General features: G+C 41.3%; 1 protein-coding gene across 4 annotated transcripts; it reads right to left on the bottom strand.

The window, feature by feature from the left end:
- Nucleotides 1-156,256: 156,256 nt before the first annotated feature.
- EML4 (EMAP like 4) lies at nucleotides 156,257-411,082 on the bottom strand. 4 transcript variants are annotated; one of them, XM_077813843.1, is made up of 24 exons: nucleotides 410,795-411,082; nucleotides 272,802-272,984; nucleotides 257,880-258,009; nucleotides 251,397-251,567; nucleotides 249,223-249,351; nucleotides 244,631-244,656; nucleotides 244,140-244,172; nucleotides 222,841-222,964; nucleotides 217,768-217,917; nucleotides 216,291-216,360; nucleotides 214,762-214,872; nucleotides 209,588-209,683; nucleotides 204,883-205,017; nucleotides 204,530-204,665; nucleotides 199,543-199,694; nucleotides 193,564-193,689; nucleotides 193,274-193,405; nucleotides 192,719-192,786; nucleotides 181,315-181,403; nucleotides 179,824-179,921; nucleotides 166,828-166,915; nucleotides 165,375-165,473; nucleotides 159,630-159,760; nucleotides 156,257-159,023 (listed from the first exon to the last, which is right to left on the bottom strand). In XM_077813843.1, exons 1-24 carry the CDS (start codon nucleotides 410,817-410,819, stop codon nucleotides 158,559-158,561), a joined length of 2,967 nt encoding a protein of 988 aa, XP_077669969.1. In that variant the 5' UTR covers nucleotides 410,820-411,082; the 3' UTR covers nucleotides 156,257-158,558. The 4 variants fall into 4 exon arrangements, with proteins under 4 accessions (XP_077669969.1, XP_077669967.1, XP_077669970.1 ...); XM_077813841.1 differs by lacking the exon at nucleotides 410,795-411,082 and adding an exon at nucleotides 305,375-305,485; XM_077813844.1 differs by lacking the exon at nucleotides 410,795-411,082 and adding an exon at nucleotides 257,142-257,232 and having other exon boundaries at nucleotides 272,802-272,932.
- Between the last annotated feature and the right edge of the window lie 165,634 nt (nucleotides 411,083-576,716).

Raw genomic sequence — 576,716 nt, 5'->3', positions numbered from 1 at the left:
TCTCCTCCCACCCCTAGGCTTTGTTCTTGAACATGGTGAAATGATGCTTTGTTATTGTTCTTCTCTGTATGTATATTCAACACACCCTAAAGTATGTGTGGCAGTCAGACTGGGGAAATCACCTCCCCCCAGTTTAATCTTCCCTGAAGCTTTGCTCACTTGTGACATCAAGGAGGATGCCACTCACTGCAGATTGTGCAGACTGTCATAAATGATTGCCCCTCTTCTTTCTTGCCTGTTTTGATGAGCAGTGAAAGAGTTAACACATCTGACACTTAAATTACCATCACTAGGCTTCAGAGTCAACGTTACATTGAGATAAACTGAGGCAATGTACATCTCTCTGAGCTATTGTTTCATGCTACCTACAGACTCTGGCAGGCATCACTTACATCCAGTTCACATTTGTAAGGTTTTCTTTGTAAACCTTTGTAAGGGCTGGAGACTTATTTTTATTAAATAAAAAGTTTAGATTCTGAAATACCAGATGCAGCAACCAGGGAAAAATGCTGCTTGAATCAGCTGCTGCAAGTTGATCCAACCAGACCACAGTCCAAGTGTAAATAAAACATCAATTTGCCTCACATTAGAGCTAAAAACATTTGTTTGAACTAATTCTCTATAAGAGTTTAAGGCTGTCTAGAGTCAGGTACTTGGCCATTAGGTTTCTTAGAAATCCAGTGTCCTTTAATACCTGGCACTTAGAAATGATGAATAGTGTGACGAGAACAACAAAGTGCTCAGATGCCACAGCGACCAGCTTTATATAAATGCCTGGAGAGAGAGAGATGAACCTGCTGTCTTCAATGGGAACTTAGCCCAATTAAGGACTTCACGGCTTAGCCAATAGTCAACATCAATAATAAAGTACAGCAGCAGTTTTCCAATCTCCAGCCCACTCTCAAAGCCTTTGAGAACAAAAGTGTCTTATCTGAGCCAAGGAGTTTCACCTTGGGCAAGAAGGGAAGTGAATCTGCTGGCCCCTGCTTGGATTTAATTTACGTTACTATAAAAAAGAGATTTTGTTCTGGTGCTGATTTTTTAAAAAACATTCTGTGATTTAACTGAGTGCTTGTGAAAGCCAGAGACTAATAGCACTGGACGAGGCCTGGCATTGTACAGGCAAGAGCTAGGCAGGCTTTGCCATCTAATTCTCCACCAACATACATTAGTCTTTGTGGTGCAGAACAGTTGTATTCCAAGACAGCAATTTAATCATTGCCATGAAGAAGGCTATGCCTGACCAAACACTCCCATCTTGTGGTAGCACACTTCCCACCAAAACACAGATAAGCACATCAACATATTCACTTGATGAAGGGCAAATAACACTGCACAATGCTGCTCTGATAATAAATTCCGTCTGCCAAAGACTGGTCTTGTGAATAGTTCATACTGTCACCTGTAAAATATTTAAAACAAAATAACTAATATTAAGAGTAACTAGAACCAGTGAGCAACCCCATGCCTCTTGGGAACACATTTAATGATCTGAGATTTGCAAAATATTTCATCATGTTATCTCATTTTATGAGGCCATGAATCCCAGTAAACAAAGTGACACTTGAGTGATACATAGTGAATTTTAGCTGTCTAAAAGCCTCAGCGAGCAGCAGTAATCTTTTCTCTCCTCCAGAGATAAAGATATTTCATTGTGTATCTTTGCACAAAACAGGATAAAGCCCCAAGTGTTTTTCCACAGGATGCAGGCCCCTTTTATCTCATTCTTATCTCCTCCGGGATATGTCCTGTTTGATAAGAAGAAGAGTGGAGTCTGAGATGTCTGCGTTCTATAATAGGTATTGTGTAAGTATGTATTTGCCCATCAAAGCTGTTATCTTGAAGAAGGATGATGGACAGGCTTTCTAAATCTCTGGTGTATGTGTCATGGTGGGTTATGCTACAGGATGTGTCTTAACCCTTAGAAAACCTGGCATAATACAGTCTTCACAATATTCTGTATTACAAACATAAAACCAAATTTATATCTCTTGTTAAAGATGTACAGTAAATCTTATTCACCTACCATGGAAGCAGTTTCTAACAGCCCTGGGATCTTTGATCTTTAATCTATAATTTGGGGTATACACATCAGTTTTATTGTTGATTTTACCCCTTGAATCAGTCAGATTTTTAAAATAATATAATAAAGGAAACTGTCAAACTACTATCTTGTGAGAGAATAATCCCACCCTCTGACATTCTACAGCTCTGGATCAGGCTCATGAATTCTGTGGTGCAGCTGTAGTTTCTTAACAGAACTGTTGACTTCTTGGGTGGGTCCTCAGCTGATGTCAATCAGTGTAGCTCCACTGAAGTCAAGAAAGCTACATTGATTTGCACTAGCTAAGGATCTGGTTCCTTTTACCTTGGAATGTTCCTTGGTAAAGAACTCCCACTTTTCGCCCCAATGATTATGAGAACACAGGACACACACTACATTCCTGTAAAACTCTGGTCCTTAAGTTTTGGGGCAAGACCCTCAGATGGTGTAAATCATCAGAGCTCTACTGAAGTTGATAGAACTATGTTGACTTATACCTGCTGAAGATCTGGCTCATTGTTTGCTAGGCAGAATCTGAGCTGAAAACAGGCATCAAAGTAGGAGCCATGGAGTTATTGGCTGTACAGCCTCTGAACCAGATCTACGGTCTATGTTTTTTTGTGGCAAATACCAGTTTATGAGATAATTTTGCTCTACTACAGTAACTTGTTTGTGCTGCTTCTGGTCTAAATGAGAGTTGCCGTTCTCTCACCTTTCACCAGCACAGTGAAATTTCTATGATAGAATCTGTGTATCTGAAATAAGAAAAATTGCCTTAGGAAAAAAAAGCCATTTGCGTGGAAATGGACCATTTTGGAAAATATGCAGCATTGGCCAATGCCTTTCTGAGATCAAAATTAGGACCTACACTTGGGTGCTAAACATGCATTATAAAGCTGTTGTGGAAAAAAATTATGGTGCATGCAGAGTACCTGATTGTATCTTGGCAGTTTCTTTTATTTGTTTGTTCAAAATAGGAGAAGCTGCACAGACTAATTCCTTGCCAGGTCTCAGTTTTACAGTGAAGTCCCTTTTAAATTGTTCAAGTTAATAAAAGCATCATTACAGCTTCAGCTCGGACTCGCTCTCACTGACCCTGGATCACAAAACTATCTGCCAGGCCAGGCAGAACTTCAGGCAAATATTGAGTCATAGAGTTCAAGGCCAGAAGGGACCACCAGATCATCCAGACCAAAGTATTACAGCCTAAGGGAGACTAGACTATTATGTGCCACATGCAGAGAATAGGAGGGACCGAGGTGCACCAGCACCCATGGCTCCCACAGTGGCAAGGAAATGATTATGTGAGATATACTCAGGTGATCCTGGCAAGTGACCCACACCCACACACTGCAGAAGAAGGCGAGACCCTCCCACAGGTCACTGCCACGCTGACCTGGGGAAAGTCTTTTCCAACCCCACACATGACGATCAGTTAGACCCTGACCACATGAGCAAGAACCAGCCAACCAACCATCTGAGAGAGAGACTGCTCAGTGCCACCTCAGAGCCCTGGCCCACCCTGCCCCATGTCCCATCTCCAGCCATGGCCATCTCTGATGCTTCAGAAGATGGAGAGGAAAAAAAAAAAAAAGCACCCCCAGAATACACTGGCTGGGGGAAAATCACTTCCTGACCCTTGCAGATGGCTGAAATCCTGAAGCATGAGCTTTTAGAACATAAGACCTAAACTGGAAGTAAGCCTGGAGTCTCTTGAGTCCTGTTCCCCACCATCACAAGCAACCCCATTATACAATCACACTCATAAATTTGTCCAAATTTCTCTTAAGACTAATGTCACTTTAGCACCCTTGTGACCAAGATGGAGTCTGCTCTGCAGGCAGCTCTGGCCAAGAGAAGGTGCGCGCAAGAAAGCAGGAAAAATCCCTTTGACCCCCGGGGCACCTGTTCCAAACCCCCCTGAGTGAACACACACCCTCACAGGAAAAGTACAATGGATATAACAAAGGGAGATATTTATTTACAGAGGGATGAGAGGAGAAAAACATCAAGGGGAAGTATAGGGGGAGCAGTAGAACAGGGCTGCATCCAAACCAAGGCCCCACAGGCCCAGTGGTAGCACAGTCTGAAAGGGCAGATACCGAGCAATGCGTCTGCACACAGAGTTCAGGAGTCCTGAGCAAAGTTCCAGTCCAGTGGTGAGTCTTGGGTGCTCCTGGTCGCCTTCAGCGCCAGTGAACTTTCCCCAACAAGCCCTCTTCTGCCGCTCTCTGTAAAGCCACACAGAGCGACCACTTCTCCACTCAACTAGCTAGCAGACTCCCTCTTTATTCCCAGTGCAGAGTCACAAGCCCCAGTACTCACAGCCCCATGCAGCTCTGGGCAGCCGTGATACTGGGTCCAGCTCCGGCCTGTCCTTCTCGGGCAATTCCTCCCTCCTGGCACAGTGCTCCTCCTGGCTTGTGTCCTCTATCAGCAGCCCTGTCCTTCTCAGGCAGGTTCTCTGCTGCTTCACTTTGTTGGGGCCTGCGGGCTGCCACCCTCCTCTCCCCCGGAGCTCCAGCTCCACACTCCCAAGTTTCCCTCCTTTCTCCCACTGCTCCCCCTCCCCCTTAGGTAAAAGATTTAAAGGGGCCATGCTCTCTAAACCCCAAAGGGGTTACACTAATTAAACTATTGGGAGGCTGTTCTAGAATCTCACCCCTCTCCTGCATTGCCATCAGATCGGGGGAAGTGATTATGCCCCTCTATTCAGCATGGTGAGGCCACATCTGGAGTATTGTGTCCAGTTTGGGGCCCCTATTACAGAAAGGATGTGGATAAATTGGCGAGAGTCCAGCGGAGGGCAATGAAAATTATTAGGGGGCTGGGGCACATGACTTACGAGGAGAGACTGAGGGAAATGGGCTTATTTAGTCTGCAGAAGAGAAGAGTGAGGGGGGATTTGACAGCAGTCTTCAACTACCTGAAGGGGGGTTCCAAAGAGGATGGAGCTAGGCTGTTCTCAGTGGTGGCGGATGACAGAACAAGGAGCAGTAGTCTCAAGTTGCAGTGAGGGAGGTCTAGGTTGGATATTAGGAAAAACTATTTCACTAGCAGGGTGGTGAAGCACTGGAATGGGTTACCTAAGGAGGTGATGGAATCTCCATCCTTAGAGGTTTTTAAGGTCAGGCTTGACAAAGCCCTGGGTGGGATGATTTAGTTAGGGTTGGTCCTGCTTTGAGCAGGGGGTTGGACTAGATGATGTCCTGAGGTCTCCTCCAACCCTAATCTTCTATGAGTCTATGATTCTATGATGGTTAGAAACCTATCTAATTTCCAGTTGGAATTTGTTCATAGGGAATTTGTTCATAGAGCATGGCTATAGGGCCACACAGCTGTTGCTATTCTGGGTATAAGGCACAGAAAGGATTTTCTTAAAAACACATTTTAATCTCTATTTTTAATCTCAGAATTTCACAGTGGTGGAACATATTGTTTAGACAGAGATGAGCTGTACCTTGTCAAATCTCAATGGTAAAATCCCTTTGGCCTACAAACATCTCTCAAATATGGCAGAAACACAATTCATGATAGTGCATAACTTTACTGACACTCATTGGAGACATCTCGCATAACCCAGTTACCCCTTTGCTACCTGTGAGTAATCTCACTGTTCTAATGCACCACATACCAACATGAGTTTGCAAAATTGTCATGAAGTCCAGACACACAATCCACTCACCCACCAAATGGCATTTTACTTGCCCATTATAAAACCCATGACTTGTTTCCAGGGAAGTAAAACATTGCAAGGCTGATAGATCAATGACACCACTGAAAAGCATACGCATCAAAGAGGCCTGGGATATTCCCAGCCTCAAAGAACTCCAAGTAAGATTTTGTTTCATTCCTGTTTGATTTGAGAGAAGTCTGGGGAAAAGGCACATGGTTCGTCCTAACACTGTCACCTATCCCCTGTGTTCTCCAACTGCTTTCCTTCTGGCCCTCAAACTCTCTGTCCTTCCATCTTTCATATTTTCTTTCTTCTCATCTGCTTTCCATACTCTTTTCATTCTCCCCCAGAGCTTATCTATTTCCAGTTGCTCTGTTTTCCCTCTCCTCATATTTTCTCTCTTGCCTTCCCTCGACTAACCCATAAATCTTATTTTTTAATTTCCTTTCCTGCTCAAGCCACAGGCCTAGCCAATAAAAAATAAAATGGAGATTTTTTCCTAAAGGCTAATTGGATGGATTCCTGGGAGCTCTGGGATTCATCAGAGCTATCAGCCCTCTGCTTGGGCTACCCCATTCCTTTTCTCTTGCAGTTTCTGTCTTCTTTTCTCTCCCTTCTTCCACACTTCCTCTTCTCAATGTCTCCCCCTTGGGCCATGACTTGTCCCACTGGGGACAAGATTCTTTTGGGGCTTGGGAACCGAGCTACTGATTCTGTGCTGCTCTGGTCTCTCTGAGGAACGCAGAGCTGAGAGCCAGGTGGAGAGAACTACTGCAGCCTGTTTCCACAGGGGATGCTATCGTGCACAGCACCGCAACACTCTAAAGGAGGCAGGCTGCTGACAGCAGCGCCATGAGGGAGCTGTAGATGGGCAGACAGTCTGTGGGGGAGCAGCCAGAGGGCTTTTAAAGTGTTGGCCGACCAAGACTAGAATTTTTGATGCCACCTGCAGTGAAGAACCCTAGCAGATACCTTGGGAAATACTTTGGAAAAGCCCAGTCTCTGGAAATTCTCCTTGCCCAATTGTCCCTGTTTGACTAACCAGCCAATACTTTATTGAAAAATCACTGTAGTGTAAAGGGAGCTGGTTTCAAGCTCATATCCCACCCCTTCTTTCCCCCTCTCTCTCTTTGGTGCAGTCACCAGTCAGGTTTGGGGTTAATCTTACACACATATAGTCACATAGCCACTCACCCTTCAAATGATGCAGTGATCTCATTCTGTGGGTTACCCTTCTGTCTCAGCAGCTCAGTGGAGATATTCACTTGGGTTCCAGCCCCACCCCACCCCAAAAGGCTGGGAAAATAAAACAAAGCCTGCAATCACATTCTGGACATGGAAGTTCTCAGCAGCTGCACAATAACATCTGTTGCAGATCTAGGGAGACAACAATAATGCAAATGGGAAGAATAATGTTCTTTCTTGGGAGATGTTTAAATTAAAATGAATTATTAAGAGATGGCTCTATCTTGCAATTTTATCTTTATCAGCAAGAATCTCATTGTGAACTTCTCTCTTCCCATCCAGCAGTAAGTCCGTCAGCACCAACTGAATAGCTTTCCAGTCTTGTTTCTATTAAAAGGCAATTTTCAAAGACATCCATAATAGATAATGGCCATGCAGTCCTTTTGAGGCCACAAATTTCCCTGAGATTTTTTTCCTGCCTCCTCAGACCCTCTTTGTACTCAGCTGACTGAATATTATAATACCTTTCTGGGGAATTGCCAGGAGAGGGAACAGAATCTTTCCATAGAGAGGCCATGTGAAAAGCGCCTTGATTTCAATGATCCAGACAATGGAATCTTTTCCTTGGATTCTGGCATTGAAATGTTGGATTCAGAACTCATTTCTAATTAATATCAGGAGGGAATGGGTTAAAAACTGTTTGCTGTATGTAAAATGCAACAGATGCTGTCATTTAAAGAAGAGGAACCCCCAATTAGAAAAGAGGCTAGAAATTATGCACCCTCCACCCTATATGAAACAAACAAGGGAGCCAAAGTTATTCAGACAAACCCCACAAATCCTTACCCACTAAGCATGCTGTGTGACCCTTTAATCAAACAGACTCTGTACCTAATGACAAACTCCAGTGAGTTCTGTATGGAAACTGCATCCATTCACCATCAGTGCATGGGGAATTCAAGTAAGGGACATCTACTGCCATCTAAGATTAGTTTTTTATTTGTTGTTTTGAATGAGTGGCTTCTGTGACTCTAATATCTGTAAAACATAGGTTTAAAGTCCCAGGTGACTAACCACTGCTTGCCGCTGAATTCGAAGACGTTGCACTGAACACGTTTCACAGGAAGGTATTTCCTTTGTTATTTCACAGTATGAAAGATAAATTGCTCCCATGGCTTAGTGCTTTAATTTTTACTATGCTTGGAGGACCTTGTTCAATTTATACCTGTCAAACATAGCCAGCATAATGTTTTATTAAAAAGTGCTGAAATACAGCAGAGAAAGTTTACAGAAGACTAAGAAGGAGGATGATCCTAATGTCTCTGTGTCTAGAAAAGCCTGTTCTCAAAGGCATATGTTGCAGTTCAGTGCAGCACATACCTTTAAAGCAGTGTGTGGTCTCCTTAGCATTTTTCCTTTCCGTTCATTTAAGAAAGTGGCAAATTATGCCAGGTTCAAGAATAAAATTCTTTGACTATTTTACAAAATGGCCTCTATCCAACTTTAGTATTAAGTGTGGGGATCATGCCTGCTGGCGACTGAGATGTATTAAAACTGTAAGAATGTACTTTTCACTATTTGTGCTGGGTTGTTATTGTTTTTTGGTTTTGTTTTTATGCCGGGGGGCGGGGGGGAGGTTCTTGCACTTTATTCAGTTTAGACGATAAAAATAGACCTAATAGTTTCACTTTTCTTTCTTGTCACCCTCATATGAAAGTGCTATACAATAGAATAGAAAATTATAATCCCTCTACAGGTTATCTTTAGAAGAGAAGGTTACTCACCCTGTGCAGTAACTGAGGTTCTTCAAAATGTGTGTCCCTATGGTGCTCTGCTTATCACTCGAAGAAGAACTGCCCCATAGATTTTAATAGAGAATTATATCCTTGCTATAGACTTTATGGGATGGCTAGAAAAAGTAACCTAAAGAAAAAATCTCTCTCTCTCTTACCTGCTGGAGGAATGAGACAGTTTCACTCCAAGGTTTTTGATTAGAGCTGTGTAAAATTATCTTGATGCTTCACCTGGGTAGGCAGTCCATCCGCTTTTCATTAGTTTTGGTGTCCGTCTCCTGAGTCTTTCTGGAACCAGAAACTGATATTTATGGTCAGTTCCCACCCTACATGTTATCTACGGAGCTGCAATGTAGCCAGGGCTGGTAAAAACCTGGAATTCCACAGGAAAGTTTGACATTTTTAATAAAAATCGTTCTGCGCTGAAATTTCCAAATTTCCTGTGAAACGGAAATTCCAAAATTTTGTTTTGAATTTTTGAAACAAAATTGATGAGGCTCCCCGAGTTGTCTGGAGACCTGGCAACCTTGAGAGCTCCCGCTCCGTGGCAGGGAGCCTAGCAGCCTGCCAGTAAGCTACTGGGCAAGCTGTCAGGAAACTCATCCAGTTTCCCTAGGAAACCCTGCCTGCTTCCATCAGAAGATTTGACAAAACCAACACATTCCCACAGAACATTTCAGATTCGTTAAATTGGCATTTTCTGACAGAAAAACGTTCCATTCAGAAATTTCCAACCAGCTCTAAATGTACCTAACCAATCATTTGTGACAATCCTTCATAGGAACACAGGCACTGCCATAACAGATCAGACCAGTGGTCCATCTACTTCAGTGTCTTGGCTTTGACAGGCACCAGCATCAGAGGCTTCAGAGAAAGGTCGAAGAAAACCTAAGGAGGAGAATTATGAAATCAGCTTTTTCTTACGTTTTTCTTAACTCCAGGCATTTAGAGGCTGGCTTATGTCCTGCAGCAGGTGTATCTATTTCCCTCATACTATTTTTGTATCCTACCTGATATTATATTTATTCATATACATGTCTAGGCCCAGGTCCTCATGACGGTCAGAGCTTCCACTCAGTGTACTTAAGGGAGAAATGGGTCAGAAATCAGCTTTAATAGGACAGCTGGGGATTCCCTGGGTGTAGGGATTCCTTCAGGACTATGTTTTAGCCTGGTATATTGCTTACAGAGTATTATATAACTAATAATCCTATATTTCCATGCATGTCAGCAATACAAAATATCTAACATAAAATACAACCTATTTATGGTTCTGTAATTATAGAAATTTGAGACGCTTGCTGTCTGCTCTCATTTGGACAAAGGTTTGTTAGAAACAGTATGAAGCTTTGCACTGGAAACAGCCATGTATCCTGCCGTCAGACCCAGATTAGAATTCACATGCACAAAGAGAGGTATCTTTTAATCCAGGTGACTTTTATTTTAGAGTTAGGAAAACCATACACAAAGAAAGAACAAATATATGGCCAGATGCCTGGGTGAGGCTGAGCCATGGTTGGCACAGGACCTGAAGGTGGAGAGGGAAAAAGATGGCTCTGAGCCATCTTTCTGCTCCAACGCTTCTAGGATTGACTGGCAGGGGGGGTGGAGGTGGGGGTTGGGGTGGGGAGGGGGTTGTTTGGTGCCCTATGTAAATTACGAAAACTTCCCTCTTACTCCCAGACTGCCTTCCACACCAGGGGGGACAGCACCAAGTGGAGCAGAGCTTTACCCCACCTGACATTTCTCCTCGTTGGGGACAATCTTCCATTACGCCTTTGTGGCTGCATTCTGGCCCCTTTGCCCCTTTTGATTAGCACAAAACAGGCAGATGGATGGTGAAGGATCTGGCCCATGAAACCCTCATAGCAGATAAAAGCTGGAAAACATGACCAGAGTGAACCCTTGAATGCTCAGAAGGCAAAGGAAAAGAACCCAGATGTATTATGAATTCGCATCATTTTTAAGTCAATTTCATGAAACTCGGCGAGGTTGATTTATGCTTTTTGAAGATTTGGGATTGGCAATACTGGGACCACTATACAGGGGTCATACCCAGCAAGCACGTTCTCTGAGCAAAAGTTACTGGAGTGATTAAAGAATTCCTATCAGATGTAATACATGGTATCGAACCTGAAGTTCCAGGATTTAGTATGAAGACATTCATATTTTTCTCTGCCTCTTTAAGAAGCAGGAATATACCTGCTGGTAGGAACTCAGTAATGTTGGTTTGGGTAGCTATAAAGAAAACCGTATGAGAGTTTGAATCTGAGATCCCTTCATGGCTTCACTGTAATTAGGGATGTTTGAACTGGTTCAGAAAAAGGAAGAGACATCCCAGACATCAGAGTCCCAACAATGAACTGAGCTCTGCAATGACCAGAGCCTCCCCTTGTTAAGGATAAATACCAGACGACTTGCCTGATTGACCCCCCCAGCAGCTACTTCTCCTTGAACCCAGTCCTCAACAGATGCACAAACACACACACCTCTGGTGCTATATCTGTACATCTATCACCAGGCTTCAGCAGATCCAGCAGGCTCTGCTCAGCCAACAGCAGCTGCCTGTAATTGTCACATGCTCGAAAGCGTGCCTTCTCCCTTCACCAGACTCCTGTCACTCCCCGCAACCTCAGCACTCATCTCCCTCCTGCTTCTGCCCCAAAGCCAGCGATCTTCCACTTGCTCCCTCCTACTGTCTGGTTCCCTTTCTACCTTGGTTTCAGATTCCCCCTCTCCATCTGCACCAATTCACCATCACATCCATAGAATCCCTCCAGCCATGGCTCCTTTCCTTTGCTCAGTTCCCCCCTCCACTCCCCCCCAACCACACGCTTTCTCCTGCTTCTCCTTCCCCCACAGTGGCTCTCAGTATTTAGAATCAGGAATTACTGGGAGCCACTGCCTGTTACCTAGCTAATTGAAAAACACCGCATTCATCACATCCCCTCCTTTAAATTGACCATTAAGGAGCCAACTTAGTTGGTTCGAATTGGACTGTCAGCCTGAGCCAAACACTGAGAGCTGCTGAGCCCCTGCCAAGCAGCTGTAAGTCTCATGGAAGTCAGTTTTTGAGCATTCCTTCATCCTTGGGAAGGGCAACTGCTTCACAGGAACTGAGCACATCCCCGGACTTAGCCTGGTGCAAACTGCCCTCTGTACACACTATTCCATGCAGTACTATAGGTGCATGGTGTATCCTTTTGCTTCTTATTAACACTGTGGGCTATTGGTAGGGAATTCTCCGTGCTTTACTGAGATGTTGAATCAAAAATTTAACTCCCACATATAATTTAATTGTAAAATAAGCACTTTCTGCTACAGAAAAAAAAAGGTTTCCAGGGAAACTACGCAGGGTGCTCTGTTGCAAAATGAAGTTTTTTATTAATGGATTCTGCTCCATTTTTGGAATTTAAAAAATGTTCCTAGTTCACAGTGCTGAAGCCTCACTGTAAACACCATTTATTATTTGTCACCAAGAAATAAATTCAGAGCATGAGACACATGACAGGCTAGAGCACTGCAGCATTGCCATACAGACTGGGCCAGATTCTCGGCTCTGGCCGAGGAGCACAGAGAACAGGTTGCGAAGAGTGGTTCAAGCAGGGAGTGTGGATGTGGCATTATCGTCACCCTGTAACACTGAATAGCTGAAAGGCGCACCATCGCAGGGCGAGGCATCCCAGTGTTTTCAGAAGATCTGTGGAGACATCATCTACCAGATCTGGTGTAAGTACAGTAGGCACCCTCCGAGGACCCACTCACTGGCCCCCACAGGTAATGTAAGTCTGGAGAAAATGTCTCCCTGTGTACTCGGTACCATCACCATGGGGGGAAAAGCCCTCACTGGGAAAGGAGAGGGGGGATCCCAAAAAAAACCACTCCAACCAAAATTGGGTACGATCAGCTCCCCCTTCCCTTCATGTCTTATTAGTGGGGAAGGGGAGGCATCTTCTTGGGGTTGTAGTATGTCTGCTCTGCTAATGCCCACATGTGTTCTGAGTCACTCAGAATGTCTCCCAGGTCCTATTTGTCAGATCATGTCTACACTGTTTCACACGGTGCTACAGAATCAGTAAGGTGCTGTTGTTAATTGGTAGGACATGGCTCTTCTCTCATGTTCACTGGTTTTAACTAGTGTAACTCCATTGACTTCAGTGGAATTCCTGCTTTCCACCAGTGTGAGTGAGAGGATGATAGGCTTTGTGCAGTGTGGTCTACAGAACAGAAAGAGTCTGTAGACTTGCCTTGAGCCTTCTGTCTCAGGTTATCATGTGTGGCTGAGGAACGGTCAGAGCAGTTGGAAGGAGCAGCCCAGACACACAGACTTGCACTGTCAGATATGGATTATGTGGTGGTCACAGGCCATAGCCCCTTACTTGGCACTGTCAGCGTGAGCTGTCTTGCAAAATGACATTCCAGCACTTCAGATGAAACCCCACCCTCTGGCATACAGATAACAATGTACAATGCACAGAGCGAATGCTCTCTGAGAACACATGCCAGTCAAGGCAACAGCCGCTGGGACAGACTGCAGCGCAGGGAATTCCTCTCATAGTTGTTGGCCCGCTCTCGAGAAGCAGGACAGGGGGCTGAACTACCACATCTAGCATGAACTGACTAGTCTCATAGCCTGTGTGTACATACAGCTTGGGGAGCTAGCTTGAATCCAGCCAGCCCAGGTAACAACAGCAGTGAACACAACACAGTGCAGGCTTCAGAGTGGACTCGCCAGCCAGGTACATACGAGGGTCCCTGCCAGGCTTGTTCTGCCTGCAGTGAAGCTCATGATATGCTGTCTTCAGTGCCATGGTTACCCACGCCTGCTGGATTCAAGATAGCTCAGGTAGGCAGCCCATGCACAGCCTCTGCTGTGTAGACATGCCCATAGACAGAGGGAGGGCTGTTTGATGAGGGACATCCCTGTTCTCCTCTGCTCGTGTGCCTGTCTTGGGGGAGAGCAGGTAGAAACTGTGCTCCAGCTGCGCTTAGGTGGCTTCGGTCCCTTCGGAGCATTGCCAGTTGGCACGGGCTATAGCAGCATTCAGGCTATTCTAACAACTGACAGGGCTGGGCCAAGAATCAGACAGCCATAACCAGAGCCCATCCCCAGCTCTGCTTTGCCAACCAGAACTTGGTGAAGCAGAAAATCTGGCCTGTAACTTGGAAAAGACTAAGGAGACCCCTCCCACCTAGTAATACGGGAAGGGCAGGATGGTTATGACCCTCTGACACCCATTTGTGACCTTCCTGTGGATAGTGACCCCAAGTTGAGAGCTTCTGCCTCAGAGCGATTGATTCAGGCTGTCTGCAGATTCAGGCAGGCATCACTACCTCTGTTTACACTCAGTTCATGTTTTTGAGGTTATCTCCGTAACAAGGACTAGAAAGAAACATTTTCTGAACAAAAGTATAAGAAAGGGAAGGAGAGGATGGATGGTCACGATCCCCTGGAGCCTCTTCCTAACCCCTAAGTTGAGACCCCTGGAACTAAGATAACTGTTATAACATAAATTGCTTTGTGAAGACAATTTCATGTCTAAGGGCTGGTCTTCACTACGGGGAGATCGTGGGGTCGATTTAGCAGGTCTAGTGAAGACCCACTAAATCAACGGCAGAGAGCTTGCCAATCAACCCGGTACTCCAGCTCTCCAAGAAGAGTAAGGGAAGTTGACTGAAGAGTGTTTCCTATCAACTCAGCACAGTGAAGACATGGGCGTAAGTCGACCTAAGCTATGTTGACTCCAGCTATGCATAATTAGGTTGACTTACCCCAGTAGTGAAGACAAGTCCTAAGTGAGAAACACCAAGGCATTGTCTAGTAGCTAAGATGATGGTGTAGTGTGGGGCAGGAATTCTGAGTTGCCTGTCTGGCAACATCAGAAAGACCAGAAGGAAGGAAAAATCTCTCCACTAGTACACAATAGCAGACAACCCGAAAGAGAAGAACCATACTGCCAGGGGAAGTGGTTCTTAGCAGTTACGAAAACTCACTTTAAAGAGAGAAGAGACTGACATGATACAGTTGTAGAAAAGGGAGCCCAGTTTGATAAACATAGCCACAATTTGAGCTTTACAGAAGCAATAATGGGCAAACAACCCAGAAAAGGATCTCAGTAAGAAAGAAGAGAAAGCTGACTGCTGATAAAACAGGCTGCTGTCTCAGACAATCCCAGCACTAGCTGAAAAGGGTTCTGAAGAGACCACTCAATAGGACAGCAGGGACCTTACAGATACAGAAGCTATACAAGGACACCACATTTTTAGAACACATTGGCAATAGTCAGGAGGATAGCCACATCAGAAGATAAAAGTACAAGAAGCAAGATGATATTCTATTATTACACACTAAGGATATGGTAGAGAAGTTTGCAATAGGCGGTGTCAATCTTTATCTGCCTTTTTATATTTTTGTTCTGGAATTCATGCTCTTGATAGGACCTGGCAACCCTGGAGTGGGTGGGGCTTCTTTAAAACAGGAGAAAATATGAAAGACATTTTCTGGGATTATGCATTACAAACGCCCAGGGGCAGATTTTCTAAAGTGCTTAGCACCCAGCAGCTCCAATTGCTCAATGTGGAAAAGATCTGTGTTGGTTTCACTGAATGCAGATGAATTCTATAAAAAAGCATTTCTCCTCATCTTCAGATAGAAGTTTATGTACAGTGGGAAGGTAATTAATGTTGAAATCTTTTGTGAAAATGACATTAGCGGATCAAAAGCCTAATTGCAAGGAGTCTAGAATCTGAGTGCACGTTTCTTTGTTACTGTTTTGCACCTTGTGTAATCATTTATAGCTATCCCAAACTAGAGTGATTGTAAAATGCTACCAATTTTTGCAAAGCTAAATAACTATTCAAGGTGCAGAGAAGTGGAAAATCAGGCTTTATACATTTGCTGTGAATAGAGTTGATATGTATAGTGGCCAGCATTGTCAAATTTGGGTGCTTAAAGTGAGCAGAAGTCAGTGGAAGCTGCAAATACTCAGCACAGACGAAAATCAGGCCTCTATTAATGACTTGACTAAATATGGATTTAGGTAGAGATTTTCAAAGGAAGCAAGGTGCCTAACCCTCTTAGGATCCTTTGAAAATCCCAGCCTGGGCTGTGTAACTGTGTAACTGACTCTGGTCAGTGTGTTTACTTGAATATTATCTTCCCAACTTTTCTAATTCTGCTTGCAGGAACATAACTATAAGTGGCTGGGCTCTTTCATCAACCTGGGAAAGGAAGCAAACACCCCACACAACTTATAAAGGCTTTGCCTTAGGGCACAGTTTTTTGTTTGAACTCAAAACACAAAATAAAGCAACTCAATTGACCAGCACTGGCTACAGTCCCTAAGAGTCTTTTCCCTTGCCAACCAAGGGAAAGGAGAATATAAGCTTCTCATTGCTGCTTGGGCCAAGCTTCCTCTTACTTATATATCCCACCCAGCCATGTGAAACACCTGGATCCCTTAACCTTTTTCAGGCGGATACTTCATCTTGTCACAGTAACACACATTTGTTTTACAGTCATGCTGTGACAGTCTACACTACTATGGTCACCACTTTTACAAAGCTACGATAAATCTTGTGCAAAGCATGCCTTGTGAGGTATCACTGGAAAAGTCATAATCTGTTGATCATTACTGTCTTGAAATGTATGTATCATCATTGTATATGAAGGTATGAGTTTTTCCTATATATTTGTTACTGAAGCATGTTATGAGTCTGGAAAACTCCCACAGACTAGCTCTTCAGTGTCAACAAAGGGGTGACTAACACCCAGCCAGGTGTTAAGTGATCATCACCAGCCATTCACCAGCAGGGGAGTTGTAAACAAGAGATTTACAATTCACATGAAAGACAGTTGCTCCAGCACATACACCTTGGGGCTGCCTAACACCCATGACACAGCAAGGATCATTCCAGCACCTGGAGGAGAGAATAAATAAGAGAAAATGACATCACCATTCCTCCCCTACCTACACTGAAGGCACAAGAGAAAGCTGTTTGGAAGAGAGAAAAAACATTTGGAAGAAAAAGAAACATTTGAACTGGGGGGAGTGGTCCTAACTGGAACAGCTTTCTAGTTAGCACAGACAACTGTAGGTTTTTGGGTAAGAGAAACCTTATTGCTTCAAATTTCACTTAGCCCGATAAAGTTTAGGAAATAGCTTGTGGTTTTTAATCTTTTATTTCCTTTTGTAACCAATTCTGAATGTCTATGATTATACCACTTAAAATCACTTAAAATCTGTCTTTCTTTAGTTAATAAACTTCTAAAGTTTTATCTAAGCCAGTGAGTTTTTGATTGAAGTTTGGGGAATCTACTCAGGTTACAAGGGCTGTGGCTATTCATACCCTTTATGGTGGTCTGATGAACTAATTCATGAGCTTACTCAGATCAAGGTGTTACACCACAATGGTCCCTCCCTCAGGGGGTCTCCTGGGGAGGCAGCTCAGCATTGTATGTTGCTAATGCTGTTGCAGGCATTGCAAGGCATTTTGGGAAGGGTTAAAAGTGTGAGTGTGGAGTGGAAGATTCCTTTGCAGCTTGCAAGAGGCCGAAGGGGGAGGAAGGGAGAAAGGTACAGGTTAACTTGACACTCCAGCTAGGTCCGAAGATAAGACGCTAACTCCAGCCCAAGGCCACAGCACACATCCGACTCTCGGCTGCCTGCCAAGAAAGACGGGGGCCTGAATTCCACCCCGACCAGCCGTGAGAAAGGAGGATTCAGCTAAACAGGACTGCAAAAACTAGTAAGATGGCAAAGGCCAGTGAGGGAGAAAACAAAGTCTCGCGTCCCTAAAGCTGGTGTGTTTTGAGAAAGCTGTGGAAGCCACAGAAGGCCGGTTTGAACTGGTACAAAGAGCACGGGGAACAGAGGTCCATTAACAAAATGCCCCCAAAAGAACCCAGGACTTAAAACCCTCCTAAGAGCTGAAGCAAGTTGGAGATCAACTTGAAATTAGATGAAGGTTTCTAACCATCAGAGGAATGAAGTTTTGGAATAGCCTTCCAAGGGAAGCAGTGGGGGCAAAAGACCTATCTGGCTTTAAGATTAGACTCGATAAGTTTATGGAGGAGGTGGTATGATGGGATAACATGATTTTGGCAATTAATTGATCTTTAAATTTTCATGGTAGATAGGCCCAATGGCCTGTGATGGGATGTTAGATGGGGTGGGATCTGAGTTACTACAGAGAATTCTTTCCTGGGTATCTGGCTGGTGAATCTTGCCTATATGCTCAGGGTTTAGCTGATCACCATATTTGGGGTCAGGAAGGAATTTTCCTCCAGGGCAGATTGGAAGAGGTCCTGGGGTTTTTCGCCTTCCTCTGTAGCATGGGCCATGGGTCACTTGCTGGAGGATTCTCTGCACCTTGAAGTCTTTAAACCATGATTTGAGGACTTCAGTAGCTCAGACATAGGTGAGAGGTTTTTCGCAGGAGTGGGTGGGTGGGATTCTGTGGCCTGCGTTGTGCAGGAGGTCGCGGACTAGATGATCATAATGGTCCCTTCTGACCTTAATATCTCTGAATCAACACTGGGCCCTGGACGGCTTGTGCACAAGACAGAACTCTCGTCCACCCTTCCCCACCCCCTCTTTTTTTGATGTTACACCTGGGCGTGGCCAGCCTCGGGTTATGCGTGTGTGGGTTAGAGCTGGAGCACTAGCGCTTTCTTTCTTTCTCTGAGTGACATGGGGGTGTTCCCGGCACTCACCACTGTTATTTTATTATTTTATTAATAAAGCTTTAAAACTTAGACCCTTGGTGTACTCCTTCATCTCCTCCCCTAACAAACCTGTGGCCTCAACCTGATCACATGATGCCTCAGGCAGATTGGTAACAGAAATCTGTCACAAAGCGAGTCTTGAGCAGTGTAAGACAGATATTTCTGGGGTGCAAGGCTGGGGCTGGGGGAATTTGCTCGTGTCTTTCTGTATACAGTTCATGAGTGGCTGTGAGAGCCTTCAGGTAACATAGGGTGTGCCTTCATGTGCTAATGGCTGTGTGAGAGCAAAGCCTGAAGGGGCTGCTTGTCATAGCAGAGCAGTGTGAGAAGTACCTTGTAGAGAGTTAAGAGTTAAGTAGAGAGTTAAGGGGGCACAGCAATTCCACGGTTCAGGTTGTACCACGGGGCATGTCACACCTGGACACTGTAAAGCAATTCTATAGGCTTAAGCTAGTCTAGTGCCCACAATCAAATCTGTGCCCTCCATTGTACATGACTTGCTATGTCAAAAATCTAAAGAACTGTTTGAAAAAAGTTGTATGATAATGTGCTCATCCGTCTCTTTTTGTGCTTGTCCAACTCTTACTTTTAATGTTTCTATCTTGTCCAAGTTATGGAAGGAATTGGAAGGAGAACATGGTAAAGGTGAAATAAAGTATCTGTCAGCGTGGCCAGCTGTTAACCAAAATCTACATTTCATTCAAAGATAGAAAGAAAATTACACACCACACAATGTGAAATCTAAGGGGCTGCAGTGCAGTTCTTGAGGGAAAAAACCCCCAATCTTTAAAGATTCTTTAGTGCAATCAGAAGTATTCCTTTAAAATGTATTATATGCTGCTCACATCTGGGTATTAAATAAATTTAGCTGATGATTTGTTACTGTGAAGTGCTTTTGTGCTTGTATCTCTTGATTGGTGTGTGTGTGTGTGGGGGGAATCCTATAAAATGTGCAATGGGGATTTAAAGCGGGAATCTGAGGAAAGCCTGCTGGTTAGCATTGAGAAATCTGAGTGCATTGCTCTGGAGAGGTGCCGAAGGTAAATCCCAGCTATCTGCTGTGACAGAAAGGGGTCAGCGGTGATGGAAAACTATTGTAGATGGTGCTGGAATGGTAAAGTAGAGTAGCTCTGAGATTTATCTGACCAACACAGTTGTTACCAGCTACTGTCTGCTCTCTGCTCTGTCTCCACAATTGGGAAACTCAGCAGGAATTCATTAATTTAGTGAACAGGACCTTTGATGTGGTTGGATGTCACCACCACTACTCCTGGACAGGATTGTAATACTCCAGGGAGCAGAGATAGGGCAGACATAATTTCACCAGAGATGTACGGCATCCCTAAGAAGAACTAAAAAGATACATGTATACTGAAAGGGGTGGGGCAGGATTCACTCCCCTGGGGTAACGATGGCTTCTGCTGCCGTAACTCAGAGCAGTGGGCGGGGAGGGGGGCACAGGGGCAGAGCAAGGAGTATAGCAGTGCAAGGAGCCTACAATGCTTGCTCTGCAAGGGCAACCGCAGCTAATGAGCAGTCTCCTGAAGCAGGCACTGCAGGCTGGGACAGGGCTGTAGCCCAGTACACCCAGGGGATGCATTGATTCCACCAGCAGGTCTCCTAAGGTGCCCTGACCACATATCATGGCTGCCTTTTTCCAGTAGGACCCCCAGGGAAGTTATTGATGCAAACACTGCTTGAATCCAAGGCTGCACCCACTGCAACAAAGGAGGAAAAGTCAAACTCATAGAATCTATACACTAATAAAACACTTTAAATCCTTTTCATTCTCCCTCCAAGGCAGATTCCCAGATCCTGTGAGAACTTGCAAGGATGATCATGCATGTCCATTAAAATGTTTCTTGCAGCTGCTATCTTGGATTCAGTCCCTTGAAGATTTAGTCTTTTACAACCACTTTTGGAGCTTTGGAAGCTTCAGCCATGACAGTACAAGTTGGTAGTTCCTCAAGCCTTAGCTCCCAAATACAATGGACTGACAGAGTTCTTGAGCACGTACCACAGAAGGATGCTCCAGCGGGTTTCAAATCACAGATTGAAAAGAAAAGGAGCTCTTTGTAAACACTGATCTCACATCTTCTGTGTGTGTTTATGTATTTATTTTGCTGTCTAAAATTGTGTCCATCCAGAGCTCTGGGAGCATATATTATGCACGTGTGGCTGCTCTCAGGGATGTTTATTTAGGCTAGCCAGACAGGTTGCTCTCTTTAGGAAAAATCTGGTAAAAGAGAAAAAAGCTCTACATCTGTATCACTTTTACTTTTTTTTTCTTTTTTTTTTTTCAGATCTTAGGCACAAGCTCACAGAAACAAGTGACTTTTCAGCCAGAAGTCCCTCCTTGTACATTGGCCAAACAGGACAGCCTCTACGCAAGAGAATAAATGGACACAAATCTGACATCAGGAATTATAACATTCAAAAACCAGTAGGAGAACACTTCAACCTCCCTGGTCACCCAATAATAGACTTAAAAGTGGCCACTCTTCAACAAAAAAACTTCAAAAACAGACTTCAGTGTGAAACTGCAGAACTGGAATTAATTTGCAAATTGGACACCATCAAATTAGGCCTGAATAAAGACTGGGAGTGGATTGGTCATTACAAAACCTAATTTAACCATACTAATTTCCCCCTACTGTTACTCACACTTTCTTGTGAACTGTTTGAAATGGGCCACCCTCATTACCACTACAAAAGTGATTTTTCCTCCTTTGGTATTCTACTGTTAATTGAATTGTCTCATTAGACTGACCCCCCACCTGGTAAGGCAACTCCCATCTTTTCAAGTACTATGTATAAACATACCTGCTACTGTATTTTCCACTCCATGCATCTGATGAAGTGGGTTCTAGCCCATGAAAGCTTATGCCCAAATAAATTTGTTAGTTTCTAAGGTGCCACAAGGACTCCTTGTTGTTTTTCCTGTTAACTATGGCATTGAACTAAGACTTAGGAGATCTGGATTAAATTAACTTTTATTACACACACTTCCCAGGTGTCTTTGAGAAAGTAACAATCTCTCTGTGCCTCAGTTCCCCTTCTGTAAAATGGGGATAATACTTCCTTACCTTACCTAAAAGACAGCTACTTAACCAGAAAGTATATATGGAATTGTAGCCTAAACATATGTTATTCTTGACTTACTTTCCTACTATTCATTGCAAAGCAAGCAATGTTCTTCATCCTCTTCTGAGTTTCACTACCTTCTTAGCAAGCTTATTGATAGGAAAGGAAGGGATATTAAAAGGAGTCAACAACAGGCAAATATGTGATAATAACAGAAGATGCCATAGCTGTTATTAAAGAAATCCCACAACAACTTAGCTAATTAAATCCAGATTTTTTCTCATTTTTTGCTTCTGCTCTGGTATAATTGCTTTCTGCAGGACCCAGGAGGTGCTGTGGGGATGGTGGCAGTACATCACATAAGCACAGTCTCGATCTTTGGAGCTGCTGTTGGGCACAAGGTATAAGTTAGGGCAGCTTCTGCCAGCTGGTAACAACTTCCAAGGGGCCATTATGCTTAATGGGGATCAGGGGAGCAAAGCAGCATGCTGGCAAGGCTCTGACATACCCCTCCCCAGGCAGTTGGTGAGGAATGGGGAGATGTTTGCTTAGCTCCTTATGTCTGATCTATACCAGCCAAGGAATCCTGTCGTATGAAGGAACCCAGAGCCGCCCAGTTAGGACAGCGGTCTGCCTGCTATGCACTAGCTGAGCAGCACATAGGGGATTGAATATTTGAGGTAACACCTAACTCAGGAAATATCTCTCTGAATAACTGAATCCTATGGGTTGAACAAGGACATCATTATTTTTGTTCTCACCTACATGGGGGTTGCCGTCCTGTTTTTCAGTGTCATCCCTGTCGGATTCACCTATGGAAGGTGACACTAAAGTGAAATGGCACTGCAGATCCCATTGGGTTCTTGCACCATTTGGGGATTTGCCACTCCTCAGCATCCACACTCCCTGGTCTGTACAATAAGTTATTGCTTGAATGCTGGGAAGGCTTGACAAGTAGCAGTACCGAATTTTAGGAAGTAATCTCTTGTGTTTTCATTTTATGGAGCGGTTTCTTCACCTCACACTGCTGATTGGGACTGAGGATAGTTAGCACCACTATGGCAATATTAAGGCACTTCAACAACACACATGCTAGATGAAGAGTTAAAATACGTTTCCTGTGGTCTCCTGAATTTTACAGTTTTCAAGCCTGGAAAAAAAAATATTCTGCAAAAGCTATTTCTGTAACGCTGTTCAAGAAAGGCAAGAGATGGGGAGAGACTGGATTTATATCCCAGAAAACAATGGTGCTTAAATGAATTCCCCTTCTGCTGATGTGAGGAAGTCACCACCACAATGATAAAACTGAAGCTTTACTCCTGCCCATAATATAGCTCCTCTCCTAGCAGGACATGAACTAACAACTCATCTTTCACAATTCTCAGATAGTTACACCCACTTGTTAAGTCCAGAGTTTTGGTTATTCAAGCTTGTCTACACTAGGATTTCCCTCCTAACATTATTACCAACTCATTGGTAGTAGCAAAAATCAGATCACTAACGTAGACGAGCTACTGGCATTTTAATTATTGTTTCCTCTAGATGTGCTTGGGCAACTGACCTTCCAAGTATGGAACAGATGTGATTCTTGTTCTGTAATGATATACACTGACAGCAAAAAACAGCATTGTCTGTCGGTCCTGGGACATAATAATCAGTGCTGGATTTAGGAGTTTTCAGACTTCCTGGTAGATTAATCTAGAAGGGTCCTCTAGGCTTCCACCCACCTGATCCGTGCTTTCATGTCTTGCAGTTGTTGAGGGAGGATGACAGAGCCCACATAAGAAACAGAATTATTTCTGAGTCAGTAAACACTGTCTTCAGTCCGTACGCTTCCTAAGCTAGATCCAAAGGATAAACTCGGCTTCCATCAGTTTAGTCCCGTAGTTAAAGGGGGGAGGGCACAAGGAGGTACTCTGCCCCTTCCTCCCAAAAATTTCTTTGCCCCCCCTCCCATAGAAATAAAATGTGCTCCAGTTTTTTTCTCTCAGTTTCTTAGCTGTGGTCCCTCAGATGAATGATTGTAGGCCTAAGGCCACAGAGCAGAAGTCACAATTCCGGTAGCCAGCAAGAGCTGAACAGCTTATTATTGGCCATGTTTCAGCTAAGTGAAGTGTGGTGACATTACATTGCTGCTATAATAAAAGATGTGAAATCCTGGTAAGAAAACTGCTGCAGGGAGGCTTACAAAATACACAAACTAGCACAGTGGAGACACAGGGTTCTGTGCTGGAGTTTCTGTGACCAGACGCTGCTTACCTGTCTGGAGAGAAAAGAAGAGAGCTCCTTTTGAACTGAGAGAGAGAGCAGATAGCTACTTTTGGAGCATGCGAGGGAGCATGGATGGGCTGACTAGCACTGAAATGCTCCTCTAGAGCCCAGAAGAAACCTTAGATGGAGTGTCCAGGCTCCAGAGAGTACGACATTATGGCAGAGTCAAGGAGAACTCCTAGACTGACATGTAATAGGGTTGTGAGCAGCATTTCTGTTAAAGCTGATGAGGCCTTTTGTTTTCCATGTCAGATGTATGCGCACCCTGACTATGCTGGTGAAAGGGGAGCTGATATGGTTGTTTATCAAATCTTGATTTTGCCATTGGAAAAATGCACTCTCTCAAGGCAAAGGTTTAATCAAACATGAAAATTGCTTAGTCCGCTTGAACACGGTGGCTGATTGGACTGCAGCAAGGAAAGAGAAGCTACAAGTAATTTTTTGCTATTTTTACATTTCTGTGATAATCAGGTACTGTAACCCCCTATTCCTCATTTTCATATAATCGTGATCTTACATATAAAGCATGCCTTGTAAGGTATCAGGGGAAAGGCTATGATCTGCTGAAAGTCATTTCTCTATCCATATATGTGGATCATTAATGCATATGAAGTTATGAGAACTGTGTTGTATGGTGGTCACTAAAACCTGCTGTGTGTTGGGGAATCAACGAGATATTAGCTCCTCAGAGACAACAGCAAGGAAAGTAACCAACGCCTGGGTAGGGTGTCAAACAACCCATCAACAGCCATTGTCCAGCAAGTGAGCTACAATGCAATGACTCACCTGCATGAGGCCTCACCAGGGGAATTGCTCAACTTTGCTTGGAGAGACTCAGCAATTCCCCCAGACATGCCTGGACCTGTGCTCCCCAAGCACATGGACTGAGGGTATAAAACAGGCAGAGTGGACACATACTGGGCCCTTCTCCTGCCCCCACCTTCACTGCAAGAAACTAAGACCCTGAGAAGACGACAAGACTCCAACAGAGGAGATTGGCCCAGGTTTAAGGAACAAACCTGTATATTAAGGACTACAATATCCAGTGGGGTGAGAAAAACTGCTTAATCTAGGTGTTGCCCAGCCTAAGAGGGTTGAGAGTTTAGACTGCGTGGTTATGTTTTATTTTATTTTGGTAACCACTCTGACTTTTTGCCTATCACTTAATATCACTTAAAATATCACTTTATAGTCAATTAATTTGTTTAATTGTTTATCTTTACCAGTGAGTTTGTTTGAAGTGTGGGACAAATCTGCTCAGGTTTGCAAAGGCTGGTGTATGGCCACCTTCCGTTGACGAAGTGGTGAACCAATTAATAAATTTGAACTGCCCATCTTGAGCAGTGCAAGATGATATATTCCTGGGGTACAGTGCTGGGAACTGGAGAGATTTAGCTCTGGTACCTTCCTCTGTGTGATTCATGAGTGGCTCTGGGAGCATTCATGAAATCTAGCTGGGTGTGGGGCTCCACATGCTGTTGTGCAGAGTGATCACAGCTCCTGGAGGGGTTGCTGCTGGTCACTAGCAAGGCATTGTGAGAAACAGCTCAGGCTGGGGAGAGTTCAGGGGGCATAGTCCCAGGCTGCATCCTGGTCCCAGGCTGCACCCCAAGGGAATCCCGTCACAATGGTTGTTTATCAAATCTTGATTTTGCCATTGGCAAAATGCACTTTCTCAAGGCAAAGATTTAATCAAACAAGAAAACTGCTTAGTCCACTTGAACACAATGACTGCAGCAAGGAAAAGAGAAGCTACAGGTAATTTTTTGCTATTTTTACATTTTTGTGATAATCAGGGTCTATATATCAGAGGGAGAACAGGGAGCCCAAAAGAATATGCAAACAAAGCAACTAGCTGTATACCGTATTATTATGTATAAATATATATCAAGTAATGACTCTTTTCAAAGCTTGTAATGTTCTAAGCCTGGTGGTTATTATGAGATATATATATACAAACTGTGGTTATAAATTTATGTGTTTGTGTATTGTGACAAGGTCAGGCCAGATGGCTACAAGAGGGTGGTCGAAGGTAGATACATTAGTTCCAGGTTAAGCAGGTCCCTTTCCCCTGGGTAAGATAACAGGGACTATTCCAGAACACTCAGGAACTTTCTAGAACTAATTAAGGCAGACAGGCTAATTAGGACACCTGCAGCCAATTGGGAAGCTGCTAGAATTAATTAAGGCTAATCAGGACACCTGGTTTAAAAAGGCTGTCACTCCAGTTAGTGAGGTGTGCGCGTAAGGAGCTGGGAGTGAGAGGACATGCTGCTGGAGGACTGAGGAGTACAAGCGTTAACAGACATCAGGAGGAAGGTCCTGTGGTGAGGACAAAGAAGGTGTTGGGAGGAGGCCATGGGGAAGTAGCCCAGGGAGTTGTAGCTGTCGCACAGCTATTCCAGAAGGCACTTTAGACAGCTGCAGTCCACAAGGCCCTGGGCTGGAAACCGGGGTAGAGGGCGGGGTAGAGGACCCACCAAGGTAGAGGAGGAGCTTTGTCACAGTATATAAAACTGTGCTCATAATTTGTGCTGCAACATTCAGCTCCACTTCACTACAGGGAGGTGAAGTAATTGGACAGGGAGGGCCACCTACCCAACTAGATGAGACTAGCTCCAAGTACCTTAAATTGTATAACCCTGGAAAAGACAAGAGTTGATCATTAAAGTTTATGTGAAAACAAACAATCTGAAACTGAAAAGAAAACCCTAGTCTTGGAAAACTAAACAAGGAGGACATTTTCTCCACCCTGAATAACCATCACACCATCAGAAAAAAACCCCAAACCTTTAAAAGCAGGCTCTTCAACTTTCAATCCCTTATCTTGAGGAAAGCTCCAAAACGTGGTAGATGCAGCATATAAAAAATGAACTAATTTTATTATTTCAGTTTATTCATTTGCTCAATAACATTAATGAATTATTAATTTGATTATTATATTTATTTCATAATAACTTCTTTTTTCAGATGTCACAATTGTTGCCTTGGTGTCATCCTCACAAATTAAAAGAAACAGGTACTATTTAAACAAACTGGATAATTTTTGCCTAATTTTTATGATAAATGAGTTGCCTCTGAGAGGACATCAAGATATCATAAACTTCAAGGACTTAGATCTTACTCTGAATTAACAATTAAACTCATAGACTCATAGATATTAAGGTCAGAAGGGACCATTATGATCTTCTAGTCTGACCTCCTGCACAATGCAGGCCACAGAATCCCACCCACCCACTCCTGCAATAAAACTCTGACCTATGTCTGAGCTACTGAAGTCCTCAAATCATGGTTTAAAGTCTTCAAGGTGCAGAGAATCCTCCAGCAAGTGACCCATGCCCCATGCTACAGAGGAAGGTGAAAAACCCCAGGACCTCTTCCAATCTGCCCTGGAGGAAAATTCCTTCCCGACCCCAAATATGGCAGTCAGCTGAACCCTGAGCATGTGGGCAAGATTCACCAGCCAGATACCCAGGAAAGAATTCTCTGTAGTAACTCAGATCCCACCCCATCTAACATCCCATCACAGGCCATTGGGCCTATTTACCATGAAAATTTAAAGATCAATTAATTGCCAAAATCATGTTATCCCATCATACCATCTCCTCCATAAACTTACCGAGTTTAATCTTGAAGCCAGATGGGCCTTTTGCCCCCACTGCTTCCCTTGGAAGGCTATTCCAGAACTTCACTCCTCTGATGGTTAGAAACCTTCATCTAATTTCAAGTCTAAACGTCCCAATGGCCAGTTTATATCCATTTGTTCCTGTGTCCCCATTGGTACTGAGCTTAAATAATTCCTCTCCCTCTACGGTATTTATCCCTCTGATATATTTATCGGAATTTCCATCAACCTACTTAAGTTTACTGCAGGACAAGATCCTGAATTCAAGGATGCTCTGAAAACCATTCTGAAAAATGCAAAGTACATTTCTGCTGAAATTCAGAATGAAACAATTGATATTATGATGCAGATGCTTTTTGAAAGATATTGTTGAAGATATTCAGAAAAATTGTGATGTTAAGTTCTTCTGCCTGAAATGTGACACTACCAGGGATGCTGTTAATATAGAAACTTTGTCCACCATTTTATGTTACTCTGCTGATGGCAATGCCAAGGACAGACTTACTGGAGTAGCCCAATTGCATGGCCTCACTGCTGAAGACATTACATCACAAATTTTGAAAGACTTCCGCACACTGGGTCTCTTTACCCTCAAAATACTTTATATTCTTCCTTTGGTTGCACCAAAATTATGTTAGGGTGTAAAGAAGGTGCACAAATTCTTTTCCAATGGCAATGAAACAAGCAAATACCTTACCCCCACTGCTTGAACTGCCCGTTACATCTGGTGGTTACTCATGTATGTGAAAAGAACTCAGCAGTGGCAGATATTTATAAATGGAGAACATCTCTATACACATTTTTTTTGCAGGCATGAAGTGAGTGTGCTGTAAAAAGGCCAGCACCTGCAAAGACTCAGAGAAACAAGGTGGACTGGTCACTGAAAACCTTGGAAATAATCCTTAATAATTTGGAAGCGAGTCAGCGTATCCTGTCAAATTTTGTGAATGGATATGATGATCTGTTCATTGAAGCAAGAGGACTGCTAGAAGTAACAGGATTATCCAAATTGTTGCTCTTAGCTGAGGTTATGAGAATGATTTTTGAACATTTTTGCTCCTGTGAACAATTACCTTCAAAAAGTAGTAATACACTTTGCTAAAGGAGTTGCACTGATTCTGTTGCCTCTGAAGAACTTCAACAAAAGAGAGAGATGTTTGAAGATTTTTTCTCAGAGATTTCATCCAAGCACCTTGTTCTGAAAGATGCATGTGAGGAAGCATCAGCATTAAGATGTGCCACCAAAAGAGCCAAGGTATTGCCTCAAAAATTTCAAGATTCAATAGTCACACAGCACTTACAGGATTCCAAAGTGTAAATGAGCATCAGTGATCCCAGATTTATCATGAATTGATTGATGAAACCAGTAGTGAACTGCAAAGCAGATTTTAGGAGAAGAACTCCAAGTTATACAAAAGTTTGTCAGCAATCTATTCCATCATCTCTCCAGACTTCTTGAAACTGGAATCACTGCAGGCTTTGATTCACTTGCTTGAATTAGATATTGACAAGGTGAAGGTTGAAATGGCTGTGTTTAAACCAGTGAGAGATAAGAGAAATTGCAAAGAATTTGAAGATGTTCTAGGTGCTGTCGAAGAATTAAAGGAGGCTTTTCCATGAATTTTTGACAAATCTATAGTGGAGGATCAGCTGCAGCATGGGAGAATTCCTTTTCTTGTTTGAAAATAATTTTATCGTGCCAAAGGGTAACCATGAGCCATGAAAGAAAGAGAAACCAAATTCTCCTGTTATATGAAAGTGATTTGACTTCAGAACTGAACCTGGATGTCTTTGAGGAAGAATTCAGATGCCACTATTCAACAAAACTTCAACTTTAGTTTCATGAACAGTCTTTAGGTACACAGCACTTTCATGTTAAGAGCTATACTTTTATATTTCTGAATCTTCGATATTTTTGAATGCGCAAATATTTGAAATACTGAACAGTGACATAAATGTGTATCTTATTTTTTCTTATTTCATAAAAAAGTTTTTTAAAAAAGGCTTCTGACTGAGACTGCATTTTTCACTAGGTACATGAACTTCTGAAGGCAAGCACAACTGCCCCTCTTGTTATGCAGTCTTGTGTTGATGTCCTAGCTACAAGAGTCCGGATTTTCTTAGTCTCTCCAATGAATGGTTGTTTCATCCAGCATCCTCCTGCCCCTTTCATTCACTGTCTTTCTGCCACCAGTCTCACTCCCTCTGCCCTCCAGTATTATTCTCCGACCTCCCCTCACTCCTTCCATATACTGTTTCTTTAAAACTGTATAAGAAAGCCAGGTGAGATGGGGGGCTGGGGAAGGCCTCGTGAGGGAACGGGCTACTGGTACAACATCATGCAGTTCAGTGCAGGAAAGACAATAGAAGGGGAATAAATGAAGATGTACTACTTAGGCAAAGATAAATTTATACCATTTATGATAGAAGTGATTAATTGTATTTTACAGACTGGGACGAAGACTGAAAGAATAAAAATTATAACAAAAGCAGCACAAAACTATTTGCATAACGGCAATCTCTCAATAGACTGCATTCATGCATTTTTAAATGAAGTAATGTAGTTTAACAACATGGTTCTAACAATTTTTTGATGGAACACATAGTTTAATAACACATGGTCAGGAATTAAATAAATAGTTTTTGAAATGGAAAACAAACTTGATGTGATATGTGTACAAGAAACATGGTTAGAGAGAAAACTTATGTTTAGACTTCCTGGATATGATGTAATTGGACATTACGGAGAAATAACAAGAGGAGGAGGGGTCTATATATTTGTAAAGGAAGGTTTTAGTTATGTTGACATAGATGTACAGAACTTAAAGTTTTGAGTACAATACTGTTGAAATTCCTCTTCAGAATGATAGCATCTCTATATGACTCCAATGAATGTTTTCAACCCAAGTAAAAAACTAGACAATCTAGAATTGGAAGAGTTAGTCAAGGGTGTCAAAGGCCTGTATACGTTTTGTGGAGACCTTAATAGCTCTAATGAATTATGGGGAAGCAAGAAAACTGATTTTAATGGCAAATGCCTGGAACCGTTCACTGACAAGCACGACCTGGTATTGCTCAATACTGGAGCACCTACTAGGTTTAATTTGACGGATGGAACCTTTTTTTGTTTAAATCTGGCATTTGCAATACAGCAAGAAAGTGCAGCTGGGAAATCTATAAAGATGGAATGGAAAGTGATCACTTCCCTATGCTAATTACATATTGAGGCCAAGGTAATGATGAACACACTGAAGGAATTTCTACCTGGACCCTTAGAAAAGCAAATTGGGGACTCTTTAAGAGTAAGTGTGCTGAGTATCTAAGTACCAGTTATATAAGTGATAATCTAGAGGAATTTCATGAGAATATAATAAAGGGAGTTATAGCAGCAGCCAACCTAGCTGTATGTAAGAATTTAATTGCCACAAATTCAAAAATCCAGTTCCCTGGTGAAATGAAGATTATCAAGCAGCAATTAAAGGAAGAAATAAGGCATATAAACAAAAATAAGGCATATAAAAAAGCAAAAAAACAATGAATAGCAAGATGTAATGAAGTATAAAAGATGTAAAGCAGTGGCATAAAGAGTTATTAAAAAGGGGGAAAAAAAAGATGGAGAAAGTATTGTGGGAAAATGAACAAAGATTCCAAGGGTTCAGAGATGCATGAACAAGTTAAAAGAATGAATGGGATGCAGATAAGAACACATTGTTAATGCTGTACAGACCAATTATAGATTACGGATGCCAAGCCTTTAATTCAGTTTCTAAATAAACACTAAAAAAAATTAGAGTTGATCCAAGTCCAAGCTCTGAGAATTATATGTGGTGGGAATATTAGGACTCCGTTTTATGTGTTGCATGTAGCAACTGGAGAAATGCCTATAAATTTAAGGATGAAATTGTTAAATTTAACCTTTTGAGCTAAGGTTAATGGAAATAGTGAAGATAAGAGTACTAAATGCATATCCGAGGACTACCCATAGACAAGAAGTAACTGAATTCCACAAATTCCCACATGGTAACAAGGTCAAAAGGTGGGTAAAATATGTGAATGAAAAGGAAGGTCTGGAAGAAATTACAATATTTATTTATGGGAAATCAAACTATAGCTGGACAGTTGTCTCTTTAGTTGTGGATTTTAAATTATATGGATAAAACCAAAGGAAGACCAGGACCATCAAATATGACTACAGTTTATGAGTTTATACCTGGCTAATGAGGTCAGCATTGCTAGATCAATACTGATGGTTCTAGAGATGAAAACACAGATAAAGAGGGAATGGCCTATTGTATTCCTGAATTTGGAATTAAGAGATCTATAAGACTATCCAATTTTGTGGCCGTTATGATGACACTGTATACTGTTGGCACTGACTTGATAAGGGATGTACAGCCAATTATAACTGCTTTTCCTATCTGACACTTTAGTGGTTACACTGGCGATTAGAAAGGGAGCCTCAGGAAGAAGGAATGACTGTGTCAATTAAATAATGTCCTTAACTACCGAGATAGTAAAATTAGGTATACATATAGTAATGGTATGACTTATGGTGCATGTTGGGATATAGGGCAAGGAAATGGCAGAAAAAGCCATCTTAAAAATTAGAATGATATAAAGATCCTTCTGAATAAACGGGACTTCAAAAGTTTGGTTAAGAGAGAATTTAAAAAGTATTGGCAAGAACTATGGACCAAAGACAAAAAAAGAGACAAAGGTTCTATGAAATACTGTATGTGCTAAATTTGAGGATACTGTATTTTAATAGCTATGCTAGAAGAAGTAAAGTCACTGTATTTAGAGTGCTAACACATCACTGTGATCTGAATGGTCATTTATAGTTAATAAACAAACACAACCTGTTGTTGTCACATGAAGAGTCCAAAAACCAGCTGAGTATCTGCTGTGGCAATGCAGGGAGAATTTCACAAGAAAGAAAGATTCTTTATGAAGAACTAAGCTGCCTCACGGTGAAAGAATATAGTCTGCAAGGATTGGTGAGAGTACTGGGAAAGTGGGATGGCATTAAAAAAAGTATGACTTGGCTTTTTTTTCTTTTTAAGGATGCAAGACTGGGTGAGAGGGTATAGATATTTGCTTATGTGAAAACTGTGGTAGGTGGCAGTCATACCCTCACATGCTAAAGCTGCTGTGCCATAAAAGGACAGGAAAAGAAAAAATAAAAAGAAAGGAGCTGCAGCGTGGAAGCCAGCAATCACTCTCTGGTCTTAGAGAGGGAAAAGGAGAATATCCGGGGAGAGGGAGAAGCCCTGGAATCCTGGTCATGAGGGAAGGGTTTACATGGAAGGGTGGAGGAGAGAGCCTGTGGGAGATGGAGTAGGAAGCTCAAGAAAAGAGCAACAAGGCCAGAAGAGAGAGAATATGTAGCCCTTGGCTGCTAACTATAGGTTGCTTGGGCTGGAACTCGGAGTAGTGGGTGGGCCCGGGTTTCCCTACCAGCCACTGAGAAGTGGCACAGGATTGTGAGAGATGCCGACTGGACTGCTGGTCCAGAGGGACTTTGATACCCTGGAAGGGGGTGACAATATAGTGATCTAACCAGAGAAAACACTGAGTTGCAGAGAGAGAGAGAGAGAGAGAGAGGCCGTAAGATGAGTGAATGATGAAAGGAGGTGCCAGATCGAATGAGAAATGAGTCCCCAGTTGCAGCCACAAGGAGGTGCCCCAGGGGTGAGTGAACCCCCTTACACTGGCCCATAGACCCTTCTCCTAGAATTACAATTTAGCTCTCTTTAAAAAAGAGGAAGATGGCACAGTGTTAAAACATTTAAAAGCCCTTTTATTTAAAGCCTCCTTACTACAAAGAAGATATATAAGACAGCCTAATAAAGTAGCTACCCTTTTTGTTAAATGCAAGGATGTTGTGTCCCCGCACTGATGGAAACAGCTACCTTCCCAGAGTTGAGTCAATTTATGTCTTCATAAACTGCAAATGATGAGGAGCTAGTGCTTATAAATTCCATTTCTGATATTTTATTGATCAATGTGGGTATCTGAGTGGTGATTCCCCCTTGCTGGCTTCATGGAGTAATAACCTGAGAGAGCTTTAAATATTAAATACAGTCTGAAGATTTATTTTCCGTATGTAGGGAAATCCCATTGTTTTAGCCCTTGCAAAGATCTCTCTTTATGAATAACTGAAGAAGCTGAACTGAATGGTGAAAACTCCAAATGACTCTCCCACAGATCTGTAAAGAGCTGGCTAAAAAAGAACTGAAAATGATCCCAAATTTGGCTGTGCCTGTTTCATTAACATTTTAAATTAATATCACCCACATAGGTAAACTATAGTTTGTAACAAACAAATTGTGAAGGATTATTTGGAAAGATTGCACAGAATTATATCAGCAAGATACTATGATTAATTTTCTTGGCACAGTTCCTGGGGACAGAACCCATATGTCTAGTTATATGCTGCCTAGAATGTAGATGCATGTGGATCCATGAAGCATGCATACGCATTGCAAGAATATAAAAACATCTTAAAAGAAATCTTATCTTCTAAAGTCACTAATGAAAACAACGCAAGTGAGAATAAATAAATTTTGCAACCATTCCCTTAATTAACTGCTGCTAGAGAAGTGCTGTCTTCCTAAGGTTCTGGATTACGTGTCCGTGCTTAAAATTGTTCCACTGTAACTAGGGATGTTGCTAGAATGTACTTAAAAGAAATGCATCACACGTGTGTCATAAGATTGTTATTCAGTCTTTAGGGTCAGGTTTGCAAAAGGCATTTTCTTAATTCATGGGGCTTGTTAATCCACTATTGGATATTTGTTTGGAGAAAAACATAAATTAAGTGATCCTCCTTATTGTGCCTGAATTTAAAGTGGCTAGAAAGTAGAGCTGGAGTACAATGGGAGGTGGTTTAAGTTTTAGCCCACCTCTAAAAGAGAATAATTTTATCTACTAAGGGGACAGCTGGTAAGGAATTTAAAAAGACACTTGCTTCCCCTACTGTTACTTATGCAATCTTGCTTTTGGAAGAAGCTACAGAGTTTCAATTCAGACCCATATTGCAGTAGTTCAATCCTTTCTTGGCTATGCATTTGAAGTGGTTTTATTAGCAAAAATGCAGAATTCGCTTAATTACTACCACTCTCACCTACTGCTGGTAGTTAAACTGCTGACTCTCCCTTTTAGTTACTTCGAATATCTGACGAGTCCTGGTCTCTCCTATCTCTTGGGGCCTTCAAAGAGCCTAGTGAAAGGTTTTGCTATGAAGATTAGGCTACCTGGCTGAGGTCACTCATTAAAAAAAATCTGCATCTCTCCACCTATATTCTCGACTGTTAAATCGTTTTGTTTAAACAAATCTTATTATTATAAGAACATGTTTGTCATGTCTTTCAGGCTGAAGAATTCCCAGTGTGACTCAGAAGTGTCTTAATTGGATGATATTAAAAGGGTCTTTTCACCTCTGACTAAAAGACAACCACCACTAGGGAGCAGGTGCTTAGTAGTAGTGCACAGCAAAACTATACAGGAAGCAGAATAGGGTATCATATGCAAGTGAAACTCCAAACAGAAATTTACATTGGCAGAAGGTAACCATCCAAGTGGCATGTGACCAGAAGTGGTCCAAGAGCACCAGTGTTAACACTCCTGCTGCTTCCCTACTACAAAGGACAAAGGATGATGTTCTGTGTTAGCTCCATTCCCCATCTGTGGCAGGAGCAATGGCTGGGCTGGCAACCCCCAGCTGTCCTCTGTGGTTTTGTGGAAAATTCTTAGATCATGCAATTTGGGATAGAATTTTCTCAAGCAGCATTAACTTTCCACAGCTTCTCCTATTTGAGGAGGGAGGGAACCACCTAGTGCAGCTCTTCCCCACTACCTCTAGCCCTAGCCATTTTCTTTTGCAGTCCAAAAGTGTGTAGATATTTTGCAGCAGGGGAAAGGTGGCCATCCAGAGGGACGTAACATCCTCTGTAACCATTTCCCCATAAGCCCAGTCCCACTGTAACTATTTCCATGGATTTCCTTCTCCCTACACAATAGATAGGGGAGAAGCAAATGGAACACATTTATATAGCACCTTGAATCTGGATGGATCCCAGAACACTTTGATTTGGTTCAAGAGGCAGATGATCATAGCCTCTGAGCCAGAACAGAAGTGACCACCATTGAATGATTCATGTGATTCTATCTATTTCAGTCAATACACTCAGCTAATACAAATAATTTGCAGGAATGCTTGTGGAGGGAGAGGGGCACTAGGTCAGGGAACAATGCTTCTCTTTGCCTAAGTAAATAAGTCTTCTTTTCATCTTGCTGCTTGGGACACTTCATGAACTGCATGCAAACTAAGCCAGTATGGTTGATACCATGCCATTATGTTAACCCTTTGCATTCGGTGTTTCAAGAGTTAGTGGATTTGTTGTTTTATTCATTTGTATGAACTGGTTTCCACAGAACAGCTGTTGGATACCAAGATTAACTGCTGGATTTTTTTTCTTCTTCTTCACAGCTTCAAAGATATTAATTTAACCTTGAGGAGTCTTTTACAGTTAATCTCAGCAAGGAGAGAGTAACACGCTAAAAGATTATGAGGAATTCAATTTTCTCAGACTTCCCAGGAGGTGTTATCAGACTGTATATTTGAAGCTACTATATCAAAAGTCTGTGTTTGTTTTCCCAAAGTTATAGCCTTTGTTTACTTCCTCCTATTGACAGAGCTGATTAACTTGTTTGTGTCCAGAGGTGATCTGCCTAAAAGAGATATCTGTTAAAGTGTGGATACACGAACTGATTTAGTGTATGCATACACTGCCCAAATACTGAATTTATTGTTAGGTGTTTGGCCAGCGAATCAGCTTTCATTTCTTGCTACATCCTTCTCCTGATGTTGGTATTGGTGATGTACCCTCTTTATAAAGGGCCAGATCCTGAGCGGCCATGCACAGGTGTGTAAGGCTGCAAACACATCATAAATGCTGCTTTTCTGCTCTAGCAGAAGCCTAGCGCAGGGGTCTCCAACATTCCACATGGTCAGTGGCACTCCCAGCTAGCTCCTGAACTGGGACGCAGAGATAGAAGTTGCAATGGGACATGCCTGATGGAACAGTGCATCCCACGTGAAGCAGTAGGTCACATGCACTACACTCTCCTAAAGGAGGGTCCGTGGCTTGCCTTGGTTTCCCCAAGTGTTTCTTCTAGACCTCCTTAATTATCAGTCCTTCCTTAGGTAGTCCTTAACATGTTAACTACTCTTGAGTTTGTACTGGGGCTCATTGCCATTGCAAACTGCTTTCTTGCCCCTGAACCCAGTCCATCTCAGGAATATTCCATGCTTCAGCTCTTCATTTCAAACTAGACTTTTAATTAGTTTTTAACAATACAGACTCTCACAAAATTCAAACCACAGCAAAAATGGGACATGGGTATAGTTCTAAAAGCTGAATGAACTATCAGGAAATAAAATCTCTAGGGTATAATTAATGTAAATCTCTAGCCAGCAAAGATGTCTGGAGAAGTACCACACTCTGTTGGAGTTTGCACCTATTGGTTTGACTTGGTTCAAGTGGCCCAGGAAACAAAGAACTGGGATCTGTGTAATGTGGGCAGCCTGATAAAGAGGAGGGATCGCTCTCACCCAATCCAAGAATGAAATGTTCTTGTGACCAAGAGGCCTTGCTGAAAGGTCTCAAGGGCTTTGCAACCTACCAAGGTCTCCATGTATAAGATGGACAGCACCTGGTAAGACATGCAGGCCTATAAGCTCCTTATTGTTTTCAAGATAGGTTTTCTTTGGAATGCTTTTGTTCTAACTAAATACTTTGCTTTATGAAAGCTGGCTGGCCACTGGTTATCCCTGTCATTGGCCCTGGGAGAGAACAGGACAGCAGGTCCTGAGCTAAACTCAGACTTGCTGAGGTGAGCACAGTGAATTGCAGGAGGAACTGCCACCCAAATCTGGAGGGAGAGGAACATAGGTTCCCTAGAGGCCTGAGAACTGTTTGGGGTGCCCTCAAGGAGCCCACAAAGATGTCAGAGGTGCAGTTACTGTGACAGGGGCATATTTCATAATGAAATAACACTTGAGATTTATATTGCACCTAAAAATTCCAAATGCTTCATAAAGGTGGGTAAGTACCATTTTACAGATGGGGAAACTGAGGCACAGAGAGAGCTTAAGTGACTTGACAAGGTCATCCAGCAAGTCAGAGACAGAGACACGACTAAAATCTGAATTGCTTGAGACCAAGTTTCATGCTCTAGCCTCCAGGCCATGGAATTCTATTTCTGTGCTGTGCATAAGCAGATAGGAAACTTTGGATTCTATTTCATTTGAAAATAGTCTTGTATTTCTGGGGTTTGTCTGTGAATGAGAATTAGCATCTGTGCTTCCGTGTCTGTAAATTACCTGCAAATCAGGTAGGCATGCGCACAAATGAACAAACAGGACCATGCACAAATTAGAGGCAGGCTGCCAAAATAGACTTCTATTACACATGCATCCCTAGTGCTGAAAGAATTTGCCTAAATGATAAAGGAAATCCTGCTCATCAGTACAGTCATAAAAGAAACATGCAAATTAGTTTTAAATTGGAAAATTCAGGCAATTACAATTTAAAACCAGTGAAGTAGGCAGAACAGATCTGGAAGCCACCTGGGAATGCCATCCTAGAGAAATAGCAGGAGAGGTGGTTAGATGATTATGGGAGCAAGAAAATATTGAAAGACACATTTTCAAAGGGGCCTTACTCCAGCTTGCATATGTGCACATCTAAAATGGAATGCAGAATCTCTGATATGGGCAAAAAAACCTCAGGAACTGAAAAATAAGTGCAGAAAAGTGAGGCTGCACTGTTTTTTATGTGCAAACTTGGAGGCTGTTTCTGAAAATGTGGAACTCATCATGGAGGCCTAAAATAATCTAAATAACAATAATTAGTAGCAATAAGCCACAATAGTTTTGTCAAGCAGTTCTGCCCATGGAAACAGCTTTTTTCATTTCAGGTGAAGCTCTTAAAAGTTTGCACCAGGATTTAACCTTCTCTGTAAAACCAGCAATGCAAAACTTCTTACATAGATCAATTACGTTCCCATAATACATTTTTAAAAAACAAGCATAAAACTTTCAATGTTTTTATTAGAAACAGTTAACAGGAACAGAAAACAAGTCTCAGAGCAGAATCTGATGGGGTATGAAGTAATTCTTATACTATATCTCAGTAAACTTAGAAGTTAATTTATTTTATAGCCGGTGGAGTAAAAATTTAAGATAATAAAAGAGAACTGAATATCAAGAAGCTGTCAGCACAACCTTGAGGGCTTTTCAAAATCCTAGTATAAAGATGCTGTCAGCAGTTATCTGAAAGAAGTGAAGGAACAAGAAATAACTTCCAAATAATAATAATAAAGGGAGAGATTAATCCATAGTCTTGAGTTTATTTACTGATCTGACAATGCACTTGGCATCTTCTTAGCTACTATTCATAAAGTAATTATATTTGAAAAGTGGAAATAGATTTTTTTCCTGGCTGATTTGATTTAGAGGTAGAGGTTAGATGTTATTCTTTATGTACAGTAGATTAGCTAAAGTTTGGGATTCTTATAGTTAGTTCAATTAATAGTTACTCCAATTATTCACACTTAGTTGAATTAATGCCCATTAGCTTCTGTTCACGTCATCAACCAGCTGAACAGATAAACAGGACACAATATGTCAAATTTAGAGGTCAGTCTAAGAAAGTCTAAACTGGTATAATTTAGGCCTTGCCTACAAACAGAAGTTGCACTGGTTTAATGCAAATCAATTAAAAACCTGATTTAGTTAAACAGGTGCAAATGCCACCATGGAGACGCTTATCTGTTTAAAACTGGTTATATCACTTTAGCATGTACCTGTAAATTTACCAATGCAAACCAAATTGCTATAAACCAGGTTTAAACTGATGTGTGTGTCCCCACAGAGGGGTTTGCATAGGTTTCACAAATTCAGTTTGAAGTCACAACTTTAGTAAAGTTGTTGCAAGTGACGTGGAGACCTGACTTCAAACCATTTTCTAGCCCCCTCAGTATTACACCATTTGGTTCCCTTTAGATTACCTTAGACCAGTGTTTCACTCCAACCCACCAGTAGGTCACGGGAAGGTTCTAGATCAGTTGCCACCTCCAGGGCTGGATTAATTTATCACTGGGCTCCTGGCCGAGGCAAACACACACTTCTCCCAACCCAGTACAGAGGGGAAACCCTGGGTGGGGAGTTTTGGAGAGCAAGCCCACTCTCCACTTACCCACAGCAGCAGCTTCTGAGCCATCGGGCTGGGCCCAGTTCCCTATTACAGGTATTGCAACCACGACCAAGGAGCAGCCAGGCCAAACCTGAGTGGCACTGTGACCCTGTGCTCCAGGTCGCGATGCCCAGAGCTGGGAACTAGGCCCAGCCACCAGGGCAGGAGCCACTGTTGTGGGGTGGGCTCACTCCACAAACATACATCCTCCTGCCCCTAGGGCCTCCCCTCTGCACGAGGCTAGGATTAGGGTAGCGGTGCTGGGGTAGAAGGTGCAGGTATGTAGTGTTGGGTTGCAAGAAAAAGATAAAATGCAGTAGGAGAGTTGTCTCAGTAAAAAGTTTGGGAACCAGTGCCTTAGACTTTTAACTCACACTACCCATTATACATGGCTCTGGATTTGGCCCATAGAGCATGTCAGGGAGTCTAGACAAGTCTCAACTAATGTAATCTAAAACAGAAACCAATAAGTTAAAGGAGGCCACCACTTTGTTTTAGGTATCTTTCACTCCAGTTTCTCGGTGCATAAATTACACCAGATTAGAGTCCCTTCTGCTCACCTGCAATATGAAAACAGATAACAAAAGCCAGCTGATCAAACTCTTCACTTTTGCCAGAAACAGTGAGTGATGTAGCACTCCATATTCAATCCAGGATGAAATTAACAGCAGCACTGAGGCCTTGAAAAAGGCTGTGCACACAATTTAAGCACATCTAATTCTGTGATCTATAACTCTTGCACAGGCCATCTGTACAGGGTGAATTCCATTAACTGAGAGCAAGGCTGATGAGAAACATTTTGAGCCTTATTCTCCACTCTATTACATCTATTTTATGCCCACGCAACTCCATTATGGTGAATAACGAATAGCGAACAAACAGAACTGTTTGCAAACAGCACACTGCTAAAAAATTATTAGTTCAAGCTATTCAGCAAATGCTGCCCTTACTTATAACACACACATTCAAAGAAAACCAGGTTTGGTTCATAAACAATTTAAAATAACATGGGATCTATCCCCATCCTTGGAGATTAAGAACGGATTAAACCAACACCTGTCAGGGATGCTCTAGATGTACTCGGTCCTTCCTCAGCACAGGGTGGGAATTTTTGTCTAGGCAAGGCTGAGCTGGCCCAGTGTTCGTGTTAGGGGATGGACTAGACTCTTGAGGTCTCTTTCAGCCCCACATTTCCTATGATTCGGAATTATTTTTATTTATTATTTGTTTTACAGTAGCGCCTAGAGGTCCAATGTGCTAGGTACTGTACATACACATAGGAGTCAGATCTTACAATCTAAATAGACAGGACAGACAAAGGGTGGGAGGGGAAAACAAAGGCCCAGAGAAGTGAAGTGACTTGCCTGAAGTAACACAGGGCCAAGAACAAACGGACGTCTCCGGCCTCCCCATGCAGGGTAGTGTTCCCTGCCTTGCCAATGAATAGATTATACCCAGGGACTAGATGTGTACAGAGACTGGAGAACTAACGGCCCACCAGGTAGTCCCACCAGGGAAGAATTGAGGTGCATTGGAGACATAATGTAGGAAAGCATGAACTGATACTTCCTGTGCTCTAGAATAGAGCCATGGTTCTCAAAGGTAGCCGTGGTATCGGGAGACAGCGCGGGCCGCGGGATGTGCTCGCCGCCCTTCCTGCAGCCCCCATTGGCCTGGAGTGGCAAACCGCAGCCAGTGGGAGCCGCGATCGGCCAAACCTGCGGCAGCGGCAGGTAGACAAACCAGCCCGGCCCGGCAGGGACTTTCCCTGAACAAGCGGCGGCCCTAGTTTGAGAACCACTGCACTAGAGGGTACTAATTAGAAATGCACTGACCCTGGTCTCTGGCACCTTTGATGAACACTAAATTCAATTTAAGAAAATGTGCCAATGAAGAACATCTAGATGGCTTAGCTTAGTTTAGCTGGAGCTTTTGTGCCCAAATTTTATAGTACTGACACTGTCATTAGTTGGATAATGCAAAAGAATCATTTGATAAAAGAAGTGGAAAGTGAAATATTACAACAGATAAAAATGAATCGGTCTTCTAAATGGAAATGCTAGAGTCTATTGAACATAACTGTTTGGGGGGTGATGGTGTGTTTATTGTTTTTTTGCTTTTTGTAAAGAGTCATTGGTTATCTCCAGGCAGAAAACATGGAGCGACATTTAAATTGATTTCATTTCAGAAGCAGTAGCCTTCACAGAAGGAGAATGAAATTTGAAAATGTAATCAAGTATTTCAGATAGCTCTCACAAAGGCTATAGATAATAAGCACTTAAAATATTTGTCTTCCTCAAACAGATATTAATTTTAATTTTTGCAAGTAATGTGACAATCAGGGTCCAGACACCTGAAAGGGAGAACAGGGGTTCTGAACCCCAAAGGATAAGCAACTGAATCAACTGATTACATACAATGTTACTGTGTATAAATATATGTCAAATAAGGTCATTTATGAAAGCTTGTAATTGTCCTGTACTTGATGGTCGTTAGGAGATCTGTATACAGGTTATGGTTAGGAATGTATGCATGTGTATATGTGCAGAATATTGTAATTGTGACTCGGGTGTAACTAAAGCATCACCTCACAATAGGAGGTGATGTAATCAGGCAGGGAAGGGTAGTTGTTTATTCAAAACCAACATCCCTTGTCCAGCCAGGAAGACACAATGGTGGCCCATTAAAGTTAATTGAAAGACATTGAAACCAAAAAGAAAACCAAAGTCTTGGAAAACTAAGGAAGGAGGAAGTTTCTCCCCACTGTATGTAACCGTGAATTACCACAGTCTGAGGCTGTGTCTACGCTATGGACCTCACAGCTGCACCACTGTAAGGTCTCCTGTACAGCCGCTCTCCCACTGGCATAATTAAACCACCCACAACGAGCGGCGGTAGCTATGTCAGCGGGAGAGCGTCTCCCAGCGCCATAGCGCTGTCCACGCTGGTGCTTTTGTCGGTGAAACTTATGTCACTCGGTGGGGGGTTCAAACCCCTGACCGACAAGTTTTGCCAACAAAAGTGCTAGTGTAACAAAGCTTGAGAGAAAGGAAAAACAAGAAAAGGAAGAGGGTTTGAAATGAAGGCAGTCCAGAAACAAAGGGCCAGGAGGCTAAGCAGGATGCTGTCTGTGAAACACTGGATCCCCTCTAGGACAGAGGACACACTGGGAAACTGGTCAGAGGCAATAGGTAACCTGTATTAGAAAGGGGAATTGAGCTAATACTGAAGCATAAAGCCCGAGGTTGCATCTTTATGTTTATTTTCTGCGTAACTTATGTGTTTGCTTTTCTTTACTATTTCATCTTTGAACCTATGATTTTTCTATTCAAGAAACTCTGTGTTCATGTTTACCCCTAGCAGGTCTCTGTGGTGCAAACTGTGTGGAGTGTGTGGACCAAAGGGAGCTGGTAACAGCGGGTTTCACTCTTTGTGACCTGCCGAATCAGAGAGGAAGAGTCCGCAAGTCTGGTAGTTAAGAACTCAGGGAGACAGATTTGGCGGAACTCGGAAGGGGGTTGTTGAAGTCATCCTGTCAGGAGTAAGCCAGGATTGAGACTTTCATGCTAGTAGGCTGGCTACTACTGTCAGAGCTCTGTGCCATAACAGCACAGCATTAAGGCACCCAAAGCTACAAGGCAGGCAGTGACAGAACCCCTCTGGGTCTGGGTAATCCCCAAAATGTCACATTAATTATTTGACAGCAACAAAAACAGCTGCATGGAGTAGCAGTTAGGAAAGGATCCATAATACAATTCCCTTGTTCATATAAACGGGTAAGGATTCCAAAATGGAATGGAAAGAAAATTCAAAGCCACAATGGCATCTATCCTAGGGCTTTTGGCAAAACCATTGTACCATTGCTAACACTGGGCCAGCTCAGCCTTTCCTAGACAAAAATTTCCACCGTTGCTATCTCTAGTGGAACCAGACAGGTGTTAGCAACAGTGGGAAATTTTTGCCAAGAAGATTTAGGGCCAGATCTCATCCTTGGCTCCTTATAAAAAAGGGATGGACAGCAACCCTAATGCCAGGGATTCTCCTGACACAGGGGAAATCCTTTAGTGAGTTAAAGCTGCTGCAGAGGACATGTTATGGCAGGGAGAACCAGAGAGGAGGCATAAAGGTGATGTTAGGAGACAGTGGCAGAGTGACTCCTCAGGCAGTTGGTTCCCAACTTTTTACTAAGGTGACCCAACTGCACTGTCTTTTCTTTTTTTCCGATCCACCATTACATACATGCATTCTCTGTCCCGGCACCATCACCCTAATGCCGGCCCAGTGCAGCTGGAGAGCAAGCCTGCCCCACACTCACCCTGAAAGGATGGCTCCTGTCCCACAGAACTGAGCCCAGCTCCCTCCTCTGGCTGTTTTCACTAAGGAATTAGCGGGTGTCACCACAACATGATTTCCCATAAAAAACACTAACTGATTCATGTGCACTGGCTCTTGCAGAGAGGCATTGGAGCTGGATCATTCTGTCAGGACATCTTTTAAATTAAAGTTTATTGATTAGTATTTCACACTGATCTTTTTCAGTTATCACTCACCATTTAAAAACCTACCTTTTGGTCCTCAGGCTTTGAGCACATTAGCCCAGATTTTCCGACGGCAGCCTCCATTTTTTGCTGGCACAGTTTGCGCTTGCAGAAAATGCATCCACAAGTGTTGTCATGTAAGGGCCTGATCCAAAGTCCAGTGAAGTCAGGGAAGAGACCTAAATGGGCTTTGGACAGGCCCTAAATGGTACACACTGAATGTGAATGCTGGACTTGACTCTGCAAGGAGCTGAGCAATTTTGCCCTGATACAAGCAAGTGCTTAACTCTTAGGGCAGGTCTACATGACAGCCAGGATCGACGCTCTGAGATCAATCCACAGGAGGTCGATTTAGCAGGTCTAGTAAAGACCCACCAAATTGACTGCAGATCGCTCTCCAGTCAACCTCTGTACTCTACGCTTGACAAGAAGAGTTAGGTAAGTCGACGGGAGATTTTCTCCCATTGACCCCCCGCAGTGTAGACCCCACAGTAACTCAACCTAAGGTACGTCGACTCTAGCTACTTTATTCACGTAGCTGGAGTTGCATAGCGTAGGTCGACTTACCGGGGTAGTGTAGACATAGCCTACGCATGAGATCACTCCTAATTTAGTCCCTGCTGTAGGGATTCCATTCCATTCCATTCCATTCAATTCAATCAATGAGAGTTAAATGCCTAAATACCTTTGTGAATCCCACCTCATATGCTTAAGTGTTTTAATGCCTGGGGGCAGCATGATCAGCACCTTTCAGGATCAAGCCCATCCCAAACAGTTTAAATGTTAAGACTTGCACCTGCAATTAATTGTGGGCATACAAAAAATGCAAGTGCAAGTATTATGAGCGCAAAGTGCATCTGTGAACTAAAGAAGGCTGGGAAGAAACACCTTTTAAAAATGAGTCTCAGCATATCATATACTTAAAGACATAATGCTTTTTGTCCCAAAGGGATACGCCATTACTGGGAATTAATTTAGCAGATCCCACATAAGATATAACACCATTTGTTTAAATCTTAAATGAAATCTTACTGTGCTACATTTGGAGAACTAGTATTCAGACACCGAGTGACAGGCATCTAAGACAGACCATCAGAATTATACAAATATATTCTGTATGTAAAATATATAACTGAAGCAACATGTTTTAGACAGTGTGATACGCATTCTCTATAATAGACCTAGAAAAAAATTAGACTGATTGATAGACTCATCTATGCAGATTGGCCTGGAAGAGTTAGTATATACTGAATTGCCTTCTCTTTCCAGTTTGACTGAAAATGTAATAACGTTGTTTTACATAGGGGCAGAAGATCTCTTGACCTTGTACCAGATCTGAGCGAATTAATTTGATTAAGCGATTTTTGTCAACTGGATATCACTCTAGAAGACTAATTCATGGCAATTGCCCTTTGTACTGTGTGCATTGTTCTATGCCTGTCCATCAAAAACACTTATGCTATATTAAAACTGTGAAACCAACTATAATCAGTTTATCGGCACCTTATTTCCAATACAGCATATCCGCTAAAGATAAAGAAAAATGAAATAGGTGTCTTTATCAATTGCTCTCTATTGAGTCTCATATGTCAAAACAGTTCCTGTTTTAACATTCAAGACTAGCAGAAGTGGAGAAAATATTGGACTTAGGGAAAAGAAGTAATGAAGAAAGATATTTTCTCTTAATTTATAAAAAAAAGGTATGGTTTTTCCAGTCACAAACTTTACTACTCTTTTTAGCCACACTTTCTTAAAGATCAGGTGCATGGAAGCATCTTGCCTACAGATGCCTAAAGTTTGTACTGTATTCTGAAAATTAGTTTACTAACGCTATAGTTTTCATAACCCTAAAATGATATTCAAGGCTGTCCTGAGGACTGCTGAGCTAATCAATTACTGCATGTGTCTGTCTCTCAGAAACAGCTACACAGATAGATTGAGCTGTACAGATAACAAGTGTTGGGATTTTAGGTCGCTGATAGCTCTAATCATTTTAGCACATACACTTTTAGTATCACCTTTTCAAATAACTTTCTCCTCAACCAGCTTTATTAACAGTAATTTCAGCCACTCCTTAGGCTAACAACCTACACATTTTAAACATCTTATCTATGGAGTCAAGATTTAATACCAACAAATCTCTCTCCAAATCAATTATTTTATCCTGAAACTAGAGCAATTCTTTGTATAAAAAGTCACCAACTGCAAGATACAATGAAATCTTATACGGAATTCTTATTTGCCTTAAAAAAGTGTGCTGTATTAAGAAAAGTACTGATGTTCTATGAATTTGTATCTCTAAGATACAAAAACTCATGGCAGATGCATGCTGAGTGGCCCTACACATGCATTCTTTTAACTTACACTATAGACTACTTATATCATATGTCTTTTGAGCAAAATGAAAATGATCTTTTGAGATTTCTAATCCGAAGGTAAAATGGAAGGTTTTATGTTAAGCAAACTATCTATTAAAGTAACTTCCACAGTCAAGTGGTTATTGATCATAACTGTGAAAAACACTGGACTAAAAGGGAAACTTCAGGAAACTACTTTGGGCCTGATTATGCCACCCTTCCTCTCAGTGAGTTGTACCTCATTTCAAAAGTAATCCCATTCATTTCAGTGGGACTGCTCATGCAGGAAGATGCTACTCAATGTGAGTCAGTGTATCAGAAGCTACCTATATATACCATGTTGAGCATAGATGTTTATTCTGTTTTCTAGAGTAAACGAACACTTAGTGACATGTATAAACTATACAGGATAGCATACCTAAGAATCTGAAGCTAATAATTGTCACTTACAGCAAGAACACAGTGCATCTTAAAAGTGACCAGTAAACATCAAGGGCCTGATTATCCTGCAACTTGTCTAGTTACTGTCACTCCTGCACAACCGGTGTGAAATCAGAACGGGAACATTCCACTTTGCACTGCTGCAAACATCTAAGCAAGGTGAAGGGCCACAGAGAATCAGGCCCTAGCTAATCAATCCTCAGAATGAGGGTGTCATGAACATAGTTAAGTGGAGTCTGAGTGTTTGTAAAACTTTCCCTTTATGCCCCTGAGCTTCTAATACCACCATGAGCACCACCATGCTTAAAGAGCAGGTGTTTAAAGTCTGTTGCTGGACTGAGGGTCTGAAACACCATCCTTAAATTCAAGAGGCTACAGATCTGTTAATTATGTTCCATTGAACTAAATGGAATATAATTGATGGGGACTATTTTAGGCATGATATACAAAGACTTGCACTCTGTTTACATTTGCTTGTACTTTACATAACCCTAAAGTGTACAATGCCCTTTCTCGGAGTAAATTACTCTGTATTTATCAAATTAGCCCACAAAGCCCACCAACAGCCGGGACTCAACTGGGGTGAAATCCTGGCCCAACCAAAACGAATGGCAAATTGAATGAGAATGAACAAAAATCAGTACGTCACTTTATCATGAAGTTTCTTCCCTTCACATCACGGGAACTTTCTTACTCCAATACTAAATTTTCCCAAGAGAGTTGTAAAATGTCCATCTGTAATGAAGACAAAAAGAAAAGAGCTCTGTCCCTTATTTCATTCCACAGTAGGGGACAGGTGGATAAAAGACAACAAGGGAAGAATGAGAGAAGGTTTGGGAGATGCCCACACTGAACCAAGAGCTGGAAGCAAGTGCAGCACAAGAAGCACGCGCCTGGGAAAGCCAGGAACCCTTGCAAACATGGGTTGATCATGATTTATTTATGTTACATTTTGAGTTGTATATTCATCCTCCCCGTTCCAGACAGTGCTTTAGAAATGACAATAATCCCTAGACATACATTTTTCCTAGTGACATACAGATCTGAATGGACTTCTCTTTACCAGTATTCCCAGGAAAGATGACTCCATTTACTTAGACTGCTCCCAAGAATAAATGACTGGCCATGCTTTTGTTTTGCGGTTAGTATAACGCTATTATTATTATTATTTCTGCATCTCCCTAAGTATAGTTATTTCTGTTTGACAACTAAGGGTAGATCTACACTGCAGCTGGGAGCATGCATGCTAAGAATAGCAGGGTGGATGTTGCAGCAGAGGTGGTGACACAGACGAGCTACCCTAGTATTTACCAGCGGTTGGGCAGGCTTGTACTCCGACAGCTAGTCCATGCTGCCACCCATGCCATGACATCCACCCTGCTATTTTTAGTGCTCTAGCTCAACCAGAGTTAGCATTTGTCCCTCTACCTGGGCTTCAAAGCCACACTCCCAGCTGCAGTGCAGACATACCCTTGGTGACTTGCCCAAGGTCACTCAAGAAGTCTGTGGAGGTGGGACTGGAACTTGGAACCTTTGACACCACGGTGTGTCTTGCTCATAAGACCATGGTTACTCCTCCAGATCTCTTGGCTTCGTAGGAGGGGTTGGGAAGAGTAAGTCCCTTGTGCTGATTAATGGATTTTGTGGATTTTTAGAGAGAAATAATACATATTTCACAGCACTGTACCCATCTTGTAACTGAGTTTGAGCGAGGTCTAAATATTCTGAACACATCTTAAATTCTCCCTCGTGTATTGTTATGGGTTCAGGGTAACTGCTGCCCTTCATTTAAGATAGCTGTCAGAAACAACTAAGCTCGTTTATGGAACCAGACAGCTGAAATAGCAGCCTCCACCCCAATTATAGGCACGTCACTGCCCCCCAAAAAGGCACATGAGGCAAAGTGGTTTCACTGGCTATTGTTTTGGGAAAGTTTGTGTGTCAAAGAGAGGCAAAAAAGGTCCAGAGAAGCTGTAAGAGCAGGTCAGAAGGGAGCACCAAACATCCTTAACAAGCACTGGGAGCATGGCCCTGGGAAAACCCAGAGAGCGCGAGCTTCTGGGGCTGAGTGCTGGCAGCCAGGGGCTTGGAGCTATGAGCAAGGAAACAATCACCTGTCGTTTGATTCCTGCTGTGTTCAGGGAAACAGGACTTTGTACATTCTTTGTAAATAAACAGGATTGTATCAAAGAATCACCTGACTCCGTCAGCAATTCTTAACAGAAACAATCTGAAACGCCCCAAATTTGACTAACTGCTCAGGTCAAAATGGGGCAACCATACGAACTAACGCAAAGAAATAACAAGAGGGTATTGCAGGTTTATGTTGACTGTTGCTGACACAACCTACACTTTAATTTCCAGGGCTGAACAGCATGTTCTATGTCCAGTTTGTTCCCATATCACTGTTTTTTGGGGAAAAAAAATTCTTGTTTGATTTGGCAGCTGTCTCTCTAGATCAACTTTTTAACGTGCACTGTTCTTCGTAGTGTAACTTTGGATAAAATGACAAAATGAAGGAAAATCAGAACATACTGTTTTTTCTCAGAGGAGGGCACCAGCCACTATATAATTTCTTTATGCTGATCTGGTCTTTAGTAAAAGGCAGAAAATCTTTTTCAAATACTTGGTGTAACTGGATCTATGTGCATTGGGATTACTCAGTATTGTCTATCCTCTACTGCACAGCTGGGAGTGTTGATTTTAACTTGAAAATAATAAAGCAAAAAACCCTGCAGTTCCTAATCATAAAATCCATTCTAAGATGATTAGTTCTTTTCTCTTATAAATCACACAGCTCTCTCCTTTGGTCACTTTTTCTTCCTCCCTTTTCTGTCTGTTTCAGGCCAAGCCCTATACAATTCTGAGCAGAGTGATACGATCCTATTACTGTATTCTATGGGCCCAGGCCTGAATTTCAAGACCTCTTAAAGAGCAAAATGCCTGAATGGCGAATTTGCGAACAGATTGTCAGCTGCTATAAATTGCCATAGCTCCATTGAAGTGGAACTGGTGCAACTCAGTATATTTGCATTGAAGTCAATAGAGCTATGCTATTTTATACCAGATGAGAATTTCGTCCTCAGTGTCCATGTGGAAGATGGATACATAGAGATTTTCAAAGTGTACCCAAGAGTGTATACAAAAGAGAAATTAAAACATGTTTTTTCATTTGAAATTTTCCAGGAATTTTTTCTGGTTTTTCAATGACAACATTCATTTTGTTTTTTTGCTTTTTTAGGGGGAGAGGGGCAATGAGGGGATGACACATTTCTCTCTCTCTCTCTCTCATTGTATCCTTTTTCAGTGGAAAAAGAAGTAAAAATATGAGGGAAAGAGTGTTTTCCCCACATCAAACTGAAACTCAATTTTTGAAAATGTTTGGAACTTTTCAATTTGAAAGTATTCATTGATTTTTTTTCACACACACACAAAAAAAAAAAACTCCCCATTTTGATGGGAAAGGCATTTTTGCCAGAAAAAAGTTTCAGCAAAAATTTTTTTGATCCACTCTAAAATTTGCCACTGATTATTTATCAGTCTAAAAAATTATTTTCATTGATTTCATTCATTCATTACATTTGTGCAAGACTCTTCAGACATTAAAACATAAATATAAAAGGCAGACGTGCATATATTGAAATGCAAGCGTAAGCAGGGTCTGAATGAGCTCTCCCATGACATCTAGTGATGCACTGGGGACAAAAGAATTCAGGAGCAGACCGTGTTTGCATACATATGCCTACTCTGTCTCGGTGCACAGCATGATGGAGCTGCTTTGCCAAAATGATCAATTCTGGCTGGCTTGGGTTATGAATCACTCTGGTATTCAAATGCAGGGGTAATGAAATGTTGTTATCCTTAGTGTACGAGTAAGGGCAGCAGAACTGTGCTTAGGCTGCACATTGGAAATAGGCCCCACAGTTGTAGAGCACCCCCGTCCCCACCATCCAACTTCCTCCTCCTCCTCCTGGTATGGTGGGTGGCCACCTTGGCCAGCACCAGGAGGAGGCTGAAGAGCAGGTTTTGCAAATTTGTGGACCATGGACAGGGTGTGCGTAGCTCAAGAGGTGCGGAGAAAAGTGCAGCCAGAACATTTTGGAGGAGCCAGAAGAGGGGCTGCAAACAGTCTGGTACACCCTCTATAAATGTGTGTGTGTGTGTGGTGGGGGGGGGGGGGAATAGCTCAGTGGTTTGAGCCTTGGCCTGCTAAACCCAGGGTTGTGAGTTCAATCCTTGAGGGGGCCATTTAGGGATTGGGGCAAAAATTTGGGGATTGGTCCTGCTTTGAGCAGGGGGTTGGACTAGATGACCTCCTGAGGTCCCTTCCAACCCTGATAGTCTATGATTCTAAGATTCTAAACGTGTTCCAGGGTCTCCCCGTTGCCGCAGAAAGGGCAGGTGTTGGGGAAGCCAGGTGGAGAGGCAGTAGCAGAGGCATTGCTTGATTCCTCCCAACACCATCCCAATGGTGGGAGGTGAACTCCATGAATGCACTTCTGGGTCTTCACTAACTGAGGATTGCCAACTGTGAGCAGGGTGCAGCGGAGGGAGAGAGGAGTGATGTGTTAAAGAGACATTCACACCACAAAGTGTGAACCTGAGGCAAAGGACACTGCCCAACGTACTACACTGTAGGGTCAGATTTGGTCACATGCTGTAGCTCATGAAAGCTTATGCTCAAATAAATTGGTTAGTCTCTAAGGTGCCACAAGTCCTCCTTTTCTTTTTGCGAATACAGACGAACACGGTTGCTACTCTGAAACCATGCTTTTGAATGTTTTCCCAAGTTAATGCTTGGTTCCCTTTCCCATTTAATAAAAGTTCTCTTTTGTTATACACCAATTCAGTGCTTGCATGTGTGGCAGTGTTGCCTATTAGCAGAAGTGGATTAAGATTTATTGGGCCCCTGGGCACAAAGAACATTTGCCCTTCCCCACATAAAAAGGGGGAAGGCAAGGGTTTTAAACATGGGCATAGTTTGGGGGGCTTGGGGCCATGTTGTTCCCCCAAATTGCACACCTCGGGCAGGCACGGAGCGGTGCCGGCAGGGGTCGCACTATAGGCACCAAGTTTAATATCACCCCCCTCCAGCTCTGCTCCAGGCCCCGTCCCACTCCACCCCTTCCTCCAAGATCCTACCCCCACCCTACCTCTTCCCCCCATTCTGCCCCCTCCCCCGAGCGCACCTGGCCCTCAACTCCTCCCTCCTCCCCCCCAGTGCCTCCTGCATGCTGCAGAAGAGCTGAGTGTGGCAGGCAGGAGGTGCTGGGGGGAGGGGGAGGCGCTGATTGGGGGGGCTGCACCATTTTTTTCTGTGGGTGCTCCAACCAAGGAGCACCCATGGAGTCAGTACCTATGGGTTGTGCTTCATGTCAGGGGAGCTGATAAGATGATTATCTCCCCTGCTGTGAAGCATATGCCCTGCCAGCGGCACCAGCCTCTTCCCGACAGAGGGGCTGAGGGGAACCTTAGCCCCCTCCTCACCATAAGCCCCGGTCTCTCTCAGTAGCACTGCCCCCTGCTCCTCCTCTTCCCCCTGAGGCCCTGCCCCCTGACCAGGCTGGAAGCTGGATCCAGGCAGTGGTAAGAGCCAGCCAGGGAGCCCAGGCCACTGTGGGGAGCCCTGGACCCTCCTTCTGTCCTGGGCAGCATGCCCCAGGGGGAGGGGACATAGGCCGGGGGACGCTCTTGGTCTTTCTCTTAAGCAAACATGAACTGAAATCATAGTATGGAACAGATGACCCAGAGAAAAGCTCATTCAAAATCCAAATAAAATTAAGAGTCAGAGGTGAATTTTGATAATATACTCATCTTCTCAAGAAACTGCAGCTAGGAAAGCTCAGATCTTAAATCATTTGATGACCCAGTGTTTCCTGACATCAACAAGATTTCCCTGCAAACTGTGCAAGGAGCTGAGTTGTGAGCTGGACTATTTCCTATGTAGCACAACATACCTAAATACATGTTGGTAGAATCACGAGAGAAAAGATTTACAGGGAGAAGGACAAAACCATAGTTCCAACATCTACCAAGCTTCTTGAGTCAAAGACATGAACCTTGAAGAAGCTGCAAAAGAGCTATATTCCAGGAAACTAGAGTAGCAGAAATAATACAAGAATGTTCATCAGTTACTACCATTGCAAGTGGAAGAATACATTAGATTTCAAACAGAAAATGACTGGGTGGCCTACCAAAACAGCATCACAGGGTCCCAGAGCTTGGGCTACAGCCCAAGACTGAATGTGTACACAACAATTGTTTAGCCTTGGAGCCCAAGCCCGACAAGCCCAAGTCATCTGACCCAGGCCAGCCAGGGGCTTTTGATGTGGACATACCCATTGTGATTAGAAAATTAGTGAGGTTTACAAGGTAGTTATTATCAAATGTCCACTACTCTGATCTCCATCCTAGATATTTCTATGTGTGCTTCACTCATTGGCTAGATTAATTTGGGGTTATTATTTTCAGCTGATATCGCATTTTATTTGCATCTGATCTGTATTTAACAAGATTCAGTGGAGAAGGGTTTAATTACCTGTCACACTCATTTATGTCATGTAGCTAGAAATTACTATCATTCCTGTGTGACATACTTTTATTACAGAGGGCAGATATCAGCTAGCTTCCCTGACCATCAGATGATCCTTTCAGTGAATTGGGTGGAACATGTAGCAGGGATGAAATCCTGGCCTCATTTAAATAAATGGCAAATCTCCCATTGACTTTAGTAAGGCCAAGAATTCGTCCCGGGGCTAGATCTATAGGCACAGAACAATATCTGAACCAGGGGACCTCATTACTGAGCAGGGATTCATCTGAAGAGGGAGAGATTGCTGAACAACAGAATTATATTAAAAATAAACTGAACTTGATGTCCAGAAAACAATGACGAGAAGGGTGATTTTGAATAGGATTAGCTGTAGACCAGAACAAAAATAATGGTGATGAAAATAACCACCTGTCTATACTTCACTTTCTCAATACCAGGACTTTACTGTCCTCCCCATTTAACAGTCATCCAGGATATATAAACCATTAAGATTAACAGGAAGGGTTTTAAAAGAAACAACCTATTTATGTTCCTGTGTTTCAGATCCCACGGCACTAAAGGGCTAATCCTGCCTTCTGCTTCTTGGGGATAGATGGCCCCACATGCATAGAAATGCTGCAGTTCTGGCTGCATGGAAGGAGTAGGTTTGGGGGAATCCAGATAGAGAACATGAGAGCCTTGTGCTCCAGAGATCTCTAGGGGCTCCTTATCCATTGCTGAGCTTTGCGGTTTGGGAGTGGGGTAGTGATAGACTGAGGGAGGAGCAGATTCAATTGTACACAGATCCTCTGACCATAGCTCCACCGGATCAGAACACCAGAGCAGCAGTGCATCCCACATGTGTAGGATTCAGACAATTCCTTCCTTCCCCAGCTCCTGACACGGCCCCTTGGGTCAGGCCTGGAATGAGGGTATATGCATTGGTGTAGAGAAGAGGCCTCACAGAATCTATGTGTAAATTGAAAGTTGATGCATGTATTTTAAAACCAATAAATTCCATTTTCTTCTCCCTTTCTCCAGTCAGCACTAAGTTAGATGGGGAAGCCACCCAAAGTTGGAGAGCAGGAAGTGGGGACAGGGGATGGTGCTGTTAATGCAACTTTGTTTGATTTCATTCATTTTCTGGAATATCATTTCAGTTCCACATATGTTTACAAATACAGTACTACAAAAGCTTTTTCTAGTCTGTCTCTAATTTTTTTTTTTTTTTTTTTTAACAGTAGGGCACCTTTAAGGTTTAGATTGTGACTGATTGTCTTTTAAAATCTGCAGCCTCATTGAGCATGTTCAGCTTAGTGAAACTGGAGCCAAAACATTTATAAAATTCACAACGTGCCCTGCAATCAACCCAGCTTCAGTGCCCAATTATATTGCACCTGCACAGAATAGCCATACTTCGCACATGCTTTATATTTAATAGCTATATATTTAGTAATAGTTTACCTAACAGTAATACTGGCCCTAGTATGTGATCCAGCTTCAGTGTTACGATGGAGAAGTTTCCAAAATCATGCTGAAAGGATTTTTCCTAAGTACATTTTACACTTACATCATGATTCTCTTGTTTGGCATATTTGAGTATGTAATTCTGTCAAACAGGCTAACCAAAATGCTTCTGCTGCATTAATGTAGAGCATATATTGCCTGCCTCCTGATGACAGTAGGGCTATATTGTGAAATGATTTTGTTAATGGTTATAGCACATTATGGTGACCAGGTTTTCTGTTTTGACATGTAAATATGTAGACAAGGGTATAATGTGTACTATGATTTTTTTCTCAGAACATGTTCAAATGCCCATGCTTATTACCAGAATGTTGAAGAAATCTTCCAAGATAGTAGAGAATATTCTTAGGAACCTGCATGTTTTACATTTCAGGACTGAGGACTTAGACTAAAAAAATTATTAATAATAATAAAAAGTCACAATTCCTGCTATTGCTACAGTTATACACATTTCGAAAATTCTTCATATATTTTATTCAAATTGACTAACGCTTGTGCTTCATTTAAACTGATGGGGTCTGAAGTTTGCCAATGGCTTAGAATCTGAGAGTAGCTGCTACTCTGACTGTTGAAGTCAAGGCAAAAACTTTAGCAACCTGCCACAACTTTGTGGACTTTCCTTCCTTGTGCAGATGGCATCTCCTAGCAAGCTCAACTTTAGAACAACTCTGACGCGTTTATTTATTTATGGTTATATTTTGTTCACAGATTATTTCCTGCATTCATCTGTTCTGTGGTGACATCAGCCAGCAATAAAACCAATGAGAGAGAGAAGAGCAACTTTACCTCCATCTCTCCTTTCTCCATTTCCAGGGGCTAAATATTCACTCAATAATAAGATCAATGGGCATGTCTCTTATATAGGGCTGTCAATTAATTGCAGTTAACTCAATTAATTTTTTTAATCGCAATTAATTTGAGTTAATCGCAATTAATCACGCTGTTAAACAACAGAATACCAATTGAAATTAAATATTTTAGATGTTTTTCTACTTTTCAAATATACTGATTTCGATTACAACACAGCATACAAAGTGTACAGTGCTCACTTTATTATAAATATTTGCACTGTAAAAGAGAAAAGAAATAGTATTTTTCAATTCACCTCATACAAGTACTGTAGTGCAATCTCTCTGTCATGAAAGTGCAAATTACAAATGTAGATTTTTTTTGTTAAATAACTGCTCTCAAAACAATATAAAACTTTAGAGACTACAAGTCCACTCAGTCCTACTTCTTGTTTAGCCAGTCTCTAAAACAAACAAGTGTGTTTACATTTACAGGAGATGCTGCTGCCTACTACCTTATTTTCAATGTCACCTGAAACCGAGAACAGATGTTCACATGGCACTTTTGTAGGTGGCGTTGCAAAGTATTTATGTGCCAGATATGCTAAACATTTGTATGCCCCTTTATGCTTCAGCCACCATTCCAGAGGACATGCTTCCATGCTGATGATGCTCGTTTAAAAAAAATGCATTAATTAAATTTGTGACCGTACTCCTTGGGGGGAGAACTGTATGTCTTTGGCTCTGTTTTACCCACATTCTTCCATAAATGTCATGTTATAGCAGTCTCAGATGATGACCCAGCATGTTTATTTTAAGAACACTTTCACAGAATATTTGACAAAACGCAAAGAAGGTACCAATGTGAGATTTCTAAAAATAGGTACAGCATTCAAACCAAGGTGTAAGAATCAGAAGTGCCTTCCAAAATCTGAGAGGGACGAGGTGTGGCACATGCTTTCAGAAGTCTTAAGAGAGCAACACTCAGATGCGGAAACTACAGAACCCGAATCACCAAAAAAGAAAACCAACCTTCTGCTGGTGGCATCTGACTCAGATAATGAAAATGAACATGCATTGGATCATTATCGAGCAGAACCCATCATCAGCATGGAGGCATGTCCTATGGAATGGTCGTTAAAGATGAAGGAACATATGAATCTTTAGCGCATCTGGCACATAAATATCTTGTGACGCCGGCTACAACAGTGCCATGTGAATGGATGTTCTCACTTTCAGGTGACATTGTAAACAACAAGTGGACACCATTATCTCCTCCAAATTATAACCAAGTTTGTTTGTCTGAGCGATTGAATAAAATAGGACTGAGTGGACTTGTAGGCTGTAAAGTTTTACATTGTTTTATTTTTGAATGCAGTTATTTTTTGTACATAATTCTACATTTGTAAGTTCAACTTTCATTATAGAGATTTCACCTAATACAAGTACTGTAGTGCATTGAAAAATACTATTTGGTTTTTTACAGTGCAAATATTTGTAATAAAAATATAAAGTGAGCACTATACACTTTGTATTCTGTTGTAATTGAAATCAATATATTTGAAAATGTAGAAAATATCCACAAATATTTAAATAAATTGTATTCCATTATTAACACCACAATTAATCATGCAATTAATCGAGATTAATCTTTTTAATTGCTTGACAGCCCTATTCTTAGATATTTATGAATCCTGCCAATATCCCATTTGATTACTAATGAAATCTCACCTCCTTCGCACTTGACTCTGAAGGCTTTATGATACACTTATATAATTAGACCCTTTTGATTTGGTAGCATATGGCTGTTGGCATTTCTGAATGAGGAGAGGACCACAGCATCTGGAGGGTTTTGATTAAAAAAAATCCGTGATATACATATTGATTGTAAAATATCCAAAATAGTTCCCTTAAAAAAAATCCTCATTTAGCCTAAACACTGTTACGGAAAAAGAGATTAATGGGCAAAGCTTAGAAGTTCAGATGCTGTTTTTAGTTCAAACAATATAGTTCAAACTTTTGAGATCTTTCCTCTACCTTCCATCCAGTAGCCTTTTAACTCAGCCAGATCCTTCTCCTTTTATTCTGTAGCCACCTATATGGAACTTGGAGGGAGAGAACTTGGGTTGCAGAAGGGAAAAGTGTGAAAGAGAACTAGAAAATATTCAGAAAATCTGCTTGTTGGGGCTCTTGTAACCGTGCAGTGTAACACAGGTATTTGTTACTGTGATATGACTGATTCAATGAAATGGAAATACCTTGTTTCCTAGTATTTATTAAGGAGCATTTACACATTTTGTATAACTTACTTTGTAGAAACCAGATTCCTGGTAGCTCCTCCATTTCTTTTCTATTGTCAATCCTTCATTTCAGCAATAGGCTAACACTGAAAATAATAAGATGGGTGAACTAGAGTGCCTCGTGTTAAAGGAGGATATTGATATAATAGGCATCACAGAAACCTGGTGGAGTGAGGACAATCAATCAATGGGACACAATCAGTCCAGGGTACAAAATATAACAGAAGGACAGAACAGGTCATGCGGACAGGGGTGGGGGTGGCACTACATGTGAAAGAAAATGTAGAATCAAATGAAATAAAAATCTTAAATGAATCCACATGTTCCATAGAATCTCTATGGATAGTAATTCCATGCTCTAATAAGAATATAACAGTAATGATCTATTATCGACCACTTGACCAGGACAGGGATAGTGACAATGAAATGCTAACGGAGATTAGAGAGGCTATCAAAATAAAGAACAATAATAGTGGGGGATTTCAATTATCGCCATATTGACTGGGTACATGTCACCTCAGGACGAAATGCAGAGATAAAATTTTTTGATACTTTAAATGACTGCTTCTCGGAGCAGCTGGTGCAGGAACCCACAAGGGGAAAGGCAACTCTCGATTTAGTCCTGAGTGGCGCGCAGGATCGGGTCCAAGAGGAAACTATAACAAGACCGCTTGGAAATAGTGACCATAATATAACAACATTTAACATTCCTGTGGTGGGAAGAACACCTCAGCAGCCCAACACTGTGGCATTTAATTTCAGAAAGGGGAACTATGCAAAAAAATGAGGAGGTTAGTTAAACAGAAATTAAAAAGGTACAGTGACTAGAGTGAAATCCCTGCAAGCTGCATGGACACTTTTCAAAGACACCATAATAGAGGCCCAACTTAAATGTATACCCCAAATTAAAAAACACAGTAAAAGAACTAAAAAAGAGCCACTGTGGCTTAACAACCATGTAAAAGAAGCAGTAAGAAATAAAAAGGCATCTTTTAAAAAGTAGAAGTAAAATCCTAGTGAGGTCAATAGAAAGGAGCATAAACACTGCCAAATTAAATGCAAAAATGTAAAGAAAAGCCCAAAAGGAGTTTGAAGAACAGCTAAACAAAAACTCAGAAGGTAATAACAAAATGTTTTTAAAGTACATCAGAAGCAGGAAGCCTGCTAAACAACCAATGGGGCCCCTGGATGATCAAGATACAAAAGGAGCACTTAAAGATGATAAAGTCATTAAAGAGAAACTAAATGAATTCTTTGCTTCAGTCTTCACGGCTGAGGATGTTAGGGAGATTCCCAAACCTCAGCTGTCTTTTGTAGGTGACAAATCTGAGGAATTGTCACAGATTGAAGTGTCACTAGAGGAGGTTTTGGAATTAATTGAGAAACTTAACAGTGACAAGTCACCGGGACCAGATGGCATTCACCCAAGAGTTCTGAAAGAACTCAAATGTGAAATTGTGGAACTAACTATGGTTTGTAACCTGTCCTTTAAATCAGCTTCTGTACCTAATGACTGGAAGATAGCTAATGTAACACCAATATTTAAGAAGGGCTCTAGAGGTGACCCTGGCAATTACAGACCAGTAAGTCTAACGTCAGTACTGGGCAAATTAGTTGAAACAATCGTAAAGAATAAAATTGTCAGACACACAGAAGAACATAATTGTTGGACAAAAGTCAAGATGGTTTCTGTAAAGGGAAATCATGTCTTACTAATCTATTAGAGTTCTTTGAAGGGGTCAAACGAACATGTAGACAAGGAGGATCCAGTAGACATAGTGTACTTAGATTTCCAGAAAGCCTTTGACAAGGTCCCTCACCAAAGGCTCTTGCGTAAATTAAGTTGTCATGGGATAAAAGGGAAGATCCTTTCATGGATTGAGAACTGGTTAAAAAAGACGGGGAACAAAGGGTGGGAATAAATGATAAATTTTCAGAATGGAGAGGGATAACTAGCGGTGTTCCCAAGGGTCAGTCCTAGGACCAATCCTGTTCAACTTATTCATAAATGATCTGGAGAAAGGGGTAAATAGTGAGGTGGCAAAGTTTGCAGATGATATGAAACTGCTCAAGATAGTTAAGGCCAAAGCAGACTGTGAAGAACTTCAAAAAGATCTCACAAAACTAAGTGATTGGGCAACAAAATAGCAAATGAAATTTAATGTGGATAAATGTAAAGTAAAGTAATGCACATTGGAAAAAATAACCCCAACTATACATACAATATGATGGGGGCTAATTTAGCTGCAACTAATCAGGAGAAAGATCTTGGAGTCATCGTGGATAGTTCTCTGAAGACGTCCACGCAGAGTGCAGCAGCAGTCAAAAAAAGCAAAAGGGATGTTAGGAATAATTAAAAAAGGGATAGAGAACAAGACGGAGAATGTCTTATTGCCCTTATATAGATCCATGGTATGCCCACATCTTGAATACTGTGTACAGATGTGGTTCCCTCATCTCAAAAAAAGATACACTGGCATTAGCAAAGGTTCAGAAAAGGGCAAGTCAAATGATTAGGGGTTTGGAACGGGTCCCATATGAGGAGAGATTAAAGAGGCTAGGACTTTTCAGCTTGGAAAAGAAGAGACTAAGGGGGGATATGATAGAGGTATATAGAATCATGAGTGGTGTGGAGAAAGTGAATAAGGAATATTTACTTGTTCTGATAATATAAGAACTAGGGGCCACCAAATGAAATTAATGGGCAGCAGGTTTAAAACAAATAGAAGGAAGTTCTTCTTCACTCTGCGCACAGTCAACCTGTGGAACTCCTTGCCTGAGGAGGTTGTGAAGGCTAGGACTATAACAGAGTTTAAAAGGGTCTATAACATGGATAAATTCATGGAGGCTAAGTCCATTAATGGCTGTTAGCCAGGATGGGTAAGTAAAGGTGTCCCTAGCTTCTGTTTGTCAGAGGATGGAGACAGATGGCAGGAGAGAGATCACTTGATCATTAACTGTTCTGTTCATTTTCTCTGGGGCATCTGGCATTGGCCACTGTCGGTAGACAGGATACTGGGCTGGATGGATCTTTGGTCTGACCCAGTATGGCCATTCTTATGTTTTTATGTAAAAGCAGAGAACATACCCATTGTTTAACCATATAATGTGGAGATAGGGAAGGGAAAGTATTGCATTTACTGTTTTGATTGGATAAATAGGATTTCCTCCATTATAACTGCATTGGTTTTCATAGAAAACATATGGATGAGGTTAGGAACATGATGGATTAGCCATACCTGTTGGGCTTTAAATTTTCCTTTTTCCAATTCAGACTTTTCTCGAAACTTGACTTATTACTATAAACAAGGTGTTTTAAGTTTGTTCTATCCATTTGGATTGTAGCTTGTGCTTCCTTCCTCTGCCCACTCCCTCTCTCTTAACAGCTGTTTTTTTATTCCTGACCTGTCCAAGTAATACCCTTTTCTTCTTATACTGTAAGTGCTTGGCTTTGCAAGGTTCTGAGCGTTCTGAACTCTTACAGGTTTTAGTTAGAGCTGAACATTCCCAGCACCTGCAAGGATTGGAACTTTAGGTCTTTTGGGGGTGCTCTTAACTCCCAGAAATATTCTTTAATTTCATCCCTTTTATCCTTCTTCCTTGTAACCTCAGCTTCCATTAAAGGTCTGTTTTATATCCATGAAATGGGCTGTCGGATCACTGGCCATATCACTGATCTAGGACTCAATCCTGCAAGATGCTGAGGATCTTGTGTCAAGGCTGAGGACGCTCAGTGGGAGTTGAGGATACTCAGTACCACTGAGGAAGTGGACAGTACCTCACAGGATTGGTCCTCTAATAGAAACACTGACCCCAGCAACAAGTGGAAAAATAAAGCAGTACATACTCAGTCTTAAGACATTTCCAGAGCCATCTACATATGAAGTTGTTTGAACCCTTATTCGACAATGACAGTATACATGGAGATAGGGAGACACAGAGGAGACCTTCAGAGACACAGAGATGAAGTGGCCTCCAATTACAAAGTAGGGACAAAGAATTCCCTCCACTGCAGGAATCACCAAGTGAAATTTTATGGCCTGTGTTGTACAAGAGAGCAGGCTAGATGATCAGAATGGACCCTTAAAAAATCTATCACTATCATTATGACAATGCAGAACACAAATAAAAATGAGAAAAATTATTTCCTTGGCTATTGTTTAAGACAATTAACATAGATGAAACCAAATAACTTATGATGGAGAATGTATAGGATTGTAAATCATAGTTTTCATAGAAAAAAAAGTGTTTAAATGCAGAAATTATAAACAGATTTCTCCAGTGACACAGAAAACCATGCATATGGCAAATCAACATCTTTGTCTGCAGATGCACAAGCAACAACAAGGTAGTTTCAATAGCTTTAATTGAATTTCACCCACAAGAGCCTGTCCTCCTGATACATGGCTTATAATGGTCACGTTCAGACAAAACTACTTTTGAAAGGCATCAACACCCTGGTACAAGCCTATCAAATTGATAGCTTTAACTGCACTAGAGTTCAAAATATAGACTTTAGTGCTGACACAGTGTGTTTCCAGTAAGCAATGTAAATACTGAAAAATCTTCGGAACAATGTATTGTCTCTTAGTATTTGTGGGAAGCAAATGATTATTTTGGGCAAGACTGATGCACATTGTTGAAAATCCCTAAGCAGAGATTTGTAACTTGGCTTTTTCAGAGGCTTTTGCCATTATGATATTGACTTTTCATAAACATTTAAGGAGATTTATTTGGTTTTCATCTGTTCAATTTCAGATCAGCTCTCACAGGTTTGTTTTCAAAGAGTTACTCATCTTTGGCAAGGGTCTATCTGAAAGAATGCAGTTAAAGTGGCTTTTCTAATCCTAATTTGCAAGAGTTTACATGAACAACTCTGGTAGGATTAATAGAAGTTCCATGCATTATAACCAGAACATACCTTCCCAAAATCATAGCTATCTACATTTGCCAGCTAATATTTTATATGCTAACACATTTCTCCTTGTATAGATTATCAAAAGCTTCAGGATATTAAGAATATTTGATCTCATATTAGTATGTTGCACATTTGTATCATTTCCCTTACCATCAGTTACCTCATGGGAAATATACCCCCTTTTCTCTTGTAGTACACCTGTTGCCATAATTTTTGCATGAGTAATTAATTTCCTAACCCAGAACAAGCCAAGTTTCAAAAGGGTTTGTTTTTTTCCCCAGTGTGGCTGATGGATGCTTCATGATTCTGAGCAGTCTTTTTTCATGACTGGCTACCTTCTGGACATTTCCTCCCTTTTACTGATGGGGAGCAAAGATGGTTAAGCATTTTTAAAACAATGAAGTCCAGCACAATACCAGCCATGGAAGCCTGTGTTGGTATTTGTCAATATGCCAGCACATGCATAACCTTGTCTGTATTAACCTAAATTCATGCATCTTCAAATGACTATGAAAGCAGATGCAGTAAAAACAACAACAACAACCTCTGGTTAAAATCAGAGGTATTAATTTTTACTGAAACAAGGGATTTGTCAGATTTTATCTTTCCATTGTGGAAAAACCTTTTCATTCCTTTGATATATGAATTCCTAATCTGAGTTTTATAGAGATCACTTAATTGTTCCTCAATTATCTCAACCTCCTGTCTTGTGCGGCTGATTTCAGTGTGTCCACTTTCAGGGGACATGAGACTAATGGTTATAACAGGAGCTTCTTGGGGGACCATCATGTCTCCAATTCATCTGTCAATTTCAAGAAAGAGTTCAGTACATCGTAGGCAATTTTAAACCCAGGATGAAATACTACCCTGAGAAAAATAAATACAAGTTGCGCTCCATTTTATTGATGCTCATTTTTGCTACAGGGAATGCTGATCAACTTTCCTACAGAGGAAAGTCTTAACAAACAAATGTATATCATGTCAGATCTTGCCAAAGATCAATATAACATACATATGAGAATACGACATGAGTCTCGTAGGTATTTTTCAGAGTATTTAAATTCCTTAAATACTTTTTAAATAATAGTCTATAAAATCTTATAGGTAATCTTTTACCTCAATAATTTCTGTAATAGCATATGGGACTGGGCAGATGGTGGATATTCTGAATCCTTCTGTCCTAGGTTTCTGTTTGCTTGTTTTTACTTCAAGTCTTAGCCCTGGTTCAGGAAAGCATCATGCATATGCCTAAATTCATCCCGATTCAGGACATCATTTAAGTGTATGCTTAACTTCAAGCAGATAATTAAATAAAGGTTTGAGAACTGATAGGTAAGGGCAGGAAATCCAAAGAGAAATAATCTACTAATAGACCCATTTTAAACAATTTAAAAACTAAGCATTAGCGCTGACTTTCTAGTGAGATGGTGATGCTGGGTAATAATTTCAAAGGATCCTGAGGGAGTTGGGTGCACAGTTCACCTTGGAATTCCGTGGGAGTTGGGCACCTGACCCTTTAAAAAAACCCACCACCTCTACAAATAATGTCAATGCCTGGCCACTCATTTAAACATCACCCAGCTCTCAGCAGAAATCCTGATCAGTATGGATACAGGTTCCACTACATTCAGTTTATGAATATAACTGCAGGTAAACAAATTTCATATCACATCATCTAGATTAGAAACAAACAAACAAAGCAAACTCTTGGAGACTGATTACAGACCTAACTGCCTTCAGCATTGTAAGGTACTACAATAAGTAATAGTGCTTCCCGTGACATTCCCCAGGGTAGAATCTGGACTGTTGAACAGCTATGTCCCCTCAATTCTCCAGCCTGTGGTGTCTTTTACATTGCTCTGCTGCAAGAACAATCACTCCTGGTCTGTCCACACACAGCCTCCAGCATGTAAATTACTCCCAGCTGTACTGTGTGAGTGCTATAGCTAGCCAGCCATAAATTACACTACAGGGTAACACCAACAAACTCCAAGTCCCAGATTTTCCTCTAGAAATGTATCTTGTATTGCCCAGCCCCTCCTGAACAATACAAGCTCATATAAAGTCTATCATTTTATTAATAGAAAATTATATACACAAATCTTGTTATCGCAAATGGAGTTTCCCAAACACTTCAGTCCAAAAGCACTGATTTAAACAAAACAAGTTTATTAACAACAGAAAGATGTAATCACTTAAAATCTAAGTAATGAGGCATAAACATCATAACTGGTTACAAGTAAATAAGTGGTAAAAGGCATCTAATACCTAACTTAATAAGCTAAGTGAATTCAAAGCAGAGTCTCTCTCACCACATGCTTGTACCAGTCTTACTGGCTGAACTCCTTTCAGACAGGATCTCTCCCCACTCTGATGCTCTCTTAGTTCTTCAAGTGTTGTTGATGCTGTAAGTAAAGATGAAGGCAGAGATGTCTTGGGGTGTCTGTTCCCCATTTTTATATCTTTTCCTCCTCTTTGAGAATCGTCTCTAGCTGAGGTTTAGGAGACAGAAAGTCTATAGGCTGGAAACCTCCAGCTATTTCTTTGCCAAGATGTAAAATTCTTGTTCACACCTTTTTTCTTGCCAAAGAATGGCTGCTTAACCAGGTGATAGTCAGTTTTATTTTGTTGACACCTGGCTGAGGCATCCGTTTGCCTTTTGTCTCTGAGGAACTGGTTTGTGCCTGCTTTTACAAACTTGGAGCATGTCTCACTACTGTCATACTGTACAATCTTATAATTTTACATTCAATGTTGCCACACATTTTACCAGGACAATAATGATATGCAAATTATGAGTTTTCAAATGATACCTCACAAGGCGTACTTTGTACAAAATCAATTATGATTTTGTAAAAAGGGTGAACATAATATTACAGACTGTCACGCTCCCCCCCTTTCTATAGATACAACAAGTTATAGGATTTTCTTGTGTTCCTAAAAGTGTGTGTGTGGCCCACTGCCGCCCATTCCCCTGAGGCCCTGCCTGGCCCCTTCCTCAAAGTCCCCCCCTCCCACAGTCTCTTCCCCTGAGGTCCTGTCCTAAGCTGCCTCTCCCCCCCGCCAAGACCCTGCCTCCCGCTTGCTCCTCTCCTCCCCCACCCCCATCGCTCACCCTTACGGCCACTTTTAAAAGTGATGGGGCCATGGCCCCCCGGCCCCTGCTGTTCTGCCCCCCTGCTTCTTGACCCTTCCCCAGAAGCACCTAATGCTGGCCGTGGCTAGAGGCAGGATAGTGGACTAGATGGAACGCGCGTCTGATCCACTCAGGCCATTTCTATGTTCCTAATGCAGCTTTTCCCCAAGGAAAACTAAAGATGCCACAGAAAGCAAGGGCAAAAAATATTATAGAACCTTCCCTCATCTAAGTAGGCAAGGGAAGACAGGAGTTAGAGGAGAAGCTTAAAAAAAATATTCTAGCAACATTCCAGAAGAGAAGGGCAAAATCAAATCCACTTCTTGGACTTTTTCCTAATTTAATTAGGATTTTTGGAGATGCTCAGGTACTGCAGTGATGGGTGTCAGATAAGACCCTACGCAAACAAATAGCTCTAATTTTTAGGATAGTGAACTCATTGGGTTTGTATTTTATATTTGTGTGGCCAGAAAGAGAGACATTTTTGGCACCTGGTTCTTCCCATGTCACATATGTATGTCTGGAATTGTTTCACTGTACAGTAGGGACTCATTAAGCTTTAAGGACTGTGGAATCCAGTGGTTGCAGACAGCTTCTTCCTTGAGAAGAGTCACACTCTGAGAGCAGAAAAATGCTATTGTCTGGCTTCAACTCCATTCGTTCAGCTCCTGCACATATCCCAGCTGTCTTAATAATTATCGGTTGTGTGACTGCAAAGTCTACAACCGAGAAGGAAGAACAGATCTGTTTTTCCTTTCTGTTAAAGGCTGAAACACTGAAAATGCTTCAGTCAACAGCCACATTGTCTCAAAACACAAGAAACACATCTACAATGCAGTAATTGGACAAGGTGACTCTGGGCTTAAAGAGGCTCAGAATTGATTCTTCGGCCACAATGTTTGAATATCGTCAAATCTATCTAAAAACAACAGGTTTTTTGGCCCTGTGGCAATTTAAGTCCACATTTAAAAACCAAACAGGTTTCTAGTTGCTAGCAGAAATAAGTAGCAAACACTTAATCAAACGTACACCCATGGGTGTCCCCCCTCCAGTCCTACCTATATTCTATATCCATTTGATCATATACCCGAAGTTTTTTTTTTAAAGCAATCATATTTACTTCCTTCAATCTATGTAAAAAGAAAGAACGTGTCCATTTCCTACTTGAACCAATATCTGTTTATTTAAACCTATAATACATAGGAATATTCTTGGACTAAATTTTCTGTTCTTAATAATTTGCTTTGATGTTGAGTATGATTAATTCAGTTCTCCCTAGTTTATTAACTTCTCCAAATACATCAACCAACCTTTCACTAACAGAAAGTGTACTCAGGAGATTTTTCAGGAAAAAGGTCAGCTAGACCAGAACTGTAATTATGTTTATTAAGAAACACTTTGGTTCAACAAAATATTTGGCTAGTTTAATCAAAATGCAAATCATACCTCTGCTGAGAAGGAGAGCACTTATCCTTTAGCTAAATGCTACTGAACTACACAGACGTTGCAGCTTGCAGTTCATCTTGGAGGGTCACATTTTTAAAGTTCAGTCTAATAAATAATGGATTACTTTGTTATCCATAGTTACAAGAACATGTCATATTAGGGAAACATTACCTTCAACTCAAAGCCTATTATACTGCATATTTCATCCCACTCATTTTTCTAAACCAATACTTTCGAAGTGAGAAGCTATTTTTATAGGATAAACTCACCCTGCAAGATCTACTGGTATCTCTGCTCTTCCTGCCCACTGTTGAAGGAGTTTCCGTGTAGCTCTTGCATAAATTGGTTCAGGCCTTGTGCAACTGGTCATCAGAGCTGATGGGATTAAACAGGATCACAGCTGTGTAGAGTGGCTGATGCACTGACAGGAGTGATGCCACCTGCTGCTCCTGGTGGGGCTGGGACTGTTCCAGCCCCTACCATGCAGCACACCGGGCATGGAACCAGGGGACATCTGGCCCTGCAGCACTTAGCACCACAAGCAGCAGAGGGAGGGGCACATAGCAGGGAATACAGGCTTTGGTATGGCTAGTCCCACAAAGGCAGATATAGAGTTGTCTGCACATGCTCCGGAGCCTTGCAGCACATGGACTGCAGGCAGCAGAGGGAAGGCATCGAGCTGGGGACACAGGCTTCTCTGAGCCATTTCAGATCACATGCTCGCATTCTCTTCAGCTTTTGCTCTTGCTTCTCCAGACCCAGCAACAAGCGGAGGAAGAACGGGGGCTTCTCCAAGAGGTGATGGGTAACAGGGGGAACAGTTTTGAGCCTGGGGCTTGGCTTTCTGAGGTTGGAGATTCTGTGAGGGAGAGAGTTCAGAGCTGAGGGGCTGGTTCTGAGCTCTGGAGAGGTTAAGTAGAAGAGCACTCTAGGCTAAGGAAAGCGTGTGTGTGTTGGGGGTGGGTAAAGTCAGAGGAAGATGAGAGGGAGAGGCCGGGGCTAGGAGGGAACCGTAAAGAGTTTACAGAGGGATAATTATTGTTTTCTCCCACACTGCCCTTTTCTATAAAGTGTCCCAGTCTTTTACTTTGAAAATAGAATTAATCTGCAAGGTTGGGAGGAGAGGACTTTGTCTGCAATCCCACCTCTTATTTTAGGCACTAGCTGCCTGGGAAGCAGACAGTGGGCTAAGGTAGCGTACATGGGTTCTGTTATTATGCAGATCCAGTGACCCTTACAGTCTGTTTACTTAACCCAGATTGGTTGTGACAACTATTCTAACTCATTTGCAGGGGGTGCTGCTGTGCTACATCCCCACAATGTGACCTTGGAAGAGGCATCGATTTTACTTTACTAGCGACTTCCCAGATCTTTTTAACTAGTGGGAGTCCGTTCTTCCCTATTGTTATCTTGATAGCACACATAGAACATTCCTTTTGCACATCCAGTTCATGATACTTGATCTCAGAAGCCCGCATCATAATGAGAAGAGCGTGTGATAGTTACAAGTGCATTAAAAGAGTATCAGATTACGCAGATGGACACAGGCACATCAGAAACAAAAAGATTTGAGGTGGTTGTAACAGGGTCCTCTGCCCACCCCTCTTCCTGGGGCCTGCTGACTGCCCCAATAAAGCTCAGAGAGGCTTCCTGTTACGCAGTGGCTTTATTTACACACACAGTTCTCCCACCATCAGTGTTGAGCTATTTACAAGGCTTGCAGGGTTAGTTTCCTCTTTGACTAGCAGTCAGCCCACTGCCAGGAGACTGCCCGTTCTCCTGGTAGACCCCCTTCATGCTGGCTCCCAGCCCTTATAACTGCTGGCTTGTCAGGCCCACAGGTGGAGCCAATCTCCTGGCCAGGCACCATGCCTGTTACAGCAGCCCCAATCTATTTCTCTTGATTGGAGCTGGCTGAGAAGGGGCTAATTAGGTGCTTTTGCAGCAGCACCCTGCTGCAGTGTTGATTAGCAGTGGGGAAGGGAGGAATGAGGGGATGTCAAAGGGAAGTAAGGACCACAACCCCAAACCCACTACAATAAAGGCTTGATCACCTGTCTACGAACTGTAATGGAACTCTGAAAATGCAGCTATTGTCAGAGTGCAAACCAAATGCTTTTACCTCAGTCTCACTGCTAAGGAACAACGGTTAAAAGATTGACCAGTGAATTTATGGCTTTATTCTGAACTGATGGTGAATGGCTGGACTAATGGTGTGTTCTGGTAGGGGCTGATGTAAAAAGGTAACAGCCTGTCTTGAAAATGGTGAAAGCAAGCTAAAGAAAAAGCAACAAGAAAAGCCGATATACTTCCTTGTTACTAGAGTGCATCTATTTTTTTCCCCCTGCCTTCTCCTCTCACCACCACTTTGGATTAAACACGGACATCAAAATGTAGCATTTTCCATGGGAATCTCTTCTTTTCCTTTATCCCCTCCTTTCCATTTCATATTATTTCAGGGTGATACAGTAAGAATGCTGTTCTGGAGTCAGGCAAAGAGATTGAAAATGAGAGGTGTGAACAGAATGTAGTAGCCTTTCTTCTTGATTGTTAAATGTCCAGTCGTCATGAAAGTGGAATAATCACGCCCAGCCTTTCTGTAAAAACAGTTTTGGATGAATGGGCATCAGTCTGCAATCTTTAATGAAGGCAAAAACTCCCCTTAGGAAATTTCCATGCATGGGGATTTACAACTTCAGAATGAAGCCCAGTGTAGAAATTCAGAAAACTGGAACTTTCAGGAGAATTAGTTCAAAGCAAAGTGGGGAGGCTAAGCCTCCCCTAAGCCAAGCACTGTCCCCGCCAAATCAGCAGGAGCTCAGCTCCGGCCAGAGGTCAGCAGGCAGCTGGTGACAGTGGGCAGCCCGACCCTGGGGCCAGTGCTGGGGGTGGAGGATGGCCCAGCATTGGGGATGGCGCTGAGGCTGGCGTGCGGCGACCTGGCGCTGGGGCCGGCGGGCGACCTGGCTTGGGGCTCTGGGGAACAGGGGAGGGGGTCGGTCAGGGCAGGGCCTTGGGCAGAAGGGGCACCGCCCATGGTTCAAAGATACCTAGATTAATCAGTAAATTGACTTATGTAGGGAAGGTTATCCCCACTACACGTTTAAGAGAGAGAATCTTACAACTTGAGTTCTACAGAAAACAGTTTAAATTCCAGGGTGACTCTGAAACCACATTCTCAGATGATTGTCCACTGGGCCTAGGAGTCACTTGCAAGATGGACATGAAATTTATTTATCCCACGCATGTACAATTAGAACCATACATTAGTGTAACTGCTGCTGGGGATGGCATTAGCCCATGCAAGTCCTTTGAACACTCAAACAAGTAGATTGCTCATAGAAAAACATTTTCTACCAATTCACGAGTCTGGCTTATTATATGAGCAAACTACTACACTGGATAAATCTGGAATTTGTTCGTGTCACAGAATGTGATTCACCGTGTTCTGCTTTGCTCAATTAGACTCAGGCTGGTAGGATCTCAGGATCTTTATCTTGCTACAGAATATGTTTCTGTCTTTGCACTTCATTGGAAGAGGCCTTCATTTTGTTTTTCACATGTCCCAGAAAGTGTTCGGTGCTTTGTCATGCACATAAAGACTAATTGACTAGTATCCTGGCAGAGATGGAAATCTTTACATGCCACAAAATGTGTGTCATGATTTGTCATTCAAATGTTATTTGGTCAGTAGAGCACAATGGCAGGGGGTGGAGTTTGTTTTTTTGAGGCACCATAGTATGTTCCATGATTTATCATGCAGAAGATCTTTCCAAAATTGTTATTTTTTTAAATTTTTCTCCTTTTTCCATACACTTCTTACACACAAAAAAAAATTCAGATAGGAAAGAAATACAGTATCTTCCTTCAAGGTACATACCATTCTTGATTCCATCTGGCTTTAAAGAGCTTGAGAGGCGAGAATACATGAGCCACAGCATAGCAGCTAAGCTGTGTCTCTGTGAGCTCCTGGCTGAATCATTTTGAGATCTAATTTTTGGCTATACAGAATCTTTCCAGAGCACTCTGAATGACAACCCTGGTCACCTTCATTGATATTGTAACTCTCAGCTTCTTGGTACAGCTAGTCCTGGAACCCACAAGGGGAGAAGGAATTTCTGATTTAGTCCTAAGGATAGGATCAGATACAAAAAGTGAATACAGCTGACCTGCTCAGTAATAGTGACCATAAAGTAATTAAATGTAACACGCTTTAAGCGGGGGTAGGAGGGAAAACAACAAAGAAACCCACCACAGCAGCATTTAAGTTCAAAAAAGAAAAACTACATAAAAATGAGGATGCTAGTTAAATGGAAATTAGATGGAACAGTCACAGACATGAAATACCTGCAAACTGCATGGTAGCTATTTTTAAAAAAAACATAAGAGGCACAAAATAAATGTATACCCCTATTAAAAAAGCAACAGTAAGAGGACCAAAAAATGCCACCATGCCTAAATAATAGAGTAAAAGAGGCAGTTAGAGGCAAAAAGACATCCTTTAAAAATTGGAAGTCATCCTTTTGAGGAAAATAGAAAGGAGCATAAACTCTAGCAAGTCAAGTGTGAAAGTATAATTAGGCAGGCAAAAAAAGAATTTGAAGAGCAAGTAGCAAAAGAAACAAAAACCAACAGCAAAAATTTTTTGTAAGTACATCAGTAGGGCCACTGGACAACTGAGATGATAAAGCAGCATTCAAGGAAGACAAGTCCGTTGCGGAGAATTTAAATGAATTCTTTGCATCAGTCTTCACTGTAGAAAATGTGAGGGAGATTCCCACACCAGAGCCATTATTTTTAGGTGACAAATCTAAGGAAGTTTCCCAGGTTGAGGGGTCAATAGCAGTGGTTTTGGAACAAACAGAAAAATTAAACAGTAATAAGTCACCAGTAACAGATGGTATTCTCCCAAGAGTTCTGAAGGAATTCAAATATGAAATTGCACAACTACTAACTGGTATGTAACCTCTCACTTAAATCAGCCTCTGTACCAGATGACTGAAGGACAGATAACATGATGCCAATTTTTCTAAGAGGCGATCGTGGCTGGTAAGCCTAACTTCAGTACCAGGCTCATTGGTGAGGCATGATTTCCCTTTACAAATCCATGCTGATATTTCTCCAAAATATTCTATTTATCTGTGTGTCTGATAGTTTCAACCAAACTATTAGAATTCTTTGAGGGTGTCAACAAACATACAGACAATGGTGATCAAGTTGATATAGTGTACTTGGACTTTTAGAAGCCTTTGACAAGATCCCACATCAAAGGCTCTTAAGAAGAATAAGCAGTAATGGGATAAGAGGGAAGATTCTCTCATGGATCAATAACTGGTTAAAAGATAGGAAACAAAGGGTCTGGATAATCAGTTTTCACAGTGGAGAGGTAAATAGCAGGGTCCCCTAGGGATCTCTACTGGAATGAGTGCTGGTCAATATATTCATCAATGAAATGGAAAAAGGGGTAAACAGTGAGGTGGCAAAGTTTGTAGATGTTACACAATTACTCAAGATAGTTAAGTCCAAAGCTGACTGTTCAGTGTGCAGTGGCAGTCAAAAAAACAAACAAACAAACAAACCTAACAATGTTGGGAACTATTAGGAAAGGGATAGATAATAAGACAGCAAATATCATAATTGCATCATATAAATCCATGGTACCCATGCTGTTCCGTAGTACCCATCTCAAAATTATATATGTCATTCAGAGTGCTCTGGGAAAGATTCTGTAGAGCCATTATATATATATATATATAATGGCTCTACAGAATCTTTCCCAGAGCACTCTGAATGACAACCCTGGTCACCTTCATTGATATTGTAACTCTCAGCTTCTTGGTACAGCTAGTCCTGGAACCCACAAGGGGAGAAGGAATTTCTGATTTAGTCTTAAGGATAGGATCAGATACAAAAAGTGATAAAGGGCCACAAAAATGGTGAGGGTTATGAAACAGCTTCCATATGAGGATTAAATATGATTAAAAAGACTGGGACTGTTCAGTTAGAAAAGAGATGACTGGGGGGGCAGGGCAGTATGAAAGAGGTCTATAAAATAATGACTGGTATGAAGAAAGTGGATATGGGGGTATTATTTACCACTTTACGTAACACAAGAACCAGGGGTCATCCAATGAAATTAATAGGTAGCAGGTTTAAAACAAACATAAGGAAGTACTTCTTCACACAACACACAGTCAACCTGTGGAACTCGTTGCCAGGGGATGTTGTGAAGGACAAAAGTAATAATGGGTTCACAAAAGAATTATAGAAGTTCATAAAGGATGGGTCTATCAGTGGCTATTAGCCAAGACGGTCAGGGACACCCCATGGTCTGGGTGTCCCTAAACCTCTGAAATTGCCCTGTTCTGTTCATTCCCTCTGAAGCATCTGGTACTGGCTGCTGTTGGATGACAGGATACTGGGCTAGATGGACCATTGGTCTGACCTAGTATGGCCATTTTTATGTTCTTATGCTTAACCCCCATTGATTTTAATGTGAGCTTGATGCATAAATACCTGTGAGAGGTGGGTCTGCATGCCTTGTTCCCACGACCTACCTCTTGCTTCTTGCTATAATTCCTAGATTGTGAGATCTTTGATACAGGAACAATAAGCTTTACATCATCTGTACAGTACTGATCACACTGAAGCTCTGATCCCTAATTGGTGTTTATAAGTGCTACTGCAGAATGAGAGAGATCCTAATTAATAATAAAAATTGGCCCTGTTTATTTAAGGAGAGCAATTTGGATAAAATCAGCAGCAGCAAAGGTTAAAATATTAAGTTGCAAATTCTGCAATTTGTAACTCAGCAAAACCCCCACTGATGTCAAAGAATGACTTTTTGAAGCTGGCAAACTTCAGCTGAATTCTGAGTGAAATGGAGATTGATGTATGGGTTTACTTAGTGGGAGTTTTGCTCATTTAAAGACTGCAAAATGTTACCCTGACTCCAAACCTTACAGCACCATTGGTTTAATTATTATTATTATTATTAATCACGTTTATTACAGCAGTGCCTAGGGTCACCCAAGGCCAAGGCCCTGTTGTGCCAGGCACTGTACAAACATAGGATAGTAGATAGAATATTACCTACAGGGTAGGGACTAAGTAATTAAAATTGAAACTGCTATGAGTTTCAGATTGCCTAGGTAATAGCGTCTCTGTTCTTGCAAGATTATACGTGGCAAAGATGAATAAAAAAAAATTTAAAAAAAAAAAAGTTGAACTGGATGCTCCATCACCTATTTGGTACAGTTATAAGACACAGATTAATGATTTAAATTGGGCTTCTTTATTTTATCCCAGTAGACACTGCAAGGATCTACAGTTCCTCATCTGGAATAGAATGTAAATGCTGCCGTCACACTTCGCGTTCCACCTCATTGACACAGCAGGTATCAGCCTGTTTAACACTGATCAGAACAAGGTATCGATTCTGAAAGAATTGATACAAGCTTGTTCCACGCATGTCTCTGAATTAAGGGGATATTTCTTATCTTTCATGTTTTCCTGTATTTTCACAGGGCAATAGAAAGTCTTTATTTCTTTGATCTCACTAAAATATTTGATAGGAAGGATTAATTTACACAAAATCTAACAAGCAGTGTTATCCCCTTGACATTTGGTTTATTGAAGAAAGAGTTCACAATGGATTGATATCAGCTCTTCAATTTTTCAAAAAAAAAAAAAATCTTAAATAATGCAACATCTAGTACATCATTTAATTGATTTGATCATGTGGGCCCCGGTCTCTTTCCAGTTTCCTTTTTGTTGAATACTTGTTATAAACTGACTAATTTAGATTATAGCTAAAGCAGTATAAAGTCTCTACAAAGGAGACAGATGATTCAATGAAAGAAAGAGATTTGTTTGTGATTGCCAGGTAAGTGGGGAAAAGGAAATTCTTCTAATCAATTTTCAATCAGTTCCTGTGGATATCTAGCTTGCTATCTAGATATATATTCATAACATCTAGGGCAGCTCCTTTACTAGGGTGAAATTCATGGTAGATGCAGAGGGCTCACCCAAAGCCTCGAAGAGGGACTGCCTGGAGAAAACTGCAAGCAGAGTAGTCACATGGTGGGAATTCTGCACCTGGTGCACTCCAGAGGGGCGTCTACATGGGATCAGCGAAGACACTAGTGTGAAGGACGGTGTTGAGAGAGGGCCCTGAGGGGGCCACAGGATCTGTGGTTGCTACTTTTACTCAGAGGGAAGGACTTCACTGCTGAACGCAACACACTTTGCAGCTACCCAGGCTCTATCAAGTCAAAATGAATATCAGTGGCAAGTTAAAACACACTGGAAAGGTCTTAGAGAGCTTGGGTATAACATAGCACCGGCCTTGCCTATTAATCATAATTTCTGCATTTCCAGGACAAAGACCCATCTTTGCATTCAATGTAGAATGGATTCTTCTGTTGACTGCACCTGTTTTCCTGATATGCTCCTTTACTGCGCTTGAATAGGGTACGACACTATCTCAGTCACCACTTACAGCAGTGTAACTTCTGAAAGTTAGCCTCTTTTAGGATTATCTTATTACTTAATTGTGGGTTTATTGAACTGATCCATGCAGACAACTGTGGCATTTCAGAAATGCTGAGCACCTAGAACTCCAGCTGTAGTCAATGGAAGCTGAAAATCAGGTCCTAAATAGCGAGAGATAGACTAGGATTATAAATGATGCTGGCTGCACCGGAGACTAAAAGGGACATTGGCATAAGCAAGGTATATGCTAAGACTGCCCAATGAAATGTCAGTCTGGCAAAGGAGTATTTGAGAAGTTTATAGTATTGCTGAAGCTCCCATGAGCAACATAAATTCATTCAACTATAGCAACTTCATTAAGGGTACCAAGTTTGTTACACTCAGTTATGGGTTGCTTTGTTTTTTTATGCTCTGAATTTATTTTATTCTGCCACAAAACACTTTATTTCGGTAAATTAACAAACAGAGGGTTTTGCATTAGGTTTGTGTATTTTTGATGGGTGAGAGATTTCTCATACTGAGAGCTTTGTTTTTATGTGACTCTAACAACACTATTCCTACACCATTTCATAATTTTGGCACAATACAAAGCAGATTTTTTTAAAAAATGGTACTGATGGATTATAAGGATCTAAAAATGGTTTCTGTCTGCTGTAAAAGAACAACATCTTATATTTGCCCCTTTTCCTTTTGTGGTTGGTCTGGGACAGATTTATATTCACCCAGTTATCTGAAAACAAACTTTTTTAAAAACAATTATTCTTGAGCTGTTACATCTGCTTCTCATCTTAACTGCTCATCTCTTCTTACTGATCTAGGAGGGGAACAGGCAGGAACCATAAATAGTGAGAGCAAAAGGGTTGGATTTCAATTCCTGCCCCTCATTGATTTCAAGGGGGGGGGCAGTTATTCACCCAAAACGTTTTGTTAGGCTCTCCCAGTGCTACAGATGGACCCAATTCTTAAAATTCAGAGAGGCAATGAAAAGCAACCTTCAAAAAGCATCGTTTCTTAGATTTAAGAGTCATAGGCCCTGATTCTGCTTGCATTTACAGCAGTATAAAAATCAGATGCAACTCCATTACAGGACTTGTATCAATGTAAAACCACTTAGACTGGAAGCTCCCTGGTGCAGGTACCATCTATTTGCACAGCCCCTAGCACAATGGGGTCCTGGTCTATGACTGGTAATCATAGGTGCTACGGTAATACCAATAATTAATAGTTATAACAGTATGGGTGGAGACTCAGGCCCACAAAAGTAATAGTTTGGTCTTCTGGAGGCGAGCAGTGGGTGACTAGTAAGAAAAAAGTCCTGCATGAATTCTCACCCTGAACACAAGCAGTCCAGATCTTCTCTTGCATCACTTATACCTCAGAGCAAGTCCACTGTCTTCAAAGTAGTTACTCCTGATTTATAGCTGTGTAAGTAGAAGGAGAATCAGATCCAGAATCTGGACATTTAGAAGCACTGAAAGTTGCTAATGCTGTATATGTTATGCATTGTTGATAAATGAAACCCAGGATGAAACTCCAAGGACCCAGGTAAGGGGATTGTGTGAGGCAAAGTGTCATTTGTCTGGGTAGTCAAACCTGCTCTGAGGGTCCTTTGTATTGCAAAGCAGCTGCATACAAGGAGGATTGATGCTGAGGCTCATTTTTAAGCAGCTTTAGCTCGGGCTTTTCCCAGGTAAATAGCTCCAGGGTGGTGGTAAGAGTGTGTCTAAACTGTGAGATGCCAGGTATGAGAGAAGACCATTGGTGAAAGACCAGTGTTAACTGACATTTCTGCAAGACGAAGTTGACTGGTGTTTGTACGGCACCCCGCACAATGAGGCCATGGTCTGTGATTGGGGCTCCTGGGTGCTACAGCAATACAAATAACAACACAACAAAAATTGTAGCATGAGAAGAGACTCAGTTTGTGATCACCACTGTTAGAAGAAATGGGACTTGTGTCACCATTATTTTGTAAATAAACAAATGGTACTAGATGATGTCTTTACTCCATGTCACTGGTTTCTCCTCCAACAGGAAACTGACCTACAAGGTCCTGAAATCTGCTATAGCATAATTACATACAGTACCAGTTAGTACTAGTGTTTGTTTAGTCTCCTCCTGTCCCACATATAATTAACTTGATTGTGTGAAGTGCTGAGAGCCTTGGGAGTTCCAGCTTTCAGCACATCTCCAAGGCACTCAGCATGGGGCACATAAGAAGACTGGTACTTGTACCCTCCAACTCCAGGTACCCATGCAATGGCCACACACAATCAAACTTTTAACAAGTATACTAGAAAAGTTGTTCCTACCATTTCAAACTTTTGATGGCTAACAGACTGAGTATCCAAGTCTTCCCTGCTCCCCTGTAAGAAGGCAAAAGACATGTGTGGTGTGTAAGTGGTACCACTCACCATCTGCCCTGTCATTGGAGCATGGCATTGCAGGGGCCTTTCTCTCCAGTGCTCCCTGTTGACCACTTTTTTAGTCCTGTAATGGATTGCTTCTATATCTTCATTGGCCTAAGCATCTAGACCTTTTAAATTCAGACTCCTTCCAGGGTAACAAAATCCAACTGAAATCTGAAACATACAGATAAATGATTCTTCTGCCCCCTTGGGCTGTGCTGAATTTTCCTGCTTTTCATCTCTTCTCCTGGGCCCTGGTATGCTTCTGAAGAAGAGTAATGCTTCCCAGGGCTTTTCCCCTGGAGCTCTTCCTTGCCAGCAGGGTTCCTGACTGGGGACATCTTCCCCCAGAGATCTCTCTACTTCTTACAAACCCTACTTCCATACCTACCACAGGAGGCTAACCTGCCCCCTGTAGTCCCTCTTCAACCTGTTCTGAGAGAGCGCTTCCTCCCTACCAGTCTCCTCCTCTCTTCTAGGTCTCCTTCCTCACTGAGTTCTCTTCCCTCTCTATGTAGTCCTGCCTGATCCTTTCACAACTGAGGTCACTAATGGTAATTAAATCACCAGATCAGCTGGGGGATAGCTACTATGTCACAGGCAAGCTGAGCACAGCTTCCTTTGATATGTCTACACAGCAGCTGGGAGCAAGCACGCTAAAAATAGCAGTGTGGATGTTGTAGCTTTGGCGGCAACTCGGGCTCTCAAGCCTTCCTGACTCCCTGGTCTGTGCATGGGTGGCCAGCCCAAGTCTCCACCAGAGCTCCTATTTTTAGCATTTTAGCTCAAGCCCCATTAGTGCAAGTCTGTCTACCAGGGCTGGAGTGTCACTCCCAGCTGCAGTGTTGACATACCCTAACAGGACGAATCAGCCAGCCTATGAAATGCTACTAAAGAGTTAATTTAGAGAGGAATTTTTAGAGAGAGACACTTTTCCAATTTCCTTTACAATCCCAGTAACAGATGAGGTGCTGTTACATCTCAAAATTAAGAACACAAATAAAACTGCTGGCATGAAACAGCTAGAAGCCCAGCTTTGAAAACTTGTGAGTAATATTACTGATTCCTCTTTGTTTTCGTGTCTCATGAAGGGTGGGGCTATTTTCTGTTTTAAATCAACACTGCTACGTAAAACATTAATAATCCAAAATTTTCCCTTTATTCTGTTTACAAATAGTTTGTGAACAGACTTTGATTTGTACAAATCTATTCACTTTATATAACTATTTGGCAAACATTATTTCAAGCCAGGGGTTGCTTATGAACTGCTTATTTTGATAGGGTATCAGACTGATAACCTTAAGTCACATGATACAATTTCTGCTTCTTGTTTTAAAAAGGAGAATAGCAAATAATGAAAATGAATGCAGTATTGCCAAACCCAAATGTTAAAACATCATGAGTGAGACCCAAAACAACTCAAGAGATGTAAAATGATATATTTTGGGTAGAGCTAGTCAGAAAATGGTTTGGTTTTGTTTCCTCCATGGAAAAAATTGACCTGGGGAGGGGAATCAATAACCCAAGTCTTCTGGCCCTAAAACAGAAAATTTTCATTCAGAAATGCCAACACAGTGCCTCACAGGAGTGATAGTTCAGGTGTGTTATACCCCTTATTTTCTGTAGGCCGGGCTTCCTGGCTGGACTACATGTCCTACAATGCACCATTGTCTCCCTCTCAATGAACCATTACAGTGTATTTTGGGAGTTCCAAGGCCATGATACAGTATGGCAGATGTAATCTGGCTGGAGAACCAAAACTTTTCAGGGTTTTTTAAAAAGTGAAAATTGTAAATTATCCATGGAAAGAAGGCACTTTTCATTTTTAAAGGTGTTTAGTCGAAAACCCAGTTTTGGGTTCTCTTTGTTTGCCTTCTGGTTTCTGACTTTTTAGGGTACACTCACGGTTCACATATTCAGCTTTTCTCCACAACCCTGAGAGCTAGGCCACCCCTACACTATGAAAGCTTTGCTCCTTATACTGGCAAAACTGTGCTTTTGCTGGTACAGTTCATTCTAAACACCCCTGCCCTCCTGCAAGTAAAGTAAGCTATCCCTCCTGCTCATTTACAAATATCCTTGTTTACAAAAGGGCATTCATATGAAGGACAATTATTGTTGTATGAAAATGAATGTACTTAAAATAATGACCAAGGAGCACAATAATGGCTGAATAGAGCAGCATTCAAGCAAATGTTCCCAAGCAATATTTTTCAGTATTTGACCAGTTATAGCCATAGCTTTATTGCCCTTTATTGAAGTCTTGGCAGAATAATTTTTTTTAAACAATCATGAGTCTAAATGCAGATGTAGCAAAGGTAGATGAATGAAGATCAGTATCTCCAAAACTGGAAGTACCATGCAGGTACAACAGATGTATTGCAGCCTGCCTACTGGAGTGTACCTATGATTTTCCCAGAATGCAGTTCTTTCAGGAATGTTACCACAAATATAGTAGATAATGGGCTAGTTTCTTAAAAGTGTCCTGCAAAGAAGGAGAAAGTGGGCTTTAGCCCTTTGTTGGTTTCTTTGTTTATGATACAATGATACATAAGGAAGGGAAGAAAGGGGTTTTTTTCCTGCTTGTTTTTTACATTAGAAATTCAGGTCTACCCTGGAAACCACTGACAAGTGAATCAGAAATGATAACATCACAAGAGATGTGACAATGAAAACAGAGCCACTAAAAGGGGAAGGGATTTTTAGTCCGGCTCCTAAAACTCTTTATTTTTTGTTTACCCTTGTTTAATTCCAGGGCCCAATGAATATTTAGAATAAATTATGTATGACCCATAAAAGCCCCAATAAATTCTCCATCAGAAATCCTTTACGGGTCATCTTGTGAAAGCTCCCCTAGAAATATCCAACAGATGGACCCATAGTAAAAAAAAAAATCAATTCCGTCAATATTTCAAATTTTAAAAAATGAAGCAAAAACTTGAATATGGTGCTGCTGCTGCCTCCATGCAGCATCTTCGCTATCCAGTCATTGGATGTGATGTGAGCACTGGGGCTTTAGGGTAGCAACAGCTTAGCTGTCTAGACACAAAGCTGAACTCTGAGATCAGATTTTCATTCCCAGCTTACTCAGCCTGCCTTCTGGTGATATTTACATGTTCTAAGAGAGAATCCCCTTGATATTTTCCATTTTAAAAATGTAAATTAGGAGAAAAACAGATCACCCCTAATCTAACGCAGAAAAGAATAAGCCTTCGCTAATACCGTTATCACTGAGCAACCTGCTGAGGGTACAAATGAGAATACTGGAGTCTAAAGATATGGGTGGTGATGTTAACGTTTGGAAAGCTGTTGCTTCTTGCAGGTGGTTTCCTTTCACTGCACTGATCATAGGTGCCAATTCCGTGGGTGCTTCAAGGCTCAAGCACCCACGGAAAAAAAATAGGGGATGCTCAGCACCCACCAGCCACAGTGGTTCCACATGGGGCTGTCCCCCAGCCAGCTGTTCCATGGGGCCCAGGGGCTGGCCCCCAACAAGCTGTTCAGCAGGCAGGAGGTGCTCAGGAAATGGGGAGTGGAGAGGAGGGAGTGGCGGCTGGAAGGGGGCCTCAGTCGATGTGGCGTAGCAGGGGCTGGGCCTCTGGTGAGGAGGTGGAGCAGGGGTGGAGCACCTCTGGGGAAAAATACAAGTCAAAGCCAGTGGCACTGATAGCCAGTTCTGAATGCTTGTCATGCCTGTCCCTTAGCCAATCCTGTAAACATTGCTCTCTTACTTGCTGTCTCATTAGAAGGACAAAACAAAACTGAGGTCTGTGGATTTTCAAGGTAAAGGTCTGAATAGCCACAAATATGAATGCATTAAAGGTCCCATTCACGATACCACTGGTAACATTCAGCTGCAGTTTCCATATAGCTTCTTTGGTCTGGAATTTTTTAATTTAGGACAAAATTCTGTTGCAAAGAGGAAAGCCTATCTAAATCAGTTTTGCTCCAGGTGAAAACATTGTGGAGCCGAGAAACAGTATCTCCATCCTAAGCTGTTCAGGTCGTTCAACCAGACTACACCTACTGCTCCAGGGATTAGGAAAGAGTAGCAGCATTGCCCCAAATGTTGTGAGGTCTGAGGCCAGATGGATTTGTGCAATGCATGAATGTACTGGCCACCTCCTGTGCTAATTCACAATCCTTCTGAGAGCAATAATGGAGTACTGTTCTGTGATGCACAGGTTGGATGCAAAATCCCTCCAGAACAAGATATCTGCAATCTGTCCAAACACATGCACAAAGGAACTCTAGCCTTTCCACTACATTTAGATCCTCACGTTACATGGTTGGGGACTTAGGGAGATACTAGGGCTTGTGTCTCGTTGTAATTCATTCTGGGCTGAAAATTACATGGAAGTTCTCAGACTGGGGATTTATTTTCCAATATTGCATTAAATTAGCAATTTGCAGAGTGTGAAATTTCAATTTCTTTTAAAAAATAATTTCAGAAGTTTATTTCTTACTAATCTCTCATTCCATAAAGAACTGCAACTGAAAAAAAAATGCAAACGGAAAACAGCTATTCCCCAAACCTTTGTGTGAATAAAATCTATTTGCAACGAATGTCTGCAAATAATGGAAGTGGGCAATGACTCTTTAGTGTTAAATTCAAACCACCTTTAGAATAACAGATTCATTTGCAGATTGTATGTTGAACATCACAGTGGCCGATAGCCATAACTTTTTCCATATCTATTAGTAATGTCAGAAAGAAATTACAAAACAAATAAAGACTTGTCTACATTGAACCAGCCCCACAGATCATAATACAACCAAATGAAACTGTTGCATGCACTTCCCGAAAAAGGAAAAACCAGAAAGCTATAGTATATCTCCATATTTTCCCCCTGACTTCTTACATTAGGAATTTTCTCAAAACCACACTGCTATGGTTGTTATTACCCTTGTTTTTTTCTTCCCCTTTCCCTTCATTTCTGGCAGGTGTTATGGGTCTTTGCCAAGTAGCTGATGTATAATTGACTTCCAGGGCTGGTACTACATCAGAGTTGTAACTGGTTTAATTTGTTCTCTGGAGATTTTGCTCTGTGTTCTAAGCCAAACCACAACCCATCAAAATCTGACATAAATAAGGGTGGGGAGGGAGGGAGAGAGCTTCTCCAGTGCCTGTCTAAGGCTGCCTAGCCAAACAACACAATATGAGATAGACAAAATAGGATTATGGTCAACATACTTAATAGAATCTTCATAAACCACAGAACAGAGGGTCAAATTCTACTCTCAGTTACACTGATGCAAATTGGTAGTAACTTCATCGGTTTCAACAGATTTACTATAGGTTTACACCCTTGTAACTGCACACAAATGTGGCCAGTGGTATTTGACCCTACTCGAGCTTAATCCAGCTGTCAGTTGCATATTAATGTCAATGAGAGTTGCACATGTGCAAGAGACATAACAGCGGGGGCCCTGTTTTAGTAATAATAATTCTCAGTACTTGAAAAGTTTGGTTAAAAATAAGCATCTGTTATTGTAACTTTATATTGATCCTGAAACATTTTCTTAGCCATATGGATGGTGGCAAAACTATATACCAGCATTTAATGGGCGGAACCAACATTTGCCTTTTTGTAAACCTTGCTGTATTATTCTACCTGCAACTTACAGATCATACCTGGAGAGGACAAAAGAGTAACTGCATCCTAGATAAAACCAGTTTCTTCCATCCTCTCTGCAGGAGGTAGAGATTTGAAGAGTGGAAAAACCCCAAAGAGGAGAACAAAGATCAGGTGTTAGCTCTGGGTCATAAAAAAATCACAGTGCCTGAAAGCCTCAGGGGAGAAAGTAAGTGGAACTCACAAAGGAAGCTTGGGCAGGAGAGAGGAACAGAGGGGGTATTTTTTTGTAGCTCAGGGATCCTGTCTAGCTAAGGGACCAGGCAAGAAAAAAGGAAACTGGTTGCAGAGGAAAAACAGAGACAGACTCACTACATGATTTGGAGGAGAATCCACGTGCACGAAGGGGGATTCCTGTGGTCCTTAGAGGACTCCACCCTAAGCCCAAAAATCACTAATATGGGGAGGAAACTGAGGCAGGGAAATGCATACAGGTATCTCATTGTTTTCTCTAGATCTGTATATTTCTTATGCTAGCCAAAGAAAAGAGTGGTTGGTTTTTGAAACGCTATGCAAAACCTGTGTGTCTGTTTGTTTTTTATGTGCCCCTAAAGAGGTGAACTAAAAACTAGAGTCCTCACAAGGTTAGAAGTCAGGGAAAGGGTGTGTTTGAGTTATCTGGGAGTCGAGATGGGTCAGCACTGGTCCTGGGGGCCTAGGGCAGCTGGGCTGTGAGGCCCCATTTCCACGAACAGTTAACAGATAGGGAGCCTGGGCCCAGGAAATGTGCCAGAGAAGCCACAGAAAGAGAGAGTATTGCAGTCTACTCAGACAAAGGAAACTTAAGAGCAAAGGGGGCCCAGTATTGTGGGACCCAAACACCGCAACCTGGTGAGTGCCCATGTGTGTGCCCATGAAACTCCTCCAACTTACATAACTAAAGGTGACAAGACTGGGCTCAGTACTCTGAAACGGCTGACACCAGATTGTTTTCATCTACACAATGCTCTCTAACTTCTTTAACATTTCACCAAATAAGGCTAGATTGTGGTTGGCTCTTTGAGTGTGGGGGCCCATTCAAGGGTCATGCACTCAAGGAGCACAGAGAATCACTCCCATGTGTCCCCAGAGGTGCAAACCACCTCTACAGGAGCAGAGAGGGTGGAAACAGGGTGTGAGTGTGGCGCTGCTCTCCAATCACTGCTGGCCAGGTGCTGAACTTTTCAAGGGCCAGTGAGTGGATGGGATGCACTGCAATGCAGAGCTGCATATAAATCATAAACTGGCCCTTAAACAGAGCAATGGTGCCACTGAAAGTGTTGTTTTCTACAGAAATGTGCTTCAGATGAGACATCCTATTCCCAGTGACGTGCTAGATTACATTTATACCGAATGCTTCAGATAAAAGAGGGTAGTTTTGTATCTATAATCTCAGAAACCATATAAAATTCCATAGCCATTATATCCATTATATGTTGGTAAAATATACACCTGGTAGATAAATGGTTCAGAACATCTTAAACGTAATGATAACTGTCTGAACTATTTGAAGTCCTGATGTTGCAATGAGAGTGCCACAATTATTGGGCAGAATGCATCTTTGGCCATTCCTGGCTTCTCCAAACTCACCCTTCTACGTCTGAGGTGTCTAGCCATTACTTGTCTCGTGGGGTGAAATCATGCAGTGCTCCCACTGTCAGACCAGGCTCTGGGCTGCAGTCCCATGTTTATCAACCGTGATTGCCTCACCATGCCTGGCTTAGGTTCAGACCCTGCAGTTCTGTTCCCTTTGGTGCAATGGGAGAGGTAAATCAGTGACCAATCAGTTTCCTTAAAGCAGATATTTAGCACAAAAGCATTTCAGTGAAAATATATACAACAAAATTGTAGGCACATCTAGTTTTTCCCTAAGGCTTACCTTTCCCTGTGTCAGCTTCTCCCTGTCAGAAATTGAACTACCTTGACATTCTGGACAGGCGCTGGTGACTAAGCCCCCGCTTTGGAGGAATCATGACACTTTTAAACTGTTTGTTGCCCTTTGATCTGGTGACTCCCAGCTATGGCAAAACAAGATTTACAGTTTGTTGGAGTCAGGATACAGGATTTTCTTAAGCCAACTGTTTGTCTCACTGTCTTTCAAGTGTCTACCTAGATGTGCTTGTCTAGGGAAACCATTATATTGCTTCCCTGTTCTTCTCGCAGCCCTTTCTTGCTAGATGGATGTATTGACCCAGGAAAGTCGTATACACCCAATATACAACAATTTACCCTAACTGCCCAGGTTACATCCTGGTATTCAGAACATTATTACATAGTGGCTCCATTTTTATCACAGAGAGGACTTGGGAAACCCTCCCTGCTGTACATTGTCAACAAGGGAATTTTTTAATTAGCCTCTTTTTTTAAATCCATCTCTGCTTTGTTCAAAAAATGAAACAAGGCCTCATTCAGGGTACAAAGTGCTTTGGTTTTTTGCCCGCATCACTGCGTGTGCAAACAATTGTGGATACAGTGGTCTGGGTTGCTAATGTTAGCAGGCATGTTTTTTATAAGCTGTCTTGTGCCTGCAGATGTGATACCTGGACAACCATTGGTAAGGGCAGAAAATTACACCTACATATATTTGCACCCATAATTATTTACATGTGCAAAAGTGAAATGAAGTACTGAAGACCATATTGAACCCCCTTTAAAAATCAAGGCTTAGTTTCTCTCATGCTGGAAAAAACATTCAAACCTGGACTGACATCTCCACTTCCCACCCCCTGGTTTCCTATCCATGAAGCTCAAGGAATTCAAATTTATGCTGAGAACTCTGCAGGCATTGCGGATGGAGGATAGATTTCATCCTAGCCCATTGACAGGGCTCAAGGCAGCAGCACAGCCCTGTGAAACCAGTATCCCACCCCTTCAGCTGGAATATTGACTGGTGCCCGTCCAACCCCCAAAATGGAGCTTCTTATTCAATGGGATCCATATAAGCCTGGTTGAAAAGACACCCTGAATAGCTACTCTGCCCAAGAGCCTTTCCACCCACAGCACTACTACGGGTCTCAAGAGGCATTGTCTGGACCCTGCACAGGGAAAAACTTCTGTCTGACAGTAATCACTGTTGTATGTTGGCCTCAGAGTTCACCACACAGTTCAGTCCCAAAGGTCTAATTCTTGGGTTTTTCGTGTTCTCCAATACTCAATTCTCCACACAGCACTCACTGTCAGGAAGCAGAGAACCAAAAATTGTCATATTCACACATCTTCTGAATGTTACTGTATAACGTCAGTACTTCCCTGTGTGCATATATCTTGAGCAGTTGGAAATTTGCTGGCCTTCTAACTGGACAATTTTCAACTCACTCAATCTATCATAATCTTAGCAGACAGATGTTAGTGAGTTCATTGCCATAATCTTTCAGAGTCTTATCTATCCATGTAACTGGAAAACAGCTAGCCTATGTTTTAACTGTAAGCACCTCAGTGTAACTAAGCAGGCTTTTGGGCATGTTTGTCTTTGTCTCTATCATCGCAGTGAAAAATATTGTGTTGCTTGTAATGAGCAATGCGGTACAGTGAAAAGGGATCTTTTTCTATTTGAATAAACAACACAGTATCCTGATGTTTATCTGAATATTTTAGTCATTAAAAAAGCCATCCAACTAGATGCTTTTTCATAAGAATCCCGGTGTACCCTGCTTCTAGTCAAAGTGAAAATCCCAGGAAAAAAACTTTTCTTTAAGTGTTTTACCACATTCTGGTCCTCGCCAGAATCAATAACTGCAGCCAGTGATGGGAAGTAATTAAAAATAATGTTCAGTACACAAGTTACATGAACATTTGGAACCTCAAACAATGCTTCTATCTGATGGAAAATGAATATTCACTTCCGTGTAATATTACAGTGATGGATGCACTAGACATTGATAGATTAGACAATCATATTTAGACAATAGTTCTTGCCCTATTTTTCTTTTAAAAAGTGTACACCAATTGAAGGATCTCATTATAGCCAAAATATAATTTTGTAGTCAGAAAGTAGGAGGCACTAACTCCAATCAACAATTTGTTTGTGACAGCCAGAGAACAGTGTTGGGTAATGAATTATTCCATGGGAATTATCAGACTAAGATTGCTCTGTCTAATTAACTATAAGGCATGTGTGGCTAATTAACACCCCTCACCTGTGACAATCACAGCCTGGAGATCAGCGTTCCCAAAACTCATTTGCAGAATCCTCTCCTACTTCACTCAGAAACAAGCATTAAGCACACATTAGTCCTTTCTCTGTGGCATTCAGTCTTTCCTTCCTCCCCATGGTCCATATCGCATCAATTTTTAAACAGAGCTCCCCACTGAATTCTATGGCGAGTTATGAATAAAACAGGGCTACATTGCCTTTATTCTGTGAGGAACTGCTTCTCCAGTCACACGCTGATAGTAAAAGTGCGCTGGGGAAGGAAAAGGAGCAGAATGGGCCAAAGGAGTGATGACGTCTTCCAATTTGTAAAATACAAATACATATAGTACACACACAGTATGTTTTATCTGCATAATAAGATTCCAGGAATGTCACTCTGTCAGTGTGTCACTCTGAAGCCTAGAATGGCTGTTGAGTCAGCATGAAGAAAGGGAAACAGCTACAAGCACGGTTGAGAGCTCTTTTTATTTAGAAAATCACCCAAGTTTAATTACCTCTGGGATCCGCAGTCTGTTATTGTCCAATTTTTAAGTTCTCAGCCAATTTATACTTTACAAATTAACCAATTCTACAGTATGGGCTTTCATCTATATATATATGCACATGTATATTAATATTTACACATCTCTGTAAAGCACTTTAAGATCCTATAATGAAGGGAATTGCTGCTAAGTATTATCACCCTCCTTTTACAAAAATGTAGCTATTACTATTAAATTCAATAAAGAGTTGTCTGTAATCAGTCTGTGATTATCAGATCCATCCATAAGAGGTGATAAAAAGTGACACCTCAGCATCACTTGTGTATGTCTCCATCTTCTATCTGGCTTCCACCACTCTAGTACCTGAGCATGTCACAGTCATTAATAGATTTTATCCTCTCAGCATGCCCCAGTTTCCACTTAGGCAACTGAGGCACAGGGTAGATTAGGTGACTTGCCACAGAAAATCTGAGCCTGAGTCAAGAACTGAATTGAATTGAACTGAATCCCAGTCCAGCTCCCTATCCACTAGTACTTCTTACTCAAGTCCTTTTTACTCATATTGTGTAATTACTATATACTCAGGCCCACGTACATCCCTAGTGTAGTTCCAGTCACATCAATAGGATTACACCAAGAATGAATTTGGCCCAGCACATGTAATACCAGTCTTCAGGTCTGAGGATTTTTTTCTGAAAGATGAACAATGCCCATTTGACTTGACATATCAAATTATCTCTATTAAGCCAATACCGGTAACATTATAAATAGCTTAGGGCTCAAGAGTGTTGCAAAGAACTCTCCTAATTCCTATTCCTTGTTCACATCAGATATATATATTATATTGATTTTCTTCCACTCAGAGCATCATTACCCTTTGACACTGAGTCTATGAAAAACAGGCTTAGCGCCAGAATCTTTACCCCACACGATAAAAGTCCAAGTATTTCCATGAGGGCTGCCTTGCTTGCTTGATAGCTATTATCACTGCATTATAAAATTTTAAAATAAGGTACTTAAAATGTTCCACTATGCAGCAAGCTATTACTGTCTCTCCTGGAAGGGTTATTTACTATGAGTGTCCTGGTTCCTTTCATGTTCTTCCAATTACATAATGTAGCTAGTAGCAGCTAGTCTTCCTGTACACTTTAAAAATATTATTTTTTGTGTGTGTTTGGAACTAGCAGCTGAGAATTACTGTAGAGACACCGCCAAATTGGGAGGTGCCTCTCTGTCTCGTTTTTTCTCTCTCCTGTTCCATTGCTTTTCTAAGGGTATTGAATGCACCTGAAAGGTGTTGTGTCAAAGTGTGTTTCTGCTCTCAGAGTTTCTCTGACAATGCCATGGAAGGCGGGGGGGGAGGGCTTCAAGATACATCATGTCTCATTTATTTCCATATCAAATTTGCTCAGGTTGAAAGTAAAAATGGGGAGGGGCAGTTCTTACAGCCCCAGAAACTTACCCTTGGCTCTGACACTCAAGTTGGGTTCTGTTGTGACAACTTGGCCTACAAATTTACCTGACTTGTAAGTTCAACTGCAAAAAGTATGTGTCAAGGTTCCTCCCCCACTCTGAACTCTAGGGTACAGATGTGGGGACCTGCATGAAAAACCTCCTAAGCTTATCTTTACCAGCTTAGGTCAAAACTTCCCCAAGGTACAAAATATTCCACCTTTGTCCTTGGATTGGCCGCTATCACCACCAAACTAATACTGGTTACTGGGGAAGAGCTGTTTGGACACATCTTTCCCCCCAAACTACTTCCCAAAACCTTGCACCCCACTTTCTGGACAAGGTTTGGTAAAAAGCCTCACCAATTTGCCTAGGTGACTACAGACCCAGACCCTTGGATCTTAAGAACAATGAACAATCCTCCCAACACTTGCACCCCCCCCTTTCCTGGGAAATGTTGGATAAAAAGCCTCACCAATTTGCATAGGTGACCACAGACCCAAACCCTTGGATCTGAGAACAATGAAAAGGCATTCAGTTTTCTTACAAGAAGACTTCTAATAAAAATAGAAGTAAATAGAAATAAAGAAATCCCCCCTGTAAAATCAGGATGGTAGATACCTTACAGGGTAATTAGATTCAAAAACATAGAGAACCCCTCTAGGCAAAACCTTAAGTTACAAAAAAGATACACAGACAGAAATAGTTATTCTATTCAGCACAGTTCTTTTCTCAGCCATTTAAAGAAATCATAATCTAACACGTACCTAGCTAGATTACTTACTAAAAGTTCTAAGACTCCATTCCTGGTCTGTCCCCGGCAAAGACAGAATATAGACAGACACACAGACCCTTTGTTTCTCTCCCTCCTCCCAGCTTTTGAAAGTATCTTGTCTCCTCATTGGTCATTTTGGTCAGGTGCCAGCGAGGTTACCTTTAGCTTCTTAACCCTTTACAGGTGAGAGGAGCTTTCCCCTAGCCAGGAGGGATTTCAAAGGGGTTTACCCTTCCCTTTATATTTATGACAGTATGTAATAGTTGATAAGATGTTACAGTAGCCTGGAATAACAAATATTGATGGGAAAAGGTACAAAAGGGAGACAGAATTAGTATAAACAAAAAGGCCAAGTTGATTCAAAGACTATGTTGAAATTATGCATGTTAAAAACAGGAGATGTGGAGCCAAAATTGGTATGTAGGATATTAAGCCTGATTGGTAGAGAAAATAATGAGGGGATGGCTTATTCCACACATCACTCCCCTTTTGGGTCCTTAAAAGAGAGAGATTCTGTGGGAAAAGGATGAAAGAACAAAAAGAGATACAGGCAGGAAGAACAAACAGAGGTTACTGAAGCAAGCTTCACCATCATGTGGCTGCCATGCCAACCATTCCTGGAACCCCAGGCCTTCATCATCCTGATCTGGAGAGGCGTCTGAACTGGAACGGGCCAGAGAGAGGGGGACCAGATGATATCACCACTTCTACCGGCTCTAGCTGAATCCCAAACACCACTTACGATGACAGGTATTATCATCTTTAATACCACCCAAGAAACTTTCAAACAAGGGGACTTTTCCTTCTAAAATTGGATGCCAACAACATCAGCAGCAACATCTCCAGCCCACCTTAACTAATTTCTCTTTTCCCAAAAGGATAGTTATTGCCATCTTAGATACCATCTAAGAGCTTGTCAAATAAGAGTGGGGTTTTTGCTTCTAAAAACTGTCTACAGCTAAAAGGAAAGGGAATAAGGGATTTTGTTGTAATGAAAACCTTTTTTTAATACTTTATATTTCAAATTCTTTAACTGTTTTTCCTTCTTTTCTGTATCTTAAATAAAAGGTTGAAAGGATTTTTAATGGTGTGTTTGCCATGTTGCTAAGCAGGCTGGGGTCTCTGTATACCAAACCCTAAACCTTGTTTAACACCGTTTAATGTTGGACAGTAACTGGGTTGTGTTAACACCTTTAGCCAACTTATTCCGTGAAAATTAATACAACAGTTTTCTCTGCCTCATGCAACATCCCTACAATTGAGGTGCTACAGGGCCTCAGCTACACATGTGCAACCTTGTTGTTCTTCATTATATCCTCAGTGACACCCAGATAACCCTACTGGTCAAAATCTATGGTTTCTGGAAATAGCCAAACAGAGATAGATAATAGAGGCTTGATTTTACTCTTTCTAGAAACTCAAAGCAATACACACATCTATGGCATATCAAACAGGTATTTCAAATAGAAACCATCTTAATTTGTAAAATATGAGTTCTATTTCTGACTTGGCCACTGTCTTACTGTTCTTAGGCTAGTCACTTAAGTGCTTTGTGCCTCATGTTACCATTTGTAAAATGCATAGAATATAACAACATTTACCTATGATACCAGCCAGGAGTGTTGGGAGGCTTCGTAACAGTTTGTAAAGGTGTTTGAGATTTTTAGCTTGTAAACTCACTATCCCAGCTCCGGTGCTAATAGGTCAGGGCATAGCTAACCAGGCTTATCTATGTTTTAGTCTGTCTAGTCTTATAGTTTTCCTAGCTTTGTGTGTGATTTTTCTCTATTTTCACTACCATGCCAAATTAACTGTGCAACAAATCATGGCTGCACAGACAGACATCGCAGTCATCAGCAGAGTTTCAGTCTCAGATCTTTCACACCAAGTGAAAGAAGAAATTCTTCAGAGCAGAGATAATATCTGGAATATTATCTGGGACTGATCACTAAAGGAAGACATGCTGACGAATAGTAGGCCAGCATATTGCATACTCCTCCACTCTCATTAGAAAACCTTGTCCCAAGCATCTGACATCAACTGAGGTTCAAGTTCCACTGATGACACAATTATTAGTGGAGACCCAACCTTGGACCTTCAGCACCAATAACACAGTCCTCTCTGGTGTTTGGAGGGCTGTGCTGGAATTGTAAGCTATCTCTTTAAGGGGAGAGGAGGTCTCTCTGGTCTCACTTGCAGGCTAGGAGACTCAGTAGCAAAGTGTTTGAGCAGGGTCAGTTTGCAGGCACCCAGTGTAAAGCAAAGTGGCTGAACTGTGCCTCTCTGTTTTAGGGAGCAGCCTGTTTTTTCTCTGTGTGTTTTTGGGCTCTTGTGTGTTATCGTTCTGAATTGTCAGAAATAAAATAGTGTTGCATTGCAACCTTCCAGCAAGATAATTTACATTTTTTCTACTTCTTTGTTTGTGTGCTGTAAATAAGGCTACGATTTAGTCACAGGTATTTTTAGTAAAAGTCACGGACAGGTCACAGGCTAAAATATCCAAAAAGTCATGGCCAGTAACCTGTCCATGACTTTTACTAAAAATACCCCTAACTAAATCTTACCTGCTGGGGGGAGTGGGGTGCTCCAGCAGATGCTGCTGCTCCTGGGGGTGGGGAGCAGCCTGGGACCCTGCCGCCGCCGCTGCTGCTCCGGGTGGGAGGCAGCCCGTGGGCCACCAGTCTGGGCTGGGGGTGGCCTGGGGCCCCACCATCACTGCTGCTTCTCCTCCGGAGGAGTGACCCGGGGCCCCACGGCCGCTGCTGCTCCTCCAGGTGGAGGTGGTCCGTGGAGCCGCTGCTGCTCCAGGACCGCTGCTCCAGGGCAGAGCCTGGGACCAGTTGCCTGGGGCCGCCGGAGCAGCAGCCGGTGTGGCTGGCCCCAGGGTCGCCTGAGCTGCTCAGGCGGGCAGCCCTGGGGTCAGCCGCACCACCCACTTCAGCTGCAGAAGTCACGGAGGTCCTGGAAAGTCATGGAATCTGTGACTTCCATGACCTCTGTGAAAGATTCGCAACTTTAGCTGTGAAACATAACAGAGAAAAACAGCCTCTATGCAAGAGAGAATGCCTTTCACTGTGATACTATAACACGCTAGGACCTGTTACCAGAGGAAGTTATGCTTCTGTGCACAAGCCAGTGCATTAGTTAAAGATATCTGAAATTGGCAGTACGGACTGTTTGATGATAAGTATTGTTGAATACTCCTGGAGGAAAACATCTGATCTATGAAGACACAGAAAGCCAAGTGAGTTACTTGCTTAGCTCCTCAATTAAAGCAGAGGGAATTCTAGAACCCTTTCCTAAGGAATCATAGAATCTCAGGGTTGGAAGGGACCTCAGGAGGTCATCTAGTCCAACCCCCTGCTCAAAGCAGGACCAATCCCCAATTTTTGCCCCAGATCCCTAAATGGCCCCCTCAAGGATGGAACTCACATGAAACTCAAAAGTTTCTTGAGTTTAGCAGGCCAATGCTCAAACCACTGAGCTATCCCTGCCCCCAGGAAGGAAGCAGGAAGCTGCAAGGAAGCTGATATAGGCTATTGTGGGCACGGAAGAGCCATAGGATGGTAGGCATGGTTTTGTCTTCCTTACATGGATATGGAGGGAGGGGTTTTGTGGGTTCTTGTTACTTAGCCTGCTGTAGACAAATGCTACACAGAAGTGCATCAGCACATTAATACTATGTGAACCAAGCTGGCTAAGGCATGTTAAGATGCCATGGCTGATATCTTGGAAAGATTTTGTATTCCGTATTAAGATGCAGCAATACAGATAAAACTACCTCCTCACATTATTAGGATCACTTCTTCGTTCCAATTCTCAGTTCCTGGCAAGCATCACTGCTGGCCTGGTACTTTGACATCTTTCAAATAGCACATTGTTAATGCAGATTTTCCCCATGATAGTAAATGTAAGCTTAGTGGGGAATGATTTGATTATTATATAGGAAACATCAGTTGTATTATCTACAGATGTAGCTATTGCTGTGCTCATAATGGCTTTATAAAATAGGTATTGAAGAAGTGTACAGTATTAAAAAAATCTTTGTTTTTCTAAAATAAATGATAGATTTTATTCATTTTTCCCATATTAGCTTTTCAGCCAACCTAGGTAGCTACATTTCTACCAGATGATATTTTCTGCTTCCTTTACTTACATGGAAGTGAACAAGAGAAGCAGATCGAGCCAGGCAGAAGATATGCAAGCGGAAAACGGACAAGCAGAAGGTATGCACACTTCCACAGGCAGCTCGGCCAGTACATCTCAACCCTAACCCGTAGAGAATGAGGCCACCTGAAAGTGGAAAGGTAAATCAGACCATGAGTTACTATTTTGTCTTGGCCAGGTCCTTTTGCTTCTGTGGCTTTCCACCTTGCTTCACTCTGAAAAAAAAAATCACTGAAGAACACAGCAGGCACTTCTTACTTTGCGAGCTCAGAAGCAACTTCCTCCAACTGTGGTCTGTAAAGCCCCCACAGTTTCAGCCTTGACCTCTGGTTGAATCTTTTCATCATTACATACCTCAGACAGAGGTCCCTTGACTCTTGGCTTCACAGTGTGCATGCCCCACGATGTCATTCCACGTATTCGGTTCAGCCTGATCAAGAATGATCTTCCTTTGTGAGAAACAATGAATATATACGTTGCCAGAAACGTGCTTGACAAAACATTCATCAATAAACAATGTCACTTGCTACAAGAGAAAAGCAGTGAATGTATTCCATCTTGCACATTTATTTACAATAGCAGATTATAAAAGCAAATGATCTGTTAGGAGTTGCCTTCAGAAATGAATAGAATTATCTGCATACGTTTAAAAATGTTGCCAGCTCTAAGGCATCTGGGAGTTTGTTAGTCAGAATAGCAAAAAATGAAAGCAAAACTGCATCAGGGGAAATGTCTTTCTGAAGAAAGTATATTGGCTGAGACATAGTTGTTCGGGCTTTCCCTCGCCCCTTCTCTTGTTTCTTGTCATGCAGACAGAAAGCAGAAGACCAGAGTCTGAAACACAGGCAGTGCGATGTTTATTGGGGTTAATCAAGCAAGCATATCCACAGCTCTGCACACCGGTAGAACTTTTCCCTTTCCCCCTTTTTCCCCACCTCCTCCTTCTTAGCCGGCTTAATTATACCTGTAGTGCACACCCCTGGTCCCACACCTTACAATTTATGGTCATATTCCGTTTTGGATGGTTGTGAGTCTGGGGCCTTTGGTACCATCTCTTTTGTACCCCACGAGAGGGGTAAGGAGTGAGGTTATGTACCAGTTAAGGTCACCTTTTCTCTGACTTCTTCGTGTTTCTTATGCCTCCCCCCATTTCCCTTACCCCTCCTGACTGGTTGCTTGACCTTGCCTTGAGATAGGAGTCGAGGCAGTTGTCAAGTGTACGCTCATATATTAAACTCCCACCATACCCAGCAACACTTTAACTCTTCCTTGTCTCCTCTCATTGTGCTAAAAAGCCCATCCGGTTAGGCAGAAGCAACACAGTGTCTTTGTTCACACATATTAGTAAGGATATAAAAGTATAAAAAAATCAAACCCAAAATTCAGAGTAACAGCCGTGTTAGTCTATATTCGCAAAAAGAAAAGGAGTACTTGTGGCACCTTAGAGACTAACCAATTTATTTGAGTATAAGCTTTCGTGAGCTACAGCTCACTTCATCGGATGAATCCGATGCATCCGATGAAGTGAGCTGTAGCTCACGAAAGCTTATGCTCAAATAAATTGGTTAGTCTCTAAGGTGCCACAAGTACTCCTTTTCTTTAAACCCAAAATTTTATCTCAGACTAACAAACAGCCCTATATACTAACTATAGTTATGTAGAGAGACAAGGTGGGTGAGGTAAAATCTTTTATGGGACCAATTCTGTTGGTGAGAGAGACAAGCTTTCGAGCTAGTCAGAGCTCTTCTTCAGGTCCCAGGACCAGCACGGCTACAACTACACTGTCCTATTCATTTAGGTTATTCTGTGTTCATCTGACACTCTGCCCTGTAATGCCACAGAACTCAAAACCTTTGAGAGGTGCTCAGCTAGGCACTGTGCTGGAGGAAGATCTAGGACAGTGTGCAAGTAGGCCCATCTTCCCACAAAGGAAAGGTTAATAAGTATCCTCGACAGGGAGGCACAATTCCTTCATGGAAATAAACAAAAGTGTAAGCCTGAGGTGTATTGTTTTGGATTTTTTGGGGTGTGGTGGGGCTTACCATAGAAACCAATAATAGGTTACTACTTAGCCACATCCCATAACTCTGTAGAACTACTTATTTGCTGATAATATGTATAAGTAGCCAAAGATTATAGATTGGTAAACAATAATTAAATCCAGCCTACACTGTTCAGATCATTCTCATCTTTAGTATTCCTGAAATATAACTGTTCTATAGACCAGACATGTTTGGTGTTTGCCTAGCTGATTTGCTGTAGTGGTGTGCCTTTTGTTTGGTTTCTGTGAATTTGCTAATTTCTTTCTCTTTCTGCATTTTAAATTTATTTCCAAATCAAATTTCCAGACATTGTCTCATAACCTTAATTATGCAGTAACCCTGCAATTAAGTTTATCTCTGACTTTCCTGCTTGTGACAGACACAAACTGTGCAGAGCCCACACTTCCCAGAATTCAACCTCCAATGCATAACTCCCTTGCCAGGCCCACATGTGATGTGATGAAATAGGATCTGTTCCAATCTATCAAACTAAGATCATGAATGAACTGCACTGTACAAGATGTAATATACTGTGGAAATGTTTATGTTTTAAAGGTATAGAAAGATACAAGGCCCAATTCTGACCTCACCCACACTGGTAACTCCACTGGCTTCTCCTGTTTTACTCCAGTGTACCTGTCTGTAGTGTTCATATTTGTTAAAAGTGACCAGAGGAAGACTTTAACCCCTCAGAAGTGATGATATGCCCAACTTTTCCTGAACTCCCCACTTTTCCTTTTTTTTTTCCAACTGCGAGAGCAAGGTGGGTATAACATAACTCCTTGCACTGCGTTCTGTCAGTTTAAGCACTGACAGAATGCAGACACTCGCAGTGTGTTTTGATAGAGTAAGAGAAAACCATGAGTTAAAAGACAAAATATAATTCTGTTAACAATCCAATTAAAGCCATTAAAAGCAAGATAGTTTAGACTTCCAAATCCACTCACTGTCCTTGAATCAGCCCCCCTGTTCCTTGTTATTTCTACATATTTCAGATCTAGAAAATAATTTAAAACAGAAAAAGAAAACTATTCTAGCTTTTATGGTTTAGGCTGAATGCTGTTTGAACACAGTATTTTACATTTAATTATCAGTATCTCTGCATTTATTCTTCCTTTGCATTTAACTCATCATCATCTGCTTAGCTCTTTTACATGAAGTTGCAAAATTTCCCAGCCCTACGAGATAATACAAAAATGAAATAGCCTACGTAACTCAGTACCCATCAGCAACTCTGGATAAAGAAAGGAACAAGCCATCCAATTTTGAGTAATACATAGACATGCTTAAACAAAAAAGAAACACTGTTAATTGAGATTCTCTGGAGTATTCACCATCATTTTTCATCTCTACTTCTTCTAACATGGAAAACACTTAACGCCAGTAAGTTCATGGAACTTCACAAAAATGATTAATATTATTATACCTCCAGTTTGTTGGCTCTTCAACCAAAACACCTAAGAATGGAAGGGGGAAGAAGAAAAAGTGATGTTAGCACAAACACGCCAGTCCCACACTTCTCCTGACTCACTTGATCTCCTTTCACGACACCCATGACAGCTGGTCAGAAGTTGTTCATTGGAATGGTTTCCTGAGGAAAGATGCCCTTTACGCAAAAATCAAAATTTTCTGCTGGAAAATATTAGTTTTACTGAAAATTTTTGATTTTCCATTGGGAAGAGGGAAATGGTGGCTCCTAGTTGCCCACTTGGAAGGCTGGAGCTAAGGCCCTGAAGCCTAGGGAAAGAGGTGAGTTTCAGGGCCTGAGCTCAAGATGCAATTCAAAAGCACTGGCTACACAGTTATTTTTAGTGCACTAGGGCGAGCCCAAGTCTGTTGACCCTAGCTTGGAGGCTCGCTGCTGTGGGATGGCTGTGTAGCGGTACCCCGGGAAGGCTGAACACCCTGTCTCTCTGTCTTTCAGCCTCCCGCACAAGCTCAGAGAGGTAGAGAGCTGGGTCAGTAAGCCTTCCCCTGACAACTCCAGGCCTAGAGCAGATCAGCACTTTGGCTCTCTGCCTGTGTGGCTCTCAGAGTTTTTGGGGAGACTGACAGACTGAGAGCAGTGATGCCCAGCTTTGGTAGCCTTCCTGGAAAGCTTTTGGCAATTTCACTTTTTGCAAAGGAGAGCCTTCCAAGCAGGCAGCAGGAAGCTGAAAAATTCCATGTTGGTTCTCCCCCAAAATTCCATTTTTGATGTTTTGTCCTGGTTTGGGATGAATTTTTTTCAAAATCATGAATTTTTTTGAAGGAAGAGATTTCCATTTTCCATCCCACTCTAATATCCACATTCTTTGACAGGATAACAAATCTTGTGGATGGGGGGAAGTGGTAGATGTGGTATATCTTGACTTTAGTGAGGCTTTTGATACTGTTTTGCATGACCTTCTCATAAACAAACTAGGAAAAACAACTTAGATTGAGCTATTATAAGGTGGGTGCAAAACTGGTTTAAAAACAGAGAGTAGTTCTCAGTGGTTCACAGTCAAGCTGGAAGGACATATTGAGTGGGGTCCCACAGGGATCAGTTCTGGGTCCAGGTTCTGTTCAATATCTTCATCAATCATTTAGATAATGGCCTAGAGAGTATACTTATAAAGGTTCCAGATGATCCTAAACTCAGAGGAGTTGCAAGTGCTTTGGAGGATAGGATTACAATTCAAAATGATCTGGACAAACTGGAGAAATGGTCTGAAATAAATAGGAGGAAATTCAATAAGGACAAATGCAAAGTACTCCACTTAGGAAGGAACAGTCAGTTACACACATACAAAATGGGAAACGAATGCCTAGGGAGGAGTATGTCAGAAAGGGATCTGGGGGTCATAGTGGATCACAAGCTAAATATGAGTCAAACATAAGCAAACATCATTCTGGGATGTATTAGCAGGAGTGCTGAAAGCAAGACACAAGAAGTAATTTTTCCACTCTACTCCACACTAGGCCTCAGCTGGAATATTGTGTCCTGTTCTGGGTGCCACATTTCAGGAAAGATGTGAACAAATTGGAGAAAGTCCAGAGAAGAACAACCAAACCGATTAAAGGTCTAGAAAACATGACCTATGAGAGAAGATTGAAAAAATTGGGTTTGTTTAGTCTGGAAAAGAGAAGACTTAGAGGGGACATGATAACAGTTTTCAAGTACATAAAAGTTTGTTAGAAGTAAGAGGGAGAAAAATTGTTTTCCTTAACCTCTGAGGATAGGAGAAGAAGCAATGGGCTTTAAATTGCAGCAAGGGCAGTTTAGGTTGTACATTAGGAAAAACTTTGTAACAGTCAGGGAAGTGAAGCACTGGAATAAATTGCCTAGGGAGGTTGTGGAGTCTCCATCATTGGAGATTTTTAAGAGCAGGTTAGACAAACACCTGTCAGGGATGGTCTAGGTAGTACTTAGTTCTGTCATGAGTGGCAGGGACTGGATTAGATGACCTCTCGAGGTCCCTTCCAGTCCTATGATTCCAAGTCCACTGTTTATATACAGTATTTTTGTGTTCCAAAGTATCCTGAGAAGGGCCTATAGGCTGCTGGTACTATGGACAATTGTTCCTGTATCCTAGGTGTTCCATCTTATTTAGTAAGTTGTCCATGGCTTATATCCTACTACTGAGTCCAAAATAGTTACTAATCAAATTGTTTAAGAAAAAATAAAACATCCAGGACTTTTGCCAGTAGCATGTATGCCACAATTCTCATGCCAGTTAATTGGGGGTTCATTTATTCCTATGGTACAATAGCTGTTTAAATATTCCCTGTAGCCACAAATCCACATTATCAGCAGACTCCTATTTCATGGTCAGATTCAAAGGTAAATCATTTTTCAGAAGCTGGAAAACTACTTAGTATATTATGTATATTTTTGTGATGTTTTCTTTCCCACTGGCATAGGCTAGATAAAACTATTTTCAGAAATGGTTTAGACTTATGTGATTCAGACTTGCTGAAGGTTAGTCTTCCTGAAACTGTTTTGGTAACGATTTAGCACTTATGCTGTTTTTGAAACTGGTGCAGCTGTGCCCGATACTGAAATCCTGTACAAAACATTCAAGTATAGACCAGGTGTAGATGAGGGAGGAAAAATTATGAAGTAAAAGATTTATAGTAACCATTGTCTGTGATGAGGAAGGAACCTCATGAAGATGCATATGCTGAATATGCTGGAAATAGCTCATCAGGCTAACTTAGTTTGGTAGGAACATAAGATGTGTTTGTTAAGAAGGGCAAGAATCAGTTGTATTTACAAGGTGAAAGTTTCTCTGAATTTTTTCAATGGCACAGTATGATGACAGCTACCTGCATCTGCGTTACTGTGAATAGTGTATGTGCAGGAATATCAGGTTGCAAACCAGAGTAAATTTAAACTCATCCAAACTCCTCCAGTTGAAGGGGCCAATATTCTTGCCACCAATTCTCCCAGGTGGTTCCTCCAACCCAGCAGCATTAACTCAGCCTTGTCTGGAATGAGTGGTGGCCAGCTTGCCCTCATTCAGGTCCTGAGCTTGTTCAGGAATTGGGTGCACTTGTCAGCCACATTGGTAGAGTCTGATGAAAAGTACGTAGAGTTGGCTGCCAACTGTGTATTGGAGACCCTGCAAACCAGATCACCTTACTTTTTCCTCCAGCATCTTTACATAGACATTGAATAAGAAGAGCAACATCCTGGCACAGATGAAGAGTCACGCATGTCCTCTCAGCAAAAAGAAATTCATGTCTATGATTTTTGTTTTAGATTGTACTGAACGTCTTATGAGTGAAGACATACACAGAACAGATGTGCCATAGCAAATAATCACATCACATCCTTCGGCTTAAATAGCAGAATTGTTCAGAGTAACCCCCTTTCTTAGAAGATCAGACAGATGGTAGTTTCAGGGTAACATAATACAACTAAATTATTGTTTCTTGAAGGAACTTCAGTATACTGTTAAATAAAATTAAGGATAAATAGAGACAAGAGCAGAGGAGAAATCAATCAGATACACATATACAATATGGTCTCTGTTCTGTTCAGTTGGATCACAGCCCCAAACCTTTTAACTTACAAAAGAGTTTGGGGGTACAAAGCATAATCAATCCATATTAACACCAAATTTTATGACATTAAACTTGGATTGGCTAGACCAATGTCAGCCAGATGAGAGTCCCTACAACACATCTTCCCACCACCGATGATCTCAGTCTCCAGCTGCCTGCCATCTGCACAGCAGAGCTGTGTGAAAATAACATGTGTACTGCTGACTGTGTTCTTCTGGTATTTGTATCCTGATAGGAAGTACTGGAAATGCCTGTTCTCATGAGATTTCCAGCCAAATTTTGCAGAATCAAGAGACTCAATTTGTTCAGTTAAGTATCAGAACTGCTGGGCACTTATCTGATTAAGAACCTTTAAAGTTCTCCCGTTGCTATTTGTTGAAATCTTTATGTTGTTCTAGTGTCTCATGGCCTTTCAAAATGGTGCAATTCTTCATTGGAAGAGAGATAGAATGAGACTAGAGCTGAATTTCTATGCAGCAGGAAAGTCCAAAATTAAATAATTAAATAAATAAAACAAAAACATGATATTTCCAAACTTCCCATGGAACAAAAATTCCAAAATTATTTTATTTGGATTTATCAAAAAGTTTTGTTTTGGTCATGTTGACTCGTGATGTTTACACTTTTTTATTCAAGTCATATTATATAGGGTTGTCAAGCAATTAAAAAAAAGTGAATCACAATTAAAAAAGTTAACCTTCTGAAAGCATGCTCCACACCTCATCCCTCTCAGATTTTGGAAGGCACTTCAGATTCTTAAATCTTGGGTCGAGTGGTGTAGCTATCTTTAGAAATTTCACATTTGCATTTTGTCAAATTTGCAGTGAAAGTGATTGTAAAATGAACATATGCTGGGTCATCATCAGAGACTGCTATAACATGAAATATATGACTGTATGTCTCCGTCTCTGTTTTATCTGCATTCTATTTCCCCCCAAGGATAGGGTGACCAGATGTCCTGTTTTTAAAGGGACAGTCCCATATTTAAGCCCTCCTGCAGGTGACATGACTTTTTCTTTAAAATGGGCAAATTGTTCCATATTTTCTGTCTCCCCCCCCTTCAGTAATGGTGGGACTTGCTGCTGGCCAAATCCCTGCTCACCACCTGTCCACCCACTAGCGGTGAGTGGAGGGGGGGGTTCCAGTGGCCAACGATGGGGGTGGGTGTGCAAAGCTGGTGGCAGGGCAAAGCTGCAGTGCGTGGGGCCAGCCTCTCCTCCTGCTGGTCCACCAGCACAGCCCCTGCTGTGCGTCGGCTCTTGGCCAGCAGGGCCCTGCCTTCTGAACCATTTCCTACTAGCGTAGTGGCACGAACTGCAACCAGCACATATTCTAACCAGTAGCAGTTACCGCCACATTAGAATGCCCTTCTTTGCTTACCCAGCAGAATTTGCTACTCTTTGCTACCCTGAAATTCTGCCAGGGAGCTGGCTGCACGCTGTGGTGGCTGGTGAGTGTGGGCAGGCACCAGGCGGTGGCTGGTTACATGTCACCTCTGCTGCTCACCCATCAGCCCTTTATGTGCTCCCCATCTTGCTGTCCTCACCCAGCTTTGCCCCTTCATCCCCGCCCAGCCCCGCTGCTCCTCCATACCCCCCACTCCCCTGGTGGGGCGTGTCCCACTGCCAGCACTGTGAGGAGAACCAGCCCCTGGTTGGAGTGCTCAGGTCACCAGCAGTCTGGCCGCCAGGGTCCTTCCTTCCTGCCCCCACTGCCTCTAGCTGGGCTGGGAAAGCCCACAACCAGGAAAGTCCACAACCCTCCAGCCCAGGCCACTGGCCAGGAGGAGCTGAGCCCTGCATTTGCCAAAGCCCCACACACTGCTGGCACAGGCTTAGCACCCTCTTCACCTGCTCCCCCGCCACCCTGGGTCCTGCCACCAGGGAGCACAGGGCTGCTCTGTCCCCTAGGCACCCTCCCCTACTGAGCCACCTCTCTTTCACTGAAGCCCCTGCAGCCAGGTTCTCTGGGCCCTGGTAAACAATACATCCTTAGGGCTTAACCCCTTCCTGTCCATGCTGTAACCAGGGAACAGGAGGAAGGTGGGTTATGTTGGTGGCCAGCAGTAGCCTGGAGGTGTTAGCTGCCTTTCAGCAGTGTGTGGGAGGAAGGGACAAGCTGCTTCCAGCCACAGGGGAGCAGGAGTGGGGAGGGGAAGAGATGAGCTCTGCAAAGACACAGGCCAGGTCATCCTTCCCCCCGACTCCTCACCTGTGGCTGGAAGCAGCTTCCGTCCCTTCCCTTCTGCACAGTGCCAAAAGGCTGCTGGTGGTCAGAGTCTGGTGTGAACCCTGGCAGAAATATGGGGGGGTGGCATGTGACCCTGTGGCCCCCTCCACATGTTGCCTCAGGAAGACATGGAACCAGGTACAGGAGAGGCGGGTTCGTCCCAGGGACCCAGCCAGGCACGGAGGGCAGCGAGCGCCGGGCAGGGAGGGGCAGGTCAATCGGTCACTCCTCCCCGCCATGTGAGAGAGGTGTATGGGAGTGTGTGTGAGTGTCACCTCTCTCCTGGTGTGTGTAGGTGTAGGGGGGTAGGGATGTGTGTGTCACCTCTCCCCATATGAACCATAAAACCTTAAAGATAAGATGATAAATAAAAAGAATCCAACTATGCAATATTTCTTTTTAACAGGGGCTCAGTCAACTTGAAGTTAATTTGAACATTTGTACTGCGTAGTTCTGTTTGATTGCTGTTGAACTTGCTTGAATACGAGTAATTTTACCAGGTGTCCCATATTCAGCATAGGGAATTATGGTCACCCTACCCAAGGAGTTCAGTCGCAAATTTAATTAACACATTTTTTTAATGAGCATCATCAGCATGGACACATGTCCTCTGGAATGATGGCTGAAGCATAAAGAGGCATATGAGTCTTTAGCGCTTCTGGCACGTAAATATCTTGCAACACCAGCTACACAGTGACATGCAAATGCCTGTTTTCACTTTCAGATGAGATTGTAATTAAGAAGCGGGCAGCATTATCTCCTGTAACTTTAAACAAACTTGTTTCTCTTAGCAATTGGCTGAACAAGAAGTAGGACTGAGTGGATTTGTAGACTCTAAAGTTTTACATTGTTTTGTTTTTGAGTGCAGTTATGTAACAAAAAACCCTACATCTGTAAGTTGCACTTTCATGATAAAGAGATTGCATTATGGTACTTGTATGAGGTGAATTTAAAAATACTATTTCTTTTGTTTATCATTTTTACTGTGAAAATATTTGTAATAAAAAATAATATAAAGTGAGCACTGTACACTTTGTATTCTGTGTTTTAATTAAAATCGATATATTTGAAAATGTAGAAAAACATCCAGAATATTTAATAAATCTCAGTTGGTATTTTATTGTGTAACACTGCGATTAATCGTGATTAATTTTTTGAGTTAAATGTGTGAGTTAACTGCAATTAATCGACAGCCCTAATAGTATATATTGATATTAAAATTAATAGTTAAAATAGTAGACAAGTCTAAATGAACTGAAATGGAATGAGAAAGTGGAAACAAAAATTTTTACTGTATCATCAAAATGAAACAAGAAAAGTCAAAACCAAAACATTTTGACTCCCCTGCTCCACCCCCATCAGAAATGTCATCAAAATCAGCACTTCGCTGAAAAATGTTTTGATTTCAGGGAAAATGCATTTTTCAACAGAAAACTGTTCTGACCAGCTCTAGTTGAGACAGAGCCACCATATGCTTTCCTAGTGTTGTAGTCATCTGCAGTTACATTCCCAAACATAGACTTTGTAGCAAACGCAATAAAAATGCTTAAAATTCACATGCACAGTTTCACTATTAGAACTCCAGCTAACACGGTTCTGGATTCAAATTCCATATAAAAGACTGTCTCTTCTCTGCTCCCAAGACATGTGGGAGCATGTGATTCTGATGTCACTCACACGGATGACGTTCCCTGTGTTAATGGGGAACAAATTCAAAGTGAAGGCTGGGGGACCAGACCCTCAGCTGGTATGAACTGGTGTAGCTCTCTTGACATCAATGATACTACATCCATTTAGAACAGCTGAGGATCTGGCTCTGGACAACGAAGCCAGTGTACCCAGTTCTTGTATATGTGAGCTCAGTCATTGTTCTTACCTACTTGCTGCTTAAGTTTTGGTGAGCTCTGAGCTATTAACCATTCAGACACTCCACTCTGGCCACACTCAGCCCTTCTGTGGATAGTTTAACCACAGGCTCTTATTTAATTAACATTATTGTTTTCACCTCTGTCACTTTTGTTATAATAATTATTGTCCAAGTTACCTGCCAATTGCCAAGGAATGGTTGCATTTGTCTGCTTTCCTCAGATGCTCTAATGAAGGCAAAAGGTTATGGGAAAATGAGTGTTGACTTATTTTGACATTTCAGTGGATTTATTTAAAAAACTTTGTCTGTGTTGTAGAAGTTTTTTTCTTTAATTTTTGGTGCCCCTTGCTGGGCTCCCCCGAGACCTCTTCCACTCGGTTCCCCCAAGAACTTAGTGTGACTCCAGTCTCGTCACTCAGGTTCTATTACTGACGCACAATCAAACTACACTCGAGTTGATCAGGCTCAAGTGTGGGGGGTGGGGTACAGGGCAACCACACCTCCAAAGTAAAACAGCAGAACTCTTCCTTTATATACAGTTACACATTACATTGCATTTACTATACTTTGCACTAATGTTTTGGGATTGACTTAGTTACCTTGTAGGAACCAGTCCCTGTACGGCATGCTCCGTCCCTGCACAATTTATTCTTTATGTTCCCGACATATTTTATCCATCGTTATCTTGACCATTTTAAATGGTTCCCTGGCTGTTTCCCCTTTTTCTAGCCAGTGTAGACACTCTGTTTCCAGCCTGCTGATCCACTTATCCCCCTAATCCTGTCTCATGAGAAATGAGGCCACACCCATGTCCAATTCTTCATGTTAAGCCAGGCCTATATTCCCAAATAAAGATATTGTCCTAATTAAGTTAACATAAGCAAAAATATATGGTGTTGGGATAAGGAGCTTCACAATCAAACTACTAGTCATTCCATCACATCACTCAACCCTCTGTACTTGCACATCTTTAATTTATCTGTCAACCACAAAATGCTTCATTAAAATAGACAAAAGGTGGGTGTATGGCATAAATTGCACTTAAAATGGAAGGTTTTTTAGGGGGAGAAAAAGTAGAGCCCTTGTGATTAACTGCAGTACTTTCTTCTTATTTGACGTGCTGTACATAATAATGACTGCTTTTAACACACTCCTATTGCTGCCTCCTGTATTTATCCGTCCACAAAGGCATCAGTATTATTAAGCAACTGCCATGAATGGGGTTTTGAGAAACATGAACAGAAACAAGAGGAGCGGGACAATTACAACTGATTTCTCCAAGTGCCACATTTTGGCTCTTGTAGTCCAGTAAAGACAACATAACCAATTGCAGTGTATCATCGTTTAATTATTCTACACTGTCATTTCACTGATACTGGCACAAAAGGCCCACTCCTCAGACAGTGGGAGTTTAAATTACTGGGGGTTTCAATTGGTACTTTACATGAAAATCTTTGAGCAAGCTTTTAGCTTCATCATCCTACACTTCTTTGCGTGTATTGACACTTTCAGCAATCTGCTTGTCTGAAATGATGCACAGTATGAAATACCAGGGATAGGAATAGTGATTCTGTCATTAAAAACAAATTAAACGTCAAAAGACTCATACTTGAACTTTGTTTTTCTTATAATAAATACTATTTAAACTTCCATCTCCGGAATACCAAGACAGTGATGGAACTGACTTATAACATGTACACGCAATAGAACTACATTTAAATCATGTCACTTCTCAGGGAGACTGTGATGTCGTTCTTAGTAGGGGCAGGAATATTAGGAAAAAAAAAAGGGAACTTGTGCCCATAGAAATAATTGTATAATGCTCTCTAGACCAGTGGTCCCCAAACTGTAGGGCATGCTCCCCGGGGGGGGGGGGGTCTGGAGGAATGTTTGGGGGGGGGTGCGGGAGGCCTGGGCCAACCCCAACAGTAGGCAGGGAGTGAGTGCCACCCAGCCCCATTTTTCCTCCAGCTCTGCCCCAGCCCCAGCCCCAGCCTTGGCCACCAGCTCCTGCCCCCAGCTTCGGCCCTGACCATGGATCTGTTCCCGGCCATGGCCCCCGGCTCCTGGCTCAAACTGTGGCCCTGTGCCCAGCCGTAGCCCCAGCTGCAGCCCCGGCCCTGACTGTGGCTCCGCTCCTGGCTGCAGCCCCCAGCTCCCACTCTCAAGGTGGGGGGGGGGGTGGACCAGGTAAGGGGGGATCATGACCAAAAAAGTTTGGAGACCACTGCTCTAGACAACCTGGCACATATTCAGCTCTGGGATTTGGGGATACCTGACAAAACCATTTTCCTAGGGCAATGCATCACTTGGCACAATGGACTAGGCACAGAAGTAGTACAGGGTGTAATAAAAGGTGCTGTATGCTGGCAAAGATTTTGGTGAAGATGGTTGTCTTCTCATTCCCATCTGACAAAACCTACCTTATTGTCTTTTTGTGAGCAGACTTGGACAGGGAAATTTCACAGAAGCCCCCCCCCCCCCCCCCCCCCCCCCCCCACCCAAGCGTTCTCCATGCAGTGGCAGATTGATTACATCCCACTGATCTGAGTGCTATCTGGCAGGAGGGCCAGGACCCAACAAAACTTAGATGCATATTCCCCAATAAGTCAGGGTGGGATGGGGAGCAAAGCTGAAGAGGCATGAGGGTGGCCACAACTCTACATTTCCTGACTTTTCCATATTTATTCTTTTTCAGAGTACAACATGCTAATGAGGTTCTTATTGTTAATAGCACATTGCGTATACAAGCATAGCTCTTTCTTAACAAAGCCCTCCCGAGTATTGCACTAGCTACAGTACGTTTGTGCAATACACATGTACATAGTCAGACGAACTGCGGTGTATGTACTACCCTTGCACTGGATGGAATCGCACTTCAAGCTGCGTGTGTGTTATAAGCACTATACTGCCAAACAGAGGCAATGGTGTGGCTGTACTGCAGCGTATAGTACCACTGCAGCCACCAGGGGACTTCACACTGAGCTTGAGTTTCTCCATCTCCGGGAGGCTCCTGTGACTACACCGCTACACCAGAAAACAGTGGGAGACATGTGATGGGGCTGCAGCAGTTCCAGCCCCACCAACCTGCAGGACATGGGCTGCAAGCAGCAAACCTAGCAGGTGCAAAGAAGGGATTTCAGGCCTGTGAGGGGCTAATTCAGATTAGCTTCAGAGAGGCAGAGTATGGGAATCCATGCTTATTCTCCCTCCAGTTTCTCCAGGCCCAGCAACAGGAAGCAGGATTTCTCCACTGGGGAGGTTCTAGGTGGGATGGGACGAGTTGGGACTTAGGAGCCTAGATGGAATCAGAAGGGGTACTGAGCCAGGAGTGGAGCCATCTTAAAGCCAGGCGAGGCAAGGTTCTGAGCTGTGGGAAAGTTGGGTAGAAAGGGAAGGGGAAAAGGTTTCCCACCTGGGCGGGTGAGGAGGTGTCTCAGCCGGGAGTGGGGGAGTGGGTGGAGTTTTCAACCTAGGTGGTCAAATGGGAAGGGGTTTCTCAGTGGGCTCAGGGAACTAAGGAAAACTTCGTGGCTGTTCTCAGGCAGGAGGGAATGGGTTGTGTTGACAGAGTTGAGTGTGTATAATCAAAGGTAACAGGAGCGTTAGTGAGCATGTATTGAAGAGTAGGAAACAGAATGAATCAATGAATAGGTTGATGTATGTGAATGGGGATGTAGGGAAGAGAACAGGGGAGATAAAGGTAAGATCTAGATTGGATGGGGAGAAAGAGAAAAGAGGCCATGATGAGGAGAGAACAGCAGAGAGGTCACAGTGAGGTAAATAATGCTTTCTCCCACCCCCCATTTATAGTAAAATATCCTAATCCTTCATTGTGAGCATGGGAAGGGCAGTGAGAAAGGTGCAATCTCACTCATTTCCCACCAAAGTCCTTCCAGTTTTGCCTGAATGTGTCAATTTCCTTTTAAGATCTGGTAAACCTGCAATAAAGAGCAATATCTCTCACTCTGATATGGTTTGTGTAATGTACAGAAAGAGGAGTTGCTTTTTCACCTCATCCTTTTATGGTTTCTGTTCTGTAGGCAGTGTACTTGAACTTCATCTCATATGGGCATGACAATCTATACAAGTGTTGCCAAAAACTGCTGTCTGTGGCTGCCCCCATTATATGTTCCTCTTAACATGCATCCGCCACTCAACAAAACACATGCTCTTTGAAAATTGATATTTAGAAATTCCATTAGGGAGTTGCAGCAAAAGGATTTTTGTCCATACTTTTTACATAAATAGAAAGGTTTAAGCCGAAATCAACCACTTCATGATCAGCATTTCTCTTCTTGTTCATTGATTTTTTTCCCCAGTGTCAGAAATAAATGTTCCATCTCTCAGCCCACAAGAAAACTGCCCAAACAGCACGCACCAATACAGTCCCCAGCTGCTGTGACCTACATGTAGCAATCATTTTGCTAAATTCACCTTTTGCCAGCAATTTAAGTCATAATCATCAGTTGATTACTGGATCATTCCAAGAATCATCATGGGCTGAAAATTAAGCTTGGGGGAGCAGAAAAAGTGACAGAGACTTGAAACACTATCAAGTCTTAATCTTATTCCCTCCCTGTCTGAGTCTTCCTTCCTTTAGTTCCAGTGGTTTCCTTATCAGTTCCCTTAGGGCACCTCAGAGTAATCACTTATCTTTTTAACCACAAATGTCATATTGCTTAAAGAATGAGCTTAAATGTGTTACAATTATACTTAATTGGTTACGCACACAAACTGCTGCGAATTATACCTGACAGGTCACGCACACAAACTGCTACGAATTATACCTGACAGGTCACGCACAGTTCGAGTCTAGGCTGAGGCACACGAACAAAGTCCACAACTGCAGAGTTCCCAAAGTTTATTATGCTCTTAGCCAATAGACAAACCCTTCCCTTATCTACCACCTATCCCTGTTAGGTACATTCCCCGTGCTAGACCATTACTTCAACTACACAACATGGTCCTAAAGCAATGCACCAGTAGCCTTTCGTATCAGGATGGGAGGCTCACATCAAGGCCAGGAGCCAGGGAGTTAGGAACAGACAAAGAACAGAAACCGGCAGTCGAGACAGGCTGGAAACAAGGGGGGGGGAGGTTCACAGGAATGCACTATCTAAGGAACACTCCTCCTGGTGCATGATGTGTTTGCTTTTAGACAATGGTGGGCCCCAAACCAAAATGGAATCACATATGCACATATGCTAACTTTTCCTTAACAATGACAACACAAATTAATGCATTTCCCCACACCTTTTTTATCAGCCTACAGTACCAATTGGACCCACTGATAGTCATTAAAATAATCAAGTGCCAAACACTCTTAATAAATACAAGATGTTTTCGGTATTTTTGTCATTTAAATGTAATAAATATCTTCTGTTAAACATGGTGTATATGCCTGGTTAAATCAAGATGCCCTATTAGCTTTTCTTCTTTTATTGTGTACATGGCACATTACAGACAATTATGAGGACAAATTCTCATACTTGTGCTCATGCTCAGTAGTATCTCATTCCATGAGTAGTCTATGAAGTCAGCGGGACTGTCAGTGGAACAAGATGCTGTTCACTGTTAGTGAAGAGGATCAGAGTCTGGCTTGACACTGACATGTTAGTCCCTTAGTTTACAATCTAAAACAGGGATCTCAAACTCAAATCACCACGAGAGCTACATGAGGACTTGTACATTGGCCCGAGGGTCGCATCACTGACACCTTTTCATGCAAAGATACAAAACCCTCCCCATGCCCCTGGCCCCACCCCCACTCCACCCCTTCCATGAGGCCCTGCCCCATCTCTTACTACCCCTTCCCCGCCCCCATTCCAACCCCTTCCCGAAAGTCCCCGCCCCAACTCCGCCCCCTCCCTGCCCCTATTCCAACCCCTTCCCCAAATCCTGGCCCCGACCCCTCCTCTTCTCTGCCTCCTCTCCTATTTGGCGGCAGGAAGCGCTGGGAGCTAGGCGGAGGAGCGTGGACGCGGCACACTTGGGGGGGCGGAGGTGGGGGGACGCGGGGTGAGGGGAGCTTGGCTGCCGGTGGAGTCGGCGCCTATGGCGGGCTGCAGGTAACAACTCTGCGGGCCACATGCAGACCGCGGGCCACATGTTTGAAACCCCTGGTCTAAAGGCATGATCCTGGAAACACTATTGGGAGTAGAGCTTTCCACCATGAGTTGTCCTTCTGACTTCAGTTTGCAGGCTTAAGCCCTTAGGTTGTAATCAACAAAGGACTGAAAGGTAAATTGTTGGCAAAGGTGGAGATTGAGCACAGTAACTTCAAAGGGATAGCTCAGAGCTGTAAGCACACTATGACCAGTGCCAATAATGCAGCAGGGGAGGACCGCTGGCAAAGTGTATGGAAAAGGGTACACAAGCCCAAGAGTTAAACACTAAAAGACCATGGGACGTGCTTATTATGATATAGTCATTTCTGTTGCTTTTTTAAGAGGTTAATTTATTAACAGTTGGAGGCAATGCCCAGCATGAAGGTTAATGTGAGCAGCAATGAGGGAGGCTTGTTCGCAAGAATGGGGTTTGACTCTTGAGGAGGGATTGGAAAGAGGAGGCAGAGAAGGAGACTGGGTGGTGCACAGGAGGAGACATGAGAAAAGATAAAGTCAATTGTGGGAAAAGTACAAAGAATGCATCAAGGTGAGCTGGGCTGGCATTGCTTAGGGCATTTGGAAAGAGGTAGGGACCAGCCTCAGGATGGGGATTTAGGTGAGGTTGAACATGGTTCAAGAGGAGACAAAGCCAATGCAAAGACTCCAAGAAGGAGGTGACAAGGTCAGAGCAGCAGGTGAGTGAAATGATTTTTAACAGCAGAAGACTAGGTAGATTTGAGCATTGCACTGTGAGAGGGGAAAGCTGATCAAGATGTAGGACAAGGTTCTATCAGTAGGGATAGAGAGCGGGGGCAGAGCTTGAGAATATAGAGGAATAACCGCAAGATTTAGCAATGCCCTGCACATGAAGGGTGGGGAGTAAAGAGGCCCCAGAGATGAATGGAATACCAAGATGATGCACATGAGCATCTGGAGGGTTGGTGAAGTTTTTGAAAACTGAAAGAGAAGGGAGAGAAGAACATTACCTACAACCAGATTAAAAATAATTCTAATAACCTGCAGTGAAATGTAATTTTAAAAATAAAGATTTCTCGTTTCTGGTTGTCCCTCCGGATTCTCTCTCTATAACTGGAAGAGAGAAAAGCAATGTGGTTTCCACTCAGCCCACTTTATTTGCCTCAAGCAAAAATTCACTAGAGAACAACAGCACAATGACTTTTTAAAAACAAACAAATTACAACAAGTTGGCTTTACTTCTTAGCCTAAAATACATGGTGCACTTTCTGATTTAAAGGGGAGATTTTCAAAGGCACAAAGGGGAGTTAGTCACCCAACTCCCACATTCAGTGGAAATTGTGCTTCTAACTCCCACTGGTGTCTCTAAAAATCTCCAATTAAGTGAGTAATACAGTATAACCAAACGAAACAAGAATAGAGCATTTTCTGCTGCATTTTAAACTATGCTCAGCAAGCACTGAATCCTACCAACAAAGCACATTAAAACAAATTAACAAACAAAAAGGTACTGGTTCTAGCCAAGTTTCCTTCTTTATGTATCACAAAACATCTGTTGGCCAACAGTTATTTGAAGATAGTTATCCTGCAGTTGACACCAGTTAGATTTTTACCTGTCCCACTTGCAAATCCCAAGAAAATCTGGTGTGTCCAATTGAAGTGTTTTGACTCCACTCCTACTGCAAGACATTGTAAAGTAGCTGATCCCATCAGAATCAACTGTTTCTGGCCATGATTTATCAGGTGTTCGCAGAGCCCCTGTAAAAATAATTACAATCTTATAATAAACCTTTGGAATGAGAGATCAGGTGTAGTGCTCCCTTGTTTCAAGCAGTTGATTTCTTGTGCTGGTGCCTCCATCTTAATAAAATTACCTGAAAACATGGAAACATAGAGCTAACTATTGCTGAGAAAATAAATTTTTTTTTGTTCAGTGGCTGAACCAAAAAAAAAAAAAATCTGAAAACATTTTATTTGGATAGACCCAAAATGGATTTTTTTTGTTTGTTTTTCTTGCAAAAAAAAATAGTTTTGAGTTGACCAATATAGTTTGAACTGAAAAGAATTAGATTGTTTTGTTTTGGGGATTTTTTTTATCCTTTTTATGTTTTTTTAAAATAAATCTAGCTACATATGAAAATGAAATATCATTTTGAAACAAAAAGTGAAAATGTTTCACTTTGAAAATGTCGAAATGAAACGTTCTGGCTTTTTCAGAATTTTTTTTCTCTCTTTTCTCGCCAGAACTATTAACCAAATTCAGCCCAAATTGGCAAATGGTTTTGGTCAGCCTGAAACTGCATTTTTATTGGTGAATAAACTGTGCATCCAAAAAAAACTTCACCCAACTCTAGCCCTAATATATTTATTTCCAGAACAATAAAAGCATGTGTGAAGAGAGGGTGTTTGGTGAGAACAACAGGATTATGATGAATGCTAGGATTGTGAACGCTTCAGGTCAAGGGCTGTATCTTTTCAGAGTTTGCACAGCACCCAACACAGTGGGTCACAATCCTCATGGGGCTTTTGGGTGCTACCAGAATAAAAGTATTTACTACTACCACCAAGTGTAGAGGAACAGTTGAGTGTCTGCACACTCATAATAAAGGGGAAAAAGAAATATCCAGCCTGAAGTCAGTTATTCACCTTATACTTCAAGTGATTTAATTTTCAACCAATTTTTGAAGAGTAATTTTACATAGGATTTATCAGAACAAACAAATGCTCCATCACACCCAGTATCTAACACCAGCAAGGGCCTAGTGCTTCAGAAGAAGGTGAAAGAATTCCCCTATAGGGTCACTTGGGGAATAAGCTGCCTGTTACCATGCTAGTTCTAAATACAGACAAAGGTACATGGGATAGGACTGTTGTAAAGATGAAGACCTTAAAAGCCTTGAGAGCTTCTGCCCCCTACTGCACTGTAGGAAGATTTCTGCTGGCATATAGAGGCTGTAAAGAGCCATCAAGAGATCAGGGAAGAGATGCCCCAGCACAGGTACAACACAGGGCTATTATAGGAGACATCTGCACTGTAGCTGGAGGTGTAATTTATTGGCAAATAAACTGTTCATCCAAAAAATGTCACCCAGCTCTAGCTGGGTGTAATTTCCAGCTCGGGTAGATATACATGTGCTAGCTTTAATCAAACTAACACGCTAAAAATAGTAACATGGCCGCTGCCACAGGGCAGCAGCTTGGATTACCTGCCCGAGTACTTTTCTAGGGTCTTGGATGGGATTGTTCTCCGGTGGCTAGCACATGTCGACACTGCCCGCCTAGCTGAAGCTACCCTGCTATTTTTAGCGCAGTAGCTCCGTCAAAACTAGCGCATACAGGAGATTACTCCTCCAGTTCCAGTGTAGATATACCCATGGATGGCCCTACAGTGGTCACCTCACAGTCAATAGTCAAGGGAACGTATCAGGACAACTCTCTAACGCCCACCACTCCCGCAATTCTGGTTTTCATTGCAGGCCACAGCCACATTAGAGCAGCCACCTGGACTGCCTCAGTTATGCTGTGGATTGTTCCAACTCCTTGAGTAGCCCTGAATCAGAACAACATAAACATTGCTTAAAATCACCTTCTCTAGGACTATGTTTTCTCCTTGCTTTGCCTCCTTTAGATGCAGCATAGAATCTGATCCTTTGATTTGATCTCCAAATGCACCTTTATACATTTCCCTGAACGTTACCAGTCACTTTCTATAACTCTTCTACTAATGCCCCCAAATACCTTCTTATCCCAAATAGCTTGTCTGCCAGTTTGTATTAAAGATAACTTTATCCCTGCTGTTAGTAACCCTGGAAAGTAAGAATGCATTTTTGTATGTATGTGTGTCCTGTTCCACACACTAAATTAGGCAATTTCAACCGGTATAACAAAAAAAATCTCTGAAGAATTGCCATTTTATTTAGCATCTAATGACCATTCTTTGAACAAACTATTAAATGATACACTTCTACCTCTTCATATATTTGTGGAAATAGAGTTCTAATAAATTCTGAGCCTCTTGGTCTACATTATTTCATAACACAAAGAGCATTTTTGTAGAATCCGTTTTTAAAAACATATATCTTCAAATTTGTAAATGAATGGCATAATGTTTCTAATTTTATTAGAAGTCTTCAATAGACTATAGACCGGGGCTGTAATTTATCAATAAGGTACAGTGAGTCTGCTATATCTGTAATTCCCATCTCCAACTTTAAAGATACAAGATATAAGCTGAAGTAAACTGCTCCTGCAACTTCAGTGTAATCAAGAAATGCTTGTATGTCACTTTAAAAAGCAATGTGGGCATACAAGTGAACCTGATTGGCTCTTTGAATGGATCAGGATCTTGATTAACTGGTAATGGATCCTCAAACCTTAAGTATGCAAACTGGGGAAAGATGCTTAAGTTTTAACTATTTTTAAAATAAATTACACAGATTGTCAATACTATCCAAATATACAGTATATTCCAATTAAACAATTTACCTCACATTGCCTTGGCTGATCTCTGACTGTATTTTCAGTAAAAAAAAAAAAAATTCAGATTTGTTATGCACTGGAAAGAAAATTCAGATGAAATTACAAGCTCCTGTTTCTTCTGTTTAGTTGAGTCTTCCTAATCCTTTTTTATATAATATTGCTTTCAATCTGAGATAGGACAGGAGAGAGCAGCTGGATATTACTGACCCATGAGTCTTGGCTGAGATGAGAGTTTCAACCCCAACTTATCCTAAAAACATGCTTACCTCTTCACCTAAAATAAAGAAAATACTAACCCCATTACACAGACAGCAGAAGTCTTTGGATTGTAGCGGGGGTCATTATAGAGGAGGCCCTCTTTTAGGCCCCAATCCCGCCCAAATGCATGTGCTGAACCTTATAGTCTGTCTGTCTGTTCTGTGCATATGGTCACTGAGTGGTGAGCGTGCTCTGAAGCATGGGCTCATTTGGAACAGAATTAAACCCTTTACTACTTGTCAGCAGGAGTTTGAATCCCTTCTGTGAAAATAGATGCAGATCAACTGAAAGGATTTTAGCAAACCATAGGAGTTACTGTACTGCAGAGACAGGCAACTGTAAGGTATTAGAGGGCCACAAAATCCACTAACATTATTTGGTGGAGGGACGTACTTGGGGAGGGTGAGTGAGCCCACCCCGCGCTCACCTGGCAGCAGTGGCTCCTGTCCTATGGTGCTGGTCCCGGCTCCTGCTCCAGCCTGTGGGCTGTCACCATCCTAACATCACGCACATGTCTGCACGCAGGCAGGGCCCTCCCCCCGGGACGCAACACCCTGCCATCTCCCTGGCCCTGGCACTGCTGGGCCACCTGCCCAAAGCTGGGCAGTGGACGGTGAGAGAATACCATCTGGTTGGATGCAGCCCATACCTGCCATACAGGATCACCCCTCAGTCCATGGATCCAGTATCCTCTCTCTGATACTGAAGAAAGCTCACTCTCCACTAGTACTGCTGTCAGAGTGGCTACTGCTTGCTCTTTAGCATTGTTTCCTTGTGCTGTCTTGTCTGTCAGTCTGAGCCACCTGCTGTCTCTTGTCTTACAGATTGTAAGCTCTACTGTGCATTTGAAAATCTCTTCCTAAATTCTCCCAGCGGCCCTGTGAGCTAGGGAAGTACATATTATTATCCCCATTTTGCAGATGGGAAAACTAAGAGACAGAACATGTTTTTCCGGGAGTTGCATCCTGAATACTTTGCATTCAGGGGTGGACCATGTCCTGTTCAAATTCACGTGGATCACTGGAACTGAGATCAGGGGACCAACCCTAGTGAGAGAATTTAGTGCTCAAGAAAGGTATAGGTTTAAGAAGCCCTAGACAGTGAAATCACCTGTCCACAGAATACGTATCTACCAGAAGTAAAAGCTTCCTTATGCTGCCTTTCCAAAGTCCCTCCACCCTGACCTGGAAGGAGAATCTCTGGAGAGAATGATATTCATTCCCCAGGCCCATTCAGTTAGCCTCTGTTGATAAGGTTACTAAAGAATGCCAAATGTGGTGGTAGCTTCTGTGATGTGGACAACTGTCTATCTAAATGAGACAAGGGTGGGACAGGCACACTCATTCTATGTAACAAAAGGCCTAACAGCTACCGTGGTGGTAACAAATTTGAGTCATTACTGACCTGGGCTGAATGCAAACCAGTGACATTGAGCTATAATCAGCCCTTGGTACACAGGTGCAATAGACTTGCACCCACTTATTCCAGTGATAAATTGGTTCCCTAGAGATGGAAGATTTTCTTTCCCTTTTATTAGTGCCACTGTTGGAAAAATTAACCGAGTTCTGTAAAACTTTTCCTTCACTTTCTGCACAATTTTTGTGAAAACTTGCCAGGTGTTTTAAAGCAAATTCACTCAGAACACATATGAAAATGTGAATACATTGAATACATAAGTTTAAATCATATGCATTTTTAAATGAAAATTAATCTTTAGTTCACCAATTCCTGTCTTTTTATAAGAGTGAGATGGGGCAAGGTGTTTCTTGAAATAACATCTTGAATCCTGCAAAAAATATTGTAAATACCTAAACTCTATGGAGACAAAGTTCTTTCCAATCTGCCTTCCCCGCATCTTCATATTGAAGCCTCAGGCTATGCTCCAGATGAACACATCAGTTTGTAATTTCTTCGGATGGTAAAAGTGTTCTTCTGATGCTCAATCACCACTGTAGAAATTCTAAGAAATAATTCATACATTATTATGATTATATGAAGACATCTCTTTACACTAATAAATGCTGAGTTTCTTTGGTCCTTACAAAGTTTTGGAAAAATGAACCATTTCTAAACACACTGATGAAGATCTGATTTTACCTCACAATTAACATAGTCACTGCCACTGGGCAGCGCTTAATAGATTATATGGTGATTTGGAGCAAAATTCACTCTCCTTAAGCCTTAAAAAGAGTGATACATAAACTTTGTGCTGGTTCTCTGCCTGTGGGTTAATTTTGCCTTTTATGACTGGAAAAATTTGAGAAATCTCTCTCCTTGAGTCTTCCTAAAAGCCCACAAAGAGAACAATGGTGGAGGATATCTAAACCAGCAGATTTTCAGGATCTGGTCTTCCACTTGTGCAACAGAAAATTGACAGCAAAAGTAAATGCAGGTGTCAAGGTTCCTTCCCTACTCTGAACTCTAGGGTACAGATGTGGGGACCTACATGAAAGATCCCCTAAGTTTATTCTTACCAGCTTAGGTTAAAAACTTCCTCAAGGTACAAACTTTGCCTTGTCCTTGAACCCTATGCTGCCACCACCAAGCATGTTAAACAAAGAACAGGGAAAGAGCCCACTTGGAGACATTTTCCCCCCAAAATATCCCCCCAAGCCCTACACCCCCTTTCCTGGGGAAGACTTGATAAAAATCCTCACCAATTTGTACAGGTGAACACAGACCCAAGCCCTTGGATCTTAAGAGCAATGAAAAAGCAATCAGGTTCCTAAAAGAAGACCTTTAATTAAAGAAAAAATAAAAGAATCACCTCTGTAAAAATCAGGATGGTAAATACCTTACAGGGTAATCAGATTCAAAACATAGAGAATCCTCTAGGCAAAACCTTAAGCTACAAAAAGACACAAAAACAGGAATATACATTCCATTCAGCACAGCTATTTTACCAGCCATTAAACAAAAGAAATCTAACACATTTCTAGCTAGATTACTTACTAACTTTTTACAGGAGTTCTGAGCTGCATTCCTGATCTGTTGCCAGCAAAAGCATCACACAGACAGACAGACCCTTTGTTCCCCCTCCCCTCCAGCTTTGAAAGTATCTTGTCTCCTCATTGGTCATTTTGGTCAGGTGCCAGTGAGGTTATCTTAACCCTTTACAGGTGAAAGGGTTTTGCCTCTGGTCAGGAGGGATTTTATAGCACTGAGGACAGAAAGGTAATTACCCTTCCCTTCATATTTATGATAGCAGGTGTAATTGAGATCACTTTGATACCTAAAGTACCAAATTGTATACTGGCTTTTCCCCAATAGCTGTAGATATATGTGTACCATACTGAACAATGTTTTTCATTCTTTTATACTTCTACTACTTTCATTATCATAATGTTGCATTGTATATTTATTGACTGAGGCCCAAATCTTTCAAGGCATTTAGGCTTCGTTGCACTCATCATTGCAATGCCTAACTGATTTAAGAGCCTGTGTCCAATTTTCAAAAGGGATTTTTGCACTTAGAAGTCTAAATCCCATTGATAGTTGATGGAATTTAGACTCCTAAGTGCCTAAATGCCTTTTGAAAATGAGACTTAGACTTAAGTTCTGTTTGCTCTGAGATATGGTGATCATGAATGAACAGAGCTGTGCAGGAAATGGGTGTCCTGTCCCATGACAATTTTTGAGATAAAAAAAACTTCCTGTCCCAAATCAGGAAGAAAGTTGAAATCTTGAAAGTGTTTGTGAATCACAAATCTGAAAAGAAATATTAGCTTGGTTCATTCATTTTGATCATTTCAAAATATGAGATTTTTATTTTGACCGTTTAAAATATAACTGCAATTAGTTTAAATTTCAAGCAGAAAGTCATTTCAAACTGAGAAAATGAAACTTTTTGTTTAGAGAATACTGAAATGAAATGTTCTGACAATTTTGAAAAAAAAATTCCAAAAAATAGTCAAGTCGAAATCCTGACTCTATTCAAATTCAACAAACCGGCATTTTCTGACAAAAAACTGCTTCATTGCAAAATTCCTGACCAGGTCTACTTAGAATGAGTCAGAGTTGCAGAATCAGGCACTTAGTTGAAAACTGTGTTTCAAAGTATGTTTCTTTTCAGTCAGCCAACCTTCCTTAAGCTTAGTAAGCCGAAAACTTAGGTGGCTATAAATGCCACTTCTACTATTGTTCTTTGCTGCTGCTCCTAATTCACAGTATGTTGTACAAGTACTAGTTACTGTTTTCATTCCTAAAAATGACTTTCATGAACTCTCTTTGATATACACAAGGTAGTACGGAGGCATGCTACACACATAGATCTAAATTGGCAGAAGAGTTGCATAATACCACGTTGTTTGGTTTGACAAATGGTACGTTTTCATGTCGATGTTTTGTAGCTCATAAGGACAAGATGTCAGAGTTAAGGGTGCAACTTTAGGTTTGGCAATTCCTGACCTTTGAGTGCTTAACATTCACTCTGGAACTATTTGACTAAAAATGCACATTAGGATCCCTCTTATGGAACTCTTGACAGGGCTGGGGAATGTTCCACTTGCTGCATAGCTGCTAATGTTCATCAGAGTGAGGGTCCATGCTGTGCACTTTATAAACGGAACGCCTTTACATTTCAAAAAGTGTTGAGGCAAAGGGTTCCTGTGGCCCTTCACTTCATATTTCATGATGCAGCTAGTTATCCACACAAGAATGAACAATGAATCCATCCATATGAGTTTGGCAGAAAAACATGCTCATTTGGTCATACTCATTTTATTATTTTCAAAGGCCCAGAACATGGTCAAATCAAACCCAGTTTCTACTGGAATGCTCAAAAGTACCTCCCAAGGAGAGAGATAGCCAGGCCATATTTTAACTTTCAACTTCCAGCCATTTTATCTGGAAAGCTGTTCAAAAATGAATACAAAGATGTTTTTTGTAATTGGAAAAGTATATGTTTTTAAATTTCCTCATACTCACAAATGACTGAACTGTTTTTGCTCAAAATTTCCAGAAAAGGTCACTGTCAGCTAGAGACCATATATGTAGAATTTGAACCTGAATAGTGAAAGTTTCAGAAAGTGCTGAATGAAAACTGGAAGTTAAAATGGCAACCATTATACAGCCCTGGCAGTTTTTGTCATTCCCAGTCTCACAAACCTGGCAATTATTAGAGTGATCTTGATGAAGCTGATAATGTAAATCTTGTTTCTTTACCATGATAAAAACTATTCCAAATTGCCAAAACACACCTTGATCTCAAGAGCACTTTCCATTCACCATCACGTTGTCACAGCTTATCAACTGGCAAATTCCTTTGCTAGCGAAAAATCCTAGCAGCAGCTAGGGAAACTGACATCACTGTAGGTCTATTTCCTCCCCACCCGCACTCCCTGGCTCACTGGGGTCTGTTACATTTTAGCAACATCCTGCCAAAGCAGATCAAGGCTTTGGCACCAAAAAATAATTCTGGGAAGTATGTGGATCAACAAGCCCATCATGAGTCATGTTGATTTATATTCACTATGTGTTTGTTTTTGCTAGCTAGTAGGTTAGAAAGAATGCTGACAGGCTGCAGTACATCTATCAATGTATTAAACTACCACAACGATAAACCCAGGACCCTCAATATAATTCAGCATTTCAGCTGGGATATTGACAAAATCTTTATTAAGTCACCAAAATCTGTCTTTTATTGTATCATTTAACTAAAAAGTATATATTTGCTGTTTGGGATCGGGTGTTAATTCCAACAAGGCATACATTCCAAGTTGCCATATTAAAACAGAGGCTTCAGAGAAATAACAAATTACAAGTGGCTCAAGTCTATCTAATAAATCTTTTTGAGTATTTCAAAGCTAATTTTCATTAATGTTCCAGTATTATTCAAGCTTTCACATACTGGCTGAAAGATTTCATATCATTAGCATGTGGGATGAACTAGATTAACAGCTGATCTTCTGAGGAAGAAAATAGAAAATGATCACAACTTCATTTTGTTCCTTTATTTCAAATGAATGTTATTAGTTACAATTTTCATGGATTTCATTAAAGCGGGTGATGACAAGGAAGCTTCCATCTGCAGTACTTGAGACACAATGGATGTATTGGAACTTTTATTATGTGCCACAGAGTTATTGTTGTGTTTAATGACTGCATTAACACTGGCAAGCCATATTTATTTCATTCTTCAATAATCAGCTACTGTACAATAATCAAGTCACGTACAGCTTATGTACAATGACTCATAAGATAGTCTCTCATACTTAGGGTGGCGCATATGCTGACTAAGTCAGAGATTCTATCCTGTATAGGTTCCTATACCATGCTTATCACCATAATATCGGAGTACCTATGAGTAGTGCATTAAGTGATGTGATTAATATTTGTCACGTTTATTCTCTCCCCGGGGGAGAGGTATGTGCCATGGAGTATCGTGCTTTGGGAGGGTGGTTTTTCATTGCTTTGGTGGTTGGGGAGGAGGATTGTTTGTTTAGGGGTTTTTTGGGGGTGGGGGGTGTTATACATGTTGCTATGTATTTATGTCAGAGGAGGCAGGTCAAAGAAATTTGCCTTGCATTTGAAGCAGAAGGTGGTGAGGTTTTTGATGGTCCTTAGCTCCTGAGAGAGTTCATACTACTGTCTCTGGTTGGGCCCTAAGGAATTTCCATCTCCTCACAGTCTCGTCCATTGTGAGCCTCGATGATTAGACCCGAGGTCATCAACTTGATTCAATATTCTTTGGAAAGCCAAGATAGAGAACAGAGGACTTGTCTGATGTGTTTGCAGTAGCCAGTGTTGCCAAGGAGCAACACTGTAGCATTCTCTACTAGCTGGCATTTTCCACATGCTAAAATGCTTCATGCCCTGCTATATGGTATTGATATAGTTGAACCAAGAAATGAGAAAGGTATGAATAACTGAAGCCAGGTCATTGTCCACCAGGTTGGGATGGAGTCTCCTAACCAACAAGAGATAATAGAAAATGTTACTCATGGATGCTATGTGACAGGTTAGCGTCGGTGAGAAACCAAGAGTACACCTAAACTGCAGACCAAATTGGCCAAGCATAGGCATGTACCTTGACCCAAAGGAGACTTCATCATGGCTATAGACTCATCAGAATGTTTTCCTCTTCCCCCCAGCATCAACCTGTCTTGTTTAGGTTCAGCTTCATCCAGCTGTGCTTCATCCTTGAGCTGATCTTGTCAAGGCACTGGGCCATCTTGGTGGTACTAGTATACTTGTTTGTGGGAGGGATAGGTAGAGCTGTGTGTCATTTGTACGTTGCTTGTACCCTTTGCAAAGCAGTTGGCACCAATAAATGCTTGATGTTGTTGTCTCAGATTTGTATAAAAGTGTGTATCATCACACCATTATTACTGCTTATTTCCCACAATGCTAGGCACCTTATGGAAGATGGACATAATTTATGTGCAACAAAAAAACACCTACAGTAACAGGTGGGGGAAACAGGAGGTTGGGCAAGTGCAGGTTACTAAATTAAAAATCACACACACTATTATTATATTACATGTCTCCCCTTCATTTACCCACCTCCTCCCTTCCTTCACTCGCCAATGCATTATTCTCATTCCACTTGGCAACCCCAGACAGGTCACATCCTGTGAGCACTGCACTCCTACTTTGGCCAGTCATCCCCTCCTCTCAGCCCCCAGCCCTCCACAACACATGCTTTCACTGGCCTAGAAAGGCCCATAGAATTGGAGTTGCTAAGCTAATGTTTGCTATAAAACTGTGAGCTAGTCTTTGTGGTGAGTACATTATAGCAGGGTTGCAAATCCCAGTCAAATCCAGTCAGATTGCACTTGTCCTCTATCACATTATCAAAGTCAAAATAGGTCTGCCATCCCTCACCACCTCCACTTCAGCTGTTCTCTTTTGCTACCATTTTGCTGGGCAGTCTGAAATTCACTTTTGTTGGTTTCAAATACTGAGTACCCTGTGAAGGGAAAACACCTAAAATGAAAGAACTTTTCCACTGCTTGGTTAAGCCTCCTATAAAGCCCGGTGCCACATCAATATTAATTTTGGCTACTGCAGAGAGCATATAAATAAAACTAAAAACAATTTAATGGTAATTTATTTAAATTAATTGGATAGACATGCATATTAATGTTTTCATTTTCCTTTCAGATATTTTTGGTAGATGGCAAAAAGCAAACAGGAAAACATCTGTTCCAGGTGAAGGATACACACAAAACCTAGATACAGGGCTATTGAATAAATGCTGACGGATGCTCTAACATTCATTTACAAGCAATGGTTATGCATCTTAATAGTGTAAATATAAAAGGGCCTTTGTTACTGAGTAGTTACGCTGATCAAAATTAAATGTAATTTAATACAAAAGAGACTCTGGGAGGACCAGATTGTGTTCTCAGTAATGCTGGTGTAAATCTATTGGTTTCAGTGGAGTTAGTCCAGATCACTGCTACCAAAATCAGAATTTGGTTTTAAAGGGGACACTGATCTAAGTTCTGCATTAAGAACTAAGTGCCATGCAAGTAAAGGTAGAGAAATCCATACGCTACAAATTATCCATTATTTTTACAAACTCTAGGTGACTTTCCATAGTCACGTTTCCAGAACTATGAATGAAAACTTTGCCCAGAACTTGGTATTAATTTCTGGAGGATCAGATATTAAGGGAAGGTTTGTGGGAAGATTTGCCAATCACATGTTTGCAAATCAAATGAACACAGGAGTGTGTACAGTATTTCAGAAGTAGCCTTTAGTCTACATCTGAAAAATGTGCCACAAATGTGACAATGTTTCAACCAATTCTTCTTAAATAATGCATTTTTTCTTGTTAATAAATTATATTCTAACTACTCCAGTTGACTGATTATCTGTGTTTGCTAACATGCTTTTGCAAATGAATAATGCCCTAATCCTTTCTTTTAGAGCTTTTAATCATCTTGTATGTCACAGATGAGAGTGATCTATTACAAGGCTGCTTTCCATGGACAGCACTTTCTCAGCTGTATAATATTGTTACAATGAGAGACTATTTCCATAAACATCTAAGGAATTTATCAGCAAACAAAACACTTTCATTTGACAGACACTCCTTCATTTCCATCTGAATTTCCCCATAAAGCTCCATCTTTTTTCCTATTTCCACTGCTGCTGCTAACTAATGCAGTGAAAGCTATTATTCTTATGTGAGTTTACTAGTGTTAGGAATACATGTGTAAGATATTACATGCATAAGATATTAATGGCAACTGGAGATTAACCAAGTAGATACACAGCTTTGAGTACTGACAATGAACAATTTACTTACCTTCTGGGAAGGGAGTCAGACAAATAATTTTTAATGGGATTCCTAGCTTCAAGAATGTGTGGAGATGAAAGAGTAGAATCTCGTGCAGGATTAAAAACTTACATTGGACAGGGAACTTCAGCCAACGGGAGAAGTAAACTTTGAGACTAATTAATGCAGGGATCATCAAAGTATCTAGTAGCAACATAAACCCATAGACACTCACTTCCTTTTTGATATACAAAGCTTGCCCTCTTGAGTTCCTAGCCCCCACGGCTGTTGTGGTAAAATGTAGAAACATCTCACAGCTAGCATCTGAGCTACCTCTCTCTCTCGAGTTCTCTGACTTTGAGAGAAACTCCCATGTAGAAAAATATTGAAAACTTGACAGAATTGGTCAGGTTGCATCTTTTTGCTCCCCTCTTGCATGGATACTAGCTTTTTAAAACGTGGTGTCAAGATCATATAATCATGCCTGGATTCCCATTCTTATCTACCCCATTCCATTGAAAATAACATTCTGTTAAAGAACCAAATTATTCTGAAAATCTCTCTGAAATTGATTGCTCAGCTGATTTTTTCCAAAAGCATCGGTGGAACAGATTGGTAGACAATCCCCCCCAACCCCCCGGTGCTTTTAAGATTCTTATGTTACAAGCACAAAACTTGATTCTCCTCTCACATATAGCAGCATTATTCCATTGACATCAATGGAATTTATACTGGCATTAGTAAAGAGCGAATCAGGCCCACGTATTTTGGGGAAAAAAAAAATAGTCCTCCCAAAAGTGATAGGATGAACGCTCTCAAGTATGTCTCTGTAACTTTAAAGTTTGGCCTTTGTATTTATTGTAGTTTAAAAAAAATCTAAAAAGGAATAAAATGGGAGCTGAAAAGCCTGGATTATTGTTATAGATTTCTGCTCCTTATCAGGTTTTATTTTGTTTGTGCTCATGGCTTTACTCTCTCTCTCTCTCTCTGCAATGCTTTTCTACCCAAGAGGTCTTTCCTGCAAATAAAATGAATTATTACTGTAGATCTCAGCAAGGGAATATTAAACCCATATTAATGATACCATCCAAGGCAGTGACTGACTGACAAATTCCGTACCTGGCCTTTTAAATATGGAAGCAGATCAAAAAGAATATCATTTTTGATATCCAGCAATTCGCTGCTACCAGACTGCATTGTAAGAATCAATATCATTAGAAGATTATTTCTCAGACTGGTGAACAGTAATTGACAAAACCCACATTTCAAGCAGGAGACTCCCATAAAGCTCTTTTCTTCTACGGTCCAGACTGGGTATAGTTTAAATACATGAGAAAATGGTTTATATATCAATTTCTCCCACTCCCTTCTTGTCTTTGGGCATCCCCATAGCCATCCACACTCTAGTTCACCTGTGTAACAGGGCGTAGCAGGGCCCCCTTTGATCCTGCCTCTGCTCCAAACACCGTTTAGTGTCTGTCTACACTTGGAGAGTTACAGCACCGCTCAGAGAGCGCAGAAGGGAAACCGCTGTTGTGTGTTCACACTGTCAGCTGCCTGCACAATAGCGTGTTCACACTTGTGGCACTTGCAGTGGTATTCGGAGTGGTGCACTCTGGGCAGCTATCCCACAGAGCATCTCTTCCTCTTCTGCCACTAAGGGCTCTGGGAAGGCGGAGAGGGTCATGGGGCATCCTGGGTCCTGTCCCAATGCCCCGGGATGCATTGCTTCACATCCCAGCAATCCCTGTGCTTCCGTCCACATTTGGCGCCATCTTTCAATGGTTTGTGTACTGCGCACTCTGCTCTGCCTCTTCGGTCCGCAGGAACGGATCCCGCACTGTTGACCAATATGCTGCTTGCTCTCACAAACACATCATGAGTAGCAGTGGAGTTATTCCTTAAACTATAAAGGCAAGAGGAGCGTGACATTGATCTTGCCACGCATAGTAGCTACGACACGAGATTGCTTGTGGCATTCACAGAGATGCTAACCACAGTGGAACGCTACTTGTGGGCTTGGGAAACAAGCACTGAGTGGTGGGATCACATCATCATGCAGGTCTATGATGACAAGCAGTGGATGCAGAACTTTCAGATGAGGAAAGCCACATTCACGGGACAGTGTGATGAGCTCGCCCCAGCCCTGCGGCGCAAGGACATGAGAATGAGAGCTGCCCCACCGTTGGAGAAGCGTGTGGCAATTGCACTGTGGAAGCTGGCTACTCCAGACTGCTACCGATCAGTAACTAACCAGTTCAGAGTGGGAAAGTCGACAGTTGGACTCGTGTTGATGGAAGTGTGCAGGGCCATTTATTATATCCTACTCTGAAAGACCGTGACTCTGGGCAACATGCATGACATTGTAGATGGCTTTGCACAAATGGGCTTCCCTAACTGCAGAGGGGCAATAGATGGCACGCATATTCCAATTGTGGCACCGGACCACCTAGTCACCAAGTACATTAATCATAAGAGATATTTCTTAATGGTTCTCCAGGCGCTTGTGGATCACCGTGAACGTTTCACAGACATTAACGCAGGCTGGTCTGGAAAGGTGCATGACGCATCTTTCGGCACACTGGCCTGTCCAGGAAGCGGCAAGCAGGGACTTTCTTCCCAGACTAGATCACCACTGTAGAGGAAGTCAAAATACCCATTGTGATCCTGGGAGACCCCGCCTACCCCTTAATGCCGTGGCTTATGAAGCCATACACGGGGCATCTTGACAGCAGCAAGGAGTGGTTCAACAACAGGCTGAGCAAGTGTAGAATGACTATTGAGTGTACTTTTGGCCATTTAAAGGCCTGCTGACACTGCCTATATGGAAAGCTGGACCTTATTGATGACAATATTCCTATGCTTAAAGCTGCGTGCTGTACGCTCCATAATATTTGAGAAGGCAAGGCTGAAAGCTTCACTCAGGGCTGGACCGCTGAGGCTCAGCGCCTGGAGGCTGAATTGGAACAGCCAGAGACCAGGGCTATTAGAGGAGCGCAGCACAGGGCCATAAGGATCCGGGATACCTTGAGGCCGCAATTTGAAGCTGAAAGCCACTAATATTTGTTGCTATGCTTGGGAATGCAGTGCTTGTAATGCCAGGAGATTATTGTGATTGGTGCAGATGATGCAATATGAACGTTTAAAATAATTGTCTGTTGCTTTGCAGGGCTCTGTTGGCTTTCAATTAATAGGATAAAGATTGCTTTCCAATCAACACAATTCTTGTATTAAAAAAAAACAACTGGAGGAGAGAGTCAACCAAAAAACCACATAAGCACTGAGGGGGATGGGGGAAGGGAAGGTCCCAGGAGAAGGCGGGGGTCTCAGGACGGTTAAAGATCTGTGTATGTCCAGGGATCATATCCAACCTTCTCCTCTGCAGTACAATGCAGCAGGTACTGTACTTCAGCACAGCCAAACTGCAGAGGGATGGGTGTTGAGTGCAGTGGGTACAGGAAGTCTGCAGTGCTGGACTGTGATGGGGGTGGAGTGGAATGCTGCGGGTACAGACTGGAGCCAGGAGGTTGACAAGAGTGCGTTGGCGGTGTCTGGGGGGAGAATGGGAAAGAGTTTTGTGACGGGGCTGTGGGGAAGGGCAGGCGTGGAGCTGCTCAGTTTGCAGAGCTAGTATTGCCTGGAGCATGTCCGCTTGGCACTCCATAACATTTAAGAGCCTCTCCATGGCTTCATTCTGGTGTGCCGCGTTCTCCTTACGGTCCCTCTTCTCGCTGTCCCGCCACTCCTTCAATTCCTGTTTTTCGGCCGCGGAGTGCATCATGACATCACGCAGAAAGTCCTCTTTAGTTCTTCGTGGCCGCTTTCTAATTCTGCACAGCCGCTCAGCCAGCGATAACAAAGAGGGAGGCTGGGCTCCCAAGGTCATTTCTGTGAAGCCAAAACGCAACAGTTTACAGAAGCAGTATTGTTTGCAACACAGTGATTTAAAACACAGCTGCTATTCCCATACCTGTCACTAACTGGCTGACCCCAGGCAAGGACACATGAGCCACAAGACCTCCAAAATGGTGAGTAGCCGCAGGGACAGGGTAAATCAGTGTTCCCAGACCCTACTGTACACCGGGCACGTGGCTCTTGGGGAGAGCCAGCACTGTAAAGGGGGCCTGATAATCATTCCTGTCCCCACATTTTCCACAAGCTGTGTTCATTATGGAAGATATCTCACTGCTAAGGGTGAACAGGGAATCAAGGGAGGGTGTTCTCCAAGACTGCAGCGTCTGCCCTGGCCCTTATGCGGCTTGCCTTTGTACCGCAATGGTTCTCTCCCCCAGCACCCCACCCCACCTCATGACAGCAGACTGGCGTGGGAAAGTTACCGTTAATGGGGCAAGAAACAAAGCCGCTCTGCCAAAGAACCCGTGGCAGCGGATTGCCCAGTATCCCCATGAGAGTTTCCTGGAGATCTCTGAGGCAGATTCCCATCAACAGCCTGGTCCGCCACTCAGACTAGGCATGTGTTGATACATGCATCACACAGACACAAGCCTGCTTTCTGCGACCCTCCTGCCCCCAACAACTCAGCGATTCCCCAAATCAAATCCACTTACCAGGGGCCTGCTCTCCTGTTTGCGCTTCACCAAGATCCAACAGCTGTGACTGGCTAGCCTCCTCCGGGGTAGAAAAGAGCTGCTGGCTGCATGCATCTCTAACCTCCAAGTCATCCTCTGCCTCTGGGTCCCCCTCCCCCTCCACATCCTGGTCCAAGATTTCCTCCTCCTGGCTCAGTCCACTCTCGACTGGCATGCAAGCCACCAAAGTATCCACAGTGGCCTTCTCAGTGGAGGTGGAGTCGTTATGGAGTATCGTGTCCAGCTCTTTGTAGAACTGGCAGCCCCCCTGACTTCCTTTCTCTGAGGCTTTTATGCAACCCCAGGCTAACCAAGCTGGCGGCTGTTTCCCCTTTGCCAATCAGGCGCAGGTTTCTCTAGGCCGCTCCAATTGACCATCCTTAATGAGAGCTGGCCTGACAGAGGGCTGGCTCAGCAGTTTGTGTCCCGCACCCTGTCACAAGCTGGCATGAGGAAATTGACTCATTGCTGACAACCATTATCAGCCACATATCATTTTGTCCTCCTTACTTTTTATACTAAAATACAAATTTTGGTAAATTTCCGTGGGCCAAATCCTGAAATTCTTTACCCAGTTTTTACTCAGCCCTCATTTAGGCAAAACTTCCAGTTTTCCAGTCAGTCAGGAACCAAACTGCCCTAGATCTCTGAGGAGTATTCAGATATTGAGCCTTGGTGTGGTTCATTATATTTATAGACATAAAGATTAGATTAAGTTCTTGTGCCACTTCTCCCCTGGTGAAAGTGCTTGGTTCAGACCCATTTCCAGTTCATAACTGCCAGCAATTTCCTTAACAACAAATTCAACACAAACAAACAAACAAACAAGATATCAGATTAAATAATTCTACATACCAATAAAGTTGGGAGATTATATTGTATCACAAAACCTTATTTTTTCAATTTTCCTTTTTAAAAATAAATGAAATACTTAAAACATAGAGCCAAATCCCCACACAGTCCTTTATTCAGGCAAAACTTTCCAGCTGTTGATTGGACCGCTACAACCTTCAGTGACTTTGTTATTTTATTTGAGTCGTCTCATTGGCTACCAACTAGGAGATATTCCAGTGTTAAAGCCAGGAACTGGCCATTAGAACTTGTGGGTTCTATTACTGTGTATACACTGAATTGCTGTGTGACCATGGTCCATTCTTTTACCTCTTTGTGCCTTAATTTGACCATCTAAACCAAATACTCTAACATCTAGCTCACAAAAAAATATTGGAAGTCTCATATTTGTAAAGGAATTTGTGATCCTTGTAAGAAAGATGCAACTATTTAAATGTGACATATCATAGGCATTAGATGTAATGAAAAGGTGTAATACATTATCCAATCCATTCATCCGTTGTGCAGGATTATTACTCATTGGCTAAAGTCTCCATTAATTTTAAATTTTATTTTATTATATTTTACAATTTGGATGCTGGATTTGGGATCGATGCCGAGCATTGTTACTCTTCTATTATATTTTTTCCATTCACTGATTATTGCTAAACAGAACCTCATTCATGGTCTCAATGATGCTGCTTCCCTTTACTTCCTCTGACCCCTCAGCATCTATTTACAAGAGACCAAACCATGTTTTTATTTCAGTGTTGCCAACATTTGCAATTTTATCACAAGTCTTGTGGTATTTGGCGCTTTTCCTAAAGCCCCAGATGCTGCTATCATTAATTTGTAAGAGAATTTCATCTTTTCTCTCTCTCTCTTTTTCTTTATTAAAGTAAGTACCTAACGCTCATGCTTGCAGAGAAAAGCTTTAAAATATGACATGAGGTACACCCGAATTATTTGCTTTCTGGTTCATGCCCTGTTATACTATTTTGTTTTCGGTTGTTATTTTGTTTGTTTTTTGCTGTGCTTGCTCAAAGTCTCTGAAATGATGCAAGAGCTAACCTATAATTAAATCTTTCCATCACATTATATTGACATTGTCTAGTTTTGGGTGAAAATAAGAGATCAGCATTTGTTGCAATTCTGCTGACACTCACACAGAAATGCCCACAAGTCTTGAGAGAATACGATAGCTGACCTAAACTATTTCTACACACTAGGTCATTCAAACAGATTTCAAGGTATTTCTGACTATCATGTGACAGTCCTAAGTTAGCTTGATCTCTGGCTACACTTCTCGAGAAATGCCTTTCGTTTTACTGAGAATTTGCAGGGAACCTAGAGTATTTGCATATGCTGAATGCTTGTCCAGAGAGGTCTAGGGTCTTTTCCAGCAGAAATGTACTTTGGAAGGGAGATTGCTTCAGCATATTTTACCACCACTGCACCATATATGGACTGATTTGAACCAATACAACCAACTCAAATCACTATGCTGGTTTGTTCTCATGGTGAGCATTGCCTAGAGGTCAGGGGTTCAGGGCCTTCACACTGCAGAGGTGGGTTTTGGTAGGGGAACCTGGGCCCTCCCACTCCATCAGGCTCCAGCCCAGGGCCCTGTGTGGGTGATACAAGGATCTGACACCCAGGAGCATCTTAAGGCTGCGCTCCCTGGGGCACTTCTTGTCACTCAATTATTGTACAAAGATTGCAGTCTGTGGCAAGGAGGTGTGAAGGGGGTCAGCTCACTGCTGGGTGCCTCCTCATGGCCGTGCTTGGCATAGCAGCTCTCTCTTTCTCTCTCAGGGCAGCAGCTGCCTTCTCCTCCTGTGATTTAGTCCTCCAGCCAGGTCAGTTCCAAGTCTCTTTTCTGTTGGGGTAGTCCATAAACAACACAAAGGGAATTAACACAAACAAATTGAGTTCATATGGGAGACAGCAGGAAATACCTCCCTCTCAGAGTATATCTGAAGTAGGTCCTCCCTTCCCTCAGTGAGGGACCTTCAGACAGTTGTTGCTGGGAGAGATCCTGCCTTCCCTCAGCCCTTTCCTCAGGAGCTGAGCGTTGCAGTGCTGCTCTCTTCCCTGGTCTGCCACCAAACTGAGCTGTTCTGCTCCCATTGAACTCCCCCTCCAGTCTGTGTCTCTCGCAGGTCTGGCAAGGAGGTGCTGGCAGAGCAGCTCCTTAAGCCTTTCGTGCCCCAATGCCAAACAGAGAGGTAAAATAACCTCTCTGCTCCTACTTCAGATTTCATTGTTTATGCTTCCAAGGATCCCAGTAGCCCTTTTGGCCACAGCATCGCATTAGGAAGTCATGTTCGGCTGATTATCCACCATGCCCCCCCAAAATCTTTGTTAGAGTCACAGCTTCCAAGGATACAGCCCTTCACCCTGTAAGCATGGCCTACAATTTTTTATTCCTAGATGTATACGTTTATATCATAAGCCCTTTGAGGCAGGATTCACAGCTTTATTTGCTATATAAAGCCCCATGCATATCTACAGCGCTTTAAACATAATGAATAATAGTGATGGTCAGATGAATAAAGCCCATTGCTTTTTCAGCAGAGCACTCGTTACTATTACGGACCTAATGGAATCAATGGATTTCATACCCTTCCTGTGCTCTTGTCCAGTGGAAATAGGAATAGCTGTCATAGTATTGTGACGTAGCTAGTGTCACCATTTTATTAGTTAAGGACACAATGATATACGTTGGGTATTCTGATAAAGAGTCTTACCTTCTTTTTCCCCTTGCTAACCTGTTTGTAAACTTCAGCCCTAGCATGAACTAATTTAGATTATAGCAGAGCACCACCTAGTGCTGAGCTAGATTTGAAACAGAAAGGCGTTCTCTTATCCCCAAAAGGTTCTTGCACAAATATTCACTCTCTGATTTGGATCTGGCAGACGATAACACACCCTCACTCTCTGAGAGGAATAATGGAATGTGTATAAAACAACAGGGAATAAGATTGTAAAACAGCCAGAATGAGAGTTATTTTCACTGTCCTGTAAGTATGCTCAGGCTTTGCAGTTAAACATGGTATGTTCTAGGGCTCCTTTTAAATTAAGTGTATTGATATTGTCTCTATCACGTACACATGCCATATTTCAGTGCATAACCTTATGCAAAGTGCTATAGTAAAATACAATAATTACATTTACATAATGTAAGAGCACAATGATCATTAAGGAAAGGGATGAGGGGGAAGAAAAAGGGGTTTATTTTAACGGAGTTTAACAGGAAAAAAAATTGAAAAAGAAAAAAAAAACACAAGAGGAGGTGCTCAGAGCACAGAACCCCACCCAACCAATGGATTTCACTGGGTATTGGATCAGGTCTTAGGTGTCCTCAGAAGACACTTTGGAGCCAGTCACACTCTGCCTATGTGCTCTAAAGAATGCCTTAATGGACTGAAAGAGACCCAAATCAAAGGCCTGAAAAGCTTCTGCTCCCTAGACATATAAATGTCCAGTTTCACTGATGGGGGAGGAGGCTCTTGAGGGGCTGGGATCTTCTTATTAAAATTATATCAAATTAAAGATGAAATTTGTGGGTATTTCCCTGTCTGGGAAGGTGTGCCCCCCCCTCACAGAAATCACCACTGAGATGCCTTAACCCTGGGACTCATGGTGAGTGGGGGTGATCTTCTGGAGAGCCAACTTTTTGCCTTTGCAATGGAGCTGATTGCGCCCAATGACAGGTATTTTTAAAACAATTATTTCCCACAGAAGGACCCTGAGTGCTACAAGAACTTCACCCCTTCCCCTTCAAATAATCAGAAGTAAAACTGTGCTCTGTGCCTTGTACACCAGGATATTTTGCAGGGACAGAATGTAAATTAAAATATTCCCAGCAAAATTCAGCTTGAGCTAAGTTTGTTGGCTGCGTGATGCTGCCTCCTTCCTTGAAAATGGTTATGAGAAAGGTGAGAGGATGAATTGCCAGTCTTCATGAACTACGTGGCTTATCTGTTTGGTTACTGCAATAGGGTAGAGTAAATCAGGAAATAATTCAATGAACAATCGCAGGCTCCGTTGTGTTGCCCCATACTCCTTACTATCCTAGGTCTGAAGCAGAACTGTGAAAAACTACTTTTGCTCTTCACATGTGAAGCTGTAGGGTGAGGGTGGCTACAATTTGCAAATGTGAACAAGACACAAATATTGCCAACTCTGCCACTTCTTACAAATACGCACATGCACGTTTTCATCATGGTTTGGTGAATTTTCTGGATTTGCCCAGGACTTATTCCCCTACTTTTGGCAGTGGAAGAGATTGGCTTTGGTTTAGTTTTTGTTTGATCTTTATTGCTTGTGAAAGATGCTGGACAGAAAATCCTTGTGATTAAGATCCTCTGTCTACTGTGCAGTTACTGCATGGGCAGGGGAAGCCTAAACTTCCCGCACATAGCCCCATTGATGGGCACCAGCTATGACCTAAGTAAGGGAACCCCCTCAAGTGGAGACAGAGAAGGCAGGTATCTATGCAGTCCTTAATCACTCTGCTGAGACGAATGGTAAAGATGACACTTCAGTGCCACTTTACATCACAATCACCATCATGAAAACACCTGTCCATTGGCTGCTTGACCATAACCACAACCAGCAACTCATTGCACGGAGCCAACTGAGTAGCGATCCCATGGTAGCTTTTAGTAACTCTGCTCCTGAGCTGCCCTGGGACTAGTGGCCTGATGAAGAACAGCTCAAATTCTCATTAGCACCAGCCCACCCCCACCTCCCTTCCCGCTCCCCAGCTGTATGTGGCAATGCAGGCAAGGATTTCACATCATTTGGCAGGATTTAAGCACATTAGCTGTGTGCTTTAGGGCACATGCAAATGAAAGTGTTACAGGGCCAAAAAACAACCGGGCTTCCTTCCCTCAGACAAAATCCAAGCTCATGGTATAAAGCGAAGACTTTCTGAGCCAAGGCAAAAGCAAAGCGCCTCGCACGCAGCTCCACCTTCCAAGGGATCTTTCATCTTTCAACTCTCATCTCCCCACATTAGACCTCTTCTATAGTTTACTTGGAGAAATTAATTAGTTGTCCACAGCTTGCCCAGCTCTGCTACTCAGGGCAGACAATTTGTGGCAGAGAGAGAGAGGGTTAACTCCTTCATTGCTGTGCTCTGGATAACACAGTAGGGTTTCACTTGTGGACATTTCTGTTTTTTTGGTGAAACAAAAGAGTGGTGAGGGGGAAGCTCCCCAAACCTTTCACATTTTACCCAGCTATTGAGAATTTTTCTTACACTACATTAAATAGCACTGAACGAATGTACTATCATCCTGAGTGCAATGAAAGGAACCTGATCAATGCAGCATTATATCATGTAATGTACCCTACGGTGCATCTGGCTCCTTCTAAGCAGATCCCTGCACCTGCATGAATAATAATAAATAAATAATATTAAAAATAGCAGCAGCTACCTCTTCTATAGAGCTTTTTCATCAGTCGATCTCAAAGTGCTTTATAAAGAAGGTTAGTTTCATTCACCCCATTTTACAGATGAGGAAACTGAGTCACAGAAAGGAGAAGTGATTTGGTCAAGGTCACCCAGCAGGACAGCAGGGACTAAAACCCCTATCTCAAGTCCCAGTACAGTGATATAACCAATAGGCCACACTATCTCCCATCAGCTTCTCTGGGGGTCCATCCATTCGAAATCAGTTGCCTATTTAGGACATCATCCTGCAAGAGAATATTCTGGTAAGGAAACTATGGTACAGCCACAGATCTTTAAAAAACCTAATAAGTTAAATCAAAAGTTGCTGAGAGAAACAAAAGAGGCTGATTTTGAATGATACTCACCATGCTATAACATAAACTTCTCTTTTGGTTATTGCACTTGAAATATTTAGAGACTTAAAGGCAACGCTCAGCTGCAAAATATTTTCTTTTTGGCAGCTCACAATCTTGTTCCAAAGACACATGTGAAATACATTCCTGGGTAATCTTTGAGTGAAGTGGGCCAGATGGTAGCAGTCAGATGTGACCCAATTCTTTGTTAAGCTCTCAAATTTTAAAAGATACAGGCTGGACAGTCTTGTGCTTTACTCACACACCACAAACACACACACACTTTAGATGCTGCTGAGTTGCTGTTTTTGAGGTAGCTGCTGACATAAACAGGGCACTCACCTTTGAGATCTTAATGTATGGCATAAAAGAGCTGTGTGTGCAAACAGACATGTTATCCCATATCCGTTTTCATTCTACTTCCTGAAGGGAAATGGATCAAGGGGATACCCATCAGCCTTCTGGTTTAAGGAGGGAGGGGGAAAGGAAATACTTCTTATGAATGTATTGAAAGAAACAGATAAAACAGGCGCTATGATGGCAAGTGGCTTTAGCTATTATATGTGAGCAAGAAAAGAATTCTCAAAATGGGTTGCGAATACTCTAGTTTAGGAGCTTTTTTATTCCTGCTCCACAAAAATGCCTGGCTTGTGTTCACTAAACATGTAAGGAGGCCCTATTTCTGGAGAGCTTACATTCCGCTCCCATTTCAATTTCATGTATTTGGCAGAGACGACTGAGTAATATCCTTCATCTGTAAAGGTTACAAAAGGTATTTCAATATCACAGAGATCAGAATGAGCCCATGTGTTGCCATGTCCAGGGAACACTACAAACCTCAGCTGAACAGGGAAGACTTCCCCAGAAAGAGGGGAATGAAAGCCCAGCAGCACCAACTAGCAAACAAAGGTTAGAGCCAAGGAAGGGAGTGGGGAGAGGATTGGTCTTGATCCTGCTTCGAAGAGAACTCACTGCTATTCTTAATCTCTTACAGCACTCAGATGCTCTGGGAAGAGGTGCTTAGCAGTGAGTAAGAGACAGCCTCCACATCAGTATTCAGGGAATACTGTTCTCACACCTGGCATCTTTGCATTCCCTTTCCACAATGTTTTAGTTAAAGACCTGCTGTCCTCTGATCTAGACTCCTTGTACTGCATAATCAGCTTCTCTTTAAAAGACACGAAAAATCACTCACTTTTATGTTTTTCCACTTACAAAGAGCAGATACACACCTTCCAGGAAGAATGGTTTTTTTTTCTATTAAGAGCTTATCAAAACACAGCAGCAGATCATAAGAAAAAAGTCTCCATGAGAGAGCACAGAGTGTGTCTCTCCTCCAAGAGTCTGTACTGAGTGATTACAACAAAAATGGTTGTTAAACTGTACATAGAAGGAAAGGAGTAAGAAATTTTAGGGGGAAAAAAGTCAGTTCCATAGCTACATACATAATACATAGCTACATACATAACACTGTGTTTGGAAACCACCTGCCTGGACTGCAGATTTCCCAGGAACAGCTTTGCTGATAAATGGAGTTAGGGGAGGTACCATGGGCGATGGGTGAACCACAGGCTCAGGGAGGCTAGCCACCTGAGGCCCCTCCCCTCCCACCCATCTTCCCCTGTGGAAGCCCAGAGTGCCCTCTCCTCTGCCCCCGCAGCCGCCAGGCCCCCCAGGCCTGGGCTGCGCAAGCGCCTCCAGCCCCAGAGAGCTTAGTGGGTGACGCACGGCTCCCCCTCCCCAAATCCGGAGCTCTGGGCGGGTGGTGCATGGCCCCCGCAGTCCTGGAGTGCTGGGTGGCACAGCCCTAGCACTGGGCAGCCCCAGCCACCCCAAGTCCCAGCCACCCTAGCCCCAGCAGGCTTCCCAGAAGAGGAGCAGCCTGCCTGGGCTGGGGCCAACTAGCGGCAAGCAGGAGGGGACCTCGGCGCAGAGTGTGGGCAGGGCCACATGGGGCTGCTTGGGGAGGCACAGCCTTCCCCTGCCTATGCTACCCACCGCCCATGGGAGGCATGTGCATTCTTTTGCTTCTACCGTGCAACAGTCTATTAGCATGATGCTCCTGGTTTTGGCTGCCTTGCTCAAAAAGGAATCTTACAGTGTTCCTGCCAAAGGCAGCACCCAGTGCACCCTTGAAGCAGTATTCTTGTGTGATACCAGATTGTTCCTGACCGCTGCACTCTGTGGGAGACTTTGGGGCAGCTGCTGTAGATTGATATAGCTCCATTGAAGCCAACGGACTTTACACCAGTTGAGGATTTGCCTCTTTATTTACACTGACAAGCTTGAGTGAAGTATGCTTCTAACACAGAAGTTAATGTTCAAGGAAGATTTAAAACTGGTTCAGACATCTGGTTCTTGGCCTTGGATTATTGGGTCCAGCAGTGGCAGAATCTTTAGTTATGTGTCAAGCTGGGCAGGAAATGGTTTTCCTGTCTCCAAACACTTCAAGATTTCGAAAAAACAATTCAAAGTCAAAATTGCAAATTTTTGTGAACCAAAAAAAAAAAAAAAAAGGGGTGGGGGTGGGGGTGGGGGAGGGAAGACATGGTCAAGATGTTTTGTTCCAGTTTCAATCTTTTACTCTTTTAAAAACTGTAAATTAACAAATTGAAAAAATTGTTTCAAACCCAAACCAGAATTTTTCATTTAACACATGTTGCCATTTTGACAATTTCAAAAAACTTTCGAAACAATTCATGCTCAGCAAGACTAGCTATGGGGGCTGGTTGATTTATTGTTCCATGAGTCTGCAGGTTTTCTGGTGCCAGCAGTGGTGGTTGTTTGCAGTACCCAGGTACACTGCTGGATGAGGACTATAGGGGGGAGATTGAAGTTCATGGGGACGGAAAAGGTCTATGGGACCTCACAATTTTCTTATTTCAATCTGACTAGCAATGACAAAGAAAACTATAGCTGAGCCAATTTTAAAAAAAGCACAGGGTCTCCATTAAGATTGGCCCACACTTTTCAGATGAGAACTCCTCGCGGCGATCCACATTTGTCACTTCCAGATTGGAGTGTTGTAACTCACTCTGCTTGGGGTTGGATGCAGCCACTGTATAATACTAGTACAGCACACAGCAGTGTCCCTCATTAACAACAAAGGCTGATGTGAACACCTCATACTTGTACTTCATTGAATGCCACTGGTCCCCCATTGGCTTCAGAGCAGGGTTCGCGGATTGGGACCTGGCTACCTCAGAGAGTGATTTATCGTCTCTGATTTGCCAAGGCAAGTATGTTCTACATGGATGATGCAGCTGGGTAGACACAGCCTATTGAGCAACCTGATAACAGAGCCTTTTCCTTGCCAGGACATGAGCTGTGGAGCTACTGGCCAGAAAAAAATCATCTTAAACCAAAGCCTGACAGTGCTTACCTCCTGGCATAAAATATAACTTTTCATTAAAGCTTTCTCCCACAAATGTGCTTCAGAAACAAAATCCAACTCCTACAAAGCCACAGTACCCTTCTCTGGAGGAACAAATTCCTTTTTGCTTTTATGCACCTAATTTTGAGCAGACTTCAGTACCAGGGTGATAAATGCCACACACTGCATACCCAAGATGTCATAGGCAGTGGCTACATACTTTCCACTTAAAGAGAAAAAGCAGATGCTGTGCAAACAAATGGTGACGTCCTCAGTGCGTGAGAACAATGGCTCGATTGCATTATACCCTCTAGATTACGTGGATGGGCCTCCATAGAGCTAGGAACTCTATCACTCTAGGTGTGAATCCAGGAAAATTTCCAGGAGGAAAGCTATTCACAAGTTACTGCTGGTCAGGCTAGCAGTAACTCCCTGCTAGCCAGCTATAATTTACACTATGGTGGGAAGAGGGGCAGGGTGGGGAGCTTGTAGTACAATTGCATGTGAAGGGGTAGGAGCATGCTGTGAACTTGTGGGTCCTAGGCTTCCACACAGATGTGCCTATGTGGATCTCAAAACTTTTTTGAGTTTAGAGTGGCCAAACCTCTTGATTTGTCCATGGGGAGTGGCAACATGGTAAACACCATACCACAGATGGACGAGTTGGGAGGATAGCCTGTGGGTAGAAATGTGGAGTTCCCAAGACTGTGTATGTGACAGGTTCGAGCATTTACTTTCAGTATCCAGCTTGTGATGATCAGATCAACTTCTGGATATTAAAATTTCTAGAGGAAAGGCTGCTAGCACAGAGCCAAAATACACCAGGGTGAGGGGACACTTTGAATCTGCTAGGATGAAAATCCAGTATAATAAAATCCACATCCATAAGAGGCTCAGTCCATGGTGAGGGTCCCCTCTTGTGAAGAACACAGGACTAGTCTCAACCCTTCCACTGGTCCAGCTGGTTTTCTGAAACGTCACCTGAGTATCATGAAGAGATATTGGGAAACAAACAATGTTTGGAGCTATAATAGCAAGCACCAGCAATTGTTTGCATTTAAGTTTAGTAGCATGAGACAAGGGAGACTTGAAAGGATTTAAACAGTTACTGGGAAAATGCTTCATGAAACAGTCTGTGTTGTGATGAGTTTAGACAAAGCATTGTGTAATATCATGCTGACTGCCTTTTTTCCTGCTTGGATACCAAACTCCACATCAGAAGCCAAGTTGTTGCAGTTTAAAGAATGAGACTCACAAAATCAGCATCTGTGATGCACAGTGAAAGCTCTCGTTTTAGACACATACGCATAGTGCACCCCTTTGCAAAGATAAGCCAGGCCAAATCATTTCTTTATTACTTTAAACTTCTCTTCAGTTTGCAAGTAGTCCAAGAAATAGATCACCATTTCTGAGAATATTTTTATTATTGAAACTTATTCAGCTATTCATTTTTTGTCTGGAGATCATTTGGGAATAGTTTGTTGCGAATATTAAGAATTTAATAAAGAAATGGTTTGCTTTGATTAGAGATATAGATCACATTGTAGTCTGTTTCCTGCATGGATAATCAGATAACAAATGCTTATAGTCAGTTTGCTATTTTAACACTTCAATTTGTGTGTTGAAATGGGCTTGCCATGTTTGCTTAAACTTTGCTGTGCACGTGAACATACCTGCCAGAAATCAAATTTGTTAGGAGTAGATTATTCCGAGAAAGTGAATGCAAAATGGATGTAATCACAGCATTTGTATTCCAGGTGCATATTCATTAAACATTTTTCACATATTCCCTCAATCCTATTGCCAACCATCAAAAGAAAAATTTGTCTTTGGAGTTGGGATTGCAACTGGAGACCCAGGAAAGTCTAGCAGTTTTAGGTAACTCAGAGCAGCCGTGGGTTACTCAAAGCAAACATGTACGCACAGCATCTACATGATAAAGCAGGGGACGTGATTTGTGGGAGGAACCACTGTAGGATGGATGGCAACAAACAAGCACAGCTGGATGAACATCAGTACAAGCCAGAAGGTAACAAGTAGTTAGCTGTTGCACTTGTACAGTGCCTGAGAGTTAAGTATAAGCAAATGTGTACTTTGTTCAGCCAAAGTTGCTAAAAGTGAATGAATTTAATTTAAATTTAATTACATCTTGAACACACCCTTACTAAAAAAGAACTCTTGCTGCCCTTACAGTATTTTTCCTTGGTCCATAACTATTAATTTGGGAGTTGGCTTTTATTTCGCTAATAAATCTACATCAGCGGTTCTCAAACTGGGCTCGGGACCCCAAAGTGGGTTGCAACCCTGTTTTAATGGGATCGCCAAGGCAGGCATTAGACTTGTTGGGGCCCGGGTCTGAAGCCAAAGTCAGAGCCGCACCGCTCAGGGCTGAAGCCGAAACCCGAAGGCTTCAGCCCTGGGTGGCACGGCTCAAGCCCTCAAGCTTAGACTTCGCACTCTTCCCCCATCCTCCCACTGCCCCGGGTGGCAGGGCTTGGTCTTTGGGTTTGGCTTCCCTGGCAGCAGGGCTGAGGCTTTGGTCCACTGCCCAGGGTCTTACAGTAATTTTTGTTGTCAGAAGGGGGTCATGATGCAAGGGATTTTGAGAAATCCTGATCTACATCCTTCATAGTCTCTTTTTGCATGTTTTTGGATACATCAAGGGGTGATTTGCTGAATGGGGCCACAAGAACCATGGTGCATTTTGTTGCTTTTGTCTATAAATCTATATACTAAAGGTTAGTTTTCCACACACTCTAGTTCAATTTTAGGAGTAAATGGAATTTAAAGGCCTGTGGAAGCTGGAGGCACAAGAACAAATCAAACCAAATTTACAGAAACTGAGTTCTGGGCCAATCGAAAACCTGCTTAATTCCACCACACATCTGATTTTCATTCCCTCAATTGTACATTGTAAAATATGTATTTAAGGAAAAGGCAGGACATGAAAGATTTGTAGTTAAAACATGTGCATAAAACATGAACAGTAAAATTAGACCAAGTTTACAGCCTTCTGCAGGGAGGTACTGTCTAAAACACAGGATCCAGCTTTTAAAAGAGGTTCCCATGATTTTTGATGGGACATGAGGCACTCGGGGGAGGGAAGGGATCATACGAGGGCCCCTTGCAGAATATGCGTGGGGAATTTAAACATTTGTTGGCACTGAATTTTATAATAGTTTTTGATACAGCAGAAAGCAGGGAGCACAAACCATTTATTATAGACGTGGTCATAAAGGGACAGGGAAAACGCTTTCCTCTGTACAGTTACAGAATCATTCTTTTTAATATGTATAGGCGGTTCCCACAATTGTAAGTAATGCTTTTGGCTATAAATCAGGGGCAGAAATGGAATACACCCCATTATTTCATTATCCATTTCCTTGTAGCTAAGATGAAATGGAATTTCTTTCCTATTATCCGTTATAGTCTTATTGTACCTTAAATGGACACTTGACTCAGCCCACTACAAAACATAGGAACACAGACATTTCAATTTCAGATCAAATCTATGGTATATCTTGTGGCAAGGAGTTTCGCGGGCAACCTATGTGTTCCGCAAAATAAGTATCTCCTTTTATCAGTTTTAAATTTATTGCTCTTCCTGGAATATCCCCCTGTTCTTGTATTATTGGCCAAGAATTTAAAAACTGACTCATTGTCAGAAAGCGTTGAGGATGAGCATTCATGCTACAAAAATAAGTTCCCTTTAAGATCTTTCAAGCTGGATATCCAAACTCACTAGTCTCCTTTACAAATTTTAGCCATAATTCTTTAATTCATGGGAGAATTGAAAGAATTCAAGTTGTAAATAAATTTCTGAATAAAAAAAACTTTCCCCCTCTTCCAACCAACTATGGAAATCCATGTAAAATAATATTCTATGTTGCAGCTGAACTGGAAACACATGTACTCAGGGAGAAAGCCTGGGTAATTCAAGTAATTGAATCTGTTCTAAGGCTATCGCCAATGTTGATAATAATGACACATTACAGTTTGGAGTTGATAAGAGAGAGAAGGCTACTAACAGATTTCTCTGATCAGGTAGAATGGAAAACATTTCATTGTCTTTTACTGTCAGCAAGATTTTTCTCTTTTTTAATAAACCCAATTTGGTCTTTATTTACAACTTCCGGCAGAAGATTCTCGAGCCTGGAGGCTGAAACCTTTGCCAAGATTTTGATATGATTAGTTTAAAGGGGGTAGAAGGCTTATATGAGCTACAATAGTCTCCCTTTTTTGAGAGATAGCAGACGACATCATTATTGACAAATAATCTAGACTCAGGAATGCTATTAAAAAAGACATTTTACTAGAGAAGAAAGTTCTGAAATTGTGTGTAGATAGCTAATGAAAACCATCAGAGGAGAGGGCTTTATTGGGGGAAAACATTTTGTTGCCTCCAATGTTCCTTCTTGAGTAAAAGCCCTGCCTAGAAACGTTTATATTTAGATACAGAGAAGGCCTTTGATTAGATAGAATGGAGTGTTTCCCCTTGAAAAATATTGATCTGGTACAAAATAATTATGAATTGATCTTAAAAACATATATATGTACACGCCATATTTTTAAATGCACATACACGCAGTCCACACTGGGGTTGCCAGCATCGCTGCCAGCAATTCAGATGGATACTGCCGTGGATGTCTCACACCCCTTGTGTGCTAGAGGGGGGAGGAGAAGATGAGTTTTGTGCAGAGCATCTCCTCCATGCAGAACATAGGGCAATGAACTAGCCCTCAGTTTAGGGGTTGAAGTGAGGAGGAATGTCAGTGGTGGGACAGTACAGCTTTTCTCTTCCTCTGCTAAAACAGAGGGACAGCTCCTTCTGTTCTCCTAGATTTAGGAGAGAGCCCCTTGGCCCCCTCCTGCACAAGTGTGGTGAGAATTTCCCCTCCTGTTTCAAGCTATTTTAACCACGGCACTGGTCACCAAGTGATTTATTAAATCCTGGGATCTACTGTCTATGGAAAAACTCACTACATACTGAGGACACTTATGCCCCATGTCTTGAAACATAATATTTCTTTATTAATATTATGAAAATTACTAGGATTTATTCCATTAGTATGCTGGCTTGCTTTTGGATCTCTAGTCCCATTGTAGCAAGGAAGTGTACTGAAATGTCTTTCCTTCTTCGCCATGTGCCTGTACCAGCTTCCAGGAAAAGAATGAAATGAGAGAAAGATGCACAATGAGGAGCTGTTGAAATGTGAGCCAAAGCAGGAATGGACTGATCTCTTTTTTGGTAAGAGACTGCTGTGACGGATGTACAAAAATAGAAAGCCAGCACAGATGATAAGATGACAAAACAAGATTTCTATTAAAGGAAACTTGAAAAATTCAGAAACAACAATCATAGGTAAATATCATTACTTTCTTGTGGACGGGAAGGGTAGTGGTGTGCTCACTGACTGCTTTTGCAAACCGGACTAAATGACAAGGAGATGATTCTGAGCACAGTCAGTTTGCTAATTAAGGGTGCACAGCAAAATCATCAGAAATTGTGGAAAGGTCCCACAGTAGGGGAGATAATATCTTTGAAGACAGCAGTCTCAGACGGCTTATCTGTGAACAATGGTGTATCTGGAGTGCCGGGGGGTATCGGGTTGTGGGTGAATTAGAGTAGAATTTAGGCAGCCCAAGTGGCCCAATCTCCCTAGCTGCCACCACAGCTCAAGTTCCCAGGGCAGTGCGGCTCCAGGGTCAGAGTCAACAGGACTACCCTTCACTGCAGGGCCGTGTGGCCTAGTGGCCAGAGTCAATAGGATCACCCTGTGCTGCAGGGCAGTGTGGCCTAGTGGCCAGAGGGGCAGCAGCCAACGTAGGGAGCCTCACCCTGCCTGCTCCACTGGGTCCCAGCCCAGGGCCCTGTCTGCAGCAGGGGTATCCACCACCAACTCAGTGGGGACCAATTCCAAAACACGATGAATCAAACCCCAGTTCCACAACCAGATCAGTGTGTAGTTCCCCATGGCTACTTCTTACCCATCCTGGTCAGCTGGTAGTCTCTGGGTTTCTGCCATCTCTCCTCCCTCAGTGATGCCAGGAGTCAGCTAGGGGTGGGCTGGACCCTTAGCCCAACTGGCTTCTGTGTCCTGGAGCTCTGGCAGTCCCTTCGCAGGAGCCTGCAACACATGTCTGCTCCCTTTGGCAGCCAGCCCAGACTGAACTGAGCAGCTCCTTTTATATCCTGCCCAGCATGCCCAGCAGGGATGAGGGGGTGTGGTCTCTCAGCCCACAGAGTGTGATTAATCCCTGCTGAACCAGTGAGCACCCCCCCGCACTCCTAGTTTCAGCACTTATGCTAGCGTCTTGCTGTAAGTGGCTGCCCCACGTGTCGGGGTGGGTTGGGGACAGGCAGCCCAGATGTGCCTACATTTAAGATGCAATATAGGGACAGTACAGTATTCACTTTTTTTTTTGGTCTCTGCTGCTGTCTGATTGGTTACTTCCAGTTTCACATGGTGTCCAGTTGAGCAGTCAGGCTGTAACTCTGGTGTTCATATCTTTGAGTTTCTACTGTAACATGAACGTGAGTGTGAAAAGGTAGAGAAAATTTAGGTGATTTTTGCACAGATTTGGTTAATTTTTAAGAGTTTCCTCAGAGCAGAAGGCTGCAGAAAACATGTTCTAGGGTTTTAAGAGACTATTGTCCACTCGTTTGAACTCAATAAATATCTCTGTACATTTTAAAAACATTGCTCATTCCGCGTGCCCAGTAGGTGGAAGGCCTTCAGGTGGATGTCGTAGGCTATACAGAAGTCCCACAGCCTGAGGGCTTCGCGGCAGAGGATCGGGCCCCACCTTGCCTGTTGATATAGAACATTGAAGCCACGTTGTCCGTGAAGACCCTGACTACCTGGCCCTCCAGGTGTGAGCAGAAGGCCATACACGCCAGCCGCACCGCCCTGAGCTCCTTGGCATTTATATGTAGGGTCAGGTCTTGAGCTGACCGCAGGCCTTGGGTCTGAAAGTTCCTCACATGGGGCCCCCAACCCAGGTCCGATACATCGGACACCAGCTCCAACAACGGGGCCCTGTCCCTGAACGGGACCCCTTGGAGCATGTTGTTTGGGGCAGACCACCACCGAAGGGAGGTGATCACAGAGTCCAGCACGGTGAGGACCTTGTCCATCCTGTCTGTGGCTCGGGAGAACTTTGAGGCCAACCAGAGCTGGAGGGGCCTTATCCTGAGTCTGGGGTTACAAACAACATACGTGCACACCAACATGTGACCCAAGAGCTGCAGGCAAACCCTGGCTGTTGTCACCGGGAACCTTGTGACTGAATTGATGAGACCTTTCAGGGTCTCAAATTTGTCTGGCGGGAGAGAGGCCCTGGTTGACGCTGCATCCAGGAGTGCCCTGATAGTCCCAGTCCAATGCACAGAGTTTAACATGGACTTGGTGTTGTTTACCAACAGGCTCAAGGTGGTGCATGTGGACAGGAGGAGCTCCACGTGATCCCTCACCTGCGACCGGGAGGTGCTCTTGACAAGCCAATCATCCAGATAGGGAAATATCTGGACACCCCGCCATCTGAGTTAGGCTGCTACCACTGACATGCATTTTGTACCCACCCTGGGGGCAGTGGACAGACCAAACGGGAAGACCGTGAATTGTTAGTGATTCTGTCCCACCATCAAATGGAGGAAGTGCCTGTGCCCCTCGAATATGTGGATATGGAAATACACGTCCTGTAGATCGAGGGCAGCGTACCAGTCCCCGGGATCCAGGGAGTGGATGATAGAGGCCAGGGAAACCATGCGGAACTTGAGTTTCACCATGTACTGGTTCAGACCTCGCAGGTCCAGGATGGGCCTGAGCCCCCCTTTGGCCTTCAGGATAAGGAAATAACGGGAGTAATACCCATTGCCCAGGAACTCCTCAGGCACTGACACTATCGCTCCTAGTCCTAGGAGCCGTCCCACCTCCTGCTCGAGCAGAGCTTCGTGCGATGGGTCCCCCAAGAGGGACGGGGGTGGGGGGTGATTGGGCGGGGAGGCAGGAAACTGGAGGCTGTAACCCCGGGAGATGGTGTTGAGGACCCATCGGTCCGAGGTTAGCTGCAATCATTCTGGGAGGAAAGCACACAACCGGTTGGAGAAGGTGAGCTTTATTGGGAGTGGATCCCTGATGAGGACTGGTGGGGTGCCCCCAAGCATCCCATCAAAAGCACCTGTTCCCCTCCTGCTTACCCTTGGAGGATGCAGGCTGGGGGGCAGGCCATCTCTTATGGTCCCACTGCTTCTTATGGGTGGCCTCATACTTTGGGAGGGTCGCCCAGGAGGGAGTCTGCTGCGGCTTGAACTTAGGTTTTGCCAGAGCCGGGACATAGAGGCCTAGAGTCTGGAGGGTCATGCGGGAGTCTTTCATGCTATGCAGCCTTGTATCTGTTTCCGCCACAAACAGAGCTTTTCCGTCAAATGGGAGATCCTGCATGGAAAACTGTGCCTCGCTGGACAGCCCAGAGAGCAGGAGCCATGACGCCCGTCTCATGGACACCGTGGAGACCATGGATCATGCAGCCGTGTCTGCAGCATCCAAGGCTGCCTGCAGGGACGCCCTAGCGGCCGCTGCCCCTTCCTCCACTAGTGCCTTGAACTCCTTCCTATCGCGCTCCTGGAGGGAATCCTCAAACTTGGGCAGGGAGCCCCACAGATTGAATTCGTACCGGCCCAGGAGAGCCTGATGGTTTGCCACTCGTAACTGGAAGCTTGAAGATGGAAAAACCTTCTTTCTGAAAGAGTCCAGTCTCCGAGAGTCTTTGTTCTTTGGGGTCGGGGCTGGCTGACCCTGCCGTTCCCTGTGGTTGACCGACTTGACCACCAGAGAGTTGGGCGCCGGGTGGGTAAACAAGTACTCATGCCCCTTAGTGGGTACAAAGTACTTGCGTTCTGCCTTCTTAGAGATAGGGGCCAATGAGGCCGGTGTTTGCATTATGGAATTGAAACAATGGGAGCTCTGTTTACATACAAATCAGCAGAGGGGATGGGAAGTCAACCAGAAGGGAAGAACAGCAGGAAGCCCTCCTGCCTCTTGTAACAGGGTCAATGAACTTTGAGAATTCAGCATGGCACCTGCACCCCAGCAAGAGAGAGAAGCTTTGTATGGGCTGTAGGGTTCTCTCCCCACTCTGAACTCTAGGGTACAGATGTGGGGACTCGCATGAAAGACCCCCTAAGCTTATTTCTACCAGCTTAGGTTAAAACTTCCCCAAGGCACAAATTCTTTGCCCTTGGAGGGTATGCTCCCACCACCAAGTGATTTAACAAAGAATCAGGGAAAGGACCACTTGGAGTTCCTATTCCCCCAAAATATCCCCCCAAGTCCTTATACCCCCTTTCCTGGGGAGGCTTGAGAATAATATCCTAACCAGTTGGTTACAAAGTGATCACAGACCCAAGCCGCTGGGTCTTAGGACAATAGAGAAATCAGTCAGGTTTTTAAAAGAAGGACTTTAATTTAAAAAAAAGGTAAAAATCACCACTGTAAAATCAGGATAGAAAATAACTTTACAGGGTAACAAAAGATTCAAAAACACAGCAGAACTTCCTCTACGCTTAGTTTCAAAGTTACAAAAAACAGGAATAAACCTCCCTCCAACAAAGGAAAAATTCACAAGCAGAACAAAAGATAATCTAACACGCCTTGCCTAGCTTTTACTTCCAATTTTTGTAATATGAGAGACTTTTAGGATGGAGAGGGAGTTTTCTGACCTGATGCTTCTCTGCTTCCCAAGACAACACATAAAACAAAGCCTTCCCCCCGCTCCCAAGATCTGAAAGTATCTTCTTTCCCCATTGGTCCTTTAGGTCAGGTGCCAACCAGGTTATTTGAGCTTCTTAATCCCTTACAGGTAAGCAGGAATTCTAAGCTACCCTTAGCTGTATGGTTATGACACACCCCCTCCAAATCACAGACAGTGCTGGACAGCCCGTACCACACTGGCTGTGATTTCTTCCTGAAGCTCTTGGAGAAAACAGAGTTAATAAAACACATGCACCTCTAGATATACTACTGATTATATAAAAACTAACAATATTTTCCATATTTCAAGGATGATTTTAACCAGTTGATTCTGGGAAACTTTCATGGGAGAGTACATCAGTCACTTTGTTAGAAGCTCCTGAAATTTGTTTTATTTCAAAATCAAAATCTTGGAGAGCTAAACTCCACCAAAGACGTTTTTTTGTTATTGTCCTTGATGGTATGAAGCCACTTCATCGCAGCATGGTCTGTTTGCAGGAGGAAACGCCGTCCCCAAACGTATAGGCGTAGTTTTTCCAGAGCCTAGACAATGGCGGAACATTCCTTTTCGCTGATTGACCAGTGACTTTCCCTGTCAGACAGTTTCTTGCTGAGAAACACGACAGGATGGAATTCTTGATCTGGTCCTTCCTGCATTAAAATTGGTCTCACATCACGCTCGGATGCATCTGTGGTCACTAGGAACGGTTATCAAAGTCTGTGGCTCTTAGCACAGGGTCAGACAGGAGTGTTGCTTTAAGATGGTTAAAGGCCTTCTGACACTCTTCAGTCCACTGAACTGCATTTGGCTGTTTTTTTTTTTTGGTTAGGTGTGTCAGTGGGGTGGCGATTTGGCTGTATTGCGGTACAAATCGCCTGTAATATCCGGCCAAGCCTAAGACAGATTGGACCTGTTTCTTTGACTTTGGGACAGTCCACTTTTGGATAGCATTCAATTTGACCTGTAGGGGGTTGATAGTTCCTTGACCCATCTGGTGTACAAGATAAGTCACTCTGTTTAGGCCTATTTGACACTTAGCCTTAACAGTTAGCCCTCCCTCCCTTATGCGCTCGAAGTCTTTTTGCAGATGCTCCAGGTGTTCTGCCCATGAATCAGAAAAGATGGCCACATCATCAGGGTAGGCAACTGCAGATTCTCCCAATCCTACTAGGAGACTATCTACAAGTTTTTGGAAAGTGGCGGGTGCATTTCGCAACGCGAAAGGGAGCACATTAAGTTCATCCAGCCCTACATGGGTGATGAAGGCTGACCTTTCCTTGGTGGATTCATCCAGCGGTACTTGCCAGTACCCCTTGGTTAAGTCCAAGTTAGAGATGAACTGGGCACATCCCAGTTTCTCCAATAGCTCATCTGTGTGTGGCATTGGATAGATGTCTGGGCGAGTTACAGCATTTAGCTTACGGTAGTCCATGCAAAAGCATATTTCCCCATCTGGTTTGGGAACTAGAACCACTGGAGATGCCCATGCACTGTTAGAGGGGCAGCTTACACCCATTTGTAGCATGTCCTGGATCTCCCATTCTATAGCAGTTTTGGCTTGAGGAGACACCCGGTACGGTTGGACTTTAATTGGGTGAGCATTACCTGTGTCAATGGAGTGGTATGCCCATTCAGTTCATCCTGGGATGGCTGAGAACATCGGCGCAAAGCTAGTGCACAGCTCCTTGATCTGCTGGTGCTGCATACGTCCGAGGGTCATTGAGAGGTTCACCTCTTCCACGCCACTGTCACTTTTTCCTTTGTAGTAGACACCTTCAGGCCACTCAGCGTCATCTCCTCCCTGGGCTGCAAACTGACAAACCTTTAATTCTCTGGAATAAAATGGCTTTTGAGAATTAATATGGTACACCTTAGGGTTGGGGATGCTAGGAGATAGTTAACAGCTCCCAGGCACTCCTGGACCGAAAACGGCCCTTCCCATGACACTTCCATTTTATGGGCCTGGAGCGCCTTCAAGACCATGACCTGGTCCCCTACTTTAAAGGAATGTTCTCTGGCATGTTTATCATACTAGGCCTTTTGCTATTCCTGAGCATCTTTCAGGTTTTCTCTAGCAAGGGCCAAAGAGGTTTGGAGGGTGTTTTGTAGGTTGTTTACAAAGTCCAGAATGTTAGTTCCTGGAGAAGGCGTAAACCCCTCCCATTGCTGCTTCACCAATTGTAATGGCCCCTTAACTTTGTGGCCATACACAAGTTCAAATGGTGAAAACCCTAAACTGGAATGTGGGACAGCTCTGTAGGCAAAGAGCAACTGCTGCAACACGAGGTCCCAATCGTTGGAGTACTCATTTATGAATTTACGTATCATGGCCCCCAAAGTTCCATTAAAATTCTCCACCAGGCCATTTGTTGATGGTGGTTAGGGGTGGCAACCAAGTGGTTCACCCCATGAGCTTCCCACAGGCTTTTCATGGTCCCTGCCAGGAAATTAGTTCCCGAATCCGTAAGGATGTCGGAGGGCCAAGGTACCCTGGCAAAAATGATTGTTAATGCCTGGCACACACTTTTAGCCCAGCTGTTACTTAGAGCTACTGCTTCCGGCCATCGGGTGGCAAAATCCATGAAAGTCAGTATGTACTGCTTTCCTCTGAGTGTCTTTTTCAGGAAAGAACCCAGAATATCCACAGCTACTCGCTGAAATGGAACCTCAATTATGGGGAGTGGCTGGAGAGGGGCTTTGACTTGGTCTTGGGGTTTTCTCACTCTTTGGCACACCTCACAAGACCAGACATAGGTAGAAACATCCTTGCCCATTCCCTCCCTGAGGAAGGACCTCCCCAAATGGTCTTTGGTCCTGTTCACCCCAGCATGGCCACTAGGATGATCATGGGCTAAGCTCAAGAGCTTTACCCGGTACTTAGTTGGAACTACAACTTAGCTACAAACAAGCTGCCTAAGTTTCCAGTATTAAGACACATACTTGCATTATTCAGAAAGTTTACCAAAAAACATCCATAGACCATAGGTAATTATTACACAGGTAAAATACACACAAATAGTAACTTCCATGTGTAGACCCCAATGTTAATTCAGCCCTGTAATAGTTACATAAAGATCTCTTCATGAACCACTGGGGTGAAGTGTGTCAACGACGTACAGCAACTTTGAATAGCAGTTTAGGAGAGTCAGTGAAGATGACTGAAGTCAATGGCAAGACACTGAGTGACTTCCAGAGAGACAGGACTTCACCTACTCTATTTACTTGCAAATTTTGGTAGGCAGATTGTAATAACCCTGTGTGACCTACGCAAGTTACTGTACTTAGTCTCTCCACGTTGTTTCCCATCTCTCAAATGAGGAGGACCGTATTTTCCTATCTCATAGAGGTGTTGTGAGGATAAAAACATGAGAGTTTTTGAGCTGCTCAGATATGATGGTAATGGGGACCCTCTCCCCACACACACGACAGAGTTATATATATCTAGTTGGAATTTAGTCAGGACACCAGGATTGGCAACTCAATTATTCTGAGAGGTGTCATTGGATATTTTATGATGTGCAGAGCCCAAGCCTTATATCTCGGGTTGGAAGACACTCTCCAGCACAAGAGATTCCCTCAGCACGATGGCCATTGGTTCAGTATTAACTTGAAGAAGAGTGCCACCTATTGAATCACCAAAGCTGCTTACATTGTAACGCTTACTACTTTAAGTTTCTTCACAAAAAATATGTATTTGGAAATGGAAGGGAAACTTTCTAACCTCGTGTGACAGTAGCCATCTTGGCAGACACGAGGGATTGAACTGGGGATGTCCAGAACTGAAAGCATGGCAGACATTGGCTGACAGAGGTAACACATTCACATCCTCCATGGCTTGGGCACAAGGGAGACAGGTAGCACACACTGACCAGTGAGTTACATACTTCCCCTGAGGAAGCTCATACCAAGCATTTGAGTCCCACAGCAGTTCAAATTCCAGACTAACCTTCACTTATGACACCACCATCTTGGCTGACACTTGAACCAGGGATCTCCAACAGTTAAAAACTCTTTAGCTGCGGATTGGGCACAGAGCAAGACACAAAATACAGTGAATAGTGGGTTACATCAGCCTAACATGAAGATTGAATTTTTCCCTAATTTTGTAAATTGAGACTAGAATGTGTGCATTATATTGTGGGAACCAGTGAAAATACAATGCTGGATCTTAATATATATTATATACAAAGACTGTTAGAATAACATTATTTAGGTTGTAAAGTCAAGTACTCAAAAGTTAAGAAATGTCAGTACCACCTTAATTTGCTTCCCTTCTGTGTCTATCCTGAGCACTGAATAAGGCAAGGGTTCTGTGATCACCTATTTAAAAGATATACCATAATATATAAGAACAAAGGGGCCAAATTAAGGTTGCACAGGCATCCATAAACATGGCATCTCCTAACTTTCAAGGACTTGACCCTAAAAAATGTTTTTAATGTAGCTTTTAAAAATACAGTTCCCTACATTACAAAAAAAATTAAGTGCAACTAATCCTCCGTGCCCCTCCATTGTGAACCATCAGCAGAGTGTGAACCATGAGCCTTCAGCCCCAGAACAGACATCTAACACTTGAGCTACAGGACTAAGCACGTTAGCTGGCATTATCACAAAGCTGCTATCCCGAATGGGCAGCTGGCGCCAAGTGGTGTGTCTGCAGTGAGGGTGGTTGGAGGGAGATTGGCCTGCAGTTGATATCTCAGTCAAACTTGAATGGAATTTCATGGGACAAAGGCCCTTCTCTTCCCTCTCCTGAATTTCAAACGCCTGCAGCAAGCAATGAAGATGTTACAGATTCTTTAACAACAACAACAAAAAAATCACAAGAATCTTTAATGGCAGCAAGTGTTAAGGCAACCTAAATATATAGGGGTCCCATATTGACCCAAGATGATGACATTAGCAAAGTGAAAGCATGATTGCATACTTACTACATTATATCCAAAATACAACTGTAACCTTCATGTATCTTTCAGTAGGACAGATTCTAAATTTCCTGAGAGGGACTCAATAAAAAATATCAGGGCATAAAGTCTGTATAGAGTCCAGTAAAGCACAACAATATTCTACCCAGTATTGTGATCTCCTTAATCAACAGATATATTGTGGTCTTGCCAACCTATTAGTCCATCAATGGAATGGAGACACTGTATGTGTCTAAACCCCAACCACTGAGGGGTACATTTCCAAAGCAATGAGCAGACATGTAAGTCCACTCACATGAATGTAATTTTGAGTAGTAGGAGTATTTCCTGAGTCTCCTGGTGAATAGGTATCCTTTATTAGCCAGGAAGAGGTTTACCAGTAAAAGCATTAGTCAGAGACAAGAAGATATTAAAGAAAGAAAGAAAAAAATAATCTGATAAACACATTACGAGGGATCTGATGAAAACTGGCATTTAATATATATATATATATATATATATATATATATATATAAAAAGGAATCAGCACTTATATTGAAAGACATAAAGGCAACGTATTATTTTGATGATTTTATTGTTTTTTTAATCTTCAAAATTTTCTGCCATGAGACAGGAATGCATGATAGATAGAAATGGCTCAAACATCTTCACATGAAACACTCTGAATCATATTTCATTCACAATTATTTGTCTAAAACATCTACAGTGACATAATCCCACCCATTTCCATCCATTATCACAGATTTAATTATCGGTTAAACAGTAGTTGCCAGCAATTGAAAGCTGTAAGGCTTTTTGCATATTAGTAGAGTCTTTTGAACTACAACACAAGAATATCACAACTATAACTCTCACTTTACATGGCAACCCCTAAGCGATAGATGTTTCCAAATGACATGTGTTGCTTATGTGGAGTTCATAAAAATGATAGAGAGAGCTCTGTGCCTCACTGGCTTTGATAAACCCTTTTTTCTTTATTAGAATTATTTTCTCACCTTACAGCATATTCCTCATTTGAAACCATATAATTTGATGAGCTGATCTTTATCTTCAGTCACTATTATTGGGCAAAACTGTAAGTCAGACACACTAGAGCTCTCCAATAAAATACTATGTACAGAGCACAGTTTAAGCAGTTGGGTTGCTTGGAATCCACATCTCCCTTCATTTGAAGAGAATTATTTTGAGGTTTTCTGGAACTGTTGTAAACAAGAGGATATTTTATATATTCATATATATTCATATATATATATATATATATATATATATAAAAATATATATATTTTTATAAATATCCTTTGGGAGTCCATTTGAGTTTTTTGATCTTACCAAATGATGACTAAATACCTGATCTGTAGCATTACTCCTGAGAAGATACTAGAAAGGGAATGACAGTTTTGATGCACTTTGGAATGGCACAATCACGTAAACGCTCGCACACTTAAGACTTATGAACTCATCCAAAGTTTCTAAACAAGACTTTCTAACTAAAACCTAAAATATCAGCACAATGCAGCAAGTTAAAAAAATTCTATGTAATCAAAATATAAACAAGTACATAGGAAATGCATACTTGTCAGTAAATCTATTTTTTCTTTTTAATGTAGGAAACTTATGTACTTAAGAAACAAATGTAGCTGTCTGACAAGTTTTGTAAAAAAAAAAATTTACTTTCCAAATGCATAACAAATGCCATGATATCCTGTAACTGGCCAGGTATAGCCACATAAGAGCTGCATGGCTTACAGCAACTCGGCGAAAGAAAAATCACCAAAGAGGAAATCTCAAAATACGCAACATTATCTAAATTATTGTGATATTATCATGACTGCTAAAGGAGCCAGTAAAAAAACATTTGCAGTTTATTGATTCTTAAAGTCACCACATAACAGGAAAAAAAAGTAACATCTTACTATACTAATCCCAAGCACCAATTTAACTATATTTATATTTCTCCTAGACATAAGGGAACGATTTCTGCTTGAAGCCTACGTTTAACCCTAGAACCATTAGACTTTTGTTTTCTTGTCATGCATTCTCTTCTGTTCACATCAAGGTCAATATAAAGATTCTTAAGTTTCAAAATATCAAGGCGAGCAATTCTTTGAAAACACAATTGCCTCTTACATTGTAATCAACTTTTAGGTCATCAATAATTCATGAACAAACAGATGTTTTGTTAAGTTCTATGATTAAATAGGTCTATACACAAGGATCAATAAAAACTGTTCCTTGATATGATTTGCATTAGAACGAGCAGCACCTAGGGCAGACAGACTGCAAACATGTCCACACTCCATTAGGAATTAGTAGTGTTAGAAAATTGCATATGTGTTATATCAAGAAGGCAGTTTCACGAACATGGCATTATTCTTGTTTTTCCTTTTTTCATTAAAAAAAGAAAGAACAGCTCCACAAAATTAATTTTTCAGATTTTTTTTATGCACCTGGAAAAACAGCACAGTATTATTCAGCTGGTATTTATTCAGTGCTTCTGTTTGGTGTTAGTACTTCCAGAAAACACTTTCACAAGATTAAGGTGGTTTATTTCAGCTTTTCCTTACAACTAACCTTTTTTCCAGTATTTACATCATGCCACTTCCTGACAGCAATTTCAGAATTAAAAATGAACCTATGGTTTTGTTCCACTACTAACATTGACCAGTTCTTGACAAACTGTCAAGCTGGGCCCTTGGGATAGTTCACATATTGAAACAAAGTCAGACTAAAAAACTCACTGAAACCCAACAGCTGGAGTGGGCATGAATCTCAGCTATTTACCCTCCCCTATTTAAACCCTCTCCCCTTTATGAAAGCACACACACCAACGGAAAATAAAGACCATCTGAGTTTGAAGTGTTAAGACACCGGTGAATTATCTTGCTGGTCTTCAGTAACAGTGGATTCACTTTGCTCCTCACTTGTTTCATTGGATGGTTCTTCGTAGCTTGGCTCACCTGGATCCAGACTGCTCCCTTCACTTTGCTCCTCACTTTGCTCTTCATTGGCCTCCACAGTCTGCTCCAAATTGCTCTCCACACATGTGAGAGAGCTGCCGGTTACGCTTTCATTTTGTGCCATTTCATCAAATGATTGTGAAAGAGGTGCAGGGGACTCTACCACACTTTCACTTGCAGGGATGGGTGTTTTGGTTGTACCAATTTCTACTACAATGTCATTTTGTGGCAAAGTTATCTTCTCCACAAGTCTCCATTGAATAATACTCATGTCTTTCCCTCCAGTTGAAATCAAGTGACCATCGTTATGCGTAAAGCTGACATTTGTCACATGACTGCTGTGAGCACTGTATTTGTGACTGGGGGCCTATTGAAACAAATGGGGGGGGAGAGAGGAATTAACTGTCACAATCTTTTCCTGTTATTTGTTAATATCAAAACACTACAGAAATATCTGCTAGAGTATTCCAAAGAATAATTTATATACACCTACACAAATCTATATTAAATTTCCCGCCCCCCCCCAAGATATACTTTTCTCTTGAGTATTATTACTGAACTGTATAAATTCCAAATTGTAGGAGACTTTTCCACGTTTGGGCTGGCTGTATGTCCTTATGAAATCTGTATCTGGAAAGGGCCAGATAAAAATAGATAACTTTAAAACACCCCGCAACAAATTTAGTTTGCCACCAAGTGGCAAACAAAATTATTTTATAAATAAGTTACTCTCTTCCTACATACTATTATTTTGACAGGGTCCCTGTCTCATTCAGGGCACAGGATGGGCCTGCTATGGGAACCCATCTTACAAATAGCTGAACCATCTGGCATGGAAAATTTCACCCCAAATGATTAAAGTTTGCCAAAGTTGCAAATGAAAACAGGGTCTTATAAGGGGAAGTGTCAGGCACCCGTAACCTTTTCTACCAGCCTTGTCTATAATACACCCCACAGAGTAGTCTAAACTTACCTTTGGCTTAGAGCAGGGATACTGAAAGAGATGGACCTTACAGAAATCATCAGCAACTGCTATCACCTTTCGATTATGGGATCTGACAAGAGCATTTATATCCGTCCCATCTGATCCTTCAGGCCATACTCCTAGGATACAGACACACAGATATATTTAATAACAGTAATTTAAAAACAAAATTTTAAAAAAATCCTGAAACAAAAATATAATCCATGAAACCTAAAATAAGGTTAAAAATAATGCCAAACAATGCATTTATCAAATTAAATTAGGAAACTGAATAGGATATTGAACTCAAGTTTATATTTTGTCATGCCAAGAAAATTTATCTCACTTGCTAAATTGCTATTCAAGACCCCAATCCTGCAAATATGGATGCGCAAGTGCTTAACTTAAAATTCAACTTGTTGCCAAAACAGATAATTCTTAAATGAACACTGTTTGGTACATGTATTCATGTTCTAAAAGTGATGTGAGTTTCTGAAGTATGTAGCAAACTTAAATGCAGCACACTATATTAATTGAAATGTTTGTTTATAAACCATTTTTTGGAGCAAAATAATTATTGTGTAGTGGAACCCTCTTTCTAATGGCAGTATGATTTGAAACAGACCACTGATCAGCATAGTTTGCAGAGAAACTCAGCCTGGACATGTGCCGTATATGAAAACAGTGCTTAAATAAAACAAATACATAGTGAATTGCACGTAAGTGCAAAGCATAGAACTGGTCTGTCTAGACAGAAGAAAAGTAGCATCGTGTTAAGGAACAAAAAAGGAGTACGGAATTAAGAAAAAACAAAAACATGCTCTTGAGCTTCAACATGCAGCAAAAATGGGCTTGCATATCTAAGAGCAAAGCTGGAAAAAGGGTAAACTAAGAATTAAAATATGATACTTTTCTCCATGGTGCCAACTTTTACAACTCGGCCACCACCTGCTGGGTGACTAGGAGTTGTATAAATACGAAGAGCCTTTTTTGTTTTGTTGCATTTTTTAGGCACTGTGATTGCAAAGGATATCAATTATCAAAATAGCCAGGGAAGGCATATCTTCCCACAGCTACAAGCATTGGTTTAGGCCAGTGGTCACCAACTGGTTGATCGCAATCGACTGGTTGATCCTAGATCCTCTGACAGTCAATTGCGATCTCCGGCTGCTAAAAGTCCGGTGGCACAACAGGGCGAAGGCAGGCTCCCTGCCTGCCTTGGCTCCACACTGCTTGCGGAAGCGGCCAGCACATCCCTGTGGCCCTGGGGGAGAAAGGGTGGGCAGGGGTCTCTGCACGCTGCTCCTGCCTGCAAGTTCCACCCCTGCAGCTTCCATTGGCCAGGAACGGGGAACTGCAGCCAATGAGAGCCGTGGGGGCAGTGCTTGCAGGCAGGAACAGTGCGCAGAGTCACAGCATGCTGGCCACTTCTGGGAGCGGCATGGGGCCGGGGCAGGCAGGGAGCTTGCCTTAGCCCCACTGCGCCACTGACCGGGAGCTGCCCGAGGTAAGTGCCGCCTGGGGGCAGCCCGCACCCCTCCTGCACCCCAACCCCCAGCCCTGAAGCCCCCCTCCCAGATACATCACCCCATACCCCTTCCTGCACCCCAACCCCCCTTCCTGGATCCTGAAACCCTGCCCCGAGCTCCCTCCTGGAGCTAGCACCGCTTACCCCCTCCTGCACCCCAACACTCTGCCCCAGCTGGAGTCCCCTCCTGTACCAAAACTCCCTCCCAGAGCTTGCACCCCTCACCCTCTCCTTCACCCCAACCCCCTGCCTCAGGCTCAGCCCGGAGCCTGATCCCATACTCCGAACCCCTGAGCCCCAGCCCAGAGCCCGCCCAAACCCCAACTCCCTGCCCCAGCCCGGGGAAAGTGAGAGAGGGTGGAGGAGAGCCAGTGACGGAGGGAGGGGGGGATGGAGTGAGTGGGGTGGGGCCTCAAGGAAGGGGAGGGGTCGATTCTGGGTTGCACTTAAATTCAAGAAGTGATCTTGTGCGTAAAAAGGTTGGAGACCACTGATTTAGGCATTAAAAATACTTCCACGATTTCTTTGTATCACCAAGACAGAAACATCAGGGAACTCCAAGTAAACTGTAGGTTGAATGCCAGCCTGAAAGTTGTACAGCATTATATTTTCAACACTGCAAATTTTCTCAAAGTAAACAACTTGTTCACATCTGAAATTGTTATAAAAAACAACACCTCTTTCACTAGTTTATATGAAGGTTGTTTGTGACACTTTTCACTGGGTCAGGAAATTTTATCTAGAAGATTAGAAGCCATGGGACAACTAAAGGTATGCCTAATTCTTCACTCTTTAAGGAAAGAGGAGGGAGCCTGGCCAGTATTGGAGGATCTTTGATGCAAGCAAACGTTACTGTGGATAAATTACCAAAATGAACAACATGAATTGCTAAGGAAATTTGTTAGGCAATATTTTGAATGTCTCAACAGTAATGATGATGTCTGTCTCATAAATAAATATCTCAAGAATCTTCAAGCAGCTAGAACTAAATTGATTGATCTTAAAATACCTTTTTAATCTATTAATATAGTATAACCAGCAGGTGGGGCTAATAAATTAACTTTAGAGTACACTCAAAACTCTGCTGCAGACATTTCTTTGAAGTTTATATTTAGGAGCCTAAATAAAGAATTTTCTTAAGCAACAACTCTACAATGTTATCTGCTTCCTGAAATTACAGATGCGATTCTAGACAGATGTTGACCAGAGAGCTATACTATGTTCCCCTTCTTAATTTATAATGAGAGTGAGGGCTCTATTGTATACACCAGTTTGATATTAGCAGTCTTAAACAAAAAGATAATCTGTTTTAACAAACTGGTAGGATTTTTCCTTTCAAGGTTTCAGGGAAGTATGATGAGAGTAACCCATCAACGTGGCTGACAGGGTAAAAAATAAAAGGAAGTATCAAATGTTTAAAAACTTTTAAGAATAGCGATGTTTATATTATTACTATTATTTTGTATTGACAGAATAAGTAGTCCCTATAAGATATTGTCCTTTTGTGCTGTCACTGTAACAGACACGAGACAGTCCATGGCTAAAAAAAGCTTACAATCTGAACAGAGAAAAGTCAAAGGAAGGTACGGGAAACATGCCCTGAGAGGTGAAGTGACTTGCTCAGCATCACAGCAGCTCAGTGGCTGAACGAGGAATAGAACTCATGTCTCATGCTAGGTGATGATGCTTTAATTTGAGACTAAGCCATTGGTCCTGGATGTTTTTAAGGGCCAGGAATGCCCAACAGTAGAAAATTAAAACATGATGGGCCTGGAACTTTTAAGTTTGCAATTACACCTTGAAGATGACAAATGATTTTTGGCAGAATAACTGATGTCACGCTATTTGCTGTGCTCACTTTATTTTTAAACACACAAGTGAGTCACTGGTGGATATTTCATTCAGAAGTATCACTCAGATTTCACTTTCCATTGTGAACCCAAGACCCCTTAGAACTCCGAAGAATCTGAGAGCTGTTAAGTTTAATAAAAAACTTTAGTACATAATAGTAAAAGTGCATAATAATCTGGATGGAATGGAGATAAAACCAGAAACTCTGACCAGAATTACCAGCAACTGAAATGAAGTTTAAAATACACAAGAGAAAGAAAGGGCCTGGATGGCATAGGGTACTGGTAATGAGATACAGAGCTGTTCATCTGCATGTCATCTCAACTGAATTTGCCCAGGTCATCACTCGCTCCTATCTGATGGCTGCTAAGTAGAATGAGCTGGTGGTCTAAATCCAAACCAGAGTGAATAGGTGTTCAAATCATACAGATACTGGTACAACCACAACTGACTTTCTTGCACGCAATGTTACCAGTATAGCGAATGACTGATTGAGCATGGAAACAGAATTCCTCTTGCATCTCCAGACATTGTCCCTTTATATCCAGAAGAAGGGCACCTCTGAGAAAGAGCAGGGAATTGGATACAGCTGCTGCCCATATTGTATCTGCTATGCTGCTAAATGTAGTGCTGCTGTAGGTTTAGGGCTTGCAAGATGGCATCTTTCATTAACTCAAAATATAAAGTAGAAAAAATGTCAAAGGAGTGCCTCAGATCCAATCATAACATCACAGGGGGTAAAGGCCTGATTCAGTCCGTCTTCCTCCTTTAAAGTATTTCATTGCTCACTGACCAGGACATTATGCTCTTGTGAAAATGCTGAAAGCTTGGTTCCTTGCACTTCCTCATTGCTACCTGATGAATCTCCTGTGAGCCACTAACAATACCCATTCCTTCATGGTACAGTTTCCACTCTTTCAGTATTTGCTCCATAACAGCAAAGAAAGTTAGGAAATCAAAGTTGCAGACAAATATCGTTAACCAATCCAGTCTTACACACTCAGAGCTTCAGGAGAAAGCAGCCATCTGCTCTGAATGCCATCAACAGAGATTGGATAAACATGTGCGTGTATAACATTACATTAGCCTGAAAAATTAACAGGAGCCAGAATCCTGATCAAAATACCAAGAAGCAGCAGTGTAGGTATCTGTTCACCTACACCAGAGGGATGTTCCAGCATATCTCAACTGTCCACCTCTAAAGAGAAAGGACTGTAGGTCTTCAATTATAAAGACCAAACTGTCAGGTGCCTGGCTTATTTGACGTACAAGGGCATCACTGTAGCCACCAACTTAAATGTAGCTCTTCTAGAGCACTTGCGTATTAAGGAGATCCTCTCAGAGGGGGTATGTGGTCACCATCAAAGGCTACATGAAGAGTAAGCATTCAGAAAAAAACATTTCTCTATTTTCTTCCTTCCAGCAAATAAATTGGCATTGAAAACTGAACTCCCACTAGCCAAGAAGAAAAGCTTTGCACGCTCTTTTCTCTCATTCCCAAGAATTTACTGACTTGCTTCTACCTACTTTTTATGTTTCATATAAGTGTGAACACCAGAGGCAGATCTTTTGTGCTAGTGGTGAATGTGAAACATTTAGCACCCTGCTAACATGATTTGGTTCACAACACTGGCAGGTTGAACAATATCTCTCAACACTTCTCAGAAGGGCTCTCACTTAGGACTGACAGAATGCCATTTTGCAGAAAATAACTTGAACTATTCAGCCACAGCCCTGAGTTTTGGCATAAAAATCACACATAACACTGTCCGTTCTTTACATTTTTGTAGATTTGTTTTAAAAAATCTGTTTCATTTTTTAAAGCACTCCTCTTTTGCAGACATAGGGCACATTTCTTTTCTTTGATTGTAGTCCTCAAATGGTGTAGCCACCCTTCTGAGTCATGGACGACACAGTACAGAGTATACACCTCAGATCTTCACTGTACTGTCTCTCCTCCCCATTCCCATCCCCAGTACCATCTCTCAAAACACAAAAGTTCATGGCTCAAGGCCCAAACTCCGGAGTCTACAATGAGTAGAACAAAAAAATCCCAAACCTTTAATATTAAATGGAAGATGAATATGTATTATCTATGGAGAATATCTACCTTCAAAGAGCTACATCCTGCTTAAGATTGATCACAAGACCAGTACTGCGGTCAGTCTCCTGGGATGGTGTATCAGACATAAGGGAATTGTTGGGGGTATCTGATAATAATACTACCAGGAGGTAACTGAAGCAATTCTGTACTGACATTCCAATTACTGTCCATGATCATTAATCAAGTATTTCCAATTATAAAATCTAGCATAATAGAGGTTAAACAAAATGAAGGATAAAAGCAAGTTAAAAGCAAGTTAAATGGTACTTACCAAACACTTGAAACCCTAGCACACAAGTGTACGTCGTCCAATCTATGTCCTTACAATCTGAACGATTCCTGATAAGTTTACAGCCACTTGGAATGTCCCCTTTAAAAGAAGTGAATTAACAGTAATGGCATATGAATTAGATCCACCTATTTTGTTCCTTGAAGACACTAAGAATGTTGGAGAAACTAATTAATTGCAATTTTTTAAACCATTTTTGAATCATTCTGGAAAGCCAATGACAAGGCGAGCACTAGATTCCTCCATTGTGGGAGAGATCCTTCACCAAATTCCAAGTACTTCTGAGCTTTATTTTGGACCCAAGAGCCTGACTCTTCTCTCATTTACACTGGTTTTACACTTGTGTATCTCCAACAACTTCAATTTCACCTTCCATTACTTCTAATTTACAATGGCCTAAGATCAGAATTGGGACCTAACTCCCACCCCTTATTCCTTTGCTCCCTCATTAAGTGCTTTATAAAATGTTTCAACATCTCAGACCTCATGCTGCCAGACCCCATACTTGCTAGAATTAGCAGTCAGTCACTCACTCAAGAAGTTTACTTTAAAAATCATGATTCTGGGTAGTGAGGAACCATTTGTCATGGGAGTCTCAATCCCCTTTCACCTTGTAACCAGAAAGGGAATGATTCTGTCTTTCAGTTCAGCAGTTTGGCATTGATGGATTGTAGCCCTTCACCTCATTGCACAGATAATTACAGTCACAGAAACTTTGGGCAGATTCAGATACAGAACTCTCAGCTCACAGCTGAGTTGTAATCGGTGGAATAGACCTGTGAAGGTGCAGACATTTTTCATATCTGAGGGGTGGTTCTTCATGCTTGTAAAGAAAGAGGAGCCACAACCCATCAATTCCAGACTGATGACTTCCTTCAAATAGAATAGGTGGGAAAATCTATTTTTTAAAATAGATTAAAACGTCTGTGCTCTGACCAGCTCACCTTGCTTTAGGTGTGATACTGCATAGTTGTTAGATACATCTACTAGGTAAATAAATACATACATTTAGAAAATCAGAAGGTATGCCAACGCTATTACTATACAGCTAAATAAATCCTGTTATTGGTTCAAGCTTTTCTCTTTCAAATCTTACACACTTCAATAGATCACACTGTTGATACAAAATAGACAACGTATACATACTATTTTCGAAGTGCAAAACCTTTTGGAGCAACATCACAACCTAGTGCCACTTGTTCTGTAAATTCTAAGTTGTTATCCTGATTTATGACCTTGTAGAGAAGTAAACTATATTTGGAAGTGCCATTAGGTAATACTCAGCTCTGAATAATATCAGGTTACAAAAGTTCAAATTAGTTCCTTTGTCAGAAAGCATTTTGCACAGACAGCCCTGACCACATACATTCTTCCATGTATTATGATTGCTAAGGCAAATTTCTGTCCAGTACATATAATTTAATTTCATACTTACAGTATAGTATTTCATAGTCTCCTGAGTTTGACATTATATACTTGTTGTCCGGGGACCAGTCAAGGTGTGTAATATAGCTGGAATGTCCCTAAAGAATAACACAATAATGCCAACATGAAACTTTTAATTTAAAACATAAACTTGTCCAGTGATGGCTTAAAAATTAACAAGGCATAGGATAATTAAAATCAGAAGTAGTAATGAGTTGTTCTTTTTCCAGGATCTGTTGCAAACATTTGCATTCCTGTAAAGATTCTCATTACACAGAGAAACATTTGCCAATGACTAAACAAACATGAATCTGGCAAAGTGCCTTTCCTGTAACCTATTAGAGTTTCAGAGTAAAGTGGATTTTTCCTTGGTAATAATATTGTCCCTTCATGGTACAAATTAATCCAAGCAGACAAGTTGTTCAAGTGTGGATGAGTTCATGAAACGACAGAGCAGAGCTCTACTTACAACCAGTCAATTAGGAAAAACAAATCATGTTGAATTGTCTTTTGATAGGGCAATGAGACTAAATGCATGAATTTGCATTACTAAAGGTAGAGGAAAATGGCAGATTTTCAGAAGTTCTCAGCACTCTCAGTTGCAACTGGGTTTTTAGACAAGCCTAGCTCCTGTTTAGGCACTTGAGTAAGTAGCTGGATTTTCAGAAATGTACAGCTGCCAGGAGCTGAGCTCTTGTGAAAATTCAGCCTAGTGGGAGCTACTGGTGCTGGGCTCTCTTGGAAATGTGGCCCACAAACCTTAGCAATACAGAACACTGATTCTCTGATGAACAAAGAATTCCAATAGCTGCCTCCTACTTTTCTCTTTTAAGGAAGATGAAATGATTACAAATAAATGAGCTCGAAGTCTTATAAACATTGCTTTTATAAATCAGGCAGATTCAACACCACAAAGAAGCCAGCATAGACTCACGGGAAGCTCACTTATTTTTACACTGTCCATGCTGCAGCAAGTTGAACTTTTCATACAATTTTGCCAATAATCTTGCATTCTGCTACCAGTTCTTATTTTTATGGAACAGCACTGTAAACTACTCAAAAGGGCTCAAAATTCCCCTTTATATTCCTTTAATAAGCTCATTCTAGGCAGCCCCAGGCTAGCACAAAGGGAAGGAAAAGGAATACTACATTTGTTCAGGTGGTAGAAAATCAATCCAGAAGTTGCAATAAAAAAAAAAGAAGCTTTTTATTTGGAAATGGTTCACAACTCTGAACAGTCTCTGGGTAAGTTATAAATCCACACTGAAACTCAGAAACATGACAGATATGTAATACAGACCAATTCTTAAATGACTGCAGAAAAAAACAAGGTGGGTGAGGTAATATCTTGAAAGGCTGCAGATTACAGAGCTCAGGATTTGTATGCTCTGTGTTTATTAAGAAAGCTGCACCTGACCCCTGCTTTATGTTTTGATCTAGCCTCGTCAATTAACACCTTTATAAAAAGCACACCTGCACAGTTGTAATTTCAGATTACTGCACTGCAGATTTTAAATCCCTCCAGATCATCTATATTATTACACTGATCAAGTTATAATAAGAAATCCAACTGCAGAATGAAATCATAACTTTATAACTGATTTCTGAAAAACAAGGTTTTTCTTGTGCATGGCTACATTACACTGAAACCTCCACTTAAATACAACCTTTAACATGCAATTCTGTTTCTAAAGGGACCAATTTAAAGTCCCTTTAAAGTCAAGGATTCAAGTACACTTCTGTTTGACCTTTAGTAAACGTCTACTTCTGCTAGGCCACTGACATTGCTGGTTTCTTGGACTGCCAGCTAACGCTGGTTTTGCTGTATTTAGTTTTGAACAAGTATGATTTTTATTAGATTGTAAATCTACAGCAAGTTGATATGGAAAACTACAGAAAGATAAATATATACTATAGCCTTAAGAAAACACTTTGAACTAGCAAATATAATTTAACCAAGAGTTTTCGATTTGAGCAAAACTCTTGCAGGAAAAATTCAAGTTACAATATACACAGGGATATGAGCTATCAGATTAATTTGCTGTGAATATTGTTCTTTTTCTAATAACGATTGCTCTTGTCACCAGTCAGCTACAAATACACTGCACAAGAGGGCCTAATCCTACAATGCTTAATCACACAAATAACCCCGCCTCCCATTGACTCTAATGAGACTATTTGCACAAATAAAGATTACTCACTTGAGGAAAGGTTGTGGAATCAGGCCACAGCACTATTTAAACAATGGCTGTATGGCTAATTTTAAGGTTTTAACCACGCCAATGGGCACAGTCCTGGGAAGCTGCATCACTCCATGATGAGTTCTGGGACCACATTTGCGGCTACACCCTAACAGTGTCTGCACCATATTCCCCTAGTTTGACTGTCCACTGGCAGGGGTGGGGGTGGAGGGCATTGCCCCACCTTTTTCTCCACATTGTTGTGGCAATATGCACCCCTGGCAGAATTATGAAGGGGACAGCTCCTGCAATCCCCTGAACACAAGAACTGTGAGTGTGATGTGATGGGTAATGGGGTAGGAGCCTCCTTGTGTGCTTCCCCTTCCTATTCATCTCTGTGTTCGAGCCAAACACAATCTGGCCCTGGAAATCTGCATCTACATAGTATAGCGGCAAAATTAATTAACCAAGTTAATATCAAAGTATTCATTAGAATTAGTTAACAAGATTAGTCAAACCAGATTACAACTGAAATCTTGTATTCAAATGAGCCTTTCTTTACATAGCATTAAAACGAAGTAACTCTAGCCAAATTATATGCTCTAGCCAAATCTTGTGTAAAACATGAATTGTAACATCAGTCAGCATTGCTGAGTGTGCTTTGTAATGGAGCACTTTGTTTCAGTCTTCTGACAAAATCCAAAACTACTATCTTACTTTTTCAGATGTTAAAGTTGATTTAAATCATGTATGTGTCAGCATTTAGTTTACAGCCCTCGACTTTCCTAAGTATTTAGAATACTTTGGCAAACATCCACAATGCAAGGTTGATGGATCAATAGCTAGCATTATGAGCATAACCTTATATATCCGTCACTAATCCCCGCTATTTGCCCTACAGCATGTGCATATTCAACTAGTGCCAAAACACAAAGTCACTCTTCCCTGTGTACACAAGGTCATCAGTGTAACTGATAAACCCACACTCATGGTAACCTTTATGTTAAAGACCCTTAGGCCTGATCCTGTTCTTATTTAAGTTAATGTCAAAATTCACTGGAGCAGGTTCTCGATATTCATGAATGAACCTTACACTTGTGGAGAGAGAATGTGGTGATGGCTTTATTAATTTCATATATATTTCCATCTGTAAATGTATCTCTAGGGGGTATATCTACTTAACATTTCTGAAAAAATCCAAAAGATATCCAGGCCTTAGTCCATATAATGGAGTCTGTAATTTTGTGAACGGGTTCCTAACACCTTGACAGGTAAGGACAAAGTTAAATTATCCTTACAGACCAAAGAAGAGTAAAACTTGGTTCCTGTTTCCCTCCCCTACTGCATAGTCTTCCACCTCTTCTTCCCTCTCCTTTCCTTAATGAACCTCCCCCATATCCACCAGAAGATGGCCTCCCCACCTCCATTCATCCTCTAGTCTAGTGCATGGCATTGAGGACAGTCTCTCTGCCCCATCTCCCTCTGCAGATATGTGTTCCTATGACTCAGGACCTGGCACATGGTCCCTCCCAGTGAGCCCTCTTCTTAGCAGCCACACAATGTATCCTTTGAAGTTCCTACATAAATATCAGTGATGGCTGCTGAGTTTCTTGCAAAATTATACAGCACGTATATAAAGATATATTTATCATTCTGCTCTCCGACCTGCCACAGCATCCCCTACAGCACTTGCTACATTTAGGAAAATGACTAGTCCTGATGATATTATGTACTTTAGGATTAGTCATGGCCTTTGAGGTTATTAATTTATTGTTGATTGACAGATCTATACTGTAGTTGAGAAAAGGCTGCATTGTACTTTATGAGAACTACAATACACTGAAAAAAATTAAACACAAAATGAGACAGGGTTTTTTCCTCTCTTTTTTCAAAACCTTAAAAGTTGCAAACTAACTCCAACATGGAAAAAAAAATTGGACAGCCATTTACTAAATCCTGCCAGACCTTTGGCAGCTGTTAAAATTCCTTGGGGTGGTGGGAGGGTGAACAAAGCTATTGGCAAGGGGACTCTGTGCTGGAAAATCCCTTGAAGCAAGCAACCGTGACAGGATGAATCTAAACATAAAACGCTGTCATAATATTTTAAACAGCACAATTTTATATTCCAATAAAAATCTTCCTTCAACAGCTACCACAGAGAGGCACACTTCCTTTCACACACTGTGCACTTATAACTGGCTATTGAAAATATCTGGCTGGACAGAAGCCTCCCCTTTCACTGCTAATGTTTATCTGCCTCAATGGACACAGGTGGTAAATTCATAATCCACGGATCACAATGTCCACGGCTCAGACTGCAAGTTACCCTACTTTGAAGCAACAGTAAAAATCAAGATGTTTGTGGCCCTGAATGAATAGGTGACAGATAATGATGAATAATAATTAAATCATGCTATAGCATACCCTGAGCACACTTAAAAAGTTCCTTCCAGCTCTGGAGATATTCCCCATTTTAAGTATAGGGAATATCATGAAAACCTTTTCTATATTTCTAGATGTGTAAAGAACATTTTAAGTACACCTCATTTTATTTGGAAATCTACTTGATCTAGACATCTAAGATTAATGATAACCATTCACATTATTATTGCAAACTGTTATGAGTTGCCCATCTCCATAATATTTAGGTGCTCTTCACACGGCTTAAGACTGGGTAAAATGAGACTTCTCAGAAATAAGGAGTGTATAATCCAGCCCCATGATTTGCTGCAGCAATTAACTAGCCAGTTTTAATGGACAGAGATCCGAATTATATTAGCTGCAATGTATAGCTGGGATAGAAATATTGCTTAATTAGGATGCTGTCAGGTGATTCAGAGATGATTTGGTTCTACATAGGACGGAAAGGGACCTCGACAGGTCATTTACTCCAGTCCCCTGCACTCACGGCAGGACTAAATATTATCTAGACCACCCCTGACAGGTGTTTGTTTAACCTGTTCTTAAAAAATTCCAACGATGGAGATTCCACAACCTCCCTAGGCAATTTATTCAGTGCTTAACCACCCTGACTGTTAGGATGTTTTTCCTAATGTACAACCTAAACTGTCCTTGCTTTAATTTAAGCCCCAGAACAATTTTCCCCCCCTTTTCCCTCTAACAAACTTTTATGTACTTTAAAACTGTTATGTCCCCTCTCAGTCTTCTCTTCTCCAAATTAAACAAACATAATTTTTTCAATGTTTTCTAGACCTTTAATCATTTTGGTTGCTGTTCTCTGGAATTTCTCTAATTTGTCCATATCTTTCTTGAAATGTGGCACCCAGAACTGGACACAATACTCCAGTTGAGACCTAATCAGTGCAGAGTAGAGCGGAAGAATTACTTCTTGTGTCTTGCTTACAACACTCCTGCTAATACATCCCAGAATGATGTTTGCTTTTTTTGCAACAGTTTTCAGAGTAACAGCCGTGTTAGTCTGTATTCGCAAAAAGAAAAGGAGTACTTGTGGCACCTTAGAGACTAACCAATTTATTTGAGCATAAGCTTCGTGAGCTACAGCTCAGCATCCGATGAAGTGAAAGCTTATGCTCAAATAAATTGGTTAGTCTCTAAGGTGCCACAAGTACTCCTTTTCTTTTTGCAACAGTGTTCTACTGTTGACTCATATTTAGCTTGTGATCCACTATGACCCCTAGATCCCTTTCTGCTGTACTCATTCCTAGGCAGTCATTTCCCATTTTGTATGTGTGCAACTGATTGGTCCTTCCTAAGTGGAGTTCTTTGCATTTGTCCTTTTTGAATTTCATCCTATTTACTTCAGACCATTTCTCCAGCTTGTCCAGATCACTTTGAATTTTTATCCTATCCTCCAAAGCACTTGCAACCCCTCCCAGCTTGGTATCCTCCGCAAACTATAAGTGTACTCTCTATGCCATTATCTAAATCATTGATGAAGCTATTGAACAAAATTGGACCCAGAACCCTACATTCAAAAATAAAACAATGTAAAACTTTAGAGCAGGGGTGGCCAACTTGTGGCTCTGGAGCCACATGCGGCTCTTCAGAAATTAATATGCATCTCCTTCTATAGGCACCAACTCTGGGGCTGGAGCTATAGGCGCCAACTTTCCAATGTGCTGGGGGGGGTGCTCACTGCTCAGCCCCTGGCTCTGCCACAGGCCCTGCCCCCACTCCACCCCTTCCTGCCCCGTCTCCTGAGCCTACAGTGCTCCCCCTCCTTCACTCCTCCCCCTCCCTCCCAGGCCTCCTGCACGCCATGAAACAGCTGATCGGGAGGTATAGGGAGGGAGCATGAGGCGCTGATCGGTGGGGCTGTTGGTGGGTGGGAGGCGCTGGGAGCAGGGTGGGGGAGCTGCTGATGTATTACAATTTGGCAATGTACACTGGTAAATTCTGGCTCCTTCTCAGGCTCAGGTTGGCCACTCCTGCTTTAGAGCCTACAAGTCCACTCCGTCCTAATTCTTGGTCAGGCAATCACTCAGACAAACAAGGTTGGTTACAATTTGCAGGAGTTAATGCTGACTGCTTCTTGTTTACAATGTCACCTGAAAGTGAGAACAGACGTTCGCATAGCACTGTTGTAGCTGGCGTTGCAAGATATTTATGTGCCAGATGCGCTAAAGATTCATATGTCCCTTCATGCTTCAACCACCATTCCAAAGGACATGCTTCCATCCTGATGACGGGGTCTGCTTGATAACGATCCAAAGCAGTACTGACTGACACATGTTCATTTTCATCATCTAAGCCAGATGTCACCAACAGAAGGTTGATTTTCTTTTTTGGTGGTTTGGGTTCTGTAGTTTCCGCATCAGAGTGTTGCTCTTTTAAGACTTCAGAAAACATGCTCCACCCCTCGTCCCTCTCAGATTTTGGACAGCACTTCAGATTCTTAAACCTAGGGTCAAGTGCTGTAGCTATTTTTAGAACTCTCGCATCGGTACCTTTGCGTTTTGTCAAATCTGCTGTGACAGTGTTCTTAAAACGAACAAGTGCTGGGTCATCATCCGAGACTGCTATAACATGAAATATATGGCAGAATGCGGGTAAAACAGAGCAGGGGACATACAATTCTCCCCCAAGGAGTTCGGTCTCAAATTTAATTGACGCATTATTTTTTTAACGAGAACCATGGAGCATGGAAGCATGTCCTATGGAATAGTGGCCAAAGCATGAAGGGGCATAAAATGTTTAGCATATCTGGCATGTAAATACCTTGCAACGCTGGCTACAAAAGTGCCATGTGAACACCTGTTCTCACTTTCAGGTGATACTGTAAATAAGAAGCAGGCAGCAGTATCTCCTGTCTTTGTAAACAAACTTATTTGTCTTAGTGATTGGCAGAATAAGAAGTAGGACTGAGTGGACCTGTAGGCTATAAAGTTTTACACTGTTTCGTTTTTGAGTGCAGTTATGTAACCAAAAAAAATCTGCATTTCTAAGTTACACTTTCATGAAAAAGAGTTTGCTCTTCAGTACTTGTATGAGGTGAATTCAAAAATACTATTTCTTTTATCATTTTTACAGTGAATATATTTGTAATCACAAATAATAATATAAAGTGAGCACTGTGCACTTTGTATTCTGGGCGTTGTAATTGAAATCAATATTGAAAATGGAGAAAAAAAATCCAAAAATATTAAAAAAACTTCAATTCTTGTTTTATTGTTAGAAGTGCGATTAATTGCGATTACTTTTTTTGAGTTAATGGCGTAAGTTAACTGCGATTAATTGACAGCCCTAGTTCAAATATAAAAACACTTCTGGATGGATTTAAACAATGCTTACCAGCTAGAAGAAATGAATGGTGGCTGATTGTCAGAAGGAATTACTTATATAACCTGGGGATCACCTGCCAGGCTGTGGTATGAAACGCCCCCCCACACCCTTCTGCCAAAAAAACCAAAAAACAAACAAACAAACAAAAAAAACACGTTGGTGCCAGAGGACATATACTAGCCAGGAAGGTGTTCAAAGCCTTGAACATAACCAGATCCCTCCCTGTTAAATACCAGCTTAATATATATCCACCCCTTTGCTGGCAGCCAGCGGAGAGGAATACAGGATGCATGTAATATGATCATAGGATGGTTGCTCAGTCCAGTAAGCCAATGTGCTGCTGCATTCTGCACAAGCCGAAAGAGGCATAGAAGCCCTGCTAAGAGGGAACTGAGCTTTGTAATTACAAGATCATGTGCTGCTGTTGAAAAATGACTGTGGAATAAATAAGGGTGCAGGCTGCAGAAGTTGTGCAGCTGAAACACTGTCAAATAACAGCAAAACACGACTTTCCATGCAAATAGCATAGCAGAAAGAAATCTGAGGTTCTTAACGTGGAAAACTACAAGGGACATGAAAAGGGAGAGAGCAGCAACTATCTAGTAGCAAGACTTCTCCCTTCCCCAAGCAGACCTGAATATCTAGTAGGCAATATTATCCGGTCATTTATCCATGTCAAAAGGTGAACTAGAAAAGATTTTGTTAAGAGATCTTCTCTCTCTCTGTACATGTACGTGTACACACCCACACTCACACATGCCCTTGGGCAATCTGAAAGATAACACAGAGCCATAATGGATGCTGAACTGTAAATACAACAGTGACCATACATCAACATCATTGACTGACTTCTGTTTTCCCCAACAAAGGATTAAGCTTTGTGTGTTCTTGTACTTATTCAAAAGAAAGTGAAACCAAATGAGATTATAACATTAAAGAATCTCAGTCTTTTTTCAAAGAAAAATATATTAATAGCAGACAAACTCTCTCCCTTCCCCCTAATTTAAAATTTCTTCAGAAGGGGCCAACATATACTGTATATACATTTGCTTCAACAGCTGAAACTTGTGGCGAATAGAGTGCTGTCTGCTGATTAGAGCAGAGAACTGGGAGGACATCAATGTTCCCTCTAATTTTTGACAGTCCGTGTGCGCCAAAAATTTCTTCTGTGCAAATTGTGCTTCTGTGCAAGTTTTTGTGCGCGCGGTGTTTCACCGTGTGCGTGGGGTTTAGGATCTGTGTACGCACGCACACAACTTAGAGGGAACAGTGGAGGACATACTTTTATAGTTTGGGACATACCACTCACTGACTGTGTAACAGGACCCTATACTTCTTGTGCTGCCTATAATCCAGATGGTTAGAAATACATATCCTATCTCAGCTGAACATCCCTTGTTAATAACAACACATCTCAGGAAAGACGCAGTGTATATTACTGCAGGGCATGCTAATACCCATTAAGATTTGCTCAGTTTTTCCACTACAAATATAATATTTCAATAAAAAACCCTACCTGGCACATTAATTTTGGGCATGAGTCAGGCATATAGTCTTATCCCAGGGATAATTTTTTCCCATCCCCCAAATTTGAAACAAATATTTCAAATTGATGTAGCAGTTTGAGCAGCTTTCTTACACTTGTAAAACAAAATACACAACTTATTAAAATCCATAAAATGTTGCAAATATGTCTAAAATATGGACTGTATCCTTGTTATTTTAACTTTAAATATTTAAAAAGGTTTTATTTATTATTTTAGTTGTGGTGTCACCTAGAAGCCCCAATCAAGTCCCTATTACTGTATTACACATACACACGCACACAGAAAAGACAGCATTCTATTACCATGGCCTTAAATTCAGACTTGAGTAAAATAAACCTATGCTATGTTTTGAAATTGCTGCTTCCCATCAAGAGCAGTTTCAGTCTCAGCCATGTTAAAGGGTCTGCAAAACTCAGAAAAAAACCTCTGTGACCCATCTGTAACTGTTCTTTTGATGTGATGCAGATGCGTATTCTACTTACAGTTACTACTTAGGTGTGTGCACGCCCAGTACACCAGAGCTGGAACTTTGCCTAGCCGTACCCGTAGTGGTGATGCTCACATCCTGCCGCCCTAACCCCTCCCCTGTCCATATAAGGGCAGCATCACCCTGACCCCCTCCTTTCCTTTGCATCAAAAGTCAGAAGTACAGACTCCAAAGCAGAGGGGACGGTGGGTGGGTCGTGGAATCTGCATCACATCTCAAAGGACAACAGTTACAGGCAGGTAACCACTTTCGTTTATTTATTTATTTTAAGTAGATGCAATTGTGTGTTCTACTTAGGTGACTCACAAGCAGTATTCACAGGAGGTGGGGCTTGGAGTTTATTTGTAAGGACTGTAGGATTGCCTTCCCAACGTTTCCGTCTGATCGGGATGCAGCAGGAGTGGCATAGTGGTTTACAAAAGTATGCACAGAGGACCATCTGGCAGCCCTCAAATGTCTAATATAGAAATGCCACCTAGGAAGGCCATCAGCGTTGCCCGGACTCTTTTGGGATGAGCTCACACCCTTTGAGGGGGCACAGCCTGGGCTAATTCATATGCTGCCATGATACAGGAAGTTATCCACCTGGACATAGACTCTGAAGAGACTGCTTGATCCTTCATTCAGCCCGCATATGAGACAAGCAAATGAGATGAGTAATGGAATGACTTGGTCCTAGCTAGATAAAAAGCTAAACGTCACCTGACGTCCAGTGTGTGCAGATGTTGATCTCTGGCGTTGAATGCTGCTTAGGGAAGAACACTAGTAAATACACAGCTTGGTTTGGGTGTTACTGGGAAACCACTTAAGATAAAAACTTGTGGTGTGGCCACAGGGGTATTTTGTCTTTAGCAAATTGTGTGTACTGGGGCTCCACCATAAAAGCTGCAACCCCCTCACTCTCCTTGCAGATGTTATTGCCGCAAGACAGAAAGTTGTTGCTAAGACAGTATTAAGGTCCCACAAAGGCTCTTTTACCTTTGGTGAAAACAAGTGACTCCTGTCAAGAACCTTAATGCCACCAACTTCCCATAGATGAGCAGATAAAATGCCAAAATCGCCATCAGGTGGACTCTCAGTGAACTAAGAACAAGACCAGGAAACTGAAGGTGTAACAAGTACTCCAGGACGTCCTGGAAACAAGCCAGCTTTGGATGAAGTCTCCAGGCTAACACCCATACTAAGAAGCCCGGTAGCTCTGTCACATGGCCAGAAGGTACCAAAGGTACAACGGAGGATGAGGTGGTAGAAGCCATGGCAGCAGCAAACTCTTGAACCAGTGGAGAGTCCGGGTCTGAGAAGCAAAATAGGTCTGATGCTGCCTGGTATGCCACTTGTGCGAAGACAGTCGGCACTAGTGCCGATGTCAGTCCTGGACTCAATGGACACCCCATTGCTGGAACTGGAGCCGACTGTATGGGCTCTGGCTGATCTCGGAGTGGTATCGGGGAGCGGTAGGAAGGACCTGCTCCAGCCCGCATGCTAGAGGGAGTACAGTGCCAGGCAGCACTCCTCTTAGGAGACGAGGATAAGTCTCCCCAAGTCCTAGAATGGTTCTGTTTCTTTGTGTGGGACCTTTTCCCAGGGAAGGGGGAAATGACACCTCTTCCTCTTGAGGGAAATGGCAGAGCCTGAGCATGGAGTGGCATCATTTGCCAGAGCTGAAGGCAACTGCTGATGCGACAAGGGCCTTGGGGCTGAAGTGGGCCTCATGGCCTGCTCCACTAGGCGCTGCTTCAGCCGCCAGTCTCTTGCCGCCTGACTCCTCTTAGCGAATAACCTGCAGATGGAACACTGCTCTTTAGTATGACCCTCACCGAGGCAAAACAAGCACCTCATGTGGGGATCACTGTCGGGATGGCCTCTCCACACATGACAGACAATGCTTGAACCCTGGTGAGGGCATCACACAGGGCAGCCAACTACTCTAAACTTAACCTAAGGTATTACTAACTACTATATACAAGACAATTCTCTCAGGAACTGAGGCTCAAAGCATGAGGTGAGAAACACCACACAGATCATCTATTCTAGCCACGGGAGGTGAGAAGGAACTGAGGAAATTGGGGTGGCACCACCCTTATAAGGCCAGGGGAGGGTCTAGGGCCACAGGGCACGAGTGCTGCCTTAGTAGGTACTGTTAGGCAAAGTACTCTGTTTCCGGTGCACTAGGTGTGCACACGCCTAAGCGGGAAGGAAGAAGAATATATGGCTGCATCTACTCGAAGAAGAACAAGGATATACCAAATTTAAGGATCAGTTTTTACTCACAATATTTTGCTTTTGTACAGCAATGTAATGTTGGGTGGCTATTCAGCACTGAAGGACAAATTCAGACTAGGTTTTGGGAGATACAATGCCAGGAAGTTCACTGGAATTGCACTTGTTTACACCAGGGTAGAATTTCATCCCTAGATCGTAACAGTTCCCTGTTTTAAAATGTTATAATAGTAATAATAGTTAGAGATCTCCAAATTGATTCTCCTGATCCTAGACAGATACTGTTTTATGTACAGTTATATATTATCAGTCCACTGTTATTGTATGCATGAAAGCTGGTCTTTATCATCAGACTGATAGCATTTTTATGAAATAATGCAACTCATTAACTACATTATCTAATAATGTTGCTCAAAGACATGCCAAGGAGATTTATAAAAGGGCAGGGATACTATATCAGTAGAAAAGAAACAAATGCTGAACTTCCAACACCTCCAAGAAGGACATTCTTTGTATAAACACAAGATAGCTTTTGCATCAGATGGATAGCTTCTGAGTTGAAAGAAAAAATAATGAGGCATGTCTAAAAAGCAATACTATAGGCAATAGGCTTCACCTCATTTTGCTAATAATTTCTTGCTACAAATCATATTTACATTTAAAACCAGTGAAATATATTGATTGCCAAAAATAAAAAGGATATTGTCACTATTGTTAATCTATAGAGATGGATCCAACACTAAAAAAAAGTTAAACATTGTTACCAAAAGGTATAGCCTATCATTAATCACAGCTGGATAAGAACTTACAGTGCACTTTCCATATCTGCTATACTTCCTTCCATTTTCTGTCACTATGTAGAGGTAAATAAAGTTGTCATGGGATCCTACTGCAAGTAAGGTGCCATCTACAACAGAAGTTTAAAAAATAGTGTAATAATGTTAACATACTGTTTTTTGAACTGGAATGATTTCATATTTAATACCAATGCATTATTATCAATCATACAATTCTGAATGAGCTAGTACCCAAGAGCATGGAACTAACTATACTGCTTTCCAACTGGTCTCCTATTTTTCCCCTATTTTCATGGTGATTGTGATTACGGGGTAAGTGAGTTTGCTTCCCACTATGTCTTGGATAAACAGGGTTATCATTGGACAGGGAACTAGGCTAGCTAATGAATCCTCAGCTTGCACTGGACTTCTGATAACGGCTGACAACATGCAGTCCTAAAGTTCTCAGTTTTGAGATTCACTGGAGATTATCTCCAAAGAACAGTTTATTTTTTTTTAAATGTAAAGTTATTACACATGAACCAATGCTAATCAAAGGCTAACTTCACAACATCTTCAACAAAGTCACCGTAGCACAGTATTTAAACATTACAAGCTGTTTTCTAATAACAATAAAGGTCCATGGTACTATTAACCATTTCACTGCCTAGGAACATGATCAAACTCCTCTGTAGCACCAATGAATGTGAGTGCTCTGAAATGAAATGCTGTTGTTGGTATATAGGGCAGCAGTAGAGATAAGTTTTGCCCAATTTACCTGACATGTTATGCAACAGCAAACATGAAACAGGCTTGCCACATTTCTCTTCCATCCAGTCAGAAGAGAGGATTCAACTACTGCCCGTTTGTCAGACTCTCATAAGATGACCTTGGGTTTTATTCAGTAAGAGGATACCTTTCCACATAATCTCTACACAAATAATTAATAGCAAATGGCCTTTAGTTTGAGAGAGAGAGACACCTGAATTTAACTGTATTGTTTTTGTACTAATACATTTTAAAACTTAAGTGAATAATAAATACAATAAAAGCTGTTTAAGATCTTAAAACATTCAAAGAATGTTTGGGCACACTTAAAAAGTTACAAATACGTCTTAAAATCAAGCTTTCATTGCTTCATTTACCTTACCTTTACATTCAGTTTAGAGTTACTGAATTCCCCTGAAAGAAATGACGACATCACATCACAACCACCTTATACAATGGGGTGCTGTGTTAGGCAACAGTGATGTTTGCAGAGATAGAACAGTAAATATAAAACTGAATTCCAGTGCAGGCAAAATGCAAATGAAGCTGTAATTGTTAATTTACACATGTATTTTGTTTATGATCTTAAGCAATTTTTTAAAAGCTCTGCAGTTCCCTATTATTGGAGGGTAATTTGATGTGTAACACATTAATAGCTTAACAATTCCAGAGAAGTGCAGGAAAAACACCTATTTTATTGGAATGAAAACATGCAATTACAGTGAAGTGCCCAGAATACACAGGAAGTTTGCCTACCTACTGAGTAGCGCATCACTGAAAGCTGTTCATTACCATCAGTGTGTATTGAAACCAGGTCTCTTGTTTCTGCATCCAAAACAAACCACCTGTTAAGGAAAGAGTTCTAGTGAGTGTTACTTCTACTTAAACAAAACCAAAAAAAGTAAAAGCGCTGCATTCTATCTCACTGCTTATTAGCATGATATCCTTTCAATGTACCGTATTAACTTGTTTTAATTAAACATTTTCTTTTCGGTTTCTAGGTTTACAAAATGATGTATATTCCAGTGACAGATACACAAGCATACCAAAATACCACTGCATATATTTATTCTTGAATACAGAATAGTTATTCGTATATCATGTAATGTAGATGATACACATGCTGGTGAAACTATGATTTGACTACAGCAGGTCTCTGTTAGAGCTCACTATATTTTAGCTTCAATTATCTCACATTTTCACATACTTTCCGAAAAATTCACATTTGGGCCTGAAATTTTCCATCCTTGGTGTCTACCTGCAAATGAATTCTTCTGGAAAGTCTGAACAAAATCTCTGCAGTCATTTTTGAGTCCAAACTTCTTCCTCCCTCCCCCTCCAAAAGAAAAAAGTAAATAAAGCTACAGCTGAAGTTTGAAACTAGTCCTTTTTGCTTATTTAGAAAAAGTGGCTTTGATTTAAAAACTTGAATTGAAACTTGCATGCAGAGTGGAGATGAGTAAGGGGGGGGGCGGAGGAGCATCTGCAGCTACCCATTTGAGGTAGAAAGTGAATTCTGATTTGATATTTTCTGCAATCCTTCATCTTTACTTTCTGTGAATATTTACATTATACATTCAAATAGAAAAATTCACAATTTACCCCATGTAGGTTAACTGTATAAGTTACCTGGCATTCCTTCTGTTCCCAGAAGAGGTGACCTATGTAACTAATTAAATTCAGCACAAATTGAATTTTACTAACATGATTGAATATACACTTCAAAATCCATGACATGTTTGTTAGTTCTGTAAATAGCATAAGTTACAGTGTGATGCGCAAACAGTATCTTCTTTTGTGATATTGCATGTTAAATATTTGAATAATCTGTAGACCAAGATTATTCAGTGGGGCAGTTTAGAAAGAATTATGAGTAATGAATGAATTTGAGACTATTTACTGTAGATAATCTGGTCATCTCCAGTACTGAGCATGCATAGTAGAAAAATGTCATTAAATCTACAGCGCCACACTTAAACACATACACACTGTATGCCAGTGTGAAGCTAGGTAGGTGGTTCAAGGAACTTAGAAGTTTTACTTCAAGATGAACAGGTCTACAGTAAGGAACTTAAATGGCCTGTTAACCAAGGGCTGTCTGTGACTGTAGGCACAGCTCTAAGCAAGGAGGTGGTGCATAAACTGCACTACTCTAGTTGTCTCAGGAGGCTTTGTGATTGAGAGAGGTACCTCTGAATCACAATTCCTCCCTTACTATTTCTTTGTACTGCAAGCAGCAGCCATGACTTCCACACACAGCACAAGTGGCAGAGTCGGCTCTAAAGGCTGAAGATGGAAACCGCAGGCAGCTTAGGCAATATTCTTGTCATATATATATATATATTCTTGTCTATACCATCCAAGTTTCTGATAATATAATTCGAATTAGCAAAACTGCATCCTTTGTTATTAATGTATAGCATAAAACTTCTCCTCGGGCCGCCACTTGGACGTGGTGGAGAAGCTTGTGTATACTTAAAACCCTAGAGAGCGATGCATCTGGAGTCCTGTACTCCTGGTACTGTACTCCTGTACTCCTCACCCATGGCGGTGAGGTCGAAGGCGAGGTACCAAAGTGCAGCCCAGCACAACACAACCCAGTATAAGACCTCAACGGCAGAACAGGTGGATGAAGCAGGCTGTGAGGGCAGATGAAGGCTGCAATGGAGGAGACCTCCCCAGTTGTCTTGGACCTCCTTGACACCGGACACAGGAGCCTATTCCGCCAAGATTTGTGTGGCTGCTGGTGCGCATCAGCTCCCCCACATTAAACTACTCAAACACAGGCTTCTTTCACAGGAAGAACTTTTTCCCTCCCCCTCCCCATAAAAATCCTGAGGCGATGGGCAAATGGCGATGGGGATAGGTGAAGGTCACCAGCAGTCTCTAGTCACAGACCCACATGCAGGCAGTGACCGCAAGATGTTTGTCATGTGCCTCTGGACTGGGTTAGGGGGCATTTTCAGCAGCAGTGGTCATGACTGAGCAGGCCATTTTAGGAACCACTCCGCTCACCCCATGTGGAGAAGGGGCTAGAAAGGTGTCCCAAACACAGGCTATCCCACCATACCTGATTGGATACCTGCGTCCAGAGGGATCACTCCCAATGCAGTGGAAAAGCAAAAATGTTTCTTGTCGCTTGGAATGTTCATACCCTACTAGACGAATCAAAAAGCGAAAGACGCAAACACAGAACAGCAATTGTTGCCCGAGAACTCTTGAGGTACAACACCAACATCGCTGCTCCGTACGAAACAAGACGTACAGATGAAGGCCACTTGAGGGAAGAGGGCAGCGGTTACACTTTCTTCTGGAAAGGAAAACCAGCAAGCGACAGGCGAATACCCGGCGTTGGCTTTGCGATCAAGAGCCTTCTAGTCAACCGCTTGACTGATCTCCCCGTCGACATCAATGAGCACCTTATGACCCTCCGCATCCAATTGGTCAATAAGTCATTTGCCACTATTATCAGTGCGTATGCACCAATACTTGACGCTGAAGAAGAACAGAAAGAATCCTTCTACACTGACCTGGATAAAATTTTTTCATCCATTCCAAAAACAGATAAAATAATCCTCTTAGGGGACTTTAACACAAGAGTTGGCTGAGATTCTAACGTATGGAATAGCACCATTGGGAAGGAAGGAGTGGGTAAGACCAATTCCAATGGCATCTTTCTGCCAATGTGCAGAGCACAACCTTGTGATCACAAATACAATCTTCAGACAAAGCAACAAGTACAAAACAACTTGGCAACACTCCCACGCAAAACAGTGGCACCTTCTAGACCATGTCATTGTAAGAACACAGGATCTAAGATGTCCAAATCACTCATATCATGAGAGAAGACGACAATTGATGGACTGACCACTGCCTGGTGAGGTAAGTCATGTCCATCAGGATTGCACGGAAACATAGAAATCAATCCAAATCATACAGATGGCAATACAACATCCAAAGACTTCAATCCTTAGTGCACCAAGAGAACTTCCAAACACTCCTCAGTGGAAAACTGGCCATATGCACACCTGGAAATGACAACACACGTGTCAAAGAAGACTGGGAAGCCCTAAAACAGACCCTTCATGAGGTTTGTGAGAAATGCATTGGCCTTGCTACCTGCCGCCATCAGGACTGGTTTGACAATAACAACACTGAGATTACAGCCATTTCAAACCAGAAGAGAAAAGCTTTCTGTGACTGGCAAAACCAACCACTATACAGTCAGAAGTACAGCTCTTTCCATCAGCTCAAAGCTGAACTTCAAAGGAGGATCCAAGAAATCAAAAACAAATGGTGGGAGGACAAAGCAAAAGAAATCCAAACATTCGCTGACAGACATGATATGCGGAGCTTTTTTTGTGAGACAAAGACCCTGTACGGACTAAGCTCATGTGGTCTCACACTTCTGAGATCCGAAGATGGTAGTCCCCTTCTTAAAGGTAACGAATCCATCAAAGAGTGCTGGAAGGAAAACTAACAAAAGCTTCTAAATCAAGAATCAACTGTTACTGACGACACCATCGACTCCATCCCTCAAAACCCAATCTGGGAAACTCTTGCCAACCCACCAACACCTGAGGAAGTCTGCAAAGCAATTAAATAAATGAAGAACAATAAAGCACCAGGTCTTGATGGCATACCAGCTGTGGTACTGAGAGTAGGGGGAGAAACAGTAACTAACAAGCTTCACTTGCTGCTCCTCCAAATCTGGTGCACTGAAGAAACCCCTGCTGAGTTACGTAATGCTAACATCGTCACCATTTTCAAAAAGGGAGACAGGGCCGACTGTGGCAACTATCAAGGCATTGCTCTCCTCTCCATCGCTGGGAAGATTCTTGCTATAATCTTACTGAATCGCCTGCTCCCTCTTGCAGAGGAAGTACTTCCAGAGTCCCAGTGTGGCTTCAGACCATCACAAGGCACAAGTGACCTGATTTTCGCAGCCAGGCAGATGCAGGAAGACTGTCAAGAACAACACCAGGAGCTGTATATGGCCTTTATCGATCTGACCAAAGCCTTCAGCTCTATCAACCGTGAGGCTCTGTGGAAAATCATGTCAAAGTTTGGCTGTCCAAGAAAATTTATCACCATTGCAAGACTCCTCCATGACCAGACTGACTGCCTCCATCCTGTGCAGTGGTTCTACCTCTGAGCGCTTTGTCATCCAAACTGGCCTGTGTCCTGCCACCCATCCCTTTCTCCATTTTCTAAGCAGCTATGAAAACATTAACCCAAGACCGTCTACCACAGGGCATTGGAATCCAATATCGGACTGATGGCAACCTCTTCAACCTTTCTCGTCTCCATGCCAGAACTAAAGTAATATCGGCAACAATAAACAAAGTCCAGTACACAGATGATTGTGCTGTAGTTGCACACTCAAAGGAGGATTTACAAACAGCCCTTAATTGCTTCGCGAAAGCTTACAAAAGCCTAGGGCTAATTCTGAACATCAGCAAAACAAAAGTTCTCCACCAGCCAGTCCCTGGTCAATCATCAGACCCAGCAAGGAGGATCTACATCGACAAAGAAGAACTGGACAATGTAGAACACTTTGCCTATCTTGGCAGCCATTTCTCACAGAGGGCAGAATAGATGACGAGATTCAGCACAGAATTCGCTGTGCCAGCCTTGCCTTTGGCAGGCTGTCTCGCCGGGTGTTCAACAATCACAACGTCAGAACGCATACTAGACTTTTAGTTTATAAAGCAGTTGTAATCCCAACTCTCCTCCATGGCTGTGAAACTTGGCTGACCTACAGAAAACACCTGAAAAACCTGGAATACCAGCACCAGCACTTTCTTTGGAAGATCCTCATCATAAAGTGGAGGATCATCACACTAATGTCAGTGTCCTCACAGAGGCCATCTTCAGTGTTGAGGCCCTGATTATCCAGCACCAGCTGAGGTGGAGCAGGCACTGTGTGCACGTGTCTGATATACGCTTACCAAAACAACTGCTGTCCGCCCAACTCACCAAAGGAGGAAGGAAACGGGGAGGCCAAAAGAAACGCTTTAAAGACTCCCTCAAGATAAACATCAAGAGATGTGGCATCGACACCACACACTGGGAGACAGCAGCCCAGGATAGGGATAACTGGTGAAGGCTTGTCAGAGAGGGAACGTCCACTTTTGAAGAAAATTGCCTTGGCCTGGTTGCAGAAAAATGTCAGAAAAGAAAGGAAAGATAACTGTCACGCAGCAATCGTGGCCCTACCCTGTCTTCCAACACCACCTGCAATGTCTGCCAATGAGCCTGTGACTCAAGAATTGGACTCCTCAGTCACCAAAGGACCCATGAAAAATAAAACCTGTGAAAGAGACCATCCTCGACCTCGAGGGATCACTGACAATAGCATAAAAATATAAGATGAGTCATCTTGTTAAGTTAATTTTGAGATAACTTTGACTTCAAATGTCAGAAAATTACAGAAGTGAATCTCACAACTATAACATTGCACTAAAGGTATTTTTTTCATTTAACATAATATACAGTTACATAGACATTACATACTGTATAAATGGGACAAATTCATTCAGAGACATATCTACTCCAACATTTTCATATTGTATATTGTAAAAATTAATACAGGGCATTCCAAAAGAAACTTAAAAGAACTTAAAATAAATTCCAGGATCAACAGTATACACAATTAAATTTGACAGAAGAAGCACCAATTCTATTTTATTAATCCAGAGTCTGAAACCCAGGTATCTCAAAAATGGCTTAGTCCAAATAGCTTAAAATCTATTTGTGATTAGGGGACCACCTGAAAATAACAAAACAGCTCAATATGCCACAGCCTGCTGAATGCTCTGTATATAAGATGGGTGGAACTGGTGGAAAAATGGCTAAAAATGTTTTCATTAGACAGCAATAGAAACCACCCTCAATAATATCACTCTAATATAATGCAAAAAGCCAACTCTGCTTACTTATGAGCTGTACACAGATTTTTCAAGGTAACTGGGTGAATCAGATATTTCAGATTGCTGCTCTGGTACTGAATTTCATTCCCACCCCCTTGCCTGCTCCTGCCACAAGATTAACTCAAAATGCTACTTTCCTACACTTCTGTGACAGCTGAGGTAGGGAAAGGGAAATTTGTTAACGGGGAGGGAGAAAACCGTGCCCTTATCTCCAATGGGAGAGAAATAGCGACTCCTTATAGTAACTCTGCTATATGATACACGCTGATGGAAGGCCACAGGAACATGAGATATACAACTGCAGTCTTCAGTGGGTTGACAATTATCATATTTTCCATGATAAATAAATACATTAGTCTGAAACACTTTGCACTAGATTCCTTGGGGCTGATTCAACATCACATTACTCCAGTTTTTGCTGGTGTTACTCTACCAAAACCAATTGTGAATCAGGCCCCTTCTTTGTTTCAGTCCAGATGGCTGCTACACCTCTTCCTGTGTGAGCAATAAAATGGAAGAGAAAGGCCTCACTTTACACGTGTCTCTCCTACAGGACACTCCTAGCATGTGCACTGCAATGAGAAACCTAATCTAATTGTCTGACACAGAAAGAGAAGATGAGTTCATTTCCTTTTTTAATAAAAAGGAGGCAGGATGCTGAATCATAGGGCAAGAACTGAGTTACAAGAATGAGTCACGGCAAACCTACTTCTTTACTAAGCCAGGCAGGCAGGCAACCTCCTTACTAAACTCTCCCAAGTCCTGAGGGACATGCACCAGATTGCTGGCTCTGAATGCTGGTGAATGGTCTTATTGGGTTATATTAGGGGACAGATGGGTGGTAGTGCTTAGGGAGGTGGCTGCTAGATTCAGGTGGGCAGTGGTGCTGGGATTTGGGAATTAAAAAGTCTTTCTAAACAATGGCCCAGGACCAGTTCTTAGTAAAGCTGATTGATCCTGAAAGCATCTGTATTAGTCCCATCAAAATGTTTTACTACCCTGCCATATCCAAAAACATCAAACCTTGAGGCCTGAGTGCCACCTAGTTAATGTCAATTACTTAAAACTTTAAATACCGTAAAAGCCTCATGGCTTTTCTAGACAAACATCTCGTGTGCGCCGCAAGCTGAGGTATAAATTACTTTGTACGAGACTGCAGTAAACTAAATGTCCACATGGTCCTGCTGCCACACACCATAAGTTCTCTAGTGCACTTTGATTTACTCCTATTTCAAAGTGGGTTATGTCAAATTGCACCACTAGCAACACACATCTACAAAAGTGGTGCACAAAATGTAATTTACTGAAAGCGTAGAGAAAGGAGGCTGCAATGCACATCTTGTGTACCTTTAATACATTCAACTTTATCTGGCACCAGATATACGGTTATGTAACATGCTGCCTAATTCTCTGGAATCTTTTTCTTCTTCAGAGTGAGGTACAATCATGAGGTAAACAGCAGACTAGATTATTAGCACCAAACTGTAATACTAGTCAGTGCAGTATGACAAACTATGAATTTAGGAGGAAAGTGCTGGTCAGACCTAATTTAGTTAGTTCATTGTACTTCCACAAGCTTTAGTCATAGACACACTACCTTAGTTCTCCCAGTCTAGCAGTGAATGTACAGTAATTGCCAGTGAGAGAGTCAGTCTCCATGAAATGTGTTTCCAGTCTACCAAATACAGCTGGGTTCTACTTTAGGACTACAAGTTCTCGGGGGGGGGGGAGGGCGCTCATTTCCAAATGAATGTACGCAGCAAGCAGATGGTAACCAGCCCTGTAAAGTTCTACTGGGCTGTGAAATGCAAGGACTGTCTGCTAAGTGAACTCTTAGACTTCTGATCTGTAGACCAGATTAAAACAGACAAATATTCCTGAGCCATAGACAAAATCGTAGGTCTTTGGCCTTTGCTGATTTTCACCGAGGATTTCTCCCACTTGTTACTGCAGATATCATGCCTAACTTGTTTATGAACTGATTGAAGCACCTTGCACATACTGTGGCATTTTTAATCTCTAGGTCTTGCCCCCAAACACTTGAAAAGAATTTCCTTTCTCCAGATACAAGTTTTTTTCTATGTTGGAAAAGAAAACAAAACAAAATACCGCTCTTGGGAAAAGAAGATGGTGAACAGCTCCACAGCTACAGAATTAAAACTAATTCCACCAGGCGGGGCACCCATGGCACAGTACATGATTGCTGGCAATTTACCTCTGTAGACTCACAGGATTACTGGCGAAATCATGAGTCAACAGAAATAAAGTAAGATACAGAGAATGGGTAGCATTCAAGAATGGACATTATCTTTTGCCATAATGTTTGCATATTTCCATAAAACTATCTGGTTGATGCTGATCTAGTTGATGCAAGATATGCCAATGAATGTCTAGTAATGGGCTATAAAAACTTACTAGTTTTGTCAAGGAACTAGCAAAGAGATAAAGCTTCCTGTAGCTAAACACAGCGGCCAGATCCTCAGCTGGTGCAAATCAATGTAGCTTTGTTGACTTCAGTGAAGCTACACTTATGTACTTCAGCTGAGGATCTGGATCAGTAGGTCTTCTCTGCCTTTTAGTTTTCTCATGAGGTCATTGGTAGCTTTCAAAGATGTCTGGATCATCTAAAGAAAGCTCGATCTGTTTTTTCAGCAGCGCTTTTGAATGGTTAGATCAATAGTGCTCAAAGTGACATGAATAGCAACTTGGCGCTTTATTTCCCCTTGAATAATAATTTTGCCAGCCCTTGAGAAACTATGGAATGGTAGTCTGTACATTACTTAACAATATATTTTTCAGCAGGATTTCCTATCACCAGGATCTGTACTTTTTCAGCTCTGCAGTTGCAGAAAACTGAGGTACCAATGAAAAAATCAATTTTCTACAATCTGATGGACAGAATTATGATTGGACATGAAGAGAGTATTTAAAGTAGCAGGTAACAACACATGCAGCAGGCTACATAGAGACAGCCTGAATGGAGAAAAGATACTGAAATACTGACTGATGGGAAATGAGAAGGGGAAAACCCACCCCAGAAGTCTGACAATATACCATGGTTGATAACAATGCACCATCTCTGACTGAGGAAGGCAAAAGGAGGAGAGGAAGAAAGTTCATATTGTTCTTCAGATATTAGGATGCTAACACCAAGAGGACCAAGTAATGTTATAATGGAAGTGATTTTCTGGAAGACCAGCTCCAGGGAAGGCTACTTTAAAAAAAAAAAAAAATCAGTGAACACCAAACTACACAGCTTGACCATCCACTCTGACTCTTGTTCAAAGTTTAAGGTGGACCTCAAGAATGTCTAAGAGTTGCAATGGCGCTCTCTCTCTCTTTCACAAATATTACTAGTACAGGAGGTTTGCTCTGGCTCGTTCTTTTAACTCAGTTCTTGCCCTGTGATCCGGCCCTTCTGCTCTATTAAATAAACTAAGGAAGAAGTACTGAGTCAATTTAAAGCCATATCAAGAAAGTGATGGTAAAGGTAAGAACACATGGAAGAAGTGGAAACCAAGCAAACTGGAGACGAACTATATCTTTGTCCGGAAATTACAAGAGGTTTCTTTCCTGATTAATGGCCTGATGGAGCTCCCACTGCATTCAGTAAGGATTGGATCAGGATCTTAGAGGGGGTTTCGGAAAGGTATTGAGTGCCCACAGTTCTCAATGAAGTCAATAGGAGTTGTAAATGCTCAGTTCCTCTCAGGACCAAGCCCTAAATACTTAAAATTTTGCTGACGTGACAGCAATCAAGTGAACTACGGCCTGGTCTACACCTAAAACTTAAGTTGACCTAGCTACATTGCTCAGACCTGTGAAAAATGTCATGCCCTGTGCAATGTAGTTAGGTTGACCTAACCCTCACTGTCGATGCAGCTAGGTTAACAGAAGAATTCTTCTGTCAGCTAGCTACTGTTTTTTGAGAGGGTGGATTTTCTACAGCGATGGAAAAACACTTTGTGGCGCTATTGTAACTGTCTACCCGAGAGCTGCCCCACTGTAGCAACTGTACTATAGACATACACTAAATAAAAAAACAGGTCATGTTATTTTACCAGTACGTTGTCTAATCCTGCTCAGACCTGGTCTAAATGACACAGTGGTAAAAACACTGTTGGATGCAAGAGTGTTTTCTCTGAGCTCAAAAATTCCTAGAGAAGACAAGGCCTTTTGGTCTTTTACAGAGGTTGCCTTGAGCCAGAGAGAGTTTGGATTTGCATCTAGAGCCAAATTTCTCCAAAGCTGAGAAATGTCTGAATCCAGAGTTTTGATCAGGACCTCTCTAGCCTTTAGTGATGCAAGGATATTATGATGAAGCTGAACTGAGACACAGGGCTGGACTACCTCACTGTGCTAACTCTCTGTACTGTTACAATAATGTGCAATGCAGCACTCTTTTCTTTGGATAGGTTCAATGCACTAAGCCTCCCTCCTTTCCTAGGGATAGAGGCCTCTGCAGGTCAATATGAAGGGAGTGTATGTGGCTGGGAGGAGGAGAAGGTACTATAATTCACCTGTCTTATGAATTAGTTTAAGGTGATCTGCAAAGGGTAGGAGTGAAAGGAAAAAGGTCTTTGCCCTCTTTTGCTTCTTTAGGATATATAAAGAAGTTTTGAAAGGGTACCTCCCCCCCCCCACTCCAAAAAAAAGAGAGGGTGGATGATTCTGCCTTTTAATTTTTTTAATTTAATTAAAAAAAAAAACTTAGAAATTCAAGTCTTGACTCCTTGGAAGATTCTATGACTACTGGAGAATGAATAAAATTAGGACATCTCAAGAGAGTGAAAGATGAGCAAATGCGGAAGGAAGAGATTTTTTAGGCGGGTTGTTTAATATTTTTTCTTTAGTGACCAATTCATTCCCATGTCTAATTGAAATTAGGGGAAAAGGATGTCTTAGTTTCAACATTTCACCTTTTCAAATAAGGTATGGCAGCTCACAACACCCATCTTCCATGCCTCCCAAAAACTGCTTCTCAATGCTAGGAAATATCAGGCTTGACAATCCAAATATTTCAAAAGTAATTAAAAAAATTGAAAAACCTTTAACCTCTCCCCCACCCTAACCACCACCTTTCAAGATGGCCAGGTTCACACATAAGAAGGAAAGAAAAAAGGGCCTAAAACACAATATTTAAAATTCCTTTACAGGTCACTTTTACACTTCAGGAACATCATCCCCCCTTCCTTTCCCTCATCATAACAAAACCAAAATATATTTACCTTCCCGAGTGTGTTCCTATTGCTACCACTGTTCCACTTGGATGGAAATCAGCACAGTGCCCTGGTTCCTGCAAGAGACAGGTGTAGATATATGACTTAATATCAAATGTATTAATATTCACAACCTCCCTTATATTTAAGCAATGTTAAAAGACAGGACAAGAAAAGTCTCAGTTAAACACATCATTCACAGCTTTGATCATTCAAGTATTATATAAACTCCCACCTTCCCAGTTTCTGTAAGTGTGTACGCTTTGGGGGGAGATGTTTCCACACACACGTCCCCAAGTTAAATTTTCACAGCACTTGACAGTTCACTATTAAAATTAGCCAAGGTGCTAGGTACTACTGAGCTACTTGAACCAATATTTATATTTTGCAGAGGCAGGACACCTTCCAGCTAACCAATTTAATGCTACAGTTTCCCACATTTTGCCGGTTTGTGCAGGACAAGCTACATATGGTTAATTTCAAATGCTTCTGAAAGACATTTTAAGTACTTTCCCTCTGACTGTTATTTTTAAACTCAATGCCATTAGAAGAAAGCTCACGTACATCTAGCAGCCTGGTCCATTCTAGTGTGTGATCCACAGAGTTCCACATACAAACTTGCCTATCTTGAGCACATGTTAACAACAAATCTTTGAAGGGATGTGTTGCCAGACCCCAGAGCTCATCTGTGTGACCCTGAAAAGGAAACACATTATTTGCTTACTATAGTTCCAAGACATAAACCAGTAAACCCCCCACCCCCTGCAAAAAAAGTCTCTTGATTTAGGTCCTGAGAGAAAATACATACCAGAGGAGAAGTTTGAATTTGCAGTAAAAAAAAATATTGTGCTCACCTGTACCTCTACTTGGAAACCATCATTGAACGTTCCCCGCAAAATAAAGTTTCGTGAAGTGCCAACTAAAAACTGATCTGCTTTTCCTTCTGCTACTGCTCTGATTGTCCCGTACTGATCAGGAACCTAGGGAAACAAATTTCTGTAAAGGCAAATCTTAACACGTACCAATTTTCATCTTTGAAGGACACAATTACTATAGTGTATCATGAAACAATAATCAACAGGAGATGCAGTTTCTAATTAAAAAGGAATAATCCAACCTATCTGACATCAGGATATTGACCACATTCAGCAGCTGAGTTCACACAGTCTAATCAGATCACTCCCAAACTTAACTGCAGTTCCACTTCATACACTTATGCATTTTCTCACTAGAAATAATGAAAAGGATCTGCCAGCACACAAGTTTGGGAACACAGAGACCACAACATTTAATGAAACTATTAATGTCTGCTTTAAGGAACAGCACCAAAGAAGCCAGAAAGAGGAGGTGGTTCACTCCACCCTTTCAAAACCTGGAAGTGTGGGAATGTTAGTGGAAGGGACATTAGAGAGATGAGGTGGGTGAGGTAATATCTTTTATTGGACCAACTTCTCTTTGGTGAGAGAGACAAGCTTTCGAGCCACACAGAGCTCTTCATCTGATCTGGGAAATGTACTCAGAGCTCACAGCAAAATACAAGGTGGAATAGATTGTTTAGCACAACACATATTTCAAGTTTCAGAGTAACAGCCGTGTTAGTCTGTATCCGCAAAAAGAAAAGGAGTACTTGTGGTACCTTAGAGACTAACCAATTTATTTGAGCATAAGCTTTCGTGAGCTACAGCTCACTTCATCGGATGCATTCAGTGGAAAATACAGTGGGGAGATTTATATACAAAGAGAACATGAAACAATGGGTGTTACCATACTGTTCCTCAGACGTTCTTGTCAACTGCTGGAAATGGCCTACCTTGATTATCACTACAAAAGGCTTTTTTCCCCCTTGCTCTCCTGCTGGTAATAGCTCACCTTAAGTGATCACTCTCTTGCTACAGTGTGTATGGTAACACCCATTGTTTCATGTTCTCTATGTATATACATCTCCCCACTGTATTTTCCACTGAATGCATCCGATGAAGTGAGCTGTAGCTCATGAAAGCTTATGTTGAAATAAATTGGTTAGTCTCTAAGGTGCCACAAGTACTCCTTTTCTTTTTACATATTTCAAGGGTGCATTCAAGGTCAAGTGGCCATTAACATCTCTCCAATCTGGGGGGAAAAAAGACAAAAAAAGTTGGAGGGGGAGAGGGTTTAAGTTGGTTATAGATTGGTGTAACAAGCCATAGTTCCAGTATCTCTATTTAGTCCATGATTTTTAGTTTCTGGCAATATTATGAATTTAAGGTCCCAGGGTCATCTTTTGAAAGTGCTGTGCAGGTTTTCTTTGAGGATGAGGACCGAGAGGTCAGATATAGAGTGATCACCCACAGGTGATGTGGTGCTTTTGTCTTCCATCATTTTTCTGTGTGAATTCATTCAAGGGAGCATAGCGATTGTCTGATTTCACCCATATAGTTGCTACTGGGGCAATCAGTGCACTGGATGAGGTATACCGCACATGAGAGATATGTGTAGACCATAGATCTTGAAACTTGTGTCATGGGAGGAGGTGTTTGATCATGATAACAGTGGAGATAATGTCTACGGGTTTTGCATCTATTGTTCAGACAGTGTCAGATGCTGCTTTGACTTGGTGTGTGGGGAGCTTACTTCTGACGATGTGCGGAGAGAGGCGGGGGTGGGGGGGTGTTTGAAGGCCAGAAAGGGTTCAGGAAAGATTTTTCAGGATGTGGTCCCCATTGAATATGGATTGTAATTGATTGATGATACCCCGTATGAGGGTCCAGCAGTCACACCTAATGGTATATTTATACAGTATGTGAGAGGTGTAATTCCCAGCTCAGGTAGACATACATGAGCTAGCTCTGCTCAAACAAATGCCTACAAATAGCAGTTTGGCTGAGCTACCCAGGTACATACCAAGGGGGTCAGGCAGGTTTGTACTCAGGCAGCTAGCCCAAACTGCTGCCCGTGCTGCTGCGGCCACACTGCTATTTTTAGGCAGTTTGAGCAGACCTAGTACGTGTACCTTTACCCACATTGGGTATAACACCTGCCAGCTGCTGCGTAGACATAACCTGCGTCTTCACTTGCTGATGGAGCACTGTAAGACAATTGTCTTCCACCAGCTTTCGAAAAGACATATGTCTCAACTGGTGCTCACTACCTGTATGTACTCTACTTAATCTGAAATTTACCCATGAGGCTGCTGTAGGAGCTGTATTTTGCTGGAAGAGACGATATCCCCCTTTCCTCCTGCCTTCCACATCCACCCTGACTGATGTCAAGAATCACTCTAAACCCAGTCTATTTATTCACTCAGGTCAGGCACATGCACAAGGACTTGACCCCAAATAAACGATATATACGTCATTCTGTAAAGATGAGTTTCCCCACTTTCTCACCCAAGAATATATATATACAATCCCCGAAAACACGTAGGTGGGTGCTTAACTTTATGCATGTCGATAGTCCCATTGATCTCACTGTTGTGTGTACAATTAAGTAAAGTTCAGTAACAGTTTGCAGGATCAGTGCCATAATGTGCATTTTGCTTTGATAAATAAAGGCAGTTAACTCAACATGTGGAAAAAGTTAAATGTGAACTGGTACAGCTCAGTAATTTATGCTTTTCATAGAATCATAGAATATCAGGGTTGGAAGGGACCCCTGAAGGTCATCTAGTCCAACCCCCTGCTCGAAGCAGGACCAATTCCCAGTTAAATCATCCCAGCCAGGGCTTTGTCAAGCCTGACCTTAAAAACTTCCAAGGAAGGAGATTCCACCACCTCCCTAGGCAACGCATTCCAGTGTTTCACCACCCTCTTAGTGAAAAAGTTTTTCCTAATATCCAATCTAAACCTCCCCCACTGCAACTTGAGACCATTACTCCTCGTTCTGTCATCTGCTACCATTGAGAACAGTCTAGAGCCATCCTCTTTGGAACCCCCTTTCAGGTAGTTGAAAGCAGTTATCAAATCCCCCCTCAATCTTCTCTTCTGCAGGCTAAACAATCCCAGCTCCCTCAGCCTCTCCTCATAAGTCATGTGTTCTAGACCCCTAATCATTTTTGTTGCCCTTCGCTGGACTCTCTCCAATTTATCCACATCCTTCTTGTAGTGTGGGGCCCAAAACTGGACACAGTACTCCAGATGAGGCCTCACCAATGTCGAATAGAGGGGGACGATCACGTCCCTCGATCTGCTCGCTATGCCCCTACTTATACATCCCAAAATGCCATTGGCCTTCTTGGCAACAAGGGCACACTGCTGACACATATCCAGCTTCTCGTCCACTGTCACCCCAATGTCCTTTTCCGCAGAACTGCTGCCTAGCCATTCGGTCCCTAGTCTGTAGCGGTGCATTGGATTCTTCCGTCCTAAGTGCAGGACCCTGCACTTATCCTTATTGAACCTCATCAGATTTCTTTTGGCCCAATCCTCCAATTTGTCTAGGTCCTTCTGTATCCTATCCCTCCCCTCCAGCGTATCTACCACTCCTCCCAGTTTAGTATCGTCCGCAAATTTGCTGAGAGTGCAATCCACACCATCCTCCAGATCATTTATGAAGATATTGAACAAAACCGGCCCCAGGACCGACCCCTGGGGCACTCCACTTGACACCGGCTGCCAACTAGACATGGAGCCATTGATCACTACCCGATTTTTGCAAATCTTCTCAGCAAATAGGTCTTTATAGTTTAGTTCAGCCCTGACACAGACATGTAAGGCTGATTAATTCTTATTTCACACTTTTTAAATTATTGTGTGCCTATCTATTCATGTACACACATCCCTCTTTAAAAAAAGGTCATCCTTTGGACATTTGTAATACATCTGGCACCTTATGGTCAGATACAGAGACACACAATGCCCACATATACCCAAGAAAGTCAATGGGAGTTGAGAGTGCTCAGCATCTTTGAAAAAAATCAGGGTATTAGTATATAAGTGTCATAACGTTATAAATAAGTTAGGGTTTAATTTAAAAAAAATAACTGTTAGTGTTAAGATCCATTAGAATCTAGCATACTCAAACAAGCTATTTCCAGGAGAGGGAGAAAACATATATTCATTTATTTGTCTAAAAATACATGGTGATAAGAAAGAGGAGTGGTAAAATTTTCAAAACGGCTTTAATGACTTAGGAGCCAGTGACTTAGGAGCCAATGACTTAGGCTCGTAGGTGACGTAGATGCTTTAGAAAATGTTACTGTAGCTCCTGAAGACTTCATGTAGGTAGAGATTATACCAGTGGTGGGCAACCTGAGGCCCGCATGTCCCTGTGGCCGCTTTGCCTGTAGGCGCCACTCTCCACAGCTCCCATTGGCCGGGAACAGAGAATTGCAGCCACTGGGAACTCAGGGGGTGGGGGTGGGGGTGGACGGTAGTGCCTGCGGACGGTCAATGTCAGCAAAATGTCTCGCGGCCTGCAATCAGATTACCCTGATGGGATGCATTTGGCCAGAGGGCCGCAGGTAGCCCACCACTGGATTATACACACAGAATATGATGTTTACATTTTTAAACACTACACACTGAAAATCTGAAAGAAAAATTGTGTCGTTTCTACCAAATGCATCCTTATTTTATTAACTTTTCATGGATGTTCATGAACTCTCAGCAACTACTTTGGCCTATAATAATTTTTATTTACTGTATGTTTAAACTGTATTACACAATGTTGTTCTGTTTTACGATACGTTGTCCTATTCTGAGTGCTCCTTTTCTGTTTAATTATTAATCTGAACAACAGCCATAAAAGTAACATTACTATCACTATGAAAGTTATTTATTCAGGGTACTGGCAAGATTTTTCATCCCAAAATAATTACTATGTATAGCGTATATGGCACATTAGAAAAGGGAATGTGGAGATGATCATCAATATTGCTCAAATTACTGTTTACCAAGTGTAACAGAAATTTCTCTCTCAGTTGGTGTTTACTTATTACACTTATTAATTAGCTTCAAATTAGCTTTTTTCTTTAAAAAAAGATTGTGGGGATTCATTTGCTTAACTGCTACATTTAGTTTCCCAAAATGCTGTGAATTCATCATTGTGATAAGTTGATACTGGTTAAATAGAAAACACAATTCAAAGTATCATTATAAAGAATATGTAAAAGGGATAAACTATTCCTTGTACCTTTGTCACTATAGCGTACCAGTGACAGGCTGTTACAGCTGCTCTAAAATACTACAAAGTGCCATTTTTATTTGAGAGAAGTAATCACAATTTGCTTGGATTTGCTATGTACCAAAATTGTGTACAGATACCATACTTTGAAATGGTAGTAAATAATTTTGATCAAGCAGATCAAGCAGTAACTATGATGTTAAAACAACCTCCTCACACCAATCATTATTTCTTAGGTACAGAATATTCTTGTGTATTCTGTAAGCAATCTATCAAATGTAAAGGGCGTTCGCTATCTGACAGCGTACAGGAAAATGTGATGAGATTACATCTTGGTTACTTTGCTCTTGACCAGAACCATATTTTTCTCTCCAAAGAGGTAATTTTGTTGTGGGGATACTGGAAGATGGGTGGTGCTAAATAACATTTTTGTTGTTAAAGGGATGAGTAAAATCTAGCCAAGAAGGGCTCACAGAAGAAGAAAGTGGAAATTTCTCATCATCCTTTCCTGATTAGTATCTGAACCTCATTTATAGGTAATACAAAGCTACATTGAGGCTTAATAATTTTTTATTTATACAATTTTCTTTAAATGAACTACTGGATTTGTAAATGGAAAACAGCAAAAAATAATGCAAAAAGGTTATGAAATACTGATTTTTTCCTTATGTACAGTATCTTCACTTAAGTATGGGGGAGTGAGGATGGGTGAGGGGATGTGCTTCCTCTCTTACCTCTATTTCCCTTTCAGGGTTCAGATCATGATCCCACAGAATGATTTTTCTGTCTTTCCCACCTCCAGTTAGCAGCATTCCATTCCTCATTTGACACAGTGTGAACACGCTGCCATCGTGAGCTTTGATTTGTCTACTTATTTGATATACACCTACAATCACGAAAAAATATAATGAATGCCACTCATTTTTTTTATCAGTTTGGATTTCACAAAACTTTGCATTTTGGAACAAGAACTACTGTACAATAAGAAATTGTATTGGATGTTTGAGGCTGTTCCAATGAGTATTATAAACAAAAGGTGGTAGTATTTTCTTACAGAAAACTAGAAGATAAAACAAAGATCTGCTCACCTGTATGATTATTTTGTGAGATTGCTACTAAAATTTCTTTGAATTCGCTGCTATCTGAGGGAAAGCATTTCTCAAAAGGGGCAAGAGAAACTTCTAACAATTACTTTTGTGAACTAGGGAGGGAAAGCATTTATCGTGTTATCAGCTGATGTAAAGAATTAAGTTCTTTTGGCAAATGTGACCCTTCAAGAATCCTTGTCTGTAGTCTTATGAGGACCAAAATAAGTGAATCAATTATGGTAAAGTCTCTGGAGCACGACACTCCCACTGGCTCACCTAAAACTCTCTATGTATCAATTATGATCTATTTTGAAATTAAATCAATAGGTGCTCCAAGCGAAGGATCTACCTCCTAAGATCCTGGTGAATGCAGGATGAATAGGACTGGATAGGTAAAAAGGCACAGTGAAAGCAGAAAAGAGGAGAATTCTCAATTTCCAACTGTGTCTGCATTGCCTTCTTCAAACAGAAGAGACTAAGAATTCACCAAAAAATAGTAGTATGATTATTTTATACATTAACTTTAGCAGCTATAGTTCATAACTTTTGAATGTGCAATGTTGTCTAATTTACTAAATTAGGGAGACAACAGTAATACGTAATAATAATAATGGTTAAAATGTTCAGAATTGGGGCTGAGATTTTCAAAAAAGGGCTGCTTAAAGTAAGGCTTCAAAGTCCACATTTAGGCCCCAGTTCAGTAAGTTATTGAAGCATGTGCCTAACTTTAATACATGAGTAGTTCCACTTAAAGTTAGGAACCTGCATAACCAAATAATGAAACATGCATAAGCCTACCAATGACCATTGAGCTAGCCAACGTGGCCACGGTTGACGGTGCTACACTAGACACTGTGTAGCGAAGTTCACAGGCCAGGCTCAATCCTATGAATCCACAAATCTCTGGAGCAGCACTGTGGCTGGTGCCAGGTAGGGTCAGGGCATGCACCCCTTTGTACACTGATATAGAGTTTGAGAACCCAGTGTGGTGGGGTGTTTTTGTCCGACATGGCCAAAGAGCATGCAATGCCACTTTCAAATATAACGAGTGACTGAAAGAAGGCCAAACCACTGAGATTATGACATTTCGCATAGTCATACCACTTTATGCACAGGATTTGGTGCTGACAGTGCACATTAAATGTCTCTGCGGCTCCAAGTCTGCCTGTAAGAGGGTCCAGGTTTCTGACCCATATGGCAATACAGGTAGCACACAGGTTTGATAGATCCCAAACTCTGTCTCACCGCAAAGATGGTTTTGCATCCATAAGTGAGGCATGGACTTCATGCAGGAGGTGGCGAGACTTATTCTTGAAGAACATCTGGTTTGCTGCATCTGTTTGAATTCTGCTTGATGCCTAAGTAAATGAACTCATCAATGCTCTCCACAGTATTTGATCCCACTTGCACTGTGGGTTCTGGTGGCCCAGCTCCAAGGTTCTGGATCTTGGTCTTCTGCCACAAGACATTCAATCTTGTAGTGTGTGTGTGGCCTCTTAGTGGGTGGAGCTGAAATTTTCTGACTTCTCCAAAAGCAGGGCAGCATCATCAGTATAGTTTGGGTTGGTGAACACTTCTTGACTAACCTTGTTTCTGACATGTTGAACAGCAAATCCAAATATCCAATTGACACCTCAACAGAACAGAACTGGGGAAAGAATGCATTCCTGCTGCACAACTGAGGTTGTGCAGAAACATGGCAAAAGCTGTGGACCTATGTACACTTTTACTGGTACTGGTATGAAGATTGTGCACCAGATTCAGCAGAATATCTGGAACACCAAATCCTTTCTGTGCGAACCAAAGTGCTGACCTAAAGACCGAATCAAGAGCCACTCTGATGTTGATATATGCCATGTGAAGTGGGCATAAGTACCCTGCTAAAGCTGGGACTGATTTTCAAAGGTATTGAGCACGCACGGGATTTATTGGCGCTTGGCATCTTGGAAAATTAGGCCATTGCTATTTATGTGTCTAAATATATAGATTAGGAGCAACATCAAGCACCTAAGTTTGGAAACTTTGGCCAACGTTTAGTAGCATTCCATAATGCTTATATATACAGTGGGAGGTAAGGAATTACTTTGCAAAAGGGGGAAAATGAGGCACAAAGGTTAACATTTTCAAACTTTGATTCTAAAATCAAACAGCTAAATGAAGTTGAACTGATTTTCAGAAATGCTGGTCACCCACAGTTCCCACTTTATTTAGACCACTTCTTAAAAATATTCCTGGATATAGTTTTAACTTTAGGCACACAAGTTTGAAAATGTTGACCTGAGTGACTTAAGGTCACTCAGCAGTACAGCTAGGATAAGACCCAGAACTCCCAATCTCTAGTCCCATCCTCTAATCACTAGATGCTAACCTCCAGAAGACTGTTATTCACTTCTGAAGAATTAGGTTTCTCTTAAATGCCTGTTGTTAGAGGATGTTGCCTTATGCACAGATGTATAAGATACTCTTACGTGAGCACTTCTTAAAATAAACCCTTAGCCTGAAGGATAGGCAAGGCACATGAGCCACAAAGGGCATATCTGCCAATTTCGAATTGTGCCATAGGGTCAGTGCAAAATGGGTACGTTTTCTAGATGTCTACCAGAGGGGACTGTGTCAGATATATATTAGTATTTGAAACTTTGTAGACCCAGTTGATGTTTCCTGATTAATTTGATCCTATGATGCAGTCGAAAATACTATGAGTCCTTTCAATTACCGATGTGAACACTTTTCTCACAAAAATGTTTTCAAAACACAAAAAAACAAGAAAAAATGGTCTTGGATATAGTTGGCAGTTATTGTGCTATTATATTTACTCAAAGACTATATTTTGAGCACATATGCTCAAATAAATGGGAATTGCCACCTGCGATATGAAGCAATATAAAAAGGCTAGTTTCTAGAGCTTCAAATATTTTCTTAAAAATTAAGAAAAGCAGAGGATATCACTTTACTTAACTGTCTGTAGGGCACAATTTACCAGGTTTTTAAAATCTACCAAAAAAAAAAAAAAAAAAAGGTGGTCTAGGTAAAAGCTCATCACCAATCCAACATGGTAAACTAACTAAAAAAAAAGCAATTAAGCACATGTATGAAATACTCCAGCCATCATGGGCAAAAACTTTTTAAGATGATCATGGCAAAAGCTATTTGCCCAGATGTTATAAAATTAACTAACCATTTAATATTTTCTTAATTATTTTTCCATTTCAATTAATGGTTTCAAAAAACAAAAAAACAAACAAACAGATTTTCCTATAAAAATAGATTTGCACTTAAAGATTTGCTTCTTACATGACTATTTTCCTGGCATACCAGTTTAAGTCAGAGTGTTTGAAATAGCTGCCAAGTAAAATAATTATCCTTGAATTTAAAAGCTACCTGAGGGCTCAACAGTGCCAGTTCTCCATATGTCTAGTAGCAATTCATTTTTCTTCTTTAATTTTAATTGAACGAAAAGCTCACCCTAAAAAACAAGTTCAATCCAAATGCCAAATCAAATGGTATTTAAAGTATATTTTTGTGTCAGGATTTGAGCACCTGCTTAGTTAGAAACTATTATTATTTGGGTAAATCCTACAGTTCTGTATTACACTTTTTTCTTTACATACAGGTCCTCTTAATATAAGCTTTCTGTATGACGGATATTCATTTGAGTCTTTAAAGGTTTCACAAAGCATGCCTCAAGAGCCAAATGTAGTCCACGGAGCCTCCCTGAAACTATAGGGTGAGGAGGAGTCTGATTAACTACACTATTTTTATTGCTGGGAAATTCAAACAAAATAATTTCTATTCATTTTGGACCCAGTCCTGCAAGGTGCTGAACAGCTCCAGCAAGGTGTAAAGTCAATGGGCATGTTCATGGGAGTTGTGGAAGCTCAGCACGGTCTAAGATTGGGCTTCTATCAAGGAAGATACAAACACAAGCAAATGGTGTGGTCATACATGGATACTTTTAATACAAATCATTATGCAAATTTATAAGGCAACTTACAAGCACCTCTTGGGGTCCTGGCATGTAGCCCATTTAGCCATTTGGGTCAAAAAGGCTGGGCACCCTTGCAGACTGGAGCATTTATATCACTGAATTTCTTTGTCCAGTTCCACTTGGTGCAATGTTATGACAATCATTCTTATCACTTGCTAAGGGTTCAACCCTCTGGTCAAGTGATCACCTCCCCCTCTTTAGCTCTGTCACTCTAGTGAGGGTTATAGACATTTCTATGGCTGCAATCCCAGATAAAACAGAATGCTTCTCCCTGCCTTTAACAAATGATTCTAGCAGCAGCTGGGAGTGAAAAGGCATTGTCATATGCATACTGACACAAAAGAGAAACCAATTAACACGTTTTCACATGGTTTGTTTTTGCAATATGATTTTATAAAAAAGAAATCAGATTAATCGACCAAAAGGGACCGTTATGATCCTTCTAGTCTGACCTCCTGCATACCACAGGGCATGGAATTTAAACATCAAGCCCAACCATGATAATGACAGTCGCAAAACTCAAGAGAAAGCACTGTACATAATATGGACGGGTTTATTTTGATATTTGTCATCCTAACACAATCTTTTGTATGTATGACTTCTGCAGACCATCATGCTGTAAAATTAACTGTGAGTGTACTGTACCTTTAGGCCCTTTTCCTGGCGTGGATTCTACAGTAGTTTTGCTCCATATAAGCATTATCCCTCCTGAGTCTCCAGTGAGCACATCTCCATTCCCCAAAAATGCCAAACACTGCACAAATTTGGGTTTTTCATATTTCTGAAATGGAACAGCAAGAGAAATTAGAGTGTAATTGTGCAGCCACATGCACACCCACATGTGTAAAAAACAGTTTCTAGTTTTCATAATTTATTTCTTCATCCAACACGTATAATAAGGACGGTGGTCCAATTTCATACCTGGCATAAGCGGCTAACTCCACTGACTCCAATTATATTCATTTATGAATCTGGCCTAGCGCAAAAATATTTCTTACCCCAAAAATCCCTTGCTTTCTTGCTAGTGAATTGCCACTCCAGGTCCAAAAAAATATGTGAGATTTGCCACAAGTTATGATTGTGTTTGCGTCAGTTGGATGGAATTCTACAGCAAGCACAACTTCATTTGTAGTCTATAGAAACAATGAAGAAACCATGAGCTTAATGTAATATTTATTCAGATGGATATTAATTTTCTATTTTACACACACACACACACACACACACACAGAGTTTTACACAGATAAAAAAGAGTATATAGGGTATTGTGAGTATAAATGTATATATACAAAAACATACACACAGATCTGTGTGGATAAGAATATATATTAGTTTGCTGTTGACTTTTACATTTCTGAAAGATTTCATAAGATTTTTAGCCAGAAAGAGAGGTTTTATTAATCTGAAATGATCTTTTGGCATAGCATTCTTTCCCCCGCTAAGCATGCCTTTTGCAAAAGAAAACAAGAAAAAACACAAGAGATGTTTTTTGGATGAAATAAACAAAAACTTGCTGCTGTCTGATTTCAAGACACATATGAGCGTCTCATTGTTTTGGATAATGGATTTATGATAGAGGTAACTCAGCCAATCATAATACACTTGGCTTAAGTTCACTCATTTTCTGAAATCCTATAAAAGTTCTCTTTGGTTCTTCCCCCCTGCTCTGAAAAAGCTACATAACTCACAGATAATAAATATAGCCCCCTATAGTCTCTTACTATAAATAGATTGGGACTTTTTACAAGTTGGATGTACCTTTACTGAATAGTAATAGCTAAGCAAATTTTATTATTTTATTAATTTTAAAATAATCTTTCATTTTACCAATAAGATATTTTACAACAGATTCCTTTTTTTTACAATTTTTTCAGATAAGACTCGTTTGCTATCCAGTAATTAATACAAGTTAAGTGAAACCTGTACAAGACAATACCTTTAGAAGGCAATCTCCGGTGCAGATTCAACAAAGCACTTAATCAAATCTTTGCGTGCCTTAAAGTATGTGCATTTAAGCATTGGCTTCAATGGGACTTAAGCATATGCTTAAATACTTCGCTGAATAAGGACCCATGAGAGTATCCCAACTATCCCCATATGTATTTAATAAATTCTTATTCAAGGTCATTAGAAGACCATAGTGATTTTTGTTGGACACCTGTGGTAACTTAAATGATATTTCACTGTATATGTGAAACCACACACGTATATACATAATCATGTATACACATGCACACACAAACTTTAAACCCTATAACTATTAGATTTTAGGGCCCAACCCTGAAAGGTGCAGAGCACCTCCTGAGTGATGCAGAACACCTTTAACTCCCATTAAAGCCAATGGCTGTTGAACGTGGTTCAGCAACTTGCAGGATCAGACCCCAAGTTGAAACTCTGGGGCACAACTTGCCTGCATTCCAAGAAATAATTATGACCATCCAAGAAAAAAAAACAAAAAAACCCCCCACCTCAAGATACCAGATTTCAGGACTGAAGTACTACAGAATTTAGAAACCAAAAGCATTTATAAAATATAAAGAGGTCTTTTTAAATTAACACTTGAAACTGCTGATGTTAATTTTTAATAAATCTTAATACCAGGAAAATTCCAGACGACAGGAAGGCTACTAATGTTGTGTCAATATTCAAAAAGGGTGAGAAGAATGACCTAGGAAACTACAGGCCACTTTGTCTAACATCAATCCTGACAAAATAATGTTTAGCCTAAATATGATTAAAAGTTAGCACCAAACAATATCAATAAAGCATATGTTTAATGGATTCAGAACTGGCTAATTGATATATCTGAAAATAATAGCTGTCAGTGGGAAACCATCTTTGAACGGGGGTGTTTCTAACGGTATTCTGCAAAGATCGGGAGTAGGCCTGACACTATTCAACATTTTCATCAATGGTCTGGAAGTAAATATAAAATCACTGTGATAAAATTTGCAGATGACACAAAGGACTGGGCTGTGAAAGAGTTCTGAGAGCTAACAGATGTGACAACACTCTCGTCACTTACACACTAATTAGCTGCCCCCCAGAGAAGACTTGACTAAGGAATGGAGTAAACGTAATCAGACTGTGGACTGAGGGTGTTAAGGACTATCCCTAGCATTAGCTGGGAGGGTAGTTAAAAAGCACAGGAGGGAAATGCAAAAGGAAAGAGAGAGAGAGGGCTAGCAGAGAGCAGGGGAAACAAATTCTCCAGCTGGCAAAATTGTTTCCTCTTCCTTTCCCTGGAGAAAGGGCTGAGGAGCGAAGGACAGGGTAGGTAGAAATGCTGCACGGGGGTTGTGATGGTGTCTTGGCAGAGTTAACAAATAACTCACAGACATCTAGAGAATGTTGGTGAGGGAAGGAGAGGAGCTTGCCCTGTTACAAGGGCAGTCATACATAGTCATCTGGAACACTTGGTAAGCTAGGCCCAATCAAACAAAATGTGTTTTAATACAGCCAAATGTAAAGCTATAGATCTAGGAACAAGGAATGGAGGTCAGACCTCCAGTTCTGGTGCCCACATTTTAAAAGGATGTGGGAAAAACTGAAGAGGGTGCAGAAAAACAGCTACAAAAATTATTCGAAGGGTGGAAAAAATGCCATACAGTGACAGCCTTTAAGAGCTCGATCTGTTTAGTTTATCAAAAAGAAAACAGTGTATAAGTACTTTCATGGGGAGAACATACTGGGCAGAATGGCTGGAAGTTGAAATCAGACATATCCAAATAGGAACTAAGGCACTTTAAAAAAAAACAAAAACAAAAAAAACCAAACAGTGAGGATGATGAATCATTGGAGAAAACTAACTAGAGCAGTGGTTTACAAACTTTTTTTTCTGGTGATCCAGTTGAAGAAAATTGTTGATGCCCGTGACTCAACGGAGCTGGGAATGAGGGGTTTAGGGTGTGGGAGGGGCTCAGGGCTGGGGCAGAGGGTTGGGGTGCAGGAGGGAGTCAGGGGTCTGGGCTGGGGGATGAGGGATTTGGGGTGCAGGAAGTGGCTCCGGGTTTGAGATGGGGGCTCAGGGCTGGGGCAGGAGGTTGGTGTGTGGGATGGGGGCAGGGCTCTGGGGGCAGGCTGAGGATGAGGGGTTTGGGGTGGAGGAAGGGGCTCTGGGTTTGGAAGGGAGACTCAGAGCTGGGGTAGGGGATTGGGGCACGGGATTCAGGCACGGGCTTACCTCCGGCAGCTCCCAGTCAGCTGTACAGCGGGGGTGCAGAGACAGGTTTCCTGCCTGTCCTGACACCACAGACTGCGCTGTACCCCGGAAGTGGCCAGCAGCAGGTCTGGCTCCTAGGCAGAGGCATGCAAGCAGCTCAGCGCAGCTGTCACCGACAGGCACTGCCCCCCCAAGTTCCCATTGGCCGCGGAGCTGGTGCTCGGGGCCGGGGGCAGCGCGTGGAGCCCAGTGGCCCCCCCACCCACCTAGGAGCTGGACCTGCTGCTGGCTGCTTCCGGAAGCAGCGCGGTGTCAGAACAGGCAGGGACTAGCCTGCCTTAGCTGAACAGCACCGCCGACGGGACTTTTAATGGCCCAGTTGGCGGTGCTGACCAGAGCCGCCACGACCCAGTGTCTTACATTCCGACCCACAGTTTGAAAACCACAGAAGTGATGGGTTCTTCATCTGCTGATGTTTTCATATCAAGACTGGATGTCTTTCCAGAAGATATGCTACAGCCAAACACAAGTTATGGTCCAGTACAGGGTAAAAGGGCGAAATTTTATGACCTGTGATGTAAAGGAGGTCAGACTAGAAGATTTAATGATGTATTCTGACCTTAAGCTCTATAAATAGCTGAATATTGTACATCTCATCAGGAAGCCAGCAACTTCCATCTAGAGATTATCTTTTCATTCACATTTCAGAATGGGATAAGGGTCAGAAAAGAGAAAAATACTGTAGTACCATATGGTAAACATTTTAAAACTTAAGGGCTGATTCTGGTATAAAACAGAAGAAATTCCACTGAGGTCAGTGGAGGTAGTAGAGCAGTGTAAAACAAAGGTGAAACCAGAATCAGGACAGTAATATTTTCAAACATAACTGTATTTTGATGACGCAACATTAGTTTCCATGAAAACAAATGGCAAATCAAAATATCGGAGAACTGGAAGCCAGAAAATCCCTCTCAGTAGTCAGTTCTGGCTGTCATAGAGTCAGCTCTAAAATACTTATCCTTACCTTATGTTCATGTTTTTGACCCTTGCTTCCAAACAAAGAGGATGGAAAAGCTGCTGACAGAGAGCAGGCAGCTGACAGTGTAAGAGTAAGAACTCCCACTTGTAGATTTTGGCTACACCCAGATGTGCCAGTTTCAAAAAGCAGTAGCAAATTTTATTTATCCTTTGGCCCCTTAAACTCCCCAGGACTTCAAAGAGAAAAAGCATTAATGAAAAAAGTTTTTCTCCCCCTAAGGAGTCACTTTGCTTTTAATGGTCTTTATACTTGAAACCCTTTAAACTTTTATTTTAAAAAAAATGTTGAAATATTCATATCCCCATATATAAAATCAAGAACAAATAGTGTGTGGTGGAGTTATACTATGCACTGGGGCTTCTTGGATGATAGAAGATTGCCTTTGGATTTGTGCCTCTCAGTGCACCAGATGCATACATAGATAGCCACATGAGAATAAACTGCACATGTGCTGTATAAATTATATCTCAGAATATTTGCTTAAGCAAAGTGTCCTATTTACCTTTATCTCTGCTACCTTTGATTTCCGCTGCCAGTCCCATACAGTCAACATGTGCTCGTTAGAGTCATCAATCACACACAAATGAGAACCTGAATCCTTTAAAAAGAAAGCCATAGACAGTGTTGTCATATCACATTTTAAAATAGGATAAGGTATGATTTAAAACCAAACACAGCAGTAGTATATCACTAGAATGCACAAATAAATATTGTGTCTATGTGAATAAGCAAAAGTTTAATATATTTGGATATTTTCCTTTATACTTGGAACTGTGAAATCTAAATTCAGCTTATCATCATTTCCCAATAAACAAATGAACCACACTTTAGATGGTATTCTGGTAGACTTTGAAAGCAGGCATTGTCAAGTCCCCCTCACCACCACCTTTTAATACCTTTTTAACCCTATTGTTTGCATAAAATACAAAATGTTTTGTCATCTACCACACTTGTCCCTTCCCATTTGGAAAATATTTTCCTTGTCTGTTTCATTTGGGACATGTAACTTTCTTGGTTCATTTCTTTAATTGTGACAATAATATTAACACTTAGCATATATATCATGTTTTATATTTTCAAAGCTATGTATACATAGCCAATTTAGACCTCACAGCAATAACTGTTAGAAGCTCCATTTTGCAGATAGGAAAACTGAAGCACAGAATACATTATTAAAGTAAGAGCATGTCTAGGTATCAAATTTAAATGTCTGTTCTCCCTCTGCAATAGGCGGCAGCTTAGCATTTAAGTTTTACATACTGTAAACAGTTTAAATGTTTTACAACAAGAAGTTACTGAATAAAAAGAATCAATGATAACATAGTTAGGGACAAATTTTTAAAAGTGTTTAAAAGACAGGCCCAGGATCCTTGGGGCAAAAATATGCAGTATTTACAAATGAACATGGGGGGCCGGGGGGTATTACTGTAGTACCATATAAAAAGCAGGCATTTAAGTACCCATTGGTGAACAGATTTGGGACCTTCTTTTTCTTTTAAATGTGGTTCCTAGAGTCCTACCTACATTCACTAACAGATTATGACAATTTTCAGGTGGCTGAAATTTTAACCTTAAATGACAGTACAATTTCCCTTTAAAAGTGAATTTGAAACAGAATGCTAAGTGTACAAAACTAAACTAAGAGGCCTTATTCTTGCTTTGGTTACATGAGCTGCTCTTATTGGGATTAGTGGGATCTGTAGAAAACTATGGCCCTAGGGTATTTCCTGCTTATTGTCCCTATAAGGCACCATATGACAGCTATGTTTGGGATGTAAAATGCTTGTTTTTAAATTATGTGTTGTTAGATTATTATGGCTAACCTGAAAATGTAGCCCTAATTGGTCTAAGCTGTAGCTGCAAAATGGCACTAACAAAAATGGATGCTGGCCCTTACTGTTCTTCTAAGATTTTTTTGATGGCATTTTCTCTACTTCTTAGAAAATAAGACTGAAAACTTTTAGAGGTATAAGAGAGGCCTTTTAGAGGCGATGAATGTATGACATTGAAATTGCATTTATACAGCTCTGTGGGCTATAATTGTGTGCTCTAACGAGCTGGAGGAAATAATGGTGTTACCTTAAACTGTACTATTTTGTTTCTATAATATGCTGGGGAAGGTGAACATTTATTCTTTTTAACAGCAAAGTTTTTTTTGTCACTTCTTGAGGGCACAGCTCAAACATAATTAACAATAATAATTTTAGCAGCATAACTAAGCACCAATTTAATCTTGTTTTATTTATTTAATTTCTTAATTGTGGGAGATTTTTTCTTTTAATTGGGGATAAAGGGAGATGGCATCTTTACTGCCCTACATATGGCTTTGGCACCCTACCAGGAGGTCCTTATTCATACACACTTATGGCAGGTGTGCTCATTTAAAAACCACATTATGATGGATGATCTAACTGGATGATAATATGAAAGGCCTGAAGGGAAGAAGTAATTTGGAGCCCTAGGTCCCTCGATTGCCGTAATGATGGACAATGGTAGATATGAAAGAATAAACCACTGAGGACTAGACTAGGTGTCTGGAATTGGATATCAGCCCCTGGTTTCAAATGGGGAATAATCTCAGAATGCAGAGCACTGGTTGGCAGGGACCTTCCACAACAGCTTCTGCAGTTTAATGACAAGGAATGAATGACATCCTAACTTTGCATATATTACTGAAAACTTGCTGTGATACTGAAGAATTAGCCCAGATATCGCCTAAGAGATACTAAATTCAATCTGAGGCACAGGCTGGCTGGGGTGGTGGAGTGGCTGTGCTTACTGCTTGTAATCTTAAACGCAGATCATCTCCTCAAAATTGGGTATGTTTCAACATGGTCAACTAGTGTAAGTGTCATAGAACAAGATAAACATGGGACTAAGTAGTTGTTTACAGCCCACCCTCTGTATCTAGGATTTCCTGGCTGAGTTCCCAAATTTGACCATGGAATCAACTTAGTCTTAGAGTCACTGAGGCTAATGATCCTGGATGAATTATGTCCACGAAAACAATGACTCTTCTTGGTTGACTCAAGATGTCCTGGCCTCTGACAACCACAGAAAAGTCACAGGTGGTTCACAGATTTACACAAAGCTGGTTGCACTCTGGATTTTATTTTAGATATAGTACTGGTGACTTGAGGCTGGAGGAGTGCAGATTATACTTGGCTAGAGTAAGAGCATGAACTTCATTTACTTTGAGGTTAAGCACCACCTTCCGGGTAGGGAATCTTTTTTATTGTGCCACCCTGAGATTAATGGACCCAATCAGGTTTCTGAAATCTCTGGAGGAGAATATTATGCAACAGATGGGCAACTGTTAATAGCATGTCATGATTTTCTGATTATGTTTTATCATCATCTACTCCTGCGGTGTTTCACACACACACCTTCCCTCCTAATCTTCTGAGCAGCTCACTTAGGTATTCAGATGATCTGCAACAGATTAAACATGCTGGGAGAGGTACAATGCAGATGACAAAAACGACATTTTGGGATTTTATCAATCATGACAAAGAATTTTGAAGTCTTATGCCATGGCCATGATGGAAGCAAAGAACACTCTTCTCCAGCATATCATCATCTAGGAAGTCCCGATCAAAAGCATCATTCTGGTTAGTAGGCCATCTGATTAATTTGATCCACCCCTACATACACCCACATGAGTGCTTCTCACTGTGAGGAATGTTCTATCCACTTTATAGATCAGATTGTGTTTGTCTCACCCTGATATAGAATTGTTTCTTATGAAGTAAACAAAGTCGTCTCTGATTAGCTTCTTTGATTCAGCCAGACTCACTCCGTAAGGTTCTGCTGAGCTATTGGGAAGCTTTGGGCTGCAATTTGAGAAATACATTCCTAATGGTGGGACATCGACTCTACTCTTGATAGACACAATCAATACCTTCCTAAGCAAGGCCAAAGTGCTAACATCTCTCAAGCAATCAATTGTTATTTCTTCTATTCAAGAAACTGCCTCATAATATTGATAATCTGGCAAATTATTGCTATGTCCTCTTTGAGGAAGATTATGACAAGGAAATTCTTCCATTTTCTGGATTTCCGATTACTAGAAACCCTTTCAAACTTTGTTTAGATCTGGCTACAGCTGAGAAACCACCCTGACACAGGACTTTAGAAGTCACTTTCCTCACTGATCTGGCAAGGTACACCAAAAGGTCTATATTTTTGCACAGGCCTTTGCCTGAAGAAGAGGTATGGCATGAGAGAATGAAAGGTTACTTGGAACAGGGAGTTGTTGATTCTTTTAGTTCAGTATTTATCAGAGTTTTCCCAGCTAAGATACAAAACCTAGGCATGGCTTCTTGCCATGAATTATCCACATTCCACAGTCTTTTACAGTCACAAAGAATTGTGCAATTGCAAAGAAACCACAGCTGATTTCAATTGCTGAGGATGGGGAAAACCTGATGGAAACAAATGGGGCACTGGGTCAGAAGCCTGGTGGAGAGGAGGTAGAGCAGGGCAGGGACTGCTGATGGGTGGGGACTGGTTGCCATGAGCTGCTTGCAGCACTATGAGGCCTGATGCGGGTGCTGGGTGATCAATGGGCTGCAGTGTGAGAAAGGAGGAGCTGCTATTGGATAGCACTTCTCCCTTCTCCTCCCAACCCAACTGTACTCTATCCTCAGGTGATGGTAGCTGGCTTCCTCTTCCATGAATAGAGATGGTGTTGAAGTGGGAAGGGATGGGGAGAGGGGATACCAGATTGAGCAGGACAGCAACATCTTCTATTCCCCTTCATTTCCCCATCTACAGGGCACAGAATTATACTGTATTTGATTCTCAACCAGTGGGGTCAATATCCATGTGAGAATCACTGCTTTGGACAAATTTTTCAGGGTGGGTGTACTTAAAGGAAACTAACGATTAATGTATGCATATCTGGCAAATCTTATGGGAAGCAAAATTATGATTTTGAAATGAAACATATTCCAGAGTTTAATATTTTCTCCATATTCAGCAGATTTGATAAGACTTTTTCCATTAAAAAATGCAGGGCAGGCTGGACAAATGATTTTAGCAAAATCTATATTTGTTTTATATAATAGTCAAAATTAACAAAATGAAACAGCTTGATAAAGTTACTAACAATTTTTCTGGTCACAAGCTTTTGATGGCCTAGATAACAAGATTGCTCGTATTTGGTCTAAATTTTTAAAACCTTTATGCTTGCCATTAAGAGGAGCTGATAAGACATTATTTCTTAAGCAGACGGAAGTGCAAGCAAGGGGTTTGTTGTTTCCTGTCCTAGGATGAAACTCTAGTACGACGCAGAGAGAAAATAAATACTTTGCATCAGAACTTGCCAAGATTCATCTTCATGAACTTCCTAACAGAAACAAATCTTTCAACATGTGTTGAAACAGAAATGCAGTACAGCCTTCTCAATTTCTATTCTACGTATTTCTCGTAAACTGTTTATTGGTTGTACTATTCTGCTGCCACTATTTTACATGTGTAACTTTCTGGGGGTTTTCCTAGAACTATTTTCATTGCCCTAAGTTGTTTTAATGCAATGTATTTAACTTTCCAAACATGCTTCAGTCCCAAGATAGTTCAGCTAGAAAACCACAGTACATATAACACCTACAGGTGTTTCTGTCTGACTTACATACAGTATGGTAAATTATTAAAAAAATGCAATTTTTTTCTTACTGCTTTTGAAAAATCCAGACACCCCACTCCACGCTCGAAAGTGCCGAGGCCAATAACCTGCAGTGTCATCAGGCTCACTGAGTCCCATACTCTAACATGGGGCTGCAAAGGCTAAGTAAAAGCAATTTGATAAAAACTGTTACTGAAGGCTAAAATGTCACATGCAGATTTAATCTTACATTAAGCAGATACTGACTTCTGTTGATGTCAACACCACGAATTATTGACCTGTAAAGTAAATATTGACTAAAGTGAAGATAAATAATTATACATTAACACCTTACATTTATATAGCACCTTTAATCTCAAAGGATTCTAGGCAAGATTTACAGACTTCTGTATAGCGACTGCTTTACCTATCACCTCTGGGATGGAAACAGAGCAGCGTTGTCCAATTTAAAATGCAGGGCAAAATGTAAAATACCTAAGCTGAAATTTGGCCAATATCCTGATCTCACACACACACACGACCTGGGTTTTATCTCATACCAAAAATGGCACATGCAGTGCCATGCAGTGCATCCTAGCATCGAATCAGGTTAATGCTTCAGAATTGACTCAGGTTAGACAGGACTGAATCACCTACACCCCGCTTCCTGCTGCAGCTTTTTCCATGGTGATGTTCCATCCAAGTGATATCCAGGCCCAAACCTGCTTGATTTCACATATTTGACAAGGCCACAGCCCACGATGGCTTAGTATAGCTTAAGAATAAAGTCAGTATTCACCACAAAAAGATAATAAATCATGATGTTGACAGAAAACAATTCTAAAAGGATTACTTCAACAGCCGTGCAATGGAAATCTTAACTGTAAACAATACCAACAATAAAATCACAATTATTCTTTGCAGCAAAATGGGATGAATTGCAAAGTCTAAGTATTGGTCTTATTTACAGTGCATCTACTACTTGGACCACGTTCATTATAAAATTCTACTGTATGTCATACTAGCTATATTAACTCAGTAAAGATGAACTGATCATTTAAATTCCAACAGACCAGTTTAACAGCCATACGCAGGACTGGTTATGGGTACTCTCACTCAGCTGGGTGAACTTACTGTGCAGCTTGCCAAACCCTCAAGGCTTGCATAGCTCATGAAGTCAGGTTTCCTTTTCCTTGAGGCCATAAGAGTACATGGGGGCCTCTAGTTTGAGTCAGAATCTCTTTCCCTTGGGGAGAAGACTGACTAGAATAAGTGTGGAAATCCTATGGCCCTCTTGCACGGATTGCAAATTCCACATTTGTGTGGGAAAGAGAAGCAGAAATATGTGATGCATACCACACGAAAAAAGGCTTTATAAACTTCTGCTCTTTATAATGTGCAGTTGTGTACTTGATTTGTATTCATTTTCTTATGCTAGAGGAATTCACAATCACCTTAAAAAACAGGAAAAATAAATATTTATCTAAATGTAACACACACAAATCATAAATAGAGGATCGAGGGATGAAAAGAATGAAGTATGTATGTTTTATCCTGATTTTCAAACAAGATACTATTCCTCAGCAGCTCTATTACTCACCCTTCCATCTTTATCCACTCCAGCTAGCTGTCCTGTGGCAATCCTAATTTTGTCTGGATGAACTGCAAGGCTAAGAAATAATGTCAACATGGAAGATATTTGTTAGGGATATTCCACATTCTAATGCCCTGCTTTTGCCATTACAGCTCTTCAAAGTGAGATGCAATTTTGTAGTCCTTTTATCTGTGTGAACAGACGTTTCACACAAAATATGCACACAGGAGCAAAGAAAAGATTTTGGGTAAAATTTTCTAAAATGCTTAAGTAACTTAGGAGCCTACGTTTTATTTTCAAAAATGACTTAACTTAGGATCATAAGTCCCACAGACTTTCAATGAGACAGTCTTGACAATTTTTGAGTCATACTACTTCAGGTATGTGTTATCTAAAGATAGCCTCACTGGTGAAAATCCTTAGTGTAGAAGGATAAATTGGTATAAGCCATTGTTTGTTCATGTGCATGTTATATTGCTTTCTAGCAGGTGTAAAACACCCCAGATACTGTAATTTGAAAGCATACTGCCTGAATCTGAGGCCAATAATCTGGGTGTCATCTTTGACTTAGTTCTCATCCACTTTCTCTGTAACATCTGTAAGATGAGAGAGCCAGTGGAGGAAGGCAAACTGAGGGTTGATGTGGTCAGAATGATGGATCAGGAAAATCAGTCCAGCACAACATCGTGACTGAATGTAAAGGGGGCAAGATTGGAGGCATCAAGGCCATAGGAAGTGATTACAGTAAATAAGTCACAAAACAATAAGGGTCTAGACAACATATTTTGTTGTCTGTACAGACAGAAAGACCACTTCACCAACACATCGAACATCCTTCTCACCTTTATGGCCTTCCACCAGATAAACCTACATTACTTCTCCAATAGAACATCTAATTAAAGTCAACCATTGCCTTTCTTCTGCTAAGGATACTGGCCTTGACTGCCTGCTTTCCACATGAGCATCTTTGTGCTGACTCCCAGGCTATCCATTAATCCTTAGGAATAACCCCCTTTCAAAGTTTGCAAAGCCACTACCCAACTTCATACTTTTGTAAATCCTCCTTAAAACCTACCTTTGCCATAATGTCTGCAAATCACTCCCACCTGGCTTTGGCTGGGCTGATGACAACTCTGACCAGTATTCTGACTAGTTTATGCTGCTATTCCTGCCTCTAGTACACTGCTCCCCCACATCTGTGTATTCCCATCACTTTCTGTTTAAATCCAAGACTAAACTCTCTGAGGCAGGGACTGTCTTGTTGTCATGTGTTTGTACAGTGCTTAATACAGTGGAGCTCTAATCAGGGCCTCCAAGCACTGCTGTGATGGAAAATAATAAAAATGACAAAGATGACAAAATAATAATAAAGCAACAAATGCCCCTTCAGTTGGAGGATATTAAATGAATATGAAGTTGTATCACAATAAATTATGGTATAGTCACACAAGCAGGCATTTATAACCAGTTGTTATATACCAACCATTTAACACAGTCTGTATGACCCAAGTAGTGTCGCTGAGTTCTCTCTTCATAGTTAAATAATACCACTATTGATGCTATGAAATATACTATTTCCCCGGTAGGAAGGAGATATACGTTGGCTCGACAATCTCTTCCACGATACCCATATCTTTTTTAAAAAGTCAAGGTTTTAAATAAAATAGCGTATGAGGATCAGTTTAGAAAGGCTTCCCTGTGGAGTTCTCAAATGTTAATACCTTTTCCTTTTTAATTTCCCTTGTGAACCTCTGAACCAGACATTATCCTCATCAAGGAGCATTACATTTGCACCAATATGTAGCTTTAACAAAAAATATTGCACATGCAGAAGAGTTCAGGAAACCAATATGCTGTCAGTTGTTCCCATTAACAGAAAAAGAAAGCATACATAAAAATATGCAGAAGTATGAAGCATGAAACAGTGTCAGTTTATAAAGTGTAAATGTGAAATTTCATTAGGTAATAAGAGCACTCACTGTACCGCCTTAACGTGTTTCACAGCAACAGAATTGCGTCAGACAGCAGACTTTGTACTTTTGCATTCCAGAGTACAAGTGTATCAGTTCCACTGGGCCTCTTAAAACAAGTGTGTGAAAATTCCAAATGCTCCTCAGAAAAAGGCAAGATACAGCAAAGCAGCTCCACCATTTGGGAAATGGAAATTTAAATATAAAAAGGTCGTTAAAAAATAAGACCAAAGAACAAGATAGGACTAGATAGGTACATTTACCCAATCCATATTAAGTTGAGGGGTGTGGGAGATATGGTGGAGGGGGGAGGGACCCGTGCTGATCAGTGGATACAGAGCCTTTACCGATTTCAAATCCAACCTAGTTCAGTAGTGCTTAAACCTAGTTACCATATAGCTGCTTGGTGTCCTGTGTAAGGACGTTATGTTTATTTAATGTACCTATCTGCTCCTGTTTCAATCAAGGCTCATTACATACAATTACAAACACTAACTTTACCAGAATATAAAATAACATCTATAAAACCTTAAAAACAGATTTACTAAAATACCTTCCCCACTATCACCCTGCTGTCAATGACAACTTCCCACCTCAGCACTTGGTATCCCACAGGAAAGTATGGAGAATACACTGCAATAAAAGACCCATGGCACAGCCATAGCTAGCCCAGGTGAGCTGACTTGGGCTGTCAGGGCTTGGACTGTCAGGCTAAAAATCGCAGTGTAGATGTTCAGGCTTGGGAAACCCAGAGGTGAGTCTCAGGCTACATCTCCACTACCATGGTAGGTCTACCTATGCTACACAACTCCAGCTACATGAGTAACGCTGCTGGAATCAACTTACCTTAGGTTGAGTTACCATGGGGTCTACGCTGCAAGGGGTCAACGGCAGAAACTCTCCTGTCTACTTACCTTATCTTCTCGTCGGGGGTAGAGTACAGGGGTCGACTAGGGAGCGATCTGCTGTCGATTTGGTGGGTCTTCACTAGACCTGCTAAATCGACCACTGGTGGATCGATCTCAGAGCGTTGATCCCGGCTGTAGTGTAGATGTAGCCTCAGAGACTGGGCTCCAGCCTGAGCCTGTATATCTACACTGCAATTTTTAGCCCCACAGCCAAAGCCACTTGCGCCTGAGTGAATTGACTCGGTCTCTGAAACTTGGTACTGCTATTTTTTTTATTGCAGTCATAGGCGCCAACTTTCCCTGGCGCCGGTGGGTGTTCACACCCCCCCTGCCCTGGCCCTGCCCCGACTCCACCCCTTCCCCGCCCGTTCCCTGCCCCTATTCCAACCCCTTCCCCAAAGTCCCCGCCCCAACTTTGCTCCCTCCCGGCCCCATCGGACCCCTCCCCAAATCTCCATGCCAGACCCGCCTATTCCCTGAGCACACTGCGTTCCCCCTTCCCCCCAGCGCTTGCCACGTGAAACAGCTGTTTCGTGGCGGCAAGCACTGGGAGGGAGGGGCGAGAAGCGGGACGCAGTGCACTCAGGAGAGGAGGCGGAGGTGAGCTGGGGGGCAGGGCGGGGAGCTGCTGGTGGGTGCAGAACACCCCCATGGGTGCTCCAGCCCTGGAGCATCCACGAAATCGGCGCCTATAACTGCAGTGTAGATGTACCTTAAGAAACTCTTCCAGTGTTGCCCTGAAAGCCTCCAAAAATGGGCTCTGCTCAACTAAGCAGGCAGGAAGTGAAATTCATAGTCAAAGATCCTGCACAGAGAATGCCCTACCACCAGCCCTTCCTTAAAAAAATAAAACCAGAGGGCTGCTAGGCTGGATAACAACTGTGGCTGTACCTTAGGAGGAGAGAGGTGATGTCTTCAACTGGCAGCCTGAGCTCTCTTCCTAGTGGACAGGCATACTGTTTACATACTGTTTAGATGAGGTTGCTAAATTATGAAAACTAAAAGACAAATGTCTTTACCCATTAAATTTACTTTGCCACAGTATATCAAACATTCCCAGCAATAGTATTTTGTCCAACCAGACAGCTAGAGATGGGGAAAGGAAATTAACAGATAAGGGAAATTTTGTCTGTTGATGGCATTAGTGAAAATCCTAACAATAGGGAAGTGACTAGCAGCGAACTTCCAGAATTGATGGTGACAGACCAATCATAACATTATCTCTTTACTACAGTATGAAGAGTTGTGTTCTAAATGCAGTTTCTTGGGGAAGAGTAGATCTTTGTTGTCAAGTGTAGTAAAGGAGCATAATGATAAAGGTTTATTTGGATTGACACCTTTGAATGTTCAACCTAGACCAGTGGTTCCCAAACTGGGGTTCGTGAGTCCCTGGGGATTCGCAAAATGTTACAGGGGGTTCTTGGGAAAAAATTCCCTAATGGCGGACAGAGCTCTCCCTTGGGACTTCCAAGCAGATCAAAGCAAGCATATCTATCACAGTGAGGAGATTTAAACATCAAGACTCCTTATAAGAAATAGAAAGGGAGGTGGATATTTTTTGCTGTTTTTAAAATTAAATAGGCAGCTAGTATTGGTTTTAAAATTATTATGAAGAACAAGTTTAAGCTTTGTTGTAACCTGCGTTGTTTGCCTGGACTGCTCAAGACCTGAACGTTTGTGTAGGAGGAACTCTGAGTTGGCTTCTTAAATACCTTCATGCTGTTTTACATCTGATACTCCTTGATGAAACATAGAATCCTTGTCTTATAACAGGATTATTCAAAGTGATACAAGCTACGAAAGTGAGATCTTGGAAGAGTGTTGCTGTTTTCATAATGTAATAAAATACTGTAATGATAAATAATAAATAGTGTGTAATAAGTATGCCATAAAAACAAATTTTATATTTCCAAGATCACTGCTTTTATAATTTATACTCAGGTAAAGGAGAAAATCCCTGGAAATATTCATTTTTAGGAGGGGGTTCACGAGGCTTGACATTTTAGTGAAAGGGGTTCATAGGTTGTTAAAGTTTGGGAATCACTGACCGAGAACAACGTTAGGGACTTAGCAGATCGGGCACTGAACCCTGATGGTGTAAACAGGTGTTTTACAGCAGAAGCTATCAGTGGAAAGCTACAAATTTTGGCAGATAAAACAGTGGAGGGAAAGGGGAGTGGTGGGTTAAAGAGATATTTGTCCACTGGACTTTCTCTCAGCAAGATTGGAAACTGATGCAAAGAACACTGCCCCCAAATACTGTGTGTGTGTGTGGGTTTACTTATTGTTTGCATACTTTTGAATCATTGTTGCTGTGTTTTCCCAACATTAATGCTGTTCTCTCCCCCCTTGCTAACGGTTTTCTTTTTTGTTATACACAGAATTGGTGGTTGCAAGTGGGGAAGCTTTGCCTCTTAGAGGCACTGGTACAAATTTCTCTACTCATCCGCTGGGGGGTGCCTCTTTGTGGTTCATCTGGGGATTAGCTCTCAACCAGTCTGGTGCCCCTTCCTTCGGTTGCTTGCCCTATGGTGTCTTTCTCTCTGGACTTGATTGCTCCCTCTTTATAACCTCACAGCTACAGTGGATGTAGGTTCCACAGCTTCTCCTTTCCGAAGCACTGATATTCTCAGCCTTTACACTATCTATTACTCAGCAGGACAAAAGGAAAGAATGAGTAGTTTCAATTTACTTTGCTAAGATAACACATCTAATGACAGAATGTCTATAGACAGTAGTACTAGGACACAGGGTCCTTTCATCTTGATCCCTAGCAGACAACCTGACCGTCGCTCACATCATCAATGCCACTAGCATGATTGGTAGTTTGGGCATTGTCAGCAGAGCAACCAATTATTGGACTGAAGTATGCCCTAGAAGTTTGTCTGCTCAATGTAAATACAATGGAGAAGAATCAAATCAGCTTACACAATGCTGACCACAACTTTTACGGGTGAGTCAGTGCAGATCAGGACAAATCACGTTCAGCATCATTTCCCACAACAGACTAACCCCATGATGCTGCAAATAAACTGTCCTAGTTTACACTGATGTAAAATTGTGATCAGCATCATGTCACCTAACTTCATTCCTCACAATCAAATACAAACACAATACCATTTCATAATGCAGACCAGCCCCTAGAGACAAGTCCCTTCATTTGCGAGTTCAAGTGCATTGGTGGTGCAAATATGGGGAAATTTTCACTCTGTGGCTCGTTCTCTACCTGCTTTGTGGATAAATAGCAGAAGATTTAGGTGTTTTATTCAGCACCTTTCACCTCATCAAAACCTCCTAAAAACCAAGAGAAAAAGTCTCACAATGGTCCATTACAAAGAGTGTACGTGAATGTGTCTGAAATCAAAATCTTGCTTTTTGGAAATAATATTCTAATGAAACAATTTTGAGAAGTTTTCCTTTTTTTCCTAGTTAAAATAAAGATGTAATTAGTTCCAATAGAAAAATAAATACAGGAGTATATGGTGTGACTGCTCAGTGCATGGAAATTTATGAAGTCTATCTTTATGGCTCTTTAGTGCCAGTAAACTTAAAAAAACGGTTTTGTCAAGGAAAATTAATTTTTCTGATTTAAGCAAATTCCATAATTATAAGAAAAAACACGAGATTAGATTTTTAAAGAAAAATCACAAAAGAGGAAAAGCAAATATTTAAGGATACATCCACTCCAGTTTTAACTTCTCAGGAGGCAGTTCTGTCCTAATGTCATCATAATTTTCTACATCAGAAGGAATGAACATTGTGATTGGTCGACCCCGCATGAACATCTTAATATACTCTCCCTCTGTTGAAACAAAAAAATATTAATTGCAATGATTTTACTTTCTGTGTTCAATTTTAATGAATTCCTCAATACTAAGCTAAGAGAGACTCAAAGAATATATTTACAGTATTATGATTATTATCTTACAAAATGTGGGTTTGATAAAGGACAAGATCTGTAAAATTTGTGTATTGAAAAATTATACTTACACAATATGCATGTACAGTTACTGCTACCATAAATGCCTTTGTGGTAACTCTTTGGATAAACTATGCATGTAACATTTTATACATACAAATACCTCATGATACCAAATTTCAAAGTTATCACAAAATCTAAAGTTGAATTATCACAAACAATATTTACCAAACGTCACTATCTTAAAATGGATTTTTTTAAAAAAAGTGTGTCAAGTGGACATCATTAAAATCACTCAAATAATTTGAACATTCAGTAGAAACGAATAGAAAACTGTTCCTAACAGTACTATTACTATATTGAAAATATCTCAGCGACAAATAATGTGCACTTCCATAGCATGTATTCATGAACGGATCTCAGAATGCTTTTACCACACAATGAATTAAGCCTCACAGCTCCTCTTTGAGGACCATTTTTCATATGTAGGAACTGATGTACAGAGACGCTAAATGGTTTGCCCAAGATGGCACAGCGAGTCAGTAACAGACAGTAATCCTGCTTCAAGGTTCCCTTGCTGTGACCACTAGGTAAAGCCATGGTCCCAGTGGAGTCCTTTCCACACAATGTGCCAATTACAATTTCTGATGAAGTTTAAAATATATCAAGGACCTGATTCTGAGTTACACTATGAAGCACTGTACACCACTCTGGCTGTGTTAAGAGCAGTGTCAGGGGCCCTAGTGTAATTGAGAAACAGGCCCTAACCTAAATGATTTATTTATTATGGTTCAATTTACGGCCTATTTTCTGTATCTTTCCCCTTTAACAGTAATTAATGTCAATGGTGAATATCACGATCATAAACTAAAAAATGTAGTGTAATATTTCAGTCTTAAATATACAAATTTGATTAGATATAAACAAAAAACCCACCCACCGCCACAGAGTTTAACTTCCACCAACAGCAGAACTCCCAGATGTTTCTGAGTATGATATTTGAAAATCCTAATAGTTAATATGATAACTCAGAGATTGCAGCAGTCAGTTGAACCAGCTTGCTGACAAATAGGGGAAGAGTGGAAGCACAGCTATTCAGTGTTGATGGATTAGCACTATGGCACTGAGAAGTGGCATAATGACATCTGAATTGATTAATATTGCCAATTCGAAATTAATATATTTGATTAATTTTTAAAAATCTCTTGGTAAGAAATAAAAGGCTTGTCTTGAGTTTCTAAGTGACCAAGCAATGTTTATAAATCATTCTTAAAGATGAGAGGCAAGGACACTGCCTCTCAGATTGCAATGTAGAATATTCTTGTAGAGATGTTTGTAGAAGATTATAATTTAGAGATGCTCGCTCTTAAGGGACAGTATTATGAACAGAGGAATTTGGAGATGTACCTTGAAGGTTGGGGTTGGGAACACCACATGGCTGTGTCTAGCAGCTCACTTCAGAAGCTGTCCAGTTTGTTTTATTAAAGTTTTATTCCTTTCTCATCCACTGGTTTGCTATTTAATTAACCCCAGGATCATTACAAGGTGTCAGAAGTAATGAGAAGGACACTGCAGTGATTGTGAAGTTAACGCCTGTGTTTTCAACTGAAAGCAGAGACAAAGGGAGGCACCAGAGAAACAAGTGAAGCATCAGGCACAGAAGCGTTTGCATGTACTTTATTTCGTGAGCACAATAGTAGCTTGACTAGTTTAAGAAGGGGGTTGGTGGAAGCCAAAAAATGGATGTGTTGCAACCTCCTTCCCGTCTGCAATTGTCAGGCAATGTTGTAGAGAACTGGAAAATAATTCAGACAGGGATTTCAATTGTATTTAACAGCCATAGCGGCAGAGGAGAAAAATGATAAAGGGAAATCATCTATCTTTTTGCATGTTTTTGGTAGGAAGCACTGGATATTTATAACTAAGTTTAAAGAAGGTGAAAGCATGAAGTTAAATTTCTTCTGTATTTATATTTTTACTGACTAAATTTGAGAAGCACTGCATGCCAAAAAAGAATGAAACATTTGAGAGAGACAATTTTTTCACATGCGTGCAAAAAACTGATGACACCATAGAGCAATGTGTCTTAGAATTAAGGAAATTCAGTAAAATCTGTGACCATAGGCAGTGGGCGAACCGTTGGTTGGGGGAGGCTAGCCCCCAGCCGGTCCTGCCCATGCTTGTGACTTTGCTGAGTGGCCAGAGTCTCTGGTCAGAGACAGAATCATTTGTGGCATTAAAGACAATGTGTTAAGAGAGAGATTGCTCGTTAAAGGGGATTTAATTTTAGAAAAGGCTCCCCAAGTATGCAGGGCAGTAGAAGCACAAGCCAAAGAGCTGAATTCATCGAGAAGGGGTTATCCATGTACTAAGTACTAAAGAATATAGCCAGAATAGGTCAAATCAAAGAGTGAAACCACTTGCTATGAAAACCACTGCTAGGGAGAAGACGGGGTACAGATGGTTATGTGGAAGATGTGGATCACAACATGGTCCCATACAATGTGTTGCCTTTGGGAAATTCTGTCATAAATGTGGGAAGAATAATCATTTTGCAAAATGCTGTAGATCCCAAATGCAGAAAAGTCAAGTATATTCATTAAAGACAATCTTGAGGAGTTTTTCATAGATGTACTCGGATCTATAAGGCCTGATGAGAGAGATCGGATACTGCCTATGACAGAGAATGTAACAATTATTCCACTGAAACTGGACACAGGAGCTCAGGTTAATATTCTGTCTGAACAAGATTATCAGAGGCTCAACAGAAAATCAAGACTGGAACCAACAAAAATACAAGTAACTGGTTATTCTGGAACAAATATACGGGTGAAAGAGAGGTACATTGCTAGCATCAACCATAAAAACAATGTACAGGTTCCCTTTCATTGTAGTGCCAAAGGAAGTGACACCAATTTTAGGCCTGGCTGCATGTGAGAAACTCAGTCTGGTAAAAGGGGTGCCCTTACTACAAGATCATACTGAACCTGGCTATGAGGCACTCTTTTGGGAATATCATGACCTGTTTCAATGGTTGGGTTTGCTTGCAGGGTGAACATATAATCCGGATAAACAAGCAGGTCCCTCCAGTTATCTATCCATGTAGAAAGGTGCCATTTGCATTCTGTGATAAACTCAAGGCTGAGCTTGCAAGGATGGAAGCAACGCAAGTAATACAAAAAATTGAGGAGCCAACAGAATGGGTGAGCTCCCTTGTCATCATAGAGAAACGTGATGGCCAGCTACGCATATGCTTAGATCCTAGAGACCTCAACAAGGCTATAAAAAGAGAACATTTAAAAACTACCAAGCAGAAAAGAGATTATGGTTCAATTTGCAAATACTTGATATTTCAGTAAAACAAATGCATCCTCGGGGTTTTGACAGCTAAAATCAACCGAAGAAAGTTCAAAGCTATGCACATTTAACCCCATTTGGAAGATAGATTCTTATGGTTACCCTTCAGCATAGCTTCAGCACCAGAAGTGTACCACAAAACCATACATATGATCTAAAAACATATGAATGACGTTGACACCTCAATGAATGACGTTGACACCTCAATGAATGACATCGTCATCTGTGACTCAACAAAAGAGGAGCATGATAGTAGACTTTGGGAAGTCCTGGGTGCAACTAGAGATGCAAACCTCAAACTAAATAGAGAGAAATGTGCTTTAGGGGTTACAGAACTGACTTTTGTTGGGGACATTATTTCCAACCAAGGTGTAAAACCTGATACAAAGAAGATTTCCGCCATTGAAATGATGCCATGTCCCCAGTCAAAGAAAGATGTCCAGTGGTTCCTGGGAATGGTTAACTATCGATCTACCAAAGCAACAACTCTGAGAAAACTCCTAGAGAATAAAAATGAATGGAATTGGGATGCAGAACAGGAGGAATCATGGGAAGGTTTAAAACAACAACTGATACAAGAACCACTATTGAAGCTCTATGTACCAGAAAGGCCTATTAAAATCTCAGCACATGCTTCACAGTGTGGGTTAGGTGCCGTGATTTTACAGAAGCATAAGGATTGCTGGCAACCAGTGGCATATGCAGCCAAATCACTGACTTGAGGCAGAAACCAGATATGCACAGATTGAAAAGGAACTTTTAGGAATTTTGTTTGCCTGTGAGAGATTCAATAAGTATATTTATGGACAGACTGTGGACATTGAAACAGACCACAAGCGCCTGATAGCATTATTTAGAAAACCGCTAAATGACTATACTGTAAGGATTCAAAGAATGATGATAAAGCTGCAAAACTATGATTTGGTTGTGACTTACGCGCATGGTAAATTCATGTTCACTGAAGATGCATTTTTCAGAGCAGTGGCTCCCACGAAACCAGAGAAGACTTTATAGACAGAGATGCAAGCCTATGTAGATCTGATTGTAAAGTCAATTCCCATAGCTAACAGGAAACTGCAACAAATAAGAGAGGAAATGGAGAAAGAGGAATCGTTGGGAATCCTTAAAGAAGTGATAATTAAAGAATTAATAATAAAAGAAATAAGTAGTTGCTGTCCAAGTATAAGAGACTATTGGAACTGCAGACATGAAATTACCGTGATAGATGCAGTGATTTCCAAGGGCAGTAAGGTTGTAATTCCAATGAGCCTCCAAAAAGAAATGCTATGGAAGATCCATGAGGGTCATTTGGGAATTAAGAAGTGCAAAGAACAAGCACAAGATGTGTTGTATTGGCTGCGGATCAATCACATCACTACTAATGTGGTAGGAAACTGCTTTTCTACTTGAAATACAAGCATGACAACAAGCAGACACTGAAACCTCATCCATTTACACAAAGGCCTCATGAGTAGGTTGGCATTGATTTATTTAACTGGCAATCAAAGGATTATTTAGTAGTCACAAATTATTATTCTTGGTCTCCAGACATTTGCACACTGCACAGTACTAGTAGTAAGTCAGTGAGAGCATGAAGGGAATCTTCTCTAGACATAGAATTCCACATGAAGTCCTTAGATATAATGGACTGGAAAAAGGCTAATGTAGTGCCAATCTTTAAAAAAGGGAAGGAGGAGGATCCTGGGAACTACAGGCCAGTCAGCCTCACCTCAGTCCCTGGAAAAATCATGGAGCAGGTCCTCAAAGAATCAATCCTGAAGCACTTGCATGAGAGGAAAGTGATCAGGAACAGCCAGCATGGATTCACCAAGGGAAGGTCATGCCTGACTAATCTAATCGCCTTTTATGATGAGATTACTGGTTCTGTGGATGAAGGGAAAGCAGTGGATGTATTGTTTCTTGACTTTAGCAAAGCTTTTGACACGGTCTCCCACAGTATTCTTGTCAGCAAGTTAAGGAAGTATGGGCTGGATGAATGCACTATAAGGTGGGTAGAAAGCTGGCTAGATTGTCGGGCTCAACGGGCAGTGATCAATGGCTCCATGTCTAGTTGGCAGCCGGTGTCAAGTGGAGTGCCCCAGGGGTCGGTCCTGGGGCCGGTTTTGTTCAATATCTTCATAAATGATCTGGAGGATGGTGTAGATTGCACTCTCAGCAAATTTGCGGATGATACTAAACTGGGAGGAGTGGTAGATACGCTGGAGGGGAGGGATAGGATACAGAAGGACCTAGACAAATTGGAGGATTGGGCCAAAAGAAATCTGATGAGGTTCAATAGGGTCCTGCACTTGGGACGGAAGAATCCAATGCACCACTACAGACTAGGGGCCGAATGGCTAGGCAGCAGTTCTGCGGAAAAGGACCTAAGGGTGACAGTGGATGAGAAGCTGGATATGAGTCAGCAGTGTGCCCTTGTTGCCAAGAAGGCCAATGGCATTTTGGGATGTATAAGTAGGGGCATAGCGAGCAGATCGAGGGATGTGATCATTCCCCTCTATTTGACATTGGTGAGGCCTCATCTGGAGTATTGTGTCTAGTTTTGGGCCCCACACTACAAGAAGGATGTGGATAAATTGGAGAGAGTCCAGCGAAGGGCAACAAAAATGATTAGGGGTCTGGAACACATGACTTATGAGGAGAGGCTGAGGGAGCTGGGATTGTTTAGTCTGCAGAAGAGAAGAATGAGGGGGGATTTGATAGCTGCTTTCAACTACCTGAAAGGGGGTTCCAAAGAGGATGGCTCTAGACTGTTTTCAATGGTAGCAGATGACAGAACGAGGAGTAATGGTCTCAAGTTGCAGTGGGGGACGTTTAGATTGGATATTAGGAAAAACTTTTTCACTATGAGGGTGGTGAAACACTGGAATGCGTTACCTAGGGAGGTGGTAGAATCTCCTTCCTTAGAGGTTTTTAAGGTCAGGCTTGACAAAGCCCTGGCTGGGATGATTTAACTGGGAATTAGTCCTGCTTCGAGCAGGGGGTTGGACTAGATGACCTTCTGGGGTCCCTTCCAACCCTGATATTCTATGATTCTATGACTGCAATTTTCCAGTTCAGATTGTAGGCAATTTGCCATAGATTGCGATTTTCAATCACAAAACATCAAGTCTAAAATACCCCCAATCAAATGGACTTGTGAAAAGGTCTATACAGACAGCAAAGAACCTTATGAAAAGACTTTTGACAGTGGGGGTGATTTGTATGCAGCATTACTAGTTTACCAAAGTACACCTCTGGAGAATGGCTTTTCTCCAGCTCAGCTGTTAGCAGGAAGAAGGATTAGATCTAAATTACCAATTACTGATAACCTGCTGAAATCTCATAACAATGAAACCATAGGGAAGATGAAAGAAAACCAGAAGTGGAAGCAGAAATATTTTGACAAAAGGGCCCATATGGGATCTCCCATTTCTTAACCCAGGTGAGAGAGTGTGCCTGAGGAATCACACCTCTAATACTTGGGGCCAAAAGGTTATCATCAAAGAACAGCTGCATCCAAGGTTTTATGTAGTTGACAGACAGACCAATGGGACACATTTTGACGTTATTGAAGGGATTTACGAAAGTTCCAACACACTGACAGTAGATATGGACTCTGGTATTTCCCATCTGACTGATCCTTTATCATCAACGCACAACGGAGAAACTGTCAAGAAACAGGAGAACAACTCAGACTCTAATGAAAAGTTGATATTGAGAAAATCAGAGTGGGAGATTTAACACCCTGAAAGACACAGAGACTTGTTAACCTGCCCGGAGAAGGAGTATTTGACTAAACTGAGTGGTAAAGACTCACTCGAGAATGATGTGCTGGTAACCTCTCCTTTCTAGGTAACTGACACATTGGGTTTATGGAAATGTACTACGTGGGTTGAGAAAGTAATGCATGTATTATTAGATAGCTGTTAATATAGAAGAGTTAATTTGTTTTTCTTTAAGAGAAAAGATGTAGAGATATGTTTGTAGAAGATTATAATTTAGAGACGCTCCCTCACAAGGGACAGTATTATGAACACAGGAATTTGGAAATGTGCCTTGAAGGAGGGGGTTGGGAGCACCACATGGCTGTGTAAAGCAGCTCACTGCAGAAGCTGTCCAATTTATTTTATTAAAATTTTATTCCTTTCTCATTCACTGGTTTATTTAATGATCCCCAGGATTGTCAAGTAAAAAATAACAGAATTGTGACAAACTTAAATAGTACAACTATGGGTACTAACAGTGGACCCAGATCTGCTCTTATTGAAGTCAATGACAGGTTGTCCATTCACTTCAAATTGAAAGAAACTCTTTTCTTGGAGAACAAGAAAGGTAGGAGAGAGCAGATAATTTCATAGTAGCAACAGCAGTAGATTTCAGTATTCTACATACATACATACATACATTACATACATACATAGATAGATAGGAGGGATAGCTCAGTGGTTTGAGCATTGGCCTGCTAAACCCAGGGTTGTGAGTTCAATCCTTGAAGGGGCCATTTAGGGATCTGGGGCAAAAATTGGGGATTGGCCCTGCTTTGAGCAGGGGGCTGGACTAGATGACCTCCCGAGGTCTCTTCCAATCCTGATATTCTATGATTAATACAAAAGCATTTTAGAAGATGCACAAGACCTAGAAATGTGCAATCAAGGACGAGAGCCAAAAGCGTAATTTAAATAGTAAACTCTGAGGACAGGGTCCAGATCTTTCTCAGGGTTTCAACTACATAGGTGTACACAAAAAATAAATAATAAAACTACAGTCAGAGAACAAAGATTGGAAACAACAAAAAGTCTATTTCCAGTTATGAAAAAGACAGAATGAGCATGGATAATGTTAGAAATAAAGTGTAGTTAGTCAAGGTTTCCTCCCAGAACCAAACAACTAAGTCTGAGAACTGGCAACTCACCTATCTAGTGAATACAGACCTGAGGAAGCTCCTACTGAATTCAAAGGATTCTTAGGATTGATTGAAATTCTGTGGAATAAAACTGGGGCCCTGAAAACACCAGTAATTACAAGACCTGGAGATATTGTGACAAGCCTAACTAGACTTGAAGGAAGACCAACTCAGTTACTGAGACAAAAGAAAAATTATGATCTTAACAACCAAGATGAACCACTATGCTAGCTTCTGTGGCATCATGACCTCTAACAAATCACAGAGCAATGAAATCTTAAAACATACTAAATAACTGCATTAATTTAGCTTGCAAACTCACTACCGAAAGATCTTGTCATTGTATTTGTCTGTAAAGCACCACACATACTTATGATACTATATAAATAATACCATAGTACCGTAACAGAAATTATAACACTTTCAGGCTGACAAAATTTACATTTACCATAATTTAATACAGTAAAAGCTTTGTTATCCGACATGTCGGGAAAATGGAGTGTGCCAATAAGTAAAACATTCCTCTTAATTAACTGGGAGGGAGTTTGGGTGTGGGAGGGGGTGTAAGGCTCTCCTTTCTGGCTCTCTTAAGTGGATGAACAGCCATGAGGGGTTCAGAGTGAGGGAGGAGGTGCGGGGCGTGGGCTTTGGAAGGGAGTTCGGGGTAGGGGGTTGGGGTGCAGGGTGCCAGAGCCGGGCAGCGCTCACCTTGGGCGGATCCCTGCAAGTGGCGACATGTCCCTGCTGCTCCTAGTTGGAGGCACGGCTACGCAGCTCTGTGCTCTGCCCCTGCCCCAACCTGAGCGCTGGCTCGGCAGTTCCCATTGGCTGGGGCAGCACCCGCAGGGAAATATCATCACTTGTGGGGAGCCGCCTGAGGTGACCACCACCCGGATACGGCATCCCACACCTCCCTTTGTGCCCCAACCCCATGTCCCGAGCCCCCTTCCACACCCAAACACCCTTCCAGAGTCCGCGCCCCGCACCTCCTCCCTCACGCCGAACCCCTCATGGCTGTTCCTCCACCTAAGAGAGCAGGGACATGTCACCGTTTCTGGGAAGCCATCCGGAGCCAGGTAGGGAGACTGCCGTCCACGCACCAACCGGACTATAAACTGGATTTTCAATGAAGATCAAAAATGGCAGTTTATAGAGCTTTCCAGTTGGCAAAGTGCCGGATAATACAGCTTTTACTGTATTTGCATTTACCAGTGTACAAAGAAATCTAATAACCAGCTAAGGAACGCAAACAGATCATTCAAACGGAGTGACTATACCTCAAGATGCTACTCTATGTAAATGACAAAAAGATCATAATACTAACAAATTTGACACACCTGTTTTATGAGGTGATTGTTCAGTCATTTGATGAGGTGAATACTTGAATTTAAGTATTCTATTCATTCTAAACCAAAATCCTTTGACTAATCTGACAGATGAATCAGTGTACATGAATATCTGAATCACGAGCTAGTTACACTTGAGTTGTTAAAGCTGCTGTTCTACTGCTTGTGTGACATATTTAATTTAAGGCAGTTAACTTTATTAATCAGAAACAACTTTTATTGTTGATTTATAGTACTTTGTTTTCTTGTTGTCTAACTAGCAGTCAAAGTAGATTCCAGTAAACCAAATTTATTAAGTCCTCTGACTTCAAAGAACATGATTTCATGATGCATTTGCCACTTTTAACGTACTCCAGTCAGCTGTCTGAAACATCAAGAATTCATTTAACTTGAATTTCAAGCAGCCTTTAGTCCCCAAAGTAGAACTTCCCAACACTGGAATCAAGTGAAGCAAGATTTTCATAATATTCTGAACACAACTGAAAGATAGCATAAAAGTGACCAAAGGGCATAGGTCACTGAAAATGATAATTTTGCAGTATTGCACCAATTATTCCTATAAGTAATGAGTAGTAGTTACTGGGTCCAAAGGAAATTAACCCATGCATACAAGTTTTGCCTTCTCAAGAATACAAAGTGACTCAACTTAGTTTCATTGTAATAAAGCAAGTATCAAAACTACAATGCCAAAATGAATATAAAAATAGTGGTCCAAATTCTCTGCTTGTGTAAATGGATGCAGCTCCACTTACCTCACTGGAATTTTGCCCATTTACACCAGTAGAGAATTTGGCTTAAACTTGTCAAAAGCATGGACCATCAATGAGAATTATTTCCAAGTAGCCAGACTAGAACTGCACTTATTTTACCAGAGATATGTATTAATTATATTTTTGTGTTGACACAGGCTGCAACTGGTCTGACAAACTGTTTAGATAATTATTCCAAACAAGTCATATGTTTAATTGATTTTTTTCAATATACTTGTTATCATGTACACTTTACAAAGACAAAACCATACTGGCTATCCACAGATGTTAAGGTAATAAAAATGAACCTTTTATGAAAATCTTGTGTTCATGCTTCCATAATTTAACATACAAATACAGTATTGTCTCCAGGCATTTACAAACAAACACTCACAGTGAGAACTTAAATTCCTGTTTAAAGACTGAATTTTCTTCGTGCTTATGGGTTGGCTAGCTAGTCCTGAAAGTACAAAATGACTCCAGGCACCTCTCACTCCCCTATTGCAAAGCAGGCGCTAGCTGCATGTTCAGTCCCTGGGGAAGAGAGTACCTTGCATTGTTTGCGACTGAAGCAAGAAAGGAGGAGTGCAATAATGTGGAGCTTTGGGGAAGGGAGGTTGTCTACAGCATCCTCAGATACAGAGTAACTCTCTTCATTTCCCATATGAAAGACACTGCATTTTTGGCCTTTGCTGGTATTTTGTGCATATTCCAGATTATTCTATGGATTCACTTTTAAATGTATTTAATCAAGATGTATTAATCAAATATTACTTGACCAAGCCTCTCCTTGAAAAAAAGATACCAAAGCATTTTCTTTGCTTCCCCCCTTCTGTCAGACCATAACATTTCATTAGGTATAACCCTGAGGGCAATGAGAGAATTAATGCAAAATATTTTCAAACAGTACAGATGATGGCAGCATATCAACAAAAACATTTTCAAAAAGAAAATATTTGCCCAGGGCCATATTCCTGTAAATACAAGCTAGAAAAACCAGAAGTTTAACTCCCTTTTAATTTATATGGCTTAACTGGCATGGTGAAGAACAAACTGAAATTTATTGGTTTCCTCCTAAAGTTTTAACAATTTTTGGGGTACAAAGAGATATTTCAGATTTATCTCAAACATTTCTTCTCTTTCCATACCACCTCTTCCAATAGTCTCTAGGAAGAGCTAGCTATTTCCTAGAGTAGTGCAAAGCAGAAAAGTAGGTGATCAGGAAGAGACAAGAGGAGAAACTTTAAAGAACTTTGAATAGAAAAACAATTTCGCTATCACCCATAAAGGCAATAGATACAGAACTGACAATTCTGTATTTCAACCTAGTCAAGGGATGTTCTGACTCACGGTTCTATGCAGAAACACACTTTTTAAAGTGGCAGAGACTTATCTTGACAACTCCTATTGACTTTACTAAATCCTTGTGCAGAACTTTGAAAATGTGTTCACCTGTACAAATTTGGTGAGGATTGTTATCAAGCCTTCCCCAGGAAAGGGGGTGTAGGACTTGAGGGGGATATTTTGGGGGAAGACATCTCCAAGTGGGCTCTTTCCCTGTTCTTTGTTTAACACGCTTTGCGGTGGCAGCATAGGGTTCAAGGACAAGGCAAAGTTTGTACCTTGGGGAAGTTTTTAACTTAAGCTGGTAAGAATAAGCTTAGGGGGTCTTTCATGCAAGTCCCCACATCTGTACCCTAGAGTTCAGAGTGGGGAAGGAACTTTGACATACATCCAGTGAAGTGAGCTGTAGCTCACGAAAGCTTATGCTCAAATAAATTTGTTAGTCTCTAAGGTGCCACAAGTACTCCTGTTCTTTTTACTTTGAAAATGCCGCCCCGAATATAGAAAAAAAAGGAAAAGAAAAACAACAATGGTATGATCAGGGACCAGAGAAGTCAAAAAGAAAAAAAAATATACATACACTGGAATTAAGGCATACATTTTCAGCTGTACACACAGTAATTCAGTTGCAGATGCAGTTCCTACATAGTAGGTTATTATGCTATTATTTGCATCATTGTTATTATTGCTAAAAGGAGTTACCTGGTCAACCCTATTGTACATAGCATTAAAAATGAGAACGCTGGAAATGAGTTAAAGTAGGAAAGACAAGCTGTTCCACAAGCATCAGTACTTTACAACTTAATACAACACTCTGATGAGACGGATTAATTAGAACAGGTGTGACAAAATGGCCGATGTTGGTATGCTGGGTGCCATGCTTTTCCTGGCGGGGGGGGTGGAGGGGGCTAGGATGCCACCCCTTGCCCCTGCTCTTGGGGTGGCAAGGGCGCCGCTAGTGGCCCGGGAAGGTGGTACAGAGAGAAGTGGGGAAGGGGTCTGGGTTTGCTCCTCATTCTGTCATCTCACTGCTGTATATGGTCTACTAAGTAAACTGTAAAATGTTAAGACATCAAAAGACATAGGGCACATGGCTCAACCCCCACTTGTTTACATCATATATACTGTACTTTGACTTGTTTTTAAGCTAATCCTGACATTTACAAACTAAAAGAACAATTGTAAAATTAAAAACAGCTCAGCTATGTACTACAGAAATCTATAGTTAATTTGATTCAGCAACCTATTACTTTGTCCTCATATGGAGTTGTCTATGACCACCTCCCGGTAGGGGTTTTGGCCAGGGGGAAGAGAGATTCCAGCATTTTCATTCCATGAAATGATTCTTTCCTTAATGCTAGCCTCTTTCCCAACAGCTTTCCCTCCCTTCAGCCTTACATCCAAGAGTGGAATACACACACTATGCTGGGGAGCAAAGAGCTTGAAACTAGTTTCCAGTCAGATATACTTCCTGCATCACAGCACAACCTGCCATCAGCCAAACCACTACGGTCATTAGACCATAACATTTTTATATTACAAAACAAAAAACAAAGAAACAAAAAGCTAAAATGTGGAGGCAGTTTTTCCACTGTGGAAGAATTTGACAGTAAAAGTGTAATTTTATTATTTTAAAACATTGTCAAAGTGCCACCCAGGCAGTCCAAATCTGCCTTAAAACAAATAAATTGATGTGTAATGACTTCATTCTATAAAGAGCACATACGGGATGTTTAAAGGTTAATAGTTTTACTGTAATGTAAATGTAATAATATTAAATGTAAGTATAAAACTTTGTTTCTTCACACAAGAATCAGCTGGCAGAGGGAGCTACTGATAGACAAGTAACAATTCCATTACATACCGCTGTGAAATAGCAGAAAGCAATCAGCAGTTGCTCTGGAATAAATTCTGTTTTATAGCTAAAATCAAGGGCCAGAGGAATGAATGTTGAATGTATATATTTCACAAGCTCAGTACATCTAGTGCTAGCTACCTGCTTAACAAATGAAATTCTGGCTCCACTGGAGCCAATGGCAAAACTCATTGATTCCCTTAGTATCTGTGCGTGCGGGTGACATTTAAGAGAACAGAAAGGTAGCAAAAAATAAAACATACAAAGAAACAGAAAGGGTCCAACTGCACCCTCAGATACACAAGTGACTTCAACATTGAATCTACCTGATAAAGGACCTAGTGAGGGCTTTAAACTCACCAACCTAGTGAGGAGGGCTTTCAACTAGACTTTATAGCTATGTCTACATTGCAATTAGACAACCATTGCTGGCCTATGCTAGCTGACTCGGGAGCAGGACTTGGCTTATGGACTGCTTAATTGCGGTGTGGACATTTGGGCTCAGGCTGCACCCTGAGCTCTGGGACCCTCCCACCTTGCAGGGTCCTAGAACCAGGGCTCCAGTCCCAGCCCAAATGTCTACATTGCAATTAAACAGCACCTTAGCCTGAGCCTGCCGGTACAGGCCAACTACGGGTTTTTAATTGAAGTGTAGACATAACCTAAGGGGGCAGGTGAGAAAATCCCACAAGCAAGTATAAAAAAAGATGATTTTGACAAAGGGCTGGAAGTTGGAAAGGCGGTCAGGATGGAAAATTATAATAGGGTATAAAACTAACAAGAGGGAATACAATCTGCTCAGCAGCTTAGATGTCTACATACAAATGCAAGGCATATCAGGAATGAACAGGAAAAACTGGAAGTCTTAGTACACAAACAAATTATGACTTAACTGGCACCACAAAGACTTACTGGGTGAGATCAATCTCATGAACGGAATATCTGTAGAGAGAGGGATAACCTGTTCAGGAAGAACAGGCAGGGAGGAGGTGTTGCATTATATGTTAAGAATGTATACACTTGTTCTGAGGTCCAGAAGGGGGTGAAAGCATACCCGTTGAAAGGCTCTGGCTGAAGATAAAAGGGGGAAAACTGGGGCAACATTATGGTAGGTGTCTACTACAGACCACCAAACCAGGGAGAGGAGGTGAACGAAGCATTTCTAAAACAAATAACCGTAATATCCAAAACACAAGACCTGGTAGTAGTGGGGGGACTAACTACCCAGATATCTGCTGGAAAAGTAAAATGGCAAAACACAGAATGTCCAGCATGTTCTTGGAATGTGTTGGGGACAGCCTGTTATTTCAGAAGATGGAGGAAAAACCACGGCAGCAGTTATTTTAGACTTGATTCTGATTAATAGAGAGAAATTAGTTGCAAATCTGAAGAAGGAAGGCAACTTAGGTAAAAAAGTGATAATGAAATAACAGACTTCAAGTTTCTACAGAAAATGAGAGAGAGAGCAGCAAAATAAGGACAATGGACTTCAAAAAACCACAAAGCAAACTTTAAGAAACTGAGGGAACTGACAGGTAAGGTCCCATGGGAAAAAAAATAAAGGGATAAAGGAGTTCAGGAGAGGTGGCAGCTTCTCAAAGAGAATATTTAAGGTACAACAGCAAATTATCCCAAGGAAAGATAAGAGGAATAGTAAGTGGCCAATACGACTGCAACAACCTTTAAATGACCTGAAAATCAAAAAGAAATCCTACCAAAAATAAAGTGGAAACACAGACAAATTGTTAAGGATGAGTACAAAAGAACAGCACAAACATGCGCAGGGACAAAATCAGATAATCAGCCCTACAATTCTATGATTCTACGTATCTGATGGTGAAATGGTGAATTGGGCCTGGAGACTCCCTTAGGCATGAGTCACACTAACATCGAGTTTTGTCTGTATGAGCTCCAAGACTGAGTCCACAATCTGCACGAAGGTAAAACGATTATAAAGACAAACAGGAAAGAAAAGTATTAGGAATTAATGAAGCACTGAAGATTACTAAAAATAACAAAATTAGGAATGTACTGTGTGTTTTTCATTAATTCTTTCACATATGGTATTTAATTTATTGCCATCCAAAAATGTCTTTAGGGATTGTACTTTTTATAAAGTGAATAAAGTGAGTCATGCACAGAGCTGCTATCACTTTAGACTTTATAGTCTAAAAAAGAACCCTGGCATCCCAATGAAAAAAAGTTAGTTTTATCTTCTTTAAGATAAACAGCGCCTTTGGCACCATGCTCCATCCTTCTGGGTGTATAAATATGAATACTTTATGGTTAATACTTAAAATCACATCTCTGCTGAATAAGAAAATGCAGGTTTTTGCTAGATGATTATAAACACCTGCTGGTAAAGAACTTAATAGAACAACTTTAGCTAAGGGCCTGTGGTAAGCACCTGCATAATTCACACATGCTTTTGTTGGATTTCACAGGCCACATGCCTTCCACCACTGGAATTTGTTCTATGAACTTGGTTTACAAGGATTAATGAAGCAAAAGGAGAAAAAAATTCTTGGAGCAGGCAAAAAATAATATTTAAGCGTCTAATATTAATTAAATGCTATCATCATTGCTGAATCATTCTTGTCTTTATCATGTCTGTCCCAGCTCGGGTCTAGGAAAGCTCAGGACTTGGCTGAGGGCTAACTGGCAGCAACTCAACTCAGAGAATACATAGGTAATGTTGGTGGGGTTAGTGATAATAGAGGGAGCATGGCCACCATCTGTAACAGGTGCATAGCTTAGGTGAGATATTACACCCAGGGCTACTCAACAGAATGCTCATGCAACAGCTATGGCCACGAGTGCATTATTTTTTCCCATCTGCTCCAGCAGGAATGCAGAACCCTGATACAATTATCTATGCCTTGCTCATGTTAAAATTAAACTGTTAGACTGTGCTACACACTAAGACCATTCAGAAACTCAAGTTAGTGCAGAAAATACTGAGACATCAGTGCAACACAGAGGCGAGAGCAATGCAGGGAGAAAGGTAAGTTTTGCAGAGACCTGAAGATCTCTGTCCACTGAAGGGGCTCTGTTTTGGTCATTCATGGGGTGGTGACAGGCTCTAGAGAACACCAGATTTTTTTTCTTTTTCTTTTTGATAGAAAGGATAGCAAGATAAGCCTATGAACTAGACAGGGAAAGAGAAATCAGAGCTCACACTCTAGAGGGTATGGAGGTAGAAACAGAATCAGTCTCTCAGTTTAGGCCCTTCAGGACAAGTTTACTCATCCTGCAGATTCTAAGAGTAAAACAATTTTTCAAAATGTATATTTGATGAGCTTTTTTTCAACATTTAACCATTTTTTAAAGGGGAAGAAACATATTTTCCATGCTAGGAATCTCATGCTGCAGACAAAGGTGCTGTTCCTTCAGGGACTCATTTAGATTAACTCTTCTCTCTTGTAGCAGTCATTACCTCAAACCTTGCACTTTTATAATTAGGAGATAACGTCAATGGAAAAGAATGTTTTCACAAAATAATGGAACTCCTGATGCTAGAGAAATGTAGTGCTAAGATGTAAAAGTGTAAGAAGCTTACCTTGTGACTTTCTACTACAATCAGGTATTGAATCTTGAACCACTTATAATCTACTTCTCAATAATTATAGGATTCCAATGGACCATCATAACGGATTGAGCCAAAAATATATACTAGAATAATTCCAGGGCGTGCCAAGCAGCACCAGGGTGTCATTTTTCATCCAGCTGTGTCATGAAAGAATATTCTTACACAACAGCAATCATCAGTATCTCAGTGTGTATTTGGTTTCTTCTCTTGGGGCCTGATCCAAATTCCACTAAAGGCCAATGGAAAAACTCGTTGACTTTAATGGTAGGGGGATCAGGCCCTTAATTGGCACTGCTTCCTCTGTTTAAGGCTGCTAAGGTTTATTAATTCATCTCAGTCCAAATTACAGTTTGAGTCTTCTTTAAGCCCGTGAGTACTCCACGTGAGCTAAAGTAAGACAGGTACTATATGCTTAGCTGGACCAGGGCCAGAGTGCTCAGCACCTTGCAGGATCATTTCACGCTGACCTGTGAAAGAAGGTGTATGTGTGTGTGGGGAGGGGAGGGGGTGAATGTGCCTGCTTGCTTTTTACTTACTTATAAGTATAAATGGACACCTGAATGATTTTTATTTATTTAGTGGGGGGATTTGGTTTGATGTTTGAAGGGTTCCTCCCCCCCCACTGCTTTTTTATATTAAAATATCGAGCCTCATCTCCCCCTGTTTTTTTTTCCTGGAGATTCTACAGATACCTAGAAAACTAGCAGAAGAATTGACAAGCTTCAGGAACCTCGGTCAGTGACAGGAAAGATATTTTGACTCAGACTGTTTAAAGCTCTTGGCTTAAGTTAAAAACTATTAAGCTGAAAGTCTTCACAAAATTCATGGGAGAAAAATGACACACCAGACTCTAATGTTTCTAAAAATCAAAGGGGGCGCACAAACAAAATGTAATAATGTTTGTTCTTTTGGAGGTTATCTTTAAGAGCTAGGTTCCAATATATAATAGAAAGAAACTACTCACATTTGCACAGATTTTTTTATAGCGAATTTTTACTCTTCCTAAAGGTGTTGGACTGCCAGTCACGGAGACACACCCTTGTGCTGTCTCCTTTACACAGGGTGTAAAAGCTAGAGTGGCATAAGCTCTGAAAACCCGATAGGATCCCCTCACAAGCCCTAGCAGAGAGGGCACACGGGGCAGGAAGGGTGTGTTGGGGTGGGGTGACAGCATGGAGTGCTGGGGACATTCCAGGGAGCACTGCAGCCCATAAGCTAGACCAAAGAGGTTGCTGTAACATAGGCTATATTTACACTTATCGTGGCGTGTAGAGTAAAGGCACTTCATGTGTAGCTACATACCGCAACGAAAGGCTCTGACAGCAGGGAGGCAGTGGGGAAGAGCTCTGGCAGGGGGACACAGCAGGGGACTACACTGCTAAAAACTGGAGCAGAGAGGCACTGCTTGGGCATGCAGAGAACCTGTGTAGGATATACACCCTAGGGTTTCCAGCACGTATGGCACCCTACTCACCTATGCCATGCCTCAACGTATACACTGCTATTTACACCCAGGCTCGGTGGGCATGCAGCGTCCATAGTCTACACACTCACTAAGTGTAGATGTACCCTTAGACAGATCCCGAGCAATACATTGTGCCAGGTACCTCTTCAGGCCCCAGAACAGCCCAGGATTATGAAGGCACAAACGTGGCTTAGAACAACCAGAGCCCCACTCCCACTAGAGCTGCACCTAGTCGAGGCACAACAAAACAAGGACAGCACAGACAGAAGCAGCACAGGCTTCCCCAACCCCATTCTGCCAAGGGTGTCTCAGTCCTGAAGTGGAGGAACTACCTCTGAAAATAGTGCACTGCTTCCTGTGAAAACCTTGGCCTTTCTGGTCAGACAGCCGGAGGAGTCAATTGGGATAGTGATACTTATGTGGGCAGTTGTCCAGACTAATGGAGCTTTTAGTGCACACCACCAGAGTCCACACGGGCCTATTAGCGCACACAAGAAAAGTACACCTCTCTGTGTAGAAAAAAACAGCCCTGCATAGTACATTGTAACTAAGAGGTCTGTTTCACAGTGGGTAGATCCACATGGAGGAAAAAAAAACCATTAGAAAATGTCGTTAACTAACGTGAGGTTAAACACAACTTGGGCATTTAACTTGTCTTTGTCTAGGTTGTGTTTAAAAATGTGCTGTCTGGTCATAGTTAACCTCAGTGGGGGGTCCTCTATGGTTTACCCCAATCAGATACAACATTTAAAATGACAGCTGTCCTAGGGCACATTAAAGGCAGAACTGTGTTTAACACTGCTATTTTAAAGATGTTAGTGAACACGTTTTCTAATAAGATGCTTTTCCCCCCTCCACTACAGACAGGACCAATGTCAGTTGAATCATATGTCTCTAGTATTCCTTTGATTCTGCTCCATATCAATGCAACATATTGCTCCACTCCTCAAAGTTATCTAGGTAGGCTCTCCTCATTTTGTGAAAGCCCAGATCACACACACATTAATTAAACCATTTTCCGTCTATCTAGGTACTTATATGACCTCTACCAACTTGTTTCACAGAATTTAGAGCTGCTGGGATGTGTCATTTGCCAGGATGAGATGGGTGAAGGTGAGTCCAGTCTCAGGTTACATGGGAGGACACCAGGAAGAAAGAAATAAAAATGTAAGAATACTTGCAGAGTGTATCATTGCACTGTAAGTTGTGTTTGCCAAAGATGTGATTCCTTTTTGGAAAGCTTTGTCACAACTGAAATTACATACAGATTAGAACCACTTCTGTACAATAAACCCCATTAGCGAATATTTTGCCTTTAGAAGCATCATCACTGTAACCACAAGAGGCATTCATTCTCAGTGACTGTTGAATCTGGGCTGGTGCTTCATACTGTCATGAAGTATTTCCTGCTTGCTCTTTTATGAAGCCTTTGTGTCAAAGTTGTTCATATTGTTTTAATAGGAGATTTTTGATAAGTTGGAATCAGTTAAAAAGATTAATACATATTCTTCAGTAAATTTTAAAATTAAGAAAAGGCACTTTGATTAAAGCTTGTTTTGATCTCATAATAATGAGAACAAGTATGAGAATTTCCAGTTAATTTTGTTTTTGTCCATTTGAAATATAGAAAAGCTAAGGGCAGTGCAAAGGGAAACCAAAAATATCAACAGTCTTACAGCACAGAATGTGTACACTGCAGATTTGTTAATACAACAGCAAAGAAGAGGGATTTAAAAGGGAAGAGAGACTCGCTACACAGCTGCGAATAGCATGCACTGAGGAAACATGCTCCAGATTTTGAGCTGCATGCTTCAGGTTCCACGTGATCAAAACAGAGTGATGTTGAGACACAGCAATGAATTTTCTTTATTGTCAGTAGATTTCAACAGAGTCCATCATTTTGAGAAAGATTTTTTTTTCTATCCGAACAAGCCAGCAGCAGCAGATAGACACAGAATGCAAAATTTGTTGATGCAAAAGAAATATGCTTTAGAAGAGAAGATTTTTTTTTTTTTTTTTGCCATAGGAGAATATTTTAAACCTTCAGTCTCCACTATCAACCAATCAGCATTCATCTGCTGTAATATTGGCAAGACAGAAAACTGAAGTGAAGAGATCTTTTAGCTGGCACTTCTTGATATTGTGGTACATTAGGCAACAATGCAAGACTTTTAGACCCCTTCCCCTCATATGTTCATATTCCTCTCTCAACAGACAGGATAAAGTATATAGTAATTTACTTTTAACTCCCCAAGAAATCTCCAAGAAATAAGTGTGTAATTTTTTTTAAACTCAGTTCAATTATAAAAAATGAAGTGTTTACTGAATTGCACAGTCCAAATTTAAAGGATCATTCATGCACTGATCCTGTGATGGTGAAAGGCCAAATAAAAGATCCATGAAAAGGAGTTAAATTAGAAAGCAACCAACTGGCATAGCTTAATTCTTACCTTGGCTGTTTTTTTCACGGGTTGACATTTTTGCTGGTTATGGGACAGAAATAAAATAACTTAAAACTATTTCTGAAGTCCCACCTCCCTGGCGTGAAAACTATGTTACACAAGGGCAATGTTTTCTATTTTATTTTTAAACAAGCAAGCATATTTTTATTATATATATATATATATATGAAATAATTAACCACTTCTTATATTTCTATGTTTTACAAAAGCAATACAAAATATTCCTCTCCTGCAGGGCCCTGAGGTCACAAAAAAACCTCCCACTGATTTCAAAGAGCTTTGCATCGGGCACTAGATCTTTTAGCAACAATCAACTGAATTAACCCTTGGAGTAACTATTACCATTATGTAAATTCTAAATCAGTGCTTCATAAAGATATTTCATAATGACTTGGTTGTTTCCATTGGGATAATATTCAATTAGCAACATTAAATCTCTCCAATTACCCCAATATTTAAAAACAAATGTTTTCACTTACCTTGGCTGACAATGACATCTTTGTGTCTGGGGAAAAATCACAAAATATAGAATTAATGTGTATTAGTTATAATACTAATACTACCTAGCTTCTGTACAGTCCCACATTATGCTAAGTCTTACCACCTCTTCAAAAAAACAACCACCAAAAACCTGGATTCACAAAAAGAACTATATAAGTTCATGGAGGATAGGCGTATCAATGGCTGTTGGCCAAGATGGTCAAGAATGTTAACCCCATTCTCAGGGTGACTCTAAACCTCTGACTGCCAGAAGCCTCTTCTGTACACTCTCCCTGAAGCTCTAGTACTGGCCACTGTTGGAGGCATGATACTGACCTAGATGGATCATAGGTCTGATCCAATATGAAAGTTCTTATGTTCCTATGAAAACTTTGGGATAAGATGTTAGATAACCAATCCTAACCAATACAGTAAAACCCCCAACTTTTGTCTCTTGTCTTATACTTTGATAGTCCCTATCCCCAAAGGGCTTACAATCTTTTTGTTCTATGTTTGTTGTGTGACTAGCATAACTGAGGTTCCTAGGAGCTACTGCAGTACAAATAAATAATACTAATAAAATACTAAAATCATATTAGCATTTGTATATGGGAAACTGGCTTTTAGATAGCAAAAAACAAAACAAAACCATAAAAAGCCTAATTTTTGGAGCTGAAGAGCACATTTAGCTTGCATTCAAGGTTCTCAGCACCTGTGAAAAATCAAGCCTGAGGTGACTAGCACATAATGATTATAAGTTCTTTTGAATAATTATCCAAGAGCTTGTATCAGTGTGACTATTAATGTCAGAAAACGTGATGCTAATACTATGTCTCACTGCAAGTCAACTTTACCACAATCCCTCACAGGATCTCTAGATAAACAGTACTAGGTCTGCTGAGGGGGACACAAAATAAGTTTTCGTAAGTGCTGATTTGTTAAACTACACTCAAGGAAGCGCCATGCATGAAAAAAAACCCTCAATTTTTTTCAGAAGATGGGAGGAAAACTTAAATTTCCTTATAATAACCTCCTCTTAAAGCTGTCTTGCTTGTTAAAGAGCACTTATTTCATGAAAACTGTCAACTGACTTGAAGCTGAGTAGCAAAATGGAGGTCAAATACTTGTATGGAGGTCAAACATCTGTAACAGTGATAGACAGTCAAACATACACATATATAGAGTTCTCACTGACTGCTGGTTCAATCACCCTTATTCTGGCTGCCAAATGGCAGAGTCCAGACTTGGATTCCCAGTTCTGATTTAAGACAACTGGTTAAGGTGACAGTTGCTCTACTTCCTGATATTTTATTGGGATGATTTATAGCATGACACTGGCTTTAAAACTGTTCCTAATAAACAAAATTCAAAATCTGGGTCTAGAGTCCAAAGCATGTATAAAGCGATTTTTATCCAGGACCCAAGTTAGGGCTGGATCCCTGTTTCCTCACACAGAAAATGGGTTGGTTCTGATGCATTTTGGGCCTTTGCAACTTCCCCTAATTAATAATCTTAAATGCAATAAGCAAAATGCTGCCCTCTGATGCATGCACACAAGCCAACTGATTCAACAGGATTTGGGCATGCATTTCCAAGGGCATATTTGTAAAAAGTTAGTATTTACATGTCCTTCTCTACACTTCTCCTCCCTTACCCTCCTCAACCCGGGGTGTCTTTACAATGAATTTCAGTGCAGAGACAAGTGAATGATAAGATACTTTCGTAAAGAATATAGTACACAGTCTTCAAGTGAGATGATGGTAAAATGTTTTCACAACTTTTGAAGCTTCACTTTCATTAAGAATTTCAGGCTAAACAATGACCTGAAGATGCACTCAGATGATTGTTTTTCTCCAACAATTATTAATCCTAATCCTTCCGGCCCCCATTTAATCCATAATCACTGAAAAGTATAATTTTTTCTTATTCTAGGGAAATACTGTAGAAGTGGAATAATTGAAGCATTTCAAAGGATAAGTAGCATATCATAAAAAAAGACAAAACATCTATACTGACTATATGCCTGAACTACTGCACAAATTCAAAATGCCTGGAAAGAGCAACCGTTTTTTATTCTTAATAATTTTAAATATGTCTACTGTGATTATGCTGTTTTAACAGCAATAATTGAAAAAAGGAACTTGATAAGCTGAAATAAAGCCAGAGGATTTAGCTAGAGAGTTTTTCAGTCTTTAAATAGCTTTTATCAGTATCCAGCAACAGCCTGAATTGCCAGAGGAATTTAGAAAAGGGAAGAAAATTGTGTGCAGAATGTCTAAACCATAATCCTTAGTGCACACTACTTCAGTGTATTACAGAATTCTCCAGTCTAGGTATAAAGCTGTGACTAAATGTACGTATTGCTGTCAGGTCAGATTAGCATAATATTGTGTCCCCCTTTCAATTTTAAGTTTTGCACTGGTCTTGAGAATCTGTATGAAAACAACCTATTTTACATTATTAATACATTCGTTCAATGCCAGCAGATTTGAATTTTATTTTTTAATTTCATTTACAAATTCAGAACTTATTTAATGATAACCTCCCTGTATTTTATCAGTATTCTTACCTTTATTTACATATATGATTTTGCAGCTTCATTCAAAGCAATTCTATTTAAGCCACCTTTACAGTTAATTAGATCTACAGTGAAGTTACTGTGTAAAAAGGCACCTTTTTACTGAAGACATCTGTTCCCTGTGTGCATTCAGAGTTGTATTTGTTTATACCACAGAACAAAATGTTACTCCTTGTTCTTTGTTAGCATTGCAAAGCCAACACAGCTAAGCTTTATGCCCTATTATGTATCATCAATACCATTTTAAAAAAACCCACTAAATTCTGAGGCCCTGACTCTGCAAACACATACACATGCTTAACCTTACTACCGTTTGAGTTTGATGGGACTACTTGCCGTAGTAAAAGTAAGCATGTGCATAAGTGTTTGCATGATCAGGGCCTAAATCAATCAAACTTCTGCAAACCCACCAAAAATGAAGAGAGTAGCACAGATGTATCCGAGAGTATAATTTGGCCTTTTATGCCTGGTGATATTGCTCAAGAAGGAAAAAGACCTGTTTTACTTTTCAGGCTGAGTTTGCAGAATGGGCCATGAGGAAAAAAAAAATCTTTACTTGTAAATTGAGCATATTTGAGATATGGAAACATGGAACCTCACAATGCCATTTTACAGTTACTTTTAAGTATAAAACTGCAGCTTAACACAAATCCAGAAAAGACACAACTGAATTTACAATGAAATAAAAACTGTGTCTGAAACCTTAACATTTCAAAATTTATTTTTAAATAAAGAAAAGAGAAATGGAGAAAATTTACAGAATCATAGAAATGTAGGATTGGAAGGAACCTTGACAAGTCATCTAGCTTAGTACCTTGTGCTAAGGCAGTACTAAAAAATATTAACTAGACCATCCCTGATAGGTGTTTGCCTAACCTGTTCTTAAAAACCTCCAGTGACAGAGATTCCACAATCTCTCTAGGTAATTTATTCCAGTGCTTAACTACCCTTACAGTAGAAAGTTTTTCCTAATGTCTAATCTAAAGCTCCATTGCTGCAATTTAAGCCCATTACTTCTCATCCCATCCTCAGTGGCTGAGGAGAACAATTTATCACTCTCCTCTTTATAACAACATTTTATGTATTTGAGGACTGTTAGGTCCCCTCTCAGTCTTCTCTTCTCCAGACTAAACAAACCCAGTTTTTTCAATCTTCCCTTACAGGGCATGTTTTCTAGACCTTTGATCATTGATGTTGCTCTCCTCTGGAGTCTCCAATTTGTCCACATCTTTCCTGAAGTGTGGTTCCCAAAACTGGACATTACACTCCAGTTCAGGCCTTATTAATGCAGATTAGAGTGGAAGAATTACTTCTCATGTCTAGTTTACAACACCCCTGATAATACATCCCAGAATGATGTTTGCGTTTTTTGCAACAGTGTTACACTGTTGACTCATATTTAGTTTGTAATCCACTATAACCCCAGATCATCTTCTGCAGTACTTCTTCTAGGCCAGAGGTTCTCAAACTGGGGGTCGGGACCCCTCAGGGGGTCACAAGGTTATTACATGGGGGGTCGCGAGCTGTCAGCCTTCACCCCAAACTCTGCTTTGCCTCCAGCATTTATAATGGTGTTAAATATATAAAAAAGTGTTTTTAATTTATAAGGGGGGTTGCACTCAGGTGTTTGCTATGTGAAAGGGGTCACCAGTACAAAAGTTTGAGAACCGCTGTTCTAGGCAATCATTTCCAAGTGGGGAAATTTGTACATGAATGACAGTGGGCCTTCATATGCATGCATAATTTGTAAAATCCAAACATGTAGCAGTGGAAGCATATTCATGCTTTAAAATAATACATCTACATTTCGCAGGGATTTTAAGATTCTCTGGAGATTTCCTTGCATTAGAGAGGTGAACAGTCAAATTATGCAGACAACATCTACAAAACATTAACAATGCAAACTGACAGTTTGCAAAATTTGCTTATGTAATAAAATTAAAACAATTTAATTTGAGGGTTTTTATTCTCAAAACTTGCAGATACCACTTTGCTACAAACTCCAATACTTACTTCTCTGCATTTTTTGCCACTTTTGATATGAGTTTTGATGTTGAAGCTGCCCTCAACAGTTTATTACGACTGTCATCTGAGTTGTCCCACATGCTATGTGATTTTTCAGCAGTCGAAGTTCGCTTTATGCTAAAAAACACAAAATTTACGTTTAAAATTAAAAATTAATGAGATAACGATAGCTGGTGCTGGTATGCAATTGACAGATCAAGCAGCAGGAGATTAAAGCAGTGCTAGGACTTCCTTCAAGTTGATCCAGAAAACAGAAATAAAGATTAGTCAAAAAGTTCTAACCAGATGAGTGAAAGCTCAATGGCTATTGAACACAATAAAACATTTTGAATGCTGAGCTGTTTTGTCAGCACATAGATAGGGCACAATTCCATAAGAAATATTCTGAGGTGGCAAGTTCCAAACCCTGTAAGCCACTGACTGTTTGGAAGCAAATAGCTCCAAAACAATGGGCCAAAATCCTGCTTCCTTTGTTCATGCACAACATTCCATTCACTTCTGTGAGACTTCTTAGAGAGGAATAAGGCAAGCAGGATTTGGCCCAATATCATGGAAAATTAGACCCATGAATGTCTGATAGACTACATCAGCAATCCTGCTGGAGCCAAATTTATGCTAATGGCAGTTCAAAACTGTTTTGTAGTCACTGGTTTCACTGAAGTTAATTTCATGTATAATATCTTTATCATAGGAAATTTGTTTAAATGTGGTCTGGCTATAACAGTTATTAAATAACCTGAATTATGATTCTGCAGATGCCCTGCCAACAACCTTGCAACTCATCCAGTCAAAAATACTTTTTGCAAGAACAACATTCAAAACTGCAACTCTAGAAAGGCAAGCTTATTTCCACAGTATCTCAAGAAGCTGAAAAAAGACTGTGACAAGTTATCAAGACATATTAAAATATTAAGAAAGACTTAAAAGCCATCCCCTTACCACTCCCCCACCAGGTAATAAATTAGTATGCTAAACCCAGGCACAAAAAGTCTCTTTGCAGTAAGATGCCAGGCAGGAGAACAACAAACCAAAGTTCAGCTTTAGATTTTGTAAGAGTTTGTGCAAGACATGGAGACACAGCCTTTATGAGTGTTAAACATGCATCAGTCAAGTGAAAGGGTTGTTTTTATTTTCTATTAGAATTGTGAATTCAGGCAACACAAGCCAACATATGTTTGTAAACCAGCGCAAATTTGAGAGTATAATTCATTTGTTATTGAGTTTGTTTTAGTCTTCTAAAATGCCAAGTGGTCCGAGAAAGAATTCCATACCTTCCCAAGGTTTCAAAATAATAAAGGTGACAATGGATCATAACAAACTAGGCGTGAACTTGAACATTTTTACTCTAAAATAACCAGCCAAATTTTAAAATGGGTTTATTTGAAAAATATTCAATTTTAAAAATCAAAGAGCATCATCCTGCAGATGTTCTCTGCACTTAACTCCCACTGAAATCAGCAAGAATTCTGTATGTGCAAGGTTGCAGGATCAGGCCCTAAACAAATCCCTCCCGTCCCCTTTCCCCGGTCAAATCGCAGTTTAATATTGGTGTAGAAATATGACACCAAACATGTCTGTAGAATAAGAATCCAAATATCAGGTGAAATGGACCATTCTGTAACCAAGCAGGGATATGAGAAAAAAGCAAAAGATCCAAACTGCAGTCGCATTAAACAGTAGTTTGGGAAGAAAGGCACCCGAGTCAAAGGTTGTAATGATACTAGTTTATGACAAGTGCTATTATGATATGTGGTAAATAGCACAAGATATGGTTCACAGTTTTAGTTGGCCATGTTTAACATAATACCTTGAAAAGCATACTTTCAGTGATATTACTTCTTGGCATCTTTTTATATATTTTAATAAGATTGTAATTAATCTCTCTTTATCATATTAGGATGTTTTATATCCTGTGTACTTTGCAATGTCTTAATTCTATTTTTCTCATCTTTAAATTTATGGAAGAAATATTTGCATTTTTAATCTTTATTTAGTGGTAAATGTTGTAATGCATCTTGTGTGCAACTTTGCAGCATAAAAAATACTGATTTTTGCACTCAATTGTGAAACTGGATCTTGGTTTCTCAAGATTTGCTGTTAAACGTGGACTCTTAGTATCATTACAACCATTTTCTAGCTCTGTACTTTGGTACTGTGAAAACCTTTTAGCTGGAGCAGAGCTCTTGCTTTCTTGAGTTTGCCTGTGTGTTTGGAGAGTCTGTAAGGAGGACTGGGGAGAAGGTGATGCTCGAATTTGTGGATTTTGATCATTAGAATGAGTTTCCTCTTTTTTTTCTCTCTGTCCTTGAGGTTTTTCCTTTTTTTCTGTACCGCTGTAAAAAAAAGTATAAGATGGAACAATAGAGAATAAGCAAATAATTTGAAGGTGAAAAAAATGCACACATTTTATCAGAGAAGGAAGAAGCAATTCAAAATTCATTAAAGAAAAATCACCATAAGAAAATGTGTGGTTATCTACTGATTTTGTTGGGTTTTGTTAATGAAATTATTAGTAAAGTACTTTGCTAAAAGCAAAGATCAAACAGTTGAAGAGAGCTTCCTGTCAAGTACTAAGAAATATTATTATATTACTTGGAAAAGTAGCGAAGGTTTATCGCTGTTTTAGGTTCATTACTTTCCCCTTCCCATTTAAACCTGAACACAGCTTCTTTCAATTTAAAATATGCACTGTATCCTAGGTTCTGCTGTATCTCTCTCTGCAGATTGTTGTGTATTCTTTGTCCCTCCTAGCCTTCCATTGTTAGCAATAAAATGCATTCACTGGTCCTGGGTCTCTCCAGAAACAGATTAACTAAATGTGCCATGTACCAAAGCAGCTACTGGGTACACCTTTTTTGGTCCTATTTGGCCATAACAGATATTAAATGGTCAAACTGTCACTTTTTCAACACCTGTTGTAAATAAACTATGAGATTACAATTCCTTCACTTTTGACAATGTAATGGAGCATAATCTTTGTTGTTTTAACATTTTAAATCCCTTTAAATAATTTTAAGTGGCAATTTTAAAATGTTCTTATTCATGAAGGCCCTGGTCCAAAGTCCACTGAAGTCAATAGCAAGACTCCTATTGCTATCACTGATATATGGACCCAGCCTCAACATGGCTAGTTTTGTGCATATTCTCATATGTACATGTTTATGTGGCAAGCTGATGGCTAGTTACCACATTTGTGCACAAACAGAATTAACGGTCACTATTTGAAAATGTGACTCTCTAATGTAGATGTCCTGCAGTAGTTCAGGTCCCCATGATCTGTTGTGCTGTGATGTGGGAAAAGGAGCAAAGCAACACCAAGGAGCAGAAGTGTCCCGGAGCCATGTAAAAGGGCAAGCAGAGCCTTTGTAGAATGCTCACCCTTTTTCCAAGCCTGGGGAAGTCCCTCAAGTGGTTAGCACTTTATTGGACTTGGGGAAATATGTTGGGGTAGAATGGGGGAGCAGCCTCTCCAGCCAGCACTTCACAGGAAATGAACCTCTTCTCTTGCATCCCCTGTCCCCTCTTCAAATGTGTGTGTATGTCCCCTTACGGGCAAACGCTGCTGGTACGAAGAGAGAGGATGAACTGAATTGAGGAGAGGACTAGACCACCATACTGGAATCCAGAGACTTTGGAGGCCATGTTTTCTAACTCCTCAACAATGTCTCAAATCTCCCTGTTTTGAGAGTAGAATTCACCTAAATTCTGAGAGTTTAAACTAGGATGGATCTTTCACTCCTGCAGGTTTCTCCCCATAGCAAAAGAATACAGTCCTGAAATGGCCAACAATACATTCTTTAAAGTACAAAGAATACTGAGAGGATCAGAGTTAACAGACCAATTATACAATCCCCATTTAACTGAGAATTTACTCTTGCCATGTGACTTATTTCAAGTACATTGCTGCATGCTTCCTGTGACATGCTGAAGCAAACACACAATGGCAAGACAAGCTGCTCAAGGTAGTAGTATTAGATATACTAATAGCATATAGATGTTTTCTTCCTTTAATTATACTCAAGGTGGACTGTTAAATGTTACAGGAATTTGAAGTCTGACTAAATTTTTCACATGCCATAAAACAAAATAAGCAGCAAGAAAAAAGGTTACCATTCCCCTGCCTCTAATTTTGTCTGGTATTCCCTCTCTCAAGTTAAAAGTAATCTACAAATTAAAAAAATAAAGCTTATACATCCTAGAGAAGCAAAATAGGTACAAAGAAGAGATGAAATGTTTTTTCCCCTATCTCCAACTGAAAAATAAAAAAAAAGAGGAGGGTGTTTTTTTCCTGCTTGTTTTACTAAATTAGAAATTCTGGACTCATCTACCTTTCCCCACAAAAGACACTCTGCAAACAGAATCCGGATGGAATGGAAAACTAGTACAAACCATGGAAACAGAATCTGATTCTAAGTGAAAGTGGAGATGATTTTTATTCAGCCTATCTAAAACACTGGTTTTAATTTGTTTTTGTTAATCGCTATTTAACTCAAATTCATTAAGTGCAGATGGGAGAAAAAGCTGTCTTTGTTCAAGATTCAACATCTCATCCCTCTAATTAAGGGCTCAAAGTTCCCAACCCATTTCTCTGAATCCTTTTGGGGAAAACTGCAGTAAAAAGCAGGGGATAAAAGACAGGATATTCCTGATGGTTTCAATATAAAATACATATTTATAATCATTCAGGGATATGTCATACATCATAAAGCAGCAAGAAAGGGCACAGCCGACAATTTTTTTGAGAGAGAGAGTTTCCTTCAATTTAACTTGTCAAGGCATATTTTGTTTTAAAGGAAGTCACTAGAAGAGAAATTAAAATAGAAATGTGCTTGTTTTGAAGGCAGTTATGAAACACGCAACAGTATTTTTTCACTTTCAGTGAAGATACGCTTGTGATTGGCTCCTGAGATAAGAGCATGATGACTTTTGATGGGTTGGCAGATAAACTTGTGGTCTCAAGTCCCTGTTCAACTGGAACTCTGGAAGCCATTTTTTGTTTGCATTAGGTTTAGCTTGCATTACTGGAAACAAGAGTACTTTGAACAACTTTCACCTTTTTCCAAAGTCTCTGACAGGAAAATGGAGTACAGAAAAACAAGCCCTAGCAATGTCTTACCACTAAAGCAAATAACAGGCTCTTATTACAATTATGAAAGCTGTACTTTGTGCTCATAATCCTGTATGGCCAATTTACTTATTAACAATGATGCTTGTCATAACCTCTTCTTTCCCTTTCCTACAATGAAAGGGAGACTGAGTGAGTCCAACTCCAGGAAGCAAGGCGTTAAAAAGAGAGAGAGAGAGAGAGAGGGTCACTCAGAAAGACACACACAAACAAGCATTTCCCCTAGCTCTCTAGTCAAGAAACCAACAAAATACACACAGTTGTGTTATGAAGTATATGTGGAGGAGAGTGGAAGCAGGATGGAAGAGAGAACTGTGACAAAGATAAATTCCAACTTGTGAATTCTCTCTTCTTCTCCCAGACTACAACAAACCAGAAACTGGAGTGAGGATGTGACCTTACCTGAAGTCTGACATTTTAAGATTATACTTAACTACTTAACTGAAGTCATTCTTTGGAGAACACTCAATCTAAATGAAACTGTGCCACATTAATCCATAGACTCTTTTATAAAGTGTCCAAAATAAACCACAATGGCTAATGAGTGAACAGCTAGTCATCTGCAGAGCAGTCCTTATGCAACACCAAAATGTGAACACATTTCAGATCCTGGTGACCTCCAACCTGCTTTTGACAATCCACAGCTCTTTCCATCAGGAACTCGTGGCCTTCAGTCAGACCAGAAGGCTGAATCTCCCCAAAATGTTCAAAGGGAAATGGTCCTTAACAAAGGATATCTATAGTCCTACAGAAACATTCCGGTGACCTGAGAACCAAGGTACATGTGGCTAAGAGGGGTCAAATAAAATCACCTTTGCTCTGACCTGTCAGGTTTTGCAGAGAATTTAATGAATTGGGAAAAGGGACAGGAAAGCATAACCCAGGTCTCCTCTTCCATTCATCAAAAATACTCTCCCTATAGCAACGGGATAGAGAAACAGAGAAAAATCAGGTTGATTCTGCAGAATTCCTGGTGGCATGCTAGTCCTAAGAGATGACCCAGATGCTGACATACAGAATAGAAAATCTCCAGATTCAGGCACCGTTCCCCTGGGATCAATCCCATGGATCTGAGCCAATCTTTGCCCTGTAAATAGACTGCCCTAACAGAAGCCAGAATTATATATGACACTGAGAATATCCAGGCTCAGGTTTTCAAAGGAACCAGGTTCCCAAATCCCTTGGTGCCTCTAAAAATACTCATGCAGTGCTTCTGAAATTATGGCTGAATTTTTAGCATCCCACCTGTGGGATGATGTAAGAGACTGCTGTACAGCTGTTGAACCATGACAGAACCAGAAGGCCGCTAAGTAACAGTTTGCAAATATAAGATTTGGTTTCACTGTCCTCAGTTCAACAAGTTGATGTTGCATGAGCACTTTAAGGGGAAAATTTCCACTGAAGGCAAAGGGGCCTGAATGACATTCTCTAACCCCAAAAGTCTGTTTAGCAATTATACAAACCTGAGCTGTCGGGGTGAGTAAACCTTAGACTCAGAAGGATATTGCTGTACCAATAATGAAACAAGGAGTGAAACATCCAGAAAATGGAGATTCCTTTACACAACCAAAAGAACTTCTGATCAAGCTATACTCCAGGAAGCCTGGTCTACACAGGCAATCAAGTAGTCTAAGAAATGTGTGATGTGAAGACAGAGATGTAAAACTGCAGAGAAGACAGTCTGTTTGGATACATGGAAGCCTTCCCAGTATGTATCTAGGATCATACTCACATAGAGTAATATCCTAGAAGGATACAGATGGGCTTTCTCCCCAACCAATAACAAATGTATGATCCTATAGCAACCAGGTAACCTTTCTCTCATCTGGACAAGCTGTGTCACAGAGCCCATGGAACCTTCATCCAGATTATCTGTAGTCTTGATGAAGTGGTATATGTCCAAGATTCCCCTAGGCGATTTCATAGAGCTCCCGTGACATGGAGGGAGGAGATGCAGGAGTGATTCTTTCCCCCACAAGGTCTTGGGTCTGACATTCTCTCTGATTCTTCTCAAACTCTCTTTTCCTTCCTTCCTTCTGGCCAGCCATCTGTCCATCCATCTTCTTCCCTTAGGTTTGGCTCCATTAAAAGCTATAAAGAAAAGGAGTACTTGTGGCACCTTAGAGACTAACCAAAGGTGCCACAAGTACTCCTTTTCTTTTTGCGAATACAGACTAACACGGCTGTTACTCTGAAACCTATCATTAAAAGCTATGTTGACATAGCTAGTCTCTTCCCGTGTCTCCTTTTTTCACTTTGAGCAGGGGGTGGAAGGGACGAGCTGGGAAGGAAGTATGAAAGAGAGGGCAGACACCCAGGCTCCATACTTCCAGGACAAAATTAATGGGGAAGTGCTAGCTCATATATACCTTCCCAAGTGACTCTCTCTTTTACAGCTCCTGGCTTTCCAATAGATAGAGATGTCAGTGTTCAATTCATTGTAGGATAGGGGAAGTCAGACATTCAAAAACTAAGACACTACATAACTGAGAATAGAAAAAAGCAAATTAATTCTGCTTTCTGTACTCAAAAGAGCCTTAAACATTTTCTGCTTCGCTCTTCCTGTTTAATTGTTTTACTGATTAAAGGCAGAAGAAAAGGTAAGTGGCCTCGGTTTACATACAATATCTTTAATCCCTAAAATATACTGCATCCCTGTCTAATTGTATAGCACAATATTTAAATCCACACTGAATCATAAATCATCCACTGAAGTCAGCACAGTACTCTACAGAGACCGAGAACTTTTCACATATAATTGAACAGATGGTAAAACATTTACGTGTGCTGTGTTCCATAGCTGTATCTGAGGCAGCTCTTTCTTTCATTCTCTCCAACAAACAGGAGCAGAAACAAACCATTCCTCCGAGATGCTGAAAAATGAGTGGTTAAAAGTCCCAGAAGAAAACAATAAATAAGAAAACACTTTGCTGGTTTCTGACACCACTGTATGAAAAAAAATCAATTATATATATATTAGATACTAAATAAAATGCAAATTCAAGCTATTTTATTTTTACAAAATTTGTTTTGTAAAATCCTGCAACAAGAAATTTCTTAAATTTGAAATGTGCCATATAAAGTTATAAAGAATCGATTAACACACGTTCCTAAATTCACCTAACTCATTTCATAATTTTCACTTTGGTATCATCTACTATTTTCATTCAAGACCATGATGTCAGATTTGTTGTTTATTTCCTTTCAAAGATTAAAAAATTCAGGTGCATGCTAAAAAGCATGACTGTCTGTCCAAGTGGCTCATTTCAATTTTGGAACAAAAATGCCTATTAGAAATACGTTTTTTTCCTCTTTTTGCGAAAATTTAATTTCATGTGTTGTACACTGAAAACCAAAGTGATCCCCTTTCTATATATCCAGCTGTTATGAATTCTAATGGTATGCTATGAGTCTAAATCCTATTCTTTAATTGGTATATTTCAGAAAACTTCAAAATTAACACAGAAAGGGGCTTCCTTATTGTGGTTGTGTATAATTTAACTTTTTAAGAAGCCAGTACCTTTTAGCAGCAGATGAGAGGGTCTCTTTTCTGGCAATTGATACAGAGGAACTATGGCCTGTTTTTCTGCTTCCTGCACTTCCATTGGTTATACAGGACATAGAGATAGCTTCTCGGAGGCCTGGCTGACCTACAAGAAATTTAAGAAGAAGAGATTTTATAGTAGCTTTCAAGGCATCCATGTGACATTCAAATTAAGAACCATAACAGGTGGGGTTGGCTTTCATACAGCATTGTTGCTGGCATTCAAGACAAAGGATGTGTATATTAATCCAAAAATCGCGTTCTGAAATCATTTAAAACTTTAAGAGAAGACCGTAGGAACAAGAACAATTCATATGCAGTGTGTATATGAACACCCTCATGTGGGTGGGTAAGTGGATGGATAGGTAGATAAAGATTTATTGTCAAACATTCACACCAAACCAATAAACATCTAGTTTTTGCAAAGAAATACTGTGTTTTGGTAGTTCAACAATTTGTTTAAGCTAGGAATAAAGTTTATCTGACATGAAACTATTAACCAAAAATATGTTCACATACACATCTGGCTAATGAAACAGCACTTTAACGGCCAAAACTAAGGATGTTTGTACATAGGAGGATTCTTTTGTGGAATTCAAAAATGGAAACAGAAGTGATATTTTAAATTGCAAAGTGGAGTAACTCAAATGGGATGTTACAGTCAAATGGTAAATTATAATACAATACTCTGGCACAGTATCGTCCTAAGCTTCACTTGCCACAGAATTATTTTAGTCGTGATTGCAACAGAAATATAAATTCCTTGTGCAGCAGCATTCTGTTGCTCAAAAAGCTGAGTCATCTTAAATCATCACATTTCCCAGAAGCTCATCTGGTCGGCTCTCTCATCATTATCACCCCTTCATAAAGTGCTTTGTGATAAGAAGTATGAAGGAACCAGAAAGATAGCATGTCATTACTGAAATACAATGTACTTCAAACCATTCCCATTAGGTAAATATTGAAGATACTATATGCAAATAAATGTACATTTAGAGTGGAAAATCCTGTGTAAGGGGAAGGGGCACAACACAACTCTGTTGGGGCTTCCTATGCCTTGTGAACACAAGGTAAGGTAAGGAGCCCAAGGTTGGTAAAGACCACAGCATTTACTGCTACACAAAACTTCTTGTCCCAGGGTGGGGTTCCAGGGCCAAGACAGCTATTTTAGCTATAACTGTCTTGAAGAGGCTTGACTTCTACCAAGTATACAACTGAATTACTCAGGCTGTGGCCTGGGAAGAGGATTTTGGCCAAAAGATCACTGTGTTATTACTTCATAGTGCCATCAGCACACACAAGGCTGTATTACAAGTGAGCTGTAGCAACCATGAGGTATGAAGTCCCAGGCCATTATAAACAGAATGGCACAATACACACCAAGGTACATTGCCAGAAGGTCCTTATAATGGGCAGGGAGGGTAGCATTGTCCATTAAAGTAGCCTGACACTTCCCATCATAAGACCCTGTTTTCAGCTGCTTATAACTAAGGCTACGGTTTAGTCATGGGTATTTTTAGTAAAAGTCACAGACAGGTCATGGGCCGTAAACAAAAGTTCACGGCCTGTGACCTCTCCATGACTTTTACTAAAAATAACAGTGAATAAAACTTGGAGGGGGCAGCTGCCCAGGGCCTCCGTGGGTGTTTGGGGGATGGCAGCCCAGCTGCCTGTGGGGGAGGCGTGGAGCCAGGCAGGGAGTTTGGGTGTGGGAGAGAGCAGGGGGTTGAGACACAGGATAGGGGGAGGCGGGCTCTGGGTGGGGCTTAGCTGGGGGGGCTCCCCGGAAGCAGCGACATCCACCTCCCTCAGCTGCTAGGCGGAGGCATGGCCAGGCAGCTCTGCGCACTGCCTCCGCCTCCAGGCACCACCCCCACAGCTCCTATTGGCTGTGGTTCCCAGCCAATGGCAGCTGCGAAGCCGGCGCTCTGGGCAGAGGCAGCGTGCAGAGGTGCCTGACCATGCCTCCACCTAACAACTGAGCAAGGGGGATGTCGCCGCTTCCAGGGAGCCCCCCAGGTAAGCACTGCCCAGAGCCTCCTCACCCTGGCCAGTGCCCCAATCCCTTGCCCCCTCCCACATGCAAACTCTGCTGCGGAGGGGTGGGGGCAACGGCCCAAGACTGCCCCAGCAGTGGCCAGTGCACCTGGCACAAGCAGGGGCTGTCTGAGTTGCTCCTGAGCCAGGTGCAGCAGGCGCTGCACAAGTCAGGGAAAGTCACGGAATCCATGACTTCCATGACCCCCTGTGACAAACTCGCAGCCTTATTTATAACTTTGTCAAACTTTAATTGTTTGGGCTGAAATTTTCCATGCCGGGTGTCTAGCTCAGAGCGAATTATTTTGGAAAATTATTTTGGTAAGTGCCTGCCCAGAGCTCACCTCACCCCGTCCTGTGCCACAACCCCCTGTCCCCTCCCACACCCAGATTCCGCTGCTGCTGGGTGGGAGCGGGAGGGAAGAGAGAGGTGCGGAGCCAGGTAGGGAGCCTGCCGGCCCCAACGACCCCTCCCACCCAGCACCAGCGGGGGTCCCAGTCCGCGTGCCACCACCCGGCCTCCCCCTCCCCCCCCAGCAGCTGGGCCACCCTCTCCCAGCACCTGCCGAGGCCCCAGGCAACCCCCAAAATGGCTCAGCCATCTCCAAGAATGAAGCTACAGACAAATACATTGTTTTACCCATGCTACAAAACACTGACGACCTTTGCGTGAGATGTTCTAGCATCCCCCTGCTTTGGAGCAGGGACTTGGTCACTGAGAATAAATGAGGAACCAGGGCCACAGACTGGAAGACTGTGGAGATGGGGAATGTGGAAGCTGGAGGCAAGGCTGAGCAAAAAAGATAGACTGGAAGAGCAGTTGGGAGGGAAGAAAGTGGGACTGGCAGGGCAAGCAGACTTGCACTAGGAGTGGTGAAAGATTGGAACTGGTGGGGAGCAGACCAGAACTGATGCAAGAAGTCCATAGTGGGAGACTAGCGCTGGCTAAGCAAAGAGACTGGATGAGAAGCCTGTGGATTATAGTTGGGGACTGGCTAGGATGGAACAAGAACTGGGACAGGGTGGAAGGGGTTAAGCTTGGAGAAAATGAGCAAAACATTCTGTGCACACTAGAACACACTTTCCCCAAAGGCTGGAATGGAACCCAAGATTCCTGAGTCTCACCATTCTTCTACTGTCAGCAAATATCTATGTAACCCTCTGGCAAAGCATCTTATCCCCCCCTTTAGCGCTAGCCCACAGGCAGTGGGTTACAACTTACTACTGCCATCAGTTACTCCATTAGCTCAAGTAGCAGATGTCAGTGAGGCAGATCTAAAGGTTCCAACCGTTCTGACGAACCACATAGGTGTCAATATGATGCCACATGAAGGAATTTCTGTTTTCCAGTTTGTTTTTAAATCTAGGAATTTACACACACAAAACTATTTAAAAATTATTTATTAAGGCATCGAACTGCCTGAGCCATGAGACCCTTCTTTCTTTTCTTGCAATTCATTGTCTCACTCACTACAGACTTTCCAATTTCTGAAACAAATTAGGCAGGTGTCCTACAGACCCTGCCGGATTCATCTCCAAAGCAGGTCCACGCTGTGCTCTGAATGAGGCAGGGATCTTGTGGAAAGCATAGTATATGAATAGAAAGTCTCTAATTACATGATCACAACTTTGCTATGTGGATTATTATGGCCACAGTAGAATCAACACCAGAACCATGGCTTCCCATACTGACATATATCCACCCACCCCAAATTTGTCATAACCGGAGAATTCTTCAGAAGCTCCATCAAACTTGAGGGAACAAGGGTCCCCCAGTACAAGAAGATCTAAGTAATACACCAACATTCGGATTCAAATCCAGAAAAATCTTTTTGGGTTGCAGCACAAAAGCTCAAAGACTCCAGGTTTTTCACCCAAAGATCAAGGACCAGCAAGGTGGAAGGACGCTAACATCCTGAATAAAAGCTCATCAGGGACTCAGCCGAAGAACCCAATGGCTTTTCACTTCCATGGAAAATATGGTCCACTTTGAATTGCAGCCGCACATCCCTTCTCCATAAATGGGGACTAAGACATAATCCTATTTGTGGTTGCAGAAACAGACTTCAGACTATGGACTGATCAATCAATGTCCCAACTAATCAATTTGCCATTTACTCTGCATCATTGCCAGCCTAGATTTGGACATCTAACATTGTCGGTTTTAAGCCATACTTAATAAGATTAAAGACTGCATTGTAATTAGGCTTGGCAGAATTCAATATTTTAAATATAATTTCAGTGGATAATATTGGTTATTTTTAAGCATTTTTTTATTTTCATCAATTTAAATGTTCACATTTTGGGGAAATTATGGGTTTTCACCATTTTTTTATTTTTATCTATTTAAATTTTCACAGTTGTGGGAAATGATGTATGGAACAAGCAATGAAGGGGTCAGTATAATTATTTAATGACAGCAGACATTGAGATTCAAAAAAAATTAAAGCTTTATAACCATTAAAACACAAATTGCTAACATCAGATGTCAAAATATAGAAAATAGATATCCTTAAATCCAAACTAAGTTCTCAAGCAGTATTTTGCTTACTTTGCCTATCTGTAAAGTCTGATTATCATCAATGTATATATTTTTTCACTGATTGTCCATGTATGGTGAAATTGACGTTTACTGACATTTACCATGCCTAATTATATAGCATATGCAAGACAGGCTGAGTTAAGGCTGCACCAGCAACCTTAATTCTGGCATTTCCTGACTTTTGAGCACTTGACTTTGCAACCTTACTCATGTTATTTTAACCTTTTTTGTGTGTAACAGGTTAAGTCTGTCAAGAAAATGTGTGATTTAACAAATATGTGAGCAGGCTGGGGATGGGGAAACATTAATTGGCAGGCTGCTCCAAATGTACAGAGTACTACTGAAAGCTGACAGAAAGTCAGGTCAAGAGGACAAAAGCAGTCAGGAAAAAACCTGGGCACAGTAGAAGAGGGGAAGAAGTAGAAGATGATGAGGAAAGAGATCGATGATGAGGAAAGAGATACAAATCATTTTGATTTTTCTTTTTTTCCCCCCTCCACTCTCCCAGCCCATTGTTACCCCCCCCACCCCCCAAAATCAAACAAACATAATTCTTCTCAGTTAGCCACACTCTACAGACTACTTTTGTGGACATATTTTATTTCATTTTTTAAAATAAAGATTCTAATTTCAAAATTCAACATATTTTTAAAATACCTCAAACATGTTTTCATAACACAGATACCAGGAAAGCCATAAACCAGTATGAGCTGGAAAAAATATCTTGAGTAATACTGGCATATAAATGTGCTTGTTTTATTTTCAATGACTAAGTAAATCATCTTCTACAAGAAGGTACAATATGTCAAAGCTCCTGATTTGCTCTTGAACTGTAGGTGACCCTTCTCTGTCTTTCTGTATGTGGTAATAGATCAGTACATCTCAGGTAGCCATTGAGGCAATTATGCAGAAATGGGAATGGGAGATATAAGTATAACAACTCTGAATTCTCTGACAGACACAAAAGATTCAGTGGACAAGCTGTGTGTAAAGTGCACACAGAAACAGTGTTTCAGATCAGAAACATCTGATATAGGCACATAATCAGATGGAAAACATGTACAACCTTCTCCTCCACAGGGAGAGAATACTAATGGGAATACTGGGCTCATGACATTACATCTACAAGGAACTGTCTATACTAAGATAAAATGTCTCAGGCTCTTACGCTGAATAATAAAACCTTATCCATGAATAAAATCTGAGATCAATTATATCCAGCTCTTTTCTAGCTACACTATGCTCTTGACCATACGACACTGGCAGCAGTAAAAGGGTTGATTCTCATCTATACAGTAGATTGTGGTGACTTGTTTTTAAATGAAAGGACTTCCTTTTAAATTATTATTTTAATAATGACCACAAACATGCTAGGGTGATTCACAGAACACTTACTGACTTGAGATTTAAGTTAGTCCAGACAGGGACTTGCATTAATTTAATTAAATCAATTTAAAAACTGATTTTAGTAAAACTGGAGCAGCTATTGTTTGTAAAACTAGCCTCAAAGAAATAAGGAATTCAGAAGTGATATAAGAAATACTTGGACACATTCCAAATAGTCATCAAAATATCAAGTTCTAGGGGGCAATTATGTGTGTTGCACAGGCTGCAGTAAAAGAGGTTGTGTAATTTAGTTTCAGCTAAGTTTGTAACTCCCAAATTTTGTCCATTTTAAATCGCGACATTTGAATAAAAAAAGTGAATTTCAGTTTGATTCCAGAATGAAGGCATCTTCACCATAAAACTAGCCTGTCTTTACTAAAGAAAAGTGTACTTTAGAATTTCTTGAGGAAAAATGGGTAAATTTTCAGTTTGTAAGAAAATGTTAAAACTCCGCAATTTCCAAGTAGCTTTGCACAATGTTACAAATATTTTACACTCCTCTACTTCGACATTCATTAATATCGGACTTCTGTTCTTTTTTTAAAGGTGAACTAAAAGAGGCTCAGGATTTTTTTTTTATTAGGATCCCAAATAATTTAAAAAAAATCTAATCTAAAAAATGAAAATACATTTACATTTTAAAATAAAACTCATGGGGTTAATTCCTAACCCATTTGCAGACCTTGAGTATTGGACTTTATGAATTAGCTCTCCATGATCAGAGGTTGGGATTAGAATGTTTCTGACTCTAGCTGCAGAATTCCAGTGGAGCCAATTCCCTGGTCCACAGCCCTAGAGCTTCAATGATGGCTAGTGAATATCTATACTCATCATAAGGCTCCAAATTACATTCATACCCTTAGAAACTTTCTGTCTCCCACTGTAAAAATATCCTTTCATAACAGCCTTAACAGGCTTAATTTCAAAGGAGAGTGTTATAATGAAGTTGCAGTGAAAACACAAATTCAGGATGGAATTCAATAGGCTAAAACAATGAAGTTCTCAGCATTCAAATTGCATGTCTGCCAATATCACATTATATGTCAATTACTAACATAAACAGTCTGTAATTTTTCAGTCTGAATAGCACTCAGCTTTATCTTTTGGCTCGGAACAAGAGCCGGATGCAAGCTGAATGTAAAATGAGATCCAGTGTGTGGTGGCCAGGATTAAAGCCAAACTGTGAGATCAAAGTAGTAAAAATGTCTTTCATGGATAATGAATTCCATCTCTATTCTGATAATTTTCATAGAATAATAATATCTGCTGAGTTCAAAAGAGACCTTTCATTAAAATCTGTCAAGTATACAAGTGTGTGAATGAAAGATAAGATTAGACAGACCACCACCATAAACCTGAAATCTGTTTCCCTCCCTTTCTCCCATACCAACAGAATCAGAAAAAAAGGAGATAGATTTTATTAGCTAAATTGAGGAGAAATGCAGGCAAATGACATTTAAGTGACAGCAGTAACTTTTGAAAATGTGTGTCTTGTGATAAAACGATAGCTTTTAGTTCCAACTGTATGTCTCAGGATTTTAGAATTGCAGGCCTGTTACGTTCCCCAAAATGGTTCTAATTTGTTTATTATGACCTTCAGTCACTTGTGTGACTTGGAATAAAGGTTTGATGAATTTAAGACTACTTGATAGATACATATATTCTGAGACAATGGCACACTGCTTTTTTCACTTAAAACCACACACACACACACAGGTAACACACCTTTACTATTAGCCTAAATTATTTTTCCTGATAAATACAGCTGCAAGTGCATATATCTAATAATTAGATAACTGATATTCATATGAGATGTAAAAATAAGCTCTTCAGAAAGAAGATTAAATGTTCATTAATTCCCATTAGTCTTCAAAAGAATGTAAAGTAAAGGGAAGGAGGAAAAGAAGAGAGACCAAAATAATTACAAGTATGAGTAGAGTAAGAAAGCAAAAAGGGGTTAAAGGAGATGGAAAATTGGAAGGAGAGAGGAGAACAGAAAAATGAAAAAGGAAGTAATAAAGAAGAAAGACACTTAACATAAAAAGAGCACATGACATAATAACCAGTGCATGGGAAAGTCATTAAGATTTGAAGCGTGTTAAAATGTATGTAACATGAGCATACAGCCCACAGGCTTCAACAGGACTACTCCCATGAGTAAAGTGATATACATGCAAGCTTGCAGTTGTTGGCCTTGATAAGGCAGATACAACTCTGCGACTGCTTAAATGATGCCCCTCCTCATACCCTCCTCTCTATGGAAATTCATGGCTAACAGCAACTTCCAACCGTCAGAGTAGGTCTTGAATTTGTAGTTGTGTTTTAACACCTATTAATCCAGCAACTGTAAATCGTGTCCTGTAGCGTCTACACTAGAATTTACAATTCTGTTAATTAGCATGTGTTAAGCATGACTAAAAATTCAAGTGCAAGCATATCTTAAGTTTTTTTTCCACAAAGTTTACTATTTTCCCTTAAAGTCAGCATTTTTAAATTAAAAAAAAAAAAAAAACCAACATTTTTGGCCAGCCTACTTTTCATTTTAATATTACTGAAATGAAACAAGAGTTAAGATCAGGTGAAAACCAACATCTTAAATCTTCTGCTCAAATTATTGCAATGAAATAGGATTTTGCTTTAGGTTTTGTGTGTATTTGGGGTATGTACACACTACTGCATACCAAAACAAAACAAGTAGGAACTCTTCAGACTCATATCACCAAAAGTCCACTAAAGAAAAAACTTGCATTGTCACACAAAGTGCCACTGGCTTGTCCTAGACACCTCTGTGCAAAGTGTAACATATGCCTTTTCCATTGCTGGCCTGTACTCTCACACATCTTCTGACAACCAACCCCTCTCTGTGGCATTTCTATTTCTCTCCATTAACTGAGCTTGTGTAGGAGCCAGTTGCTATATATTTATGTTCTTGCATTCTCCTATTTTTTGCATCATGTTCTGTCTGGAGATTCAAAGTGTGCAAAATCTCATTTTTGCCTCTAGTCAAAAAGAGGGCATGATAAGAGAAAAAAATTGTCTATACTTTCAACTGGATAGCAACTTCTTGGAACAGGAAGCACATGCATCTTGGCCGTCATTAGTGTGATTACCCTGAGCTACTTTACTAGTGCCATTGTGTGTCATGGACTTGTCTTCACACACACTGCCTACAAGCTGCATTCTCATGTTACATACATTTTGACACCCCAAAAGCATCCCAGGCACCAACCGTGATAGAATCTGTCTTGCTGGCAACCACAAGTACCAAATGACTGTATGCTTTCCCTTTCCTCCAGTGTTGAGGTAATCTTTGTTTGGCAGATACTATAAGCGTCAACTGCTGCAATCAAGTAACGAGGCATGTGGCACCAACACTTCAAGGCTGTCAAAAGGAAAGAACTTCCCACAAAAGAGATGGCACTTACAGAACTACTGAAGCTGCCTATCAACCCCCTCCCACCCCCCAAGATTACTGAACACCCATGCCCTAGTTCAGTAGCTCAACACATATGAGGGCGGGAATAGTGTCATCTAAACGCATAATCATAAAAAAGTAAATGATCAGTTTACCAGCAACAAGTAAACTGCTATAAAACATAAGCATTAAGATTATCTCAGAAGGGAGCGTCTGTGTGTTAACCTACAGGGATGCTTGTGTATGGGCAGAGGCTAGGACAGCACCACTAATTCTTCTCTGAACTAGAACAACTTCAATAATATTTAATACCTTCCTTGGATTTATTAGCCTTTCCTATCGCTTTGCATACTTGTGCATAGTTTGTGTAGAGACAGAGAGGCATTATAACAACCTTCTTCCATGTTCATTTTGAAAGGACTTCCTGTATCTATGAGAGCTTCTTGGTGGAAGATACAGAGGCAGAAATATCTTCCTTTTGCTTTGTCAGTTGCCCACTAACAGACAAGTGCTGATATCCTTGTCCTCTCCAAATGGAGATACTTCTCTCACACGGTAGTCCCTGAACCTTACACCTTCCTAGGATGACTATTAAAAACTTGCCCTCTGGCTTAATTCAATCATAAGATAGGAAGAACTGAAGACAAAAAATGAACACCATATAGCTCACATCTCAGCTGCCACCTCCCACCACCCACCTTGAGGATCTCACTGCTCTTGAGAGAGCAATAGACAGACAAAACAGTCCCTACCGAATTAACTCACTTATGGATGCCCCTGTGCTATTTCTATAGAAATCTATTCACTTATTGGGAAGGTTTCCACTGAAACAATATAACAATAAGCATATGATGAAAAGTACAGACAAGAATAATATCACAAATACCAGGATATTAGTAAAGGTCCTAGCTTTTGCTGATTCAGATGCTAGTCAAGAAGAAATAGGGGGATAAGAAAGGTAAAACAAAATTAGTTCAGTCCAAAGAGATATCCAGCATGAACAAACCATACTGAAGCAGTTTGCCAGAAGCCCTAGCGATCCTCTCTCTCTCAACGAATTTGGATATCATCTGCTTGAATGGGGGTGGAGAAGTGTGAATACCAAAAAGTATCATTTACGTTTGCCCCTTTCAACTTGATTTAGTCAGTTCACAACACTCATTTTCACATTGTGGAAAGCACCCCTCTGAAGGCAACTGCTGAGCTACTTAAGGGAAATTTGTAGAGGTTTTGGAAGATATGTCTCAGCAGCAAGTACAAAAGAATGTCCAGTGCAAAAGCAGATCAGATACTGAGTGACTTTTATAAAGTAAATTTTTGGAGGGTTTTCGGAAGATTAGCCTTACTTGTATCGTTTTATTACACAACCGGAAAATAAGTCAACTGCTGTACTGAAAGAAATATTTAAAATAGAAATCACTAATATTTTATTTGTGTACAATCATATTTTGGAATGTTTGTTCCAAATATTATATTTTACGGCTCAACTAAACTAAACCAAAGCTATTCCTGAAGTCTAAAATACCGGTGGCAATACGTCACTAAACGTCTCTTTTCTGCCACTCTATAATGTCCTATACATCAAGATAAAAATATCCAGTCATCAATAGTGAAACTAATGCAACAGTTGCAATGCTTTTTACTTGTGGCTCTGTTAGGTGTTTCAACACAAAGGGGCCATTTCCTCCATAAAAATAGCAGCAATGAGTTATAATTCATTAATATTAGATATTGTACATTGTGTATACATAGTTAAACACAATTTTTAAATTATACCTCGACCTTTCTTTCACTATTTCTGTAACTGTGAATGAACAGGTGTAAACAACCTCCCAAGGCACAAGTTAGAATTAGAGTATTCCTATGTTACCAGACAGCCACCAAGATTCAGAAGCCTTTCACTGAAGAGGTTTAATTGGTTACAACTGCAAGTAGCAGAGGCCTTACTGATTTTTTCATTGAGTGAAATTCACCCAGCCCAGAGGACTGTTCATGGACATACATCCTTCTTAAGACCTTAGTATATGGCTAAATTAGGGCAGAAGCAGTAAATCTGGAGTTATGGGCACCCTACACTGTGCAAAATTTCACAATTACTGAGTAAAATATTCCCAGACATTTCCCCAGGAAAAAAGTCCATCTGCTGTCTTGGTAGACAGAATGGAGACTGAAAGTGAGACCATTCCAAAGGGAACAATGGTAGTGCCAAAATGTATCTGCCTATCTATAAAAGGGAGAAAATCAGCTGTTGGTATGTATACAAGCACACGCACACCCCTTTTTAGCACTCATTTGACTCGAAGTCTGGAAGCATACTATTCAAAGTATTCGCATAAAACAGAAACCTTCCAAATGACTTTGGATTTTAGTGTTAAATGTGTCTGAACATAAAAAAAAATCTGAATCCCAGATCTAGTAAACTGAATGTGTTTTCAAGTAGTGAATCTGTAAGCACTGAAGATCTTGGGATCCAGTGCCTATCTTGTTTTATTTCCTTTCAGTTTCCCCTCTTCATGTTACTCAGCTTTCCCCAATTATGTCTCTTTGGGGATCTACAGGATTAGAGGAAAGTTTGTGTCATTAAAAACTGCCATTCTGTGGCAAAAACTAATTATGACTTAAGATTCCAAATAGAGAGACTGTGAGCTCTTTGAGGCAGTGACAGTGACTCAGTATATTTATGGATAGTTCCTAGCACATTGTGGGCACTACCATATAAAAATAAGAAACAATAATACAATTAATAATAGTATAATACTTCAATGCTACTATATACATAAATGTTATATAATATGCACTTATGCAGATATATAGTAGCAAAGTTAAAAGCTTTTATGGTGTATTCTCTTTCCCCCACTAAAATGAGTGAAATTTAGATCAGCAATAGTAAAAATCATTGTTAAAGCTAAATACCGGAGGAATGGAGCTATATGAAGACATTTAAACAACTCTGATTAAAAAACACTATTGGTTAAAATGTTCAAATCCAGGCACAAAAATCCATTTATAACTCTGATTTTCAGAGGTAAAGAGAAGCTACTTCAGACACTGACTACAGTGAAATTTGTAGATGCTCATTAGTTTGGACATTTGTCCACTAATTTATTTATATACAACCAAAGATAAGCATGACTCAGAGCAATAGTGTGTATCTGAAAACTTTTAAGTCTAGCATTTGAATAATGTTTTTGTTTGTTCCCTTATTTTAGTAAAACATTCAAGTCAATGACTGAAATGCTCTTTAACACACGCTTTTTGCTGTATATTTTTTTTTTTTAGTGGTAGTATGCAAAGAGTCAGACAGATATGGACAGTTTTAGGAATTGTTTGAGGCATGGGAGATTGTATTTTTCTTTCCAGTGCTATTGAGTTACATTTTTCAGTACATGGAGTGTCTCTCTGTACAGACACATATCTTCTGTAAGTAGTTAAAGTAATATACCTAAAATTTCTAAAAATCAGATACAATCATTTCTGTGATCTAGACAATACCAGGTGCTCTGTATGGGAAAAGGACTGGGTCAGGTGTTTTAGGACCAAAAGATTGCATGTTAAAAAACACATATTTAAATTTAAGCCTTTCCTTTTTTCCTTAAGTGACCTGGGATGAAATCTTGACCCCGCTGAAATTAAGGGGAGTTTTATCATTGACTTCAATAGGCACAGAATTTCACCCCTGACTTTCAGAGGTGCTGGGCACCTACAGCTTCATCTGATTTAAGTGGAGGCCATGGATACCTAGCACCTCCAAAATCAAGCCACTTATGTAAGTGCCTAAACAGAAACTAGGCACTTTAACCATCCAAGTATGAAAATTATGGCCCCAAGTGTGTACATTCTGTCCATGATTTTACACTTGAAAGCATCACTTTTCTGCAAAAATGAGTACTTTGCAACACAGACTTACTATGCTTTTTGCAAATACTTGCTAGTACTTTGTTTATTCAAAATGTTAGACAAGTAAGTTTGAATCCTGATGAGGCATGATAAATGTCAGATAAAGAAAGCTGAATTTATAAGCACAGATAATGACTGTCTACCATTTAGCAAATAAGACAGAATAGCAGGATTCAGAGTCAATGCCAATTAAGTGTCAACACTTCCTTCCATCTGGCATGGGGACATGAAAAAAAAACAATTACAATAATTAGATCTCTATGCTGTTCTATATCTAAAACGATTACAAAAATCAGTATTTTTCAACTTTCATATTTTGAACATATAAAATGTATGTATAATAAACATACACATGCCCTGATTCACCACTATCTTACTCCAATTTATTGGTGTGACAGCACTGATTTCAAAACTAGAGTAACAGTGGAGAATCAAGGATGTATAATTCAGTTAAAGGCAAATAACTGGGGCAGTTTGATGGGAATACACACAATTATACTCACTCCTCTAATTCTGAGAATTGGAAGACCCTTAAAATGGATTTGAATCATCTCTGCTAACTTTTTATTGTAGTTGTAGTTCTTAAATATTGTGCAAATTAGCACAAAATATGTCTATTTTCTTTTATCCCAATTTTTTAATAAAACATATATACATAGTACATGAAGAAAGTAGATGTAAAAATGTTAATGAATGGAAGCCCAAACATTTGATAGTAGTGGTCACATGGCAATTTGCAAGGAGCATAAGGGTGGTGAAAAATTTCTGTGTAAATGTACATATTCTATTTTTTTTAAAGTACACCCCTCTATAATATTTCCTTCATCTTGCCTTTTCCTTGATAAACAGAAAGTAGAATTCATTTTTTTAGTTAACCTCCAGTAAGAGTCTTCAGTTGACCATCTTTGTTCTCACCTTGAAGTTAACAAGAAGAACCTGGCTGTGGGATTAGAGATTCACCAGTCTGCATCCAGACCTCAGGATGCAGGTTAAACAATCCTGATGTAAAGTATACTATTGTCTAAGTAGAAAGTGGTCTTTTTACAAGGAGTAAGGTGGAGTTCACGGAAGATCTCATATAAATGTAAACACAGTAGAACCTCGGAGTTACGAACTGACCAGTCAACCACACATCTCATTTGGAACCGGAAGTACACAATCTGGCAGCAAAAGAGACCAAAAAAAAAAAAAGGGGCAAATACAGCACAGTACTGTGTTAAATGTAAATATAAAAAAATAAAGGGAAAGAAGCATTTTTCTTCTACATAGTAAAATTTCAAAGCTGTATTAGTGAACATTCAGTTGTGTAAACTTTTGAAAGAACAACCATAATGTTTTGTTCAGAGTTACAAACATTTCAGAGTTACGAACAACCTCCACTCTCAAGGTGTTCTTAACTCTGATGTTCTACGGTAAAGGGCAAAAAGACAATCTCAGCTTTCAGATTTTTATCCTATCAAAAAAGACCTTGGTGAAAAATACCTGAAAGTCAATTTATTGACACCTGCTTTCATGCTTAAGATAGCAAACAAATCCAATGAGAAAATTCCAAGTGTTAACATTCCAATATGAAAAGCTAGAATCTGTCAAATTCATTCCAATCCACAATATGCATCATTACCTTTACTTGGTGCTGACTTTCTCACAGAGGCCACGTGGTCTTCAGAGATCGCAAGACGTCTCAAAACATCAGCCAATGCTGCTTTTAGCACAGTGATTTCATCTTCTTGTTGCTGCACTCTCAGTTCGAGAGCTGAAAGACGGTCTTGGACATCGGATGTGCTTGCAGCAGAGATGCTATCATCTAGTTGGGGATAGGGGGAGAAAGGAGGAGGGAATTCAATTGTTTTTTTCAAAAACTACTAAAAAGAAAAGAGTTATAAAAACATACAGTGCAATCTTGTTTATCAAAAATGTTTGGGGGATACTGAAGATGTTTGGATAAAGATGATAACGGATAAGTACGGGATCATAAGCATAACCAACATAAGGAGAAGATTAAGGCCCTTAAACATTGAAGCTTACACAGGATGTTTGGAAACTGAACTTGTACTGTAATGGGAACAAGACACATGCTAAACAGGACAAGGCTATATTTTCAAATGTAATACAAAATAAAATATATGCAAACATTTTGAAGTGTATTCTACTACAACTTTTAAAGAAGCATCCTCAGCATCCTTCGCTTTAAAGCATGAGATAATTAAAAATCAATTTAAAAATACACAACTCACCAAGACCAAATTTAATGAAGTGACAACTCCAATTCAAAAATATTCTAGATCAGATGTTTTAACTTGTTACTTTTTCTTCTTTTTACTGGTTTTTTTTTCACATCACCACACTGTATGATCCAAAAAAATATACTACTTTATAACATTTGGCCCGAAGTGAAGAGAACAGAAAGTAAATATGCTGTGAAGGGCTCCAAAAATCTGTTTGGCCACACAGAAATAGATTAGTACTGAAGGCATAATCCGGCCAAATCTATTCTTCAGTGGTAAAATGGGAATTACAGCTTCTGCATATTCTTTGCCTTTGACAGCTCATTGCATTATTTCTGCCAAGCCAAAATAACACATCATAGGTTTTTATTTTTAGCATAAATCAGAGTGTGTGCACTACAAATGGGTTGTAAAAAATACAAGTCAAAGAAAAGGTATTCATAAAGGTATCCTTGGTGAGTTTGGGTTTATGCATACTTTAAACAAAATACAAAGTGTAAAGTCACTGGGGTTCATAAAGTTTACTTAGTTAATATTGGATGGGTGACATATATGAAGCACATTCATACCATCAAATCACATGTAAAAGCAAATATGCAAATAGTAAAGTTCATTATTGTTTGTGAAATGTTATGCACATTTTAAATTTTGGGCCACTAGTTTCATGAATTTCAATGCAGGGAAACAACTTTTTTTAAATGTCTAATCCTGAAACCCTTTATTATCCAACATAGGCCCTGATCCTACAAACACTTATACACCTGAGTAGTCCTCAAGCTCAATGTAAGTAAGTGATTGCAAGAATGGGGGACAAAGCACTCCCTACCTTGACTAGTCCCAATGAAATAAATACAACAAAGGGTGGTAAGGGTTTGCACCATCAGGCCCTAAGCTGTTAAAACTGATAAAATGTTTTACATTTGGGAGTAGTTATTGAAGTAGCACCAAATTCTATTTTATTGTAATTCTTAATACTGATATTTTACGAGATACAAAGAAATCACCATAGGATTTATTCAAACAAGAGAAGTTACAAGTGAAATGTACATATAATGGCAGAAACAGTGGCAAGAATATCCAAAGAGATATTGGCATAACATGTCTTCTTACAACATATGAAGGCTTGATTATCAATTTTTGCCAGTCAGATATATTTTTAAAAAGAAAAATTAAGATTGCTTTTTAGGCTGGAAACTCACTTAAAACTAAAAGAAAGATAAATTACAAGAGGATTTGGAGAAGTATATATAATATGCATTTTGTAGTCCTGAGTTAATGGGAGGAAAAATATATGCTAATAATGATAGGTGTATACTAATCAATACAAAGCTGCATTGTAAGATATATGTAATCAGTTCAGTAATGTGGATAGCAGTTGAAAGACTCTAAACAAAAACACCTTTAATCCTGGCAAACGTATGTATGCTTAAAACATACAGAAAAAAGTGAACAGCCATATTTCTTATGTCATTGGCATCTGTGGGATACTTCAACTGCTACATAAGTATTCTGCAAGATCACCCACCAGTAAGAGACTAAGTCTTCATGCTTAGAAGACACAACTTAAAAAGAGAGAGAGGGAGAGAGAGAATGAAAGGGTTGTTACAACATATGGAGGGAAAAGGTAATGACACCAGTGCAAGATTACACATTTTATTTCCATACACCTTCAGTGGATATAAGAAATTTCTGTTTCTTGCAGAAAGCTTATTTACTAAAATAAGAAGCATAACATAAACAGATCGTGCACCATAATGTCTTACTCTAGTCAGAAAAGAAACATAAGTTCCCTAATGTACAAAGAATGAACAAGTGCTTTTAAATGCCCCCATGTCAAACAAGTGACAAAACATAAAAAGCTGTATTTTAAAATTTTGCTCAAAGTAAAGAGTGCATGTTATCCTTCTCTAAACTAATAAAAACTTAGAAATGTTATAACTCATGAGGAAGACACTGGACTCCCTGGAATTCCAAAAAGTACAACACAATTATACTTTTGCTAAATAGAGATATTATGAGCATTCAAATAAAATATGGGATGATCGTTGTCAACTTCATACCAAAAACTGCAACTATAAGCCAGCTATATTGTCTTAAAACAAGGAAGACATTAATTGTAATTAAAATTAAAGATATACTGAAAGAATAGCAAAATAACTGTAAGGATCTTTAAAGTTCATCTTATGCTGGTAGCAATCAAAACCAAAATACCACAGCTATCACATAATACCTGTCGCAATACACACCCAAATCAATTAGCCCAAATTGAAGTGCTTCATACGGAAGTAAAATAAAAAATAAAATAAAAAAATATAAACAGCAGTGAAAAGTCTTACAATGAGTAAATCCCCAGGCCCTACAGATACACTACAGATTACTATAAAACATTTGTAAAAAGAAACAGACATCTTTTAGTTATGTTTCAGAGTTTTAAAAGCCAGACATTACCATGCTCACTGTGTGAAATCCAATAGTAATTACCAAACAAGGCTCCACTACTTAAGACTTATCTATACTAGCCTATAATTCAGACCATGGGGGTCTGAATAGTGGCTCACACCAAAGTGCTGGACTGTAACTCCTCTGTGTGGATGCTGCGGGACAAACTAAACGGTTCCCAGTTCACATTAACGTAGCCCTCTTCAAACAGGAACCTTTTAGTTCATGCTCACAACATCCAGACAGGGGGAGTTACAATACAGCACTTTGGTACGCACTGCTATTCATTCCTCTGTAGTCCAAACTGCGTGGCAGCAGAGACATACCTTAGTCTGCTCATCTCTTTCCTTGATGAACACAGACACTAGGTATTTAAGTGAAATACTGGCCAATGCAAATTATTGTATTTTCAGTATTGACATCAACTGGAACCAGATACCAAATAAAATGATCATCAAGACAAGTATTTAGCAACTGGACTGAGTCATTCTCGTTTTCTGCAACAATGGCTGCAGAGAAATTCTTGCTGCCATTAGAAACTTACAAGAGAACTTGGAAAGCAGACCTGCTTTGACTTAACCACAAAGGTCAACATCTAGAAAGCAAACCCAATAGCATAAGATAACTAAGATGCTCAATCTATTTAGTTTATTCAAAAGAATGTTGAGAAGTGACTTGATCATGATCTATATGTCCCTACACGGGTCAGAGATTTCTGAGAGCAGACAGCACTTTAATCTTGCAGAAAAGGGCATAATGAGGTCCAGCGGTCAGAACCTAAAGCTAGACAAATTTAGACTAGAAAAAATGGTGCAAATTTTTAACTTAGCAGTAATTAACCATTTGAATAACTTACCTAGGGATATGATGGATTCTCCATCTCTTGAAGTCTTAAATTGAGACTGCACCTCTTTCTAAAAGATATGCCATAGCTCTAACAGAAGCTATGGAATCGAAGAAATTATTGGGTGAGATTTTTTGGCCTATGTTATGCAGGAAATCGGACTAGATAATCATAAAGACCTGTCTGGCCTTAAATTTATTATCTGACTCTTAATAATAAGCAAGAACAACCTCCAAGGAAAAGCAAGAGTACTGAGGCTGATATTGAGGACCAGAGTAACACTCTAGGAAGATGACTTATTAGTACTTAGCACACCAGAGGAGAAACAGATATTATAATAGATTATAGGTCAAATTGTGAAACATTACAGATATAAAATGAGTTACCTAAAACTGAAATGCTTAACTGCAAAAACAAACTAAAATTCCAAGAGATCCCATTTCCAAAAGTGCTTGGAAAACTGAAACAATTGGGTACCTACTTCAAGTTACCCTAAAGGATGTCTTCAAACTAAATATGACTGGCTACTATCCAGACCATTACAACAAATTTAGGACACTGGAAAATTATACTGCTCTTCTTCCTTGGCAGATCAGCAGTTTTCAAAATGAACTGTTTTCACAGATTTCTGTTTCCCTTACAAACGTTTCCTTGTAATCTAAATACCATTTTTAGGGCACTGATTATATATTTATATATATATATAATATATACATTTTTTAAAGATAGTGTTAGAGTATTAATGGGCAATTTTTCACATTCAAGCTGCCCAGCACAGCAGGCCTAGAGGTCACTAGACCAAGAGCAAACATATGGCAAACAGAAAAAACAAGCAAAGAAACCTCTTAAACTATAAAATATGAACAAGCAGTATTCTACTTTCAGATATTACAGAAGCCACCTGCAATGCACTCATTCCAGAATGAAGTCAGTATAACATTTCAAAATTCAGAAGCAAAAAAACAAAACACCAACCTGTATGATATTCTGTTTTCTAACTTTGCAAGTACTGCCTACCAATGATTTTGTCAGTTGACTTTGCTACACTAATTTTAGTTTTTGAAAAGCAAACAGGAATAGCACTTAAATATTGCAGTTCAACGACATTTTCTTAAGTTACCTCCAAACATCCATTGATTTTCTTCACAAATCTAAGTCTACTTTGTGTAAATAAACTAAAGTTGCTGTGCTGTTATTTCATTCAAATATATGGCTGTCATTTAACAGAATAACAGAAGTAAATATTTCTAAAGGATCAAAATATTTATGGCTTTCTTCAGTTATGCAATATCGTGTGTAACCAATGCTACAACAGAACTTATGGTACTCATGATATAAAGTCTTCCTCTGACATAGCAATTAAATACTTTTTCACTTCTAGTGTAAAATTCTGGTCCTATTGAAATCAACTGGATTTTTTTTTTTGCCATTGATTTCTAGTGAGCCAGGATTTGGCCCAGTTTAAAATTTCTCAATTTTTTTTATGAATATTATTATTCAGGATTTTACAATTTTCCCATTTAAATTTAAGTTACATTTTCAATCCAGGGCAAGGATTTTTAAGACAGGAGCAGGGTACAGGGAATGGAGTACACACAGCTGATTATTTTGATTTCCAAAGAGTATGCTTTGGATTTATGTTTTAAATAGTGCTTTTTAGCTCAGTGTAATGGGGTGCACTCACCTCTCGTGATCACCCCCTTGGCCGAGTACATGTGCCCACTCTCTCTCTCTCTCTCTCTGATTGTCCCTGCTCAAACAATAGAGCAGTGCCCCAGGGCTCCCACCCTGAAGACAATGTCTTCACCCTCTTGGGCTTCCTGGCTACAGATCTCCAGCTAGGCCACTACAGTTCAGATCCTTCTCTGGGGTGCCTCAATGTCCAGGCCACTTCCCCCCCAGTGGCTAATGGGGACTTGGTGGGGGGGACCCAGGCCCACCCTCTACTCCAGGCCCCAGCCCAGGCACCCCGTAGATTGCAGCAATCTGCTGTGTCCCTTTAACTATGTCCAACGACTTCTCTAATTCCCTGGGCCACTTCCCCATGGTCCCATGCCATCTTCACCCTTACCTTAGAGCTTTGTCCTAATGGAGTCCCAGCAACCAGCTCAGGTCTCCTTCTCACTCTCCCCGGCTTCTGGCAGTGCTGCCTTGTCTGGGGTCCATCACTCAGCCATACACCATCCACACTCCTGCAACTCAGCAAGGAACTGAACTCCCTCTGGCCCTGCAGCTCCTCTTATACTAGGTTGCTGGGCCCTGATTGACTGTGTCTCACACAGCCACTCTAGGCAGCTTGGAGGACCCTCTTCACTGCCCTTTTTTGGGCTGGGGTGTGGCAGGGCAACAAGGTCTCCAGCAGGGGGCCTCAGAGGGTGTGGCCTCAGAGGGTGTGCACACCAACTTTGTGCACTATCATTACCTTAGAATATTCAATGTGTATTATTCTTGACATAACAGGGAACATTACCAAAGAGCTCATAATATAGATATGAAGATATATACCAAAAACTTTCCAGATCTAATGTCATGGCATGTGATTTATTTAAAAGAAGCTATCACCTGTGCACCTGATCAATGAAAAATAATTTTTATGATGTAAAGACAAAAAAAGATTTAACTTTTTAAAAACATTTTTTTTTTAAGAGGGGGATGAATTTAGTGCTCAGAAAAATCTCTGAAACAAAAGCCCCAGAGACTAGAGTCCTCTTTCAATATAACATGTACAGCCACAGCACTGCAAAATGCTCCATGCTATTTTTCTAATTAGGGATGTAAAAGGTTCAACGGTTAACCAGTAAGCATCAGGCTTACTGTTAGCCAACCTTAATGGTTAACCCTGGCTGCCCTGTGGTGGGACCCCAGCCCCGGCCGCACTGGAGCGGCCCCAGAGCGACCCCAGTCCCGCCAGCTGTCCGGAGCAGCCCCAGCCATGGCCGTGCCACGCCGACTGGCCAGAGTGACCCCAGTCTCAGCCACCCCGTGCCAACCGTCTGGAGGAGTCCCAATCCCGCCAGGCCAGCCGGAGCGACCTCGGTTAACGGTTAACTGGTTAAACAATATAATTTTAATAGTTTAACTGGTTAACTTTTTAAACCGATATTTACATCCCTACTTCTAATTTGCCTAAGTGGGTTGAAACCACTTCTAGAAGATGGGAGAGTTCAGTTTCTCAGCCCATTCGGTGCTGGAACTCTTTGCCAGAAGCCCTAAGAGGCACCAGTGATGGTGCTGGACAGACCTCCAAACACAATTCACATAGGCCACTAAGCAGACTTAGCAGGGTAATCACATTTTAAAATCTCCGCCTTAGTCACTGACTACTTCAGACAAATTTGAATTGTCCACCTAAATGTAAAAGAAAACATATCAAGCCTTCTATACTGGGCTCATAATGACAATATCAGAGCACCTATCAATCCCATTATCAGTCCTATATGCCAACTAATCCCTGCATAATATGCCCAAACATCACAAAGAGTTTGATTTTCGAGAAAAAACAACATTTGAGAAAAACAAATTCTACAAAACCCAGCACATGGAAATTTAAACTACAGAGTGGAAAAGCCAGCACTTCATCCAATAAGCCACACAAACCACAGATATTTTTACACCCCCTCTGCCAACACACACAATTTCCCCAGTAACATGAAAGCCCCTTCAATGTGGGAACACAGTCTAAATTTCCTGTGTTCCCAGGACCAGATTCAGTCTCATGATTAAAGACTGTAAAATGAAATGGTACCAAAACAATCATTCTCATTACAATCTGAAGGCTCTGTGTGGGGGGGCTGCATGTTTCTCAGTTCTCCCTTCGGTGCCACTTTTTAGACAACCTGCCATTTTTGTTCTGAAGAACCGTGAATCATCTGACTGGCTGAGGATTATTAGAAACATATTTCTAGAAAGATAATTCACAAAATTCCTTTTGCAATCACTTTCAACGGAATAAATTTCTTTGCAGTTTGCTGCAATATATTGGTATTAAAATCAGCTTATAAGGTGGCAAAACCAATGACACAAGACAACTTTTAATAATATGGAAGCATCAGACTCTACAGACCCCAATGCCTCTGTTGACCCCTTCAAATGTTAACATGCATGAAAACAACAAAAGGTTTTGTAGCTATATAAATCATGTAAGGAATACAACTTTGAACTCGGATTCAAAATCAAAACAAACATGTACAGTTAAACAACCCAAACGTATAGGTAGACTACGAGAGGAAAACTCTTATTGACTGCTGGAAATTTACACTGGACATGGCGACAATATATATTACAGCATTGTCCCCTTTGCCACTCTTTCCCCTGTTTTTTAAAATATTCATTTAATAACAGATGCACTGTTTGATTAGTTTTATATAAAATATGAAGGACTACTGGTAAAAGAGGCAAGAGTTTTTGCTTATTTTTTCCTATCAAACAATCGTCGAGATGTACTGATGTGATTATTCGTTGCAATAGTAGATAAGTGTTACTAAACTGACCTTGCTGTACTGATGTACTACATTGTTAAACATTCCATATTTATGTTTGTATTTTGAATCCCTGTGTACTACTGAAGTTGTAGAATTTTAAATTTACATTCCTTTTTGTGATTCATTCTCTTTCCATTAGCTTCCAGAACTTTTGTTACATTAATGGTTCTCTGTAGGGAACTAAAGATCTACATGAATGGATCACTTTGCAGGATTAGGGCTTTAAAATGCGGGTACTCTGCCTAAATGGGGAATAATAGCCACATGCCTAAAGTATGAGCTTCCAAAGGCTATGCTATAATTTCATGATTAGCAATATGATAATCTTAATAAAAACCACAATCCAGGCTTAAACCTGAAAAATCACTGCCCTCAACATTCCTTTTCAAGTTTCATTATGTTGTTATAAATTTATACAAGTATGTAATAAATATAAACTTACGAACTTGGGACTTTTTATGTGTAGTCATATTCAGGTTTGGGGTTTTTTAACAATTAGACATGAACTTTGTCCATTAATAGCTTTTGGAAGTTTAAAAGGAATGTCCAAGACAAGACATTTCTATATTATTTACTGTTAGGGTTGCCAGGCGTCTGGTTTTCAACCAGAACCACCCGGTCGAAAAGGAACCCTGGCAGCTCTGACTAGGCCACTAAAAGTCCAGTCGGCAGTGAAGCAGGTCTAAGTTACGCTCCCTGCCTGCCCTGGTTCTGCGTGGCTCCCAGAAGTGGCAACATGTCCTTGTGGCCCGCCCCTAGGCACAGGGGTGGCCACGGGGGATCCATGCGCTGCTCCCACCCAGAGTGCCGGCTCCGCAGCTCTCATTGGCTGGGAACCACAGCCAATGGGTGCTGCAGAGCCAGTGCCTGTGGACCGAAGCAGTGCGCGGACCCTCCTGGCTGCACCTCAGCCTAGGAGCTGGAAATGCCAGCTGCTTCCAGGAGCCGCCTGGCCGGAGCCCGCACCCCCACCCCTGCCCCAGGTTGGAACCCCCTCCCGCACCCTAACTGCCTCCCAGAGACTGCATTCTTCACCCCCTGCCTCAGTCTGGAGCCCTCTCCCACACTCCGAACCCCTCATCCCTGGCCTCACCCCAGAGCCTGCACCCCCAGCCACAGCCCTCACCCTCACCCGCACCCCAACCCCCTGCCCCAGCCCAGTGAAAATGAACAAGTGAGAGACAGTGGGGGAGAATGAGCAATGGAGAGAGGAGTGAGCAGGGGGATCCTCGGAGAAGGGGCGGGGCATGGGCAGGGCCTCAGAAAGGGGTGGATCAAGGGTGTTTGGTTTTCTGCAATTAGAAAGTTGGCAACCCTCTTCACTGTTCCTGAACTAACTTTTATATGAATTTTTGCATTAGGTGCAAAGTATGCATTATGTTAAGTATTAGCCAACAGACTATAAGTTAGCTAACTCATAGCCTTTCACTCACAGGTTATCAGTATGAACCTAACTCAGTGAAATAGTGACCAATGGTCTTTACCATCCGATGGCTGTTTGATGGCCCATTTGAAAGTAGTCAGTGTCTAGGAACCTTATACTGCATGTTATACTATCTCCAGCATAATATATGCTTTTATAAAAATTGAACAGGCACAGAAATTGAACTATCATCTATATCCTCCATAAAGGAGGTCCCAGTAGGTCAAGACTGAGATATATGAGAGGATGCACTGCTGCTGTAATTAATTCTGTACAGATTACACTTCTGTCTGTAGTGCTGTCAGCTCAGCACCTTTCTTAAAAATTAAGCCAAGTTCAAAATAAAAAAAATGTTTATAACACTTTTACCTTTTAAAATATAATTTTATGGACCAGCAAACAGTAGTTAAATAAAACATTACAGTCACTCCAGAGAACACAAACACAGATTTTAGGTATTGGCATGTGGGCCATATAAATCGGTCTGACTAAAGTTAGTGTTTTAAATCTATTTTTAGGCACCTAAATGAACGTGGTCTTATTTTCTAAGGTGCTGATTTCAAATGAGTTATGTGGCTGTTCAGCAACTCTGAAATTAAGGAAACTTTTTAGGTGCCTAAAACTTGATTTAAGAGCCTAACTTCAAGTAACTTAGATTTGAAAGTTTTAGCCACAGAATCTAATGGTATATTTCATCAACTATTATTTTTCTAATCAAATATAATCCTTGTGACCAGATATGCTGTGCACACTACTCAATGTTTAAAGTAATGCAGTTTCTTGGCATTTGCTGTTTTTAATATACTAAAATTTATTAGACCTTATTACTCAGGAAATAATCAGCTTAATCTACTTAGAGAATGCTAAAAAGGAAAAATTCAGATATATCAAAAAACTTGTATAATTATTAAATTGCATCTCCAAAGAGTTTAACAAACATTTGTATCAGATAACTATCTTCATCTTCATGTTACGCTAAAAAAATTCTAAAATCATTTGTGGCTTTTCAGGCTCTTTGGCTCAGAAAAAAAGGAGCCAGAGGATTACAAACACATCCTTAAAACCACTTCCATAATAACCACAAATTACAGAAGCTATGTCTAAAGATGAAATTTCTCAGAATAGTCCAGTAAATCTGCCTCTGAAAATATTCTGGAATTATCTTAACATAAGTAATCTAGAAACATATCAATGTATGATTCATACAGTAGACCATACATAGTATTTCATTGCCAACAAAATGTGGCCAGTATTAGTTTCCAGCTTGTAAAAGATTCCAGTAACGGTGTTGATTGCCTGATACCCATATTATATAACAAAGTCAATTTTATTCTTGCCAATACTGAATTTTGAGAAAAATTCATATATCTACATGTATACACATCTACCCCACATATGTGATGTTGATATCCTGGTAATAAATTGCGGATCCACATTGCATTTTTAATGCACCTTTTACAACCTCACCTATAACACTGCCTACGAATCTATCTTCCTTGGGGTTTATCTCAAAGTTCCAAACTTCCCAGTAGCTGCCTTCAGTCACTGGCTTTTTTTAAATGCTGTGGTTTAAAAATCATTCCTCTTCTCCCCAAATGGGAAATTCTCACCACCCTACTCCAAAATCCCCACAACCCTCTTGTTTTGGAATGCAAACTGGGCAATGGACTAATGCCAGGTTGACGATCCACAATCTTATCTTCCACAACTGTGAACAAGGATATTTACTGCTTTTCAGCAAGGCACACAGTGTACTTGCTTGTAGCCCTAGGTATCTTGAGACAGGATTTAAAGTAGTATTGTATACATAAAAGTGCCATTTAAAAAAAAAGATTTTAAAAGTATTTTACCTTTGTTACTTTTAATATCCCCTTCTCACCCTGAGGCCTGTATAGTTGGACTCATAGCACTAACTTCACAAGTAGAATACAAAGAAACAGTCTCAATAACATACTTAAAAGTGTCTAAAACATTTCTAAAATAATTTTTCTGTTACATAGACAAGATACATGTCTCTGTGCCAGACAGAATTCATGATGCTGTGGTATGATTATTGACACTTGCTTGGGATGCCATGCATAACTGACTGAGGAGTCACCCAGCCATTCCCAAGCCCTTTATAACATCCTTCACAATTTTGCATTACATATTTTAAGTTCTGCGAGTGTAAAAAATAATCAGAAACGTTACAAATTTTGATGGAATTTTCTGTTCCCTAAAATAAACGTCTGAAAGTTTGATGTGGGGGAGAATAGAATAGATGAGACTTTTGCAATATATTATACTACAAGTTGAAAATTATACATATATAGACAATATAAATATTTGAAATTATACATATGTGGAAAATATATAATGTTTGTGTATGTTTACGTTATTTTAGGTGGTGCAAGTAGCACTGCCTAATACTGGGAATGGTCAGGCAATCTTAAAAGACTCTTTTTGGTTGCTTATTACTTTGCCAAACTTTAACAACTGGGGCTGAAATTTTCCATATTAAGTGTCCACTTTGGGCTGCCCTCCCCCACCCCCAACCCAAACAGTTCAGCAGTTTCTGAGAACAAGGCTAAGGAAAAAATATGATTTGCCCATGTTAAAAAATTCTGGTGACCTTTTCTTTGAACAGCTTTTGCATGCCTGTACTCTGCAGCAGGGATTTGACATTTATGTCAGGGATGTGCTTTTTGCTGTCTCCATGAAAATCTGCCTAAATCTGGCCATATTATATGACTCTGAAAAATTGCAGTGTGAACATGCTCACTAGAGATATCTTCAGTTTTGGCAGTTAAAATCTCCAAAGATTTCGTTGTCACTAAGCATGGAACTGAGAAGAGAAGCCTGTTTCTCCAGTGCTCTCAGAGACCTCCCTGCTGGCACCAAAGCAGCAGGGAGGAATAAGCTATCTGATTTGAATGCAGATGAGACAAGAGTCAGACAGAGAGGAAGCGGGAAGAAGTAGTTTGGGGGTGGGTGGGGCTAGGAAAATGGAGAGCTAGTTGGCTGCTAAGGAGGGAAAGCTGAGATAGGACAATGAGCTGGGGCAAGACAACAGCTGTAAGGACAAAGAGACTGGGACAAGGAACCATGGAGAAAGCAGAAGGAGACAAGGAGATGGAGAGTGGTTAGAGTGGGGAGACAGACTGGACAAAGAGAGAGACCAGGACTAGAAATCAAATGACAGGGTAGGGGGAAGCATGGAAAGAGATTGCATGAGAAGCAAGGGGAGGGAGGAGACAGGGACTGGGACTGGATGGGCAGGCAAGGAGACTGGGATGAGGAGCTCAAAGGATGTGGGTGGGAAGAAACAGTAATGACATAGGTTGGAGGGATAGGGCAGAAAGGATTAAGCTTGAAGAGAGCGGATGGACAAGTCTGTGCCCATTAGAGTACACTCCCCTTCACAGCCCAGCATGGAAACAAAATATGCATCTCACCATTCCTCTGCTGTCAGCAAATATCAATGAAACCTCCTAGCAAAGGGTCTCTCTCTTCCCCTTCTAATACTGGTCCACATACAGAATGACAATGCCCTACTACTCCATTACCTCAAGTGGCAGAGGTCTGTGCATGAAATCTAAAGGTTCCAATCACGCTAAAGGTTCCAATCCCCTCTTCATTCAGTGCGAGGGAAGGACCTGCTCTGGGAATTAATCAAGATTGTGTGTAAGACTGCTCTCTGTTCAACCCTTGCCTTATTTGTAGCAAAAGCTGGAAGATCTGTAGTGAATGAGGCAAGAGACGTCAGAAACAGAAAGGATGGTCTCATGGTTAAACCAGTTGAAAGCTTCCCTGGAGAACTGGATTCTATCTCTGACATGGAACAGAATTCCTGTGTGATGCTGAGCAAGTCACTTAAGCTAAACTTTTCACAAGTGGTCACTAACTACATATTTCTAATTTTCTGGGAGTCCAACTTGAGATCCTGGGGACTGATTTACAGAAGTGCTCCAACTGGAGTCTCGGGAGCTGTGCTTTGAACATATAAAGTACTTCCTCAGGCAAGGATTTTTTTTATTATTATAATTATAATTGCCAATGTAATAATGCTAATTCGTAATTCTTGGGACAGAAAATCTTTAAATATATAAGATTTCTTTGTAGCATTTTAGTTAAATACCAATTCATCTAGGTTACTGCAAATTTTCTGAGAAATAATCTTTTTTCAACAACGTGTGTGCAAAAGCAGATTTCCAACACACAGAGTCTGAATTTCTGAGATTGCAACATTACTAGGAGAAACTGGCATTTCCCATCAATGCAGTACATCTACTCTGCTGCAAGTCGTCTGAGTTCAGGAGTACAGATTTGATCAAGCAAGTTATTGAAAGCCTCTGACGTATTTTTTAAATATTTCTTGTTTATTCCGACAATAAACTGTGCCTCATTTTTGTTTGTGCTGTGGTATTTGCTAGCAAATTTTTGCCTAAAAGGAAGGCTGTGTTTCCACTCTTTAAACCTGCTATTTCCAGATCAATTCTGGGACATGATTTCAACAACAAGAGAAAAACATTCAAGTCATTACGTGAGATAACGTACAAAAACAGCTTACCATCCTTTTTTATGGATACAGTATATTTGGCACCATTTAATGTTTGCAAATTTTACTCTCCCCAGCTAATGAAGCTCATATGTGATAGCTCACTGGTTTCAGTTAGCTAGGAACAGAGGTAAAGAACGTCTTTTCCCAAATGAGAGAGTGTTGGATGGGTATATTTTCACTATCATTCAAAAAAGGTCCTTCTATATGCATCCCTAACTAGACAGGGCTCCACATCCTTCTGACATGACACCACATTTTTATATATACCCCTCAGACTGCCTACTTCTCCCCACCTTTCACTGACATCCCCCAAATCTACTTCTTGTTCCCCTTATTCCTCTGACTCCTTAACTGTTTTCTGTCTAGTTCCCTAACACATTCCCTTTGTCTGAGGCCCTCTCCCAGCACATCCATGTGGAGATATGAGGGTCTGGGGAAAAAAAGGAAATTTTAGGAGGAAAATTTTTTCTAGGTTTTTTTTTCCTGAGGCCCGGTACGGAAAAATTGGAAATTTGGGGAAAAATTGAAAATCAACTGTTATATGAAATATATTCTCAGAATAAACAGTGAAAGGAGGAGGAAAGAAGGAAAACTTGAGCTATTCTAGCACATCCAAGAATATATTAGTAACGGTTTACGTTGTATATAAGACTGGTATGGTTAATTTTGTCTACAATTATACTTGCATATATGATAATGCACTATTAAAGAGTCTGGTGTTACTATAAAGTTTGGATATATACCCGAATTTACTGTTGATCCTTAATATTGTGCTCTCAAAACAACATTACAGTTACATCATTTTCTAAATCTTTTTTCTAGAAACAGGAGTTTCTGCTGGGTCTGCATGACAATGTCAGGTCAGGTCTATTGGCATACAATTTCTGAGCCCAAAGGATACAACCTTCTTTTTTTGTTTACAACAATACTGATGCTTTCTATTTTCAACATTTTATATGTTTTCCACTCTTTGACAACAGGCAAAATGGCAACTACATTTGTCAGGCATGTCCATCCCTAATACTAGATATATTTGTCATGATTACTCAACTCAAAACTAGATCATTTGTATTTATTTCACAAAGATACCAAACAGTACTTTTTATGTGCTAAATTCAATATATATCTCATTCTTTAAAAACGTAAGCGAAGTTAAGTTTTGATAAACAAGTAACTACCTCAGATATTTCAAATTCTCAGAAAATTTCCACTTTTTTTCCCCAAATACCTTCAAAATTTCCAGAAATCTTACATCTCTAACTCCACACTCTCCTGTCTCTTGTCTGGCCCAAAAGGACCACAATAGTCTCCCCTCCCCCACCCGCCCAGCTCTAATGGAAATAATGGAAGGTAGCGGCTATTCTTGGCAGGGATGGCCTCACGTTCACCTGCAAAGGTTAACAGAATATGGTGGCTGTGACACTTTAGGGTCTTATGGCTGGGGGACAATTTAGGATATTATGAATACCAATATTGTAAAATTTCAATGAGTTATGCCAGATATGCCATGTAATATGTCTGCAAATATGTTACAATTTGCCAGATATGATAATCTCATTTATGTGTTTGTATCACCTCTATTATGGATTATAGATATGTCTGTATTTCAAAAATTGTGCTATGCTTCTGGGTGACACTCCCAGACAGTTTGGCATCAGCTCTGCCTAGCCTTATTGATAGCCCATTAAGGACCATCAGCTATGCATTGACCTATTGAGAGAAGGCAAGGGATACACCTTATGACGCAGCAAGGCATGCAGGGCCATGCCTATGGACAGAACTCTAAGGCTTCCAAGCCATGTGCTGTGCAGCTTGTGTTTGGGACAAAGAAAGCACAAGCCGCATGGCAAAAGACTATAAAAGGCAGCTGCACCATCTCCATTTTGTCTTCAATCCTGCTTCTTACTTCTGGAGAAACTTTGCTACAAACTGAAGCTCTGAACAAAGGACTGAATGACCCATCCAAGCTGTGGATGTGTTCCAGAGGGACCTTTAAGCCAGCAAACTCACCAGTACTGCTAGGACCCTCATGGACTTTGAATCTTTGTATATATGGGATTGCTTTACCATTTAACATCTCTCTTCTTGTACTTTTTTCTTTATAATAAACCTTTAGGTTTAGATACTAAAGGATTGGCTGGCAGCGTGGTATTTTGGGTAAGATCCAAACCTATACTGACCTGGTGACATGGCTGACCCTTTGGGGTCTGAAGAACATTTTGTATATATGTGAGCAGAGTTTTTTTAAATAACTTCTCGCTGTACTGGACTGTACTGGACCTATGTGCTGACTGGGAGCCAGAGGACTGGAATGCAATAAAGGGGGCTATATGATTCCTCTTTTGCTTCTTGACATCCAGTGTGGGGGATCAGAAGCACAGTTTGTGACTAGTTGAGGAGTTTAACTTCAATGTCACCCACTAGTCTTGGGAGTATCTGTTCTCCCTTTTGCAGCCTGCCCTGACCTTGCCATTTCCAGTGAGGGCTGCCCCAGGCACCACGAGTCACTGTGGCCATCTAAAAAAAACCAACGAGGAGTACTTGTGGCACCTTAGAGACTAACAAATGTATTTGGGCGTAAGCTTTCGTCGTCTAAAACCCACTTCAGTAGATGGATGGAGTGAAAAATACAGTAGGCAGGTATATATACACAGTACATGAAAAGATGGGAGTTGCCTTACCAAGTTGGGGGGCGGGGGTCAATGCCAACAAAACAATTCAATTAAAGTGGAAGTGGGCTATTCTCAAAGTAGAATACCAACAGAGGAAAAATCACTTTTGTAGTGGAAATGAGGCCAATGTAACAAGGGTGGCCCATTTCAAACAGCTGACAAGAAGGTGCGAGTAACAGTAGGGGGAAATTAGTTTTTGTAGTGACCCATCCACTCCCAGTCTTTATTCAGGCCTAATTTGATGGTGTCCAGTTTGCAAATTAATTCCAGTTCTGCAGTTTCTCATTGGAGTCAGTTTTTGAAGTTTTTTTGTTGAAGAATTGCCACTTTTAAGTCTGTTATTAAGTGTCTAGGGAGACTGAAGTGTTCTCCGACTGGTTTTTAATGTTATAATTCTTGACGTCTGATTTGTGTCCATTTATTCTTTTGCGTAGAGACTGTCCAGTTTGGCCAATGTACATGGCCTTTGCACACGTACTCTCTCTAGAACACTTCCAAATCTCCAGCAACTTTCTGAATACCACAATCAGCTTCAGCAATGGAACCCTACAGACAACTATATACAAGAAACCTGCAGCTGTCCACGCTTACCTTCACAGATCCAGTAACCACCTCAAATACACCAAGAACTAGGTTATCAACAGCCAGGCACTCAGATACCACAGAATATGCTCTGAGGAGAAAGTGTGGGTTACACACCTTAACACAAACTTGCCTTCACCAAAGAAGGGAAGAGAAGAAGATCTCATCATGGAACAGGTCACGCAAATACCCTGAGAGAACCTACTTCAATACAGGGGGAAAAAACCCTCCAATTGCACTTCCCTGTTTGTCACCTACCACCCCACACTGGAACACATATGGGGTAACATCAAACAATGCAACCCATACTCAAAAGATTAATTCACTACACATCAGAAATCATGGACTTAATAAAGACATTGGATTTATGGTTTATTAAAACAATCAATAATCCACCAACCCCCACCCCCACCCCTTTTTGTCCTGTGATGGGCCACTTCTCCCTGAATGTTCTCTTACAATATGTGTTAACTACTTGTGCTAAACAATCTGTTCCATCTTGTATTTAGCGATGACACTCTGAGTACCTTTCCAAGACCCGAAGAAAAGCTCCATGCAGCTCAAAAGCTTGTCTCTTTCACCAACAGAAGTTGGTCCAACTTCTTCTCTCAGGGTTGGAAAGAAAAGTGTTTTCAGCACTGGTGCAGGAGACCTATCAACTCTAGGGCTCTCAACATTTCCAACACAGGTGGAACTGAACCAGCAACAGTGACAATTTTTTGTAAATATTCCCTAGCATGGAAAAGATCTAAGAAACAAGTTGCTTAGCGTAGACAGGGCCTAGATCAGACATTGCTAAGTATCTGCTTAGTCTCAAAAGATAAAGTGTAGGCTCTGTGACTCCCACACAACCACTCTGTCAGGCGATATTTACAATGGCTTGTAGCCGCATTGAAAAAAAAAGTAATGTGCAAAATATGCATTTCAGTCATTACAGAGAAGGGATTGGGAAATATGAAGGAACAATTCCAACACAAATGGCAGAAAAAACCTCCTTCCAGCCTAAGCTGCGAGACAGGAAAATCCTGCTTTGCAGAACTCGTAAACCCATGACAATTTGGAAATGGACAGCAGGGTATTGAAATAATATATCTGAAACTTCCTTGACTCCACTTAAATTTTTGGGGTTTTTAGGCTGATATTGCTTAAGAAAATTAGCATTTAAATGTTCCCAGTGAAGCTCCCCAACTAACACCTCACTGAAGTAAACAAGGTGTAGGTGGAAAGAACAGTTCACACCTTTGATGCTGCAGGACATTTTCTGCAGTAATAATCATACTTGCTTGCCATTGTAAAGCACTCTGTATATTTGGAGAATGGCACAGACATTAACTAATTAATCCTCATACCACCCCTGTGAGGCAGGTCTGGATACACAGCTAGGCTGAGTTTACCTTGTGATGGTTATTTCGGAAAGGAGAAGGCTACTTTTATTGTTTAATCTAAGAAATCCTAGATTGTGAAGCAATAGAAGAATTTTCGAAAAAATTGAAACTGCAGAATCTCTTACCAGCAGCATTACTACCATGAAACCTAAGTAAAATTTACAAAACAGAACAAACAATAGAGGTAAACAGAGATTAAACTAATAATGGGATTCAGGCATTTTCATTCTCAGATACCAGAAGAATTTCTTGAAGGGCAAGAAATTTTATATATACCCAAACAGTTTACACTACTCTTCTAAGCCACATTTAGGCTGTGTCTACAACAAGGAATTTTAAAGAAAAATATCCAACCACTGCTACCACTATTTCAGCTGAATCATTGTTAGCATCAGTGAGAGTCCTAGCATAGCTCAAAAGCAAGTTTGATTAATAGAATAGCAAAACACCAAAAGCAACTGGAACCTTGTTTAATTTTATTTTGTATAATTCCTAATGCAGAGAAAGCTTAAGAGGATAGGTTTCAGAGTAACAGCCGTGTTAGTCTGTATTCGCAAAAAGAAAAGGAGTACTTGTGGCACCTTAGAGACTAACCAATTTATTTGAGCATGAGCTTTCGTGAGCTACAGCTCACTTCATCAGATGCATACCGTGGAAACTGCAGCAGACTTTATATATACACAGAGAATATGAAACAATACCTCCTCCCACCCCACTGTCCTGCTGGTAATAGCTTATCTAAAGTAATCTTCAGGTTAGGCCATTTCCAGCACAAATCCAGGTTTTCTCACCCTCCACCCCCCCACACAAATTCACTCTCCTGCTGGTGATAGCCCATCCAAAGTGACAACTCTTTACACAATGTGCATGATAATGAAGTTAGGCCATTTCCTGCACAAATCCAGGTTCTTTCACTCCCTCACCCCCCTCCAAAAACCCACCCCCATACACACACAAACTCACTCTCCTGCTGGTAATAGCTCATCCAAACTGACCATTCTCCAAGTTTAAATCCAAGTTAAACCAGAACATCTGGGGGGGGGGGGGGGGTAGGAAAAAACAAGAAGAAATAGGTTACCTTGCATAATGACTTAGCCACTCCCAGTCTCTATTTAAGCCTAAATTAATAGTATCCAATTTGCAAATGAATTCCAATTCAGCAGTTTCTCGCTGGAGTCTGGATTTGAAGTTTTTTTGTTTTAAGATAGCGACCTTCATGTCTGTGATTGCGTGACCAGAGAGATTGAAGTGTTCTCCGACTGGTTTATGAATGTTATAATTCTTGACATCTGATTTGTGTCCATTTATTCTTTTACGTAGAGACTGTCCAGTTTGACCAATGTACATGGCAGAGGGGCATTGCTGGCACATGATGGCATAAATCACATTGGTGGATGTGCAGGTGAACGAGCCTCTGATAGTGTGGCTGATGTTATTAGGCCCTGTGATGGTGTCCCCTGAATAGATATGTGGGCACAATTGGCCACGGGCTTTGTTGCAAGGATAAGTTCCTGGGTTAGTGGTTCTGTTGTGTGGTATGTGGTTGTTGGTGAGTATTTGCTTCAGGTTGCGGGGCTGTCTGTAGGCAAGGACTGGCCTGTCTCCCAAGATTTGTGAGAGTGTTGGGTCATCCTTTAGGATAGGTTGTAGATCCTTAATAATGCGTTGGAGGGGTTTTAGTTGGGGGCTGAAGGTGACGGCTAGTGGCGTTCTGTTATTTTCTTTGTTAGGCCTGTCCTGTAGTAGGTAACTTCTGGGAACTCTTCTGGCTCTATCAATCTGTTTCTTTACTTCCGCAGGTGGGTATTGTAGTTGTAAGAAAGCTTGACAGAGATCTTGTAGGTGTTTGTCTCTGTCTGAGGGGTTGGAGCAAATGCGGTTGTATCTGTGTATATATAAAGTCTGCTGCAGTTTCCACGGTATGCATCTGATGAAGTGAGCTGTAGCTCACGAAAGCTCATGCTCAAATAAATTGGTTAGTCTCTAAGGTGCCACAAGTACTCCTTTTCTTCTTAAGAGGATAGTACATAATGGAGTCAAGCACCGTTTAGGGTGACCATTGCTTTCCTGCTTAAATTAAGGAGAGATCTGATGCAAAGAAGGAATTAAGTCTTGGGGAAAATTTTGTTTAAATTAAGCCAAGCACAGTTTTCTGTAATAATTTACCTACCAGAACAAAAATAATTTTATATATGTACTCTAAGCAGCATGTTCTACATATAAGAATTATGAAGGATCACGTACTGATTCATGAACTAAATGATATGTGTATGTATTAGTTTACACACATATACTATATATTTTTATGACCTATTATCTGTGCAGAGTAAGCACAAGTCTTTTCTGCGTTTAATCATATTTTGATGTATTATATTCGGTCTGTGAGGACTTTCATATAAAAGGAATTATATTCATGTAGTTGGTGTACGAATTATGTACAAACAATATGGTATTTATATTCATTCACATGTGCTTTACATATAATTTTTGTTTGACATAGGTGAAGTCTCTATAGCAGGGGTGGGCAAACTTTTTGGCCCGAAGGCCACATCTGCATGGGGAAATTGCATGCAGGGCCATGAACATAGGACTGGGGCGGGGGTCGGGGTGCAGGAAGGGTGCGGGGTGCAGCAGGGGGCTCAGGGCAGGGGTTTGGGCTCTGGCCCAGCGCCACTTACTTTGAGCGGCTCCAGGGTGGCAGTCGTGCACAGTCAGGTTGAGGCAGGCTCCCTGCCTGCCCTGGCCCCACGCCACTCCTGGAAGTGGGCGGCACCACGTCTCTGCAGTCCCTGGGGGAGGAGGGGCAGAGGGCTCCACGCGCTGCCCTCGCCTGCAGGTACCTCCTCTGAAGCTCCCATTGGCCATGGTTCCCTGTTCCCGGCCAATGGGAGCTGCGGGAGGGGCGGTGCCTGGAGGCAAGGGCAGCACGCAGAGCCCTCTGTCCACCCCACCCCCCGTTTCCCCAGGGGCCGCAGGGACGTGGTGCTGGCTGCTTCCAGCAGTGGCACAGGGCCTGCGGTGCCGTGGAGGGGAAATCCCATGGGCCGGATCCAAAGCCCTGCTCTATACTGTAAAGGAATGCTCCCTTTTCTATCCTACTGTTGTAGCTGCAGTAACTTGCACCAGCCTTCAGGAAAGGAAGAGTCGCTTGAAGTATCAAGGTGGATGGAAGTGGTTACAGGATGTGCCCAGTAAAACAAGGATTTTTCCATGCTTTCCTGTAATTTTCTTTACCCTATGTACACTGTAGGACTACCATTTTCAACAACGGTTGTGGATGGAGTTGTACTTGGGTAAATCTACATTAGGAGAAATGTGTTTCTTAAAAACAAGTTGAAAATGACTAGTAGGTGCCAGCTGGTTGAGTTGAACCCTTGGCTTGCATGTGCTGAAGTATGGATTTGCCTTCATTGCATTACACTAGACTTTTAGAATGAGTGTAAGAAACCACTAGCTATTGTGTTCTAAAAATAAGCCACGCTACCTTTTCTCTTACCTTAGACCAGCGGTTCTCAAACTGTGGGTCGGGACCCCACAATGGGTCACAACCATGTTTTAATGGGGTCGCCAGGGTTGGTATTAGACTTGGTGGGGCCCGGGGCTTCAGCCGATACCCAACAGCTTCACCCTCGGCAGCAGGACTGAGGTTTCATGCCCCCCGTCCAGGGCTGAAGCCCTTTGGCTTTACCCTCCACCACCACCCAGGGCTTTGGCTTGGCCACCCCCCCCCAGCCCACCCAGGGTGGTGTGGCTCGGGCTTTGTCCCGTCCCCCATCCCTCCTGGGGTCCTGTAGTAATTTTTGTTGTCAGAAGGGGGTCACAGTGCAATGAAGTTTGAGAACCGCTGGACAAGACAAACTCTCTGATACCCATTGTCAAACACAGCAGGATTTCCTACTGTAGGCAGAGTGTGCGTGCTTTGCTTTTTTGCTTTGGAGTTCTCTCTCATTTCTTGCCAGGTTGCTCCCTCAAATTACATTTGTTCTTCTGGGAAACGGGAGGGGAAGAGAAACGTTGCTGTACTTATTTAAATATGAAGTTAAATACAGTACGGCAAAGAGCATGTATGTCAGGTTAAAAGGTAACAAAATCCTAGAGATACACACTGGATCCCTCCAGGGATTGCTTGTTCACAAAAGGAAGAGTACTGCCTGTAATGGCTGACATGAAAGAGAAGGCTCTGCAGAACCGCACCAACTCTAGTACACTAAGTATTTGAATAATGGATAGTGTTTTTCCCTAGATGTGTCCGAAACAACTGAAAAAATGGGAGTGATAAAGTACAATCAAAACTTGACTCATGACTGAGGGAGAAAGCCTACTTGCAGCTAAATAAGTGACACTGAAAATTAGATTCTACCCACTCAGTCCTTTGTGCTCAAAAAAGCAGATTTTTTTATTGTTCTTGTGTTGTGTTTTGATTTTCTTTAGGTTTTTTTAAAATTTAATAAAACAAGAATTTTTACTAATCAAAAGGGACCCCAATGAGAATTCCCCCAAAAGGCAACCCAGAAACAAAGTGCATAATTCCAATGCAGAACAAGAACCCGAAATAGCAAACCTGTGTCACTGCTGGCGGTTTCAATCCCTCAATAAAGGGAGCTGATATAATTACGAATACCCTTCTGGTTGCCTCCCTCAGACTACCAATATCATCTCAGTCATTATTCATCTGGACTTCAGCCAGCTAGCTCAGCCAAATCCCAGCTTCCAGTAAACACTGTCATTCATTACACTACATGAGACAAATTAGAGACAATGAAGTTGGGTACCATCTGCATGCATCTTACAGACAGGAGACACATATTTTTATAGTAACCCATTCAACTCAGTAATAATTGCTATTAGCTGATAAGCTTGATAAATATTTACAAATATCAGAAAAGGTTAATCTGCCAAATGTAAGTTGTCTGTAGAAAGATTTAGTATTTACTCTAGTTCCACCCCCCCCGCCACCCTTTCCACAGAAATTTTATCTTGTAGACCTTTCAAAACTTAGCTCAGTGCCTCATATTGGAATAATCTGAAACAGAAAAGAAATTCTAAGAAGCGAGTTCATTTTGACTGTAGCTGAAGTCTGACCACAGAATTACCAGTTTATTCCATTTCCCAGAAGTCTTTGTTAAATTATAGGATTAAATTATATAAATTCATATAAAATTATCCCAGTTGGATGAACTATGCACTTCTAAGCATCACACATAACGAAGTGTCCATTTACAATTATATAATGGGACTGTACAATCATTATGCTATTTCTGCATAATGTTACTGGCCAAAATGCCTTGTTAAGACGTGACAAAAACGCAAAACACAAGAGCAAAACAAAAACAAGAGCAAAAAAGCTTGACATGACATCATATGGCATCCATCTTTTAGCATCCATAAGCCTTCTCATAACCTCATTTTCAAGATTTCACATTTTTTATATTAACAGAGTAGAATAAAGTGAGATAACGCTTGGTTTGCGTGCAAGAGGGCTAAATTTAGGATTGATATTAGTAATACCTAATAACCTGCATCTGCCATTCTTCCTTCAGTTATGATTTTAGATCTCTCAAGCTATGAAGGCTCTGGCCTGACCAATATGGGCAGACATTATAACCATACTTCAATTCTCACAGCTCTCTTAGGGCTACCCCATCGTATAAATTGTAGCTCACCCAAGTGGTCCTATTGAAGTCAGTGAGCTAATAGGTAAGGATAACTGCAAATGTAAAGGATTGTAGGATCAGCTCCTGTTAATAATCTCCTCAGAGCAGGGTCCCCTGCCTTTTGTCAGTCTGTAAACACAGTGCACTTCTATGGCAGTTTAGAAATAAAATAAGATATACCTAAGGGTGTGCTAGTATTAAACATATCTGTGAATTGGTGGCAATTCATGCTTGAAAAAAAAAATGTGTTAAGCAAGATTTCACAACCAAATGCTTTCTGTTAGAGGTAAAATTCCCCACAAGGGAGAGAGCCTCTAAATTCTATCCTATTTTATGGAAATACTTACAGCATGCTCAGCACCATAGTATCTGAACACCTTCTAGGAGTGCATTAAGCAATGTGACTAATTTCACTCACTTGTGGTTAGGGTGACCAGAGAGCAAGTCTGAAAAATTGGGACAGGAAGTGGGGGTAATAGGAGCCTATATAATAAAAAGACCCAAAAATCAGGACTGTCACTATAAAATCGGGACATCTGGTCAGCTTACGTGTGGTTTGTTCTCTCACCCTCTCCCCAGTTTGTGTGCAGACCAGTGTTGTTTTTTCTTTTAATATATCACCATGGGGTTATGTTAGAGAAGGCAAGGGCAAAGAAGCGAGCCTTGCTCTTAGAGCTGAAGAGCGTGAGGTTTTTGATGGTTCTAAGCTGCTGTGGGATTTTGTTTCCCAATCTTGAATCAACACCCGAGAAAACTCTGTCTCCTGCACAGATGAGTTTTGCTTTAAGACCCTTTGCATCATATAAGCCCTGAATATGTGGCTCTGTAATGCTTAAGTTATGTGGAGGGCTTACATACTTATTCGGGTCCCTCTTCACAAGGGTCAATTTCACTTTTATGTGACTAAAAACATGTACTAGTAGAGGTGGTACTAGTCCACTGGGGGCCATAAGCAGGAATATTTTGCCCCCCCCACACACACACACAATTAAAAGCGAACAGGTGGCCACCTTGAGCTGCTCGGGGTTCTACGCAATTACTTAGTCTGCTTTTTGTCTTTGTGATTTTTGAAGTGAGTTTGCTTAGCTACTTTGCTCCTTTAACATGTTTGTCTATTGTGAGTGCTACTGGGCTAATTTTCTGACAATACTCCAGGACTGCTATTTTTAACAGACAAGACTTCAGCTATATAGTTTTCAGTTCTTTTCTGTGAAAGATTAATCATCATCCTATTTCAATCACTGTTATCCTTTCATATCCCTCTTTGGTTGTTAATGCACATTCCTGTAACCATTAAAAGGGTGGCAGACTCAAGCACACATTTGGCAGAAATATCTCAACAATAATTTTAGATTTTTTTAAAGCAAATCAAATTAACTAAATAAGTTATAAGCATATTACATATTTGTGTTATATTGAAATCTTGACTAGTAACAAAATTATACTGAGAAATATGCCAGTGATATCACATGCTTCTCCTTCCTTAGTTCTCAGTAAAATACCAATTATTGGCCTTAAAGTACAGCAAAGACAGAAAATGCCAGGTGCCCTATAAGAAAATAATTTTAGCAAACTCTGTCTGTAAAATGCCCATATTTTCTGACTTGTTTCAGTTGGTCAAACAATCAACTTCTTTGAACTAATGGTTAGACTAACTATCTCCATCATTCTGCACGGGACTGGGACTGACACGTGCTAGGTTATTCTGGGCAAAGCTGGATAAGACAAGACATGCTCCTTGGTATCAGTTACCTGAAAAGGGAAAAGCTATCAGAATCAAATAGCTCTTTGATAGTAAGTTTACCATAAGGGAGACCCTATCTACACTGGCCTGCAAACAAAATTAGCTGAACACTACACGTTAAGTTAACTTAATTTCTAAACTAATGAGTCCATACTGCTTTGTCCAACTGAATTAATACTGAATTATCTGAAGCTGCTTTACAATATGTTCATTTAAATTCTGTGCCCAGACCAATTTAGACTGGGCTGAAGTGTTCCATTTTCTAACTCATCTATTACAGGTAAGTAAAACTATATGAAAATGCTAAGGAACATAATTGTACAAACAAATATAAGATAACTGATGCAACTTCTTTGGCAGAATTCTTGCCCCATTGAGGTCAATGGCAAAACTCTCACAGACTTCAGTGAGGCCAGGATTTCATCTCCAATCTTTAAAATTGAGAACTCACTAAATCAGGGACTGTCACTGTTCTACCTGTTTGTGCAGCGCCTAACACAATGATGCCTTTATATCTCTAGATTAGAGCTGGTCAAAAAATATAGTCGTTTTTTGTGGGAATTTTTTAAAAATGTTTTTCCCCATTCTTTGTAGAAATTTCCCATTAAAAGTTTTCATTTCTTTTTTAACTGAAACATTTTAAGTTTTCAGCAAAATTTTTCTGATTTCAGTTTCCAGTTCATAGAAAACTGGAAGACATCAAAAATGAAATTATTCTATTTTTTGGGGGGAAAAAAAAAGACAGATATTTTTCATTGCAATTACTTTGATGAAAAAAATTCACATCAGCTCTACTCTAAATACTAATGTAATAGTAATGATAATAATGTAAAAGTCTGATGTTAAAAATTAAGATGTACTACACACTTAAAAACAGAAAGAGAAGACAGATAATATACTTTAAAATTAATGATTCATATGAAATATTACAAAAACACACATATTGATAAAAGTTTAAATCACTATGGATTTTGGCTTAGTTCATGAGTAGAATTTACCTTTCTATGTGAAAACCAACCCTGTCCGGATGGTTTTAAAGTCACCCTAAGTTTCATATTTCACAGTTAATACCAAATATTGGTTCTGACTCACTCTCCTCAGCTCTAACTTCCCATCTGTATTGTATACGTGCATTTTGGATCCATTTTGATTTAACAGACCCAATTCAAAAACATAGTCCAGAAACATGAACGGTTGAAAACACTTTAGGTTATCACAAATTATCGTAGATAGATCTTCCTCCACCTTGATTAAAGCTCTCTACAGTTTACTAAGGGGAAAATCTCATCCTTTCCTATGAGCCTATAGAAGGGCACGTAGCCACATACAGTTGTGTGCAAGATTTGTAAAATCTGTGTATATAATCCACACCTCATGTGTGCCACAAGAGCCCAGCTCTGCAGAAGCTCTGTTAGTGCTGTTGTGTCTGGGCAGTAGGATCAGGGGATCCATCCCTGTGTGTATCAGCCAGCCACACACCTTCATGTAATTGAGTAGGAGAAGAACCTGACATGGGCTACAGTATCAGATGTGATGTAACTCTAGTGCCACTCCACAGGTTGATGGAGGGGAATAACCTCTACCATTGCCGGACCTCCCTCGGCCCAGAACGCACTTATTCACAGTTACTGCGAGGAGACAATTTCCCCCGAGGCATTTCAGTCTTTTTAAAAGTCAAAAACAACATTAACACAATATTAGTCATATCAGTGTATAATTAAAAATTAGTGTGAATATTCTATCTTTACTTTCGCTGTCCTAGGCAGAAAAAAAATAATTCCATATATACTGGCCAAGAGAACTGCCATGAATTTCCTGGGTGATGGGGAGACAAAGACTGCTCCCTTTCCAGAAACTGCAGAATGCAACATTAGACATTCCACAGTGTGTGCAACTGTCCATTCCCAAGGGTAGAGTGACTCCATACAGCTCGACTGCTTTAGGCTGCAATTTGGCACAAGGGAATGATCTCAGCTGAGATAACTTTCCCTTTCCACTTGCATCCTAGCACAGAGCAGACTATTCCCCAGCTAACTGAGTAACAGTCACATAGGAAAGAACTGTAAAATACTACTACTTAGCATCTATGAAAGTGCCTCTTCTCTGACGATGCCCAACATCACACAGCGACTCAATGGTTTAGCCAGCAGTGGAGCACAGAGGACGTATCTCACAGCCCCTCTGCCTTAAGCAATTCCACCCAACTCTCCCTCCCAGTTCCAACACATCAGACTCTCAGTTACTGAAAGCTACAGAGAGGAAAAGAATAGAGCAAACATGGTACAACAACCCCCTTCTCCCTTATGTTGGGGAAGAGAATCAGGAGCAACTGACAAGAGAAATATGACATCTAGACTTTCTGGACACTCTCTTCAATTCCTTCTCTCTCCCCTCTCCACACTCTAAAGGCCTTGTCCTCACTGCAGAATTACCTATCAGTGGCCAGTCACCAGACTAGCTGCCAAACCCTAGTGTAGACAGCCAAATCTGCTATAAGTCATGATCTGCACCCACACAGCTTATCTCAGCTTGAAACTAGTGCAAGCTGCACCAGATCAAAGGTATAACAAGAGCCAATGGCTGGAAGCTGAAGCTAGATGTCAGACCGGAAATTGGGCATACACTTTTAACAGTGAGGGTAATTAACCCTCACTGAGGATGACTGGGAGAATTTATCAAAGTTGGTGGTAGATTCTCCAACATTGGCAATTTTTAAATCAAGATTGGATTATTTTATTTTATTTTTATTTTAAGATACCCTCTAGTTCAAACATACATTATTTTGGGGAAGTTGTATGGCTTGTGTTATATACAAGGTCACACAGGACAATCACAATGATCTCTTCTGGCCTTGAATTCTATTAATCAAAATAGAGCTTTTCCTGCTTAAAATAGGAATTTAAACCAGTGTACTTCTACTGGTTGCTAGGCTCTGATGGATCTAACATGGTAAAACCCCAGAATAGCCAAAGCCTAAGTAAACTCTTTTAAAATATATGGATTTCCAGACAATAGGACAGTCTAAGGTCATCCATCTTTCCAAGAACAGCTGCACAGCAGTTAGTGTCATTAGAATTTGCTTAAATTCATTAAAAAAAGTTACAATGTAATTTGAAATACTCAGACCCCAACAACACACTCACTACTGGATTTTTAAAAATTCCTTAATTTTGTTCGCAAGTAAATTTATCTTCTCTGGTACAAAACAAAAACCTCAATCCTGGGCTGAAACAACATATATCATCCCAGAGCTAATTTTTATAGCCAAGTTCTCTCTGACGATGCTATTACAGGGGCACTGACACTGTTTTAACTATAAAAGCCATCCTTATAACCAAACATTTGCGGAATAATTACCACTACTTCTATCTAGCACAAGTAGTTTAAATTTGAATAAGCTTCTCTGCCAGGTGTGATGTGATATATCCCATGCTATAAAGGAAGTGCAAGTGCTCCACTCTTTAGCCTCATTCATGATGAAGGAATCTTTTAGTGAAAGCAGGGAATGAGCACTTGAATGTATGCACTATAAGATCTGGAAATGGAAATCAGGATTTCCCCACGATAAGTGGAGAAAACTCCTTTCCCCCCTACTGCCTTCCCCCACTCATTTCTGCCAGTCACAACTACAACATGAAAACAATTACAGGTAGTGGTAAAGCAGAGTGCCAAAAGCTTGCCCAGACATAACTCCTGCCATCAGTGGCAGTTTTGCCAAACAAAGTAGAGGCCAGTCCCGCAAACCTTGTTTATGCAAGTAGCCCTTTTACTGGGTCAGGTTTTTATAAGGTGTGAATCAACAACCATTATCAGACCAAGGTGTTCTGCACCTTATATCTAAAATGTATGTTGTGGGTTTTCTTAAAAAAAGCATTTCAGAGTTGTTAAGCATTTATACCAAAGAGACAATTTCAGGGGGAAGATCAAAAATATGACTTATAATGGAACCCAGTTTAAAACTGTGAAGAAGCAGCTGCTTCTCCAAAATGCTTGTTACTTAAGCTTGAAATGCTTTATTTTCAAAACAGAGCAAATTCCCTCCAAAATTTTATATAATAAAATTTCATAGGAACTATTTTTTTTAAAAAATTGCAAAGTGGAAGCTATGTTCCACAGAACAAGTATAGAAACAAATGTTAAGTTAATTTGTCCAACGAGGGCTAAAACCTTGGTTATGACAAAGATATACAAAATTGAATGATAAGATCCTTGTTTTATTGTTATTTGTGTTTTTGTTTTAGAGACTTTAACATACATTTAACAAAGCACAAAAATTTACATTAAAGATTTGAGTCCTTTTCTTAGACTATAGGAACAAGTATCATCCTTTCGTAGACTCCTGCTTCCAATTAACTAAAACTAAAATTGCTGTTGTTAGAAGGTAGAAAGGGGCCTATATTTCCAACGCACATTAGGATGGAAATACTTAAGAAAAATTAACAGTGAGGTAACCATCCAACTCATTCACAATTTGGAATTTCATATTTGCTTTTAAAAATCACCAGCTTGAGATGGCACCTGAATTTTTTCAGAGGATTATTAAAACCTTATTTACTAAGGAACATAAAAACGTATGGGAGTTTTTGCTGAATAAGGTGCCACTCAGCATCAACAAGGGTGGCCAAATATGACCCTAAGTATTTCCACAGAACTTAGTGCCCTTTGATTTCTGTTCTGTGGGTACTTAAAGAGTTAAACAGCAGCCTTCTTCGTATTGCTGTACTTTCTGGCATTGTGTAACTATGCAAGGGATTATGAGAAGCACTAGTGTTTTTTTAATATCCAATTCACTCCCCTCTGATTGCAACATCTTAATATTACATTCTGATTAATCGTGGTTGAATGCTTTGAATTCTGCAGCAGATAAAGTACAGTACATTTCCCAGTTTAGGAACTTAAATTAGAGCAGTGCTATTCTTCTACCAATTAAACATGCATGGAAATCTACTGCTCTGAGCATTTACCATTACATTTGGGAAACGTAAAAAAAAGAAAAAAAAAGTTAAAATATGGAATTAATCATTTCCTGTTCATCTTTTATCTTAAGTCTGTAAAGCATGTGATTTTGTACATGTATTGTTGTACTCATATCAAAATTGTCCTTTATGAATCAATAAGCAAAGCAGTACTTTTTTCAGTGAGGGATGTGTGATTTTGGGATGAGTATTTATTTATTGACTACCCAGCAGTATTTTCATTCCTCTAATTTGACTCAGTGGTCTTGTCTCCGAATATTAAAGATCTATTTCAAACTTCTTTATGAAAGAGCAGGAACCTTGCAGTTAATTTTTTAACTTACACTAAATACAGTTTGGTTTGATAACAATTGTTTAAACAAAGGAAGTTTATGTTGAAAGTTTTTGCTACTCTTAGTAAGGCTTCAGTCAACGTTAAAAATGAAAAGGAAGACCGAGTTAAGTTTGTGAGGAGAACATGCCATGCCATGCAGAAACAAAAATACAGCATTGCACATACTTGAAATTTCAGCATGCATGGTTATTTTAACTACTTATTGTGAATGAATCTTTACTGCCTCCTGCCTTAGGAGCCCGATGCAATCAAAACTTTTTTGCAGTGGCTTACTTAATTTTTTAATACAACACTGAAGTTGAAATAGACAATTAGTTTTCTGAAGCATTTCTCTGTAAAAGGCTTACATAGATCATATATTAATTTGAAATATATTAATATTTGAAATATTAATTAAAATGAAAAACACATTATATGATACATTTTATGAACTAACATGCTATTCTCCGGGGGGGGGGGGGGCGGGGGTGTATTCACACTACAAAAGTCACCACGCCAAGAGTATTTTTCCATCAAACATTTAGTTTAATTATTCCCTCTCTAGTAAGTATTTTATATTGTACATGTACACTAGTAAAAAGTTGTTTTGTTTCAAGGCCACCATGCATTCTGTTCTGTAAATTACATTATAGTAAGCTATCTTGATCTCTGAATAAGCACACCTTGCTGATTGTAACAAGGGTGCAGAATTACTGATGTATGCAGATAAATATTTGTCATGTTATTTACTTGTATTTTTTTTCTTTTTTTGGTGTGGGCTAAGGGGACTGGCAAAGAAAGAGTTGGGGAACTCATTTTAGCAGTCTTTAGCACAAGATTTCTTTTGTCATGATTCATAAGAACTTTCAGAGACTGCCCTGGCATTCCCAGTAAAGAAAAGATAGATATACTTTACCAGTGCAGAAGTTCATAAGTGCTGAGGAATCACATACTGAAGCAAGACAAGGCAAGCTGTCTTCCATTCTTGTCACCTGTGTTACAAGTACTATAAAACCAGTTGTTTCTATGTTTCTTGCTGCCTTCCCAGATAGTTTCAGAGTAAATCCCAGCTCTGTAAATCTGAAGGCATACTTTGAATTCTGAGGAAATCCTCCCAGTCCAGATGGCCCACCACAAAGCACTTCTGTGTTGGCACAAATAAAAACTCCTTAAGATAGGTCTCCTCCTTCTGCCTCTCTTTGCACTCTGAGCAAGAGGAAAGCTTCTGCTTTTGAGAGAGAGAGAGAGAGAGAGAGAGAGAGGCAAAAGGGGGTGGGATGCAGAAAAAAACTCTGAGACTGTTTCAGGGAGTGGCTAAATCTCAGACATCAGAAATACAATAATAAAGGCACTCACTAACCCATGCACTACAGCAATTTGTCACAGTGCACGAGCTATCCATTAAAGATCTCAAATGTTAGAACTCTGTTACTTCTGTTTTAGCAAAAGTCCGAGGAATTCACAGAATTCTAACTAGTTTTCAAAATAAGGGGAAAAAAAGAAAAAAAAAAGGCTATTGTTTTTACACAATAAGGGTCCATTCCTACCCCCATTTAAATCAACAGGAGCAAAGTTGGGTTCTTAATTTAGAGACCTGTACCTCTGCTATTTCTCCTTCAGATTAAGCTATACTGCCACTTGTCCTCAATGCGTGCTAATCCACAGGTTTTTCAGATTAGTTTTTACAAAATTAAAAAAGCAACAACTGAATTTTTATTCACCTACATAGACCTGAACAAACAATTATAGTTAAGAATAACTAACCAGGAGGAGTTCCAATGTTGCACTTTTAATAACTGGAAAAACAAACAAAAACAGTGTAAATGAAAACTGTTACTGTCCCAAAATGTGTTTGCTCATGTATTACAATCAATAAAAATTGTAACTGCAGCCAAACAATGCATGAGAAAATGGAATTGATATACCAATTTTTGGTATTTTCATACCATATCTCTCAAAATTAAAAAGTAATGCTACCATTGGCAATATGCTTATATGCACTATTTTACAATAAACTGAAGTGTAATATCCTAGTTTAAAACTAGCTGCTTTTGCAATGCTATCATTCCATTAAGTGTGAGAGAACTCATATTACAAATGCATTACAGTCTATTTAATATGACCATGCTTTTGTCTGTCTTGCAAAACCAAGTAGAGCCAGATGAGAACTAATGAATGCAACATGTGCTCATTCTTTTGGTAGCTGTGCCTGAAGCCAACTGGCAAAATGAATCCAGTAAGATAAATGTCAAAACAAAGGAATCGGTGGTTACATATTGCATATATTTTCCCTTATATTTCTAATATGCTTTAAATAATCTAGCACTTTCAAAGCTTTGCAGAGCCATAGAAAGGCAAAAGTTAAATACCTGCAGCAAAAGAGAGACTAAAAAGAGTAGGGTATCAGAAACAAAAGCACGCTGGGGTCAAGTCTCACCATTCAAAAGGCAATGGGCATGTGATACTGTCTGAACTGCATCCGACGAAGTGAGCTGTAGCTCACGAAAGCTTATGCTCAAATAAATTGGTTAGTCTCTAAGGTGCCACAAGTACTCCTTTTCTTTTTGTGAATACAGACTAACACGGCTGCTACTCTGAAACCTGTCTGAGCTCTGAACATCTCTCACTCCTCTAATGTGAATTGTTCTTCAAGAGTTTGTGACAACACATTCTTAAAAGTAAAAATAATACACAAGAGGATGTTTTTCAAACTCAAACTCCCTGAGCTAGTCGATTCCAGCAAAAATATGTGCCTTGTAGCTACTCCTGAAAGCTTCCCATTGTGGAAGGAAAGAATTTACCTTATAAGAGATTAAAACAGAAATAAGCAAAAGATCAGATGGGCTATCACCAGGACATGCAAGTCTACACAACTCTTGCACCAGTAAGCAGAAGGTAGAATGGGAAATCACCTGAGAAACTGGATGGTGGTGAACTGCTGAGACAGGGAATCACTTAAAACCCCACTCCACCCCTGTTTCTTGTAACATCATTAAAGAGAACAAAAACAAGCAAAATCGAAATTCAGAATACGACATTTGGGCCAACAAACAGATTGTTGGGTTTGCTAAGTGGTACAGAACAGAGGGGGAGGTGAAGAGAGACCTAATTCCCTACTCTTAAAATTGCTCTTGATGATCATAAAATATAACCAATTGTACATGATAAACAGGAGACACCCAACTGAAACACGGCTTTAAACAATAAATTAACTTTGGATTGTTGGATTTCTAGGATAAAGGCAGAATTCTTGTTGCAGGACGCAACTAAGAGCTTGTATTGTGCATATGGGAAATTAAATGCTAATGTTTCCAGATGTATGACCTTTGACACAAACGATTTTTAGTTCTGATGAAGAGGGATTTCTTAAAAGAAAACAACAACAAAATCCCCCACTATGAAGCTACATTAATGCAGTATTTCCAACTAAGCTCACGACCTACCACTAGGGTTGCCAATTTTGGTTGGACGTATTCCTGAAGGTTTCATCACATGACATAATCTTTAATTAAAGATTAACCTTTAATTCCTGGAGACTCCAGGACAATCCTGGAGTGTTTGCAACCCTACCTACCACCCACCAGAGCAAAAAGTGTATTTCCTGAGGAAGCAAAGCACACTTAAAGCACTCCTTAAAGAAGCAAAACACACTATTGGAATACAGAGCTCAGAATATAATTTTGAATAGAGTTTGAAGTAAAACAGTACATTTTTCAGTCCTTGTCTTAAACTGTTTATTGTTGAAATGGTTTGCTTAAAATGACTGTTGACCATGCTGGCCAACAAGATGGCTATGCCGTTGTAGGTGTCTGATGGTTAATTATATAAGGACTCTCAAAATTCTGTGCACTCGGTGTGTGTGGATGGGTGGGGCAGTGAGAATAACTAAATACTCTGCAAGGAATGACAGCACAACCACTCCATGACCGCCATTCTGCCCTGCTCCCCTAATCATCCCTATACTGGAGATGGGGCTTACTAATGAATATGTGTAGTTCTGAATCCACTGGCCACTTTCCAGCCTTCCCCCAACCTGCTACACCTTCAAAACAACACTGTACAATAGGGTGGAGCCTTCTCCGAGTATAGCTGCACACAAAGAATCCTACATCCTGTGCTTCTTTCCAGTCACCCAGTGGAAGTCTATCAGTTCCACTGCCTGTCTGGCCTTCTGCACCTGTGCAAAGGGGAACAATATTTGCCATAAACATATTCAAGTTATAGCTAGTGTGATATACATCTTCCCTTTTGCATATATTGCTGACTTGACTCAGGGCACTAATGCCAGTCATTGCAATATGATCTTTGATACCATACAATGTGTTTATTATAAAAAATGGCATGAACAGTTACAACCCCAGTATTCATACAAATCCACATGCTTCCCATTAATTTCAGGATCCAGACAAATCTTGTTCTCTTTGGCTTTAAAACCCTCATGGACAAGGTCTTGCTTATCTCATGAACTTTGCCTCTTAAGTGCTTCCACCCTTCTAGCTGGGTCCTTAATCTGTTGCTTCAAACAATTACACCACTCCTAGTGCAAGAGCTTTCTCTTTTGCAATTTCTTTGCACTCCACAGAGTCTTTTCCATTTCCAGCTCTTCAAAGCTTTTCACTCTTAACAATCATCTCTTACTTTGTTTCTCCTCCTCTCCGCAATTATTTAACTCTGGGGTGCTGACACTTAAAATTAAAAAGGTCGTAGAGCAGTTTTTAAACTAAACGGCTGGGGGAAAGCCGACAGGTGCAGAGGAGCATGTGGTTCAGACAGCGATATCCCTTAGGGGATGATCTATTAATGGAGATTCCCTATGTCCTAGTAAGGAGGAGAGGATGGAAGATGATAAAATACAGGTAAGATCGGATGAGAAACAGTGAAAAGAAAAAAGTCTCATCCAATTACATCATGTAATGGCAGACAGCTAAAAAGTGACAAGTTTTTAAAGTGTTTATTTACCAATGCTAGAAGTCTAAATAATAAGATGGGCGAACTAGAGTGCCTCATATTAAATGAGGATATTGATATAATAGGCATCACAGAAACTTGGTGGAATAAGGATAATCAATGGGACACAGTAATACCAGGGTACAAAATATATCGGAAGGACAGAATGGGTCGTGCTGGTGGGGGAGTGGCACTATATGTGAAAGGAAGTGCAGAATCAAATGAATAAAAATCTTAGATGAACCAAACTGTACCACAGAATCTGTCTGGATAGTAATTCCATGCTCTAATAATAAGAATATAGCAGTAGGGATATATTACCAACCGCCTGACCAGGATGGTGATAGTGACTGTGAAATGCTCAGGGAGCTTAGAGAGGCTACTAAAATAAAAAACTCAATAATAATGGAGGATTTCAACTATCCCCATATTGACTGGGTACATGTCACCTCAGGCCGGGATGCAGAGATAAAGTTTCTTGACACCTTAAATGACTGCTTCTTGGAGCAGCTAGTCCTAGAACCCACAGGAGGAAAGGCACAGGATCTGGTCCAAGAGGTGAATATAGCTGGACCCCTTGGTAATAGTGACCATAATATAATTAAATTTAACATCCCTGTGGTGGAGAAAACACCACAGCAGCCCCACACTGGAGCATTTAATTTCAGAAAGGGAACTACACTAAAATGAAGAGGTTAGGTAAACAGAAATTAAAAAGGTACAGAGCCAAAAGTGAAATCCCTGCAAGCTGCATGAAAACTTTTTAAAGACACCATAATAGAGGCTCAACTTAAATGTATACCCCAAATTAAAAAACAGAGTAAGAGAACCAAAAAAGTGACACCGTGGCTAAACAACAAAGTAAAAGAAGTTGTGAGAGGCAAAAAGCCATCCTTTAAAAAGTGGAAGTAAAATCCTAGTGAGGAAAACAAAAAGGAGCATAAACTCTGGCAAATGAAATGTAAAAATATAATTAGGAAAGCCAAAAAAGAATTTGAAAAGTAACTAGCCAAAGATGCAAAAAGTAATAGAAATTTTTTTTCAGAAAAAATCAGAAGCAGGAAAACAACTGCTAAACAACCAGTGGAGCCACTGGGCGATCCAAATGCTAAAGGAGCACTCAAAGACGATAAGGCCATTGTGGCGAAACTAAATGAATTATTTGCATCCGTCTTCACGGCTGAGGATGTGAGGGAGATTCCCACACCTGAGCCATTCTTTTTAGGTGACAAATCTGAGGAACTGTCCCAGATTGAGATGTCATTAGAGGAGGCTTGGGAACAAATTGATAAACTAAACAGTAATAAGTCACCAGTATCAGATGGTACTCACCCAAGAGTTCTGAAGGAACTCAAATGTGAAATTGCAGAACTACTAACTGTAGTCTGTAACCTATCATTTAAATCAGCTTCTGTACCAAATGATTGGAGGATAGCTAATGTGACTCCAATTTTTAAAAAGGGCTCCAGAGGTGATCCAAGCAATTACAGGCCGATAAACCAGATTTCAGTATCGGGTAAACTAGTTGAAACTATAGTAAAGAACAAAATTGTCAGACACATAGATGAACATAATTTGTTGGGGAAGAGTCAACATGGTTTTTTTAAAGGGAAATCATGCCTCACCAATCTATTAAAATTCTTTGAGGGGCTCAACAAGCATGTGGACAAGGGGGATCCAGTGGATATACCGTACTCAGATTTTCAGAAAGCCTTTCCACAAGATCCCTCACCAAAGGCTCTGAAGTAAAGTAAGCCATCATGGGATAAGAAGGAAGGTTCTCTCATGGTTTGGTAACTGGTTAAAAGATAGGAAACAAAGGGTAGGAATAAATAGTCAGTTTTCAGAATGGAGAGAGGTAAATAGTGGTGTCCCCTAGGGTCTGTACTGGGACCAGTTCTATTCAATATATTCATAAATGATCTGGAAAAAGGAGTAAACAGTGAGATGGCAAGATTTGCAGATGATACAAAATTGCTCAAGATAGTTAATACCCAGACAGACTGAGAAGAGCTACAAAAGGATCTCTCAAAACTGGGTGACTGGGCAACAAAATGGCAGATGAAATTCAAAGTAATGCACACTGGAAAACATAATCCCAACTACATCTAAAATGATGGGGTCTAAATTGGCTGTTACCACTCAAGAAAGAGTGGAGTCATTGTGGATAGTGCTCTGAAAACATCCACGCAACGTGCAGTGGCAGTCAAAAAAGTGAACAGAATGTTGGGAATCGTTAAGAAAGGAATAGATAATAAGACAGAAGATATCATATTGTCTCTGTAAAAATCCATGCTATGCCCACATCTTGAATACTGAATGCAGATGTGGTCACCCCATTTCAAAAAAGATATATTGGAATTGGAAAAGGTTCAGAAAAGAGCAACAAAAATGATTAGGGGTATGCCATATGAGGAAAGATTAATAAGACTGGGACTTTTCAGCTTGGAAAAGAGACGACTAAGAAGGGATATGATAGAGGTCTATAAAATCATGACTGGATGACTGGTGGAGAAAGTAAATAAGGAAGTGTTATTTACTCCTCATAAACACAAGAACTAGGGTCACCAAATGAAATGAATAGGCAGCAGGTTTAAAACAAACAAAAGGAAGTATTTTTTCCACATAACACACAGTCAGCCTGTGGAACTCCTTGCCAGAGGATGTTGTGCAGGCCAAGACTATAATAGGGTTCAAAAACGAACTAGATAAGTTCATGGAAGATAGGTCCATCAATGGCTATTTGCCAGAATGTACAGGGATGGTGTCCCTAACCTCTGTTTGCCAGAAGCTGGGAATGGGCAACCAGGGATGGATCATTTGCGATGGATCGTTTGGTGATTACTTGTTCTGTTCATTCCCTCTGGGATACCTGGTATTGGCCACTGTCAAAAGGCAGGATACTGGGCTAGACTGACCTTTGGTCTGACCGAATATGGCCATTCTTATGGGTGTTTTGGGGAACCGCAGCCAATGGGAGCTGCAGGGGCAGTGCCTGCGGATGGGGCAGCACACAGCAGAGCCGCCTGGCCGCGTAGGAGCCGAAGAGAAGACATGTTGCTGCTTCCGGGAGCTGCTTGAGATAAGTGCCACCCTGAGCCACCTCTCTGGGCCCCAACCCCCTGCCCCATCCCTGATCCCCCTCCTGCTCTCTGAACCCCTCGGTCTCAACCCAAAGCACCCTCCTACATCCCAAACCCCTCATCCCCAGCACCACCCCAAAGCCCGCACCCCCAGCTGCAGCCCTCGTCTCCACCCCACCCCGGAGCCCCCTTCTGCACCCTGAACTCCTCATTTCTGGCCCCACTCTGGAGCCCTCACCTCCAACCAGAACCCTCACCTCGACTTGCACCCCAACCCCAATTGCGTGAGCACTCATGGCCCACCATACAATTTCTATACACAGATGCGGCCCTTGGGCCCCAAAGTCTACCCACTCCTGAGGTACACAAACTGTATGTATAATTGCATATAATTAACCTTGCAATGATCTATTATTTGGATTCATGTAATGTGTATTTTTTTTTGAATGGCAACATACCAGCAGCGATTAATTCAATTTTTTAAGAGTCAATGTTCTTTAATCATTTAATAGCTAACAGCTTTTCAACATACAACTAGCAGCAGCAGTGTTTCAGTAAATAATAATCTTCATGCTAGCCAAATATGGCATCTCAGCAACTGGCTACATCTTTTTACCATATACTTTATTGCTTTTCCGCAGTGGAAAGGCAGAATTGCAGTGATTTCTTTAATAACTGACCAACCCAATGCTTTAAGAAAACTGTTAGACTATTTTATTCCCTTTTCTTGGGGAAAAACCTCTCTTCAGAAACCAATATGTAACTTTAAAACAATTTTATATACTTGATCCCTTTCCTGGCAAAACTGATCAACCTGTTTTATTAGATGAATCACAAGAAATAACTGAAGAAATGTAATTAGTTCCAAAATATATATTTCAATTAAAAACATGCTCACTGGCTGGATCAAATATATTTTCACAACACAGCAGGGCATCTGTGAATAAGAGTCACTTAGAAGAGGTCTGGGGTTTTTTTTGGGGGGTGGGGCGGGGGCGGGAAGGGGTTCATATGAAATATACATAGGCTAATAAATTAGAACGGACAAGAACAGTTTCTAGGATTTAATGCTTTCATTAACCCGAGGCCCCAGGTTTCCCAGTGCCAGAGATTGCTCACGAAAAGTCAGCTAGAGAAGCTCAGCTACCTTACAATCACTCATTTCCAGATGCCCAATGTTCCTCTTCTCTTGCTTCAACTCAAGGTCCCAGCGCTGGAATGTTGTTTTACTAAAATCATGTTTTCTGAAGCATTAGCACAACACAGTTTCATAGTGCAGGATCCTAATACAGCTCATGTCACGGTCAACACAATGAGGGGAGCAAGAGTTGACGCAAAATAGAGCAGAAGAACAATACAAAGGGATGGGAGAGAGCGCGCATAATAACTCTTAAACAGTAAGTTCTTTCAGGGCAGGCACCATACCTGTAATTACACAGTGATTAGCACAGTGTGTCCCTCATTCTGAGTGCGGCTTCTGGGTGCTACTATAATATAAATAGTGAACAAAAATAGAGGGCCAGGTGTGCGTGAAGTAGAGATAACATCTAATAGAAGGGAAACAAGAAAGACAATGAGTTAAAAAGATAAAATTAAAATGTAGTAAGTCAAAAAGTACATCAGACAAAGCATCTCTTTTATGGCCTCTTATTCCGGGCATGCATTCCAGGTCATTTTTTTGCTAATGACATTTGCCATACTATATTATGATTACATATACCATAACAAAACTGAAACAGGGGTAATCCTGAATGGCAGCATCACCACCAGAGAATTCTGTATTTTTGTACAGAGATCCTTACTATTTCACCTCAGGCCAAGTTTGTTTCACCCATGGAAGTTCTCCATAAGTGGGCGACTCTAAAGTCTTATCTTGGCAACTACTATATACTTTAAACGATGCACACGGTTATGATAATATTATGTAGTACATTCATTTTTCTTTAAGTAATTAGCAAAAGTTCGATTATTGAAAACAAACTAGTAACTGATAGTATTCGTCACTCCAAAGCTATGGTTATGGAAATGACTAGCAGTCTGATTATTTAATTCATTTCAACATGAAGAAAACCATTGCCATTTACAGTGTATTGTGGTGGGCAGGGGGAAGAGGGATTACTGCAAAAATGTAAAGTGATTTCAAAATGCAGTGCTTTTTTGGTTTCCAGAAATACTACATTGCTTAAAAGTTAAACGCTTTTATTTTTTAGAAGTTTAATTCCAGCAAACAAACAAACAAAAAAATTTGGACTCTATCAGCTAGTAGAAAATATAGACTACTGCAATGTTTGATTGTTGTACCATCCTTAAAATGTATTTGTACCAGCCAATTTAAATGTAAACAATAGCAATGTGAAACCAGTTTCATTACCTAAGACCAAGTCTATGTTTGTTCAAGACCCTCATTTGTTATCAGATAGGGTACAATACCCTATTAGGTGCTCAGTGGATCAGAAAAATCTCAGATTAAAAAGGATATAAAATGATGGTTCATCTATTTACAGGATAAAAATCATCTCTGGTAAAAAGGCCCAACACAAGGCCCTGTGAACCTCTTAAGGTCCACACTAGGGTTGCTAACCCTCTCAGTTTTGCCAGCAGTCTCCCGGAATCAGGCTCCATCTCCCAGAGGCTACTGAAGCCAAATTGGGAGATTTTAGGCCAGGGGTGTCAAACTCAATTTACTTTACGGCCAGTGCCAGTCCTCAAATCCTGCCAGCGGGCCAATAATGTCACTCATGCCGCCCAGAACCAGCCCCCCCAAAACTATGCCCCCCACCTGCCTAAGGCTCTGGGAGGGAGTTTGGGTGGGGGAGGAGGTCTGGGGTAGGTGATTGGAGTGCAGGCTCTGGTAGGGAGTTTGGGTGCAGAAGGAATGAGAGGTTGGGCTCTGGGAGGGAGTTTGGGTGGGGGAGGGGGTCTGGGGTGCAGGCTCTGGGAATGAGTTTGGGTGCTGGGTGCGGGCTCAGGGCTGGAGCAGGGGGTGGGGGTGCAAGAGGAGGGGATGGGGTTGCAAGCTCTGGAAGAGAGGAGGGGTGCAGGCTCTGGGAGGGAGTTTGGGGGCAGGAGGGGGTATGTGGGAAGGGGGTGCAGGCTCCAGGAGAGAGTTTTGGGGCGGGAGGGGGTCTGGGGTGTGGGCTCTGGGAGGGAGTTTGGGGGCAGGAGAGGGTGTGTGGGAAAGGGGGGGATGCAGGCTAGGAGAGGGAGTTTGGGGGCTGGGGGTGCGTGGGAAGGGGGTGCAGGATCTGGGAGGGAATTTGGGGGTGGGAGGGAGTATGTGGGGAGGGGGTGCAGGCTCTGGGAGGGGGTCTGGGGTGCGGCACTTACCTGGGGCTCCAAGGCGGGGCGGGCCAGGGGGCATCTGCATGCTGATGCCCCAAGGCACTGCCCCTGCAGCTTCCCATTGGCTGCAGGGCGTTTGCGGCGGGGGCAGTGCGCGGAGACACAGCCTTGCCCCAGGGCCGCAGGGAGGGGCCAGCAGCCACTGGAGTAAGCAGGCAGACACCACTTGTTGCCGGGGCCCATGGTAGCGGGAGCGCCTGGGGTCGGCAGACGGGGCCAAGGGAGAGACCCGGCCCCAAAACTGCTGGAGTCCCACGGGCCACACGGGGGAGGTTCGCAGGCCGCAGATGGCCCACGGGCCGGGAGTTTGAGCCCCCTGTTTTAGGTGCTAAAAGTCCAGTGGCGCAGCGGGGCTCCCTCCCTGCCCTGGCCCCACGCCGCTCCCGGAAGCGGCCGGCACATCTCTGCAGACCCTGTGGGGGGTCAGGGAATATCTATGCGCTGCCCACACCCTGAGCACCAACTCCGCAGCTCCCATTGGCCGCAAACTGCAGCCAATGGAAGCTACAGGGGCAGTGCCTGCAGGCAGGGTCAGCACATGAAGTCCCCTGCCCCCCCCCAGGGGTTGCAGAGACGTGTTGGCCAATTCTGGGAGCGACACAGAGCCCCCTGGCCCCACTTACCTTGGGTGGCTCCCGGTTGGCAGCGCAGCGGGCTAAGGCAGGCTCCGCCCCTGCAGTTCCTATTGTTCGCAGTTCCTGGCCAATGGGAGCTGTGGAGTCAGTGCTCAGGGTGCGGGCTGCACACGGAGACCCTTGGCCCTCCCAGGGCTGCAGAGATGTGCCAGCCGCTGCCATGAGCGGCGCGGGGCCAGGGCAGGCAGGGATCCTGCCTTAGCCCTACTGCGCTGCCGCCCAGGAGCCACCCGAGGTAAGCACTGCCCGACCAGGGCCCACACCCCTCCCCCCGCACCGCAAAACTATGCCCCAGCCCTGAGCCCCCTCCTGCACCCAAACTCCTTCCCAGAGCTCGCACCCTCAGCCCCTCCCGCACTCCAACCCCCTGCCCCAGCCCGGTGAAAGTGAATGAGAGTGGGAGAGAACAAGCAATGGAGGGAGGGGGCATGGAGTGAGCACAGCGGGGTCTTGGAGGCAGGAGAGGGGCAGGGCAAGGGTGTTTGGGTTTGTGTGATTAGACAGTTGGCAACCCTAGCCCACACGTGGACACATGGGAGCGGGGAGGGGAGTGAGTAGCTGCACAGGACAAGCACAAAAGATCACTATGGGCGCTGCCAAGGTTTGGAACAGGGTAGGTGTCACGGATCTGTGCTTCTGAAGAACCAGTAGCCCTAGTAGTGTGTGCAAATTGCAGATGGGCTCTGGCGACCACAGGCCTGGGTTAGTGGGAGTGACCTCCCAAATCTCCCAATGCTCTACCTGCACAGAGCCTAAATACTCAGATTCTGTGGAGGTGGAGTGACTATTACCCTTAGCGTGTATTCATGGCAACATCTTAAGCATGATATACGCAATTTAACTACTATCTAGTGAGTTAAAATCACAGTGTCACACTTTAAACTATTACAACACTTCAGAGTTTGACCTTATCAAAATACCATTTACAGTCATATAATTCTGAAACATCACATGTAACAGCTGTACAGTCCATAAATTAACTGCTCTTCTGATGCCACAGAACACTATACGAAGTCATTCAAGAGGAATCTACACAGAGCTTCATATCTGTTTCATTAACAAAGATATTTAATAGCATGCTCTATCTGCACTCACAGCAAAATGAGTCAAAATAAAACAGATACCACGATTCATTTTAAATGTTGAATAAAAAAGTGGTTGCATCTATTGTGAAATGTCAAGACATGACTTGTGACCCATATCATTGGAAGTACTTGAAAGACATCATGCATATTTAAAGAAACTAGGTGTAGAGAAACTCTTATGACCTTTTTTAAATAAGGTCTCTCAGGCTCTGTCATTTTTTCATAGCTATACTCCAGCTTCACTTTTATGCTTGTTTAAAATCTTATAACTGAGAGATGGACCCAAGTAGGTTATAGTTAAATGGTTCCTGAGGAGAAATCACACTTTCATGAGTACCCAGAAGTCACCTACTACAGGACAGGCCCCACAAAGAAAATAACAGAACTCCACTAGCTGTCACCTTCAGCCCCCAACTAAAACCTCTCCAGTGCACCAACAAAGATCTACAACCTATCCTGAAAAATGATCCCTCACTTTCACAGATCTTGGGAGACAGACCAGTCCTCGCTTACAGACAGCCCCCAAACTTGAAGCAAATACTCTCCAGGAACCACACACCACACAACAAAAATACTAACCCAGGAACAAAGGAACACTAATCCTTGCAACAAAGCCGGTTGCCAATTCTGTCCACATATTTATTCAAGTGACACCATCATAGGACCTAATCACATTAGCCATGCCATCAGGGGCTCGTTCACCTGCACATCTACCAATGTGATATATGTCATCATGTGCCAGCAATGCCCCTCTGCCATGTACATTGGCCAAACTGGACAGTCTCTACTCAAAAGAATAAATGGACACAAATCTGACACCAAGAATCATAACATTCAAAAACTGGTAGGAGAACACTTCAACCTCTCTGGCTACTCAGTAAAAGACTTAAGGGTGGCAATTCTGCAACAGAAAAGCTTGAAAAACAGACTCCAGCGAGAAACTGCTGAGCTTGAATTAATATGCAAACTAGATACCATTAACTTGGGTTTGAACAGAGACTGGGAGTGGCTGGGTCATTACACATACTGAATCTATTTCCCAATGTTAACTATCCTCACTCCTTCTTGTCAACTGTCTAAATGGGCCATCTTGATTATCACTACAAAAGTTTTTTTCTCCTGCTGATAATAGCTCATCTTAATTAATTAGCCTCTTACAGTTTGTATGGCAACTTCCACCTTCTCTGTGTGTGTATACATCTTCTTGCTATATGTTCCATTCTATGCATCCGATGAAGTGGGCTGTAGCCCACGAAAGCTTATGCTCTAATAAATTTGTTTGTCTCTAAGGTGCCACAAGTACTCCTGTTCTTTTCATGTACTGTTTAAAAAAAAAAATCACCACCAGAGAACTGATTGGCTCATGGAACTGGCAATGGCATACAGAATTTTTCACCTTTAAGCCACCAGATCAAATTGTGTATGACCAGAAGTCATTACCATTTGAGAGTTGCTCTGTTGTTACATAAAAGATACTATTGGTCTCTGTACCATTCCAAGTGAAGAAGTGTTCATATTACAAAAACCACCACGGTTAAGACCCTTGCTTAATGTCTCAACAAAGTGTTTCTTCAGGTCAAGGTTGATGCCCATTTAACTAAGGAAATTTATGCTGCCACTGGCTATATGCCAGTTCTGTGGATATGAGAAAAGAGTTCAACCTTCAGGAGAGAGAGAGCAAATCCTGCATTCCTTTTGCAGCTATCCTCCAAACTTCACATCCACATGCCCACGACAAACACAGACAGTCTCATTTCATCCAAACAGCAGAAGAATTAATTCCCTGATCCACATTTCTCAGATATTTAATCATTCAGTAAACCTAATGCTTCTGGAAGATCCTCTTGTTAACACTGCCTCAAAGGTTGTTTCCATCATGATATAGCTATTATGTTGTAACGGAAAGCACCCTCTAGCTATGATCTAAATATACAGCTCATTTCTGAGAGGAGATCTAGAGCAAGGTGAAGTGCATCTCTCCTCCCCTTGGTTCTTTGAGTCTCTCTCTCTTTTTTTACAGCACTGGCATTCCCACTTTATTGGAAGAATTAAGAATGTAGAACTGTGAAACTGTAGTGTATTTAATCCTGTGATTTCTTTTACACTTAAAGTAAAAAGACACACTATTCACACTGTAAACTAAAGTAAATGAAAAAACAGCATTATGCTAGAGTTAGGCTTAGAGATCTGGATAGTTTGTCAGTTTGTAAAGGAAGGTTTATTTCAGGCCATGTTATTTTAATAGCTCTGCAATACTTGTCTAAAGGAAGTAGCTGAGTCTTCCTGTTTATAGAGATACTAAGCAAAAAATTACATGAAATGCCAGTTGCATTGAAAATGTAATGGTGTTGTCCTCATAATGCACACGATCAGAGGTGAAAGTAAAGTCGAAGACTTGTCGGTATGGGGGCCGGCGCCTCGGGCGGAAGGGTGCGAGTTAGGGGGTCAGCGTCCCCTAGCCAGCCCTTTCACGTTGCCTGGCCTACACCACTTGGAGCTCCAGCAGTGATTTAAAGGAGGGTTAAGCAGGGTCCGGTACTGGTGGCCACTTTTTACTGGTACGGCATACCAGCGCGTACCGGCTTACTTTCACCCCTGCACATAGCTCTCATGTCTCAAGACAGTATTAATATAAAAGATTTATTTTAATAGTTCAGAGAAAAGTATACAGTAAATAAAAGTGAATAGCAGCCACAGAGACTTCAATATACAAGAAGCTACATAGGCATGCCCAGCTGCACCCTTTGCTTTCTTGATGTGGTTTTTAGAGCTTATAAATCATCACACAGACGGTCAGTAAAAGTGTTTACTGCCCATTTCACTGGGATCCATGATTCATATCTAAATTATATGCTCAAGATGTGTATAGGTTAGAAATCTGACAACTGTTCTTTTTTTGTCTCAGTTGTTTGTGAAGCCCTGTCTAAATGCTTCAGAAGGACATTTCCATCTCTACTGTAGCCCTGATACTGCAAACAAGCATGTTACCCACAAGTAGTCCAATTTCAATAAATGAAATAACTCACATATAAAGTCCAGCAACTGTCTATGGTAGCACATCAAGACCACTACACCCAACTTTGAAGCTGAGACTCAATGGGAGAGTCACATGGAGCATTTTGACGGCTCAAAAAAAACAGCTCATCGTTGACCCTGCCAAGGAATCACCGGGTTTTGATTTATATCAGAAAGACTGGTGCAGATTGAATCACATCAGGACATCCCAAGGGAGATGTGAACAAACCCTCTTTAAAAGGAAAATGAGGGAAACGCTTGTATGTGACTGTGGTCACCAGGCAAAAACGATGGTGCACATCATATCTGAATATCCCATTCGTTCTTTTGCTGGGGGCCTGAAGGACATTCACCAGCTCACTGCTGCAGCACTGTTTTGGCTATCAAATTTAGATATAAATTTGTAATCGTTGTTACATACCCATACGAAAGGAGAAGACTCGAATATAAGATTGGTGCCTCATTTTCTGTTTGACAGAAGTTCTGACCTCCTTATACTTATAACAAATGTTGCAACTATTTGTGGTATTCTTTTTCTCTTGTGCCTGTGCTAACATCACAAATCAGATTTTAGAGGATGCCTGTTAGAATACTACTTATCAAAAACATCAAGAGCACAGAACAATCCATTTTGCTCTGTGCCAAAGCTAAGTAAACAGGCTACTCTTCATTTCAACCCATTCCTCCCCTCTATCTATTCAATGAGAACATTACAGTATTGATTTTGGCCTATCTATATTTTGAGAAGGATAAAATTCTGTTTATTTACGTCCTGATTCAAACTCCATTAAAGGAGTCTTTCTGTTGACAATTGACTTCAATGCATGTTGGATCGGACCTTTGTTTTCAAAAGCCCTAATGCTCTGAAGTTGACCCGGTGGATTTGCGAATATATTCAGTTCTCCTATGAGAAATAAGGATATAGCTTTCCAGATTACATAAAAGAGTGGTTCAACCCATCCTCTCTGCCTATAGGGCTAGTGGCTTTGCCATGTGGAAAAACGTCTTCTAGGAAATACGAGACTATCAATTTCCTTTCACTTTTAGCAGATCTCAGAAACTTGAGATAGATTATTGGAAAATATCTTTTTTTAAAGTGCCACAAAGGCATTTCTCTTAAATATATGTAGGATAGCAAGTGCTAGGAGAATCTATAATGTCTTTGTTTACTCCTGAGAGGAAAATTTAGCTCTCCACAGTGCTTGTCGAACTGTATACAGAAAAAGACAATTACTTACCTATACTGTAACTGTTGTTCTTCAAGATGTGGATACACACATGCTTCCCACTCAGGTGTGAATGGCACCATTTCCTTTACAGTGGAAGCAGACAGACAATACCTTTCAGAAATCCCACTACCATGGAGTCTGAGAAAATTGACTTCCCCTGGTTTGGAGAATACAACACCAAGCTCACTTATAAGTGAACCCTCAACAAGCTAAAAGCCAAACTGGAGGACTTCAGCTGTATCACATAAAAACATCCTGAACATAAGCTGAATTCTCCTGGATATCGACCACACCAAAAAATGCTTCCACTTCTCTAAATAAATGGTCCTAATAGAAGTAGATGGTTTTCTACTAGTAATTACTACCTGAGCTGCTTCTGAACATTGCCCTTCCTCTTCATCTAACCATGTACCATCCAAGCTGTAAGGTGCAGACTGCTCAGGGCAGGATGAGCAATCTAGCCATGGTGTTGTTGAGTCAGCAGGTTCTGAAGCAAAGAGAGAGATCTGGGAGGTCAAACAGACAAACTCATAACCCACATTGTTTTGGCCAAGCTGGCACAATCATCATCATTTTGGCATGCTCCAACTTCAGTCTGAGATGAACCTGAGTGATGACAGGAATAGGGGGAAAGGCATACATCAGGGCTGATCCCCAATTCAGATGGAAGGCATTAGTTAAAGATCCTGGACTGAGTTCCAGTCAAGAACAAAATTGATGGCACTTTTTATTGTCCTTCATTATAAACGGGTCAACCAAGGGGATGCTTCATTCCCTGAAAATAGTTCTTGAAGAAAGTGCTTCTGAGATGGTCAGCTAACTGATTTTGATAACCAGGTACGTGTGCCACTATGGGTATGATAGGTTTCAGAGGAGTAGCCATGTTAGTCTGTATCAGCAAAAACAACGAGGAATCCTTGTGGCACCTTAGACCCTAACAAATTTATTTGGGCATAAGCTTTTGTGGGCTATAACCCACTTCATCAGATGCATGGAGTGAAAAATACAGTAGGCAGGTAAAAATATACAGCACATGAAAAGATGGGAATTGCCTTACCAAGCGGGGGGGGGGGTCAGTGCTAATGAGGCCAATTAAATTAGGGTGGATGTGGCCCATTCCCAACAGTTGACAAGAAGGGGTGAATATCAACAGAGGGAAAATTACTTTTTGTAGTGACCCAGCCACTCCCAGACTTTATTCAGGCCTAATTTGATGGTGTCAAGTTTGCAAATTAATTCCAGTTCTGCAGTTTCTCATTGAAGTCTGTTTTTGAAGATTTTTGTTGAAGAATGGCCACTTTTAAGTCTATTGCTTCTTGGAAAAACTGGTTGAAGCAAGCTCCTCCCTGCTTGTTCATATAATATGTTGCCGTGGTATTTTCAGTTAGTTTGTGCACCACTGCTCCAATCTGATACTAAAAGGCATGACACACATCATAAGTGGCTCAAAGTCCCAAAACGCTGATATAAAAAGATGCTTCCCACTCTGACCATAAACTCAGAAACTTTAATGTCCCTAGATGCGTTCTCCAACTATTGTGGATGCATTGGTGACTACAGTCCTGGTCAACAGAGAACGGGAAAAGGGAACTCTCTGACGTAAATTGTTCTGCTCCACACACCACTGTAGAGAGATCAGTATCTCAGGAGATATTTGGACCAGTTTGTCCAATGAGTGGAAACTCAGGTGACAGACCAACTTCAAACATAACTTCAAAGAGGACAAAGATGCAATCTCACCATGACAGGTTTCAGAGTAGCAGCCGTGTTAGTCTGTATTCGCAAAAAGAAAAGGAGTACTTGTGGCACCTTAGAGACTAACAAATTTATTTGAGGATAAGTGCATGCAGCCATATGGCCTATTAACTTCATGAATAAATGAAGGCTGAGACTGGAGATCCGGACAGGTGTCAAACTGGAATCACTCACATGGCAGAAAGGCCCTCGAATTCACAGAGTCTAGTAGGGCTCCAATAAAGTCAATTTTTTGAGTTGGAATCTGTTGACTTTGTTTTGTTCAGAATCAACCCTAGTCGACCAAAGCAGTCCAGTGTGAAATGGACATCACGGAAGACTTGTTCTTTGTATCTGCCTCTCACTAACCAAGGTACGGGAAGACGTGAATTTCCTTCTTTCTGAGACAGGCTGCTACCACTGTCATGCCTTAGTAAAGACACGTAGGACTGATGACAGGCCAGAAGGGAGAACTGTGTACTGATAACGTTGACCACAGCAACTAGGAATCACAGAAACTTCCTGTGGCTTGGGAAAATTGCTACATTGGAAGTAAGCATCTTGGAGATCAAGTGCAGCAAACCAATTATTGTTATTGAAAGCAGTAAGAATTGTAGCTAGGATGACCATGCAGAATCTCAAATATTTCATGGATTTGTTGAGACCCCAGAGATTGAAAATAGGTCTCACCCTTGCCAGAACTCCTTTCCCAGATACTGCAGGGAAATTTCCTCTACACTCCCGAAGTCTGCATAGTTTGGACCTGCTAAAGGAGCAGTGACTCCCGACAGCGGTCCCTGAAAAAAGGAGACAGGGTAGGGGGGTCTGGGAAGAGGGAATACATAAGAATTGTATGGTATAACCCAATCTCTCAGTGTTTAGGACCCACCTGTCTGAGGTTATTGAACCTCAAACACTATGGAAGTGGGATAGCCTGTCCCCAAACAGAAGGGAAATGGCCTGAAACGTGCTGACGTGCTGCCCTCAAGGGGATAGTCAGATTGACTGCTTGACAGCAGCTGATGAAGGATGAGCTGGCTGGTAAAAGTTGTAACTAGAGGGTTTTCTCCTGTAAGTCTTGTGTGTTCTCTTAAAGAAGTTCTGTTGCTTGCAAAGTAAGGAGGCTATCTGAAATACTGTTGGGAGAACTGATGGAACTGCCGTTGTTGCTGACCCCCATAATGCAGTGACCCCCAAACTTTTAAGTGTTGCATCCCCCCCACCCCTCTCTGCATCCCCTCTGACCCTTCCCGGGGCCAGGTGGCTGGGGTGAGGGGGGACGCAGACAGAGGTAAGGGGGCCAAGGCTGAGGCCGCAGCTGGGGGTGGGTCTGGGGCTGGGAGCAGGGAATGGAGCCAGGCACGAGGCCCAGAGCTGGGGACGTGGCTGTGGCTGTGGCTGGAGCAGAGCTAGGGGTGGGGAAGGGCTGGGTGGCACTCCCACCCTGTCCCTGTCAGAGCTGGCCTGGGTCCCACTGCACAACCCCCCGATGTTCCGCCATGCCCCCCCCAGGGAGGCACACCCCACACTTTGGGGACCTCTGGCCATAATGGCACCTTTTAACTGACTGGGTATAAGCCCCTAAGGACCGTAACACGGTCCTGGAATCCTTAAAAGAATGAAATGTCTCGTCCGCCTTTTCAGAAGATGGTAAGTCTTCTGTGGTCTGCTACATGTCTGGAGCAATGCCAGACTTCTGCAACCAAGAAGCCTTCCTCATTGTTACAGCTAAGGCCATAATCCTAGATGAGATGTCCGCCACATCAAGTCCTGACTGTTGTGATGTCCTAGTTACTAGACGTCCCTCTGCCTTAAATTCTTCCCTGGCATCCTCAGGTAACTTATCTGATGCTGCACTGACAGGGCAGGGGGACATTAGATAGCATTCCACTATCATTCTGCCTCCCTGATCCTGGGGCTACATGAAGCCAGCCACCCTGGCACACATTAATGAGTCCCTGAGTAAGTTTTCACTTATGCAGGCAGATAACACCTTCTAAGGTACCACTCTGCTTTCTAGATCTTCAATGAAACAGCTAATATTGAAATTAGGTTACAGAGTTAATACACCATTGGAATGAATAGGAACAGGTGGACCTGCAACAGATGTTGTTTTGGGGACTCAGAACTCAAGAAAACTGCATTCCGTATTGTTTTACAGTGGATTCGTGTTTGGAAGATTAATGGGTAAAAACAATCTTGGATTCTGTTGCACACATTTATAGTGGGAAGTGGGTTCTACAGCTGTGGAATAGGGGAACATAGAGGGCACTGCTAGCATTAAACACTAATGATGAAATCCTGGATCTACTGAAGTCAATGGAAAAACTCCCATTACCTTCAATAGAGGCAAGATTTCACCCCAAGATTATTGTAATCTATTCTTTTATTCTTAACCGTGTTGCAGTCTTACCTCAAAACAGTAAATACCAAACATCTTTTCGTATACAGCAGTCTCTTCATAATGTTGTTTTAGTATAACCATGTTAGTAGCTTATACGGAACTTGCTGTTTGAACACACACTTTACTGTGGATAATTAGTTATTTTTGATAACATTAAGGTTTTGCGGTCAGGTTCTTAATATCACAGGCAACCACTATTTAGGTATAAAAGAATGGCTATTAAGCATAATTTATAATTTTCTAATACTAATGTAAAGACATATCTATTACACAGAAGCAATACTAAAATATTGGTAGTTCTCATATTTATCATTAATACAGGAAGACTGTGATGAAGTGGACTAGGTCCAGAGGCCTCTGTCTGGAGGCCTTCCAGCCCCAGAAAAGGGTAGTAGTGGTCCTCAAAGCTGCCTAGAGCAGTTGTGGGGGAAGCAGTCAAACAGGGCCCAGCCAGTTAGTATAAGAAGAGCTGCAGGGTCAGACTGAGATCAGTCCCTTGCTAGACCTGGAGGAGAGTGGATGATGCTCTGGGCTTGCTGCTATGATTCCACCAGGACAAGACCCTAAGGTAAGGGTGAAGAATGTGCTGGAGCCCCAGGGAAGTGGCTGAGGGAATTGTAGGAGCAATGCAGTTTATTTAAAGGGACATGGTGAATGGCTACCATCTATAGGGTCCCTGGGCTGAGACCCACAGTAGAGAGCAGGCCTGGGTCTCCCCCACCAGCCACCAGGAAAGTAGCCTGGACTTTGATGCACCCCAGAAGGGGAACTGTACTCTTTTGGTGGCCCAGCTGAAGAGCTGGGGCCAGAAAGGCCTGGAGAGGCAAAAAGTCTCCAGAAGGGAGCCCTGAGGGATGTGGTCCCACATTAAGGCTTGAAGAGTGTGACTAAGTGGGCATGTTCTTAATGTTTTCTCTGAATACTGTGTGAGTGCCTCAGTTTCCCCTATGCAGTTCTTGAGTATCTAGGTGGTGGGATAAGCTGGGTGATTGTTGCAGAGCCTGAGAGAGCCAGTGTGATGCGGTCTGCACAGAGAATGGCCGACACCCTGTCTCCTGGCAACTGATGGCCTGGCCCCCTCCTCTGCAAAGGTGCCAACTGCAGGTGTTGGAGAACAAAGAGATCAGGTGGCCTCCTGGCCCGGGAAAGAGACAAAGGCGAGAGGAGGGGCTGGAGAGTTTCAGTTTGGAGCTGGCTGGGGAAAGAGAGGGAGGCCCAGACCTGGGGTCTGGCCTCCCTGTCCCAAGATGGACCTGACTTAGGGGTCCTTTTTCTGTACGTACAAGCTCTGCTCTGTTTTGGACTGTGTTCCTGTCGTCTAATAAACCTTCTGTTTTACGCTGGCTGAGAGTCATGTCTGACTGCGGAATTGGGGTGTAGGGCCCACTGGCTTCTCCAGGAAGCGCACAGTGGGGTAGGGGATGCTGAATACTCCAAAGTCAGCCCCAGGAAGGCCAAAGTTGTGTAAGCTTCTTGCCCTGGAGACAGACTGCTCAGAGAGAGAAGGCTCCCACAGAGTCCTGACTGGCTTCTTATGGAGTGGTTCCAGAGCATCGCCCGGTGACTCTGTGACAAAGAGATACTATCCTTCATGTTACTGAATAATGTAAACAAACTCCTCAAACACATTATTACTTTTTTCAGATTTTTTTTTTAAATGTTCCATTACTTTTGGGTTTCTTCGTGGCCTAATTTAAGTGGCACAAGCAAGAGAGCACAGTGAAACACAGCAGTTTGCTCAGCAGTGCTCTATTGATTTAACAAAAGATAAAAAAGGCACAGTAGAAGCAATGTTTCCAGTCAGTATGGACTGAATTCACATTGATGTTTAATTAAATATATTTCACTTTGATGAATCTTCTGTTTTTTGGGGTAGGGTTGTTGTTGGTTGTTTGGTTGGTTGTTTTTAAACAGCAGGGGAAGAAAACAGATTATTGCTTTTCAAACTGACAAAAGTGTGCCTTTTACAATTATCTTTTTCAATACTTAAGATCCAACTCTGCATCCAGATCCAGATGTAGAAAGACCTCCAGGCCCAAGCAAAGCCCCACTAGAGTCAGTGATGATGCTACATGGGTATGGAAATTTGTTTGCAAGGCTCTGATTGCAGGAATGGGGCCAAAATTAGCCATCTGAGCACATATAGGGGAAAGGAAGAATATCTGGTATCCTATAAAATGTAAAATGTTTGAAAAGTTGGAATTTTTCTTTTATTAATACAGTATTTTTAAAAATCCTTTACATACCTTTCGTTGAGTAGTATAGTCAGTATTCCTAAACCTAAGTGTTCAAATTCTTGAGTCAAGTCCCCTAAACCATGAGACTTGCTTTAAAATTATGAGATTTTTTTTTTAATTGTGGGATTTTGTTTGCCCTTTGAATTTTGAGCCTATAGGTTATATTTCAAGTCTCATTTTCAAGCTTTTCTCTGCAACTCTGACAGCTGGAAACTTACTCTTTTTCAAACAAAAGGTGAGATTCTCTTATGAATTCATGGCTCCAGGAGCTGGGGCTTTAAGAAAACAACACACTATTGCAAAACTCACAATAAAATTGTGAAAGTTGGCCAGACTGCTAGTGATGGATGAAAAACAGATTTTACATAGTCTTTACTTGTACCTCCACTGAAAGATATTTACTTAGATTCAGTCATTCAGATCATAGCTTTCATCCAAGGCACTTTATTTTGCTTTTCAAAAGGCTTGCATAAGAACAATATCACCTTTACATAAAACTTGTCATTCTACATAGGTCATATTGATTGTTCCCAGGTGCACTGGTCATATCATTTGCAAACAGAAAGCTAGAGTGTTGTTGTACTAGAGCATGAAGCATATTGTTTTTGAATCTCTTTGCATACAAGTGCTCTGGTGAAATTAAAACTCCAATTAATTGCATCCAAAAGGGTTTTTGTGTTTATTATATTGTAAAGTAATCAGAACTTTACCAGGGTGCATTCTAAGTAATTTTTTAAAAAATACACTTGGCATTACAATTCTAATGTGGCCTTTATTAAGACACAGAAGTTTAAAACAATATTGGTAAACAAGGTGCAGAAAAATAAGTGTGCACTGTCAGTTGGGGCACAAGTGCTTAAACTGAACTGCATGTTTGTTTGAGCTAATTTCTTGTGTTCATCTGTGTGGGAAAGTTACTTGAATAATCAAAGGCCATGCACTTATTGAATAATGACTATATGTCTGATCCTAGGCCCAGCAGATTGTGTTGTACGATTCCCACCACTGTTAGAATGCACTGCATGTCTAAGCCACAAGGCAGGGTGCCAGAAATATTCCTTTTAAGAGTCAAAAAGAAAATACAGTTTTTGCTTTTCTACACTCTTCCAGATGAGCCATGGCAACATTATAATATGATGCCCAATTTCACTGAAACTCAGCTTCTGTGGGGGTTTTTCCCCTGCCCTAAGTAAATGTATTACCAAAGGATACAGTATACTTATAAATTACAGCACATACACAGTCAAACTTCCAATTCTCGGTAGGATCTATCAAACTAGTAATTTATCAGATAATGACTGACAAACCAGCAGCACAGAATGTTATTTCAGGCACAAAGTCATGTTATGCTATACTTTTCTACTGCTGGGAAAGAAGGATTTCTTTACTTTAATATTTTGTTTCTCAATTCTGTGCCAAACACAAATGTTAAACTTTGCATTCAGTATGTCCTTTCATAATGTGAATTATTTGGCTTTTTCTGTATTTGAAGAGATAAAAGTTGAGAGCCACCTCAAACGTGAGGCGCAGGTCTGAAATGCAAGCCCCCAGCTGTGCAAAGACTGTACAGAACAGGGCCTCCCTCATGACAGAGGGCAGATTGGAAAGAGCCACCTCAAACTCACAGGACCAGCAAAAAGGGTCTATGGCTCCTATTCTAAAAATCCCCAGAAGCCATGCACACTCACCTGTGGGGTGAGATTAGCAAGGTGTGAAATAGGCATGTTTAACATGGGGCAGCAATAAGGGAATAATATACAGCCCTTAATGGAAAAATTATGGAACAAATAAGAAATCCTTAATGTCACTTACAACATATAAGTTATAATATTTTATCCCTTTTTATCCCATCCTTTGCCTCAAATACAAGTTTTAGCAGCTCCGTGCCTCAGATATCAAGTATTACTGTCCCATGAATAGAGCTTGCTCACCTCCTCACTGGTAGAAGAGCGAGGAGGAGTAAACAACCACAGAACAAAGACATGGCTTCACAATTCACTTGTTCACCTAAGGACCTCTCCATATTGAAGATGATGCTTTGGGTCACAGTTAAAAATGCATAGTGAAACCCAATGTGCAAGACAAGACTGTATTGGGTTTTTTTAAACCATGTCTTTGAACAACTGTATTATAATCTGGTCTGCCAACAATTTTACAGTGCATTTACAGTGCATTTACAGTGCATACAGGCTCAGAGCAGAGACACATTAAAGAACATCCAATGTGAAATATGACTCAGTTTTAGCAAATGCTGTGTCTGTTCAATGACCATAAAATAAAGGAAGGAAATACTGCAGAAACGAGAACAAGAAAAGATATTTATAAGAGTTGTTTCCGGGTTCAAAAGTTTTAATGCCCTACAGCACCATGAGTCATCGAGCAGGCAGAGATTATATTTACACAATGTCCTTATGGTCTATTAAGGCCAATAAAGGACACAGCTTTGACACCTTGCTCCTTCTGAATGGCTGAACATTGTTCTCCCATCTAGTTGGAATAACCTAAGTATAGCAAACTTGCAGATAAGCCAGTTTTAGTGTTTAAAAAAGTCACAAAAGACTAGCATCCCTAGTACAACTTCACTACATACCTCCATGCACAAGTTATCTAGTCTAGAATTCCCTGTTTTAACATAAGCCAGTGTTAAATATATTGGACAAAGTGAAGTACTTTTCATGATTTTTTTTTTAATGTGGTGACTCAGAGAAAGGATAAATAAAAAATTACAAAATTGTTATGCAGGATGTAGGACTTGTCTCCTAGTGTTACCCACTTCCTTTTCCTCCTAGTCAAAAGCTAAACAAAGTAAATCAAAACTAGCTGTTATTTTAAATGTAACTGAACCCTGCCAGGCCCCCAGGGTTGCTGATGTCTCTTCCCACTCTTTCCCCACTCCCGTCTCCCCACTCCAGGTTTCCAACAATTTTTTGCACAAGAATCCTGTAGTTTCCAGATTTGATTCAATCTAATTTTTCTGAAAGGTTACTTGAAGCAATTAAAAACAGTAATTGTGCGTGGGAAGCTCAGGCAGCTTCCTAATGAAGGGTGCACCCAGAAGTGGTTTGCAAATTTATTAATACAGATCCAGATTTTGATAATCATACACACAAGTTTTAACCATGTTGCAACCAACTGCACAAACTAACTGACATCCGCCAATCTGCATGCACAAACACCACTACTGCATTGATAGCAACTGCACATGCAAGTGCATGGATTGTTGTGTGCACATGATTAGGAAAATCTGAGCTTATTGGTTGGTATCAGACATTCTAGTCTGCCCATGAAAGAATGTGCTCAGAAGGTTCACATCTCCTAAGGTAGTAACTATTGTTAAAGGGGACTTGCCTGGGAAAAGGAACCATAAGGCTTTCACCCTTCATTTTTAGGCAATCGCATTCTCACATGCCAGAGCTTCTACTATAAGCATATATATTTCAGCCATTTAAAGTCTTAGCACACAATGCTTGGTCAGAAAGTAATCTTCTTTACAATATTTTAAAAAATTCTATCAGGAACAGCAACCGTAAGGTTCTGAAAAAGGACTCTTGCATACAATACTTTAAAAGACCATCTACTGATGAGATCAAGTCCAGGTGGTCATATTTGGAGAAAGTGTGCACATCATGCCAAATTCTGGTGCTCCAGCTACCCTCCATTGATCTCTACATCAGAGCAGATGTCCTTAACTGTGATGAGAGAGGAGTGAGCTCAGAGAAGGGGAAAATGTTAGTTAGATGCGCAAGTGGATCCAATAGGATAAAAGGTATCCATAAAGCTCTCTCCCTTTTTACAAGGGCCTTCAAAAGAGAAAAACAGGGGTGTAGTTTGCCTTAGGAAGTCCCTCAACTCAAAAGATCTAATTACTCCCTCTGCTTCACATTCTGGGCATCTTCAAGGGAGATATTCGCCTCTAAGGAGCAGATGGAGTTCTTTGGAACGCAAGGCCACAACTGAGCCACAGATCACAGTAGGACAAGTCAAGTTTATACAAGTTTCTTGAAGGCATCCAGAGAGGCTCAGCTTGACTCCACCTTTTTGTTAATAGATCAGCAAAAATAATGAATTTTGAGGTCCCTGATGGAGGAAAATGGGGAGATCAGCATCATCCACCTGGGCATTTTTTCCACTGGAGAAAACATAAGGATCTGTGAGACTCTAGGTACCACATTAGTCTGAAGATATCTCTCTAAATTTTCACTGGAGGAACAGATGGGTCTGACAGGGGCAAGATGACATCAACCTCTTCTAAAGGTCTACCTCAGAGGAGAGGGCTGTGAGAAGGACCAGGGTTTTAGACATCCTTTCAGAGGACAGAGAAGAATATAAGAAGGGCCAGTGGTCTCTTAAGAACCTGATTTAACTGGGCAGAGTAGAGGAGTAGTCCCAGATGTGATAGAACCGGAAGGAGACATAGGCCCTGAGGAACTGACAATGGCGCCTGGATTTAAAGATCTCTCTTAGTAAGGAAGAGTAGGGGAGGGCTGGAGATCTCCAAGCTTTATGTGTGCCTGGGAATCCTCCTCTGGGTGACAGCCCTTGCAGAGGGTAGCAAAGGAGGTGGGAAACAAGGAGTAGTTGCCCAGTTGTCACCCACCTTACCTTCTTACCTAGGACTTAGCCTCTGTTTGCAATTAGTTTTGTGTTTGTCTGACAGGACTATGTCTTAATTTCCATCCCCTCCCTCCCTAAAACAACTTTCATTTTTTTCTCACCCTCTTCTCACAAACAAGAAACCCTCTTTTTGTACCCAATTATCTCTTGGGGGGACTACTTTTCAAAAATGTTCAGTTTTTCCCATTTGTGAATGAATCTCCATCCTACCTTGGAACCAAGCTCATCTCCTCATCCTAATTCAATAATTATATGGTATAATGCATGTCTTGGAAATGTGTTTATAGACACTCATAGTGGCGCAATGGTGTCAGATTCTAAGGTAATACAATCATCCTGGGCCAGGAGAGGAGGAAAATACTCTTGCTTTGCATAGCCAAGTCTGATTTGATCAGCTCTTAATGTTAAAGGTAGATTGCAAAGCAAATAAACTTTTGCTTTTGCCCTTTATAGTTTCTTTATAATGTATACTGACAGCCTAAACACTTCTTATATTTAAAAGTTTATTTTCTTATTATTTTCTTCATCAGATTGATTAGCTCCTGACACACCACTTTTCCTTGGAGGACTCTGGCAACTTTTGGTGGACAAGCAGCAGGACGTCACAAGAGACTGTCACCTGATCTGTGGGTCTTACTCAACATACCCTTTTCCACACTTAGGGTCTGGAAGATCTGCAGCTCACATTTCATTGTCCCATCATATCATGTTCACAGTCTTCCAAAAAGAGTGCCAAAGTAACATAGTACTACAAGAAGAATGGGACGTGGGAGTAGCAGAGGAGAGACAAGAAGTAAAATCAGGGCCTCATTACCTTCCAGCGTGTGTGGGTGGAGGGGGTTAAGGCAGAAAACCTGCTTCAAAAAACCCCATCTGTATCTATTATGAAGGAGCAGTAAAAAGCCTTTTATTTGGCTTAGCTGTTCACTTTTAACTGCTTTACATTCCTCTCTCCCCCTCTCCATTAGAAAGGAAGAAAGCACACAGCCTATTCAGAGCTCTCGGGACCACCGAATTTTTATCTCGTCAGTATCCTCTTCTGCAGGAGAGCGATCCAAAGAGGGAAGAGAAGCACTTGAACTTGCCCTGTGAAGGAATGTAGTTAGTGCTAGGTCACAGTTCTCTCTCCCTGCCATGTCAGAAATAACTTTACATTCTCACATAACAGTAAGCATCCTGTCTGCTTAAGGCTTTTTTTTCTTTTCTTTTCTTTTCTTTTTTTTTGGGGGGGGGGGAAATGCAGCAAGTTTGTTTGGGGGTTTATGTGCAGACAGAACATACACTAAAAGCACATGGTAGGCAAACACAGCATCCTCCTGAAAAAAGGGGTTACTTTTGTGTAGCAGCTGTCAGCTAAACAGAGATAACTTGTTGCCATAAATAGATTTTAAAAATACACAAATTATAAATTCATTTTAACCATCTACCCATAATTATTCTGAATATAGACAATGCCTGTGTAGACCATTTCATCTTGATATTTTAATCCTATTTAGACAACCTAACCTGAAGTTTCAGAGCCAATCCCAGGCTAGCATCTGTGTTCAATCTTTGAAGGAAGAGATCCAAAGAGGCTGTGGGTCATCATGAAAATAAGCAAGATGGGGAATGGGCACTGATGTTAGGAAATACAACATATTAGGGGAGTGGTACCCTGCCCATACCAGAAACGGAATCTGTCCACGCTCCCAACCACCCCACCCATTACTGTACAGCCAAGGCTTCCCCAGCAGTGGAGCTTCGGCTGAAGGTGGAGCAGGAGGCGGAGTGGAGCTGAGGCTGGGGTTGGAGCTGGTCTGGGGGTGGAGAGGGAATGAAGGCAGAGCTTGGCTGGAGGCAGAGCAGGGGGCAGAGTGGAGCTGCAGCTTGGGGCAGAGCTGGTCTGGGGACAGAGAGGCAATGAGGGTGGAGCTGGGCCTGGAGGCTGAGCAAGGGTGGGAGAGGAGCAAGGCTGAAAGTGTGATGCTCCCTCCCCCCCCACCCATCAGGGCTGCCTCAGGCCCGGCTGCATGCCCCCCTGAACATTCCACCGTACCCACCAGGGGTCACGCTCAACAGTTTGGGGACCACTGTGTTAGGGCCTACACTAGCCCTGCCCTTGGAATGACAAATTTCTTGCAATGGTTACCATTGGCACAGCTCCACTAGTGGAACTAATAGTGGGATTGCTGTAGACAAGGCTCGAGGTGGGCTCTGGGGTTTTATAAACTCTCATCTAACCCTACTTAAACAGGGCCTATAAGACATGACATCCTGTTACCAACTCCTTCCCTACACTAGCGCTGCTACTTTTGCGACCACTGGTGAGCTTGTCTTCATTACAACGGTTAGCTCAAGTTAGTACACTCAGATTACTCCACTTGAGCTAGACCTAATGACCACACTGCAACCACTCAACTACACAGAATGATGGGACTAGCAACTGAGCTGTTGTAACTCCAGCTGCTGCATCTCCACTGCATTACTAGTTCCAGTGTCAGCAGCACTTGAGTTTCAACACACACACCCCGACAGGCCAGCTAGTTCGAGGTTAAAGCACCACCTAAGGTGAACTAGAGACTTTTGAATGTGGACATAAGTTGTGGCAGCATTCCGAGTTACACCTCAAGCCAACACTGCAGTGAAGACCAACCTGCAGGGGGAGCTGGGCAAGTATTAGCAATAATAGGACAGTTTTCCAGACAAAGCCCAGTACAGACAAGCCCTTGGGGCAACAGGATCTTGTTGTAGCAGCCTGGGAAGTCTCAAATCTCAGGCCTTTTCTTCCTTCCTTCCTGACCTGATCCTTGCTCCTGGATGACAAGTTCATTGTTGGGCAGTCAACTGCAGAAGGACTCAGGTCCTGCCTCAGAAAAAGACCCAAAACACCCCCTCAAACTCCTGTGAGCGCTACTTCATTGACTGTCAGCGTGGGAAGCCTGAACGCAACTGCTTCTAGCTCTGGAGAGAGACAACCAATTGGCCGGAGGAATCTCTAGCCTCAAGTCCTTCGGTCCCTCAGGGGGAAAAAAATTAAAAATAAATTTCCCTGCTAGAACTGCTGCTGTCCTGAGCGGAGAGGGAGGGGGGGGAAAACAGCAAAAAAAAATCCTGAGGCCTGAGGGAGGAACCTCTCCCTTCCAGCGTAGAGGCTGAAGACTGGGCTCTGAATAGGAGTGAAGTTCTCCAGTTGCGCCATCATGGGGAGCTAGCAAGCCACAAAGAGATAAAAAGTCATAAGGGGGCTCTGGTGCACCACCTCTGAGCCTGGGACAAAGGCAGGAAACCCAGCAGTATTGGATTTACAGTGTAGGAGGTACCCATGCAGAATTAAGACTCTGCATCCTGTTATCAATCTGCTGAGCCTCCTTCCTCCACTTGATTTGTGTCACTGTTCTAACGAAATTATCCTTTACGAGAAGGTTGTTTGGAACTAAGCCCATAAACCGATGATCCATGAAAAACCGTTAGTACCCTTTCAGTTTCATAAATTATTTAAGCAACAGAGAACCAGCCTAACAATCAGAGCTGGAAGGGATCCATCTCACATGAAAAAATAATGTTATCGTTCTGCAATAATTAAGAAAAGTCCTTTGTTCTTCAGAGCATGTTCATATTTGACTATACAATATAGAATACTTTCCCCAGCAGTACGACATCTATTGCAACCTCCTCTTCTATGTTCGTATCAGCTCTATCCGAACAACCTAAAGAGGCAGGATGTTTAGATTCTAAAAAAAAAAAAAAAATCTCTCTGGAAGGCATGAAAAAGTGACTTCTGTAACCCGCAATTTTTGCTTCTCAAAAAAGATTTTAAGCATTCTGTTAGTTTTGCTTATGTTTCATACACCAAAACAGTGTAACATTTAAACACATCCATGCTGAACAGTTGTATTTCCGTGCTGCTGGGATATATCAGAAGTCCCTCAGGAAAGTGCTGCTGGAAAACAGGCATGTTTCTGACAGCAGCAAATGTTAAGATGTGCTAATATGCACAGTTCAATCTTTACACTCATTTATTACCACAACATGTCCGTTGATACCATGGGTCCAATAATCCTCCTCCTCCTCCTGAAGAGGATGCAGAACTCCCAATGACTTCAACAGCAGCAAGATTAGACCCCTTTTCAATGTTCTGAATTAACCCTGAGTCTCTTTTTTTATTCCACCACTTCAAACACAAAAGAAACTCATGACCACAACCACAAAATGACCCCTCTCCAAATGAGTAAGAAGATAAACAAAGAAATTCAGTTAACGCTGCCAGTTCATCCTTTGTTGCACTTACAGACCACAGTGCAAATGGTATATCCCAGGTATTCTGTACTGCTGAGTTTTTAACCTTAACTTTGAATTTCATTTTGGGGTTAAGCAAGTTCTTTAACTCATTGTGACTATTTGTCAGATTTACTTCTAAAATAATGTGAACAAAGTGGTCAGATTCATTAATTCATTCATTCATAGTACCAAAAAGCATCTTATAAAACTTCATTGTATATTACTGCCAAAAGACCCTTGCAAAGTTGCACATTTATGGCAATTTCCAAGTATTTTTCAAAAAGGGCATGGGGTGGGGGGAAGTGTTGGTAAAAGGAATGAGTATTATTGGGTTAAAGATCAAGTTGGATCTGGAAGTCAAGATGAGATCTATATTCTATTCCCAGCTCTGCCACTCTGGTGTGCAAGTCAAACTCTAAGTATAGGTCTACACAGGGATAAAAAACCCATGGCTTGCGTGGGTCAGCTGACTCAGGCTCACAGGGATTAATCTCTGGGGCTGAAAAATCCCTGTGTAGGCATTCAGGCTTGGGCTCTGAGGCACTATGAAGATGGAGGTCCCAGAGCTTGGGCTCCTGCCCAAGCCTGAACATCTACACAGCAATTTTTAGCACCACAGCCTGAGCCCTGCAAGCCTGAGTCAGCTGACATGGGCCAGCCATGGCAGTGCCAGGGGTCTTTTTTCCCTGTATATATAGATATACCCTGCGGGCTAAATTTTCAAAGACTCAAAGAGCAGTGCCTTTCTGCCTCAACCTCTTCCCTTCAATGCCTCCGTTTTACAACCTTTGTAAAGCAGGGTTTTTCTACTTATCTACCTCATAGAGGTTCTATAAGGCTCAGTTCTACAGCTGATTAAAAAATGGCGGGTTTTCCCCTAAAAATTTTGATTTCCAGCAGAAATATTTTGCTTTGCTAATACTGTCACTTTGTCTCCTAGGAGTTGTAGTTCAGGCTCCTGTTCCCTGATTGGACTACATCTCCCATGATGCACCATGGTCTCCCTTCTCTGGAAAGGAAAGCTGTTTGTTATGGGAGTCCCTACCCATGAGGCATTATGGAAGATGCCCCATTGAGCAGAAGGGGAACATGAGGCAACTGAACTCATAATGAGGCACCTCAGCCGCATTTCCAAATCATAATATTTTGGTTTTCAGCTGAAATATTTTGACTAAAAAACAAAAATAATAATAATAAAATCAGTGTTTTCCAAAGAACACAGACACTTTTCATGAAAAAGTATATTTTGTCAAAAACCTGATTTTCTGTTGAAAAACAGTTTTGATGACAAATATCTGACCAGCCTGACTGAGTTAAGTAACATTTGTAAAGCATTTTTAAATTCTCAGGTGAAAAGCACTATAGAAGTTCAAAGTATTATTATTATAAACCATTTATTTTTTTATAGTTGAAGAGATAAAAATATTTCTTTTTTTAAATAACGATAGTGATGCATTGAAGGAACATTTTATAATAGCTCTTCGAGTAATAGAAAATCTGCCTCTTTAAAACAGCTCCTTTTATGCCACTATCTTGCAACTGACTCCATCTGGGCAGACTGTTGCACCCATATTTCATTTGTGAGATTGTGACCTTATTTAATCTCTTCACAAACCCAGATAAATGAAGGACACTTCACAAAGCAGACTTTTCTGTACCTCATGGCAAACAATTTTACACTGCAACATTATGGATACTTTGAGGTTGTTAACGTATGAAAAATGAAGTGTGATCAATTCTATTACTGTACACTGTAACCTGGTATACGCAAAATTCACATTTTAAATGTGAATGTAGCAAAGTCTCTCTGTCTGATGATATTTTAATTTATTGCTAGTCATCTCTAAACATCCTGTGATCCCCTTTACATTTACTGGGGATGGACAGCATTGAAAAACCCAATGGAGCGTGGGGGAGAGAGGGGAAAGGGGAGATTCTGCATCATCAGTTGAGACACTGAATATTTGAGTAAGGGAACTGTGCTAATGAAATCTTTTATTTGAATTTAGTAAATGAGTTACATGAACGGTATAGGTCTTTACCTACAACAGTTTAGAATGTCACCTGTACAAGATTTATGCTTCTCTTTCAATGCATCTCAAAATGATCTACTTCTTTTGAACACAAAGGAAAGGAAACTGCATAAATAATTAAATGTTTAGAGTCCCCTGGCCAGCTGAACAAACAGAGAGCAAAGCCAGAATAATATTAATCAAGTGAAACAATATTACTTTATGGAAGTTTTTTTTTTATAAGCAGGAATTATTGGTGAGCAAATACTCATGAATCCTCTGCATTTAAAACAATTGTGTAAACATATTTCATATACGCATAAACACATGCAATGTGAGTGCACACACAAGCACACTCTCTCTGTAATGAAGCCAGAACTCTTTCACTGTGTAAAGTTTTATTAGAATAGGTTGACAGGAGAGATTATCAATGGTAGAAGTCAGTAAGAACAGGCACAAATGTTCGTTTTCACATCTTTTAGAACTTTTCAACAAGAGAAATGGTAAATTCTCAGGGGAATCTGTCCTGGCAGCAGGGAAAAGGGAGGCAACAGCTGTCCTGATCTGTTGCTGACCTGTCCCCCCTTCCACACTTCTGTTGCTTAAATCCAGAGCAGTCTAGCTGTCCAAGGTCTAACTGTCTCACTTAAACGCAAGATCCTGATGGGTCTATGCAACTCTAAGGCCTATGGACCTGTGCAGGTCCTATACTGAATGAGAAAACCCCAAGTCTCACCACAAGAGCTCAGATTTCTTAGTTAATCCAACCCACTGGTCTCAAAACAGGCTGATGCTTAAATTTGCAGGAAAGGCATTTGCAGGATTTGCACCTCACCTCTCCTGAAGACTGCACCGTTGGGAGACTGAACTGCCACTTCCCAATAATTCTAACCCCATCAAGTGGAATCTAAACCTGCTGTCCGAGCACCATGACCAAAATTGTGACCCAGTAGAAAACAAGCCATAAATTAATATGACTGTGATATGAACTTTCCTATTGTGTAGTTTGTGCCCACACAACATAACCTGTGCAATTGCTTCAAATCTGAAATGGTACCCACACAAATCATTGTACCTTACAATTGCCCCAAACTGTCCCACCCCAACATGAACTGAAAACAGGAAACCTGACCTCAACTTGCAGCATCGGGGGTTGAGTATGAAGAGGCCTGCTTCCATCAAGCACTGCCTTTTAACAGCCATATCCTGCCAGCCATCATACAATCCCAGTACCTTTTAGAAGTGCAAGGGTTAGTCAATAATGGCTTCCCAACAAGGGAGAGCAGCAATTGGTTGGCACATGCCACAGAGCTACACAAAGGTTTGTGGTCACCTTCTGTGCCCTGCCCCACATACCAAATTTTCCTGAGGTGACATTTAGAAACTTACTGAATTAAGCTAAAATTAAGATAAACCAGTTGTATACAGACTTAAGTGTGTCTTCCTTGCAGGGGTTTTTCACTGGGTAAAAGAAAACGAGTCATGATCATTGAAAGAGGAGTCAGAAATGATAGTGCACATGCAATCGATAGTGAAGAATACAACATGGTTAATTAGTTTGCATATTTAGGAAGTACAATTACTGCCAACGGCCGACTCCATAAGGAACTGGAATAAGAACTGTGAGGGCAAGTGGAGCCTTTTCAAGACTGACAAATATCTGGAAAAATAAGGAGATTCACACAGGAACCAAAATAAAGTTATCCAATGCCTTTGTGATACTCACATTGTTATATGCTTCTGAAACTTGGCAAACACTAGAAACCTACAATAGCAAACTTAATGCATTCCATCAGAGATGCTTGGGAAGAATACTTGGTGTCCACTGGTAGAAAGCTCAGCAGACTCTAAAGACAAAGATTCGAGAAAGAAGGCTAAAAGTGGTTTGGACATGTTGTGTGGATATCAAAAAATAGTACTGCTAGACAAGCCCTTGATTGGAGACTACCTGGTGGAAGATGGAAAAGAGGAGGACAACAGATGACATACAAAAAAAAACTGAGAAAGATGCCACTGCCATGGAAATAGACTGTAACAGAGCAAGAAATGTGGCACTAGACAGATGGAGGTGGAAAGACTGGGTTGCCTCAAACGTCACAAGGCAAGAGAGCATCCAATTAAAATAAAATAATTTCACCATTTGCACTAAGATTCCAGACATTAATTAAACCAATATACCTACCAGCTCTAAGAAAAGAGAAGGATGATCTACACCATATCGTGAATGACATTTCATTTTGACATCACAAGTGGGTGGCATTTGGTAGAGTACCACCAAGTCTTCCCTTTGTCCCCTCACCCAATCAAGAAAGAGCCCAATCCGAATAGCCGAGCAGAGTATCCGAGTTCCAGCAAGGGGGAATCAAGCCTAAGAATTCCCAAAGAGCCCATGGATGCAGCTGAGCCCCAAATGAAAGGGAACCAAGTCAAAGGAGTCAAACAGAGTCCACACTGCATCTGAATGCCAATACAAGGCAGACAAGTCCAAAGAGCCCAGCAGAGCATGCATGATCACATTCTGAATGTCTGGATAATCTACTGTGTCTCATTTTCTTGTCTCAAGTGGATGGAGCTGGAAGGAGAACCACTGGTGCCCCCTGCCCATCCAGGGGCAGATTTGAATGGCCAGTGCCTCTTAAATATCATGTACATTTTACAAGTTTGTCAACCATGCCATTTTGGAGGTTTTTTCCATACAAAAAGCACATTTGGAGTTGTAACAAAAAGATGCACCATCATCCTTCTCTCCCTCCGCCCCCAAGGAGCAACTTATTCCTCAGAGGGATACACGTTCAGACATACAACCAGACACACATACTAATTCAGTACAGTCAGACAATTGCCTTGCTAATGGCCAAAGGGAGTGAAATTAACTCCTAATCCTTGATCAGACAGTTGAGGAGGGTTGGATTTAAGATTTCAGCTACAATGTTCTGAATAAAACCTAGTTATAAAACTTCATAGACATGTATTGAGACGACAAGCCAACACCGAACAAATCCAGACTGACCTTTTGCCATTCGAAATTTGAATCCTAGAAGTTAGTGAAGCAGGTTAATAGAACACTGTCAACCTGAATATTTCTCAAGTGATTAATTTAAAAAAAAATCCAAATTTTACAAGAGTTATGTCACCTTGTTGGTGTTTACCAGGGTTTTCAGCACAAAAGAAACTGACTGATTTGAGTATACAAGGGAAACAGTGAAACTCACTAGTCAGAAGGCAATGCCAAATGCACAAAGTAAACAAATTAAAAACCAATTTTTTCACTAACATATTTTCAATCTGAGATATAACTTGTAATTATATATTCTGAACAAAATTCTCAGACAGAAATGTGATTTGTACGTTGTCAGTGTCTCTACCCAAAGAAAAAATGCAAATACTGTTAAGGAAAAAAAAAATCTACCAAATGTAAAAATGTCCAATATCACTGCCATGAGATAGAAAGGGCCTGGTTCTATGCAGGGTAGGAGAATTTACCACAACTAATCTGCTGCAAAGGGAGAGAAGAGATGGCTTAAACTGCAACATTGTTCTCTCTCCCATTCCAGAAACCAAAGATAAACTACGGTGTTTCTGGTGAGCAAGGTTACCACCTTCACAGAGAAAACGAAATGCCACTATGGAAATGATCCTAGACTAGATGCCTTCACACACAGACCATAAGCAATAAAGGGAATGGAAAACAGGCTTATGCTCTGAATGAATACAAAGCATTCTCTCAGGTGCAGGGTCTAACTGATCGCCATATGTGCATCTGGGAAGGAATTTTTCCCCAGGCCAGATTGGCAGTGATGTGGGAAGGGAAGGGGGATTCACCTTTCTCTGCAGTGTGTGGGTGCAGGTCACTTGCCAGGATTATCTGGGTATATTTCACTTAATCATTTCCCTGCCATTGCAGGGGCCTTGGCATTGGTGCACCTCGGTCCCTCCTATTCTCCTCTCTTCTTGTGGCACACAACAGCCTAGTCTCTGGTGGGCTGTAATGCTTCGGTCTGATTTTGGTTGTCGGTTTAGTGTGTAGGTGCTGCTGGTGGCCTGTGATATACAGGATGTCAGACTCCATGATCTGGTGGTCCCTTCTGGCCTTGATCTCTTTGACTATGACTCTAAAACCAATTTTTCAGAGCCATGACAAAGAACATGGCACAATGTGGAGTTACCACACAAAAGAAACACCCCATTCTCTTGGAGAGACTGACCTTATCGCTTACACTAGCCCATAATCAGCTCAAGCGTAGAGGTCACACACTTCGTTTAGGGGGAAGACATACGCTGATCACGCTGTTGTATGAGCACTCCCTGCTGGCCTATTATTAGACACGAATGAAGGGCATCCTCAAGGGTACCCTCTCCAAAGCCAGGTGGAGTGCCACCGTGTTTGTTGCAGCTAGTTTAGTGGAAAGAAATAAAAAAAACCAGAAACCTGTAGAACAACAGGGTGGGCTTTCACATGATCTTGTTTCTGGAAAAGGGACATTACTGTCAAAAATAGAAAAGAAAAGGAAGGAGAGAAAAAACAAGAGAAATTAACTTGCTGTGCAATAAACTGAAACATTTCTCCCAATGCATTTTTGCTTATTTTACAAAAAGTGTGACTGAAAACAACTGTCAATATGTCCTATATAGTTCTATTACAACAACCCCAGTATACATTGTACTTGCATAGATTGTTCACCTAATAATAACTCTTCTGTTAACCCTCTGTTTTCTTAACTAGAAAACACAAGCAAATCAAATGTCACTTTGAAAACACTTTTTTCAGTCTCCGCTTTTATGTAACAATTGATCACACACTTTGAATCTGCCCTAGATGACTGAACTATTTAACATAATTATGTTCCTTATTTTCATAGCTTAGCACTGATCAATAATTATCCAAAATAAACTGCAGTGATCTCTAGTTCAAGTGTATTTTAACATTTAAATAGCATTCAAGTCAGGTATTAGAGAGACAGTCCCTTGGGTGCCCAGAGAATTTTGCTTTTGCTAATTGAAAACAGGCACATATAGTGGAATGTACAAGACTGCCAACAGTCTTGCAAGGAGGCAATGCAAGTAGGCGTTATGTCGTGTGAATATCATGTAAACCTGTCTTCAAATTAAAGAATTATCTCTATGCAGAAAAAAATTAAGTGCTTAATTATCAACACTTTTAATTTTACACAGTTCCAACTTAAGCCAAAAACCACATCACATCCCACCCTTCTAAGAGGTTGTCAGACATAAAATAAAAAGATAAACAGAACCTGAAGACTGCTGCTCAGTTAAAGCATGTTTAAGTCTGCTTATTTTTCAACTCTCTTTTGCTATTCTGTTTTCACCTTACATTAGCAGCCTTTATCTGCCACCTTTGCTGCAACCCAAAGAGAAGGTAAAAGAGAGTTTCCCAGAAACTAAGATCCTGATTAGAGCTGCTGAATAGTTTTCATTCAAAACATTTCACAATTTCTTCACACACACACACACACACACCCACCCCCCCAAGACCATATGGTCTATAAAAACCTTCCATTTCAGTCTAAATTTGTCAGGTGTTCATTAAAAATAAAATAAAATAAAATAAAATAAAATATAAAAAATTCAGGTTTCAGTTTTTTGGACAAAAACCCAAAAGCTTTTAAATAAAATGTTTGACAAAAATGAAAACTTTTTCATGGGAACAAAAGCCATTTCCTGACCAGCTCTAGTCCTGACCCTATAAAGTGCTGTACAGCCTCAGGTCCCTTTGAAAGCATGCAGGACCTCCCAGGATCAGTCCATGTGCATATCAGTGTTATGCAGTTAAACATCCTCTTTCTATTATGTTGGGAAAACTCTACTTTGAGGTCTTAAATGCCATCTCACAAGTGTTCCAGCCATGTTAAGAAACTACTTAACATATGAACTTAAAGCAGATTGAAAAAGCTCCTCTCACAGTATAATTAATATATGTATATGTATATCTATCTTAATGATAGGGACATACTCTGAATGTATTTTACACAGCAGTTCTGTGAAAGTAATCCCTAACCAGAAAACATTTACCAGTCTGCTTTAACAAGTCCTAAGAATTCAACAATCAACATCTCCTACCAATAAGAAAGCTAGAGATGCGTTATACAAAGGCAAAATGAAGAAACACTCTGCAACAGGAGGAATTCAAATGTTTCATTTTAAACAAAAGGATTGCTAAATATCTGTAATCAAAGATTCTAGAACCTAGCAAAATCCCTTGAGGAACAGCCATCAGCTCCAGTATAATGTGCTGCTACACCAGTGAACAAAAGTTCAGTTCTCTATCTCCCTTCCTTATACCAGCACCAGTATAGGGGGGCAAGCCTAGCCCTTCGAGTTGATGGGAGCACTAAAAACTTTCTCCCGATACCTCTTTGGGGCTGATGAAAGAAGTGGCTCTGGAGGGAATCAAAACAGAAAGGAGAGACCTAAGAAGAGTATAGTAAAATCCCTGGGATTCTCGGTGGGAAGAAAGGGGGCCTATTTTATTAAGTAACATTTAAATAGTGTAGTCTTTAAAATATTGCTTTTTTTCAAAGTTAAGTGGAGTTTTGTCACAAACTAGACAGCAGAGGCTGCAGCACCAGCAGTTCAAAGTTCTCCACACTTCCCTAGCAGTGTGCCTCAACCTGCCTCGGGTTCCCCGTCCCCCGCGTCCTCCCGCGGAGGTGAAATGTTCATTCCTCCTCATCAATTCTGCTCCCTACTAATTAGTGACAACTGTGATGGTGCATTTGGTGTACACACACCCCTAGATTAAAATCACGAACTTGTTTCACACAGGACAGGGCAGATGTCCAATAATTTGGGGGTACCATGAAAATGGGAAAAAATTAAAAAGTGACTGACAAGGAAAAGTTCTATGTCCCACTGTCTCTACAAATCCCCTATAAAACTGCTCTTAAACAAAAAAAGAAAAGAAGAAGAAGAAGGTCTTGACTCCCAATGCTTTATATGATTATGGAGTAATATTAAACAACCTGCTGAAAACTTGCCAGAAACTAGTCTCTTGACACAGTCTTTCCCCTCACATCCATCTGCTACAATTACAACAAAGCCCTTCTGCAGTGGAACCAGGAGAAGCTCAGCAATATTCACATATCTGGAATTAAGATTTTCACAACATTTATAAAATGTTCTGTGGTTGCTTGAGATGGACGTTATGTTGAGACACGTTAAAAATGATATTTATCATGGACTTGGCAAAGTCCATTAAAAATAACATTTGCCTCTAGGGGTCAAATTTTCAAAGGGTTCTACCACAAAAGTTGGCTATTTATACTATGCAAACCAAGCATTTGCGTGCACAACTATGGATTGCCACAGGCACAATGAGCACATCCTCTTTTGAAATGGTGATATTTTAAGACCCACATTCAGCGCTCAGGAAATATTTTTTCCTCCTAATATGAAAAGCAATTAAAACAGCAATTACTCGCCAAGTTTTTACATCGGTAATGATTTACACCAATCAAGGCCCCAGTCCTGAAAAACTGTACCCATGCAGAGCCCCACTGACTTCAGTCAATATGTACAATGTAATCACTGAACACAAAAGCACAGTTTTTACACTTTAAACAAAAAATGGATTTTTCTTCATCCAAGCATAACCCTCTGAAAACAGGCGTTAATAACTTTAAAAGCTATTATAGAGCCATAACTCTATGACCTTCACTATAAAGCTATGGAAACTTATTTTCATAGCTCTAAAGAGAACAGTTCAGCGGCATTGATTACTATGAACCAAGGTTTACATTAACTGCCAACGCAAAGGGCAAACCTTCTGCAATAAAACCTGTCTGATGCTGTACTGAAAAAGGTCCTGCAGCAGCAGTCATGCATGCTTAATTTTATACATTGTATAAGAAATAATCTGCTCTCTTACAATGTTCGAAAAATCCTGAGTGCCAAGCCAGTGTTATTTTATTAAAAACAAGAATTAAAGTAGCTTTGCTGTAATATTCCACTTAACAAAAGCCTCATTAGCTACATCATTCGCTGGTTATCACAGTAATGTTTAGACTTATCCTTACCGCAATGATTGGGATCAGTATCCATCTGTCCTGTTATTATCCGGTTGTTGCTGAATAAAATTAATAAAACAAAGATTGCAAACGTTAACAGTATTTGCTATTGCTTTTTCATTTCAAAACTTTGTGTTTTCCCGTTTTCATTGAGCTGTTTTAGGAGAATCAATTTAAAGCCTCGAGTGTTTCTTTAGAAAAGCAATACTGCTATGAACAAAGGTCAAAACTGAAGATTTGAAACTGCTTAGAAGAGGTGTGGCTGCTGAAACCTGACATAGCTGCGTCACAAAAATTAACTTTGGCAAACACAGCTTCCTGAATTCAAACAAACCTAAGACAGGGCTATCTTTTTGTTCCAGCAATAACCAATTATTGCACTGACTTACATTCAAGGTCATTTAGGAAAAAAAGAAAATTACACCATTTGCTTTTTAACTCCAAGTAATATATATTTAAACACTTTCCACGCTGAACAAGTGTTACTCTTGTTTCAAATGATCACAAGTGAACATGAATGAAAGTATATGTATGCCCAGCTCCAGAACAAGAAAGATGAGAAGATAAGAATTCAGATATTCACATTCTTCTTAACGAACTCTGAGGTTTAAATTTTTCTTGAAATCAAAATTTCTTCCAGAAAACTCTTGGTATCATCCTTATAAAGTAAAATAAATAAATAAATAAAATTTTCTTTACCCTTACAGAAATCACTTAAAACCTTCTACTCTTACATTATCAGAACAACTGCTAAACCACCTATTTTAAGATCATGTTAGTGAGAAAGGCTTATGAATTATCTATTAAGAACGTTATAGTCTTAGGTATCAGTAAGAATAATTTCATCCACCTTGCATACATTTTGAAGATGTAAGGCTTTTCTTATTTTGTTTGTTCAAAAAGGGAATAAAGTCAATACCATATTATAAATTATCAACATTCTACTTAAAAACAGAACTAACTCCCTGCCTCCAGTTGAGATTATTTAGTTGTAAATTTATATCAGGATTTAAAGCAAACGACAGAGTCACTAGATGCAACTCCCCGCTCCAAACATTCAGCAGTTAGTTCTCTTCACAAGTAAAAACTTGCTATTGTCACTACAACGGAAAAAATTGAAGAAACAAGAATATCCAGTTTTGATAGTAGATACTTTAAACGAAGTAAGTGTTTTGGAAGGGACGTAAAACCTCATGCTTCACGGTTTTAAACAATCTCTAGCTATTAGGGGGTTAGGAGACAGGTTACCTCACAGCTGCCTACCTTGTGGGGGTTGGGGGAGCTGTACCTTGCAGTCATGTATGTCAATCTGGTATTGGCCATGGTTGGAGACAGGATACTGAACTATATGGACAACAGGAGTGATCTCATATTGCAATTCCCGTGTCCCTGTGTAAAAGACCATCAACCATGGGGAAAATTAGGCAATTTTTCTCAGGCTATCAAAGGGTTTCCTGAACAATTGTTAAGAACCAATAGTTTCTACATGAATCCCATTTAGTTTACATAATTTACTCTGTGTGTTTTCCTACTTATATTACAGTAATTGGATACTGCATTAAACAAGAATGAATAACGGCTGCAAATAATATGATTGTGTAATACTTCATACCACTCTACAGGACAAAGAAAAATACAGCATGCTGTTTTGTTTTTTTGTTTGCTGCATATCAGGGCACAAAGTAAAACATAATATATATCCATACAGGAGCAACTTTGCTAAAGATACTGTTCATCATATTCTTGCTGGAATTAAAAAGATTTTTAAAAACACCAATAATAATGCACATATTTACCAAATTCACCTGTCAACAGGTCACACATGGAATAGAGATTTGTAGAGCGTGGTCTAGACTAAAGAAAACTTATATTTTTAAACTATATTTTACGTATAGTGCTTCTACGTGTTCAATTAGACCTGATATACTGTATACACATTTTATTAAGCAATAGTCATTTTTAATTCCCATAATACCCTGCAAATAGTAAAAAGGAATAGCTTTCATGTCTTTTCCAACATGGATTATCTGAACATAACATTTTTAAACACTGGAATATATACATGTTTATTTGCAAAATATTTTTTTCCTTTTTCAAACTCCAAAAAATTGAATTAATCCTCACACCAAACTAATGTATAATTCCCCTCAAGAAGTTACTTTGCATCTGTGAAGCAGATTGAAATTATGAATAGATCTTTCTGTGTTTGAACACATCTACATGAGCATTTTATAACTCAAGATTTACACACACACACACAGAGATTTGCATAAAAATCTCTAATTGATGTTATCATCGTCGTAGGAAAATCTGGGCCACGGTGTTCTCCACCATGCGATAAGTTGAATGATCAGTTTGGGGCTTTTGTTTGTTTTAAAATATATACGCGTTTATCTTTATTGTGCATGAACTATATGTGACTTTTTAAAGAGAGTCTGAATTTTAGCTAGAGGGAGGGCTGATGTTAAAAAACATCTGAACACCTAAAATTCTGACTTTATCTCCTTTTCAAATTTTTTTTATAGATTGGTACTCCTCCTATCGAAGTATCAATGTGTTTGCTTTTAATTTATTTTCATGTACTACAAAATATTAGTACATTTCTGCTTTGTTCCCGAAAAATTACTAATTGTATTTCTCTAAATAAATGGAACACTCTTTACAGCCACATTAGAACTGACTCTTTTCTCTAAATTACACAGTGCAAGCGACAGGATTCCTGGACACATTGTGCCATCTATGAAGTCGGTACTATGGACAGAAAACAAAAGACATCCAAAGGCAATGTTTCAGCAACTAAATTCAGTATGCTTCCATTTCAATTCCTTACGACAAAATACCACTGAAAACAGGAACGTAGCAAGATTTTTATTTTTTTTTTTTAAGAGTACTGGAGATGGATAATGGATCATGAGAATATTCAGAGTTACTTTAGAAAGAGTGAAACATTTTTATAAGGGATATAAACCCTGATTTGTGAGGGCACAAGTTAGCTATTAACTGATAAAGCTTACAAATAAACTTCTATTAGGTTATTTAACTGTGCACGTGGAGCATCTTGCACTTCTTCTGATGCACCCGGGACTAGCCACTGTTGGACACAGACTATTAGATCGCTGGTCTGATCTACTAAAACAACCCTTACGTTCTGTAGATCTGAAAAGTCATAATTCAGACAGACTCTTTAGAGTAGGGATCTGCTTTTTATGTAGGACTGAAAGGGGCCACGCACACCCATCAGTTTAAATTAAAGGTAGTTACCAAACATTGTCAGAAGAAAAGCATGCTCAACTTAGCAAAATGTTCTGTATTTCATTCTACAGGAATGGTGCAAAATCTCGAAATACCCCAACAGGCTCAAACTGAGCATACCAAGGATCTAATATGCTAAAGCTGACAAACCCATAACGGTCATATTTTTCTTTTTCTTAAAAAAAAAAAGACAATTATGGTAAGAGTTTGTATTTACCTTCCTTTTTAAAAGCTACACCAACTTCTTCCTGTGGCACCGTCATCTGCTCAGCCTTTGGACTTCCAAATCTGGCTGGAATTTAATGCTGCATTAACTCTTCATGAGTCCTCTCCTCAGTTGCAAATAAGCAGCCAGAACAAGGCAGCCAACGGCAACATGGCTCCAACAGGATCTGTGCTATCACTGGGAGGGGAGGAGTTAGCACAGCTAATGGAGGGGGCAGCCATCCATTCAGGACAACTCCTGCCTTTGCTGATCTGGATCTGTGGGGTTGAGTCTGCATCCCCTTGTCAGCATCAAAAGACTCATATAACCCTCCCACAGAAGAGGGAGATATTCCCAAAATGTATTTGATGAAGTTGCAGAGTTGTTAGTCTGATTCGTGGTGATTTTTGTGCAGGAGGAGTCCTGAGCCCAATATACATCCTTAAGCATTTAAGTTTCTTTTAAAAAGGAAGGAGTCTCCCTTTCTCCCTTTCCCAATAAAACCCAACAAACACCTCACTGCAGTGTATAACACCTATGTGGCTCTATCAAATTTTTCAAAGTGATGGTACTGTAGGAAAATTATAATAGCCAGACTAGATTAGACCAGTGGCTCATCTATCCTGTTTCCGAGAAAGGCCAGTACCAGCTGCTTCACAGTAAGGTGCAAGGAACCCAGCCACGGGCATTTATATAATAACCTACCCTCTGGAAATTTTTCTCCCAACCCCAATAATTAGAAGATTGCTTATGCCCTGAAGCCTATCACTTCCCATATATTTTTTTGTTATTTTTTGTAACTCCTCTCAATATTCTTGTTATAAATGTCTAATCCATCTTTGAATTCTGCTAAGAATCTTGGGCTCAATGACATCCTGTGGCAATGAGTTCCACCATCTAAAAATTTCCTTTTATGGAGTTTCAATTTACCATCTTTCGGTTTCATTGAATGTTCCTTAGTTCTTGTATTAAAACTAGAACTAGAATTAGAATAGAAATTTCTGATCTACAGTACCTTCTCTATACCATTCATTATTTCAATACACTTTTATCAAATTCCCTCTTTTTAATCTCCTTTTTTAAGATAAATAGTCCCAATTTTTTCATTCAATCTTCATATGAGTTGTTCCATGTACCTAATCACTGTTGTTGACCATCTCTGAAATCTTTCCTATTTATGCTATATTCTTTTTGAAATGAGGAGAACAGAACCAAATAGAGTACACCAGAGGAGCTTGTAACCTTGATTTATATAATGGGGTAGTAATATTTTCCATATTATTCTCTATTCCATTCTTTATATGTCATCTTGTTTGCTTTTTGGACTACTGCTGCACACTAAGCGGAGGTCTTAACGAGCTGACCACAATGATATCCAAGTGTCCTTCCCCACTCTTTCCACCCCCAATTTAATTTAGTGGGATGAGTAGGTCAGATTATTCCCTCCAACCTGCACTATTTCACATATCATCATGCTGCCAATTTACTTAGCGTGGTTAGGCCCCTCTGAAGTTCTTTACAATGCTTTCTGATTTTGACTACATTACATAACTGTCATTTGCAACTTTTACCACTTTGCTGTGCACCACCTTTTCCAAAACACACGTTAAGCACCCCACTTCTAGTACAGAATCTTGTGGCAGCCTGCTGCTAAAGTTTCACAATGGCGTAAACTGACCATTTATTTATTATATTCATTTTTTTCTGGCTCTTAGCAACTCTCTGATCTATGACAGCAGATTCCTTTGGCCCCTAAATACTTGGAATTCTTTGAACAGGTCACTCAGAGTGAAGAGAAGAAAATAGCTTGATATAATTTATCTGGACTTTCAAAAAGCTGTCACAAAAGGCTACTAAAGAAACTAATAAATTAGCAAGTGATATTTTTTATTGCAGAAGCTGTGCTTATTACACCACATCATATGATCTTGAAGACATTTTACATTTCTGTTTTTAATTTTAATTTCAACAATTTGCCAGACAGAGAGGGCTGACTGGTCTACTTACCCAGATCACCCTCTACAACTTGTTTAAAGTTACTGGTACAACATTTGCAGCCTCCAATCCTCAATTAACGCACCTGATTTTAACAAATAATTGTGGATCTTTACTAGTAGTTCAGCCCCTTCATTCTTAAATTCCTTCAGAACTCTTAGGTATAAAACCATCTGCACAGGTATCATCATAGTACCTCATTTCTATTACCAGAAAAGGGCAGGGCAGGTGGTAGGGATCACTCTTCCAGCCTCTGTGGTGCGGACTGGTGCAAAGAAATTATTCAGCTTCTTAGCAATTGCACAATTCCTCAACTGCACCCTCTACCCATTGGTGGGTTAGTGGACTCACCCTCTCTCGCTCTCTCTCTCACACACACACACACACACACACACACACACACAAAAGTTTCCTGGTTCTGACAAAGATTTTTTTGTAATACTTTCAATTATTTGCCCTTCAAATTCATCGTAGCCTTGCTAATTTCCTTCTTGTATATTATCTACAGTAGTTTATGCTCCTTTCCACTGGCTTCACTAGGTTGAATTTCCTTTTTCTAAAGGAGATCTGTTTGGCTCAAACCTTGCCATTTAGCCACAATGGTTTACTTTTTGCCTTCCTGCTTCCTTTATTGTTTAGAAGTATGCATGCCTTTTGAGACTATTATTGTTTCCTTAAATAACATCCATGCCAAATCTAATGATCTTAGGGATCTTAATTTTTTTGCTTTTGGCATTAGACTTTATGACTAATTTATTTTTTTTAATCCATTTTTCTGAAGTTTAGTGACACCATACTAACTTTTGGTACTTTCTCCGCCACCAGAGATATTGAAGTTAATTACAATGTGGCCACTATTATTTAGAGGTGCTTCTTGAATCAACTCTTGCATATTACTTAGGGTTAAATTAAGAATACCTTCTCTTCTGTACTCTAGAACTAAACATACTCAAGAATGGATCCACTGACTTTCCTGTTGAAAGATCCAGTGTGGATAGCTTTGAGAAGGTCTCAGATGAAGTGAAAGCTGTTAAGAAAGTTAAACAGTCCTATAACCAAGTGGCTGTGTTTGGCCAGCTTGTTGGGGAGAAGACCCAATCCCAGTTTGACCCCCTCGGGTTTTGGGGGTGGCCAAAGGGCACAAGCCGCATAAACCTTCCCACATGAGGCCTGCGAGTGCTATCGACTACCCCTGACCTAAGGGAGGGCGTGAAACTGGAAGGGCCTGGTGTAACTCCTACCAAGGAATGGGAGAGATGCTGGGGCATCCATGGGAACGTTGGTGGCTTCGAACTTCCCCAGGTCACTGGCTAAAGTGACCCCGCTCAGTTCGATCTTCAAGGGGGGAGAGATGTGACGAAGTGGGACTGTTCTTAATGTTTCCTCTGAATAGTGTGGGGGTGCCTCAGTTTCCCCTATGCAGTTCTTAAGTATCCAGGGGGTGGGATAAGGGTGTATGATCACTGCAGAGCCCTAGAGGGCAGGTGTGTGCAGGGGTCTGGACACAGAGGATGGCCGACACCCTGTTTCCTGGCAACTGATGGCCTGGGCCCTTCCCCCTGCAAGGTGAGAGCTAAAGGGTTGGAGAACAAAGGAATCAGGTGACCTCTTGGCCCGGGAAAGGGACAAAGCCCAGAGGAGGAGGGGCTGGAGGGAGTTTCAGTTTGGGGCTGGCCGGAGACATGGAGTGAAGGGCAGACGTGGATGTCTGGCTCACTGCCCCCCAAAATGGACCCAGCTGAGGGGTCCGGTTCTCTGCACCTACAAGCTCTGTTTTAGACCACATTGCTGTCGTCTAATAAACCTCTGTTTTACTGGCTGGCTGAGAGTCACGTCTGACTGCGAAGTTGGGGTGCAGGACCCTCTGGCTTCCCCAGGAGCCCCGCCTGAGCGGACTTGCTGTGGGAAGCGCACGGAGGGGCAGAGGACGCTGAATGCTCCGAGGTCAGACCCAGGAAGGTGGAAGCTATGTGAGCTGTATCTCCTGAAGACAGGCTGCTCACAGAAAGGAGACTTCCCCAGAGTCCTGGGTGGCTTCATGGGGAGCAGTTCCAGAGCATTGCCCAGGGACTCCATGACAACTGGTGGCAGAGGTGGGATGTACTGCACCTCATGGATGGCACTTCCTGCAGTAAGTGACGGGGGAGCAGTAAAACGAAGGGGGATTGACAAGGACCAGGCGTGCTGAAGGCTCAGAGAGGAGCGGTTTCGGGGAGCAGTTAACCCCTGGGAGCGTGTGACCAGCGAGAAGGACTGTGCAGTAATGGGGTCCCCCTGGGGACTGCGATGAGCAGTCTCGGGACGGAGGAGCCTGCAGCTTGGCCCTGGGAGAGAGAAGGACTTTTGCAGTAACAGGGTTCCCCTGGGGATTGCAGCGACTAGTCTAGGGGCGGAGGAGTCTGGAGCTCGACCCTGGCAAAGAGGTGGTGACCTCGAGAAGGGCTGGCACACTAGGGGTTCTCTCTGGAAACCATGGGGAGCTGAGAGCACACATGCCTGTGAGTCCACAACAACTTGGGAAGAGCGGAGTGATGGCCTGTCACCGTCTCCTTAAGAAGGACATTGTAACCCTGTGCAGAAAGAAAGGGCTGAACATTAGAAAGTTCATCAAAGCACAGCTTTGTGCAGCTGGAGGAGGATGACCGCTCGCAGGAACAGATCCCTGACCCCAAATGGGGCTATAGCACGATCTGGGAGCAGCTGGAGTGGTAGCCAGGCATCGCCAAGACTCCTGTCCCCGACCAGACGGGGGTCTTCACGATCGGGTTCCCCATCAGGAGATCGGAGATGGACAGGATTGGAGCTGAGTCCGAGAGAGCAAGAGGACTGTGAGAGACGAGAGTCCAAGAAAGAGCTGCAGAAGCAGCAGCAGCAGCATGAACTGGCGGTGGTGGAGCGGAGAGGCACAGGGGACCTCCCAGGGGTGAGTGGGGATAGACCCCGGGGTGCCAGTTCCACAGGAAACCTCGAGACTAAATTGCTGCCCCTGGTTAAGGAGGGGTGGGATGTGGATGCCCACCTCACTGCCTTTGAGCAGGCTGGCGATTTGAACGAGGGGGACCCTGCGGAAAAGCCCCGGTGTCTAGCTCCCTTGCTGGGTCCCAAGGCCATAGACTCCGTCAGCCAGATGGGTGGGGAGGTGGACAGGCTCCCACTCCTGGTCCCAACCTATATGTCTGTGTGGAGTTTCCTGGGGCCAGGCCCCTCGGACCTCCAGTGGGAGCGGAAGGTGATGGGGAGACATTCCTGGGGTGGTGAGATCCTGGGACAAAGAGAACTGTTGTCAGGCCTTGGGTGGTGCAGCCTCAGATGCTGAGGGGCTGTGTGAGCTGGGTGAGGGTCCCAGGGACGAAGCCCCTCACCCTGCCTATGGCCCAGATCCCTGTGCAGACCCAGGAGGGGTGGGGCTGGCTGGTTGTTGGGGTTCTCCAGGATACCAGCTGCGAGACCCTGTTGTGAGGGGACTGTGTCTCTTTGGGACAGGATCCAGGCCTTGCTCCTGTAACTCCCAAGGGTTTGAATTTGAATCCAGGGAACCAATCGGTGGAGAGGGAAATGGTCAGTGAAAATGCAGATGACCTGGCTGGCAGCAGAGAGGAGCTGCTAGGCTCAGGCTACCTGCCTGCCTGTAACCAGACCCCTCGGGCTCCCCGCCCCCCTTGCACACGGGAGAGGGGGCTCACGCTGGCTCTGATGCAGTGAGGAAAGCAGCGAGCTCGCTGCTACCCCCACTGGGACAGCAAGGGCAGCACTGAGCACAGTGGGAGCTGAGACCCCAGCTGAGTGGGGGGAGACACAGGCAGGGAACATTATCTGTTGGGAGTGACAAGATGCTTGGTATGGAAAGTTTGGATGAGCCTTGGCAGCCTTGTGAGCTGATGGCTGTGTCCAGTCAGCAGGGTGGGAAGGCGAGGAGAGTGGAAGATGAGTGTCCCTGTACCTTACCTGTTAGCTGGGTAGAGAATTGTGACAGTGAAGGGGTATTGACTTGCCTATGGAGGGAGCTACCCTGATCTCCAAGCAGTTGTCTGTAACCAGCCTTGTGTGCTGGGACCAGGGGAATGAGATCCCAAGCTGTGTGTCTGGTAAAGGAGAAAGTGTGTCCGGCTCTTCTTTGTCTGTGGAGCAGACAAAAGGGACCTTTCAGCCTGTGATGGTTGAGAATAGTGCAGTTGTCTCACAGTTTGTTCTCGATTCAGCTAAAGCCCAGGAAGGGAATGGCCCTAAGTTTGTGTCTGCTCGGGAGAATGGCCCTGTAACTAGCTCGCATCCAGTTAGTGTCTATGTAAAATCCCAGAGACCAGACAATTCTGGTGCTTGTATTTTACCTGTTGCTAGTGTTTGGCTGGGAAAGGGTGTAGCAACTCTGTCTAATCAGGGTGAGATCCTAGCCAGGGCACAAGGAGAGAATGAAGGTGATGTGATTGTGTTACCTACTGAGGGTGTGGAAACCTGTAGCAAGAAGGAAAAGATTCCTGAACTTGTGTGTGGCAAAGGGAAGGAGAATGCTTCTGACCTTTTATCTAGGAAGTCTGCGAGTTTGCCTGAAAGGGGATTGAGTAGGAATCCGCCGGATGGGCCAGAGGTAATTCTGGATGTAAGGGAGACCCAGAAAGAGTCTGTTGTTGCTCAGGAAAGTGTTCCCCTAGAGCAAGCCCTAGGTAAAGAGGGTAAGAGCAGAATTTCTGTGAAGGGTGAATTGTTGCATAGAAAAGCCCTAGGGAAAGGAATCCTCATGGAGTCTTTGCAAGCAGTTTACTGCAACTGAAGGGTGTGAAAGTGATTTAATCAAGAAAGTTTCAGTTCCTAACAGCCAGAAATTTTCTGTTGTGAATGGATCCACTTATGTTATTGGTCAACTATTAAAAGCCCTGCTGTTCACAACAGAACCACATAGTATACTGGTAAATACAAACATCCATCGCTTAATTTCCTTTGACAGTATAAGCATTTGCAAAAATTTTCAAATAGCACTAATCCATTTTTACTCTAAATAAATGGAAAAAAGATAGGCATAGTTCAAAAATGTTAATCAATGTTTTAAATCTAAATCATGGCTTGACATGTCTAAAGGCACTAAAATAGTTACAACACAATACAGAAAACAACTGACAGGTCTGTATGTTTAGTGCACATAAAGGACAGGCAGTCAAGGCTGAAGGAACTTGCCAATGCATGTTGTGTAGCAAATCTTTAAAGATTAGTAACTTAAATGCTATTGAATCTGACAAGCTTTCTGCACAAAACAGCTTCAAAAAAAGCAATTACTAGCTCATTCAGCAAGAAATCTAAAAACCAAATGAAAACGCAAATCGCTTCCATCAATGAAAACAGGAAAACAACAGAACAAAGCATGAATAAATAAGGGAAAGGCGTATCTAGCATAAAACTTAAAATTCCATAACTAATGAGAATCAGCATAATGTGATTTACACCCATCTGCAGGAGGCAAGAAAACACAGGTGTACCAGTCCCTTTAATTAGAATTCTGACAGCTCCTGTCTCCACCAGTTGTACAGGGGGCAAACATCCCATTTGTCTCAATTCAAGCAGAAGATGTTTGGTAGTATGCGTGTTTCAGAGTAACAGCCGTGTTAGTCTGTATTCGTAAAAAGAAAAGGAGTACTTGTGGCACCTTAGAGACTAACCAATTTATTTGAGCATGAGCTTTCGTGAGCTACAGCTCACTTCATCGGATTCATCGGATGAAGTGAGCTGTAGCTCACGAAAGCTCATGCTCAAATAAATTGGTTAGTCTCTAAGGTGCCACAAGTCCTCCTTTTCTTTTTGGTAGTATGTGTGCTTAGTCATTCATTAAAATAGCTCATACCATACTAAAATTCAAAACTAAAAGCATTAATAGAGCCAAGTTCTTTGTTTTTTTAGAATGCCTAGCACAATGGGGTCCTAGGCACTAACACAAAACAAAGAAATAAATAAAATAAACCAAAGCAGGAGTTGCAAAACTTTTACTGGTTTCAGATTAGCAGCCGCGTTAGTCTGTATTCGCAAAAAGAAAAGGAGTACTTGTGGCACCTCAGAGACTAACCCATTTATTTGAGCATAAGCTTTCGTGAGCTACAGCGCATCCGATGAAGTGAGCTCTAGCTCACGAAAGCTCATGCTCAAACAAATGGGTTAGTCTCTAAGGTGCCACATGTATTCCTTTTCTTTTTGCGAAAACTTTTACTGTAGCCCACTGAAGTAGCTCACAGACTACCAATAAATCAAGAACTGGAAATGTTCTATAGCAGGTGTGACCAAACTGTGGCTCGTGAGCCGCATGCAGCTCTTTTACACCCTCCCCCCATTCTCCACCTACATGATGGGGAAGGTGGGAGCTTCTGCCCTGCAGCAGGGTGGTGGGACTAGGGGCTTCTGCCCTGCAGGGACAGGGTGGGAGGGGTACTAACACAGGATTGTCCCTGCACTATAATACAGGGGTTGACAAACTGTGGTTGGTGAACCACATGGGGGTCTTTTACTGTTAAAGTGCAGCTCACAGAGGCCCCCCCCATTTCCCACCTACCAGACTGTGGGGAGGGGAGGGAGTTCAGGACCTCTGCCTTGCAGCAGGATGGTGGGGTAGGGGCTTCTGCCCAGTGAGGAGGGGGTTCTCAGAGCTTCTGCCCAGTGGGGAGGGGTGTCTCAGGACTTCAGCCCCAGAGGGGAACACCTGCCAGGGTTCGGGTCTTCAGCAGGAGTGGGACTGAAGTCCCAAGCCCCATCGGGCGCCTCCCATGGGGTTGAAGCCCCAAGTCCTGGCAGCTTTGCCCCAGCTCTTGAACTTCTGAAGATTGTCATATGTGGCTCAGCAGGTCAGTAAGTTTGGCCACCCCCGATCTATAGGTAACTGTATAGGTTTCCTAAGATAGAATGTGTTTAACTTAATATTAAATTTTAAATTCAAACTCATGTGAAAACATCTGAAAACACTGCACTGATGAGAATTGCAAGTCTGCAATATTTAAAATCTTTTCTACACAGCCACACTTTACAATGGTCAAATTTCACAAACCATGAAGCACGGTATTAGAGCTCTGTGTGGATCATCTTTTTAAAATAATTGGTTAAACTTCTCAATTTATCTGCTCATCCCCTTTTTGTATAGTGAATGAATGAAGTTATCGCTTTGTTGATCACAAATTACCTTTGCTGCATAAAAGAATGCCCATCATGTTCATGATATTCTCATCTTCAAACATTTCTAAACATAAACAGTGACTCTATATTTTACACTTGGTTAACTCTGGGTTCAAAGCACAGCATGTCTCCAGGTCACGTTGGATGAACCATTGTGAAACAATACAATAGTTGTGGAACACAGATTAACACTGTAATCCTATACCATTTTACTCAGCTTTCCTTTGAAACAAAGTATACTCAGCCTTCTGTAGAACACGTATGGTACTATGCAGGACTTCCTGAAGCAAAGCTATTTTAGTACAGAGTGCAATTGTGACACTATCTGCATATAATTTCTGTTTTTTGATATAATCTTACTGCGCATTTCACTTGATACGAGTTTCAGTCAAATTTACTATTATTTGTGTTACAGTAGCACCAAGGAACACCAAATTAAGGCTCAAGGTCTGATTGCATTAGACACTGTAAGAACAACTAACAATAGATGTAGCATAGCTATCAGCGTTTAGCAGGAAAACAGATGTTGCAGCTGAGAAATAGTAACTTGCAGTCAATGTGTGTATAAAAAAAATAGAAGTGTGTTTGTGTGTAAGTGAATATTAATCAGATTTTCATTGCTTCTTCTTTTTAGGGCTACGATTAAAATGTTTAAAAGATTACATCTAAACAGCAAAGATTTAAAACAACTTTATTTTAAACCTTAAGGCTTATAGTGACAACACTGCAGAAAAATTAAATGTTAATAAATTGGGAGCTGACAGTTCGTTAACGATAAATTTATAGATGGGAACTGTAGAGTTACAGGTTAAGTTTTAAGCATTTAGACTAACTACCTAACCTACTGGGAATGCATTTAACGTTGCTCTCTTAAAATATAAACAAAATCACATTCGTGAAAAAAACAACAATAAAGAGCACAAAAATATTCTCCTACAACCAAAGCAAAACAAGGGAGAGAAATGCATGGATATATCTAAGCACCATTATGGAAGTCATACAGGACAATATATGTTGTAGTGCATAATCAGTAGGTCAGGGAAGGATGGAGTTGTTGCTGAACCCCAAGTCCTGGGAGTCAAGAGACCTGGGTTCACTTCCTGGTTCTGCCAGAGACTTGCCATGTGACCTTAGGCAAGTCACTTAACTCTGTACCATGGATACCTTATTTGTATAGTAGGAGTAACGTTCACCTTCCTCACAGGGTACTTGTGTAGATTAAGTAATAAATGCTTGTAAAGTGACTTGAGAAACTTTGAAGATGCAACAGAAATGCTAATTCAGTAATACACAATTAGAATAAATACAGTAATGAGCAATGGGACATGGGAAACTATTCTTTTTTTTTCAATTCATATACAAATGTGAATTAGTTAATAAATCTTTTAGCAAAGGAACAAAAAACTGTTCTTCATATGCATCAGACATACAAACAGGAGATATCTGACACCAATATCTTATTACTTATTTTGCAAATTTTCTTCAAATTGAATTAGCACCGAATCATTTTACTCAAATAAATTGTTTACTCTTCTTTTCTTTAAGAGGTAAGAGTATGACATACCACCATGGTCAGATATTTGGGAGAGACGGGGTAGAGGAGGAGAGATTTGTGCTGCGAGCTAGCACAAGCTCAAGCTTTGAGATTCTGTGTTTTTGGTGGGTAAATAGCATTTCCCCCGAGCAATTTTCCACAATGAAGGGGAGAGGAGTGGGCAGCACTTACCTTTCACCTATCCACTGGCACTAGTGCACAGATGTTTAAATGGTCTATTCTGAAATATCTTTTTAAAACCTCAGGTTTTTTTGTTTTAAGTAAATAATGTGCTCCCCCCACACACATACACAGAGGAAGGATACAATAATAATCGTGGATGCATTTCTGTCTCATAAGAATAAAATTTTACATTTCTTATACCGAACTGCTAATTTCAGATTAATATAGACCAATGACCCAGCAATACAGTTATTCATTTGAAACAAACATCATGTAATGAGTTTCACTACAAAGTGACAAAACATATTAATGACTAACAAGTTCCCACGTATATTCACAAATAAAAAGCGTTTCGTTTTAGTTAAGGCTTTGAGTTAATAATTCTATTGACACAAACATTAAAACAAAAGGAATGTACACTAAAGATAGCCACCCAAATAGGCCGTGACTGGATTTTCAGAAGAGGAAAGAATCTTCTGAAAGGTCAGTGGAAGTTGTGGGTATGCAGGGAGTTTGAAAAATCAAGATACTAATTAATTAATTATCACTTGCAATAAAGGTAAAAAAATTAACATTTGCACCATCAAGCCAACAATTACTGAGTGTAAAAACCCCACCACACAAGGATCAAGTCCACAAGACTCAAAATCAGCTCCGTTGGATCTCCAGATGAAGTCAGAGAGATTACACTAGGGATTTGGCCACTTATGTAATTTCTTGAGATTTGTTCATCCTGCATATTCCAATAACATTAAAAATTGACAAAATATTAGATGTCTGCATTTCAAGATCAACTTGCATTTAAACATACACAGTGTGAATTCAGGAAGAGAAAATAAATTCTACCCTGTATCTCAACAGTGTATTTAGAATAAAAGAGTTACATATACTTTCTATTCCTTAAGTGGGAATCAGAATTAATCATACTGCAGTATAATCTACCCTTCTTTCCTTTCCTATCTTCACTTCTCAGTTCCTTCCTCCTGTCTCTAATGTATACAGTAAGATTGGCAAGCGGGTCTCACTTCTTCAGACATGAGCAATACAGAAAGTCCTATTTCCCAATAGGCCAAATTTCTCTATGTGCCAGTTTGCTTATACTCATTTTTACTGTATTAAAAACAAGATCTCTTTATATTATATATACACACACCTCTACTGTATCTATCCCCTGTCCATTTCCCCAAAGAAATACAAGGAGGAAGTAAAAAAAAAAAACACAACAGGAACATCTACACCATTCTTTAAGAGAGGCCTTTATCCGGTTATATTTTTGCAAGAACTCAGACTGAAATGATCAAAACGAAAAAAAAAAAATAAGAAAAATTAAAAAGACCTCTTTTTCCACTTGCAGAAGTATTTTCTTCCATATCTAAACTGGTTATCTTTACTGCAGTGGGAAGTTCCACACAAACTCCATTTTTCCTCTTTATATAGAATACAGTTAGAGCTCCAATTGCTTTTGCAGATCTCTATAGAAAAATACTGCTTCTTCCTAGCAATTTCCATCTGGAGACTGAACTAATCTATTTGGTACCCCTCTGACCGTACACTGGTATTCGAAGGAGGAGCTTGCCTTTCTTCCACTTGCTTGCATTTATACCTTGACCTGAAATGCAAATGTTGCACTCCCAAATTACAAAGAAAGAGAAAAAAGTTAAATGCCCCCAACTGGCACATATGTATTTTTAACTGGTGTCTCAGCAAAGGGGAATACAGCATTCAGGATTAGCAAAGAAAATGTGCGTGAAGAACGCTGCATGTGTTCTGACTTTCCACCCCAGCTCTAGCACCAGGCAGTGCACTTAATAGCTGCACAACTACTAGGTCAACCCTAGTATCTCTTAATTCCACCTCATACCCACCACATTTTCCACTTCCTCCTCACTCACCAAACCCTCCCCCCCCTCACCCCATCATCATCAACTCATCTTTCTTTAGCTAATCCCCTGGAATATTTGTGTGTGTTTTAAATAAAGCAATAAGAAGTCTGTCAGTACATTTTAAAGAACCAGTTGGGAGAGGCATGCTGTTGCAGAATACATTATTTTAATATACTGGCGCATGGGTTGCCCCAGCTGTACATAAACACTTACTTTAAAAAAAAAACAAAACACCTTGTAAGAAGGAGTATGATGATCCATCTCCCCTAAAGAAACGCCAAGAGGACAATACTTAACTGTTCTGCCAGCAAGCAAGCAGGAACTCTGTATGCTTATCAGGCAGGATAATTACAATTGCAATTACAAAACGCATTAACTTTTTATGGCTTTCAAGATGGTTAAACCACGAAGTGTCTTAAGAGATTCACCCTCTGGCTTTTAATATATATGCAGTGAAAACTGGATTTTTTTTTAACATCTAAATTCAACCAAGAATGATCAGACTAATTATAGCTACAACAGCTGTGAACAACTGAGGATAGAGATGTCTACACTGGAGGGGGAAAAAAAAAAAAAAAGATGTGTTCTAAACTCTCAATTTCCAAGGCTAGAAGGGACCATTGTGACCTTCTAGTCTGTCTTCCTGTATAACACAGGCCATAGAACTTTCCTGAATTAGTTTCTATTTGAAAAAAGAAAAGGAGTACTTGTGGCACCTTAGAGACTAACCAATTTATTTGAGCAAGCTCATGCTCAAATAAATTGGTTAGTCTCTAAGGTGCCACAAGTACTCCTTTTCTTTTTGCGAATACAGACTAACACGGCTGTTACTCTGAAACCTTTCTATTTGAACTACAGCATCCAATCTTGATTTAAAAGTTTCCAGTGAGTGAGAATCCACCATACCCTTAGTAAATTCTTCCCGTGGTTAATTACTCTCACTGTTAAAAATTTACCCCTTATTTCTCCATGATTCCCCATTACCCTTTGAGATCTATCTGCTAGACAATTTATTCATTCAATGGGTGCCATACTGAATTTGTATCATTCTAGTATCCTAGTCAAAATGTTGTTTGCAAAGTCAAATGCCTTACAGAAGTCCAGGTATATAAGTGAGCTGTAGCTCACGAAAGCTTATGCTCAAATAAATTGGTTAGTCTCTAAGGTGCCACAAGTACTCCTTTTCTTTTTGCGAATACAGACTAACACGGCTGTTGCGCTGAAATCTACATAAACACTATTACCTTTATCAGTCAAACTGGTAAACTTATTTTAAAAAATCAAGTTAGTTTGGCAGGATCTGTTTTCCTTAAACCCATGTTGATTGACATCAATTATATTGGCTTCCTTCAATTCTTTATTTAATCAAGTACCTTATTAGCCATTCCATCATTTTACCCGGGACCGATGGCAGGTCTATAACTAACAGTGTTGCCCTGTTTACCCTTTTTAAAACCTGGCAGAACATGAGCCTTCTTCCAGTCCTCTGTAACTTCCCCTTGTTCCAAAACTTATTGAAAATCAACATTTATTTGGGTTAGCTGACCCAGGTTAAAACAGCAGTAAATACACAGCATTTAAGCCAAGATGCCATGTCTTCACTGCTTTTTTAACCCAAGTTAAGAACACTCTTTTTTTTTTTTTTTTTTGTGGCACAGACATACCCTCAGTCAACTAACAGCAGAGAGACAGAGTTAGAAAATACATTACAATTTACACCACTATGGGATGCTTGCTATTATCCACAAAACCTATGCTGGGAAATTCAGCTGTAAGCTGTTTCAACCTCTAGTGAAGTGGTTCTCAAACTTTTGTAGTGGTGACCCCTTTCACATACTAACCCTCTGAGTGTGACCCCCCCTCCCCCGCTTATAAATTAAAAACACTTTTTTAAATATTTAACACTATTATAAATGCAGGAGGTGAAGCGGGGTTTGGGGTAGAGGCTGACAGCTCGCGACCCTCCAGGTAATAACCTCACGACCCCCTGAGGTCATGACCCCCAGTTTGAGAACCCCTGCTCCAGTGCATTTCCCCCTGACAGCACCAAACTCCTCGAAGGTGGAGGGAGAGCCCTAGTTCTGGTAGAAACCAGTGGTGAAAAACCTGGGTTGTTTTCTGCTTATTTTTCCATGAAATAAAAACCAAACCACAGTGGGTTTTTCAAGGTGATTTCAATTTTTGAACTCCTATTTCACTCTGAAACACTATCTTCTGAGCACAGATTACAGATTTATGCAACCATTGCACTTAAAAGATATAAAGACACTCACTTCTTTAAATAAGTCATCTTCTGATGAAGCATGTAAGCAACACAGAGAAAAAACCAATCACAGTTCATGAACAGTAGATAGACTTCCCAAGTTTCTTATACTTTGCATTCTTGTTCTTTATTTTCCACCTCTGTAACTATTATTTCCACCTCTGTAACTATCTTGCATTTTTAACTTTGACTGTGCTCTTGAGACCAATAACTTCCATCTACTGTATGTAGTGTGCTACTTTTTCCTGTCATTTTAGATTTTGCCTATTACAAATGTTTTGACCTCTGAGTTGATTAGGTTTCTTCCTCCTATCCTAAGATAGACACTGAAAAGCATAAATCTCGTGGATTGAAAATTATACTGGAATGAGGTTCCAAATAGGCTGTATCCAATTCTGGAATAGGACCAGAAAAGAACTGCTGCATCAAGGGAACAGCTTTAAGAGGCAATATCACAGATGCTATTATGGCAGCAAAATTGTGCTTTGTATAATTGAAAAGTTACAAGTCACAGCTTCTGAATTGTGTACAAACTTTTGTTTTCTGTTCCAGCAGCTCACAAGATACTGTACTTGGAAGTTATATTATTCTGATTATCATTTTGCTTGTCACCCTGATTTTTTATATGACTTTAAGAGTTGATAACTTGAGAATAACTGCTATAGGGAGACCCCAATGCCTTATACTTTCTAAAAGCCTAAAACCCACTCTGATAATGGAAAACTTGGAATAAAAATATTCTCTCTTAGTTCAGAGGTTAGAGGGGAGGAGATCAGCTGCTAAAAATCAATGAAATGTGGGAAAAAAGATTTGCAATAAGAATTGGGTGAATTTAAGGCTAAATATTTTCTCAGGTACCAAGGCTAGGATCACTTCAACAGACCAGGATAGATGTCTCCAGAAAACTGGAGGGTGGGAGGGGGAAACGTTTTCAAGAACTGAAGCTGCATCACAACACAAAAAGGAATAATGGTTATTTCTGCAGTTCAACATATCAGGAAAAAAAATGTATGAAAGATGTTGTATACATAGAAGAAGATAAACTAAATTAGCTTAATTGTACATATTGTATCTTTACATAAAAATATCAAGCTATATGTTATTTTCTCTAAAACAGACAATAAAAGCTACTCTGCATACAATAAAAAACCCAACAAACTAGCATTAATGCAAGGTTAAAATTAAAAAATCAAGCACTCAGATGTCAGACAATCTGCCTCTGTGCTACTGCCTTAAAACATGGTGTCTCTATCAGGTTAACAATTAATATTATTATACTGGAATTTTTTATATATTAAATTGTTATGTACTCTTTCGCAAGAGTTAGACTCAACCCAGCAATTTATACCAAACAAGGGAACTCCTGTGACCATGTGGAGTTCCACTGACTCCACCAGGGTATTATTAACTGACTGGGGTTCCGATCCAGGCAGTGTAAGTACCCTCTTGTTCCTAAGCTGACCTCCACTGAAATCATGGCCATGACTTCCGTAGGGTTCTCCCTGGATACAAGCGTCTGCTTGTACCAATCCAATTACAGAACTGAAGGCATTTGTAATAAATTATGGCATAGTACACACCCTACAAACTTGGCTGAATTTTTAAGTCTCAATGAGAGCTACAAAGCAAGTAAGATTTTTTTAAAATAACTGCAGATCAATAATTGCACATATACCTGCATCATAAACCTGTTCAAGATGACTGTAAAATTTAACTGTTTTCTACTGTACACTAAATATATTCTGTGATCCCTGATGGGAGATGAGGCATTTAAGGAGTGTATAATTATCTTATTTTGATCAGCAACTCCTGTCAAAAGAATACCCTCTCACACTGATATATCACCTGTGTAAGAAGGGACGTCCAGTTATACAATATTGTAACACATATATACCTCTGGCCTTCTCACAAAAAATAAGTGGTTAGACTGTATGATCTTCAAGGCAGGGACATTGTCTGACATATTTTGGGTATACCACAGTACAATAAATGGTTCCTACCCATGGCACTATAGGTAAAATTCCCATTGTACTCTCTTTCCAGAAGCTTCTCCCTTCAAAACTCTTTTTTTTAAAAAAAAAATTCTAACAGGCACTCTCTTGCGACAGTAGCAATTAAACCTGTACTTTCTGTTGTTTTTGCAACACAGTTCATTGCCCAACTCCAGATGCTACTACCAAGATGTGCTCCAGGCAATAAGAAAAAATGGAAGATGACTTTCCACTCAGTGAAGTTCCTGCAAACACACAGCTCCATAATCTCTCCAAAGCTGTTATGTTTTTAACCCTTTTTTCAATTAACTTGCCTCAGAGCAAACTACCCTTACCTGTTCTAGCATGGAGTGATGTCCAAGAGGCCTGATTAGCCAATTTTTCAACCCACTCTTCCAGGCACACCAAGAGCTCCCGACTGAAAACTAAAAGAAACTCATTTCTTAACCATGCATAACCCTGCCCACATCAACCCATATCCTTTGTACCTTAGGATGTGGAAAACAACAACTTTTCTTCCTTCCATTGGATTACAGTATTTAAAAATAGAGATCATGCACTTCTACAGTACATTTTCTACCTGACATTTCAAACACCTTTTCTAATATCACGTAAAGCTGCATAAGTTCATATGAGTTTTAAAACATGCATTTTAAGTATTCTGAATATTACTTTGCTATAAAAAGAAAAAGAAAAACATAACTGCTTATGGAGAGAGATTGTTATGAGTTTCTTCTCCATTCTGATTTACAGCCAAATTTTATACCAATGCTTAGGATAACAGACATATTGATGAGATTTTGGACTGCTAGCATATACTTTCTCTTGGTTCAAGGCCATTGACTTCAATCTCAGTTTTTGTTAACTGTGAAAGCCTGCTGTGACTTTTATAGTTTTATCTATACCGAAGTTTCTATTACAGGTGTTGTTTTGACTACCAACTTTGGTACAATAAGTTAGTTTCCACCATATTTATCTTTGAATTCTTGGTAAAAATGGACATTTGTTCCCCAAGTTGCTTTTTAGAACAAGTTTTCCATAAAAACATTTTGCTTAATCTACCAAATGCTTAATTGTGTACAAAGTCAACACATTTATTTATCATCTTTTAACACACTAAGCTAGTTGGCTCAGTTAGGCAGCATGCAAATACATCTTTAGTATGTGTTAGCTTTTCCAAGTACAAAACAAACACAAGGGAGAAATGTAAATGGAATAATTGATCTAGTGATGTTAGTAAGCAATTAGTATAGACTAAAGGACAATGGTAAGACATACCTGGAACTAAATATTTTAAAAAGTAAATATTGAAATACTGGCTATTGGTATTGGCACTTACAGTTACAGATGTAATACATATATACAAAGCACTATTGAACAGAAAAAACACACCTCTAAATCGACAATCCATTTTATTTTAAATGAAATAGATGGTTCTATCATGAGATAATGTGGATATTTAGCTCAATCTCCTTGATCTGCGAGTTCAAATCCTGCTTAGCGTCACAAATGAACTGTGTTTGGATGTCTCTGTCTAGTCCCCATGTGCACAAATCACATAACCAAGAAACAATTTAGCACACCAGGTGTGACTGCAGCTCAAGAGAGGCTAAGCACTGGAACAGAGGCATTGCAGGTCAGGACTGAAGTGCACTTGAAGAGTTGTATGGGGAAGCTTACAAAGTGTCTTTTCACAATGTGGCTGTCTTAAACCAGGGTTACTAACTGTTCACATTCATAAGCATTAATACACTCATAAAATTAAAAAGAAAAGAAGATTAGCTCCAGAATAGGGTTTGGTTTTTTGGGTCTGTCTGTTCCTTCTCTTCCCCCCCCTCCACCTTCCAGCAGTGTGTGTGTTTGGGTTTTTGATAGAGTTATAAAACAGGAATTGTTTTATTCAGGACTGAATTTAAACTTTAGAATTACATTTAATGAAGTATTCCCTTAACGTTTTTAATTTAGGTTAATTTTTTTAATCTTAAAACCCAAATACTATGGCTGTTCTTGCAATCAACTGTATAGGCATCGATGGGCGTTTTCCTTAAATATGGGCTGCAGAATCGACCAACTATTATTCCCGCATTCTTTAGTCAGTTACTCAACCCCTCTGGCAATCAATCCTTCCACTGCTCTGGGTTACTCTTTCTTCTTTCATGACTAAATTCTTCATGTTGTGATGAACGGGAGAATGATTTTATTGGACTAAAGATCTTAAAATGCCCAGCACTGCAGGTGCTGGGGATGATGTATCTCCCTCCCCCACCCACTTTTTTTATTATTATTATTTGGTAGTGCAAAGTTCACATGCTGTATCTTTTTGCAGGTGGGCCTTTCCACCACCCACTGACATTGTCTCACTGCAGGAAGCCATCCTCTTTCAATATGCTTCAGTTATACACTCTTATTTTTCTCCTTTCACAGCTGAGATGAACCAAACTGCTCCAAACTAGACACATTCATAGGTCTTGTGATTATCCAAGTTCAACTCAAATTTATTTCCAGATGAAGTGCAGTTTAATAAAAAGATTTTGATAAAAAAAATCTTTTCACAGAATCCTAATTTGCCCCAATCCACTATGAAACATGGGATTACAAATGAGTATTGTGAGTTACTTACAATTTGTTTAGAACTTTTGTTAACCAAAGAGGCGAAGTTCAGAATTGTTGAGACAATCCCCAAGGTGGTATCTGGTAAGCTGAGCCCCCAACAAATTAAGGAGATTAGTGCAAAAGTATGTCTAAAACAAAATGGATCACAGAATTAACATACTTCCCTATTACAAAATACGGTCCTTTAGTTTCAATGATTTCTCTTCTTAGCCACTGTGACAAGTGAAGGGGGCGGGGAGGTAGCTCCCTTTTATGGACACCCAGCCAGCCAGTTAGCTATAAAGTCGCTCTGAGTAGCTGTTCTCTGCTTGCTTTACCTGTAAAGGGTTAACAAAATCCCCCAGGTAAAGGAAAGGGAGTTGGCACCTGACCAAAAGAGCCAATGGGAAGGCTAAAACTTTTCTAAATGGGGAAAAAACTTCCCCTTTGTCTCTGTTTTTGCTCTCCGGGAAAGAGGGGAACAGGGAGCAGTGATGCGATGAGAAACTTTAAGCCAGGTATGATCATAGATCATCAGATCATACCTACAACTACTTATCTGGAATCCCCATATGTGTAAGTAGATCAGAAATGTTTAGAAAGACACGATTAGGTTTATTTCTGTTCATTTCTTATGGCTATTGGACTCCTCTGTGCTAATCCCAGATGCTTTTATTTGTTTGTAACCCTTTAAGCTGAACCCGCAAGAAAGCTATTTTGGGTGCTTAGTTTTTAAAATTGCTCTTTTAAAATCTAGCAAAAGCCTAAGTTCCAGATGTATTTTCTTTCTTTTTGTTTTTAATAAAATTTATCTTTCAGAACAGGATTGGGTTTTTGTGTCCTAAGAGGTTTGTGCATATATTGTTTAATTAGCTGGGGGCAACAGCTAATTCCCTTTGTTTTCTTTCTCAGCTCTTCCGGGGGGCGTGGGGGGTGAAAGCGCTTGAGGGTACCGCACTGGGAGGAATTCCCAAGTGCGCCTTCCTGGGTTCCAAAGGGTTTGCATTTGGGTGGTGGCAGTGTTTACCAAGCCAAGGTCAGAGAGAAACTGTCACTGAAAGTATACTAAAGGGGGCTTTTTTAAATAAAGTGCATGTTTGTTGGGGAGAGGAAGAGCCTTATGAACTATAAATATCTATTTAATATAAACAGCCATGCAATACTGCTTGCAAACTAATTTCACTTGTTCCTCAACAGCAAACAAAATATCTGATTATTGAGCTCCAAAATCAATGTTAACATTATGAAAGCCACCGAACACAGGACTTGTGCTCTGCCAAATGGTTATTTTTCATAGCAAGAAGGATATATACTGGGGAAAAATCCCTTCTGCTTCTTTCAGAGGCCAGTGCACAAACAGCATATAGCAGACTCAAAGCATGAACTAACACAGCTATAGTCAAGAACAATAGACATAAAGCATAATTAAATTACCCTGACTCGCGAGGATGGTGAAGGCACAGGCAATCAAATCAACCTTCAAAATGCAAGACTTTGAGACATGAAGGTGGGGAATATTATCAAAACTAAGTATTCTGATGGTCCTGAAATGAATTTTTTCAGAATCTTCTGAAAATTCTGTGTTTTGGATGGCTCTACATTTCACACAATTTACCCCAGGAGAGCGAAAACACCCCCTACTCCTCTAAGGTGAGAATAAAGGCAAAGAGTACAGGGTTGTCAAGAATCTTAATCCCCATTTGAAATCTCAATCAGAAGGACCTGGACAGAAATGTCCTCTCCCAGGACATGTGTTGCCTAGGCCTGTGGTCAGTTGCAGCCTAAAGAAGACGTAAGTGGGTAAAAGTGCAGGTGACACCAAGAGCTAAGATATTAAAATGAGAGCGCTCACAGGTTTTCAAGGGGGGTAGGGAGCGTTGGGAAATGTTGCAGTGGGGGAATGTTCTTAGGAAGAGTGCCAATTTTGACATTTGGAAAACATACCCCTCTAACAGAAATCTTTCAACTTAAGGTTATTCAGCAGCTGCTCACATTGGTGTGTTTTGTGTATGCATGTACAAGTAGGGGAGAAATTATACATGTAAGGGATGGAAATAGTAGGCACTTTTTCACTGCTATAGAAAATGCCCTAGTTTCCTGGCCCAAGTGCTATGGCTTGTGCAATATGTGGTGAAGAAACTATGGCAGAGCTTATCAAAATAAGCAGACAAGTATTACAAAACATTGATAAAAATAGCGTGGGAAAGAAGTTAAATGTTTAACCCACCTGTCATTCCCCAAAAGTTGCACATACTTATAATATATACTTGTCACCCTAAGGACCCTTCAATGCCAACTTGTAAAGGGGGTTTCAAGAATATCCTCATCTCAGTATCTACATTCTGGTTCTCCAAATATCATGTAAGGTCTTAAACGAAAGCCAGGATCACACTGATCATTTACATCATTGTGAAATTTATGTACAGGTACTATGTAAAAATTATTTATGTATGCTTAAAATATGTTCCTGAAGTCTGTATTAAGGCAGAGTTAACAAGCAGGTTTCTGCCAGACAAAGGTGCTTATTCATCTGTCTCTGTCAGTCCACATATTAATTAAGCACTGTAAGTTAATAAAATGGGGAGTCATTTACATACAAAGTTAGCAGGAAGCAGCATACTGGAGAATAAATTACAAGGTGGCTTATGACTCAGGGTACAAACAATGAACTTTTGGAATATAAGTAGACGGAAAGGAAGACACCCTTTTATCTTGCTTAGGAAGTAATCAGGCAGTGCGATTACATTCATGAAAACAGGCTCTCAATCCAGCTTGGTTGAAATGCTGCAAAGAACATTTGGGTGAGATAAAGGTATTTAGACTGAAGGTTAGCCTGTTAAGTTTAGTTCCTAGGAATCATGTTATGATTTTGTTTTGTATGTAACCCTTCTGTTTACACTGTCCTTACTCACTATATCTTAAATCTTTGATAATAAACACGGTTTTAACTATAAATATATCTCAAAGCTGTGGTAAAATAATATCAGGGTTGGAAGAGACCTCAGGAGATCATCTAGTCCAACCCTCTGTTCAAAGCAGGACCAATTCCCAACTAAATCATCCCAGCCAGGGCTTTGTCAAGCCTGACCTTAAAAACCTCTAAGGAAGGAGATTCTACCACCTCCCTAGGTAAACCATTCCAGTGCTTCACCACCCTCCTAGAGAAAAAGTTTTTCCTAATATCCAACCTAAACCTCCTCCACTGCAACTTGAGACCAGAAGGAAGTGATCTTGAGTGGAATCAAACAAGTTGGTGTGTACGCTCTCCCCTCTGGGATAGTAAACCTAGTATTTCTGAGAGTATTCAATGGATAAAGGGCTAGACACTCTATGAGAAGCTTCAAAGGGCTCGAGAACTGGGGTTCACCTAGTGTAGAACCTCCAAGGCAAAGTAAGGGCTAGCATAGCCCAGAGAAGATTGGGTGACTAACAGGTTATGGTGTCAGGGAGCTGACACCCAGTAAGTCACAAACAATTCTCTCTCACTGGAGGCAGGGAGATAACAAGGTGATAATCCTGAGCAACTAGAGAACCATCACAATACTAGAAAAGTCTTTGCAAGCCAAAGTCATCTTCATTGTTAACGCACACTGTGCACAAATACACATTAATTCAGTCAGAGAGCTAGGACTGAGATATCAGAAGTTTACATCTTCTGCTCATCATACAGAAAGACAGCAGTACCCCCAACACTTTCCTGCAAACTGGCAGGATTACAAAAGCATAGAATATACATGGGCAAGCTACTTAAAACTGGAGATGCCATCGCCAGCCAAACAACTTGTCATTTTCCCTGACTTTGGTAGTTTTAAGTGCCTCCATGTTTGCTGATCAAGTGCAATTTATGGCAGTTTATCAATATCTGTTTGTTATTTTGGAATTAAAATAAGGACATGCCTCACTTAAATGGCTTTAGATACCTGATTAAAAACATACAATCCAGTGTAGTAAATATAATGTAGTCACATAAAATTCCAATGGTATTTTTTATTAATAGAATTTACTGGCCAAAAAAATCATACAGCACAGCAGTTTAGAATATTTTATTGCCTTTACGTCACATGAAAACTGTAGAGATCAGAAATATTTAATTGTATTGTTGTTCCCCAGTGTGCTCCTTTCTTATTCATTTATGTTATTAAAGCTCTCCCCCATTTGGGTAATCAGATTACAATATACCAGATTGCTATGCTTTATTAAAGGTGGTAGAAACAAGACACACCATTTCCTAACCTAGTTAGAAAACATTTCAGAGTATTCGCTGAACAATTTATTAACATCAAAAAGAGGGCAGTGTGAAGAATAAATCAGGTATCATGATTTGTTACATTGTCTTAGAGCTTCATCCTGGAAAAATTAAACAAATGAATAATCTGTAGCCAATAGGTCTACCCCCATAAGTAACTTTACTCCAGTGCATAAAGGGTTGACAGAATCAGAAAATTAACCACTGATTTTCTTTTTCAGAAGTTTCTAATTAAAGTTCAAATATTTTTATTCTGACGGCATAAAGAAACTACTGGGAATCAAAGGTGGGTTTTTTTCTTAGTGTTTGAACCAAATTTTTAATTGAAAAGCAGAACTTTTCTGCCACAGAAGTTAATTAGCTCATAATTTTGTAACATTTAACAACATACTTATGGGAAACTAAATCAAATGAGAACAAGTCCAGCTTTTCAAGCCATGCAAGTACCTTATCTCTTAACATATTGTTCAGCCACTATACTTGCCTGTGGCAGCTCAAAATATAAAGAAGGGAATCTACTTATTATATTCACACAGAATAACAAAGAAGCAAGCGAATAAAGGAAGATCTTTTATGTAACAAAAAAAATGTTGCCTGGTTAAGACAGCAAATTATTGTTCCAGAAGGCTGGATAGCAGCCACCAGGGGTCACCCCAGTTTTTAATAATATTTGGTATTTCTTCAGCTAATCTTTATTTTTATATAATTGAAAATATATTATTCCTTCCACCCTCCATGTTGTTGTAATTTATTAAAATGCATAGATATCATTGTAAAAAAAGTCTCCAATATCTCTGCCTCTTCCTAAGCTCCCTCTTCAACTCCCTTTGGGTAAAAGTACTACAATAATTCCATGTTTAAAGTTTTACTCTAAAACAGTAATGCTGTCATTTCTATTATTTACGTGTACAACGTTTTCCATATGAAATATATCGTTTGTCACAGCATGCTTGGAAGTACATGTTATCTTATAGGTCCAACAGCACCGTCCATTATAAACCCCCTTTTTAGTTCCTTGCAACTCTGGTAAATTACTTCCATATGAGCCAGAACTCTTCGGAACATGGTTTGCTCTGTAGATTTCTCTGAGATTTTTGGAATAAGCCAAGTCTGAGGAAAACTGATCCAATAATTATGATTTATAAAGTTCTGAACACTGTACTTTCAGTAAACACAATAAGTCTCCCTCTTAAAGCACGTGCAGATATACACACACTCACTATCACACCTACATTTTTGTATGTGCACATAACAAAGCTGACTTTGTTGTCAGCTTCTGGGTTTTCCTCTTCTTGAGCTAAAAAGGTTTAGAACACTTAGGGAGAATGAGTACTTTAGCTTGATCTAAACTTGCAAGTATTTTAAGCATCTAAATCCTACAGATATTTTAGCCACCATGAGACAACAGTTTCCCTGGAAAATGAGAAGGTGTTATTAGTAGTTGTGGTGGCAGTGTCTTCCTGAAAGCTTAATCTAGAGAAATGACCACAGGACTGGCAATCAAAAATTTCCAGATGGCACTTCACTGGTAGTAGACCAGCTGAAATTGTGAGAAATGTTAAGAAAAAACTCAGTGTACACATGGCCTTGAAGGGACAAACCAGTTTATTGAAGTCCTGAGGCAAATTCTTTAGGGTAACTGTCCACTAGGTAAAATTTCTTGGGCCTAAAACCATCTGGACAGTATTATGAGGACTCTCATTCGTGGTGATACATTTCAGATGGTAATAAAGTGATGAAATTGCAACAAAGTCACAGAACATTACTAGAGGAACCTAAACCTCTTGTTATGGCTCTCAAACCAAATATAAAATCAAAATGTTTCCTGGTCTTAATCCTGCAAAGACTCATGCCCATGCTTAACTTTACACTCAATATTTAACCCCATTGAAAGCAATAATACTACTCACAGCATGTAAAATTAAGCATGTTTGCAGATTTGGGGACAAATTTGCATTTTACTTGACAAACCTCTGAAAACAGACTATTGGCAAGAACAGTAGAGTGACAGATAAAGATGATCATAATATTAGGATGCCGGGGCTGTTAAGATCTCTGGCTATGCCCTCAGAAGAAAATCTACGAACACTCTAAAAGGTTATGATGTAAACAGAATAGGATGACCACGAGCATGAGGAAGTACCGATCATTCTTAGTTCCAATTTTCCATACTAAATTTATTTCCCCTTAATTTTGTTCTTGGCTGTCTTGCTAGTGGCATTTCTGAAATAGCATTGTACAGTAGCTTCTGTACTTCAGAAACAATTTTATTTAGTTGTATATTTCCACATGTATGATATAAAACAATGTTTCTTCAGAGGCAACAAGACTATTTGTCTCTTTAATCACGTTTACTTGTAACTTCAATTAAAGTGAATATCCTAGAAAAAAAATGTTCGAAGAATCATTTACTTTATTTACATTCATAGTAATTTTAAAAACCAAGTATCAGAGTGCTCGCTGTCCTCTTTACAGTGATGGTATTTCTAAGCACTAACATGAAAAGCTCCTCTACATTTTAGAGAGCCAGAGACACCTAACACTTATTCAGCTAAGACATGTAAAACAACTCATTGATTAATTCAATGCTTCAAAATCATTTAGACAGATTTACAAGAGTTTAAAAGCAATGATGTTCTAAACCAAAGATGTCATGTGCAGTACTGTATACGATTTTTATGAATAATCAAAGACCAGTATTCTTCTAGACCACGAATGAAATAAAACCAGAGTAGATTTCTCTATTGCAGAAATGAGTTTTCCAGCTATTCTGATTTTATAATTGTCTGGAGGAAAGCTAGATCCTACACCACTACCGTCACTGAGAAATAGAAAAATACAGTATAAAAAATACAATTTTTCTTCCATCCCAGAAACATGACCATAGTACCGGCTTCATTTTAAAGGGACTTAACGCTTCAGTATTACAAAACAAAAGAACTAAAAAAAACCCCAAGGTGTACTGGAACTATTCAGACTGTGACAACACAGAAAACAATTACTGCCATTCCTCAGAAAGACAGACTACTCCAGCCTGCAACTCATCATTAAGACTAAGAAGATACAGACAACCAATCTTTACCCTGGCAGTCATTCTTTTCTGTCATTTTCCAAGATATAAACTCATTACAAATGAAACACTGAGCCCTAACAACTAGTTCACTTTATTTAACAATTTCTTTCTTTCTTTTTTAAAGCAACACAGAATTTAAGGAAAATATAACACTTAGCTTTCTACACACTGAACATAAATAACTGGGATCAAAACCAGGACTAGTCGTTTGTCAAGGATGGGTTTGTTTTTCCATATGTACACACTATGGCATTCAATGCAGTAAATTACAGTTAGAGTTAATGTTGCAAAACAATTACCACTCTAACCTTGTTTTCTGATACTAATAACTTCATAAAATATTTTTTACCTTTTCATCTGAAATTTTTCATGCTTGTTCTCTCCTCAAAGGTCTTTTAAAAAAAAAAAAAAAAGTTGAGCAAAAAACCTTCGAGTTTAAGCAATGAAACATATGCTCCACCTATTCATCAGTCTCAATCTTCTTGTTAAAAAAAGAAAAGAATCTTTAAACTTGAAATCTGCCATGTGCACAGTCATTATTGGGTAGTATGTGCTTTTATAAGTTTAAAAATACTTTGTAAAAACAAGAGTGAAGATGTCTCCCAGTACACAAGCAGTAGAAAAGTCCATTACATCTTACATTCCAATGTTAATACTGGATGCATTGCACATGACTACACGGAGGTTTAGCTGCATGGCGGATTCCTTGGTCTCTTGAAACAGATGAGGACAACCTTGCAAGCCACAAAAGCTTTGGAAAATCCAGGAGTTGGTAAAACTGATCTACTTCTTCCTACCAAAAAGCCCCATGGCATAGAGCCGGGTGCATTGGGCTCGCACACTGGAGGTCCCGAGCTCTCTTTGCACTGCAGACAGTAATGGGCCTCAATATTACTTTGCAAATATAGTCACTATGGATAAACTAAGGCACTGAGAGTGATATCCTGGCCAATTTAAAGTATCGGCAAAACTCCCATTGACTTCAGTAAGGCCAGGATTTCACCCAGAGTTCAAGTGATTTGCCTAGCAGGACAGTGTGGTCTAATCTAATGGACAACAATAGCAGCTATAGCCAATCGCTCAGTTGCTTCCCCTCCTTCATTAACTAAGTGTCTCCACCCAGACCTCCTTAGTCCTCTCAACCATTTGTCCCCGGGATAAGCAGTTGAATAAACTTTTTAAGAAATGCACATGTTTAACTAAGATTTCAATATATATGTATATATAGCGCATTATTGGAGAAATGCAGTCATAGTTAGAGAATTCCATCATAATGAATACACACAAGAATTGTATATTCAGTCTTGCCTTTAGCATGTCCTGACTTTGGAAAGCTTAACTGTGAAACCACAGCATTACACGAAGAAGGGTTTTTTGGGCTGGGTTTTTCGTTTCTTTGTCGTTTGTTTAGCATTGTGTTTTGGGGGGAGTTCCATTTAGTATATATTAAGCGATCGAGCTAAATTCCTTTGTTGTCTAGTGTTTATAGAACACCTAAAAATTATTCTAAAGAGTTGGTTTTAAAAAAAATAGTTCTAAAGAAATTAAATTCACAAAAATAAATTACAACTCACATTCTTCCATCTGGAACTATTCAAAAACATGTGCAGTCATATTTTTGAGGAGAAGAATTCTGTAACCTAACACTTGTTCTCCATTCTCATCTTTAGCTGCTCCATAATACACTAGATATAGGATACAGAGACAGGAATCAGGTCTTGTAAACCAAGTATTAGTTCAGAGGCATTAAAATAATTAGTTAATTTGAGGCTATTACTCTAAATCCAAGAGTATCCTTAGTCACTTAATCACATACCAAAAGACAATACAGTAGGCAACTTATTCTCAGTTTAGTACAAAGCTACAGTAAAACTACTTAATTCAAACAGACATCACACATATCAGACGGTAAAATGTAGATGCTGTAAAAACGAACACACAATGACAATCAATGGGGATAATTGCATCATCAGTCACAATGCTCACTTATGAATATGTTCTCACTTTGTATCAAACACTAATAAATATGTATGTTACTTACATATAGTTTCTGGTGATTGCAAGGAGAAATTTGCTAGAGCTACTCCTTTTAATGGCAATCTCTATAAACTTGATAACTGACATACATTATTTTTTTCTCTGGAAGAGAAAATCCACTACCAGAGATGACACCACCTTTTTATTTGAGTGCTGAAGAAAATAGGGGGTAGCATTTGGGAGGCAGGAAATGGAGAAGTTCTCTAGCTCATGATCTGCTTGTGCTATTACGTTAACCTGAAGAATAAATTAACAAATAATTTTTATTTCTCACCAGTCATCTGCCCAAAAATCTCCAGTTCCAAGGTTATCAGTGGTGGGTAAGTTAGGCGCACACACAGTTCCCTCACATTGAGGTGGAGACTGGAACCAACCCCACACCATTATCTCCGTTATCTCCAGCAGCAGATGTTTTCACCTTCAAAAGTATTTTTGTGACCTTGCCAGGAGGAAAGATAAAGCTACGCATGAAGAAAACCACTCACGCCCACTATTAAAGGTAGGAAGTCCCAGCAAGGGCCCTCTGTTTTGGAAGCCTGTGCTAGACAATGGAATACAGCTTGAAATCTCCTGTCTTCCTCTTGGCAGGGGAGTTCTATAGGACAGGAGAGGCTAGCCACCATCTGTACTTCCATTGATTTTGAATTACTTTTCATGGTCAGCATAAAGGGTCAGGTCTTCTGCCTTGTTGGGATTAGATGACACACTTATCTCCCAACGCCATTCTGCAGAACCCATAACAATGAACCACTTAAATTACAGAAGTCATGAAATGCATCCAGCATTGCAAGTACCTGTACCTTTCATGACAGTAAAGCTGCAGACTAACAGACTGTCAAATCTCAGAACTTCTCAGAAAGTCAGGAAGCCTTCCTTAAGGAAAAGGCTAGCCTGACTCTGGACAAAAAAAAAAAAGTCAGTCCCACAGCGTAACTGATCCAGCCATGTCAGCCTGGCTCATTAATTTATTTAGCTTCTGTAGAAACTTTATCCCTTGTCAAGTTCCCAGGAAAACAACTACTCCATCCCTGTAATCCTAAACTGTCTTAATAAATGTCTTAAGCATAAGCAATATTTTTTCTCCCCCTAAACATAGTGTTTATTACAGCCGGGGGGTTAGTGAGTCTACAAGCCCTATCTTGTAAAAAGACATCTTGTTTCTTAGCTAATAGAATCATGTTTAGGCACTCTCTTCTTGTGTTCTCCTGAAGGTTGTATTTTCACTGCAATCAGACTCAGCTCTTGCCAACAGCCTAAAATAGCAATGAATATGTTCACCTCACAGTGGATTTCCAAACAGCCTTGCATTTAATCTAAACTGAATTGTAGCTTTCATAAAAATCTTTGGACCGTGTGCAGCTTGCCTTGGGCCCAGCAAGACATGGTCCAACCAAGGTTTACTTATTCAGGTTCCAGAAAGTGAGGCTCCTGAAAGAAGTGAAGCAAGACTACTAAGAGAAGCATTTGCTTTGAAGACACACACTTTTGGTCTGAAGGGAGAAGACAGCTCCAAGCCTAGAGCCATATCTACACTACAGGCTCTTGAGCACCAGTAGACACTTCCTACACCACTTCTACATCGGAGGTTAAGTTGGCTTCACTACAGCACTCAGGGGTGTGAATTTTTCCACACACCAGAGCGATGTAGCTAGATCAATCTAAATTTTAAATGTAAACCAGGCCTGGATCTAACAGGAATGTACAGATGCTGTTAAACCCTCCCTCTCCACAGCACCCTGCTAGGGTAATGTGTTCAGCTGACCAAGACAGGTTATCACCTAGGCTGGCTATTAACAGTCAGTCAGTCTTTATTAGGGCGTAAGTAAGTGTTAGTGTATCACAAACTGCAATGCACTGAGCCACAAAATACTAGGCTCTTTTATCAACATTTATTTCTTACACACAAAAAATACAGTATTTTTTCATTAAAACTATATTCTTTCAAATTCTGATCTGGATAAAATTTTAACATAATAGGGACAGTGGTGGAGTGCTAAAAACTTTAAAATATTGCAACAAAACAAACGGATTAGAGCTGCTTAGTATGCAGCTCCTCTCTCTGTGTTGCTCCCAATGGAGCAATAAAGACAAATGTATAATTACTAGGGATGTCGATTAATCGCAATTAAATCAAAAAAATTAATCGTGATTAATCGCAGTTTTAATCACACTGTTAATCAATAGCATACCAATTGAAATTTATTACATATTTTGGATGTTTTCTACATTTTCAGATATCTCTATTTCAATTACAACACAGAATACAAAGGGTACACTGCATCTGAAGAAGAGGGGTGTTTACCCACGAAAGCTTATGCTCAAATAAATCTGTTAGTCTTTAAGGTGCCATCGGACTCCTTGTTGTTAAAGTGTACGCTGCTCACTTTATATTATTTTTATTACAAATATTTGCACTATAAAAATGATAAACAAAAGAAATAGTATTTCAGTTCACCTCATACAAGTATTTTAGTGCAATCTCTTTATTGTGAAAATGCAACTTACAAATGTAGATTTTTTTTGTTACTTAATTGCACTCAAAAACAAAACAATGCAAAACTTTAGCGCCTAAAAGTCCACTCAGTCCTACTTCTTGTTCAGCCAATCACTAAGACAAACAAGTTTGTTTACATTTATGGGAGATAATGCTGCCCACTTCTTATTTACAATGTCACCAGAAAGTGAGAACAGACACTCACATCAGACTTTTGTAGCTGGCATTGGAAGGTATTTACGTGCCAGATATGCTAAACATTCTTATGCCCCTTCATGCTTCGGCCACCATTCCAGAGGACATGCTTCCATGCTGATGACGCTCATTAAAAAAATAATCCATTAATTAAATTTGTGACTGAAATCCTTGGGGGAGAATTGTATATCTCCGGCTCTGTTTTACACACATTCTGCCATATATTTCTTATTAAAGTAGTCTTGGGTGATCACTCAGCACATGTTATTCATTTTAAGAACACTTTCGCTACAGATTTGACAAAACACAAAGAAGGTACCAATATGAGATTTCTAAAGATAGCTACAGCACTCGACCCAAGGTTTAAGAATCTGAAGTACCTTCCAAAAATCTGAGAGGGATGAGGTGTGGAGCATGCTTTCAGAAGTCTTAAAAGTGCAACATTCCGATGCAGAAACTACAGAACCCAAACCACCAAAAAAGAAAATCAACCTTCTGCTGGTGGCATCTGACTCAGATTATGAAAAGGAACATGCATCAGTCCACATTGCTTTGGATTGTTTTTGAGCAGAGCCTGTCATCAGCATGGACGCATGTCCTCTGGAATGGTGGATGAAGCATGAAGAGACATATGAATCTTTAGCTCATCTGGCATGTAAATAACTTGAGACACCAGCTAAAACAGTACCATGAGAACGCCTGTTCTCACTTTCAGGTGACATTGTGAACAAGAAGCAGGCAGCATTATCTCCTGCAAATGTAAACAAACTCGTTTGTCTGAGCGATTGGCTGAACAAGAAATAGGACTGAGTGGACTTGCAGGCTCTAAAGTTTTACATTGTTTATTTTTGAATGCAGTTATTTTTTGTACATAATTCTACATTTTAAAGTTCAACTTTCATGATAAAGAGATTGCACTACAGTACTTGTATGAGGTGAATTGAAAAATACTATATCTTTTGGTTTTTTACAGTGCAAATATTTGTAATCAAAAATAAAGTGAGCACTGTACACTTTGTATTCTGTGTTGTAATTGAAATCAATATATTTGAAAATGTAGAAATCAAAAATATTTAAATAAGTGGTATTCTATTATTGTCTAACAGCACAATTAATCACAATTAATTTTTAATTGCTTGACAACCCTAATAATTACTGTAAAATTTAAAGTTATTATGCAATAATAAGGCAGTAACCACAATGCAATCTAATTCAAGGGGAGAAAAATAAAGCTCAACAGCAACTAACATTAATACTATAGCATTATTTCTTGAGAATTTTGTAATTAACCTACGTTAGTCTGTATCTCATTTTTTCTATCAACAAATTAATTAAAAAGCACTTTTAAGAAAAGCTACATGTGTTCAGTTTCAACTACCCTTCAATATCAAAGAAGATGAAAGTTTAATAATTATGGTGATTCATACAGAATTCTGGAGGGGAAGAGAAAACATTCTTTGATACAGCAGACATGATACCAAGGAAAAAAAATATTTCACAGAATATAAGCCCCAAGAAATAATTAACCTTAACAACATAAAGTACAATAAACAGTTGTAAAAAAATAAAACATCTCCAGTGTCCTGATGTTCCACTTCCTTCTAAGCTTTGTGTTGTAAATATGTAAATTACTGCAATAAAAGCCCTTGAAAAATGAGTCATCTCGAACAAAGCGTAATCAACATAATCATTAACAAAAAATGGCACAAATCCTAGAGTTCAATACAATTAACTTTTTCATTTTTAGAAGAAAAGTCAAAGATATTCTGTTCTACACTTTCAAAACAATACTTCCACCTTTTTTGCCCACCAAAGTTGATGCATGCCTATTTCTATGACCAGGTTTTTAAATGCATTCAATTAAAATATTTGAACTGCATACTAATATCCAGGCAAAATACTTAGTAGATTTTAAGATACCTAAAAAACTTTGCATAAATATTTGTGTTAACTTTCAGGAAGTCTAAAGATGTGCTCCGCTAATTTAGGCAAACCAATTCAGTACCCTGTCAATAGTCTCTACCTCAAACAGCAAATAGAATAGAGTCAAAGAAGCATGAAAATGCTGGGGTTTTTTTTTTTTTTTACCACTGTTACAAAAACTAAGAAAAAACCCAAACAACACTTTCTAAAAAAAAAAGAGGAAGAAGAAGAAAGAAAGCAAGATTTGGTGGCATAGCAAAGATTCCATAGTTAACCAGGAACCAACCAGGGCTGCTCAAAATTTTTCCATATAAACTGTTTGTTGACATAAAATTGAGTTTTCATTTAAACAAAATTTCTCCAAAACAGGTCTGCTTTCCACAGAAAACATGAAATATTTTTATTTGGATATGCCACCATAGTGCCTCATGTTAACTGTAGTTCAGTGGCCTCTTGTCCCCATTCTCCTATACAGGCCTGGCTCTCCCAACAGACTTTATCTCCCCTGGTGCTCCACCTCCCCTCTCCAGGAGATTGAGCTGTATCATGGAAGATGTAGTCCAACCAGGAAGAAGAATGGGAACACGAGGCATCTGAACTACAACTCTCATGAGGCACCATGATGTCATTTGAGCTTTTGGCTTAAATATTTCAGGTTTTGATTTCTTAGGGGGAAAAATTCAAGTTTTCTCTAGGAAAAAAAAATTCTGACCTCTAGTTATAGCTCTTAGTACTGTCATGAAAAATGACGACATTCTACTTGAAATGCATCTCTTCTTCAATTATTCCTCTCCACCAGCCTTCACAATATGTCCTCAGCCTCCATCAAGCTTCATGGGCAGAAAAACCTGTCCACCACCAGCTGAGTTTTAAGTCCCTACCACTGAAGTTACCTGATAAAAAGTTAATTCTAAAGCTGTTAAAAAGTGTGATTCTACTCTGAAAATAGACTGTAAACATGGCATTGAAGGGATCAATTTTCATCATCTGTCAATATTTCCCCATCAAAGATGCTCAATTTACATGTAAAAAGATGGGTTGTTTGGGATTTTTTTCCCCTCCTCCCCGCTTACCCTTAAGCACAACTATCAGATTCAACCTATGGCTGTCACACATCTAGGAACAAAAAATGCAGTCCATACCTACAGAATGGGGACTGTATCCTGAAAATCAGTGACCTCTGAAAGGGATCTAAAGGTCATAGTGAACTAACAACTGAACATGAGCTCCTAGTGTGATGCTGTGACAAAAAGATCTAATGCAATCTTTGAATGGATAAACTGGGGAATAGTACGTAGGAACAAGGAGGTGATTTCACCTATCTGTACAACACCAGTGAGTCTGATATTGGAAAGCTCCCTCCGGTTTCTGGTATCTACATTTCTAATAGGATGTTGCAAAAAATGAAAAAAGTGCAGAAAAGAAACACACATTTTTTCTAGAGCTGTCAAAAATGCCACATACTGAGAGACTTAAGGAGCTCAGTCTGTTTAGCTTATCAAAAAGAAATTCAAGAGGTGACGACTACAGTGTATAAGTATTTTCACTGTTGGAAAAATACCAGGTACTAAAAGGGACTTCAAACTACAGCGAGAAAGGCATAACAATTACCAATGGCTGGAAGTTAAAGCCAGACAAATTCAAATTAGAAACAAGGAACAATTTATTTATTTATTTTTTAACAGTGAGGGTGATTAACCATTGCAAGGGAAGTGGTGGATTCTCCATCACTTGATGTTTGCATATCAAGACTGGCTCCCTTTCTGGACGATATGCTTTAGACAAACACAAGTTATTAGGTTCAATACAGGATTCACTGGGTGAAATTCAATGCCCTATGATATACAGGTCAGACTAGATGACCTCATAGCCCCTTCTGGCTATAACCCATGAATCTATGAGTGTGGGTCAAAGACCCTACTCACCATATTCAACCAGGTACCCACCATAACACCGTCAGCCTTACAAATACAATGTACAGACTATATAACCTTATCCATTCCACATATTTACAAGGTGAACACTCTCTTGCATAAAAACACTTGGAGGTCTACTGATGGAAAGCGTTCTATAAGAGCTTGGTATTTATTATTTTTATTAAATATTATTCTTAAGAATTTCAGAAAAATTGAGAAGTAGCTGAAAAACTTACAGATCCATACTTATGTTACACAGACATACCTTTATGGAGCAGAGAAAATTATACTCCCAAATGTCTTGGATTTTCAAAATGTTTAGGGCTTTCAAGCTACAACATTCTTAATGGGATTTTGTTTACGTTCCTGTGTGTATACACACAGACAGGCCTTAAGATAAAGAGTTGTGGGGGTTTGGGGTTTTTTTGTGGGGGTGGGGTGGGGGAGAAATAGAATTTAGGTGCAGTGAGGAAGACACCAAATTGCACAATAGTTATCCTATTAAGACCACAGTCTTATTACCATTACCTTCATTTTTCCCCTCTCTCCACACCCTTCTTTCCTACTGTTTGCTACACTCATGCTATGTCTATGGTAGAGTTTAACTCAAGTTAACTGATTGCTAATTAACTCAGACACTCTACAGCAGTGGCTGTCAACCTTTCCAGATTACTGTACCCCTTTCAGGAGTCTGATTTGTCTTGCATGGCCCCAAGTTTCACCTCACTTAAAAACTACTTGCTTACAAAATCAGAAATAAAAATACAAAAAAGTGTCATAACACACTATTTCTGAAAAATAGCTTACTATCTCATTTTATCATATGATTATAAAATAAATCAATTGGAATATAAATATTGTACTTACATTTCAGTGTACAGTATATAGAACAGTATAAACAAGTCATTGTCTGTATGAAATTTTAGTTTGTACTGACTTCGCTAGTGCTTTTTATGTAGCCCGCTGTAAAACTAGGCAAATATCTAGATGAGTTGATGTACCCCCTGGAAGACCTCTGTGTATCCCCAGGGGTATTTATACCCCAGTTGAGAACCACCGCTCTACAGAGTCCTACGGTAAACTATAACATTTGTGGAACAAATGTTTGTTCAGTGTCCAGATGAGGATGCGAAAATGTTTTAGTTAACTCATAATTGACAAGCAATTAACTTAAATAAAAAGAAAAGGAGTACGTTTGTGGGGGTGGGGGGCAGAGGGTGAGAAAACCTGGATTTGTGCTGGAAATGGCCCAACTTGATGATCACTTTAGATAAGCTATTACCAGCAGGAGAGTGGGGTGGGAGGAGGTATTGTTTCATGGTCTCTGTGTATATAATGTCTTCTGCAGTTTCCACGGTATGCATCCGATGAAGTGAGCTGTAGCTCACGAAAGCTTATGCTCAAATAAATTGGTTAGTCTCTAAGGTGCCACAAGCACTCCTTTTCTTTTTGCGAATACAGACTAACACGGCTGTTACTCTGAAACCTTAAATAAAAAGACACCTGGCTTGTTGCACCTTTTTTCAAATGAGACTAAGTTTTTTGGGACAGAGACCATGTCTTTACCTCATGTTTCCACTACACAGTAGAGCCCAGACTCTACCACTATACAAATAAATAAATTATTAATAATAATCATAATAATGATTATGTAATCCAAGTTTTCTAAGATCATCATTAACACTTGGATGGAGAAAAAGAAAAGGTCTGTCAGTTGACAACCAGCCCTTCATTAAATGCAGTGAAGATAATGATTTCTCCTTATTGAGGAAGGCCTTTATAATTATTTGTACACTTCATTCATTGCATTAGACAGTATGTGAAGAAAACATGATCTTTCCTGCTTTCATGATCAGTAAAGTATGCTGCATTATACTATACCAGGAACTAGCATATTAACAAGGCAAGGCATCTGAACATTTCTAAATGAATGAGCCTATGATACTGAGAATACTGATGGCTAACACTGGCAGTTTAAAGGCTAAAGTAAACTGCTATAGTCCGAACAGCTATTTGAACAGCTGCGTCCAAGACACAGAAAATTAGTTCTAAAGTGTGGAAATCATTCAACATCAGCATCTGAACAGCCTAAGAAGGGTCATTAGAAAATTATCTGACATGATACAAAATGGTTCATGACAACCAGTGGCATGCAAAGAGAACCCGGGAGGCATGTGGTGCACACCCAGATTTGACAAATGAAAGTATTTGCAGGGAAGGGTTGTGCTAGCCGTGCTGCATGCCACACAGTGACAGTAAGAGATTCAAGATCTGGTTTATCCTGTCAGCACCATGAGGTTTGGGATAAGCTGTCAAAGAAAGCAACCAGGGAGGCAGGAACAGGAGCTGAATCAGCAGTTGGAGCTAAGCAGCAATGAATAGAATCTATGGGATGACATTTAGAGACAGCACTGACAGCCTCCCCATTTCACATTTTTTACTGTGTAATGTGTAACTGCCACCTAGTGATCCTTTGGTCATTACCAGCCATTCTGCAACAGCAATGCGAAGAATGTGCAACTGCAACTTTATGCACTGGGTCCTTGCCCGGCTGGCTGGAAGAAAAGGGGTTCTTGCCATTTTATTGGCTCCCCCTGCAACTGGTAGCAAAACAGAGGTGGAGTAAAGGTGAGGGGGGGGGAGTTGACCTGTATGGAGCAGAGAGGAGATGGACCAGGTGGGTGTCTGGGGAGGATGGCTACTGCCCTTCCAACTGATGAGGAGATAGGGTGGGCATTTATACCCCTGTGCAGTCCTGGAGAAGCAAGGGTGGGCCACCAGACTCTCATCAATCACTGAGCAGCTGCTGCTGATAGGTGGCTGAGGAGCCTGCCACAGTTACACGCACCACAGGGCACCACCATGCGGTGCCTGGAGTCAGGAGCCTCAGGACCACCAGCAGGGTCCCAGTGAGGACAAGCGGAAATCACCTCAGGATCACAACAGATCTCTCTTCCGCAACCCACCCCCCAAATCCATATGTGAGAGCATGTGCGGTGGACAGGGGGGCAGGAGGACGGGAAGCCCAGAGCGGGGAGGGCAAATGGCTCCTTGCAGAGGCAGAGGTCTAATCAGGCTCCCCATACCACAGGACTGTGAGTGGGTCCCATTGGGTGGCAGGCTGGGCTCAACATATCACAGAGCAGTGAGTGGGAGGGCCACTGGGGACAAGTCAGTACATTGGGACATTAGTACGGAACCACCCGGGTGAAAGGCGCACTATGGCTGGCTACACTTTCCTGCCACAGAGCTGTGTGGCCCCTTCTGAGGGGAGGGGAAGGAGAAGAGGTTAGCTGACTGGGCCCTCCCCACCACAAAAGAGCTGGGAGGGTCAGGAAGGAGAACCGGGGAGAAACAGGGATATTCCCAGAATTTAGAATTTCTTATCTGGGATTCCCCAAGTCTTAGAGTCCACACATTAAGGGGTAGGAAAGCAACCCTGTGGACACTCTGCAAGCTACCCAGCGGTGCAGGACCAGGGGGCCGGAAGCCACCAGCAGAGCATGGGTCTCCCCAGCAGGCAGAATGTTACAGATCAGACACCTTACGTCCAACTCAGAGAAGGAATTTAGTGTCAGGGGCCAAAGGCCATTGAGAGAACTGCCGCTGAGAGGCTGGGGCATGCTATATGGTGAGGTAACTGACACTGGGGAAACTGACACACAACTTGGCCACACTCATCCTAAGACCCCAGCCAAAACTGGGGGGAGGAATGTGGAGGGCAGGCAAAATTGGGGAAACTGAGGCATAGCTCAGGTTGGCTGAAGCCAAGCTCCCTGCAGATAGTGAGAACCAAAACTGGGGAAATGCAGGCACAGTTCAGGGTGGCTGCCAGTGAAAACTGGAGAACCAAGTTTGTGGAAACTGAGGCATGACCCAGGGCAGCTGTGGCAAAGACTTCAGTGGAAATTGGGGAAATAGGTACAGACCAGTGTTGCTGCAGTTAAGACCCCAGCCAAAACTGGGAAGATGAGACACAGCATCCAAGGTATGTGCAGCAACCAGAAGGCTGCGGCCTATGGCAGGGCACAACCCTGGATAGTGTTGGGCACCTCAGTCAAGAGACCCTGACTCACAGCACACACTGAGTCAGGACAGAGAAAAGAAGTTGTGCATCAGCCCAAAAGAGGGGAGATGGTTTCCCCATAAACATGCAGCCCAGCGGTAGACACAACCCCCCAAAAGCATGCCATAGCAAGGGACGAGGGAGGTATAAGTTCCTTCCCCACCTGAGTACAACATTTTACTTAAAACCAGCCTTGCATGTGGTAGGCCACCTGGATGCAATTTTTGTTTGCAGCAAGAGTGGATTCAAAAGAAAATAGAAGCCTGTTGACTTCACTGCACACTGGCTGGTAGGTTAGGAGTACTGCCAGCAAAGTGAAATACAGAAAGCCCACTCACTGACACTAGCCCTGCTCATTTGGAGACAAGATAGAGACAAGTAGGTATTCTATTAGGGATTCTAGTCCCCGACAGGATCATGGCACCCACAATTTCTTTGTATGCACTACAAGCATGGCCATTTTCCAATTTCACACCCCAGGTGATGCCCCTGGGATGGGTGTTTTACACTTGGCAGCCTTCTCAGTCATGGCCAGCCTCAACTTATTCAGGGAAAATTAAGAGATAGAGGTTATCAAGTGTTGGACAATCTCTTAGTCCCTCCAGTCGGGTTTCTGTGAAGGGAAGGATGAGGCGCCAGAGTCCGACCTGAAAGTTGAGCTCTGCTCAGTGGATCTGGGATGGGATGGGAGCATAACCCAGTGGGAGCTCTTTCCCGTCCTAACGATGGTGACTACCTACGAGAATGAAGTCAGGGTGAGAGAGGTGATTCAGGCAGGGGTCTGTGCTGGTGCTGGTCAGTTCTTCAAGTCACTCGAAGTATGATGTGGGTGGAATTTCAGAGCAGGTGCAGGGAACCAGCGAGGAGCCTATTTGAGTGGTGTAGTGATACCTCAGGAAGTCTGGTTCTTTATTGACTATTTTGTCTTAATGCAAAGCAAACAGCACCTTGAACGTATATTGCGGAGGGGGGCGGGGAATTTACTCTGCTTCACTATCACGGTTAACAAGGGTGTCGACAAGCAAGGTTTAGGTAAGGCTTTAGAATCTGAGGATCTGCAGGAGAGATCTGACTCGTTGACTTTCAGAGCATGGAAAAAACAATTAAGAGATGGCAAGGTGGGTCATAATGCTACAAGAGTTTGGGGAGGTTGGGACTAGTTGCAGGGACAGTGTCTATCAGGGTTAATAAAGGCTTCAGCAATGAAGGTGTTAAACAGGAATCTGCAATGGGGATGGAGGGACCGGATACCTGTCAAACACACCAATTAAGGTATGGCAAGGAGAGTCCTAATACAACAAGAGTGTGGGGGAGGCTGCGATTTTCCCACAGACTTGCTTAGTGTAGGTGTCATTCTAGGGAAGGGAGTTACTTTGGAGAAGGAAATTTCAGTTCCTGGCATCATCAAAGACAGCGTACTGCCGAGGGTCCCAGGTGAATTTGTTCAAGATTGCATTGGTTACATCCCCAGCACAGCTTGGAATGGGATCCCAGCAAATCAAGCCTACCAATGGTAGCATGCAAATTTGTACAAAGCTGGAACCCCCTGTTCAGGAAGATAATTCAGTGGTTTGTGTACTCAACTCTTCCTTCAGGATTATATGCATGGGCAAAGGAGTTGGTGATTGGTTCTGTGGGCATAATATTGAGTATCTGGCCCACACGGCATTAGCAGTAAGGCAGCTCTGAGATGGCAGAGATGGAGGGGTGCTCCTCAGGAGCAAATGAATGGGGCATGCTCTGGGACCAGCTCATGCCCCTTGTATGTTCTTTGGCAGCCCAAGGGCAGGCATCAGATGCAATTATCAAGAGATGTAAGGGGGTCAACTTGATAAGGGATTTGGGGCACACCCAGGATATTTTCCCCAGTGATAATGATTATTTGGCCTGACATATTGCAACACAGTGTGTGGCAGGGACCAATGAGCCTCCACAAGTGGAGAAGACTAGGAGCTATGTAAATAGGAAGGTAGCTAAACTCATATGTAACCAAGGGGGTTTGATAGTTTCACAAGTGCACATATCTTACTAGGCACCAGAGTTATTTAGGGAGGATGGGGTACACCTATCCTATTGGTAGGCATATATATATATAAGCATGATTGCTGGTGCCTCCTCATAGCAGATGACCACATCTAGATAAGGACAGGATAAGGTTATCGGATAAAATGGATTGGAAAAGGATGTGAAGGAAAGCTTTCCTTAAGGGAGCTGAGTAGAGGGAAGGGGGGGAGGGGGTTGAGGTGTCTATGTCTTGTCCAATGGGGAGCCAGCCAACCCCCCCCCCCTTTCCTAGACCCCTTTCACCTTAGGCCAGGGGACAGCAGGGGAGTCCCAGCAACAGGATGGCTCAGATTAGGTTGAGGATTATGTAGAAATGATTATGGATAAAATGATGACCTGCACTGTACAATTTATTGCCAGGTACTCCCAGATATTTTACGTGAATAATGCTGCAGGATAATTAAACCACATCCACTGCCTCCTGTCTTTCTTCCAGCATGGCCAGACAAAGATCCAGTCCTCTCTTTACTGTCAGCTAGTACATTGGCAGGGTTCCCATCACCCTTCCTGCCTTCCCTGAAGTTAGAGTTCAGTTTTACAGCCAGCGACTACACCACAAAACAGACGGAACCTATTTTATTTTTTGAGCAACCAGAGTTTAATGGCAATCTTGCAGAAGAGAGAAAAAGCACAAAACAACAGAGATGAATGCAAACACACCAAGACAGAGACTACACACAACTTCAGTTCCTGGAACTGCACTTTGTATATATCTAGTAATTTATATTGTGCTCATCGCTTATTATAGCTAAAATAGAATTAAAAAATACAAATTATTTCACAGACCACCATTCCAGACAGCTGCGGCTTGCCAACAATATAATGACACTTCCCAGAGAGTATCTGAGGGTAGCTCCTACACCTCTTGGTTACAGGCCTCTCTTTCATGTGGAGATGTTTGCCTTTTCACAAGGTGGTTACTTCCTTAGTGTGACATGCATTTGTTTACAGTAAATCAAAAAGCATATCCAATGTTTGATACACAGTAAGGCCTCTTCCTCTGACAACCATCTGACAGTTTGAGAAGACTATATTGTAAGGGTGGGAAAAACACTCCCAGTCTCCTGCCCCCAAGTCTTGCACACATGTCCATTATCATGTTCATTGTATAAGGATGCTAAATAGCTTTACTGATGCTTTCTTGCTGTGTAAATGGAAATGGGCCCTTTACATACATTTTAGTCCAAGGCAGGGAACTATCTAGAGTACATACAGAACACAAATAATTAAAATCCTCAATATTTTCATAGCAAGTAAAATTCACAATGGGCAGACTGGACATCATCTTTCACAAATCATCATTAAATTGGTATTTTTGCACCAAGGCCATACTGTAATGGAAATTGGTGCTAATCAGAAACAGAACATGAGATTATGATCTGAGGTAGGGTTCAACTGTATCAATTCAAGGGCCAATACCGCCCCAGAATAACTAAGTTGAAGAAGAGCACATGAACAGTAGCGATTTCTCAAATATTATCTCTGTTTACACTATTTTTTTATTCTAAAAAACAAATGCAATTAGACTATTTTATAGATTGGTCGTTTGCCAAAATTTAGGTTTTAGATCATATTCATCTTACATTAGTCAACTACTTCTAATATCACTTCTGTTTTTAAACTCTTCCTCTACCAGTTAATCATCATAACTGTGGAAGTGATTTTAAGTTTCATTACAGGGAAAACTGTTATCTGCAACATCTTTTGCATGTGATATGAAAGATGCTGACTGTTTAAAAGTCTTGCAAAGGCACCAAAAAGATTTCAAACAAATAACTTTCCCAGAATGCACTACACAATGATCAAGAACCAACTGCCTTGAAAAGTAACAACAAAGAACATATTTGTACAATTAAATTAAATCATAAACACTTGAAAATAATGGCTTACAACATAATGAAAGGGTTTAACGCCGCAATACAGACACACAGCTTCAATAATCCAATTAAAGAACACACAAAAATTGCAAAATAATTATAAGGAGTTACAAAGGCACTTTCTGTGTGCAGCTTAAAATGTCAGGTTTCAGAGTAACAGCCGTGTTAGTCTGTATTCACAAAAAGAAAAGGAGTACTTGTGGCACCTTAGAGACTAACCAATTTATTTGACCATAAGCTTTCGTGAGCTACAGCTCACTTCATCGGATGAAGTGAGCTGTAGCTCACGAAAGCTTATGCTCAAATAAATTGGTTAGTCTCTAAGGTGCCACAAGTACTCCTTTTCTTTTAGCTTAAAATGTGTGATTAGTAGAATGAAAACAAAATTGTTGTAAATTAGTTCTGAATTATAAAGGACAAATGCTGTCATAGCGCAAGTCTATCATGAACATCTAAAGGCAGAGTTCAGCCCCAAAAAAAGAGTTTTGGAAACACCAATTTAGCTTGAAAATCAAGAACAGTTTTGCTTCCTGAGACCTATTTTATTATGTTTGTTTATATCAACTTCCAACTCAACTGAAGATTTTAGCGCAAGAGTGAGAGACCCCTTCTAAACAATGAAACCCATACATATTTTTTAGTTCTCCCTTCAGCAAAAAAGGGTCCTGTATATATCTTTATGTTACATAATATATATACTGCCAGAATGCTGTGTATGCATGTTGCAAGGAAGCAAACTAATATAATTTCCCTTTGTTATTTTATCTATAGTTCTGAAGATGTCCCTCTATGTTCTATAAAAAGAAAGCAGCAAACATTGGCAATGCACATGAAACTCAGTGTCAGCATCTGCAAGAACAGCACTAATAGGGAACCCAAAATCCATTTACCTGCAAATGTAGCTGCTTAAGCATAAAAAACTTTTGAGATTCTACAGTATCACAACCGACAAATCTAACGCTCCAAAAGTCTAAAGATAGCTATGACTTAAATGAGAACAGCTTCCTTTGATTGGTAAGCTCACTACAGATGTATAAATAGGGGACAAAAATTTCTCACACACAAGGAAAACCAAAAGTATTTAAATAATTTAGAAAATTAAAAGCCTCTTAAACCTGAAGCTGACCTAACTTGAACTAAAAAAGCATTTACAACTTGTATATAGGGACTGCACATTAATTGCCCTTTCATACTGAAATCATGATAAAGATCTCTCACAGACAACCATAACAAAAATTTAAAAAAAACAAAACAAACACAATTTGAGATATACCTCTGGATTATTATAATCAACAGGTTTCTGCCCATTATCTATGCCTATAATTGTATGAACAGCCTCAAGAAAAGTTTTAATTTACAAAATTTTAAAAAATCAGCTTTTGGTAAGAAAACATAGCACCAAAAATTAAATTTTGCGAATTTTCCACTGGAAACAGACATCTCACCACTAGCAGTAATAACTGAAAACTGCTGAACACTGGAGCAAAAGCTTTAACAAATGTTCATATTAAATTGAAAATATGAAAGATTTGTCATGAAGGACTATGCTGGTTCCATACAGCTAATCTGGTACCCATTCCTAGAGCCGTATACAAAGGCCTTATCTACACAACAGAGTTTTGTTGGCAAAAGGCAGCTTTGGTGGCAAAACAGTGGAGGTGTACACACTGCAATGTCACTTTTGGTGACAAAACTGCCCTGTTTTTTCAATAAAATAAAAACACTTTTCTCTGTTTATTCCTCTCTTTTCTCCTTGTACTTTAATATACAATCACTCCAGACACCTTGAAGATGTACACATCTGTGCACCTATAAACACTATGCATGTAAACTGTGGATCTAGCCAGGTGGATAAACAGCCACCAGGAAAGAATAAAAACAGTCCTTCATGCCACCCTAAGGGCTCTTTTCCGAACAGTTTTCAGAGTGCAGCATTCAATAATGTTTTATGGCCAGAATTCAAACAGGAAAACTAAGGACTGAAACCTTAACCAATGCTGACTAGGTATGAAGTCTCCTCCTGTCCATGCCTGTACCCCCAGGTACCACCCCAAATATTTAATAAGCAGCAACACTTCTGGTCTGGGTAAGGAGTTCTGTTCAATCCTCCTCAACCACAAGCACTATGGCCACCATGAGATGTTTTAAGGATGGGGAACAGCAGGTTGAAAAGCAGGGAGGAAAATATGGAGGGTTATTAGAAAAGGACAGGGATGCATAGGATGCCTCACTCCAGGAGGAAGGGGTGGGAAGATACATGGGGTGTAATCCTGGCTCCATTGACGTCAATGGGAGTTTTGCCATTAACCTCAAAATGGACAGAATTTTACCCACAAACTTTGATATTGACATTTAAACTGTAGTTGGTGGTAATTTTCTCAAATTTTCTCAGTCTCATACTTAAAAACTGCCAAAGCTTAAGGAAAAATGAAAATTTGACTTTCCAGCATTCAACGTCTCAGTCAGAGTGCCTGGACCAAATACAAAACTGGCATGAAATGTAGTTATCCTCCTATTCTGAATTTATGGTAAATTTTCAAGGGGAAAAAACACCTCATTTAAACCTGCTCTCTTTCTTCATAGCTGGGTTTTTTCATCCCAGTTATGCTCCTTTTACTATTCTCACACAGGGTAATACTTCTGGGGCTTAGTGCATATACATGCTACAGCTGTTTCTGGGCAATACTGTCCCACAAATTTCCCCTCTGCTGTAACTCATTATCTGTAATTTACTTTTGCCTAGAAGCCCTATTTAAAATCAGAGTATCTATTATCTAAAAGCACTGTACATACACATAGGAAGAGAGTTCTCGGTGCTTTCATAACTCTGAAACTCTGAAAACATTACTATGTATACACCAATTTAAAAAAAAAAAACTAAACAAAAACAGTTCTACACAGCTAATAATTTTTTTCCAATCAAGATGTTTCTCTACTTAAGTATCTGACAGTTGAAACCGATCACAAAAAGTTTCCACCAACCATTCCTCTGGGTTTTTCCTTTTTCAAAAAACACAAATTCAATCTTGAGTTCATCATTACAACTTAAGCCACACATACACAGAAAAGTTCTAAATGCTGCTGAAAACTCACTTCATTTGATGTAAAATTAACCACTATTAGCATCCTTGCTCCAAAAAAAACAGTGAGCATCTGTTTAAACATTGCCCTACTATGCATGCCACTGGCAGTTTATCTCAATAGCAGAACGATGTAAATTTGCTAGAATGCTTCAGATGGAGCATTATTTTTGGGATTTGACAATATGCATAGGTGTAACTGAGACTAAATCAGAAAAGTCTGCAAGAAATTCAGATTAGAATGCTGAGTTCATAGAGCAAATGAAAGGATTTTGCTCTATGTGAGTTTGCATCAGAGTTACCCTGGTAAGATTTCTTTACTGATACCAGCAGAAATGCTATTTGGATCTACATGAAATCAGGTGGTAGATCGTAAATGTGCATATTACCTTTCAGATTGGTTAGCATCCCCATTGTTCCATAAAACCCCTCACCTGGCCTTTCAGTGGTCCCGTTTCAGAAGAACAATCACAGACTGACCTATAGCTTAGTAAAAAGCTCCTACCTACCCCTGGTATTGCCTCTCTCAATGTCCGAGTTCATATTTTTCCCCAAGGCACCCACTCATAACTGCCCCAATTACAGTTCTGAGACATTTTCAGGTTGCCTAAAGAAAATATTTTGTTGTCAATTTTGCAACAAAAGAGGTGCAAAATAATACAGTAAGTAGAAACAAACATGTCACATTAATACTATGCAAAGCATTGCTAAACTGGCACTTAAGCTCCGTGACAAAGCAGAGCTTAAAGTACAACTCTACTCTGAAAACTGAGTATGTAGGAATTGCATCTTAACTGAACCTTAATGGTTCTGATTAGGAATTCAGAACCATATCTACTTACTTGAGTGACAATAACAACTTTTTATGCATTAGCCCTGCAGAGCTAAGCTTCAATGAGCTGAATTCTATTCCTTCTTGTGCATCACAGAGTTTTTACTTAGTTCCAGTTACACTTGTGCAAACCTACTGAAGATAGTTTGGAATTACTGAGGGCTATATCTGGACTTTATTACTGGTGATAATGCACAAGATAGAAGGAGCCATGCTTGACTCTCAGAACTGAGTCTCATTTTCCAGGGATGGAAGTAATATAATTTTAAACTGAGCATTTTTTAGATGGCACTCATTGAGACACAAAACATGGGGCCCAATGATGCCAATTTTACAGGGTCATTTTGATAGCAGAACCACACTTTAAGATCCTTAAAAAAAAAAAAAAAAAAATCACCCACAACAGAAGAGTCTGGGTCATACCCACAGCTCCAATGTTGTCCAAGCTACATGCCCAGAAAGGTATGCAACAGCGTAATCAGAGCTCTCCTTTCTTACAGCCTGATTCTGGCTGGGTTCTAGCAAATGTTAATCTAAATTAGCTTGTGGTATTAAGTTATCACACCCTCACCACCAGACCAAAATAGGCATTTTCTTTATTATGTTTGATCATTAGATGACATTTCTAGGTGAATACTATGTTTCTAAATAAAGAAATATCCAAACAAAATTCCCTGGGGAAATCGGACTTCTCTAATCTACACCAATGTCCCTTTAATTCTCTTCTCCAAGCCTTGCACATATAATCCGTGTTATACATTTGTTGGCTGAAGTCTCCAAAAAAGTTATTGAGTGTACTTCATTACAATGCAAATAGGCATTTTGCAGACAACACAGCTCAACATAAAAACTTACATCCAATAAGATAATAAATAACAGTTATTCGCATCCTCAACACATTTATGCTATCAACTTTTTATATGAAAAGCAATATACTACAGAATGAACTGCTTGAGTGTAATGATTTTAAAATTTATTACACTACCACTACTAAATAACAATTTTCAAGTGGGAAAAAATTATATATTATATACAAAGACCCTTCTTCAGGTTTTGAATGAGGTAATTAATTACTAATGGTTTCTAAGAAGACGACATCACATTTAGATCAGTGCAAATCCCAGTTTGGCGCCAAATGGCTTTATGTATTTTTCCCTCAGAACTGGTTTGCATGGGAAAGGTTCAGGTCACATTTTAATCTCAAAGAGAAACCACTGTCCAAATTTATTATTCTGCATTGTCTGTGGAGTCTCACATGAAATCATGCGGGTTCACACAAGTTTGTCGATAAAATTCACATAGAACAGGCTAGACCTCTCTGAGGCACTGTTATTTGAGAGCCTGATGCGTTTACCGGACGTTAGACAACATTGCATTCAAAAACCATGATGTGGGGCTATAACTACAGAACTCCTATGATAGCAACCCCCCTAACACTAGTGTCACAAAAGAAAAGGAAAGGAGTACCTGTGGCACCTTAGAGACTAACAAATTTATTTGAGCATAAGCTTTTGAAAGCTTTTCTTTTTGAGAATACAGACTAACACAGCTGCTACTCTGAAACCTGACAAAAGAAAAGGTGCCCTTTACACACGAGTGGGACACTCACACCATATAATCATTGAATTCTGTGGTGGTGTTCCATGTCTGTTCACAAAGTGGACCCTTCACTCCCATGATACTAATACAGTTATTATGAGACTTGTACTTGACCCTCCCAGTTAGCTGTGCTAGATGGAGAGGATACACAACAACATCATGATGAAACATTTTACAGAGAGCTGGGTAAGTTAGATCAGGCTTTTTTTTTTTTTTTTTTAAAGGAACTATGGGGTTTTGTTTGTGTGTTGTTGTTTTTTTAAAAAAGCTTAAACATTTAGTTTTGGTTTTTATTGGCATAAGTTTTAGTTCTTCACTTTTTAAAATAAAAAAAAAAAAAAAATCACCAGCAAAAGCGAAAAGCAAACAAGCTCTTGAAGTTATTTTCTTTAAAAAGCCATCCTAGGAGTTTCTTTAAAAACTAAATGAAATTAAGAAAATAAATCAGTTTACTTCAATTATCCATCTAACACTGTAAAGTGCTGCAGAACTAATAATACTGTGTATCTGTACAGGACAGCACCACCTACTCTAAAGATCTTAAAGCACTCTATGAACATAAACAAACTTAGCCTCACAACACTCCTGTGAGGTGAGTATATATTATTACCTGTTTTTATCAAATGGAGAACTGAAGCATTGTGACGTTAAGCCAAAGTCACCCGGAGTCTGTTCAACTTTCTGAGACAAGATCAGCTCACCAGTAGCAACTGGAAGCCTTTCCCTAGTTAGCATGGAAGCCTACGCCAACTATTGCTGCAGAACTTCAGCTTCCAAGTTATTGGTTGTGAAGAGAAACACGAACCATTTTTAAAAATCAGTGCAGTCTCCCTAAGTCTGCAGATATCTAGTTTCAGTGACCCTGCTGCTGCTCATACCTTTGCTTAGCTGCTGCAGAGCAGAATGAAAAATAGTTTTCACAGCAGCGACAAAAGCCTGATGACTCATAGCAATACCCACCCAGTCCCACTCCTTCTGGGATTGCTAGGACCACTGACATCACTAGTCACACTCCACCTCCAGCCACCCTCTCTTGCCTTCCCACCCCATTAGCTCAGCACCTGCAACAAAACTATGCTGGCTTCTTGCCTCATCTTCTCTTCACCCCAATTCCCCCTGCCCAGCACATCATTATTCAGTGCCCATAATTTGGCCCACAGGCTAAACCCTCTGCTGCAGCAGCATTTTTTGTGTGGGGCTTATGCTCTATCTACAAAACAAAGACAATTAATATTTTACACTTGGAACAAGATAAGCATGAACAGTGTCCTGAAGCACTTCTTTTTTTAAACCTTCCTCCATAATAAATATTTTTCTTCTAGAAAACAGCTAAACCCATCCGGGATTTCTCGAAAACCAAGTGAAAATGGCTTCTGCTAACCCCTCCTGATGGCTCAGCCTAAGAGGGTCCCAGGATAGATACCATGCAACTTTTTACACCAAATAAAGCTATAGCTTGAAATGCATCTGCATACAGCAGCTCCAGAACATTTGTGGTATGCAGATAAAGAATAAACAGTTTGCATCCAGTCTGGTTGAAAAGCTTGCAGACCAAAAAAAAAAATCTGAGCAAACGACTGCCAGTTGGCAGGTTAAATTCAAATCGAGGCAGATTTTGAGCACAATTTAGGTTCAAGTCAGCTCTAATTTCTGTAAATTCATCAAAGCCTAAAATAATTTATTCCATTAAAAAGGTATTAAAAAGAATGAAGTTTATTATAAAGATGTTTTAAATTAAAAACATTTCACTGCCCTTAAGGAAAAAAAAAAAGGTTTACTTGGTAAAGATGAGTCTCTGCAGCCTAAAGCAAATGCAGTAATGCATTATTAATTTAATGTGCAGAAATTACAAAGATCCTATTTATGTAAGAAATACTATCAAGTCTAAACAAGCTCAATAAATGGCTTTAATACTCAGGGTTTTTAATGTGAAGAAAAAAATAAGCGAACTCTACAAAGCTCTCAAGCAGATTTTTTACACTTGCAAAATGAAGGACTATTTCTCCACTCTTGCCCCCACTCATATATGGTATATACCCTCACTCATACATTTGAAATTCAGTCCAGAAATTCTGGGAGACAAAGATACACAAGTGATAGTCCTGATCCTGCTGCAATTAGATCTGCGTACACACTTTCACAGATATGAATTCGATTAAAGGATTGGGGACTACATTTGTGACATTTAAACCTTTTATTTTAAGCAAGTTACTAGTCACAGATAAACTTTTTAAAATACAAATGATTTCTAAACCTTTAGAACACCAGGGGAAACAAATCAATTTCCTAAACACAATCTACATTCCAACTGTGTTTACTACCTCAAAAGCTTAAATAATTAAAACAAAAATTCCTGTCGAATTCTGTTATATTGGGTTTACAAATTCTTTTTCTGAAATTCAATACAGATTAAATTAATAGGGTGGGTTTTGTTTAACTTGTGCACTAGATTCTAAAAACCAAAAGGACAGCTCTAGGTATAGTATTTGTTAGTAAACCACTGCTGGGAAGTTGCCAACAGGAGCTCACAGCTCCCTTTTCTAGCTTTGTCTTATAACTATAATTGCAACAGGGACTGGATTTTTTATTTCTTATTCATACACTCTTAAAATTTACTGTATTCTCTACTAAATCATAATTTTAAAGGGACACCTTTTGGATAAAAAAAAAAAAAAGACAGCAGTAGGAAGCACTAACTTTCCATTGGGATCTCCCACCTTGCTCCTGAAATACGAGTTGGGGAGGGGGGAATCGTATAAGTTGTAGAATTTCATACCTGAAAGAAAGTTATTCTGAAACAAAAAAAGACACAGACATCCGTAAGTTTTACTACATTCAAATGAAAAGTTTAATCTTGCTGTTCTCATTTTTTACGCTTCTAATAGTATTCCCATTGCTCCCCTTTAAAAAGAAGGAATATATGAAAGGGTTTCATCAAAGCTTCAGTTCGTATTCTTAAAGTGTTCTTTCTGCGATTCTTATAAGTTACATAGTAATAAATGGCAAAAAGACTTACCAACCTATAAAATGGTCTTTTGCTCTAGAGGGAGCCCACGCATATAAATTTAGCAATGATCTCAGGATTATATTTTGTCTCAAAGTATTCTTTCACCACAAGTGGGTCACACCAAATATATGCAAGAAATGTAAAGTTCCAGCCATCTCTTTTTCTGTTCTACATGGTCAGATCCCAAAATCTACCACTTCTGGGAAAGAATTTAGTCAGATGTAGCATGGATATTTCAGTTTACAATTTCATGTTAGCCCAAGGTTTGTCTATTACACATAAAACCAAGAGGTAATTTAAGATACGTATTAGAATTATAATGCATGTGGTTAATTCTTGGACTATATACCTAGCCTAGAAAACTGAATTGCTTATATTAGAAACCACTGACCTTATCCATGCCATCAGTTTTTAAACAGAACTCTCAACTGAAATCAATGTGGTGTTCCAATTAACCATACGTTCATTGAAAGTTGACTTGTACTCAACAAGAAATCTCTGCAGATCAGTGGAATCTTGCTCCATGCCTACCAAAGGAGAAAATAAAGCTTTATCTCCCATCCTCAGTGAACATGAAGGCAGATTAGGAAAATCTTAGCCCATCTGACTTAATCATTATTTTGTATGTTTGAGATTTTCAGTTTAGTAATACATGCATGTACTTGTACTGCTCTGCCGTTAATTAAAAGTACATACTGTACACACACCTTTTAAAACAAATCCCCTAAAAGTCAAATTTGCAGTGACCATGGAAGAAATGAAGCTAGATAGAACTTGGGTGCAGTGCAGATCACCAACAGAGGAGAACGTACCAGAATTCCTACTTGCTGCTTCAACAAACAGTAGCACAGCCCTGGAAAGTAAAACTGAGCAAAAAGACAAATCAGACCTGGTCTCCAAATGTCAGAGTAATTGGGGAACCAACCAATGAGTAAGGAAGTCCAAAACAAAGCTATATTTAGCATACAAATTCTATGGCAATAAGTAGGAAAGAAGAAAGACCCACTGTCTAGAAAAAGAGCTGCTGCATCCAACTAATAAAGATGGATTGGTTTGAGGAGGCTTAGAAGGAATATTGCTACATTCACTGATGGCACATAGCATAAGCAGCTATTACAACCAGCCAAAAAGAGAAAGATCTTAAACATAAAAAGGGGTGGAGGAGGAGAATAGAAAGGCTTCATGTTCCCAGACTTAGATTTCAGGCCTGAGTTTATAGCTGTCTCCCTTTTCTCCTTTTGAAATACTGCTTTTGTAGCTGACTTGATTTCAGACACATGCACCACTTCTGCTAGTAATGACTCCCTGCACTACCAACAGCGTCTGATAGCCAGTCTAGGAACGATAGCTTTCATCAGAATGCCCACCTCTAGGTTTCTTAAAAGTGATCTATGAATCCAAAGTGAAAAACAGCAGCATTCACATGGTTACCACCTTGCTACAGAGTACTCTTTCCCTTAGTAAGCATCAGAAAATGCACTCTAAATTGGAATTCTATGATGCCTTAAAAACAAAACAAATAAACTAATAAAATTACAATGTGACACTACATTTTTTCACTACACAAGCTGTTACACAGAGTGACTAATGCAGAGACAATAAAGCTGGATGAATGGTAGCGTTATTTAACCTAGTAATTAAGTGGTATTATGATTTATTAATATATAGCCAAATGCAAATAAATTAGAAATCATAACTGAAGTTTTGAAAACCTAGCTGTTTATTTGGTGATTCTAATCTGCTCTTTCCTAAACAAACTTACTTTCAAAACCAGTATCCCTGCTGGCAACATTTCACATTAGATGAAGTACATGGACCTTCATACTCACCAGCATGCCACATGCTCTAAATTAAGCTCATTTTAACACTTTCTCTGCAGTATGTTAGGAGTAGGTACACAGGAAGTATGTCCTTAACACCCTTGTAGGCATGATACTGCCCTGATTAAGAGAAAGGATTAGAAAGTACCTGATGCAAGTGGGAGAAAAAAAATCGTCAGTGACTGCTCCAAGCCACACTAGGAAGAGAAACTGAATTGCTTTTGCATAACAAAGACTACCACTAGGGGTCTCACTATAGGTTACCAGCAGCATAATTGGAAACAATGTACATTTTAACAAATGCAATAGAGATTTGTTATTGAAGTATTTTCTTATATACAACATGATGTACAACCTCAATGAATTTTTTTTAATTATTATGTCTTTGAATCTAGGTCTTTCCAGAGAATTAAATCCAACACATAGTTATGCTCAAATCAAAAAGTATTGGGGTAGGGAGTAAGAAACTGACTTTAAGTAGAACAGTAATTCTCTGGAGTGCTCCAGATGTTAAGTACTCTTCTAAAGAAAATATAAAATAACCAGACTTGGGGTGGGGGTGGGGTTTAAAACAGAAGTTTTACTTGCCAGCCATTCCCAACACTGCATATTTTCTGCACAAAAGGTCACTTTTGCAACATACAGTCATTTTCTCAGTTGTTTAACATAATGAAGGATGGCTACTTCCAGCCAATTAATTCCTTTTTCAACAAGATGGACTATCTCAGGGTGTCAAAAAGCCACCAACTGTCCTCTTTATCAGTGTGACTGACAGCTGCTGATACCAATCAAGTTAACCTTTCTATGTCAAGCCATAATTCTGTTCTGTCCAGGTTTTCATTATTAAGGAAGGGACAACTCATTAGCCCCTGAGAATAGGATGCAGTGATTCCTCAAAGGCCCAGCAAATGAGCTAAATCAGCGGTTCTCAAACTGTGGATTGGAACCCTAAAGTGGGTTGCGACTCCATTTTAATGATCTCACCAGGGCTGGCTTAGATTTGCTGAGGCTCGGGGCTGAAGCTCAAGCCCCACCGCTCAGGGCCAAAACCGAAGCCCAAGGGATTCAGCCCTGGGCGGCTGGGCTCAGGTTACAAGCCCCCTGGCTGGGGTTGAAGCCCTTGGGCTTCAGCTTTGATCCCTTCCTCATCCAAGGCAGTAGAGCTCGGGCTTTGGCTCCCCCACCTGGGGCAGTGGGAATCAGGCAGACTCAAGCTTCAATTCCCTGTCCTGGGGTCATGTAGTAATTTTTGTTGTCAGAAGGGGGTCACAGTAAAATGAAGTTTGAGAACCCCTCAGGTAAACGGAACTTATTACTAGTACCAACAATAAAATTGCTAGCACACCCACACACTCACTTCAGAGGCCTAGAAGGGGGAACATCAAAAAGGTAGTAATTTCTGCCTCCATACACCTGCCCAAATAGATGGTGAACAACCTTTGCTGTAGCTACTCACTTAGTTCTACTCATTTTCCACCATACTCAGCCCAACCATAGCAGAATGCTAATGCACATTCTTCTAACATTACCTTCACTAAAAGAGAGCACGGGGGGCAGTGACCATTTCAAAGGGAGGAAGTGACCATTTCCACAGATGACACTTCTCAAATCTAGCAGCTTCTTTCAGAGCATCTGCTAGTTTAGCTCAGCCCAAGATGGCCTTTAGTACAGGCAGGTACACCAAACCCTTGCTCTTGTAAATCAACAAAAGGAGCATATCTTTGGTAAACAGCTATGTAGACTAGGAAGGGCTGGCAGCAGGCAATTATATATCAAGATTTTCCATTCATCTTATATGGCATACGGAATGGGGGAAGAAAGAACAAAAAAGGATGAATTTGAGCAGCAAATATTTGGCAGCTAACTCCAGTCTATAATGCTATCACTCATTTCTACTATTTAGTGACAATATGCCGTAAGAGTACAGATATCCAGATTCCACACACATATTATAGCCCTTCACATCACTTTCTCATGAATTTCTCCAATTCTCACAAACACTAATAGCTCTGCTTCCTTCTTGTTCCCCTGAAAGATACATTTGTGTTCACCTATTACATTTAACACTGCATTACTTATTCTTTTGGTTTGCTTTTCAAGGGACTGATTTAATCTTTTCGTCAAAATATTTCCAATCTTTCAGTGAAGAGTTCATTGATGCTTCAGGGCACAGAGCACCATTCAAGAGCTAGAATTAATAAGAATGTAAGAATTCTTCATTTTATTTTTATAGGATACCATTCTGTCAAAGCCTCCTTTGCTGGAGGGATCTTGTTGAAGGGGTTTATACCATATTGTTATAACATGCTAACGACATTTCTGGGTCATAAACAACCCAGTCCCGATTATTCATCAGGCCCAATTGCAAGACAATTAAATCCAAAATGCTTTGAAGTTCTGGCAAAGAAGAAAAAAGGACTTCAGTATTCTGTTCTATAAGGAAATCAATAATTGCCTCAACTGTGGAAGTTAATATGCAATATATGGATTTTTTACTCATGTTCAGTAATACACTCTCTCGTATGTTACGTACAATGTTGTATTTATCCAGATCTCAACAATCATTTTTAAAATTACATATAAAAATGCGTTTCTTTGATCTGTTTATTCTCATAAAAGTTTCAACAAGAAAGCCAAAAGAAAACAGCTGAGTAAAGTCTTTTCAACTTCAAGAGACATGTTAGAAAGTAGTTCTGCCTGTGCTGGAGGGCACAATCTGTAATAACTTTCTGCCTTCCAGATAATAATGACAGGCCCCATTATTAACAGGACAACTAGCTCTGCAGCAAGCATGCTTGGCTGGTAGAATGCACACGCACGCACGCACACACACACAGTCTAGCTAAAGTACTTTTACTCACAGAAATCTAAGTAAATTTCTATACTCTACCCCAAACTGAGTACATTTATGGCCTTCCTGAGACAGAAAGCTACTAACATATACTGTTTTGATGTTAATTGGAAGTGTTCAAAATCTCAAACAATATACATATATCATTGGGTTTGGATTACCAGCAAGTGCAAACAAACAAACAATCTTAGTCACATACAGCATGACCCAAATGAAAAACAGGATAGTTATATAAAGCATCATACTTCAAAGCTAAAAATTCTGAGAATGCCCTTTCCTCAACCAAAGCCTAGAAAACAGCTGTAGGTCAATGCTCACTATAAAAAAAAACATAAAAATCAAAGACCAATTTACAATGGATGTAAGATCACATTATATGTAATTAAAAAGTAGGCATGTTGAACTGTGTTCAGTCCTCATTAAATGTTAATAAAATCATAATAATTGTTTCCTGACCAAACAATGGTACAAATGAAGGACCAAATCCTGCCCCTTACTCATGCAAGTGAGGCCTATAGGACTACCCACATGGCTAAGGATTATTCATGAAAGTAAGATGCTGCAGGATCTGACTGTAGTAGAATTAATGCCTTACGAACACCAGTGTCCACATAGCAAAATGGCACTTTTAAAACCTCTTTCACATACATTTTATTTCCTGACATAAGAAAAAAAAATAGCTTTAGGCATGCTGAGGTGGGATGACTAGCACTTCATGTGTTAACACAGTACTGATACTCTTTGAAATGCAGATCAACTTCACCACTGGGATGAAGATGCTTATAAATATTAACTGTATTATATTTGCATGTGTCACCCAGAGGCACAATTTTTCCTGTTAAAAATGGAAACAGAACCCTTATAATTTCATCATGTGTCACTTTTTGATCAAAAGGCATAAAATGACTGTGACAATTATTCAAGAAGGAATAGAGTATAAGGCAAAGAGTCAAATTCAAAATAGCATACTGTTAATTATGGTTACCAGTTTGGTCCAGACAGATGCCCACAATGCCAGAACAGACATTTCAAAATCTAAAAGGTCATAATCACACTCAAAAGCATTTAAATATGTAACTTTTTCTAGAAAACTGAGAAGGATTTTCTAATGATATGGATTTCACAGTAGGACTGTAGAATTGGACTAAAAATCTAATCTTTATAGGGAGAGACCTATCATACCACAAAAGGTAGATTTGCAGGAGTCCTCCCTATCACAGCTTTTGTCATGGAATAGATGCAACTGCAGTGAAAAAGAACAAACTTTGTGTTTAGGTACTGCAAATGGACTTTTATATGGCATTATGAACCCAAAAAAAAGTTGAAAATATTTATATATTATTGTTATTTGCACTTTTTCACCCTTAAAGGTGTTGATAATATGTACTGTTGAAAAAATGTTATTAAATAAACTGTCCTGAGTTGCCACATTTTTTAATAAAATCCAAGCATATTCTATAGCTAGAAACATACACAATACTTATTCTAAGATTTTTAGAATACCAACAACTTAAAAAGAACACACATTTGTGAAACTATTTTACCTTTTATTATTACATGTAACTCCTAAGAGGATGCATGACTCTGAGAATTAAGGGAAAAAATCGTATTTTGACAGTTCTTTGTGTACATTCAGTGGAGCAGAATCTCAATTTGCATAAACTGTTGTAGCTCAGTTGAACTCAATGGAGCTATGACTGTTTATACCAGCCAAAGATCCCGCCAAGCATTTCTCCTCTAAATCATCTGGGACCCAATCCTGTAAATGTACTTTACCCAGGCACAGTGCTTATTGCAGAATTAGGATCTTGGTCAGTTTCCTCCTTCAGGGTCTTCCACACAGCAAAAAGGGGCCGGGGGGGAGGGAGGGAATTAACATGAAAATGTTACTGTAAAACCACAAAAAATGGTAGAGGAAGAACAATGGGGCAAGCCTACCTGAATCTACTTTTAACCCCTTGCATGAAACTGACCAGATTTCAAGTTGGTGTCTCTTTAAAGAGCTGAGTGTATTCTCACACACATAACCAAATCCAACATTTTCTTCTTTCAGTTGCTGACCTATCCACATTAATTTGACCATGACTGCAATGTGAAAGATATATTTTACTCAATAAAACATTATTTATGACAGAACGAGGAGTAATGGTCTCAAGTTGGGGAGATTTAGGTTGGATATTAGAAAAACTTTTTCACTTGGAGGGTGGTGAAACACTGGAATGCGTTACCTAGGGAGGTGGTGGAATCTCCTTCCTTAGAAGTTTTTAAGGTCAGGCTTGACAAAGCCCGGGCTGGGATGATTTAATTGGGGATTGGTCCTGCTATGAGCAGGGGGTTGGACTAGATGACCTCCTGAGGTCCCTTCCAACCCTGATATTCTATGATTCTATGAATTCTATGATTCTAAGATTATTTGCCGAGAAACTTTCTAGTTCCCTGTATTCTGCAAGAAACACAACTAAACTGCTGATCACACCTGGTGAAATTTAGGCATTCAGAATTTATGCCGTTCACCTAAAAATTGCTAACTGAGAGAGCTTCACAATACTTTTCTGATCACGATCCAACAAATGAGAGCCCTGGCGGCTGTAACTCTCAGATTTCGAGTATCAGAGGGGTAGCCGTGTTAGTCTGGATCTGTAAAAGCGGCAAAGAGTCCCGTGGCACCTTATAGACTAACAGACGTATTGGAGCATAAGCTTTCGTGGGTGAATACCCACGTTCTCAGATTTTGCACACTTCTAGGCACTGTTCCCAAGGAGAGCTGTGTGGGATACAGAACCCGGTATAAGCATACAACCGTTTATGAAAGGCAGATTCATGAAATTCAGGACTGAAAACATGGATTTGGGCACAATCTGGGGACTGCTACAATAGTGAGAGTGCGGTCCCCCCCCCAGGTTTCTGAATGAAGCGGCTCCCCTCCTTCCCCATGCTATTCCCTGACACTAAATCATGCCCCAGATGCCAGCCGGCCCCAGAGGAGCTCCCATGAAGGCAGAGGCCAAAGCACCTGCCTGGACGCTGTGGTTGGCAAAGAAGCGGTTAAGCAGGCGGCGACCCACGCGCGGGGAAGGCAACCCACACTCCACCCTGGCCACCACGCCGGCAGCTTTCGCTCCTTCCCATCCCCTCGCTGGCGCAGCCCCCTGTGCCCACCGCCCCGCCCCGCCCCACGGCCCGGGACACCCGGGCTTGCACCCCGCCAACGACTAACCACCCCCCGCGCCCGAAACGTTGTGCGGAGCTCGGTTCCACCTGCGTGTTTCTGCCCGGCTAGGATTTTAAGCGGATTCGTGACTGTGCAAAGGGGAACAGAGATCTCGGGAGGATCTTTGCTTGACAGCTGCTAAAGCAAAAAAAAAAAAAAAAAAAAAAAGTAACACCCTGAAGTCAACCCCGCATTCCCCTTTCAACACCCACCCACCCACCCACGTGGGACCTGAAGGAAACTCTTGCACTTGCTCGAGTCTACCCCTGGGGGAGGGATCTCCCACAAGGGCAGCTTTACAGCTCCGCCGCGGTGCGGTGCGCGTGCACGGGGGGGGGGGCGTCCTCCCCGCCCCGGAGTTGGATGCTACAGGCTCCGCCACTTACCCAAACTGCCGGCGAAACCGTCCATTTTGTGTCGGGAGAAGCTGGGGTCCGGGACCCCGGCGAAGCCGCTCGCGCTGGTGGAGAGGGTCGGGGAGGCAGGTTCATTCACCCGCAGAGCCGCGGCGGCGGGAGGCGGCTGCGGCTCCGCGCCGGGCTCATGAGCCGCACGCGCTGGCTCCCGGGGCTCCCCCAGGCTCTGCGGCTCCTCCGGCGCCTGCTGCTGCTGCTGCTGCTGCTGCTCCTCTCACTCGCCGCCGCCGCTGCTGCTGCTGCCCGGGCTCAGTCACAGCTCCGCGACCCAGCACCGCCGCTGCAGCTCCGGCTCCTCCCGCGGCTGTCAGTCCCGCCCAATAGCGCCCAGTGCTTTCGTGCTTCCGACTCCGCCTCAGTTGGCAGCCGGGGCTTCCCCTGCAGGCTGAGGAGCCCGGCGGGGGGGGAGCAGGCCGACCTGCCCTCCCGAGCCTGGGTGAGGGGCTGCTGTGCCCTGCAGGGCGTGAGCCTCTGCTGCCCTCGCCGCGACTGACTGGGGCAGGCCTCCCTCTGAACCTGCCTGGCACCGGGGCCCCTCGCTGCGCCTGGCTCTGTCGAAGCAGCACTGGTACAGTTCATTGCTCCTAGGCTCTCCTGCACCTCATTGCTCCTAGGCACAGGTGCACCTCGCCGTGTTTGTGCTAGGGCGTGACCGTGGCTCTAGGCACTGGTGCAGCTCACTGTCTGGGCGTTCACTTCCTTGTCTTTGGAGCTCTGCTGACTCGGGAGCACCTGCTTTTTGATTTGCACGGTGTCCTAGAATCATAGAATATCAAGGTTGGAAGGGACCTCAGGAGATCATCTAGTCCAACCCCCTGCTCAAAGCAGGACCAGTCCCCAATGTTTGCCCCAGATCCCTAAATGGCCCCCTTGAGGACTGAACTCACAACCCTGGGTTTAGCAGGCCAATGCTCAAACCACTGAGCTATCCCTCCCCCCCACTGAGCTATCCCTCCCCCAACCTACCCAGGTGAGGTGCTCTTTGCAGAAACCTGGTGCTGAAGAGCTCATAACAGACAACGTTCTGACAAGGACCAGACAAAGGGTGGGGGAGGATGCCTCAAGAGACATCATCCCTTTTTGTTCACTGTATTGCCTGAATCTTAATTGATGATTGCTGCAGGATATATGAGTTGCTATGTTTGAACATAAGGTAGGCACCTCACTGTGTCTGGTATTGGTGTCTTCATGTACCTCATCTCTGTTCACAGCAGGCACTTCAATGAGTCTATGCAGAAGGCTGATTCCAGGCACTTAGGCACATCATCTTGAGGCACTTATGCATCTCCTTGTATCTTTGCACCCATGAAAGTATCCACCTTATGGTGTTGACCTATGCACCTGCTTGTTTCCTCGCAATCCCTTCTTATTAGTAGGGCTCATAATTTCAAATCAATAAGATATTTGTACAAGAATGAAAAGCATAGGCATGCACACACACCTGCACACAGCCCATACGAACACACATTATGCGGGAAACGCCGCTAAATAAGAGCTGGCAGAAATGGAATCCATCCCCCACCCACAGCCAAGCAGCAAGGTTGCAGCATGCTACAATAGCGACTGTTTGTCCTCCACTTCCACTATAGAGGGGTTCCCAGTCACTGCACTGAGGTGCACAGATACTGGCCATTCCCCAGCCTGCCCCAGCACTAGCATGAAGCACACTTTCCCAGGCCTTCCTCATGCAGAGGTACCATACACAGACTCTCTGCAAGAGAATGATTTTTTACCCAGTGAGAATATCATATACATTCCTGCAAGATTTTTTTAAACTTTAATATTATTAAATGTTACCCCTCAGAATTAAAAGGTTTTGCTAGATTAACAACAAAAATACATATATTTAAAAAGAAGATCAAACCAAAATATTGTATTGTTGTGGTCAGCAATCAGTTTGAGTGATTTGGCCAGTAAGAGAAGTTTTCATTTATACAAGTGCACATTTCTTGGGGTTTAGAATTAATATTAGAACTGTGTATGGGAGACCCCCACATACATCCAGCGGAACCAGGTTCCATGTGGTCCTCATCTCTTCCCCAGACATGTAGATTTGGGGAAAAGAAAACTCCAGGATGGAACCAGCTTTAGAACATAGACCCAAACTGGCAGATTACTATTCTATTTTATCCTATCCTATATAGGTTCTTATACCACTCTTATCACAGTGTCTGAGCACCTTTCAGTACTGCATTAAGCAGCGTGACTCACATCTGTCACATGTTTAATTCTCTCATCTTTCTAGAGGGAGAATTTGTGCAGTGTATTTTCTTGTTTGATGGGGATTTTTTTTCTGTAAATGAATATGCTGTTATATGTTTATATTAGAGAAGGCAAGGTCATATAATTGTGCCTTGCACTTGAAGTGGAAGGTGGTAAGGTCACGATGGTCCTTAATTCCTGTAGGAATTTGTCTCACATTCGTGGACCAGCTACTGAGAAAGTTCTGTCTCCTGCTGTACCTTGACCTTTATTGTAGAGAGTCCCATTGTGCAGAGGAGTGAAGGTGTTGACCACCATCTTCATCGCGGAGCTTTAGCTTTCTGCTTGGCCTGCTAGGGAGGGAGAGGACCGCTGTCGTCCTCCTGCTAAGCCTCCCTTCTCCTGTGCCCCCAGCACGTTCGGTCACTCTCCCTTGCACCTGGGCCCGGGTGGGGAGCAGGAGGGAGCCACTTCTTATGCCAGCTGAAGCTGGCTGCTCTGAGTCACTGACTCTGTGCACCGTGGCAGATGCCTGAGAGAGAGCCTGGGCTCTCCGCTTGTGCCTCGCTGCCAGGGACAAGGGACGAGCAAGACAGAGCAACCCCACCCCAGCATGTTTCTGGTTCACTCGGCCCCTGTGCCTCTCAGCTGGGCCTGGGCAGGGAGCAGAGGGGACAGGGCAGGGTGGACTGCCACCCCAGCTGGGCTCTCTCTCAGGCAGCCTCTGCCCTGCACAGAGCAGTGATCCAGAGTGGCCGGCATGGGACGCAGTTGGTCCCACCCCTTCTTCTGCTTTCCTGGGCGTGACTGCCAGGGACAGGGGCCAAGCATGCGGGAGGGGCAGGCGCAGCAGGAGAAGGACAGAGCCCCGCTTCATCTCCCCAGCAGGCCAAGCAGAAATCGGGGGGGAGCACATGACCCCACGTGTCGCCCCATGCGTCACCCATGCGTCCGATTGCTACTACCTTTTTGGTAAAAACTGAAACAAAAAAGTCATTTGGCACTTCTACCCTTTCCACATTTTCTCCTATTGTCGTTCCCCCCTCCTCGAGTAAGGGGCCTCCCCGGCACAGGCCTTGATCTTCCTCTTGCTTCTAATGTATTTGTAAAATGTTTTCTTGTTACTCTTTATGTTTCTAGCTCATTTAACCTCATTTTGTGCATTTTGGCCTTTCTAATTTTGTCCCTATAGGCTTGTGTTGTTTTTTTGTGTTGGCATGTACAGTCAATGCCAGCCAGGTCATCTGTGGTGATGTAATGGAGTCTCCTAGCCAACCAGAGATGGTAGAAAGAGTTAATTGTGGATGTTGCTATATGAGAGGTTAGTATCAGAGAGTACTCCTAAAAAATCAGGTTGAAATGACTAATGGTCAACGTGTACCCAAAGGAGACTGTAAAGGTGGTTGCGAACTGTTCAAAGTGCTTTCTTCTGCACACCAACATCACCACTGTGCTTCTCAAGTTCATCTTCAGCCAGCTGCTCCTCATCTGTGAACTGATTTTGCCCAAGCACTGGGCCATCTTGGTGGTAGTAGTATGGTCATATGTGATTGAAAGATAAATAAAGCTGTAGCTGTGTGTGTCATCTGCATATTGCTGGCATTTAAGACCATGTCACCTTACCACTTCACCTAGTACTGCACATAGGTGTTGAACAGGACTGGAGAGAAAATTGATCTTTGTGGGACTCCACAAGTGTGGAATCTAGTGGCAGAGGTGCTCTTTTTAGGTTCATCCCGCCAGGAAGAATTTAAACTGTTGAGTACATTCCCCTGGGTATCTGCCGCCTCTTTTAGGTGAGAGAGCAGTATCTCATGGTCAACAATATCAAATTCTGCACAGAGGCCCAAGAGGATGAAAATGGATGTCTGCCCACCATCCACTGACAGCCAGAGATAATCCATCAATGCCACAAAAGATGTTTCCATCCCATTCCTCATCTAAATCCAGATTATACTGGGTTTAGAATATCAGCTTCAGTTAGATGAGTCCTTTGGCTACTTCTCTATTAGGCTTGATACTGGGCAGTAATTAACCTTAGTACAGCAGTACTTACAGCAGGTACAGAAGCCCTGTGGGGGTGAGGGAGTTGAATATGAGATCCAGCCATCAGGAACAGCTACACATGTAGTTTAAAACATTCCTGCCCACTGGTGATATCATCAGGCTTTCAAGATCAAATTTGATATTGTAGACTCAAGCCATTTATCTGTCTCAAATGTAAGCCCTCTACTAATGCCAGATTCAGACACACCCCTGAATTTGTCTTCAAGGAATTTAGCTTCATAACTAGTTGTACCAGACTTTGTTACCACCACCAAAATACTATTGCATAATTTCTCCTTGCTTGTCATTAAAAGACAAAGCATGGCTACATAAAATGGACATCTTCATCATCCAGAGTATGCCAAATCCATAATGAAAGAAGCTTTACAATAGAACCTCAGAGTTATGGACACCTCGGGAATGGAGATTGTTTGTAACTCTGAAATGTTCCCTAACTCTGAACAAGATGTTACGGACTTCAGCCATGGGGGGTTGGGGCTGCAGCCGCAGGGTGGGAGGGTGTCAGGGCTGGTAGAGGGAGGGGGAGTCGGGGTTTCTGACCCTTGGGTCACCAGGGCTCCGGGTGGGGCAGAGGGGACCTCAGGGCTTCTGCCCTTCAGGAGCACTGAGGCGCAGGGCTTCAGCCCAGCGGCTCCGTTCCTGATTTCAGCTTCAAGGAGAATGCCACAGCTCAGGGCTCCCCACGGCTCTGCTTCAGCTGGGAGAGGGCGCATCGGGGTTCAGGGCTTTAGCTACAGGGGGAGTGTTGGGGCTGAAACCAACACTCCCCTCTTAGCTAAAGCCCCGAGCTCTGGCGCCTGCCCACCCGCCCCACCGTGGGGCTCAAGCCGGGAAGAGAGCCACAGGGCTGGAGCCCCGACGTCCCCCGCAGGACTGAAGCCGGGAATGGAGCTATGGGGCTGAACCCCTGAGTCCCAGCACTCTCCCTGGTCTAAAGCCCTGAGCCCCAGTGGTCCCAATGAGGGTCAGAACCCCTGCTCGGAGCCCTGACCCCCACACACAACCTGCGGCTGCAGCCCCAACAGCCCCTTCCCTCCTGAGGCTGTACAGTATTTGCTGGGGCTTTTTGTTCATTTGTTTGTTTTTGTCTCCCCTGCTGCCTGATGGATTACTTCTAGTTCCACAGGGTATCCAGTAAGTACATAACCCTGGTGTTTGTATCTTTGAGGTTCTACTGCAAATGGTACTTTATCGTCTACTCAATTATCCTTAGTCTTCTTGGTCTCCACTCTTTACTATCTTACACTGCTAACATTGTTACTCATTGGTCCCATCACCAAAGTATCTGAGCCCTTCACAAATATTAATGAATCTGTCCTGTGAGAGGTAGGGAAATATTATTGCCCCCATTTTACAGATGGGAAATTAAAGTACGGACATACTAAATTGTACTCCCAATGTCACAGAGGAAGTCTGTTGTAGAACCATGAGCTAGATCTCCTTAGTTATAGGCTGCTTTCTTAAAATACAAGATGACCATACTGTTGAGACACTGGAAAAACCCACATCTTCCATTTTCTTTTCTTTTTACTATGGCAAAATAGTAATAAGAACTATTTTAGAAAGTAATGAAACAATAAAACGATGCCAAAAATAAAATTAAGGAATTGAGCTAAATTCACAAAAGCAAGAAAATCCAGACTTAAGACAGCAAATTCATCCTCAGCTTGGCCTGTTGTGCCATTAAGAATTTCTGAAGAGCAAAAATTATATGTCTTGCAGTGCCTAGACAGAATATGATGAGTTCCAGCCTTTATATCATTGCTTTTGTTCAGTACATTTAAGTCAAATCCTAAATCTGATTTGAATTTAGTGTTTTTTGTGGCGCAGACAGCCAACATCATTGTGGTACAGACATACAACACACAGACCCAGATTTTTAGGGAAAAAAATATATATTTCTTCAACTATTGTACTTGACTTTCAAGAAGTGAACAAATTATGATTAAAGGATAAAGGAATTTTTGTTTTACTAGTAAATTTCAGACACACACAGTGTATGTAAAAACTCCATAACCTGCTGGGCGATAAAGAGCCCTACTGTTTCAGGTTCAGACTATAAGGAGCACTTGAATTCCTCCAACCTTTGGAGTATATTACAAAAAACAGGAAAATTCAGTTGTTTATGGACATTGTTTTGAATTGTTTGACTTGTTCAGTTTCTTAGTTGACAATCTTTGTTACAAGTAGCACGCTTTAGCTTTCCAAATATTTAACCACTTTTACCGATACAATTGAATGTTGTTTTATTCTGGATGTTGTTAAATTTTGAATACGTAAATTATCAGTTTCCAAATCAGGTGGATGCCCATGGTTTTACTGTAAAGATAGATTAATATGGTTTTACTGTAAAGATAGATGTAAAACTATGCTGCCCTCTGATTCAAGGATCTAATGCTAATTGTTGGTGTAGATTACACTCCAGCTACTGGAATAAGAGATAACAGTTATGTCTGGGAAATCCAAACTCTTGTCTCCAAAAGATTAATTTCACTTTGAGACAGAAGTCTCTCTCACTATGGGTCTGATCCTGAGAGGTGCTCAGCCTCTGCTACTCCCATTGACTTCAAGGGCTCATCTCCTGCCAGGGTGATGCCATGTGTTGGTTTAGTATAAAGTCTAAATTACACAGATGAAATCAATGAACAAAACTGTGGGGCAGATCCTCAAATGTTGTAAAGCCATTGACTTCAGTGGAGCTATGCTGATTTACACTAGTGGGGATCGGGCCATATATGTGGGGTTTCATCTTACTAGAAGGTTGTGGAAAGTTTGAACCACAGAAGATCACCACTGCAATATACAGTGGAGGCTATATACATTCCAAGAATTTTTACTCTGCCCTTGAAGGAAATAGGCTATTTCTCTTATTGCTTCATTTCTCTGGCATGTTCTCTTTTAGACTATACGTTTTCAAACAATATTTCTTTGTGAGTAATAATTTCTTTGTGTGTTTTTTTAATCAATGTAGTTTGGAAACCTTCAGCTTGGGAATTGTTTATGACTTCTAGGTAGCTTGAATGTAAATTATTTTTAAACTTATTTTTCCACTAAGGAAACATGAAAATGGTTAATAGTTTTAAATTAAATAGCTCAAGTCCTTCGATGTGAGGTTAGGAGTCTGAATCTTTGAGACATTTAATGTTCTAAATTAGGAGGAAAAAAAGAGGTCTGCTTCCCACAGAACTCATATCCTATTACTTACGAGGGTATTCTGTTTCTTCTATAAATCTGAAGCAAACTAAAAATGTCTAAAATAACTTTGACTATCCCGGTGTTGTTCTAGGTTGTCTGTCTAGGGGAGGAAATCATTTGATATCCATCCATAGACGGTTTAAATTACTCCTTCTGTCATTATGGAGGATTTTCTCTTTATCTCCATTACAGAGACTATTGATGGTTCCTTTGGGGGTTGGGCTTTTCCTTTCCATAGAAGAAACAGAAAGTTCAGTCCCCAAAGGCACCTGAGGTCAGGGGCATCTATTTGGAAGACCTGACCCTATCAAAGTCCATGGAAGTTTTGCCTTGACTTCAGTGGGACCCAGATTTCACCTGATGAGTTAATTTTACTTCCCATCATTTATTCTTAACTCCTGATAAATGATGACTAATAGACTAATCTCCAGCTAATCTGGAGCTAAGTGACGATATCATTTTTACTTATGCACATAACTGGAGTTTGAATAATGGAAGGTTTTCAAAGTGGAAGGATATTGAATTTGTTAAATGTAATGATGAAGAAACAGGTTTACTCCCATAGATTCTGATCAGGGCCCGTGGTGCTACTGTAATATAAATATTAAATAATAATATTCAGGATATTGAAGGAAGAACCGCAATCTCACATCTGTGCATGTCTAATGTTTATGGAACTTAGTCACAACAGAGGAACGTTCCATTTATATTGCAAAATATAAAAACAAGGCAGTGTGTCTCACTGTTTCTTTAGAATGTATTAAAAAGGATATTTGATCCTTTGAAGAAATAACCCATTTAAACATTTTGAATTAACAATACTCAACATCATGCTCTTATTGCATTTTTATTTAAGTGAATTGGCAATAAAATGTACATATTAAACAGTTTTTCACAGTGTTCCAGTAGTAAACTCTCAAGGGGAAAAAAGAAAAATCCCTTTAGGTTCTCTTAAAATAGTCTGGGTCACATCAATGTAAGCATTGAAACTCCATGGTGTAAAAGCTTCTAATGGCTTTTTGGTCTCTCTCTGTTTTGTATAAAGTAGCAACAGAATTGTTTTATAAAGTGAAAAGACCAACATATGTACAGAAATGCTAGAATCAAGGTTTCAAGTGGCCAAATTCTGCTCTGAATGGGCTCAGTGGAGGTGCACGGAGTAAGCCCATTTACAGCAGTGCAATTCCATTGCCTTCTTCTGTGAGTTTGTAAAACAGTGGGTAAAAGGTATTAATGATTAATTATTATTTATTAATTCTGTTATCATAGTGCGAAGGAGTCCCAGTCATGGACCTCATTGCACTAGGCACTGTACAAACAGAACAAAAACCGTGGGTAGAAGTTTGACCTAGGGAATTATGTATTAACTTAGCTTTAATATTTACTCCTTTCTCAGCACATCATTACGTATTCATAAGTAAGCTAATTTTACAAATTAAAGTTGAAATTTGTTGCAAAAGTCAGATCCCTATATGTGCTTGAATAACCATTTTTAATAGGATGAGTGGAAAGGACAAACATTTCAAACTTAGCTTTAAGGCCTAATTTTTCAAAAGTGATTGTTGCTTTTGGAGGTCTTAAATTTGCGGGTATGGGGGGCCCAACTTGAAACACTTTGATTTTCAGGAAGTGCTGAGCGCTCACTCTCTGAAAATTAGTTCCCTTTAAGGCAGTGGCTCTCAACCAGGGGTACACAGAGGTCTTCTAGGCAGTACATCACCTCATCTAGATATTTGCCTAGTTTTAGAACAGATTACATAAAAAGCCCTAGTGAAGTCAGTACAAACTAAAATTTCACACAGTGACTTGTTTATACTGTACTGTATACTATACACTGAAAAGTAAGTACAATATTTATATTCCAAACAGTTTATTTTATAATTGTAAGGTAAAAATGAGAAAGTAAACAATTTTTTCAGTAATAGTGAAACTTTTTTGTATTTTTATGTCTGATTTTATAAGCAAATAGTTTTTAAATGAGGTGAAACTTGGGGTACACAAGTCAAATCGGACTCCTGAAAGGGGTACAGGAGTCTGGAAGATTGAGAGCTGCTGCTTAAGGTGTCAAGTTGGGCACCAAAACCTGAGGTACTGCAATCACTAGTCACTTTTGAAAATTTAAGCGTAAATGTTTATTTTTCTGTGACATTTTTTAAATGTACAGTTTTGTTCACATGTAGGACTTACAAAAAAATCAAGTTTAGTTGAAGTTTTATTTCTTATTTTCACAGTAGTCAGTTTGTAAAACAGTAACATCAGGAAAACTTCAATGCTGGAATAAGAAAAAAATATCTTACACACACACACACACACACGCGCAGCAGTGTTAATTAACCCAAGCACGCTTTATAGGAAGATTCTTGTGAAGCCATTTTGAAGTTACTCTTTACTACATAGTTGCAAACATTGAAAAGAATATCAGCACAAATGGGATAATGATAAATAGAGCAGGTTAAAATTGTAATAACATTTCCAACATTTTATAAAATGGGAAACATTTAAATTATGTTTTCTGGCGAAAACATTTCCCATTTTTTGGCCATTTGTAGTTAAGTGTTTTTCAGTTGTGACAAAATTTTTAATTTTTTTTTCTTCTTCAAAAACTTGGAAATTTTTAAAAAATCACAGGTTCCCCCCCACCCCAACACTTTTTTTCCCCCCAGCCAGCTGCAATGGTAAGTGGTCTGTGTTGTCATACAAGAGACTCTGCTTTGGATTTGCTTGGCCTGAATTAGTGCATCCTTGGTGAAATTCACCCCCAGTGCAAAGGTCATACAAAAGCTCCATACACTATGTAAACATTCTATTAAGAGCTTAGGTAAGGTATAAGTGATACGTGGGACCTTGTGCCTATGTTTAACTGAGGTGAATGTCACCCTTTACCTTTAGGGGAAAATGTGCCTTACCTTGTCCTATAGTAAGTAGCTCCTCTGTCCAAATAAGGAGCAGCATTAATGAGCCTCAGCCCTTCTTAACCAAAAAACAGTGGTTGTGATGAAGGAACCTAATGGTAAAAGTGTAAACTAATACAAAGAGTTGTGGTTATAATGGGGATAGAGGGAACCTTTTGGGGTCAAAATAAGAGTAACCCAGCATTTAAATGTGGGTCCAATGTCCAGAAAAAAACTAGCTTGGGCAGTTTTTCGTAGCCCACAGAGAGCTGTCTCAATGAAAACCAGACTGAGCATCCTTTAGGAATCCTTTGGAGATATGTTAATCAACAAGATTTTGCCATGGGGAAAGAAAAAAAAGACTCTGCAGTATTGACTTCTACCACCACGACAATTATTCTGCTGTTTACCCAGGAATTAATCAGAAAAGTAGTTGAACTGAATTTAATTATCTATCAATATATCTAATACATTTATAATATTATATATAATACATACACATACACACTCACATCTATCTCCTCAGAGAAGCTCTGTTCATGCTATTACTCTACTTGAACTATTTGTCAGTGAGAGGAAGTGCCTGACATGTTGCATTGCTTTTTGGTCTCTTGCTGTGAAATGTTGATTTTAAAACAGGCTGGGAGCCCACAGTTGACTCTGGAATAAAAATGAACAGGCATGTGTTTTAGCAGTTTTTTCTTTTGTCATGTTGTGCACAGTTTAAAAAATCCTTCATAGTCTTTATGTCATACACGCCAATGAATTTAAGCTGTCTCTTAAGTCTGCCCTTCTTCCTTCTGACAGCCTCGGATTTTTCTAGTTTCCATCCCTCTTTTCTCATTCTCTGACCACCATCACTTTGTCTTGTAAACCGATAGGATGGCAGGTGAGTAACATTTCCTTTCAGAACTGATACTGGTGGCTGCAGGATTCAGGGAGCAGTGCAACTATGATCCTCCATCTCAAGGACTGGTAGCATCTGCAACAAGTTCACTAGTGAAAACCACAGGAAAATGAAATCTAAAAAAGACTAACTAAAACAAAGAAAAATGGAAATCTAATTTCTTCCAGCTCTCTATCGGGATGGAAGTGTGGTGCTTCAGGGCATCTGGCACTGTCAAATTTGAAATGAAAGACTGATTTGGGTTCCAAGCACCTGATAAATCTGACTATGTATCTGTGCACTCAGATGGGGCAATTTAGATATGAATTAATTTCAGATGAGCCATGCCAGATATACCAAACAAATCTGCTTTCATACATAATAATAGTATAATACAGTGTCACCAACAGCCTTGCTAAAAAAATTAAAATGTAGTTGAATATTATCAGGCAGAAATGCATTCAAATTAAGATGTACAAACCATTGCTACTGAGCAATACTTGGACATTTGATCAGTAGCACAACATATTAATTATTATTCTAAGTCTGAGGTATTTTGCAAAAGTATTTCTGAGTGTAACAAATACAAAGTCAGGGCTCAGTTCTACTGTATTACACAAGTAATGCAGGATTGTGCATTTAGACCTTACTCTTTACTAAGCTGTTTCCCAAACAAAGAATATAACTAACTGCTTACTACAGTAATAGAGATTTGCTTCACTACTTCTTTTGAAACTTGTAGATCTGGGCAAGAAGGTTTCTACCAGTATATTGGACACATTTATGATGGAAAAGCTGACAAATGCAGATCTTTATACCATTACTGCATTTGCAAGGATAGTAGGCAGATCAATACAGAAATGGTTTTAGCATTGACTGTAATGTACAATGTGATATCTGGATACATCTTTGCTGAACTAAAAACATCACAATCAATCAAGGAAATAAATATAAGGGATAGATTCTAATCAGTTTCTTATTGCACATCCAAAACATGTGAGTCAGAGATCGTTTAATGTGTACTGTTTTGATTGGGAATTCTAAAACGGAATGTCCCCACGCTCATTTATGACGTCTTTGATGGCAAACACTGCAGTTTGGGAACATTTATTGGGGTATTGGGGCCCCCAAAGGAGCTTAACAGTTGCTGCTATGCAACGCATCATGGCCGCTCATGATGACAGTCATTATAGGCAGCCTTTCCTTCAAGCCCCCATTTAGCAAAGAACATATTTAAGTTCCATTGCTTTCAATGGGACTGAGCACATGCTTAAGTGCTTTGCCGAACTGTGATCCCAAAGCATAGGCTCCTGCAGAGCTAAAGAGGGTTAGTTATATAGGGCCTACGGCACACACATCAATAGTCCTGGTCCTTTCCAGTAAAGGACAGTGGCACATAAGCATATTAGACGATTTATGATGGTACTGTCTTAAGGACAGAGTATGTACTTAGGTTGAATGAGCTCACTATGAAAGAAATGTACCTGTGAATGAGGGATTAGTTAATACAGCACATTTGTTTTAATTTCCATTACGTATCCCACATTTACAAATTATAGTTCCTGATTAATGACATCAGGAGTTGAACTTTGGCTCTTAAAGCACCAGACACATGCTGTGTAGTAGACACATTTACATTCCATTTATGCAAGTCCTCCAATTAAAATTTACTCATAGAAAGGTACACGATATACCAGAATGAATACATTATTTCCCCCATTAATCAATGTACTTTGCTTTTCTGCAAAAATGACAAACCCTTCACTGTACCCCAAGAGGGAGGGAGCACATGTCAAAAAACTGGCAGAATCAGCAGAAGTAAAGAAGAATTTTCCAAAGTAAATAAGTAAATTTACATTTCTTAAATATAAGTGTGTGTGAGTCAGAGTTATGCCTTGAATTCTGATTACTTAATTCAATGAAAAAATAAATAAGGGCCTGATTCTGTGAAGTACTGAATGCCCCTCACTCCCAAGGATGTCAATGAAAGTGTCGTGGTCCACAGATGTTGAACCTGCAGCTGTGGGGTTCCCAGTTGACTTACCTCCCTGCTCCTACCCCACAGCTGACTAACCAGAGGGACTCTGAAACCTGAAGCTACATTGGGAGCCCTCCCCTGGGTCCTGACTGGAGGAACACCAGGACCTCTGATTGGTCAGGGCATCCTATTTAAAGCCAAAGAGAGGCACAGGAAATTGTCTGCACAACTGGCCTCTATCAGGCTATTACATTGAACCCTGCTTTCTTTCCTGATGTCTAAGTCCAGCTTTCATGCCTTGTTTCTGATCCTTGCCTCTGGTCTTCAATTCCAGCTCCGATCCTTGGCTTGAGTCCCTGATTCTAGCTCCGGCTCTGACCTGTGGCTTGACTCCTTGACTCCATTTCTGGCTCTGACCACTAGACTTGGCTGCCTATGTCTTGGTCCCAACAGCGAGAATCTCACAGAACTGAGCCCTAAAAGTCAATAGTTATGTCACATGACACCGTCTCATCATAAAAAAGCACAATTTTTAAAAGAATCAAACAATTCAGTAATATTATCATAAACTCTTTTAGGTTTTGCCATTAAAGCAAATTGTGGTAGATAGCTTCTAAAACAGGAGCAGATATAAGTTACAAAATCAGCATTAATATTGTAGGTGCTGGTAAGCACTGAAAGTCAACTCCCCCAAACTCACTCATATAATCTAGTTTTACAAGACAGGAATAAATCTGAATGAAGGATCTATGTGTAGACCCCCTTGCCATGTCAGGGAGTGTATGTGCATAAAAATGCAGATCATGATTCCTCATTCCTGGGCCACACCCCATAATGCATCCCCTCCTCAGAGAGGAATTATGGAGTAGCCCCCTCTATAACACTTAACAGGGGTAGTGAGTTTTGGTGCTGCACTTTTCTGTATGTGGGTTTTACTGTGGGCACTTGTGCACGGCACCAAATAAAATTGTCCCAATACCTGTTTAATTTCAGAGATACCATTAAAAACTCAGCAGATGTAGTGCCCAAGCCTTATGTCTTTGCTGAGGCCCTTTTAGTACAGAGTCCATTGTACGGGCCAAATCAGCACTTGGGTAAGACAGCACAATGTCATTGTAATCCATGGAATTTTGCCTGTTTACACCAGGACCAAAGTTGAGGCTATGTTCAGTATTTAGAAGGGACAGAATTCCTGGTGTTTGAATTCACTAAATTTCCTCATGAAAACAGCAGATGGCTGCACCACCTCTAAAGGAGCACTGGGGGGAGACTTTTCCCTCCAGGGAATAGCAGAGGAAAGGGAAGTGTGTGGGAGCCAGTTACAGTTCTTCATTTGAGGGGCCCCAACAGGCTAGAGCAGCTTGGGAGCTGCCCCCAACTCTGCCAGCTGGTAAGGACTTCCTAGCTTTCTTTCCCCTCCAGCACACTCCCTACTCCAGCGGCAAACCTGGTGGGTGGGGGACATAGGAGTTATTTATACTTTGCTATACCTGATGGGGAGATGCAGCTGGTTTCCACCACTTTATGATGCCAGAGCACACAAAAGCAGTGGCCAGGATCTGACTTTGAATCTTCATTCTCTCAGCATGTCAGTGAAATCAATTAGCAAAGGGGTAACCAGAGTAAGTCCATGATAAATAATTTGACCTCCTGAGCTCTGAGGAGACTGTAAAGCTAAAAGCTAAGTGGGACAAGCAGGGAGAACCAGCATGCAGTATATGAAAGTAGTCTAAATGAAAAATGTATCTCTACATGAGAATCAGTGATTGTCAGAAGTCTGTAGCCTCTACAGATATCAAGTAACTGAACCAGAAAGAGATTTGGCCATGAATGAGATATACAGATAATAGAACAATTTAAAAGGCCTTCCAAATTCCTAACTGCCCCAGAGATGTGAGTTGGACAATGTAACAAACTCTTACAATTGCAAAACTTCTAGTCTAGAGCTAATAAAACAATAGAACAGGAACGAAAATTTTGTGGAAACCATCTTGTTAATGAAGGGCCTGATGCTGGGGGTGCTGAGCAGCCTGGCTGAAATGGGCCGAGTGCTTTTGTAATCCATTATTCATACGGCTATCTTTTTCCTGGTAATAACCACTCTCTGCATCCCCTGGTGCTCTCTTGTTCATCCCTTCTTTTTCTTTTCTTTTCTTTCTTTCTTTTTGGGCAAAATTTTATACAAGGGGCACTGCTGCAAAGTAGCCTTATGCCACTTGGGAATTCCCTGAAGCCGATAGGAAGTAGAATCTTCAGCTGCCTGCTTAAAGCTGCTTTACATCCATTTTTGCAGCCAGAGCAATGTATAGGGGCCATATCATGGACCAAGATCTTGCCCTAAAGGCTGGTTACTGGACAGAGGCCCTATTCGCCATCACTTTGCACAGACATTTACACTGTACAAAGTGAGTACAAAATGCTACCATATCAGTCTTTTACACCCATTTGGCACTCACTTAGCTTTGGTGTAAAAATAACTTCACAAGGTGCAAGGCAGTAATGAATGAGGCCCAGAGTTTGCACATCTCAAGCCCCAAAGAAAGTGTATCAAGCCCAAAATTATATAATGGTCTGTCAACTTTGCTAACATACTTTCTTTTTCATTATTGTTAATTTTCTTCTTTTACAAATCATATTCCATTTTTTTCTAATGCAAAACCTTAAGTAGGCGAGTCAATGAAACCATTCTTTTGTATGAAAGGGAGACAATGAAATAAGCATAGTTTTAGTGCAATGTGACTAGGGAATATGAATAAAATGTACCTAAAGATTGACTGCATTGAATTTTCATAAGAACTCTCATTGCTGGCAATTTTCTGTATCATTTTCCCTAGTTATTTAAATGATTTCAGTCTATTTTTTAGCTGAAATAGATGAGAGGGACCATCTACATGACTTAGGAGAAAATTCACATTCCCCTTTTTTTATTCCTACTGCTCATAAGACGATTGCAAGCACAGTTATCCTCTTTCAAGCTAATTTCTGCAGAAGAACTTGAATCCCCACTGAAATGCATGTGGTGAGCAGGGAAAGTCTATCAGCAATGAAGTCCCTAATCAAAAAGGGTGCCTCGTAGTTTCAGGACTGGATTCTGGCCTTGATTGATTTTTGTGGTGACTTTTGTTTGTTTTTTTGTCCTTATTCCAGAAAATACAAAGATCAAAGAAAATAAAAAGTCATGTTTGATTGTCTCTGCTCTGGTCAAAATCTAGATTTGTATCTTCTAATGTAACTAACATTTTACAGATGGCTTGCTTCATGTTAAAATTAGAGATGCATGTAGATTGAATTATCTAAGGATTAGAACCAGCTGCATATAGTTCAAAACTCACTTTTAGTAGATACCCTATCCAATAAGTATCCACATTCTTAAATGTGGACTCTTGTTATCTGAAATTACAGCAAATGCCTAATTCAAAAAATCATTTTATAATCTCCCTTAGGCTCTGATCCTGAATGGTGCTGAGCACCTTCAACCCCCATTGATTTAAAAGAAGTCAAATACTATGAGGATATTCAGGACTATTCAGGATCAGGCTTACAGATTCATAGAAGATGGGCCTTATCTGTCTGTAAAGAAAATGCATCCCATAGTGTATAGACAGAGAATCAGGCCTAATGAATTTAGATCAGTGAATTTGGAATCAGAATCTGGCCCACAATCAGTAGTGGACACAACAGACAATGGGACTGACCTCACATAGGCTTGCACCATGTGTAATCAATTACACCTGACTAAAGTGGATGTGAAATGCTATCATTCAGGTACCATACAACATTAGCAGTGTTTACACCCACTCTGCACAAGTATCAATAATTAAGTGAGCTGTGGCTCACGAAAACTTATGCTCAAATAAATTGGTTAGTCTCTAAGGTGCCACAAGTACTCCTTTTCTTTTTGCGAATACAGACTAACACGGCTGTTACTCTGAAACCAATGATTACATAAGGTGCAGGACACTGTAAAATCAGGCTGAAGCAAAGTAAACATTTTCTATACTGGCAAATCTAATGCAAATTATTTACTCCAGCCAGTCCTATGTATGAGAAATCTTTCAGTGGTGTCTCAAGAAACAAAGATTTACAGAAGAACACTATTGCTATCACAACTCGGAAACAGGAGCACTTACTTTTGAGATCATTGACTAAATTTCTTCCTATTAAATATATTTTAAAAATCTTTAAAATAACTAGAAAAAGAACTCCTTAAATGTATAAAAATTATATAAATTTACCTTTTTCTCCAACTTAATTTTAAAATGTTAAAATGCATGCTTGTAACAATTTCAATACATTATTTTAACTAGATATAAAAGGAACATTTTTTCATAGGTTGACTGATAACTAGTTTTTTCTGTCAGTGGGATTTAGTTTTGTAGGGCTCATTATCTACAAATCTTTATGAAAATGGGAGGATGAAATCCACACTGGCACTCTCAAAGTATTCTGATACTGGTGTCTGCTTGTGCTGGAATGACTCCAGATGCTGTGTTGTAATGCAAATCATTTGCTGCAACATTCTGAATTCTTTTGCCAAGTTAATCTCTTTTTGGGTATATTTCCCTATATTTAAAATAAACTTTTTGCAGTATTTTAGCAGGAACAGTTAACTTGTCATGACTGCTGTCCCCAGCTTTTTAAATGTGTTATTCTCAATAGGCAAAGTTTCGACTTGCTAGGAAGAGGCCCTTTATATATATTTTATTAAGTTCAGGACATATTTCCCTATTTTGTTCTGCAGCAAGCCATTTATAGGAAAGTAAAATGCCTTCACTGAGCATGTTTTTCCAATAAGCTTTGAGTCGCTTTATAGAGACATTGATGCTTCTGAGACATAAAAGCAGTCTTGAATAAAAAGCCATGTCAACTATTAATTGTGTGTACATAACTTTGTGACCCTTGCCCTGACAGCTAGCTAATCGTTTGCTTTGTGTATTGTTATATTTTCTAATGAAGGGAAACAAAAAGGATTTATTTGATATTTTTCTATATAAAAGAAAAATTGGAAATGAAGGCTAGCCGAATGCAGTGCTGTGTTAAGACAAACAACTAGATCTATTTGTGGTGTAAATCAGCATTGCTTCATAGACTCCAGTGGAGCTACACTGATACTCACCAGCCAAGGATCTGGCCTTGAATATGTTTTTATTGATTGCCTCCTCAGCGGTTAGTAATAATGAGTGCATCCTGACTAGCTGCAGCCGAGTTAAGTGAAAATCATTATTCAGCTCTCAGGAGGGCTTTTTTCCCCCTAGGCATCTTACTTTATCTCCTCTCCTGAATGCTAGTTCAAAAAGGAAAAGCTACCCCTTAGAAATTCTTAGCCTCATGCATCCGATGAAGTGGGTATTCACCCACGAAAGCTTATGCTCCAATACGTCTGTTAGTCTATAAGTTTCCATAAGCAGAGAATGTGGCACAATATCTCTGTAGTGAAATAATCCCAGTTACAGCTTCCATCAGTTACGAATGGAATGGCCCAAATGTTTTCAAAAAGACTAATACGAGACGAGCAAATCTGATTGTGAATTAAGGAGTCTCTCACACTAAACAAGAGAGGCAGTATGGATAGGACTCTGAACTGGGAGGCAGGAAACCTGGATTCTCTTTCCCCCTCTTCCACGAACCACTGTGTGACCTCGAGCAAATCTCGTCACCATTCTGTGCCTGTTTCCCTTCCCACACTTTGTTTGTCTTGTCTATTTAGACTATAAATTCTTCAGTGCAAGGATTGTCTTATGCCATCCACAGGGTCTAGCACAATGGGCTCCAGTTGCTACTGTTATACAAATAATAAGAGCATTGCACGGGTTTCAAACCATATGAACAGCTGAGTAATAGTTAATAACATCCAAGTGCAGCCTTATTTACCAATTTAATTTTAAATGTAGATATGTATCAAATATAGAGATCTGTTCATATTCCAGCCTTTAAAAAAGCAAATAGAATTTAGAAAATAGTCTTTGGGATTACTTTTCCACTGTTACCTCAGTCAATTATTGCGTGTCACTGTTGTATCGTACATGCACATCAGAAAAGTACGTAGCTTGTAGCAAAAATGTTGAAGTTTAAAAGTGAGTTATAAACCTGTAGAAAAGAAAGGCTGTGATCTGTTCAGTAATAGAATATAGGCAGAGTGTAGAAATTACAAAATTAAAAAAATAGCAAAAAATATAACAAGAAAATATTTCAAAATCAGCTCTTCCTCCACTTACCTGCCAAGCTCTGAATTCTGGATTCATGGTGTTGTATGCGGGAAGCAGGCAGTGAGCATGGATTCATTTCTGTAATACAAACCACATTTGTTCTCACCTCAGTTTCAAGAGTGAGCACTTCTAATGCAAATAACTTGCAATAATAAAAAGAAAGATAAGACAAGTCTTCTGTGGCTCAGTTGCAAATTTGTATCTAAAGTGGGGTATGGCATTTAGTGATTCTCAGAAGTCAAGCAGTTCATAAAATAGCTACAAAATTTCGGTTTGAGGAGAGAAAATAAGGAACAGACACAGGATTAATAATAAGGTGCACGCATAATTGATTATTTAGTTTTATATATAGCCAGGTTTTCAAAAATGGGTCTCTAAAATCAGTGGGAGCTGTGTTCAGCATTGTTGAAAAGTCACATGTCTAATTATGGACTTGGGCTCCTAACTTTAGGCACCCATTTTTGAAAATCTTGGCCACAGTCCCTAAAGTTTGGTTGGCACTTTCACAGAACATAGGATCCTGTCCTGGTGAGCTTTCTCTTTGTGGCTTTGCTACTGCAAGCTGCTCCACACAGGTGGAACCCCTCTGCTTACACAGAGTCCAATTGACTAAAACAGGGGTCCAGGACTGTGGGGAGGGTATGTTTAGTCATTACAGCATCATAAAATCATAAGAGAGCAAGAGAAAATCAGATGGAGGTCAGAAGAAGGCTGAGGGTTGAGAGGTGATAGAGAGAAAGAGGAAAGGCAAGGTTGCAATGTACCTTGTGTCATCAGGGCAGGAGCACCATGAGCTGCTCCATCAGTTCTATGACCAGCATTGTGTGCTCATGCAGGTAGCAGTGCGACTAAAGGGAGAGAAGTGGGAAGATGAAAGGAACCATTAGGCTGTGTGAAGCTAGCAGTGGGTGATGAGAGCAGCAGAGGAATGGGGAATGTTAGATAGTGACTGGGATTATACATTCCAATGGATTCCAGACAAAGTGTTGTTACTGTGTGATTTTTTTTTAAAGAAAGATTTTTAGTGAAACAATGTAACAAAAGACCAGTTTCCGTTAACAAACAATCAAATCAAACAAAAAAACCCATTCCCTTCCCTCAATCCTGGTGTAACAACATGAAAAAAATGTAGAAGACCTTGGTATAAAGAACGAAGGCATTTCTCCACAGCTCTAGACTGGTGGATGATAGAACAGGAAAGTCTTAATGCAAACATTATAATGCAAATAGATGGCCTGATCCAAGCTCCGCTGAAGTCATTTGGAATTTTTCCATTGACTTCAATGGGCATTGGATCGGCTCTGTAATACTTAGAATACGAAACGTCTGGCACTCCCAGGAAAACAGGTGGATCAATCCATAACTGAGCAAAAAATGAACTTATGCATATTTATTGTGGACAGCTGCAGGCAAAATCCCACTGTTTCAGCCCCTTATGGCCTTTGTTATGTGCCTGCATTCCTTTCCAGTAGCCACCTGTTATTTATCAGTTGTGCCACACTAGCCTTGCTATATGAGGCAGAATTGGTTGTAACTGATACGTACACCACTCCAGCGGCATGATCTTGCAAGGATGACTCCCAGTGAAGTCAATGACATACTGTGTGAGGAAGGACTGTAGGATGAGAGACACAGAATGTAGCACTTTAATAAAATCTGGTACTTGTTCAGAGTGAACTACTGTTAATAATGCATCTCTTCAAAGAAAAGATGGGTGTATAATAAAAAGAAGTGTACCCTCAGATTGACCTAACTTGTTATTGCTCTCTCCACCTGAGAGGCTGAGTCTGCAACCGTTTTTGGACTCTTTTTTTTTTAAATCAGTAAAGATACAAAGAATTCACTAAATGATTCATTCAGGCTAGTGTGCAAGGATCATGTACGGAAGACTCAAAGCATCTAAGAATTAGTAATAACTAACTCTTACATACTGCTTGTCATCAGTAGATCTCAAAGCACTTCACAACCTTCTAATGTATTTATCCTCACAACACTCCTGTGAGGTCAGGAAAGGCTATTATTCCCCTTCAACAGATGGCAAACTGAGGCTGAGTGACTTGCCCTGTTCACACAGGAAGTCTATGGCAAATCAGGGAGTTGAGCTGTATTCTCCCAAGTCCTAGACTAGTGCCTCACCACTGGACCATCCTTCCTCTTTGGACTAGCTGCCTGTTTTGACTGCTTCAGTTTTAATGCAAGGAACATGCCCAGCCAAGGATTGCCTGGCACATTTGATTCATGATCCTTGTACTTTGGCTGCTATGGGAAATTCCTTATCCCATTGAAACTGTGTGCAAAATTCCATTTGCTTCAGTAGGAGCAGTATCAAGACATAGATTATTTCTGGGTTTTCACATGTACGTATTGAGAATTTTTTTAAAGGAAAATAACCTCTAAATTAAAAACAAGCAAACAAAACAAAACACCCCACCGAGTTTGAAATAAAAGATCTGCAGAATTTGGCAAAACTTGCAGATTTCCAGTGACTCTGGTGATTATCCTATCTTAGTCTAAGCTCTTGCCAACTCTGTAATAGTCTCTGACACAACGTGCCATTAGAAAGAGGGAGGTCTCCAATTCTTATAATTTATATTTATATTTAGCTCTTCGATAGGATGATATGGCCATGTCACTGCCCTTTTTTGTAAATTTGCTGCATAATGGGCTAAGCCACTGAAATTAGCATAAGTCTTTCTGTTGATTACAATGGGTTTTGGATGAGGCCCTCGCTTTTCACTTTAAAAAAATAAGGATGCAATTCAAAGTCAATGACAAAACTCCAGTTGCACCCTAAGTCTGTAGTCTTTATGGCTGCAAAGACAACCTTCAAAATATGAACTGAGTTCAACAAATCTAGTTCTGTTTGTCTGTCTGATTATTATTGTTTTTTATAACCCCTGACAGAAATTTCACAATCTCTCCAGCCGTGTTTGTTTGCCTGCTGAAGAGATAACTAGTGGAAGAAATATTGCAAGCATTTTTGCATTTAATGGTACTTCTTTTAATTTTCACACTTTAAAACCAGTGCTGGCGTTTTGCAGATTTTCCCTTCCTGAATCTGTCAGGTTAGTGCTGTCTGAATAGTTTGACAGCTGATGGCATAGTTCAAGAGAATCACAGATGGTGGTTGCAACGCACATTTCAAACACTGAGGAATAGGGGAAAAGAAGGGAAAATAGCAGGAAAATAAAAGATTTTAACATACATCTGCTAACTTGTCTCATTTTATTCCTTTCTCTTAACTTCTCCTTAGTCTTTTATCTGTATGGAAAATCCAGAATAAAATACACACAGGAGAGAGTTTCCCCTAAAGGCCATCTCCTCTCCTAACTGTTAGCCCCTACCTCCACACCCAATGGTTACAGTAATCACTAGACTAACCAGCCCAACTTACTTCTGCATGTTCAAACCTCAGGTCTGAGTAGCCTGCTTAAGGGAGTTCTTATTTCCTCTTACTTCCCCTCCTGAGTGCATAGTCTAAATCACAATCTAGTTCTAAATGAATAAATAAATATTAGGTATACTTTACACGTATCTGGTTGCTTGGGTTGCTTTGTGTCCAGTAGGACACTTGCAAACCTTTCTGTGGCATTATTTTCCGAGGAAGATCACAACTATCTCCTTGTCTTGACCATAAACACAGGCAAATACCTACCTTTTCTCATCTCTTTTTAGAGGACAGAGTACTTCATTCCCCATCTAGGGATACCACCCAGCATAGGCCCCAGATAAATTTTCAAGCCCATTTTGTTTGGTTTATAGGGAAGAATATCATATTGACGATTGTGAATGATGACACGAAAGAGTTAAATAAAGATGTCTATGTGAACACAATGAAAGGCACCGCTGGACTGACCCTAAGCTGGGTTATGGAATTCTGAAATCATATCAATCCCTGGACATGGAAGAAAAAGATCCTTCCTCTTTCACACCCTAAAGCTTTCTCTCTTTGCTAGCTCAGAGTTTCTCAGGATTTGTCTTCACTGCTCAAAAGATGGGTTTTTTACTGAGATAACTAATGTAGGTGCATTAGCTATCTCACTGTAAAATCCTAGCTGAAACAAGACACTGCAGTTGGTGAGGTAAACCACTGGTGGGGTGGGGGATACAGAGTTGACCTTGCTTAGCTACTTTATGGTAAACACTACAGGTGCCTTGTCTGCACTAGGATTTAGCGGTGAGACAACTATTGCTCATTCGTTATTTTGCTGTAAGCCCACCCCCGCTTGTGTCAGTGAAGACAAAGTATGAGTCACATAACCTGTGGAGAATCCAAAATCCTTGTTGTGTGGTTTGGCTTATAAAGTCTCTTTTAGCATTTGAGCAGTACCTAATCCTTTATCCAGATATACTGATATATCTTTGGTCAGAAATATCTTAAATATTTATCATTTCCTCCTAAGCTCCCATTTCCAAGAGCTCCTTTTAAATATAGATGTCTCCTGATGATCCTCAATCAACATTTTTAAGGCATGTCTGTTATGGTGCTTAGATACATTGACTATGTTTATGGAAAAAAGAAAAGGAGTCCTTGTGGCACCTTAGAGACTAACCAATTTATTTGAGCATGAGCTTTCGTGAGCTACAGCTCACTTCATCAGATGCATACCGTGGAAACTGCATGCATCTGATGAAGTGAGCTGTAGCTCACGAAAGCTCATGCTCAAATAAATTGGTTAGTCTCTAAGGTGCCACAAGGACTCCTTTTCTTTTTGCGAATACAGACTAACACGGCTGTTACTCTGAAACCTATGTTTATGGAAGCATTCTAAATCAATAGATGGACAAGCAGAAGTTACCAGGCAGACAGTGCTGGGACTAAGATTTATTCAGAAGATAACAGTTACCACTTAGATAAAATCAATCTCTCTTTTTCTCTCACTCCCCATGTATTTCTGACTGTTTACTTATTTATATATTAATCTAATCTCTAGGCACACTTAACGACATTCAAACTAGAGCTGGATGAATTTGTTTGGACAAGTACTTTATTTGCCAAAAAATGAAGTTTCAATCAACCTTGAACTATTTGTGAATTTTGACACAAATTTGCCAAATAGTTCCCCCCGACCCCCCCCAAAAAAAGATTGGGGCTAGATTTAAAAAACAGTGGCAGGTGCCCAATGGCTCGAACCTCAGGTGGGTTGTAGGAGATCCAAGTCTGAATCTCCACTCTGGAGAAGGGATTTGAAGCCAGGTTCTCCCATGGGGAGGGATGCCCTAACCATCAGGCTAGAGGATGGTTTCAGTTGCTCCTACTGAAGCTGTTCCACTTTGTAAAAAAATACTTGAATAGTCATTGGGCCACAACATATGACAACCATTCTCTAGCCTAGTGGTTAAGGCACTCATCTCGTGGGTGGATGGAGACTCAAATCCCTCTTTCATGGATGACTTAATTATTTATATAGCTTCAACAAGAGAGACTGAGAAAGCTCTACCCCAGAATAGCCCATAGTGTGGAGATTAGGGCACTCATGTGAGAGAGGAGAGCTATATGTTCAAAACTATGCTCCAGAGCAGGGATTCAAAGCTGCATCCCCCACATCCAGGTGAGTACCCTAATCACTGGGCTGACAGTTATAAGCAGAGGAGTTCCTCTGACTTCCGCCGTTTGGGGCATATAGCCCTTCAAAAGAGCCTGGAAACAAAACATAGGCTTGACCGACATGTTTTGTTTGACATGCAATAGACTTTCTCAGTTAGCTGCATTTTTTCATGATTTTCAGATTGTGGGTCAAACTGGATTTGGGGAGGGGGGGATTTTTGGAACTCCGAGCTCTAATTTGCCCATCTGTAACTAAAACAGAGTAATCAATTAATAAACTCTACAAAAAAACTCATTCTCCACAAATAACAAATCCCTCCTGCCACAGCCAGTACACCTGTTCCAAAAACAGACTGGCTGAGTAGTTGATTCTTGCTATTAGTCCTTATGGACAACAGACTTGAGGTCTATCAGATCCAGCCATATCATGTAGCATTAAAAACCTGTGCAAGCCAGACCTACCTCAGATGCCCACATTTCAGCTGAGTAAACTATACAAAGTAAACCATTATTTATTTATCCTTTTTTCTGTTGGAGAATTGTTTGTCAACTGAGCATAATGTCTATGAATGTATTAACTGTTCTAAGTTATTTGATAAATGTGTTGTAGAAACCTATTACAGGCTATGGATTGCTTGCAGAATGTTCACTGCAATTATTGTTTCAAGTATTTGAGATTTGTAGCTTAAACATTTAAGCTGTTTTGATTGGATACATAGGTCACATGATTTTTGTCTCCCTTCCCTGATTTGTTGGATGTAGCTCTTGGGATAGTGTTTCCACTGTGATTGTTTGTGATTACAGATGCCAGATTTGCTTTCCATGCATCTTCTGCAATATTTACATTTTGCAAACAGTCCTACTGGAAAACTTGTTCGTCAGAATATTTGCAGAAAGCAGACACAAAAGGGGTGTGAACACAACGGCAGCAAGTTAGTTTAGTAACTGAAATGAATATTCATGAATAGTTTGTTGCAGTGTTTGTCCAGCTTTAATGCACTCAGTGACACAGGAACATATAGTATATGCGGTATATAGAGGGAAAGATATAGCTATGTTTGTCCTCTCCACTGTTTCTAAGTAGCTCTAAGGAATGCTAGTTGTGAGGTATTTTAAAGGTATCATGAAGATTCTGTGACCCCATCCATATCTCAAAGATGATAAAAAAACAAACAAACCCCAGAGAGGGGATATTACAAAATGGAAGGAAGAAAGTAACTGCCATTTCTCCACCATATTCTCGGCTTCACTGTTGCTTCATCAGCCCATTCCTTCTTAGAGTGTGCATGGAGGATCATTGCATCTGGGCAGTACCTCAGAGACATGTACCTGCTGAGAAGGCAGGCAGGTGGAATGCACCTTGGGGAATACATACAGGCATGGTAATTGCTTGATCCTTTCATAGGACGCAGTCTGTGCTCCTTCCAGTGCCAGCCTCTGTCTAACAGCCATATGGATGAAGGCTGTCACTCTACCATGTCCTTTTTTGGATGCCGATAGCATTGCTGCTAGTCCTTTGACCCTCTGCAGTTTACACTCAAGGAGAACAATCACTAGGAAAGGCTAGATTAAAGCACTTCTGGGCCTTAGGCACACCATGACATGGGGTCCTCTGGAGTTCCACACACATGGCCCCCTCCCTACATCGTGACCTTGCCCTCCAGTTGGAGCGTTATGGTAAAGGCCACCTCTCCCCTCCCAGGAAGGCAGGTGCCCACTTTGTCCTCAGGAAAAGCAACAGGAAACTCCTTCCCATTGGGAGCAGTAGGTCCCCTTTTCACTCTGGAGAGGCAGGGTTGGCATCATGGGGCTAGCAAACAGGGGAGTTTGAGAGGGGGAGAAGGAGATCCTTTGTTGGATGAACAAGGTGTGAGTGCTAATCTTGGCGTGAATGAGTTTGTTTGGCTATTTGTGTTTTTCGTTCTCTTTCAGGTTATTTAAAGTTATAGTTTCAGTTCAGACTGTCTGTCTGGGAGTGTGAAAGAGGGAGCCGTAATATAATCAATATAGTTAGGAAGGACCACATTGCCAGTGCCAATAATGCTCCTGTCTCCTCCACCTGCACCTGGATCCAGACAGAGAACCTGGCCATGGATGCCTCTACACAGATCCTGGTGTGGATTTGCAAGAGACTTTGGCCTGCATTTCCCACTCTCAGAAAGCCAGGCACGGGCGACTGTCCAGTGTGAAAGGTGCTTGCTGATGGAAAAGGGAAAATATAGTGCCAATCTGTAAAAAGGGAAATCAGGACAACCTGGGGAATTACCACCCAGTCAGCTTAATTTCAGTACCTGGAAAGATAATGGAGCAAATAGTTAAGCAATCAATTACCAAACACCTAGAAGATAATAAGGTGATAAGTAACAGTCAGCATGGATTTGTCCAGAACAAATTGTGTCAAACCAAGCTAATAGCTTTCTTTGACATGGTATCAAGCTTTGTGGACGGGCGGAAGCCGTAGATGTGGTATATCTTGACTTTAGTAAACAAACTAGGGAAATACAACCTAGATGGAGCTACTATAAGGTGGGTGCATAACTGGTTGGAAAACCGTTCCCAGCGAATAGCTTTCAATGGTTCACAGTCAAGCTGGAAGGGCATATCAAGTGGGGTCTTGCAGGGATCAGTTCTGGGTCGGTTCTGCTCAATATCTTCATCAATGATTTAGATCAGGGGTCTCCAAACTTTATGAGACGAGGAGATTTTTGAAGGGGCTTCGCAGGCCAAAGTGACTGTGAAAGAAATTAAGTATATGCAAAATCGTTAAAAAAACAACACTACTCTACTGTGTCAGCGTTGCATTAAATTCTAAATCAGGTATAAAAGTTAATCAGTGCAGGTACGTAAGTTGGCTCCCCTATGGGGGTCTGCTTTGCCCCGTGCCTGCTCCCTTCTCCCTGTGCCCGCTAGGCGTGTCTGCTCTGCTGAAGAAAATGACAAAGGATTGAAAGTTTGTCTTTACTTTGGTAAGAGAAGCTCCAGGTTCCCGTGGTTGGTTGGGACTGTTTGGTTCTATTCGTGCTGTAGTTAAAATTTAATCATTATGAAATTGTTAATTTCCATCTTCTTTACTCCATTTATTGGAGATGTAATTAAGCATCTGGCTTGTATTTTTACTCTAAGGCAGGGGGCTGTGCCGCTCGGCTGCAACAATGACTCTCCCCTAAGTTGGCTCCCCTTTTGGGGGACACTGGCTCCCAGAGGCACTCACCCCTCTGCCCAGCTCAGCTGTGCTGCCGCCCCATGTGAGCTGCTGCCGGCGGCCCCTCTCCCTGCCTGCTCGGGGTGCCTACTCAGCTGTTAGCTTCTCCCCTGTTGGTTGGAGGGCTGGTCAAATGGAAGCCCCTGATTTAGATAATGGCATAGAGAGTACAGTTATAAAATTTGTGGACATAGCAAGCTGGGAGGGGTTGCAAGTGCTTTTGAGGATAGGATTAAAATTCAAAATGATCTAGATAAACTGAATAAATGGTCTGAAGTAAATAGGATGAAATTCAAGAAGGACAAATGCAAAGTACTCCATTTAGGAAGGACCAATCAGTTGCACACGTACAAAATGGGAAATGAATGCCTGGGAAAGAGTACCACAGAAAGAAATCTGGGGGTCATAGTGGATCACAAGCTAGATATGAGTCAACCGTGTAACACTGTTTCAAAAAAAGCAAACATCATTCTGGGATGTATTAGCAGGAGTGTTGTAAGCAAGACATCAGGAGTAATCCTTCCACTTTACTCAGTGCTAATTAGTCCTCAATTGGAGTTTTGTGTCTAGTTCTGGGCACCACATTTCAGGAAAGATGTGGACAAATTGGAGAAAGTCCAGAGAAGAGCAACAAAATGATAAAAGGTCTAGAAAACATGACCTATGAGGGAAGATTGAAAAAATTTGATTTGTTTAGTCTGGAGAAGAGAAGACCAACAGGGGTCATGATAGGAGTTTTCAAGTACATAAAAGGTTGTTACAAGAAGGAGGGAGAAAAATTGTTCTTCTTAACCTCGGCGGACAGGACAAGAAGCAATGGGCTTAAATTTCAGCAAGGATGGTTTAGGTTGGACATTAGGAAAAACTTCCTGACTATTGTGGTGGTTAAGCACTGGAATAAATTGCCTAGGGAGATTGTGGAATTTATAATAAATATAATTATAATAATTATAAAGAATGTAATATAATAAAGCATCATTTTAAGAGAAAGTTAGGCAAACACCTGTCAGGGATGGTGCAGATAATACTTAGTCTTGCTATGAGTACAGGGGACCGGATTAGATGACCTCTCAAGGTTCCTTCCTGTCCTCTGATTCTATGTCATCAAGATTTTAGCTCCTCCACTGCAGATGTGCAAGCAGAGAAATTATTCCTTCCCCATCCCTTACACATGCATGCAAAAGCAGCCAGAATCTGGCTTTCTGTTTTTAATCATGACTAAATGCTATAAATATTGTGTACATTTTCCAGAAATGGCATGCTGCATATTTTAATTTTAAAAAGTCAGAGGCTTCTAAGCACATTTTGTTGGATGTTTTATGTAAGTTAGTGAACATTTGTTATTCCATGTCCTTCTGTGATTATTAGTCAGATGCCTATGCATTTGATATTTGACACAGTGAATCATTATTGCCTAAAGAAATCATTAGTACTTTTATATTTGCAACGTGGTTACTAAGGGGAGTCTTACTCAAATTTCTTGACTACAGCTCTTCAAGACAAGATTTATATACCTAGAAGAAGAAACTGACATATGTGTATGTTATTTCATTCCTAAGCCTGGATATTTTTAGCACCTTCATTTTTGGAATAACTTCTACCTTAACTTTGTGAAACTCAGAGATACACAATATGTGCAAAGAATCCAGGAAATTAGTTATTTTCTTTCAACTAAGTATATGTTCTGGACTGTACAGTACAGAGCGTGTATTGGGAGCTGGCTTAGACTTAGCAAAATGTGGGTGTCCATGCACCAGGTAAGCAAAAATGTGGGTGTCCATGCACCAGGTAAGCAAACAGTTTGTACTGGTACTGACCCTGCTTCAGGGGTAAAAATTGTAACAAACCCTCACTTGTCAAGTAAAAGGCAGAGAAAACCTGCAGAGTAACTTTAGGCCATGGGAGGTGTTGTGGAGGCAGTCTGCCCCCCTTTCCCCTCTTCTTCAGCTCAAGGCCCTTAAAACAAACTCTTCTCTGGTTCAGCCACATCCCTCTGTGGGTCTGTATTTATTAAAACAGCCCATTCAAAGCCTACATTAAGCTCTCAATTCTTCACCAAGTCCAAACTGCCAGCCTTTCCTACTGGTATCTCCTACACCTTCCCTAGGCACTCCACAGTAGCTATTAGAACCTATTCCTTCCCAGTAGTCTGTCTCTCTCCCTGAATATTCCCCACTATAGCTTCCTTCTGCTCTGTACCCAGCTGATTTTACTAATTAAACCCCCATACCCCATCCCAGGTGTGGCAAGCAGGGCTAATTGGATGTGGCTGGCCAGCTTCAAGCCTCTGGCTCTGAAAGGGGCAGGACACCTTGTTGCTAATCATAAGGGAAAACAACTTTTCTTTTAAAGGAATTATAAGAGTTTCATGTAATTACAGGAGCTGGAGTCCTAAGAAAAACATCCACCTTTGCAAAAGTTGACAACATTTCTCTTATAATATTACACAAGGGTGAGTGGCAAATAAGGATTGAGTTATTGTGGGCAGAAGAGAATAAGGAGGACTTCATATTAACTCTAGAAGCCATAGCTGATGACAAAGTAAACATGGTAGAGGAAGAGCAAAGTAAGTTATTTAAAAAGCACACACTTGCAATGGAATATGTTATAATAACACTGAATTGCCTAAGTTTAACTACCATGCTTTAGAAAGGACCTATTCTATATCAAAGCTTCTGTCTCCAAATTCTGGAACTAACCATCAAGGCTTTTGTATTCTCATGGACATGTGGATCTGGGTGAGAGGTTGAGGGAAGGCATTAAAACAGGATTTTTAAGGCAAAAATTGACAGCCTTCCTCTCCTGGAGGAACAGCAGTTCTCTTAAAATGTCAAACATACAGAGTTCAATGCTGAGTCTTGCTATGCTCCTGAAGCACCAATCTGGTGGCACAAAGGGGCCATGTAGCTGCCTTAACCAGCTGGGGACTCCCCCAATGTAAGTAGGGGTGTCATTTCAGAAAAAATTCTGTGGGGGGCAAAGTTGCATCCGCATATAGAGCATTACATGTGATTACATTATATCTTGAAAAGCTGGAGTGGGAGAGAAGTTGAGCATATAGATCTATGAAAAGTCTAGGGGTTGCAATTGCCCTCCTGACCTCATCGCAAAGTATGCCCCTGGAAGTAGGGGACAATCCCCAGGTATATCTGCTATAATCAGATCAATGTTAGCTCCCAGTAGATGGGGTATGGTGGGAACAGGCCATGGCTATGGATGGAGGGCAACTGGCAGACAGCCACTTAGGGATTATTGTGGCCTGAGTATACTTTTGAGCACTACTGGGGGTTGCTCAACAATACACTGGGGGCTGAACCAGGCCCCAACTGTCCCTGGGAATCAGGAGTCACAATCAACTTCATTGGTTACTCCCCAACTTCTGCTGTGCTAGGGGAATCCAGAGGGAGGCTATAGTAGCAAGGAGAGATGTTTTCCGCTATAGGGAAGAAGAGAGGAAGATGGGGAATTCCGAACGAAACAAATAAAAAAAATCTGGCAGGGAAAAAGAAGTCTGGCAGTAAAGAGGGCCCAGATGAAGCGCTAGACTGTGGGTTGTGTGAATTGTTTATAGTAATTGGGGTAATAACTCCCAGGGCAGGTCCTGTGGCACAGCCCCCATAAGCTGCTATACAGAAGTCGTTTTTAAAGTTAGTTGCAAAAAATAAAAAGACCAGGCGCTACACCGGGGGGAGAACTTCTTTTGTATTCTCTGGCACATGCCGCTTGAGGATGGTTTTATGTGATGATTTCTAAGGTCTCCAGGATTTCTTCTTTCCCCTCATGCTAGTTGATTTTCCTCCACATCCCCTTTTTTGCCCTCTCGGTATATAAATCCTGATGACATGCCTCTTCCTCCTGAACTCATCTACACTAGACAGTCTTGTATAGAGCAGTCCATACCATAGTGGCAAAAAAATCCAGAGCCCTCTTTTACACTAATTCTTACATATCACGGCAGTCTGGTGGCAGGTGCATCACTGGTGACGGACAGGTAAAAATTTTCCTGCTGGTGATACATCCAATGAGATTTGTATTAAATTGTTGCCTCTTGTTTTGACACCAGTGTCCTGCTATGAAAACATCATCACCCTTTTGTTTATGTATAAACACCAGCCCTGGCACAGACAAGGTCAAAAAGCATGCAGGGCAATTCTATCCCTCAAGAATCTCAGCCAAAAGCCAACGCCTGGTTTTCAGAAAGCAACTGTGTTTCAAGAATTGACTCTAATCAAAGAACAAACTCTCTTGCTGCTTGCACACAGGGCTTAATTTGTAATGAAAGAGGTGCCATGGCTCAAGCAGTTTTTTTGCTTTCATAACTGATGCGGCAAGCCCAGAGGGGCTGGGGCTATGATCTGCCAATCCTAGAAGTGCCAGAGCTCAGCCCTGGCAAGCCCTAGCCCAGATTAGGCACTGCTTGCATGGCTCCGTCTCCAAGGACACTTTCTCAATACACAACCCTTGCATATCACAGCATGTCTTCCCAAGACTGAATATTTGCTTGTGTGCTAAGAAAAACAACTTGGAAGACTATGTATAACAGGTCACTTTGTGGCACCTACCATAACAATATATATGATGAATAATTTAGATACACACATACAGTGATGTGGTATGTACTCCACCTTAGCCTGAGAGGGTTTTTGTGAATGTGAAGCCAATTATCCCACCTGGCTGCACCTGGAGGGACACCAGGCTTAATTAAAGATGAAGCCCAGCTGGGGGAAGGAGCTGGGTGGTGACTATATAGAAAGGAAGCATAGGTTAGAAGGGGATTCCCCTGATGTAAATGTAGCACTATATAACAAAATTAAAAGGGTGGGAGAGAAAAGGAGAGCTAAATGTATATGTAATAAATGGGAGCAAACATTGCCAAATATTTACAGATGGGTCTAAAGATGGGAGAATGGGGACAGCATTCTCCATGCCAATGCTTGGAATAAAAAAATCCCGAGGCTATCAAATTTTGTAAGTTTTATAAAGACTGAACTGACAGGCATAATGTTGGCCTTATATTGGATCCTGGATGTGTGACTTATCTCCGTTGTCATCTCTTCAGATTCACTATCAGGACTACTGGCGATCAGAAATGGGAATTCAGATAGCAGAAGTGACATAATTATTGAAATATTGTTACTAACAGAATTGGCACAGATGGCAGTAATAATTGAAATAGCATTGATCCCAGTGCATGTAGGGATAGTAAGAAGTGAGGTGGCAGACAAAGTTTAAAAACCTAATTAAAAATGAACTAAGAGAGCAGGTGGCAGGAAGTATGGACAAAAGAAACATGGAGGGAAAGATTTTAATGAAGTATGCCCTAGAATGGAAAATGCTGACATACCAGAAGAATCTGAGAGAATGAGTGAGTTAGCTCTACTCTGAATACTTATCAGACACTGTGGCTTAAACAGTAACTTGTCTGTAATTAATAAACATGAAGATGGGCGGTGTGAGACATGCAAGGTTAAAGAAACAGTTGGCACTCCCTCTAGAAGTGTAACATTGATAGGGGGATTTTGTATGACAAATTCAGGCACCTAAAAGTGATAAAGTTTACACTAAAATATCTGGTAAGAGTACCAGGAAAATGCAGCACCATTAAAAAGCAAGATTACAATTTTTTTCAAAAATACTGGGAAAAGAGCAAGACTGAAATTCAGCTCCTGGCAGTTATAGACTCAGAATGTGAGTCTGCTATGCCATAAAATACAAGAAGAAGAGAGTTGTAGGGAGAGAAGTTCCTCTTTGAGGAGTGGAGAATGGAACCCAGAGAGGAACAGAGGAGTTACCAGGGTGTGGCATGTTCTGGTAGCGAGTCATGATAAAAGAGTAGAACCTGGTTCGCCAGGGAAGAAACCAGGAAGATGCTTAACTGAAGAGGAGCTTCAGGAGGGAGTTTACAGGCCCTGATGGGAGAGGGTGAAGGAGATTTTGGGAGAGGGCCTGAGAGGTCAACTGCCAGGCAGACAACCTTGAGGTTTGATGGGAGTGATGGATCCAGATTAGAAATGAGGCTCCAAGGAGCTAAACCCTGAAAGTTAGTGTTCTACCAAAGAATGGAGAGCTGGGGGAAGACCCAGGATGGATTAAAAATTTAAGCCCAAAGGGAGGGGGCAGAAGTTGCTTTTGTTGCACTTGTGTTTTTGCTTCTGAATTTTGGTTAAAAGCTCCAAGGAGAAGCTCCCGGAGCCACTAGTCTCACTGAAGAATGGGATGGAAAAGGAGACATGCAGGGATGGTGGATGTCATATTTATGTCACGTGGGACACTGTCTGTTTGGGATGTTTATACCCTTGAAGGGGAGAGACTTTACAGTGGCTTGGACGGAGGGCCAAGTCACAATAAGAGGCAGACCACTATGGGACCCAAGCAACTGTCACTGGAGGTGTTAGAGGAAAACCTGCTACACATGCCCAGCCATGAGGGGGTGTGCTTGTGGTGAGTCTACATATTTATATGGTTAACTATAAAAAACAGTTATTACTAGTCATTCCCATGACAAAGGTACTTTAAAATGCTTTACAAAAGGGATTCTTAAGATTTTCTTGCCATTTAGCATTAGAATCACGCATAGCCCCAGGATTGTGAGGCCTTGAGCATTTGTCAGATAAGCTGTATATATTTTATAAAGCACTGAGAATCCTTCTGAAAAGGGACGTTGTGAGTTAAAATGCATGAAAAAGGTAGCAGCAAGTGGGATTGTTGTGAACCATAACATGGTATGCAGGTTACAGTGGGCCAGATCATCAGTTGCTGTAAATTAGCACAGTTCCTTTGGAGCATCGCTGATTTACCCCAGCTGAGGATCTCACCCAGTTTCTCTGAGGCACCCATGTGGGCTACCTAGAATATTTGATATTCCTAACAGCTATCATCAGGATCACTAGTTATTAATCCCAGGTGAGGCTGGTTGTTAGACCCACACAGACCATCTAGTATCTTGCCTCCAGCAACGGCACATACAGGATGCTTCATAAGAAGATGAGAAAAATGCCTGTAAATGAGTCTGACCAACTCTACCAAATATCATCTCTCTCTCTCCATCCAAGCTGGGTGGGTAAATGTCCAAAAAATTCTACAAATACTGATTCAAATTTGTACAGCAATTTGCCTTGGCCTTCTGCAAATATACAAGTAATCAAATTTCATTGGCACAAATACTTGCAAATTTCAAAGTAATATGTTTGAGTATTTGGAGGAACAGATTCAGTCACAAAAATTTGCTCTGAAAGTCCTTATGTCTTCATGAACCTAGGGAACAAAGATGATGCTGTGTGGCTTGCCTGATGCACACAGCTCACCCTAGAGATCCACAGTGTATAACATTAGAGAAGATATATTGAGTAAATGTGAATATCAAATGCACCTGGAGAAGTGAATCTTTCTGTGGACATTCAACAAGCAGGAAAAAAGTAAACGCGTAAATTACTCATTGTGAATTATTCACTTGTCTCTATTGTCTTCTTTGCAAGCACAAATTGGAGACAGAGGGTTATGACACCATATTGTGGACTGAGAGTAGGGATATACGTTCTTATACTCGTATCAGCTGGTGATCAGTTTATGTTCTGAAGCATGAGGCTTGATCGCTCTTATAATGTTTATCCTAGTTAATGTAACTGCACATATTATTCATATAAATGTCTAACCGAGGAGTGACCAAAGTTTGCAACTGCGGTGGCAAGCAGCCAGGACTCAGGGGCTGTACCTAGTTTGTATATTCTCTTATGCACACCCAAATTTAAAACCGGCATCACTGTATCTGCTTTTGCTTTACCTTCCTTGATAGGGGTTAGCTTGTGTGCATGCCCAAGTGGATGCAGGTATAGGATGCCTCCTCTCTTCCTTTTACCATTCAACATGCATGGACAGTCACAACTAGAGCTGAGCAAATAATGGATTTTTTTGGTTCCGGGATGCAAATGGATAAATTCCCCCCCACAAAATCTGGCTTGATTCTAATGAAAAACTTGAGGTTTTTTGTCAAATTGAAAATCTCAAATTCAACTCAGAATCTTTTGATCAAAAATTGTTTTCAATTTTGTTGTATTTGTTTCAAGTTGAACAAAACACTTTGGTTGACTTGAATAAATGTTTTGAGTTTCTTAATTTGGCTGTTTTGAGTATTTCCCCCCTTTCTGTGATTTTTTTTTTAAAAATATTATTATTATTTATTATTTTTGGCCAGATTTGATATGAAACAAAATTGACTTTTTTCAATTTTTCCAACTGAGGCCATTGGTTAAAAGGGTCTTTTAAACATCAGCATGTTGGGCTCAACCTTGAGCCCCTACCGTGCTCCTGATGCATTGATCTTGAGGTGCAAGGGGCGATGTAGCTGGCTTACACCGTTAGGGATTTCCCCCAGTGTAGGCAGAGGCATTATTTCGGGAAAGTTTGGGGGTAAAGGGAAAGCTGTGTCAGTATGTAAAACCTTATATGTAATTCAATTATATCCTGCAAAGTCTACAGGGGCAAAAAGTGGAGTGTATAAATCTAGAAAAGCTGGGGTGGCAAACAGGTTTTTTCCCCGCTTGCCACACATCAAATGGGGCCCCCCTCTCCAGGAGATCCCTGAGGCACAATCTGTTCTGGAGCAATACCCAAGGACTCCGTATCACCCCTGTGCAAGCCAGTTCCTTCCAGGCACAATCTGGCCCTAATGAGGAGGAGCTGCTTGTTTGCGCTCTGCAGCAATAATGCTCTGGCAGTTGGTTAGCCTTGTCCTCACCATGCAGTGACAGGATTTTAATCTGTTTTATATTTGTTGCCTTTTAATTTCATTATGTTTCTCCTTATTCTTGTGTTACGAACAAGCTCTTGGATGGGCTTTTCTATACAGTTCATTGTTTTTATATCTCTTATCTCCCTTTGTCTTCACAAACTAAATACAATTAGTGCTTTTAATCTCTCCTCATATAGAAAGCCCTCAGGATTGTAATCCTTTCCATTGCCCTGCTCTGGACTTCTTCCTGCGATGTCCTTTGTTTAGATCAGATTTGCCCATTGTTAGCAGAAATACACCAGTACAAAAGAGTAGCTCTCAGATAAAAGCTCCCGTGGTGGTATTTGCAAACAGATTTTTAAGGGGGGAAATGTTTTTGGGGGGTAATTTTTCTTTGACCCTTTTCCCCTCCCTCCCTTTTATTTTTCCCTCTTCTTCGGTATCAACCTTCTCCCCACCCCTCCGACACTCCCTGAGACTTTGTTTTGTTTGTTGTACGGGGAAAAAAGAAGTCAAATTAAACAAATTTTCTATGGAAAATTTTCATTTAGATACAAATAATTTTCTGTCCCCCCCCAAAAAGCTGCTATAGAATATTTTTAACCAGCTTTATAAAATGCCTAGTGTCAATACTAACTCGTACTGGGTAGCTCAGTAATCACAGTGATGCTACTGTGTGTTTTAGATTGACTTGCAAATGACTGACAAAATAAATGGGATAGACATAAATTCAAGTGTCACAGAAAGAGCAGTGTCTTCAAATAGATTATATAGGTCAAGTCATGCAAGTGTTTCTAGTGCTACTGATTAATTCTGTCAGCTGTTACATTAATGTGTTGCTTAATATGGGGGTGCACAGAGCAGAAGTTGAGAGTACCGTCTAAGGATGTGGACTATACTTGTTCGAAATGGTGTGTGTTTGTGACTAGCAGGGTTGGTGGATGTCAAGGTGGTCAGAAATAACACTTACATCCCCATTATTTCGCTCTCTACCACTTTTGGGACATACTGAATAAGACACAAACAGTATTGGCAACCCAAGCATCAAAAATCCTGAGTCAGCCCCCCAGATCTTGACATTTTTCAAAATGTGGGGTTCTTTTTGATTGCCAACATAAGAATGGCCATACTGGCTCAGACCAAAGGTCCATCTAGCCCAGTATCCTGTCTTCCGACGGTGGGCAATGCCAGGTGCCCCAGAGGGAATGAACGGGTAATCAAGTGATCCATTCCCTGTCACTCATTCCCAGCTTCTGGCAAACAGAGGCTAGGGACACCATCCCTGCCCACCCTGGCTAATAGCCATTGATGGATCTATCTTTCATGAATGTATCTAGTTCTTTTTTGAACCCTGTTATAGTCTTGGCCTTCACAACATCCTCTGGCAAAGAGTTCCACAGGTTGACTGTGCGTTGTGTGAAGAAATACTTCCTTTTGTTTGTTTTTTTTAAACCTGCTATCATATCCCCTCTTAGTCGTCTCTTTTTCAAGCTGTTCCATACCCCTAATCATTTTTGTTGCCCCTTTCTGAACCTTTTCCAATTCCAATATATCTTTTTTGAAATAGGGTGACCACATCTGCACACAGTATTCAATAGAGGCAATTTGATATTTTCTGTCTTATTATCTATCCCTTCCTTAATGATTCCCAGCATTCTGTTCACTTTTTTGACTGTCACTGCACATTGAGTGGATGTTATCAGAGAACTATCACAGTGACTCCAAGATCTCTTTCTTGAGTGGTAACAGCCAATTTAGACTCCATTTTAGATGTATAGTTGGGATTATGTTTTCCAATGTGCATTACATTGCATTTATCAACATTGAATTTCATCTGCCATTTTGTTGCCCAGTCACCCAGTTTTGAGGGATTCTTTTGTCTGCCTTGAATAGTTTTGTATCATCTGCAAATTTTGCCACCTCAGTTTACCCCTTTTTCCAGATCATTTATGAATATGTTGAATAGGACCGGTCCCAGTACAGACTCCTGGAGGACACCACTATTTACCTCTCTCTATTCTGAAAACTGCCCATTTATTCCTACCCTTTCTTTCCTATCTTTTAACCAGTTACCAATCCATAAGAGGACCTTCCCTCTTATCCCATGACATGTTACTTTGCTTAAGAGCCTTTGGTGAGGGACCTTGTCAAAGGCTTTCTGAAAATCTAAGTACGCGATATCCACTGGATCCCCCTTGTCCACATGCTTGTTGACCCCCTCAGAGAATTCTAGTAGATTGGCGAGGCATGATTTCCCTTTACAAAAGCCATTTGACTCTTCCCCAACAAATTATGTTCATCTATGTGTCTGACAATTTTGTTCTTCACTATAGATTCAACCAGTTTGCCTGGTACTGAAGTCAGGCTTACTGGTCTGTAATTGCCAGGATCACCTTTGGAGCCCATTTTTTAAAAAATTGGCGTCACATTAGCTATCCTCCAGTCATTTGGTACAGAAGCGGATTTAAATGATAGGTTACTGACTACAGTTAGTAGTTCTGCAATTTCACATTTGAGTTCCTTCAGAACTCTTGGGTGAATACCATCTGATACTGCTGATTTCTTACGGTTTAGTTTATCAATTTGTTCCAAAACCACCTCTAATGACACCTCAATCTGGGACAGCGCCTCAGATTTGTCACCTAAAAAGAATGGCTCAGGTTTGGGCATCTCCCTCACATCCTCAGCCACAAAGACCAATGCAAATAATTCATTTAGTTTCTCCACAAATGGCCTTATCGTTCTTGAGTGCTCCTTTATAGCATTTGGATTGCCAGTGGCTCCACTGGCTGTTTAGCAGGCTTCCTGCTTCTGTTGTACTTAAAAAAATTTTATGCTGTTACTTTTTGAGTCTTTGGCTAGCCGTTCTTCTAGCTTAACCTGCATATCTACCAATGTGATATATGCCATCATGTGCCAGCAGTGCCCCTCTGCCATGTACATTGGCCAAACTGGACAGTCTCTATGCAAAAGAATAAATGGACACAAATCAGACATTAAGAATTATAACATTAAAAAACCAGTCATAGAACACTTCAATCTTCCTGGACACTCAATAACAGACTTAAAAGCAGCAATTCTTCAACCAAAAAACTTCAAAAACGGACTCCAACAAGAAACTGCAGAACTGGAATTAATTTGCAAACTGCACACCATCAAATTAGGTCTAAATAATGACTGGGAGTGGATGGGTCACTACAAAACTAATTTCCCCATACTAATTTCCCCCTAGTATTACTCACACTTTCTTGTCAGTTGTTTGAAATGGGCCATCCTGTTTACATTGGCCTCATTACTACTACAAAAGTGATTTTTTTCCTCCCTTGGCATCCTATTGTTGAGAATAGCCCGCTTCCACTTTAATTGAAGTGTCTTGTTAGCTATAGTGTTGGGCTGCTGTGGTGTTTTCCCCGCCACAGGGATGTTAAATTTAATTCTATTATGGTCACTATTACCAAAGGGTCCAGCTATATTCACCTCTTGGACCAGATCCTGTGCTCCATTTAGAACTAAATCAAGAATTGCCTCTCCTCTTGTGGGTTCCAGGATTAGCTGGTCCAAGAAGCAGTCAACTTCTAGGGTTCATGTTTTCAAGCTTTTCTCTTCAGCCACAAGGTCTAGGAACTCTTTTAAAAAAGCTAAGAGCCTGGTGTATCCGTATGAGTCCAGGAGCTGGGGCCTTAAAAAACCCATCAAACACTGCAAAATTCATGATAAAATTGCAACAGCTGTCACATTGCAAACCCTTACCCTGTATATTTCCAAATTGTGATCTTGAAAGAGTAGAGGATGGTGGGAAATACAAGGATGCATATAGGTTCTGAAAATTCAGCATCAAGTTAAGAAAAAGGCAGAGTATTGAAAGGGCACATGAAAGGTGTTAGAAGGTAGATGCAATGTGACACTGGAGGGAGGGACACTCTTTATCAGGGAGGAATGTGAGAGCTGGTGCATTGCAAACAAGAAGGTATTTTGGAGTGAGAGTGAGCACTTGAGGACTGCTAGAGTTAATAGGCAAAGCAACACTTGGACTGCTAGAGGTCTGGGCTTGGTTTATGAACAAGGAAGATGAAGGAGGAGTGTGTGATCTGTTTTTCTTAACAGACCCTACAGTGATACTGTGGTCACTGTTCAGGTTTTTGAGCTTACTGCTTAGCTACCACACATACACTTTCTGCATGCAGGTTGCTCGCTTCCTGGATAGCACTGCTGGAAGCTTACTTATGTGAATGGTGCTGACTTCCTTTGGCACTGTTGCGGTTACCTGCACCTGCCTTTGTCACCTCTGATAGCCACTCGGGACAGACAGAAAAGGAGGCTGCAATTACGGCATGTTTGCTGTTTAAGCCATCAGGAAGGATTTTTTTTTCTTCAGAATGTCCTTGTCTTTCATGCCTCCAGGCTGAAAGTACATAATAGTGGCAAGGTGGGTGAGGTAATACTGTTCCACGGACCAACTTCTGTTAGTGGAAGGGACACGCTTTTGAGCCCCACAGAGATCTTCTTTAGGTCTGAAGAAAGTAGCTATAGCATCCGAGGTAAATACAAGTTGGGACAGATTGTTAAGCATAAGGGGTTCACACAGGCTGTACAAGAGCACTTAAAATGAAGTGGGCAATTAAGGACTAGCCAGCAGCAGGGTGTGTCACAAGTTGTTATAATGAGCCATAAAGCCTAGTGCCCCTGTTGAGTCCATGTGTTTTAGTTTCCTAGGTTCCCAGGCTCCTCTTTTGTAAGTGTTGCACAGGTTTCCTTTGAGGATGAGGACTGAGAGATCAGATATGGAGTGATCGCTTTGGGAAAAGTGTTCACCCACAGGTGATGTGGTGCTTTTGTCTTTTTATCATTTTCCTGAGAGAGTTTGTTTGGTTTCACCCGCATAGTTGTTGTTATTGGGGGTATTTAGTGCTCTGGTTGATATTGTGGTAGGACCCAGGGATCTTGAAAGGTGTGTTGTTGGATGGGAGCTACTGATTGTTGTAGCAAGCAGTGGAGATATGTCTGCAGGTTTTGCATCTGTTGTTCTGGCAGGGCCTTGTGTTGCTTTGAGTTGGTGTGTCCTGATCTGTGGGGAGCTTGCTCCTTATGATGAGCTTGGTGAGTTTGGGGGGTTGTTAGAAGTCCAGAAGAGGGGGGTTGGGAAAGATTTCTTTCAGGACAATGTATTGACATAATAGGGTCAATTGCCTATGTTAACTTCCCATTGTAGGTGACAGTGTTCTGCATTCTGCACAGGTTTGCCCTCTCTGATCTTACATTCAGCAGCAGCATGGTTGCTGCAGCACAGGAATGCCATGCCACGGCCTATGGTAGGGTTCTTTGTTCACACCGCATTATCAGTGCCTTAGAGAGGGAATATTCGTGTGAGACAAGGGCTCTAATTCTCCGCTAGAATCTGGCTGCTTCACACTATTTCTGACCTCGCTGGATCCTTGAGCATTCGCTGATGAAACAAAGCTGAAGTAGTGGCTGTGACACTCCCGCCATCTCCCGGTGTGTGGGGTGGGGGAATAGTCAGGGAAAAGATGGCATGGCCGGACTTCTACTACTCTGCAGCTGCCCACTGAGGCTGCTCTACATTATGCTGGGAACTGCACTGGCACCCAGATTGTGTGGGACACAAAGGTGGCATGAAGTTGTAAATTCATGTCCCTCCCTCCCTCACACCCATTCCCATTGGTCCAACTGAGAGCAGACTGTGGCCCTATGTATTTTTTACAAAACTCCTTCACTTGTGTGACCGTTAACACGTGAGAAGGTCTGTTTAAAACTGACTAATTAATTTTCTTCATTTATGCTGCTTGTTTTTTGCTCAGCACAGCCCCTGATGTTAGGTCCATTTCTAGTCAGTTTCACTTTCTGGTTCTTATGCACTAGCACAATGCTGCAGTGTTTGGTTTTCCAGCACTGGAGGGGAATATTTACACCGAACTAAACTGCTTTCATTGAATTTTTAAAATGCAATGAAAATATTTTGTTTAATACTGGATTTTATAACCCCCCCCCTCGTGCAAAATGTACATTTTTTGGCTTAAACTGTCTTAGTCTCCCTTAGTTGAATGGCATAAATGCAAAACCCAATTATGACATAAATGTTACTGTCTAAGGACGCTCCAAATTAAGAATTTTCATTGTTGTTAATTTACTGTGTCTAAGAATGTCAATATACTCTATATACAGTACTGTATGCAGTAGTACTAATTGATCCAGAGCTTATCATGCACAACTAGGTGTATTCATGATGGCCTTATCCCTAAATTTCTTGACTTTATAGGGCTACGTCATTTTAAACGAAACAAATAATGCTAGCATGTGTGTCCTTCTATGTTTTGATGCATAAAGAAAATTTCAGATTAGTTTATTGAAAGGTTTTTTTGCATCCTCAATATCAAGTCTTACTCTTACTTGCCTTTTCTGGAGGATCTTCCGTAGGACTATAGAATAGGTGGGGTTATGACCTCTCCCTAGACTGAAAGCTGGGCTGCATCTCCTAGTCATTAGTCGCTGGGGGAAGGAGCATCTGATTCTGAGTTTCCCTGTCCTTGCAGTGGGTGAAGCAAAAGCGAAGGGTGGGGCAGGGTAATTGTGGGTTGATAGCAAGGTCGGGGCCCACCTGGGCATAGTCAGCTGCAGAAATGGGTCCTATAATGTTCATCCTAACGTGCACAACAGCAGGTGTTCAAACATAGGAAGTTTGCTATTTTAATGATCTGTCTCTTTATACCAAACTAGTCATCATCGTCTCCAGGCATAACAAAACGGCACAAATCCACATGGATCTGATCTCACTGGGAACTTGTACTGTTTGTGTGTCAAGTGAAGGTGGTATTGTCTCTAGAAAGAAATGGTGTTGTTGGGTTTTGTTTTTTTTTAAACAAACTAAAGATCTCATGAGGTAATTTTAATGTCAGGAAACATACCATAAATGTGTATGAAAAGACTTATACTCGTGCAAAATGCATGCAAAGTACCAGTATCTGATTCAATGGATGGCTCACGCCTGCTGTCTCCTCTCCAGATACAACAATAACACAAGACTGCAGCAACTACTCATTTAATGATTAAGAACCCTGTGCTGCAAGGCACACCCCTATGCCCACACAGAGCCCCGTAGACTTCACGGATGTTCTGGGCCAGTGCAAGTGTGTGCCCACACAAAATCACTTGTGGGGTCAGGGCCCAGTGACCTGCAAGATTTCATTTAAAAATAATGAATCCTTTTTCTGTTGGGAACAATAGAAAACCGTGTCTAGAATTGGTTTAAAATATCTAACATTCATTGTGATTAGTTGTTCTGTATAACATATTTCATAGTAGCTCCTCTAATAGTGGAAGAAAGATCCTGCTGGGGGGTGTGGTGTGGATCTAAGCCTTGGGCTAGAGTCTGGGCTCAAAGACAGCCCCTCCCCGGTCTCAGAGACCAGGCTCCAACCTGAGCCTGAACATCTACACTGAAATTTAATAGCCCCATGAGCCAAGTCAGCTGACCTGGGACAGATGCGGCCATCATACGAGTCTTTTATCTCAGTGTAGACACAGGCCCCTAGATTCCATGCAAGGGGATCCCAGTGCAGGACAGGGGGCCACTTCTGTTTCAATCAGCATTTACAAAATAAAATATGCCCCATGGATAATGTGCTATGTTTCAGCTGGAGCAAATAATTCCGGTTGTTATATAAACCCCTAATATGGGGGTATATGATGGGAACTTTGACAGAGCCTTAGCTATTATCAGTATGAATATATGCTGTTCTAATGAGCAGCAGACAAGGTAAATGTCATAACAGAATCTGTTTTCATTGACAGCGAGCATCACTTAACAAGCAACCCTCACTTCCACCCCCCCTTGTACCCTTTGGCTACAAGGAAATCTTTCTTTCTTTTATGGCTAAACCTCAGTGTGATTGTAGACCAGAAAAAACAGACTGTTTTTCAAGGCTGAAGACACTACCTTTTCTCCTCAGTAACCAATTATAGAAGGGGGGGGACGGGCGCATGAATGTTGTTGGAGTTAATTTAGATGCTTCATATGGCTTGCTTTCAAACTCCCTTCCTTCTGAACTTTATTCAGATGATCTGTATTATTGCTCTAATCATTGAGAGTAACTGTTATATGCCTTGTGATCTAAATAATTTATATGTGCCTGCTGATTTGCTTGTAAGTTTATTCTTCATGAATTTCTACGAGCTGTTTAGGATATTTTTATTTATCATTTTCATTCTGGAGGGGAGAGGGTGGATCTGAGCAGCAGCAAATGAAGAGTTAACACTCTGGGTCACTACACCCAGACATAGTGCTGGTTGCCTTGGTGGGGAGGTCAGAATTGGAAAAGGGGTGGTGGTCGAACTGAGCTGGGGGAGAGGTGAGCCAGAACAGAGGAATGGAGTGTTGGAACGGATGACCCTGAACTGACCCGACAGCCTTCTGTAGAATTGATGGATCAATGTGAGGAGGTGCAGGGAGAATAAAAGGCAAACGGACTAGGGGTACCAGAGACCAGATCACATGAGGCAAAAAGTGGGGGAGAGCAGCTTGGGCAGAAAAAAGGGGAATGTGTTGACAGGGTGAGAGGTGATTTCAGGAAGGGTGGTGAGTGGGAAGACTGAGGGGATGAAGTGGAAGAAGGAAGAGATTTTCTTTCTCTCCTCTTCCCTTTTCCCAACCTGTGCCACTGCTGCCTTATACTGTCCAGTCTCTTCCTCCTTTCTATATGCATTGCCCCAAATTCCACTCACCACCATTCCTCAGATCCACTCTTACCTCCCTACCCATGCTAACCAAGCCATTCTTTCTGCTTTGTCTCCCCCACATCACCAGGAGGAAGAAGATTAAAAGGGGAGCAAGTGGGGATGGTGGAGGAGAGCACAACTCACCCTCACTCAGGAGAAAGAGGAGCGGAGCCCAGCTCCCTTTCCCTGTCCACTAGTAAGTCTCATGCCCACTTCCTCCCTCAGCCCAGTAGAAGAGGAGCAGGAACAAACTCTCCATAGCACTGGGATCCCTATACAGTCCCCCACACCAAGGGAGAGGCTCTAAAAGCTCTCACACAAACAGCAGTTGCTTTGTCAGGGAGATGTATGCTTTCACCCATTTTTGACCGAAGATTTAGGAACTTTGCAGATATGTAAAGTTGAAAGCCAATCTGGGAGGTAGTTTGGTTTAAAAAAAGAAAAAAAGAAAAGAAAACAACGCTTCCCCCCACTCCTTCCCCACCCCGTCCATCCTGGTACTAAGTATTTCTAAGCTTTTACCCTCCAACAGGCTAAAAATTCCAGCCAGAGAAATCCCCTTCTAAAGCATGCCACGCTCTATTTGGATGCCCAGTTTCTTTCCTGGGGAATTATTATGCTAACTAAAGTAGGTAACCCAGGTCCCCTGTACAACTGTATGTGTTTGTATTTAATGTAGCCAGATTCTGTTACCCTGTGCTGTCTTACTATTCTATGGAAGAAACAAATCTTGAAATCTGATCTGCCAAAAAGAGAAGAGTCTCAATTACATTTATTTCAGAATACAGGCTCCAGGGCTTGCCAGCAAAAGAATAACAGCAGAAGTGAAAAATGCATGTTTTAAACACACCTCTGACAGTTTGTATATTTTATTCCTGATGCAAAATGCCATCTTACTGTGCAAGTGACTCATGTAGTGGAATGTGATTACTTCTAAAACCATCATACGCACCTTTTGTACAATCAAGGACTTGTACAGAGCTGTCCTCTAATGGTGTGCTTCTCCTCACAAAAAACAGGTGTCATCCTGTCAGTCAGAAAAGGCAGCATGGGTAGAACCTTCTGCCTAGCTCGCTACTTACCTCTATGGACCCCATCAGGGTCGTAATTGAATATCTGCAAGTTGTGATCACACAAATGAACAAAAATGTCATTATTTTGGACAAGATTCCCCAGAACACGCTATCTGCATTACACCACCCCAGCTTAACTGTCCAGTTAAATTGGGTTCTGGGCCAAGTGAATCTGGCTCTTTATCCTGTAGCTCAAGGGATATCAAACTTGTCTGATCAGAAAAATATCATTTTAAGGGTCACTAATATAAATAGTGACAGGCCAGTGCAAACCAAGATGTTAATGGAGTTATTCAAGACGTGCACCCTTGTAACAGACTAGTTTGGCCCACTTAGGATTAACAGAGGGCCAAATTCTGCGCTCAGTTATGGAAGTGTAAACACGAAGAAACTCCACTGAAGTAAATGGAGTTGCTCTGTATTTACACTGAGAAGTGAGGGCAGAGTCTGTCACACCATGTGTAACTAGCTTGCATATTTTCACTCTCCAGGTTGAGTGAAGTATGCTGCAGTAAACTGCCTCAATAAAGAAAAAAAATTGTTTTTGTCACATTTTCTGTATCAATGCATAGTGTTGTTAGTAACACAAGCAAGAGCGTTTAAAAGCAGACTGACAGGTTTCAGAGTAACAGCCATGTTAGTCTGTATTCGCAAAAAGAAAAGGAGTCCTTGTGGCACCTTAGAGACTAACCAATTTATTTGAGCATGAGCTTTCGTGAGCTACAGCTCACTTCATCAGATGCATACCGTGGAAACTGCAGCAGACTTTAAATATACACAGAGAATATGAAACCATACCTCCTCCCACCCCACTGTCCTGCTGGTAATAGCTTATCTAAAGTGAGCATCAGGTTAGGCCATTTCCAGCACAAATCCAGGTTTTCTCACCCTCCACCCCCCCACACAAATTCACTCTCCTGCTGGTGATAGCCCATCCAAAGTGACAACTCTTTACACAATGTGCATGATAATGAAGTTAGGCCATTTCCTGCACAAATCCAGGTTCTCACTCCCTCACCCCCCTCCAAAAACCCACCCCCATACACACACAGACTCACTCTCCTGCTGGTAATAGCTCATCCAAACTGACCACTCTCCAAGTTTAAAACCAAGTTAAACCAGAACATCTGGGGGGGGGGGGGGGTAGGAAAAACCAAGAGGAAATAGGCTACCTTGCATAATGACTTAGCCACTCCCAGTCTCTATTTAAGCCTAAATTAATAGTATCCAATTTGCAAATGAATTCCAATTCAGCAGTTTCTCGCTGGAGTCTGGATTTGAAGTTTCTTTGTTTTAAGATAGCGACCTTCATGTCTGTGATTGCGTGACCAGAGAGATTGAAGTGTTCTCCAACTGGTTTATGAATGTTATAATTCTTGACATCTGATTTGTGTCCATTTATTCTTTTACGTAGAGACTGTCCAGTTTGACCAATGTACATGGCAGAGGGGCATTGCTGGCACATGATGGCATAAATCACATTGGTGGATGTGCAGGTGAACGAGCCTCTGATAGTGTGGCTGATGTTATTAGGCCCTGTGATGGTGTCCCCTGAATAGATATGTGGGCACAATTGGCAATGGGCTTTGTTGCAAGGATAAGTTCCTGGGTTAGTGGTTCTGTTGTGTGGTATGTGGTTGTTGGTGAGTATTTGCTTCAGGTTGCGGGGCTGTCTGTAGGCAAGGACTGGCCTGTCTCCCAAGATTTGTGAGAGTGTTGGGTCATCCTTTAGGATAGGTTGTAGATCCTTAATAATGCGTTGGAGGGGTTTTAGTTGGGGGCTGAAGGTGACGGCTAGTGGAGTTCTGTTATTTTCTTTGTTAGGCCTGTCCTGTAGTAGGTAACTTCTGGGAACTCTTCTGGCTCTATCAATCTGTTTCTTTACTTCCGCAGGTGGGTATTGTAGTTGTAAGAAAGCTTGACAGAGATCTTGTAGGTGTTTGTCTCTGTCTGAGGGGTTGGAGCAAATGCGGTTGTATCGCAGAGCTTGGCTGTAGACGATGGATCGTGTGGTGTGGTCAGGGTGAAAGCTGGAGGCATGCAGGTAGGAATAGCGGTCAGTAGGTTTCCGGTATAGGGTGGTGTTTATGTGACCATTGTTTATTAGCACTGTAGTGTCCAGGAAGTGGATCTCTTGTGTGGACTGGACCAGGCTGAGGTTGGTGGTGGGATGGAAATTGTTGAAATCATGGTGGAATTCTTCAAGAGCTTCTTTTCCATGGGTCCAGATGATGATGTCATCAATATAGCGCAAGTAGAGTAGGGGCTTTAGGGGACGAGAGCTGAGGAAGCGTTGTTCTAAATCAGCCATAAAAATGTTGGCATACTGTGGGGCCATGCGGGTACCCATAGCAGTGCCGCTGATCTGAAGGTATACATTGTCCCCAAATGTGAAATAGTTATGGGTAAGTCCTTTGTCCTTACCCATAACTATTTCACATCATCATGTGCCAGCAATGCCCCTCTGCCATGTACATTGGTCAAACTGGACAGTCTCTACGTAAAAGAATAAATGGACACAAATCAGATGTCAAGAATTATAACATTCATAAACCAGTCGGAGAACAGTTCAATCTCTCTGGTCACGCAATCACAGACATGAAGGTCGCTATCTTAAAACAAAGAAACTTCAAATCCAGACTCCAGCGAGAAACTGCTGAATTGGAATTCATTTGCAAATTGGATACTATTAATTTAGGCTTAAATAGAGACTGGGAGTGGCTAAGTCATTATGCAAGGTAGCCTATTTCCTCTTGTTTTTTCCTACCCCCCCCCCAGATGTTCTGGTTTAACTTGGTTTTAAACTTGGAGAGTGGTCAGTTTGGATGAGCTATTACCAGCAGGAGAGTGAGTCTGTGTGTGTATGGGGGTGGGTTTTTGGAGGGGGGTGAGGGAGTGAGAGAACCTGGATTTGTGCAGGAAATGGCCTAACTTCATTATCATGCACATTGTGTAAAGAGTTGTCACTTTGGATGGGCTATCACCAGCAGGAGAGTGAATTTGTGTGGGGGGGTGGAGGGTGAGAAAACCTGGATTTGTGCTGGAAATGGCCTAACCTGATGCTCACTTTAGATAAGCTATTACCAGCAGGACAGTGGGGTGGGAGGAGGTATGGTTTCATATTCTCTGTGTATATATAAAGTCTGCTGCAGTTTCCATGGTATGCATCTGATGAAGTGAGCTGTAGCTCACGAAAGCTCATGCTCAAATAAATTGGTTAGTCTCTAAGGTGCCACAAGGACTCCTTTTCTTTTTGTAAAAGCAGACTCTGCTCCAGCTTTCACAGGCATAAACCCGGAGAGTAACTCCATTGAAGCTAATTCAGATATTGACCAGTATAACCAAAAGCAGAATGCGGCACAATAATTTTATCTTGAATATCTCTTTATCATAGTAGGATGAGTTCATTCCTGGCATATGTCCACTGAGATCAGTGAGTTACTCTCGGGGTAGACTGAGCGCATAGAGTGACTATTGGTGGGCAGGAATCAAGGTAACATTGGAGGGAGAATATTTTAAATTGCTTTTATAGTGCTGCTATTTATAAATATTGCTGTTTCCTTTGCTCTGGTATTACTAGACAGGCTCCATTTGTGGGAATGGCCATTAACAGAATGGACACAAGCATAAAAAATTAATGGATTATTTTACTGGAAATTTACATTTAGGATTACACTGCATTATAGATCAATGTACGCTACGTGGGGCTTATTTCCTCAATCTTGGCTCAGGCAAAACGCTCACTGACTTCAGTGTGTAACTTGCTTCAGTAAGGACTGCAGGATCCGGCCCTATGTGGTGCATTCATCTGCAGTGCAGTGTAAAACTAAATGTTAACGTCCAATAAAAATCACTATTTTCTCTGAGTTGGGACCTTGGAATCTCACACACTAAGCAGAGTGGGTTGTGGTGAATTCTTGCAGAACCCTGGATTTTCTCTGCAGAGCTCGATTGCAAGAAGTGGTGCTGATGATTCAGTAGGGAGTACTTTGACGCTGAATCATTTCCCCCAGGATCGTTTCAGGGGTTCTGATGATTGTCTTATGTCCTGTCTGAAAAACGCTAAGTGCTTGGCCACTATCACAGGGTAGTTGGGCCCCTTAAGGGAGATGGGTTTCATCCCCACCTGTGACAAGTTGAGCTCATGTTCCCAGGAAGGGAGGATGAATAATAATCAAAGAGGTCACGTGATTGACTCAGCCCAGGCTGGAGGAGGTAAGGGAGGAAGGGACAGACTATACTGGGTAGCCGGCCTAACACTACCAGACACCACCTGTCTATGATTTTCTTCCTTGATCATGGGGACTATAGTCCCCAAAGAGCCATATGAAGGGAGCCTGGGAAGTGGCTTTGGCCAGAAACTGGGTGGGTTCTGGAGGGTGAGCAGCTGTATGAGGAAGTTCTGCAGGAGTTGGGACAGGACTAGCGTGGCTCCTTGCAGAGTGGAAGCTGGGAATGGAGCCCGTGAAGGGCTTGGCCTGAGGAAGAGCTAGGAGAAGCTGAAGATGGCTGAGGTGAAGGCTATGAGGCAGGCATGCTGATCAGCTTATGAACCAGCAGCAATGGAATAATAAAGCAGATGTTCGGAGGCTGGTGTGGGTAGGTAGCCCCTTTATTGGTTAGCTCCTTGGGGCTGGAGTTTGTAGAAGAGAAGAGGAGGGCTCCGGTACACATCAGCTGTGTCCCCTGGAGGGAGTGAGCAGACAGCCTTGATAGAAGGGAAGATAATATGTGAGTACTGTGGAGAAACCCCTAAAGCTGAAGGAGGAAAGGCTTTCATGAACCACAAGTCAAAGGGTGAACAATGACAGGTAGTTCCTGGGGAGAAGGCTATGGAGAACCTTTGCACTAAGGAGAGGAGGACGCTCAGCAGTGCCCCTGCTGTTGAGGTATGGAGAGCTATCTGCAAACAAAGGGAGAAGTTTGACTTGAAAAGTTTTTTCTCTTTGGACTCTTCCTAGCTCTGAAAGGTCTCCTTAATTTAGCCCTCTGGGCAAATCAATCCATTAGCCCAAGGAATCTGTTTCCAGAGATGGAAAACTGGGGCAGCAGCCGGGCATCTGACAAAAAGGGACCTACACCCTTGTGTCATAGATGAGTGTAAAATACATACCAGAGCTGATTACTCACTCTGCATGGCTTACTTCCATCTACTGGTTAATGGCATTCCGTCCTGCTAAGATAAAGAGGGTGGCTGAGTTTGGAGGGGTCTTACTCAGTGTTGAGTACTCTTCTAAGCTTGGCTAGTTAAAATGCCAAATTCATATTGTATCGTGTTAAGTGGGCAACATGATCCTTAGAATTACTGAGCACCTGCAGTTCCTGTTGAACTCAGCATTTTCTGCTACTGCTCAGTGCCTCTAATGATCTAAGCATCAGTATCTAAGTCTGAAAACTTGATTTAACTGTGGGAGGTTTTTTTTGTCTGTGCGAATGTCAGAGGTTGCACAGCTGGTGTGCAACTGAGTTCTAACACCCACTTTCCCTTTCACTAATGAAGTGTGCATGTGTGAACAATATCTATGGATTTTATTTCATTCAACTTGTAGGAGACAGCGCATGATGATATCACTTAGCAGAAAGAGGAAATCTGCTTGATGCTGACTCATCACTACCACTACAAATCCATTTCAGAAGCCTGCTATCAGTAGACAGAGCTTTTAGAGACTGAGGCGGTAATCAATTTTTCTGTGTTTTAAGTTTGAGAATTTTGTGGTCAATATGATCTTATGGGAGTTGATATTTCTGTGATGTAGTTCCTGGAATAATGCAGCTGCATTTTAACTGGTAATGGCTCAGGAACACTCCTTTCCTATTCCTCATTAGTGGCTTTTACTTGGCGTGTGAGCCTCTAAATTGCTGCTCAGCACTCTAGCCTGATCCAACAGTGGTCTTAAACACATACAGCAAAGCACTTAATGCATCGGGCCAGAGTGCTCTGTAGCAATTTGGAGGATCAAGCCCTAGTTGATTAGAATACCTTGAATAACAAACCCCAACTCAAGAAAGTGGGGAGTTCCATAGGTTTGGGGGTCCTATTTATTTGAGTGAGACTTCATGACCACTGTGAATATACTCATGCCATCCCACAGGAGTCATGGATATTTGGGTGATTATAAAAAATAATACCATAAATGCATTATTAGTTGCTCTTATCCATCATTTGTTCTTTTAAGCTTTAGTCATCCAGTTAGGCAGTAGAGACGATACCATGTCAACTGCATAACCAATAGTAACACAGATTAAGCAGTAATTAGAAAAACTAAATAGTTCTTGAATTTCTCATGTTCACAATTGACCATACTGAAGAGGCTGACACCTATTTAAGTATTTACTAGTGGCTCATGAATACATGTTCTTGGAAGTTGGGATAAATTTATAAACATAAGAGGAAGAAGGGGTAAATTTGCTATAAAGCTCTTAGGCTTGATCTACGTTACATAAATACTTCAGTATAACTATATCGCTCCGGGGAGTTAAAAAAAAAAAAAGTTAATACCCCTGAGCAATGTAGTTATATCAACCTGAACCCCCTGTTGCCTGCACACTTCAGGGCACCCCACCTTTACCTTCCATGAAGAAGAAGTAACCTAGTTCATTTAGTCACTCCCACCCTTTACCAGTTCCTAGGGCTCAGGGCATAATCTTCTGAGAGTTTGTGGGGCCTCTCTATTTATTAACAAAAAGAAAAGGAGTACTTGTGGCACCTTAGAGACTAACCAATTTATTTGAGCATGAGCATCCGATGAAGTGAGCTGTAGCTCACGAAAGCTCATGCTCAAATAAATTGGTTAGTCTCTAAGGTGCCACAAGTACTCCTTTTCTTTTTGCGAATACAGACTAACATTGCTGTTACTCTGAAACCTATTTATTAACAGTTACCAAAACAGAATACACGCACTAAGCATACAATGCTCATCTCTCCCAGTAAGGCAGAGGAACTTTTCCTGGTGGCCAGTCAGGATCAGGTCGTCCAGGGCTCCTCCAGCTTCTGCGCAATATGGTTCGCAGGGTGTTGAGGTCTGACAGCTTTGATCTTGGGCTGTGTCCTGGAGTTAGGTTCTAAAGAACTTCCCTGTGGACCACAGTTTATATAGTTAAACTTGAGGCCTGCTTAGCTATACCGTAACCAAAGTTCTACAAACCAGTATTTTTCATCAGTCCTAGCCCATTACAAAAAAGTCTTTAACCAATCATTTCCCCCCACTTAAATTGGTTTAAATCTTGCAAAATTAGTTACACATCAGACAGAAACAAAGAACCAGACAGAGGCCATACAGATAAACGATAGAGAAGTGGGGACCATAAAGGCAAAATAATAGAAGTGTAGATTTCACAATTACAGTTCAGTGGTTTCTTGCCAGACAGAATGCTATCAAACAAATTTTTCTTTAAAAAGAAAAGGAGTACTTGTGGCACCTTAGAGACTAACCAATTTATTTGAGCATGAGCTTTCGTGAGCTACAGCTCACTTCATCGGATTAATTGGTTAGTCTCTAAGGTGTCACAAGTACTCCTTTTCTTTTTGCGAATACAGACTAACACGGCTGTCACTCTGAAACCATTTTTCTTTAAGGATCTTAAGATCTGTTTCTTTATCTGGTGATGGTGGGTACTATTAGGATGGGAGCTCCTTCTTAACAGCCCAATATTAGATTGTTTTGATGTAACTTATATGGAATGTGAGGATGTGACTTTCTGCTTCTTAGCTCATGGCTACTGCTGTTCTAATGTGGCTGCTGCTTACAAAAGAAAAAGGCTTCAGACCTTGCACCCCATGTAGGCAGCTCTATGTTGGCAGGAGAGCCTCTCACAGAGACGAAGTTATTAAGCTGATGGGAGTGCTCTCTCCTGCTTAGATTGTCTTCAGCAGATGCACTACAGCGGCCTAGCTGTGCCAATGTAAATTTGTAGCGTAGACCTGCTCTTAATGAAAAGCTTTATTGAATTTAAAAGGGTTGAAACCAGTAAGAGCCTATAGAAATTCAGTAGGGCTCTATAGAATTTGATATCCTTCCAATAAGTATTTTGAACTGTCCTTTAGGGATCTAAGGCAGGGAAGTAACAGTCTAATTATAAAAACCCAACAACCTGTAGAAGCTTTCTCGTTCCTATTAAATTCTATAGGACTTTCCTATTAGCAATATTAATAGCAATGCATAATTCCACCAGCTCTATTAGTAGAGATGAGCAGCTTGTTAGAAATGCAAGCTCACTTCTTCACTATACCCTTTTTAAAGGCTAGGCCTAATTTAAACAATATTATTGATGGGGCATTTTTTCCAGTGGTGGTGGTTATGCTAACTGGGAATGTTGTTCCCCTGAGTTTTGGGAGAACAATTCCCTGAAAGTGTGATATTTTAAACTCCAATTTATCAATTTTTAATCATCTTTTGAGTCTAAATATATCTTGACAGTGGTAATGTCATGTGACATGTCTGATCTAGGAGCCAAAATCTGACAAGAGTGCACCGAATAGCCACATTGCAATTTCCTCTAAAGAAGAGAGGAGAAAAAGGTAGCAGGAAACTTCAAAAAGCACAAAACATCAGCTGGAGGCAGGAAGAAATGAATAAGGAGGATTATCAAAATACAATTCTTCCTTCTTGTAAAAACAAAAATAACCTCCTTCCCCCCCTCCTCAGAAAACCCCAAATCTATTGAGATTCAGTTGTTTTCCCCCTTATTTCATAATAGCTCTTAAATTACACCCTTTGAAGGCACCAGCAAACTGTTCCCCCACCCTCCTGGAGTAAGAGGGGAAGAACTCTGACTGATGCTCCAAATAAGCCATGGTGGTGGGAAAGCCATAAGGCCAAGGATAGCAGTTCCAGAGTGGGAAGGCCTGGGTTATTGATGAGGAAGGATTTCCTGAAGAGGCATGTTCTAAGGAGGGGTTAGAAGGTGGATGAAGATGGGGGAACTGCTCTTGTTCACAGTTGTGCTTGCTGAACAAACACAAAATGCAGGAAATTCTAACATTCATTTTTTTTCTTTTCTATTGCTTGGGACCTAAGGTACTATCTTTCCTGAAGCAGGACTCCCTTATCTAAGTTATCGCAGGTAGTTCATTAATGCACTGAAAAAGAGTCCTTGAAAGGCAAAGACTAGCCCACTTTACAATGAAGTGTACATAGTGGGTTAAATATTTTTTAAACCCCCCACAAACTTAAAATCAAAAGTCTAGCATTAAAAGCTGGAAAAGTTGGTTATGCCTTTCCTGGATCTCAATAGCTTTCAGTGTCTGTTACAAGCAATATGTACAAGAAACAGCAGAGGTGAAACAGTGAAACTTTTAGGCTAGCAAGAAAGGAGTTTCAGTAATCTCAGTCAGACGTCACAGAGGAATGAAAAGGAGCTTCAAATGAGCCTGTTTAAATAAGAACATACTTTGGCAAACTTACACAAAATGATTACAGACATGCTTGACCACTATATTGACATGTTGATCTAATTGCTGAACACTGTTCAAGTGCCCACCCCGGTTTTAAGCCAAAAACGAGGGCAGCCAGCCAGATGTTGGAGAGGCTGCTGCTAAGCATCTTTGTTTCTCCAGCAGGAGAGAAGAGTGGCTGGCTGCTCATTAGGACCATGTCTACACTACGAAAGTACTCCGATTTTACAGAAGTCGATTTTTGGGAACAGATTGTATAAAGTCGAGTGCAGGCATCCACACTAAGCACGTTAATTCAGCGGTGTGCGTCAACCATGGCAAGCATCAACATTCCAAGCGGTGCACTTTGGGTAGCTATCCCACAGTCCCCGCTGCCCACTGGAGTTCTGGGCTGAGCTCCCAATACCTGATGGGGCCAAAAATTTGTCGCAGATGGTTATGGGTAAATGTAGTCAGTCAACCCTCCCTCCCTCCGTGAAAGCAACAGCAGACAATCATTTCGTGCCTTTTTCCCTGGATTGCCCAAGCAGATACTATAGCACGGCAAGCATAGAGCCCATTCAGCTCACCGCAGCAGTTATGACCATTGTAAACACCTCGCGCATTATCGTGCAGTTTTTGCAGAACCAGCACCTGAAAAACCAGGCGAGGAGGCGACGGCAGCGCGGTGATGAGGACATGAACACAGATTTTTCTAAAACCATGGTCCCCAGCAATTTGGAGATCATAGTGTTACTGGAGCAGGCTCATGCCGTGGAACGCTGATTCTGGGCACGGGAAACAAGCACAGAGTGGTGGGACCGCATAGTGTTGCAGGGTTTGGGATGATTCTCAGTGGCTGCGAAACTTTCGCATGCATAAGGGCACTTTCATGGAACGTTGGGACTTGCTTTCCCCTGCCCTGAAGCGCAAGAATACCAAGATGAGAGTAGCCCTCACAGTTCACAAGCTAGTGACAATAGCCCTGTGGAAGCTTGCAATGCCAGACAGCTACCGGTAAGTCGGTAATCATTTTGGAGTGGGCAAATCTACTGTGGGGGTTTCTGTGATGCAAGTAGCCAACGCAATCATTGAGCTGCTGCTATCAAAGGTAGTGACTCTGGGAAATGTGCAGGTCATAGTGGATGGCTTTCCTGCAATGGGATTCCCTAACTGTGGTGGGGCTATAGACGGAACACATATCCCTATCTTGGGGCCAGACCACGAGGGCAGCCAGTAGATAAACCACAAAGGGTACTTTCCAGTGGTGCTGCAAGCACTGGTGGATCACAAGGGACGTTTCACCAACATCAACGTGGGACAGCCGGGAAAGGTTCGTGATGCTCATGTCTTCAGGAACTCTGGTCTGTTTAAACAGCTGCAGGAAGCGATTTACTTCCCAGACCAGAAAATAACCGTTGGGGATGTTGAAATGCCTATAGTTATCTTTGGGAACCCAGCCTACCCCTTAATGCCCTGGCTCATGAAGCCATGCGCCTGGACAGTAGTCAGGAGCTGTTCAACTATAGGCTGAGCAAGTGCAGAATGGTGGTAGAATGTGCATTTGGACATTTAAAAGCTCGCTGGCACAGTTTACTGACTTGCTCAGACCTCAGCAAAACCAATATTCCCATTGTTATTGCTGCTTGCTGTGTGGTGCACAGTCTCTGTGAGAGTAAGAGGGAGACGTTTATGGCGGGGTGGGAGATTGAGGCAAATCGCCTGGCCGCTGAATAAGCGCAGCCATTAGAAGGGTGGTTAGAAGAGCACAGCAGGAAGCGGTACGCATCAGAGAAGCTTTGAAAACCAGTTTTATGACTGGCCAGGGTACCATGTGACACTTCTGTTTGTTTCTCCTTGATGAAAACCCGCCCCCCTGGATGCCTCTAAATTCCCTGTATGCCACCCGCCCTCCCCCCTTCGATCACAGTTTGCTTGCAAAGGAAATAAAGTCACCATCATTTAAAAAACATGTATTCTTTATTAATTGATTATAAAATAGGGAGATAACTCACAAGGTAGCCCGGGTAGGGTGTGGGAGGACGGAAGGAAAAGGTCACTTTAAAACTTCTTGAATGACAGCCTTCTGTTGCTTGGGCTGTCCACTGGGGTGGAGTGGTTGGGTGCCCGGAGCCTCTCCCCACCCCTCGCATTCTTGGGCGTCTGGGTGAGGAGGCTGTGAAACTTGGGGAGGATCAAGGGCGGTTAAGCAGGGGCTGTAGCAGCAGTCTGTGATCCTGCTGCCGTTCATGAACCTCCACCAGACGCCAGAGCATGTCCGTTTGATCCCGCAGTAGCCCCAGCATTGCCTCATGCCTTCTCTGATCTTCCTGCTGCCACCTCTCCTCAAGTTCATTGGCCACTTTCCTGTATTGTGTCCCTCCACACATTCTGCTGAGCTCTGTCAGTGCCGGACGACTGCATGAGCTCAGAGAACATTTCATTGTGCATGTGTTTTTTTCATCACTTTATCTGAGAGAGCCTTTGGGATGGAGGAGGGAGGCTTGAAACATTTTCAGGTTCTGGAGGAAAAAAAGGGAGTGAAGTATTTAAAAAGATACATTTTACAGAAAAATGGCTATACAATAAAACAATGGCTATAACAATGGCCATAATAAAATCTATTGACTTGTCATTGTTTAACATTATATATGCCATGGGACAGCTTTGAGTCCAACCTTATTCTGTATGGCATCCATTTTAAGTCACCGTCATTCCTGGTGCCTGGCCTCAGTAATGAGAATTCAGAGTTCCTCTAGGAGCCTGATTCTCTCTTACTTGCACAGGATTTACACAGGTGTCTTCACAAAAAGAAATGGAGTACTTGTGGCACCTTAGAGACTAACCAATTTATTTGAGCATGAGCTTTCGTGAGCTATAGCTCACTTCATCAGATGCATACTGTGGAAACTGCAGCAGACTTTATATATACACAGAGAATATGAAACAATACCTCCTCCCACCCCACTGTCCTGCTGGTAATAGCTTATCTAAAGTAATCGTCAGGTTAGGCCATTTCCAGCACAAATCCAGGTTTTCTCACCCTCCACCCCCCCACACAAATTCACTCTCCTGCTGGTGATAGCCCATCCAAAGTGACAACTCTTTACACAATGTGCATGATAATGAAGTTAGGCCATTTCCTGCACAAATCCAGGTTCTCTCACTCCCTCACCCCCCTCCAAAAACCCACCCCCATACACACACAGACTCACTCTCCTGCTGGTAATAGCTCGTCCAAACTGACCACTCTCCAAGTTTAAATCCAAGTTAAACCAGAACATCTGGGGGGGGGGGGGGGGTAGGAAAAAACAAGAGGAAATAGGCTACCTTGCATAATGACTTAGCCACTCCCAGTCTCTATTTAAGCCTAAATTAATAGTATCCAATTTGCAAATGAATTCCAATTCAGCAGTTTCTCGCTGGAGTCTGGATTTGAAGTTTTTTTGTTTTAAGATAGCGACCTTCATGTCTGTGATTGCGTGACCAGAGAGATTGAAGTGTTCTCCGACTGGTTCATGAATGTTATAATTCTTGACATCTGATTTGTGTCCATTTATTCTTTTACGTAGAGACTGTCCAGTTTGACCAATGTACATGGCAGAGGGGCATTGCTGGCACATGATGGCATAAATCACATTGGTGGATGTGCAGGTGAACGAGCCTCTGATAGTGTGGCTGATGTTATTAGGCCCTGTGATGGTGTCCCCTGAATAGATATGTGGGCACAATTGGCAACGGGCTTTGTTGCAAGGATAAGTTCCTGGGTTAGTGGTTCTGTTGTGTGGTATGTGGTTGTTGGTGAGTATTTGCTTCAGGTTGCGGGGCTGTCTGTAGGCAAGGACTGGCCTGTCTCCCAAGATTTGTGAGAGTGTTGGGTCATCCTTTAGGATAGGTTGTAGATCCTTAATAATGCGTTGGAGGGGTTTTAGTTGGGGGCTGAAGGTGACGGCTAGTGGCGTTCTGTTATTTTCTTTGTTAGGCCTGTCCTGTAGTAGGTAACTTCTGGGAACTCTTCTGGCTCTATCAATCTGTTTCTTTACTTCCGCAGGTGGGTATTGTAGTTGTAAGAAAGCTTGACAGAGATCTTGTAGGTGTTTGTCTCTGTCTGAGGAGTTGGAGCAAATGCGGTTGTATCGCAGAGCTTGGCTGTAGACGATGGATCGTGTGGTGTGGTCAGGGTGAAAGCTGGAGGCATGCAGGTAGGAATAGCGGTCAGTAGGTTTCCGGTATAGGGTGGTGTTTATGTGACCATTGTTTATTAGCACTGTAGTGTCCAGGAAGTGGATCTCTTGTGTGGACTGGACCAGGCTCCACTTCCTGGACACTACAGTGCTAATAAACAATGGTCACATAAACAACTACAATACCCACCTGCGGAAGTAAAGAAACAGATTGATAGAGCCAGAAGAGTTCCCAGAAGTTACCTACCCCTCCAACGCATTATTAAGGATCTACAACCTATCCTAAAGGATGACCCAACACTCTCACAAATCTTGGGAGACAGGCCAGTCCTTGCCTACAGACAGCCCCGCAACCTGAAGCAAATACTCACCAACAACCACATACCACACAACAGAACCACTAACCCAGGAACTTATCCTTGCAACAAAGCCCGTTGCCAATTGTGCCCACATATCTATTCAGGGGACACCATCACAGGGCCTAATAACATCAGCCACACTATCAGAGGCTCGTTCACCTGCACATCCACCAATGTGATTTATGCCATCATGTGCCAGCAATGCCCCTCTGCCATGTACATTGGTCAAACTGGACAGTCTCTACGTAAAAGAATAAATGGACACAAATCAGATGTCAAGAATTATAACATTCATAAACCAGTCGGAGAACACTTCAATCTCTCTGGTCACGCAATCACAGACATGAAGGTCGCTATCTTAAAACAAAAAAACTTCAAATCCAGACTCCAGCGAGAAACTGCTGAATTGGAATTCATTTGCAAATTGGATACTATTAATTTAGGCTTAAATAGAGACTGGGAGTGGCTAAGTCATTATGCAAGGTAGCCTATTTCCTCTTGTTTTTTCCTACCCCCCCCCCCCCCAGATGTTCTGGTTTAACTTGGATTTAAACTTGGAGAGTGGTCAGTTTGGACGAGCTATTACCAGCAGGAGAGTGAGTCTGTGTGTGTGTGGGGGTGGGTTTTTGGAGGGGGTGAGGGAGTGAGAGAACCTGGATTTGTGCAGGAAATGGCCTAACTTCATTATCATGCACATTGTGTAAAGAGTTGTCACTTTGGATGGGCTATCACCAGCAGGAGAGTGAATTTGTGTGGGGGGGTGGAGGGTGAGAAAACCTGGATTTGTGCTGGAAATGGCCTAACCTGACGATTACTTTAGATAAGCTATTACCAGCAGGACAGGGGGGTGGGAGGAGGTATTGTTTCATATTCTCTGTGTATATATAAAGTCTGCTGCAGTTTCCACAGTATGCATCTGATGAAGTGAGCTATAGCTCACGAAAGCTCATGCTCAAATAAATTGGTTAGTCTCTAAGGTGCCACAAGTACTCCATTTCTTTTTGCGAATACAGACTAACACGGCTGTTACTCTGAAACAGGTGTCTTCAGTGGAGCTAAAACAGTGTTAATTAGGGGTGAGTGAGAACAAAATCAGCTCCCTGGGGATTAATATGTCAGTATCTCTCTCCCACTAGCTCTATGTTCTCTGAAAACTTAGTAGCATTTGCTGTGTAATGTGTATTATTTCCCTGTTTCTTGGGTGGGGTGGGGCGGTGGCGAGGGGCTGCCAAATTTATTGTAATATTGCAAGGGTTGTTTGTCCGCAGCAAGGACTGAGTCACCCTTTCCTGTATTTTTTCTGTGGCATATTCTATTTTGATCTATTTTTGTGCTCACTGATACTATCAAAATTAATGTGTCATTATAGTTAACCTGATGTGAGGGTTAACTACAGAGAAATCAGAGTAACAGCCGTGTTAGTCTGTATTTGCAAAAAGAAAAGGAGTACTTGTGGCACCTTAGAGACTAACCAATTTATTTGAGCATAAGCTTTAGTGAGCTACAGCTCACTTCACGAAAGCTTATGCTCAAATAAATTGGTTAGTCTCTAAGGTGCCACAAGTACTCCTTTTCTTTTTACAGAGGAATAGTCAGCCTGCTTTCCCACCCTTAGGAAATACTGTGTTATCTAAATACAGACTGCTTAGTGTTAGAAATCTAAAGCAGTGACTATTTCAGAGAAGCATAAAAGAGATGCTGAGGTCCCAAATGTGAGACATAATGTGTGACAGACCCAAAATGATGGTGACCAAAAATTATTTATGCATGAAATTTAAAATGCTGTGGGATTTTTGCAAACATCTCTTTCTATAATCTCAATTTCATGATTCTTTTTCTCTTGTAAATAACTTTTGACAATAAAAGTGAGAGGATATCCAATTTGTGTGGAATGCAAGTAGCCTGGGGTTTAAAATGAGTGGTGTCTTTCCACATGAAGGATGTTTGAGAAACATGGAGATGCTGTCATTGTGAAATTGTAGGTGGCACAGTGGAGAGAGTTGTAACTCTTCTGCGTATAGAGGTAGCCAAATGGCTGATTCAGAGCTGCAGGAACTATGCAGCTACAAAGAAGCCCAAATGATTACATTCAGTTTGGTGACATTGTACTATAAAAGGGTGCCGATGTATTGATGGCTGGAAGCTGCTGTCTTCTGTTCTCTGCTGCAAAGCTGTCTAGCTGTTTGTTTGAACTCTGGCTGCTGAAGGAAAAGTCATGCCTTAAATTTTGATTCAGCTCTTTTGCTTGAAGCATTTTCTAGAGGAAAATAATTTTAAATGGGAAAATGCTCCTACCTCATACAATTATTGATTATATAACAAGAAAATATGAATTTAGGGGGAGGTTTTTCAAAGGCTCAAATGAGCTAGACGTTCACCTTGTACCAATTTTTTTTCCACTAGCAGTTGTGGTCAGATTGTTTAAAGGTATATAGATGTCTAAAGATGCAGATAAACACCTACTGGGTTTTTTGGCACCTTCTTTTAATGATCCTAACTGCTGTTGGTGCCTTTTGAAAGTTTCCCCTGTAAACTTTTATTCTGTAGACTCTGCATTTCCCCTCCACTGTCCCCAGAAAACCCCAAACAATAAAAAACAAACCCTAGACTCTCTGCTTGTTTCACTCTCCACTTTGCAATTGTGCTTTAGCTTTCCAATATTAGGACTATTACATAATCAGAACTTTGAGGCACACTTAACAATTTGTGCCTCAATCTTGCAATCTGATCCAAGTGGTCTTACTTCAGTAAGTGTAAATGGGGTATGGCAGGGGTGCTGTCCCATAAATCACACTGCAGGGGTCTTAATAAGTAAATCCAAATTTAGCCCATATAAAGGGTTTTATGTTTCCTTAATGCTCATATGTGGGGTCTTGTTGACCAGTCAGTCACCAATCCTTTGGCCTATATAGGGCATCTTTTAATGTTTAATTTATATAATTAGTTTTTATACTAATTATGGCTTTTCTTTGCATTAAATGTCCACAGAATTCTATTCAAAATAGATTTAAAACAATGTGTGTGTATATATAAACATCTGTGTTCTGTTCACACACTTTTACAGGTAAAAGCCATATAGAAAAAGACCCTACAAATTGTCATCTGTTCTATTAAAAAATAATCTGACTCTATAATACTAAGTACAAATCAATAAAAAGGACTAGTTACCTCTTAAAGACCAAATGGGCTACAAATAAAACTTGACAGTCAAGAAAATATGAGAAAACCATATAAAATGAAGTTACAAAGAACAAAATTAAAGCTAAGTTTCTTCTGTTTTTAGAATAAATTTGTTTGGTTAACTTTGTTGTACTGTTCCCCTGTAAGCAGGGTAAAGGACAGAGTTTGCAGCTGGAATAAGTAAGTTTCCATGATTGATTACACTGTGTCCCTTAAAGCACACTCTGAGATTTTGCTTATGTTGTCTTTCCCCTGCCCAGCATCATATCTCTGTCAAGCTAACAAATATGCATCATTCTGAATCAGAAGTTGTGAAAAAGACCACACTGAAGCAAACTGCTTCCTTTGAGGTTTATACTTGCCACAAACCCATCAAAAGTTTGGAAGTAGAGTGGTCAGAAAACCCAAATTTTACCCGGGAGTAAAAACAATCTCCTTTCAAGTCTTTTTGAATGAAAAATGTTGTTGTCCATGGGAATTTTAAAACAAATTTTCATTTTGAAATGACATGCCCAAATATATCTTTATCCCAAAATGAAGAAACAAAATGAAACATGCGGGTTTGACTTACTGTCTTTTTTTGTTGTTATGCGTTAGGAACCAAAAATCAATTTTCTGTGTTTTGGGGGTTGGATTTCTATTATCTCTTCCCTGGCTTCCTCTCTCTCTTTTTTTTTTAATAATTCCTTCCTGCTTTTTTTCACTCAAAGCTGGAGAATAATCAAACAAAACATGAAAAATGGGATTTTCCACACTTTGTGCTGTCTTATACTTTTCCAGTGGAAAAAAGGACTGAAAACTTTTTTTTTTTTAAAGTGAAAGAATGTGCAGGTGATGCAGCTAGATCTCTTTCAAAGTCATTATGGATTCTAGAGAAAGTTTTGTTACTATAATGAAGTGCTGCAGGCCATGTCCTTAGGCCATATGTGGAAAGAAAGAACAAAAAAAGAGGACATGTCTGGACTTATTCTGTCCATGTTGCTGCCAAAATGAATGCTGAGGAAACATTAATGATGTCTGATGGAGGCAGTGTGCAGCGGTGTCTAGTGTGGTGGACTCTGAGCCGTCTGTAAAATAGGGGTAAAGATATTTACCCTCCTTTGTGAAGCACTTTATCTATGGATGAGAGGTAAGTAGTAGTATAGGGGCAGCTACATCATAAGTTGACTTTTAGGCCAGTGAGAAGATGTGATAAGATGAGCAAACTGACCACAGCAAACACGATGTGCACAATGACAGATCGATCAGTTAGTGTTTAATTCAGTAGGAATTTGGAAGCCAAGAGTGGTTCTGTCTGTTTTTCTACCTCACTTACATAATGTCCAGGTGTTTAATGCTGCCAGTGGCATTGCTACAGATCAATATAGTCTGTTTGACTGCAGGCAGTGCACTTCAGTTCCCTCCAAATGAGGGTAAAAAAAATCACCGAGGTTAAACATCTAGTACATCAGAGAGGAGGTAGAAAAAACCAATTATTTCAAAAACCTAGAGGCTAAGGAACCATCTGTGACAGGTTGGGTCACAGAATCCCCCTTGGGACTGTCACCAGATGTCCTGAGCCCATTTTCCCTGGCAGCTTGGGACTTCAGTATCTTGCCTGGTTGTGCCAGACTCGCTAGCCTGCTACAAACACAGACCCAGGTCTGAACCACGTCCCTCAACAGCCGCAGGCTTAAATGAAAACAGCTTAAGAAGTGCTCCTGTCTCCAACATCCAGGTACCCAGTTCCCAATGGGATCCAAACCCCAAATAAATCCATTTTATTCTGTATAAAGCTTTTACAGGGTAAACTCCTAAATTATTCACCCTCTATAACATTGATAGAGAGATGCACAGCTGTTTGCTCCCCCAGGAATTAATACTTGCTCTGGGTTAAATAATAAGTAAAAAGTGATATTATTAAATATAAAAAGTAGGATTTAAGTGGTTCCAAGTAATGACAGACAGAACAAAGTAGATTACCAAGCAAAATAAAACAAAACACAAGTCTAAGCCTAATACAGTAAGAAACTAAATGCAGGTAAATCTCACGCTCAGAGATGTTCCAATAAGCTTATTTTAAGACTAGACTTCCTCCTAGTCTGAGTCCAGCAATCACTCACACCCCTGTGGTTAGTGTCCTTTGTTCCAGTTTCTTTCAGGCATCTCTTTGGGGTGGAGAGGTTCTCTCTCGAGCCAGTTGAAGACAAAATGGGGGTGGTTTCCAGGGGCTTATATAGTCTCTCCCGCTGTGTAGAATCACAGCTACAAGATAGAGTTTTGGAGTCACATGGGCAAATCACATGTCCATGAATGACTCAGTACTCTACAGGCCAACGCCACTGCCCACATGTTAGCCTGAACGTCCCCAGGAAAGCTCAGATATAGATTGGCGTCTATCAAAATCCATTGTTAGCCAAGTTCTCCCAAGTACTTAGATTCATAGATATTAAGGTCAAAAGGGATTATGATCATTTAGTCTGACCTCCTGCACAACGCAGGTCACAGAATCTCACCCACCCACTCCTGCGATAAGCCTCTCACCTATGTCTGAGCGATTGAAGTCCTCAAATCGTGGTTTAAAGACTTCAAGGTGCAGAGAATCCTCCAGCAAGTGACCCGTGCCCCATGCTACAGAGGAAGGCAAAAAACCTCCAGGGCCTCTTCCAATCTGCCCTGGAGGAAAATTCCTTCCCGACCCCAAATATGGCGATCAGCTGAACCGTGAGCATATGGCAAGATTCACCAGCCAGATACTACCCAGGAAAGAATTCTCTGTAACTCAGATCCCAACCCATCTAACATCCCATCACAGGCCATTGGGCCCATTTACCATGAATATTTAAAGATCAATTAATTGCCAAAATCATGTTATCCTATCATACCATCTCCTCCATAAACTTATCGAGTTTAATCTTGAATAACCCCTTCACACTATGTTGACCAAATCTGCCTTAGGTGCTTTCTACAGAAAACATTTTAAATACAAGCATTGGCCACAGTTGGCTCTATGGGAGCTGCGGGGGCTGTGCCTGCAGGCAGCGGCACATGGAGACCCCCTGGCTCCCTGCCCTGCCTGCCTAGGAGCTGCTGTTGGAGAGATGTGTGTGCTGGTCGCTTTGGTAGCTGCACTGCCTGAGGTAAGCGCTGTGCCCCTGCTCCCCTCCCGCACCCCAAACCTGCCCCAGCCCAGAGCTTGCACCCCGCACCCAAACTTCCTCCCAGAGTCCAACCCCTCACCTCTCCCAACCCCCCTGCCCAGCCAATAGCCCACACCCAAACTTCCTCCCAGAACCCACTCCCACTTGTGCACCCCAACCCTTTGCCCCAATCAAGGTACCTCACTTTATTTTCATTTACTTCCCATTACTTATAATATAGGAGGATGATAAAGGAAAAAAGAATAAAAAACGGTATGGGGGCAGGGAGTGTGATGTTCCCCTCTGTTGTCTGGGCCAGTGATCTGCTAGGCCACTCCAATCCTTGACTCCGGGAGCCAGCCTTATCCTGCTCTGCTGTGAGAACCCCCACTCCTGGACGAAAGCTCATGCTCAAATAAATTGGTTAGTCTGTAAGGTGCCACAAGTACTCCTTTTCTTTTTGCGAATACAGACTAACACGGCTGCTACTCTGAAACCACTCCTGGACTGTTCACACACAGCCTCTGGCATGTAATAAGCTGCTCCCAGCTACTTGCAAGTGAACAACACTAGCCAATATCTCCAATCCCAGAAACAACCCTAGGAACTTCCATCCTGCAGTGTCCAGTTATGCCCACTGGACGCTGCAAGCTTATCTAAGTTTGTCAATTTAACAAAGAAATTGATATGTACCTGGCTTGTTCTCCCAAGGGGAGTCTGACACACTGCAAACCAAATGCACTGCTTCAGGTAGAATACACAAACAGATTAACTATAAAAGGTAGATTTAAGTGATTATAAGTCAAAGCATAACAAGTCAGATTTGATCAAACGAAATAAAAGCAAAAAGCATTGTAAGCTGATCTTAACACTTTCAATATCCTTAAAAACTTAGATGCTTCTCACCACAGGCTCGCTTTTCAGTCAGGCTCCCCCTTTGATCAGCATTTCAGTTGCGTGGTGGTGTTTGTAGCTGTAGGTGGAAGAGAGAGCATGGCAAAATGTCTCTCCCTTTTATCATGTCCTTTCTTCCCTCTTGGCTTTGCCCCTGCCCCCCTTCAGAGTCAGGTGAGCATTACCTCAGTTTCAAACTGACTAAAGGAAGGGGGTGACACCTTCAAGGGTGTAACATTCTTTTGTTGCTGCCTGAGCCAATGTCCATTGTTCCTGTGAGATAGGGCTGGGTCGTCCCAGCCATGCCCTGACGAGGTGTGAACTGCCTCTCTGTTCTTGGAGAGTTTTTGCATGGGTTTGTTTAAGCCATGAGGCTGAAAATGTATCCTCATAACTGTATACATGAAATTATAACCTTACTATAACATCACTGTAACAACCATACTCAGCACATTATGAGCCTTCCAAAGACACCCAACATGACAAACTTTGCATTGGATACCACACAATCATTTTATAAAGATTAACATGGGGGTGTAGGGTGTTCCCCTGAGGTACAGACCGACACAGGGAGATGAGAGAATGTTCTTTTTCTTGGCTAGGTCATGAGGGGGGCCCCCCAAAAATGAAGCTGCGCACAGGGCCCCACTAACTCTAAATCCGCCATGCAGCCCAGGTCTGAGTTTGGTTAAATTACTCAAAAAAGGTGGGAACCACATAGTGCTGCTGTGTGTCCTTTGACCTTCTAAGGCAGTGGTTCTCAAACTTTTTCCTGTGGACCACCTGAAAATTGCTGAGGGTCTTGGCGGACCACTTAATGATCTTTCCAAATGTTGTTTGTACCGTTAACTAACTATTGTAAAGCGCTTTGGATAAAAGCACTATATTAAAAAAACCCTTAATAATTAGCTTTTTTGTTCTACAAATAAAAACACACAACTCATATTTTCATATCAATAGTTTTACCTTTCTAATGCAATGGATGTGCCCTCTCTCCCCCTGGCTGAGGCAGCCCCCGAGCTGAGTCTGGGAAGGAATGGGGTGGGGGTCTCTACCCAGTAGCTGCAGCCCTGGAGCTGGGGAAAGTCACCTCTTTCTCTGGCTGCTGCAGCCCTGCACATCCCAAATTTCCCCCACTCCCTCTTCTCACCCCCCTGCCTTCTCCCACGTACCCTTTATTCCCCCCCAAGGCCACCTCCTCACCTTACATGTGCGGCTTCTCCAGGGTCCGGGCATCAGGTAAATTCATGGCTCCAGTAAGGTCATAGGAATTTTTAATATTAGCTTCAATGGGCCCAGGATTTAACCTATATCATATTAATATGATGATGTATCTGCAAAAAAAATATGGGTTGCAGATCTACTGAAGATGAAATTATATAACAATTACTGCATTGTATGCAATACTATGTACCATTAGCATGTTTTCTCTGGCATTAAGTTGATAAGTGGTGAGAACGGAGGAGTTCATATCACCTGCTACAAGGTTACAAATACTGCCTAACGGTGATTGGCATTTTGTTTTACAAGCTGGTGGTAAACACTCCATTGTCAATCTGCTTCCTGGCTAGCTAATTCCCACTGTTGGCAATAAAATTCATATTCAGGAATCATTGGGTCAAAATATCTCTTGATCTACATCTGGTCTGATTCTGTTGAAATCAGTAGGTTTCCACAGAGTGTAAGGCTTTGTCTGCACTAGCACTTTTGTCGGTAAAACTTTTTTCGAAAGTGAAAAAACACCCCCCTGACCGACATAAGTTTCACCTGCAAAAGCACTGGTGTGGACAGTGCTATGTCAACATAGCTACCACTCCTTGTTGCAGGTGGTTTAATTATGCCAGCGGGAGAGCTTTCCCGCGGGCATAGAGCAGCTACACAGGAGACCTTACAGTGGTACAGCTGCAGCAGTACGGTCTGTAGTGTAGACATAGCCTAAGTCAGGGCAGAATTTTGCCCATAAGCCTTGTCTACATTAGGAAAGTTACCCAAATGGTGCAGCTGAACCAGAGTACTATGCACATTATAACTACAAACTATGGATAAGGACAAACTGCATCAAAAAGACTGGTTAAAACATGCACTAATGGATTTTATGGTTGCATGGTGGAGTCCAGCCCTTGGTAAATCTGTCATCGCACCTGTATTTTTTACTAGCTGGCATTTCTTCCATGGACTTGTTTGAGCACTGACTAAAGATGAATGAAGACTGAAAGGATTTTATTGTGTGTGTATCTCTACATTTAAAAATCGTGATTCTGCTGGTTTAACTGCTAGGCTGAAGTAGGAAAACGTTTCATTTAGTGTATCTAACACTTGCTGCACTATTCCATGCAAAGTACATTTTCTTTGAATACATTCTAGCTGACAAGAAATGGGTGCCTAAAGTTAGACTCCAAAATATGCATTTAGGTACCTAAATAAGTGGCCAGAATTTTCAAAACTCTGAACACCCAACAACTCCAAATGAAGGCAACCAAAGCTTTTGGAATTCTCAGCATTTCTGAAAATGAGGCGACATATGTAGGAGGCACTCAGTTTCTGAAATCTTGGCTTACAGAGAGGTGGTGCACTTAGCCTATGGGCAATTTGGAAAACCAAAAGTTTCCAGTGTCCACTGATTTGGAGTGCTTGATCTGAGACATGTAGGGCCTGATTTTAGAGGTGCTAATAACCTATAACTGCTGTTCACTTCAGTTGTTGGAGGTATGGACGCTCAGAAATCCTGAAAATCTGTTGCTCGGTGTCTCAAATTTCATAAAAATGAAACACCCAGGCTTAGTAAATAGATTTGAAAATGTTATCCGTAGTGTCCCCTTTTTCCTATAAATAATCACAACTGCCTCTCTTTTCCATTATTCTTAAATCCATGTCTTCTTTGTTAAACTTTCTCCATAGGTTTGTTTCTATTCCAAAAATGGAATTTAGCCTTCTCTTTTGTTCTTTAAAAATCTTTCATGGTTTAAATTCTAGACATTTTCAGCAGTTGGTGAATAGTTCTGATAAATTCATGGGAAGAGTTGATGGTTCACTGTGCCAGACAAGCTGGCTCTCATGAGATCAGGTAATTAAAACAATCTAGAAATTTCCAAAGAGGACCAGATTGGGTGTCTCCTGCAAAGGAAGGAGAGAGAGCTGAAGCAGGAAGTTTATACTCTGACTGGCCCTGCAGGGAAAGGGGAGCAGGGAGTTCTAGGAAGCTGCCAAAAAGGCTGAGGAACCACTGAAGAGAGGCCAGTCAGCAGCAGACTGGTGAGAGGCTGCTTAAGAAGCTGGACCTCCAGGAGGAGAGGATCATAGGACCTGTGTCTGTGAAATAGCCCTCAGGAGGCAGGTCAGGGAAGCAGTAGGAGCTCAGGAGAGAGTGATTCCAACCATTTCATGCAGGGATTCTGACCTGGAACCCACAGCAGTGAGTTGGCAGGACTGGGTTCCCCCACCACATCCTCAGGGAATAGGAAAATCTCCATGAGGAAGAGGGGGCAAGGACTACTGGAGACCAGGGCAGGACAGGGGCTGACAACTCAGTACAGGGTCATGGGATTTTCGGCCTGTGTGACTCTTTATTACCCTTGAAGGGGTGAGATTATGAACAACCAGGCTGGAGGGCTAAAGTCATGAGAAGAGACCCACTGTCACAGCACCAATCAGCTGTCTGCCTCAGTTTCCCATGCCACAGTCTGGAATGCCATGCTCTGCTGTGAGGAGAGGCGCTGGCTGGTGAGTTGACTTAGTTATATTTTCAGATGCTTGTGTGTTAATAACATATTTCTAAGCAATTGTATTTGTTGGTATAAGGCCACAATCCTGCAAAAAATGTGCTTAATTTACTACCATAAGTAGCCCCTTTAATTTCAATGGGAGTAGTAAAATTAAACATTCATGCAAGTGTTTGCAGGACTGAGGCCTTAATCATTAAGTATTGTACTTCAGTGTAATTTGGGTTGAGTGGTAGCTTGGCAAATAATTCATAACAAACACTTCAATTCACTTCACTACTTCTCTTTGTGGCATGTTAAAGAGATCATAATTATCTCAAGTTCGATTGTTCAAAATTTTCAGTTTTTAAAAAAAAGCCCTCTATAGCTTGCTATTTGAAACTTGAGCTATATTGCTCAGTTGTGCTTGGTCCCCAAATCATAAGGCATTGTTTCTGTTTCCTTATTGAATAAGCTAAACTCTAAGTAGCTTTCCAGGTGTGAATGCTCCTAAAATGAATTTTAAATTACACACACAAAAGATGGTTTTATGTATGATCTTAAAATCATGAGTAAAGCCCACACTGGAAGGAACACAAAATGGGCAGAAAAATAGTCATTTTCTTCCAAATATGCATGGACATATTTTTCTACTGCTTAACCTGTTCTAGTTAGAACAATCAGAAAAAAGACAGATACTTCTGCCTCATTCTTTATTGTATGTACATAGGAAGCAAATCAGAGTAAAGCTGGCAGATTTTTCAGGGTATAAAAGAAATCTACAGTGATGTGCATTTATTCAGTAACATTTTTAAAACATACACTGACTCTTTAGGTATCTGGGCATTAAATATTAAATCTTTGAAGTTCCCATCGCTGCTGCCCAGAACATAGCATATTAATGGAGAGTAAAATCACTTTCAAAGCCAATGGGATCTTGTGAATACTAACTACAAAGATGGTTGCTATCCTTGCTGTAGCCTGAGAGTTTGACATCCATCAGCCTTGATGGAACAGCACTAATGAAGGAAATTAATAAAACTATTAAAACTTTGTCAAGGGGGAATGACTTAAGCTGTGAATCCGGAAAGAAACTTGTTCAAACACATGAATTTCAATCCTCCACGAGCTGTACAAAGTTGTTATGATTTACACATACCTTACAACAGTCAAATACTTTTGTTCTTTGAAAGGCTTTATATTAGAAGCAGAAAATCTGTAGAGACAAGCTGGTAATTAGTTTGATTAGTAACCCCACAATATCAATGCAGTTTTCTGCCTAGTACTAACCTTTGAACTTGACACCCTGTTCCATTTTCACTGCGTAAAAAACACAGCTCTTCCTATAAAGATTTGTCTGAAAGGAATGAAAGTACTATTTTTTTTCTTGTCAGAGCCTTGAATGATTCAAACTCCAGACATTTAAGAAAATGTTTAAATGCCTTAGGAATGAGTCATAATGTAATTTGGGATCGGTCTGTTGGCATTACAAAGTATCCATTGTAGAGAGAGGATTTCCTGATCTTGAAAATGCTACTGAACCATTTACTTATGACAAGCAATTTTTCTGCATAATCACGGCCATCCAAAATATATGTATTTTAGCTTTGCTCTAGAGAAACCGCTTCTACGCTTGTGAAGTATTCTCAGGAGAATTTATTCTGTATTCCATCAACTATAACCTCCCATTGTCAGACATCTTGGTAAAGAGAAATGAGCAACAAATATGCTGGCTGCGCAGTCTATTCAAGGCAGATTTCAGCGGGAACCATTTGCTTAGAGGAGCATTATTCTTACCTGTTTGAATTTCTGATTTCATAGTGCAAAGCTTTCTCCTCCAGTAAGGCTTATTTATATATTGAAATGTGGATTTTTATCTGTCAGACTGCATTGCCAAGATTGTTTGGCAGGATAACTGGTCACTAAAGAATGAAATTTGGAAGTATTTCCAGACAATAATCCACATTAAATTTAGGTTGAGAATACATTGGGGTTCAGAGGAGCGAATAAAAGGGATTACCGGAGCATTGTTGGTATTAAAAAAAAAAAACAATAAAAGGCCAGAAAATTCAAAGTTAAAGTAATATTTCTTTGTTTATCGGAGCTTGATTATCTGAGCTTCCAAGAAAGCTCAAAAGATCATCATAGCTTGATGCACCCATCTGGCATTCCTGTTTTTACATTTAACAAGTTTTAAAATTTTATTATGAAGTTCAGAAATTTGGTCTCTGTAAAACATTAGAATTTGGATGACTCCAGTAAACTTAATTTGAATTTTCTCACTTTTTTTTTAGGGGTGGGGGAGGAGAAGAGTGTAGAATTAACTAATGATGGAGAACACTTTAAAACATTGTATTATTTACAGCTTGTCTGGTTTTCAGTTTTGATGGAAAAACTTCTCTTGTGACAATTGTTTTGTCACGGTACCAAGATGTTAGAGGGAAATGGGGACTACAGTGATAGAACAACAAAGAAATGAGGATTTCACACCCCAGCCATTGATAAGTGAGTTCTTGCCAGACAGGATGCTATCAAACTAAGTTTTCTTTAAATCTTCGAGGCTCTTCCCTTTCTCTGGAGGTAATAGATTGGATCACCTTTTTAACAGCCCAAAACTGCCTTATTTCAGTGTGACTGGTGAAGACGTGACTGTTTGCTTCCCAGCTTATGGCTGCCTCTGCTGCTTAGCCAAAGGCCTTAGCCTAAGAACAAGGCCTTAGACCAGTGGTTGTCACGCCGGGCCAGTTTGTTTACCTACCACGTCCTCAGGTTCAGCCAATCGTGGCTCCCACTGGCCTCTCCAGGCCAGTGGGGGCTGCAGAAAGGAGCGTGGGCCAGGGTATGTGCTGGCCGCCCTTCCCGCAGCCCCCATTGGCCTGGAGTGGGGGACTGTGGCCAGTGGGAGCCTTGATTGTTTACCTGCTGTGTCTGCAGGTTTGGCCAGGGGCTTTCCCTGAACAAGCGGTGGACCGCAGCTGAGAACTACTGCCTTAGACTATCCTAGTGAGAGAAGGCCTATAAACAGGCATGGTGATTTTGATTCTTGTTTTGTACCTCTATAGCTAGCTAAGTGATAAGAATACACCTAAATTCTTAAAGTATAGGCCTTTACAGACAGGCCTGAATATCTATATTCTAACAGTGTTCTCCACAAGAAAAGTGGCTAGAGACTCTTTCAAAAGGAAAGCTAAGGTTGTCTCAGTCATTTAGCATTCTACCTAAAGTGCATTAGAACCTATGTGCCTGTTCTCACATTACTACCTAAACGTTAGAATGCATAAAAATAGAGCTTACCTATTATGATAAGATGAACCCCAAGGTATGGCAAAATTTACAAACTTTTTGGACATTTAGACACTAAAAATAGGTATTAAGAATAAACTTTGACTTCTAATGTTGTGGAAGAATTCTGACTCCACCACAGATTGCATGTACCAACTCTGGGGATGCTTGTGCATTTTAGTGTGAGAGCCAAATTTTTGGCTTATAATGGAAACTGAATTGCTATTCCATTCTCACATGCCAATAGAATCCGACTTCATCTCCATAAATACAGCCAAGCTGGTTGAATAGTGTCGTGTTTGTTGAACCAAAAACATATTGAATATTGGCCTTTGAGGTTCACAAATCACTTGCTAGCCAATAACAGACTGCAAACATTTAGTGTAGCTAAACTTTTGTTGAATTGTTTGGACTAACATTCAGACTATCGGTGGCTGACAAACCATTCACTTTGGCTTTTCCACATTAAGCCTTTATTCATGCCAGGGTGGGGCATGGGCAGCCTTGTCTAGGGGTTAGCTTTGGGTAAGGGTTGAGGGTCTGGGGCCCAGGAGCCAATTACCGAGAACACCAGGAGGTCAGAACTGAGAGACGAAACCAGTGGGCAGGTATCAAGAGTCAGTGACTAGGAATTTGGCTCAGCCAGGATACCAGGAGGTCAGGATCTTGTGACAGAACAGGAGGCTAGGAACCAGAATGCAGTTACCCAACAGTCAGGTCAAGTCAGGGTACCAGGAGGTCAGGATCAGAAGGCAGGAACAGGTAAAAACCAGGCAAGTGGTCCATGGCAGGGTTGAACCCACTTGTATGGATAACTTCCTGTTTCCTCCACTGGCATAAATTGTGGCTGCAGTCCAGTCAGGAGCTGTAGAGCTCTTCCAATCAGAGCACAGGGTGGCAGTTGTGCCCCAGTTGTGTTTCTTAAATGCTGCTCCCAGCTGCCCTCTTTGAGCTACTGGGTGGTGGATTGGAGTGTGATGACTCCCAGAACCCCCCCGAGCCTGACAACTCATGACTTGTGGTTGCTCATGTTTTGTGACCATTTCATGTATGCAACACTTTCTTGTCTGTCATGGAGTCTACACAAACTGAGTTCAGACTTAGAGAATATATTCATGAATAATCTGCACTTCTCATTATAGGCCTGTTCCAAAGCTCAGTGGAGTCTTTCCACTGATGTGAGTGGCACTGGAATCAGCTCTAGCATATACCACTCAGTGACTATGATCAGAGTTATGCATAACTCTGAATTCTTACTTTTTTTTGCCATGAAAATGTAAAAAGGAACTTTAATGAAAATTCAAGAGTTTTAATGAAGGCATAACATTTTTTCCTCCTCAATTGCAAGGAAGGAAATAAAGTAAAAATGGTTGGAGAGGAAGAACTTTTTACATGTTTGTTCATGGCAACAATTTGTTCATCACGTTCATCCATGAAAACAGTTAATCCATGACTATCACCTGTGTTATTCTGTGTTAAAGAAAATTTTTTTCAAGGCAAAGCCATAACGTGTTTTGCTTTTCTTTTAAACCAATGAAAACTTGATGACAGCAAATCACTTTCTTTTTCAAATAATTCTAGTTATGCGTCCCTTTAAAGGTGTGTGGGGAGCTAGAGCAACTCTTGCTAAAATTTTCATCCAAGAGCTAAAGTAAGAAGAAACTTCTGAACTTGATAAGTTTAGTGATGTTCTAAATTTACATCAGCTATGTACTATTACCATAATCTTTACTCAAAACTCCTGAGAACACTGGGAATTATGGGTATAGAATAATCTTGTTTTCATTTAAATAAATGACATGGAGTTTGAACACAACCTGAAGCAGTTATGTTAAATGTTAATCATGACTTTGCAGTCAGTATCAACATGGACAAGTCATGTTCAACAATCTCAGCTGTTATTGAGTAAACCTTGGTATTAATAGTGTTTACTGATATGATGTGGATCAGTTTATTTAGCTACACAGACTGCAAAGTTCTGGTCACATTTAATACAACTTCTCAAGATCATGTTCTAACTCGATAGGATTGTCTAATAAGGAAAAGCCCAATATGGCGAGGTACCCAATAGCCTATAAACTCTAAATTCTCACACAGCTTTTGTGTGTCTTATGGTATGTCTCCCACATGGGAGAAAACAGCAGGTTCCAAATTCACAGATCAAAGATAAGGCAACAATTAACTGCCACCTTTTAAAATACTTTTCATTTGCCCACTCATAACCAAATTTTTGGAACTTGGTTTAATTTTTTTTCATTTACTGTACAAGAGGGAGAATCTGAACTCATACAAGTTTCTCTTACACAAATCTTTGTCCCTTCTCAAATAAATTGGTTAGTCTCTAAGGTGCCACAAGTACTCCTTTTCTTTTTGCGAAGACAGACTAACACGGCTGTTACTCTGAAATTTGTCCCTTCTGTTATATTTTGTCCAAATACCATCTTCCGTGCCAGAATGGAAAAAAGGGATCTGTGGTTTGGAATAGGAAAATGAGGACACTCTCAAGGATCAGAAGATGATGGTATATGAAAGAAGCAAACTGATAGAAGCTGGGCATGAGCTAGCCTTCAAAAGTGGGACTGACCTGCATGTCCTCATCAGTGACAGCTGTCCTTTTTTGGCAAACCTGGGCCCAAAATGGCAGTATTTTCAATTGCACATAGAAATCAATGGAGTTTTTGGATCAGACTCAGTCACAACGGATTTTAGAAGGTTAAGCTTACATTGCTGAACCTCTCCATATTGGGCTATATTGTGCCATAGATCTTTCAGTGGAACTCCCTATTGGAATCAGTGGGTAGTTCTGATTAGAAATTGATGATGAAATGTAGGACTGGAAGGGACCTGGATAGGTCATCTAGTCCAGTACCCTGCACTAAAGCAGGATTGAGTATTATCTAGACCATCCCTGACAGAAGTTTATTTAACCTGTTCTTAAAAAACCTCCCAATGATGGAGATTTTACAACCGCCTTAGGTAGCTTGTTCCAATGTTTCACTACCCTTAAATTTAGGATTTTTTTCCTAATGTCTTACTTAAATCTCCCTTGATGTAATTTAAGCCCATTACTACTAAACCTGTCCTCAGTGATTAAGGAGAACAATTTATCACCCTCCTCTTTATAAGAATCTTTACACACTTGAAGGCTATCATCATGTCCACCCTCAGTCTTCTCTGGACTAAACACACCCAATTTTTTTTCCACTCTTTCCTCATAGGTCATGTTTTCTAGACCTTTAATCATTTTTGTTGTCCTCCTCTGGACTTTCTCCAATTTATCTACATCTTTTCCAGAGAGTGGTGCCCAGATCTGGACACAGTGTTCCAGCTGAGGCCTTATCAGTGCTGAGTAGAGTGCAAGAACTACTTCTTGTCTTGCTTAGAACACTTCTGCTAATACACTACAGAATGATGTGTGCTGCTTTCCTCCCACCCCAAACCGTGTTCCACTGCTGACTCATATTTAGTTTGATCCACTATAACTACTAGATCTGTTTTTGCAAAACTCCTTTCTAGGCAGTCATTTTGTATATGTGCAATTGATTATTTTTTAAGTGTAGTACTATGAATTTGCATAATGATGGTACATTAGAAGTCACTGTATGTGTAGCTAAAATAGAGCACTACAACATTTTACACATTAATTCAGCTAATACAGAGATCTGAATGAACAATCAGTTCTTGGGGAGGCTTGTGAATTTCTCATACATTTTGGGGCAATCTTGAGGTCCAGAAATAGCATTGATCCATACATTAAATGTTCAGATTTGAAACAGTTACAATATTTAATCCTTTCAGGACAGTATGTATGAGAGGAAACAAAATAACTCATTTTTTATAAACATGGGAGGGGAGGTTACAGCATTTTATAGCATATAACTTATGCAACACAAATGCCTTTCACTGAGAAACATTCCAAATGTGGTGATGTTCAACAAGCCTTCCTAAAAAAATACTGCAGTAGATATTGGTCAAATATATTACTGAACACATACTGTGCTTTGTGCTTGTGAAAGTCAGAACAACAGTATTAGCTTTCAGATCAAATTTTATACAACTTGTATTTCCTGATTATATTTATGTTGGTGAAGCTGTTGTGACAAAGCTCTGTCCTTGCCTCTGTGAGTCCCACGTTTCCTGGCAGATTTCGCTAGCCTCAGAGGCTCACTGTGACCCTCCATGTAACCCTTCTCTCTCTAGAGACAAGAGTCACAATCTACTGGGCCATTTTCATCATAAGCCAGTGAGGGAGATGAGGAGAAGTTATCCTTCCTTGCACAGTCTCTGTTGTCTCCCAATCTCAATGATTAATCAGGGAATAAAGGTGGAGGGAGCCCAGGCCCACCCTCTACTCCAGGCTCCAGCCCAGGGACCCTAATAGTATAGTATACTATAGTAGCTGACCTTTTAGAAACAGGACATGTACAATTCCCTGGGCTACTTCCCCCACAGCAGCCCTCACTTCCTCAAGCTCCACTTCTCCCTTATCTCAGGGCCTCCTTCCTTGTGCCTGATGTGGTGCATACTACTCAGTCTCTCCAACAGCACAACTTCCTCCCACAGCTCCTGACATCCACACCCACCTGACTGGCTGGGAGGCTTTTAACTAGTTTCAGCCAGCCCCTATTGGCTTCAGGTGTCCCAATCAATCTAGCATTCTCCCTGCCTTCTGGAAAGTTCTTAATTGGCCCCAGGTGTCTTAATTGACCTGGAGCAGCTGCCATTTCACTTATCCTGGTACCAGGGATTTGTTTAGCCTGGAGCTAATATATCTATCTCCCACTACTTTTCTATAGCCATCTGGCCTTGCCCCGTCACACTGTTTAAACTCTGTTTAGTCTGTTTATCCCTCACAGTATAAAAGACATAGGCACCAGAGTATTGTATGTCCATTGAGAACAGACTCTTCCTTTGTACAAAGTTCTGCTTTACTTGTTTTTGATTTTTTTTTGTTTACCTTTTGTCTTGTGAACGTTCCCTTATTTGGTTAAACTTTTCCTTCCTAGATTTTTTTTTTTAATTTTGCCCATTGTTTTATTAAAATTTCCTCTTCAGATACAATACTTGTTTTGCAGACTTTCCCTTTCTATTTGTGTCTTATCAATTGCTGATCCTTGTTTTAGTGTTTCAGCAGGGAGTTGGCTATAGTTGTCTTGTTTAATGTTTTTGGGTTAAACTTTTGCTTTTTTAATTCTCTTATACACCGAGCAGTACATAAGCGTGTGTTACCTGGGCTTGAGTAAATGAACGTTTCAAAGAACAATGACTGTTGTATAATTAGAGACAAGGTAGGAGAGGTAATATCTTTTATTGGATGAACTTCTATTAGTGAAAGAGACAAGCTTTTGGGCTACACAGGGATCTTTTTCAGGTCTGGGAAAGGTATTCATTTAGTTTGTAATATTGATCTTTATATCTCAATTTGCTTCGTCATTATTAGCTGCTTGTTTTGCTAATGATAAAAATGTGGATAACTTGCATAATCAGGATGACTTACAAAAGGAAGGGGAAAGATAATGGATCAGTTGTTGTATATACAAATTTCAAATAATAAGTACAACACTGGAAATACTATTTCCGTTTAAAACAATATACTTGTATTAATGCTATCAAGGTAATTGACAGATGTAGATCAGTATCCTTAATTCTTTCGGCATGCATTGACCCTTGTGTTTTAGACGGCTTTATTTTATTGTTGGGTTCAGATTAACTGCTGTGTCGACAAACCTGACCTGACATCCTTAGTTCTTCCAGACTGCAGTGAGTCTTCCTCATTAGATAGTAGTACTGTACTGATGAGTACAGACAGGCTTCTGAAATATGTGGACAAACATCTTCCACCCTGCAAGAATACAGTTCCTCTTCCACAGCAGTCTTATATTCATGAGTTCTTTATGCACTGAGTTGACAATGGCAAAGTCTTCCAGTTAGGATAAAACAGAAATGCTACTAATGAACATGCTGCTATGAATGATTGTATTTCCATATTAATTGTTATAAAATAATAGACTTCTGGTCCTTGGAATTGCTCCTGTGAGGACATGAGTTCTGTATTGTATCCCTTAGGATTTGATTAATCATGACACATGCTTAGAGCTGCACATCCTGCATGCCATTCAAAAACGCTTTTTATTTAGGGAGAAAAAATTAAATATAGCTCAACAAGGGTATGCTTCCTGAAGAAGCAATATTGAGACATTTATGGAAAAGTCCTCTCAAATTTAATAGGGATGAAACCAATAGGATTCTATATAAATTGTGTATAGAATGTAATAGTGCATGAGAGCCTGTAGAAAGCATTATAGAATCATGCTATCAAGTGTGAAAGCAGAGAGAATTCCATGGGTTTGTTCAGAAAGGCTCAGGTTTTTTATTCAATTCTGTAAGAGGTGCAGACAATGCACCACTTGTTGCATTGCGTTTTGTGTTGAGTAGCAGCACACATACTGGATTGACGTTGAGAGGCTAAGTTAACCTCTTGAAAAATGTTTTCTTTTATTAAATTGTTATATAGATTATTGTAGCAAGAAGTGCTGCTTGATTTCTCTAAGCGTCTATCTTTCCTTGCATAGTAAGATGTATATCAAACTGCCTGGGAAGGACTGTAGTGAATGAGAAAGGCATGGTAATTCTGAAAATGTGAGATCCTTGCTTCCATGAAGAAGTCGCACCAGAAAAGATTCTCTGATGGTGCATGCAGCTTTTGTAAAGACTGAAGGGGAAGGTTCATGTCTTGTTCCATTCATGTTATCAGATGACAAACTGCAAAAGATGTGAGAGAGATACAAGCAGTAAAGTAGACACCTTGCTCAAATTTCACCTGCCCTCAAGGTTCTGTACCATATTGCCAAAGAAACAATATCTTATAGAGTTCAGCAGTATGTGCTTTCTCTGACAGCTCTGCAATCTGACCTGAACATGGTCTGTCCAGATCAAGGATGTGATACATTGTGGGGGAACATGGGTTAGTGATACTTAATGAAGACTTGGGAGTTGCGTTTATTAGGAGAGAAGGAACTGGATTAACTGTGTGAGCGCTGGCTTTAGACTGAGCCTGCTTGGGGTATTGGAGACATCCAGCTGATGTGATATTCTATGGAAAAGGAATCCTCCTCTTCCCAAACCATGGAGTGTCCATGCAGTCTCTTTGAGTTGCTCGTTTTCCTTATTCTTTCTTTTTTTGTTGTTGTTGCTATTTCAGTCCATGGGCTTTTATAATGGTTGCTGTTTGTTCACTCCCCCTGAGTTTTGGCTAGTGGATGCATACAATTATTAACGCATTGAGCATACCATGCCCCTCTCCAATTCAATGACTGCAGCACGTAGTGGCTGCAGTCCCCCTGTGTGGCCTCTTTGCTTTATGTGGCCTCCTCTCCCTCTCCCCCACCCAGTTTAGAGTCCTGATGGCTTTGCTGAATTCCAGGGAATATATACAGAGGGAAGACCGGATTTGTGAGGGTGGGTATATAATTTTTCTGAATGGTTGTTATATGCTTGATCCAGAGCTTTTTGAAGTCCAGGATGGTCTTTCCGTTGACCTCAATGCACTTTGATCCAGACCCTGCATTTTTTACCTTATGCCATAAATTACAATATTTAACATTCAACCATAAACTAAAATAAGACTAGACTTTTCTGAGGGGAAAAGACTCTCAGATTTCTGTGCAATTGAACTACACTGTAGAATTTAGGGGAAACTAATGTGAACTACGTTAGGTAAGAGGGGTTTTAACTAAAGAGTACTCACGAAAAGAAAGGGATTTCCCTCCCCTTCCCCTCCCCCCCATTTGAATGAGTATTTTATTTGAAACAATGCATGACCTTTTTAATGAAAAAAATCAACCAAACACTTCTATTTTTAGTCATACTGGAATATTTTGATAAGGTGCCATTTATGATAACAGTTCATAGCAAGATAAGCACGTCAAACATGGTTTGATGTCTGTTTCTCAAATGTTCCAAGCTGCTGTAAAATGTAAAATCAGCTTGGTGCACTGGACAATACCAGTCATGAGACCTGTGGGGTTTTTGGTTTTTGAAGCTCATGAAAATAAATTACTGTAGATAGAAAGCATTTTTTATAGAATGCTAACGACTGCAGCACACAACAAAATGTTTGTAATTGGAGAGGTTTCTGGCCAGATTTTTAGCAGTACAATGTACCAATTAATCCACATATGATAGCAGTGGTTAATTACCAGTTCTACACTGACTTCTGTATTTGTTTTCTGATCCAAAGACACGTACAAATACAGCTTGGTTAACTTTTTTGTTGTATACTGGAAGCAACTGCGTTCTCAATACATAGTCAGCTACTGCCCTCACATTTTGCTCTCTGACTTGAGTGGAAATTGACTATGCATGTCTGAAAGCAGCGTCTGGCTTGTTGGGCCTGGTCTACTGCCCAATAAAGTCAGTGGGAATCTTTCCTTTGACTTCAAAGGACCATGGATCAGGCCCATGTCCCTAAATGGAGAGGGTGGAAATGACCCGTAGATTCTGCCCTTGACTGTAATGTCAGTAGGCACTCCTTGGAAAGACTAAGGGACAGCTTAAATTACTAAATTGTAATGTAAATCTACACAGCTGCAAATGTACTCATTAATTAAAGATCCTTCTGAAACGATGCTGATGGGCTCTTAAATGAAGCCTTGCTACTATGGAGCCCTCACTGGAATGTACAATACAGCATCTGGGGCATTGGAGCAGGTGCACCTCCTTATATTCTTCATCTAAAAGATGGGACTGTGGAACTTCAGAATTAATATCCATGCATTTATTTAATTTTCTGAATATGGCAGTGCCCCAATAGTAATGACCACCACTACTGAGGGGATAATGCTTTCTGACACTTGATGGCAGAATTATGTGTTTAATGTTTGTTTATAATGTGTAGTGACCTGAGTTGTAGGATTTTGGTGCTTCTAGAAAAGTGAGAATTTATAGAGGCAAGGACTTTTAAAAATCTGTCTACAGTGAATCCTAGCCACCGACAATCTTGTCACAAGATTCTGATCACTGGATTCTGCCTTAAACTAACCTGTCAGCATGAAACACATTTTCCATATCTGAACTGGAGCTAGAAAACTGCTCTGTGGTATGTTTTACATAACTTTGGGTATTTCTATGGAGGAGGAAACCAATGCAAAGGAAAATGTTGTAGATCTGTACCTACTCACGTTTTGAACACACACTCTGTACACACATTCTGGTATCACTAGTTTTTAAAATGTATTTGACTTTCTCACCCAAAATACAACTTACAAATGTATGTATAAAGACTTAATACATCTATAGTACAATCAAAAATCATGTACGCATAGTATATAGAGCTTGTCCTGATAACTGGGACAGGGTTTAAATCTAGATACCAAGTTGAAGGATGTTTGGATCCAGGATTTTGGACCATTTTAGATCATGTTGGTAATGGGGCCAGATATGAAATCTGGATTTTTATCACGGCTTGGATTCTGGCCCCACTTTCAGAGATGTTTAGATCGAGGGTATGGGTTTGGGACTTGCCTTAGTAGTGTGTAGAAACTCTTCTAATGGCTTTTAAAAATGTTTATTTTCATTAAGTTACTAAGGGAAAAATCCTGGTCCCATTGAAATCACTGGCAAAACTCACACAATTAATCTTCAAAAGTCTTGGCCAGTTATTCAGCTGATATAACTCCACTGAGTTCCATTCAGGCCTGTTAACTGTTTGTTAATAATACACTTCCTCTAGAAGTTCCAGCCGAGATCAGGGCTCCATGATGCTTGGCACAGTACAATGGTGAGAGACAGTCCCTGTCCCAAAGATCATACAATGTATATAGACAAGACTGACAATGAAGGGGTGGAAGAGGAAACAGAGGGTGCAAGGATATCCGCAATATCACACAATTTTGGCTTTATTTTTGATATGCTGCACTGCAAAGATAATACAGTTTGGCATTTAGGCAATTCATATAGTGACCTTTTTTCACTGTGGTGCTGGTATGTTTTAAAATAGTCTAAATAAATTTTGATATGACATTATTGACATGAACTGTGACCGTATAGATCATTGTTGAAACAAAAGTCCTATAGTTGTACCAAATCTTGTACAAAGGAGGTCAACTAAGGTGTCTATGAAAAGGCAGCCAGCACATCCCTTGGCCCATGCCGCTTCCCACAGCCCCCCATTGGCCTGGAACAGCAAACCACAGCCAGTGGGAGCTGCAATTGGCCAAACCTGCGGATGCTACAGGTAAACAAAACGTCCCGGCCTGCCAGCAGATTTCCCTGGTGGGCCGCATGCCAAAGGTTGCCAACCCCTGCTCTAGCACCTGGCAGAGCTTCCATGTTTTATGGTGACTAATCCATGCTTTATATTTTAAATTATACTGGTTTACTATAATCACCACTCTGGAGGACCTTGGACAAGTCATTTTACCTCTTATCTATCTACAAAATTGATATAATAATGCTTGCCTTCTTCTCAGCTGTTGTGAGGATTAAAAGAACTAATATTTGTAAAGTTCTTTGAGTTCCTTGGGTGAAAGATACGGTGGAAATGCCAAATTTAGGGCTGGTTGAAAAAAATGGAATTTCCATCCCATGGGAGAGTCTGAGATTTTGAAATTTCATTTTGTCAGGACAAGTAGAAATCTTGGAATTTTTTACAAGATGAAATATTCTGGAATATTTTATTATGATCTTATCAAAACACTTAGTTTAGATGAAGGTCAAAACGTTTTATTTTGAGTTTATAATGTTGACCTTGAGTGGGAAAAATGAATGACAGTGGGCAAAGATTACTGGAGCTCCACACCCACCGAAGATTATGCATTACCAACACCTACTACCAGTATGGTCACCGTCAGAAGGTCTCATCCAGATTTGGGGTCTCTCCACACTGGAACCAACTGGATTAATTGTCACCTGCAGGAAACACCTAGAGGAAGTTTTTCATAGTGCAGACTGTGACACAGACTGCGTGCTGCAAAATAAAACTTTCACTACAGAAATTCTATCAGACCAAACATGCATTAACATCAATAACACAAAAGATCAAGGAAGGTATCTGCAATTTTCACTGTGAAACTCAAGAAAACTGCCATAAATTGCACCTCCACTGAATGCAACATGGAACACACACACACACACACACACACACACACACACACACACACACACACACACACACACACACACACACACACACACACACACACACACACACCCCCCCCCCCCCCCCCCTCAAAATCCATTTAGCTGCAACTTTAGCCTTTGGTGAAAGACTAGTTTTCAGCTTACTCTGAAGAAATGCTTCCAGTTATTGAAGCAAAATGCAGAACATATCTTCACCACAACGTGAACCTTTCTCCTAAGATGTGCTAATCTAAGAACAGCCAAGAGGGTATTGTGCTCAATTTTACTAGCTTGATCTGTGCGAGAAGATACAAAAATCCTTTGAGAATGGAAATGCAAAAGGTATATGTGATGGCATTGAAAAAGGTATAGGTCCTTCAGCCAGGAAGACTGCTCTACTCAAATCTCTTAGTGGAGACGACCTCGTCAGAAGAAGTGTTCCATCCAGTGTTGCATCTTTAACAAACTTTTCAAGTGAAATTCCTTCATGTGTTTCTGAAGCAGCACTAAATGTTGTCTCCAGACAATCGAAGAGATAGAACCATCTATAAATGAGTTTGAAAAAGCAATCATCTTTCTAGCACCAGGAAAAGCTGCAGGAAGAGATGGAATTCCAACTGATGTACTGACACGGGGAGAGCAGGTTGTGCTTAAACATCTGCAGTGTGTTGCTTGCCTGATGGAGGAAAGGAGTGGTATCATAAGACTTTAAGGATGCTGCCAACATAACACTGTGTATTAAAAAAAAAAAAAAGTGGGGTGCGGGAGACTACAACTACTACACAGGAATTTCTCTTTGGTTCTGCTGATAAAGCATTCGCATGGGTCACTTTCAAAAAAAATTGCAAGTTATTGATGAACATGTATATCCATAGTGAGTGTGGTATCTGTGCTTGTAGATCTACTATTGACGTGGCCTTTGCCTTAAGGCAACTGCAAGAATAGTGTCAAGAACGAAGAAAACGTGGCTATGTGGCCATCATAGATCTTACAAAGGCTGTTGACCAGGTCAGCAGGAAGGGCCTTTTTTCAATTACTGGAGAGAATTGGTTGCCTTCAGTCTGATTCAGTCCTTCCACGATGGCATAAAGGCTACAGTCCAGGAGAATGATCAATCTGACAGATTTGAAATCCACAGTGGTGTCAAATAAGGATGGGTTTTGGCACCAACACTCTTTGATATATTCTTTTTGCTGTTTCATCACGCTTTCTCATTTAATATTGAAGGTGTAAATCTTTGCACAGGATCAGATGGAAAATTCTTCAGTGTTGTAAGTCTAAGCGCAAAAAGCAAAGTCAAACACCTGCTAAGAGAACTTCTTTGCACAAAGTGAAGAGGAGCTTCAGCAACTTTAAATATACAAAAATAGAATGTTACCCTGCAATAATTCATCATTTAAAGAGATTCTAGTGGTTCCTGATGAAAAGAAACAATGCGGAGGCAGGCTTTGGATATGTAAATATTGGCTGTAGATCAGCCTTTAAAAAATTAACAGATATTGGGCTGGTTTCTGTAATCCTTAAGAGCCAGATTCTGTGAGCATATAGCTGGGTGGAAGGTATGAGAGGTCATTCTCCCCCTGCACTCTGTAGAGCCTGGGCAAGGGCAAGGTAGACTTGTATGCTTCCTCTCCCTGCACTTCACTTCCACTCCCTGGGCGAATTTGTTCCCATCCTTCGTTACTCCCTCAAGGGCACATCACAACCCAGACAGGGAAAGGAGGATGAGGACAATGTTGGGCCATTGCCACTGCCCAGGAGTTGAGGAGCTGGTGCACCTGGTTCTTGATCTTAGTTTTAAAATTATTGAAACAATAGCTGCTACCTATTCAAAGTGTCTCCTGTGTGTTGTAATCAAACAGTTCAAGACTGACGCTTTGAACAAGGAAAGAAGATAGGCCCGCAGTACTAATCAGAGTAGAAGCTATGTTATGACATTTAAAAAGAAAATGGACAAAAATCTTAGTTATATTACAATTTTAAAATGTCAACCGAAAAGGTTCTTTTTGGGGGGAGTCTCTAAAATTTTCAAAATCAAAAAGAATCAAAAGGTTTCAAACGTCACTTTTTTGGGATTCCCGTTCTCTGGGAAACTTTTTTTGTTCCATTTTTTTTTTAAATAGAATTTCCTGTGGAACAGGAATTCCAAGTTTCAGCCAGATTTACTTGAACCAACTTGTTATGGCTTCCTAGGGGCTTCTCTCTGGAGAGGATCAGTGCGCTACTACTCTCTTCCGATCCCACCCTATTCTGTCATCAGGCCTGCATGAACCACACACTGTTTTGGGAAGCATGCAGCACAGAGCTGGATATGCCAGCTTTTTGCCATCCAGAGATTCCCCTGTATCAGGAGCATCCCCATCTCCCTCTTTGGAACAGCTTTCCAGCTGCTTTGTGCTGAGTGCAGTGCTGCTGAAGGATTGGGGAGGGTGGAGACGAGGGTCTCACCCACAATGTATCAAGTTTTTTTGGAAACATGATACTGAAAGAGGGAATATTTTGCAAATAATGTATCCCTTTTTATTAAAAAAATTCTGAATGTTTTGGACCAAGCCTACCATATAGGACCAGACTCACTGTGGTTCAGACTGCTGTTTGTCTCACAGAAGAAGCCAAAATGGCCTTCTCTATGGGGCATAACTTTTTCGTTCCTGTGATGTAACCACACAATGGCAAAACAATTGTCTGTAAGCAACATCCCCTCTTACTAGTTAGTGTTTATTTCTATCACAGTGTGACAAAACATACAGGGACTTATCCACGATTGAAGTTACTTTGGCTTTATGCTGATGTAATTCTGTTGAAATCCGTGGAATGTGAACGTGAAGAAACACAGAGGTGAATTAGGGCTGCAGTATTTTGATGTAAGCCAATAAAGTACAAACAAATATATTTCATCAGATACAGAATTTCTGCTGTCAGGAAGAGTTGCAGGAAATAGTGCAATAGAATTGTTACTGTGTACCCAGACTCTAAAGTTTACACTCAAAACTTCTGCCTGGGCAGCTTTGACATACCAGCAAGCAGAGAGGTAAGGGTCCCTCTCTATTTACCAGGGGTGGCCAAACTTACTAGCCTTCCGAGCCACATACGGCAGTCTTCAGAAGTTCAAGAGCTGGAGCACACCTGCCTGGAGCCGAGGGTTGGGACTTCAGCCCCACTCCTGGTGAAGCCCTGAACCCTGGCAGGTGCGCCCTGCATGGCTGAAGCTCCGAGACCCCCTCTTCACTGGGCAGAAGCCCCTACTGCACCACCCCGCTGCAAGGCAGAGGTCCCAAGCTCATCCCCCACAAGTCTGGTAGATGGAGAATGGTGGGGGGGAGGTGCATGGGGGCTCCACAAGCTGCACTTTAATGGTGAAAGAGCCACATGTGGCTTGCAAGCCACAGTTTGACCACCCCTGCTATATATATGCAGGGAGACCCTATCTGGAATTATGAGTTAAGTTCTGGGAGCTTCAGTAACAGAAAGATGCACTGACCAAGTGGAAGAATACAGAGAAGAGTAACAAAATAATTAAGGGTCTGGAGGGATTAATTGAAGATGTAAGATCAAGACAATGCAGAGCAAAGCTGTGGTCACATGACCAGTCTTTACTCATATGCAGAGCATGAGTAAGGATTTGTAGGGTTGGGCCCTTGATCTATGCAGCACAGCTAAATGATGAATAAGAGGGGATAAGGGAATAAGATAAACGTCTTCAAATATTTGAAGGGTTTAAATGCCAAGGCTGGAGTTTAAATTATAGAAAATTGTACCAATGGGGTACAATTAGAAAGATTGTTTGTTCTGAATATCTGGAAATATTTCCTGGCAATTAGACTGTGGAAAAGTATCCCAAGGGATGTGTCTGAATATGTAAATTTTCCTGATTTGATAGCTGAATTCAAAATTCAAAATGTTATGTATGCACATCAGGCCATCAGAGTGATCAGAGAAAGCTGTAGCACTGAAGTATTTTATCACATTTCTTTTGTCTATCAAAAATAGCTCCTTGCAGAATGAAAGCTTTGCTGATATTCATAACTGAATGATTTGAGCATAGTGTATGTTGTGCAGTTGTTGAAAGTACTGGCTACTTGATCTAACGGCGTGGTCCAGCTGACAGCGATATGTGACTCTCTGCTGCTCGGACAGAAAGATTTGTGTCGCTTTTTTTCAAGGGCTATGGGTCATACAGTGAGAATCTAGGTATTCACTTTGGGCAAATGAAAAATCGGAGTTACGGTCTCTGTGGGATGTTTTTCCAGTGCTTAACACAAACAGCACTCTATGACCATATCACCTGATGTGGGAAAAGATTCACCAAGATTTTTTTAGGAAATTGGTTAAGTATCATCTTTGCACATTGTACACCTACTGTGTCCCTGGTGCTTCTAACCCTTCAACTATTCAGATTAGGTTATTTAGGTGTTTTCCCATCAGAAGTAGTGATCTTTCAGATAGGGTTAGGTACATTTTAAAATGTACCTATCAGTGATCTAGGTCTGAGCACAAGACTGAGTGCCAGGAACTCCTGTGAGCTGGACCTCAATCTGACTGCCTTGCCTTGATTTGGGCAAATCCCTTCACTGCCTCAATTTTCCCATCTATGAAATGGGGAATGCATTCGTCATAGGCCAGTTAAGAGGATTAATTAATGTTTTTAAAGCACTCTGAGTAAGCCTTTTTCCTTCTTATATATGGCAATCTAATCTGTTTATTTTAATACCCCTTCCCATTGTACATAAGATCCTATTGCAGTGAGTTGCCCAGACTATGTGACATAACAAACAATTAAAAAATATCAATGACCAGTTCAAAACACTCTTTCCAGACAGAATACGCTACTCTTACTTGAGTAATACCTTGTGCTGCAAATAGTCCCATTAAAATGAATGATAAACCAGGAAGTCTCCCTTTAGAAAGATGATTTTATACAGGTAGAAATATTCTATTCAAAATGTCATTAAGAAAGGAATATGCTCTAGAAATTCAAAAGTTATCATAAACACTTCAGGTAGATTTAACTTACAAGTCCTTGCATGGAATGTAGCAAGGACTGCAAGATTTTGTGGTGTTGTCCGCTTTCACAATAGTATTCTCAGAATATTTTGGTACTCTTTAATCTCAAGACTCCAGGAGCTGGGAATTCCATTTAAAATCTCGGTTTTTCATGTTTCAGAAAAGCAAGTTTCTAGCCTTTATGGTTAGACAAAAGTTAGAAAATGTGACCAAGTGTACTCTAAAGGTTCAAAAACAAGAGGGCAGATAAGAACCCCATGCATATTCTCTTAAAAAAAACCAAAAAAATCATTAATTTTAAGCCAAAGTTTTTGGGGCTGACCTAACTATTGGGACTGGCAGCGTTGTGCTTCGGGGCAATTGAGAGGAGAGGCTAAGCTAGGCCTCGCCTGATGCACACCTTCTCTTACTATTATCCAGTGTTAAAAAAGGGCAGGAGGGATTGAAAAATGTGTGAGGCATTGTCAATACAGAGGAGAGTCAGAATTGTATGCAGGAAGATCTGGATGACCTTGAGGACTGGACAAATAGTTGGGATCAAATTCAATAGCATAAAAGCAAGATTATACACTTAGGGTCTAATAAGAATTTGTGCTACACTCTGGGGTGGGGGGGGGGTCATCATTTGGCAGAAACAGAGGATGAGAGACCTGTGTGTGTTGGTTGATAACAGGATGACTGAGCACCAATCTGATGCAGCAGTGAAAAAAGGCAAAAATGATCCTAGGATGTATCGGGGAGGTATTTCTAGTAGAGATAGGGATTAGTTTTGAGCATGACAATGTTACAAGGTTCCTTCTGATGGTAAGGACAGCCCTGTGAGTCACTTCCTCTTTGTCTTATTCCTAAAAGTTTATGCTTCAGGTCTTCAGACAGCCATCTGAAGGGATCAAGAAGGCATTCCCCTCAATGTACTCTGCGGGAAGGTAGGTTGGTGTGTCTCTCCTCTGAAGGATCAGGGATGGCTATGGCTGGAGATGGAAAACTGGAAAGGGTGGGCCATTGCTCTGAGGAGGTACTGAGCATTCTCCCTTTGTCAAGTGCTTGGCTGGCTGGTTCTTGCTCACATGCTCAGAGTCTGACTGATCACCAAAGATGGGGTTGGGAAGGAATTTCCCTCCAGGTCAGATTAGCAGTGACCTTCCTCTGCAGCATGTGGTGTGAGTCAGGATTATCTGGGTTTATCTCGCTTAATTTTCCTGGCACTGCAGATGCCTTAGGCACTGGTGCACTGTAGTTCCTCTGTTCTCTCCCTGTGGCACATAACAGTCTAGTCTCCTGTGGGCCATCATACTTCGGTCTAATTTTGGTTGTTGGGTTTAGTGTGTGGGCGCTGAGTGGTGTTAATAAACTCTTGTGTACAGGTCAGATTAGGAGATCTGGTGGTCCCTTCTAGGCTTAAACTCTGACTCTGTGTCTGAGGAGACATAGGCTTATGTGTGAACCTCGATATGAAAATGAAGAGCTTTGCTACACACATCTCTCCCTGACCATACTCCTGCTACTAGGTGGAAGTAACCTTTGCCTGCCTGTTCTCATTTAGTGCAGGATTTGCTGATTGTATTATCAGTCCTGTTCTCATTACCTTTCACCCTGTGCTTATACATGCGACACAGTGCACCTGTTACATGCAAGATCAAGCCCCTTACATGTTTATGATTTAAATTAAAATGCCAAGAATAATTAAAGAGTTCTGGATTATGGACATCATTTTGGCATAGCTAGTATGCTTGACAATGTGTTCATGCAACTGTACAAATGTATTAGGGGAAATAACACCCATATCCAAGACCAGAAAATGGAAATTTAGCCATGTTTTTAGCACTTCCTCTCCAAAATCTCCACCACTAATTTGTCCCTGACCTTGCCCTTTGGCAGACAAGGTCACTTCCTTCCTTAAATGTTCAACAAAAATGAAGCTTCTTGTAAAAGTTACTCTTTGTATAAAATCACATAGTTCCTTTATAACAGTTCACAGAATGAGTATTTAAAGTCTTCTTGGAACCTACAGGACTCAGGCATTTCCTATTGAGTCAGCAACCTGGCAATACATATGTTGTCTTGATAAGAACACAGTCACATTTCAATAGGTAATTATCATTTTAAGGCACCAGGATTAATTTCCCTTTTCCATGCTCTTTCTTAATGGTTTATTACAACCTATGTGTGTTTTTGGTTTTTGATCTCATTTTAAGCCCCGCCAAAAAACCCTCTGAAAATTAGCCTTGATAGGAGATGCTAACAAACTGCCAGGGGAAAAGGCGAACTTTGATTTACCCTTTGGCAAATATTCACATTATTATATCCCGAGTCTGTGTGTTTCTGCTTTAAAGGTTATCAGATATGATAAAAAATTAATTTATGACCACATTTGTGTCAAAATACCTAAAATGGCAACAATGCTTATTTCCTTAAATGAATTTTTAGGCTTGTATTTATAAGTCAATAAAGTTGTCCTCTCTGTGTTAACGTGAAAGAACATAAAAATGGTCCTACTGGGTCAGACCGATGATCTGTCTAGCACAGTAGTCTGTCTTCCGATAGTGGGAGGTGCCAGATGCTTTAGGGGGAATAAACAGAACAGGCATCCATCCCCTGTTCTCCAGTCAGAGGTTTAGGGAAGCTCAGAGCACAGGGTTAGGTCCATCACTGGCTATGAGCCAAGATGGTCAGAGACACATCTTCCATGAAGTATCTAATTTTTTTCTGAACTCAGTTGTACTTTTGGCCTTCACAACATCCCCTGGCAACCTGATTTCTACTGGTTGACTGTGTGTTGTACGAAGAAGCACTTCCTTATGTTTATTTTAAACCTGTTGCCTATTTATTTCATTGGGTGACTCCTGGTTCTTGTGTTGTGTGAGGGTAAATATTCATGATTTTATAAACCTCTATCACCTCCCACTTAGTTTTTTTTTAAGCTGAATAGTTCCAGTCTTTAAATCTCTCCTCATATGAGCTGTTCCATATGTCTTTTGTTGCCTTTCTCTATACTTTTTCCAATCCTCATCTTTTTTGAGATAGGAAACAAACAATAGGATCGCCCCATCTTTTAACCAATAATGATCCTTGAGAGGATTTTCCTCTTATCCCATGACTGCCTATTTTGCATAAGAACCTTTGAGGGACATTTTCAAAGGCTTTCTGAAAGTCCACTTTATCACCCTTGTCCACCCCCGCCCCCCCCCCCCCCCCGATAATAATATTCTTTACGATAATTTCAAACAATTTACCTGCTACTGAAGTTACACTTACTGACCTGCAACTTCCAGGATTGCTTCTGGAGTCTTTTTTTAAAAAATTGGCATTACATTAGCTATCCACTGCTAATCTGAGCTAATCTGCTGCTACAGAGACTGATTTAAGTGACAGGTTAAATACCACAGTTAGTAGATTTGCAATTTCATATTTGAATTCCTTCAGAATTCTTGGGTGAATACTACGTGGTCCTGGTGACTTATTCCTGTTTAATTTATTAATTTGTTCCAAAAGCACCTCTGTTGACACCTCAGTCTGGGTCAGTTCATCAGGTTTGTCACCTAAAAAGAATGACTCAGGTATGGGAATCTCCCTCACATCCTCTGCAGTGAAGTTTAATGCAAATAATTCATTTAGCTTCTCTACAACAGCCTAGTTTTCCTTGGGTGCTCCTTTTGTGCCTTGATCCAGAGGCGCTGGAACTAGTGGTGCTGGGGCTGCGGCATCACCCCCTGGCTTGATGTGGTTTCTATCTTAGACAGGGTCTACAGTTTTGTTCAATGGCTTTTGGCACCCCCACTATAAAAACGGTTCCAATGCCATTGCCTCGCTTGTCCAGTGGCCCCACTGATTGTTTGGCAGGCTTCTTGCTTCTGAAGTACTTTAAAAAAAAGAAATTGTTGTTTTTGTGTCTTTTTTTGATAGTAGTTCTTCAAATTCTTTTTTTGTCCTACCTGATTATACTCTCACACTTGACTTGCCAGAATTTATGCTCTTTTACATTTTCTTCAGTAGGATTTGGCTTCCAGTTTTTAAAAGCGGGACAGACTTCTTCATACATCAGGAGTCACAGTCCTGGATCTCTGTCCTTTTTTAAAACAGGTGCTTAAGAGCTGATGAGAACAGGATGAGCACATTTTATTTGGATAGTTGCAACATCTCTGCGAATATGGAGGCTCTCAGCGGGATAAAAATAAAAGTTTGAACATGGAAATGATGTGAAAACATTGGAACTTGCATCTCTTCTGAAAGCCATGTGGCCACTTGCATTTACATCTCATATTACAGCCACGTTGAAGCACAGAACTTGTCAACAGCATAAATCAATCCCCTAAACGTATCATTTAGTTTATGTTTATCTCGCCATCCAGGTGGAGGCTCAACTCCCCCTGGAGTCATGTTGCTTTAAATAAGCAAATGGCTGAAGCTCATTTAATGACTATTTTTCCAGAGGGCTGGGATCTCTGCTCATGTTTATTGCTGATGTTCAGGTTTGATTTGATATGAAATAACAGAGGTCTGGTTTGGGTTTGTTTTTTTATTTCTTTAAGTGAGGCAAAACTGAAAAATGTGTTTTTGTTTTGGATGTGTTACACATCAAAGTTTCAGCATGTATATTTATCTGCTAATGTGAATTAGCTTCACCCACATGGCAGAGTAGAGAACACTTTTCTCTGGAGCTCAGCATTATTATCTGGGCCCTGATCCAACAGAATCATACACTCATGAGAGAGAGTAGGGTTGCCAACTGTCTAATCACACAAACCCGAACACCCTTACCCTTGCCCTGCCCCTTCCCTGAGGCCCCATCCGTGCCCTGCCCCTTCTCCAAGGCCTCGCCCTGCTCACTCCATCCCTCCTCCCTCTGTCGCCCACTCTGCCCCCCCACTCACTTTCACCGGGCTGGGGCAGGGGGTTGGGGGGCAGGCTCTTGGCTGGGGCCAAGGGGTTTGGAGTGTGGGAGGGGGCTCTGGGCTGAGCCTGGGGCAGGGGGTTGGGGTACAGGAGGGGGTGTGGGGTGCAAGCTCTGGGAGGGAGTTTGGGTGCAAGAAGAGGCTCAGGGCTGGGGCAGGGGGTTAGGGTGCAGGAGGGGATTTGGGGTGCTAGTTCTGGGAGAGGGCTCAGGGCTGGGGGTAAGGGCTCTGGGAGGGAATTTGGGTACAGGAGAGAGCTCCAGGTTGGAGTTGGGGTGCAGGAGGGGTGTGAGCTTCAGCTGGGCGGTGCTTACCTCGGGTGGCTCCCAGTCGGCAGTGCAGCAGGACTGAGGCAGGCTCCCTGCCTGCCCTGGCACCACGCCACTCACGGAAGCAGCCAGCAAGTCCCTGCATGGTAGGAGGAGAGGCTTTGCACGCTGCATCTCCTTGCAAACACCACCCATGCAGCTGTCATTGGTCGCAATTCCTGGCCAGTGGAAACTGCAGGGGTGGTGCTTGCAGGTAGGGTCAGCGCACAGAGATCCCTTGCCCTCCCCTGCCCTCCCCCAGCCCACAGGGATGGTCCGACCACTTCCTGGAGCAGCGCAGGGCCAGGGCAGGCAGGGAGCCTGCCTGAGCCCCCCTACGCCGCCAGACTTTAAGCGGGCTTAAATCTCCCAAATTGGCTTCAGTAGCTTCCAGGAGATAGAGCCCAGTTCCAGGAGACTCCCAGCAAAACTGGGAGGGTTGCCTAAGAGGGAGGCAGCCCACACTAGTTGTTGATTTGTTGCTTATGCCCTCTTACAATGGTGAACAGGCCAGATATGGTACTCTTTATGGGGAAAGTCCTACAGAATTCACTAGGGATGAAACCAATAGAATTGTATGGCAACTTAGGAGGGCTCTGTAGAAATTACTCTAAAAAACTATGGAATTTCATTGAATGGCCTCCTTTTTTATAGGATGTTTTATACCATCCTATAGAATTCTATAGGAAGAATATTATTTTATAGGGCATTTCTTTAACATATGGTCTTTGGGGAATGGTGAAGGGGGAACCTAAATATTCTTTCCTTTTGCTAGTACTGAGAAGTCCAGAATTCAGAGCAAAAGTCTCTTTACAACATTGACATTTATTAGCCTACCAATTAAGGAGTTAGCACAGGGTGTAAATCAGCAGAATTTGGCCAAGACATTGGAAATTCATTATATATATTTCCCAAGTAGACCCTCCTTTACCCAGGGAAGAGCAGAAGACTCCATGAAGGACTACAGCATATAGATTTAGTTTTCCTGAGGAGCACTTAGACCATGGTACAAACTCCATAAAACCTTAAAATAGACAGAGGGCTACAAAGTTTGCCTCTTTAGGGCATTGTAGAAATATGCACGTGCATTCCAATCCTGCATGTGAGGAATTATATGGAGAATTATTTTTACATTTGTATATGCAACTTGGAGAAAAGCTACACCCACAAGGTTATTTGCCCCTAGTTTGTTCTAAGGAGCTGTTTTCCTAAAACAAGATTTTTTAAAAATTAGTTGACAAGTGTACAAATTACAGACCTAATCAGATATAATCAAAATAATAGCAAGAGTGCAGAGAAAAAACCTGTGCAAACCAATTTTCCAGATTTCCTGTCAGGCAGGAGGGATAGCTTTCCTACACCATAGAAGAATATACATCTGGAGATGGAAATGAAGATCAAGTAGTGCATCCTCTGCCAGTGCAAGATTGGTCTCTACAGTATATTTCTCTATTGCTTTGTACAGTCTAATTTTAAATGACCCAAATGTTGATGTTCAGTTGGGAAGTGGTGTAAACAGGCCTCAGTGACTCGCACAGCAGCTCTATGGCATGGTAAACCAAGGGGATGTTAAGTTGAGCACCTGAGATGATTGCAGCTCCCTTAGTATCACATGTATCCCTTAGCTTCAAGTTCACTGGGAAATCAATTGGTAATGAGTACAGAATATGGAGCACGGCTGTAATGTGCTTTCTGGGTGAATGTTTAACGAGTTGGCTGCAGTGTCCTGCCCTAACTGTAATATCCAAATACAGAGTAATGTCACTCTGCGTTGATGAGCAATGGAAATAACTATGCTGAAGTCTGCATCTGTGTGAAAGGGACATAACCCTCCTTGTAACTGCAAATGATAGAGTGCTATAGGCAACCCATTGCTCTTCTGCAAAAGAATGGAAAGAATCCAGGCAAGTGTTCTATTCCCCCTCCCCGCAATCTATAATTCATGATATGCCATTGCTCAATATTACTGAACAAGCCCATAACGATAATACTCTACAGTGAAGAGGATTCATAAGATGGGCATTATCTGACTTTTATGGTACCAGTTCAGTTCTAGCCTGATTGGCAATGACTGAAAGTGTTGTCATTGTAGGGTTGTGCTCGGTGAATGGCCTACGTGAAATGACTTGCAGCACTCAGTTGAGTCCTTCCTGGACATACATCCTCATGAGAGGACAAGAATCACAAGTGGCGTTAATTGGCACAATCTTGGGAGAAAGCCAAAGGCTGAATGGGCAAGGAGACTAAAGTCAGAGGTGAGGCACAGTGGCAGGACAATGTGGGGAAGCTTATAAAGATTCCATACGTATGAATCCTATGGAAGCAGAGGGCCTCCATCTCCAGGGTTGCTAATTAAGCACCTGACACCAGAACAAATTCACTTAAATTAGAACAAAAAAGAAAAGGTAAAGGATGAAAGAAAGACTGACTGAAAATGGGATTTTCCCTTCCCTAATAGGCAAGATGGAAGGAAACTTTCTAGATCATTCATCAACTGAATTATGGCTGAACACAGCCTTTCTTAAAGCTGTTGAAAATGTGCCAAATACGTCCCTATGTACTCACTGGAGTTACACCAGGGAGTTATTTGGTCCAATGTGTCTTAGTCAACTCACACCTTCTCCACATCCTCATCAAAAGGTCTGACAGTCCTTGGGTGGCATGCACTATATGCAGCTTGCCAGAAGGGTTTGGACTCCAAGGCTGTAACATGCCTCATCTGCCAGATTCACAATTTGCTGTATGCTGTGGGCATGATGGAATGATTAATAATCTGTATTATAATTCGATCTAAATAATCAGCACTAGCTCATATCCACTGTGCTCACTGTAATTATTGTATGAATTCTGTTATGAACCAAATTTTCCTCTCATGCATATAGAATGTAATTCGTAATCTACCAGTGGCATATTTTGTTGTAGTTTGGAAAGTTTACTGACAAGTGCTGGAATGCCAAAAATGAACTTTGGAGCAGAAACCCTCCCCTGAATTGTATCCTCTTGCTGACACTAGCAATATGACTAAAGGTGAAATCCTGACCACACCATAGTCAATGGGAGCTTTATCACTGACTTTAAGGGGAGCTTTCATAATTTTCTTATTCTGGTCACAGACTTAGAGGGTGAAATGCTGGCTCCCTTGAAATCAGATTTAAGGTTGAAGACAGAACATAGCATCTTTGCCCCTCTATCAAATGATACAATAGTGGGATGAAATGAATTATTGTTTATTACAGAAACGCATTCAATTGAGGAAAACAATGTGGCTTAATAGCTGGAGGAAGCCATCATTTGTATCCTTTATTAATTTAGGGTGCAAAATGCAAAAGTCATTGAACAGGCTCTTTTACTCAGGCAGCTACTTGAAATTTGTTACAGGAAATTAGATTGTCCTGTACATAGAGACATGAAGACTTTTTATTTAATACCCAACTGCATACAAGTATAATAGCAACCTCTGAAAAGCAAGATAAACACAGAAAAATGACCCCCTGCTTTGATCGTATTCACAACCTTATGGAAACCATCAGAAGTGATGCTGGAAAGAACAGGAAGTAAATAAGAACTGTAAGTGGGAATGGTGATAAGATTTCTGCCATCCTGTCATCTCGAAGTCTGACCAAACCTTAGTTGGGATAATCTTTTATAACCCTTTCCCCTTACATTCCCACACATCTGGGACTATTCTGGATTAGGTCTCTTAATCTTGTCCATGTTTGTTATTCCAGGGGACCGTGATTAGCGTTCTAGTGTAAACTATTTGCGTCAGCACATTTCCCATTGTTTTCAATATGTAAAAGCAATTGCTTCAGGACGACATAACCAAAAAGCTCCTAAAAATCTTCTAAGTTAAGATCAAACTGTTGTTTTTCAGTTTGTTTATCCTAAAATTACTTATTGCTAAATCTTAAAAGGTCAAGCACTTAGCAAAAGGGAGGAATAGTTGCCCTAACTGCTAGGTCCTATTACGCCTCAAGCTTATTGCAAAGCCTATTTCAAATACTTTTACATCTTACTTTCCCCTACTTGCATTATATCTTTAACTGTTTTTATTATCACTTCCTTTATCATTTTAGCTTTTCATGACATACCTAGCATTGAACTATAATCTGTGTGGATCTCCCAAGGTCAGAGGTCAAATATCAACATTATCATAGAATAATATTACTTAAGAGCTGGTATAGTTAAGTTTTTTTCCTAATATCTAACCTAAATTTCCCTTGCTGCAGATTAAGCCTATTACTTCCTGTCCTACCTTCAGTGGACATGTAGAACAATTGATCACCATCCTCTTATACCAGCTCTTAAGATATTTGATGACTGTTATCAGTCCCTGTCCCCACACAGGTCTAGTTTTCTCAAGACTAAACACGCCCAGTTTCTTTTAAACCTTTCCTCATAGGTCAGGTTTTCTAAACCTTTTATCACTTTTGTTGCTCTCCACTTAACTCTCTCCAATTTATCTACCTCTTTCCTAAAGATTGGGACCCAGAACTGGGCACAGTACTCCAGCTGAGACCTTACCAGTGACAAATAGAGTGGAACAACTGCCTCCCGTGACTGACTGACAACACTCCTGTTGTGACACAGTAATCTTAACCATGGTGTCTAAGTTGTATATCTCCAAACCCCTCCACAGTTCCTCACCTGAGGTGGTGGTCTCAACTGATTACTGGATACTAATTAGAATTATAGGAAGATGCTTATGATATTCTGCAAGAGATTGGGACAAAGGACTGTACCTGGTTAAAGGGTAGCACAATAGCACTTTATTCACTACCTCAGCTACAAAATTTAAGAATTTTGATAGCTTTTACAGAATTGAGAAGCATACAACATGGCCAGAGCAGATAATTGCATTCATCACACACAGTGATTATGAAGCTGTCCTGTCTAAATCTGGTTGGCTACCTTTTGGATAATGATTTAAGGATTGAAGGTAGCCTTCAGGAATTGACTAAAAGGAGGATTCCAGCTCTCCCATCCTCAGCACATTCTGGCTGGTAAAAGCAGCAACAGAGCCAGCCAAGCAGAAACTGATAAAAGCCAGGGTTTTGGCTGTGTAGGAGCTATGACAAAATGAACTGGCTTAGATCAGATTGGGGATGGTCTGGAGAAGTCTAATGACTCTGTTTTGCAGTCATTGGGCTTTTCTGAATGGGTTATAATTTTAATTTTGAAAATTGTTCTTCTGATGGGTTGTTCATAATAAATACAAGAGGTTTGCTATGGAGGGTATGGGGGGGAGGGAGAAAGAGAAAAGCCACGGTTAAAATCTGTCTGTCTCTACGCAGTTCAAATGCCCCTGTCACAGTATGTAGGCACTTGCATCTTGAAATGATGTCTCATTGAAAACCTGAGGTTTGAAATTAAACATACTTGTTTGGAATGACATGGATCTGTCTGCCATAAACTTTTATGGCAACAATTTTCTTTATCAGAGAACTAAAAATAAAGACAGGGTTGAATGAGAATGTTAATTGACAGTAGTACTGAAATAGCATGTGTTTATGAGTTCTGAGTGAATACAGCAAAAAATATTGTAGGGTTATAAGCTTAGCAAGCTCTTCAAAACTGACATTTATTGGATAGAAAATGAAGCTTAGCACATAAACTCACGCAGAAATGGACAGCAGTGCTGGCTCAAAAAACATTTGTTTTACGAATTCTCTAAATCTGTAGAGTTTACAGGGACAATAAGTTCCAAAAATATACTAGTTACTAATCCTAAGAATCGCACATTTACAGCTTTCTCACTACTGGGTATTTTTCTGTGAATGTAAAACTCCTCTTCTTTCTGATTAGAAAACACCAGGACACTCGATTAGCTAAGTGCCTCCATAAATCACATATTGGAATTCTACATATGCATTTTAATCAAAAAGATATCTTCTTTGATTATACTACTGTGATGCCTTGCATTGCTCCTGCTTGACTTGGCTTTGGAACTGCATAAAATTTTTGTCCATCTCTGCTCTTCAGTTGAATTTCTGATCAGTGTTCCACTTCCCCAAAAGGAAAATTTAAGGAAAGTATTTCCCCCCCCACTTCTTTCCTCGTCCTTTTTTTCTTTTTCTTTGCACATGAGATCTAATGGAACACAATTCTTCACCTAAGGAAGGAATAATTGTCGAGTGTTTAAATTACACTTTTATATTTTGATATTTGTAAAACATATGAATAGAACATTATTAGACCAAATTAGAGTAACAATTATAGAATTGTAACTGGAAATACTTACACAAGTAAGGCTGGGTATTCAGAATGGCAGTGGTACTTCTGATCCCTTTTCATTTGTTCTTGGATAAATTCTTTATAGCTCAGCAAACAATGGAAGTTATTTTCTGGGATTATTTGTTAGAATTCAAACAAAATGTTATCATATTTGTGCATTTCATGAAAATACCAGCAGCCCAGCTTCATTATCATGAGCATTTGTAGGAAGTGAATTTTAAACTTGGATGCCTAAACTTTCACTCAAAGTAAATTTTGAATGTATGTATTCAGTTGTGTCATCTGAAACTCAATGTGTTCACCTGCTGGTTAATTATGTAAGTAAGGGACCAGAAACAACATCATGTGACTAACCAAATACTGTATATCAAATATTTGCAAGGAGCTGTTTGGGTGCTAGTCATATAGTTTAGAAAAATATGAAAAATGCACAATTTGAAATAATAAACTAAAGAATTACAGTGATTAATCGATTCAGACACTTTAGATCCAGAAGCAACCACCGACCATCTAGTCTGAGATCCTGTATACCACAAACCATAGAACTTACTCCTGTACTGAGCCCAATAACTTAATGATGAACTTTACACAAACAGAAAGAAGAAGCAAAATGTTGTGAAGAATTTATTATGAATTATGCCAACTCCTCCAGTGTTCATTGTCCTGTCATGGAAAAGAGGAATGATGAGAGTGTTTAAAACCAGAAATGAATATTATAACTGCTTATTATAATACTTCCAAGTCTTTGAATTTTAAAGTGTAAGTCAAACTGTATTTCAGTGGCCCAGTGGGAGTGGAAATTGCCTTAATCTTAAGTATTTGGGACTGGAGAGAAGTTTGGAGCCCAGGTTTATGCTGTATTAAAGAAGCACTTAAAAGGGCAATATCTGTACTATATATAATGATGATCCTCATAAGACATTGGCGGCTTAGTCCAGCTAAGCACCTGAAAGTTTAGGTTGCAAAATTAGGCTGGAAATCATAAATGGATGTTCTAACAAACTTCTGGTACTATACTTCCTATTTCCAGGCAACCTGAAAATTAGAGATGGACAAGACTAAGCATCTTCCACCCACAGGATTCATACAAGTATTTTGTACTTTTTGTTCACTTGGGTTCACACTTCAGGGGCATGAACATCTCTGAAATCTCATAGTGAAACCCAATCCAAATTACCTGATTTGGATCCAACTTATGTGAAATCACAATTCACATTAATGCGAGCCAGTAAATCGTCCGAGGTTTGCTCAGAACTGGGTCCAATTTCACTCAAAAATTTTTTTATTTCCTTTTCTTAGAGAGCAGCTAGAACCTTAATATAGTCAGAGGGAACATAGAGGTTTCCCTGAACAAAGCACCACTAAATTACAACAGTTCTTCAAAGTATTGAAGCATGCTAAATCACTTGTGGCAGAACAATGCCTTATTTAAGGCATGTGAAATATGAGATGGTTCCACAGCAAAGTCAATTGTATGCTGGAATGACTGCTCACAATACTATGGTGCCATCTCCTGGCCCCATCGTGAACACCCTCTGATTGCTGTGCTCTGCGGCATAATCAGCATGTGACGATTCTGACTGAATTGATTAAAAGTCCTTTGCAAAATGGCTTCTCTTTTGGCATGTTGGATAAGGGACTGCTTTGGGTGGGCATCAAATCTTGTTATCTTCATGGATACTATTCTAACATTCAATACTTATATAGTGCCTTATATTTTCAAAGCACTGTGCAAACAATAGCTAATTAGACACCACAACTCGTGTAAATCATTGGACAGATAGGGGAAATTCAGGTAGAAATGTCAACACAATAATAATACTTTTCATTTGTGAATTTTAAAGAAGGGAAAGTACCATGAGCCTCACTTTGCAGGCAGAGAAATTGAAGTGCCCATGGTGATACACATGAGTGAGTATCAAACATTTCTAATCCTTACTCTCCGTCCCAGCTCTGTGCTGATTTTTGTCATAGTCTGTTTGAATAAGTGCTTATTGGGTTTACTCTAGCCTGAAGATAGCTAGTAATATCTTGGTTGCAATAAATTTTTGGATCATCTTATCATTGTTTCTATATGGTAGGCTATCTCATCTAGTATAGATTAAAGTCAAATGGGATTACTGAAGGAGCACTTTATTTCTTTGTTAGCCATAAATTCTTGTCTACTGATTTGAGCAGGCAAATGAGACAGTGAGAAAGTTTATTGTTTAACTGTTGCTTTGAGTGTAGCCTGAATATGACATGAAATGAATATGACAGTGTTAAAAGCAACTGTATACACATTGCTACTATCTCTAGTACACACGGGATTACATGATGTGTTTAGATGTGGAGGACTCAGGTTATAAAGCAATAATTCATACATTCAGTAACAGCTTTTAAGGCCAGAAGGAAGCATTAGATCATCTACTCTGACTTCCTGTATGTCACAGGCCACTGAATTTCACCCAGTTACTCCCATACTGAGCCCAATAACTTTTGTTTGGCTAAAGCAGGGGTTCTCAAACAGGGGATCGGGAGGTTATTACATGGGGAATTGTGAGCGGTCAGCCCCGCTTTGTCTCCAGCATTTATAACAGTGTTAAGTATATTAAAAAGTGTTTTTAATTTATAAGGGGGGTCGCACTCAGAGGCTTGTGATGTGAAAGGGATCACCAGTAAAAAAAGTTTCAGAATCACTGGGCTAAAGCATATTTCCCAGAAAGGCAGCTAGTCTTGATTTAAAGACATCAAGAAATGGAGAATCCACCAATTTCCTTGGTAGTTTTAGTTTGTCTCAGTGGTTAATTACCCTCACTACTAAATACTTGTTCCTTTATTTCTAATTTCAATACATCTGGCTTTAACTTCTAGGCATTAGTTCTTGTTATGCCCTTTTTGCTATGCATTAAAGAGCCCTTTTAGTTCCAGGTCTTTCCCCCCCTATAAAGATACTTATACACCCTAATCAATCTTCTTTTTGCTAAACTAAAAAGATTGAGCTCTTTAGATCTCTTGCTGTACAGCACTTTCCCCAGCCTTTAATCATTTTTGTGGCTTTTTCTGCACCCTCTCTAATTTTTCCAACGTCCTTTTTAAAGTGTGGACACCAGAACTGTATGCAGTACAGTATTCCAATCTCACCAATGCTGTATACAGAGGTAAAAGTGCCTGCCCACGCCTATTCATTATTTCCTGGTGTCTAAGAATCATGGAACCTTTTTTTTTTTTTTTTTGGCCACAGCATCATACTAGGAGCTCATGTGGTGCTGTTACTCTGCTGACCCCTACATCCTTTCCTGGTTACAGACTCTTCCCCCACCCCCACCCCATTCCATAGTTGTGGCCTGCATTTCTTGTTTCTAGATGTATGACCTTGTGTTTGGCTGTATTAATACACATTTTATTTGAAGAGGCCCAGCTTATCAAATGATCCACATTACACAGTATGACTGTCTTGTCCTCATTGCTTACCACTCTGCTAATCTTTGTCATCTGCAAATATTATCAACAGTGACTTTATATTTACTTCAGGATTGCTGATGAAAATGTCCACTAGCATCAGGCCAAAACCAGTCCCTGCTGAACCCCACGAAACACCCCAATTTCGATCGTGATGATTATTCCCCATTGACAGCTACTTTGTGAGATCTGTCAGCCAGTTCTTGATCCATTTAATTTACGCTGTACTGATATTGTACTGTGCTAATTTTTTAACCAGAATGGCATGTGGTACTAAGTGAAAGTATGTGACATCATGGTTACCTTTATCAACTATACTTCAAATGAACAATTGACAAACTTAGAGAGGCAAGGTGGGTGAGGTAATATCTTTTATTGGACCAACTTCTGTTGGTGAGAGAGACAAGCTTTCAAGTTTACACAGAGCTCTTCTTCGGGTCCGGGAAACTTAGACCTTGTCTACACTAGAACTTACTTCGGTATTACTTATGTTGTTCAGGGGTGTGAATAATTCACACCCTTGGCCGACGTAAGTTATACTGACTTAAGCGCCGGTGTAGACAGCACTACGCTGGCGAGAGAGCTTCTCCCGTCGACATAGCTACCGCTTCTCATGGAGGTGGCGTAATTAAGCTGACAGGAGAGCTCTCTCCTATTGAGTGTCTTCACCAGAAGTGCTTCTAGTGTGGATGTAGCCTTACTCAGAGTGCCACAGCCAAATTCAAGATGGAACAGATTGTTTAGCATGAGTAGTTAACGCACATTTCATGGGACTATTCTAGGTGAAGTGGCCCTTTAAAACCGCTCCAGTCATAGGGGGGAAAGCAGCTGGGATCGGGAGGGGCTAGTGGGTTATAGATTGTTATAAGAAGCCATAAATCCAGTGTCTCTATTCAGTCCATGATTTTTAGTTTCTAGCAGAGTTATGAAGTTAAGCTCCCAGGCTCATCTTTTGAAAGTGTTGGTGCAGGTTTCCTGTGAGGATGAGAACTGATAGGTCAGATATAGAGTGATTGCTTTGTGAAAAGTGTTCACCCACAGGTGATGTAGTGTTTTTCTCACATCACCTGAAGAAGAACCCTGTGTAAGCTTGAAAGTTTGCATCTCTCACCAACAGACGTCCGTCCAATAAAAGATATTACCCCACCCACCTTGCTTCTCTACCAGCTGTTAAAACAGTGCTGGAGATTCAATTGCTGCTGCCCACGCTTTACTTGCTCTCTGAAGACACCTTCAATCTTCAGGGCTCTTCTCTTTTCACAAGCCAGATATAAGGCTGACTGTTACTAAATGCCTTTCTTTCTTAGACAGGGGCACCATTTCAGATTTGAGGGGGGCAACTTTAACTGTGATTCCAAAGGCTACTTGTGCACCCAAAAACTCTTGTTTTTTTGCAGATAATAACTTAGATACAGTACACCTCTCAGATAATTATTTCTAATTCCTATATAAAGAAAGAGAATTAAATAAATATTAGACCCACTCAGCTCCAATACTAACATGTTCTATCCTGTGTCAATTCACTTACGGGACACTGGTTAGGTTTAAAAATGTAATGTATATTCTTACTTTGTTACTAACTCTCTAATACAACAATTGAAGAAAAAATCTAGATTACTTTGTATCACTTTTTTTTATTTTAATTTTAATTTTTTTGCAGTTCATCAAACTTGGAATAGGTCATTTAACTTCTGGTAACATCCTACTAGGGCAAAGCCCCTTGAGTTTATACTGCACCTGCCTGGGGCTCTAGGGGTGTTACCCCAATACAAATAATAGACTAGAAACTGACTTAAAACAGGAATGAAACTGACACTTTCAAGTCACTTTCATAGTACTGTCAAGCTCAAATGTTCAAAAATCATAAATCAGGCTCACCAAAAATCATGAGATTGGCTTTAAAATAATGAGATTATGTAAAAATAATAGATTTGAGATTCTTTTTATTTACATTCTGCTTTTTGAGCCTTTAGCATGCACTGGGGGCACATTTTGAAGCTTTCTCCAGAGCCACAAGGACTAGAAACTTCATTTTTCTTTAAGAATAAAGGCTGAAATCATCACATATCACTTGAGTCCAGGAGCTGGGACTTTAAGGAAAACCATAATTATCATGAGAGTCATGACAAAATTATGAGAGTTGGCAGCACTGCTTTCACTTCTGTTTAAAGTTACTTTCCAGAAGGATCTTAAACACAACACTACAGTGACTGAGTTGCAGTTTTCACAGTAGAATATTTTAAATCACACACCAAGAAAATTCCAGGTTTTAAAGTTGAGGAAAAAAAATTGAGACTTCTGAGGTATATCAGGGCCACTGCAGGCAGGAAAGGAAAATAAACAAGCACAGGAGCTCTGGGCAGTTCTTCCTCTTGAAAGAAAGTTGGAGGGTCAAATCTTCTAGCCATTAATCAAGTAAAACTTCTATTGCCATCAGTGCCTCCACTCATAAATATTAACATCACAGTGAACACGTGATAACATGTGTGATCAATAACTTTACACTTCATGCTTAAATATCTGAGCCATCTTATCCAGAGTTACATATCAGCTACCCATTGGCTCCGGGACTACATTTTCTGGCATATTCTGAACAATGTTGAGCACACAGATGGTCCCCAGTGAATAATACAAATCATGATAATAATTGTTGACTTTATGGATTCTGTGGATGCAATTTCTGTTCTTTATTCTGGAATTGGCCTGAATACAGCTGAAACCATAAGAATGTGAGGTATAATCACATCTGATACTCATACGACACTTTCTCTTTCCTTCCTTTTCTCAAACTCAGAACAAAAAAATGACAAAACCAAATAGTTTTCAGTTAAAATCTAGAATTGCACAGCAGGCATTACTGTACAATCCAGCCTGGGGCAGAACCTACCACCCACTGGCGGTTAAGTGCTCTCCTCTCATGTAACTTTCTTTCTTTCCTCTGTGCTGCTTTTCATACTGTCAACTATGACATCCTTCCCAATTGCTGGAGTCTCTGAGACCTGGCCTTATTGGTTTTGCTCTCATCTGAGTCCTCTTTTTTGCAGCATGCATCAGAGAGAAAGGATGGTCAAGTAGATAGGGAGCTATCCCTGAGAGACCTGGGTTCTAGTCTTTCCCTCCCACCCCATGGACTTTCTGTGTGACCTCAGGTCAGTGCTTTACGGACAGAGTTTTAAAGGTTTTTAGACACCCAAAGATGCAGCCAGACATCTAGTGGGGTTTACAAAGCATCTAACCTTCTAGGCATTTTTGAAAATCCCACTAGGTGCTTAAATACCTTTGAAAATCTGGCCTTTAGTCTGTACAATGGGATACTCCTGGGGGAATTCTGTGCCACTGAGCAATGCAGAATTTTGCAGAAATTAATGTGCACATACGTGCGGGGGTGCAGGGAAGGGGACACAGAAATAGGAACTGGGTTGTCATCGTGGTTTCTTATACACATAAAAATTGCCCCAGGAGTAGAGAGTAAATCTGTTTTACAGACATACTTGCTGACAGGTATTTTGAAATAAATTACCAAAATAATTGAAACTGGTGTGATTATGTAGTGTTATTTTGACAAATAAAATTTGCAGAATTTTAAAATATTATGTGCAGAATTTTTATTTTTTTGGCGCAGAATGACAGGAGTAAATAGGGATAACAGCACTGCTCTACCTCATAGAGGGCGCTCAGATACTGTGGTGATGGGCCACATAAGTACCACAGGTAGAGTGGGAACTTCTCTATACCACTGCTATCCCTTCCCTGGGTTTTGGCCCCTTCTTTTCACCTACCCACCCCCCCCCCCACATCTCCCTCTTTTCTGAATGTAAATATGGTTCAAAGGGCTTAGTTATATTTCTTCTGAGTACCCTGCATTCTTTCTTCAACACTCCCCCTACCCCACGCAAGGGATTCCTGTTTTACAGGTTCATCTAAGGACTTCCAGATCTTTAATTAAATTACCAGCCCATTCTTATCTTAATCACCCTGCGTCTGTTTGTAAACAAAACACTGACTCCCTGCCCCCGGGGCACAAGCTGGGAGAACTTTCTGCAGAACTCACATTCCACCCTAAGGGTATGTCTACACTACCCACGGATCAGCAGCAGCGATCGATCCAGCAGGGGGTCGATTTATCGCGTCTAGTCTAGACATGATAAATCAACCCCCGAGAGCTCTCCCATCGACTCCTGTACTCCGCTTCTGCGAGAGGCACAGGCGGAGTCGACGGGGGAGCAGCAGCAGTTGACTCACTGCGGTGAAGACATCATGGTAAGTCGATCTAAGTACGTCAACTTCAGCTACATTATTCACATAGCTGAAGTTGCGTAACTTAGATCGATCCCTCCCCAGTGTAGACCAGGGCTAATTCTGTGCAGTTAAGAAATCCGCCTGGGAGCCCACTTCCTGTATGAAACTCAGGGAGGGGGGCAGGAGCCCCCTGTGTGCTCCCTAATTGGTGCCCTTGCTAGTATAACCGAGTTACTGTGTTAAATAGAATAATAGAATATCAGGGTTGGAAGGGACCTCAGGAGGTCATCTAGTCCAACCCCCTGCTCCAAGCAGGACCAATCCCCAATTTTTGGCCCAGATCCCTAAATGGCCCCTCAGGGATTGAACTCACAACCCTGGGTTTAGAAGGCCAATGCTCAAACCACTTGGCTGGGTCTGTGTGTGTGGCACATCCGCACACAAACCCTAAAAGATATGGCTTCTCCCAGAGAGGTAAGAGCCCTCCCTGAACGTACCTCTGAGGGGAAGTTGAATGTGTGTGCACTTCCTGACTGGGTGAGTGTTTCTATTAGCAGCAGAAGGGGGAGCTGCCTCTGTACTCTCTCCCAGTAATAAATGGACAATCTGTTGTTAAACAAAGCTCAAGCCAGCATCCTCATTCCAGGAACTGCATGCCTGTGCTAACCCACCAACAAGGAGACCCTGGCCCTGGGGTCCTGTAACTGTAGCTTGATTAGCAGATATACCTGGAAGTCAACCAGTTCCCCCTTTGGTAGGCACAACTTTGTGCTAACAAAAAAATTAAACTCGCAGGGAATTTTATAGGTGCAAATATTAGACTGAAGCTTGAAAAATTTCCTTGACACACAGTAGCTCATGGACCAAACCTAGTAGCCCAGGTGGAAAATACCAGTGCTACTGAGCCCCTAAGAGCCACCCCTATGCAACTGGAAGGAAGAAAGGGGTTCTGTTCTGGTTTAATGCAGCTATATTTAATTGTAGCACTATCAATCACTAGATGCTTGTAATTTTCTGGGTGGAGTTTAAGGTGTTGGGTTTGACCTATAAAGTGCTAAGTGGTTAGGGGCTTGCCTGTTTGAGAGATGCCCCTCTGTCCCCAGGCCAGACTGCCCTAGTTGTGGGCATGTTGGAATCCCTTAACTAGAGAGAGGGAGCTCCTGGCTGGATGCTGCTCTGTAGGAGGCACAAAAGTCTGGAATTCATTTTCTCTTCAGACTCACTCCTATGGTCTGAAACAACCCAAGTCTGCTGATATTCAGGGCTCCCTGGAAAGTTAATTTCTTCAAAGCTTTCAGGGACAGAGGCATGAGCTGCGAACTGGGCTGGGTATATTGTAGGCTGGCACCACAGTCAGGGTTTGAGGTTTTTTTTCCACTTTGAGGGAAGCTGCCATGTTTGGTTTTGTTGGTCAGTATTTTTAATGTATGTTCAAGGTGCCTAGAGCTTTCATGGATGGGGGCTGTTTTATGGCTGGTGGGAATCTAAACAGAGAATTTTATTTTAACAAACCTTAAAGATGGAACTCACTCTTCTGCTTTTGATGAATCCTCTTTCCCTTTCCTGGCTTTCCTGTTATAGATTGTGCAGTGTCTCTGCGTTGTTCTGTGTGTGTGTAGGTCCCTCTCTCTCTTTCTCCTCTCTCCCTCCATTCCTTTATATTTGTTCATCTTCCCCCCAGCCCACATTGTGTTCTGATTCTTCCTCTTACCACCTCCGAGATATCTCTTGTGCTCTCTGTCAGCCTAGCGCTTCTTAAAAAATAATTGCCTCTCTGTCTTTTCCTTTCTCTTACCCACCCCCAGCACATCCACTCTCACTACATTTCCCACCCAGTTGTGGCACCTTTTCTGCTTGATTGAAAGAGTTCTACACAACCCCACCCCACTCACTTTCCTTGTAAAGGATCAGTGGCCCTGGGCTGCTTTGCACCTAAGTTTGTCCCTTCTCTTTGGGCGAAGCAGCAAAAGGCTCCAGCTGCTCTCAGCTCCTGGGCCTCCGTCAGCCTACTCTGACTCTGAACTGCTACCTGTACTGGATTGGCTGGGCAGTAGATTTTTCAAACTCTGAGTTAGTCATGTGACTAGTAATATTTGCACCGACAGCGAATCTTGGGTCTACAAATGTGGGTGCAAAATTTTTGGAAGATGTATAATTGCATGAATAAAAATGGAGGCTATTTCTGAAAATCTGGCCCAAAGAGTGCGAGCGTGTGTCTCGTAACCCAGGACATATTTTGCCTGCTCTCTCCTATTAAGGATTTGTTAGAGTCTCTGGGATTTTGTAGACTTTTGCCTACTCTACTGGCTATGAAATGAATGAAAGTATAGCAGCAGTTCAGCGGTAACCGCATCTTGTTTGTCTGGACGGGGATATGTAGAATCGTACGAATGCAGGGTAAGGGACCTCAGGAGGTCATCTAGTCAAGCTCTGTGCACCAAGCAAGACCAAGTAAACCTAGATCATCTCTACCACGTGTTTGACTAAGCTGTTCTTAAAAACCTCCAATGATGGGGATTTGATAACCTCCCTTGGAGGATTTTTGTGGATATTTTTTCTAACTGGACTGCTTAGCTTTAAAAATATTGCATTGTTTTCTGTTTCGGCAAAGCCTGAACTTTTTTTTAAGTTTTTACATGCATGCAAATTTGATAGAGTTTAAGTTTAAGTTGCTAAGTTTAGAATCTTGAATATACATGTTGAGCACTTGTGTGCTGCTGTGTCATGACGAGGTGTTGGAGTAAGCTGGAACAGCCATGGCAGAAACAAATAAATTAGGCTGGTTATTCTGGTGGAATTAGCTGTGGAGTTTAGTGCGGAGCTGAAGGTCATCGAGCAGGTTAGGGGGAGGTGAATAAGGGCAAGGTGGGTCTGTGTGTTGTGACAATGTTCTGTTTCCACCCAATGCTGGTCAAACATAGCTGCATTAGTCTTGTGCCACGAGGCCCACTGGGGAGCCCAGAGCCATCTCTGTAATAACTCTGTTGCATCACCTCATGTAGGAGATTGTATTACTTTGTACATGTTATTAAAGAAATCAGAAATCAACTGTTCCTTCCAAATGGAAGGTGAAAGAGTGTGAGTGTTAAAGGACCTGCCTGTTTCTCTCTGCAATCAGTCTCTTCCAAAAAAAATTGAACTGACCCAAATTGGGAGAAATAACTTTTTTCTTTTCCTTCACTGAAAGCCAGATTAACTTCTGAACTTCAGTGCATTTTATATTTTACAACAGGATAACTGTAGCATATACTGATTTAGGTTAGTTTCTGTAGAGCTTACAAACTTGATAATGTGCATGGCATGTACACCTTTTTTATATATTAACAAATGGAATCATCTGAGACAGCAAATTAGTGATTTGAAGTGTACACTTATTTCTTAATTATGCTATTTCCTATCCTCCGATTAGCAAAAGGGAGCTAATGTCATCTCCTGTTATGTTCATTGCCTCATAATCAATTTAGGAATTCCTATGTGCCTTGGAAAAAAGACAAGACTTGGGACAGGGGGGCAGGGAGACTTTAGTTCTACTATACTTTTACAGTCTGTAACTTTCTATTATCGTTTCAGAAAATTCCCTCATACTAACATTTAAACAAACCATGAAATAATGGAATACAATTAAATTCCCTTCCAGTGATTCAGGTGACAAAGCTGAAACTGGAACATAACTTCTAATGGTTTACTGTGTCATTAAATACCCAGTCTTTGCACATGCAATTTTTATTAGGATCAGTACTAAATGGTATAGCACCCTAATACTAAATGTACTAAATGGTACCCTAATACAAATTCTATATTGGATCCTATAGTCTGCTCTTATATCAGCCGAGCTATTAGTCTAAAGTCTTTGATAAATGTCCTTCTTCTAGGCAAAATGACACTTGATAACTTCGTGACTTGGAGAAGTCATTACTGTAGACCTGCAGGTTTCTACCTGCAGGTAGAAAGCTATTAAAGACCAAATTGTCACCTAGCTTGTGCATCTGTGGAAGGCAGTGATAAAGTGTAAGACACCTCCTTAGTCCCTGGTATATGCTATCTGTACCAGGAGTAGCAGCATGCAAGGGGAAGCAGGCTACACATTCCATGCCTGTGCTGGTGCCTGGCAGGGGGTGGGACCTTAGCTCTACACCCTGCAATGTACTTATCTATATAGCTGAATCAGCATTTACTCCTGAGGGAATTCTGCACCAATAAATTAAAAATTCTGCACCAAAAAATAAAAATTCTGTGCATAACATTTTAAAAGTCTACAAAATTCTGTACCTGCACCAGAAATACCCCGGGGCCCTGTCCCTCCATGCCAGGCACACCAACTCAAGTGAGAGCGACAGAGTCTCACACGCATGCCCAGCTCTGGCCCCCGATCCAGGTGTGGAGCAGGTAGGCTCAGCCCAGAAGGATCCAAGTGTGGAGGAGCTTAGTGTGGGGGGATCCAGGTTTGGAGTGAGAGGTTTCTGTGTGGGGCAATCTGGGTGCAGGCAGCTTGGTGAGGGGTCTGAATGTGTCAGGGATCTGGATGCATAGGGGCTTGTGTCTGGGGTTCAGCAGGGGTGAGTTTGGGTGTTGGGGGGAGTGGAGCTTGGTGGGGTGGGGGTCCAGGTGCAGCCGGTTGGGGCTCAGTAGGGTGGGATGCTCGTCGGGGTGGTCCAGGTGAAGGTGGGGTGCCGCTCGTTGGGGTATGGATTGGGGGGCTCAGTGGTGGGTGGTCTGGGGGGAGGGGCTCATGGGGTCCAGATGCAGGGGATGATGGTGGTTGGCAGGGTGGGGGTTCAGGGTTGAGGGTCGGTCGGGGTATGGAGGGGCTGGGCCGATGGGGGAGCAGTTCCCTGTAAAGTGACCGTTTCCCCCCCTCCCCCGCAAGGCTGGAACCAGGGAGGGGAGTGAAGCTTCCTGCAGCCAGGGAAGTTTCTGGGGCTGTGACCTGGCCCTGGCCACTCCTTGCAGGGGAAGAGGAAGTCCTGACTCTCCCATCCGCAGCACAGGAGCCATCAGCCAGAGTGTCCCCAGCCCTCTGCAGTGATTTACCTCTCTGCTGGATGCTCTGGGCACCCAAAATGACGTGCTCACACTGCTGTGGAGGGCTGCATGACCACTCTTGCGGCCTCCCTTTACTTCCTCATCAGAAGTCATTTTTCTGCGGGGAAGCAAAGAAATCTGCGGGGGACAAGAATTCTGTGCACACACAGTGGTGCAGAATTCCCCCAGGAGTATCAGCATGCTGGAAAACGTAGACTCACCAGTTTACATCCTCCCTAGAGCAGTGGGGAAACTGGGCTGCTCCAGAGGCAGTAAAAGAACATGTGGTGCTTTTGCTCAGAGCAGATCCATGTAGTCACTATGGACTTTTACGTTTATGGCTACAGAGTAAGTTAAATCAAGCTGTCCAGTATAAATACAGATTAAGTATGGCTTTCTTAGATGGGAACAGTTTTTCTAGGTACAGTTTTACCCTCACAGATAGATGTGCCTGTCACTTTGCACCCACAAAATTTGGCACACACTATGAATGTGCAATTATTTATGTGTACAAAAAATATAAGCTATATTGAGGCCCAGTTTAAAATCTAGCCCTATGCTTTTACTGGTCAGTTTGTAACACCCTTGGTGCACTCCTCATTATGATTTTTTTTCTAATTTGTTATAAAGTGGTGATTGTAAACAACTTGGGGCAGAGACCATCTTTCTCTTGTGTTTGTACAGAACCTAACACAATGGGATCCTGGCCCATGACCAGGGCTTTTAGGTGCTACCGTAATACAAATGATGATGGTGAAAATGTTAGATTTGGAGAAGATGCAGGAAAATATAGTTATTTCTAGTTGGTAATATGGAAAGGGATTTATTTTGTGGAGGGGGAGTAGGAGGAAAGAATTATGCAGTCAGTAATACACTTGAACAAATAAAGATATTTAAGAAATAAGAAGCAAGTAGCAGTTCCTGATCAGCCAAAAGAGGACCAGCTGGGGGGAATTGGGCCCAAGGCAAAATTACTTCAGCATTTTGAGATTATTCATAAATTCCAGTTTGTGCTTTTCGTTAGTCAGACTGAGTGCTTGGAATGCTGATGGCAAACTTCATGTTTGTATTGTTTTAGCCACTCTTTAGTCTGGCATTTATCTCAATAGCACCTCTTTTTGTTAGAATTTGATACAAAATAGCTTAGTTCTGCAGTACAGTAAGTCTTCATAATCACTTCCAGATGGCAGATACCACCCTTCCTTCTCTTATGATTCCATGAAACTCAGAACACCAAGTATTCAAAAGGTAAAGAAAATGAATACTATTCATGTTGGTGAGAAGTCAGATATTTTCTATGGGACTTTAGATTAATCCTGCTCTGCTTGCTCTAGTACATATCAAGGGCAGGGCTCAAAGTTAGCCCCTCATGCCTCCTGGCGACGCTTCTATTTTCAGGATGGGAGAGTAGGTAAGTCCCTGTGTTGTGAGTGGGAGAGCCAGGCAGTCACCTCACCTGATGACATCAGGGGAGAAGATGAAAAGATTACAGAAGACTATAAATAGAGGTAGGTACTGGCCTGCAGGCATGTTGGGTGGGAGGTGGGATACAAGTAATATATAGCTAATGCTGGATAATAAAAGCCAGGTAAGACATTAAAAAAAAAATGTGCGTGCGGGTATGGGTATGTGGTTCCTGTTTAACAACATATCTGAGCTTACTTTACTGTAGCTTTCGCACTCTGCCATTTAACATTTTATCCTGCAGGGTCATTTTTCACGTGGCTAGCAGGACACAAAGAAATCGAGCTGCAAGATGCATCATGACAAGGTTAATTCCTTTTTCAGCTAACATCAACCTGTTCAGTATCTGAGCTGATAAACTGGCATTAAGTCAGCGTCTTTAAATTCATTGCACTTCTGGCGTCTGACAAAGGATTCTTCCTTTTGCAGTGCTGCAGCCCTAAGGGAAAAATGTATTACATTGTTAGATGTCTAATGGTAATTGAATTGATGTTTGTCTCTACACACAAGATACATTTACTCACTTTCACTTCCATTTCCCATTCATTTATGAATGAAATCCAAGAAAGGAGAACATCTGTTTAAAACCAGCCTCCTCTTCTCTCCCCCCACCCCCGCACACATCCGGCCGGCTAAGGATGCATTGCAAATCAGTGCAAGAAGCTTTCACTTCAAATATGTAGGTCTGAATGTGGTCAAAGCTATGAGTTTTGTGGATTCTTGCTTTGCTCCATTTGGGCAGTAGTCTCTACTTTCTTTAATAGACACTTAATTTAGCAGCCTTTGATACTTATGTGTTTCTTCCATATCCTCCTCATCTTTGGAGAGTTGGTGTCATTAAGTTAGTCTAAAAGGTCCTTCTCATCTAACACGAGGCATGTTTTACTCCACTGTTATTGGTATTCGAATATTTGAAGAAACTTATAACTCTTTCTCATGTGAAGTACAGGTTGCAAGATTAGGTCAGTCTATCCTTGACTATATTTCTACCTAGTCTGGCATAATTAAAAATCCCAAATAACTCTTTTGCAGTTCAATGAAATTCTCCAAATACTAGATAGGAGCAAGGACTTGCTTGAAGAATGATGACCAGAAAAGAAAATCATCTGAAAGCATTCTTTGTTTTGTTATTAACAGTGGTTACCTTTTCTTAATATATGGTCGTGTTTTATGAGACATCTTTCATAAAGATTTTGTTCAATCCTGGACTTTGATGGTGGGGTACACCAACTCATAAGCTTGGTCAAAAATGTTATATAGAAAAATGAAATCAACTCACTGCACGTGAGCGAATAACTTCTTGATTTCTTTATCATTGTGCATTTGTAGTACATATAGTCCTGGAAAGTTGGAACTAGACAGAAGAAAAGAAAAAAGAATGTGTTTTAAAAATAAAATCAAATCCAAATTCCTCTTAATGCTTCTGTGAAGATATGTGATTTGTAGTAATTTGCAAATGCTTTCCAGGAAAAACTCTTTACTCCTGCTCTCTCCAACTGCCGCAGTGAGGTACTTGCTTTGATAGATGTGAGGGCGGGGGGTTTCCTGGAAGAGATGTTGCGAAACACTTACTGGGTGAAATGCTGCTTTCAGTGTCTTCTTACTGAGCCCAGCTGGATTGCTTGTGTATAACACAGTGCACATTGGCCCTTTGCAGTTTAACTGGACATGAACTGACAATGAAGATTATGAGCTTTGTCCTGCTCTGCCTAGCACAGGAGTTACCCCCATGTAACTGGGGGCAGGCTCTGCCTCTGTAGTTTTACATGTTGCCAGAATGAGGCCATTTGGAGGAAACGTTGGGGGAGTTGTTTGTTTTTTGCAGGCTTTTCTTTCGTTCCAAACAAATTTTTTCACAACACAAATTTATTGTCATGGCTTGGATGCTGTTTCCAGCCAAGAGTATTTTCAAATATTTCAGTGGGGCAATAAGGGATTATTCATTCAAGAACAAAACAAAACTTGTATGGTTGAGGATGGGGAGCCCTTCCTTGGGTCTTCCCTGAAAGCTTTGGCATTGGTATTTCTCCTTTTACTAGCAGTGGGCCACTGAGAGGGGAGGGTAATATGCCCCCCCACACACACACACACACATGCAGTCAGCAACTGGGCACAATCCAGCTGAATTTGTGTAGTGTTAGCAGAAAGGGGTGTATGCTATTTGGCAGCCAATGAGTCAGAAGAGGGTAGTTTACATAGCACTGTAATTGACACAAGAAACAGGCATCCCTCTTTCTGGTTTAGAGATCTTTTCCATGTTCACCCTGCCCTTCAGCTCATGTGAAGAGGTGAAGAAGTATCAAAATGGGAATAATAGGGCAGCTCAGATGCAGTGAGAGCAGCGTGCTCAAATTCAAACACTGCTGTATTTCCTGGGTCTCTAGAGATGCCCATCCAGTGCCTATAAATTGTCACAATATAAACTAAATGACTGCCCCTAAATATTTGTCACAGTCCACAATCTTCTCATCAGCTTTAGCAAAGGGGGGGATTGGGGAGGAGGGGGTGTGTGTGTACGGACTGTATGTGTCATATACTTTTAGGGCAAATTTTAATTGTGGGTGCAATTTTACACATCGAGACTCCTATCCTGCAATGACATGTGCATGAGTGGACTCAGGCATTCATGCATAGCCCGTAGGGAGGGCCAATAAAGTCTAGGTGAAATATTTGGCCCTTAATATTCTTATGTAGTTAATATATAGAATATAAATGATTAGCTAGTCATTCTAGTATTCCTTTAATTAAGTAATTAGATTCCTGTGTAGGTCTGTACCACTCCAAGTTTCAGGAATGTGGGAGCCACTAAAGAATTGAGCTATGCTACTAGGGGAGTTTGCAAAATAGAACTGAACAAGCAATCTGTCCCCCTGGGCTGCACATTATGTGAGGAGTGTTGAAATAGGAGAGCTAGACATTTTCTAAGTGGTCACAAAGCAGCAGCATGTAATCCTCGTTACCTTTGAGGGGCCTAGAAACCCTAACTTCAGTGGTGGAAAGTCCAATATGATACAAGTATTCTGTATTGGAGGAAAGAAATCCCTGAGGTTTACTATGAATAATGGGCATGCTGATGTACGAAGAGGCTTCGAAAGTGTGGGGAGGAATAAGTGCTTTCTAGGGGACCACAGTTTGAGAACATTTGACAGTAGGCATGTAATCAATTTAAATAATATGTTGACCTCTTAAGTGACCTCAGGGTATTTTGGCAAGGTGATTGAGCTTACCCACCCTTAAGCTCAAATGCACTCCGAGTAGTTATATGGCATTATAGCATCAAGGGACATGAGAGCATTAAAAAGTGAAGGTGCTTTGCCAAACCCTTGCTTTAGCTCTGTCTAAAAGTTGGTTTAAAAGGTACCTTTCAATGTTGTTTAGCTGGCTGTGGCTGAGGGGTGGGATGTAGAGAGAACTCAGCCCAGATACAGCCCCAGGAAGGAGGGCTGTGAAACCCCTCAAACAGGGCACAGCCTAGAGACCAGGACTGGAAGCACGGTGCTAAGGAGGATTGTTAGACTAAACCTGAGGGGTGAGGGGAAGAGGTAGAGTTACCAACTTTCTAATGGCACAAAACCAAACACCCTTGCCCCTGCCCCGCCCCTTCTCCAAGGCCCCAGCCCCCACTCACTCCAGCCCATCTCCTTCTGTTGCTCACTCTCCCCCACCCTCACTCACTTTTACTGGGCTGGGGCAGGGGTTTGGGGTGTGGGAGAGAGTGAGGGCTCCAGCTGGGGGTGCAGACTCTGGGGTGGGGCTGAGGATGAGGGGTTTAGGGCATAGGAGAGGGCTCTGGGCTGGGGCCAAGGGGTTTGGAGCATGGGAGCGGGCTCAGGGCTGTGGCAGGGGATTGCGGTGTGGGAGGGGGTGCGGGCTCCGGCACAGGGTATGGGCTGTAGGGTGGGGACAGGGATGAAGAGGTTGGGGTGCGGGAGGGAGTTCTGGGCTGGGGCAGAGGGTTGGGGTGTGTGGGGGGGTGTGGGGTGCAGGTTCTGGGAGGGAGTTTGAGTGTGGGAGGGGATTCCAACCCGGGGCAGGGGTTGGGGTGCAGGCGGGGGTACAGGGTCTGGGAGGGAGTTAGGGTGTGGGAGAGGGGTTCCAACCTGGGGCAGGATGTCTGGGGTGCTGGCTCTGGCTGGGCAGCGCTTACCTCAGGCAGCTCCCGGGCAGTGGTGCAGTGGGGCTAAGGCAGGCTCCGTGTGGGTCCTGGAAGTGGCCGGTATGTCCATTCCCAGGTGGAGGCGCGGACAGGTGGCTTTGTGTGGTGTGCGCTGCCCATGCCCGCAGAAGCCAACACCACAGCTCCCATTGGCCATGGTTCCCGGCCAATGGGAGCTGGGAAGCCAGCGATTGAGGCAGGGGCAGCACGCAGAGCCTCCATGGTTGCCTTGCATCCAGGGGCCACAGGGACATGCCTCCCGCTTCCAGGAGCTGCACAGAGCCAGGCCAGGCAGGCAGCCTGCCTTAGCCCCACTGCACTGCCGACCGGACTTTTAACGGCCTGCTGAGAGGACGCCTGGCAACCCTAGGAAGGGGTCTTTTTGTGGGGAGCTGATTGGTATTTAATAAATTAGACCACAGGAGCGTGGGGAGTACTGGTTCAAAGATCTTGCCTGTGACTGGATTATTCCTAATGAAGAAGCCTGTGAAGTGCGGACTTTTGTATGAGGTTACCCACTTCACGCTGCTGTGACCTCTTCCCCCCCATCCCCTTCCCTTCTCAACAGAGTGTCCCTAGAAAGCTAGGACTTCTCCCTTTCCTTTCCATCAGAGAGACCTGACTCTCTGGGATCTCTTCTCTCTTCCCCCTCAAACTGGAGAGACTGGGCGTCTTGCCCCCATCTACCCCCACCAGAGAGACCTTGACCAGCCAGAACATCTCCTTCCCTTCCTGTCTATGGCCAGGGAACGGCTTGGGCCCCCTGCCCCCTCCCTTGTTGTACCTTTGCCTGCACAAGGCCATGAGCGCATCCCCTGAGAAGAGACTTGTCTACAGGGACTGCTTATATACCCTCTATGATAGAAGGGAGAATATTTAAATGTCAGTTTATTTGAAAGTATACACAGAGTCACTGCTCTGAGTTTCTTCTCGTTAGCATACTCTACAGTTAATCTATATTCTCTGGAAAATATTTTAATCAGCCCTTGTGCAGTGCTGTGGTTGATTCATTAGGTGAATAGTCTTTGCACTCAAACAGTACTGAACTACATATGGAGCATGGTGCTAAAGTTTCAAACCACCTTCTAGGCCCATTGTTGTCATTAATGACCTCACAGCACTTTTCTCAAGGATATCAACTCTAGGATTTTAGCCAGATTGCTATCTGGATGATTGCATTGCGGCTATCTAAATTCATCGTGAAATGTGAATTGGATATAGTATTCTTTTTGCACTACCCTCAATTGTTGTGGAGTGGTATTAAGCATCTGCTAGTCCCACCTAGTGCTTACATTTCAGTAGTGGAATAAGTGATTCCTTGTATAATGGAGCTTGATTCACCACTTAATTATACTAGTGTAAAAGTCAGGTAATGAAATGGTGAGTCTGACTGATAATTCTGAAGTGTTTCAGAATCCTTCAGTGTATAAAGCTCTGTATACATGTAAGATGCCACAAGTACTACATATTGGAGTCATCACAGAGCAGCTTTAACGTACTTTCAGTCACTTGTAACTTTCTGAAAAATTCTCCATTGGCCTGGACCCAAAACTGTGGAATGTGCCTGTGGAATATATCAGGAACATGTTTTAACAACAAGAACAATGAAACCCCAAAAACAAAACTTGGCCCAATGTTTGCTGTGGATGGCAACATAAAGATTCTTTTTAAGCAAAGTAAGAGATTTTAGAGCCTGGTCTAATGTCCATTGAAGTCAGTGGAAAGACTCGCATGAACTTCAATGGGCTTTGGATTAGGTCCATAATTCATGATCAAGGGAGTAAAATTGATGTACCTTCCAGCACATTGTTATGGGACAAGAAGGCATTTTTCCTGGCTGCTTCTGTGATGAGACGACGGTCCTTATGCACGCCCCTTGTAAATCAGAGCAGCAGAGGATTGAACGTACAAATATGTGCAATGTGAGAAAGATAACATTGCTATGAGAACCATAACATTTTCATGCCTTCATTTGGCGGTTTAAATTTTCAACTTTAGCATTGCATTAACAAGATTGAGGGTATGTGATTCCGATGAATGCCTGTATCCTGAAGAATATCAAAAATACTAATCCCCCCTCTGTTTGAAGATGGCGTACTTAAATTTTTTGTGGATTGTTTTGATACAGCTATAGTGAAATTTCACAGGAAAACTCACTGTTCAGAAATGTGATATATCTCACAGAATGAGAATATTACTTCACACTTTGAACTGATGACAAAGAACCAGCAGGAAAACCAGCCAAAGGTTATTTACAGATATTGAACACTGCAGTGATTGTAAACTTCTTGCTTGTTGATCTATTTATGGAATTCTCTAAACTATTTGGCCTGGAGTATGTTTCATTTTCTAACATGCCACATAGGCCTAAAACTTTGCTATGGTTGGAGGATCTTTTTGAGAGAAACAACTTCTGGTGGTTTGAGAAAATGGTCTGTTATACACTGCAAATAGATTACTGTAAATAGGTATGTTAGCTTTGTTGTATCCTTTCCCCCTACCTCTTGTAAGTCCTATCTATTTAAATTGTAAACCGTTTAGGCCGGGAACTGTCTCTTATAATGTGTATGTACAGAGCCTAGTGTAACCCGCACCCCTCCTCGGTGTGGTGCTCTGTCCCCCTCTAGTGGCACTGAGTCCACATAGAGATTAATGAGTCTGCTACAGCCTTTGCTAAGAGGCATGTGGCTTTTAGCTCATGCATTAAGCTTTAGAGGTCCCAGATTCGATCCCACCCGCTGACGACTGGGATCTGTCAGTGTTATGCTAGCACAATGGGGCCCTGGTTTTGGTTGGTCCGTTGGCACTATCGTAATAAACTTGAAACATTAACTTTTATTAAACGTTTAAAGATTTTCTCTTCAAAGTAAGGAGTCTGCCTGCTTGCCATTCTGTAAGGCAGAACTGATGCAGTGTGTCATACAGGAAACACACCCGTTGTGCTCCCTCCTGGTGACTTGACTTTTATCCTTTCTGACTGTTTCCCTTCATCTAAAATATTTCTTTGACTGAAAGTATATGGTTGCTCCTTGTGTATGGAGAAATGCTATTCTGTGGCCTTTGCCCTCAGAGTAAAGACTCTTGCATTTTTTGCCTTTCGAACACAGCCAAGGGATATATGAATCTATACTATAGTTCCAAGAGTATTCAGTACCACACTAGTTTCCTATGCCGTTGATAACTGGGAAGATATTGTAAAATTAACTTCCCCAGACTAGCTATGTGAGCAAAAATAAGCTTCCCCGTACCATCTGACAAAAGTGGTACATGGAAGTGTTCAGATTATACAGGACTTTTTGGTCTTTATCATCAAACCATAAAGCCAAGTGGCTTAAACGAATGATACAAACTGTTTTTCTCTTGGGTATAACAAAAGCTCTTTCTTTACCTGCTCACCACGACTCTATTTGCTTAAGAGTAATCATCCTCTTCACATTTTTATTGGGATGATCTGAATTGATCCAAGATGATTGCCTCCTTTCTAGGCTACCCCCGTCATCTACTTTCTCTTCAGGAGCAACTTGTCTCCTTTCCCGATAGTTGAGCCAATTCTTTGAGGGAGAGAACTTCCCTAGCCTTGAAAGGATTTTTTCCCCTTCATTACTTGACACTATTCAGAATAAGTACACTATGTTACACTGACATGCAAAGCAGAAATTACTGTGTAACAAATGGTATCTCTAAGGTTGAATTGACTGATGTACAATTGTTAAGGCACTTTTGTGTGCCGCATCAGAGAAAGGTGAATTGAACATTAAAGGGATTTCAACAGCACTCAAATTCATACAGCTGGAAAGTTACTGTTTTAAGTTCATAGAATCATAGGACTGGAAGGGACCTTGAGAGGTCATCTAGTCCAGTCCCCTGCACTCATGGTAGGACTAAATATTATCTAAACCATCCCTGACAGGTGTTTGTCTAACCTGCTCTTAAAAATCTCCAATGATGGAGATTCCACAACCTCCCTAGGCAATTTATTCCAGTGCTTCCTAACCCTGACAGTTAGGAAGTTTTTCCTAATGTCCAATCTAAATCTCCCTTGCTGCAATTTAAGCCCATTGCTTCTTGTCCTATTCTTAGAGGTTAAGAAGAACAATTCTTCTCCCTCCTCCTTGTAACAACCTTTTATGTACTTGAAAACTGCTATCATGTCCCCCCTCAGTCTTCTCTTTTCCAGACTAAAGAAACCCAATGCCAAGTTCCAGGCAAGAGAATGATCTGGTAGCTATAATGAAGGATGAACTTTGGAGAACTTTAATGTGAAGTTATTTACAATCATATGTTTTTATTATAATGTTTACAAGATACACGAGAGAGAAAACAAACTTTTAAATAATAAGACAATGGTATGTCACACCTAAAAGGCCCAGATCCTGCTCTTAGGAAGGTCTCTGGGAGTTTGCTATCCACTACAGTGGGAAGCAGATAGTGGCCTATATTGGGGGGGGGGAAACCACAAGAAGGCTACGACAAATAGAATCATAGAATATCAGGGTTGGAAGGGACCTCCGGAGGTCATCTAGTCCAACCCCCTGCTCAAAGCAGGACCAATCCCCAACTAAATCATCCCAGCCAGGGCTTTGTCAAGCCTGACCTTAAAAATATCTAAGGAAGGAGATTCCACCACCTCCCTAGGTAACGTATTCCAGTGCGTATTCCACCACCCTCCTAGTGAAAAAGTTTTTCCTAATATCCAACCTAAACCTCCCCCACTGCAACTTGAGACCATTACTCCTTGTTCTGTCATCAGCTACCACTGAGAACAGTCTAGATCCATCCTCTTTGGAACCCCCTTTCAGGTAGTTGAAAGTAGCTATCAAATCCCCCCTCATTCTTCTCTTCTGCAGACTAAACAATCCCAGTTCCCTCAGCCTCTCCTCATAAGTCATGTGTTCCAGTCCCCTAAATATGTACAGCCTTCTCCGTGTCCCCCTTGTCTTTGACGTAGCAAGAGGGAAAGGGAGGCCTATTTCAATTTGAATGTCAGGAAATCTCTCTTCTCCTTTCTGTGTTCAGCAGAAGATTCTGATCTGAAAGAGAGAAGTGAAGTGTCTTTTGGTGGAAAAAACCCCAGGTGCACTAGAAGACTGTTCTCATTCATATATTCATAAGGGGGATGAGGGGGAATGCTGCAGAACCTTGATGGAATGGTTTTGGTGTTACTTTGAGCAGTACCATATTTAGTTGCTTTGTGATTTGAGTGGCCATTGAACCAATAACAAGAAGATACATCAGTCATCTGCAAGTGATGATATTTTGTATGCAGAGACTAGCTTTAATCCACTGAGTGATGTATTGACCAAGACACCTGGATAACATCTGGGAAAGCTTAAAACAGAAGGGGGTCCAGTGAACTCTTTTTCTGATTTACTATTTCTCCAGAAATTGTTTCCTGTGAATGTGCTGTTTAAACTGTAGGAAAAATAATACATTAATCTGCCTTCCAAAACTACCTCTTGACGGTACAGTGAGGAAAAGTCTACAGGACTGGGCAAATAAGAACCAGCCCCTTTTGGGCTTTCAAAACTTCTTCAGTACCTAATACAGCATAATAACTTGGACTGAAAAACTATCTCTGTGCGGAGGGGGGGGGCGGGAAATTGTTGGCAACCATGAAACTATGGCAAATTGCCCCTTTTTAGGACAGAAGTGAAAATGTCTGATGTTAGTTTTAGTCATACTGGATATTGCTATCAACTGCAGAACGCTGAGACACATACATACATACAAATATAAAGAATACAAAAATTAACTGCACACCTGCAAACCTCAGGTTCAGTTTATGTATTGGATGAAGTTTGGGGATGGCGTATTATCTATCAGACCCTACTCTGACTAGCGTCAGAGATGCAGTAAACCCCAAGGAGAAGCACCAGCAGCTTCTATTGTGATGTTACTACCTATAAACAGTGAGCTGATATGTCCGTGACAGGCCTGCAGGTGGGTGAGAGTTGTGGAATGCCACCCTGAAGAGTACAGTTCCCCTCTCCACCACTCACCTGACAAGTATTTAGGGTTTTCTTCATGTCTAGCCTTATGTGATCCTCAAGACCCTAGTCTTGCCTCCTTTTTAAGATGAGCAGTTGGCATGGGATGCTTGCAGGCAAACATAGGGATTCTTCTTGCATTAGCAGTGATTTTCTTAGTGCATAACTTGTAAGTGTAAAATGGTGAAGATTGACTTTGGATGTGACATTTTATATATAAAAAGAAGTCTTGGAAACACTTGTACTGTAATTGGTTAATGTTGCTGTACCACTGCCCTCTACTGGATGTAATTAGAACTGCTCAAATATGCATCATAAGTCCTAGCGGCCTGCTCTAAAAGCAGAAGATCCTTCTCCCATGAGCGATACGAGAATCTCCATTAGCACAGTCTGGGTCTTTAGTAATAGTATGACACAGGAGTGGAAGGAAGAAAATGATTTTTATTGCCTGGTGAAGTGGGTCTGGTGTTACAAAAGGCTACACTTTATCTACTGGCTGTACTAGTTAGTTTTATCCCTGCTATTGTTATGAAGTTCTTGAGATCACTTTTTCTGGTTTTACAATACACCAGACCCTTGCTAGAATGCAGGATTTGGGATCCATGCACGGGACTGTGTTATATGCGAATTCGCACTATATAGATGCGCGTTCTAGCGAGGGTCCAGTGTGATTCAGCCAACCTGGCCTGTACTGGGCTGTAGAGATCATATTAAAATTATACTGCATAGTGTAAAACAGATTGCAGAGGAGATGGCAGTGCACACACAAAGACATTCATGCTTCTTGGATTTTCCCCAAGGCTCTTATACCAGCATCACCATGAAACTACTGAGAGTAAAAAGAAAACATTCACTGCTCATTGGCATGTCTGCAAACTGAGCATAATGTGTGCATAGAAGTAAAAACATCCATTTTAATAGGCTGTGTTTATAAGCCACTAGGTGCTTCCCTCTGTCCTGTGAGTTGGGAGATTAGTCTTCAAAATATCCTTCGCTTTACAAGCGATGAAAATAAAATTTGGTGCTAAAACAGGCAGATTCTTGGCTTTCTTTGACTCTACTGTGCCCAGTTATCAATGCAAACAGGGGCCAATCTGTTTGGCTGCGAAGAAGAAAAAGCTTGTAAAAGTAGCACTGGAACGTTTTGTGCAGGGTATGTGGTCATACCTCTGTTAAAGGGAATAACACAAGTATTTCAATAAACGTTGCATGTACGGAACTACAGAATTGGTTTCAGTCCAAAGCAAAAAGGCCATTCTGGATTTTTAGTAGTTATAGGATCTACAGTAAGACTGTCCTATATTTTCACTTATTTTTAAAGAAGAGAATTAATATTTATTAAAGGCCAACTGCTTCTAAGTACTTTAGTCAGGACATATTAAACAATATTGTGGCCAAATCCTCATCCCAGTGCATACAGGATAGATGGGCTCTGAAAGAACTAGGGCAAGGACTACTGGCCTCATCCTTAGGTCATGGGTGAGAGAGCTGATTTGTGGCTCTTATTGCAGTATCAGATCTGTGAGGCCCTTCACGCTTGCTGCACCCTCAACTCCTCTGCATCAGGTTTGGCTAATGTACCATCAGAGCCACAGAGCTGCTATCCCTACTCCTCAAATCTCCCCTGTGGTGAGATACAAGGAACCCCTGTAGAGTTGTGCTCTATGGGGCACAGGCAGTAAGGACTCCCTGTGAGGCATCTTTACAACTTTCCATATGTAACTTTAGCGTCCTCGTGACCAAGATGGAGTCTGCGCTGCAGGCAGCTCTGGCCAAGAGAAGATGCGCGCAGGAATGCAGCAGGAAAAATCCCTTCCACCCCAGGGGCACCTGATCCAACCCCCCCAGAGTGAACACACACCCCCACAGGAAAAGTACAATGGATATAACAAAGGGAGATATTTATTTACAGAGGGATGAGAGGAGAAAAACAACAAGGGGAAGTATAGGAGGAGCAGTAGAACAGGGTTGCATCCAAACCAAGGCCCCACAGACCCAGTGGTAGCACAGTCTGAAAGGGCAGACACCGAGCAATGCGTCTGCACACAGAGTTCAGGAGTCCTGAGCAAAGTTCCAGTCGAGTGGTGAACCTTGGGTGCTCCTGGTCGTCTTCAGGCCAGTGAACTTTCCCCAACAAACCCCTCCGGTGCCCTCTTCTGCCGCTCTTTGCAAAGCCACATAGAGCGACCACCTCCCCGCTTATCTAGCTAGCAGCCTCCCTCGTTATTCCCAGTGCAGAGTCACAAGCCCCAGTACTCACAGTCCCATGCAGCTCTGGGCAGCCATGATACTGGGTCCAGCTCCAGCCTGTCCTTCTCGAGCGATTCCTCCCTGGCACAGTCCTCCTCCTGGCTCCTGTCCTGGGGTGTCCCTGATCGGCCACCCTGTCCTTCCCAGGCTTCAGGCAGGTTTTCTGCTGCTTCACTTTGTCAGGGCCTGCAGGCTGCCACCCCCCTCTCCCTGGAGCTTTAGGGCCACACCCCCAAGTTTCCCTCCTTTCTCTCACTGCTCCTCCTCCCCCCTAGGAAAAAGATTTAGGGGGGCCATGCTCTCGAAACCCCAAAGAGGTTACTCGTAAATGAAGAGAGGTTAGGGGCAGGATTTTCTCCTTGACAATTAATCCATTTAGCTAAGAATAAGATGTGGCACCGTTACAATCTAAAGCAGATGCAGCTGACTACCTATGTTTTACATAGTATAATATCCACCCCTAGAGAGGAGGGAACTTCTCCTCTTCCCAATTTCATAGAAGTTAATGACAGTCAAATAAAAGGAGGAGAAATAGCTACCATTACACTGAGATGTCTTATGCAGGAATTGAGTTGGTTATGTTGTATGAAAGGCAATCATAAGCAGATGTTCAGAGGCATGTGAATGGAGTTTTGTGTGTTAGGAAATCAATGGGGGACGGTGTGGGAATACTCATTTGCCTGTATTGGGACTGATAGGACCAAATTTGACCCTATTTACACCCCTTACAGCCCTCTTGATTGAAAGTAGAGGAAGAATGTCAACTATAGTATGAAGGGGGCCTAAGAGCTAGTGACTGAGCTATTTTGTTAGTACTGTAACAGTCAGATCTGTGCACAGGAGTATTTTTCTTTCATTCAGTGTACTATGTACTATATAGTATTCCATTTGCTTACAAGGAGTTACTCTTGGTTTACATCGCTGTAACTCAGATTGGATTTGATACCCTATATGTAGACTTGTATATTTTATGCAATCAATAGGAATGTGAATATTCTATTAGGTTTTGACTCTGCTGAATTCCAGATAAAAGCTCCCTCGGCCATTGGATAGTGCCTACAGTGGTTGGATGTGCAGCGACAGCTGGAGTCCAGGTCACCTTGCAGAGTTCATGATGACCTGTGGCACATGGTCCGCCACTGCCCCACACAGGCTGATTTTTAACAGATCTATTCGGCTGAGAATGATGACCAAGGTTTAGGCTCTTACTTACGCTTTATTACAAGTGCCAATCTAAACCAAAAAGGAAACACACACTAAAATTATCAGTAGTAAAGTATACAAGCAGTTTTACTCTGTGCTATAATGCCCTCCTATAGCATGAAGTGCTTTCTTCTTTAGGCTGGGGTGGCAGGTACATAGATATTCCAGTAATAATCTCTGTGGTTAGAGTGACCAGACAGCAAGTGAAATATCAGGACTGGAGGCAGAGGGCAATAAGCACCTGTATAAGACAGAGCCCTGAATATTGGGATTGTCCCTCTAAAATCAGGACATTTGATCACCCTGTCTGTGGTTCATTCTCAGTAAAATAGGTAATTAAATATCTTCTTACCTCTGATTCTGATGTTTGCTGTTTCCTAATTTGATTGTCCTGTAATTGTATTACATATCAAATTCAGTGTTAGAAGTTTCCCACCATTCAAAAGATCTTCCACATGGTAAGTGCAAAGAATCAAAGAACTATTAAGCACCCAATCCTCCCGTATAGGGAAAACTCCACTTGACTTGAATGGTAATAGGATCAGTAATTGTCTACTGGCCTTAGTGATCCAATTCTAGATGCTGCTGGACCAACAGAAGTACTATAGTGCAGACATTGATCAGGAAAGCATACATCTGTCTGCCCAAGGACAGGCATACCAGAGCTTTCCTCAACCTGATGACATTCAGGTATCTGACAAATGTGAATGGTTTGAAGATATACATTGTAGTAACCTTCCTACAGCCAGCAGCACAGTTGCTCTGGTAACTTACTGTAATCCCTCTTTGGAATTCTGCAGCAGTGCGATGGCTCTAAATACAACAGTTGCAGAATTCCAGCAAGAATAGGTAATGCAGCATTGGAGAGTTCATTGGCAGGAACAGATGTTCTCGTGACTAGAACTGGGAGAGATTGAAGAGATGGGGGAGACAGACTAAGCAACGAACTCTGCAATGAGCTACTGTTGGGGTCATATCTTGAGATATAGAAGTGTTGTCATGAGACATTATCATTGGATTGTGCTAATGGGGCTTCCTTTTATCATGGCCACCCTGTAAACACCACCTAAAGGGAGCTTTCTGCACAAAAACCTACAACCCTCAGTTGGTTGTATTAACTTCTAATTAATCTTTGTGGGGCTGAAGAAGAACATAAGAACATAAGAGCAGTCATACTGGGTAAGAACAAAGGTCCATCTAGCCTAGTATCCTGTCTTCTGACAGTGGCCAATGCCAGGTGCCCCAGAAGGAATGAACAGAACAGGTAATCATCAAGTGATCCAGTCCCTGTTGCTCATTCCCAGCTTCTGGCAAACAGAGGCTAGGGACATTATCCCTGCCCATCCTGGCAAATAGCTATTGATGGACTTATCCTCCATGAATTTATCTAGTTCTTTTTGAACCCTGTTATAGTCCTGGCCGTCACTACATCCTCTGGCAAGGAGTTCCACAGGTTGACTGTGTGTTGTGTGAAGAAATACTTCCTTTTGTTTGTTTTAAACCTGCTGCCTATTAATTTCATTTGGTGACTCCTAGTTCTTGTGTTATGAGAAGGAGTAAATAACACTTCCTTATTTACTTTCTCCACACCAGTCATGATTTTATAGACCTTAATCATATCCCCCCTTAGTCGTCTGTTTTCCAAGCTGAAAAGTCCCAGTCTTATTAATCTCTCCTCATATGGAAGCCCTTACATACCCCTAATAATTTTTGTTGGCCTTTTCTGAACCTTTTCCAATTCCAATATATCTTTTTTTCAGATTGGGCGCCCACATGTGCATGCAGTATTCAAGATGTGGGCGTACCATGGGTTTATAGAGAGGCAATGTGATATTTTCTGTCTTCTTATCTATCCCTTTCTTAATGATGCCTAAAATTCTGTTTGCTTTTTTTGACTGCCGCTGCACATCGAGTGGATGTTTTCAGAGAACTCTCAACAGTGACGCCAAGATCTCTTTCTTGAGTGGTAACAGTTAATTTAGACCCCATCATTTTATATGTATAGTTGGGACTAAACATATCTCCCATTGCTCTACACCTGTCCAGTACAGAGCCCTCAATTCCCAAGCCTACACTGCCAATTCTGATCCCACAAATAACCCTCCTTAGAACCCTAAAGATGGGTAAAGGTTAGGAGTCAGGGTGGTAATATGGTTGTGGCTTGCCCAGCCTTTTGCATAGTGTACAACAAGTATCTGAATAGCAAATACAGGCAGAAATCTCTATGTTGAATAATTCTGAGGAAACCATGACCATCTGCAGAAAGTGACTAAGCTTGTCAGGTAAATTACCTGTTGTATAGAATTCACTGAGCTCTCCTTGCGTATCACGTTTTCCATTTGACAGGAATTGTGTCTCTCTCTCTCTCTCCTGTAATAATTATATTTAATTAGATGTTTTTCATCTCTCTTGTGAACATAGTTTTGATCAGGAATAAAATGCTGTTTTTGAAATCTGCAGGTGCACTTGCCACACAATGTTTTTGGACTGATTAGTTCTTGGAATGGCTCTGTAGATTGGCGTCTTTCATCATGAGAGCAGTATCCTTAAGGGGATTAAGCATTTAAGTACCAATCAAGAAACCATACAAAAGCAAGAATATGTGTAAAATGAAGAGACCAGTGCTGGTTCCAAGATAATCATGCTGTGCCACAACCAATCTCCTGAGATATACATTATCAAAAAACTCTTGCAAAAAATTAGTGATGTATCATTTAATAAATCCAAGCAGGCCCCCCCCCCACGGGTAAAGCAAAACAGCTTGTTTTATATCCAGCCATTCTGAAGAAGGAGGGGAAGCAAAATTTCCCCTCTTCCAGTGAGTTGGTTGTATATTTTATTTTATTTTAAAAACCATTTGCCTTTCCACAGGAGATTTTTTTTTTAAAGGATGCAGCAAGTAAACAAAGAAGCTGTACTGGCTATGTGAGGAATGGCATGCCATAGGTGGTGATCCTGTAATGAGTTCCATGGGAGCAGATCCTTGAGTCTGCACAAAGCCACACTGATTTCAGTGTGTTTGGTGCATTATCTTTTGCTTATTATGCATTATTCTCTTGTTTAAACTGTTAAGACATCCAGTCAAGAAGAAACTGTACCATGTGACCAACACAATCTGAATAGTCAAAGTAGAATAATTCATAGCTGGAAACTGGTTTGTCCAAACACTTATAAGTACAGGTAGTGCTTCATCTTTCAGTGTGACAAGTGCCATCCCGTAGGCTACAGAGCAGCACCCACAACTCCCACTGATTTCAAAAGGAAGTTGAGTGCTCAGCATCCAACAGTGGGATTTACTACCTTGCAGAACTGAGGTAATAATAGATACTGCAGGGGTTCTCAAATTTCATTGCACCATGACCCCCTTATGACAACAAAAATTACCACACAACCCCGGGAGGAGGAACTGAAGCCTGAGCCTGGTACCCTGGAGGGTCGGGGGGAAGCCAACGCCCAAGCCCCACCACCTTGGACGAGAACAAAGCCGGAGCCCAAGGGCTTCAGCCCCAGTCAGGGGTCTGTAACCTGAGCCCCACCACCCAGGACTGAAGCCCTCTGGCTTTGGCCCCAGATGGTGGGGCTCGGGCTTTGACCCTGGGCCCCAGCAAATATAAGCCAGCCCTGATGACCCCATTAAAATGGGGTTGTGACCCACTTTGGGGTCCCAACCCTGTGATGATATCTGATTAAAATAGGACTACGTAAATCATTGTTGCTACCACTGTTATATAATTGCAACAAATCTTATACAAAGTGTGTCAAGTAAGGTGTCAATAGAAAAGTTATGATTTGCTGAATATGATTATACTATTTGTATGCATGTATCATTTTTATATTTGAAGTTATGAGTATTGGCACTGTACCTGTATTTCAGATATGATTGTTCCTGTGGTAATGCCCACAAGGTATTTAGCCTGCACATCTTGAAGGGACTATTCAAACTGAACATCAAAAGAACACTTAACTCACAATGGGAGATGCCTATCTACACTTAATGAACTTTCCTGTGAACATTCTCACTGGAGTATGGTTAATGGCTTCTGCTGTGACTAAGGGATATCATGCATGGACATGTGACTTGCTCATGTAACTCCAGACACCATCTTTTACCTGTAATTTTCCACAGTGAGAACAATGGGATTCCTTTCACTTGAGAGACACTATAAAAGGCCCTGGAAACACCTCCATTTTGCCTCTTTCCTACTCAAACCTCTGGACTATGGGCTTATACTAATGGGGGCATTCTAACCAAATGACTGAGGACCTTCCAATGATTTGGAAGCAGCCAGAGACTTAACAAGCCAGCAGTTGTTTATTCCACCACTGCTACAAGCCTGAACCAAGAACTTTGCAGTTGTGTATATTAGACTCCTTTAACCAATTTTAACTCTCACCTTTCTTTACTTTTTTTTTTTTTTTTAATAAATAAACCTTTAGATTTTAGATACTAAAGGATTGGCAACAGTGTGATTATTGGGTAAAATCTGAGTTGTATATTGACTTGGGTATGTGGCTGGTCCTTGGGGATCAGAAGAACCTTTTATTTGATGAAAGTGGTTTTAAAGAACCACTCATCTTTAAGTCTAGTGTTTTTGGTGGTGATACAAGTACTGGAATACCTAAGGAAACTGCTTTTCTGACTTCTTGTTAGCCAGTGTGGTGAGACTGAAGTTTACTTTTGTTGCTGGTTTGATGTATCTTATGGGAGAATAACCACCCAGTCTTGGGGTGTGTCTGCCCTATTTCTCAGCAGTTTGTCCTGACAGACCCGCAGTTTGAGAACCACTGAGATACTGGATAATGAAAAGAGGAACCTTCAAAGACTATCAGCGTCGGATACAGCAGGTGACTTTCTAGTAGAAAAAGGTTTATATGCATTTATAACAAATAGCTCACCCAGCGCTAGTTGTGGTCTTTATTCCATTTCAGCTTCCAGAATTTAAGAAAATATTTAAAAACAAAAGCCATGAAACCAACTTGTCCATTCTAACAAATTTAAAATAGCTTTTGGAACTTTTTGCCTAAGTTTTTGATGATTTTTTTTGTCCGTAAAGAAAATATGAATAAAAATGTTTCCAAAAGTTTAAAGCTTTTAAAACTGATTTCTACATGTATTTTCCCTCCTATACAGGACTTGATCCAGCTCCTGTTGAAGCCACTGAGTTTGTATTGACTTCAATTGAGGATTAGGCTGGACATAAAGGAAAGCACAAAGACACAGTGTGCAGGCAAACCCAAGGAAGGAATACGCTTGTAAACATGCATCCTTACTTCTGCGGTGCCCCCGGCTGCCCAGACACAGCATTTCAGTGGACTTTGCCTCACTCCCTCTCGTGGCCATTTACTCAGCCTTTAGGATAAGTCCCAGCCAGTCCCTTTTCTGGGCTCCCTGGATGGGTCTTCTGTGGCTCAGCTCTCCAGCCAAGTCACACACAACTCAGTCCCCTTCTGGGGTTAAGTCCTAAACCAAAAAGACCTTCACTCTTCGTTGGCTCAGCTTCACACAAACAAGGTATTTCTCCTTTACTGGGCTTACCTCCACACAAAAGTCCTTTGCCCCAGCTCATCTTATCTCCAATTTTTCTTTGTCGGGTGCTGGCCACCCAGGCTTGTCCCTGCTGGGAGTCTAAGTACCTTTTAACCTGATTTCCCCTGCCATCATGGCCTTCTACCTCTTTCCCTGGTTTCTTTCACAGACTTTAGCCCAAGGCTCCCCTCTGCTAGGATCTCTGCCACAGGAGTTGACCCTAACAGACACCTGTTGCTCTACCCCTCATCACATCCAGTCCCAAACCATCAGACCTTCCACCAGGACCTTTCCCAGGTAGAGTGAGAAGTCTATCTAGTTCCTCTTCTGGGTCTCTGCCTGAAGTGAGCTCTCTCTCTGTTCCTTATTACTATCAAATCCCACCTCCTCTGACCAGGAGGCAATCCGTTAATCAACTCCCAGGTGTGGAGCACCATTAATTAGGTTTTCTCTCTTACCTTAGAAATGATGGAGATTAACCCTCATCACAGGGTTTAACAAGGTCATTGTTACTCACTTATGATGTTAAGTCTTGTGGATACCAGAGTGAAATTCAAATATGTTAGGTTTCACAACAGAATAGAGTAACTTTCTGTAACATTAGTTGAAGTCCATAACTTGAAATATTTAATTTAAGAAAAAATCTACTAACTAAAGCAGGTGACAATTTAGGTGTAATCTTGTAAATTGGATGTTTTATAGTTATTTTCCTATCCTTTGGAGTTTTTGTTGTGTTGCAGTCTACAGCCCTGATTCAAGAAAACATCTAAACATATGCTTAAACCCATCATTATTCAGAACAGATTTACAACAAATATGTACTTAAATGCTCTTCTGAACAGGGATGCTTTCATGAATCAGGACCTCTGGGCCTAATCCAGCACTCATTTAATTAGGTGGAAAGACTCCCATTGACTTCCAGGGACAGTGAATCAATCAGGGCTTGTCTTCACTACCGGGGTAAGTTGACCTAGTTACACTACTCCAGCTACTTGAATAACATAGCTGGAGTTGAGGTAGCTTAGCTCGACTTGCCCTAGCGTCTACACCGCGCTGCGTTGACAGGAGACACTCTCCGGTTGGCTTACTTTACTCTTCTCGGCAAGCTGGCGTACTGGAGTCAACCAGAGAGTGCTCTGCCATCGATTTAGTGGGTCTTCACTAGATCCGCTAAATTGACACCCACTGCATCGTTCGCAGCAGGGTTGATCTCCCCGGTAGTGAAGACAAGCCCTGATTGATTCAGTGTTGGTCATAACCTGCAGGTTGCAGAGTGTTTGCAGTGGAACGCTGAGTTCTAGCAATCAGTGTCTCACGAGGCTTCTTGACTGTTTCCCCACCTAGTCTGGGGCCCAAATAGTCTTCTGAAAACCAGGGAGGTTTTCTCCATTAACCTTAACTGGAGCAGGAATAGGCCCTTACAAGAGGAGTTCAGTCAAAAAAATCGTATCCTGAAATGGACTACACCACACCTGAATATCTTCCTTTTGACCTAAAAAAAAATTGCAGCCTTGTAAGCAGAAATAGTCCCCCACAGGAAGAGAATAAGAACATACCATGTGAGTTGTCTGTGAAACATTTAATTAACTCTGCAGCCTAGGTACAGAACATGTGTTTCATATGAGTGATTTTCCTTCAGTCCTAAAATACATGAGGTTATTAAACTTTGCAATCTTTCTGTGAGGAATCCCTGAAGAATTACAACTCATTATTTTTGCTGTTCTCTCTGCAGAATGATGTTCAGAATGCATAATAGCACTTCCTACTTCATTGCTTTAAGAAAAAAAGCCCTTGTGTAATCAACATTGCTTTCATAATTTGTAGAGTAACAAGTATTTACCCAGTGTAAGTATATGGTAAAACCTTTTAGCATATCTTACCCATACATCCACAGAGAGGTGAGACACAGTACTCAACTACCACACTATCTGAAAACTAAATGGTGTCCAGCCAGACTAAATCTGCTAATGAGTGGAAGGAAATGATGTCAAACTTTTTTTCTTTATGACCTCCATGGGTATATGCTGATTTTTCTTGGCATGGCCCCAGAGCCCTAGTGTGTGTACCAGAGCAAAGGGGAAAAGGCAAGATTTTAGTGATGCAAAATAAGGTTCTGAAATAAAACAAAGGGCTTATGTTAGCTCTAATATACCGTATGTTTAATTGGCATAAATTATAAAGTTGTTTGTTTTTAAGAGTATAAAATATGAGGTTTTTGTTCAGGAGAAAGTTAAAAAAATGAAAACACTGCAAAATACACATTCATCAGATGAACTGGTTTTTTAAAGAACACAAATTTAGGGATGCATTATTTGCTCTTCCTCAGTTTTACCAAAGGCTGCTAACCATTCCCAGCTCTAAATGAAAGGTAGTTTTCTACTGAAGACAGCACAATGCCAGATGATGTATTGCAGAAGGATCACTTAACTTCATTCAATATTCTCTCCATTGCTATTCCCATCCAAAGCTCCTATAGGTAGGAAGTAGTGCTACCAAACAATAAAAAAAATTAATCATGATTAATCGCATGATTAAAAAAACCCCATGATTAATCACGCAATTAAAAAAATTAACTGTGATTAATTGCACGATTAATCGTGCTATTAAACAATAATAGAATACCATTTATTTAAATATTTTTGAATGTTTTCTACATTTTCAAATATATTTATTTCAATTACAACACAGAATACAAAGTGTACAGTGCTCACTTTATATTTATTTTATTACAAATATTTGCACTGTAAAAAACAAAAGTAATAGCATTTTTCAATTCACCTCATACAAGTACTGTAGTGCAATCTCTTTATCATGAAAGTTGATCTAACAAAGGCAGAATTATGTACAGAAAAAACCTGCACTCAAAAGCAAAACAATGTAAAACTTTAGAGCCTACAAGTCCAATCATTCCTACTTCTTGTTCAGCCAATCGCTCAGACAAACAAGTTTGTTTACATTTGCAGAAGATAATGCTGCCTGCTTCTTGTTTACAATGCCACCCGAAAGTGAGAACAGGCATTTGCGTGGCACTGTTGTAGCCGGCGTCACAAGATATTTACATGCCAAATGCGCTAAAGTTTCATATGTCCCTTGATGTTTCAACCACCATTCCAGAGGACATGAGTCCATGCTGATGATGGGTTCTGCTTGATAACTATCCAAAGCAGTGCGGATCAATGCATGTTCAGTTTCACCATCTGAGTCAGATGCCACCAGCAGAAGGTTGATTTTCTTTTTTGGTGATTTGGGTTCTGTAGTTTCCGCATCAAAGTGTTGCTCTTTTAAGATTTCTGAAAGCATGCTCCACGCCTCGTCCCTCTCAGATTTTGGAAGGCACTTCAGATTCTTAAACCTTGGGTCAAGTGCTGTAGCTATCTTTAGAAATTTCACATTGGTATCTTCTTTGCATTTTGTCAAATTTGCAGTGAAAGTGTTGTGAAAACGAACAACATGTGCTGGGTCATCACCAGACACTTCTATAACATGAAATATATGGCAGAGTGTGGGTAAAACAGAGCAGGAGACATACAATACTCCTCCAAGGAGTTCAGTCACAAATTTAATTAACACATTATTTTTTTAGTGAGCATCATCAGCATGGAAGCATGTCCTCTGGAACAGTGGCTGAAGCATGAAGAGGCATATGAATCTTTAGCGCATCTGGCATGTAAATATCTTTTGACACCCGCTACAACAGTGTTATGCGAACGCCTTTTTCTCACTTTCAGGTGACATTGTAATTTAGAAGCGGGCAGCATTATCTCCTGTAAATGTAAACAAACTTGTTTTCCTTAGCGATTGGCTGAACAAGATATAGGAATAAGTGGAGTTGTAGGCTCTAAAGTTTTACATCATTTTGTTTTTGAGTGAAGTTATGTAACAGAAACCCCTAAATTTGTAAGTTGCACTTTCATGATAAAGAGATTGCACTACAGTACATGTATGAGGTGAATTGAAAAATACTATTTCTTTTATCATTTTTACAGTGCAAATATTTGTAATCCAAAATAATATAAAGTGAGCACTGTACACTTTGTAATCTGTGTAGTAATCGAAATCGATATATTTGAAAATGTAGAAAACATCCAAAAATATTTAATAAATTTCAATTGGTATTCTATTGTTTAACAGTGTGATTAATCACAATTAATTTTTTAAATCACGATTAATTTTTTTGAGTGAATCGCATGAGTTAACTGTGATTAATTTACAGCCCTAGTAGGAAGCTTAATTTTCTCTAATACTTAGGGGTAACTTTTTAGCCTAGTGCATGGAGAGTCAAACCCCTCTAATAGAGTTTTGTGCCTGACAAAATGCAAACTACAACCAAACTAGCAGGGAATTAGCAGAGTGTGGACTAGTAGTATGCATGTAATTGTGCATAACAAAGCTGCATTCCAGTACCAGCCCTGATTATATACTATAACAGGATTAATACCTGTCAAAATTTAAAGTAATTTTTGGGTTGTAATCACAGCATCAGTTTTAGGACTAAGTGTGTCTTTATGTTGCATGCAAATGGGAAGGGACTGTGTACAGGTGAGGCAGGATTCAAGGTGCATATATAGGAGGTTTACACCGCCAATGTGCTGTGAACCATCACTCCATGGGGATGTGCTGCATGGAGTGGGATCTGGGCATAGGTCTGGGGCAGATTGAGGACTGTAGTTCCATGACTACATAGATCCACTGGCTATTCCTCCCTGTGAGTAGGGAGAGGGGTGCCAGAGTAGCTTACGACATAGGCACCCTAAGATGGCCGCCACAGCCACAAAGCTCCCATGTTAACTCTTCTCAGCCAGTGTGGAAAGAGACAGATTCTTGTTCTCCATCCTCCCAGAAACTCCTCAGTGCACAGTTGATTTATCTGAACTGTTCTGTTGGGATGGAGATTTGTTCCTAATACAATAAGTGTTCCAAATATAATCACTTGGGGCAAAAATGATTATATTCAGAGAGTGAAACATTGCACAAAGGAAGTTTGGCAAATCCATATTCAAACTAAAACCCAGGTAGAAGCAGAAGGGTATATGAATACCCAAGGTAAATCCTGGCATCATTGAAGTCGGTGGGATTTTTCCATTAACTTTAATGAGGCTAGGATTTCCCCTATCCAGGGTGGGGGTTTTTTGGGAGGGGGTTTACTAGCCACTTGGCTTCCCAAAGTGTGTGTTTTGTTTTATTTGGAAGCCAAGGTTGTATTGTGCCAGAATATAAAGTTTCGTGATTGGCTAGGCATTCCGCTCCTTCTGAGATGGCATCTCTAGTTGCCTGTGGGGAGATGATCAGTGGCTAGTGGCCAGCAAATGGAAGTACTGAAGAAGGGGTAACCAGAGGACCAAAACAGCAATATAACAGAAAAGGAAATGGGCCCCTGCATTCTTCTGATCAATGCGAGAATGAGAAGGAAACAAGGAAGACACGACAGCTAGCTACACTCTTCTTTTTACAGTTCTTAAAGGTAACTGCATGCTTATGTAAAAACCAGATGGATAGCACTGAACGTTGGTGTTCTCTCTTTATCCACAGACCAGGTACAGCATGGGCAGCAGCAGGACAGGCTTCCCCTTGCACTTTCTATCAATGCCTCTCGACCTTGGAGCTGGAGAGACTACCTTTTACAGGCAATAGGTAAGACCCAGCACATGTGGGCCCGGTTGCTGAGAATTTCCATGAAGGTGTTAGCTGTTGTAGTGCTTCATGTGATGTAGGTGACATTTTGCTAGGAACTGGAGAGAGACCAAATTTGGCAACCACTGAGCCATCAGATGGTAAGGTGCATCGCTATTCAATGGAAGTAAATTCAAACCAGTGGCCTAACGGTGGAAGGCTCCATATCCTCCTATTATAAATCCCATAAGCCATCAGTTCCCATTCTTATTTCTTCGTAAGGTAAGTGTTGCCTCTAGTACAGGTTTTATTTATGTGGAGCCTGTACTATGTCAACTCTACTTACTGTGTACATTTCTCAATTAACCATTGTGTTTTCGTTGTTTGACGTTTTTAGAGATCTGCAGGAATAGAGCAGAACTTTGCACAATAAACTCCTATTTCAAACATCCTTTCTAGAGTGGGTTTCACACTCCTTAACTCACAGTGATGGGCCCAGCAAAGCTTCAGCTCTCCATGGCATTGCACTGTATCATGTTACATTTGCAGTCCTTCTGGAATGCTTCTTTCGGTATACTTTATCCAGAGCTTGGTCATATATTATCTTGCCTGATAATTCAACACCTATAAAAATGTATGAATTTGTATTAAAAGCAATACTTGATTATGTCAGTGTTTATGAGGCTTCCCATGAGCACTATATTCTTTACTTAAACCTAACTGTAGTCCCTCGTAGCAGTAATAAAAAAACCCCATATTTCACTATTTCTCTGTTAGCTGACTTACTGCTGGCAGCTGCAGTAGCTACCCAGCTCATGGTCTTGATGATGTTAAGGATTTGCTGCCTTGTAAGGTTTGTTTTCTTCATGTAAATATACATAGGCACATTTTCAGTGAGCCTCCTTAATTGTGCCAGCAGTATCAGTGAGCAGACCCTTACAAGGCAGAAAATCTCTGCAGTTTGAGGAAAACTGGTCATATTGTTTTTGAGTTGCAGGTCATTGACAAATTACTCAGATTTGATCATTTTGACTTGTCAGTTGAAGCTTCACAGTTACACTTCCGACGAGAATTCCAGTATATAAGCTCTCTACCAACTCCCCTTATTATGATGATTGGGTGAAGTATTGTGATTACTTTAGGGTGCACTAGGTATTTTTTTAATGAAAGATTTTTGATCAAAACATTTTAAGTAGGTCTGGTGGGAATTTCACAGGAAATCCTGTGAGTCTGAAACTCTCTTTCTGTTCCAGAACTGAGTGTAAACAAACAAACACAACCAAAACCAAAAGAAAAGGAAAGAAATAAAATGTTGAGGGCTCAAAATGTCTTGTTTTTATGAAATCAAAATGTTTCATTGCAATTTTGACTTTTAAAAAAACACTAATTTATAAAATAAAATAAATTTCTAAATGAAGTTGTTTTGAAATAAAAAAATCAAAATTGTTTCAACCTTATCGAAATGCTCGCCCCCTCCCTGAAATGAAATTTTATCAGTCAACTAATTTCTGCAAAACATTTTGCTTTCAATCAATCAGCATTTTCTGATGGAAAAAATATTCTATCAGAAAATCCCCAACCAGCTCTGATTTTAAGTTATGGATGCTTAAATGTGAAACTGTTTTAGAATTTTAGTCACTGTCAACTTTTTTGGGAGCCATTAACTTAACACCCCCCCAGCTTGATTGCAAACTTCAAACTTTATACAGTTAATTTCCTTTTATAATAAAGAACAATCAATAACAGCTCTATTTACAAAAATTGGGCTTACTGTCTGACACAGTAACACTCACTTTGTAAAGTGTGCATAGACTGATGGGCATGTTATAAAATCTATTCAGGGCAAGGAGAGATGGGAGCTCTGCAGAATAGTCCAAAATTCTACAGGGTAGTGCAAAATAGTGGAACCTGGGTAGGGTGACCAGACGTCCCGATAAAATCGGGACTGTTCCGTTTTTTAGGTCTTTGTCTCGCCTCCAGATGGATTTATGGTCGGGACGCCATTTGTCCCCATATTGCGGCTTTGGCCACTCCAGGGTTTTTTTGTTTTATTTTTGTTTTTTGCTTCGGCAATTCCGTCCACTTTTTTTTTTTTTTTTTTTGCTTCCCCAATGTGTCCCGATATTTTCTCCGTTACATCTGGTCACCCTAGACCTGCGGACCTACCTTAACTGTTGCACACCAGTTTTTGAAGTTAAAACTATAGACCGAAAAGACTGAACTGGAGAAATGAGAATCCAACAGTTTTTAAATGCAAATTCAGTATGTCACAGAGGTCTTGTAGAAGGGTGCTCCTAGGGTAATACTAAACTGTATAACATATTTGTAATATAAAAACTGCCTTTAAAGAAACCAAATTTTTAGCAAATTCTAAGAATGTTAAAGATGTTTTGAAAAATTATATGGGAACAAACTCTTCTTGAGATAAACCACATACACTCCTATTATCCTGGCTCAGATGAAGAACTGATATATAATTAGAAGAAGAGAGAAAACAAAAGCAACATGTGTGAGATACAGGAGCATATTTGATCTAATCCCTATTGCTGTAAATTTTCTGTAATATGAGAACTCTAGCGGCAATGATGTTTGCTGATTTGAAAGATGTGGTTGGTAGAAGTTATGGCTGTACATAAATTTACAGCTCTCGGCGACAAGTATATAACCTGTACATGGCTCTTAGCCAAAAAGCTATATAGTTCTGTAACATGTTTTAGGGAGAAGCAGAATGTTTTTTTTCCCAAACCTTTAACTTCCTTCTGCATCATATTCCACCTCCAGACACAGAAGAGATGAATCATGCCTAACTTTAATAGATCTTGAAGGCTTAACTTTAACAGATGCTGATAATACCATACTGCTCACCAAAGATTTATTTAATCTCACGCTGCTTAATTGTCTCAAGATAATCAGATAGGAACTATACAGGATGATATCCTGTGCTCTTCTAAGTCATAAGGTGTTACACTGCTTTAGACAAAATGTATTGAAGTTGTGATACTAGGGATTGCTGGGAACTGTAGCGCATTACATTTGTTGGAAGGTCTGCGGGTCATACCCCATTAACCCACTGGGAAGATGAGGAATTATAACATGGAGACGGAAACCCTAATACCATGAGGGGAGAGAAAAATTGTAGAAAACCACCCTGTGGGTGTACAAGCCCCAGGCTTTCCCAACAACCCCAACAGAAGTTTATATGACTGTATTCAGAACCTAGGCCTTTTTACCCTCTCAGAATGACTTGTTGATTCTAATGTTTAAAGAATATGGACACTGAAGTACTGTCACAACCATAGATTTTGCTTTAGCTTAAAGGGTAAGTTATTGTGCTCAGGCAGCCTGGGAATCCAAATTTCATTCCTACCATTGCTTAGAAGTTCTGAGCAGTCATGCTGCATGGCCACGTGAAAACTGTGACGTTGTAGGTGGATGAATTTGTTGCAGTAATGTCATGAATACCTCCCTCCTCTGGAAAGGAGATCTCTATTCGAATGTTTCGGGATGCCTCAAAACGGCAAAGGCAGTTTGCAACTTGGGCTAACATTCCAAAAAGTTGGTGAAACCCGGCAAACCTTAATAAGTTCGGCCATGCCCAGTCCAGTTTGAGAGGGGAGGGAAGAAGCAGCAGCAGCAAAGGAGGGAGCACGGCAGTGGTAGGGCAGGCCAGAGGCTGCTCTTTCTGCAGAAGCCCTTGGACAACTCTCCCACCTCCATCTGCTGCAGGGTTCAGGAGGCGGGAGCAAGCTCCTGCCAACAGGGACCATTTGGTCCCCTTCCTGCCCAACAAGCAAGATGTAAGGGAACAGTTGCCCCCTGACTAACATTCAGTGGGGGTGTTTTGGTTGGCTAGCTCCCAGTACTAAAAGGGGAAGGGTCTATGGGAAACCAGGACCCTGAGACTGACAGTCCCCAGGAACAATGGGGAGAGGCCAATGCTCCTGGTCAGCCTGAATGACAGGGTGGGCAGGCTAATCAGAGAGTCAGGAGGCCAGGGAGGTCCTATCCTCCATGTGAGCTGGATTTGCATGGGTCAGACAGAGTGGGGCCGAGCTAAGGAGAAAGCAGGGGCTCAAGCTCAGCTGGGGCGCAGAGCTGAGCCAGTTCCAGAGGGACCAGAAAAGCAGCCCAGAGAGAGCAGACCCTGTCCTGGGAGCAGAGCTGTAGCCCCAAAGCCAGAGGCACAGCCCAGAGAGAGCAGACTTGCCCTGGGAGGAGCAACCAGAGCCAGAGGGGCCAAAGAAGCAGCCCAGGGAGCTGGAGGCAAAGCAGCAGAGACAGAGTGGTGCAGCTGGGGCTGGAGCAGTCTGGAGCTGGGTGCGGTGAGCAGCTGGGGAGACCGAGGGGGACCCTGGGCTGCAGGCCCAGCACAGGGAGACGCCTCAGGCAAGAGGCTCTGCAGGCCACACTTGGATCATAACCCTGACAGGGCAGGGGCGACACTGGGAAGAAGGGTCCTACCACTTAGAGCCTGAGAGCATGTGGCCACCACAAAAGCAAGTGTCCAAACCCACAGCATCCCTGCAGCAAAGCCAGGGCCTGAGAAGGCAGCCTGGGACTTACAAGGAACAGACTGTGAACTGCCCTGACATTCCAGAGACACTGTTTGTGATGTTCCCTGCCACAGAGCGGGTTGATGTGTTTCCTTTAACCTTTCCCATTATTCCTTATTCTTTTTAAAATTAATTGTTGATTAAATAACTTGCATTTGCTTTAACTTGTATGTAATGGTAAGTGGGTCAGAGAAGTGCCCAGTGCAGAGAGAGTACCCTGGAGTGGGGACACTCTAGCCCCTGTCCTAGATGACCACAGCAGTGTTGGGGGTCGAGCCCCCCAGGAATCCTGGGCCCAGCCTTGTTGGGGTTACGAGGACTCTGCCAGAGAGGAGAGTGGAAGGGGAGTCCTCAAGGGCAGGGAGGCCACTGGGTAAAGGAAGTGGGAGCGAGGACTCAGATCCTTTCGCTAGCCCACTTAACCGGGGTAGTGCAGAAGCCAGGACAATAGCGGGACTATTCTCCCGCTTACAAAGACACACTTAAGTTTGCCTGGCTTCCTCCTATTTCTGCCTGGGCTCCTCCCTGCTGGCTTGGAGAGTCTGAGAACGTGGGAGAGGGAGGAGCCTGGCTAGTCAGGGGGCAGCAGAACCAGCTGGGCAGAAATCCTGCCACTTGCCCATTCAGCAACACTCCAGCTTTTTCTGCTGCTTCCCTCGCTTAGGAGATGGATACAGGGTGGTGGTGGGGAAACTTGAGGAGAAGGAGAATACTGGGTGTGTGGAATGAAGTGGGACCAGGAGGGTGGGCTGGAGGCAAAGTGAGGTTATGGGTTTGACTGGGGGAGATAGACAAGGACACAGGGACCTTAAGGGATCAACAGAAGAGAGCTATCTGTGGAGGGAAGAAAGGCTTGGGTGATTGGGGGAGGGATGACTGGGGGCTTTTAGGGAATGAAGGAGAAGGGAAATTAGCTTTTCCGATAGGGGAGTGGGAGGGGATTGTTGAGGCGGGGGTGGTATAGGAGGTCTGAGGGAATTTATATTATCGAGGTGAGCTGTATCAAAGTAGCTCAGTTGTCTCTCTGCCATAAGCCTTGAGCAAGGGGCAGTGTGTAGTTGTACTATGTCAAGAGCAGACTGGGAACCAGAGTAGAGTCTACCTCTTTCTTTTGCTTCCTGGTTCCCCCTTAGTCCTGGCCCTGTACCTGGTATGGATTACTTCCCCAGGCACAGTGGCTCTGGTGTGCTAATTGGCCTGCTGTGTGGGGTGGAGCCAAGTCTTCATCTGCTCCCTGCCCACATGTGTGGCAGGGCCCCTTAGCTCCTCTTTGGTAAACTAAGTGGATTGAGCTCCTTCATTGTACAGCATGTTTTCCAGAGTGCTCTCCGACGTGACAAAGCTAGAGAAATTACTTGTAGGGTACTCCAAAAGGGAGCAGTGACTTTAGCAGATATTGATGGAGTCCACATTCTCCAAGTCTTTTGAGGAGGACAATTCAGATTCTGTCATTGTGTTTCAGATGTGGATGATCAAGCTAAGTAGATCTCAGCTGAGCAGTCTTGTTCCCCCTCTATTGTTTTCATGTGAGAAATGGAGGAGGAGGTTGAATTATTGAGGAATTATTGAGGAATCAGTTGAGTGTGCCCAGCTGAAATGAACTGAGCTGAACCTTTCTTGAGGGTGGCAGAAACTGTTTAATCCCTGAAGAGCTCTGAAACTAGCCACCCACCTCCTACTCCAGTAGCCAGAATTAATACTGCTGAAACTTTATAGCTTTGAAAAGAGAACAGAATGTAACAAGAAATGTGTGGACTCAAGAGGCCATATAAAGAAGTGTTGCAATTATCCCTGGTTGCATTCAGAGTCCCTGTAGTGAAGGGAGGATGAATCCCTTCCTATAGATGTGATTAGCGAGGAAAACGACCTAGAACAGAGGACGTTAGCAAACAGAAACCATTTATTGATAGTTAAGGCTGGGGCAGGACACACTCCACCCACTTAAAACTCGAAAGCTGGAAAAAAGAAGTTAAAGGGAAAAACTTCCCCTTCCTTTCTATCTTCATACCGCTCGCATGAATTGATAATAAACTCCAATGCTCCATAAGGCTTTCATTTCCATCTCCAACAGATATCCCAAAGCAATACATACCCCAGTTTCCTAAAACTTGCACTCTAATGGAAAACCTTAACAGTGACCTCATCTGCTTTTGTATCAGTTATGTCAATAGATCAGCACATATGATTGTCATGCATTTAGTGCATTTGGGAAGTTATTCTGTGTTAACAGTGTTAAGGCTTTGCATTTCTGCTCACAGGTAGAGATGGAAAACTTTTACCACCTTTGGGGCACATGATGTGAATTTTCCAAACAGACTAAGACTAAAGTGGTGTAATTAACACCGAGATTTATTGGGAATAGAGAAACCTCAGGTTAAAACAACACAAATTATCTGCATAACACACTGAGTCTGAAAATGCAAAAACTCCCCTTTGGTTTGGTTATCACAAATTAAAAGGAAATAACTTAAATGTCTAGGAATTAATTCTTTGTCCCTTCTCCAGCGTTGTCTGTCTTGCATCCTCTGGTATCAAGTGCTTAATCCCCCTTATTTTAAATCCTCCTCTCAGATATAGGCTGTGATACTTACAAAAGTATTTAGATGTATGTCTTCTCTGAAGAAGTTATCACTAGAATTGGTCTGAAGGAAAACTTTTCTGCTGGAAAACGTCATTTCATCAAAACTAAAACTTTCGGCACGAAAGTGTCTATTGATCAAAATTTTCTTTAAAAACATTGTTACAAAGCATTTTGATAATGTCAGTGTTTTGTTTCAACATTTTGGGCACAGTGATTTAGAAATTTATTTTATAAATTATTTTTATAACATAAACTGTAAAGGGCAAAGTCAGAATAAAATAGAGAATTGTTTTGGATGACATTTTACATTTTTTTTTGTTTCACTTTTTGGGAAATTTCACAATTCTTTGTTTTCTTTCCAAATTGGAATGAAAACAAATTACAGTATAGTGGAATTTCCTGTGAAACAGAAATTTAGTTCCTGCACAGCTCTAATTATCACTGCCTCTTATGAGACTTTCCTCTATGTGTTAGTCATCATGATTATAAGCACTGATTTTGTTAAACCAATTTAAAGTTCTAGTTTATTTCCTCCATGTCCACTACCCAAAGGAAATACTATTTTAAATAATCCATTTGGCAGTGGAATTTACTGCCACTAGGTATTAATGAGGACAAGCCCTTAGTAAGATGAAAAAGGGATCCACAGTTCCATTTGGATGTTCTTATTGTTCATGGAAATGTATCTGGAATTTGCACACTGTAACTGGACAACATCAGAGGAAGGGAGGAATCTCAATTCCTCTGGAGCGCCTGTTTTGAGTGGGGTGGGGAGTATGCTTATCAGTACATTACCAGATGCATGCAGCATATTCCCACCCTCAGGTCCAGCCAGCTCCATTTGCTGCTCTGTCCACTTGCTCAGTGTTGAGTAGTAGCTATACAGCCCTTACCCTACTCCAGGGGTGGGCAAACTATGGCCCGCGGGCCAGACCCAATCCCTCAGGGCTTTGGATCTGGCCTGCGGGATTGCCACCCCCGTAGCACCATGGGCCTCGCACCACTCCGGGAAGCGGCTGGCACCACATCCCAAATGGGAGCTTCGGGGGAGGTACCCACAGCCAAGGGCAGTGCTCTCAGCCCTCTGCGCCCCCCCCCACCCCCCCAGCGGCCGCAGGGACATAGTGCCGGCCGCTTCCTGGAGCAGTGCGGGGCCGGGGCCAGGGCAGGCAGGCAGGCTGGGAGCCTGCCCTGGCCCCGGTGTGCGCCGCTGCCACCCCGGAGCAGCTCCAGGTAAGCGATGCCTGGCCGAAGCCGCACCCCACACCCCTCCTGCCCCCCACACCCCAACTCCCTGCCCTAAGCCCTCTGCCTGCACCCCAACCCCCTGCCACACCCCGCCTGCACCCCAACCCCCTGCTCTGAGCCCCCGCTGCACCTCGAATCCCTCCTGCACCCCAACCCCCTGCCCTGAGCCCCCCCACACTCTGCACCCCTCCCTGCACCACTGCCCTGAGCCCCCTCCTGCACCTCAGCCGCTTCCCTGAGCCTCCTCATACGCCCTGCACCCCTTCTCTGCCCCAACCCCTTGCGCTGAGCCCCTTCCTGTAACCATACCCCCTCACGCACTCCACACTCTGCCCCAGCCCTACATTCATGGCCCTGCATGCAATTAATTTCCCTACCCAGGTGTGGCCCTCAGGCCAAAAAGTTTGCCCACCTCTGCTCTACTCTCTGCCCCCTCCATGTCTACACTCACGGTCTATGTAGGTCCAATGCAGCCCCACAGGAGATGCTAATTTCCCTTTACTCCCCTGTGTGGTCACATATGCCTGATTCTCAATCTAGCTCTTATTTAGCAAATAGAGTCCAGCTCATTAGAGTAAATCAATCAGTACAGAAATAGTTAATAAGGTCCTTCTTTTAAATTATTTGGCAGGAGACTATTTGCTTTCAGGGGTCTGTTTTTGTATTTTGTTTTCTTGTTTTTCTTTTTCATTCCTGATATGTTGATCTAGAGGCAACTCAAGTCAAAATATTTTAAAATGGGCAAAAACCAATATGAGGCAACATGATCTGGCTTCCTAGAAAGCATTATAATGACACCACCTTGTGGTTACATTTGTGATTAGCAGGCCTGTATTGCTCTCAGAAATGTTAGGTGGAATTTTAGCTTTAAAGGGAATACCTCCTTTCTTGTTTATAAGTAAGATCTGATGGGGAAGTTTAGCTTAAAGGTTCTATATAAAAATTGCCTGTTGTAATGATCTTGGAGTAAAAGAAATTCTTGTTTTCACAAGTGTTGGTGGAACTAGGGGTGCTGGGGGTGCTGCTGCACCCCCTGTCTTGAAGTAGTAATAAGAAACACCAAATGCATGGTTTCCATAGTTTCCATCATCAGCATCCCCACTATAAAAATTGTTCCAGCATCACTGGTTTTCTGCACCAAACACTTCTATAGCCCCTTGTATCCAATGAACATAAAGCACTTCACAGACATTAATGTATTTCAGCTCACAACATCCCTGGGAAGTGGGCAAATATCATTATCCCAATTTTACAGATAAAGCACATAATTAGTGACTTCCACAGGATCATACAGCAAGTCAGTGACAGAACAGTGAGTAGAACGTAGAGTTTGACTCACAATCCTGAGTTTTAACCACTAGATATACTGCCTCTCATCTTTATTATTATATTAGCAAGAGGAAACTGGTCTGCTGTGACTTTAACTAATGATGGGTGACCCCAAAAGTTTGGACTTGGTTAATTTTCCAAAAGTTTGGATGCTTTTCTATGCTGCTTCAGACTGCAAATGTTGTGAGAACAAGCTCTCATGAGATCTCTGGTATTTCCTGATTGCAATCAGCCAGAAATACCATGAATAATTTCTTTCGTGGCATTTTGGCACTTTGTGTACTGGTTGGAATCTGGACCACAGGAATAGGCAAAAAAATTTAAAAAATATTTGTAAAGTTATCAAAACTTTTCTAAAACTCCAGAAATGTTTCAGTTCAAGTTTCAGACAATGGCACACCCAAGTTCAGTTCTTATATTGCCAGAACCATTTATCCAATCCCTTTTTAAAATTTCTGGTTTATTCAATCTGTCAGGATGTTGATTAATTTTTTTACTTATTTGTGGCTATATCATCTTCCCAGACTGAAAATTTGTCTAGTTTAATTGTTGCTTCTGTTAGTACATCAATATATTTCTGCTCTCTGCTATTATGAGCCTTCTTACAGAGACTTCTTCATACAAGATGGAACAGATTGTTCAGCATAAGTAGTTAACACATATTTCGAGGGGCCATTCAAGGTGAAGTGGCCTTTTAACACCCCCCCGCCCCCAGTCATAGGGAGGATGGGTGGGGGGAAGCAGCTGGGGAGGGATTGTTACTGGGTCATGGATTTCCTGAAGCCCCTCTTCTGGAGTGAGTGGGGCGGGGCTTTGGGGAAAGGGGCGGGATAGATCCTGGGTTGCACTTAAATTCAAAAAGTGATCTTGTGTGTAAAAAGGCTGGAGACCACTGTGCTACAGTGACGCAGCTGCATCGATGCTGCTGTAAATGACATAGTGCAGACATAGCCTAAGTTTCTCAGACTTGGTGAAAGAGACAAGTTTTTGCGCTTACACAGAACTATTCCTCAACAGAAGTTGGTCCAATAAAAGATATTACCTCTCCCACCTTGTGTCTCTAAAAGAAAATTGTGATTTTGAACCAAAACTGATTTTTTTTTTTGTCATAATGAAAAACTGAAAAAATTCCATTTGGATCCAATGAAACATTGTTGTCAAGTATCTGGGGTGAGTGGGGGGTAGCCGTGTTGGTCTGTATCCACAAAAACAACAAGGAGTCCGGTGGCACCTTAAAGACTAACAGATTTATTTGAGCATAAACTTTCGTGGGTAAAAACCTCACTTCTTCAGATACATGGAGTGAAAGTTACAGATGCAGACATAAATATACTGACCTATGAAGAGAAGGGACTTACTGCGCAAGTGGAGAACCAGTGTTGAACTCAGGGCCAATTCGATCAGGGTGGATGTAGTCCACTCCCAACAATAGATGAGGAGGTGTCAGTTCCAGGAGAGGCAAAGCTGCTTCTGTATTGAGCCAGCCACTCCCAGTCCCTATTCAAGCCCAAATTAATGGTGTTAAATTTGCAAATGAATTTTAGTTCTGCTGTTTCTCTTTGAAATCTGTTTCTGAAGTTTTTTTGTTCAAGTACAGCTACTTTCAAATCTGTTATAGAGTGTCCAGGAAGATTGAAGCGTTCTCCCACTGGCTTTTGTGTGTTACCATTCCTGATGTCCGATTTGTGTCCATTTATTCTTTTACTTAGGGACTGTCCGGTTTGGCCAATGTACATGGCAGAGGGGCGTTGCTGGCACATGATGGCACATGAAGGCATATATAACATTAGTAGATATGAAACATTGTTGATTTGAAACATTTTCAAAACAAAATGTTTAGAAACATTTTGACATTTCTGGGGGGGAAATATTTTTTTTTGGCTGAATCTGTTACTGAATTGAACCCAAATTCACAAATACTTGTGATTCCCTCTCCCCCGCACACACATGATTTTTTTTGACAGATTTACTATTTGCCAGAAAATATCACCCAGAAATAATCCAAACAGATACATTAAGAACCCCTTCCACAGTGGAGTGTATATACAAGGAAAATCCTTTTTTCTGTTACCAGCAGTGGAAGAATGTCACTGTAACAAAGCTGTATTAACTCTGGGCACTGACCATTTTTATCTCCACTGATATTGAGCGCTTCCTATAATTTAAAAATACAGATCTAAAAACTGCTCCTATACAATCTGGAGCCCAGATCACCAGCTGCAGCTGAGGAATGCACACTGCAGCTCAACAGTGGCCTGTGTGTGCCCCAGTCTTGGACTGACTATGTGTTGGGCTGGTTCCCTTCCTAATTTAGAGCAGCTTTTAATATAAGTGAGTATCCGTCCACTCACGAGAAGTAAAGTGTGTGTCAGTTTGACTTTGCCTGGTTAAGGGCAGGGTGGCAGATCTGGGGTCAAAAAATCATTAGGCTCTTGGGAGCCAAGAAAGTAGAATGAGCTACTCAGCGGAAAGTGAGACACCTGGAGCAGGAAGCAGATGTCCAGGGCCAGGCTTAAAAGGAAGAGTCCCGCTCAGTTGTAAGAGGAAGTTGCAAAGAGTGGAGAATTCTGCAGGTACCTCCTCTGGAACAGAGAGGAACTGTCTGGAGCAGAGAGGCTCATGCAGACATCTCTGGAAGTGCTGGAATAGACACTGCAGGAGGCTGTGCACTTTTGCAGGGGGTCTCTGGGTCAAAGAAGAAAAGTAGAATAAAAGAACCTCAACCTTGGGGGGAAGGGGACATATGTTCTAGAGACTGCATAAAGACTAAAGGAGGTTGCAGAGCCGCCTTTGTTCAGTATTTGGTTGTGAGTCATAAAAGGGAGCCTGTTAAACAGAACCTAAGGCTCTGTGTCAGTCCTTTTGGACCAAGATTTGTTAGAGAGATTCTGTTTTTGCTCTTCAGTATTTCTATAGGCTGAAGCTTAGGAAAGGTCTAACTTGGGTGGCTGCTTTATATTGTACCAACTGTGCAAAACTGTAATGAACATTTACCAGCTTAGCTACAACATTCCTTCAACACCCCTTTACTATGATTGTTGATAACAATGAAAACACCAATGCTATTTTACTTGCCTGTCAAAAAGTAACTTACCCCAGGTGAGTGGGCAACTAGAAGTTTGGTTCGCTGAGGTGTGGGTGTGTGTGTGTGTTTGTGAATTGTAGCCCAAACCAGAGGCATGAGATGAAAGAACCTGTAATGGGGATGGGATGACAAACAGGGGAAGCTCAGGACTACCTTTCATTTTAGATAAATTCATAGCTTTTATTGCACTCAAAAAGAGATCTGGATGGGCGTGTGCAGAGAAAAGAATGAAAACTGTATTTTTAAATGATTTACAACATGCTTGTTCTCACTTTAGTGGAAGTCAGCTGTTCAATTCAGTTTAGGCTTGCTTGGTGGGAATCACATTTATGTGTATTGGGGTTGATTTTTGAAGGCACAATTGGTAGTTCACTGCCAACCAGTCCTAACTGCCATTTGTGCTGTGAAAGTTTCCCTCATTTAGGGAAAGAGAGAGAGAAACTATCAGGAAGAATTTCCAAAGGGTAGCCTTCTAGGCTATAGAAATAGTCCGGTGAAGTGGTGGGACAAGAACCATCTCATGGTCATTTAAAAATAGATTGGGCAAAATACTTGTTGATGCAGGTCAATGTTTTCAAACCTGGGTGCCTCAAATTAGGCTCTTAAATTAACAGAGGCATTTTGTGTTCATTAACACAACAGGCATCTACATAAATAGCTGATTTATAGAATTGCTGAGAACCCACAAATGCCAATGAAGTCAATGGGAGTTTCAAAGGCACCTCTGCTTTTTAGTTGCCTTACATATGCATTTAAGAGCCTAATTTTAACACCTGGTTTTGAAAATATAGTGAACAGAAAGCAGCGAACAATCCTGCGCTGGCAGAATGCAGGGTTGGGTGTGTGGAAGGAGGGATGGAAAGATGATCAAAGAAGTCTTTATCACTGATCTCTAGGAGGAACCAAACTTTGTTCTCTTATGCCAATGTAAAAAAAACTCTTTGGACTTCCTTTGAATCATTTCAGATTTTCAGCTGTGTCACTGAGAGCAGTATTATGCCATTTGATCCAAGTGTTTTGTCACGGGCTCTCCCAGATCTAGAATTTACTGAAAGAGCTGAGCTCCAGAACTGAAATGCAGTTGCCACTTCGTACTAGCTGGTAACACTGGAAGTCCATGTTCCACCTGAGCTAGCACCACAACAGAGCGGTTCAGAACGGTTTTGCAACACTAACAAGCGTTTTTCCGACATACGTGACACTCAGCATCTGGCTGTCAGAATCACTCAGTACTATTCTCAGCACCATATTCTGATGATATGGGATTGGACTCCATTACGGAGTTTGATTTCTGATACAGAATACGCTTACCAGAAAATGTGGTTTTGTTGTGTTGTCATGTGTGTATTATAGAATGTTTATCTCCTTATGGAGACTTGGCAATATTGACTCTCCAGGGACTTCAGAAAGCTACTGTAGAAAGCAAACATGGTAACTTCGAGAACAGATCTTTGATAGCACTACAAGAACATCCTGCCACAAAAGATTTTGTAAATTTTGCTCCCAGGAAGCTGGCTGAGGCTCAGGAAACAGTTTAACGTAAGACTTGACAGTTCAGAGCCATTCTTATTTTGTCTGAACAAGTTTGCCTGTGATCAACTAAAATACCATGTAGCTTTACGTTGAATCACTGCAATTGTATTTATATTCCACTAGGTGGTCCTAAAGACTACATGCAGTTTTTCTGCAGTGGAAATTTTAAATAATTAAAATGTATTCATTAACTATAAAGCTCTAGAAATCTGACTCAGGCAAAATTTCAAATTAAGTTAATTGGAGCTTTGCTTGAGCAAAGACTGCAGAGTTAGGCCATAAATTATTCTAAACAGGACCAATCCTTCACTCTAGGTACGCTGTGCCCCACCCCTGCCAAAGGGCTGCACAGTGTTAGTGATATTTGTGTGACACTCAATTAGGTAGGCTCCTGATTTTGATAACATGTAAACTACTTTTTGAACGTAGGGTAAAACAATTGATATACTAATGGTTTTAATTCTATAGTTAAATCCTAGTCAGGAAAGGATGCTTATTTTGTTCCAATGGAAAAATATTTTTATTCTTGATTGAGAGACATCTTAAAACCATTAGTACATGCACACAGTTTTACTCCAGACAGTGTAGAAGCTTATTATGGAACTGCAAAAAAAAATAAAAATAAAAAAACACCACCCCAAAAAACAACAGAAAACAAATCAGAGGTGTTTGATTTTTAAAATGCTCTGATGAGCACTGTAAGGCTAGTCATTTTTCTGTGACTCGATTTACCATCTGTAGCGAGGATAACAACACTTTACTTCAGTGATGTCTAATCAGCCAACTACTTTAAAATGCTCCCATAAAAGTTATCAGATAAGCTAGGGTACATAATGCCAAAGATTATTTGGCAGAATTTTCCATTGAAATCAGAGGGGAGTCCTGCTTCAAACAATTGCTAGCAAAATGTCACCTAATGTCGTTATGCTGTAATACATTTGTTGCCTAAAATTTGATCTCAACCTACTATTTGTGGTAAGCAGAAAAACTATCTTTTGTTGAACAAGCTCATCTCAGATTCATTTTTTATCTACTGGTATCTAAAATAAAAAATATTTACATGATTCAGACATCACATTTTCTTGTAGCTTGCTCTTTTAGACTCCTAATAGGATGATAAAAAAACCAAAGCAAAACAAAATGAAAAAAACCCCTTTCCTTTTGCAATTAAGCAAAGCTGCTATTTGTACTGCATAACAGCTCCCTGTGTTCCAGTACAACACGTCCTTTAAAAGGATGCCATGCATGTGTGTGTTGGAAAGAACACACACAGAGAATGATTTGGAAGTTGTAGTAAAATTTACTAAAATGCTTTAAAGTCACGTAGGTGCTTTTGAAAATGCTACCCATGATTAACAGAAACCTAAAGACTTGAAGCTGGTGGTTGATGTTCTTTGTAGCCACACAATCCCACGCTTCCTGGGTAGGTTTTCTCAAGTCATGCCAGATGTACTTATCCTTATTACTTTCTTAGAAGAAGGTCCAATCCAATTTAATAGATTTGCCTTTGGCTTTAGTGGCAGTGAGATCAGACTCTGGTGCAAGATTCAGGAATTTTTTTACATCTTTTACTGGATATATTTTTGTGTTCTCCTAAAACTCTCATCTGCCATCCCTCCCCTCAGACCTGTGAGGTGTGTTGTTAAATGAGGCCGTTTGGCCTATGGGCAGGAGAACACAGCAACTGTATAATGTTTCTAGTTCCCACCAGCCTACAGAGGAAAAGGCCCATGTCTGCACTGAGTTCTGTATGTTATTGTACAGTTTATTGCACAGCTGAAACCAAATTTCTACAAGGAAGCATTTTATCAAGTACCTTATTTTTCTAGACATTCCTTGAGGAACTGCAAAGGAGAAGTTGTCAGCTAAATTGAAAACATATTAATAAAGTTTAAAAAGTTAATGGAAGACATTTGCAATTTTCACATCATTTTCCTAGTGACTTAAAGAAAAAATAAGTGGGTATACCTCTGCTACTGTTTCCCTTACATCTTTGTATCCAATGACATGCAGAAGAATTAGTGCCGGATATCTACCATTTGTTGCACACCTATCAAATTATAGTTTTGTTAGGCAAACTTACAGTTCAGGTGGCCAAATCTCTGTTTGTCTGGGAGGCTATTTTCAATTACTTATAAGTAATAATGTATGTTTTATAACTCAAACCACTTGTGTAAATAGAGCTTAAAACCTTGTGACTGAGGCAATAAAATAGAAGCAAAGGTTTAGCTGTTGTAATGCACTGTGCAGTCCATTTATGGGCAATGACTGGAATACAGGTTCTGGGTCATTTTGGTGCTAACTATAGAATATCAGAATACACTTTTCTATCATTAGGATAATTACTGCAACATAATGCCAGACAGTTGGCCACTGTTTTTAATGCAATTTTGTTAATTTGTCTCTCCATGAACCAAGATGTTTGTGTTCTCCAAGGAAATGCAGGAGAAATCACCTTTGCTGCTTGTCACTAGTTCTGCAAATGATGCTACTGAAAATGTTTCCTCTTGGGTTAGTCACTGTGTGTTCATAATAGACTTAACCAGATATCGTGGATAGGGCCGTCCTTAGGGGAGTGCAGGGCCTGGGGCAAAAGTGACGGATCCATCGCTTCCGGGACCAACCGTACCAGCCCGCGGGGCACTCAGCGGTCGCCCCGATTCACCGTACCCAAGGGACGGCTCTGACCGTGGACCTATCTACTTATATGGACCCCATTGCCATGACAATGACCAGAATATAGTATACAGTTTTTAATGTATTCATCCTCGCAATATCGCTGTGAGATAGGGAAGGGCTAATATCCCTATTTTATAGATGGGGCAGGGAGACACAGAGCAGGAAAGTATCTTGACCAAGGTCACATGGGAAGTCTGGGGGATGAGGGACTTGGTTCTCAGTCTCCTGAGTCCCAGACTAGCACCCTAACCACTGGACCATCCTTCCACTCTGAAAAGCCACAAGGAGCTAACCGAAGGCTATTGCTCTGTGTAGTGCAATTGTCAAACCATGGGAAGACCAATGAAATGAGCAATTAAGAGCCATCAGGCTGACTGTCCTGAGGACCTTGGGGTGTTGAAAACATTTAGCCTGTCTGGTAAACTATCTGCTTTATGTTCCTGATCTGAGAAACGGATCATTTGGGGGATAGAAAATGCTGTGCACCGTTGGAAATTTAATTGAAAAAGTCACAAGAAATGTTTTTTGATCTGCAGACTGTAGTGGGTTTTATTTTCCACTTGATGTTGTGAATCTTGATAAGGCTTTTGTTTACTTCTTTCATTTCCTTCAGGATAACTTTTACTGTTGAGGCTCCCAGCTTTGACAATTTAACTGTGTATCGAAGGCATCCGCTAGATCCCAAGAGAGACATTCCAGTACAAAGTGATGCTTTTTTCCCCTCCTTAACCCCATTACCCTTCCATGCGCGTTTCTCTGCATTCCTTAAAGGACCTCATTCTTGTCTCTCTACTGATAGTTAAGGAGCTGACAGCATATTAAAGGGGTCGAAGAATACTGAATCCTTCTCATTTAGTTCTGTTTTGAATGCCAAAAATGCTGACCTTTTCTGTCTTTAGTATGGTTTCTAGGAGGCATCTTTCCAAGTCTAAATATAGACTGCTGCTGAAAATCAACCTTCTAGTTCCCTGAGTCAGCTAGACAAAACATGTAGTAGAACCTAGAAGCAGATGGATGTTACATATTCTTGTCAATGCAGACCTTCCTAGTTAGAGGATTCAGAAATTCTTTTACATTTCTTAAATGCTGCTTTTATAACATTAGTACTTGTGGTATCGTCATCATCTCTTGATACCACTCTGTGTTAACTTTTAAAGGATTCAATATTCTGTAAATATAGCAGTCTCTCTACAACCCTCCCCCCCACTGTCTTTTCTCTTGACATGATTTTAAACGGCACTACTAGACTTGTAAAACAAGGAACGTTCCCATATTTCTTCTTGTAAGAATTATGTAAGAAAGAGTTTACAAAGTGGTGTTTTATTCTTAGCATCTTTTTGTAAGAAATAGGTATATCTAATAATATTCCAAAATAGCTATGTTGTCTGTTTAATAATTTGGTATACAGGGAAATATAATAGTAGCAGGACATGAAAAAAACACCAACTTCTGTTAGTAGAGTTAAATGTAAGTTGTCACAGTAGATTTGAAGTTTACTAGATTTCTTGTTGCAAAATACCTATGACTAATACTTGAAGGGCAGACAATTTTGACATACATCTGTGGGTTTGATTAGAGAATACAGGGATACATTTTTGGCTACTTTAAAGAGGAATAGTGTATTCAAAATGTTTTGCTAGAATTACAAAATTTATTCTATGTGTTTTTAAATATGAAAATAAACAAGGATACAATACACCTATCTACTTCTGTATTTTGGAAAGCGTTTACAACTCTAAAATCAGTACCTGCCCTGTTACATGTCAGAAGCTCTTTGGAATTTACATCCTAGATCCTAAAAGACTTGTAAACAGCTGTCATTTATATTCAGATAGGCAAGGTTTGATTCTCCTCTCACTTGCATGAGGTTTGAACTTGTATGACTCTGTTGACTTGAGTGACCAGCAAGAGGAGGAGAATCTGGCTTTTGAGCATTTGGTAAAAATAGCATTTCATTATTTTTTTAATATAATGATTAGGGGTCAAATCCTGAAGTCCTTACACAGTTTTTATTCCATGGTTTCTCAGGCAAAAGTCTCCTTGACTTAAATGGAAATTTTGTCTGGGCAAGTATTTAACGTAAAATTTTCAAAAGCACTCAGGTCCCATTTTCAAAAATGATCTAGGAGTCCTGTTGAAATCATAGATAATAAGGCTCACTGAAAGTCAATGTGGTCAGGCCCTTAATGGATGGAGTTAGGTGGCAGGCACATCATTCCCTCCAAACAGAGATTACCAGGGATGCATTATCTTTTCCTATTCCCCAGCCTGTTCTGGAAAACTCCCCTAAAATGCAGATATGGTTGCCCCCTTTCCTAGGTGCTTATTGCTGACATGAAGTCACAGGGCCCCAGAAGAGCCTTGTCCTATGGCAGGGGTGGCCAACCTGTGGCTCCAGAGCCGCACGCGGCTCTTCAGAAGTTAATATGCGGCTCTTTGCATAAGCACCAACTCCGGGGCTGGAGCTACAGGAGCCAACTTTCCAGTGTTCTGGGGGGTGCTCACTGCTCAGCCCCTGGCTCTGCCACAGGCCCTGCCCCTACTTAATCACTTCCTCCAAGGACCCCACTCCTTCCTGCCCCATTCTCTGAGCCTGCCATGCCCTCGCTCCTCCCCCTCCCCCCAGAGCCTCCTGCAGCATGGGGAAGGATGGCGGGGGTGGGAGGGCGCTGATCATCAGGGCTGCTGGCAGGTGGTGGGGAGCTGATGGGGGACTGCTGAGGTATTACTGTGGCTCTTTGGCAATGTACATAGGTAAATTCTGGCTCCTTCTCAGGCGCAGGTTGGCCACCCCTGTCCTATGGAGTCTGGACCCTGTTCTGTATGAGACAGAACCATAGGTTCCTCCACCTTAGGTCCTCCAGTGACTTTTACCTTGTGAGGGAAAGGTCTGGGCCTCAATTTTTACTCAGTGAGAACTTCCCTGATTAAGGTCTGAGAGAAGACCTCTGCTCAGGTACAGTGGAGGGGAGTTGCTTGTGACTCCCTGATTCGCAGCTGCTAGGTCCCTGCCTAAACCTTAAAACTGGGGATGGGGCTTGTATTTACAAAACTGGAGAATCTGACATGGTGGAGGCTTGCTCTGCCACGTTGTCCCCTGTCACACTCCAGATGCATCCTTTAGCCACCCCACCTTCCTCCCCTTTTGCTGGGGGAAGTTGTTTACAGAACCAGCAACAGAGCTACGTCCTGTGCCACCATTATGCCAGCTGAGTTTCCCAATGCACAGTATGGGGTGGTCTCCATGATCAAATTCTGATTGCTTTAAGTTCACAAAGCGAAGTGAACTGGGCACACCAGAGAATCTGACCCAAGGTATTCAGTATATAGTATTTTTAAGGTAGGCTGTTTCCTTAGAATAATGACAAATACTGAAGTATTAGGGATGGATCCAAAAAGCAAACCAGGCTCTGAACCCTCTCAAATATTGCAAAAGTTCAAATTTGGACTTTGTTACTAAGGCCTACAGTATCTCTGTAATACCTAGAATTATGGATGACCTTCCCTGCACTTGGAGAATTCTGTTTGTAAAACTGAAACTTCCATCTCAGGCCCATTTACACTGAATATTTTGTCTTACTGGAAAGTTATAACACTTCTCATTTGTGTCCAAATGACTGATATCTGTACAGGAATGATACAACTGTTGAAATCCTGCAAGAATAGTAGGCTTCCACTATCTTCTGTGGAGAACCTCTGGAAAGAGCTAGTTGGAACCAGTTGTTATGGCTCATGTGAAGTAATGATGATCAGGTAGAACTCGGACACTGAATGAAACAGACCTATCAGACTCCTTGGCTGGGTGTGATTACTGAACACCACATCTTCAACCTCAAGAAAATGAGGTTTCATTAAACTATGATGCAATAGTTAGGTTTAATTTATAGTATGATAAACTCTGCCCTCCATTACACCCATGCAGCCTGGGATGCTGATGGTCTGGATTTGCATCAGTGTAATCTTTTTACAGAATCTTTATGATTTGTAATAATAAATGGCTCTTCAAGATTCACATTATAAGAAACAATTATTTTGGCTTGAGGGCCGTGTTTGTAAGTAAGTGTAGACATTTTTCTGGATGGGATTCAGCAGCATGTAAATTCAGAATGTGGATGCTTGCCAATGGCAGGGTTGAAAAACATCTCTACAAAGTAAGCTGTTTCTCTGTAGCTGTTGTTTCCTTTTGCCAGCTAGCTCAAGGCTCCTTGTGGTCCTTCCCTGTGTAAATACATTGTTTTAGTAGCTGGGTGTTTTGGTTTTTTTAAAGTCACCATTTACTGTACATACAGCAAAGAAGGAGCATTACCACCAATGTTTAGCTGCCATTCACACTGTCTTCTAAATTGTTTGGTTTAAATGGATATAGGCAGATAATGGTAACAAATTAACATGGGAGCAGATTAAAAAGGCAAGTAGCTTTTTTCTGTCACTTCTGTAGTGTGTTGGTTTTATCTTCTTCCTGTAGGGATAGGAGGATGTATATAATTAATATTTGGTGGGCCTGTTCAGAGTGTGACTTGCCATCTTTCTCCACTTCAGTCAATGAATGAGGGCAGCACACAATTTATAGCTGGAGGGCAGGGGGATTTCAAGCAGGGAGCACGCGGTAAAAGATGAAGAGGATCCTTCCCCTGGTATAAGCCTGCTGTGAGTCAGGGATGTGCATGTGGGCAAAAGGGATATGAGTTGGGGGCAGGGAAATTGAGAACGCTGCGCACTTTATTTCTCCTCTCCCATTTGAGCATTGAGTGGAGGGTCTACTGAGAAAGGTAAATATGACTCAGGCTGTATTATCCTTTCCCTAGAGCCCTGTGACAGATTGCCGGGATTTAAGAGGAGAGCCTTCATTCTGGCGCTAATTGGTTCCCCCAAGAGGCCTGGGAATGAAATTTAATTAGCTAATCAGGATAGCAGGCTGGGTGAACTAAAAGATTAATTAGCCCATCAGCTGAGGACCGATAAAAGGCACAGGAAGGAAATGCAAGGGGTGGGAGCAGCGCCAGCTGAACCTAGACTCAAATCCCTGGAAGGGAGATTGCCTCTCCTCTTGGGCCCTGGAAGAAGGGCTGAGAATACAAACAATGTTGTAAATAGTATTCTCGTACAAAACTGTAAAGGTGTTGTGGAGGGGACATAAATAAACAGCACAGTGTGGCTATCCAGCCAGTGGAGTCTGAGCAGGTTTCTGGTGCAAGAAGCCAGGAGTGGACCAGGCCCTGCTACACACACCCTTTTAACTGTAAAATCCCTCTTTAAGTTTGTGTCAAATGCTTTTTAGAAATCAAAGGACTCATTGGAACATTGCAAGTAACAACACTAGCACATACAGGCAGGATTTAATTTCCCCCTAGTGTAGGGTTGCCAGGTGTCCGGTTTTCGACCAGAACACCTGGTCGAAAAGGGACCCTGGCAGCTCCGGTCAGCACTGCTGATCGGGCCGCTAAAATTCCAGTTGGCGGCGCAGTGGGGCTAAGGCAGGCTCCCTGCAGGTTCTGGAAGTGGCTGGCATGTTCAGCTCCTAGGCACAGGGGCAGCCAAAGGGGTTCCACATGCTGCCCCTGCCCTGAGCGCTGACTCGGCAGCACCCATTGGCTGGGAACCATGGCCAATGGGAGCTGTGGGGGCAGCACCTGTGGGGGCAGGCAGTGCACAGAGTCCCGTGGTCCCTCTGCCTAGGAGCCGGACATGCCAGCCACTTCCGGGGGCTGCCTGAGGTAAGCGCCACCTGGCCAGAGCCTGCACCCCAAATCCCCTCCCACACCCCAACTCCCTGCCTGAGCCCCCTCCCACACCTAAATTCCCTCCTGGACCCTGCAACCCAACCCGCTCCAACATCCCAGGCCCCCACCCCAGCCCTGAGTCCCTCCCTCACCCAAACGTGTTCCCGGATCCCACACCCTACACCCTCTGCCCCAATCTTGAGCTCCCTCCTGTACTCCAAGCCCCTCATTCCTTTCCCCATCTCAGAGCCAGAGCCCTCATGCCTCCCCCCCCGTGCCCCAACCCCCTTTCCCAGCCCTGATCTCCACGGCCCCAGCCTGGAGCCCCCTCATGCACCCCAAACCCCTCATCCCTGGCTACACCCCAGAGCTCACACCCCCAGCCAGAGCCTGATCCCCTCCTGCACCCTGAACCCCTAATTTCTGGCCCCACTCCAGAGCCTGCACCCCCAGCCGGGGCCCTTATCACCTCCTCCCGCTCCCCAAACCCCTGTCTCAGAGAAGGGGTGGGAAAGGGGTGGAGCGTGGTGGAAGGGGCAGGGCAGAGGCAGGGAAGGGTGTTGGGTTTCGTGTGATTAGAAAGTTAGCAACCCTACCCTAGCGCCACCTCTCTGCACCCCCTAGCAAAGACAACAATATCATACCAAAACAGGACAACAATACAGTGATAAGAAAAGATACAAAAACTACCTACTGGCCATTGATCATTACAGATGGTTCTGATGGCATTGGCCTGTAGGGAAAGCTGTGACAGTGGTTCCCACTCAGTTAGGAGGACTCAGAGCCAGTGTATAGGCAATTGGCCTCTATACTGATTCTATGAATCTCCTGCTCATTTCTCACAACCTTTCCCCTAACTCTGTGACAGAACATGTTGGAGAAAACTCTGCAAGGTGACCCAGTGTAGAACTTTCTTTCCTATTTATTCCTCCAGTGCAATTTTTACAGGGGCATGATCTGGCCCATTATCACTTGTGACGAAAATTGTGTGCTACTCGCAGACAATTCACAAATGGATAGGAGGCAGATGCACCAGATGTCCTTGTATCAACCAAACACCACTTCAGTAACAGCAAATGGAATGCAAAACTGAATGAACAACAATGATTAAAATGGGTTGACTTGATTTTTGGCTTCCTTTCAATCACACCAGTGTAAATCTGAAATAATGACTTTGAAGTCAATGGGTTGTCATTGGTGTAAATGGGATCGGGGTCTGGTTCTATCAGTGTATACTCCATTGCATGTTTGCTTTTTGATCACTAAACATAAATATTCTGTCTGATAGACTACAGTACACGGTGAGGTCGGCATCTGTGCTGGCATCACAGGTGTGACCTGAGATGAAGTGGAGGGGAAGCAGTGACCTTGGATGAAAAATTCTTGAAAAACAGATGTACTACAATAACTATTTTTTTCATCTTGACTATATAGCTATAGCTACAGATGATATATCTTTTTTTAATCTCATGATTTTATATATATTATATACATTATTTATATATATATATCATGAGATTTTAAAAAAGTCTTAATTGCAGTTTTAATCACACGGTTACTTCTCATGTCAATTGATATTCTATTGTTTTTGGATGTTTTTCTACCTTTTAAAATATATTGATTTCAATTACAACACAATACAAAGTGCACAGTGCTCACTTTGTAATAAAAAATAATATAATGTGGGCACTGTATACTTTGTATTGTGTTATAATTGAAATCAATATATTTTAAAAGGTAGAAAAACATCCCAAAATCCTTATAATAAATTTAAATTGATATTCTATTATTGTTAACAGTGTGATTAAAACTGTGATTAATCATGACTTTTAAAAGGTAGTTAATTTGTTTTGCATTAATCATATGTATTAACCGTGATTAATTGACAGCCCTAATATATATACATACACTTTA

The sequence above is a fragment of the Eretmochelys imbricata genome, chromosome 3 (assembly GCF_965152235.1).
Source record: "Eretmochelys imbricata isolate rEreImb1 chromosome 3, rEreImb1.hap1, whole genome shotgun sequence".
Taxonomy (NCBI): domain Eukaryota; kingdom Metazoa; phylum Chordata; order Testudines; family Cheloniidae; genus Eretmochelys; species Eretmochelys imbricata.
The sequence above is the reverse complement of the archived record's forward strand: the minus strand, read 5'-3'. Positions and strand labels throughout refer to the sequence as shown.

What these genes read in the sequence shown, in the direction of transcription:
- EML4 (XM_077813841.1), bottom strand. Translation starts at nt 305,441, where the DNA reads ATGGAAGACAGCTTGCCTTGTCTTGCTTCAGTATGTGATTCCTCAGCA. An exon ending in GCCAGGAAAAGGGCCTAAAG is followed by an intron (nt 199,695 to 204,529) that starts GTACAGTACACT and finishes TCGTGATTGTAG; the next exon opens with GTGTATATCAAATAAGTAGA. An exon ending in AGTGATGCGCTACTCAGTAG is followed by an intron (nt 179,922 to 181,314) that starts GTAGGCAAACTT and finishes CTTCTGTTGTAG; the next exon opens with ATGGCACCTTACTTGCAGTA.